The sequence below is a fragment of the Pogoniulus pusillus genome, chromosome 10, assembly GCF_015220805.1.
Source record: "Pogoniulus pusillus isolate bPogPus1 chromosome 10, bPogPus1.pri, whole genome shotgun sequence".
Lineage (NCBI taxonomy): Eukaryota > Metazoa > Chordata > Aves > Piciformes > Lybiidae > Pogoniulus > Pogoniulus pusillus.
Genome location: NC_087273.1, coordinates 28,548,395 through 29,125,110, shown reverse-complemented (window position 1 = coordinate 29,125,110; position 576,716 = coordinate 28,548,395). Strand labels below are relative to the sequence as shown.

Here is a 576,716-nt window from a genome sequence, read left to right as displayed (position 1 = left end):
AGTTTTTCACAGGAAACACAAGAAACTACTGTGCACCCAAGACAAGTGGGATTTTTCCCAGGCAAGAAAGATAACAATAAATACCCCAATACAAAATTAGCTAAGAAATGTGAAAGGTTGTAGGTTGATCTTTGCTTTTACAAAGTGTCTACGCTAAAGGATCTACAAACTCCTCTTGAGCAGATTTCTGATATAAATAAAACCATTTAAATGAATGCTCTGATATAGGCCTGCCAATATGACAAGAATGTGTAAGAAACAGCAGAACTGTGGCTCCCATTCATTGCCTGTCACACTGCACTGACAGATTAAAGCAGCACAACTGCTGTAACATGTCACATTCCCTCTACTCCCTTTAACTCATGCTCTTCATTTTGCATGTGCACCTCATTACAGCATTTCCCATTCTTCCTCCTCAGTTACTGTTCTGCATGACCCCATCTCTGTTGCCCTGTTTCCTGGTCTTCAACTCTGTGGGTCACACCTTTGCCATCCCTGAGACACAGTGTTTTAGCTCTTTCCTTGCCAGTGGGTCTGTCTGCAACTAGTCCCTTCTCACTGTTTGTCTACCTACATTTTTCATTTACTGCTAATTACAAGTAGTAGCAACTTAAAGGCAAATACTTTGGAGCTTAATCTCATCCATAAGCAAGTTTAGTCATGAAGGGAAAAAAAGACCCCTAAATAGTTGCTTTGAAGTTCTATGCAAAAGGGTATGAAGGGTCAGCAGTGAGAGTACACAGCCAAGTGTCTGAACTGGCTGCATAGGTGAGTGTAAGATTTTTTTTCCCCAATCCCTGTTTCCTTAGTGCCAGGATAGAAAGAACAATGCCCCAGCAGATGTTCTAAAGTCTGCATGAAGGATCCCTGCATCTCTAATGATTGTATTACTAAAAAGGGGTCTAGTTGTTACCTTGGTTTTTGTCATTGGAGGAATATAATTTTTAAAACAATAGAGTACATAGGAAGCCTGATGCTCCAAAATGAAAAACCTAGACTTTCCCCAGGTTCTATGACAGAGAGATGAATCTTCAGCAGTTAAGAAAAGTCTACAGTCTTCAGCACATGTTCTTGTCAACAGAAAGTTGAAGCTGTGAGTCACTCAAGACACTTTCCTCATGGACAAGAAGAAACCAGACTTATGAACTTACACAACTTTGCTTTTCCTAGTGGCATCTGAACCACATAAAATTCTCTCTGGTCTTAATTAATTTGTCAGAATTTAGGAGAATGTTTCTATATTGGGCTGTTTGTGTATAGTTTTTATGGGATTGAGGGTAAGAATGTTGGCTGATATTTGACCTGCCTTTCCCTGTTAGCCACTGCTTCTAAGGACCACTGTATTTATGGCCCATCTCTTTTTTCTCTAATCTGAATGTCCACAGGAACAATGCCATGCAGCAAAGCAGTGTTTACTCCTGTGATGGTTTGGGTGTTACATGCCCCCACACACACACTTAAGAAAATCACCCAGACTAGACTCAGCCAAGCTGGAAATTAAAGAATGGAGCTGTATTTACATCTTAGCACAATATACAAGCAGATATTTACAACATATACAGCTATAGACAGAAATACATAAGTTAAAAAGTAGTACAGAAACAGAGCACCCCTCACAGAAACCAAAGTCTTCAGGAGGGGCTCTCAACCACCCTTCCACCCTCTCCCCACCCCTCTACCTTACCCCAGACTTAGCCTTACATTCAAAGTGAGTTTGGAGGGTTGGCCAGGGGCTTTAGGAAGCAGACTGATTAGTTAGGCAGCAAGTTAGAGAGAAAAGTGCATCCAGCCCAGAGCTCAAGAGCAACTCTGTTACCTGCGTTTGTGTCCTTGTTCTTATACATCTCAGCAAGCCTATGAGTGAAGTAGACATCACCACTGTTTCCTTTTCACAGCCTATAATCTAATTCTTCTCACCAAAATATTCTAGCTAGGCTCAAACTAGCACAACTCCACATTCTAAATAAGAGTCCCATCTAATTGATATTTAGTATTTTGTTGCTGTTTGTCTTATTTTTTATCTAGTTGAAAGCTTTATTAGAGATTAAATTATTCCTGGGCGGGGGGGGGTGGGGGGGTGGGGGGGGGGGGGGGGGGGGGGGGGGGGGGCGGAAATTACCCAAGACATGGAACATGAAACAGGAGAAGAGTGACATCTGGGTCACAAAATCCAGTGAAGTTTAGAAAAAATTGGGCAAGGAAAGAGCTAAAAGCACAGATTACCTATCAGTTTCTCATGCAAACAGAAAGAAAGAAAGAAAGGAAAGAAAAGAAAGGAAAGAAAGGAAAGAAAGAAAGAAAGAAAGAAAGAAAGAAAGAAAGAAAGAAAGAAAGAAAGAAAGAAAGAAAGAAAGAAAGAAAGAAAGAAAGAAAGAAAGAAAGAAAGAAAGAAAGAAAGAAAGAAAGAAAGAAAGAAAGAAAGAAAGAAAGAAAGAAAGAAAGAAAGAAAGAAAGAAAGAAAGAAAGGAAGGAAGGAAAGAAAGGAAGGGAGAAAGGAAAGAGAGGAAGGGAGAAAGGAAAGAGAAGAAGGGAGGAAGGAAGAGAGGAAGGAAGAGAGGAAGGAAGAGAGGAAGGAAGAGAGGAAGGAAGGAAGGAAGGAAGGAAGGAAGGAAGGAAGGAAGGAAGGAAGGAAGGAAGGAAGGAAGGAAGGAAGGAAGGAAGGAAGGAAGGAAAGAAAGAAAGAAAGAAAGAAAGAAAGAAAGAAAGAAAGAAAGAAAGAAAGAAAGAAAGAAAGAAAGAAAGAAAGAAAGAAAGAAAGAAAGAAAGAAAGAAAGGAGAAGAAGAAAAAAGGTATTTGCAACATTTTAATAAGAAAAATTAGTAAGAAGAATTCTTCAGTTTTAATTTGGAAAAATTCTTTTAAGTGTACAAGTTTGATGGGTAGATAAACCAAATAAAGGCTCCCTGCAGATGAAAGTATGAAGCCTGTCACACCCATAGCCTTCCCCTATCTTCTTCTGATTCTTTCGTTCTAGACTCTGGCTCCATCTTCCTCCTCCCCTGCTCAAAGCCACATAATCCACTGTCATATTTTATGGCTGTAGCATCAGTTTCTTCTGTAACCTGATTAAACTGACTAAAACTTCAGAAAACTGCCACAACATAAACAGTGCAAATGGTTTGCCATTTAAGTTAAATCAGTTCTCAGAGATGCACAAGTATCAGAAAACAACAGAAGTACAGTGGGAAAAGAAAAGGAGAGAAGGGTAGAGGATCTGATCTTTTTGGTAGTGGTGAGCTGCTACCTCTGCTCATTCTGTCTCATTTGACCATCCCCCAAAAAGATAGTGTTTGAGAGAATGTATCTGTTTCTTTGTCCCACATATTCTACAACTGGGGTAGACCCACAAGGAATCTCAGCGATGCAGTAGCTAACCTGGAATTCCATCAGAAGTAGTTTAATTTACTCAGGAATCAAACCTCCTCCTACAGCTTTGGAACACTCCAGTCTGCTTTTCTAAGTGCTTTGGCTTTTAATACCCATATCTCCATAATTCAGTAGAGCTGTTTTTAACGACACCGATGGAAAACCTTCTGTCTAGGGTTCAGAAGCTCTTTTTCTGGTTTTAGAGTAGAAAGAGCCATCTGTGCTCAGATGGTCCCAAAACATCACTCTCCATAAATGAGGTCTCTGCCCAATATTTGTCCTGGCTTCACAGCAGAGCAGATACACAAAATCCTGCAACTCCTTCTCGGCTCAGAAAGGGTTCTTACTAAGCTCCATGTTTGCAAAAGAGATCTGGAAAAAATGTTCTTTGTCTGAACATTATTGTTCCTTGGGGGTGGCAGAGCATGCCCCTTCTGCAAGACAGAATAGACTTCAAGGCCCCCCATGGCACACAATGGCTCCCAGGGAATCTGTGATAGGCCAATACCCCCCATAAGCTTCTAAACCATCCTCAATCCCCGACAGTCACCACGTCAAATGACAATACTGTAGAATCCCCAGAAGAGTTTCAGTCTTCTGACAATAAATTGAGAACTTTATTACAGTAAATAGATCAGAATTCCCCTTAAGAAGGCACTCCCAAAGTACGGTCCGCCAGGACAGGCCAAATGCTCTAAGGCTGCCCTGCAAAAGTCTATTAAAATCCTGTTTTCAACAGTGTCTCACTTAAAAGGTTTGACAAAAAGCTCAGTGGTGGCAGCAGAGAAAGAATGAGGCTAACAGGCATCCATCAGTGAGAAACTTTGGGAACTACTACCTTTCCCCCACTATTCTCTTACTCCTGGCAGTTTTTCAGTCTGCCAGATGTACCTTTACAGATTTAAAGCTACAGCGTGGATGCACCCTAACCAGAGCTGCCCTTCTCCATCGAGGCTCTGGCTCTTCTGCAGAGGAGCAGATTCCAGAGCTGCATCAGCGCTCAACGGACATCCCTGCCTACAGAGAACTTCTGCCTTTGCAACTCTTTTGGGTATCGGATGTCACAGAGGTGGACTTCCTTCAAGAGACCTTTTGCTAGGGCTCTAGTATGACTAAACCTTCACAGCACGGCTAAGTTTACATACTTGAGCCGACAGCAGTCACATACGGCCTCTGTCTAGTGGTAGCGATGTCAGCAGATATTGCCCAACATTTTCCCTACTTAGTTTTATTGCATCTAGACTGCCTGATTTCATCTTGCGTAAGACTTCTGTGGTTAAGGAAGAGAACGATGGATTTTTGACACCTACAAGCCTCCCGTCATTTACACAAGGCCACTTGAAATGTAAGTGGTGGTGTTCCCAGCTGCTGACTGCGCAGCATGCCTAGCTAGAAGATTGTCCTCTAAAGCAAGAGGAGCTCCCATCAGCTAATGCTGCTGCAGACATCCGTCCTGTTTTATTTCGGCACTCTGCTCCCTCCTGAAGGTAGTCATGAGGATGTTGTATCCTTGAAATCACAGTATCACAGTATCATCAGGGTTGGAAGAGACCTCACAGATCATCAAGTCCAACCCTTTACCACAGAGCTCAAGGCTAGACCATGGCACCAAGTGCCATGTCCAACCTTGCCTTGAAGTGCCCCAGGGACGGCGACTCCACCACCTCCCTGGGCAGCCCATTCCATCATGCTGTGGTTTTCACAACGCCTGGAACATTACAGACCTAAGAAACTGCTCTTCATCATGGCCACTCCTTTCAAGCACCAAAAGAGAAAATATGCCTTTTTAAGATCCATTCTTTGTGGGTTTAAGAGGAAAGAAGAACTTCTACAAATTTTGATCAGCTGGCAGTTGTGATGCAGCTAAGTCACAGAAACATTGTGCTGTTCATCAGCCAGTACTCAGAATTAAGGGTACACCTCAGAGGTGGATTATTCTGACCTCTGCCTTCACTTATGGATGAGCCCAAAGGCTTGCAACCTTAAGGCTGCATTTCTTCCTACCACGCCCTGCTGCATAATCGACCTACTTCTTGTATTGCATCCAATATCAGAACTCTTCACATACCTAATTCATTCACTAAATACAAGTGCTGCATGATAGGATGGGTAGGATCTTCCTTGCTCTTTCTGGGTGTTTTTTTGAGATGGAGATGCTCTAGGTCTTCTTTTTGTGCAACAAGTAGTATCAAGTCTGGATACGTATCTGATGCCTGTCTCACGGTTTTACCAATTCTACAACTCATGTCATTAACCTCTTTTGAAAACTGAACTTTGCAAAAATCTCTCCTGGAGAATAAACTTTCTAATGTCTCTTTAATCAACACTTAAATCTGACCTTGAACATATCTCCAGGTATCTCCTGTTTAGAAACAAAACAAATCAAAACTGCTCTTGGAGTTACTATTAGAATTAGTTTGCTGCTTCTCTGACAATTATTCCCCCAGATAAGACCTGATGTCTACTACACCTCCTTGCTCATTAGAAATGTTGCCCTAGTATTCATAAGGTACTCTAAGGGACACATTAGAAACATACCCATTTGTGAAGGATGGAAACAAATAATGTATTGAAAAATGTAATCAGTGGCTGTGTTTTGAAACATCTAGAAGTCTTACTTTTTTTCTTAACAGAATTTCAGCTTCCTATCCTTTTCCTGTCCTTGGTGCTTTCACCTTTCTGCCACTTCCTGTACTCCCCAGGATGAATGACATTTCTGTGCACACATAGGAAGGAAAACTGTCAGCAAGAAGCAAAAACAATATGAAGTACTGGTCCTACATTCTGGGAATTGCCAATGATTTCAAAAGGATGTGATATTGTTGAAAACTACTCCATCAGAGGTCCTGAGCACCCTAAGAACAGCCTCTTCCCCCGTTTTAAGTACCCTGTAAATACTGCTTTGGGAAATATTAGTCACACTAGTAATGCTCATCAGCACAGACAACATTAGAGGGAAGCAGAATTTGTGTTGTTAAGACTGTGGAGACACAAGTCTATAATTCATTTTATCCAGATGACACTAACACTGTAACTGAAAGCACAGGACAATTTGCAGGTGTAAGCAAGCACAACACTCTTAGTATGATAGAAACTATGCTATGGGTGTATTTTAATTCACTTACCAGACCCATCATAAAAAAACTACAACTGCTGGCAGATCCTCACTACTTCAAGATCCCTCCAACTTGGACAGAGCATGACACTATAAACTCTATCCAGACCTCCTAGCTATAATAATCTCATCATAATCATAGAATCAAGAAGGTTGGAAGAGACCTCCAAGATCAGCCAGTCCAACCTATCCCCCAGCCTTAGCCAGTCAACTAGACCACAGCACTAAGTGCCTCATCCACTCTTTTCTTGAACACCTCCAGGGATGGTGACTCCACCACCTCCCTGGGCAGCCCATTCCAATGGCAAATCACTCTCTCTGTAAAGAGCTTTCTCCTAACATCCTGCTTATTCTTCCTCATCTGACAAATATGTAAATCACAGATTCTTCTTTCCTTACTACTTTTATAATCTTTGATTTATGGCTGAAGAGTTAACTTAAATAAATGATGCAAAGACAGTCTTCATTGTGCTATTACCTTTCAAGAGGGAATTTCCTTTGAATCTAGTTGACTGGATAGGGCTGGGTGACAGGTTGGACTGGATGATCTTGGAGGTCTCTTCCAACCTGGCTGATTCTATGTTTCTATGATTCTATAAGGAAGAAGTCAAAATGTTGTGGCTGAAAACAGTCTCCTCAATACTGAAATGCTTCTGGAATCCCTCTGCCCCCAACAAAGTATAATGTTTTCACCAAGCGTTTTTGTGCTAGTTTGATGCTAGCTAGAATGTTTTGGTGAGAAGAACCAGATTACAGGCTGTGAAAGGAAAACAATGGTGATGTCTACTTCCCTCATAGGCTTGCTGAGATGTATAAGAACAAAAAGCAAAACATAGATTAACCAGTCCTACTTCTGCTGCTGGCAAGCTCCGAGCTGCATTTTTCTAACCTCACCCTCTGCTTTACTTTTCAAATCCACTTTGCTTCCTAACCCCCCTGGCCAAAGCTCCATTCTTCCTTGGGACTGGGGTAAGGTTGAGAGGGGTAGAAGGAAGGTGCAGGGGTGGTTGAGAGCCCCTCCTGGGAGCTCAGGTTTCTGGGAGGGGAGTTGTGTTTCTGTATTACCTTTCACCTTGTATATTTCTGTCTATAACTGTATATACTGTAAATATCTGCTTGTGTATTGTGCTAGCTGTAAATATAAGCTTCATTCATATTTCCAGAGCTGGTTGAGTTTAGTCTGGGTGATTTCTAAAGTGTGGGGGGGCAGGGAACACCCAAACCATCACAGTTTTGAAATACATACATATGTATCTCGTGATGGTCACAACAGCTTTGCAATGTGCTTTGAAAAACAAACAGCAAGAGCAAAAAAAGTAAATACATCAAATAGCATACAGAAATAAGAACCAAAAAAATTGTGAACTAGAGTCATTCTGAAGTAAAACATTCTCCTGATCATGAGTCTTGAGGTGCCAAGCCACTCCGTTTGCTGATGCTAAACAAATAAACCTGCTGAAGCATTTAAATGGCATGAAGCTTTTCGGAATACTTGTTCCCCACAGGCTCCTGTACAGATGTTGCAACAAGTCTGTTAGATATTAAAACTACTTCAAGTTGTAAAATTCTTTTCACTTCCTTTTCTGAATCTCTCCTTATGAGCTGCAGGCCAGAAACAAAACCAATACACAGTCAACAAAGGACTAAGACACCTCTTAAACATTCACACTCTGCAGCAAAGGTAAAACCAAAATCTGTCCTGTTTATTTTACTACATTTATTATGAGCAGTCCATATTATTAAAAAAAAATACAATATTCTGGCTCAGCATTTTAAATTATTTACCTGGAAAAAAACCCACATAAACACTTACCTATATAACATTTTCAGGCTTGGGTTTTTTTTTTGTTGCTGGCTGGGTTTTTTCCTAGCCACGTAACGATTTCAGTAAAGGCTGTGCTGTGATGTTTCCAGCAAAACTATCAGGTGAATACAGACCTAGCACAGAGGTATCAATCTGAATATGGAAGTTCATTATATTGGAGAAGCTTATAGATAAAATACAATATGGTACTAGCAGAAATCATGTTTGGAGAAGTTGCATTCTTTTTCACAGTGTCACAGTATCACAGTATCAACAAGGCTGGAAGAGACCTCACAGATCATCAAGTCCAACCCTTTACCACAGAGCTCAAGGCTACACCATGGCACCAAGTGCCACGTCCAATCCTGCCTTGAACAGCTCCAGGGACAGCGACTCCACCACCTCCCCGGGCAGCCCATTCCAGTGTCCAATGACTCTCTCAGTGAAGAACTTTCTCCTCACCTCAGCCTAAATTTCCCCTGGCACAGCCTGAGGCTGTGTCCTCTCGTTCTGGTGCTGGCCACCTGAGAGAAGAGAGCAACCTCCCCCTGGCCACAACCACCCCTCAGGTAGTTGTAGACAGCAATAAGGTCACCCCTGAGCCTCCTCTTCTCCAGGCTAACCAATCCCAGCTCCCTCAGCCTCTCCTCGTAGGGCTGTGCTCAAGGCCTCTCACCAGCCTCGTCGCCCTTCTCTGGACACGCTCAAGCATCTCAATGTCCCTCCTAAACTGGGGGGCCCAGAACTGAACACAGGACTCAAGGTGTGGTCTAACCAGTGCAGAGTACAGGGGCAGAATGACCTCCCTGCTCCTGCTGACCACACCATTCCTGATGCAGGCCAGGATGCCACTGGCTCTCTTGGCCACCTGGGCACACTGCTGGCTCATGTTCAGGCGGGTATCAATCAGCACCCCCAGATCCCTCTCTGTCTGGCTGCTCTCCAGCCACTCCGACCCCAGCCTGTATCTCTGCATGGGGTTGTTGTGGCCAAAGTGCAGAACCCTGCACTTGGAGCTATTGAACACCATCCCATTGGACTCTGCCCATCTGTCCAGGTGGTCAAGGTCCCACTGCAGAGCCCTTCTGCCCTCCAACCCAGCCACATCTGCCCCAGCTTAGTGTCATCTGCAAACTTGCTGGTGACTGACTCCATGCCCTCATCCAGGTCATCTATGAAGATGTTAAAGAGGATGGGCCCCAGCACTGAGTAAGAACAAGCTTTTCTACATACATGTATCTTCTTTCAGATCTAGTGGTGTAGGGTGAAGTTGCTACCACTCCTGGTTGCTCCTCATACCCGTTAGTTGCAAGTTACTGGATAAGCCCTCTCTCATTCACTTGAGTCCAGTCTGTAAGGTCTTAATGAGATCTTCTAGCTGTGGGCCTGTAGTGGACTAAGCAAACACACTTATATCTATTACAAGGTTTACCAGGGTGATACACTCCAGCAGCAAGACTAGTAATGAAGAGATAATATTTTAACATCCAAAACCAGTCCAGCTATTTGCAAAGTCAGCAGCCATCACCACAGCCTGAAGCAACTGTGACTCAAAAGAAAACAATGCCTGTTGAGATCCAGTATTTAGTCCTGCTCAGCCTGCAAGGCATCCACTCCAGGGTGAATTATTAACATCTGAAGATCTTGATTGATAACCTCATGCCTACATATTGCCTCGAGGATGAGGACTCACCTACTATTAAGATACAGATACATACAAATCACTGTTTTGTATCACTGATGGAAATCTGGCTCCCAACTCCAACAGGCACATGGTGTGCAACTGTCTTCTTAGAAGGGCTGAAATACACACTTGTGTTCTGTGGTAATGGTCTGAAAAATAAGAAGGCATCAGTGAAATCTCCAATAGTTCAGCCCATTATTCTGCAATCACATCACAATACCCCAGTATGAAAGCAATGTCACATGCAAAGGGGTATGAAATCCTTCAGTTACGTTGGTGATGAACCTAAAGGCATAATTACAATCATTGGTTTATCAAAAAGGCTCCCATAAACTATTTAGTCAAATTTCTTCCCCATCAAATGTATGGTCATGCTGTCTGGTTTAAAATGTTAGCAGCTCATGCTATATCCTCACAAATACAGCATCACTAACATTGAAGTGTTAACTTCCAGAAGTAAGGAAGTTCATTAAGTGACACCTATTAAAAAAAATTAGTTGCAACAAACCTCAGATAACTCATGATGGTTTGGGTGTTACCTGCCCCCCCATACTTAAGAAAGTCACCCAGACTAGACTCAGCCAAGCTGGAAAATTGAATGAAGCTTTATATTTACAGCTTAGCACAATATACAAGCAGATATATACAATGTATACAGAAATATACAGGTTTAAAAAGTAATACAGAAACACAACAGCCCTCCCAGAAACCAGAGTCCCCAGGAGGGGCTCCCAATCACTCTTCCACCTTCTCCCCACTCCTCTACCTTACCCCAGACTTTGCCTTACATTCAAAGTGAGTTTGGAGGGTCAGCCAGGGGGGTTAGGAAGCAGACGGATTCATCAGGCAGCAAGTTAGGTTAGAGCAGGGGTCCTTGAACTACAGCCCGCAGGCTGGATATGGCCCCCCCAGGGTCCCAAATCTGGCCTGCCTGTATTTACAGAACCCCCCTGCCCCCCCCCTCTGCCAGGGGGGCAAACCAAGCAGCCGCTTCCTGCCACTTAATCTGCTTGCCCTCCTCCCAAGCACCCGCTGGGACTGAGCTGGAACCAAACTACAGTCCAGCCCCCGACACTACTTGGTTGGAACCAAACTATAGTCCAGCCCCTGACAAACTATAGTCCAGCCTCGACAGTGCCTGAGGGACAGTGACCGTCCACCTGTTTAAAAAGTTTGAGGACCCCTGGGTTAGAGAGAGAGAAGTTCAGGCAGCCCCAGAGCCCAGGGAGCAACTCTCTCATCTTTGTTTGTATTCTTGTTTTTATGCATCTCAGCAAGCCTATGAGTGAAGTAGACACCACCATTGTTTCCTTTTCACAGCCTATAAGCTAATTCTTCTCACCAAAACATCCCATCTAGGCTCAAAGTAGCACAACAATCAACAGATTAAATGGTGCACTTAAGACTGCAGACTGAACTGAATCTATTCATTGAGACTGAGGTCTCAAACCCTCATCTTCCTCCAAAATTTAGACAGGCTCAGAAGAAACAAGAAAAAGCCATCATAGAACAGCCTAGGTCTACAATGTCATGGGAACGCACAGAACACTCAACGTAGTCATTCTGCACACCATCCTAAAAACTCTTCAGTTAATAAGCGAATGGAATTGCAATTGTAAATAAACACACTGACTGCTAAGCTTTAACAGTTACACAGCTTTCAGGGTCAACAATTTTCCAAAGTTACTGGAACAGCAAATACATAAAAATAGATTGGGTTTCATGATACAACAATTCTGTATTTATAAAATCAAATTAGGGTGGCATCGAAATATCCATCTTTCCACAACATTATAAATGTAGTGACCACTCCAGTCAGGCATGTGAAAATGACTTTCTGATGACTCCTCCAAATTCCTCCCTTCTTCTTCTGGTGTTTCATCTTGCACGTTCTATGTAGGTTGTGACAGAACATGTAGATAGAATCATAGAATCAACCAGGTTGGAAGAGACCTCCAAGATCATCCAGACCAACCTAGCACCCAGCCTTAGCCAGTCAACTAGACCATGGCACTAAGTGCCTCATCCAGTCTCCTCTTGAAGACCCCCAGAGACGGTGACTCCACCACCTCCCTGGGCAGCCCATTCCAATGCCAATCACTCTCTCTGGGAAGAACTTCCTCCTAACATCCACCCTATACTTCCCCTGGCACAACTCGAGACTGTGTCCCCTTGTTCTGTTGCTGGTAGCCTGGCAGAAGAGGCCAACCCCCACCTGGCTACAATGTCCCTTCAGGTAGCTGTAGAGAGCAATGAGGTCCCCCGAGCCTCCTCTTCTCCAAGCTAAACAACCCCAGCTCCCTCAGCCTCTCCTCACAGGGTTTGTGTTCCAGGCCCCTCACCAGCTTTGTTGCCCTTCTCTGAACATGTTCCAGCACCTCAATATCTCTCTTGAATTGAGGGGCCCAGAACTGGACACAGGACTCAAGGTGTGGCCTGACCAGTGCTGAGTACAGGGGAAGAATAACCTCCCTTGCCCTGCTGGCCACCTTTGGGTATTAAAACACAATAAATTAACTCATGGAAGGTGGCTACTCTCCAAAGCATTGGTTTTCAGGTATCATTCAGCAGGTATCTCATTGTCTTCATCTGAACTAAAAGCACTTTTCAAACTCTTCAAAATTTTCCCACACTGTTAAGGGTGGATTTAAAGCCATTTTGTCATTAGACTAATATATGAAAGTCCTCAAGGGAAAAGAAAAAGAAGATAAAAGGACTTGCCTCAACCTAAAACTCTTCTATTACACCATGGTACAACTTGATTTTCTCCTTTTTCAATCGGGTTACTTGGTGAATTGAAACCATGACTGATAGTGGTCAAGTAGATTCCATGGATGATCACACACAAGCCTACAGACTAGTGTCAGAGTAGAAACACATATACATAAAATTTCTGTTGGAGAAATCTGGTTTCAAACAAATGCACAGAGTTATTTGTTCACCATTTGCTTCCCCACCCCCCCCCCCCCCCCCCCTTAATTTCCAAAAGCTTTCATAGAATCATAGAATCATAGAATCATAGAATCATAGAATCAACCAGGTTGGAAGAGACCTCCAAGATCATCCAGTCCAACCTAGCACCCAGCCCTAACCAATCAACTAGACCATGGCACTAAGTGCCTCATCCAGGCTTTTCTTGAAGACCCCCAGGGACGGTGCCTCCACCACCTCCCTGGGCAGCCCATTCCAATGGGAAATCACTCTCTCTGTGAAGAACTTCTTCCTAATATCCAGCCTAATTCAGTTATACTTCAGTATAGTCCTTAGTAAGTTTCATTTTACTTCGAAAAGTAGCTCTGTGGAAAACAAAATTAGTTTCTTACTAGCTCTGTTTTATTACCTTTCAAATCCAGAACTGTAACTTTTTACTCCAGCATATGGGTATGGCAGTGAACAACAGACACATTACTGTAGCATAATGAATTACTGCTCAGAAGCTGAGCAACAGTAACTAACCCCATGTGTACGTTTAGCAAAATCAGATCCACTGTTTTGCACGCTGATAAGGATACACATTAGGCTCTCCTCACAGCCACAGCAAAGCAATTGTGGTTTTCCAGAATACAAATTACCTGTTAAACAGAAATCTAGACTCTTTTTTTCCCTGAACTAACAACAAAACCATGTTCTAAGCTTCACTTCATGGATTTGCTGCAAACTGTGGAAGAGTGTCTCCAGTATCACCAAACAGAAAAATTATATGGTTGCATCAATGCCTAAAACATCCTGCAAATTCTTTACTGTTGGGACAGCATAAAAATGGATGATGAATATGAAAACAAGGGGACACAGTCTCCAGTTGTGTCAGGGCAAGTTTAGGCTGGATGTCAGGAAGAAATTCTTCATGGAAAGAGTGATTTGCATGGACTGCATTTGGAATGGGCTGCCCAGGGAGGTGGTGGAGGCAGCATCCCTGGAGGTGTTTAAGAGGAGACTGGATGAGGCACTTAGTGCCATGGTTTAGTTAATTAGAAGGGTTAGGTGATAGGTTGGACTCGATGATCCTAGAGGTCTTTTCCAACCTGGTTAGTTCTGTGATTCTGTGATCTGATCCTCACAGCTCAGGCTGCAGTGGGAAGGCTCATCCTTGTTCCACATAGACAGAAATCCCTTGATATTGTGCTCTTCAGGGACCTGGCAAGTACAGAAACAAAGGATCCCAGGCTTACAGGATCACTGTTTGAAGGAAGGGGGAAGAATAAGCTTTGCTATGAACAGGTGTTTATTACAGCTAAGTGGTAAGTTTATCTTACAGTAACCCGTGGGATATGTTTGAGTCATCACAAGCTATTTTTTAAATTCCATTATCCAGGAAGAAAGCTACTTAAAGTGTTACCAGTGCTTTCAGGATTGCACTGGAGGAAAAACATGGAAAGACACAGCTTCAAAAACAGCACAGGTCCAGGCAACCTCGGCTTACTGTGTGCCCACCTTTGCCTGTGGCAAAGCCCATGGAGGAGAAAGCTTCTTCTACATTTCTATCTTAGTTTTCTTTCTAAACTGACCATCTATTCAATGAACTTAGAGATGCAGTGATAGTGACTAAGGCTGTAGAAAATCAAGACAGAATAAACTTAGTGGGGGAGCTCCACCTAGCTGGCAAAATCACTCTATTTGGCCCATTTCAGTTTCACACGTGGTGAGACTACTGCACCGGGCACGTCTGTTTCCACACAAAAGTTCCCTGCAAAAACCACAAAGCCAGATGGATATCCTCCAAATGCACAGACAGGACATCACATTACTGATGCATCAGTCCTGAAACAGAAGGTTCCTCTTTCACAGGTCCTGTTTACAAGAGTATCAGGGAAAACCAGTTCTGCAGAACACATTCCTCCTCCACCTTCCTGTCCTCTTTATTCCACTCAGAACTGGGTAACATACAACGGAGCAAGCAGACCAAAGAGATAGAAAATGTTAGAAACATGGATGCTCGGTGCATGTGTCTAAGCATACATGTCACATCTGTTTGCCACTATAGAAAGGACTCAGCAACTTCACAGCTCCAGATGGAAAAAAAATAAGTAAAAGAAGAAGAGTAGTTGAGTTGCATGCATCAGCAAAGCCAAATTTTACCATTTCAAAAGGCTGTGAGATTAGGAAGTATTCAACAGGCTGGCTACCAGAAGGCTCAGGGGAGACCTTATTGCTGTCTACAACTACCTGAGGGGAGGTTGTGGCCAGGAGGAGGTTGCTCTCTTCTCTCAGGTGGCCAGCACCAGAACGAGAGGACACAGCCTCAGGCTGCGCCAGGGGAAATTTAGGCTATGAGGTCTCTTCCAACCTTGGTGATACTGTGATACTGTGAGTTCTATGCAAAAGGACCTGGGTCTGTTCTCGTGTTCTCTCTAGTTTTGTTTTTTTCTTTCTTTGTTGAAATGTGAGTTTAATTACAATGTAGTACAGCTGTTGTCAGAAGCCACTGTTAACAGGGAGAAAGCTGTTTATAAGGCCTTATAAGGTGGAATTCAAAAGCTACAACAGAAGCCTGGAGTCAGCTGAATCCTGAATGGTAACAGGTCAGGGGAAAAAAAAAAAACATGTCACAAAACAAATCAAGTAAAATCACAAAACTGTCACATCTGTTGTGTAACTTATCACTGGCCCATTTCAGCTCCTGGAAAATATCTAACAGCTTGAAAAGTGATCCCAGGAGAAAGGAAGGCAAGGAAGGCAGGAGAGAGAGAGAAGGAAGGGAGGGAGGGAGAGAGAAGGAAGGGAGGGAGAGAGAGAGAAGGAAGGGAGGGAGAGAGAAGGAAGGGAGGGAGAGAGAAGGAAGGGAGGGAGAGAGAGTAAAGAAGGGAGAGAGAGAGAAGGAAGGGAGGGAGGGAGGGAGGGAGGGAGGGAGGGAGGGAGAAGGAAGGAAGAGAGGGAGGGAGGGTGGGAGAGAGAAGGAATGAAGGGCGGGAGAGAGAAGGAATGAAAGGAGGGAGGGAGAAGGAAGGGAGGAAGAGAGGGAGAAGGAAGGGAGGAAGGGAGGGAGAAGGAAGGGAGGAAGAGAGGGAGGGAGGGTGGGAGAGAGAAGGAATGAAGGGCGGGAGAGAGAAGGAATGAAAGGAGGGAGGGAGAAGGAAGAGAGGAAGAGAGGGGGAAGGGAGGAAGGGAGGGAGGAGGGAGGGAGGGAGGGAGAGAGAGAGAAGGAAGGGAGGAAGGGAGGGAGAAGGAAGGGAGGAAGAGAGGGAGGGAAGGTTCATCTGTTTTAATAATGAAGAATTTATGACTCAAGGAGTAATATCTAAACAGCATACCAGCTTTCTTACCAGCTCATAAATTCCTTAGCATCACAGGAAGTAAAACTTAAAGAGATTCTATTGGTCCATCACAATTAAATTTGATCCAATATATGCTAGTCCATTTCTTGAAAGAAAAAACTACTTGATGCATGAATAAATGTACAGACCAAGCTATTGGCAAAGGTGGCAACATGCTTCAGATAAATTATTGGCTTCCATGCAGAGAACATGTTTGGGGGGTTTACTTATTGTATATATGTAATTTAAAGAGCTTAAATAAGTTGTTTCAAATTAGACTCACAGACCACAAAACCTCAAAATCAACTTTCACAGGCTACAATCTGCCCTTCCTTCCACCACTGCACATTTTTCTGGTCCTTCGAAATGAAAGGTTAAAAATCCCTTGTCTAACTCCAAAGCAAACACTTAAAGCTCTCAGCAAAGATCTAGCTACAGTAGGTAAGAGTATCACTATGTGTACAGAAAAAATAAATTCAGTTTGATAATGTGAAGAAATAAATTATTCAAACCAGCATGCATAATTTTGGGTATTTTTAGGAATTAAAAACTACTTTGCATCATTCATTAAGAAGTGTTAACTTGAATGGTGCATCTTTGGTCCTTGTATGGACTGCTCCTGTAGTTATGTAACCAGGTGAAGATAGGAGTTGGAATGCCTTGAGCACAAGCCCTATGAGGAGAGGCTGAGGGAGCTGGGATTGGTTAGCCTGGAGAGGAGGAGGCTCAGGGGAGACCTTATTGCTGTCTACAACTACCTGAGGGGTGGTTGTGGCCAGGAGGAGGTTGCTCTCTTCTCTCAGGTGGCCAGCACCAGAACAAGAGGACACAGCCTCAGGCTGCGCCAGGGGAAATTTAGGCTGGAGGTGAGGAGAAAGTTCTTCACTGAGAGAGTCATTGGACACTGGAATGGGCTGCCCGGGGAGGTGGTGGAGTCGCCGTCCCTGGGGCTGTTCAAGGCAAGGTTGGACGTGGCACTTGGTGCCATGGTCTAGCCTTGAGCTCTGTGGTAAAGGGTTGGACTCGATCTGTGAGGTCTCTTCCAACCTTGGTGATACTGGGATACTGTGATACTCAGAAGTTTGGTTGCAGACAGAAGTTTTAACCACAGATTCTGCATTATTGCCTTCAGTTCTGATTCAAGAGACACTTTCCACGAGGATGATTTCTTGATACTTTCTAAAAGATGCAGAGCAGACTGGTACTACATAAAATTTCAATATTACCTCACTTGCTTTGTACAGAGTGGAGTTTTGTTGTTCTTGTTTGTTGGGGTGTTTTTGGGGGGGTTGGTTTGGGTTGTTTGGGGGTTTGGGGTATTTTTTAACAATAAAAAAAATAACCCACCTCCCCCAAACAAATAACCAACCAACCAACAGTGTGCCCAGAAGGCAACATCACACCCTAGGTTACATAAGATGCATTCCAGGCAGATCCAGAAAGGCAATTCTGCCACTTCATTCTGCTCTGATAAGACCTCACCTGGAGTACTGCATCCAGGTCTGGAGCCCTCAATATAGGAAGTACATAGACCTGATGGAGCAGGTCCAGAGGAAGGCCACAAAACTGATCAGGAGTTTGAAGCACCTCTGCTACAAAGACAGGCAGAAGGAGCTGGGGTTGTCCAGCCTAGAGAAGACTCCAGGGAGACCTAATAGCAGCGCTAAAGGGGGCCTACATGAAGGATGGAGAGACTGTTTACAAAGGCCTGCAGCGACAGGACAAGGGGCAACTGAAACTAGAAAAGAGCAGATTTTACTTGGATGTTAGGAACAAATTCTCTTCTATAAGGGCGCTGGAATAGGTTGTTCAGGGAGGTGGTTGGGACCCCACCCCTGGAAATATTCAAAGTGAGGCTCAACAGGGCTCTGGGCAGCCTGGTCTAGTTAAGGATGCCCCTGCTGACTGCTGGGAGGGAGGTGCTGGACTAGATGACCTTTGGAGGACCCTTCCAGCCTGGACCACTCTATGATTTCATGATTCTAACCAAAAAAACAAAACACTGAAACAATAGAAAGGTAAATATTTTCTTTCACTTCCAGTGTGAGTGATTCTGTCTTGAAGAGATAATAAACAATAAATGCATACGTTTCATTTTCTCCTTTTATCATCAGTCCAGAAAATTTAGCAGTACACAGGCAATACCCAACCTTTTATCTCCAATACCTCAGATTCAGACAGTGTCATCTCTCCAGTTTCTAAATGCCTTGAAAAAGTTGGTACCTGGATGAAAAATATATCATTAAAACAAACTCAGGGAGGGAAAGAAGCTTTGCAGTGCAGCATAAGAAACAGGAAAATTACCTTTGACCTTACCACAATGTACCTGAGACTACATGCCCTTAGACTGCCCAATGCATCATGCTCTACAGCCTACTGAAAGCTTATAAACATTTGGATTTTATAATCACCCCTTAAATCAGCATCTGACAGGCAACAGATCAGGCCATGGTCTTCTGCAGGATTTTGCACTGAATTTCATTTCCACCTTTTTTATTCAGGAACAGTGCTTTCCTTTCCTCACTGTCACATACACACACTATGTCTTCTGGACAGGATCTTTCATTTACTATAAGCCACACTGCAGAGCATCACAGCAACTACTTCCAACATCAACTGTGTTCAGTTCTGGGCCCCCCAGTTTAGGAGGGACATTGAGATGCTTGAGCGTGTCCAGAGAAGGGCAACGAGGCTGGTGAGAGGCCTTGAGCACAGCCCTACGAGGAGAGGCTGAGGGAGCTGGGATTGTTTAGCCTGCAGAAGAGGAGGCTCAGGGGTGACCTTATTGCTGTCTACAACTACCTGAGGGGAGGTTGTGGCCAGGAGGAGGTTGCTCTCTTCTCTCAGGTGGCCAGCACCAGAACAAGAGGACACAGCCTCAGGCTGTGCCAGGGGAAATTTAGGCTCGAGGTGAGGAGAAAGTTCTTCCCTGAGAGAGTCATTGGACACTGGAATGGGCTGCCCGGGGAGGTGGTGGAGTTGCCGTCCCTGGAGCTGTTCAAGGCAGGATTGGACGTGGCACTTGGTGCCATGGTCTAGCCTTGAGCTCTGTGGTAAAGGGTTGGACTTGATGATCTGTGAGGTCTCTTCCAACCTTGGTGATACTGTGATCAAGACTGAGAATATACAGCACGCACCTCATGTGAAGCTACAATTGCACTGACTGCAGTCCTTGACAGTGGCCAACACCAACTGCTTTTGGAAAAGCATAGCACCATGTCCCTTCAGCAGCAGGCTGTCTTTCCAAACAGAAGTGGCACCACTTCCTTTGTGTTTAGTTATCATTAGTGGACCTCTGTTCCACTAACTTGTCAATCACTGCTTTAACCTATTTATTCAAACCATCTGCAGCAACAAACCTCACAAGGTAATTATTTGCTTGGAGTATTTTCCTTTAGAAGTATCTACACTTCCTTGTTTTTAAGTTTGCAAGACGAAAGACTTTATTTTCCTTTGGGGGATTATTACTGAGATAGGAATTATTTGCTTCATATCCACCTGTCTACCACTTATCCTTCTGCAGCAAGCCATTATAATCATAGAAACATAGAATCAACCAGGTTGGAAGAGACCTCCAAGATCATCCAGGCCAACCTAGCACCCAGCCCTAGCCAGTCAACTAGACCGTGGCACTAAGTGCCTCATCCAAGCTTTGCTTGAACACCTCCAGGGATAGTGCCTCCACCACCTCCCTGGGCATCCCATTCCAATGCTCTTCTGCCCTTGTATGAAAAATCATTCCAATGATCCTTGTTCCTTCAGCCAGTTTTTTTCCCCAAATTCTACTCCATCTTCCTATCAATAAGGTAACCCAAAATGCATGCAGTTCTCAAGATGTTCATGGATTCATGTAGCAGCCTGATGGGGTTTGTGGTCTTTTAGTTGGATTTTTTGTTTGTGTGGAAGTTGAGAAGTGTTTTTGTTGTTGTTGTTGCTTTGGGTTGGTGATTTTTGTTTGGTTGAAGGGTTTTTTTTCCAATTATTTTTGCTCTGTCTGTCTCTTTTTACCATCGTGCTGCTTGCCTTTCCAACCTCCACCAAATTATTAAGCTGATATTTTCACAGAACTATTCACAATGCATCCAGGATCCTTCCTGAGTGATAACAGGTAATTTAGAGTACATACCCATGTAGGTATAATTAGTTGTTTTCCTCCATGTGCATTATTTTGCATTCATAAATTCTGAACTTCATCTGCTATTTTCTCAGTTGTACAGAACTGCAAGATCTTCTGCACTGCTTTACAACTAGCTTTAGTTTTTATTTCTCTCTGAGCTTTGCTGTTCCCTCCATTCTCCTCAGGACTTGTTTTAAGCATGAAAATACAGAGACAGCTGCACTGCGTCAGATAAGTGATCCCCCCCAGTCAAGCATTCTGTGCAATATTGACTGAAATGAAGACACTTAAGGACCAACATAACAGAACACATCCCTGGAAGACTTCCCACTCTCAACCACTCCTGAATTTGCATGCTGTGTCATTACAGATATTAACTCTTGATGGCTTGCTTTTCCATGACACTGTGTCCTTGGACCCTGGCAAAGTTTTAGTATTTGTCATGTCCCCGGGCAAGGAAGCTCAGTGACTCGCTGTGCAAAGAACCACCTCCTCTTGTTCAGAACCTGACACCCACCAGCTTCCTTTGGCACCACAGACACTCGGTCTCTAGTCACCCTCTAATGACACCCATAATTCAGTGGACTTCTGGTTTAAAGACTGAGACATTTGCTAGCTGTTTCAGAACAGATTCTCAGTTTCTTTAGGCTCAGGCCCAAAATTTAACTATTGAGAAAAAGGACTGCAAGAGCCAGATGGGCCATCAACATCAACCAGTGATCTCCTAGGGAAAAAAAGAAGTGGGCATTTCCTCCATGGCATCTGATCTCCTTATTCCCACTCAAATGAAAGCTACAGCAGTGATGTTCTTACCTCAAGAAGAGGTGCAACACTCCTGCAAAGATTAATAAATTTTACTTCAACAATCAATAGCACAATTGTAAATAAAATGTATATTAGGAATAGATGTGAGGATGAAAAAGAGAAGCAGAAAAAATGTGAAGGCAAAACGTTCAGGAACACTTCCTTTGTATTGTCTTTCTACTTGGCTTTTTGTCATCTGCTCTTTGATTAGGATTTTACCTCACAAAAAAAAGGCTAGGTAGCATTTCATTGCTGGCCATCAGAATGAAAGTTCTGAGGAGTCATGAGGAAGACTACCAAAACCCACACAGGAGTAGCAGACAAATTTACATTCATTTTTCCTATGCTTTTATATACATTATTTGGAATTTTCATTGCTGTCTACAACTACCTGAAGGGAGGCTGTAGCCAGGTGAGGGTTGGCCTCTTCTCCCAGGCAACCAGCAATAGAACAAGGGGACACAGTCTCAAGTTGTGCAGGGGGAAGTATAGGCTGGATGTTAGGAGGAAGTTCTTCACAGAGAGAGTGATTGGCATTGGAATGGGCTGCCCAGGGAGGTGGTGGAGGCACCGTCCCTGGAGGTGTTCAGGAAAAGCCTGGATGAGGCACTTGGTGCCCTTGGTGCCATGGTTTAGTTGACTGGATAGGGCTGGGGGATGGGTTAGACTGGCTGATCTTGGAGGTCTTTTCCAAATGGTTGATTCTATGAACAAAAAAAACCAAAACAAACAAACAAACAAACAACTAAGACCTCACACAACCACACCACAAAATAAACCAGAACACACCTGAGGTCATCCCTGTCTATACCCAGGGATTTTCTCTTTTCTTTCCCTGGTCCTTGTGGAAAGACAAGAGAGAAGCAAGTGAATTTTATGCTTAATTCTGAGGACAGGGAGGTTTATAGCCGCTCTGGTGTGTTCCAGGAATGAATCCCTCAGTTGTGGGCTAGCTGCAGAAGCAGTTTGTCTCTCCCATTCATTCCCCATTTTGCCAACAATGCCATTGTTCCAGTGGAATGCAGCTGTCATGAGCAGCCGTGACTGCAGAAGGTGTTCCCTCAGGCAGCTTGGGCCAGAGCCACTGAGCATTGTAAAATCTAAGACCAAAACCAAAACCTTGAACTTGTCTTGGTGCTCAGCGGGATTACAGTGCAATGAGCAGAGCTTCAGGGTGATATGCTTTCAGCAGCCTGTATTATGGAGGAGATGAATTGCTCCATTTTGCGTCAGCTTTGCAAATCCATACCATATGACTGGCTACTAAAAGTCAGTAGCCAACTAGAACACAAGGATTCATAGCTTCTCCAGTTATTGTGAAATTAGAGGGGGAGGGAGTGGTTCAGTATTTATACAAGCAAGAGGCACAATCTGAATTCAGGAAACTGTTTAAATATAAATAAATCTGTACAATTATGGATCCATGACTCTACTGAATCCCACACATTGTTCAGCCAAGAATTTATTTTAGCTTAATACTTAACATAACTCCTTTCTACAGTTTTAAGAAACAATTAAGATGGTTTTCAAAAAGAAAATATTTGTTGCTCATGTATAAGTGTAAATGCAAACTCACATCTTTACACAATCATTACACCAGGATGTACAAGTTGATTTATCTTTTTCTTTTTACAGGAGGACTTGAAGCATCACTCAAAAGTCTGATGTTAATAGTCAGGTTTAATCTACATTGCAGAAACTTGTAAAAATAAGCTCTAAATCCAAGTTTTTAAGTCACAGAACTTCAGTATGACACTTCCCATATTTTCTTCTGGTTATCTGCAAGACAGCTTACCCACTATTAACAAGACTTCTTACCTTTGATTCCTCTCATTTTATCACTCCTGTCAAATTCTATTACCAATTATTTCCAAATCATTTACCTTGTTCAGCCACTGTTCCTTTACCCAACCATCTCCCCCCCATAATTAGCCCAACATCCAAATGATCACAGTCAAGAACAGTCACTTAAATCCTCAACCACTCATTTCCTTGCTTTTCCCCGTCACTGATTGTGAGGATTCTAACAATTTAAACATACCACAGATGGCTGCGTTGGTTATTTCTACCTTTTATTGCTTCCACAGTACTTCTGCTACAAGCAAAGCACAAGCAGTGTTACCCCCATCACGCACCTTTTAAATATCAAATTAACTGAATGACAGATCAACTTTTCCAAGCACATTTCTGTAAATAAATTACTGAGAAAGCAAACAATATCAAATCATGCTGACACAGAATTACAAGTGTGATAATAAGCAGTGTCTCTCCAACAAAGGAAGACTGTGGCACTTCCCCTGGTCTTTCTCCAAATATTTCCAATCACCTTGGTGGAATATGAAACAGAAAGCAGTGACTAGTCCTCCGTGACTACTACTCACTGCTCTATGGCTCTGGAATCCTTAAGAATATTAAAGGTACTCTTTTCCTCAGAGAAGAAACAGAGACCACATCTCATGCTTGTATCTCTTTCCCAGTGCACGTCTTGGCTTTGCTATGCAAGACTGAGCAAATTACAGACCAATTAAGTGGGGGAGAGGAGATCTACTCACTAGCAGAAAAGGTCATCATAAGGAAAGACATGCACAAAGCTCATCATATGTAAATAACTGTCTCTGTTACATGCCAAATCCAGACGAAAACTTTCTAGTTTCTATTCATGACTGAAGTCTGTTCTGAATGACAAAGTCAAGACCAGACGGGTGCATAATGAAATCCAAATGACAAAAACTGTTTAGAAAAAGGCTGAATGTAGCACAAGTTCCACAATTCAGCCATTAACAATCTTGATTAACACTTATTCTACAAGGAGACTAGGCTGGAGGGGGGCGGGGAAGTAAAGTAAATCTAAGTTGTATTAAAATTCTAGAAGGCCAGCATTTTAAAATAAATAAATGAAGGAAAGTAGTCAATTAGAATCATAGAATCAAGCAGGTTGGAAGAGACCTCCAAGATCAGCCAGTCCAACCTAGCACCTAGCCCTAGCCAATCAACCAGACCACAGCACTAAGTGCCTCATCCACTCTTTTCTTGAACACCTCCAGGGACAGTGACTCCACCACCTTCCTGGGCAGCCCATTCCAATGCCAATCACTCTCTCTGTGAAGAACTTCCTCCTAACATCCAGCCTATACTTCCCCTGCACAACTTGAGACTGTGACCCCTTGTTCTGTTGCTGGTTTCCTGGGAAAAAGAGACCAACCCCCACCTGGCTACAGCCTCCCTTCAGGTAGTTGTAGACAGCAATGAGGTCACCTCTGAGCCTCCTTTTCTCTAGGCTAAACATCCCCAGCTCACTCAGCCTCTCCTCATAGCTGTGTTCCAGGCCTCTCACCAGCTTTGTCGCCCTTCTCTGGACACATCTAAGTACTTCAATATCTCTCTTGAATTGAGGAGCCCAGAATTGGACACAGGACTCAAGAGAAATGTTAAGTGGGAAGTCCAGAACTAGCCTATGATGGAGCAAAGACCACCCAAAATGGAGTGGAAATTCTAGAGGGATAAGGCAGAAGAGAGAGTAGGGTGAAAACAGAAGGTAGAAAAATCGAAAAGGGCATTTTTAATTGCGACTAGACACTGAAGGCTGACATTAACAGGCCATTTTATCTTGTACTCTTCTGCTTATGATGTACCACTCAAATCATGAGGATCATCCATTTTTGCCTCTCATGAAAAGAAAACCAAGGGCACAAGTAAAACAACGCCAATTAAAACTTCTTTAGAACATGGAACCTGAGCACACAGTATTGTTACAGTCATACTCAGGAACTGTACCAAGCCAGACTTTTTAGTAATTCAAATACTAAACTGTATTTTAATACAGCCATGTACATCATTATACTCCTTTCAAGCATGCTTTTCTAACTTAATTTTCTTCACTTCAGCAAATGAAACATTTCTGGAAAAGAAGCAACAAGCATTTGCTCAGGATAAATGTCAGCAAATTTGCTCCTAGACATACATCACAGAAAGAACAGAATGTTTTTCTTTTTCTTATTAAAAGAATATATCTGACACATCGAATTCTGTAAAATAGACCAGAGTGACTTTACTGACAGACGTATCCCAGCCTTTACAAAGTTAGAGAATAAACCTTCCAAAAAAAAAGGCACAATTTTGGTGAAGTGCTCAAAGAATGTACAACACTGTCATCTGATTTTCTTATGATCAAGGTCTGTTGTAAAAATACTTTTACTGTTTAACACTTACAATGACAGAAACACTATCAGTTAGCCTGATCAATAACAGTATCACGGTAGGTGATGCTTATGCCCAGCAGAGAGGTATCTGAGTCTGGTGAGACATCTATACAGAAGATTAGGCTTTCTGCCTCATTATCATACCCTACACAAAGGCATTATAAACTTTATATCGTATGCATGTTTCTCTGCTTTCCCTTAAGCTCTCTGTTCTAACTTGTCTTCTATTCAAACAAGCCACTATGTAAGTAGAGCTACTTTCCATGTATGTCAACTGAAAGAGTCCCTACATTCTGCTGTTGTTATTTGGATTGAACCTCACCAGGATTGCCTCTAACTTCCCACCTTTTTTATCTCCCTTAATTCAAGGCCTTGCGACTCTAGACAGCTGCCAAAGGCTTAGAATTCATATTTTGGGTATGACTGTTTAGACACAAAGATAACAACCATCCCACTGTGGGTAATCTATCCTATTGCAGTGGTCAAAAACATCAGAGGAAATCTGATAATCAAGCTGCTCCTAGTTTCAGCTCACCTATGCAGCCACATGTGCTGTCTAGGAAAATTCTCTAGCAAGCTAAAAACCTTACACATAAGGCAACTGCAGAACAACTGAATTTCTCTAAAAGAATGCAATTACTGAAAAGGCAAACTGTTTTCCTTGAGAACTATAGTTCTCTTGACATTACCATCAAATATGAACTCCCAGAGGCTGAGTCTCTGGATGATGCTCCAACAGACCATGTACATCAAGACAAAAGTATATCAGTATACCTCCAAAGAACTGCAAGATTAAGAAATGCTCTAACATCTCCAAGAAATTACTATGTTCAGTATGCCTCAGAAAGAGAATCAGAGATTAGACATCACAAGTACTCAACCCACTGCTAGCTGTAAAATTTTCACTTCATCTATGCAAAGACAGAAGTGAATTTGTCTGTTCTAGGGCTGGAAAATACATACAAAACTTGACAAACATCCAGAATTCAGTGGAAACCTTGAATCACTGAAATGGATAATTCTGTCTGTGGGAGAAGTTTGGGTTTTTTTAATCCTATTTGCACAAGACCAACCCAAAAAAAAAAGTGTAATACTGAGACCTTTAAAGCCTATAATTTAACCAAATTGATCAAGCATCAGATGTTGAGCTACAATATGAAATACAAAAATAACATGCACTAGAATACAATAAAGATTGTTGGATTTCCCGAGATCCCAAGAAGTACAGCAGGACAGACTTTCACCAAGTAACTCTGCTTTTCACATTTTCACATTCATTACTGCTTTGCAAAGATTCTTCAGAAGAAAAATCAGCCTCGGTGCAAGCAGTAAGTGATGACCAGTAATTGTGATGCTCCCCTACTTAGAAAGCTTACAATCAAAATTAGGTAATAGTTCAATTAGTGATGCTATATAGCAATAAATATCAAAATAGAATTTCTTTTTCAACAAGTTTAGGCAGTCTCACAGGCCTGTCTTTGAACCTAGTTCTGTACTTTAAGGATCACAGAATTGCAGAATGTTTTGCATTGGAAGTGACCTCTAAAGATCACTTAGTACATCCTGCTCCTTGAGCAAGGACACCTTTAAATCAGGCTGCCCAGAGCACCATCCAACCTGACCTGGAATGTTTCTGGGGATGGGGCTTCTACCATCTGTCTGGGTAATCTGTTCCAGTGTCTCACCACCCTCAGCGTAAAATATTTCTTCTTTCTACCTAGCCTGAATCTCCCCTCTTAGTTTAAAACCATTACCCTTTACCCTGTTGCAGCAGGTCCTCCCAAAAAAATATTGTCCCCAGATGTCCTGGGTTAACGCAATCTATCTAACAACCTCCCCTCCCCCTCACACAGATAGGAGGGGAAAGCAACACAAAAAGCACCCTGTAAGAGAAAAAGTTTAATGAGACCATATGCTATACAGTCATCTTAGCAAAAGCAGAACAATTCCCCCACCAAAGCACACAGCAGCCAGCCCAGCAGAAAAAATACACCCCTAAACCCAGAAAACGAGAAGCACCAATTGGAACAGGAAGCCCCCCCTTATGTTACAGCCTGAACTTCAAGCTCCATGATACTTTGCTCCAGCCAGTACTTTCATTTTGATGCTGGCATGACAGCAGCATGGCACTGAATATCCATCAGCAGATTCAATTCCCTCCATGATATCATCTTTCTTGCAGGCCTCTATTAAGTATTGCAAGGCTGCTGTAATGTCTTCTCAGAGCCTTCTCCTCCCCAGGCTGAACAATGTCAGCATTCATAGCCTTTCTTCATAGGAGAGGTGTTCCAGATCTCTGATGATTCTTTTGTACTCCCTCTCTGGGCACACTCCAACTGAAGTCCATGGCTGTCTTGTGCTGAGGGCTCCAGAGCTGGAAGCAGCACTCCAGGTGAAGACTCATCAGAACGGAGCAACAGAATTGCCTGCCTTGACCTGCTGGCCACATGCACATGCTGGCTATGTCTGCACTTTCACCAGAAGAGGATACTCAGGCATCTAGCACTACTGTGAACAGACCCAGAGTTACTACCATCTACACTGACCTGGTCATTACCCACCTGAATCCCAGGGACACCCCGTACACACAAAAGTTGTTCCAATGCCAAAAGCCAATACGCAAGAATCTTCTTTCTAACATCTCTGTGGTAGGTGAATGCATTATTACCATATAATGCTGTCATAACCTACATGCCACAGATAACCAAAACCAAACCTCTGGCAGCAAGAAGAGCATACTAATTCTCCCTAGTGTGCTTCAGGCAAAATTAGTCCAGCTCACCCAGCTGCTCACTTACCCAACATTAACTCAAGAGCTGTGGGGGTGGTAACTCTGGCAAAGGAAAATCAGCAAGTCACCAGGGGAGAGTTGCATCTTCAGCCAGCACAGCTGCTTGCAAAATGAATTATCTTGCTACACCCGTAGCCCTGAGGGGCCTAATTCATACTGATGACATCAAGACCAGCTATCACAGACACTTTCATACAGCAGACTAGTGGTTGGAGCACTTGCCTAGGCTGAGACAAAGCAACAGTCACTTCTCTCCTAAAAAGATCCAAAAAGGCACTGCCTACTTCTTAAAAGATGGTTGCAGCTAAGCCTATGAGACACTTGAGAAACCTCCATTTCTATCAACCAGATGAAATATGTAGCGATTCTCTGAAACTCTGACCAGGATCTGAATCCCAGATTAGAACAGCAGGATCACATGTATCACCACTTTTGCTAGGCACTTAATTTATGCTGCATACAGACTTGGGCCAACTGCAGAGCAATTACTTAATTACTAACTCAAAGCCCATAATTGAAGACAAGAGGACAGTATTCAAAAAACACATGGCTGTAAACTGACACAACTCTGGACTTGCAACGCACCCGGGTGAAAGCAGAGGTGGAAAAGCCTTCACCATCTTTCAGATGTAGTTCACCTCCTAAGAGGCGCGGTGCCCTTCGGCAGTTCCTCTAGCTCCTCAGGCACCCTTCCTCCCCAGCTGAGGGGAGCCCCACTACATGTCGCTGTAAGAACATCCTTCCACAGCGCCGCACTTTCCCCCTTGGCCAGACCCAAGGCATCCGCTGCCTTCACACCAGGGAACTAATTAAAAACACCGAATTAAGAAGCGTACTACCGCCTCACCGAAAGGAGGGGACAGACTCTACACGAAAGTAACGACCCAGCGTACACTGAACAGGCCTCTCCTCCTAGCCCTCTCCAGCTGAGGGGAGGGAGACAGGTGGATGGCTGAGATGTGCCCGCAACCCCCAGTGTCCCTCAGGAGAAGGGAGACGTAAAGATGCGAAGGCAGCTCCGGGCACAGAGCCCCCCACGGCACCGCCCAACGGCAAGGCGAGGGGAAATGAGGCTGCGTCGCCAAGGCAACACGGCCGTGCGCTCCCGGGAGAGAAGCGCCGGGGCCAGCGCCCACCCAGCCCTGGCACCGGCCGCCGGAAGTTTATTTATAGATTGGCCGGATACGTGCTGACGTCACGGAGCGCACCGCCCCCGTGCGTCAGCGTAAGGCGTACGTAATGGGAACGTGACACACGCACGGCTCGAGCTATTTATAGCTGCCCGAGGCGGGGGGGGGGGCGGGAAGGTGTAGCTGCCGGGCGGCGCGCGGCGCTGCGGCCGTTTGTTTGCAGCCTGCACGCGCTGGGGGGCGGGGCCTCGCGCGCGGCGTGGGCGCCATCAGGTGACGGCCCCGCGCAGCGTGGGGGCTGACCGGCGGCGGCGGCAGCGCAGGGCGGGGGCGGGGCAGGTCGGGAGTGCTGGCAGTACAGGCAGCAGCCGCGGTGTCAGGCTGGGGATTCCCCACCACACACACCCACACCTCCTCCGTCCCCGTCCCTGGGAAAAACCCCACGGAAAATAAAACTGTAAGAGCCCGTCCCGCGTTTCCGGGAAACGGAGTCGCCCCCAGAGCCCTGGCTGGGCGCTGTCGTCTCGCAGCGTACGTGGGCCAAGTGGCGAGGCCGGGCAGCCCTATCGGTTGGGAGAGTGATTCTCCACAGAAAGTGCCGAGAGGTCATCGATTCCCATGTGGAAGCGGTGTCGTAAACTAGTCGCGGCCGCTCGTAGAACCCCCTTGTGCTTCCCACTCGGGGCCGTATCAGTGACGGCTGTTGAACGCTGAGTTACGTCTTGTTCCCTTCTCCTGAAAGTTGCAAGAGGCTTCACTGAGTTTTCTCCCCTCTGACGCCAAGTCGGACGCAGGAGAACCTGTTGCCCGGGCCAGCGCCGCAGCGGGCGGCTGCCCTGGCCGTGCGGCATTGCTGCTTCGAGCCACGCGCTCTGGCGGGGGGCGCGGGGCGGGGCGGCTCGGGCGCGGAACCGTTCCTTTAGAGGGCAGCCTTCCCGCCCGGGCGAGCGGCCGAGGCCGGGGAGAGCCCGGGCTGCCCCCGCCGCGGCACGGAGACACCTGTTGGCGCCGGCGCCGCCGTCACGCGGCGCTCAGCTGGGCGGGCGCGCGGCGGGCCGGGCTCCAAGCGCGCCGGCGGCGTCACGGGACGGGGGCGCGTGCCGGGCTGCCCGTCACCTGCCCGCGGGATCGGGCGCGGGAGCGCCGCCCGGGGCCGAGGGCAGGACCTGCTGTCCCGTACCACTGCCAAGCCCCGGGGAAACGGCGAGCGGTTTCTCGCGGAGGCCTCCCGCGTATCGGGGCGAAGGGCTGAGACGAAATACTGCGCGGGGGCCACCTTGGAAGCGGCCAGCTCCTGCGACCCCAGGGGGCCGCGCCGACACAGTGCCGCTGGAGCGAGTGGGTTTCGGTTTTCTGACTGGGGAGGTGAAGGAGCCTGAGAACAGCGCGTGCCGCGCGCGCTTACCAGCGCAAATGCGAAACTCACGGGAGTGAGGCTGATGTGACACAAACTCCGCAGGTCGTACGGAGCCCTCGAGAAACGTCTGCAGTGTGGTGAAGTAACAAGCCAACGGAGCAGCTAGAAAAGATCGTGAAAAGACAAAAAAAAAAAAAAAATAGCAAGCTCCTGTTTATGATACAGTTTCTAGTTCTTGACATTAGAAAATGCCACGACGGGAAGAGGAGTAACGAATGACAAAAAGGTGAAGCTCAGCAGTGTTATCTAACGGGATGCTCTGTCTTTAAGAGCAGCAGCATGACAAATAAAAGGGAAGTTGCCTAAGCTCGTAAGGGTGCAAATCCTGCAAATTTAAGTTGCTATTTCATAACAACAAAAACAATAAAGCAGGGAAATATAATAGGGAAAAGATACCTAATTGAGAACAGATGGCAAGAAGCTTTTTTTCCCCAACTCGTATGGAACCACAAATCTGTGGAATGATCAGTAGGGAATTTTGGTAGGGTGAAAACACCGGAGTTATTCTAGCACTCAACACATGAAAGCTTTGGTGAAGCAAAGAAAATGGAAATAAAAATTGTGGGTTTTTTAATTGCCCAGAACCTCTAATTATGCATTAGTTTCTGTTGCCAAATTCCACTGCAACATGGCAAAGCTTTTGCCTCATTGTCCCAGGCAAATTTCTTATGAAAATAGAAAATGTACCCTAGTGAAAAATAGGAGGCATTAATTCTCTTCATTCATTCTCAGTTCTTCTCAAACATTAATTCTCTTGCAGCACAACTTTCCATTCCCTTCCTGTTATGCTGAGTGCTGCAATCGGCCAAAGCTATGCAGAATGATGCTGACTTCAAGTAGTCTTTGCTGACATTTGCTGGTCATTTTCATTCAGAGGACTTAGAATCTATCACAACTTTGCTCCTTTGAAAATGGGGAGATCCTTTTACTAGAAAAACACATCACCTTCTGCTACAGTGGTGAGCAGCTCCACTGATTTTCAGTTCCCCTACAGTGCTTCCTGTTTGTGAAGCTCGAAAGCTCAAGGGAGGAGGACTTAAACAAGCAGAAGGCCAGGCGTGGAACCTCTTGTCTTGCATTCTCCCTCTCATCTCCACCATTGAGAAACATTGGTTTTCTGTAATTTTGGATCTCTCTGTGCCCTGTAAGCAGCAATGGTTGTCTTCTAAAGCTGTATTTGTATGTTTTTGACTTTCACTTCTTGATGTTTCAACTTTTTGCTATTTGAACTACCTCAATATCCCATATAACACTCCAGCTGTAAGATTTAGCATAGCATATAATTGTAATCGAGTGAGACTGTCCAGTTCCTTGTCTCCTTGAAACAGGAGGGATCAAAGTCAGGAATTTGCTTCTCTTGGTTTAACTTTCAAGATCAACTCTACCAGACACATTTCAAAGTTCAAACGCTTTCCTGAAGAGGGTGAGGTAATATCATTCTCCCTTGTCCTTCTCACAGTTTCTCCTGCAGAAATGGTAGCAGGCTCCCCCTCTTCACTAGGAGAAGAACAGCCCAGCTTCCCTACACTGGTATAACAGCAGCACACCTGTGTTCAGTGCACTTGGCTCCTTTTGTTTGTAAGCTTGTTTTGGCACTGTTCGCTTCTGCCATCTCCAGAGAGCTGCACATAGGAGTATGTGTAACTCAGCTCTAGGTATGACATTTCCAGCCCACTGTGGGCTCTGGCAGCCATGACATGCCTGTTTCTGTCAAGTTTGGATTTCAAGATGGTTTATCCCAAGGACTAGACTGAGCTCATCATCATACTCCTGCAGCTAGGAACTTAAGTTCAGACCTAGACTGCATACACCGTGGTCTGGTCTGTCACATAGAGTGCAGAGAGGAAAAAATGGTCTGATTTCATCATCTCATACTAACTGTGTCTCAGCTAATTCAGAGATGACAGAATGTTTAGTCATAATTGAAGAAAGGTGATGCTTAAATTCTCTTAACCTGTGACATGATACTAGAGCCCACTTGTAAACTTTAAGAGGTGACAAGCTTGAAAGAAATAATCCAGATCATCTCAGCTAAATTACTAATTTGTTTAAGAAAAAGAGGAATCATTCGTTGCCATTGAGGGATCTGAGGCCTTGTGCATTAGTAAGACATAAACAATAGCAGTAATTAGTTTTCATCTCTCTGTATTTCCCAAATCTTCTGATGTAATTTTGCAAACTGGGAAACAAAGCAGACAGAGGTAAATGGAGTTGTGCAAAGACACAAGCCAGGATAGATAAAAAGCAAGAAACAAGATTTGGGCAGTTGTTTCTCTTAGCAGCTGGACCCTCCCACTGTTCTCTTTTCCAACCCCTATGCTTACCCCTGCTGGACGTAGGTTCTTGGAAATGGGCACTTCAGATAGCACAGCAGTGAGGAGAGAAATGGACAGGGAAATAGTAGGAATAAAACAAAAAGTCCCAGTCCCAGAAGAGCTAAGAGAGAAACAGAGTAAATCAAATGTAACCCAGTAATACAGGTAAATGGTTTGGAGATCACTGGGAGTAAAACAAGGTAATCAGAAAGGTAAGGCAACAAGAACAGGTGGAATTTAAAATGTTTTGCTCATGGAAAAGTGTTTGGAGTAATAAATAAATAACAAGTTGATGCTTTTGAGCTGTTCTTTGTCAACACAAACAGGAAGTATTAGTCTGGCAGAAGAGCCTGGTGAACAAGCCTAAATTTTAACCTGGTATAAAGAATTCTTTTCCTTACAGTGATACAGTTGCATTTGTCAGTCAAGAATTAAATTCAGAAGTGGAAGGGCTCAGAAGGAAGCTGTGGGAAAGTAACTTAGACATTTATAACTATAATTGTTATTATTTTATTAATTATAAGCTAAAGGGAGGAAAACATTAACTTTCAGGGTTTATAAACCAGCCCCATGGCCTTGATCCTTCATTAAAATCCATCCCTCTGTAATAAACTTTATACTCTTCAAGATCATTGCCCAGGATAAGATGAACTCAGGGTTTTTTGTTGATGGTTTTGTTTGTTTATTCACTCTCAACTTTCTTTAAGTGGACACAATCAAATAAGATTGTCTTTCTGAAAGAATCAAAGCCAATGTAAAATGTAGTTCTTGTGTATCTGTAATAAATCCATTTTAAAGCTGCTCCATTATTAGATAATTAATATACTTAAATTAAGATCTCTCTGAATGCATCTTCATCTCCTTATTTAATAATCTGCTGTGCTTGCATGTCTGAACCTTGTGTCTGGTCCTGGCTTCTCCCATTCCTAATCAACTCTTACGTAGGCAGTAGGAATTATACTCTCAACAGCCCCTTGGCTTAATATGATCACAGTTTGGTCTGTGGGTTTGCCTGGAAGGCAGACGTTCCTTTTGTTAATAAACAACCTTCTTTACTTTTAATTTTGGATCTCCACAAGCAGGAAAGAATCGCCTATTGTCTTAAAAAGACAGGCAAAGTGAACAGGCTGAGTCAGTCCAGGAATATTTAAGCCTCCTCATCTGTGGTATTGCAGAATTCCAGGGCAATTCCACCAGTTGGTGGAGCTTCTGTCTGGGAAAACAGAGCTATTGTGAACAAAGCATACTGTGCATATTTCTAACATTCATAAAAGACTGGGTTTGAATCATTTGAATCTTTCTCAAATTTTCTTCCTCTGGGGCAAAATTTTCCAATGCATGGCCTTGATCCAGTCACAGTCATTTGGAACATCTGAGCATAAACCACCACAACCATTTTTTTTAACTACTTGGAAAAAGAAAAGTATAAACTTTTGACTGTAAAATTGTATGACAGTGGGCTAGATTAGACTGGGGTTTAACTCAGTCAAGACTCAAGAGACAAGACTCAGCTACCACCAAAGACTAAGGCAGGCCTTTCTCTCTTCTCTGTAATGACCTCTGTATGACAAAACCAGCATTCCAGAAAAGGAGACAGGATAAGTTCCTCTTTCAGTTTGGAAATACAGCAATGATAAACTTCATGTTCGACTACCAATTGTAGCTTACTACCTCACATATAGAAACTTGCTGGCCTAACCATGATGAAATTATTCAATTATGTGTCATTTTCACTAGGTTCACACTGCTGTCAGTGCTTTAGTCACCTTGATCAGCACCAGAACCTGTACAACTAATTTCTGAATGGCAGGATACTTCTGAATGCTAAGATTCTGACTGATGCCTAAATCCAGTGAGGTTTTTGATGACTAAATTAAAAACTGCAGTGTTTTCCTTAGTGTCCCATCCCCAGAGAGAAATCCAGAAATCCAAATTAATTGTCTCTTTGTGTGCTTGCAAGGTGGGAAAAGTATACAAAACAGGCAACCTGTGGCAACTTGGCTGAGGCCACATCCTCCCCTTTTGGAGCAAGGATACATAGTTTAAGACTGCAGGAAGTCTCAGGGTATCAGAATCCTCTATCGAAGATGCTCAGAACAATGAGTTTTTCAGAGACACAGCTGAAAGATGGGTGCTATCTTCTTTTGACTCTTTGTCAGTTACAGCACTCCCTAGAAAACAAGATGTGGGGTTCAGCTCCTTTTCCCTGCTTAAAGAGACTCAAATCCACACTGACCATTATCTAAGAAAATGAGTTATTGGCTGTCTAGGAAGGTATGGAGGGGAAAGAGACCTTTTACTGTAGATATCATACTCGATACAAAGAAATTAATCAGGCAAGAATGAAAGTTCATGTAAGGCCAACACAGTATTTTTATACTACAGATGTTTAGCATAAAATAACACAAACCATCCTTGGAGCAGAAATGGAAAGGCAGATCTCCCCCATCCCAGCAGACAGCCTGAAGCACTAGGCTACAGTGCCTGCACACAAGCCTGAATGTGGTTGCACCACTTCAAACAGGTGGGTGAGATACCACCCGGAATGATACAGGGATTACAGCAGTCTCCTGGGAGGTGGAGAATGCAGGTTGATTTTACCCCATCCCCACCCTCACTCCCCATGCCTGAGACAAACTCTGATTCCGGACATCCTATTTTCTATGCAAGTGCTGAAACTACCCAGTTGTCATGTGATTCGGGTGCACCAGCAGACTCCTACAGACTCCTCTTTGGGGGTTTTCCTAGGTGGCATTTAGGCAGAGGAATGGTTGATTTCTGGGGAAGGATAAGAAAATTCATAGATAATAGAGAGGGAAACTCTTTAAGTAGGAAGATTGACTAGGTGATTTTCTAAAGAGCACTTCTATGGCACTCACTAGTGAATTTAGCTGCCTCCAGACAAAGGGCAGGTGGTCAGGATCCCTGGATTGTGGGGTTTGATTTGGCTATTGGATATTCTGGAATAAAAGCCTCAAACCAGTCACATTTTCACTGCCCTTGTTCCAGAAATTTGCAGCCTAAAGAATAGCCTGGACTCTACAAGCTCTGGTCTTGGAGAAGTCAATTGCAAATTCTGATAAGGAGTTGTCATCAAGTTTTTGGCCATAAATGCAAATGCTGGGGCAGGTGGGATACTGGAATAGCTCAGCCACTTCACATTGTGTTTGCCCAGTGCCCCCGTGGTAACCTTCAGTCTCCCCAGCTCTGGAATTGCCCAGCAACTGTCCTTCAACAACCTTCCCCCGTCTCCTGGAGTTTTACTTCTCCTAAGGCCTCCTTCACATTGCTACAGGCTTCATTCCCTCGTTGCAAGACCTCCAGTGCCTGGTCTGATTATCCTGAATTAGCCGATAAACCCCTAGAATCACAGAGCCACAGAATGCTGAGTTGAGAATGACACCCTTCACGCCCTCACTCCCGCACCGCCGCCTCCAGCCAGCCAAGCTGATGTATACACACTAGTTAGACTCGTTCCTGGCCCCTTATCTCTCCCTCTGCCCCGGTATTTATCCTTAGATTGGGAGCTCCTTGCACGAAGGACTTCCTTTTCACTGCCTGGGAAGCATGCAGGGTGTAGGAGTGACCTCTCTGTTCATAAATAATTGCAGGACAGCAGACCGCGCTCATTCCGGAGGAAACTGCTGCCTTCGACAGGGCGATGGGCAAGTGCCCAACTCCCCGACCAGCGCCCTCATTTCCCCGGGGCTCCCTAGCTCTCTCAGCACCACTTTCGAACCATTTCTTTCCCAAATTATCCCGTTTCCTGTGTAGCAGTTTCTTTGAATAGCACTTCGAAGGTTATTTTAAAGGCTTTCAAAACACGCTTTCCATCGGCGGTGGATTTGTTGCATTATTTCTTTTTAGCCTTCTCGCATGACGGTATTTTCACATGGTGGGAGACAGCTCGAGGAGGCTGCGACGCTGCACCTCCGGAGGGCGGAGGTGGGGTTGAGGAGGGAAGAAGAAGGAGATCAATAAAGTTTATAGGACTGTCCAACTGATAACGACGTTCTGTGTTTGCACACACTGTTAGAGCGGAGCTGCGACATTTCGGGATGACGGGGGCACTTTGTTCCCCGCTAGCTGCCCGCCCGGAGAAGGTGATGGGCTCGGGCCCGGGCGGCGGCCGCGCTCCGCGGAGTCCCCTTCCCATCAGAGAGACCTAGATGCAAAGAAGAAATGACAGCATGGAAAACGAAGTATTTTTATCAGGGCCGGTGCCCGGGGTAAGCGGAGGGCGGAAAGTGCCACCCTCCCTCCTCCGCTGCCCTCAGCCGCCCACGCCAACAGCGGCATCAAAGGGAATCTCCCTTCTCGCGGTGTGTCAGCACCGGGGATGAACGCACCGGCCCGTCATGGCATTTTCACTTCTCCCGGCGCTTACTCAACAGGCTAGGGGGGGTGGGGGTGGTTGGAGGAGGGGAGGCGGGGGGAGGACTCCCAACCAGCCGCCGCTTCTGCCGTGAGGTCACCGCCGCGCTATGCGCGCCCGCGGCCGCCCCTGCTCCGCTCCATTGCGTCAGGCAGGGGGTATCCCCGCCGCGGCCGAGCGGGGCATCCCCACTGCGGAAACACCTCGCGCTTCCACGCGTGTCCCTTCGACAGCGGGGCGGGGGGATCCTGGCTGCTGCCCCTCCGCCTGCCCCCAGCAGGCGTTTAGCTACAGCTCGGAAATGTCAAATCGTTGGGAGGGGAAAGGCAAGGATGGGAGGGGAGGGTGTAAGGAAGGTAAGAAGCGCACGGCCGCATCAAAGGGAATCGCCCCTATCCGGCGGCCAGGATTCGCGGGACACGCGGAGGAGCCCGTCCGCTGAGTGAAGCACCCAGCCGCAACTTTTTGGCGAGCCAGCACCCGTGTACTGCAACTTTCTCCCTTCTGCGGAGTCGTGAGGGCCAGCCCAGGGGGACTGGGAAGACAGGGTACAAGGGGTACACGGGGTGGAGGGGTCCCCGCGGCCCTGCACTCCACCCCCTGCGCAGAGGAAGCCGGGCGGGGGCGCGGCCCCACGACAATGGGACTCGCCCGCGCTATAAATACCCGCCCGCATCTATATTTGGTTTGGCCGGATCACAACGGGGAGGGGGGAGGGGACCAAAAATAGCCCCGCAGCCGCCGCCGCTGCCTCTCAATGGACTCCGGCTCCGGCTCCGCCCCCTCCTCCGCGCGATCCCAATCGCCCTGCACGGGGCCCGGCGGCTAAATTTAGCAGCGCCGCTTGCGTCAATGACGCGGCTGCCGTGCGTCAGCCCGCCCTGCCCCGCCTCTCGGAACGGGGCCCGCCGCGTCCTGTGCGTGGATTGGCCGCGGCGACACGAGGATGGCGTTCCGCGGTGACGTCGTGGCGCTGATTGGCTCCGCCGGGGCCTGGCTGCGTCCGGAGGGGAAGTGTCGCCGTGCGGGGAGCCCGACGGCCGGCGGATTCCCCCGCGGGGGGAGCGGGGGCCTGGCAGTCGGGCCGAGAGTGAGGGAGGCCCTGGCGCCTGCAGGGGAGCGGCGGCGCCCGGCAGCGGTGCCGGTGACAAGTTGGTGGAGCGAGCGGTGGCGGGCTCTGAGATGGCGGAGCGAAAGTGCTGTCACCGGGTCCGCCGATCCCTCCTCCCCGGGCGCCGGGCGGGCGTGAAGTGGGGCGCTTCGTTCGCCCGTTGCCCTGTAGCATCTTAGTTCCCGTTAGTAGCATTGTCGCAGAACCCCTCCGTACGAAGCACAAGGACTGCAACGGCCCTAACGGCCGCGGTGACAACAGCAAACGACCCGGCTGCGGGTAGCGTAAGTAAATAGAGAACCGGGCACCAGCGGCTGTCGGCTGTTGCTAGCGGAGGCGGCGGGGGACCCAACAGGAAAGAAAGACGCACACACACACACACACACACACACACACAAGCGGGAGACCCGGACGTTTTAAGGGCCGCTCGCCCAAGCGCCGGATCGGCTCAGCACCTTCCGCAACCTGCTCTTTGCTCCTGCGCACTGGGAAGTTTGGAAAGGAAAAGAAGGAAAACAAAACAAAAGCATATAAAGGAGCGGGAAAAAAATTTAAAAAAAAAAAAAGAAAAAAAAAAGAATCCTTTTAATAATTCTTCCTGAAAGTGCCACTAATCAATCGAATAAAGTTCTTTCCCCCTTGAAGTACTCCAGTAAAGAGTTGCTGCGTTTGTAAAACACCACAAAATCATCGCTGTTGTTGTAGAATAATAATAATAATTCAATAATAATCCAATAATAATCCAATCATAATTCTATAATAAATAATAATCTGAGGAGCGACTCGCCTCGCCAGGCTGTGGCGGCCAGACAGACAGCTGCCGGTGGTGCAGCTCGGCGGTGCAGCGCTCCGCGCGCTCGGCACGGCTCGTCTCTGCACAGCTCAGCGCGGTGCAGCAGGAGCGCGGCGCACACACTGGGGCGGAGGGGGGGGGGGGGGTCAGTAGCGTCAGGCTCCCATGGCGTCACTATTGACGTTTCGCATTCCAGCCGCTCTATGGAGAGGCCGCTAGGGCTCCTCTCACATAAATGACGTTCAGAGAGAGGGAGCGGGAGAGCAGCTCAGAGAGGCGCCTCCGTCGCCTCTCTCCGCGCAGGCACAAGCGCACCCCGGGACACTCGCGCCGGGAACACCGGCGCAGGTCCCAGCCCGGCACCCACTGCACACACACATACAAAGGCACATCGCGGCGGCGGCTCGGCATCCCTCGCCCGCTCGCCCGCTTTCTCCCTCCCTCTCTTCCTCCGCCTGGGGACGGACTCCTAGCTTCTCAGGCTTTTGCAATCCTTTTCCATGCCTCGGGATATCGCACCCTCCGGACCTGCAGCCGCCCGGAGCCTCTGGGGTTTTGTGTCTCGGGTCCCACCGCTGGACAGCGCCTACATGCGCCTTTAAGGAAGCGGGCACCTACAAACTAGATGTAAAGACGGAACCTCCACAGCAATCCAGTACGTATACGAAAGAGCGGGAGCGGATGAGGGAAAGGGATAACGCGACGTGTGCCCACTCAGGGAAAGTTGTGCCGCCGGGTTAGATGCTGAGGAGACGGCGGCGGCGGGCGATGCGGTTCAGCCGACGCGCTGCCGTGCCGGGCTCTCGCAGAAACTTTTCCCTCTCCTTCCTCTCCTACCCCTACCCACCCCCTCTCCTTCCTGCTCTTCTCCCCGTGGCTGCTCATTTGCTGCTCAGCTTCCGAGCCTCCCCGCTGGGCTCAGCAACCCCTGCCGTGCCCGGGGCACCGCCGCCCCTCACAAACGGGAGGGCTGTGGTTGAGAGGAGCGGGAGCCGGAGCCGGTGGTAGTAAGGTATTTCTGCTAGTTGTTGTCATGGAAATGATGCTGCCGGCGGCAGCAGGGAGTTTACAGCGCCGGTGATGAATGGCAGTAATTTGTCTCCTTCCTTTAAATGCGCTTGGGAAATAGGTGGGTTTGTTTGCACAAGTTCGAGCTGTCTAATAGGGACGGCCGGGGCAGGTTGATCTAATCTCACTTTGGGAGAGACCAGCTCCCCTCGGCAGCCCGAAGGAGCTCGCCCCAGAGGTAATTGCTGGAGTGTGACAGATTGTATTGAAATGAGACGCGATCTTTGCTCGGCACGTCTGCCCGGCATCTGCTCCTCGGAAATGTGCACTTTTCCTTTCGGAGGTCAGAAACGGTAACGAGCGGCTGCGGTGCCCCGGCACGGGCGGTGCGGTGTGGGGAGGCTGGGCTGGCCGCTACTGCCCCGCTCCTGCCTCTCGCTTTTGCCTTCTTCCCTCAGTAGCTGCCAAGGAACTTTTCAGTCTTGGATATAGGCGAGAACGCGCGGGCACTGGGTTGTGATACTGTGTCGGGACACGGTTATCGAGACGGCATTATCGCGATACTCTGTCCTGGCCGGAGATGCGGCTCGCCTTCATGTGGCCAGTTAGTAACCTTGTTATTTAACTTGCAATTTTTGGAGACGATGGATTCCATGCGAGGATATTTCCCTGGGAAAGAGCGGGAAACGCTGTATTCTGTAGGGGGGTTTGGTGTTTTGGGATCGGATATTTTTTTCCACCAGGAAGGACAAAAAAGAAAGAAAAGTTTGGGAATGAATCTCTAACTTTTACCCAAGCCGCTTCACTCGATTACATTCTTCGCCCTATTTTTCTCTCCTCCGTGGAGACCGTTGTATGCTGGAGTCAAGCCCCGGTAAAAAACAATGGACTAGACAAGACGGTTTCTTCGGAGGTGAATCTCACGCGAGCTCGTGGATACTTGACGGAGTGACCGTGCACCTCGGGGCAATCCCCCCCCTCCCCCCCAAAAACAAAAATTGCCAGCTAACCGGCGATGGAAATCGAGCTCGAAACTTTTTAATTCAATGGAGCTTTCCCCTCCGCGGTCCCTCCCGGGTAAATGAAGGTTTCGAAACTCGCCTGAAGAAGTCACAATCACAATGGAGTATTTCACGCTTTCCTCCTCGTATTACAGGGTGGGGAGGGGTGCCACTCGGGGCTGAATGTAAAGTGCACGGAGGAAGAAAAGAGCTTTGACAAGGGTAGTTATTTCCTCCTAATTTACAGCCCTTACGGCTCTGCGCTCCTGGCTCGAGCGGCTGCAGTCCGGAGGGGTGTTGCATGGTTAAAAGCGCAGCGAGTGTCTCTAGGTAACCGGCGGCTCGGGGGGTGGAGAGGAGCCTTAGGGCGCTCCGCGCTGAGCGGGAAGCCGCAGGATCTCGGGAGGGAACAAAACCCTCGGGAAGAGAAAAGGATGAGCTGACAGTCACTTAAACATCCTGAGAGCTGGGCGGGGGGGAGAAGATCAAATGTGAGAGGCGCAGGGAAAGCAAAAGAAAGACTAGGAGCAGGAGAAGAGTCGGCGGGGAGCGGCTCCCATAGGCAGGGGCAGGCGTCGCCGCGCATTCCCCGCGGAGCTCCCGGCAGTGCTGGCAGCGCTGGGCGGGCCGGGACAGAGTGCTTCTTCGGGGCGGGGGCACGCAGCGAGGCAGCGCTCCCTTCCCCGCGCTCGCGGTGGTGGCCGCGGGCTGTCCCGCGGGGTCGGAGCTGCCGCAGACAGGATCCCTCTCAAGTCCCCTTGCACAGAAACTTCCAGCCTGCTTCCTCACGGTCCCTCTCCAGCACCCCGCCCCTGCAAAAAAAAGTTCACGCGGGGGAGTGGACGCACGGAGATGCTGCCCCGCTTGCTGTAGTCACCTCGCCTAGGGCTTTCTTCTTGCCTTCCCCACGCTCCCTGCTCGGAGAACAAACCGGTGGCTCCGCTGTCCCAGCCGGGTGGTTTCTGCCTTTTGTGTAACTGAGGGAGCGGGAGCTAGCAGAGGTGCGCTCCCCGCCCAGCTCTCCCATCCCACCCGTAAAGGAGAGGCTGAGGCTTGCCGTGCGAGCTTGGGGCAAGATCCCCGTCCCCCTGAGACGTTCGGCCAGGGACGAGACGCGGGGTGGGGGGGCGGGTTCCTCTGTGCCCCGCCGGGTCCTGCCGCTCCTGACTCTACCCTTCTTCTCCCGCCGCCGCCGGCGCACAGAACCCGGGTCGGAAGAGCGCCCCCCGCCAAGGCCAGGCCCCAGACCCGCCTCCGCAGAGAGGTCCCAGCCGGCACCCACCTCGCCGCCGCCGCCTGCCGCCGCTGCCGCTTCCGTCCGCACCTCCAGCCCCACCATTCAGCGCACAAGATACCCACCAGGTAAATGCCGCTCTGCTGGCACCCCCCCGGGGAGAGCAGGGTGAGCATATCTGCGTGCGTGAGAGCTCCTGCCGCGGGCCCTGCCCTTCCAAACCCTTTTGTCATCATCGGTCCCTGACGTCCCATAGAAGGGTCGCAGAGCGTTTGGAACCCAGAAGGATCTGGGGCAGCGTTTCACAGGGCTTTTAGCGATGCCGTGCCAGGGCGCGTGGATGTTGCGAGCACCCATCCGAAGACGTGCCAGATTTGAGGGGAAAATGGGTGGGATGTTGGTGTCCCAGCGAGGAGCACGGGTTGCTTGGCGTTCCTCACGTCAAGCTCTCGCAAAGACAGCAGAATAACAAGGGAATCGGAGAGTGTCCCTGCCCTGATGCTTTTAACTCATTCATTTGGGCTTTGATGACAGGTTGCTCTTTAATACATCACCTAGGGGACTTTTTTTTTAATGTTATTTGTGGTAAAGAATAAAAAAATCTCAGTTTATGTACTGTAAGGATAATTAATATTAGTGGCTTAAGTGGAAAAGAAGGGGATAGAATAAGACAAGGGCACTGGCAAAGGGCAAGGTAGGAGGACTCTCACGGAGCCAGGAGAGAGCAGACCTTTAGGTTAAGGATATTATTTTCTGTCCTCAGGTTGGACTTTTTAGACTTCACTTTATGCAGAATCCAGTAGCATAACCCTCTTATGCTCAGAAAAATGCAGAAAAAAACCCTCATAATGATCTGTTTCCTAGAACTCCTGCTCATTTCTGAGCTAGCAAATAAAAAGCCTTTTTCCTTCCTGGGGCTGTGTATCAACACATCCACTCGTGACATTATCTGTCCACTTGCTTAGCTCTATTTCTCAGGCAGTTCTCTGTGAGGGTGCTTAGAAGGAATTTCTTTCCCTTTTTATTTGATTAAGCACTGATTACTATGTTTTAACAGACGGTCCTTAGACTAACAAATGATAGTAAATAAGACTTGCCATGAAAATCGTGTGCATGGAATGGCATGGACAGAAATTGATAGGAAAAAAGAGAAGCATAGGAAAATACATAAATAACATTGGGAGGCAAGGCTCCTGAAAGAGTCACTCTGCCTTTTTCTTTAAACACTCGGATTTACAAGCAGGAAGATCTTAATTTCAGAAAAGAGTGCTGGGGTTTTTTTTTCTGGTTTTAATGTTTTCTGGAGCAGAAGAAAGACCTGAATGGTTTATGACAGTAGGATAATTGAAATCTGGTGCTGCTTAGCTTAAACCTGTCTATCTGCAGAGTGGTCAGGAAAGAATTAAAAGTTGATTTAACACATATTATTTGAATTCCTGCATGTCAGGCTAAAGTGAAGGGAGATCCTAAAATAGGGAGGAAAACCTCGTTATTTTTAACACTTTTTTTTTTGTCTGCTGTTTGCTTATATGTATATATATATATATATATATACATTGTTTCTCAGGTGCTTTTGGAATGCAAAATGACCACAATTAAGAAGAGATGAACAACACTTAAATTTGATACAAACTTTCTCCATTTTTTTTTTCTCTTCATAAGAGAATTTATACTAACCTATGCATTCTATCCCTCTGTTGTGGAACTGAAACACCCCACACACTTTTAGTTTGAGTTGCAAATACTAGACTAGAATCTCTCAGTGTCTCGTCAGAAAACCTCAAACGGATTGCAGAACTGGGTCCATTATTTTCTGAGAGCAGTGAAGGAAATAATAGACAAGTAGGAATAGTAAAAGAAAAAAAACAAGAACAAATTTTAATATCCAGCCACTGTGTTGCTTCAACCATCCCAGCTACCAGTGAACCACATTTAACTTTTATGACTAATAGATAAAAGCAATTTTATTAGCAGCCTCAACCTTGGTTTCCCATAAAAACAGGAACAGAAATACCACAGACATTTTCTCTTACATTTTTACAAATTTAAGGATAGGTTAACCACCTACTTTTTTTTTTTCAGGAGAGTGTTCTACCACAGATAAGCCTTAAAGCTACTAGTCAGACAGTGACCTTAGATTATTAGCTGACCAGAAAAGCCCAAAGGCCCATAGTTGACTAAGCAAAATTGATGTCTGCGAGTCCTAAGTATCAAACACTGCAATTTGAGTTGTCCCTCTGACATGCACTGCAGATACTGTTTCTCTTAAAGTAAATATAATTTTTAATATTATGCATTTCATAATCTCATTTACCCTTCATGAAAATTTTATGGCACGGTTGCATGCATACAGAGATAGATTTAGAGCCATAAACTGTTTTCATTCTGCTTATCTAATTCTCATTGACACCTATGTATATTAAGCAGTAGATGTAGGGCAGCTGGAAGATGGATCCTTCTCTCACTGACACTGGTATGAATTTGAGTTGTTCCCGTGGCTACATGAGAACAGGCTCCCTAATACCTAATGCTTAGTCAATCCCCTGTATTTCTCGTTCAGAGGCAAGACTCGAGGCTAATTTACGTGTCCCCTGTGCAGGCAGGAATGGGAGTCGAGTGTCTGGCTGAGCTCTGTGAAATGCAGGAAAGCTTCTAGGGAAGAAGTTCATGAGGGCCTGGGCTACAGCCTCAGCGTGCTGGCCTGTTGTTAATGTCCCCCTTTCCCCTTACAGATATGCCCTGTGTGCAAGCGCAGTATAGTCCTTCACCGCCCGGTTCAAATTATGCAGCCCAGACCTATGCGTATGGCTCGGAGTACAGCTCGGAGATCATGAACCCTGACTATACCAAGCTCACCATGGACCTGAGCAGTACTGAAATCACTGCCACTGCCACCACCTCCCTTCCCAGCTTCAGCACCTTTATGGAGGGTTACTCTGGCAGCTATGAGCTCAAGCCTTCCTGCATCTACCAAATGCAAACCTCCTCCTCTGGCCAGAGGCCCCTCATAAAGATGGAAGACACCCGGCTTTCCCCGTACCAGCCCTCACTGCCACCCTCCACGGATGAGGGGATGCCCAGCACTTCCATGTACTTCAAGCAATCTCCACCCTCCACGCCCACCACGCCTGGCTTCCCCTCTCACCAGAGCCTGTGGGATGAGCCCCCATTGCAGCCAACACAGACCTGCCTGCCACCTGGCCACCTGATGGACACTGCCCCTATGAAGACCGTGCCTCCACGCTTCCCTCTTTTCCACTTCAAGCATTCACCGCCCCACACACCGGCCACAGCCACCCACATGTGCTACGACCCTGCCTCCCTGAGCCTGCCCCTGGGCTCTGACAGACCTGCCACCAGCCAGGCACCCATGGAGAGCCATTCCTATGGGCTTCACCTGGCCAAAAGACCAGCCACCTTAGCCTTCTCACCACTCGGCCTCAACGCAGCCACCTCCAGCCTGATGGGCGAGAGCAGTGGTGGTGGCAGCAGTGGCCTCCCATCTCCACCCAGCAGGAGCTCCTCATCTGGGGAAGGTACCTGCGCTGTCTGTGGAGATAATGCCGCCTGCCAGCACTATGGAGTACGGACATGTGAGGGCTGCAAGGGCTTTTTCAAGGTGAGAGTTTTGTGCTTTGTCCCCTCCCTGCTTTTCCCGTCCCTTGCTCCTTCCCCACCTGTCCTCACATGCTTTTAGTCCTCACCCGAGGGGTGTTGTGTCTCTGAGCCTCCTAATAGGGTAGGGTAGACACCCACTCAGAGCTTTTAAAGAAGGCCAAAGTAAGCCCTCCATAAGATAAAAAGACCCAGCAGTCTCATGAAAAATGGTTGTGGCAATGAGCTGGGCAAACCACATCTCTGGTCTGCCAGCATCCCTCAGCAGGGCATGGGTCATTCGTGTCTGAGCTGTAGACTGCATTTATTCTGTAGTGAAATGCATCTGGAATAAGTCCATCCTAGCTTTTACTTGGTCACTCATTCCAATTAAACCTCAGTTTTAAGTGAGAAAAGAAACCCTGAAATGGTAAAGTCCACTTGGCTTTGTAGTTAAAATCATCAGTGCCATTTGCTGTCCTGGGAGGATGTGGGTTTGGCACCAGGAGGAAGCTGGTTTCGCACACAGGACAAACCCAAGCATTTCTAGCTGCTTGCTGCCTTGTTGTTACTCTTCTGTTGAACAGCGAGTCCTCACCAGTAGAAGGCTGCTTGCAGAGCAGTAACCAGGCACTGCACAGGGTCCTGGTACCTGCTGTGTAACAGAGAAGGCTTTGCAGATGAAGGGCAGGAGCAGGAACAGCTTACACATGGCAGTTTTTGCAGTTGAAACTTTGTGATTACAATTTTTAAAACTAAATACTCCTTGTTCTTAGATTGGGGAGCTTGGTCATTTCCTTTCAAAAGACTGAGTTCAGATTCCACTGTTATTTTCAGAAATGGCTTGTTGAAGTGAAGAACTTGGCATGGACCTTGGTAGGATGGTTCTGGGCAGCAGGTTTAAGATTGAATAACGTTTGAGATTGATTTGGTATATTTCTTCCTGCAAAGATAGCAGCCGTGCCCCTGTTCTGGTAAAAGATACGATGGGAACAAAAGTAGTCCAAAAATAGTCAAGAGGAGGGCTTACCACAGTATTTATTGTAGGTGGAGCTGCTCATGTTACTTAATAATCCTCTGACAACATGGTAAAATACACATCTTCTGTGAAAGCTATTTGTTATTTAAATATAACTGGGAAAAGAAAGACTGATAACATGGAAATAGCAGTTCTTACAGGCCCAGTTCTGCTCCTGTGAAAATTAATAGCATATCCTTGAGTGGGAGCTGTAGCTAGAGCTTATTCTGCAAAATGAAACAGTTTTCAGCTCCAAAGCACAATAAACAGTATTTGCTGTGTCTCCTGTATTTTGGACATTGAGGCTGTTACTTGAAAAGGAGCCCAAATGGTGAAATAACATTTGTCCATTAATTTACCTGCAGCGAGAGATGTCATATTGAATGCTGCATTGATAGATTTGTTCTTATTCTGATATTTGCCCTAGTAATGGTTTTGGGCTTGGTTGGGTTTTGGTTTGGGATTTTTTTTTTGGTTGTTGTTGTTGTTGTTGGTTGGTTGGTTTTGGTTTTATTTTTTGTTGGTTTGTTGGGTGGTTTTTGGTGCTAATTTGTTGGTGCATCTTTGATTTTAAGTATAGAGACATATAATACATTTTCACACCAATATTTGTTATATTTTTCCAAGGCTTGCCAGGTCTTTGCAAATTTAAAATTTATTGTGTAGTTTTAGGATGATTTTTGAGTTAATTAAATCTATATAACTGCAGCATAATTTTGTCTGCTTTTTTTCCTAGGTCAGTTTAGCTTCCCTAAGACATTTAAGTGACCATATTATGTAGGGGCTTCTGGTATTTTTATTTTCTCCTTGATGATTTTAGGGGCCTAACCAAACCAGTTACTGTGGTATTTGTCTAACAATAATGATAGCAAGAGAAGTACATTGCAGATCATTTTGATTTTATTTTAATAAGGTCAGCAATAATCAAGGGAATGAACCAAGTAGAAAATTGTTCCCAAAGGGATATTAAAAGCGGAGATAATCTAATCCCCAAAGGTAGATGTGATGACCTGATAATTTCAGATATGATTTTATCATTCAAAGTTGCCTGTCTCCAGAGACTTGCTTCAGAACAATCCTAGATGATTTTCATTGTCAGCAGCTAACACTAATAAAATTGTTTTTCCTGCAGGCCAGTGTGTTAGGAAATTAATTTTATCTAATTATATGAATTGCACTGTCGCTTTTCATGTTGTAATTAAAACACATTTTGTCAGGTTCGAAGTTGTTCAGGAAACAATCAGTTGACTGTTCTTGTGTTGCATTTTTTTGCAGAGAACAGTTCAGAAAAATGCAAAATATGTTTGTTTGGCAAATAAAAACTGTCCAGTGGACAAGAGACGTCGTAACAGATGCCAGTACTGCCGGTTTCAGAAGTGTCTCAGTGTCGGCATGGTTAAAGAAGGTAAGGACTATTGCTATTATTATCCCAGACACCGAAATACTACGTTTAATGAATCTCTGTGTGAATGCGTGTGTGGACACGGATGTCTTTACAGAGAATTTTACATTGATAGGTTTCATAACTTACCCCAAAATATCTGCATTTGTGCAATAATGCATTGATTTTCTTCTTTTCACCCGTATTATCATATTTAGGCTTTAGACCCCAGAGTTCAAGAACGGCAAGGTCACAAGAAGATAATCTGACACTGGCCAAAATGTCTCCTGTATTAACTTTGAATGTTTCCCAATAATGCTGTTGGCTTCCCTCTGTTATCTCACCAAGGGCTGCACTCCATTGTGTACATTTTGGCATAGGACCTTGTTTCGTTCCCATAAGCTGATTGTAAATTTGCAATTAATTTAAAGCAGGATCAGCTCATTAGTCCCAGTTCTGCAAATAGTTAAGTACATGAGTAATGCTGTGAGCTGCCCCATTGCAAATACTGACATGGATAATGTAACCTGTATGGCATGACCATATTTTTTTCAAGCTTCAAGAAAACTACAATTACATTCAATGAATGATTACCATTTGAAGGTGCACCAATAGCAGGAACGTTAGAAGCTGTGTTTCATATTGAGTTTTCTTCCAGCATTAGAGTGTCTGTGTGTGTGCATGGGCACACATAATATGAGTATGCAGAAAAGAAGGCATGAACACCAGGAAAACAGCTGGGCTCTAAGTAATGAGCTACACTGCTGCATCATAGGTCAGACACAATTTTGGTATGATTTGTATTAGTTTGCAATCAGAGTCATCAAGAGCATGTGCTGAAACCAGAGAAGGGTGTCCCACGTAAGGAAGCAAGTGTTCATTCTCAGTCATCGTTTGCAGTATCTTCACAACTCATTTCCTTTTTTTTTTTCACCTAGTTGTCCGTACCGACAGCCTGAAAGGGAGAAGAGGTCGGCTGCCTTCCAAACCAAAGAGCCCCTTACAGCAAGAACCCTCTCAGCCCTCCCCACCTTCTCCTCCCATCAGTATGATGAACGCCCTCGTACGAGCTTTAACTGACTCCACGCCCAGGGAGCTTGACTATTCGAGAGTATGTCTTACTTTTCTTTGCCTCTTTGTTTTACACGTAGAAATGATTTGCAAACTGCATTTCTACTTGCCAGCTGGTTTGCTCGAATGAAATTGAATGTGAAATTTGAATGAGGGTAGAAATTCAGCCAGCCAGCCATGCCTTTTCATGGTAGATGGATGACGAGGGGAAAGGAGGTGCAGTAGAAATAAATGCTAGTAACTCTTCATTGTGAGGTTCTCAATCACAAAGTGATCTGCAATCTATTCCATGGATGAGTGAAATCAAGGATTTATGGATAAATGGAATACTCTTGCAAAAGAGCATAGTAGCTAAAACACTAGTATAGTTACAATATGATCAAATAATCTACCAAACTCAGGAGCACTACTCACATGTGCAGTATCTTAATTTCCAGGCTCAGAAGGCTAAAACCTAATAGCACTTCCCTAATAGTCACATATAAGGGCTGCAAAGTGTAACACTGGATGGACTGGGAAAATTTCTATTGAAATCAATAGGAATTTTGCTATTGTTTAAATGGGGCCAGGGTCTGGCTTTTGATACACCAGCACAAATATTTCCTCAGTAAAATTCACATTTGTAAAACAAACCTTTTTTTTTTTTTAATAATATTAACCAATTCTCATCAAAATTTTACTGGAGATGATCTGTTTCTAACAGCTTTGTTCTTTAATGTATCATAGTCACCATTCAAATATCCATGGAACGCTCTAAAAACTTTAAAGGCTGTTGTAGAGTTATTAAAAGGCAGCATTGGAAGGGATTGTTAAATACATTTTTAGGAAGCTTTATATGGGAAAATTTAAAAAAAAAAAAAGAAAAAAAAAAAAAAAGGACAGCTGAGGAAGAACAAGATCAAATTCCTTCCCCTTAATGAAACATGATTAAATCTGAGTCTGTAAAAATACAGCTGTACTCAGACAACATCGACATTGGCCATTTATCACTTGTTGCTAAGTAACATTTAATACTAAAACCCATATTTGATTCTAAATACATCAAAATTACATTATTCTGTTGGAGAATGTATGTACATATATCATTTAGCAATTTTGAGCATGCTGTAACATCTTTTCTTCAAGCTAATCTGAAAGTATACAATCGTATAATTTCCCAAACTGTTATTAAGAATCTAGCTGTTCAATAGCTGGCTGCCTGTTAAGGGGCAGAATGCATTAGCCATATTTACATGTATTTTAACTTACCAAGAATGTCTCAGGGGGTCATTCTGCAAATATGTGCGTGACAAGCTGTGTTCTTTGACAGAAATCTGCTGGGTTCCGCAGGATTATGGGCATATAATAGCCTGGGCCACGAAAGCCGTGTCTAACCTGATGTATTTATTTATAGATAGAATGTTCTTTTGCATTTACAAAAACCTGAATGAAAACTATGTAATTTTATGTGACTTTTCCCCCCCTTGTCCTGCAGTAATTCTTTCTCTTTTAATGAAAACAGCCCATAAATCTAACTGTTGAACAATTCCCTTGGACGTCGCAGGAAGCATATGAGTGACAGTAAATTAGTTTAGTCTTGGTAGCTAAAAGATTAAGTGAGATTGTCTGTTAGGGCATGTTAATATCTATGTTTTTCTTTACAATAAAATATTTAGTAGTTTGCTGTGCTCAGCAGTACTGAAAAGACAAAAAATATGCTAAAGAAATTAATAGATTCTTAGGTTTGTCATCAACCTTAGACCTATTTGGAGAAGTTAAGGGAGATCAGAAACAAATGCTGTGTAAAAAAGTGACATTAACTAAACGAAATGTGCCACAAACATACTGAAATGATAAAAGAAAACAAAATGTGCCATAAACATACTGAAATGATAGAAGAAGATCCTTTTGAAGAATAATGCTGTACCTCAACAGATTAATTTATGCCACGGTTGGTGCCTGAGCACTACAAGCGGTTAGATCTGGAAACCTGGCTTTGAAGTCAGTCCTAACGCTTCTGCAGGCACGACCTTCATGTTTAGTGTGGTCTTCATGTTTACGAGCCCTAAGGTACTCATGAGAGTTTCAGAGAGGAACGTGTACCCCTTCTGTCCAAAAAAACACACACACACACACAGACAGAAAAACCCAAACCAAAAAATAAATTACATGGGCTATGAATTTTAAACCAGAACAGATTGGAGCTGGTTCTGTTCAGAACATGGCTGCTTTCCATTTCAACGCTGGTTTTAACTTACCAGTCCACAGCAATGGTATATTTAGGTACTTGGTTTCAAAAAGCAATTACTAGGAAGAGAATTTGGTTTATGAACTCCTTAAAGGCCAAGGGCCGCAGTCTGGTCTCACACCTGTTTTACTGGTACAATTCCACAAGTTTACACTTCCAAATAAGTGATACCCTGTCCTCATTCACACAGAATGGCTTCCAACTTAAATAGAAATGTTGCCTGTTTGGAGGGAGAGTGCAGCCTTTAGGTACTAATTCCCCCTTTCCCCAGCCACAGAATTCAGCAAATATGGAGGCTTTTGGAAAAACAAGCACAGCTCCTCCTCTGTGCAGAGAGTTAATGTGAGGCTTTTGCAGACGTAGCAATTGATGAAGGTCTGGTGAAAGCAGCAGAGGGTAGGGATCGGTGCTGTCAGGCTCCCCAACATCAACCTTTCCAAATCTGTTCAGATACACCATGCTGGTTAATGTCATTTGCTGTGCATGCACACCCCGCCTTGAGTAACAGTTTAGTTTCATTTAGTTCCCAAAAGGGAGATATTAAAGCAGAGCTTTGCTTTCTGGCTTTCTCTCGATGTGCCTTCTGTTTGCAAAGGGCAGGTTAGAAACACAGGTCTGAGCCTTTCTGTAGTGTGGCCTCCTGACCAAGGGCAGGCTTACCAGCTGCTTGTTCAGAAGTTAGGTCAAATATCAGCTCTTCTCAAGGAAATAATCATGGAAAAAAACAAGAGATTTTGGTGCATAAAATAGAGCCATACATATTTTTCATAGGTACTTACACACTTATAAGTCACAGAATCACAGAAATATTCCAGTTGGAAGAGACCCTCAGGATCATCAACCATTATCCCTACTCTACAAAGTTTGCCCTTAAACCATATCCCCAAGCACCACATCGAAATTACTTTTTAAACACATGCAGGGTTGGTTACTCAACTACCTCCCTGGGCAGCCCACTCCAATGTCTGACCATTCTTGCTGAAGTCTGTTACAAGTAAGCAGTATTTTATTTCAGATGTCCTTTGTAAGTGCTAGCTCCTTGTAGTGAGCAGTGATGTATTACAGCAGATAAAAAGTATAGAATCCCATATAATTTTTTTTTAACCTTTTTTCTAGAATTGCTTTCCTGGGATAAACTATAACAATAAAGAGAGGTTATAATTTTTTTTTTAGGTGCATTTCATTTCATTAAGTGCCCCACCTATACTCTGTACTGTTGCATTCACAGTTATGTGACATGATGCAGCATTCAGCTACAATAGAAAAATGTTAAAACTTTGCCTTACTTTTGCCAGAGGAATGTTTTATAAATACTAGGAACAAATTAATACCTGGCATAATTATGCTGACTTGTGATGACTTATATTTAGAATGAACTTAGGGTAGTATCTTTTTTCTTTTCCTTTTCTTTATCATCCTCTTTGCTGCTCAAATTACCAAGGATGTATCTTGCCTTACCAGTACCTATGGTGAGATGTGAGTTTTCATCAGCCTGTTTGGATTCCCTATGTTGTAGAGTTGTAGGTCAGCCCTTGAACAGCACAGCACTGTCTTGGCTTGCTCCGTGGCTTCATTTTAGGAGGATCCAGACCATGAGCGGTCTCTGAAAAACCATACAATCTTTTCCTACCCACTAATCACCCCTGTGCCTCTTGCTGCCGTTCAGTGCCAGGAGTAGTTAGTTCATGCTGCCTGAGCATCCTGAACTGCTCCATTCAAACAGGGGATTGTACACTCCAGTGATGCAGCACACAGATTTTCCTACTGTATTTTGGCCTCTGCATGCTTCACTGTCACAGGATCCTTTGGATGAGCTGGGACAGAATTTTTGTCCACCTTAACTTGTAAGAGGGATTGCACATGTTTCACTAGCTGACTAGGGATGTGAGCTGAAGCTTACCATGAGACACTCATGCAGTTAGTGTTGGTTAAGCAGAACAGAGTCATTCAGAGCTAGCACTGGTACTCCAAAGATAGAATCATAAACTCATAGAATTGTTTTCATTGAAAAAGACATTTAAGATCATCAGTTCCAACCACTCTGCCAAGTGTGGAAGTGTCTGCGTTTAGAGATGTCTAGGATGGTTCTCTAATCAGTCACTGATTCTGATACTGTGTCCTTCATGCCTTACGTACCAGCAGCAACCAGCTCCAACTAGGACAGGCAGAGAACAAGCCACCTGCCTGAGAAGTTCTGCTTGCTGCCTCCTTTCTTTCCTGCATGCAGATGACTTTTGGGTTGCTGTTAGCAGCTTGGCTTATTGTCTGCAGCCCAAGTGGCACATGTGTCTTCCCAGGCTGCCAGCCCATTGTTACTGTTGGGGAAGGAGATGTGGGTCTTTTGGCATCTGCTTTGGCTTAGGGAGTTGCTAGGCTGATGGACTCAAGTCCTAACTGCATGTGGAAAGTTGTTGCCAAACTATGTGCACTTTGAGCCATTCACACCACCCTAACTTTTTCTTGCCTGAGTCTGAGAAAGTATGAATCCTGTCCCAGAAGTAAACCTACAGATGCCTGATGGTGAGGAGACTGTAACAGTAAATCCCAAATTACTTAGTTCTTGCTCAGAAAACCATCAGTGTTTACTAAGTATAGAATTGGACTAAGCCACAAAAGCTCCTGTTGCATTTTCTGCCAAGAGAGACAGCAGTGTCATGGGAGTGACAGGGATCCTCATGTGAGAGAGTGTGAGATAGCAAGGAGGGAGCTGTCGGAGGGTCATGAGGAAACTGAGGAAGTTGAGGCTGTCGAATGGTTGTCTGGAAGAGTTATGACCACATAAGCAGGATGATAGGTTCTCCTGAAGCTTAAATGCTTCTATTTGAAGGATAAGAGGTGTTACAGGGCAGCCGTTTCACTTTGAACCACTCTGTATTCAAATGAAGCAATGCTGCATGTGTCGGATAAAACATGATTTATCTTACATGTCTCTATCACTGTCAGAGAAAATACAGTTTGAGAGGCTTTGGAAGCATTGTATGTTTTGGACATACTGAGACAAATGTATCAATGGGAAGAGTGTTTAATTGTAGTAAGTGAAATAGTGTTCCTCTTCTAGTGTGATGCAAATTCTCCTACTCACCACGTTTCTGTTTGTGTGCTTAATAACGGCATAGAAGTGCTTGTAAAATGTGATAGGTACTATGTTTTGTTTATAAACTGTAAACTGCTTCTATACATGTGGAAATACTTTTGCAATATACATCAGAACAGCAGAACACCTGTAGGTATCCAAATAGGTGGATGTAGAACTACTTCTGTTGCCTTACCAGTTTTGCCACAGATGGAAATATTGTCGGGCAAGTAATGCCATATGTTTCACAGAATGCCCTTAAATGCACATAACCTTGCTCTCTGTGGCTTTCATTTTAGTACTGTTCCACTGATCAGGCTGCTGCAGGCACAGATGCAGAACATGTACAACAGTTCTACAATCTTCTGACTGCCTCCATTGACATAACCAGAGGCTGGGCAGAAAAAATCCCAGGATTTACTGACCTCCCAAAAGAAGATCAGACATTACTCATAGAATCAGCTTTTTTGGAGCTGTTTGTACTAAGACTCTCCATCAGGTAACTATTTATTTAATATCCCTTTTTAGCTGATCTGAAAAGTCATCCACCTAAACACTTTTTAAGGAGCAATTATGGCATTAGCTTTGAATATTGTCAGTTGTACCAAAACCCCTACAAAACATCAACAATGTCTGCATCCAAAGGATACAGTGTTTAATTTGTTTTATGCTGCAGGGAAGGAAACTGATTTAGAGAGAGAGAAGAGGTCTTGCTAATATGCTTTTTTTTTTCTCTTTGACAAACCCCATCCTTTTCCATAGTAATCAAAATTGATCCTTGGTTACTATCTGTGCAAGTTTGCTTCATTCTCAGCAGCATAAACTTTAGAAAAGCACCTTCAGTATGAAAGCTTTTACCCTTTCTTCCTTCTTTTGTGCATCCACATCCTTGTCATCTGTTTTTTTTAAGGGATGTAGAAGATCTAAGATCTTGTTCAGATTGGTTTTCTCCTTAATACCAAGTCATTTGATAGAGTGAGATGCTATTTGTCAGTCTAGCAGAGGTTAAGGCACTTTTACCAAGAACATTTTGAGAGATTGGAAAAATTCCATACCGATGATTTGAATTATGCCTTTCTTTCTTTAGGTGCAAAATGGCCTTCAAATGGGGATACTGGTAATGGGGAGGGGAAGGATAGGTGACTTTAGCTGTAATATGTCTCTTACACAAAGGTTTTCATATAGAGGAGTTTTTGATGTTATGTGTACTGGGATGCCTTGCTGCATGTATTTTTAGCTGGCTTTTTCCTTATTGATTTTTACCATGTAAAAAAGTAGATGAGACTAAGTAAATGCTGAGAGTTGCAGAGTCTTTTCTTTCTTCACTTTTTATTAGTTTTGTATTTCAAAATGCACTCACTTAGTATTCCTTTGGTTCAGACATACAGTATTTAATGTAAAATGTCTTCTCTGTTTATGCCTTTGGGCAGGACCAAAATCTTAACTAATTAGACAGTCTACACCACATGCTACAGCTAACCTCAGGCTTATAACTCTACCAAGCAAGCAATCATAGAAGCTTGTTTGTTGTGCTTCGGCCCCAAGGGAGAAGCATATTGTCAAATATGAATGCCCACATATGTCTCAGGATAATATGCCTTGGATTTTAAGTGACAGAGACTTCAATACTGGTTATGCATTTTGCTGTAAAGTAAAAGATGCAATTTTAATTTTTTCAATTGTTTTTATTTGAGGTCTGATACTGCTGAGGATAAGTTTGTATTCTGCAATGGACTTGTGCTTCATAGACTTCAGTGCCTTCGTGGATTTGGGGAGTGGCTCGACTCTATTAAAGACTTTTCCTTAAACTTAAAGAGCCTTAACCTTGATATCCCAGCCTTAGCAAGTTTATCAGCTCTAACTATGATCACAGGTAAGTGCTCTTTTGTTAATAGAAAGCTTCAGACTCTAGTGCTTTGCTTTAATGTAGATTTCAGCAATTGCAGTAGTTAGCTATATTCAAAGTAAAGTGAGCATGACTTTTAAGCATTGCAGTGACCGTACCAAAATTAGACCATCAGATACACCTGCTCAAATGTTATCAAACTCCCTATTTGTGGTTTCATTGTTTTTCTTGGAACAGTCTCTAAAAAGCAATCCACAAAACTATTCAGAATACTTGATGCCTTCCCAGAAAAGCCTAATGAAATGACCAGAGCTTGATTTCCTGTGTCAGAATGCTAGTATCAGGGTAGCTCAAGAGCTAGAAGCCGTACAACTTGTATAGCTGACCTCCCAGCTAGACAGCTGGACCAGAAAGAGTGCTTCATGAGGGCAGGCAGACTGCTTTTGGTAGCCAAGCTACTGTAGGCTTTCCAAGTACTGCTTTTCTGAGAAAGAAAATTGGAGAATAGGAACAAAAAAGTCCTTTTCTGCAGCTGTACAAAGATTTTTGGGTGTGCAGGTGACTGTGTCAGCCCTGGAGCAAACAGCGGGAAACTCTCGTCAGAATCAGGTAAATCTGGCCAGCAGATAGCAAATGGGGGAGCACAGCCTTATAAAGCCTGCTTTTGTCATTCCTGAAACAACAAAGCTCCTTGAAATACACACTCCATACCTTGGGCTTCTTGCAACTGAAGAGGCGTGACTGAGGGAAGCAGGAAGGACTGGGAGTAAAGGTGTCTGACAACCATACAGCAGAAGCCAGAGCAGCAGTCATCTCTACTGAAAGCCTCTTACTCAGTTCAGAAAAGCAGCTAATATCTTTATACAGCTGTGTCAGTGTGAAACAGGGCTTCAGTGTGCCTTGAGATGGATCTTCCCAGGTTCACTACAAGCTCCACTGGGATGGGTATTGATTCCCTCCTGCATTTCAGATATCCACCAGTTTGGTAGCCTCATCAGTATCAGCTGCAGTCTTCATTTGAACCTAGGCTGTGATGATGTTTGAAAAACACTGAAATAAAATACTCTATCATGAATATAGAAACTATAAACTGGCCATTTGTGGGGCCCAGATTTTGGCTTCAGTGTTTATGTGGTACACTCCCTTCCTGCATTTGGGCAAAGGGTCAGTGTCTATGCCTCTTAAGAAAAGTATGGTAAATTTGTAATTAATTTCTGTTTGTTTGTGAGGTGTTTTTTTTTCCCAGCAATGGGAAAAGATTCATTAAGGTCCATATTCTAGTTTCATTTATAAAACCCTGAAGCCCAGAATAACTCATTGGAGTTGCTTTCTTCTCTATGAAAAAAATGTTCCAAATGACTAATATGTTAAAGTGAGAAAGAACATCCATAACTTCTTTCTGACTCCTACATATAAACATCCATAGACATATGCATTATAAATACATATATATGTGTGTGCTTATATATCTGTATACTTATAAATCAAGGACAGGTGCTGTCTCTCTCCCTATATATTTATATGCAGGCATATATGCTCACATGTATATAACACCTATCACTGATCAAGATTGTTTAGTGTATATTAATAGACACTTTTAACATTTTAGATAACCACAGGTAGATGGAGCATGTTCTCCATTGTCTTCCTAATAAGGATGGGAGAGGACCAACCAAGAGGATGCAGGTCGATGTGTAGGATCCCCTGCAAACTGTCTGTGTGACTGTAGTTAAAAGTGATTCTGTAGGGAAAAAAAGGGTTTTCTCCTTATAAAGCCTTTTAATGTGGTAATTCCTTGTTCAGTTAGGCAGTGTTTGGTTGCTGTGATGGTTTTGGCTGAAGTAGAGTTCATTTTCCTCACAGTACCTAGTAGGGGGCTCTGTTTTGGATTTATGATGAAGTGTTGGCAATTCGGAGATGTTTTAGTTACTTCTGAGCAGCACTTAGACTAAAGTGAATAGGCTGAGGGTGCACAAGAACCTGGGAGGGAACACAATTGGGCCAGCTGACTCAGCTGCCCAAAGGGATATTTCATACTATTGACATGCTCACCATATAAAGCTGGGGGAAGAAGAAGGAAGGGAGGGACATTTCAGGTGGTGGTTTGTCTTCCCTGCTCTTCTGGAGCTGCCTGCTGATGGGGAGCAGTGAATGAATTCCTTGTTTTGCTTTGCTTGCGTGCACAGCTTTTGCTCTACCTATTAAACTGTTTTTATCTTAACCCACAAGTTTTCACTCTTCTGATTCTCTCCTCCATTTTCACTGGGAGGGGAGTGAGGAAGAGCTGTGTGGGGCTTAGTTGCTGGCTGGGTTTAAACCATCTCTCACACAGAGAGTCGAAGCTGTCCAGTGATTGGCTCAGGTCACCCTAAGATATTTCATAGAAATAATGAATAACTGTTTAATTAATAGTGCCCCACATTGCTTCATTTCCTTGATAATAACCCTTCCAGCAGCTGGCTATGTAGTGCTGCTATTCCCAAAGTTTCTAAACAAGTGGAAGTGACTGTTGCCTTTAAGAAGGAGAGCATTTCTGTCCATAAAGGCTTGAAGGGCTTCTGTATTTGTCAAGCTTTTCTTGGTTTTCTTATCTGTATGAGACAGTGCTTAATGTAGTTTTGTGTTTATTGTTTTGTATATCTCTGCCAACTTGCTCCTAAGGACTTGCTCTTTCGTGTGATCTTGGAGTCAGTCATTGGCAAGTTGGGGGCAGATGTGACTGAGTTGGAGGGCAGAAGGGCTCTGCAGCGGGACCTTGACCGCCTGGACAGATGGGCAGAGTCCAAGGGGATGGTGTTCAATAGCTCCAAGTGCAGGGTGCTGCACTTTGGCCACAACAACCCCATGCAGAGATACAGGCTGGGGTCGGAGTGGCTGGAGAGCAGCCAGACAGAGAGGGATCTGGGGGTGCTGATTGATACCCGCCTGAACATGAGCCAGCAGTGTGCCCAGGTGGCCAAGAGAGCCAGTGGCATCGTGGCCTGCATCAGGAATGGTGTGGTCAGCAGGAGCAGGGAGGTCATTCTGCCCCTGTACTCTGCACTGGTTAGACCACACCTTGAGTACTGGGTTCAGTTCTGGGCCCCCCAGTTTAGGAGGGACATTGAGATGCTTGAGCGTGTCCAGAGAAGGGCGACGAGGCTGGTGAGAGGCCTTGAGCACAGCCCTATGAGGAGAGGCTGAGGGAGCTGGGATTGTTTAGCCTGGAGAAGAGGAGGCTCAGGGGTGACCTTATTGCTGTCTGCAACTACCTGAGGGGAGGTTGTGGCCAGGAGGAGGTTGCTCTCTTCTCTCAGGTGGCCAGCACCAGAACAAGAGGACACAGCCTCAGGCTGCACCAGGGGAAATTTAGGCTCGAGGTGAGGAGAAAGTTCTTCACTGAGAGAGTCATTGGACACTGGAATGGGCTGCCCGGGGAGGTGGTGGAGTCGCCGTCCCTGGAGCTGTTCAAGGCAGGATTGGACGTGGCACTTGGTGCCATGGTCTAGCCTTGAGCTCTGTGGTAAAGGGTTGGACTTGATGATCTGTGAGGTCTCTTCCAACCCTGATGATACTGTGATACTGTGATCTAAATGAGTTGGAAGCTCTTGTGTCTAGTGATTTATAGTCATAGGTTTCAGATCTCCAAGGGCAGCTTGCTGATTTAGAGGCTCACCCAGAAATGTGCTCACCTGAAGCTAGATGGTATTGTGTAACAATGTACCGAACCAATACAAAACAAACTTTATTGTATACAATAAACCAACTAATGTGGGGAAAAATGAAAGAGGAAAGCAGGTGATTATGGCTAAGAGAGCTCTGTGGCACAGCATACTGGTGGGCAGGGGTTTTTGGTGACATTCTTTGTGATAGTATGTTGACATTTTATATTCAGGAAAGCCTTGAGATTTGCCTCTGGTGCTTCATCTCATGAGAAGTGGCATCTTGTCTGCTCCCTTCAGTTCTGGATTAGGTGATCCTGCTCTGGCAGGGGGGTTGGACTAGATGATTCTGAAGGGGCATTGTAGCCAGGTGGGGGGTGGCCTCTTCTCCCAGGCAACCAGCAATAGAACAAGGGGACACAGTCTCAAGTTGTGCCAGGGTAGGTATAGGCTGGATATTAGGAAGAAGTTCTTCACAGAGAGAGTGATTGGCATTGGAATGGGCTGCCCAGGGAGGTGGTGGAGGCACCGTCCCTGGGGGTCTTTAAGAAAAGCCTGGATGAGGCACTTAGTGCCATGGTCTATTTGAGTGGATAGGGCTGGGTGCTAGGTTGGTCTGGATGATCTTGGAGGTCTCTTCCAACCTGGTTGATTCTATGATTCTATGATTCTGTGATTCTGAGAGTGTGACAAGCCACATGCTGGTTTTCAGATAGTTCCACTGAACGATTAAAAACACTAAAGACGAATTTTGGAAATCTGAAATCTGCTGAATATTTTAAAGCATTGTTTTGAAGTTTGGCTTAGGTTGAGCTGAGTGGTTCTAGGTGCCATTCTTTAAAGGAGTTGTTCTAGTCTCCTGTAATGGACTGTTGGAGGCAATAGGTAGATAGGAAATCCTGGTTCAGTCACTATTTGTAAGTCAGAGCAAGAGAGAAGGACCTTTTCCAGGCACACAGCATATCTGGCTATTGAGTGCCACTGTTTTTTGTGTTGAGGCCACCTGACATATTTCACAGGCTGGAGAACAGCTGCTATGTATGATGTTTTGGGGACAAGCTGGTGCTCAGAGGGGTACCCAAAGCCCAGTCTCTGGTCCTGTTCCACCAGGAGGGGAATCTGATCATGTATCTCCCATGTCCCAGATGGGTATTGATGTCATTGGGCAGCAAGATGGGAAGGAGCAGAAAAGCTCTGTTTTGTAAATCTAGTTGTTTGCTTCTAATAGCAACACTGCAAACCCAAAATGCTGGCTTGAGCAAAATTGTCTTCATTATTACACAAATTTCTCCTGTTCTTATTTGGCATTAGTCAATTTTTTGTGACTTGATGGTTCAACTGAAAAAAAAAAAGAGAAAAACAACAGCCCAGTGTTCTATAATAGTTATAGCTTGGTTTAGTACTGTACAGCATCTTAGGTAGCTTTCAAGAAATGTTTCTCCAGGTAAAAAAAAAGCTCCAGGGAATAAAGACCTGTGTGGTTTTCTTGGCTTCCTTAGTGTTCTTCACAGCCCAAAGAAAGATGTGCTCTTAGGAAACAACCTCTCTTGCATACTAGTCATTGGCAGTATTGCTGAAGGACAACAGCAAGAGAAGTCACTGCTCTCTTTCACATGTTCTCTCTCTCTTCTGCCAGATGACAGGGAGAACTAACCTTTCTTTCCCAGTGAAGGAAGGGGGAATAAATGGTAAAAGATAATGTTGGAGTCTAAAAGACATTCCACTGTTCCCAGTGTCCTAAGATATTGATGGCTGTTCACTCATTTTGGGGTGTAGTTTTGGAAATCAACTACCCAGTAACAGCCTTGGTAGTGCCAGTGCCCTTTAATTAACACTGCTGCCTTGTTTGGAGCTGCCAGGTTCCATGTCCTGTCTCAGCTACAGTCGCATGTCACAGCAGAGGACTCGTGGTTATAGGCAGGTATGACCATTTGCTCTGTTTAGTAATTTTGAAGGGAACAGTGGGAGACCTAGTGAGGATCACAAGGCTGGCTCATTCACTGCTTGCTTTCAGTAAAACTAAAGCTATGCACAACAGAAACAGGAAAATATTCTGTGATATTTGGAATCAAAAAGTCCATGTATTGGTGCTTTTCCTGCTAAGTTTATGTTTCCTGGCAATTTGCAGTATGTTGCCTAGAAGTATCACAGTATCACAGTATCACCAAGGTTGGAAGAGACCTCACAGATCAAGTCCAACCCTTTACCACAGAGCTCAAGGCTACACCATGGCACCAAGTGCCACATCCAATCCTGCCTTGAACAGCCCCAGGGATGGCGACTCCACCACCTCCCCGGGCAGCCCATTCCAGTGTCCAATGACTCTCTCAGTGAAGAACTTTCTCCTCACCTCCAGCCTAAATTTCCCCTGGTGTAGCTTGAGGCTGTGTCCTCTCGTTCTGGTGCTGGCCACCTGAGAGAAGAGAGCAACCTCCTCCTGGCCACAACCACCCCTCAGGTAGTTGTAGACAGCAATAAGGTCTCCCCTGAGCCTCCTCTTCTCCAGGCTAACCAATCCCAGCTCCCTCAGCCTCTCCTCGTAGGGCTGTGCTCAAGGCCTCTCACCAGCCTCGTCGCCCTTCTCTGGACACGCTCAAGCATCTAAAGTAAAAGCATTGTGTCGGATTGCTGCTGAATTCTGAAGTCCTGCCAGACAGGCCATGAGCCTGAAAGGGCACCCAGAAGGAAAGAAGTGGCTTTTGGTTTATTGTGGGTGGCTTGCAAACAGTTAACCTAAAACTCTGCAATGCCAAAGCACCTCTTTTATCTTTAAGGTACTCCTTTAGGATCTTCCTCTCTCTGTCTCTCTTCTCTTTTTTTACTTCCTTCAGTTGGTTAAGAAGGGCTGGGCAGAACTTCCTCCAGGGCACACCAGTGGCACTCTGAGCATCAGCTAGAAGAAAATAGTTAAGAAACGACACATGACACCCATCCCACATCCCCATGAAAGCAAGAAATTACTTCTGTCTTGTTCTTTTTCTTTGGATCACTTATTCTGTTGGGATATACATGAATATAACATGGAAAGGAAACACTGGTCATCTTAAGACAAGGTCTGCCTGTAGTTTAGCTCTACATGAATGATTTCTCTCAGTGTAGTGTGTAGCACAGATCACAAGCGCTCCTGCATAACCACTCCATGCTGGACTGGATAGTGCAGATTAGACTAGGTATTAGCTCAGCCTATTGTAGAAAATGTTTTCTTAACTTCCCAAATGAGCATTTATAATGCTCTGCTTTACAGTGTATCCAACCATGTCAAAATACAGACTCCAATGCAAATCATCTGTAGGGCACACTCTAATTTAGCCTCACATTTCTGCCTGCTCTAAGACAGTTACTGTTTTTTTGTCTCTCCCTCTCGAGTCTCTTTTCTCCTCTGCTTCTTCCTTTCTCTATCCACATCAAAATATTATTGTTTTGCCCACTTGACACTCTCAGTGGGATGCTGCTGAGTACAGAGCATTCTAGCCCTCATTCAGCCAAGCACTTTTGGCATATGTTTTATTTTAAGTGTGTTACAGACCAGCCCAGAGCCACTGTATAGATGGGGCTTATTCACACTCTTAATGCTTTGTTAGACTGGCACCAGAACACTGAAGAGTATTGTGAGGTTTCAATTAATTACGAGCTTGTGTTTATTTTCCTGCTGTTGGGGTTTCCATTCCAGTTTACAAATACAATTTTTAGCACCAGTAGTCATACCAAGAAATAGTAAAGAGTCTGGTCTGGCTAAAAAGGGTCTGGCTGATGCAGTTCCCTTCTGAACATGAATTTGTGCAACTTCCCCTACAAAAGAGAGGCTCACCTACTCTTCACCAGCAGATATCCTTCAGTCCTGTTGCCAGGATCCTCCAGAGTGGGTGCTTCATGTGCTGGGTCTACATATGAGCAGGTGGTAGACTGGAGGAGTGTAGGAGAACCAGTTATAGAAAAAAAACCCTCCAGATTGCATTGTCTGCCTTCCTCCCCACCACTTTGCTGAGGGAAATACTGTCAGCATCGAAGTGAAGTACTCATTGCTCCTTCTTCCCTCCCACCCTTTTGCTGAGGCAAGAACTCTTTCCTCCTACAGCAAACAGTGGCTTCTGTGCTAGGTTGTGATTTTCTTAAAGGAGGGAGAAAACTGTGATGTCCTGTCTGGCCATTCAGCTGGTCTGACTTCAGGCACCTTTCACAGCTGATGGAGAAACACTGGCCCCCACCAGAGGATGGTTCATCCAACTGAAATATGAATCAACTTCTAAAGCTGCCCATCCTTCTTCTGAATTGTGAAGGAGCTCAGGATGTCCGTGCTCCTAGCTTGGGCACCCCTGTGAAGTGTCTGAAGGTTAGGCAGGATGAACATGGGCCAGACTGAAGCAGGAAAAGAGACTCCTGGATTTGCTGAGTTGCAGCCTTGCTGTGTTAAGAGTGTGCTTGAGACAAGGAGAAAGCTGTAGGCAGCTGAGCCTCATGTTTATTTGAGTTACAGAAGGGGAAGAAGATTGTGAAGGGGGAAGAGAAAATTAGATAACTATATCCAAACTGAGACAATCAAGAGACCTATTTTAAGCCTGCAGTGTAAATCTGTTGCATTTCTGATTGGACTGAAACCTCAGAATGAATTAAGGCTAAACCTGACCCACTTTGGCACAGAGGGCACAGCCCAAGGGGCCTTGAGCTGCACAAGGTCTTCAAAGTACCTGCCCTCTTTGAGAGGTGTTTCTCACAAAAGCAGGAGTCTGCCCAGCCCTGGTGTGTGATCTAGCCCATGTCAGAGATTAGGGACAGAAGGGCTAGCAGAGTTGGTGATGGCTTTTCCTACTCTTTTACTTTTCTTCTGACAGCATTGTGCTGATCAGTGTAATTGTAACTCAGAATTGCACTGGGATTCCTGGGGAAAGGGGAAAGGTGTATGATAGTTGCTGTGTCTGGTCTGCTAGGATGAGCTGCTAAGTTTGCAGAGCTGTAGAGGCAAGGCTTCTGATGAATCATTTTAACAGGTTTATGGAGAGCATCTTTGCCATTAATCACCATTTTTAATGCAAAAATCAATAGTATCCTAAACCACAAGGCTGATAGTTCTATATTCACTTTATGCCTGCCTTTTATACTTGTCATTAAGAACAATGAAGTCTGAATGCAGAAACATTTACACACCTCTTCAATCAGAGAAGAATCTATCCACTTTAGCTGTCCTTATTGGGATAAATATTGGAATGGTCCTTCCTGTGTGGACAAGAACATCCTATGGGAGATGGCAAAGGTTTAGAGGGCATCAGCTTCTGCAGCAGTGTACACACGCACCACAGGTGCTTCACACATCTCCTTTCAGATTCAGTAAGGAAGACTGTGGGCCTTGTTTGGCTCAAATGAAACTGGTTCTGTGGAAAAGGCAAGAAGATGTGTTTCCTGCTATTTGAACTCTATGAAGTGTAAATATTTGACTATATTAGACCCTAGACTGCCCAAATCTACCAAAGAGAGGAGCTGTTTTTTAAAAGCTAGCTGTGTATACTAACCACCAGAGGCTGCGATGGCAGTGCCAGTTTGTGCAGTGCCCTTTACTAGGGCTTTCGCATAGATGGCTTTGACTTTTGGTAGGTCCACAAGGGATGTCTTAGGCATTGGAGAGTGAATCTCTGAGGCAACTCCACTCACGAGATATTACCATTATAGAGATCTGCAAGTGGCAAAGGCTACTGCATGGCAATTTACGCAGGAGAGCACAGCCAGGTTTATTGGAGACTACTTTAATACTGTAGCACCAGAGACTGGCTTAAGGACAGAGTATCTCTTAATTCTGAATTTCATGATTTTGTTATGTAAAGCAAGGCTACTAATATCATAATCTTTGTGTTTTGCAATGTTATGTTTCATGGCTAGCCACCAAAGACTTCATGAAACCTTCTGAACTTGTCAGTGTGAGACAAAACCTGTTTAGTTCTGTCTGGAAATGTTAACAACGTTGCTGTGTGCTCCAGAGCCGGAGATAATTTTCCACGCTCTGCAGCAAGGTACACACTTACTGAGACATTGGTTTAAAAATGTACTCTGCTAATTTGTTGTCAGGTTTTGGATCCATTCTAGTATTTCAGTTTCCTTCACTTAGTCAGAAAAATCATCTCAAAACAAATAAAAAAGATGAGAACTCTTTAAAGACTGCAGGATTAATGTCCTGCAGATTCTCTCAGTTAAAAACCCAACCTCACAGCTTTTCAAACCTGCATGAAATATTTATCTGCCAAGATTTTTAATGGCAGAATCTCCCTAAGTATTTACTCTCAGTGACCTGTATAGTTAAGGCTTACATAATTACACCATACACCATTTGCTGGAAAGGCTTTAAATATTCATTGGCTCCTTGTGTTTTAATGTAAACAAGGCACTTAGCATACCTAGGGTTTTTAATTCCTGCAAGGTGAAAAAGATGTCTGAAGCAGATGTTACCGCTTGGATGAATGTTGCTTTGAAGCAACAGGACAGATTGATGCTAGTTAAATGGTAGAGCAGCAGAGCAGCTTCTGGCCAGAGATATACATGTCTGCACTGACATCTGATTCTGATCCCAAGCTAGTATTCTTCAGGAGCTAGCTCTGCCTGAGTAAATAAAGTTGAGAAAAAAGCATAGAATGGGTGAGTATTGGTGCAAAATCAGACTTTTACACTCCTGACTGCCTTCATTGAATCCCATCTGCTTTGCTTTATTGGTTTGTCAAGAGCATCTAGCCAAAGCAGGTCTAAGAGGAGGCAGCGAGGAGTACATGCTTGAGGAGGGCACTGCTGTGCCTGCTGTAGACCTTATGCCTGCTTCTGGAAGCAAACTGTGCTCTTTCATTAGGGGACAGACAGAGAGAGTATCTGTTCATCACTTCTGGAGTAAAGGAGCAAGACTTGGGGGGCAGTGAGCACAGAATGACCTGTGGTGGGCAGGGATGGAAGTGAGGGCAGGGAAGGCAGATGACTTCAAATGCATCAAACGTGAGAACTGCCACTGTTGCCCCTCATCTGCTGCTGTCACTGGTTTTATATTTCTAGTTGATAAAAATTAATTTAACCTGCATTTTCTTAGACTGCCCCACCTGGCATAATTGTATTTCATGTATAAGTTTACTTTATTATGAAGCCAATTCTGTCTATCTATGAATTTCAAAGTCAAAGGCAAATCAAAACATGACAAAACCATTTGAGATTATTCTTGTGAATTGTTATATTAATTTAGACACTAAAACTTGATAGCAAATACAAAATTATTTCCCCATGTACCTGTGAAGAGCCTGCTTTTCACAAATCATGAATCTAACTGTTTCTACTTATGCTTTTAAAACTGTGGATGCTTTAACATTGTTGTAGTATTAAAGAAGGCTGTTTGAAGGGGGATGAACCCCAGCTTGTCTTCCTTCAAGGAATGCTGAGATTTTTGTGCTGGATAAACCAGCAGCCTTTTCACTGTAGGCACTGCTCACTCAAAGCAAAATAGTTCACTTCCAGTCTTCTTTTATCTTAGACCTTTTAAAGATGAATAAACTATAAAGCAGCAGCTGATCAAAAAAACAAAGGGTGGTAAGGTGCCTTTAGTTTCTTATTAGAGTGTCTGCAAATTCCTGGTGGAATTCTAGGCTGGGCGCTGATGGAGCTGGCTAAGGATATCGATCGCCACTTGAATTCACTGAATAAATAATGGTTGCCATAGTTATTGAGCATTCACAACTGGTGGGGAAGCACGGAAATCTCCAAAACACCTCCTGTGATAGTTTTGCTGGAAAATCACCCAATTAATTCTGTCTCATATCATGAAAATTATGTGAGATACACAGGCTGCTTGGACTCCCTGTACTAGAATTTCAGTCATAATTGAGCATCTCTGCCACCTATTTTAGCAGCTAAGGAGAAAAGGGCAGTTGCCACCTCTTGTTTTGCGTGGAGGAAAGGTTGTGACATCGTATAACCCCGACTGTTCTGAGAGATCTTATGCTTTCAGAGGATTTTTTGCTTTGAGTACCCAAGTGTGGGTATGGGTTACAGTGAAAGTAAAGGAGTTCTCTCAGTTTATGGTAGGGAGGCTGACGGTTTTTTTTTTCCCCCTCTTGCATTGCAGAACGACATGGATTAAAAGAACCAAAGAAAGTGGAAGAGCTATGCAACAAGATCACAAGCAGTTTGAAAGATCACTTAACTTTCAGTTGCCAAAACAAAGGACAACCGCTCGAGTCTGCAGAGCCGAAGGTACTGGGTGTCCTGGCCGACCTGCGTTCTCTCTGCACACTGGGACTGCAGCGCATCTTTTACCTGAAACTGGAAGATTTGGTGCCAGCCCCTTCCGTTATCGACAGGCTGTTTCTGGACACCTTACCTTTCTGAGTCAAACCCCCCTCCTGAAAGGCAAACGCCCACCAGAGCAGGCAAATGGATCGTGACTTACAGCTAACGTTTCTGCCCTCACTTAACAGAAAAGCAGCTCCGAGTCTAAAATGAAGTCTTTTCTGGCGCTTTGTCCTTACAACTCGAGGCCTGAAACTTACTGGCTTACTGGTTTGGGGTTGTGTTCTTTGTTTTTCTTTTGTGTGATTTGGGTTTTTTAAATGGCTATTATGGCACTTTTGGACAATGCTATCCCAGCAGCAGTAAAAGGTTAACATGACTGTTCTAAACCTGTTGTTTAATGCCTCATGGTGTATGAGGAGTAAAATTGTAGAAGCTGTGTTTGATAAACAAGAACAGCAAATAGTTGTTTGCCAGGGTAGTATGTGTTTTGTGAGGATACCTTTAGCATACTTCCTGCATCAAGGGCACATACATCAGCACAATCTAAAAGAAAATTCACTTTTTTAGCAAAGTACATTCAATTGAACATTTCCTACCAATCAAATATAGCAAAATGACAATGGCTGTTAGCTCCCACGTTCAAGTGCAATTTTTTTAAAGTGCTGTCTTACTAAGTCTCGTTTATTAACTAATTTATTTTACTATGACAACAAACGGAAGAAATCAAATGAGAAAATTACATGCACTAACTTACCTGACAGAGTTTTCCAAACTTGATTCCATGTAGCGTGACTTATTGACAAATGTATGTGGAAGACACAGGAGCAGCTGCGGCTCAGTTGTTCCTCAGCTAAGGAAATCCAAGCAAGTAGTGATTGGAGCACACAGGGTCAGCATCAGGGATCGTCCAGTTTTAGGCTTTTAACTAGTTAGTAAGCAGACAGAGGATGGTTTTCCAGAGCAAGCAAGTCTTGTAAAATAGTATGAATGTAAGTGCTAGGAAGGGTTTAGTGGGCTGCGTTCAAACATTCCGTGTTCGTACTCCTTTTTGTATGTTTATACTGTTTGATGCCATATTAATATGAACGGATTTGTTGCATAGTGTCTTTATTTGTATAAACGTTTGTATGCATGGTATATCGTAACGGCTTTGCCTGTATTTATTGCAACGACTGCCAGCTCCTGGGAGCCCTGTTACACAGGATCAACTAAAATGGGGTGTTCACACTGACTCAGATGCACCAGTTGGAGAACTATATACATATATATAAGGTGTATATATATATATGTATATACCTATGTTTGTGTGCGTGTGTGTGCGTGTGTGTGCGCGCGCCTGTCTTTTTCTTAACCATTTGTATATAAAATACCTGTCAAATCACAAGCAGAGTTATTTTACAGTTTATTTGCAGTGACTTCTAAGGCAGTACTGTTTAGCACTTTGATATTAAAATTTTGCTCCTGTTTTGCTAAATTCAAATAATATTTAAGGAGTTTAGTTCTAAAGAAAAGGAAAAGAAAAAAAAAACAACAAACTTTATATGCACTGTATCGAGTCAAAATTTTGTTGGTCATTTTGCTAAGGGAATTTTTGAATGTCAACCTGATGTCACTGTATTTTTTTTTTTTTTTTGTTAGCTTTAAACATTCTAGCTTTTTGTCTTTTTTTAAACTATGCTGTTTATATGGAAATTAAATTATACAATCAAACAGATGCCAAATGAATTGCCTAATTGCTGCAAAGGATAACCCAGATATCGAGTCACTGTATGGTTTTCAAATAGTAATCTGGTATTTTATCACTTACTATGTTTGGATGTGCTTTTATGAAAAAATTATTCTTATATCAAGATTTATAGTAGTGACAATAAGGAAACAGACTTCTAATCACTATAGTTAATATTTCCGGTTTACCTGCAGATAATATTTGGAGAAGTATTGCTTTTTGTATTGACTTTTAAGCTTATGTGCAAACATAATAGCATAATTAAATATCAGAGATGCTAATGTTTCTTGTAGGTTGCTGTAACGAGCCTGACCAGCAAGACAAATATATTTTGACTGAATTTGCTTTTGTATATACTGAATATATATATATAAGTGTATATATATATATATATACACACACATTCACACACATGTGCACATACAAAAACATACAGACACAAAATCCAAAAGTATGTTTACTTTTGTCTCCTTGTGTAAGACACAAGGGCCCTTGAGAAATCACTTTTATCTAGGGACAAATCCTTCCAGGTGCTGAGCACCAGCCAGAAGAGGGCTTGCAGGTGCCCCTTGCAAGTTAGCCCTTACAAAGAATTTTCAAGCGAATCAGCATAGTAAGGTGAAATCGCTTTCTTTTTTTGAGCAAGGTTTATTTATTGAGTGGAATGTGAGTGGGAGGTAGCAGGTCCAGAGCCCCATGTGAGAATTCACGTAGCTGGTGTCCTCCAGTCTTCCATAGATAGTCTTAACTGTGATACTCTCCCAAATCCCGTCATCTGTGGAATCGTCCTTCATGTCAACTTCAATACACAGACTCATCCTAGAGTACAACCAGTGACAGGTCACAGTGATAACAGAAAGAGTCGATGGAGAATAAATTATCTTACTTTTCTTAGAGCTCTCTCAGTGTGAACATGCCTTTTTCCAGGCAGAATTCAGGAATATATCAGGTGTTAAGGGAGAGTGCCTTGCTTCTATTTCAGACAACAGTGTTTCAAGAGTTTCTTCACTCCTCTAACCACAGTACTTTTTTTCTTTATCTTTTTTTTTTTCCCTCCTCCTTTTTGGTGGTGTTAACCTGTGGGTTGAAAGAAATGCTCTTGTACATATACAATGTAAATTAAAATTATTAAATTGAATAACATTTTTTCCAGAGGCCCCATGTGTGTTGAATAAGTACATTTCATGCTGTTGAAATCTGATGTGAATTTTTTATCATTTATAAAACATTAAAAAAAAAAATGTCTACTTGGGTCTTAAAAGTGGAAAAAATTGGTCAAGCATGCTTAAGGACACTGGCAATTAAATGGCTAATCTTTTGATTAAAATAGCTTTTATTACAGTAAGACCTGCAGGAACTAGTTCTGCAATCTCTTATGTATTAAGAGCTGCACCACGGTTGTCATGTGGTTGAACTACATATGGACCAGAGCAGAGACTGCTTGTCACTCACTCTGCTTTCTCCATGCCAGGAAGGGATTGTAGAGAACTCACAGATGATGGCAACCGTAAGTGAGGGAGGGGGTGGCTGTAGGGCTCATGGTTCTGCAGCATCCTTGTCCAGGTAGAAAGAGGGCAAAGCTCTCATTCCACCTCCCACTCCTTTGTGTCAGTAAATCATGGTGAGACATTGCTCCAGCAGGCACCTGCAGCACTTTCTTTAAACGTGCATCCAGTTCCTCTCCTTCCTGTGCCTCTGCTTTGCAAGAGGGATCAATTATCCCTTAGCAGGCAAAACTGGCTGCAAATGCATCTTGAGAAGCATCTGCCACTATTTCAGCTATCGCCATAAGTACTGGTGGCTCCAGCACACCTCTGCGAAAGCCTCTGCAGCAACTGCTCGGCTGGAGGTTACATCAAACGATGTGCTGCGGCAGGTGGCAGGATTGGCAGCTCCTTTGCAAATGTGACTAAAAAGGTTGCTCAATTCTTCCAGATTATTTGTTGCTTTTTTTCTACACGGTATGACCCAGGTTAGGGCAGATCCCTCCCCCGGTAAACTCACTACAACATCGATTTTTGGAAGGTCAGGAAAAATGAAATTGTATTTCTTATAGTTTAACAGGATAAGGAGAATAAGCTACTACAGAAAATGTAATAACCTTAAGGAAGATGGGGAAGGGGGTCAAGCAGTGACAAAGCAGCAAAAGCAGCAGCAGCCAAAACAGGGCTGGGGGAAGACAGCAGCAGACACAGCAGAAGCAGGAATGGGGAAGGTACAAGCTGTGCTTCCAGACATAAAGCTCTTGATGCTCCAATGAAACTATATTAACTTACCCACCATTGCCACTATATGACCTACCCCTAGAATGTTCACCTCTCCACTCGGAGCTTCCACTTGTAAGTTTCTCTGTCATTCTTTTATGTCTGAGCTAGAAATCTTGCTCCAACAGCCACACCTTCTTTTAAAATTTAAACTCTGAGTCTTAGAATCATTTATGATAATGGCAATGAATTTTGCATCACTGTCTTCTGTCAGGTAAAGCATGCCAATTGGGTGACCAACCTGCACAAAGGTCTGAACTTTCACCCTACGAGACAAAGCTTATCCTCACTAAATTCCTAAGTATCTCAACTGGTAGTTACTCACAGGACAATTAAATTGTGTTCTTAGACATTAGAACAGAAGTGTGTCCTGATAGAGATGATCTACACTTGGGTCCTATGGGTGCCTTATGTGCTTACACTCTTGAACCACATCAGGTAGCAGAGTCCTTGCAAAGAGATATGATGCCTGATAATTGTTTATGGAAGTGGAAGGTTGGGCTGAGTCAGGAATGCAATAGTGGGTTCCTCTAGTCGAGGCCATCCTCGAAGGAGAAGCTGGCACTCAGGCACCTCAAAATGAGCAGCTTTAATTAGAGGAGAGTCAAATCTCTTTCTACAGCTTTCCTATTTTTACTTTTCACGTCTAGGTTTACTTGTCCAGCATACAAAGCTAAAATTGCAGTTATGTTGCAGAGAAGAGGGGAAGAGAGAGGTTTAATTGTATAAAATGAATCACGTCTCTTGACAAAGAACTGGCAACTCCCTCTGTGGCCCCTAGGAAACACGTCTGCTGATTAATTATTTGTATTATAGCAACACCTAGAGGCCACAATAGAGATCAAGACCCCATTTTTGCTAGCTACCCTAATTAGCACCTCCAATATCCTCCCAGGAGAAGCTCCAGGCCACAAAGACAAGAAAAAGAGGAACAACACAGGAAAAACAGGAGGGCAGTGCCTTGTCCAAGGGCATACCACATAGAGCTGGGAATAAAACCTTCTGTTTTCTGACCTAAAGTCCAGTGAATGCTCTTACTTCCTTCTCCCTTTCTTTCCTTGGGCAATTTATGCTGCTACTGCACCAATCTTTATGCAAAAAAGTTAAAAGCATTGAAAAATTCAAAATAACCCACGTATTCAGACTGATCTTGTTTGCCCTGCATGTGTGAGTCTTCCATGAGACAATTTTAAACCCTGGTCAGTCACCTGTTTTGGCACTGAGCTGTGATACAAACTCAGCTGTATTTAGAAAAGAGGCATTTAGCCATTCTCTATCAAATTAATGGAACCAACCACTAGGAGTACTGCAAAATATGGATGAAACAGTAATTACCCATTGACAGAAATTAACTTTCTTAAAGTGCCAAACTACTGCTGCAGTAAGTGAAGAAATGGGGAGTCAGTTAACCATATTCTTAGCAGCAAAAGGCAGCTTTCCAGACATTTGTGAGAATTACCAACACGGTGATTTGTCAGATAAAAGAAAAAGGAACTTTTTTTATCATATTAAAAAAGAAAAAAAGTAATTTTTCTTCTATTTTCTTTTTTTTAACATTAGGCACCTTTGTTTTTCACAGAATCACAGAAAGTTAGGGGTTGGAAGGAACCTCGAAAGCTCATCCAGTCCAACCCTCCCTACCAGAGCAGGATCGTCTATATCAGATCACACAGGAACACATCCAGGTGAGTTTCGAAAATCTCCAGAGAAGAAGGCTCTACAATCCCCCTGGGCAGCCTGTTCCAGTGTTCTGCCACCCCCACAGGGAAAGAATTCTTCCCCATGTTTACATGGAACTTCCTATGCCTCAACTTCCACCCATGTCCCCTTGTCCTATCTTTGGACATCACCAGGAAGAGCCTGACTCCCTCCCCTTAGAATCATAGAATCAACCAGGTTGGAAGAGACCTCCAAGATCATCCAGGCCAACCTAGCACCCAGCCCTATCCAGTCAACTAGACCATGGCACTAAGTGCCTCAGCCAGGCTTTTCTTGGACGCCTCCAGGGACGGCAACTCCACCACCTCCCTGGGCAGCCCATTCCAATGCAAATCACTCTCTCTGTGAAGAACTTCCTCCTAACATCCAGCCTATACCTCCTCCAGCACAACTTGAGACTGTGTCCCCTTGTTCTATTGCTGGTTGCACTTGCCCTTTACATATTTATAGACATTGATGAGGTCACCACTCAGTCTCCTCCTCTCCAAGCAGCAGAGCCCCAGCTCCCTCAGTCTCTCCTCATAAGGAAGATGTTCCATCCCCCTATTCATTTTTGTGTCTCTGTGCTGGACTCTATCAAGCAGCTCCCTGTTCTTATTGAACTAAGGGTCCCAGAACCAAACACAGTATTCCAAATGTGGGCTCACCAGGGCAGAGTAGAGGAGTAGGAGAACCTCTCTCAACCTGCTTAACCACAGCACTTCTAGTACACCCAAGAACAGCAGTGGCCTTGGCCACCAGAGCACATTTTGTGTTCATAATACTGAATAATTCTGCCTGCCTTTGGTTACAGAAGAAATTTGAATACATGAAATTGTGACATGTCTGTGAAAGTCTGTCAAGACCAAGTTTCTGACCTAAACTCACAAAAGCAAGGATTTTCTTTAAAGGGTAGAATTGCAGATGTGTATAGATATTATGTATATGGCAAGATACTTACACATGTGTAATGGAACTACTTTAATGTCAAGTACAAGATTCAAAAGTCATGCAAGAGACAAGATGATGAGGAAAAAACATGTCATTTTTCTTCATCATTTTGCATTTTCCTAGAATGATTTAGGTTGAAACAGACCTTTAAGGTCATCAAGACCAACCCATAACTGCCACATCCACCACTAAATTATGTCTCTAAGTGACACATCTACATATCTTCTATATTCCCTCTGGGGACTGTGACTCCAACACCTCCCTGGGCAGCCTATTCCAATGCCTAACTATTCAGTGAAGAAAATTTTCCTACTATCTCCCCTGGCACAAATTCAGGCCATATCCTCTCCTCCTATCACTCGGTAATTGAGAGAAGAGACCAGCACCCACCTCACTACAACCTCCTTTCAGGTAGCTGTAGAGAGCAATGAAGTCTCTCCTCAGCCTCCTTTTCTCCAGGCTGAACAACCCCAGTTCCCTCAGTCGCTCCCCCTAAGACCTGTGCTCTAGATCCTCCAGCAGCTTTGCTGCCCTTCTCTGGACATGCTCCAGCAACTCAGCGTTCTTGTAAGGAAGGGCTCAAAACCAAACACAGTATGGGAGGTGTGGCCCCACCAGTGCTGAGTACAGTTGACAATCACTTCCCCAGTCCTGCTTGTCACACCATTTCTGATCCAGGCCAGGATGCTGATCCAGGCCACCTGAGCACGCAGCTGGTTCACCCTCAGCCAGCTGTCCATCAACACCCCAGGCCTTTTTCTGCTAGGCAGCTTTCCAGCCACAGTGCCCTAGCATTGCATGGGGCTGCTGTGACCCAAGTGCAGGACTCTGCACTTGGCCTTATGGAACTGTGTACCGCTGGCCTCGGTAAATCAATCTAGCCAGTCCAGATCCCTCAATCCCTCTGTAAAGCCTTTTTACCCTCAAGAGGATCAACACTCCCACTCAATGTGGTATCATCTGCAAACTTAGTGGGGGAGCACTCAGTCCCCTTGTCCTGATCATTGATAGGTATGAAGAAGAACCAGCTCGAACACTAAGCCCTGAGGAAGACCACCTGTGATCAACCACCAACTGGATGTAACTCCATTCACCACCAATCTTCTAGCCCAGCTATCTAGCCAGGTTTTTTTAACCAGCACAGCAGCCACTCACCCAAGCCATGAGCAGCCAACTTTTCCAGAAGAATGCTATGGGAAATTATGTCAAAGGCCTTATTACAGTCCAGGTAGACATCATCCACAGCCCTCCCCTCATCCAGTAAGCAAATCATAGAAGGAAGGTTAGTCAAGCAGGACCTGCCTTTCATAAAACCTATGCTGACTGGACCTGATAACCTGGATGTCCTTTCCCTGCCACATGATGTATTTTTTAAAAGAATGGAGAATTCCAGGCTTGCTTAGGCAGACTTTTATCTCAATAATCAAACCAAGTGATATTTAAAGAAAGACATGTGTTTAGCTGAAGTAGTTTAAATAACTCAATGTTCTTAACCTGCTAAGTAAAGTCTTAAAATACTTCCTCCACAACAACTTCCACTGTGGTCCATGATTAAGCACTATGGTAGAATGAAAGTGAATTACAGAGATGCCTTGACACTGAGGTAACTTTCCAACGTAGCACACAGAAAACAGAAATTAATTTACCTTTCCTGGGGTCTTATTATTTATCTTGCTGTGATTCCTAATTAATTGATGATATTGATGTTTACACAGGGATTTGCTCCTTTCCAACTTTGCTTGATCCTGTGAAGAACTCAGAATGCTGCATTTGTAGTACCACGTTTAATGCCATGGCAACAGTCAGGGATTTCACAAACACTAATTAGGGTTGGCAACTTGGAACGTTTTCAGTGTGGTCCCATATAATTTCCCCTCTTTTATCCATTTCTCATTATACCTTACTTTAACAACTGACTTCTCTAGTATGTATACAGGATTTCCCCCCACGTCCTCAGGATTCAGTTAATACCTTCTCTGATATACAGTCACCTTCCTTGCACCTCTGCACATACCCAGGTAAGCAGTAACTGCAGTGCCTACCTGCATTTGTGCTAAGCTCCATTTTTTCCACACTTCACATTAACCCAAGTTGCAGTACAACCAGCTGGTTTCTGCAACAGCACGTGCAAAGGTAGGAAGGGAAGATACGGAGGCTTAGCTGCATCTTCCCAGACAAGCTGTTTTTGAAGGTAGATGCTAATTCTTGCTCAAGGCAGAGTACAAGCCTTCTGTTTGCTGAAAGTCAGGTTCTGTGAATGTAGATCCTGTAGAGTATTTTAACTGAAGCATACCAAGAACATTTACAGATATGTCATTTCCTATCTAATAATATGGAGAAGTGGATCCCTGTGAACCTCATGAAGTTCAACAGGGTCAAGTGCAAGATCTTGCACCTTAGTGAGGGCAATCCCAAAGGTGGATACATGGATGAGACATAGAATCATAGAATTGTTTCAGATGGAGAAAGCTTTTAAGATCATTGAGTACAACCATCAACTTAACACCACCATGGCCATTAAACCATGTCCCAGAGTTACATGTCCATGCATTTCTTGAACACCTCCAGGAATGGTGACTCCACCTCTCCCCTGGGCAGCCCATTCCAATGCCTGATCACTCTTTCTGTAAAGGTCTTTTTTCCTAGTATCAAATCTAAACCTCCTGTGGCACAGTTTCAGGCCATTTCCTCTCTTCCTACCACCTGATACTAGGGAGAAGAGACCAACACCCACCTCACTACAACCTCCTTTCAGGTAGTTGTAGAGAGCAATAAAGTCTCCCCTCAGCCTCCTCTTCTCCAGACTAAACAATCCCAATTCCCTCAGCCACTCCTCATGAAACCTGTTCTCTAGACCCTTCACCAGCTTTGTTGCCCTCTTCTGGATATGATCCAGCAACTCAATGTCCTTCTTGTAATGAGGGGCCCGAGACTGAACACAGTATTCAATGTGCAGCCTCGCCAGTGCCGAGTTCAGGGGACAATCACTTCCCTAGTCCTGTAGTGTTGCATGGGCTTGTCGTCACCCAAGTGCACAACTTGGCACTGGGCTTTGCTAAACCTCATATGACTGAGCTCAGCCCATTGATGGAGCCTGTCCAGATCTCTTTTCAGAGCCTTTTGACCCTGAAGCAGGTCCACACTCTCACTCAATGTAATGTCACCTGCAAACTTACCGATAGTGCACTCAGTTCCCTCATCTACTGAGTCAATTGAGAGCATCCCTGTGGAGAAGGACTCTGGGGTATTGGTGGATGAAAAATTGAGTATGAGCCAGCAATGTGTGCTCACAGCCCAAAAAGTCAATTGCATCCTGGGCTGCATCTAAAGAAGTCTGGCCAGCTGACTGGCCTGGCAGGTTGAGAGAGGTGAATTTTCCTCTCTGGTCTGGTGATACCCCACCTGGATTACCATGTCCAGCTCTGGGGTCCCCAGAGAAAGACATGGACATGCTTGAATGGGTCCAGAGGAGGAGCATAAAGATGATCGAGGAGCTGCAGCACCTCACCCATAAGGACAGGCTGAGATATCTGGGGTTGTTTAGTGTGGAGAAGAGAAGGCTTTAGGGAGATCTTATTGTGGCTTTCTAGTATGTTAAGGGGCCAACAGGAAAGACAGGCAGAGAGACTTTATCAAGAAGTGTGATGTTAGGACAATGGGTAAAAGTTTCAAACTGAAAGAGGGCAGATGTGTATCAGACATAATGAACACAATCTTTAGTGTGAGGATAATGGAACACAGGAACAGGTTGCCCAAAGCAGCTGTGGATGTTCCTTTCCTGGAAGTGTTCAAGGACAGCTTAGACAGGACTTCCAGCAACTTCATCTTGTGAAAGATATCCCCATCCATGACAGGGGGGTTTGATGAGATGATCTTTAAATTTCCTTCCAACTCAAACCATTCTCTGATTCTATGATGACATAATTTGTTTCTATTTTGCAAATGATTTTGTACTTTATTTAGATAAAACTAATATTTAAATAATAAATTCTGATCCTCGTCACCATCTTTTTTCCCTACTATACAGGGAGGTAAAAAGTCTCTTAAATGATGGACAAATGCCTCATAAGGTATAAAATAATTAAGAATTCATCTTGGTGATTATTAGTGAATAATTTCTAGGATATTATAATTTAAACCACGGCAGAAGTACTATACTTGAAGCTGAAACAAGCAGTGTAACGTGTTTTAAAAAGCAAACAAAGGATTTAGACTAGACATTTAAGTCAAAAGTGAACCACTGGATAAAGTCCTGTATTCCAGCAGACACTGAGACAAGCTAACATCAACAGCTAAAGAAAGCCTTTACTGAAAAACCTTTTTGCCTGAGAACTGTACATTTTTTTTCTGATGAAAGACTGAGCTGCACCAGCTTCTCCAGATTTTGACAACACTTCCCACTGCAGTTCACTCCAAGGATCAGTTTTAAAACCTCGTCTTAAAGCTTTTATGAAATTCGAACCCAAAGCCCTCCAGCCTTTGGGACTTCGTTTTCATTACTTAACTTTGTTCCCCCTACCCTTAATTTCAAAAGGCAAAACCAAACTCGTGGCAGGGCTCTTCATAAGCTTCATGAACTGGGCCACAGTCAGGAATTTCCACACTGAGTAATTTTATTACGCGAAGTTTCCCGCCTGCTGTACAGAGCTGTGCAATACTCAGCACAGACATCTGCTTTTCATTTGCTTTCTAAAGGGAAGCCTGGTGGATTGCTACCCCTTTGAAATTAAGTAGTTGGGGAACAAACTTAAGTCGTGAAAATAAAATGTTGGAGCTGGAGGGTTCTGGGTTCAAATTTTACAGAGGTACAAATGCTCTGCTTTAAACTCTTGATCTCTTGAGAGAAACACAATGGAAATTATTTCCATCGACTAGGCAAGTTCGGTCTGTTGGGTAAGGAATCAGGATCCAAAGCACATTCAGACACAGAATTACATCCACCTTAGAACTAAGTGATAGCTTTCACTAAAAGATGTTTCCAGATAAGCTACCAAATAGCTGAACCTGAGAAATTAAAAAGATACACATCATGAACTTAAATGAAATCTTCAAATTCTTGTAGGAAATGCATTGTAGTAAATCTCATTTTACTCTGTGCCTCCGAAGCAACTTCTCTTCTCTTGAGATGGAATTGTTAATGTAACATAAGAAGCCTGCAGAATCATGATGCTGGGGCAGGAAATCTAATAAATATGTTGGGAAATGCTATTTGGTGTCAGCAATTTCTAGTTTTCCATTGTGTGCTATTCTCACTGCTCAAGTAAAACACAAGGCCAGGTTTGGTCTGAGCTGCTGCATGGTTCAGGCTGTAGCTTTGCAGACGTAACCAGCTGGCATAAGGCAGGACCTCTGTCAGCAGCAGTCATCTCACTGCCTGCTTCTTCCCTCTGTGGTGCTTTCCATTCCTTGGGCCAGTGGCAGAGATCATCCGGATGGGAGAAGAAACAGAGCAAGAAACTCATCCGGGTTAAAACTAACCTGGTTCTCCCAAGTGGATTTTTGTCTCTACTCCTTTGGGATCCCATCTAGAGTATTCATTCAGCTCTGAATGTTGTAAAAGACATGGACCTGTTGAAGTGAGTCCAGAAAAAAGCCACAAAAATGATCAGAGAGCTGAACACCTCTCCTATGAAGAAAGGCTGAGAGAGTTGGGGTTGTTCAGTCCTGAGAAGAGAAGGATCCAGTGAGGCTTTACAGCAGCTTTTCAATATATAAAAGGAGCTTAGAAGAAAAACAGAGAGGTGCCTTTTACTAACACCTGCAGTGACAGGACAAGGAACAATGGTTTTCAACTGAAAGAGGGTAGGTTTAGGCGGGACATAAGAAACTCTTTACCATGAGGGATGGTGAGACAGGTGACCCAGAGAAGCTGTGGATGTGCCATCATCAGAAGTGTTCAAGGTCATGTTGAATGGGGTTTTGAGAAACGTGGTCCAATGAAAGATGTCATTTCCTACAGGAGGCTGACTGGATCTTTAAAGATCCTTCCCAACCCAAACCATCCCATGGTTCTGTGATCCCTGTGCTTTCTGCACCACTCTGCAATGCTATTAACATGCACTTCTTTTTGCATTTGCTGCCAGGGTACCTTGGCTTGATTTTTAGAGCTGCTGCCACACCATAATGTAAAATAGAAGCAAAAAGAGCCACGATCACTCCTCCAAATCTTACTGCCATATACTGCTTGCAGGGCAGCAGCTGGCAGAACCCCCAGCTGAAACAAGGGACCCAGAGTGTCTTCACATACATCATTGGAGACACTCCCAGACACTTCTCACTCCAGACATTTATAATCAACGAAGGCAGAGGAAAAAAGTTACTGCATGAATAGAGCTTATATGGACAGAGGCATTTAGAGATTTGCTCTGTCACAGGGGACATTAACCTAGATTCTACCATACTAGCCTACTACTTTAAAAAACCAAACCCAAACCTTCCTCTCTTTTGCCATGAGTCAGCATACTTTTCCAAAACAGTGCTCTTAGCTTAACAAATTGCTTGGGTAGACTCTAACCTGATATATTTAGTATGTTCTTCCCACAGTCCTCACAGAAGCCCACAGATGTCAACTTCTATCAGACTCAGCCAGGACTGAAAATCCCATCAGGTTCCCAGGGCTAGGGCACTTTAAGATGCTCTAAAATGTAAATTCTCCAAAATTCTGTCTTGAAGCTAGCTAGAATGTTTTGGTGAGAAGAACTAGATTCCAGGTTGTGAAAGGGAAACAATGGTGATGTCTACTTCCCTCATAGGCTTGCTGAGATGTATAGGAACAAGAAATAAAAACATAGATAACCACTCTCACTTGAGCTGCTGGCTGAGCTGCATCTTACTCTCTAACCTCATCCTCCGTTTTTATAGAATCATAGAATCAACCAGGTTGGAAGAGACCTCCAAGATCATCCAGTCCAACCTATCATTTTGGGCTAATCCACTTTGCTTCCTAACCCCCTGGCTGAACCTCTATTCTTCCTTGGGACTGGGGTAAGGTTGAGAGGGGTAGAGGAAAGGTGAAGAGGTGGTTGAGAGCCCCTCCTGGGGACTCAGGTTTCTGGGAGGGGAGTTGTGTTTCTGTATTACCTTTTATCTTGTATATTTCTGTCTATAACTGCTTGTATATTGTGCCAGCGGTAAATATAAGCTTCATCCATATTTCCAGAGCCAGCTGAGTCTAGTCTGGGTGATTTCTAAAGTGTGTGTGTGTGGGGAGGGGGGGCGGGGAACACCCAAACCACCACAAAAACACTGTCCCACACACAGAGACACGCAACTGCACAGAGCAAAATGTCTAACAGGCTGCCTCAAAACAAGAGCTGTTCTTAGTGTAATATTGGTCTTAAACCTAGACATTTCTAGAACACGGGAACTGCTTTGGAGGCAGACTACTGCGTTGCGTCTCAACTTGCAGTCATCCCCTGCTGTGACAAGCTGTCACCAGCCAGCCAGCAGAGTCCAAACCTATCTTGCAAATCTGCGTGGCCTAACAACATAAAGCAAAGTACGTTACTGTAAGTGTCCATGTAGTGATCACCATCAAAGAAGGTGATAAAAAGAAAAGAGAAAACATCATAGAAGAGATTTTATTTCAAATATTCACTACCAGAAGAGCAATTCATATGACTGGACCATTTGAAAACCACAATTCAGTGGGGATGGAAGAGGGAGGAAAAACTTTTAAATGCAAGCTGATACACTGTTAGAAAGCTGTAGACAGTTCACAATCACAGATAGTTTTAATTTTATGGACTAAGACTACATAAGGACTCACATGATAGTCACAACTGAGTGTCCACCTATCCCAACATCCTTACAGTGGCCAGGACCAACTAGAAATAGGCTGTTCAAAGCTGATCATAGAATCATAGAATCATAGAATCAACCAGGTTGAAAGAGACCTCCAAGATCATCCAGTCCAACCTAGCACCCAGCCCTAGCCAGTCAACTAGACCATGGCACTGAGTGCCTCATCCAGTCTCTTCTTGAAGACCTCCAGGGACGGTGACTCCACCACCTCCCTGGGCAGCCCATTCCAATGCCAATCACTCTCTCTGTGAAGAACTTCCTCCTAACATCCAGCCTATACCTACCCTGGCACAACTTGAGACTGTGTCCCCTTGTTCTATTGCTGGTTGCCTGGGAGAAGAGGCCACCCCCCACCTGGCTACAACCTCCCTTCAGGTAGTTGTAGACAGCAATGAGGTCCCCCCTGAGCCTTCTCTTCTCTAGGCTAAACAACCCCAGCTCCCTCAGCCTCTCCTCATAGGGTTTGAGTTCCAGGCCTTTTACCAGCTTTGTTGCCCTTCTCTGGACACGTTCCAGCACCTCAACATCTTTCTTGAATTGAGGGGTCCAGAACTGGACACAGGACTCAAGGTGTGGCCTGACCAGTGCTGAGTACAGGGGAAGAATAACCTCCCTCGTCCTACTGGCCACACTGTTCCTGATGCAGGCCAGGATGCCATTGGCTCTCTTGATCTTGCCTTTAGGATCACTGGAGCCTAGGACTGTTCCTGCCAGGTATCTCACTGAGCAGCGAGTGGTCTACAGATCATATTTGATTGTGCATCCCTACCAGTAAAATATTTTTGAGCATGTATCCTCAATATATGTTTATGGATTTATTTCTAAACTTCCTATCTGTACTAATGAAGTTCTCTAATTTTTTTTCCCTGCACTTCCATGGATCATTGCACAAAATTCCTGAGGTGCCTGCACCTCACTTCAGAGATCACGATTATAAAGTCTGCCCCATCATTTTGGTAGCATCTCTAGGAAAAACAAACCAAACCAAACCCGGTAACACAAAGCAACAACAACTCAATCAATGTATTTTTGAACACAGGGCATCTTGCAGCTAATGCAGACACATTAACTACTGGACCTCATTCAGAACTGCCATATCTGGCTACCATTAATCACGACCCTCTTGCATTTACATTATGCATTTTGAATGAGATACCCGTTAGAAACAGAAAGGGACAATTTGTCCAAGCTTAAAAAAATCCCTGTTGCTCTAACAAGCTAGGAACATCAATTTAATGTGGGAAATATTAATAGGAACTGGAAATTGTTCAAGAACATTCTACTGAGCATAAAAAAACAACAACAAACAAAAAAAGTGCTATAAATTTGCAAGTAGAAAAGAATTCCTGCTGGGGAAGAGAAAAAAAAATGTGAAATATAAAAGATAGAAATGCTACTCAAATGTTAGCAATCAAAATAGAAGGAATGCAAAAAAAAAGGATAATTGCAGTAAACTGCAAATTAAAAAAGACCCCAGAACTCTGCTGGAAACTGCTATATAAGAACAGATCAACAGGCAACATAGTTAGAAGAGACATATGAGAAGCACATCAGAATGAAAAATTCCTGCAGCAAGTATTGGTCCATTGCTAGAAACAGAAATGATCATTTTGAACAAAGGCTCAGGAAAAAAATAATGTGTTCATCACTATTTCTCCCCTGGTTTCAGAAGAATCAGGAGAATAAATCTGCCCAATAAAATGTTGTAGATACACCAGAAAACCTGGCATGCTGAATGAAAAAAAACATGATGGAGAGTCAGCTTTAATTACACATGTACAAGTCTAGCAGCCTAGAGGGAAAAAAGCAGCACAGAAAACAGGAAAAACTCAAAGAGCTTTGAATTACCAATGCATTCCATATATTAACTAAGAGCAGAGAGATGATCCAGTAAAATGGAGATCTGCTAGTCAGATGCTGAACTTGGACACATAATGAGAGGTTTCATTTAGAAGCCCATCGACATAAGCTTCAACATTTAAGGTACAATTAATAATAATCAAAACAATTTCATGGACTGCAGGTCTGGAAAAACAAACTTTATTTTATCTTCTTTTATTGTCTTTTTGTTCACAGCTATTGCTCTGCTTCATAAAGATCACAGAAACATTGGGGTTGGAAAAGACCCTCAGGATCCCCAAGTCCAACCAATAACCCTGCTCTACAAGGTTCGCCCTAAACTATATCCCCAAGCACCACATCCAAACAACTTTTATACACATCCAGGGTTGGTGACTCCACCATCTCTCTGAGAAGCTCATTCCAATGCCTGTCCATGATTGCTGGGATTGTTTTTTTGTCTAATATTCCAGTCTAAACCTACCCAGTCACAGCTTGAGGCCATTCCCTCTTGTTCTATTACTAATTACCTGTGAGAAGAGACCAGCAGCAGTCTCCCCACAATGTTTTTTCATGTAGCTGGACACAGCAATGAGGTCTCCCCTCAGCCTCCTCTTTTTCAGACTAACCATCCCCAGCTCCCTCAGTTGCTCCTCGTAAGATTTATTCTCCAGGCCCTTCCCCAGCTTCCTTGCCCTTCTCTGCCACTCACTCCAGCACTTCCACATCCCTCTTGTGCCAGAGTTTCTCTGATCATGCAGGGACTGGAATGACACAGAACACCAATATGATGCATAAGTCAAACCTTTATTGCAGGCTAAAAGCAATGCTTATATAGGGCTCTAATCATTCAGCATACTAGGTGTGTAACTCTGACAGGTTGCATAGGTTGAGTACGTGCTGTTCACACACCTTAGGAGCGAGCTTGATTGGCCAGCCCTCTTAGTCCTCTCCCACAGCTAACTTTGCACTTTCTCTGCCAATTTCCTCAAGGTTGTTTTCCTTGACACTCTACTCCCTTACTTTGCATCCTCCTCTATGTACTAATGACCCCTCGTGTTTGGTTACTTCAGATCATTCAGCGCTGCCCATACTCCAACACTCTTGTAGTGAGGTGCCAAAATTGAACACAGTACTCAAGGTATGGCCTCACCAGAGCCATGTACAAGGGGACAATCACCTCCCTACTCGTGCTAGACACAGCATTTCTAATACAAGTCAGGATACCATTGGCTTTCTTTGCCATCTGGGCACACTGCTTGCTCATATTGAGTTGTTTGTCAATTACAACTCCCAGCTCCCTTTCTGCTAGACAGATTTCCAGCCACACTTCCCCAGATAACTGTGTTCATACAATATATTCATAGGTTACTGCCTTCAAATTATTTGACCATGGATTTTGAACACCACATTACACAGAGCTAATAAAGATCTAACTTGGGAACTTGTTACTATCAGTCTATCAGTGCATGATTTTGTCATTGCTACCGTTTCCATTGATTAAATTTGCAAAGGATGCAAAAACAAGTGGGATGTATGCAAGAACAGGTCATTTGTAAAGAGTGATTTGAGAGGCTGAGGGAGCTGGGCCTGTTTAGCCTGGAGAAGAGGAGGCTCAGGGGTGATCTTATTACTGTCTACAACTACCTGAAGGGGCATTGTAGCCAGGTGGGCGGTGGCCTCTTCTCCCAGGTAACCAGCAATAGAACAAGGGGACACAGTCTCAAGTTGTGCCAGGGTAGGTATAGGCTGGATATTAGGAGGAAGTTCTTCACAGAGAGAGTGATTTGCCATTGGAATGGGCTGCCCAGGGAGGCACCGTCCCTGGAGGTGTTCAAGAAAAGACTGGAAGAGGCACATGGTGCCATGGTCTAGTTGACTGGATAGGACTGGGTGCTAGGTTGGACTGGATGATCTTGGAGGTCTCTTCCAGCCTGGTCGATTCTATGATTCTATGATTCTATGTCTGATTGAAAAAAAACCACAGTTGCACAGAGATGTAAAGACATGCATTGAAGAGTAAGTAACACAGTCTCACAATACTGAAAACTCACTTCAGAGGGGCAGAGAAGCACAAAAGGATCACCTAGTAGGTACTCAGTAATTACCTAGTGTAGGTAATTGCTTTCCAGCAATGGCAGGGAATGCAAGCCTTGCTGCCACGTAACAACTTTGCCTGGCAATCTGAATATCACCCTGTGCCTCAAGTTGTAGGGCTCAGTTTAGAGATAAGCTTTCATGATTTTGTGCACAAGGTCAACCTGAGCTGCTTGACAGCTGATTTTCTGTCTCTGAATAAGAAAGAACTATATTTTCCTGACAACTTTTGTAGGTCAACCTTCAAATGAAAGTTTGATCTAAGAAGGGCACTCCTAAGCTCCAAAATGCATCGATGGAAAGCCTAAATTCTGAACATGATAAACAGTGGGGAAAGAAGTTTATGAAATTGTATTTTTTTTAAATATATCTTCCATTGCCAACTTCATGCTCCTTTTTATCCTTTATCTGATTTTTATTGGCACAAACGTGTTTGGGAATGTCTGTTTCCAGATGAATCCTCAGATCCAAACATGTTCTATTCATGCATAATTACGAGTATGTTCTACTCACTAATCATTTGTAATCATGCTCTAATTTGGTATCTAAACCCCAATGTTTAACAATGGAGCATACAAACTGCAATGCAATTTGAAGTGACCAATTATACCCCACAAGCAGTAAACAGCCAAACTTAACAACGTGGTTGCATAGGCAATATTTTTCTTCTAAATCTTCAGACAAGCACTTTGAAAAATCAGTCTATCTTGAGGAAGCAAGACCAGTTCATCAGTGATTTGTGACCAACAAAAATGCCCAAAAAATCCTGTAATCTATTTACAAGTAATGATTCATCCAGCCCCAGTAACACTCATGCCAGTACTGCAACACTGGCCCAAACAGTTATTTTTAGGCACCAGCAGAGGCATCTCTTCAAACACACCATCTTGAGAAAGGTTCCATGTAAACAGGCAAGACCTGATTCTCCTTCTGGTGGGAACTGCTGTCTTCGTTAGTTTTGGCAGAGCTGTTCCAGCTTCAGCAGCTCCAAATGTAGAGCTGAACAACAACAGCACTAGCCACAGTAGTAATAAAATATTATGGATGGTTCTTTTTCTGAAGGACACGAGTATATTAGTCCTTAGTAGGTTTAATGGGCTTCTAAAAGCAGTTATGCAGCTTAATCATAGAATCATATGATCATAGAATCAACCAGGTTGAAAGAGACCTCCAAGATCATCCAGGCCAACCTAGCACCCAGCCCTAGCCAGTCAACTAGACCATGGCACTAAGTGCCTCATCCAGGCTTCTCTTGAACACCTCCAGGGACGGTGCCTCCACCACCTCCCTGGGCAGCCCATTCCAATGCCAATCACTCTCTCTGTGAAGAACTTCCTCCTAACATCCAGCCTATACTTTCCCCGGCACAACTTGAGATTGTGTCCCCTTGTTCTATTGCTGGTTGCCTGGGAGAAGAGGCAACCCCCACCTGGCTACAATGTGCTTTCAGGTAGTTGTAGAGAGTAATAAGATCACCCCTGAACCTCCTCTTCTCCAGGCTAAACAACCCCAGCTCCCTCAGCCTCTCCTCATAGGGTTTGTGTTCCAGGCCCCTCACCAGCTTTGTTGCCCTTCTCTGGACATGCTCCAGCACCTCAACATCTTTCTTGAATTGAGGGGCCCAGAACTGGACACAGTACTCAAGGTGTGGCCTGACCAGTGCTGAGTACAGGGGAAGAATAACCTCCCTTGTCCTACTGGCCACACTGTTCCTGATGCAGGCCAGGATGCCATTGGCTCTCTTAGCCACCTGGGCACACTGCTGGGTCATCTTCAGCCTACAATCTATCAGTACTATACATATTTGTATTCTGGTTTCTGCAATCTCTCACTTGTTGCTCCAAGTTTTCTTTTTTCCCCTTAATTTCCATACAAGCAGTTTCATCTACTTCTCTCTTGTGCTGCTTTGTCTTTTCTGGGGGTGCCCATCTGGCTGCACCATCAGCTTTTCTCTTTATTTCACTGACAGTGGTTTGCACCAGTAAGCACACACTGCCATTTTTGTTTCCTAGAGTTATTTCATGATAGTCTGCATCCAGTGTTCTGACATGCTCGGTGTCTGACACCAGCATCTCATACACATTACTTTTATATTACCCTTTTTTTCTAGTCTACCCTTGTCTTTGCCTGTGAACAATCAAATCATAGAATGGTTTCTGTTGGAAGAGACCTTAAAGTTCATCTAGTTCCAACCCCCATGCTGTGGGCAAGGACACTTCCAACTAGCTCTGGTTGCTCAGAGTCCCATTCAATCTGCCTCTGAACATTTGTAAGGATGGGGCATCCACAACCTCTCTTGGGCAACCCATTCCACTGCCTCATCACCCTCACGGTATTTAATTTAAATCTAACCTATTTCAGCCTGAAGCCACTAGTCCATTTTCTACCACTATATCCCCTTGTGAAAAGTCCTCCTCCAGCTTTCTTGCAGATCACCTTTAAGTGCTGGAAGGCTGCTATAAGGTATCTCAGGAGCTTTTTCCAGGCTGAACAACCCTAACTCTCTTAGCCTGTCTTAGTAGGAGAGCTGTTCCAGCCCTCTGATCATCTTTGTGTCCCTCTTCTGGACTTGCTCCAAGAGCTCCATGTCTTTCAAATGCTGGAGTCCCCAGACCTGAACACAGTACTCCAGGTGAGGTTTCATAAGAGAGTAGAGAGGCACAATCACTTCACTCAACCAGCTGGTCACAGCAGGTCAATCTATTCCTCTGCTCATCAATCTATATTCTGGGTCTGGTGGACATCCACAGATGACCACCAGCACCACTGTGCCTCAGAAGCATTTGGTAAAAATTGCATTGACTATACTCCATTTTTCAGCCCACAAAGACTTGGCCATCCAGGCTCTATGTAAGCCCTGCTATTTTCAGTTTGGTACCTCCTACATTTTACCTCTAAGAGATTTTCTAACACTTTATTTCATTTCCTTGGAGAAAACATATGGCAAATAGATGCTGTTCTGGAGTCCTGGATACCTCAAAGTCCTCCCCCTCCGTGGTTTGAATGGGAAAGGAGAGGGGTGAAAAACCTGTTTCTTCCCCCCTACTGTGCCCTGCAGGCTTGAAGCAGGGGGAGCAAAGGGCCCTTCTGGCATGAGGGGTGCTCCGTGCAGATGCCCGCACTGGAATCGGGCTGGTGACTGGCTGTGGACTTCATGCCCAGGAAATGGTACATCAACTCTTTGTCTAGGAAAGGTATCAATATTGGGGTACTTCCTGCCTTGGGATTCCTGCCTTAGAGTTCTTCCTGGCCTGGATAGTTCCTGCAGAGAGTCCCATGGCACTGCGAAGGACAAGCTGCTGAGGGACAGGACCATCCCTTCTTTGCATGGGCACCCTTTGTACAAGCTTAATAAGCCTAACAACCCTCGGGTGTCTTTTGAAAGAGAGAGAGCTGACAAGTATCTGGAGCAACCTTTCTCTCAGACAGTCTAGCTCACCTGTGAGTAAGCCTGCTCAGCCTGATTAATAGCGAGGAAAAGCTGTGTTTACAGCTTAGCGTTTTCCACTTCCTGACTTCTAGAATAGCCAAATTTCTCTATGGTATCTTTTGCAAGATAATCTCAATGAAACTGAGTCTGCTAATTAAACTAAATTAATTTCTGCTTTTAAATTGCCACTCCCCTCCAAGACTAGGATTTAGCTATTTTGCATTGATTATGACAGCAGTGACCTTGTGTACTGGCTGTAGCCCCAGCAACTATTTCAAAGCAACAGCAGGATGGAAGAATCTTCAGCAGAGCTGTTGGTATCTGTCATACACCTTTTTTCCCAGGTAGTATACTTGTTTTATAATCTAATTCTTCTCTCCCCTTTCGCTTGCCTCACCATTTGTTGTACTTTCCCAGCATTTAAAACCAGTATTTCATTATGCTGAAATTATTTTGGAATTTTAAAACTGTATATTCTGAGGAAAGTTTATTTCAGTAAGGGAGACTACAAGTGAATATCTGCATTCTTTATTAAGGCTGCTTTGTAATTAATTACTTGCATGGGACCTGAAAACCAAGAGATATCATATGTGTTTTCCGTCCACCCTGTCCCTATCGTGGCAGGCCTGATAGCCCACAGTAGGCTTACACATGTCCTGGCTTGTCCAGACATGTTTTTCTGCTCTCCCTCCTTCTCTTTTGGAGAGAAGCAACCATGGCAAAGAGGACAAAGAGCCTGGAGACACTGAGTCTAAGGACTCTGGCCTGTCCAGACTTGTTTTGGTCCTGTGGTAAACAATGTACATATGCTTAGCTTGTGCCTGCCTTGTACAAGGCCTATGCTTTCCCCAAATTTGGGTAAAGCAAACCTATGGCTTCCCCTAATATGGTCAACCTTGGCTAACTGCCATTCTGATTGACTATTCTATCTCCAAAGGCCCATTAGTCTCAGGCTACATTGATAAAAAGAGATATGTAGGTAAATGCAACATGCTCTGCCATTGTATTCATGCCTGCTGTTGCCTGCCCCTATTGTTCTCTGTTTATGGCTGTGATTCTGCCATTGCCTTCTGCAGCATTATGTTAAAGCTATAAGCCAGCTCTGCTGAATTGCCTGGAAACTGCCTGCCTCGAGTTCACCAGGAACAGACTCTAAACGCCTCCATGCGATCAGCCTACATAGCCAGTGTGACGTTATGCTGAGACTGCACATCCTGCAGACATCCTGCCTGCACCTGAAAGTCTCCTGCCGAGATGCGAAGCCCTGGAGATACACAGACAGTCCAGAGGAGTAAAGATAAGGTCAGAGATTGTCCTCTCCCTAGCCTGTGAAGCCTGTGAAGAATCAGAAGTCTTAGCAGTTGACAAGACAGTAACAGAATTCTCTGAAAGTGTTTGGGTACTGTCTGAAGCTGTAGCTAGCCCTGAGAGTCAGGAAATATTATTTTGTGAGTAAACACTTAAAGCCTCTTGTAATTCACCATTGCCTTCTACCATAAGCAGAAAGGAGCTCCTTAAGTCCATCTAGGAGGCAAGTGGTGTACTGACTGCAAGCAGTATATATTGACTGCAGGAACCTTCTCCTCCAGTTTAATTAATGTTTATATATTTTTGCAAGTTATTTCTAGATCTAGTTAGTCCTCTGTATGTTTACATGACTGTGAGAAGAACTGACTATTATTAAAATAAGTGGTCAGGGGTGGTGAGAGTTCTGAATATCAAAATTAATAAACAATATTAAAATTTTAAAAATATAGTCTCACATTAATTAATTACCCCTTCATTACAGTCCCCTTCCCAGGATTTGCCCATTCCAGAAATACAAAATACTGAGAAGAGAATTTAAGATGCAACCAGGTGCTGAAAAGTGGATACTGAGAGCCAAACATATGCAAGTTGGTAGATTTAACCTTATAACTGAATCTGTCACCCAAGAATGAAAATACCCAAGGTGTGTCAAGATTTGCTCTATCAGAATGTAGATTTATTCACAAAATGCAAATGTTCCATTTAGAAGTTATTTTAATGAACAGCCTCATGAATTTACTGCCACGCTTTCTTTTTCTTTTCTCATTAAAAAAAATGCTGTTTTTTTGCACAAGATAGGAGAAAGCTACAGTGCACTGTTTTCCATATTGATATGCAGCAATCAATTAATGGTGAAGTAAATTATTTTACCATTTCCAGGACACGCAGTGGAAGCTGAAATGTAAGATGAATGAAATTGCTCTAAAAGGCACAGTCTGTGGTCAGGAAAGACTATCAGCTCTGAGGCTACAGGGCTCCTTCCTAAGTGATTTATATGTTTCTTATTTTATATCAAAATTATCCATCAAGAAAAAAATGTAAAGCAACTACATCAGTGCCAAACTGATTGCTGTATGTGATTTCCAAGGGGTGTTCCTTCTTCTCCTAGGTAACTTTATAGCATCATAGATTTGTTTAGGTTGGAGGAGATCTTTAATGATCACCTAGTTCCAATCCCCCTGCCATATAACAACTTCCCCCAGACCAGGCTGCTCAAAGCCCCATCCAACCTGCCCTTGTATCGACATGAAATGCTCCTTAAATATGAAGGACCCATTTTGTTGTCTGTAGAGAGGAAGGTTTAAAGCAAATAACTATGCACTAGCCACCACAGGTAATTCCCAAGAGGTACTTCACTTTCCTACCCCACATATAACAACACATACTGTTTCTTAAAGGAGCCATCGTTGCCATCTTTACTGAGGAAGGGTTACAGAATACAGACAATTTTATTGCATCAGGTCACAACATGTGACTGCTGGAAAGAAACAAAGCTCTGCAGCCCTCCCAAAATTTGCTTTTTAATATCTATGGAGCACCTTCTTCCTCAAACTCCAGATGCTGCTTAGTTACAGCTGCTGTTTAGCTGTGCAACATAGGAAGCAGCTGTCTGTGTTGATAATGACAAACCTGATGGAGATGCCTGCCTCTAGCTGAGACCTCCCAGGCATGCTGGCCAACAGGACTATAAATGCTCTGGAACAGGCCATTCTTTTGCACAGAAACAGGGCAGAAGACTCTCACTTCACCCACTTTAACTTCACTCATCTCTGCAGGTCTCCTTATGCTTTGTGCCTTAGGCTCTCTGATGTGGGTTGCTGAACCGTCCCCACAGTACTCTTTTGGTAACACAATTTCCTCAGTGTTCCTTGTCATCATTTTACTATTAATTACCAAATGTGTACGGGCAAAACATTTGGTAGCTTGTCTTTGGTAGCCACATGGGGTGGCTGCAGACCAAAGGTGTCAGACTCCACGCAGCGCAGAAGAAATCGTATTGCCCTGTTAGTAAGCACCTGCTCTGCCTGTGTTCCTTTCAGCCTGTGCCAACTTCTGTTTCATTTCTCTCTACTGCACACAGGGACCATAGGAGAAATGGGACAGGAAAATAATGTAATAACTGGTTTAATTTGATGAAACACATGTATCAGTTTCTAAAATGTATAGACATTTTTGTTCCCTTCTGGAATGACAGTTTTCAAAGGAAACTGCCTGCCATCACATGCATTAAAAATGGAATTTAACAGTGACTTTATCAAATGTACTGGAATATTAGCAGATACATTATGTGCATAAATGTAACACGTTTCACCTTCTCTATTTAATCCAAGAGCTTCTTATTTTCCATCCACCCACTCAGGCACACAGTTATTCATTAGGTACAAAAATGAAATGCACACCTTAAATATATTCAGATTATTGTAGAACTGCCTCCACCTTACTACAGGAATTGCCAAGGTAAAAATATCCATTTCTTTCTCAAAAGATAGATGGTGATAATACAGAAATGCTTCTACTTCCAAGGCGCCTATACTAATACAAGGAGTCAATTCTATTTAAAAACAAATTCACACTTGAACAGTTGCTGTACTAGATACATGCATTTCTCTCTCACACACAAAATTGTTTAAAAAGTTATGTAGTTCTAGCCAAGCATTTAGAAGTTAGGAAAGAAAAGAGCAAAGAAGAATCTTCTGTGCCTGAAGAAACCTTTTTTTTTCCCCTCTTCCTGTGTATGTGAATGTATTATGTGTATGTATTATGATATGGCCCTTAACTACAAGAAATATGTCTTTTTTTAACCTCAGGACTCCATCTTATTCAATTCAAAGAAAACCTTCTTCTCTTCAGTCTGTTCTACCTGTGCCACCTGAGCCATGAACACCTCTAACATTGCTTAATATCCTCTCTGATCTAGTTTTCTAGGCAAGTGAAGCTTGTGTTATGCTCCAATTCATTCCCTCAGACCCTACTGAGAACTCTTGAACCCACTGGGTGATTTCGACCCAGTACAATGGAAAAGTAGAGGTTTTAAAGAATAAAATCTTCAAGATAACCAGGAAAAAGTGAAAGCCCTGTCAACACCTTCACCAAAGTAAAGGCTGAAGGTGAACCCTGCTCTTCTGCCAACAGCTGGGCAGCCCAGCCTCAAGACTCCACTCCTGAGGAAACCTGCCTTCATCCATTCTCCTGCACCAGGGTCATCTGGTACTCCCATTGCCCTCAGCCTCTTGCTTTTGTCTAGCTGATCGTATTTTGGCTCTATACTTCTTACTCACCTTGCAGTCAGTTTGCTATCAAAACTTCCCTTCTGAGCTGAATGCTTGGGTTGTGGTAAAAATTCTACACATGAAGCATCTAAAGATGATTTTGGTATTAGGTGATAAAATTTCCCTTCTTACTATGCACACAAGTCATTCTTCAGTCAATGTTTCCAACAACTGCCCAGCCTCTGCAATCTTTCAGCATAGCTAAGATGGAGCTAGGTCACAGATCACAGCAATATGTCAGAAAAAATAACGTATCAGACAGAGAAAAATCAGCACACTACCTGGGAGTTCATCAGCCATCGCTATCAAATGTGGATCTCAGACAACATACTGTCATTTTGCTAAATACTGTCAATATAGATGTTTGCACACTGGCAGGAAATTGATTAAATCCCACTGTTCTTTTTATTCAAACTCTGCTTCCACCTCCTCTCATAAGATAGGTGTGGTAGGGCAAAAAAATTACCCCCAAATAAAATCACCAGACTAGCTCAGAAGGCTTGGAAGAAAATAAAGCTACATATTTACAGCAAGTCAGTATCTGAAAGCATATAATAAAATGTATATGTATAAAATATATTTACAATTATCTACAATTTAGTAATAACACAGAAATCCCCCCTGGACAAAGCCCAGAAGAGGCCAAGAGCCACCTTATTCTCCCCTCTCAGAGAGAGAACCAGAAAGGCCCCAACTGTTATCTACTCAGCCAAGGTTAGCACAGTTAGCAGAAGTCATACAGGGCAGAGGAGCGAGAGGCGAGAGCCAGAAGCAGGGGGCAGAGAGGCAAAAGGAAGGGAATTGTTTATGCAGCACACTTTATCCTAGCTAGTGAGTGGAATGATACAGACTTATCTTCTTGTTGTTCTTCTGCATCCAATACAATTCTTTATTTAAAATTGTGAATGAAGCTAGTGTTAACTCTAAAACTACCACAATAGGAGTGTAAGAGGAGATGGTAGACAGCCTCTACTGTGTTCATAAATGCCGTGCAGTACATATATGCACATGAACACATTGGGTTTGCTGAAAGTGCATTTACTGTCACTTCTCGTCAATGCAGAATGATTAAATGTGAAAACCTATGAAACTTTTCAGCTTGGCAGCACCTGTAATACATCACAGCAAATCTGCCTGTGTCCATGAACATCCAACTCATCTCCCAAGAATTACTCTTTCCCCACATTGTACAGATCCCAGTATTGTCTGATACAAAGTGATCATAATTTTTTTCTCTTTCTTGCATTTTAGAGTCTTGATTTGATGATTTGGTTTCTATACATACATACTTAGTGACAACACTGCCTCAGCAGAAAATACCTGTTGAAAGGCTGCTGCAGGACTGGGCATCAATCTAGGGAAGATCTATTACAAAAATGATAATATATGGCTACTATGTATAACAAGCAAAAATAAAGAACTTCAGTACAACCCTATGCCTTGTAACTATGCTAAGACACTTTGCTTGACAATGTCAGCACTAAAATAGGACAATGTTTTATCTTGAACAGGTCAAATATTGGTAACACTGAAATCAATGGCAAAATTTCCACTTCGATGAAAATGTGAACATCATCTGAGAAATTTACATTAAGAAATTATGAGTTTTAAACCACAATATCTGCATTCTTCATGCCTTTTGCTAATAAAATTATACAACATATTGCTAAAAATACAAACAGCTTAACATTCTGTTGCTTTTTTATAATGTCCGAAATCATAAGGATTAAAATAAAAATACTTTCCTACAATTATGTAAATCTAAGGAAAATCTAACACTTAACAATAAAGTTTTAGCTTTTCCCACAAATTTCTTTCCAAATGTTACTATCTGTTGTAGCACAGAGTCTATAACTCAGTCTTTGGAAGTTGCTTCAATAGCAGCTGGGTATACAGAATAAAACTGCTGAAGACTGCACTCTGTGGAGCAAAAAAACCCAAACAGCAAATCTAAAGACCAACTGCCAGTTTTATCTTCTAAAAAAAGAGAGTCTGACGTGATAACAGGCTGAGAACCTAAGATGTCCTGAATAGATCTGGGGTTTGAATGCAACCAGAAGGTAGAGAGCAGGCTTGTGGAAGAGAGAGGCAGAACATACCTCCCCCTGCAACTGATCATACAAAGGGAGCAAAAGGTGTCATTGTCATGCAATTCATGGACAGATCCAGGGCACTGACTAGAAAAAAAAATAGAATGGCAGCTTTAGATGTGCCACACACTTCTGCATGCCATGTGGAACATGGCAATATTTTTGTTAAGTGAAAAGCTTTGATGACTTGAATGTTACATTGGTATGGTGATCACCAGTGCTGTCTGACAGTCCTGTGTTTCAGCCAAGGGTGACAGTGAAAAGTGTATCTTTGACATCTTTTCCTCTCCTTACAGGACTGATAGCATTGCTATGTATTATTATGTGTGATTTTGGCACTGCTTCAGGGCTTGCAGGTCTGTTGGAGTGCAGTACATACCCAGAGAATTTGGACAATGGAAAAGACAGATATTTTGAGATAAGTCATACATAAAGGAACAGAGTTGAGGAAGGAGTAAGAAGAACAGAGAGAAGATAGTAGTGGCAGAGTACTCTGAAAGTGGCAATGCAAAGGCCACTAATAACAGAACACATATGTGGGGTGTGGTCTGGAAGATGGCAGACACCAGCATCCTCATCAGCAAGCACATCCTACCATTTCCTGAAAACTCCTTCCTTATCCAAAGGATACAGAGCCAAACTATGATCCCACTTAACACTCCTTTGCAGAACTACCTGTAAAGACAATGTACTTCCACAGGAAGCACAAGACACTTTATTGCTTCTCCAATTTGCACCTGCATGCAGCCTTTTTCCTTAGATTCTCCACTGGTACACAAGTTATGCTGCTGGAAACTGGTGTTGCATGAACAATGTCAATTGGTGGGACAACTCTTTGTGCTCAGTATTTGCATTCCTGACATCTAGAAGGAAAATCATGGAGGGCAGAGGGCTGAAATGAGGGAGTTCATGAAAGACTAGCTTGTTCTCCTGACATATATTTTAAGATGTTCCTGAGTCTCCTCATTGCTCAGGTGTACTTTGCTCTCATCCAGACACTGCATCACTTCTGCCCTGCTTCATGTTAGACCCCATATTGAGCTATACAACATCAAGTTTGTCCTGGTCTAAACTCCTTAAAAGTATAGGTGGATTCCCCAGGCCTAATGTTGAGGAGTGAAGGGGAGTAGTGAAGGAAAGCTGTTAAATTTTCACATGAGAAATCAAAGAGAATAACAGTGGTGATCTCCTGAGGTGTTGGATTCCCTCTCCCTCAAAATTTTTGGTTTATAGCTTGGGAAAAAGAAGGCAACTACTTCTATTGAGCCACAGCTCTGTTCAATAGCAAGAGACTGGGCAAGCTGGTAATAAGCATAGCAGTGGAGCAGTAAAACTCACAATAAACTCCTAAAATACCCACAGCTACAGTAAAAATTACACTTTAGAGGAACAACTAAGAGACCTAAGTAACTACTCGCAAAAGAAAGCCAAATAGCAGGATTTGTGCTTAGATCCTCATCTTGTCTTCTTTTGAGGCCTCAGGCTCATAGGAGCTATTTTGTACTCATCACCTCCATCCCATTCACTCTGAAATTGCTGTCCAGCTCAGAGATCAGCCTCGGAGTGAAGCAGTCAGACAGACCCAGTTATATTAGTCGAACAATGCTATCAGTGTGCAAGGTCACCAAACACAGTCACACCCCAATTAAATGGGATTTTTCCCCCAGTGTTTTACTTGTCTGCAGCTGCTACAGAAGGGAACTGTTCATAAATGATCGAAATCCATCCTGCGGACAGTATTTGTCAGTACATTTGAACCTGCTAAAATAACTCACTCTGTACCACCCAAACATTAAGCTGAACTCTTCAGGTTCTCTGATTGCCAGAGCATTTGCACACAAAGAAGATAATCTACAATCACTGTGCCCACAGAACATTAATCCAATCTACTACTCCTGAGGTAAGAAATGAAGCTATTTTAGTCACAATTCAAGACTTAATTCAAATTATAACGATGCTACTTTTTAAATAGCATGAAACATCTTTAACTAAAACTTGTCTTTTCCACAATTATGGATTTTTTTTTGTATTACAGATGACTGTTAACAGTGAGAAACCAGTATTTTAATGGCTCATTGAAACACTAAACAAAGATGCAAACATTCAGCATGATGCATAGAGGATCAGTAGCCAAGCAGTAATGGGACTTACACAGCTAATTTCCACATAGCTACTTGAACGCGTACCTTAAAGTGCTCATCAGGAAAAATCAAACTTGCAATTACATTTTAAAGTAAAATAGGCTTAGAAGCTTTTTTTTTCCATGACACAAAAACTCTAAAGCAGATTTATCTCTACAAGACTGAACTTTAGGACTTCACAGTGTTACTGTCATACTAAAAGTAAATATAGTAATACTAAAACATTATTTATAACAACAATCCCTACTGTGGAATTATTCCTCTTCAGATGGTGCATATTTGTTTAGGCACTATCTCACAGTATCACAGTATCACCAAGGTTGGAAGAGACCTCACAGATCATCAAGTCCAACCCTTTACCACAGAGCTCAAGGCTACACCATGGCACCAAGTGCCACATCCAATCCTGCCTTGAACAGCTCCAGGGACGGCAACTCCACCACCTCCCTGGGCAGCCCATTCCAGTGTCCAATGACTCTCTCAGTGAAGAACTTTCTCCTCACCTCGAACCTAAATTTCCCCTGGCACAGCTTGAGGCTGTGTCCTCTCGTTCTGGTGCTGGCCACCTGAGAGAAGAGAGCAATCTCCTTCCGGCCACAACCATCCCTCAGGTAGTTGTAGACAGCAATAAGGTCACCCCTGAGCCTCCTCTTCTCCAGGCTAACCAATCCCAGCTCCCTCAGCCTCTCCTCGTAGGGCTGTGCTCAAGGCCTCTCACCAGCCTCATTGCCCTTCTCTGGACACACTCAAGCATCTCAATGTCCCTCCTAAACTGGGGGGCCCAGAACTGAACACAGTACTCAAGGTGTGGTCTAACCAGTGCAGAGTACAGGGGCAGAATGACCTCCCTGCTCCTGCTGGCCACACCATTCCTGATGCAGGCCAGGATGCCACTGGCTCTCTTGGCCACCTGGGCACTCTGCTGGCTCATGTTCAGGCGGGTATCAATCAGCACCCCCAGATCCCTCTCTGTCTGGCTGCTCTCCAGCCACTCCGACCCCAGCCTGTATCTCTGCATGGGGTTGTTGTGGCCAAAGTGCAGCACCCTGCACTTGGAGCTATTGAACGCCATCCCCTTGGACTCTGCCCATCTGTCCAGGCGGTCAAGGTCCTGCTGCAGAGCCCTTCTGCCCTCCAACCCAGCCACATCTGCCCCCAGCTTAGTGTCATCTGCAAACTTGCTGATGACTGACTCCATGCCCTCATCCAGATCCTCTGTGAAGATGTTAAAGAGGATGGGGCCCAGCACTGATCCCTGAGGGACACCATTAGTGACAGCCGCCAGCTGGATGTGGCGCCATTCACCACCATTCTCTGGGCTCGGTCCTCCAGCCAGTTCTCTACCCTACTATTACAGAACTTGAGCACTTCATACTTTTAGTGCATACGTGACACTGCTTGTGAGGTAGTGAAAAGGTCTACCTGATGTGACAACAGAGCTGACACTCTTCAGCTTTGCCTCTCTGACAATAAAGCATAAATTATCTTTATCAAGAAGTGCAGTAAAACCCTCTAGCAGTAAAGAGAGAAACAACTTTGAAACGTGGACCTAAGCCATTTGTCTCATACCATCATTCCCCCATACGGCTTAGATATATCTATGACCTAGCAGGAAGCAGGATACAGTTAAGGAGTCAACGTCAAGTGACTACCTTGTCATTTTGTGTCTTTCATAGAAAAGGGTCTGACTTCTGCCATAAGCAAACTTTTCAAGATAATACCAGAAAGCATCACTGTAAAGATCCAGGTCATGAGGGGTTCCATAGATACAAAGAAATTGTAACATGGAAAGAAGCAAAGCAGAACAAGAGCATAGAAGGTTCTGATTTGAAAAGCTGTATTTCATGACTTACTAAGATAATGTTTCAATGACATTTAAAATTGCATACTGCTTGCCACATATTAGCAATGGCAGATAGTTTCTAGCCCTAGATGCAGTTATTTCTCCTCTTCATTTCTTACTCACCCTGGCTTCTCCTAGCAAGAATCAGTTTCTTGTGAGTGAAAATATGCCCTTATACAATTTCCTTATTTGTTATATGGCCTTCAATACTTTTTGGTACAACTGTATGGGCACTTCCTAAGCCAAGTAGATGACCATTATGTGGACCTTTACCACTCAAAGCAAGACTTTAGGGTGATAATGGAGACTTGCATGAAAAATTCTCAAATATAGTTTAAAATGAAAAAAAAAAGAGAGTGACACATCTCAAATGATGAGTGTGGCCAGTAGGACGAGGGAGGTTATTCTTCCCCTGTACTCATCACTGGTCAGGCCACACCTTGAATCCTGTGTCCAGTTCTGGGCTCCTCAATTCAAGAGAGATGTTGAGTGCTGGAACGTGTCCAGAGAAGGGCAACAAAGCTGGTGAAAGGCCTGGAACACAAACCCTATGAGGAGAGGCTGAGGGAGCTGGGGTTATTTAGCCTGGAGAAGAGGAGGCTCAGGGGTGATTTAATTGCTGTCTACAACTACCTGAAGGGAGGTTGTAGCCAGGTGGGGGTTGGTCTCTTCTCCCAGACAGCCAGCAATAGAACAAGGGGACACAGTCTCAAGTTGTGCCAGGGGAAGTATAGGCTGGATGTTAGGAGGAAGTTCTTCACAGAAAAAGTGATTTGCCATTGGAATGGGCTGCCCAGGGAGGTGGTGGGAGAATGCTGGGAGACCATCGAGGAGGAACTAGCCTGATTCTTGACCTAACCTCACCATGCACTTGTGGCTACTCTAGGAGACAATCCAGAGCTAGACAGCATATAAGGCCTTTGAATCAGCAGTAAGTCCTTACACAGACAGGCAAATTCCTGGTTAATGTGATACATGCCTTGGAATCTGATATGGATATTAATCTAGAATCAGTCTGATAAACTTTTTCTCTCCAGAAAAACAATATCCAAGAAGCAGTCCATAATAGAAACAAATCAGGCTACCAATCATTATGTCTGTCTGCACTACCCTTCAGCACAAGGAAGTTTTCTGGCAAAGCTAAACAATGTCTTTCTGGTTATTCCATAAGGTAGGTGAAGGCAAAACCAACTCTTGCAAGGCTGAATGGTTTTACAAAAGGAATGCTTAATGTTAGTATGGTGATTTGTGATTTCCTGGTTTTTCCTCTGAATACTGTTTGTGTTTTCTTGTTTCAGGAAGCATTGGAACCTGGAACAGAGTGAAACATAATACTAATGGAATTTAATTTCATTTAATTTAATGGAAATTTTACCACTGACTTGAGTGGCACTAAGATTTGATACAGAATTTCTAATGCCTCATATAAAAATGAAAAGATGGACCATCTTCTTTTGGTTGGTAAAACTATCTTGTCTGGAAACTCTTTCAGACTAACTTCTAGAGATTTAGCTTTAGGTGATGCCAGTGTAATTTGGTCCAACAATAAAAGCTAGTCACACTAAAAGCTTTTTAACTGAATTAGCTCAGCCTTCTTCTGAAGTAAAGAAAACCTGTTTAGGTGATCTTAAAAATGAAACTATCTGATACACCATTGCTACATGACATACTGAAAACTGATCAGAAGTTCTGAGCAGAATAAATCCTCTTTTGCTTCAGTGGGAGCAAAAAAGATGTTGAGGGGAAAAAAACCCTAAAAACATGGATCTTGATGAAATTTCAGTCATGGAGGGGAAGTTCTCAGATCACAACCCCAGCAACACTTGTTTTAATGTTTTATGTCATTTGGTTATGCCAGCAGTGGACAGCTAAAACTTCCCAATCAAAGTGTTTCAGGTGCACATTCCTTGAATGCCACCAACAAGATCTCCCTCCAGCTAGCGATGCCTGGCCTGTTTCACCCAGGTCCTCTCAGCAGGGCAATCCTATTGTAGACCAGGTGTTGTAGGTGGTTTCTGCACTTAGCACTTTCTCTGTACAGGCCTTTCTGTGCCACTGTTGCAGGGGCAGATTGACAGCAGCTACCACTCCTACATCGAGGTAGAAAAGACGCAAACAACCTAGGCAAGTAGTGAGAAAGTGTTCCTCTCAAAATAAAATCTGCTTTGCCCTAATTGCTTTGTCTCCTACTTCTACACCCTATTCAGTGTTACTGCTACTGTGAATATGTTACTGTAGAATAAACTTTTTCTGTTTCATTACCACTTCAGAGACTTACTTTCTGCATTACTATACAAATGATCCTCAAATATGAGCTGGTTTTGCAGTAAATTACACTAAAAGGGAATTAGATTAGAATTTCACCAACCACAAAAAACTGCAGCATCTTTTTTGCCAATAGTAGCAAAGAGGTTCTACCCAAACCAAGTGACAGTATTTTACGTACATCAGGAAGACAGTTTCAGAAAATGATGCCACATATTCCACAAAACATCTCTCAGTTAAGAGCTACTGAGAGTACTGGAAGAGTTTGATTTTTTTCAGGAATGTATGTTAGAAGGGAATTTCATTTTGAACAACCTTGGGCTCCTGAAAGACTGGGAGAGAGAGCACTGTTGACTGTAACACAGTGATGTGTGTTTTCCATGACACAATGGGAATTTCATTATTGCTTCTTGCCAGCACGAGCCTTTTGACAATGAAATCAGGGTATTTGCAATAATAATGCACTGGAAAAAGCAACAGAATTTTGAAATGCTCTACTGGAAAAAGGTATTTTTAGGAACATAGTATAAGTATCCAAGAAGTTCTGTTTATGGAGTAACATAACTGTTCCCAGTGACAGTTATCTGAGGGTTTACGTATCAGATATGTATAAGATTGATGAGAATAATGCTGAGCACATTAAATAAATCACATATCTGAATGCAGATTCTGAATCCATGTATCTGAAAACTATGAATGATCTCATATGGAAAGCTCCTGAGAGCTTTTCTTTAGTCAGATGTAAACCAGTTCTCTGTCTTTCTAGGACTCTGTGATTTTCTTCTACGGTACATATTTGCGATACACTAACAAAGGATGTGGAAGTTTCTCTGATAACTGTGCAGGAATACACATGCTCATCAGATCTATAAGAGACCACTCAAACTGATCATGGACATGTTATACAAGTATGAGTTTATCTGTAATTTGGCACTTTCAATTCCATCTACACTTTTTTTTTTCTGAGTTATCTTTTGTCATCAGAGGTAGTATTTTCCCAGACCTGAAGATGGAACTCTTGCTCCTTTGATGATCTTTACATGAGTGACAGCATTTTACATTGTCATTTTTCACTTGAAGAAATTTGGCCTTCTCTGAAGTCACTGCTAAGTAGTTCAGGAGATGACAGTCACAACGGTAGCAGAACTGGACAGTTAGGTATGAACATTGTGTTCATCACAAAATGTACCAGGAGCTCTTCAGATGTCGCTGTTAGAACTCACAAAAAAATCTTTCTTTTGGGAATGTCCTTGGGGTTCTATTCCTTTTTTTGTTGCTGCATAAGTAAATTCTCAGTCTTCTCCTGGAATCACTAAATCTAAGGTAAGGGAAGACTGAGATTAATTCTCAATTACATCTCATATTGAGATACCTTCATATCAGACCGCACAGAACATGTGCCAATGTACATCAAAACTGCAGCTGTGTGTGCTTGAGCTATTGTACCATCTTTGAAAAAAATACCTTTTTTCTTAAAAGTGTATTTGTTCAGAACAGACACATACAGAATTGAATCCTATAGCAAATGAAGATACACTGTATTCCTAGTTCCTTTTAATTTTGCTTTTACACATTTTCTGAAAGTGAAGCATCTCTAAACCTAGACAAGCATTGGTAGGCTTATGACAGAGGTACCTCTTCATCTGCACTGGATTGCACTTTGAAAATATTTCACATCAATACACATTTTCCACACTTTCCACAACTTTCTTCTGGACTCTTTCCAATATCTAACATCCCTTTGAATGTAAATGCTCAAACCAAATGCATTATTTCAATAGTGTTTTCATCAGTTCCATTAACAGTGGTAACATCAATTCCAGTTGTATTTGATGGTCCTCTGGTTTTGCTTCATAGTATTAGTCAGCAAAAGCTTTGTTCTGGGAGCTCACATTAAGCTAACCTAAAAACTTAAACTGGTACTCCAATGAATGTTTTCTGTGAATATCTGTATTCTCCTACATATCTAATCCTCTCTCTGATCATTATTCAAAATGTCTCATTTTATGTCAGAAAAAATTTTGGGTTGGCCTCGTGATATTCTTTTATGATACGGTGACAGCCACAGTAGACTACAGCCATGACTGATAGACTATCTAGAAAAACAAATTCAATAAGCTAAGAATGAAAGCTGACATCATTATTGATGCACAATTGATCTAAAATATCTTTAAAAAGCTGCCACACAGAAGGCCTGAAGATCCACAAACTTGACACTGCTGTAGTGATTTTCACACATGTTTAGGGTAAGCTTTATAGTACTCTGGAATTCCCCCCAGCACTCCATTGCCATTCCAATAGCTGCATTGTGAGCAGCAGAACTAATGAAGACACTGGATCCTTTGGGTTTGAATCTTGTTGCCCTTAAAAAAAACCACCTCAATTACAAATACTAAAATTTCTTTTCTATTTGCCCACAAAAATCCTATCTCAAAATCTGGAACTATGTATATGCAAAGTGCATGGTTAATATACACATGCTGATTGCCTGATTGATTGATGCCCACAAGAATATGCCTGTTTGCTTGATCTTCCTTTGCTCAAGAAACAGATTTATTTCCTCAATGACATATCAATTTCCACAAAACTTACAGGACTTGAAACAGCTCTCTCCAAACTAGATTGGCACCTGCCAAAAGGACAGAGATGACAGTCAGATGAACAAGTAACATGTAAGTTGTTCAGAACATCAAAATCAACTTATATTTGTCTTTGATACACTGGAAACTTTAAGTCTATTCTACTAATGCTGTTGAGTTCTGTTAAAAATATTCTAACAGTTGTGTACCAAAGATGCTCTGCAGATACTGTCAGTCAGATATTTTTTCACTTCTACTGAGGGGTGATAAAACGATCAGAAGTGATACCAGGCTGCTCTTACAAGTTTTGCTCTACCTGTTCTACAGCTGCTGGCACACCAGCCAGAAGCAAATGCTCTGTTAGGCGAAGACTGAGGTGTTGGGACAGGATCCAACCATCGGTGTCAGACACAAACTCGTTACGCTTCATTTCAAAACAAAGTATTTGGTAGATGCTTATTTTCTGGTTGCTGTTAGAAACAGTGAAGGCTAGCAAAGGGAGAAAGCAGCCTCAACGGGATGGCTTGGCTGGCATTTGTCTCCCACAAACATCTTTATTGATGAACCGGACGAGGGGATTGAGTCCAGCATCAGTAAGTTTGCAGATGACACCAAGGTAGGAGCAGGTGTTGATCTGATGGAAGGTAGGAGAGCCCTGCAGAGGGACCTGGACAGGATAGATAGGTGGGCAGAGGCCAACAGGATGACATTTAACAAGGCCAAGTGCAGGGTTCTGCACTGTGGCCACAACAACCCCAAGCAGCGCTACAGGCTGGGGACTGAGTGGCTAGAAAGCAGCCAGGAAGAAAGGGACCTGAGGGTGCTGATAGATAGTAGGCTGAAGATGAGCCAGCAGTGTGCCCAGGTGGCCAAGAGAGCCAATGGCATCCTGGCCTGTATCAGGAACAGTGTGGCCAGTAGGACAAGGGAGGTTATTCTTTCCCTGTACTCAGCAATGGTCAGGCCACACCTTGAGTCCTGTGTCCAGTTCTAGGCTCCTCAATTCAAGAGAGATGTTGAGGCGCTGGAAGGTGTCCAGAGAAGGGCAACAAAGCTGGTGAGGGGCCTGGAACACAAACCCTATGAGGACAGGCTGGGGGAGCTGGGGTTGTTTAGCCTGGAGAAGAGGAGGTTCAGGGGTGATCTTATTACTGTCTACAACTACCTGAAGGGACATTGTAGCCAGGTGGGGGTTGGCCTCCTCTCTCAGGCAACCAGCAATAGAACAAGGGGACACAGTCTCAAGTTGTGCCAGGGAAAGTATAGGCTGGATGTTAGGAGGAAGTTCTTGCCAGAGAGAGTGATTGGCATTGGAATGGGCTGCCCAGGGAGATGGTGGAGGCACCGTCCCTGGAGGTGTTCAAGAAGAGACTGGATGAGGCACATGGTGCCATGGTCTAGTTGACTGGATAGGACTGGGTGCTAGGTTGGAGTGGATGATCTTGGAGGTCTCTTCCAACTTGGTTGATTCTATGATTCTATGTTCTGGATCTCCAGGGTCATAGAATCGTTTGGGGTTGCAAGGGACCTTTAAAGGTCATCTAGTCAAACCCTCCCCCCTGCAGTAAACAGGGGGGACATCTTCAACTACATCAGGTTGCTCAATCCTGTCCAATACGACTTCGAATGTTGCCAGGGATGGTGCTTATAACACTGCTCTGGGCAGCCTGTTCCTGCGATCACCACTCTCGGTGTAAAACATTTCTTCCTTCTATCTTGCCTAAATCTTCCCTCTTTTAGTTTAAAACCATCACTTCTTGTCCTGTCACAACAGGCCCTGCTAATAAGCTTGTCCCCAACTTTGTATAGGCCCTCTTTTAAGTACTGAAAGTCTGCTATAAGGTCACTCCAGAACCTCCTCACTTGCAGGCTGCACAATCCCGACTCCGCCTGTCTTTACAGCAGAGGGACTCCAGCCCCCTGATCCTTTTTGTGGCCCTCCCGTGGACCCCTGCCCTCAGGTCCATGTCCTTCCTGTATTGAGGGCATCGGACTTGGACGCAGGACTTCAGGGTGAGGTCTCACCAGGGCAAAGTGGCAGAAATCACCTTTCTCAATCACCTTTCTCTTCTTTTGATGCAGCCCCTGACAGGAACCTTTGGCTGCCTCGCAGGAGAAGAAATGTCACTTTTCTGTCCCGATGAGCCCTTATCCCAGACACCTGGGACTTTGTCCCTGGACGCAGCAGCTCCGTCTCCTCCTCCCCGGTCCCTTTCCGCCCAGCAAGGTTCGCAGCATGAGTTACGCAGGGAAATAAACATGAGAGAAATCGCCCCGAGCACGGCGGAGCGGTGCGTGTGTGTGTGTGTGTGTGGCGGGCGGGGGCTGGGCCTTCCCGCCGAGGGGGAGCCCTACACTCCGGCTCTCGCCCAGCGTCCCGGTGCCGCGATCGTCGTTTCGGCCACAGCCACCACATGGTGAGGGGCCGCGGGCAGGGGACATTGTGCGTGCGGCCAGAGGCGGCGGGAGCAGCGGGGCGCGGAGTGAGGGAGAGAAGGAGGGGACAACGGTTGCGCTGGCGCCGCGATGGCAGGGCGAGCTGCGGGGCCGGGGCGGCTGCTGGGCCGGCAACGAGGGCGGCCTCCCCGTCTTCGCTTTCGCTTTCCGTGCCAGACAAGCCAGAGGAGGCCTGGCGGACCTCTGGCGTGCCCTGGGGTGGCTTCCTGAGGACGTGGCCGGCCGGTAGGAGCTCCAGCGTGACCTGTGGCGGAGAGCGCCGCGTTCCCCCCCACTTCCAGTCCCCAGTTGCTGTCCCTCATCGTGGGCCGAGGCGGGCGGCAGAACTGCGGGCGGCGCACCGCGGCCTTGTGAGTTGGGCCTTGCTGCTGCTGGCATGCTGACGCCCCTCGGCCGCCCCGCTCGGTGCTCCGGCGCTGGCTGGCACGGCGGGTGGAAGGCTCATTCCGCGCCGCCGCCCTTGCACGAGTGAGGGTAGTTTGCCTCCCAGCAGCCGGCAGGTGCCCGGGGGTCGGTCAGCGCGGGGCGGTGGGTGGGGGTGTTCCAGCCGTGTGGGTGACCCTAGAGCAGCTGGACAGGAAGGCCTTGGCGGAGGTGTAGGTCAGGTTGTGGTGTTCTGAGGAGGCAGACGCTGAGCTGAACCAAATTTTGTGCCGGTTTGAATTATTTATGTATTTCTTTATTAGTTTTAAAGGACTAAAAGCACCGTGTAACATACTGTTTACTGTGGCGCTCCCCCGGTTTTTAAAAGCCTAAGTTAGGGAAAATAAACTACTGCAAGTCCATTTGATGTCTTGACACTGAGCTTTAAAGTTATTCTTACGTTCTTCCTCTGGGCATGCCTTAGTTCTCGGGGGTGAGGTACAGGAAGGGCAGGCCTCTAATACCTGCTGCTGGGATGAGACCACGGGTATAGTTCAGTAATAGAGAAAAAACAAGTGTTAGGTCTGTGATTGCAGGTTGAACTGCATTGCAGCCACCTATTACAGGTGTCACTCAGCTGCAGACTTGCTCCACTGGTTCAGCTTTGTTCAAAAAAAAAGTTGATGTGTAAGTCACTAGGTGTTTTCTATCCTGCATGTGACTTAAACATGTGAAAAACCACAAAATGCATGTGTCATCTGCTCTGATTTCTCAAAATGAAGACATGCGACCCTTGCCTTGTCTGGATCAAGTTTTGCTGGATGATCCAGAAGTGCACAGATCTGCTGGGAACCGTAGCCTGTTGCGTACAGCTGCTAATTCTGGTTGTTTTGTGGCTTCTGTCCCACTGTGTAGTTTATTGTCACATTGCAAACTTGCTGGGGATGGTAAAAATGCCTCATTTCAGCCTCACAAAGTTATTTGCCCTTGGTTCCTTTTAAAGCCAAAGGAGAAAGATGTGATCGGGATCAAAAGTGCAATTTGGTTGTAGTCTGACACAGGAGCATGTTCCTGGTTATCTATAGACCTCAATCAAGTGAACAGTAAAGAAAGTATGCCACTGAAAATGTGGGACCAGTTCTGCTTTAAAAAGTGTTTTAGGTCACCCTACAGAGAAAGTTGTTGTAAAACTGTTCTGATATTTATATTGTTTTTATTTACAATGGGAAAAAGAAAAGGCTTTTTGGCCTTGCAACCCCTAAAGGCAGGATTGGATGTGGCACTTGGTGCCATGGTCTAGCCTTGAGCTCTGTGGTAAAGGGTTGGACTTGATGATCTATGAGGTCTCTTCCAACCTTGGTGATACTGTGATACTGTAAAACCAAGACATCTATGCTGGAATAACTTTTTCAAGTAGGAGTGGTTGTCTGAAGTATCATAAGTGAATTAAAATCAAATAGGCATAATTGCATTTCCCTAAGCAAGAAGAACTCTTCAGGTTTATTCAGCGTTTTTCCTACTGCATTGCAGTGGAGAGCATTGGGCAGTTTATCAGAAGTTTGTGAGTGTTAATTTGATATGTATTAGCAGCATTTGCTGAAATTTATAGTAACAAAACACAAGTATGTTACCATACATACAAAAAAATTCACTTCTGAGTAGCTTGCATCTGTGTGACTGTGCTTTCTATGCACCACCAGATAATAAGTGGGGATTTCATGTTGGTTTCAGAATTAGAGTTATTTGAATTGAACAATGAAAGAAGGTGGTGTATGCTGGGTGAACCTTCAAAATATGACAGAGGAAGTGGTTTTACGTACCTGTTCTTTTGGTAAGGCAAAGATCAAGGAAGTGAAACTCCTCAGGTTCTTATGCTCTGTTGCTTACTAACAAGAGCATGTGGATTCGTTCTTCATGGTAGACATGCTTAAGTAATTTTAAGGACACGGAGTAAACTGGATAAGGAGTTTGTAGCTATCTTGGGTAGTAAAAATCATGGATGGTTTTCATATTCAATGCAGATACCAAGGTGTGATGGTTTGGGGGTTACCCCGCCCCCCCACACTTTTGTATTTGCCCCAGCTAACTCAGACGGACCCTGGGAATATAGATGAAGCAATTTATTTACAGCTAGCAGAATTTACAAGCAGCTATTTACAATATATACAGTTATATACAATTATATACAGAAATATACAAAGGATAAACAATACAAAAGCACAACTCCCCTCCCAGAAACCTGAGTCCCCAGGAGGGGCTCTCAAACCACCCCAACACCTCCCCCCGGCCCTCTCAACCTTACCCCAGTTCTCAGGAAGAAGAGAGGTGCAGCCAAGAGGTTAGGGAGCAAGGTTAGTGGGAGCAGGGTTAATGAGATGTGACTAGGTCTTAGGCAAAAGCAAGAGTGAGAAACAAAATGGAGAAAGTTTACTTCTTCTTCCCAGAGCTCTCAGCGAGACTGTGAGAGAAGTTGACATCAATTGTTTTCATTTCACTGCCCGTTATCTAGTTCTTTTACCAAAACATTCCAGCTTGCTTCAAACTAGCACACAAGGCAATGATATTCTTTCATGCTAATTTTGCTTCACACATTTCAGTTTGGGGCCACTCTTCAGAAAATGTCAATATTAAGAAAGGAGATGTATGTGTAATTTTTGTCATCACCTAGTAATTTGGCAGTGCCATGTGCAGTATGCTTTAGATGTGTCTGCTCTTTCACTAACACAGTTGACTGAAAACTGTTTTGCTTCTGTGTCTTGATCACAACTGGATAAGTGTTATTTTTGTCACTGAACTATAATTGAATCCTGGTGCATGAGTTTTACTTAGTGTTTTACTTAGTATTTTACTTAGACGATAACTTCTAACAGGTTCATGGCATCAACATTCTGTAATTTCTTTGTTTATTTGAATATCTTGCACAGTGAATGTAATAAAGGACAGTTAATTACAAGTGGTTTTATCTGACTGTTTTAATTACCAGTGTAATGATATGGTAATCTTGAGCTTTTTTTCTCAGACCTAAATTTATTTTAGAGGGGAGATCTTACTGCTCTGTGTGGAAAGTATAAAGCAAGACTTTTTAAAGATACATGACAATGGGATGAAAGGCAATGGATACAAGGTGATTGAGCTACAAGAAAGGTCATTTTGGTTTTGGTTTGTTTGGTTTTAACTTGGAGAATGGTCAGACACTGAAGGAGGTGTCTAGTCAATATGTAGAGAGCTCATTAATGGAGGTGTTAGGACTTGATTGGACAAGGGCCTGTGCAATTACATCAAATTCTACTTGTGCTAGATGGTGTATGAAAATCTCTCCCAACCTAAACTGCCCTGTTACTCTGTGATGACTCGAATACCAGGTATTACAGCTTTCAAAATGGATTGTTAGGAAAACACAAACCCAATAAAGTACATGAGAAACCTTAGACTTCCTTGAAATTGCATCTGGAACAAACATGGTCATAACAAAACTTGCAGACACTGTCAGGAAAGGTAGTGTACTGTCTGGGAATTTTAAAGAAGAAAATTACTATCCAGAGCCTTGCATGCAGTTAAATCTTTGATTTTAAAACTTTTGCTTATTCAGTTTACCTACTCAAGGCATATGGCTATTTTCTATATTAACTTTGCCTTTCATGAGCAGAGTTATAAGTCATCTAAAGTGTCAGTTTTGACTTAACCAATCTCTAGATGTCATTAAAAGCTAAGAACACAATTGCAATGGATTTAGCTTAGTCTCTGCTGTATTTGTTCTAAGATAGAATGGGCTGTGGGTTTCTGTGAATTCATCTTGTGTGGTAAGTTTGAAGAATTTGTATCATCGCTTCAAGATAATTCAGTATTAAAAGCATGAGAAGGCTACAAAATATCTGTAAGGAATCAGTTTTTGATTAATTCCAGCTCATAAACTCGTGGATCAGTGTATAAGCTGTCAGGAAATAAAAATCTTTGTTCAAATAGGAGGTACTGGAGTTTGGAGTGTGATTCTTCTTATCTTTTGCTCATTGCAAAAAAAGAAAAATCAGAATAGACTGAAGATGCAGTTCAGTTCTGAGGTGTGGGTAGTGCTTTCAAAAGTATTAAGACTGTAGTGACCAAGGTGTAATAAATAGAAGAATCCATGTATATTCTGTCATCTTGAATTTAAGCTACTGCTTTTGGAATGATGAAAATGCTGAATCAACAACAACAAAAAAAAGTTCTCTGTATGTTTTGAAACATGCAGGCCACTCACTGCATGTTCACTTGAAGATTTGGGCAAAAAATTACTACTAATAAATGCCTTTGGTTAGAAAGGAATTTGTAAGACTGCTTGGTAGTGTTCTTGATAGGTTGAAGTCAGGATGACTTAGCAATGGCTACAAAGTAGCAATGGTTGCAAAGTCAGTTGGTTAAATAATTTCTTTCTGAGGTTCTGAAAAAGGAAAATGTGTTTTAGTGAAACCTTAGAGATTGACTTTCCTTTTCTTGGTCTACTGTCAGTAAATACTCAGTTTTCCACAGTGTTCGGTTTCTTTGTTGGGTGCAACAGATAAAGTAGAATCTCGTCCCTGGGGGTCTTCAAGAAAAGACTGGATGAGGCACTTAGTGCCATGGTCTACTTGATTGGTTAGGGCTGGGTGATGGGTTGGACTGGATGATCTTGGAGGTCTCTTCCAACCTGGTTGATTCTATGATTCTATGATTCCTGTTAGTATTTTGTTCTTCACAGAAGCACAACATTATTTTATTAGCAGTTGTATTGGAAAAAAATGAGTAATCAGGGACATTTTTCTTCTAGAAGAGTGCTCCTCAGGAGCACTTTCAGCTTTTGCACCAACTTGGTGGAAGAGGCTTACCAAGTATCTCCTTTGAAAGTGAGGGAAATCTGTACATATCCCCCCTGCAGCATACAATTGAGGGCTGTGACTGAGATTTGAGTGGATTGGTTGAAGACCCAGTACTGTCAGTTCATGTCTGCCTTCAGGTTCCCTGTGCCTGAAGGAATCACAAGTCTCAGAAAAACCTCGACACTCTTCCTCTGCACTTTCACACTATAGTTAGATGTGAAAAGAATAATATCTAATGCCAATGTGAATAATCTCTTCGGGTGTGTGAAAACTAGGAAGTTTTTGTAACCTGTTGCATTTTCCTGTGCTTTGCTTGTATCAGGATTATGCTAATTTATGTAAATTACATTGGTTACTAGAAGAGGAAAATCAGGAAAGTCTTCTGATGCAATTGCTGTCTAGTACAGGTACTTTAATCAAGTTGGTATGAGTCTTTTTGCTGACCTTTGTAACTAAACTTTTTATATATGTCTTCAATTCAACTTTAAAATAGGAGTATCCAGGAAAAAAAATCTTGTTTAAATAACCTCTGTTTATACACTGTTAAAACTCAAATTATCTCTCAGTATTTTTTTCTTTCCCCTTGTGTGCTTCCAGCATCATGGAATTCCTTTTTACTGCTCAGATGCTCTGTAGATAATGCTGTTATATACAGTTCTCTATATCTTTCTTTTAGAGAAGAGAAATGCCAAAGCTGTAATTTATGCATATGCAGGGAACAGAATTCAGGATCCTTATGTACTCAACCACTACGGCAAATATTTCAGTGACCTGTTTAACCCCTTGTTAGGAGATGCCTTAGTCATTTTCAGCAGGGGACAGAGGCAGTTTGGAGTACAAGTCTTTGTTCAGGATTTCTTCATTGTTCTGGGAAGCAGACTTCTGAAAATTATTTTATTTTGGTGTATTTTCACAACCTTTTACAATTTTAAGGTGATTCAGCATGAAGTATTATGTCCAGCTGTGGGACCCTCAACAGAAAAGGGGTGTAGATTTGTTGAAGTGGGTCCAGAGGATGGCCACGAAGATGATGAGAGGGCTGAAGTACCTCTCCTATGAAGACAGGCTGAAAGAAATGGGGCTGTTCAGCCTGGAGAAGGCTCCAGGAGCACCTTTATGACTGCATTTTGGTATCTGAAGTGGACCTGCAGGAAGGCTGGAGAAGGACTCTTTAGAAGTGCTTGTAGCTATAGGATATAGGGCGATGGTTTTAAACTGGAGCAGGGTAGATTTAGGTTGGACATAAGGAGGAAGTTCTTCACAATGAGAGTGATAAAATGCTGCAGCAGGTTACCTAGGGGTGTGATTGATGCCTCATCCCTGGAGACATTCATGATCAGACTTGATGTGACTGGGCAGCCTGATGTAGTTAGAGGTGTCTGCTCACTGCAGTGGGGTTGGGACCTTTGAGGGTCCCTTCCAAACCAGTGCAGTCTGTGAAGTGAAAAATGTGAACTCTGATCAAGTGATCCATCTAATTGGAAGATTTTTTTTTTTAGAAAGACTTCAGTCTATCATTTTTCTGCAAAGTATGTTTGCAAATATGCTTGCATCTGCCTTAACCCAAGGGTGCTGAGAGAACTGGCTGAGGTTATCGCTCTGCCACTCTCCATCATTTTTGCCAAATCGTGGTGGACAGGAGAGGTGCCTGAGAACTGGAGAAGGGACAGTGTCACTCCAGTCTTCAAAAAGGGCAAGAAAGAGGTTCCAGGGAACCATAGACCAGTCACCCTCACCTCCATCCCTGGAAAAATGATGGATCGGCTCCTTCTGGAGGGCATCTCAAGGCACTTGGAAGAAGGTTATCAACAGTAGTCAGCATGAATTTATCAAGGAGAAGTCGTGCTTGCCTAACCTGATAGCATTCTACCATAACATAACTGAATGGATAGATTCAGGGAGACCAGTGGATATAGTCTACCTCGACCTTAGCAAGGTCTTTGACACTTTCTCACATGACCTCCTAGTGAGCAAGCTCAGGAAGTGTGGGGTGGAAGAGCAGACAGTGAGGTGGATTAGGAACTGGTTACAAGATAGAGTTCAAAGAGTGGTGATCAGTGGTGCTAGGTCCAGCTGGAGAGCTGTAACCGGTGGAGTCCCCCAGGGATCAGTGCTGGGGCCAGTCCTGTTCAGCATCTTCATCAATTACATTGATGAGGGGACAGGGTCTGCTCAGCAAGTTTGCTGATGACATCAAACTGGGAGGCTTGGCTGATACAGCTGAAGACTCTGTGGCCATCCAGTGAGACCTGGACAGACTGAGAGCTGGGCACAGAGGAACCAAATGAGGACAAGTGCAGAGTCCTGCATCTGAGAAGGAAAAATAAACTGTAGCAGTGCAGGCTGGGAGGTGATCTGCTGGAGAGCAGCCCTGTGGAGAGGGACCTGGGAGTCCTGGTGGATAACAAGTTAACCATGGCACAGCAATGTGCCCTTGTGTCTGAGAGGGCCAATGGGATCCTGGGGTGTATTAAGAAGAGTGCATCCAGCAGATTAAGGGAGGTTATCCTTCCCCTCTATTTTTCCCTGGTGAGACCTCATCTTGAATACTGCATTTAGTTTTGGGCTCCCCACTTTAAGAGGTTTGGGAATCTGCTGGAGAGGGTCCTGCAGAGGGCTACAGGGATGATTAGGGGACTGGAGGGCATGGCTTATGAGGAGAGGGTGAGGGACCTGGGACTCTAGTATAGAGAAAAGAAGCCTGAGAGGGGATTTAATGTTCATAAACATCTGAGGGCAGGATTTTCTCACTTGCTCCATGTGTACAAGGAACAATGGGTCTAAGTTGCAGCACAAGAGGTTCCACCTCAACACAAGGGGGAACTTCTTTACTGTAAGGCTCACAGAGCACTGGAACAGGCTCCACAGAGAGGTTGTGAAGTCTCCTTTTCTGGAGACTTTGAAGGCCTGTCTGGATGTGTTCCTCTGTGATCTATGCTAGATTGTGTGGTCATGCTCTGGCCAGGAAGTTGGACTCAATAATCTCCTTGGGTCCTTTCCCATCCCTAACATCCTGTGATCCTGTGAACTTTAATTTTTCCCCTTAGAGTTAAGTTTTATCTATGAAAAATGACTGCAAATAAATAGAAATAATGCATTTAAATGTCAATAGTCAGATTTTAAGTGGTTAATATTGTAGCTTTTCCAGATGTAGTTACAGAATAGATGTGATGATGGGAAAGACTGATTTGCTTTGTCTTGCTTTCTTTTAAAAAGTGATTCTGAATTACTACATTTTTGTAAACCTGTGATTCTTTGTTTTTTAGGGTTTTCTACCTTGGTGAAGGAATACTGGACAAGTTGTGACTTGAAAGCTGCTTTTAGGATGTCTGAAGATGACGAAAAAGTTAAACTGCGTCGAATTGAACCTGCCATTCAGAAATTCATTAAAGTGGCAATTCCAACAGATTTGGAAAGGTTAAGAAAACACCAAATAAACATTGAGAAGGTTAGTGTTGACTTTTTACTAATGTAGTTACTTTTACAGTATAGAAGCAGTCACGCTGGAAGAGTATATAGAGACTCTGATGAACAACTGATTATGTAAAGCTTTAATTCCAGTTTCTCTAAAAGTGAAACTTCTGTGTTGTCTGGTAGTTCAGTGTGTACAAAGGCCTTTACATTTGTAGTAATTAGCCAGTCTGCAGAGTGAGGAACATTACTGGTTTGGGTTAAAAGTTACTGTAAGGAAAGCTGCCTAATACTCTTTAAGTCACTATGATTTGCAGCCAGCTGTTCTGAGTTATTTATTGTTTATACATATCTCTTTCTCCCTATATTTTTAAGCAGAGTGGAGAGATTGATTTATTTAAATAAGTAGAAAAATAATTGTAGCATGTTTACATGCTTCTTGATGTTAGCTTACACTTGACAGTGAAACTGAATGTATCACAGTACCACAGTATCACCAAGGTTGGAAGAGACCTCATAGATCATCAAGTCCAACTCTTTACCACAGAGCTCAAGGCTAGACCAGGGCACCAAGTGCCACGTCCAATCCTGCCTTGAACAGCTCCAGGGACTGTGACTCCACCACCTCCCCAGGCAGCCCATTCCAGTATCCAATTACTCTCTCAGTGAAGAACTTTCATATGGAATGTGCTTCCAAGAAGTTAAATTCTTTCATACACTATGGCATTGCTTGTACGGGTAAGATAAACATGACCAGGACAGTTGTATTGCATGAAATAGTCCATGCCATTAAATCCTCATATTCTGCAAAACATCACTAATGGGGAATAGCCTCTGTTCTGTGTTTTAAATTATAATGCTGTTTGGGATGCCCAGGGACAGTTCTAACAATTCAGCAGCACAGTGATCAGAGTTCAGACTTGAAACAGTCTCAGTTTCTTTTTATTAATACAGATACAGCCAGTGGGTACAACTTTGCTGAAGAAGATAGTAAGAGAGTTACCAAAATAGATGACATTGATTAAAAAAAAAAAAAAAAGGAAGAGGGTGAGTGACTTGGAAACACACAGAGTCCTAAGGTCACCATTGTGCTGGAAGTTTTGAAATGACCATGTAAAACCTATTTGTTTAGGAAAGGTTAATCTTTGCCACCGCAGAAAAATCTGATTGAGTGTCAGTAATTCTGCACAATTCTGCATGTGTGATGGTTTGGGTGTTCCCCGCACCCCCACACTTTAGAAATTACCCAGACTAGGCTCAGTCGGCTCTGGGAATATAAATGAAGCTATTTATTTACAGCTAGCACAATATACAAGCAGATATTTACAGTATATACAGTTATAGACAGAAATATACAAGGTAAAAGGTAATACAGAAACACAACTCCCCTCCCAGAAACCTGAGTCCCCAGGAGGGGCTCTCAACCACCCCTGCACCTTCCCCCTGCCCCTCTCAACCTTACCCCAGTCCTAAGGAAGAATAGAGGTTTGGCCAAGAGGTTAAGAAGCAAAGGTGAGTGGAGGGTGTGTTAGATGCAGCTCAGTCAGCAGCCCAGCCAGAGTGAGAGAAAATGGCGAGAGTGTTATCTAATGTTTTCATTTCTTCTTCCCAAACTCCTCAGCCAGACTTCTGAGGGAAGCAGACATCACCATTGTTTTCTTTTCACAGCCTATAATCTAGTTCTTCTTACCAAAACATTCTAGCTAGCTTCAAACTAGCACACAGCATGTTCCTGAACTAGGCTTACTCGTAATGTATAAAATCAAGGGTGTATGTAAATCTGAATGGTGGAGCGCAACAGCCTACATATTCTAACACTCTGGGAAGGAATGAAGAAATTAGAGGGGAATAGGTGATCATGATTTTCACTTCCTGAAAGGAATGATATAGAGAGCATGTATAATGTGGTGTAGCAACTCTCGTGCCTTTTGCTGCTGCCATTTCTTCACAACTTCTACCACAACTTTACTGTACCTTTACCAAGTGGGTAAACTTTTGGATTTTCTCCATGCCAGGTTTCTGCCTCCAGTAGCTTGAGAATGGAGAAGAAGGGAAAATGGATCCATGTATTTGTTTCTGAGAATGTAGTCAGGAAATAATGTGTTGTTCAAGTGAGAGTCATTTCTTTTCTAATAAATGCTTAGTTTAAAGTGGTACCAAGTGATTGATAGCTGAATGATAATTTCTTTTGAAAGCAGTGACAAGTTGGAACACTGGAGATACTTTTCTGAGGTTGTCTTTGTGCAGACTGTGTATTTTGCCATACCTCAAAAAATTATGCTGTTCTTTTGGTGAAGAAGTAAAATCCTGAAAAAAAAGCTTGTAAGTGATTTTCAGGTACTCAGTAGATACTGGAGCTGCTAGTTTGATTGGTCCTGAATCTGAGGATGAAAACGAGGTTTTGTCTTAGTTTCCCTTACCTTTGTGCAGAAGGAAAGTCTTTCTGGCTCATGTAAGTAAAAGATAATTGGGTGGAGGAAGCTTGTGAAGAAGTACCTCAGTGAAGTGAAGAAATAGTGACTGACCATAGGATGAGAGAAAAATTGAGACAGAAGAAGATGACGGCGCTGCTGGGACTAATGATGGGAGATAATAAGGGTGTAATAAGAATACAATAAGGATATGAACTACAATACCAGCAGACTGAAAAGTGTGTTAGTATAGTATTTGTGTGAAGCAGTAACTTCTGAATAAGATGCCCTATTTTTTCAAAGACAACATGCTGTTTACTCTTTGTTATTCCATATTTGTGTAATTTATTGCATTACCTAAATGCCAGCTGATTCAGCTTTTTTCACACTGGAATCAGACAGTTTGCATCACTCCCATTCTGTAGTGATCAAGAGTTGCTTTGCATTGTAACCACAGTACAGAGGAGCCACTATTGGTTTGCTCTTATATGGGATGATGGAAGAGCAAGGGGGCTTGACTGTTGAGTTGCCATGGAGTGATTTACAGCCTCCGGGGATCAGTCTCTCGTTGTACATTGTCCACATTTAGCAGTGTCCGTAGAGCCTAAAGACAGCTAGTGAAGAATAATACAGAACAGGACAGAGGTGCCTAGAGGGGAGCATCCTAGCAATAGGTTTTTCTTGCAAGCTGTTTCATTCAAGTAGACAGTCTCGGGAGCTAGGTTGTTCCCATTTTAATCTCAGAAGATGCTCAGCTGTTCATGGAAACAATATGCATTTTTTTCCTCCAGAAAAGCATTACTTTGTACAGCTAAATAGAATATTTGCTAAGTATTGTCCATATGCAAAACCTTCCTTGTTTAGGATATATAAGCACCCCATGGTGAAGCTTCAAAGGACATTGGGTGCTGCAGTGAAAGGGACATAATCATTATTACCCTGTGCAGAACTTAGCAGTGTGAGGGACAGTCTTGAGTATTGCTGTGTTTTGCAGAACCTAATCAGTGGAGTGGCACAGCCCACTGGTGAAAATCTTTTATGTATTTAAACAAAGCATAATTGCACTGTATCTAGCCAGATAGTGTTAGCATGGTGTCATGGAAGGGGTAAAATACATTCCTCTTAATTCATCTGCATGATGGTCAGCTGAAGTCTTTATTGGCTCCGCAGCTCATTTGCGTCAAGCATGCCTGTTTTGCAGACAGAGGGGGGGTCGTTGCAAGAATAGTTTTCTGTGTCTTCAAGACAGATGCAGAAAATAATTAACACTCAAGATAAAATGAGTCTTTATGGTAGTTCTGATCTAACACTCTGTTCAAAGCATTGGCAGAGAAACTCAGCTAGTTTAATTATAGGCGATACAGAATGCAGTGTGTCTGTAATGGCATTCAGAGACCACATGGAAATGCCAACATGCTTTATTGAGCAGCTGAATTCTATATTTTTATATTTTGAATGTAAAAATGTAAAGACAACTCATTTGGGCATTTCATGACATTTTCAGCTGGTTGAGGGTATTAGTGCAAGTGAGCTATTCATAGAATCATAGAATCAACCAGGTTGGAAGAGATCTCCAAGATCATCCAGTCCAACCTATCCCCCAGCCCTATCCAGTCAACTAGACCATGGCACCAAGTGCCTCATCCAGTCTTTTCTTGAACACCTCCAGGGATGGTGACTCCACCACCTCCCTGGGTAGCCCATTCCAATTGGAAATCACTCTCTCTGTCAAGAACCTCCTCCTAACATCCAGCCTATACCTTCCCTGGCACAACTTAATAAAATGCGACATAAGAAATATAATCAAGATAATAAAATACCAGGGAAAGCCTTAAATAACTGGAAACACAGTTATTAAAAGCAAAGTGTTAACTGTGTTTCCTTTGGAACAATGCTGTTATGAAAGCAAAAAGTGGTAGCAACTTTTAGTATAGGTTTGTCCTTCTGATTTCAGAATGCTACTAAAACTTTCTGTATCCCCTAAGCAATATCAATCCTGGCAGATTTGATACTTGAATTCATAATTAATAGAATTGTTAGAAACAAGCAGCCATGGATAAAACCTTTAAGTAAACAATTGGTAACTGTACAAGAAGGTATTCAGCAGTACTAAAGACTTCAAAATTTCTGTGAGGTGACCAAAAATACAAGGCACAAATATTTAGGAGAAGTAACACAGCAGAGTATAAAAATGGTTCTTAAGTGCCAAATTCCCTAAGAAGTCCATACTCAGTGTAATGTTCATTAAAATTGAACATTTTTCTCTCTGTGTTATTTTTTTAATGAAAAATCCCACTCAACTCTTCTGGTGGTAGCAAGTATAAATATTCCAAGGTTACTCTGTCGATAGAATTATGAGAAGGTGAGAATACAAATGATGGCAAATCAGAATTTGAAATCTGTCACTATATATAGTTATAGATTCTCAGAGCAGCAGTGATAGTTTGGTTGAAACGCTTCCATGATAATTTGCATTTTATACCTTTTATATACATATTAGCAATAATGAATGTGTTACAGTACTTTCATGAGCTGTCAGCATCAGCATTTTAAATGGTTTTCTCTAAAATACTTTTTGTAAAATTAACTTTCAGTGTGTAAACCCAACAGCCCTGGAGGTATAAGGATAATTTTGTAAAATCTGATCTTGTTTATTTTACAGGCTACTTTTAAGCAAAAAATCACTAATTATGTCAAATTGCTTAGAGCAGCAGCATTATTTACTTATGATGAAGCCAATATCTCTAACCTCATTTCATGAATATTGATTTAAACCTTAGGTTCCAGAGTTTGTCCAAACAATTAATCTACTAAATCACTGTTTGAAGAAACTATAAAATCAATATATAATGAAATTTGACCTTGGGTACACTTTCTCAGAGGAAGTGGCTACCATTGTCATTCCTTCTCAACTATTTGAAACTTTTCCATATGGCAGTTTCTGGAGACTTAAAAATTGCATCCTTAAGAAATTAGTATTCTGTATTTATTTGGTGTCTTGGTCCAGAGGAGAGGGACTAAAAATGTCTCATATGTATGTAACAATTGGTATACAAACAAGCAAGTAGCTGTTATTACTCACAGAATCGTAGAATCAACCAGGTTGGAAGAGACCTCCAAGACCATCCAACCTATCAGTCCAACCTATCACCTAGCCCTATCCAATCAACTAGATCAGGGCACTAAGTGCCTCATCCAGTCTTTTCTTGAACACCTCCAGGGATGGCTACTCAACCACCACCCTGGGCAGCCCATTCCAAAGGCAGATCACTCTTTGTGTGAAGAACTTCCTCCTAACATCCAGTCTATATCTCCCCCAGCACAACTTGAGACTGTGTCCCCTTGTTCTGTTGCTGGCTGCTTGGGAGAAGAGACCAACCCTCCTTTCAGGTATAGACAGCAATGAGGTCCCCCCTGAGCCTCCTCTTCTCCAGGCTAAACACCCCCAGCTCTCTCAGCCTCTCCTCACAGGGCTGTGCTCCAGGCCTCTCACCAGCTTTGTCGCCCTTCTCTAGACATGTTCCAATATCTCAACATCTCTCTTGAATGGAATGGCCCAGAATTGGGCACAGGACTGAAGGTGTGGCCTGCTCAGTGCTGAGTACAGGGGCAGAATAACCTCCCTTGTCCTGCTGGCCACACTGTTCCTGATGCAGGCCAGGATGCCATTGGCTCTCTTGTCCACCTGGGCACACTGCTGGCTCATGTTCAGCCTATTTGTTCTTATATATTTCCGTATTGTGGAATTAAGGTACAAGTGAGACCAAATATCAAAAGCAAGACTATTTAATGATAAAGTGAACAGAACAGAGAAAGAGAGAGAAGGGGAGAGAGAGAAAAAAGGAGAAAGAGAGGAGAAGAGCAGGAAAGGGATTATATTACCACACCCCACACACTCCCAAGATGCTTTCTTTGGCTTGAAGAGATCCAGGGAAGGGTGCTGTTGGTTTGCTGAAATATATAAAAACAAGGACACAAACATTGCTAAGACAGTCTATTGGTGTCTGTGTTTCTCCCTTGCTTCTGCCATATTAACTGCTTTGAGCTGGAATCTCTGTAACCAAACTAATCATTCTGTTTCTGACCCTGTTGTGGAGGGGAAATTAATTGATGTGAGATGATATTTCTTCCAAAATTAATATTGTTCATGAATTTTGCTACTCAGAACTCTTGTCACCCCCAACCACTAATTTTAATAATATTATGGTTCTTACACGGTCATGGAAACATTCTGTGGATAATATCTAGATCTAGTAATAACCAGCAAAATATATGAACATTAAATGAACTGGAAGAGAAGGTTCCCATGGTCAAATGCCACTTGTGGTCAATATGCCACTTGCCCAGTAGCTGGGCTCCAGCTCTTTCTGCTCTATGGCAGAAGGCAATAGAGAATTACAAAGAGGCATTTAAGCATTTACTCACAGATTATTATTATTATTAACCTCACGGGGGCTAGCCACAGTCCAGACAGTGCCCAGATGCTTTCAGGGGACTCTGTCTTGTTGGATGTTGGGACCTGAATCTTCCTGGCTTCTGGGGAAAGGACACAGACAATCTCTGACCTTGTCTCCTGGCTTCTTCTGGACAATCTGTGTATATGTCCAGGGATTCTAGGCAGGACCTTCAGGTGCAGAGGCAGATGTGGTGCAGTCTCAGCACAATGTCACTCTGGCCACACAGGCTGATTGCGTGCAGGCATCCAGGGTCTGCTCCTGGTAACTGGCGGCAGTGGAGTTTAGCAGGCAGCAATAAGGCAGTGTGCAATGGCAGCAGGGCTGGGCACAGCAGAGAGAGCAGGGCAAAGAGCAGGGAAGCAAAAGCAAGGGAGCAAAGCACATTGTTCACCTGCCCATCTCCTTTTATCAAGGTGAGCCGAGATTGATTGCCCTTTGGACACAGAATAGGCAATCAGGATGGCAGTTAGCCAAACCATGCCATATTAGGCAAAGCCACAGGCTCACTTTTCCCTAATTTGGGAAAAGCACAGGCCTTGCACTAGGCAGGCACAAGCTAAGTGTGTGTACCTTACACCACAGGACCCTGGGCAGGCCAGACTCAGCTGTTACAGGTGTTTTGTGTCCATTTCCCACGCTTGCCTCTCTGATGGATCAGTTTTACATGCCTTGGGAAGGCAGGACAGGTATAAGCCTATTTTGGGCCTATTGGGCCTACCACAACAAACCTCCCTTGCTAATCCTTCCAACCCATTTTACACATAAGGCAGATTCTGGCATAAGAGATGAGGGTGAAAAGAAGGTGGCTGGGAGCCCCTCCTGGGGACTCTGGTTTCTGGGAGGGGTATTGTGTTTCTGTGTCACTTTTAACTTGTATATTTCTGTATATATCTGTAAATATTTGTAATATGTTGTAAATATCTGCTTGCATGTTGTGCTAAGCTGTGAATATAAAACTTCATTCCTTAACTTCCAGCCAGCTGAGTCTAGTCTGGGTGAATTCATGGGTCAGGGGAGATGCAGGTAACTCCCAAACCATCACACTTCTAAGCAGTCACATGTCCCTGAAGCCTTTTCTTCTCCAAGCTGAAGAACTCAGCCTTTCTTCACAGGAGGGGTGCTTCAAGCCCTCTGAACATTTTTTATGCCCCTCCTTTGACCCACTCCCAACAAATTACGATTCCATAGGTGTTTTTTTCAGTTCATGGACCTCCTTTAATAATACATATGTTTGTTAATAATAAATGATGTCAGTGCCATCTCTTCTTGTTTGCTGTCCTTAATTCCTCCAGAATAAACATTGCCCTGGAATATGGCCTGCTTTGCATTGGATGACAAAGAGACCTGAGCAAGGAGGAGTTCTCTGACCGCATGAATGTCATTGCTTTGGGTGTATTAAGGCACTGGATTCTTTGAGGTCATCACTAGCATTATAGGGGTTTTGAAGTAAAGCGATGAGATTTTTCAATATGTAAAGTTGATAAATGTGCTGAGCATTTCTAGTAGAAATTTTAAAGAGCAGAAGAGGTTTCCCAAGAAATTCTTCTTGTTGCTCTTAACTGAAACCCAGGATTTTTTTATTATGCAGTATGAGGACAGTCAGTTGAAACTGAAAAGGTAATTTTTCCTCCAAATCCTGTGTTCCACCCTCAGAAAATTTTCTTTGAGTACTGTTTCAGGGATGACTCTATCGGAAGATCTGCCCAGAGAGATTGTGGAGTCTCCCTCTCTGGAGACTTTCAAAACCCACCCAGATGCATTCCTGTGTGGACTGCGCTTAGGGGATCTTGCTTTTGGCAGGGCAATTGGACTTCATGATTTCTGGAGGTCCTTTCCAACCTCTAGAATTCTGTGATTTTGTGGTCTACTATTGATAAAATGTAGAGGAATGGCAGTAATTCTAATAGCATACTAATTTGGTTGCCTGGAAAAATCACTTTAGCCTGACTTAATTGCACACTAAACCTTTTCTTTTACATAGAATTACAAAATCCTAATATGAAAGAATTCTCATCTCTGAAAACAAGAAGTAACTCAAATTTCTCGTTGTATTTTAGAAAGCTGGGTAACTTGTGGTCCTTATTGGTGTGGGCTTTAAAATTATGAAAAGAGTTTAAGAACCATGCAGTTCTTCTGCAAAACTTGCTTCCTGACGATGGAGTAATTCATTTGGGCTCTGTCCTGTGCAAAGTGCTGTGCGTATAGTTCCCCACTGGTTAGTGGAGCCACATGCAGGTGGCAGATCTGCCCTGATGGTTCTCATAACTGTGTAGAAATGGTAAGTGTAAATGTAGACAGTAGTGTTGTCTACTGAATCCAATTTTCTTTGTAAATAACACCAGATACCTTGTTGTCCTGTATGACCAGTACTGCTGATCTCTTGTTCCATTCCTTTTTCCTCCATATGCCTTTTGTTTCCTGACCAACAAGTGATTAATGCCACAGCAGTATCAGGATGCAGTACCTCTTTGTTGTGAAAACCTGGTGCTGAAGCCTTCATTAGCTGCAGTTCAGTAAAATACATTGTGCAAAATTACTCTCAAAACATGTTGCCATTTGCCTCTAATTTTGCAGTGGAAATGCCTATGATTCAGCTTCTTTACTGTCAATTTTTGAAAATTAAAGTGATTATTTACTGAAGGCTTTTTTTTTCCTCCTGCATAGCCAGTTGGTAAAAATAGCAATTACATGGAGAACTTTTGCTTTATTTTAGTATCAGAGATGCAGGCTCTGGGACAGATTGCACGAAGAGCACATTAACGCAGGACGGACAGTTCAGGTAAGGATATTAAAATACCTGGGATCTTAATGGGCTTAAATTGCAGATGTAGTACTGGTTGGCTCGGGGGGTGGATCTTCACGTAGACCCATATTTGGCAGGTGGGTTTGGCAAGTACATGGTGTTGTTTTACTTTGCTTAAAACATAAATGTTTGCCAGTTGTGTCCTTTGAGGTGAATGTTATCAGAAATGTCAAGGTTCTTGAAGAAACAGAGTTTTGGAAACTCAGGTCTTTTGCAAACTATTCTCTTAACATTGCTAAATTAGAAGATAGGAGGGGCACTGTTAATTTTAAAGCAAGGTTTCAAACCAAATATGGAACACCAGGACTACTAGTTTAATGTGCAAGTCTCAAATCAAAAGAGGAAATACCAGGCACATTTGTCAGCATGGCATCATCTCAGTGACTTCACGCATAATCACTCAGAACTCGGCACATGGGAAACCTCAGCATTTGCCTCTAAAGAAACCAAATGCATGTCTTGATGAAAATGATGCAGAAGCTAATGTAAGACATCAGCCTTCACACTGCTAATTAGCACAGTGACAGGAAAGATTGTTGGTACAGAAGAACACAAAGAGCAGATCTGCGCTGCAAAGTTTGCTGACACATGTAGCAGCAAGCGGTGCTGTATGGACAAAACTCTGGAGGTGGTGGCATCTTTATTGGTAGGAGAGGTACTTTGTGTTGCTTTCATAGCTGTTGCTCAGAGGAGGAACATGACTGTTACTACAACAAATCTTTTGTGACTTATGCTACATGTGCACAACCAGACTTCTCTGGCAGGGGTAGCATGGTCCTGAAACACTGTATTTCATCATTCTAGTACTGTAATAGTCCCATGCTTGTTGCATGTGTTACTCATTCCTGGGGAAATTAAACCAGACTGAAAATGGGAAAAAAAAAACCAAAAGAAGAACTTAACTCTGATTGATCTACAGTATTAGACAGTAGGTAGAACTGGAGTCAAGAGTCTTTTTTGAGGAGTGGAAGGTGTTACTGATCTTTTTTGGTGTAGATGAAAGATTGCATATGAAGTGCCCTTGAATTTTCTGTTGCTTAAACATTTGAATGTTTACTTTGATCTTTGATCAGTTTTTTTTTTTTAATTTGAATATAAGTTTATTCCTAATAGTGAAAGTTCTAATATTGATAGGTGGAATTCCTACTAGAACAGTGCATTCTAACAGGCGTGGTGTAGTAAGCAGGTGTTTGCTTGTGTCTGTGCTTAATCTGTCTTCACATTTGAGGGGTAGGAAAGCCTTCTCTTGGAACTCTTTATCAGTATAATTTATTTAGCAAGACAAAAGCTATAAATAATTATAGAAAAAGTAAGCATATTGAAGGTGATATTTTTAAATACACTGAGTGCTTTAGTGTTAAAACCTTATATTTGTCTGTAGATACATTCATATTTTTCTTGAACCTAAAGCCTGCCATTTTCACCTCCAGGCAAAATAAGTTTTCTTATATTTTATTTAATGCTTATTGCTTTGATATCTGGATACAAGTTTTGCATTTTGCATTGAAGTGGTTCACATTCTGATACCCAAAGAGCAGAATAAGTATCTGGGTCCATGCAAGAGGAGCAGACTAGCTCTGTTTTAATTAAATAGTTATCAGTCTGGAGTACCTGATAATAAATTATATGACATGTAGAATGTGTTTGCTGTAAGCTGTTTAAATGTTTACCAATGGACTTGTGATCTGTTTGTTTGCAAAGAAATCAGATTAATTATTGTGATACCAAATGTTCTCTGAAGCACACACTTTGCTCTCAAAATTAGATGTTGTAAAAATACATTAGGAATCCCTAAGTCAATATTGACCCAAGGCATCTGCCACAGGTTTTAGACAAATATATGCACAGCCACTCTACATTTAATCCATGTGCACATAATTAGCCATTTTTCTGAATTTTCAGTTTACCCAGAATAATTACTTCTGTTGTACTTTAGATGGTGGTCAAAAAGATGCTAGAAGTATAGATGAGCATAAATGTGTACCTCTTCGTCCCGGTGATCAGATGCCACCTTAAAAGCTTCTAGAAAGAAAAGCAAAGAAACTGGGCATGATGACACCACTTCTAAACTGCTGAGAAAATAGCTCTTGTGAGGCATGTATCTGGGTTTTTTTGTGTTGCATGTATTAAGGTTTTTTTTTGTGTAGCATATATAATGATTTTTTGTGTAGCATATATTAGAGGTTCTTTTGTGTAACACGTATTAGGGTTTTTTTTTGTGTGTAGCATGTATTAGTTTTTTTAGTGTAGGATATGTTAGCTTTCATCAATGTGATCTTGTAGATTTTCATTTTTAGGAATGGTCTGTGGACTTCTTAAAATGTTAGGGCTTAAATAAATATGCAGTTTCGTTAGGTTTGCCCATGTGCGCCCTGACTGTACCACACAATTAGTTAATTAAGCTAAAGATCTGAGCTAATTTCAAATGGCAGTATTTTGTTGTGCTGCCTAAGGACTGCCTTGATCATATTTGTAGTGAGAGGAAGAAAAATGCTGCAGGTACTAGAGAGGATATAAGGCATTGAACAAAAAAAGAAGGAAAAATACTGCGGATGAATGATCCAGCTTAGGTCTATGTTTAGCCCACAAAAGGAGACTCTGTTCTGCAAAAGATGCCTGTGCAGACATAGCCTCTCTGCTGTGCACTAACTTGGATTTCTTTTTTTCTTGTTCACTTTTATGATTTCTATTTCAACTGAAAATGGTTTACAAGGAAAAAAATGGTTTTCAGTCAACACTCTTTTGCATAAATCTTCAAAGCTTACTTGTATGGCTCATGTCTTCTGTACCATCTTTAAAACTGTGCAGTCTTCAAACTAATTATTTTTCTGCAATACTGCTCAAATATACTGGGAGAGCATGAGTAGCAGGGTAGATGAGTTTATTGCTGCAGGAGATTGTTTATGGTATCAATGAAGGGTCATATAAATCAGCTCACTATTGCAGCCCGTGGCCATCTGTAGGGGAAATACATCCTTAATTTTGATATGTCAAGAAATTTGTAACACATACCCTTTATTACATTACTCTGAACAAACTCCAGAGAATAGAAGTGAAGGCAACATGACATTTACACATCTAAGCTACTGCAGTACATTTTAAAGAATCCTATTTATGCTTGAAAGGGTTTAAAATGATTAGTTTGTTTGGAGGTGGTATTTACTTCTTCATTTAAAACAACAACTTGCAGAATGGAAGGAGTTAACAGTGATTAACACATGGAAGATGGGAGATAAAGAAAAAAGGAATTGATTTGTTGGACATGACAGATCCTGTGTCATCCACATCCTATTTCAGCATAAAGAGTTTAAGCGGTTGGGAAATGTGTATTATTAAATTGCATTTAATAATAATACAGTTGAGAAGAAGAATAAGAGAATGATGGTGGCAGAGATCAAGTGTGGTAATGGTATGAGCACCACAATTCAGTTAGCTGGCAGCTTAGGAGAGGTACAGGCTAATAGAGATAGAGTAAATGAAGTGATGGAGTTTGTGAGTGTTCTGTGAGCATCAGTGTTGCCATCCATTGCTTTTTTCTCCGTTGCAGTGAAATTGGTTGCACACAGAAGAGAGGTGTTGCTGGTGTAATATTGCTGGTGATGTTCACAAGTGTTACATACCTGAATGTGAAGTGTGGCCTGGTGAATCTCTCAGACTCACCTCCAAATCTGTGGACAGTTTAGAAAAAATTATCTCAGACTTTGTGTCCCTACCTTGTTTCTGTATCTGTTAATGAAGAATGGTGAACCTTCAATCGTTTTTTGAGGGTGAGTGATGAAAGCACTGTATAATAGCTATGTAACATTAGTTCCACTCTATAGCTAGAACATGCAAACAGCATGAAGCTGGGAGAAACTAGAAAGTGAGGTATTCTGGTGGAGAGAACAGAGTTGGAATTCATAATGATGCTGAGAAAACACCTGACAATTCAGTGCAGATCCAGCGTGGGAAGCTGTTGATGTAGCACTTGTGCAGAGGAGGACTTGAAGGGCAGAGTGAAAGTGGTCCAACTGCATGGTAATGATAAGAAAAAGCCAGAGAAGGTAGTGGGATGTATGTGGTTGGTGCAGTCTCTCACACAGTCCCTTTGGTCAGCAGTGATAGGATCCTGGCCTGATAGAATAGTTAGTCCAGTTTGGGCACCACACTTTCAAGGAAGCTGTGGGCTAATTGGGGAGCATTCAGGGAGAGCATTAAGGCTCACTTGGAAAGACTGAAAAATCAGTTCTTTTGCAGTGGTGTGTTATCTGTTTGCAAACATGGAAAAGATGGTGGCAAAGAGGGCAGGATCTGTCACGCTCTGCTTTGAGCAGAGAAGTTTAGGAATACCTGTTTTGAACTGAGGCAAGAGAGATTTCTGTTAGACGTGAGGAAAGTGCCATAGCAATTAGGAGAATGAAGTTTTGCAGTATAATATCAAGGAGACTGTAGCTCTTCATGGAGAAGTCCTTTTAAGATCAGATAGCTGTCAGAAATAAAGTAGAGACAGCAAATCATGTTTGAAAGAGGTGACTTCTCAAGGTGTTAGCCAGCTTTATTTTCCTACAGCTCCTGTGAGAAAGCAATTTGAAACAAAGACTGTAATTGGAGGTTAACAGACCAAAACTACAGATATTATGAGGAAAAGTCTTTTGGGCTGAATTTGGTGAGTTTGAAACTCAGGAATTTTAAAACAAAATATTATATTATCTTTTTTCACTAAGAAAGCTTGTCTGGAAACAGTGGGAAAATGATGATACACTTTTATGCTGTACCCAGAAATTAATTCCTGTCCCATTAAAAAGATTGTATAAAGGAGTCACAGTCAGTTGTGTATTCATGACATTTACACCCTGGTGAGGTCCTAAGCTCCTAGGCTTTCTTACCAGGCTGAACCTTCTGTTTAATTGTCAGTAAATGGAACAAGAGTCTTCTCTCCAAAACCACAAAGAAAGATGTGTTAAATTTCACCAAATAGGCAAATCATCATCATCATCCATCTTCTTTCTAATGAATATTAATTTGATCAGCTAGGTAATAACGATTGATGAAAGTGGGGATCCGGTTTAGCCAATCCTTAGAGTGAGTAGTTTGTATCTCTGGAAGCTTTTTGAGAGGTCCAGCAGTGAGTTGGTGGTTGTGCTGGTCACTGCTCAGCAACTGTCTTCGTTATATTCATGCATTGGCTAAACTGCTAATTTGCCCCAGCTGCAGTGGCACAAATCCCTAGCAGAGCTATGTTTTAACTCAATTTCAGCTGGAAAAAAAATCCTTTTTTTTTTTAATTGAAAAAGAAACTGCTTTGGGAGCATTATTAGCTCCTCCTAAACTCACTGTCATCACAGTTTCACAACATGTTTTTCATCTGGCGCATCAATTTTTGTCTCCATTACAGCCAAACACAGGATAATAGTAATTGTGTTTCCTGAAATAGAACAGCAGGATCAACTTCATTCAGTCTCTTGCATATAATTCTCACAAAATAGATAATTAAAGGTTGTGTCTATGTAGTCCCATTTTGTCTTTTAAATGAAATTCCAATGTTTTGTAAAGTGAGGATTTTGGCATCTGGCCAGCTGTGACAGCGATGTGACCTTCTTGCTTTTACAGTATGGATGGGGCAGACCTTGTGAGGAAAATAACAGGAAGAGCAAGGTAGACTAAGATGTGAAAAGTTTGCAGAAAAATACAGGGTTCCATATTTGTAATTCAACTCAGAATCTTACAGAGTTATTTTTTGTATCTCCCTTAAAAAAAAAGTTATTGTTATTATACTCTTAGTAATTTGACTTCCTCCTCTTTCCTCCTCCTCCTTCCTCCTTCTCCCTCCTCCTTCTTCCCCATCTTTCCTCCTCCTTCCTCCTCCTTTTATTGTACTCTTAGTAATTTGACAAATGATTTCTACAAATCAGTAGTGCTTTCCTTGGTTGCCTGTTATGCATTATGCAGTGCTGCTTCAATTTGTTGCTGAATTAATTTGTTTCTTCTCTAGTTATGTTTCTAGTAGTTTTTTCCATACGTGTTAAAAACATTAATTGTACTATAAATAAAATAAGTTCCATCTACTTCCTGCTTTTCCAGGTAAGAAATTCTGCCTTTCTAAGGCACTACCTGTGCTTAGTTTGTATTAGTAAACAAAACCTTTCTCTTCCTAACCACTCAAAAGTATTCTCTTGTTCTGCTCTGAGAATAACATTAAAAACAATTGCTAGGTGATTTATTTTATCACCTTATAATGTAATTTACTGTATCACCTTATAATATATTGCAATTAATACTATTTTTATTACAGTGGTTTTATTTAATAATGAGATGAGCCCTTAGTCCTAAACCAGTAATTTAAACTAGAAATGTCTTCTTTTCACTTGCAGAAACAGAGAAGGTTGCATTTTTAGATGTCAAAAGCCTAGGCAATAATAAAACCCTCTCTGATTTTTGATATAGGCAGAAATTTGTCTCAAAGAGATACATACATGCAGACTCCTTTTCCTTGTTGTGGCTAGTGTATATCTTCTCAAACATCTTGTGACTAAAGAAATATTTTTGTGGTTTATCATATTTGATATTCCTATCAAACAATTATATTTGTCTGTCTTCTGAAAAAGAAATACTGGGGAAAAAAATCCTTTATCTCTGAATTTGTCTTTACAAAAAGAAATCAAAAGGTTTGGGAGAGTTGGAAGTTGTCAGTAATTGTACTCTGTAGTGCTATAGCCACCACAGTTACTCATTAAAAAGAACAAACTACCCCAATTTTGAGAAGCAATCTCTTAATTTCTGTGGATATTGTTTTAATTTGTTGCAACTTGTGTAAATATTTTGGCAAAGGCCTAAATTGATCACAGGCACTGAAATAACTTCAGTAATTAAAGTCTGAATTAATTCATTAGAGACTTTTAATTGAAACCCAAAATAAACCAAACTAACTTCTTGGCTTGGAGAAGTGGTTGGAGTATAAAATTAACAGCAATAAAATAAAAATGTTGATGGAGATGACTTAAGAAGTATTTCTCCTTGTTTTGCTGAGAAGATCATGGGTAACATCTCTTCCTTGATCGTTGGTTCTTACTCTCCTGGGCAGATATCATAGCCTCCTTATGTAAACCAGGTTATGTCTAAAAACACTCAGCAGTATGTTCCAGTGAAGCTTCACTGCTCTGTTCAGGGACTGCTGCATTGGGAGCTGCCACCCTGCGGTGCTTTCTCCCTGGCTGGCTGCTCAGCTCAGCACAACCTGGGTGCTCAGGAGTAGCCAAAACACTGCTGTGTTATCAACACTCAGGTACAGCACTAGAAAGGTACTTTGAAGGGAATTAACCTAAACCCACTACACACTCTTAGAAGCACAAGCAAATGATAAAAATGCAACAAACTTCAGGAGCTGGTTATGATGTAGTGGTGCCTCCAAGTAAGAAGTGCTTGGGTGCTTGGATGTACAGATGCCTTCCTTTACAGACAGCGCTGAGCTCTGGTGGAGGTGACTAAATCAGTTTCTTGCTCAGTATCACTGCTGGCCACAGGACTGTCATCTTCCACGGGAGGTGTAGGAGGTGGGTCATTTACTCAGAAGGGATCATATTTAGGTGAACAAGCCCCTTCTCTCCAAAGCACTGTGTTTTTTATGGGGTGACTCTTTTGCAAAAGCGTTTCAAGTGGCCAGAAATTAGCACCAGGTCACAAAATAACAGAGTTTGGGAGGCCCAAGATGGGTTCGAGGAAAGGATTCACTGCATTATTAGGGGCTTTTACAGCAGTTGAAGGCATCTTTGACAAGCTGCAGTTGAACAATGCAGTCTGGAAAAGAAAATGGATGTAGATGAGAGGTGACCCAGAACACAGGGATTGCTTGAAATTTCCATCTTCTGAAGTTTTTTTGGACTTAGTTTATTAAAGCTCAGAAATGGCACTTTTAATCATTATTTAATCAGGGTGATAGTTGCTTCACACCCATGAGAGGTGTGTGGTCCTCTAACATAGTAAACTGACTCTTAAAACTGTTTCAGCAACTCCGTGCCAATATGAGAGAAATGGAGAAGCTCTGTTTGCGAGTGCGACAGGAAGACATCCCAATTCTGCAGAGGATGATAAATCCTGTTAAAGAGGAAGCTTCATTTGCTATAAAAGACTTCCTGCAGCTCCATTCTGAATCTGCAGAAGAACTTAAAAGGCAACTTGAAGGACAGGAGGATACCTCTTTAACCAGATCTGCAACTGTAGGAGGAGGTAGTAGATTTTAATTTCTGTATCTGTTTTATGTGTGTTGTAGCCAGCCTGCAGTTTTCTGACCAGATACAAATGAAGTAAACATAGAAGATTTGTGTTGAGTAATAATTGTTAATCAAGAAGTGGATGTCTTTGCCTACACTACACTTTTTCTCATAACCCATGACTGATTTCTAAGCGAGGAATGCTCTAATTAAGTATCTTATGAAGTTAAATAGCTGTGGCCTTCCAAAAGGGATGATCTCACAGTCTTGGATCTTTAAGTAGAAGCTTGTTCTTAGGAAGTAGAATATTTACATTCATGTTTCACATTAGCTTGACTTCTTTCTTTTTTCCACCTGCAAATCACTTGGGCAAGTGCCTGTAATCGTTTAGGGCACTTTCATAGAATTAGTACTTGCAACATCAGTTTTTATATGATAGACAGTATAATACACCACTGCTGGGATATGTGGAAAAGAGGGCTGCAGGGTTTTATATAAAGGAGGACATTTCTTCCTCTAAAATGATATAATCATCCAGAAAGGACCCTTGAGATCATCAAGTCCAGCCGGTTTGCCCACTCCACCCAGTCTGTCACTGCGCCATGCACCCAAGCACCAGATCTGTATGGCTTTTAAACAAGTCCCTGGGCAGCCTGTCCCAGCCCCTGACAACCCTTCCTGGGCAGCTTGAGGCCATTTCCTCTTGTGCTATCGTTAGCTACTTGTGAGAAGAGACCAGTGCCTGCTGCTTTTTTAACTTGGTAACTGACAAGAAAGCAGCAAACAGTGTAGATCCATTTATATAAAAGGTTTTGGAGACACCTTATACATGCTGCAAGTGAGACATGTTTGCTGGGTTTTCATCCTTTCTGCACAAAATGTGTTTCATTCCTCATTCTACTGTTGTGTCTTCAGGGGAAGACTTTATTAGGCCCTGCCACTAGCTAATGTTCTCTGTGAATGCTGTGTGAGAAAGTTGGTTACATCAGGATGAAATACTTCCACAGTAATTAGTTTGCTGCCATGCCAGTATTTTTTTTAAGTGTTTGAAATGTGTCTTAAATTTGAAAGAATATTCTCAGTGATGTTGTAGAATGACCTGCCATAAAATTCAGTTCCATGACCCTTCTTGTTGCTACATAAAGAGCTACAAGAACTCTTTCAAGTGTGATTAACGAGGTAGTGAGCCTGATGAACAGGGAGAGAAGCAAAATAGATTTGAAGATTGGCCTTGCTTGTGAGAATGTCATATGCAGCAGTATCTGAAAGCCTTATGAGTGTCAAGATAGGTCAGATATAGAACCACAGAACAGTTTGGATTGGAAGGGACCTTTGAAGGTGCTGTGAACAGTTTTGGGCCCCACTCTATGGGAAGGATGCAGACAGGCTGGAAAGGGTCCAGAGAAGGGCCACAAGAACGATCAGAGGACAGGAATACCTGCTGCATGAAGAAAGGATGAGAAAACTGGGTTTGTTCAGCCTTGAGAAGAGAAGGCTTAAGGAACACCTCATAACCATGTACAAGAACATGAAGGGCAGTTATAAAGAGGAGAGAAACTGGCTTTATACAAAGAGTCACGCAGTGAAGACAATGGGTAACAGGGACAAGCTGCTACTGGGAAGATTTGGACTGGAGGCAAGAAAATATTTTTTCATCATTTGAACTGTTGGACATTGGAATAAACTCCCAAGGGTGGTGGTGGATTCCCCCCACTTTAGATAGTTTCAAGGCCCAGCTTGACAGAGTGCTGGGCCATCTAATTTAAACTATATTCTTACCCTGAAGGGTTGGACTAGATGATGCTTGAGGTTCTTTCCAGGCTGGTATATTCTGTGAATTCTGTGAAAATGTGTAACCTGCTCTCTTCATATTTCAGCTTGTCCCTTTTTTACCCCCTCTTGTTGAAATTAATTGCATCAAATATCTGATTACAGCTACCTGTTTGTATAAAGCCTCTTTACACAGCTCTTCTGCAGCCCTTTATATATTAGGAATGTCTTCCCTATAGTTTGTATTCACCAGCTTGATGCATTTATTGGTATCTCATTGTCTTCAGTCTCTGAGTTTTAAATCATGAACTTTGATATTCAGTGATCCCCTTCATCCATGCTGGACGTTACTTCAGGCTCTTTGTGAGCTCTTCTTTGTTAGGGTCAGAGCTCTCTCTTTCCTTGGTAACTTTGTGCAGCTGTCCTCAGCGCATTCTGGTGCTTTACTGGGAAGGCCTAGTCTCAGTTTACTGCATTTCAAACAGTGACATAGGTGGTAAATGTGAACTGGAGTTTAATTTGGAAGAACAGCATTGCTTTTTTAATCTGAAATATCTTTAACACGTGGAGGACCTTGCGCATAGCAGCACTTCAGAAAGTCAAAAAATTGGTCAGAGAGGTTGGGAATATTACTGAAATGAGACATTCCTGCAAGTCTGCTCAGGAATAGGGGAATAATTCACCTCGTTTGAAGTGAAACATACAGACAGGCAGACAACTAAATGCAATTAAACAAGTATTTTTTTCGACTTTGCCTGCCTGTGAAAGCAGCTCTGTTGAATTGCTAACACAGATGCAATATATTGCCTGTTCTTTTGTGCTTGGAGGCTGTGAGCCTGAAAGCAGATCTTGGCTGCTGATGTTAATCAAAGAAGCTTCAGTGTGCCTGTTCTTTGTAGCATGTTGCTTCCCATCTGGTAGTGAAGGAAAGAGTTTACAAATTCAAATCACCCATTTAGAAGGCATGTCAGCGATCTGATGTAGTCCTTTCCCCCTTTCACCATCCTCAGCCGAGGTCCAATAGAAATGGGATTTAATTGCATTTTAAAGAAATACTAATAAAAGGTGAGACTCGTCTCTTAAAATTACTAAAATCTTTAAGCAACATATTGAATCTCCCAGAGCATTAGATTTTTATCTTGTGTGTAATGAGATGTGAAGCTGCTCTATAAAATCTGCAGAGGTGTTTTGTATTACTGCACTTCTCTGAAGATGTTGTAAGTGAACTGCTGGGGCCACTTCCATTCTCTGTTCTATTAAAATTGGTTAGACTTGATAAGAAATGAACAAGTAGGGATACATTTCTTACTCATACTTCCAGCCCAAATTTGACTTCACCTTCTCTTACCCATCTTGGTTTTTTTTACTGTAGTAGTTTTGAAGTAAAGAATTTTCTTGAAGATTTTTTTTCTCCCACTAATTTTTAGTTATTAGAAAATGGTTACAGTGTAAACCTACTTAAAATGTTGAGTTCTTTTGAGTGTGTGTCATGCAAAGCTTGAGTATCATTTAGGTACTTTGAAGGATGTGCTTCTCTACAATAAATCAGCATAGATTGGACAGGACAGACCAGAGTAGGAATATAACTTGTGATGAGGGAGGCAGTTTGGCTTAGTGAGCTGCTTTTTTGTTGCTTCTGAATTATGAATATTTTAATTTCAACCAATTTAGCTCTCAAGCAGCTCAACATGTGACTGATTAGGAAAGAGTATGCTCTTCTTGGCAGAAGAAACTTGATTTTGAGGTAGGATTGTGAAGGATTAAAATGGAAGAAAATGCTCAAAATCAGTGCAGTGTTGAATGTCAGAATATGTAGCAGAATTGTTTTCTCTGAGATGCACACATTTGGATGTATAATGTATACTCAGACATCCCAGTGTGAAAAGGGAAAAGCAGTATTTTAGCACTGAGTGTATAACATTAACTAATCTGATGTTGGGAATAAAAAAGACCTTCTGCAAGAATAGGTGATGACTGTAGAAGGTGAAGTGCCTTCCATGTCTGGATTCTTAAAGGGAAAGAAATAATTAGAAAGAAAACAAAGCTCCAAATAAAAACCTGAATTGGTTGCTCCATCATCATCGCTCTGCTACTCTGCTTAATTAAGAATTACAATTGTGGCTGAATATCAGCTCTGTGGACGTTTGACTTCTGTTGATCAGAGAGCAGGAAGATCAGGTCCTTAATGTATATTGAGGTACTGGGATAAAAATGTTGAGAAGTGGACAAATACTATGAAAACATATCATTTTTATTTTACATTAAATTAATTCCATGGATAAGCATGCACTATTATGGACTGTTTATGACTGTAATGATTTTTAGTTGTTTTCCATTGTTCATATCTATTGTAGTAGCAGTTACATAACATGATGAGAGTACCTTGGCACACTTGTTTTTAAGGAAGATTTTGATACAGTATTTACACTTCAGTTTTGTTAGACATACCTAAACAGTCTTCCCCATATTAAGCTTTCTCTTGATACTACCCTCCCCAGGAAGGAAACATCAATGTCCAGCTTAAAGCAGCTATCTTCCTTCATAAATGGAAGTTGTCTGAGGAAATGTGATTGTTGCACTGTTTACATACACATGTTCTTCATACTCTCATATTCCTTAATCCTTGCTATGACAAGCCAAACTTCTTGTTATTCTTTATTTCTGCTTAATTGTTTTCCTATCACATGTCCATTACATCTCTAACATATCCATTACATCTGTAGTGGCTCAAGAGTGGGCTCTTTGAGTGGAAGAGGCCTGTGTCTGTCTGTTCATTAGATCTGCTCTCCCACATGCCACCTAGCTGTCTCATTTTCCAGTTTTCCCACTGCTCTTTGTCCTGGTGTTTTCTCCCTTCAGTCCAGGTGACTTAGAAAGGAAGGTACTTGCGAATTCTACACTTGACACCCCTGAGCTGCACATGTTTGTCATTCTCCCCACAGGGTCCACCACTGAATGCTGGGCAGCACTTTACTCGGTTTTCACTGCTTTTACCTTGAAAGCTTTTTCCTCCAGCTTCTTTTATTCCTGAATGGTTGAAAATCAAACTGGCAGCATAATAATCAATCGTAAAATGAGTAACTGAACTGCTTGTTCAGTTTGGGAAGTGTGGTGTCTTGTGTGTAAATGAAAACTTTGTGCCCCGAGCTGAGTTTTCTTAGCTTGACTTACACAAAATGAATGAGCTGATCTTGAGATCAGGAGTATAATTAATACTATTCTCAGAACTGATTGAAAGTGTGCTGATAGAAATGAATCCTTTTCTCTGGCAATAACTTCCTTCTAAAGACTGTCTAGTGCTGTACTATTTTTCCCTATATGATCATTTACAGGGCTGTTGCTTGTCTTGAACTAGGTTAAATACCAATTTACCCTCGAGTAGCATTAAGAGTGAGAAACTTTGCCCAGCTCCTGTGCTCAGATTTGTTGCATTTATTTATAAACATCATATTTCTCATTCAGAAACTTTATATAACACAGAAGTGAAGGATGGCTCCCAAAGTTTCATCCAGATCTCTTCCCGCCTTCCCGAAATACCTCAGGAAGAAAACGCAGCTGAGTCCTGGGAGACTTTAGAAGGGGTATGTTGGAACTCCCTTCCTGCCATGTTGTGGTGCCCTCATTTTTAGCAACTATTACAAAATAACATTTGTTTCTTATTTGTAGGACTTGGTTGAACTTAATCAGTTGGTGACTGACTTTTCTCTCTTAGTCGGTGTAAGTACTAATTCTGCTTTCTATCCTAGATAGTCTTGTACAAAAAGAAAGCAAATGGGTATCTCCTGGGTGGGAAAGATGAAAGATGAGCAATGGTTCTGCCCATAGTGTGAACTCAGACTGAGCTTGTATCACTTGGTCAAAGTAATAGAATAGCAGAGTAACATCAACTGAACTTAGTCTGTCCAGTAATGAAGATAACAAAGTCCTAGTCACTGTTAGGGATCTCAGTAGAGGCAGAGCAGTTTCCCCACGCTGAGCTGAGAAGCCTGAACAAAAGCTGCTGTCTTTGCCACTTGGGACCTATGGTAAAACCTTTAGTTTCAAAGCCAGTATGTTAGATGCTCAGAAGGTTCATTACAGCAATGTGCAAGGTCCTGCACCTAGCTTGGGCAGTCCTAGATGCCAGTACAGACTGGGGGATGAGGGAATTGAAAGCAGCCCTGCAGAAAAGGACTCGGGGGTGCTGGTGGACTAGAACCTGGACATGAGCCAAAAATCCAAATATATGCACTTGCTGCATCAAAAGAAGCGTAACTGGAGCAGATCTAGAGGAGGGCCACAAACATGCTTGGAGACAGGCTGAGGAAATTGGGGCTGTTCAGCCTGGGGAAGGCCCTGAGATGTTACAGGTACATTTCAGTATGTGAAGGAGACCTACGGGAAGGCTGGGAAAAGACTGTTCACAAGGGCTTGTAGTGATAGGACAGGGGCAATGGCTTTAAGCTGGAGCAGGGTAAATTTAGGTTAGACATAAGGAGGAAGTTCTTTACAATGAGAGTGGTAAAATACTGGAACAGGTTGAGGCCCTGTCCCTGGAGACATTCAAGAGAAGACTTGGTGAGTTCTGAGCAGCCTGATCTAGTTAGAGATGTTCCTGCTGACTGTGGTGGGGTTGGACAAGATGACCTTTGGGGATCCCATCCAACCTGATGGAATCTGTGAGTAGTCAGAGGTGATGCATATGTTTATATCAAACTGTTTAGCAGTAAGGTGAAAGATTTTCTTCTGGTTTTCAAGTGCCAATATAAGACATTCAAAGACATAACTTTACTTAACTGCCCCTTCTAGTTTGAAAACTTCAGAGGTGTTCTTTCCCTACATCAGTGATGTGTTAGTGATGCTGTTAGTATCTTTGTGGCTCTCCTTGTTGACGTGGGCTCTGCCAAGATAATTTTTTGAGGAGGCAATGGTCTTCTGTTTCAATACTGATAAAATGGTCATTTTTCCTAACCCCACTTTTGTCTTCTGCTCCCATGTTCTCTGAGAGAGACTGCAGGGCGATCTAACTGCATTTGGAGAGCAAAATCAAACAGCAAAACACAGAACACCACCAAGTGTATTTTCTGTGCTGTCACCGCTCTATTTCTAAAGCTAAGTTTTACAATGTAAAGCTAAGTTTTACAATGAGTTTTACAGTGTCATAACTAAACACTTCTGTTTAAGATTTCTTGGTGCAGCTTTGCACATTGGGGTTAGTACTGATCTTAGAAATGCTGTTCATTGGATTTTATTTTTTTTTTTGGAACATGAAGCTCAGCAGGAAGCAGAAAGATCAGTTTGGGTTATATTTTCCTTTGGAATATAGGCTCATCTGTTCACAGAAAAGACTTGGAATCCATATGGTTTTGGGTTGTTTTAACTGCAGCAGCACGTGGGTATGATACAACAGCATATTATTACTTAATGGTTAAGAGTTTCATAAATTCAGTTTGTAGTTTCAGCAGTTTATCAGATGCCATTAATGAACCACCATTAAGGCTGCATGGCTGCAGTGTGCAGCAGATGAAAGCAGCTGTGGGGCCCTGATTACAGGCGTTAAAATGGTGTGTATTGGCTCACTGCTGCTTCCCAGCATGTTACCTCACTCATAATTCCTTTGCATCTAGGCTCAGCAGGAGAAGATTGACAGGATTGAAGACCATGTCAACACTGCTGCTGTGAATGTTGAAGAGGGAACCAAAAACTTGGGGAAGGTAGGAATCTGCTCCTGCTGGTGAATCAATGGTACTCAGCCTCCCAGCAGTCCTCTGTATTAACCCAATTGATCTGCCGTCTTTAATGCTGAGGGACCCAGCAATTAAGGAAATAAGGAAGAAATAAGAGAAGAAAAAGAGAAAAGGAATCTGTCTTATAATTTTCTGTCATATCCAGGCTAGCAGGAAATAAAACTTTTGAGAGGCTTTTTTTATACTATTCTGATGATACCTTGCTTTGCCTGCGACAAGAGCGTTCAAGAGCTGGCTCACAAGAACCAACCAACCACAGAACACCAGGCTGACAAGTGTGCCATTTAAGTCCTGCTCTGGGTATGCTGATAAGCCACAAACATGGATTCTGGCATGTCACTGAAAAACCTGAGCATTTGCTGTTTCCCGTTTGATGTAATGATGGTGACCAAGTAACAAAGAGCGTACGCAGGCAGCCAGCACCATCTGACAGGACCTGCTTGATGACTGTGTGCATGAGCTAGCTCACCTCTGAAATGGCTTTAGTATGCTCTGTCATAGATGTGGGAGAGCAGATCATCTCTTTTAAGATACTAATTTGTAAAGTTAATCTATCACTGAGCGTTCAGCTCCCTGCCAAGAGCAATGAGGGGGAAATGCACATCACCACAGGCAAGTGCATTCTAACTCTTGTTTTTTGTTCTTTCTTCCCCTTTACAGGCTGCGAAATACAAGCTGGCAGCTCTGCCCGTGGCAGGTGCAGTCATTGGAGGAGTGGTGGGGGGTCCTATTGGCCTCCTTGCAGGCTTCAAAGTGGCAGGAATTGCAGCTGCACTTGGTGGTGGGATTTTGGGTTTCACAGGTGGAAAATTGATACAAAAAAGAAAACAAAAAATGATTGAGCAGGTCTCTTCCAGCTGTCCAGAGCTTTCTTGCCAAAGTGCCAAAAAATCCAGCTGAAGTAGAGATTCATTATGACTAGGAACAAAGGTGTAGTAGCCACGTTAATGACAGACTTTCAACCCTACGCTTTAAATAATAGGCCGAGTTGCGTGAGGGATGAGAACAGTCACGGCAGAGTTTCTTGCTACATGCAGGGACATCAGTCCTTTGAAAATTATGTGCATAATTTTTAATTAGAGAACTTTTTGGTGAGCTGTATGCACAGCTGTAATGATGGGTGACAGGTGCTTCGTGCCAAATTTGCACAAAGTGTCTTGCAGACACTAGAAAGAGGAGGATCTGGAAAACCCCAGTGCTTTGCCATGAAGCTGGAGCTTTTATAATACTGCTTTTATTAAAGGAAATAAGCTTCATTGCTCTTTCCTCTTCCTTTTGTTTATCTGGATTCCCAAACTCCTCCTGTGTGTATTCCCAGGATAAGACAATGTCCATTCAGTAACACAAGGGAAGCGTTAGCTGCCACAGGGACAGGTGAAAATGTTGAGTGAGCAATGTGGAAAAAGCCCTTCTCTATATCCCACTTCTGCCTGCCAGACAAATCAGATCAGCAGCACAAGCAGTTTTCCCCTTTTTTTCAGGTACCTTTTTTTAACAAGGAAGTGTAAAGTCCTCCTCTTTTCCAAAGTGTAGTTAAAGAATTGAAGTCAAAGCAGCAATGCTGTAGGACTGCTGCTAGAGAATGATAATTCTCCATGGGTATTCCACTCTTGACTTGCTGAGAACACTATAGTGGATGAAGTGCCAAGCTTTGACACTCTGAGCCTGAAGCCTCAGCTTACTTAAGCAGCACTTACTGCTAGATGTTGTCCTTGCTTTTCATCTGTCACTAGCAGCCCTCTGAGTGCCAAACAGCTTCCCTGGGAAGCAGTGCCACAGGCAGGCCCAGTCACTAGTAGTCTTTATGGAAGAAGGCAGACGTGGTGAAGCAACCAGGCCTTTTAAACGGTGGCAGCATCAGCTGACAGCCCCAAACGGTGGGACTGGTTTGAAAACATCAACCTGATACAGTTCACAGTAACCAAACTCTGCTTGTTTGGGTCAGCAGCACACCTCCTGCACGCTGTTCACTCCTGAAACTGCTCCTTCCACCCACTCAGGTTCTCAGCCTTTTCAAGAGCCTGGTCCATGCTGTGGAGCCTGTATGGGGTAAGAGGCTGTTGGTGTTTTTGTAGTGGATCTCTATTACCAGCCATCTTTTGCTGTTTAAGAAGCCTTTTGCTTCTGAAACAGGCACATTAAATGTAATATGTTTTGTCACCTAACTGTACACCTGTCACCTAATCTACTCTTCAGCACATGGTCCTACCTCCATCCTTCCAGGACAGTTCCCACACTATTGCTGCTGCCGTTCAGGAGAACAGAAACTGAGATTAGGAAGCTGCTTTTAAATTTTTTTTTGATTGTTCAATTCACCCTGAGCTCTGCTAGAGTCCAGTTTCATGAGTTGTGAACACTGAAGTCAGTGTCCAGATGAGGCTCCCTAACAGGGAAGACTGAGGAAGCATGCTATAGGTGGAGCTTCTCTTTCTTAGCCAGGACTTTGATACCATCATTGGAGATAGCTGTCTGCAAAGCTGATAGGCTTTTGTGCCTAGAGACTTCTGTAAGCAACTGTTAGTTACAGCACAAACATCTTTTTTCTGAACAGTTCTTCCTCATTACTTTTTACATCTGATTGAAACTGCTGTCAGACAGAGCACTGTGTCTATCTGGAGTAGATCTGAGGCTCAGGGATGCAATGTGTGCAAAAATAGTTTTCACAAGTCCTTGTGAAGGTTGTCAAAACTGCATCTGTTAAAGCCACAGTGCCTACATCTGTAACATCAGCTGGAGTGGAAAACATGACCCAAGTAATTCAGATCATTTGCTCCTGTCAAGCAAATGCTTTTCTTTAAATGCACTTACTTCAGCTGTAAGCACATTTAATGAGCCGGTAACGATTTCATTCTTAGTGTTCATTCCTGTGAGATGTAATTGCTGCGGTTGAAGGAAGAAACTAAGAAAAAGCATTCTTACTCAGAAACTGCTCCCTCCTTTGTATTTTAAGAAGCACATTCTCCTTCCCTACTGTGTGCCCTACTCACCACACCTACCACTCTGACTTCTTCAGACCCAAACCTTGTGTGGTGATGACATTGTAACCCAGGGCACGGCAAAGCCCTGCTTCCCCCTGGACTGAGCAGGGCCTGCTCGTTAAAGAAGTTAACAGTGGAAAAAGTCCTGTGAAGGTGGCACAGGTGTCTCCTGAATTAATTTTGTCGTTGTGTGACCATGCCCATTCTACCTTCCCAGTATGTAAAAAGGATAACAGCATATTGATCAGTGTGCATCCACCATGAAGACCTCGTGGGCTCTGCACTCACCAACTCTGCACCACTCCTGCCAGACATCCCTGGAATGGAGAGTGGTGATCTCTCTCTCTGTCTTTCTTGTCCCTCTTCTTTTTTCTGCTCTGACAAACTAGAACTCACTTCCTCTTTCCTCTCTTTCCCTGCTCCTTTCTACTGTTTCATCCTTAGGGCACAAGAGCCCAAAAGCTAGCAGAAGCAGCTCCTTGAGTGCAGAACTCACCAGCTGTCTGCTGGTAGTTCACCTTCATTTACTCAAGAGGGGATTTTCCAACCTAGCACAATACTCCATGCCGCCCAGGCTAGCTTGGTCAGTGGCACATGACACCACATCAGAGACAGTGTTGGACTCTGCCCTCTCCCAGCAAGTTGGGACTAATGCCAAGACAATCTGAACTCATAGAAATGAATTCCTATCACAGCTTCTTCAAGTCCAGCTTGGTAGGCACTCATTCTTTGGAGTGTCTAGCACAAAAACGGTTCTTACTCTGTGTGTTTTTAAGGAAGCAATTTCAAGACACTGTGTAAACACTGGACTTAAGACTATAATTTAAGCTGCGTTATTTAAAACAGGTTGGTTATTTACCTGTGTGAAAAACATGGGCACCTGAGTAACCAAACTAGCATTTAACTTATTAGGCATGTTAGAAGAAATACAAGCAATAAATAATTCTTTCAGACCAAATAAAAGCTTTCACATATGGGACTGGTTGTAACATTTACTGAGAGCCGTGGGGTTTTGTTTCCTTTCAGCATCCTTCACAAATTGTATATTGCTAAAGTCATTGCATCACCAAAATTGCAGATTCCTGTAGTGAGTTACTAAACACATGCTTCAACTGTTGAATTACTTACATTGACCAAAATTAACAGAAGTTCCCAAAAGGTTACATGCATCTACTAACTAATCTAGCTCATAACACATTCCCTAATCTCAGTTAAAAGGAGAGTTTGGAATGGTTTATTTTCTGATATGAGAATAACTGCCTGACAGCTTCCCATAAAGCCTCTGAAGTGAAGTGTTGAAGGTTAGCTGAGCACCAGATGGTTAAAACCATTGGTATGGATGACATGACTTGAAGGACTCAGTTTGAAACGTCTCCCATTCTGTTCAGCACTTCCTCTCTGGGCAAATCCTCTGCAGCATCACTTAAAAGCTCAAGTGGTACTCAACACCATGTTAGGCAAGGACACCAAGACTTCAGCTGTCCAACCTTCTACTTGCAGGTAGAAAAATACTGTGAAAGCTGGTACAGCCAGGTCAATGGTCATCAAGAACCCAGGAAAATTACTGGGCCTAACGTTCATGAAGCTGCTACATCCAATTGTCTACCCAGTGCTGGGAATGCCAAAGCTCTGGGAACAAGTCCTTACTCAGGAAAGCAAACTTGGATTAAGAAATGGCACAGGTGATTAATATCTCTGTTTCTAGCTGTAAGCATGAGCATGAGGTAGCATCTCTCTCCAGAAAGAGGTTCAAACATCTACCAAAGAGCATTTGTAAATAAGATGCCAAGGAAAAGTAAGCTCAGAGGATTGAGTACCTGTAGGCACCATGCAGGAATTGATTAAAATTTCAGGTGCGTGCACAAGTCATGAAGTTCTGTAGCACCTCATGCAGATAACAAGTGACAGCTGGAAAGTGCTATGACTCAGCTGCCAAAACACCTGATTGGGCATGAGAGAGAGTACAGGGCAGCAGAAGGCCTGGCTTTCAAGTGTTCCATGTGCACTTCAGAAACCCAACAAAACGTACACCCGAGAACAAACTCTTGCCATATCCTTTCAGCTACCAGCTCTGCATCTGCTCAGTCAGCTATGCTCGGTGCTGGTTGGTACCAGCAACTCTCTCCTCAGAATCGCCACCTAGAAAATTCATGTGCCTGTTGCTGCAGAGGCTGGATTTAGTAACCTTCCTTGGGATCAGCTGTTGCCACAGCTGCACAGCACCATGCCAGTCTTCTGTCAATAACTGTGTAGGTGGGCATTAAGCAAAAAAGAATTCTGGGCTTTGCACTGTGTAAGTTGGGTCACTCACTGAAGTAAACATGAGGCCAGTAAGCCCCCTAGCCAAAGCATAAGCTTGCTTCCAAGGACACTAAAGCTTGAGTGCCTCTCTAGCAAGTGTACTGTACCAATACAGAATTGATTTGTCTTCAGCAATGCATAATAAATTAACAGATATTTTTCCATCTTACTGCTTCTATATGTTTATCTATTCCAGCAGCTTGAAGAGTCCATTGAGAAAAGCCCATTTTCTGGTACTGCACACAACAGAAAAGCCCAGAGGGAAAGCACTAATTCCTTCAGCACAAAATTCCAAGAACATGCAATAAATAAGGCAAACACCAGACAAGAAAAGGAGTAACAGGAAATTTGCAATGGTCATTCAAAGTAAATGTCTGCCAGGAAGGCGGGGAGACAACAAAGTGAAAAAAAAAAGGAAAAAAAAAAAAGGTTAATTTTAACCTAAACCTGCAGAGGTTAAGACTAACAAATGTAAGATTGGAGCCAGTCCCTGTCCTCTCCTGCTCTGAAAGCTTTCCAACATTGATGGTCTTTAACACAACTGTGTGGATAATACAACAATCTTAATTCCAGGGAATCGGAGCAAGTCAACACAGCCTTTTCATTCAAAGCAGAGCCATTATCATTAAAACTTTCTTTTCCTTGCCCAATATTTTAATAGAACTGTTTAATCACTTAACACATTTACATCCAGTAAAGCACCACACCAGATTCTGTAAAACTTTAATTTATTCCCCTCCCAAGTATCCAGAATAGAAGACCCTCTTAAGTGGGAGAAAAAGTGTGGCAAAAGAAACAGGTTCCCAGGATAGCTGTTGACATAAAACGGAAGAAAAAGCACATACTACCAAGGTTACACAGAAAACAACCCCCAAAGTCCTAGTTCTAGGATAGTGCAAGTTAACAGCATGTCTCTGGCAAGGATACCTTCATTTGGATTATAAAAGTTTTACAGAACAGAGTTAGATCAAGAGTCTGGATGGGTCTCTGATATTTCACTAGAGCATTAGGAACGTACTGCTTGAAAGATGCTGTATAGCATGACCCACCAAACAAATGTAGTTACAAGCCTGGGGAGAAGAAGGAAAAAAAAAAAAACCCAAACATTTTTTCAGTTTATTCAAAATAAAAATACACATAGAATTATGAAAATATAGGTTTACTATTTCCACCACACAGAAGTCAATGCTGCTGTCTGAAAGGCTTGCAAGGTTATTTCAAGTTTTTAAAGTTCATCTTTTTCCCTCAATAAGGTGTACCTATGTTCACTGGGTGCCAGTTTCTGGAATGAGCTCTCTGGTGGGCTGCTTGCTAAATCCTGAATTGGCTGAAAAACAGAACAAACAGTAAAATTGCTTGTCATTTAGTAATCAATTGCATCTACTAAATCAGCTTCTCACATTAATTACGGGAGTGCCAAAGTGGCCTGCACGCTCACAGATTTGCATTGCTTGTTACTGTTTTGCAAGGCACATTCTGAGTCCCACCTAGGTGGAACACACACACGTTAATTAAGCACCATCAGGTAGGGATATTGCTTTTGTTGGCCTCTACCTCTGAGGTGTTCCATCACACAAGTTTTTGTACAAGTGACTTGAAAGTATTTCAGATGCACCCCACTGTGTATTTGAGTCTACCACTTGCTTTGGAGGTATTCTAGTTTGTGTGTTTGGTTTTGAGATACGCCAGAGAAAAGCCACATTGCTACCAAAATATTTTTTAACCTTATTTTCTATGGAAAACAAACAAAACAAAACAAAAAAAACCAATCCACCCAAACCAAAGACACAGCTTAAGAGACACACATGGCCTCGGAGCCACCTCCAGCTCGGTTGAGGCCAGCATTTCCCTGGCACATGCACACGCATCTTCCACCAGATGGCAGGAAGGAAACAGCCCAGGCTTGGCGTGCATTGGAGACAAGAGCAAGCCTGCAGCACTACGAGTCTGGGCCCAGATAGCCAGCAGGACTCAGCAGGCTTCAGCCTTCTCTGCTCAAGCTTGCTCAATACCCAGCAATTGCCTCAGGGTCTCTTCCACACCGGCCTGTCAAGCTCCAAGCTGACTGACTGCTTGGCTATGCCTGACACTCCATCCTTACTGCATCTCCTCCTCTTGACCTCAGTTCTGGTTGCTGAATGAATCCCTGAGAAACCCTGGGAATTACAGTTCAGCCTGCATGTCCCTCACTCATGGATTCTGGGATAGCTTGAGGCATCTCAACATAAGGCCTTGCAACAGGTCTCCTCAAGTACCAGCATAGCTCTTAGAGCTCACAACAATGCAACATAACTTCAAAGCACTGCTTAAAAGCAGTTATTTCTTTAGAGTACCTGAGGTAATGAGAAGGTTGCCTGGTAGGGTGCTACATTTGCACTTTTCAGCGTGACACCACACGTACATGCTGAGTGGTGTGTTAAGAGACACAGGGCTGACTAAGACACATAAGACTGGTATGAGTAGATGGACTTAGGGCTGGTAATATCCCTTTCTTTCTGCCTCTAGTATTAAACACTATGATGGAGTGAATACATCAGTAGGCAAAGGATGACCTATGGATGTCATCTATCTGGACTCCTCCACAAAAATCCTACTCACCAAGTTGGAGATAATGTGGATTTGATGGGTGGACTGTTCAGTGGATAAGGAATTGGCTGGATGATTGCATCCAGAGGGTGGTGCTCAACGGCTTGAAACCCAGATGGAGAGCAGTGACAAGTGGTGCCCTTCAAGGGTTCACACTGGGACTAGTACTGTTTAATATTTTTAATCAATGATATAGACAAATTTGAAGATGACACCAAGCTGAGTGGTGCTGTTGATACGCTGGTGTGACAGGATGTCATGCACAAGGATCTGGACAAGCTGGAGAGGTGGGCCCAGGTGAACCTCATGAGGTTCAGCAAGAGCAACTGCAGGATCCTGAACCTGGGCTAGAACAATCTTCACTATCAATACAGACTGGGGGATGAGGTGATAGAAAGTAGCCCTGTGGAAAAGGACTTGAGGATGCTGATGGATGAGAAGCTGGACATGAGCAGACAGTGTACACCTGCAGCCCAGAAGGCAAATCACATTTTGGGCTACATCAAAAGATGCACTGCCAGCACATCCAGGAAGGTGATACTGCCACTTTGCTCTGGTAAGACCTCACCTGGAGTACTGTGTCCAGATCAACACAGGAAGGATGTGGACCTGATGGATTTGGTTTGGAGTGGGGCCATGAAAATGACTGAGGGGTTGAACACCTCTCCTATGAGGACAGGCTGAGGGATCCTGGAGAATAGAAAGCTCCAGGGACACCTAATAGCAACCTCCCAGGACCTGAAGTGGGGGCTATAAGAAGAGTGGAGAGGGACTGTTTACAAAGGCCCACAGTGACAGGACAAGGTGCAATGGTTTGAAATGAGAGAAAATTTAGACTGGGTGTTAAGAACAACTTTTTTTACCATGAGGGTAGTGGAACAGGTTGCCTAGGGAGGTATTTGAGGCCTCATCCTTGGAGATATTCAAGGTCAGGCTCAACAAGGGTTTGGGCAACCTAATCTAGTGGATGTCCCTTTTCACTACAGGGGGGTTGGACTAGATGACCTTTGGTAGTCCCTTCCAACCAAAACCATTCTATGTTGACTGGAGAAGGATCTAGTAATTGTGCTCCTGAAGAGATTCTAGGAGTGATTTTCAGGTAGGTAACTATGCAGCATGACAATATTTGAGCAGAACAATGAGGAATCCAAACTGACAGGTGCAGCGTGTGACCACTGTTAATGCCACTTGTTCACTACATTGATAAAAGTTATAAGCCCTAATACCACTTATCAATCTTTTGTTCATGTTCTAATAATTTGCCTCTTGCTTGTATTGGTGACTACAAGTAAATATGTAAAACCTTCAGCCAGTTATGTTTCCCCTTAGAAGAACCCTCTCAGTGTGTCTTGTAGGAGATAATGCAACTACGATGCACCATCATTTTCTGCAGTGAAATCACAACAGAACACAAGAGCAGCTCTATGAATTCTGAACAGTCACCTAGGTCAAGTGGAGAAATACATATTTCAGTGGAGAAAAACATGTATTTATACTCCTTCTTTATTCAAGGCAAGCAGGCACCATACTTCCTATTGCTTCCTCTGCCTTTACTTGGAGAAAGTAAAAGGAAGAGCCAAGCAGAAGCAGCAATGTTACACTTCTACAAATAATTTCTCTTTCAGGGGACTTAAATTACAAGTAAACACATTCAAAAGTGCAGCTCTGACAAGGAGTAGGAACATGCTTTTATTAAAAGACAAAATTACACCTGTTTGTTGTAACCTTACCTGTCCAGGTGCTATATCAGTGGGATCAGGACCATGATGAAACTCTCTATGGAGTTTTCCAGAATGCAAGTCTAATACAAATTGCTTCAGCTTACCCGGAACTCTGGAACAGATCCAACAGGAATATCCATGTTTTATCACAAGTTAAGTCCAAACATAGAAGATTTAGAAGTGCATTGTTTAGAGAGCCAACTTCTGTTTATCTAGCACACTATGTCAGCTTTTAGGTGATTAATAGGGGACAGGAAGCCAAATGGTTTGTTAAGGTATCCTACCAGCTTCTTTTTCTTCCCACTGTCTCTGGAGAACACAGCAAGTATTTAATCTTTTCAATAACTCCCACAGAGTTGTACTAGCCAATAACTTCATTGTATGCTCACTGCAGCTCCCCACTAACCATAATGTAAGAGGCAACAGCAGGCTCCAAATGCACAGCTTACAGATACAAATGACAGTTGGGTAGCTGTATTGACAAAACATCTTGGAAAGGCTCTCTGGAGTCTGAGCAACTGCATAGACGCTGGAGATAAGCACTAAGAGGATATCAATGTAAATCTAATCTGAGAGCATCTACTGTCACCCACAGTAAATGTGCTAAACTACAGCATCCAATTTTATTGGTGAAATGTCAAAAACACTAAAAAGCTTAAAATGAAAACTTGACCTTGTGAGTATTAAAGATGTGATAAAAAGCTATGCTGCGAGCACTCTGCACACAATCAAAATGTTAGGTAGCAACGGAGACAGGTTGTGTGGAGAGTCTTTCATCAGAGCAGTTACTACATTTAGAGAAGAGGAACAAAGTGTGGTCAGGCAGGCCACCACCAGTATTTCAGAGCCAGAAAACTCTTCAGATAAAATGCAGTACATTTGTCAGAGTTAAAGAGTATGACCACAGCAATGTCTGTAACTAATTAGTATTACAGTGGTACTTTGAGAGGTCTCTTCCCTTCCTAGGAATTCCATCAGGAATTAGTAGTGATAATTAGTAGTGCTACAGAAAAGGAGGCTCATTCCAGCCTCCTTTTCTGTATTGCTAAGGAACAGCAGAATCATTACTCTTTGCTCTACCTTGGGCTCCTCTCTTAGATCAGGCACACTGCTGAAGGCATTCCCCTCCAATCTCTTCTCTCCTACAGCATGAGGGCATTTGGTGCCTATAGCCTCTTGTAGGTCAGTCAGTTCTTGCCCACAAGCTACAATTGATCTGTTGAACACTCCCTTCTGATTTGGAACAGCAGCTTAAATAGGTGGCCAAAGTATGAGGAAGAAATATTGGGCAGTGCTCTAATTTGTGTATAAAGTTACTATTCTCCAAAATGACAACTCCTCAAAAGAAAGAGGAAACCTTCTAGTGGGCCAGTTCTGAAAGCATCACATCCAAAGCCTATTGGCTGGTAGAAGCACTGGGATTAAAAGGGGCAGACTGGGGCCAGTTTGTAAAGACCCCCAAAAATGTATTAAGGTGGTAGAAAACTTTGCATTAGGTGAAAGTTTCTGGATTAAGACTTCACCTATTAAAACCAAAACCAACCAAGCCACAAAACAACCACCACTACCAAAACAAAAACCCAAACCATACACTCAAGAATATCACTCCAGGAGTTCCAAGGTCTCCTTGCTTCCAAACTCTCTGTTAGGTATTTCTAAACATCAACTAAATCTCCTAGAATAAGGTCAAAGAATTATTTATCATTAAGGAACTGCCTACAAGCCTGACATCTTTCTCTCATCTTCATTTGTGTGTAACAATTGATATACAAACAAGCAAGGCAACCAGGTTGATTCTATGAGACCTCCAAGATCATCCAGTCCAACCTAGCACCCAGCTCTATCCAATCAACTAGACCATGGCACTAAGTGCCTCATCCGGTCTTTTCCTGAACACCTCCAGGGATGGCAACTCCACCACCTCCCTGGGCAGCCCATTCCAATGCCAATCACTCTCTCTGGCAAGAATTTCCTAACATCCAGCCTATACCTGCCTTGGCACAACTTGAGACTGTGTCCTCTTGTTCTATTGCTGGTTGCCTGGGAGAAGAGACCAACCCCCACCTGGCTACAACCTCCCTTCAGGTAGTTGTAGACAGCAATGAGGTCACCCCTGAGCCTCCTCCAGGCTGAACAACCCCAGCTCCCTCAGCCTCTCCTCACAGGGCTGTGTTTCAGGCCCTTCACCAACTTCAGCACTCTTCTCTGGACATGTTCCAGTACCTCAACATCTCTTTTGAACTGGGCTTCATCAAAAGATGCATTGCCAGAAGATCCAGAGAGGCGATTCTGCCACTTTGCTCCAGTGACACCTCACCTGGAGTGCCATGTCCAGATCTTGACACTTCAATATAAGAAGGACATGGACATGATTGAATGGGTCCAGAAGGAGTGCCATGAAAACAGTCAGAGGACTGGAGCACCTCTGCTACAAAGACAGGCTGAGGGAGCTGGAGTTGTTCAGCCAGAAGAGGCGGCTCTAGGGAGACCTGGTAACAGTCCTAATGGGGGCCTACCCAAAGGATAAAGAGAGACTGTTTACAAAGGCCTGCAGTGACAGGACAAGGGGCAATGGCTTCAAACTAGAGAAAAGAAGATTTAGATTAGATGACAGGAATAAAATTCTTTACTATGAGGGTGCTGGAACATTGGAACAGGTTGTCCAGGGATGTAGTTGGGGCTCCTACTCAGCACTGGTTAGGCCACACCTTGAGTACTGTGTCCAGTTCTGGGCCCCTCAATTTAAGAGAGATGTTGAGGTGCTTGACTGTGTCCGGAGAAGGGCACCAAGGCTGGTGAGTGGGCTGGAGGACAGCCCTGAGAGGAGCAGCTGAGGGAGCTGGCAGTGTTCAACCTGGAGGAGGTTCAGGGGAGACCTTATTGCTCTCTATAACTACCTGAAAGGAGGTACACTAGTTTCAGCCTAGCTAGAATGTATTGGTGAGAAGAATTAGATTATAGGCTGTGAATAGGAAACAATGGTGATGTCTACTTCACTCACAGGCTTGCTGAGACGTTCAACAAGAAGAACACAAACACAGGTAAGGGAGTCACTCTCTGAGTTCTCTCTCTGGGCTAACCTGCCGTCTATGCGACTAATCCATCTGCTTCCTAACCCCCCAGGCCAACCCTCCAAGCTACCTTAAGCTTAAGGCAAAGTCTTGGGTAAGGTAGAGGGGTGGGAGAAAGGTGGAAGGATGGTTGGAAGCCCCTCTTGGGGACTCTGGTTTCTGAGAGGGGAGTTGTGTTTCTGTATTACCTTTTTAACTTGTATATTCCTGTATATATTGTGAATATCTGCTTATACATTGTGCTAAGCTGTAAATAAAGCTTCATTCAATTTCCAGAGCTGGCTGAGTCTAGTCTGGGTGGTTTTCCAAAGAGGGCGGGGGGCAGGTAACACCCAAACCATCACAGGAGGTGGTAGAATAGGCAGGGGTTGGTCTCCAGGTACTCAGTGACAGAACAAGAGGACACAGTCTCAAACTGTGCCAGGGCAGGCTTAGGCTGGATGTTAGGAAGTTCTTCACAGGAAGAGTGATTGGCATTGGAATGGGCTGCCCGGGATGGTGGTGGAATCACCATCCCTGGAGGTGTTTAAAAGGAAGCTGGATGAGGCATTAGTGCCATGGTTTAGTTAATCAGAAGGGCTGGGTGACAGGTTGGACTGGATGATCCTAGAGGTCTTTTTTCCAAGCTGGTTATTTCTGTGATTCTGATATTCAAGGTGAGGCTCAGTGGGGCTCTAGGCAACCTGGTCTAGTTGAGGATACCCCTGCTGACTGATGGGGGGGTTGTGTGTTGGACTAGATGACCTTGGGATGTGCTTTCCAGCCTAGACCATTCTATGAGTCTATGATTCCAAATATCAGCATAGCCTTCTTGAATCAGGTAACGCTCACACTGGAAGCTACATCTGAGCTTTGCATCGTTTCCTTTGACAAAAATTAAATACCTTGAATTTTTAAAAGTACAAATGGACAAAAATTCAAGTCTCAAAGCTTAGGCACCTAACCAGGACCTAGAAAGCTGTGTATAATGAGCTGCCTCCTTTAAAACAGTAACTAGAGCTTAATGCACAACCTGAAGATAAAGACAGACCACTTGTCTTGTGCTGAAAGCCCCTGAAGATAATGCTTATGCATCTTCAACTGAATCACAGGAGACAGAGTATCTGCTTCCAAAGCAGTACAACATGAAGAGATGTGCTGATGAAAAGTGGACTACCACACTGGTATTTTGCCTGTGCACCCTGATACTTCTCTCTCACATTTTATCCAGATAATATGCCAGTGAACAGCCATGTTCCAAGCTGCATGTGGAAAACTTCATAAACCAATGGAACAAGGATTCTCTGCCAGCTCTCCACATTTAAATAAATGCAGGAAGGCTGGAATTACATGGCAGGAAAATCCAAACCAGCATGGTTTGAATTCTTACAGGGTGAATTTTACAATAATCTTCACATAACACAGCGTTTAAATGATCCAAGTGAGATTTAAAACCTTTTAAAGTAAATCAGTATATCTGGATCACCACTAAAAATACCATGCCAGGCTCCAAATGCCCAAAAAACTACAGAAAAAAAATAGAAAACTTTGAAATAAAAAAGCAGCATCCAAAAAACCTGATTTTAGATGCTCTTCTTGCATAAAGCAATGCAACTCCATTTAAACAATGGCTTCACACCAGTTCACATTGCTCTAAGACTCTGACATTGACTCACACATAGGCACCTTTCACAGAATCACACAGAAACATCCAGGTTGGAAAAGACCCTCAGGATCACCAAGTCCAACCAATATCCCTGCTCTACAGGGTCCACCCTAAACCATATCCCCAAGCACCACATTCAAATGACCTTTAAACACATCCAGGCTTGGTGACTCCACCACCTCCCTGGGCAGCCCACTTCAATGTCTGACCACTCTTTTGGAAAAAAAAAAAAATTCCTAATATCCAGTCTAAACCTACCCAGTCACAGCTTGAGGCCATTCCCTCTTGTTCTATCAATAATTAACTGTGAGAAGAGACCAGCAACAACCTCCCCCCAACATTCTTTCAGGTAGCTGGAGACAGCTACCTGACAGCCTCCTCTTCTTCAAACTAAACAGCCCCAGCTCCCTCAGTTGCTTCTCAAGAGCATTATTCTCCAGGCCCTTCACCAGCTTTCTGCCCTCCTCTGCTCTTGTTCCAGAACCTCCACATCCCTCTTGTAATGAGGTGCCCAAAACTGAACACAATACTCAAGGTGTGGCCTCACCAGAGTAGACTGCAAGGGGGCAATCACCTCCCTATTATTGCTGGACACAGCATTTCTAATCTCAGTCCAAATGCCATTGGCTTTCTTTGCCACCTGGGCACACTGCTTGCTCATATTGAGTTGTTTGTCAATTACAACCCTCAGGTCCCTTTCTGCCAGACAGCTTTCCAGCCACACTTCCCCAAGCCTGTAGAGTTGATTGGGGTTGTTGTGACTCAAGCGCAGAACCTGGCATTTGGCCTTGTTGAAGCTCATCCCATTAACACTTGCCTATCAATCCAATCTATCCAAATTCCCTTTATCTATCCCAGATTTATCTACCTTCCTACCACAGCAGTGATTAAAGTATGAACACATCTGTTCTTTTGTTCTTCTGTATTTAAAATGCACAAAGGAAAATACTTACGACAAGTCACTGAAGTCTGGGAAGACATACATGTGTCTAAAGCTATCAATGGCAATAACAGGGCAGTCTGATGGAGTCTTCTGAATGTGGAGGAGAGGATGCCTGAATTTATCACAGTCAGCATGAAGGAAGTTTATTGTACCTTAAAATTGTGAGCAGACAAAAAAATGCATACACATTAAGACTTGTAAAAAAATATTATCTTGAAACACTAACCACTGTCATAACTAGAATAAAAGGTGGAGATAGAATAGATACAGCACATAGAACTTGAAAACAGATTTAAATAGCATCACCAAAACAAGGGATTCAATTAAAGCACTTCTGGCCACAATACTAACTGAAGGTCTTTTTCTTTTAAATGCTCTCTAGAACTCGTTTAAGGCATTTGGAAAAGAAGGATTTCTGGAGTAATAATTACTAATAAATTCTGTATCTGTTTAAATCTTGTCCAGAGGAACTGGTTCTCAGTGTCAAAATGTACCTAAACCACTTCAGTCTCCAGAGATTTAAAGCTAGGATTCTGCTTGCCCTTTCCTTCCACTGAAATTAGTAACATCCAGTGAATCCAAGAAGCAGTAGCAGCTTATACAAACCTTTTTCACTTATTAACTGTCGTGCAACCTCCTGTTGGAATTTCTCTAAACTCTCCAAGTCATCTTTCATATGGAAAAGTATGAGAAAAGGAAGGCCTTCTTCTGTCAGTTCCTGCACAGAAAGCAAACAACAAACCTTATTTCTTACATTTTTTAAGGGTACTTAAATGTTTCCATCTATTTTCAGTTTCAGTAAGATTTCTACTTTAAAAAAACAGCTGAAAAAAACAGGAGTTGACCATTCCTCTAAGATACCTGAGGGATACGGTTAACCATGATAATCTTCTGTATGTTACAGAGGAAGGAAAGGATGAAGGTGTTCCATTATCAGCATTTTGGGAAGGGATACACTTGCCCAGGAATACTTGCCCAAAAGAAATATTCTAGTACTGAGAAAATTCAACATCTTCATAGAAACAGCAATAAGGCCTGAATACCATGGTGTTAAATACTATGAGAAGTTGAGTGTTTTCTAGACCCAGTCATAGCTTGTTTCAGGTAGTCATTTGGCAGGGTTTTAGCATAACACAATGAGTATCTTTAAATAACTCCATCTTAAAAAAAAACATTAAAAAAGAACTGAAAGGAAGCTAATGACATAGCTAGATCAGCAGATCAGTCATGATCAAGTTCTGCTCATTCACCAGTGTCTCCTGACTGGACACCATTGCTGTATCCACAGGCTACTGCATTACTGAAATTGATCAAGAAGTGAAAACCTCCAACAGTACAGGTAGTTAGGAGAGCTGGTCTGAAAATTTTGCTGATTTTGGCCCTGCCTAATTCCTATGAAGTATCTTCCTTTTGTTTGCTTTTCTATTCCAGCTTTCATAGCCTGTCTTGCTGATCATGATGTGGCAATTGGAATACCTATTTCATTTATTTGGACTGCTCCCTCAAAACCTGCAGTTTCATTTGGTACTGAAAATATCAAAAGGTTTGCCATTAGATCCGAGCTTCTCAGATTACTCCTGTATGCCTTAGAGAAACTTTTTGCCTTTACAGTTCAGCACCATCGTTTGACCACATGGTTCACTGTATTGACACAGTATAAAATTAAACAGACTGGTTATACTGAATGGTATGACTGCTCCCAACAGCCTTTTCTTGTGAAGGGCAGGAACTACCTCCCAAATGGACAGCCTTCTCAAGCAGAAGACTTTGCTGCAGAGCCCAGTGATGTGCTGTTTAAAGTCACAGTAATGAACTCTGTCCAGATTTGGCATCTTTCTGCCTAGCCTGTCCATGGCAATTATCAGATAATGAAAGCTTTAAGAAAGAAAAGGAGAGAAAAAACCTACCAGAAGCTCGAAGAAGTCTATTTTATGTATGCAGTATTCTAGTACCATAAACACAGCTTAAGAATCACAGCACTTCATGTTTTTACCCTGTAATGTTGTGCAGTATGCAGTAAGAGCCCATTTAAATACTGTACAATCTCAGCAGGCAGAACTATCTCAATTTTGGTATGTTTGAATTTGTTTGGGTACTGGCAGCACTGAAAATTTTAAACAAATGTTGCTAGGCAAAATGTCATATTGGAATTGTAAATATCTGCCCAAGCAAACAGGAACTGAGGGTTGAGAGAACAACCAGAAAACCCATGACAATCTGGTGCAAGCTGGCCATGATGACCCAAGGCTTGAAAGGCTCAGAATCCTATTTCACCATGAGAAAAAGCACACTGGAAATGTACCACACACCTCCAAAGGTTTTAATATCTGGGAAAGTTTTAAATATTGAGATGCAAATGAAGAATAAAAATTTGGCTAACAGAACTTTCCAATAAAAATTGGTGGGGTTGACAAGAAGACTGTACTGAAACCATGTGGTGCATTCTGCCCTGTCTCTCTATTTGTCATGCAACCCAAGGTGTTGTGCATGCCCAGAACAGCAGTGCTACACACACTGCAAATTCAGGCTAAAAAGGTTGTGGCAACTAAGAACAAATCATATGACTGATTTGTTGGTTTCTAATCCATTGTGAACTACATACTGCAGTTTGTTACAAACCCTGCCAGTTTCCAGCAGACACTGTGGCTATCTACAAATGCTCCTTTTGAGATACTACAAACCTGCTGATTGCCCAAAGACTTTTTCCTGCTGCTTAGTGAAAAATAAGTTAAAAATAATAAACTTACTGTAAAATAACTTGTAAAAAAGGTAATTATGATATGAGGTTTGAAACAGATGAAAGAGGACTGAGTTACTAAAGAAAACAGAAAAGCATTACAAGAAAATAAGGATAGAAAGAAGAAAAGAAATGTTTAAAAGCAGACCCCTAAATTTCATCTCAGGAATTACAGCTACAAGAAGAAACCCAAGGGGAAAAGCATATGATGCTAAATAGATTAAGAAGGAATCAGTGGTTAAACACAGACTCACACACACACACACCAAAATAAATTAAAATAGTAATAATCACATCAGATGGCTGTTATTAGAGTTCCCAGTAGACTGCCAGTTCTGTAGGTGCTCAGCTATCATTTAACGTGTTTATTAGATAATGCTCTGGAAGTGGTTAATACACTTTTTCTACTGCCAACTGTAACATTAAAAGCTGATTACATATAACTAAAGATATAGTTCACAGCTGTTCTACTCTTTCAGACTGTCATGGACCTGCTGCCACTGGTATTTTCTACTCTGATTAGAAGCATTTTTCTAAAGGTCACAATAGGTGCAAAAGTTGCTTAAATAACATTTATGCCTGGATCTTATTATATCAACACTTAGGCATAACATCAGTCTAAATAACATGTCATTGCTTTAGATATGTAATACAACTCTCTGAAGGTGTTACACACCCACAGGTACTTACACACGTTCTAGCACATGCACATTCTTAGCACCCAAGTGTCTGCACCCCAAAAATCATCAGACACTTCTTATACGATCCATGCACACAATTATAACCTCTTTCTCTGGCAGTGCATGAAACCACTAAAAGTCTAGCACCAGTGAATTTTCAGTCTCACCAAAGAAGCTCCAAAAGAATGAAGAGACATTTTCTGCCCAAAGTAAAGAATGCAGATAGTTCCATGGCATGGATTTGAGATCTTGAAAGATAGATTTTGGTTTTGAGAAAGAATGGTAGAAGAAGTTCTTACCTCCCCATTTTCAAATGTAATTTCTCGAACTAGTGGCACACATTTATCTTGGGTCCATGCATAAATCAAATCAAAATTGGTTAGAGAGCCTAAATACACCATATCAGGAGCATTTTCCTGTTGGAAAGAAAAATACACAGGGAAAATGACATTCTTATGTGCAAAGCAAATTATCAACATAAAAGTAATCATATGCTTGTAAGTACCAAAAGCCAGTTGTATAATCAATATTTAACCCTTGTGCATGCAACACTTCTATTAACTATGTTGCAAAAGCACAACAGGAGAAGAACTATTATATATGATCACTTATACAGCCAACTCCATTTTTAAAGACAATGTAAGAAGAATTGAAAACAAATACTTTGTTTTCAAACTAGGGATGCTAGAAATAGAAGTGATTTAGACTGCTGTCAGACTGAGAAACAGTATCTTAGAACCAAAAGTCCCCATTTACACAGAAACTAAAAGCAGGTATAAAGCCCCTTCATGCTGGCAGTTACAAAGACACTCAAGAAAAACCTTCCCAGTGTCCTACAAGACCCAAAGCTGGTATTTTACATTTGCTTTGTCAAAGAGTAATGAATAAATATTTTCCCTTTCTTTGCCAGTAGTTTAACTCAGAATGCAGTGCTGTCATCTTTTAATACAATTGCAATACATGAAGCAAGTACGACTTTGCAAGCTGTAGCCACGACTAAGCACACTTTAATTCAAAAATACCAAATCAATTAGGTAACCTAGCAAATTCTGGGTTTGCAGAACAAAGTTTGAAACTCTCTTCCCTCTTAGGTCTTCTTTTATTTCTCTTTTGTAAACAACTCTTTTCACACAGCAAATTTGAAAGAAAAGCAGATTTTCAGGTGCTGTGGTTATAAAAAGCAATTCTTGCAGATTTTCTTCTGTACTGATTTTTTTTTTCCTCTAGTAGAACTGTGTTTAAGGGAGTTTGTTAACACAGGTAATTTTACTAATTTCTGAGGGTTTTTGAATGAAGACAATGGTCTGCTAAGAACCATGTGGGATTCAAACAGGCAAGTGGCAGCTAGAAATATACTTAGCAATTGTCACTTGTTTTGATGTGCATGAAGTGCGCCAGCTGTTGAACTTCACAGATTATAAAGACTTCTACAGAACACAAAGTATCTATATGCATGATGAGTTGACCATACTTCTAAGGAAAAAAAAAACCAAAACATTTTGTGCTAGTTTGAAGCTAGCTAGAGTGTTTTGGTGAGAAAAACTAGATTACAGGCTGTGAAAGGAAAACAATGGTGATGTCTACTTCCCTCATAGGCTCGCTGAGATGTATAAGAATAAAAAGCAAAACATAGATAAAGCCACTTCTACTGCTGGCAAGCTCTGAGCTGCATCTCTCTCCTAACCTCATCCTCTGTTTCCTTGCCTAATCCACTTTGCTTCCTATCCCCCTGGCCGAGCTTCCATTTCTTCCTTGGGACTGGGGTAAGGTTGAGAGGGGTAGGGGGAAGGTGAAGGGGCAGTTGAGAGCCCCTCCTGGGGACTCAGGTTTCTGGGAGGGCTGTTGTGTTTCTGTATTACCTTTTACCTTGTATATTTCTGTATATAACTGTATATACTGTAAATATCAGAGTATCACAGTATCACAGTATTATCAGGGTTGGAAGAGATCTCACAGATCATCAAGTCCAACCCTTTACCACAGAGCTCAAGGCTAGACCATGGCACCAAGTGCCACGTCCAATCCTGCCTTGAACAGCTCCAGGGACGGCGACTCCACCACCTCCCCGGGCAGCCCATTCCAGTGTCCAATGACTCTCTCAGTGAAGAACTTTCTCCTCACCTCAAGCCTACATCTCCCCTGGCACAGCCTGAGGCTGAGTCCTCTCGTTCTGGCACTGAGAGAAGAGAGCAACCTCCTCCTGACCACAGCCACCCTTCAGGTAGATGTAGACAGCAATAAGGTCACCCTGCTTGTATATTGTGCTTGCTGTAAGTAATAAGCTTCATTCATATTCCCAGAGCTGGCTGAGTCTAGTTTGGGTGATTTCTAAAGTGTGGGGGGGCAGGGAACACCCAAACCATCACACATTTTTAGACAATGACATTCAAAGTGACACATTTAGTTTTCCCGTGCTTAAGTGGCAACAGATGAGACTGGAATTGTTTTCACTGAATCTGAATTAAGATTCGAGATGCACTAACATACTGAATGATCTCAGTAGAGCCTCCATTAGTTCACATCCACATTTAATGACAACAAGCAGAATAAAATGCATAGTTACACTTACCCCTGGTGGCTTGTAGATTACATTGTCTCCGCTAAATCTCTCTGCTTTTGAAATAGCCCTAAAACAAACCAACCAGTAAGCATGCCTTGGTATAGACAAATAAAATAACAGTGATATCAGAACCCATATTTCAACTTGTTATCCTTCTTTACTATTTTTTTTCCTTCAAAACTTGAGAATTAAAATCCTTGATCTTCACAGTAAACTGTAAAGTAACTCCTGCTGAAACTTGGCTTGGCTAGATAAGAGGGCATTAAGGGAGTCAGTAAGATGGTCTCTAAGACTAGTCTAAAGGACTGGACTGTAGGCACTGAGGTAAAAATGCTAAATGTTAGTACAATTTTGCATAACAGACCACCAGTGAAAAATGTTAACCAATTCATATAATCATATAAATTAGTAAATATAAATACTTATTCTTAAGGAAGAAAATGAGAGAAAGGTGGATTCCTGTTTGCATTCACTCTTCCCGACCCACTGTTTACACTAGAAATTTGCATCTTATCTACCCTGATAAAGAAAGGGCTTTGAGCTGCTCTGCCAGCACAGGCAATAAGAGAAAACAGATAGCAAATAAACACACACTGTCCAGTTTACTCTCAAAACAGATCTGGAGAGCACAAGACACAGCATGGAGCTTCTGACCATGACATGGTATGTGTGTATCTGGAGAATACATGCCATTAGTCCCTGGTATTCAGCTTACTGTATCACCTTACTTGGTTCCTGATCTAGATCTGCAAAGGTTTTTTTCCTTAATTCCAGTCACAAGAGTGCCCAAAAAGCTGTTAGTTTGTACCCCCAAAATGGTAACATTTTATTCAAATGAATGAGGATGTTTGTTTCAGAGACGTTTGCTATGCAACCAACACAGAAAATAGAGAAAAAGAAATGAAGATCTCAACAAAACTAAACCCCTTTCATCACCTCTGGACATTGAAATAGGTATCCCCTCCTCTCCCAAGCCTTGCTGTTCCAATGTGACTCGTGCTGGCAAGACAGAATTGACTAGCTGCACATAAGAGAGTAAAATGAACCACCTTTTTCTTTTCCTCTCAGCCAAGGCTAAAAAGAAAGCACACTGGCCTCTGGGAAACATTAGCTAAGGATCGCAGCTTCTCCAGTTATGGTATCTCTCCTGTGAACTGAGTATAAGCCTGGGTTAAGATGCACCAAGGAGACCACCTTCAGAGCAGGTAGATCCATACTGGGGAAGGGAACTGCGTTGATGTGGTTAGAATTGATCTCAAGGGAAATGAAGATATTGAGCAAATGGAATTTGTGAGGACTTACACACTGATGTTCTAACCATGCACAACAGATAAGGGGGTATTTTGCTTCCTTGATAAGGAAGTGAACTGACCTGATTCAGACCATCTTCAGATACCATGGAAGGATAAAAAGTAAGTTGTGAAACTCCAGCAAACTGCATGAACTCAGTACTACAGTCCAACTGAAGAACACCATGTAAGACTCCAGGAGATAACATGACTATGCAGGATTATTCAGGGATACTGAATGTATAAGCAATGTACTTATGAAATAAAAAGCTGCTACTTTGTCTTGTTGGGGGTGCAGGATCTGAGACATGAGTCTCCTTGCACCAAAACTTGCAATAAAGATTGCCTGCCTTCTAAAACTTAAAACTGGAGCCTCAGAGGGTTTCTTTAGATAGCTGAATTTTATGGCATCAGCAGTGCAAAGGGCCAACAAGGAGCTTCTCTGGGGTGCTTTTTAAAGCTGCTCGCTTGTAGTGGCAACCAGCAACATGTTGGTGGGCTGCTGAGGCAATGAGAGCAGATCTAGCATCACTTCCAGCAGAGTTAAACAAGTCAATGGTCACTGCTGAGACCACCCTCTCCCTATAAAAGAAGCCCCTTGGAAACAAACAAGTGGTGAGCGGGCACCACCTGCAAAGGTGAAGGTGCCTGTCAACACAAGCTCAGGGTGCACATCAGGGTGCACCTAGCCCACAAGGCAGAACAGTGAGCACTCCTTGGAGAGGAAAGGCCACAGCTCTGGTTGGGGGGTGTCTGTGCCATCCCTGCCTCCACCCAGACAGAACTGCAGAGGGGAGAGGCTGGCGTGTAGACTGCAGGAAGTACCTTTTTCTTGGTGCAGATAGGTGGTGAACTTGCCTGCACTAAGTGTGCCCAGATGGAGGACCTCCTGCAGAAGGTGGCTGAGCTGCAGGAGGCAGTGAAAAGGCTGTGTAGCATTAGTGAGCTGCAGAAATGCATTGCTGGATCCATGAGCAGTTTGTAGGCAACCCGCAGTGGGATCAAGTGCACCCTCAGCAAGTTTGCTGACGACACCTAACTGTGTGGTGCAGTTGACACACTGAAGATTAGGGATGCTATCCGGAGGGAACCTGACAGGCTGGAGAGGTGGGCCTGTGCTCACGAGGTTCAGCAAGTATAAGTGCAAGGTTCTGCACCTGGTCCAGGGCAATCCCAAGCACAAACACAGGCTGCAGCCCTGCAAAGAAGGATTTGGGGGTGCTGCTTGACACGAGCCAGAAATGTGTGCTGGCAGCCCAAAACCCCAACTGTATCCTGGACTGCATCAAAAAACGTGTGGCCAACGGGGGTGATTCTGTCCCTCTGCTCTGCTTTTGTCAGACCCCACCTGGAGTACTGTGTCCAGCCCTGAAGCCCCTAACACAAGGTGGCCATGAATCTGCTGGAGAGGTCAACAAGATAATCAGTGGGCTGGAGCACCTCTCCTACAAGGACAGGCTGAGAGAGTTAGGTCTGTAGAAGAGAAGGCTCTTGGTAGACTTTACAGCAGCCTTTCATTATCTGAAGAAGGCCTAGAGGAAGGCTGGAGGTAGACTATAAAGGCTTGTGGTAGGACAAGAGGCACTGGTTGTAAACTGGAGCAGGGTAGATTTATATCAGACATTAGGAAAAAGTTCTTTGCTATGAGAGTGGTGAGATAGCAGTACAGGTTTCCCAGAGAAGTTGTGGATGCCTCATTCCTGGAAGTGTTTAAGATCAGGCTGGATGAGACTTTGAGCAACCTACTCTAGTGGAAGGTGTCCCTTCATGGGGCAGGGGTGTTGGAACTAGACAACCTTTAAGGTCCCTTCCAACTCAATCCATTCTATGATGAAGAGATGTAAAAGAGTAGAGGATGAAGTAAAAATATCTCTATCTCACTGCAAAATAAAGTAAATCTTCCAGAGGTCTGAAAACTTTAGAAGGCCAAGAAAAAAAAAACAACAAACCATGATAAAGCTTATCTCAAAGTACCTACTTTTTATTCAATTTGATGCAATTACTTTTTTCTTAACACATGCAAAACACACCTTGCATAGTATGCTCCATTTTAGAGTCATGTATTTTAAAATGTATTTTTGTGTTCTAGACACTGAGACTGCTCTCATGATGTGAAATCAAGCTTCTTTGTGACTGTCACTACAGAGGTAAACCACTTGCATCTCAGACAATCCTTCACTAAGTAAGAAGGAAATGAAGACATACAGAAGCTCTATACCTGCCCAACCACTGCTTGGTAAGATGATAATAATCTAAAATGAAATATATGCTCTAGGGTGACCCTGGGGTGGAACCCAAAAGGCCCTCTTTGGTCTTTCCACTTCAGTAGCTATAGTTGTGACTGATTTGTTACAGATAATTCAAAGTGGGGACATGATGTGAAACTCCCAAATGCCTGAACACACCTTTTTAAAAACTACTACCAAAAATGGGAACACTTCAGTTTGCATTTGGTCTTTACTTAAAGCACAGGGTTTTCTTATAGCACAGGGTTCACATAGAACACCTTGGAATCACACACACCACATCCCCCTGGCTCTGCCTCCAGATTCCAACAGTTTCTAAATTTGCCATTCTCCCATGAGTTACCTACAGCTCAAAGATAAAGGTATTTCTTGGCTATTTGTTTTGGTTTTCTGCATTTGGCTTCCTATGCTCTGGCTCAGTGGCACAAAACCATTCTCTTCCATGTCTACAAACATTTCAGATTTATACCTCTCTATTTCTACTTCTAAAACCCACCTCTAATGCCTCTCCATACATGCCTCTCCTACACCCCTCCTATTTCCTTCTGCTTACAAGTCTTCTATCATTATTTTTGCTTTGCACTCACCTCAGATCTTATTTGCAAGGATCACCTGATTTAAGAATAGTTTTAAGCATCAAGATGATCTGCCACAAAGTTATCACTAATAAAGATTTAAAAATAAGCTATTACAACTACCTAAAGCCAGAATAATTTTTGCATAGCAGGAAACAGTTTTGCCCTGACAGAAGTGAGTGAAGTAATTGGTTTTTTCTTTTGTCAAATTGATCGTTTTAAGCTTATTTTATCTTCCTAGAAGTTTTATCATGACAGTTCACATTACTGCATACCTCCCAAACTGTGTAACTGTTGAACTCTATCCATAGCGAAACCAAAAATCCTTCCCAGAGGCTGTTAAGATGCTCAGTCAGAAGAGTTCAACTGAAAAGAGCCAGCACCCCATGAAACATTTGCTAAATATAAACTGAATAGGGAACACAGTTATATAGCCACTATCTCCCTGAGAAGCTTGAGAGCCACAGCTAGTCAGACAAAAACATTTAGTTTCCAAGGTTGGTGTCCAGAAGATTGCACTTTAAAACACTAAAAGCTCCAAAATACAAAGGGGAGGGGAGTGTGAAGAAGAGAATAATGGCAAGCCTGCTCTGCAATATGAAGCTACGTGGACAAGTTAGAAATAATTGAATTCTGATCTGTTCTAATTAGACTGTGGATTGCTTATACCAAAAGAAATAAACCCAAAACCTCATAGCAATTACATTAAGAGCATCCAATAAGCAAAGGCTAACATAGAGTGGTGGGAGACAATCGGTCATTACATGAAGCTGACAAATAGGACAGTAAAGATGAACAGACTCAAACACCTGGAGAGAGAATCTTGAAAGTATTGTTTATCTTACTAATGATTTTCTAAAACTGCATTCCTGAAAAGTCATAAGGGGGCAAAACATAATTTAAAATTCTAATAATAGTTCAGACTGGCTGTTCTGAGAAAAGCATGGATGCATGCATCAGAAAACATAAGAGATAATGGTCACTCCTTGGGAATAAGACTGATACACCTACAGATTTACAAGAATTGATTATCATCTCCCAGTCAAGGCTGCTTATGTACAGTCACAGAATGCTTGGCTGGATATCTAACTGGAAACTGAATGACAGCCACATTATAAATACCCTCCCACATCCCCAAGCTTTATTTTGGAAATATATTGGAAGAGGCATCAGTGACTGACAACAAATCTTGTTCCAACAGACAAAAGATTCTCTACCTTCTCTCAGCCCCTCTCCAAGGGCAATTGCATACAGTATAAAAGCTAGTATACCCCATGCAAATTCCTGATCTCGCAGCCGTAGGTAGACTGCATTCACATAAAACTGGGTAGTGATGGCACATTTAACACTGTAGAAAGAATCTCTAATTGCATTTTACCATGAAAAAGAATCACTCTTATGTTATTAAGCAAAGATCCTTTAATATTTTAAAATCTTGCCATAAATCTGTATTACAAGGAGAAATTGGAATTTCTGTACTGTGAGCCTAGAAGAACAAACCTATGTAGCTTATCAGTGCAACTGTGTTTCTAAACTGTTATTATGTGCAGTGACAAAGAACTCACTTAAAACAGACCCAGACACACAAATCAAGCATTTTGGAACAATGTCCTCTTGCATGACATCAGGAAAAAAAAAAAATGAGCAGGCAACTAAATTATTCCTTACAGAAGAAAAGGAAGGAAAAAAACACAAACCAAAACACACAAACTCATATAAAAGGGAGGAAACAAACAAACAAGAAGGTCACATTTAAAAGAAAAACATTAAGGAGGTACAAAAAAAAAAAAAGGAGTTGTACAGTTTGCAACATGAATTATTTTTTCCCAAAAAAGACTTCAAACTCTTCCCTTCTTTTTCTTTCTCATTTCAAAGCAGCAGGAATTTAGGACACAACTGTCTAGGATCCCTCCTAAAATCTCCCCAGTTACATTTAAACTATACTGACAAAGAAAAAACAGCAGAAGGATGCAAAAACCTAAAATCTTATTTTGCAGAAAGCATTAAGGCTAGGAAGAGTTTATCCTTCTGTCTCTCTGTTGCTGTATTTATCTGTTAATGTCTAGTCTCTCAAGTTACGCCACAATCGAAGTACTAAAGAAGTCTATTCAATAAAATTAAATACAACTCCTTAACATAATTTCAATAATGAAGTCATGCAAAACCTCTAAATTTTAAAACTTACCCAAAGGCAGACAGGAACACACAATCATCATGCAATATATTTGCTACTCTTTCAAATGTCCTGTAATTATCAGAGTCCTTTTGCTCAAAGTATCCAACAATATTTCTCCTGCTGCGCTGTAGAAACAAAGGTTAAATTATAACTTACCTCAATGTAACAGAAACGAATCATTACTCCCTAAAGATATCAAAATACAGCTGCTATTTTTTCAACAGCCCCTAACTGCCTTTTCAATATTCAGAAACATCCTTAGGACTATTTTGCCAGCAAGGAATATTAGAAGTATTTAACAAAATACCACACGTGTTTCTTTTAAAATGATTAAATGTAAAGTAAATAATTCGGTAGTGAAGTTACAGTAACAAAATGAACGCAGTTGAAAATGATTATATTTGAATAATTCATAGTACTGGAAACATCATCGTTCACACTTGGTTTTGAAAATTGCACTTAACATTTCTGAATGGGGAAAAAAAAACCACAAGTAGTAAATACACACTTCAAATGCATTTTTTCATCAGTTCAACACCCAATAAATAAATAAACATTTAGAAGGAACAAACATGACAGACTTACATCAAGAGAACTAATTTCTTCCAAATCGTGGACCTCCCGAATAGGGTTACTCTTCTGCTGCCTGATGTAATCTGCTATTGCTGTCACAGATCTCTGGCCCCTGTACTCTCTCTTCATCATCATCCCATTGCGGAAGAGTTTCAGAGTTGGGTATTTGCTTATCCTGTATCTCTGCGCTATATCCGCTAAAAAGAAATCAATAAAATCAAAGTGCTACAAATACAGAAATCCACTGAAGATGGTGGCTTATACATGTGTATTTATACATAAGTGCAATCGCTGAACCAGTAGTAAAACATCTTCAGACAAGAACAAACTAAACCCCAAACCTTAAACACCCCAAAAGAGAGAGAACAGATAGCAGCTAGAGTATTTCTCACATCTTCATCACGACCAAAATCAAGCTAAAGACTCAATTCGTTCAGCTATACTCCTTTAATCAGTATATTCCCTATGAACTACTAGGAAGGCAAATTTAAGAGCAAAATAAGAATTTTAAAAGCTTGCCAAATCTTGCTTAATCCACATATGAAAGTTTTAATCAAATAAACTGCCCCCTATTAATATTTCTTTAAACTCACTATGATTTTTATCTCAGTGACAGTGCTGGAAATATTACTGTCATGCCTTACAATTTAGAGAATGTGAAGCCTGTGTAAAACATTTCTTGAAGCCTATGAAGGCTAGAAGATTGCTGCTACAGTTCTGAGCTGTTCAGGTTTTGAATGAAGACAGAATTTCAGTTCTCTAAATTAAGACAAATACCTCTCTCATCAACCACTGTCAGCATTCCCTTCAAGAGAGTTCTTCATTCACTTCTACATATGCTGCCCAACTTTCTTCTAGACTTGACCCATGCAGAGCTTCAAAGTATCACATCTTTGTGTTCATCTAATATAAAACCACTAGCTTCTTTCACCTTTATACAACAGGTCAGTCATTTAACACCAAGTTATTTCTTCATGAGACTTACAAATGCAGAAGAACAGTTTAAAAATGGAAAGAGGCCTTACAGTAAAATTAAAGAGAGTCAAAGAAGAAAGCTAAGCAGAAGCAATAAAGCCCAGTTTCCCAAGAATGTGTGCCCTGTGCCCCTTGTCTTCAACCTTTACCACGGCAATAATCCAGTTCTTTACTAAACCCAAATACTTCCAAGTGTTTCTGCCTCTTACACCTTGGTTAATCACTAGGACACAGGAGGTTGCAAGAGGTATTGTAGCTAGTTCCCAGCTATGTCCTGATAGGGAAACTTACACACAACCACCAAGCGGTTTATGGCACACTGGCTGAAGATGAGCCAGCAGTGTGCCCAGGTGGCCAAGAGAGCCAATGGCATCTTGGCCTGTATCAGGAACAGTGTGGCCAGTAGGACAAGGGAGGTTATTCTTCCCCTGTACTCAGCCACACCTTGAGTACTGTGTCCAGTTCTGGGCCACTCAATTCAAGAGAGATGTTGAGGTGCTGGAACGTGTCCAGAGAAGGGCAACAAAGCTGGTGAGGGGCCTGGAACACAAACCCTATGAGGAGAGGCTGAGGGAGCTGGGGTTGTTTAGCCTGGAGAAGAGGAGGCTCAGGGGGGACCTCTTTGCTGTCTACAACTACCTGAAGGGACATTGTAGCCAGGTGGGGGTTGGTCTCTTCTGCCAGGCAACCAGCAATAGAACAAGGGGACACAGTCTCAAGTTGTGCCAGGGAAAGTATAGGCTGGATGTTAGGAGGAAGTTCTTGCCAGAGAGCGTGGTTGGCATTGGAATGGGCTGCCCAGGGAGGTGGTGGAGTCACCATCCTTGGAGGTGTTGAAGAAAAGCCTGGATGAGGCACTTAGTGCCACGGTCTAGTTGACTGGCTAGGGCTGGGTGCTAGGTTGGCCTGGATGATCTTGGAGGTCTCTTCCAAACTGGTTGATTCTATGATACTATTAAGGTCATATATATAACTATGGCAGCCTTTGTCACAGTGCAAAAATTGGCTCTGTTCATCTCCAATATCCAGTAATTGTTTTAATCAAAGTTTGGAAGTACTTAATAGATTTGAACACCCTTCCCTCTTTCAGATGTGGTTGAGGTTGAGCAAAAAGCTTCAAGGAGCTTTTATGTGGAATGACTGGAGAAACAAGGCAAGCAGGTACACACTTTGGATTCTTGATTAAAAGAGATTAAAACCAAACAATAGAGAAAGCACATAACATGAAACATTTGTTTTAATTATGCCCTCATGATGACTCCTCTCCTGGAAACCTATCTAGAAACAAACCAACAAAACCCTCTTCAAAACTCTCAGCTCCTAAGAAAACTAGGTGCCCTCTATGAGCTAGGATGCAGTTCACCTAACCCTCAATCATGTCGGTACCTAAATCAAATTAAATCCCAAAATACAAGAAGTTTGCCCACCTTCCAGAACTGCTTAACCTTTTGAGGTGATTCATTCCAGTCAACCACTTCCCTGCCTTTCTCAAGGTGAGAGACAGTGAACTTCAACAAGTCAACTTATTTTTTGGAGACAGGAAAGTTTTATTCAGTCAACAGAGAGAGGAAGGCTTTGAAACTGTGGGCTGAATGTATGTCCTGTTACTTTTCACTTCCTCCTTAAAAGTCAAAGGGTATATCCTTCAAGTGACCTGGTTTGGCCCCCAGCAGGTAGGCAACCAAATGAGGGACCATCAGCATGTCTGGCACAGCACTGACTGACATAATATCTAATCCTTTCTCACAAGAATTTCCTTTCCTCCTAATTACATACTAACCAAGAAGCAGATTTGCTTTTTATCTTAAACTTACTCTTCTTTTTTTTAACAGAGTGGAGACAGAAGTCCTATGAAAACTTTCAGAGGCAGTTGTCCTGAGCTAGCTTCTGATAACCAGGCAGCTAACATACACTTCCAGCTTGCAACCCAAATTTAATAGCCTGGGCAACTAAAAATAAGTCATTCCCAAGTGGTACTGTGCCTCTTACTGTCCTCCAAAACATAAAGCTCTCCCCCCCTTTTAGTCATCCAAGGGATAACCAAAAGGTTCTTAATTCTCTGCTGCCTGGACAACTTCCAGTGAAACTGTCAGCAGCTTTAATTGCACTCACCTTTTGCAGCTTCAGTTACTGCAAACAGTCTTTGTACCAGCTACACAGCAAAGGACTAAGAACTAGGTCTATTTCACAAAACCATTCTTTTAACATCTCTCAAACCAGCAGGGTTCAAATCTTCATCAGCTAAGCCCACTTCCTAACAAGCCCTGCATCACTGTAAAATATCACAAAACTCAGTCTATTAATTTTGACTAAGAAAGGACTTACTCTGTTTCCTATGAGGAGAAGCTGAGGGTTGTTTAGTCTGGAGGAGGGTCAGGAGCAACCTCATTGCTGTCTACAACTACCTGAAGAGAGGCTGTAGCCAGATGGGGGTCAATCTCTTTTCCCAGGCAACCAGCAATAGAACAAGGGGACACATTCTCATGCTGTGCCAGGAGAGGTATAGGCTGGATGTTAGGAGGAAGTGCTTCACAAGAGAGAGTGATTTGCCATTGGAATGGGCTGCCCAGGGAGGTGGTGGAGTCACCATCCCTGGAGGTGTTCAAGGAAAGACTGGATGAGGCACTTAGTGCCATGGTCTAGTTGATTGGCTAGAGCTAGGTGCTAGGTTGGCCTAGATGATCTTGGAGCTCTCTTCCAACCTGACTGATTCTATGATTCTAAATATCTCAAAGAGTTTCTTAATTGAAACTAATTACAATTCCAATTAAGAGTATCACATTTTAGGTCGTCAATTCAGAGTATTTCTATTTGAAGTTAATACTAATTTCTCAGGGGAAGATGCCAATGTATTCAACAAGTATGATATGAATTCTATTTTCTTCCTTTAAACTCAATCACTTTTCAGTTGAAGTACCTAAGAGCTCCCTGCAAGAAGGCGATGAGCATGGCAGGGGAGGAAATCACTTGATATTTGCTTAGTGGAAGACAAATGGCTTCCAGCAGACCAAGCATTTGCTGCCCTTCTCTCTGGCTGACAGAGGGACCTCTGGTCTGACAGTACATCATCTATCAAAACTTGACCAGGATCTGATAAGACACAAGAAACAGTACTCATCAAGGTTTCACAGAAATACTTTGAGATCAAAGACTGTTCCCAACAGCCAACACCAAACCCACACTTTGTCTCCTAAGTTGGCACTTTTCCTTCAGGTTATTTCCACATCACAATAGGTTGCATGAGTTGCAGAACAGGCATTCAGAGGGTCTTGAAGATTCTGCAAGATGTAGACTGCAGTCCCTAGGGATGAGGATCTTCATCAAATGCTGAATTTGTATTAAAAAAGAAAAGATAAGAAAATGCCCACTGTGAAGACTGAATCCAAACACTATATCCTAAGTCAGAATTTGCATGCTCTCCACAAATTGCATTGAGATTCCACAAATACTGGTATTTGAACTAACACAGAGAGATGAGAGTCCTACACAAGTATTTGAAAACCATCTTTTTACAAAATATAAAATGCAAGTACATGAAAAATTGTTTGAATTCATTCAAAAGTCAAATAGAGTAAACCTTAAATGCTTCATTAAGTCCTGGCATTTGATACCAGTAGAGTTAGCATAAGCAGAGCAACTGCAAAATTATATTCCTTTTAAAATTGGAACTACACAATGCAAATACATGGAATATTGTTTGAACTCATTCACAGATCACATTAGTTATAGTAAAAACTAAATTAAATTTTAAAATATTGCCAGACATTCTCACTGCCCATTTTCTGATGAAAAGAGGCATTTCAGATAAATAAGGGCAACCTACCTAAAAGAAAAAACAGTCTGCCTGCTATGACTTCACATTTTCTTCAGGTATTAAGGTACCTATAAAGGAATGAACTTTGTATTTTGCCCAATTAATGATTAAACCACAAGCCTACTGTCTATGCTACCATAATGGTTTTTACACCTGTCATGATAGGAAGCTACTGACATACTTGATCTTTTTATTATCTTCTACAAATCAGAAATTTTAAGGAGAATACTGACTGTCAAATTCAGATAATTTTCTCCTTCCTGTTTTAAATGTGAGCCTGTTGGTATACAGCCATTTCCAAACTGCCTAGACTATTTTCTGTGACTCTCTCCAAGCTTCAACAGGAATGCCTTTGCAGTCACTCCTCTTCACAAATGCACTGTATTGGTACTTCTGAATTACCACAGAGAAAGCAAAGCTGCTTCTTAGAATAGGGGTGAGATAGAAGCCTTTATTGCTGTTTTCAGAGAATCTTTTATATGAAGACTGATATTGACAACATGTTCTCTGAGACAGTCTCCCACATTGTCTTCTGAGCACAGTCCTCCAGAATAACATGCTTCATGAGCTATCACTTGTGATTCATACCTTTGTCTCTTGCACTGCCAGCCTGTCTCTGTTGTCTAAGCATCCTGTGTTCCTTTCCTCAAAGGAATGCCAAACCCCACCTTTCGGGGATGTGTCAAGCTTTCCACATGGTGTATACACACAGTACCCAGGCTACAGCTTCAAGCAAGCACACAGGCTGTGACTTGATTTCCAGGATGCTTCTGTTTTCTAGATTAGCATCACAATACACTGTCCAAGGAGTTCAGCTAGTATGCTCAAGTCCATTGTCACTAAATGTACAAGGAAGGTTACGTTGAAAATCTGTACCAAGACACACCGTATTGAAGTAGTAGAAGATTCTTCTCCTCAAGGACCAGCAGTATCTACAATAGTCTGGGTATTACCCCATTATTAACTGAGATTACTGTCTTAGTCTTCCACAGCCAGAATTCATACCATCAAATATTTAGATTTTAAATCTTAGAGGACAAAAAAAAGTGTCCAGTAGGATTTGTACAATACTGCTAACTATCTTAACTCTTCCACATCCTCCATCTCAATGGTTACAAATGCCTTCTGCTGTATATTTGCAGCCAGGACTACCAAATGAGTATTCTGCTTCTTCACTTGAGATCAATCACATATTTTGTAAACCTCTCAGCTACCTCCCAGGGCATACTACAGATAAAAAAAAAAATTAAAAATTGCCTTTGATAAGTATCTTTTAACTTATTGTTCTGTAAGCATTTTTCTCTCAAGTTCAGTTAGAAGGGTCTTTTTGCATCATGCTTTCCTACACACAGCACTACAATCACCTTATTATTAAGTATTTAATAACACAGCATTAATTCTTCTCAGTGACACTACCCTCATGACACCTGCATACAATTGTAAGACCTAGGAATATTTATGGGAAGCAGAATTAGAAAGGAACTCTGAGAAACCATCTGAACTAGGCATCCAACCTTAAAGATCTATTGGTAACTTGCACCTGATTTGGTCCATCATACAAGAAAAGCAATCAATATTCTACATCAAACTCAGCTACTAAGAAGCAGAGTCACAGCAAATCTAGACCACCTTCTGCTGCAAAGGAGCATTCACAACAGCCATGCCTGCTCTTAGCAGGGTCTTGACAGTAGGCATCCCCATAACCCTTTCTGACAGGCTAACTAAAAGGCTCTCCTGGGGAGAACCATCAACAATGTCTCCAAATCACTTCTTCCACTTTTTATTTTATCCAAAAGATAACTCTTTCAGACCAGTATTTTTCCCCAGGCAAAGTGGACGGAATGCAATGAAATACTCATGCTTGTTTACAGTTTCATTTATATTTAATATATGAACCTCCAGATTTGTTACTGTACTGAGTTATTTTGCTTACCAAAGGCACAGCAGCAATATGGTCTAAGTAATGCTCTAAAGAATAAGATCAGCAAACATTACAGGAGCAGCCAGATGCAGAATGATCAGCAGCTCTCAGCAGTGAATGAGAGTTCATGGACATTTTGAAAGAAAGAACAGTAGTTCCCTAAACAGTCTGTCTAGCAAGACACCCACAACTGAGAAGTTTTTTCTCTGCTCAGAAGCACAAAGATTTATTTAAACCAACTTTTTTTTTTTTTTTAACTCAGACACCAAAGGAAATAAAGGAACTAAAACTCCAATATATATTTATAAATTTATAAGAATGCTGTAACACAACTCCTACTATTGAATTAATACAAACTGTTAAACTCTCCTTCAGAAACAGGAGTTCTCTATTGCAATATTCACTCACAGAGAACAGAAACAAAAAGGAAATCCATGGTATCCATCAGACCAATTGAGTTTCCAACATTGCTGCTTAACACAGGATAAAAATACACAAGAACATCCACCAGCTAAAAACAAAACACAGAATCACACAGAAACATTCAGGGTGGAAAAGACCCTCAGGATCACTAAGTCCAGCCATTAACCCTACTCTACAAGGTTCACCCTAAACCATATCCCCCAAGCACCACATCCAAATGACCTTTAAACACATCCAGGGTTGGTGACTCCACCACCTCCCTGGGCAGCCCACTTCAATGTCTGACCACTCTTTTGGAAAAAAAAAATTCCTAATATCCAGTCTAAACCTACCCAGTCACAGCTTGAGGCCATTCCCTCTTGTTCTATCAATAATTAACTGTGAGAAGAGACCAGCAATAACCTCCCCACAACATTCTTTCAGGTAGCTGGAGACAGCTACCTGACAGCCTCCTCTTCTTCAAACTGAACAGCCCCAGCTCCCTCAGTTGCTTCTCAAGAGTATTATTCTCCAGGCCCTTCACCAGCTTTCTGTCCTCCTCTGCTCTTGTTCCAGCACCTCCACATCCCTCTTGTAATGAGATGCCCAAAACTGAACACAGTACTTAAGGTGTGGCCTCACCAGAGTAGAGTGCAAGGGGGCAATCACCTCCCTATTATTGCTGGACACAGCATTTCTAATCTCAGTCCAAATGCCATTGGCTTTCTTTGCCACCTGGGCACACTGCTTGCTCATACTGAGTTGTTTGTCAATTACAGCCCTCAGGTCCCTTTCTGCCAGACAGCTTTCCAGCCACACTTCCCCAAGCCTGTAGAGTTGATTGGGGTTGTTGTGACTCAAGTGCAGAACCTGGCATTTGGCCTTGTTGAAGCCAGTAATGCTGGCTCATCAATCCAGTCTATCCAAGTCCCTCTGTAGAGCCTCCCCACCCTTGTGTAGATGAACACGGCCACCCAACTTGGTGTCATCCACAAACTTACTGATGACACAATCTGTCTTCATCAAGATCATCAATAAAGATGTTAAAGAGAAGTGCCCCCAACAGTGAACCCTGAGGAACACCACTTGTGACTGGCCACCAGCTAGATTTAGCTCCATTGACCACAAAGACAAAAATCCAAACTAGAAAAAATGACAACCAAAAAAAACCCCAACTAAACAAAAAGCCCACAACCAAGAAAGAAAAAAATCCCAAACACACCAAAAAGTCCCACAAACAAACAAACAAAAAACCTAGCACCATCCAAACTTGTGTTTACACCTTCCCAATAGTGTAAGATGCGGAAAGCTCTTCTATAATTTTATATGCAATGTCACTATTACTAGGGATTACACTTAAAATGGGGGTGCATAGCTTGAAAGGTAAATGAATTACTAAATCAAACACATAAACCCAAAGATTTTAGAAAAGAGCAATGTAATATAACTTAGATACTTCTAAGGTCTTGGAAAATGTAGGTGCACCTGCTTCAGATTTATCTTCAGGGTATGTCCCACACCAGCTTAAAAACAGCCTCATGACTTAACTCAGTTTTAATTATCTTTCACACTATATTATAAGCTGGTATAGAATACTGCATATACAGTGGCTTGATATACTGTTAATACTTAAATTTTGTATTTAATCAGACTAGAGCCTATTGCTTTCCACAAAAACATTTTCATATTGGCTATAAGAGTAGACAGAATGATGGTTTTGTCATTAAGCATCAAACATTTGGCAGTGCATCAATAATTCTCTGTAATTTGCTTTACCCTCAGAAGCTGGTGTGAGCTGCTGGGCCCTGCAGCGTACTTCAATAACAGTGCATTAAATGGAAAGTATCTATGCCTGGCTGACCATCCTGAAAGCTGTTTTCGAGTGGCCTGAAATCAGTTATTTGGATTCCCCACAGAGTCTTGGCTTCAAAAAGAAACATCATTTGTAATGCAAATAATCCACCATCTTCTAGAGATAGACATCATTCTAATAGTGAAATACTAGTGGTATGAAATCTGTAGGCATAACAAACCCCAAAACACTGGCATAAGCCTTCTAGCATTGCTAAAATAGGTAAACCTATAAGAAAACATAAGTAAGATTCTTGACTCCCAACATTTAGTAAGCTACTATAGCAGGCCTAAGCTGGATAATACAGTAACATTCACTCTCTTGCTAAAAACCTGCCATTACATGTATTAAAATCAAAGTTAAACCACATAAAACTTTAGGACATACCCAAAAACTGTGTGCCAGGAAATGGACCAGTGCTTACAATCCAGCAAATAAACACTAGAAACCAGGAATGACATATAGAGCCTAGGTATTTGAATTCAAAAAGACACAGCAAATTGGGGAAAAGGACTTGGTTTGTCATTATGTGATGTTTAACTCTGATATTTTGTAGCTTCTGCAGCACAAGTTATGGCATCCTTAAATTAAGCATACAAAGAGTAAATACAGAGAAGTCTTAGTATTCCAGTAATAAAAAGAAAGACCAAAACTCCTGTCTGCATTATACTACTTAGCTTACTATACCTACTCCCAAGGGAAGGAAGATAATCTCTGCTGTAGCAGTTCCTCCATCCAGGATTTAGCTTTCCATAACAAGCTCTGATGAGCTCAAGTCAATGAGCATATGATGAGAAGATTAAAGTGCTTCAGACACTTGAGGAGGGAAGAAAGTTTTCTTACGCACTTAACCACTGACCATCTCATGGCTAAACACCTGACATCCAGCAGCCCAAAGTCTGTTTGCGTTACTCAAGCAAACACAGTTGCAAACAAAATAGAAACTTCAGTTGTTAATATAAATCTTTAACAATGTAACTCAGTGATACAGGATGATTTTACTAGTCTTTCATGAGAAGTTCCTATAAAGTGTCACTGTCAATATCTTGACTCAATGAATCAATGAACCAATCAGACCATTAAACACTGAGCTAAGACCTATTTATTGAAGACAACCACAAAATCAAGTAAGTTTAAAGTATACACGAAAGTAATTTGAAGTATGTAGTGACTGGTTTAATAACCCGATAGAAAACCAGTCAGAATGCTTGCCACAGATGATTTTCTGTAACTGCAAAGGTCAGGGGCAGTTTATGCAGATCCTGCAGAAAATTTCTGAACAGTGAAAGGGAAAAAACTCAGAAACAAAACTTCATCAAATACTGCTTATTATCAGGCTTCACCTTCAATATACACCACCAAAGGACTTCATTGCCTTACTTGAAAAGTGAATTCTAGCAATAGCAAATTTAAATACTTAATGCTGTGTTTTTGGCTAAGAACTCCCAAGCACACACCACAGAAATGGGTGATTAGAAGCAGAAGACAAAACCAAGCGTGAAAAAGAAAGAAGCTGAAAACATCATTAAGAATTTGAGACCTGGGAAGGTACTCCAGGTCAAAAAAGGAAAAATCTCCCAAACCAAACTCCTCCTCAAAACAAAAAATTCCCTTCTGATCCCCCAAACCCATGACTCTAGAAAAGGCTGTCTGTGAAGGAGGTAGGAAAACATTCATTTATGAGACAATGTTGTGAGATCAAAGAAATTAAAGCATATGTGTGCAGCATGTTAAGTATAACCATGCCTCAGGGTGTCCTATATCCCAGTGATTCACAGACTGAATCCTAGAGACGTTTAAGTTTCCTGTAGGCATGAATTGGTCTTACTGATCTTTGGGAAGGGACAAAACAGAATCTCTCCTTGGCCGCTCCTGATATTTTGAAGAGTCAGCTTATATTACATTTCAGATACTGTGTTGATACAGATTGCTCCACTGAAAGTTTGCCTGGTTTTAATGCTTAATACCTCTTTCAAGATTGCAAGGTGCTCTTCTTGTCAAAATGAGAAAAGAAAATGCAAATGATATCAAAGACTTTTCACAGCTATGCAATTGACTTTTTCTTCCCCTGTCGGGTCTTCTCTGCATTTTTTTGTAACAGACCACTAAGCCACAAGTATTGGGTCAAGAGTAAGTCTCAGGAATATGCTGCAGATATAAACTAGTAACTCTGTACAGTGCTTCCTCACATTTCCAACTGTGATTCTTCTAATAAATTAACAGCTTTGCAAAGCCCAAATATTTTGAAGTACTAACTGTACCTGAATTTCTGCTGTTAATACTTTTTAGAAATCACAAGCTACTGTACAGAAATTATGCCTATAAGTACTGTTCTTCCAGAAGCATAAAACAATATAGACAATCCTATACTATAAAAAGCACCATAATGATAAACTCAGTGCTATCTGTCTTTCAATATGCAGCAGATACTCCTTATATTTTACTTGTTACGAGATTAAAAAGCTATTTTAGGAATCAATTTCAGTCTAAGTTTAAAATTTTGGCATATTATTTTCATGTATTGTCAGGGAAGGGGAAAACTTAAACAGGCTACCACTGGAAGAAGTTCACTGAGCTAAATGATGGAGCAGGTACAGCTGTACTTCAGATTGCTGCCTAACATATTCTTCAATACAATGAGTAGCTTACTGGCAGGATAACACAGAAAAACCTCAATGAGGATTTACTTACAATGCTGATCACAGTCTACTCTAGCAAACACCACTTGGTTCTTATCTGGATATTCTTCCTTAATTACATTAGAAGCTTCCTCAAAAATAGGATGCAGCATTTGACTGAAGCGACACCTGTGGATAGAGCACAGAATCGAAACTTCAAAATATTGATTTGAAATATTTTAACTGATGAATCAGGAAGTATTTCAGTCTTAGGGAAGAATAAAAATCCAAAGGCTACTGGAAAAGCACATCTACTAACAATCACCTCAGTGACTGAATAAAAATAGATGCAAAAGTAACTTGAATAATGCAGGTGGAACAAAAAAAAAAAAAACAAATTAAAAAAAATCACACTACAAGGATATGTAGTTCAAGTTGTGCCCTCCCTGCTTTATCTGCTTGAGAAACACCATCAACCATAGGCCTTTAGGAAAGATACTCTATTCAGGAAGCCTGTTTCATTTTTTTACCTGAGTTATCTCTGAGTAAGTAATTTTAAAAACGTAGCAGAAAAAGTTATTTGCATTGTTGAGATCCAAATATTCACCAGCAACTTCAAGAAGCATCACAGAGTTAACAACAGAAGTATATAAGTATTGCTTACTGTATTATTGTCCCTATTTACTGCAGGGGAGTTGGACTTCCAACCAGTACATTCTATGGTTCTAAGGTTATTGCTCATTGGGAGAATTTGAACAGACTGCTGTTACAGCACTGTGAACAAAGATCCCCAAGTGTCCCTTCATCCAGTCACATCAGATAAGATCATAAGTAAACCTTCTTTTCCTGAGCCTGTGGAAAATTCTGGGTGTATGATGGTAAAGATGCTTTGGTGACTTTGTGGAGTTCAGGCCAACAACAGGGCACAAGCCTATTATTAATATGTCAGTAAAATTATTTTATATTACGTTCTTCTAAATATGTTGCAGACAGATAAGACAGCATAGAAATTGACAGAATAAAAGTTCATAGAGCAGCCTTGAAACAAACCAGCGCTGCTTAAACTAACAGTGATTGCCTAGGGATGCTGTTAGGTCTACAACAGCAAACATTCAAGTGAAGAGGCAGGTTTTGCTCTCAAGATACCAACAGGGCTTAGGGCCATTTTCTGAAAGAAACCTGACTGTGGGCAGCACAACGCTCTGATACACATTTATGCAGCATGTATATGTCACATACAGCTTCCTTGTACCTCATTCTTCTCCACCCTTACAGCAGAGGATCTACATCAGTGAAACTAATCTGTTCTTATTAAAAGAACAATCATCAAATTATGATGACATGCATTGCATCATAAGCTGGCAGTATGCTGTGTTAAGGGGTTATTACTGAGTGCCTGCATGTAATGATCATAATTAGGGCTGTAATGCTTTAAAATTATGGCCTACTGTAATGTGAATCAACTTGCAAGCACACAGCAATCTTTAAAATTCAATCTTTAAAATTCAAAGCAAATATATTCTACAGAGAGTGATTTCCCATTGGAATGGGCTGCCCAGGGAGGTGGTGGAGGCACCGTCCCTGGGGGTCTTCAAGAAAAGCCTGGATGAGGCACTTAGTGCCATGGTCTAGTTGAGTGGCTAGGGCTGGGTGCTAGGTTGGACTGGATGATTTTGGAGGTCTCTTCCAACCTGGTTGATTCTATGATTCTCAAATTTGATTGTTTCATTGGGCTTTCAGATGGCAGAACAGGAAATGACCAGGACATTAAAAAACACCAAAAGGCCAACAAACAATCAGGAAAGCAAAATACCACAAGTATTTTTTACTAGAAAACCAATAGCCAAACATGACAGCTTTCAAAAGAAAGAAGTTTGAACAGAGAAAAAAAATCCCAAACAAACTTTTATAACTTACCAATCAGCATAAAAATTAACTAAAGCAACATCTGCGTTGTCTGAAAGAAAGAAAAAGTCACACTGTGAGGCAAACTTCTTAGTGCTTTTACCTGAGATGATAAAAATAGGCACAAAAACTATAAAAGCAAACACTTTGATTATTCAGCATATAGATTAGTCTGATTGCTAGAAAACTGCTGGGATAAATTCTACCTGAAATAGAATCTATACCAAATGAGAAAGTGATGAAAGAGGCCCTCAGACAAACATTTTACCGGCTTCATACATTAGGCATTTAAAATGTCAATACTTCAGGTATTAAAACATGAAAAGTAATTAAGTGAGATATGAGACAAAGTAATTCTGGATTTAAAATTGAAGTACTCCAAGTCAGAAGTTGTACTTTGGTATATCTTTGAAGCATTGTCTAAATTGTTCATAAACAAACCAGCTAAAGGCTGAAATGTCTACTATTTGGGTTAGAAGACTAACTAACATGGAATCTGTCTGGGCAGCTTGTTCAGATCAGTCCTCAGCTGCCACAGCTACTACAATGCTGGATGCTGAGGTAAAGGTTAGCAGAGAAATCTGCAAAAGAAAAATGCTATGGGACACTTGGAAAAAAACAATAGTATAGAGATATATTAAAAAAAAGATAAATTTCCTGCTCAAAAAATAAGAGTGTTATCTTTACACAATAAAACAACCATGCTATAAAGTTATTTTTATTAGTAATAGTGCCCTACATATGTAAAAGGGGAAAAAAAAGAAGTTGAAGTAAATACTGGAACTACAGAATATCACCCCCACCTTTATAAAGCAGAAATGTTGATAGAGAACTCTGCACTCTTGACAGAGTTGTAAGTGAATATTAAGATACTAGAATCCTGGAAAGGCAGCTCTTGAGAAGACTGAGGAAAACTGCAGTTCTGATTAGAGTTGTGGCATTAAAATTTTCATTATCAAGAAGGAGTGCAAGTGGTGAAGAAGAAATTAACAAGCACAGAGAAATTTAGGGTAATGTACAAGGTCTAAAAGTATTTCTTGGAAACAATCAAATAAATATAAGAAGTACTTAGACTTGGCATACATTCCATTTATGAATAACATTTTACTAAAGAATTTTATATTTTCCACTGTATAAGAGACATTTAAAAAGAGATCTCTTATCATCTAACCACACATTCACTACACAAAGCAGTAGTAGAAAGATAATAGCAGAAAGATTCCAGTATAGACTTTAAAATTGTAAAATGGGTTGGGCTGAAAGGGATCTCCAAAAATTTAATCCAACTCCCCTGCAGCAAGCAGGGACATCATCCACTAGATCAGGTTGCTCAGCCTGACCAGGCATCAGGGATGGGGCCTCAAGCACCTCGCTGGGAAACTTGTTCCAGTATTCCACCATCCTCATGGTAAAGAATTTGTTCCTAACATCCAATCTAAATCTACTCTTCACTAATTTCAAACCATTGTCCCTTGTCCTATCACTAAAGGTCTTTGTCCCTCTCTAGCCTTCTTGTAAGCCCTCTTCAGGCACTGTAAGGCTGCTATTAGGTCTCCCTGGAGACTTCTTTTCCCCAAACTGAACAACCCCAGCTCCCTCAAGCCTGTCCTCACATAATAGGTGTTCCAGGCCCCTGACCATTATAAAGGCCCTCCTCTGGACACACTTCATCAAGTCCATGTCCTTCCTGGGCTGAGGGCTACACAGCTGGATGCAGTACTCCAGGCGAGGTCTTACCGAGCAGAGCAAAGTGGCAGAATCACCTATCTGGATCTGTTGGCCATACTTCATTTGATGCAGCCCAGGATGCCGCTGGCTTTCTGGATGGCAAGCACACTTTGCTGGCTCCTGTCCGGCTTCTCATCCATCTGCACCCCTGAGTGCTTTTCTGCAGAGCTGCTCTCAATTTCATCATCCCCTAAACCTGTACTGCTATCTAGCATTACCCTAATATAGGTGCAGGTCCTTACACTTCACCTTACTGAACTCCGTAAGATTCTCCTCATTCCACCTCTCCATACTGTCCAGGTCCCTCTGGATGTATAGAGATTTTTTTTTTCCAATATATTTGAAACAATGTAGTAACTTTTTCCCTCTAAAATCAACCATGTACAGGCAACTTGTATTACATAATTTTCAGAAGAAAAGGTTTCAGGCAAGGAATAAGCATCTGTTTAATTTATGGGTCCCCTTTCTGTGAGCCACCAGAATCAGGACCATGCTGAACAAGCATGACACTTAAGACCTATCATCAAGGGTTTCAAATGCTGATATTTTTCTCTGAACTTTTAAAATGATGTCTTGACAGGCTTTGGTTATACTGTGTCCAGTTCTGGGCCACTCAATTCAAGAGAGATGTTGAGGTGCTGGAAGGTGTCTAGAGAAGGGCGACAAAGCTGGTGAGGGGCCTGGAACACAAACCCTATAAGGACAGGCTGGGGGAGCTGGGGGTGTTTAGCCTGGAGAAGAGGAGGCTCAGGGGTGACCTTATTGCTGTCTACAACTACCTGAAGGGACACTGTAGACAGGTGAGGGTTAGCCTCTTCTCCCAGGCAACCAGCAACAGAACAAGGGGACACAGTCTCAAGTTGTGCCGGAGAAAGTATAGGCTGGATGTTAGGAGGAAGTTCTTGCCAGAGAGAGTGATTGGCATTGGAATGGGCTGCCCAGGGAGGTGGTGGAGGCACCGTCCCTGGAGGTGTTCAAGAGAAGCCTGGATGAGGCACTTAGTGCCATGGTCTAGTTGACTGGCTAGGGCTGGGTGCTAGGTTGGACTGGATGCTCTTGGAGGTCTCTTCCAACCTTGTTGATTCTATGATTCTATATAATCAAGCATTCCCATCTGCAAAAAAGATACCAAGTATTTTTCTTAAGACACTCCAAATCCTTGCTGAGATTACAGCTAAGTAATTTAGCTTGTTGGGTAATTTATCAGCTCAGACAGCTAGTTTCAATCACAGGCATTTAATACTTCTATGCTGACTGCAATTCGTACACTCAAAGCTAGAGTATGCATGTTCATTTAGTAACATTAAGATTCACACATGACTGTAGACATCCAAAGGAAAAAAAAACCAACACTATTCAAAATACTCACTTAAAATGTCATCTATATTTCCACTGTCTAGACTTGTTATTTCACTTCTTGCTGGATTAAACAGCCAAGACACCTAAAAAGAGAAAGCAAACCAGTAAGGTATGTTAAGTTGCAGCAATAGTAGCAACACATCTATGATTTTAAATGATACAGCTCAGAAGTTGAAGAACAGTAAAAAAGCTGTAATATCAGATGACAGTAGTAGTAGAGCAGACAAATAAACACTATTTATGTAACATACTTTCACATTTAAAACAAAAGCGACTATCTCTTCTTATTGCTGATTCACTGTAACATTGGCAGAAATGGTACAAGCAAATTTTGTACCTTCGAGAATAACTTCTATTCCTAAGTTCACTCTGAAGAAACAAATGAAATGCTCTTTTAGCCACCTAACAATTTCCCACAGCCTAGAAGTATGTAGGCACAGAGGTTTCACCAAAAGGCACGCAACTCTTTCTGTCACTTGCAGGCTTTATTGGGCTAAGAAATTTCTCTTTAGGCTTGCAATTGCCTCAGGTTTTAGTGCTGCTTCAGGAAACAGGTTCAGTATATCTAAGGCAAATCTTTTACCTTCTCTATTTTCTCTTGACACTGCTTCAGTCCCAGCATGTAGTTGGCTTTTCTGACTATAGAAACTAAGACACCACATCAGCCAGATCACTGAATTACAAAGCAACACATGTGTTAGTCTAAAGGCAACCATCACAGCAATAAAGTTTCATGGATGAGCACCCTCACATTCAGTGCAACAGGCCCAGTTCTTTATTATCACAATGTGGCAGGGAAAAAGAGGGGTATATTTGTTGCCCTGTCCCATATGAGAGAGGTATCAAGTGAGTTACAACTTGGTTCTCCTTTGAAGGCTATAAGCATGTATGTTTTTGAAAGGGACAATACAGATTCTGGTTGGGTAAGTATTTCCATCCTAAGCAATCTGCTCAGAAGGTCAGCACTTCTCTACAGAGGGCCAGAACTCAGAATGATGCTTTACTGAGATGCCTTCTAGCCTCATATTTTCAATGAGTCTATTGTTCCTTGGCTGATAGAGATAGGAGGAAAGGAAACAGAAGGTTTTCCATAAAGAATTGACACTAACACATAGGTAAGAGAGCCAGGCAGAGACCCAGCAATCACAATCCTAACTGTGTGGTGGCGGCACACAGCATACAGACTATCAATATTCTTGGAGACTGTTTATTCTTCTGGCTGCAGAGAAAATCTGCTTATGGCTAGAGAGACAGAGCTGACAAAAGACACCAAGTAAAAACTTGGATGGAAGCATAAAGAGCATCCAAATAATGCCACCAAGAGCAGTTAACACAAGGATCTCTGTATTTATGGCAGGGCCTGAGGCCTATGCTAGACATATGACTGCAAGCAGCAAACCTCCAGGATACATTTGCCTTTGACATCATTTACAAGTTAGCAAAAGATTAATTCAATGTCAAACATCAATTTTTCTAATATTTGTTGCAAGTGCATGTCAAATATTAACATTAAAAAAAAAAAAAAAGCCAAACTGGATGACTGCTTTAATTAAGACCAGCTTTAAAAACTGTGGGAGACTTCTGCAGTGAGACTGTAAATAGCTCTCAACCTTTCCCTGTAAACGGCATGCCAGTGAGATTTGGAGCAATCAGTCTCAATTCCTTCTGATTTACGGACCACAGAAGGTTAGGGGCTGGAAGTGACCTCGAAAGCTCATCCAGTCCAATCCCCCTGCCAGAGCAGAATCACCTATACCAGATCACACAGGAATGCATCCAGGAGGATCTTGAATATCTCTTGAAAAGGGAGATCCACAACCCCCCTGGGTAGCCTGTTGCAGTGCTCTGCCACCCTCACAGTGAAAAAAACTCTCTCATGTTTCCACAAAACTTCCTCTGACTCAAATTCCACCCACTGTCCCTTGTCCTGTCCTTGGGCATCACCAAGAAGAACCTGACTCCCTCCTCACCACACTTCCCCTTTACCTATTTAAACATTAATGAGGTCAACCCTCAGTCTCCTCTTCTCCAAGCTAATGAGACTCAGCTCCCTCAGTCTCTCCTTGTAAGAAAGGTGTTCCATTCCCTTAATCATTTTCATGGTTTTGCACTTCACACTTCTCAGTGAAGATACTGAGCCTTTTGTATTTCACAGGATCACAGGATGTTAAAGGTTGGAAGGGACCTGCACCAGTCATCGAGTCCAACCGTTCTGCCAGACCAGGACCATAGAGTCTAGCTCATATATATATATATATATGCAGGAAGCATATACACTGTGTTTTATGCTATAGGTGAAAACCACACCAGCTGCCACGATATGAAATATGTACCAGTGCTCCTCATTTGGTAATTCAACAAGACTTTAATCTTGAATTGCATACAAGATCAGTGCAGTCTGCACAGCCTTCCTGTGGCACTTACGCTGTCCCACAGAAACATCAAAATTGTGGCTTTAAGAAGACTGTAGGGAAATGAAACTAGTGGTTAAGCTGTCGTGTCCATACTCTGAAACTAACAGCATAATGACATGGTCTGCCAAAGAATATCTGATAAAGTAAGCTATGCAATGCACAAGTTGCAGGAGGCCAGTACTGAGGAAGACTCTTTGAAGATGTTGCTCCTGCTGACGGCAGCAAGAAGGGAAGCCTCTGCTTTCAGCTTTTGCAGACAGAAGCTACATATATTACTTATCTGGTTTATAATCCTATCACAATTTAGACTAGAAAAGATCTTTACAATCATCAGGTCCAACCATAAACCTAACATTACCAAGTAGGCTGCTAAATCGTGTTCCTAAACACCATGTCAACATGTCTTAAATACCTCCAGGGAGGATGATTTAAACACTTTCCAGAGCAGCCTGTTCAAATGCTTAACTGCTTCAGTGAAGAAATTTTTGCTAACGTCTAATCTAAACCTCACCTGGTGCAACTTAATGCAATTTCCTCTGCCCTGTCACTTGGTACTTATGAGAACAGACCAACACCCACCTCACTACAACCTCCTTTCAAGTAGTTGTAGAGAGCAATAAGGCCTCCCATCAGCCTCCTTTTCTCCAGACTAAACAACACAGATCCCTCAGCCACTCCTCCTAAGACTTATTCTCTAGACCCTTCACTAGCTTTGTTGCACTTCTCTGGACACACTCCAGCAACTCAATGTCTTTCTTTTAGTGATGAGCCCAAAATGAGACACAGTATCTGAGATGTGGTTTCACCAGTGCAGAGAACAAGGTGCTGCTGGCTGCACTATTCCTGACACAGGCCAGGATGTCATTGGCCTTCTTGGCCACCTGTGCATAGTGCTGGCTCATGTTCAGCTGTCTGTCAACCAACACCTCCAGGTCCTTTTCCACCAGGCAGCTTTCCAACCACTCTCTCTCAGGCCTTGAGTGCTGTGTGGGGCTGTTGTGACTGAAGTGAGTGCAGCACCTGGCATTCAGTCTTGCTGCCTCATACAGTTGGCACTGTCCCATCGATCCAGTCTGTACAGGTCCTTCTGCAGAGTCTTCCTATCCTTAAGCAGATCAACACTACCACCCAACTTGGTGTCATCAGCAAATTTAGAGGGTGCACTCAATCCCCTATGTCTCAACTGTTGGTAAAGACAATAAGCAGAACTGGCCCCAAGAAATAACCACTTGTGACAAGCCACCAATTGGATTTAAATCCATTAACAACATTTTTTTTTTGGGTCCAGTCATCCAGTCAGTTTTTTATCCAGCAAAGCCATAAGCAGCCAGTTTCTCCAGGAGAACATTGCACAGACATGGTGTCAAAGTCTCTACTAAAACCCAGGTAAAAAATAATCGCAAACTTCCCCACTAAGTGGGTCAACTTCTCATAGAAGGAGATCAGGTTAGTAAAAAATAATCTTGGACAATTCTTGTTCACACCAAAAATCCACACAATCCTTTACGAAGCAGGAACTTACTAGCTGGTGCACACAGGTTTGCAGTCATATTCAGAATTTCCACAGCAGCCATACTCAGAATTTCCACAGCAGCTCATTTCACAGGAGCTCAGCACAATGTATTGTTTAAACATACTGGATAGGTAAGATTTCTTAAACTCACATGGCTTTTCTACTACCATTTTACAGAAGTAACACAAATCTTATCTAATAGGTGATATTACACATAAATTAAACATGACATAGATAAGCACAGCATTTGCAATTGGGAAATAGGCTACACTACTCAGTAGATACACGTAAGTAGATCAGGAACTGCACTCACATTTGTAGATTGCTAGAATACACCTTAACTCAAAATGCAAATATTTGACTGCAAAATCAAAGCTCAGAGCTTATCAATAAAATTCTGTATTAGATTGTGCTATGTGCAGAAAAGGCAAATTATAACTAATACTTCTTTATAGCACCAGTAAGTTTTTTGATTGCTTTCATTAACTCCTGTTGTGGAAAAATGTGGTGCAAGCTGTATGTAATGAAGCAACCCCCCAGAATGAAAATGAAATTAAATTGTACATCCTACTGACTCTTTCACAGTATCACAGTGTCACCAAGGTTGGAAGAGACCTCATAGATCATCGAGTCCAGTAGTACAAAAATAATGAGACTAAGAACTTTTTTCCCCAAAAAACTTGCCTAAAAACTGAGGATAACTGAAATACTTTTTTTCCTCTACATCATGAAGACTTCTATTTTAGCAAAATATACTCAAATCACATTCTTTAACATTTTATATTACTAAGTAGCTGCAGGTGCCAAAACCTTCCTAATAACTAGATACACCTAGGGGGGTAAAAAAAAAACCAACCAAAAAAACCCCACAATTCCTTGAAGAAGTGTCAATAAATATGCAAGGCTTACTTCACCTGAAGCTTTCTTTAAGGCCTAATGCCTGTAAGGATGAAAATGCATCCTTTTGACCCAGTAATCTTGCCGTCCTATAAGATGCAAGAGGGTTTATGATATTGCTATCAATGTTTAATATGAAGGAACACAAATTCTCATTTAAATTGCTAAGAAGAGACACTTTTTAAAGAATGTTTCCTGACCTTTGATGAGGTTTGTACCTGATACCCAAGGGCAGAAACAAGGCATTTTTTTGACTGTCACTTCATAAAACCTGTTGAACATATGTTCTGGAAAACACACTGGCTAAAAAGAAAAAAAGCCTTCAGAATTTTTTACTTTTACATGTAAACTATTCTACCAGCCTACCTAAGGACACATGGATGACTGTTCATATTTGTAACTGGATAAAAAAAAATGTTCCAACTGACCTCACAAGACAGATATAACCCCACTGAAGAAAGCAACTTGCAAACATAGTTTTAAAAGGAAAACTGGCTACATAAGTCCATCTGAAAAACAGCTCATGTTGCTGCCTTTATCATACTGGGTGTGATGGTTTGGGTGCTCCCCGCACTCCCACACTTTAGAAATTACCCAGACTAGTCTCAGCCAGCTCTGGGAATATAAATGAAGCTATTTATTTACAGCAGCACAATATACAAGCAGATATTTACAGTATATGCAGTTATAGACAGAAATATACAAGGTAAAAGGTAATACAGAAACACAACTCCCCTCCCAGAAACCTGAGTGCCCAGGAGGGGCTCTCAACCACCCCTGCACCTTCCCCCTGCCCCTCTCAACCTTACCCCAATCCTAAAGAAGAATAGAAGTTCGGCTAAGAGGTTATGAAGCAAAGTGGGTTGGGCCAAAGGGAAGGTGAGGTTAGGGAGCAAGATGTTGCTCAGTCAGCAGCCCAGCCAGAGCGGGACAACAACAGCAAGAGTGTTATCTAATGTTTTCATTTCTTCTTCCCAAACTCCTTAGCAAGACTTCTAAGGGAAGTAGACATCACCATTGTTTTCCTTTCACAGGCTATAATCTAGTTCTTCTTACCAAAACATTCTAGCTAGCTTCAAACTAGCACATTGGGTAAAATTAGATATATTTCATTTTTTTACAAAAATGATTAAATTACTAAAATATTACATAAAATTAAGTACTTCTGCAATAAATTTTTTAAAAAGTGTGAAGATACACAAGGAAGTTTCATTAGTACAAAAATTCTAGTACTTCTGATGCAGTTTCAATCCTCACTTGAAGTTAGCAAACGATGTAAGCCACTTCCTAGGAGCTAGTACTAGTCAGTTCCGTGGAGTAACTGCAAATTAGCTGACATTGATTCTCATATTTTATAATGAAAAATCTGAAAGCACTGTCCAAAAGTCAGCACTCTCTTTTGACACGTGGCACAAGGCTACACACACGGCTTTACACAAAGCAAAATGCCTTGAGAAACCTCATTCCATTCACACCCAACAGCAGACCTCTGTCAGGTTTCATATCCCTTTTCCAAAGGAGAAATAAAAGCACACCCAATTTCAACTCATCTTCTGCTGACAGAATAACTTTTCAATGGCCACTTCACATATCCAGTTAACGAAGCCCACTGATTATTCAGAGAATTTAGGTCAAGCTTTTATCACCATTTTACTCTTACCAGTCAGTGCTGTTAGTTCTTTAATTGCTAAGTGGATGGCACAGACAAGCCTTTGGTTCAGTGGTATTTTTTTTTCAAGTTTATCACACTTCACACACCACTTTCTTGCAGTTTCATGTGTTTAACTGTGTATAATTTTAAAACTACATAAACAAAACAAAAAAACCCAATGACAAACCATGTTGCTACATTTTACTTCTTTGCATCTTTATTTTTTTAATTCACATAGTGAAACAGAGGTGCTCCTTTCCAAAGTAAGCTATCTGAAGAACAGATGTGGTGCTGAGGGGCTAGGAGTTAGATAATGGTTAGGCTCATTGACCTTAAAGGTCTTTTCTAACTGAAATCACCATATGATTTTTTAAGATTTTTACAGAAAATCTATTCTTGGAGCATTACAATTTCTAATTCATATCACACCTGCAAGGCAATCACTCAAAAATGCCTTCATTTTCACTTGCTAAACTTTCCATTTACCTTTTCCACCTGATGGGAAACCCTGAAGGCACACAACTAAACCATCTTTCTCCTCTACCACAATAGCATTTTATGTTTGGCAACCAGCTCTAGCCTGCACCCAATTCGGATTCACATACTGAAGTTACTACCTGAAGTTCTAGCCCCACAGGACTCTGTAGCTCCCTTTGAGTCTCCAAGTACCTTATACTTTATGCATGCTGCTCATCTGCTTCTGCTCTGAGGTCTGCATTAAACTCCTGGACAACAGGAAGCAGATGGCTTTACAGCCTGCTGTAAGATGGTACAAATTGAAAGCAACCCCGGGAGACAGCAATGCCAAAGCTGATAAGACACTGAAAAAGCCCCTGAAGTTTGGCCTCAGAACGATCAATCAGGAGCATCTCACTGGCAGCATTCCCAGAAGCCCTATAATAAACCACAAAGTTCAGAGCAGAGAGAGATAATAGTAAATAGAGAATAGAAGAGTGGGGGAAAATAAGAAAAAGAACATAATTTATGCCCTCAAATAGGGCAGATCAGATCTTTTAATTGTCACCACTTGATTCCAGACTGTGCCTGAACATTCTCATAATTTAGACTAACTGCTGCCATCTCTGTTAATTAAGCAAGGTTTTTGTTAGCAATCTAAGCTCCTTTCATTGTAAGACTACGAAACAAAACTATGTTGGTTCGAAACACTAAAGATCATTTCTGAGCTATATTTAAGCTTTCAGCACAATTTTTAAATTTGTACTAAAAAATTCTTTTCCTCTTATTTTCTTCTCAAGAGCTGTATCTTAAAATTTAATCAGGGAAAGTTAAAACACTTAAAGGAAATTATGGAAAATAGAAAACTTCAGATCACAGATAAAGTCTAAAGTGAAATATGAATAACACATATATTGCAAAACTAAATTAATTTCTTTAGCCAAACAGTGCTACAACAGACAGCTGCATTCAAGAGAGGTTGCTCAATTCTTTTCCCTCTACATATTCTTTCATCTACTCCCACTTTAAAGGTCCAACGGGAATACACTGTGTAGATACACGCATGAATGTGGAAGACCTTTTTGTCAATGAAAACACTGGAAACAAACCATGAAAACATTCACAATTTATAACTGTACCTTTGACATTCCAAATTATGTTTTAACACCCAAAATCAGGAAAAAACCTTGCAGCTAATGGTTCCTGTAACTGAATTTAACACAAAAGCAAAGGGTTTTCTTCTATGACTGGGATCTCAGGGACTTGTTGGCACAGCACTGAAGGTTCGCAGGAATTAGACAAGCTAACTTCTCAACAGTTCATGAACTATTATTATAAGACACAAGGTGTTCATTCATAAAGTCCATTGCAGAGATCATAATTAAACCTCATCATCACAACATGCAATTTAATACACTACACAGTGTTTTTTCCCACAAAGTTATCAGTAGCAGAATCGTGCAGCCAAACACAATTTTAAAGCTTAAGTCCCTAGGCATAAAACCATGAATCAAGTAATTTCATAGAACTGTCTAAGACAGGGCTTTAAAAATGATGTGTATCTAATAAAATGTCACAAAGCTAAGATCTGTACTTTATTTTCAACTGAACTATTTCTAATGTTCAGCAGCTTCTTTTGGCAGGAAGGGAAAAGAGCAATTTCTAGTCAGAGCCATAACCCATTGTTTCCTCATCTTAAGCATCCATTTATAGGCAACACAGGCCACATACATATAAAAGATGTTTAGAGTACTTCACGTGGTCAGAAAAAGTGACCTACCTTTGCAGTAGTTTAAAACCAAAACAGCTTAACCTGTTTGATTCCCCAAAACAGAAGTGAGAGAAAACACACAAAAACTCCAGGTTGAGACGAAATAGTGAGATAGGAATAGAGTTTACTGAGCAAATTAGGTAATCATAACACAAATGCACATTTAGCTTAGGTTTTTTGTTTTGTTTTGTTTTCAAAAAAAGCACAGCAGAAAGTAGGACCAAGCAGCAGGTAGAACCAAGCAAGCTAAAAGCCCAAGTCAGAAAATTACTCTTCCATCCTTCCCTGTCCTGCTGCCATCCCAGCAGAAGACTGCCAACACCCAATAGCCTGGAACAAGAAGCCTCCCATGTTGCAATCTGAATTTCAAGCCCTGTAATATTTTGCTCCAGCCAGCACTTTCATTTCTGAAGCTGCTGTGAAGCAGGATGGTATGAGTAACAGCAGACTAAAACTCAACCTGTGACAAAGCCCTGTTTCACAACTTTAAAGCCATGAATTCAGCTCCCCAGGAAACTACTGAAAACTCTAATCTTTAGGTATTACATTTACCAAGCTCTTTCTCTAATACAAGAAGATTGAATTCCCATTTTACAAAAAAAAAAAAAAAAAAAAAAAAAGTGGCTTTTTAGGAAAAATCCACAACATTAAGTTTAATTATACACCTACCAACTACCCTAATTACCTGTTAATACTACAAGGATTCACTTTCAAGGAATAAAACATGCAAAATACAAATGCAATCTCCAAAATAATGACTAGTGCAAGTTAAGCATATGTTGTTGTACGTGAAAGTCATCACCTTGAAGTTCCTCAGCTTAAAGCTGTGATCCAGCAGTACTAAATAAAGGGTAGTTCAACTCTGTCTTGACAACACAGCAGAAGAGTTTGCTGTCCTTTTTCACCAAGTCAGGGGAAAAAGGCCTGTTCTCTATTTTGACCATTGCTACTACACATAAAACCAATTACCAAAAACATACATTGCCGAGAGTTTAAATATTGGAGATTATGTACTTGTAACTCCATTCCTGATGTCACAAATCACATATGTCACCTTGGAAGTGCAAACAATTTCACACCACTTTCCTCTCTACGTTTTATGGTAAGCCAGAGCTGGTTTTGCACTGGAAATATTTTGGAAATTAATTTTGATGCACATCAGTAGAGAAGAAATTGTAATTTCATAAAAAAGTTGAGTTTAAATAGAAGGGTTACGAGGAACTGTGTTTTGAGACAGAGATCATTACAGAAAGCAACATACTATCATGTTACTCATGATGATCTTCTACAGTCCTCTCTGTGTCCTTTCTTCTATCTAGTTCTTACACACAGGCCCTCTGCAGAACATAAGAAGAGATTTTTTGTTTAGTAACATGTGTGTGCATTTTGTTCATTCTTGAACCAGTGATGAAAAACAATGGCAAAAAGTTTTATGGTATTCTGCAGAAGGAGGGACCACAAAGTTCAGAATCTCTCCTTTAAAGCACAGTATTAGAGGATGAAACCAAAAGCAGATGTCGTGTTTGCAGGAGAAGCAGTATTTCCTATGTCACAGTGAATGCTTGCTACCTTAGAATAATCTGGAGTACTGAAGGCCTAAATCGACAAATGAATTTCCCATACATGCTGCCCACACATATTCTATTAAAAAACAGCACTCAATTTCTGTCTTGGTAGATTTTAATACGTTATTGAGACGACTGTTCAATAAGTCAAAACCCAACTTATTTCAAGTGAGAAGCTCAACTTCAATACCTACTCACCTTTACCTGCTTATCCTCTTATTAGCCATATGATCTGTTTGCAATACTGAATACATTTTTGCTTTTCTGCTCCAAAACTTCTCTTTGTGGTATCACGACAGGTGGGAACTTCAAACAGAAACAAGCCTGTTCAGTTTTACCTTTCAAAATGGAACTTGTTTTAAAAGCCAGTATGAGTTACAAAAAACAACTACTCAGATGAAAAAATAAGGGCCATTATAACACATATAAACTAGCCCTCCATGGCAGAAATACCTAACAAATTATTTAGATAAAATATAAAGTGCAGCCTTGGAAAAAAAAGAATCTGTATTTTGCTTATTCTTTATGAGTAATTAAAGTACTACAGTTCTGTGCTGTGACTTCAGAGGTTCTATGCTGTGGCTCCAAAGGTGCAGCCCCCAGCAGCTGAGGCACTGGGTTAAAAAAAAAACAACCAAACCCCCAGCAGAAGAAACAACTAGGCAAACAAAACACTTAAAAGAAAAATACAGCTAGGGTCATTCTCCTCACTAAGTCCATCTAAAGAGAAGCCAAACATACTGGTTTAACTGCCACTTCAAAGACAACAACTGTAAGCGAAGACAAGCAGACAAATCAGTCTTATGGTTAACACCTCTTCAATTGTACCATCCCTGTTAGTGCTGCTGCCTATTTGTATAGCAAAATCGGTTTGAAAGCACACAGGCCCTCAACGCTTGATCTGGCTCATCGTTATTTGATGCTGAAGGCAATGATAAACAAAACTAAACAAGGCAGCTGCTGCTCCTCCCTCTTTTTGTGAGGAATCAAAAAGAGAACACCTTAGAACTTCGACATTACAAACTTTCTAAAATACAGTGGAGTTCTGTTGCCTTGCCTTCTAGTTCCCTTAAGATCAGAACTCTGAACTTCATAATAAATCAGTCTAAAACATGATCTACATTTGTATCACATCAATTATTTTCTTTTATTCATCCAGGCAAATTTGTGATGTACACAACAGACTTCCATTCTACACGTGCAAACTACCAATCATAGTATATTAAAGCTCATTGGCAATCCATTAGCTTGTCTCTAACAAATGCTTTGCGTCAATTTTTAGGTTAGCATTAATTACTTGCTACTTTAAAATGACACACGAGAGGATGAGGGATAAGATCTTTCCAAATAAGCAATAACAGAAATACTACTCCACATCTGCATTCTAATTGACATGTTGGCACCGATCAATCTCCCAGTTTAAATGTGGAAAAAAAATACATTTAATAATTAATCCATCAGCTATCTTCTATAGAATAACGTTGATTAAAGCAATGCTGCCTGAATCTGAAAAGTTCACCTTTGGGACCACAGCTGTGTGTAGCTTGAAGAATGACTGGTTAATTTCAGACTGCAGAAGAGTTATTTTCTTTCTACCCTAAACAGCTGCTAAGGGCCTGCACATATGCAGTCAATTTATCCTGAATAACTGGAGAGGACAGGACACATGCCACAAATATTCTGAAATGCATAAAACAACATGATACAGAGATACCCCACTGCTGGTTTACTTCCCCCAAGGAATATCAACCTTACGAGCTTCAGGCTGACTCTCACAAAAATATTCAACTAAGTATTCCAGGCTGGTCCTAAAAACAATAGCAACACATTCGGTTGGTGCAGTGCTTGAACTGGTACCAAGTATCAGACATGCTGGCTCTGCAGTTTAACGGCTCCACGTAGCGTGCTCACTGTGCTCAACACGGAAGACTACTGCAACCACAATTGTTACCAAAACCCTTAGCAAAGCATCACAGCTGAGTATTGACTTATTTAAAAATCACGTTTAATACTAAGGCACACTAATAATTACACGTTTGCACTAGCTTAGCAAATTCTGCTGCTCTAAGTTGATAGAAAAAAATACTTAAAAAAAAATAAACCACATTAGAAAAGGAGAGAAAAAGGCCTGCCCCCCTGCAACGACACCTTCTTAACCAAAGCAGTTTTAAAATGTCATTCAAAGCTAATTCCTGAGAGGCCCATACACTAGCTGAGCTCCCTCCACTAATTAACGGATCATTAGTAGGAAAGAACCCCTAACTGTTCACCTCCTGCACCACATACTGTCTTAATTACCTTTGTGAAGCAACCAATTTGTCAGTTCAAAATCCCAAGTGAATCAACCCAAAAGGGAGAAGAAAAAAAAAGGATTATCATACATGCATTTATGAAAATCCACCATTTTTATGACTGCCAAAGCATTCAGGGGCAAGGGATTGTTTCCAGCAAGATTTAAGAAAGAGGATTTCAATAAACTGTAAGAAGTGATAGACAGTGACTAAAAGGAACAAAAAGCTCTTCTTAGGATTACAAATGTGGATACATCATTGAAAAGCTTTCCCTTTGTGAAGCTTTTGAGAAAGTTAATTATATCATCACTTCATAATCATGACAGCTATGGGAAACAGCAAAACACTATCACAGCTGTTGTTTTCTTTTTTGAGACCATTGGAACAGGCACCTATTCCTTGCCTTTCTAAATACTTCCTTGCACAGCTCTTAATGAACTAGTTCTCCCCATGTTTACACCCAATTGTCACACAAATCCAGTTGGAAACAAAATGTAAGCTTTACTGCCAGTTATCTCACAACAGTGATTAGATTGCTTTTAGTCACTTCCCTTCAGAAATCTATACAACAAAACAACTCTGGGTTGTTTTTGTTTTTTTAATGCACCTCAATGAAACACATGGAAACCTGGCAAGAATGGCTGATGCCAGACAAGACAGGAGATATGCTGGCTGCAAAAGGTACGCTGAAGAATCAGGTCATTCAGAATGCCAACAGGTATGCCAAAGAATCAGATAATTTGGCTCAGGCTCCTGTTTCATGAACACTAGGATGTGACATTTCAGTGATTAAAGAAATTGATGCCATACAGAAGTTACCTTCACCTGAAACTGAATGCAGCAAACTTACATCAGAAATCTCCCCTTGGGTTAGCATATTGTTGGCTTTGGTCTCAAAATGAAGCTGCTGGGAAAGTCCGGCAAATAGAACGTGGTAACCTACATCATCCAGAAACATGCCATTGGGATCTCCAGTGTTTCATTTAATCATCACTGCTGCTGAAACTTTCAGATTGTGCTAGTTTGAAGCAGGCTAGAATGTTTTAGTGAAAAGAACTAGATGATAGGCTGTGAAAGGAAAAACAATGGTGATGTCTCCTTCTCTCAGAGTCTTGCTGAAGAAGAATGTAAACATTAGATAACACTTTCACCATTTTGCCTTCACTCTCTGGCTGGGCTCTGGCTGAGCTACATCTCCCTAACCTCACCTGCCACTAACCTTGCTTCTTAACCTCTTGGCTGAACCTCTGTTCTTCCTTGGGACTGGGGTAAGGTTGAGAGGGGCAGGGGGAAGGTGCAGGGGTGGTTGAGGGCCCCTCCTGGGGACTCAGGTTTCTGGGAGGGGAGTTGTGTTTCTGTATTACCTTTTATAGACAGAAATATACAATATTTCTGTCTATAACTGTATATACTGTAAATATCTGCTTGTATATTGTGCTAGCTGTAAATAAATAGCTTCATTTATATTCCCAGAGCCCGGCTGAGTCTAGTGGGCTATTTCTAAAAGTGTGGGGGGACAGGGAACACCCAAACCACCATACACATACAGCTCAGCAATAACAGAAAAATGTAGCTTGGAGAACCCTGACAAAAAGTGACAAGAGCTGAAGACAATCAGGTATTAATAGTGATTCATTCCACTCACAGAATATGGCTTTGAAAACCAAGGGGGCCCAGAAGAACCTGTTGATTTTAAGGACAACCTTTTCAAAGCACAAAACCAATTCATGCCACTGCACATAAAATAGGCATGCCAAAGGGGGCCCAGAAGAACCTGTTGATTTTAAGGACAACCTTTTCAAAGCACAAAACCAATTCATGCCACTGCACATAAAATAGGCATGCCAGAAGACCTACATGTGTTAACATAGAATTTCTGGATGTTTTTAATTAGAACAAACCAAACCAAACAAACAAAACCCAGGGAGTATACAGAAAGAGTAAGAAAGTACATACTTGGTAGGAGTACTGAAACATCGCTTGAGCAGGCAGGGTGAAACTACTGTAAAACTTCAAACTCGGGTGGAGTAGAAATTAGAGAGAGTTGTTAAGAGTAATATGGAGAGTTTCTCAATGTATGCTGGCAACAAAAGTAAGGAAATTGTGAACCGTAGGCCTGCTGCTCAGGATAGTGACAAAGGACATTGAAATTGTCTAATTTTCTACTGATGAGGTCTGAGCCTAGTGGTAGAGTACCAGGGAAGAGAAGCATTACCAATATAACTGGAAGACCTAGTTAGAAAGCTCTTAAGCAAGCTGGACATACACAGAGCTGCAGAATAAGATAAAACACATTTTCCTAGGTACCCAGGAGGATTACTGAGACAAATTTTCTTTCCAAGAGCTACATCCATCCAGCAGAGATTTACAAAGAGTAAAGCAGTCTTTTCCATAGTTAGATGATTAGCTCTGTAAATGAAGGAGTACTGGAGTACTGGATCTTGTTTGCCTTGATTTTAGCAAGCTTCTGAGACAGTGTCTCAAAGTGTCCTTAGACTTAAATCAGTGATGCATAAACTAAGTGAACTGTAAAGTAAGTGATGTGGCAACTGGACCGCTGCAATCAAAGTGCTATAATCAAAGTGATCATGTTCAAATGGTTTACTAATGAAGTTTCTCCTAATCAATAGCAGGTGTAAGAAAATATCTCTTTACTAACAGCAGAAGAATGACAGAAGAGTGTCCCCTCAGCAAACATCCTGAGGATACTGAACAGGGAGAAGTAGCTTATATGCTAAAGGGCAGATCTAGCTGGCAGAAGAAATGGCCTGACAGAAAACTCGTTAAGTTCAACCAAGGCAAAATCCTGCATCTCAAGTAGAATAACCCTGTACAGGCTGGAAGCCACACAGACAGAAACTAACTTTACAGAAAATGCCTGGGGGGACAACTGGAACAGGTGTCAGCAGCACATCCCTTGCAGCAGATAACTACATACAAGGCTGCATTAGCAAATGTGTAGCTAGCAAACTCTTTCATTTGGTATTTGTGGGACCAATCTGAAGGATTCCACTCAGCTTCGGAATTGCCTCTACAAGATGGACATTAACATATAAGAGTGAAGTTGAGCAGATTTCTGCATTTGTTTATCCTCAAGAAGAGAAAGCTATTACTACTGTTCCACAACCTAGTTGGAGGTTACAGAAAAGTCAAAGCCTGGTTCTTCTCAAAGACACTCAGTGATAGGACAAGAGGCAATGAACACAAGTTACAGCTCAAAAAATTTTTTTCAGATAAAACTTTGAACAACTTTTTGATCAAACACCAAAAGAGGTGGCCAAAGAAGCTGTAGAACTTCCATTTAAATCTCAGCTGAGAAAAACCCTAAGCAAGCCCATAAAAGACCTGCATTAAGCAAGTATTAAGACCAGATGACCTTCAGAGGTCTCTTTCCACTTAAACAAAACTTTCAGTAGCAGGCAAACCCCAAAACCTCACAACTCAACTCTCAATATTCCTCTTCATCAAAGCTTTCCTGATAAAGCCAAACTACTATAGATCAAGCAACAAGGAGCAGAGAAACCTAAAACATTTACTTCAATAAAAACAGATTAACAGATTTAGTGTGTTTACCAAAAACCTTGTGCTACACATACATTTACTTGGGAATCAGTTATTTGCTGAAGGTACCAGCATTTTAAAAACCATGCACGATGCTCTGTTCTCACTGCTTTCACTATATGGTTTAAGATATGGACCACTGTACCTTGCATTTTGCTTTGCACCAGTGCAGTGAACAAGGCAACATACATGTTACACCAGCTACACATAGTACATCTCATGGATTACTACTACTTTAAAAGTTGTGCATGCATGTATGTGAAAGAGCTTCCAGGTGTGGTTCATTGTTAGAAGAGGCTGCAAGTAACAGGCGCACATCTGGAGGGCGCAGTACTGGAATCCTGCACATGCTTTAATGGCATGAATAGCTCTTAGCTCTAAAGGGTGTTTTGTCAGGGTAGGCAGTTTCTCAGTAATTCTCATCATTTCATATGGACAGAGTCCTACAGCTGGTTTGAATAAATACAATATCCTCAACTGGCAGTGAAAAAAATATTCTGAATTAGAGCTGAGTACAGCAACAGCTTTACAGAGTAACCTTAACAATGTAAAATAGTTCAGTCAGTAAATAAAAAAATCAAAATTCCAAGATTTCCATTATGAATATTTTTTTCTCTATTACATGATATAAGCAGTTGTATCTGTACTAACAGTTCTGACAAAGGGAGTTATGTATGTTTCTATTACTGGTTAGCATGCTTCTGATGAACAAAGACCTGTCATGACAGAAAGAAGTGCAAAGGCAGAACTCTCATCCAGAAATCTGATCTCACTTCCTTTCCTAATTCTCTACAATGCACCTGCCCTCCTCTACTTCTCAAGGGAGCTCTCTCCAGTTTAGAGTTTCAGAAGAAAACATTCCTTGGGCTCTGACATCTATAACCTATTTGCTTCTGCTTCATTCCCAAGAGTTCCAGCGTTCCACATCTAAATCACTAGAGAGCTCACTCTGAAACAAAGAAGGGAGAGTAGGGGGAGGAGAAAAAAAGGTATTGCTAACACATCCAAACCCACTCCATTAATGAAACAGCCATTACTTGAAAATATCTCTAGATACTCTTGCAGAGCTTATGTAGAAGCTCTGGTATAAAATTTATAGCACAACCTTGTATACTTCCTTTTCATATGAGAACTCCCTCCCTTTGAGCAAACAAAGTATCTGGAAACCATAAAAGTCTGGCTTACAAAAGAGCCTGCAAGGTGAACAATTTGTCCTCCCGAGTAGCAGCATTTAATCCTATTTCTTTTGAAAGACTTAAGATTCAATTAAAACACAAATAATAACTGCTAGTCACACATAAAATTAACCAGTGATAATTCTGCCTTCCCAAGAAAGCAGTATGAGGAGTACTCTCTTAATTAAGGTGTTCTTACAAATAAAACCCCAAAACTGTACAGAGCCAATTATGGAGGAGAACAATAAGAATATCAGAAAGAAAAAAAATCAAGGGGTGTCACCACAGTGTTTTTCAAGTGCCAGCAACAGCTTATCACAACACCCTATTGTTGACAACCTGTTTACACATTTTTGAGGACTATCCAGGTCTTCTGTTTGAAGAATCAATTCAGTTTCTCCTCTTCCCTCCTGAGCATGCCAAACAAGAAACTTGCCCATCACATGGAATAGCAAAAAAGATGCAATTCTTCATAGCACCAGTCTAAGCTTTCCCTAGTGCCCTATCTTACCCTAGGGAAAGATCCTCGGTTAACCATTATATCACTCTTTAGAGGCCATGATACATGATTGACAACTCAGAACTCCTATGGTACTCTTGGAGGGAAACCCTTTCAATGTGTAAGGCACAATGACCTAAAATTCGCCTAACTACAACCTTTGACTAATGCTCAAATTCAGCCTGCTCCACTCTAAGCAGGATTCCCAACTATAAATTGTGTTTGTTAATATATACACAGAGAGGGGCAAACGGACAGAAATACATTCTATACATGGAATGTACAGGAAATTCAACTTCTCTTTGGGCAAATTACTACAGTTTCTAAAATCAAAAGACCTACTTTATTTCATTTTTGCTTTCAATATTTGGGTACTTGGTGTCTCGTTAACAAGATATGAATGGCAGTGGCAGCCAAACAAGAAACAGAAATATTACCCTATAGAAAATTCAGTAAGTTCATTGACTAGTGTCCCCTCGCAGTTACTGCTCCTCGCAGCTGTAATTGCATTGCTATAGCAGTAGTATTCTGAAAGCTCTGATAAATACAAAAAATGATAGTGTAGACAAGCTGTTAAAATAAATATTATTTGACAGTGATAAATTGCATCAACCTTTAGGGAAGAGCACACATAGATGGTGAGACTACTGAATCATAAATGGAATATACACCATGCTTCCACAATAACCCCAAGTGAAGAGAAGCAAATGCTTACTAAAAGACCATGTAAGCTTTAAGTCTAAGAGAACATTCCAACATTTCACATCATAAAGTGTCACCTCTCTTCCAAAGGAAGTGCAGAATCTATTAATGTTTTCAGTTCATCCACACCACCTTTTCAAACAAACAACAAAGAGGTATAGTAGTGGTGTTTTGAAACCTAGTAACATCCACAGATTGAAGTGTAAGAATTGGGAAATCCTGGTAGTTGTCAGAGAGAAAGGGATTTTTAAAAAAAAGAGAAAAAAAAAATCCACAGAAATCGTCATTCTTCATTTCCCTCACTACCAGTTGTTGGTCTTCTATTAGTTTCTACTCCTCAGAGACACTGCATGAGCCTCCCAATGATGTAGTAAGCAATACTTCAAATGTCTTTCATACATATGGAGAAGAAGCAAGTCCAAGATTGTCTTCTTTTTTTTTTATAGGCAAAGGTATATACATAAACACAAATACACAGGTAGAGGCAAACATATAGACCAATTGGTTAGACCAAAGCCAAAGAACCACACCTTTACTTGGAGAAGAATGTGATGAGCCACTGTCCAGTCAGCATTTATTCCACTTTTTTGGATCCACCTTAAAGATCTATCCTACTCAGTATTAAGCAATATGCCAACATGGCACAAACATCTTCATCTATAAGGAGTCACACGACATTACTGTACACCTTGTTCCAGTCTTGCAGTCAGCTGTACACAATCCTCTACAGCCTGTGCTGTGAACTGCTCCTTCCACTCAGTTCCAGTATTGCAGGAGCAGGGGTAAGGCCAGCTTGTACTTGAACCATCTTCTCTCCAGCCCCTCTTCATCTCCCAGCAGCCCAGTCCAACGCTAACACACAAGGCTGAAAAACTGCAAGAGAAAAGGCTTGTGCTGGGACTGGTAGGTATCCTTCTGTAACACTTTGTGCTGCAGTCTCCATGCTAGCAACTCAACCTTCAGTCAAAGAGAAGAATATCAGAGTGAGACTCAAAGCCTTCTAAAATACTAGTGTTCTCCTACTGTCAAACTTCTTTAGACAAAAGAACTTCTGATATTGACATTGGATTTTTTCTTTCTTTTGCAGCACTTTAATTCCTCATCTAAGAAAAAAAACCCATGCTTATCCAAAAGTCTGGAAATGTAAATAATTTCTTCTAACTTTATTGCTATCACCAAGCAAGACCAGTTTAGTATGCTGTTTTCACAGTTACCAATCATTGCATTCTGTTATAGGAACAATTGATGTAAAACTTAAAAGGTCACATGAACAAAACAGACTCCGCTAGACAGGACGACATCCTTTGGATGTAGAGCAGAGTGCTCTCCTAAAACTTATCAACCAAGATAATTTATATTGCTGATTATTAGTATTCATGGCTGTCAGTAACAAGAAGGACAAAGTCACCAGAACTTTAAAGCCTATCCTGTACACCTTACCAGACGCTCTGCATGCCATAACAAAATATACTTTGTGAAAACAGTTTTCCAGCTATTTTACAGAACAAGGATCTCTCCAATCCCTAGTTTGCTTATGGAATCAAGGAATGATTCACTGGTTTGATCTGAATATGTACCTCATCACCTCACAACAGGGTCCACATCTGATTTGATGTTGAAGAACTTTTTAAAACAACTCCAACCTGTACTTTTTTGAGGTTTTCTGCATGCAGTTCTTTTCAGTGACATTAGAAATAGGCTTAAGTGACCCATGCATGAAGAAATGTCAACTAAAAAGCAGAAATGAGACATTTCCTATTTTGTAGTTGGCATACATACAGATCTAATTGCTGCATATTGAATTTGCATTGATCAATTGTGCCATGAAGAAAGAAAAATGCTTTCATTAACTCATGTCCACTTTGTCAAACTCGTACTTTCATAGTTAAATGACATTTCAAAGCAGTACACACTCATTGGAATCTTTACTGAATAGCAAAAACTAACCTAGCACAAATAACACACATGTGACTGTTTTTTCTCTCATATAGTGCACTAACACACTATAAATAGTAATCTATAAATAAAACATTTCATGAGTGCTTTTTCAAAGTCCATTGTAATAATTAAGCCAGAGTTTAGCCAGGTAGCAGTGTACATTTCAGAGGAATAAGTGCTTCTTCTGTTCAGTAAGTATTTGGCCTCACATTTCTATTCATTCATTCATTAGATGCTATGTTGCTGCGTATTTCTCTTTGGATCACCAAAGGTCTGTCTACCTTTACCTCAAATTATATCTTCAGTTTCTGGCCAATTTTACTCTTGGAATGTTTAAAACAGATTAACTAAACACATTAGTATCTTAAGACCAAATCCTATTAAACTTATTCACACAGGTTTACATTCGCTCTGCAAGTCACTTATGCTATGAAAAGTCCAGTCCAATAAAATCCTGGAGAAGTAAGAATCACTACCTCAGTCTTTTTAAGAAAAAAAAGAGAGACATATATAGACGGCACAGACAACTTATCTCCACAAAACATATTGGTAATTGAGTTTCTGTGTGTGCAAAGCCAGAGAGAGGATTAGGTCGCGCACGTAATGCCAGTCGGAAAAAGTAATGCAGCAGTCTGACAAGTAAAGATAAATCTGTCGACGGTGCAAGACAGCTTGCGAACTTTTCCCTGCCTCGGCCACTGATCTCGGATGCGGTTGCTTTGCTGCAGGCATGCTCACGGAAAGGTCGCACAAGCAGCCCTATACTCATTCGGGAACACGCTTCCACCAGTTTAAGGACGGCGGCACCGAAATACGGGCGACAAATACACCCTGGGAAAGTACCGGTAAGGCATGTCCCTCCGGGCAGTCGCAGCTCCTGCTACCGCCCGAGGGTCTACGCAGCCCTCTCGGGCCCGCTCCCTCCCCTCGCTTTCCTTCTTTGGTTCCTGAATAGGGGAGGCGCGACACCGGCCTTCTCCAAGGAAGAGGCCAAACGAGGCTCCACCGCTCACCAGGCCAGTGACCTGGGCCCGCGGCAGCTCCCTAGCCTCGGCCCGAAAAGCGCCAAACCCGGACCCGGACTCAGGCCCAGCCCCGCCCCGCCGCCGGCCCGTTCCGGGTCCACAGCCTATCAGCCTCGGCCACAACACCCGGCTCCGCCAACCGGGGCCTCTCCCACAGCCGCCGTTCGCCTTCCTCCCCTCCCCCGCCGAGCAGGTGCCGGCGGGACGGCCCTGGCCCCCAGCAGCGAGAATGAGGGCCGCCACTTGGCTCCATACCCATCCCCGGCGCATGTAAGCGGGCCGCTTGGGGGGACGTTGGCAGCCAGAAGGGAACTGCCCCGAGGCCTGCCGGCCACCCCCACGCCTCCCAGCCCGGGCCGATGCTTCCCCCGGTGAAGCTGTAGCAAAAGAGGGAAGAGCTGTGAGGAGCCAGTCGCTCACCAGGACGAGGAGGAGGCAGCCAGGGTCAGGCAGGAGCGGGAAGATGGCGGGTCTCATGGTAGATCGGGCGCCTGGGAGGGGGAGAAGCAAGGCTCCCTCTCTCCACGGCGGCTCTTCACTTCCCCCGTCGCCAGGAAACACCCGGGCAAGTTCCACCGCGGGGCCCCGCGCTCCCCGCCTCCGCCACCCACTTCCGGGTTCCGCGGGGCGCGCTGGGAGGCGTAGTTCCAGCCCGCTCCGCCGTGCGCGGGAAGTGAGGAGGCGATCCCAGAACGCACCGGGGCTGCTCCGCGCCAGCCCCGCCCCGCCCGTGCTGGGCGTGGCCTGGCGGGGGCGCGATGAGGCGGCGGGTGGGGCTGAGGTGAGTAACGGGGAGCAGCTGCGGCGACAGGGTGGAGAGGGCGGTGTTAACCCTTTCTGCCTTGGCGGGGGTTGAGTCGTCTCACCGCAGCCCCCTTGCGCTCTTGTTTGGGCTTTACGGCTTGTTACGGCATCTGCGGGAACGTGAAACACTCGCTCAGGCTCGCCTCGGGGTCTCTGCCAGCTGTTAGTGGTGGTGGGAGCTTCGCAGTGGCTCCGTGGAGCCGAGTCCTCAGGGATCGGGCGAGTTGGGCAGCCCGAGGGGCCTACGGAAAGTTGTCCGTGTTCCGTCTGGCGTCGGCGGATGCCGGCTTGGCCCTTAGGTTCCAGGACTGGGGAAGGGGGTTTGGCTGTCGGGAAGTTGAGGAGTACTGGGGCACTGGACTCTTAAGGGTTCTCGTGTCCTCGGAGTTGAGGAAGCAATTTTGTGTTAGCAAAGAGGAAGGCAGCTGTGTGTGAGGGAGCAGAGAGGCTGGTGTGAGAGCTGGGAAGTTTATGCTTGAGAATGTGGTTAAAGTGGATCGTCGTCGTTGGCTTTTATTTCTTGGCGCTTCAACAGATTTGTGGGGTTTGTCTCTTCCTGAGTTCCGAGTACTGAAAAAGAAGAACACCGAAAATGCAGTCCTTCGTACTCTTCCACTACTACTTTATACCTTACAGAATATCTATGCTTTGAGACCTTACACAGCTGTCTCAAAAACGTTATGGAAAGCTGTACTTCGCGTTCTTCACCTTTACAGTATGTACACAAGTGTAAGGAGTGAAACGAAGCATAAAGCCATTTAAAACGAAGTCCTTTACATCAGCTTTTGCAAGTGAAGGCCAGTTTGGCTTCAGAGAAAGCCTGACAGGCTCAGACTTTTGTGTGTGACCCTGCAAAAACAATTTGACCTGTCAGTTTCATGAGCTGAGAATATATATGTCTCTGTGTGTATGTCTGTGTGTGTGTGTACGTGTATATACCCATACACACTTATCATACTTGTTTTAATAATCGGAAGCAGGAACATTTGGTCAGTTCTGCTATGTCTACCTTAACCTGTTCTCCCCAGTCTCTTATAAATTAATTTGTATTTGAAAGACACTGTTACTTTTTCATAGCGGCTTGTTTTTCATTTGGAAACCGTATCAGTAGAATTTGAAGGAGTGATCTTGCTTAGATTTTGGTAGCTTTCTGTTTTGACAAATAGAAAAAATTATGTAATTCTTTTTATCTGTGTAGTGAAGTTCACATACCTTGAAGAGCTTTTGGTGTCCATATGACTGTCCCTTCATTTCTTTTGACTTGGCCATTTTCATCTACATGTTAGGTTCATGAAAAGTAAGAGAATTCACTTGTTTCCACTAATACAATGTATGTTACAGATAATGCCCAATATGTAACTTTTTATAAGCAAATTTCTTTGTTATTTCTTGACTTCTAGTGTTGATTTCATCGTTTATGAATGAATGACTGTGATGGTTTGGGTGTTCCCTGCCCCCCACACTTTAGAAATCACCCAGACTAGACTCAGTCGGCTCTGGGAATATAAATGAAGCTATTTATTTACAGCAGCACAGTATACAAGCAGATATTTACAATATATATAGTTATGTACAGAAATATATAAGGTAAAAGGTAATACAGAAACACAACTCCCCTCCCGGAAACCTGAGTCCCCAGGAGGGGCTCTCAACCACCCCTGCACCTGCCCCCTGCCCCTCTCAACCTTACCCCAGTCCCAAGGAAGAATAGAGGTTCAGCCGAGAGGTTAAGAAGCAAAGGTGAGTGGAGGGTGTGTTAGATGTAGCTCAGTCAGAAGCCCAGTCAGAAAGTGACAAAATGGCCAGAGTGTTATCTGATGTTTTCGTTTATTCTTCAGCAAGACTCTGAGGGGAGTAGACATCACCATTGTTTTCCTTTTCCTTTCACAGCCTATGATCTAGTTCTTCTTACCAAAACATTCTACCCTGCTTCAAACTAGCACAATGACTCATTTTTTTGTCAATGAGGATTTTTATCAAACAGTTCTTCCAGATAGCTGTGATCTGTTTGTCATGTACTCAAGAGAAATAGCTGAGAAAAGTCATGTATTTTCCTCTTGCAGTTTCAGTTATGTGAGAAAAGTCACATATTTTCCTGTTGTAGTTTCTCTTCAGAGAAATTTCAGAATTTCTCTGATGCAGAATTATCACTTTCAAATAGAGTTATGATGCTATAGTGAGAATTGCTGTTGAGAAAATGGTTACTTCTCTCACTTGTATGATTTTTGACACTTCATGCAGATGTGTCTCTTGTTTTCATCTGGTAATTATGAAGATCTTTCAGTATTAATTCTCTTCCATATGCAGTCATTTTTTTGTAATTGTTCATGTAATTTGGATGCTTCTGGTGGTGTATTCAGTTTCTCAGTATTTACTGAATGTTACACTACTGTCTTGCAGTGTTCCTGGAAGGGAGAAATGTAAAGAAAATGGAAGAAAATATGGTAGTAATAACTTTGAGGAATTAAATTAGTAAAATTCAATGGTCCTTACAGGTGCCCTTAATCATGTAGAGAACACTGATGTATTTTTTTTCTCTATATACTCTGAAGATAAATGAAGGACAAACTGAGGTCTTGTAATTCCAAGTGCACCTTAAACTATGTATCACATGATCCGACTCTGCAGCCTTTTCCCTTTTTTCACATAGTTTAGGCTGCAATTGAGTATTGCAGTTTTCTTCATATAGCAAGAAGATCTTTATAGCTGTAGGAGTAACTTGGACTTTGAATAACTTGTTTGAATGTGCTTAAGTTCTGTCCACCCTGTGTGGATCTGTATGCATCTTCATTTTCTTTGGCTTTTTTAAGCACTAAGTCAAGCTGAGCTTTTCTGTAATTTGTTGTGGTGTATTATGGCACTGTTGGCCTGTCTTACATGGCTCTAAAAGTGGAAATGTGGTTCATCTCCTGTCACAATGGACTCTTTGAAGTCCTTTTTCAGTTTCTAGAAGTCAACAAGGCCATCAATCCATTAATGACAGGATTGTGATTATAGGGGGGATCACCTGCTCATGTGATAGAACAAGTGTGTCAAAAAATATTTGATGTCTCTTCTGAAATGCAGAGAGGTTCACCAAACACAGTAAGGATGGAAGCACTCATGACTTCCAAGAGTGATTTAAGATCATGGTCATGTAATGCCAACATTTGTGGCAGAAGAGAGAAGTAGGATAGGATCATGTTGTTCCATAGGTTTCAGATGGCCAAGAATTACTCCAGAACTGTTCATGACAATAAATACTTTCAGAAAGTTATGTCAGGAGCTCATGCTCAAGCTTCTGCACCAGCAGACTCAACTGAGTACATCAGTAGTGGTGTAGAAACAAGTAACTTGTGCTCTAATAACTGGTCACTTCAGACAGGTATAAGTGCCATATGTGCTTGCTGTTGCATAAGTGACTGGGGTGCTGAAACAAAAGTTGCATTTGCAGAAATTGCTTGCTTTAATAAAGTGTGGTGATCCACTGCCTATTTCCACAAAGCACATTCTTTAAGGACTGATAAATTTAGACAATACTGCATGTACTCCTGGATCTGAAGTGACCAACATATGTCAGAGGGAGATCCTTGGACACAAGCAAGAAAGTGTTCTACTATTGCGGAGTTCTCGTATATGTACTCAAGGAAATTAGCATCTTATTCTGGTCACACCATTAACTAGTTCTTGTAGGAGAGAGAGGATGGAAGGTAAGGTGTTTTATTTCTTAGAGCATGGTGAACCAGATTTCATGGGTTATGAAAACTCAACCTGACATGTTTCAGGAAAGAGTCGTTCAGTGATGCTGCTAGGCATTGTAAGAGACAACATAGCATGAGCTTGGCTGGCTGAGGACAAGATGGAGAAGCAGCAGTTTTGATGCTAGTATTAAAAGCAGTTATCACATGGCATACTTTAGACAGTGAGTTATACTATGTGTTTTCATGTAGGGTGGATGCAGTACATTGGTATGGTTTTGAGCAGATTTACACAATCACATGATTCTACAATTGTGCTTATTATGGGGATGTGGTATGAACTGATAACTGGTTGTGTGAATGTTCTTTGAGGAACTCAGATTTGCCATAAAGCTTCCTGTATTAATTCTCTTACCAGCTCTTCAAGGAAATTTGGAGCTTATGAAGAAGAGTCTGAAATTATATTAGAGTACTTCTATTTAATTTATTATTTTTTTCTTTGTATGTGAGGCATAATCACATGTTCAGTCATGCTCAGTATCTGCTGTAGATTTTTTTTTACTTCGTTTTACATAAAACTGAATGGTGGACATAGTGATGGTGGATGACAAGCTCAACATGAGCCAGCAGTGTGCTCTTGTAGCCAGCAGGGCCAAGCAGATCCTGGGCTGCATCAGGAGAAGTGTGGCCAGCAGGTCGAGGGAGATGATTCTTCCCCTCTACTCCACTCTGGTTCCAGTTCTGGAGCCCCAGTTACAAGAAGGATGTGGACATGCTGAAGCGTGTCCAGAGAAGGGCCACAAGGATGATCAGAGGGCTGGAGCAGCTCTGCTGTGAAGACAGACTGAAAGAGTCGGGGCTGTTCAGTCTGAAGAAGAGGAGGCTCCCAGGTGACCTTATTGTGACCTTCCAGTGTCTGAAGGGGCATACAAAAAAGCTGGGGAAGGCCTTTTAGGATATCAGGTAGTGGCAGGACTTGGGGGGATGGAGCAAAGATGGAGATGGGTAGGTTCAGACTGTAGATGAGCAGGAAGTTCTTGAGCATGAGAGTGGAGAGACCCAAGAATGAGTTGCCCAGCGAGGTGGTTGAGGCCCCATCCCTGGATGTGTTTAAGGCCACGCTGGATGAGACTGTGGCCAACTTGCTCTAGGGTAGGGTGTCCCTGCACATGGCAGAGGGGTTGGAACTAAATGATCCTTGTGGTCCCTTCCAACTCTGACTGATTCTATGATTCTATGGTTTTCTGGTGTTTTACTAACATTTTACCCCAACATTCATATATATATAATTATTACTTTATATAGATATGTATATATTTGCTGTCTTGACATCTATCATTTGCCACTCTGAGACAGGATTTAGAGCAAGACTCTGGTCTAATTTGTTGTGGATTTTTTTACACACACATTTTCCCACTTCTCTTCTGGCTTGAGGAACACTTCTGATGTGTGAGAAAGCTGATCTGGATTATGCCAGTTGGTGAAATGAAAGATACTTCAGCTTGTAAATCTGGATGCTAGATAACAAACTTTGTTGATTACTGAATTGAAGCATGAAGGGCAACACCCTGAGGAACATTCTGTTGGATTTGTGCTGTTTGCAGACTGTTTCGAAGCTCATTTGCTGAATTGTGTGTTGAAGGCAATGAAATTATAATGTAACTAGGCATGTATCTCCTTAACACAGGTTTCTCCTGTTTTAATTTTGGCTAGAGGTAGATTAATCCATAAAATAAGAAAAGTGTTCATTCTTTTGTGTTTTTAACAGAGTAGTTTATTCTCTTCAACATTGAGTCATTCAGATGACTCATTATGAAAACTATTCTATTTTATTGCATTTTTTTTCTAGGACTGAATTCCTACAAAAAATGTTGGTGGTGCAGATGTGACCTATGGTAATACCTTGAAAGAGTATGAATATTTCAGCAAGCTACTTCTTCAGTGGTTCCTCCTTGGCATCTGAAGTGCATGCTGCTGCTGTTAATGGAGATAAGAGTACCCTCCAAAAGCTAATAGCAGGTAAATATTTTCATTGTAGATGTGTTTTGATTACTTAGAATTGGAACTTTTTGGGGTTGACTTACTGCTCTGATCTCTAAAATATATTTACATTTCTTATTGGTATGTATTTCTAGCACAAATGTGGTCCTGAAAATATGACCATTTTTTCTTTTTATTTCCTGTTGCCTTTGGCTGATACTTCTGAGTGAAGTAAACCAGAAAGTTGGTAAGTGGTGCAACCAGAAGAATAATTCAGGGCTCCTATTTCAGGGAGTTTGAAATTCTGGACAAGTGCTTTGGGCTGAAATACTGTGGCTGCAAATCTTTATTTTTGGAATTGTTTCTGGAGGAAATTTGATAGACTTATTTTTACAGATTATTTATTGTAGTTAATTAAGTCTTGTCACTATAATATTTGGAGACAAAATGAGCTGACCCTATTTGTTCATACAGTAATAGAGTTTCTTAGAACAAATTAAAGGTAAGGAGAGAAGCTTGTCCTATCAAAGCTCAACTAAGAAAAAAAAATCTATCCATTAAAAAACATGGTATTTTGTCTTCTCTTGCTATCAAAGAACTTCATGGCATTACAGGCTAGTAGTTTTAAGAAGTGGTATATTTACATTCTGTGTTCCAAAACCAACCTTACATACATTTGGAATGCAACTGTCATATGATAGGTAAAGACTTAGATTTTTAGTGCTTTCAATTAAATGCAATTCTTGATGATACTGTGGAAGTTTTACTTGCTCAGCTTTTTTTTTTTGAAAATTGCATTCCTGGAGCCTGGTAAAAGGACTGTGATGTTTAAAGGACTGTGGTCTGTATTTATGCCATTAACTGCCAGGTTTAACGGGTGTAAAGGATTCATCATGCTAAAGCAGCTGTCAAATTTCTTTATGCGTCTTCTGCTGGTCTGTGTTGAAGACAAGATAGTAAGGTACATGAATCTGTTGTCTAAGCTGTATAAAAAGAAGTAAATAGTTCTTTACAAGGTGTGATGGTTTGGCTGTTCTCTGAGCCCCCCCACTTTAGAAATCACCCAGACTAGACTCAGCCAGCTCTGGGAATATGAATGAAGCTATTTATTTACAGCTAGCACGATATACAAGCAGATATTTACAGTATATACAGTTATAGACAGAAATATACAAAATTAAATGTAATACAGAAACACAACTCCCCTCCCAGAAACCTGAGTCCCCAGGAGGGGCTCTCAGCTGCCTCTTCAACTTCCCCCTACCCCTCTCAACCTTACCCCAGTCCCAAGGAAGAATAGAGGTTCAGCCAGGGGGTTAGGAAGCAAAGTGGATTAGTCCAAAATGGAGGGTGAGGTTAGAGAGTAAGATGCAGCTCAGCCAGCAGCCCCAGTGAGAGTGGTTATCTATGTTTTTATGTCTTGTTCCTATACATCTCAGCAAGCCTATGAGGGAAGTAGACATCACCATTGTTTTCCTTTCACGGCCTGTAATCTGGTTCTTCTCACCAAAACATTCTAGCCTGCTTCAAACTAACACATAAGGTATATCTGATTCTCTCAAAAGACAACTGGAAGTGATCTGACTTAAATAGGAGGAAAAAATGATGGGAACTGAGTTTACTGGTTGAAACACATTTTTTTAATTGGGCCTTCAAATGAATTTTATCATACAATGGCTCCAACATGTATTGTTTGCATTTAATGCTATCTGTTCATTATTTTGTAGCACACTGTATAAATAGATCAGTGGTTGATATGGAGATGCTTCTAGAAATCTGTAGGAAGCAATTACAAAGTAGCTTTAAATACCTGGATCTTTAAAAAGTCCTTCCACCTGCACATAGCAGGGATGAGCTTCCAAATCCTGGCTACCAAAAGCAACAACAAAGAGTTTTTGCTAATTTCAGTGTGATTCTGTTAATCTCACAGCCCAAAGATGTATTTTTGAAACACAAAGAAATATTAACCCCCTGCAGCACTACAGACTGAGGGTTTGAGTGGCTGGAGAGCAGCCTGGCAGAGATGGGCCTGGGAGTGCTGGTTAACAACTAGTTGAACATGAGCCAGTAGTGTGTCCAAGTGACCCGAAAGGCTGATGACATTTTGGCTTGTATCAGGAATGGTGTGGCCAGCAGGACTAGGAATGTAATTCTGCCCCCCCCCACTGGTGAGGCATCACCTCAAGTTCTGTGTGCAGATCTGGGCCTCTCACTTTAAGAAAGATACTGAGGTGCTGGAGTGGGTCCAGAGAAGAGTGGTGAGACTGGTGAAGGGACTGGAAGGAAAGTCTTATGAGGAGAGACTGAGGGAGCTGAGTTTGTTTAGCCTGGAGAAGAGGAGACTTATCTCTGTCCATTGCAGAGAAGAGGCAGTCTAGAAGATTCCTGGAGTGTGTGGAGGACAACTTCTTATCTCAGCCTACCAGGGGTACAGTTCTGCTTGACCTGCTGATGGGAGTTGTGGTGTTTGGAGGCTGCCTGGGGTCCAGTCACCATGAAATTACAGAGTTTTCAATATACAGTGAAACCAGGAGGGGCATCAACAAAACCTCCACACTGGACTTCCAAAGGGCAGACTTTGGCTTATTTAAGGAACTAACTCAGAAAGTTCCTTGGGAAACAGCCCTTAGAAACAAAGGGGCCCAGGAAGGCTGGACCTATTTCAAGAAAGAATTCTTGAAGGAGCAGCAGCAGGCTGTCCCAGTATGCTGGAAGATGAGCTGATGAGGGAGACAGCCAGACTGGATGGGCAAGGAGCTTCTGAAGGAATTAAATTTAAAAGAAAGAGGGTGTATCACCTTTGTTAGAAAAAGGAGGTATCCCAGGAAGAGTTCAAGGATGTTGCTAGATCTTGTTGGTAAAAATTAGAGAGGCAAATCCAATTTAAAACTTAGGCTGGCCACTGCTACTAAGGAGAATAAAAAATGTTTCTATAAATATATTAATGGCAAAAGACGGGGCAAGGACAACCTCCACTCCTTATTGGATGCAGAGGGGGAATATAATAATAAAAGAAGAGGAAAAGGCAGAGGTACTTAACACCTTCTTTGCCTCAATCTTCAATAGTGGGACAGGTTGTCTCCAGGACAACTGGCCTACTGAACTGGCAGATGGAACCAGGGGCCAGTATAGTCCCCCTGTAATCCAGGAAGAAGCTGTAAGGGACCTGCTGAGCTGCTTGAATCCTCAAAAGTCCATGGGATGTGATGGGATCCATCATAGGGTGCTGAGAGAGCTGGCGGATGAGCTGGCCAAGCTACTCTTCATCATTTATCAATATTGTGGCTCAATGGAGAGGTCCGCAGAGACTGGAAGCTGGCCAATGTGATGCCTATCCACAAGAAGGGCTGGAAGGAGGAACCTCAAGATTGCAGACCTGTCAGCCTGACCTTAGTGGCAGGCAAGGTCATGGAACAGGTTGTCTTGAGTGCCATCACAAAGCACCTACAGAAAGTCCAAAGGATCAGGTCCAGCCAGCATGGATTTAGGAAGGGCAGGTCCTGTCTGACCAACCTGATCAGGTTATGATCAGGTTACCTGTCCGGTGAATGTGGGGAAGTCTACCTGGACTTCAGCAAAGCCTTTGACACCATCTGCCAGCTCTCTTAGTTCAGCCTGATCCTGTTCAATATCTTTATTGATGATCTGGATGAGAGGATTGAGTCCAACACCAGTAAGTTTGCAGATGATACCAAGTTAAGGCGCAGGTGTTGATCTGTTGGAGGGTAGGAGAGCCCTGTAGAGGGACCTTGACAGGCTGGATGGGTGGGCAGAAGCCAATGGGATAAGATTTAACAAGGCCAAGTGCAGGGTTCTGCACTTTGGCCACAACAACGCCAAACAGCACTACAGGCTGGGGACAGAGTGCTGGAGAGCAGCCAGGCAGAAAGGGACCTGGAGTTACTGGTAGATAGCAGGCTGAATGTGAGCCAGCAGAGGGCCCAGATGGTCAGGAGAGCCAATGGCATCCTGACCTGTATCAGGAATGGTGTGGCCAGTAGGACAAGGGAGGTTATTCTTCCTCTGTACTCAGCACTGGTCAGGCCACACCTTGAGTACTGTGTCCATTTCTGGGTCACTCAGTTCAAAAGAGATGTTGAGGTACTGGAACATGTCCAGAGAAGAGTGCTGAAGTTGGTGAGGGGCCTGGAACACAGCCCTGTGAGGAGAGGCTGAGTGAGCTGGGGTTGTTTAGCCTGGCAAAGGGGGGGTTCAGGGGGGGACCTCATTGCTGTCTCTAACTACCCGAAGGGAGGTTGTAGCCAAGTGGGGATCAGTCTCTTCTCCCAGGCAACCAGCAACAGAACAAGAGGACACTGTCTCAGGTTGTGCCAGGGCGGGCGTAGGCTTGATACTAGGAGGAAGTTCTTGACAGAGATGCTGATTTGCCTTTGGAATGGGCTGCCCAGGGAGGTGGTGGAGTTGCCGTCCCTGGAGGTGTTCAAGAAAAGCCTGGATGAGACACTTAGTGCCATGGTCTAATTGACTGGACAGGGATGGGTGCTAGGTTGCACTGGATGATCTTGGAGGTCTCTTCCAACCTGATTGATTCTATGATTCTATGAACTACCTGAAGGGAAGTTGTAGTAAGGTGGGGGTTGGGCTCTTCTCCCAGAGACCTTGTGACAAGACTAGAGGTCATTGCCTGAAGCTGCCCCAGAGGACATTTAGGTTGGATATTAGGAAGCACTTCCTCGCAGAAAGGGTAATTAGACATTGGAATGGACTGCTCAGGGAGATGATGGAGTCACTGTCCCTGGAGTTGTTTAAGGAGAGATTTGATGTGGCACTTAGTGACATAGTCTGGTCAGTATGGTGATGTTAGGTCATAGGCTGGACTTGATCTCGGAGGTCTATTCCATCCTCAGTAATTCTGTGAAGTGCTTCTGTGTTTCTGTCAAATATACCACAAAACAGCTATTAGAAACAGATGAGGAAATCACTTTTCTTTTAATGGTGATCATGGTGCAACAAAATTAAAATGCTGTGTGCTATTTTTACGTGAGAGAGGAAACTGCAGAATTTATGCAGCTTTTGCTGTAATAGCGAAATTTGGCTTTTCTGTTTTGTTGTCTCTTGACAGGATATGATACAGACCTTACTTTTGCCAGGACAGGCTGAAAAAAAGTATTGCCTATGAGAAGAAGAATGCGTCAGAGTAATATTTTTAGCTGTTTACCAGGCACTGCTGAAACTATGACTTAGTGCCAGAAGTAAACTGAGCAATTGGTGTTACTGCTGAACTTCATGACTGTGTTGTGCAGCAGCAGCACCTAGTTTTGGGCATTGCTTCAGCATTACCTGTGTGCATGCTGGATTGCTTAACAATATTATCTTAACAGCCAAGCTTTGCATCTTGATTATGTAGCTACAGGTGTATGCAGTAACATTAAAGTTGGACTCTCTCCTTTTCAGGAGAGACTTTACTCTTTGAGTTTTCCCTATTCAGTTATTAGTATAGGAGAGGCAGAGGCTGGTTAAACGGTCTTTAGTATCTAACCTATTCCATGATTTTCTTATTTCCATCAGTAGCTTGGTGCAGCATGGGCAACTGTATACAAAGATATAGGTTATGTTTATTTATAATTCATGGAGATGGATGTATGATCTGCTGCTTAATACCCTGTGTTTTTCAAGGAATGCTTGTTAGAAATAGAACAGTAATTTTGGATATTATGTTCTTTTTGACATCTTGTGCCAGTAAGAGGTATAAGTAGGCAGAATCAAAGATAAATAGAAAATTTATATAGTGTGAGTAGGTTTTGGAACAAAGTGTCCCTTTATGTGGACCACTGCTGATGCTTGATGGCAAGACCTTGTTAAACAGCCTGTGAGTTAAATACCATAACGTGCAGTACATGCCAAGTGTTTATTGTGTAACCAGTGCTCCAACAGAAGATTGCTTGCATTGCATGAGTTGCCTAGTATTGTATGACTTTTTTTTTTATTTTAGAATTTTGTGTTCTCAGAATTTGGGGAATGCTCCCACTATTTTATGTTTCATACAACATTGAATACATTTTTAATTACCAGTTCTTCACCGTTAAAACCCATATATGACTTCAATCTTCAGCAAAAAGGAAACAAAAGTTAACTTTGTGTTTCATAGAATCATAGAATGATTTAGGTTGGAAGGGACCTTAGAGATCATCCACTCCAACCTCCCCACCATGGGCAGGGATGCCTCTCAACTAGACTCTGCCCCCAAAGGCCTCATGCAAATTGATCTTGACTACCGTAATGGAAGAGGCAACACCCCCGGGAGGAGGCACGAGTTTGGTTTGCACTGATCTATGACCTATATGGAAGGAGTCAACCTGTATATACACCTAAAGCTCTCCAGCTCTTAACAGGCTGTTTTAACCTAGATCTTTACGTAATGTGATGTGATTATGAGTTGCAGGGTCCCTCGTGATGCGAAGAACTGCTGAGCAGACTCTCAGCTGGTCTGAGTCATGGTGCTCCACTTAGAGCTATGTTCACAATGCAGACTTCACCACTACCATTATTCCTTCTGAGATAAAGGCAAAAAAAAAAAAGATTGTAGGATTATTTTGCATTTGACACTTTTTTGTTGATTGATTGTTTTTAATTGATTATAGGACAACAAAAATGTGTATAATAGTCCTTATACTGAGGCATCTTTTTAGTTCAACTCCTCATTCTAAACCCCTTGTCTTGTATTATTTGCATACAAATGCTTCTAGTCTCTGATATGATGTTTCTTTGAAAATGTTAACTATAAAAGTCAAATATGCAGTTGCATGTTTGATTGTCTTTGCTTTATTCATCCATGTTCTGCAGTGTGGGTGGTGGAATAAAACTCAAATATTACAGAAGACAAGGTTCTTTCAAGTAACAAGAGATGATCTGCCTTCTAATAATAAACAGAATTCACCTCCTCCTTATGCCCTTTCTGCTTTTCTAGATTAAAAAATGCATAGAAATGTTATTATCTTATGTGACTGCTTGCATAGACTGAGAAAATGATGAAGTATGAATCTGAGTTAACTACTGGAATTGAGCCACTTGATTCCATGGTAATGAAAATTACTTTCATATGTTTTGAGTAAATGGCTACTGAGGATATGATCCTAAAACTAAATTGTTAGAAATTGTTAATTGACTGACAACCCAGAACAGAGCCAACTCTTAAGTTGCTCTTCACTGGTGAGTAGGAGGACTTGAATCAGTGCTACTAAATGAGATTTTGCAACTCTTGACTGGGTATACACAGACAAGCAATATCAGCCAGCTATAGTTGTTTACTCTGAAAATGGTGAAGGACATTAGAATTAAAACACTTGCTATGAAGAATGGAAAGATGAATCTAAATACAATGTGAATATAAAAGCACTTAACAGAGAAAGTTGAGGATGGTCAAATAGAAGTGAGAATGGCTAACAGTGTAAGGGTGGATATTGAAAAAGAAATGTTCTTCAGAAAACTTTTGTTTGAGAAAGCTAGACCCAGGTCAGTAAAAGACTGTTTTGGAGGGGTGGTGGTGTTGGGAATCATTACCTAGAGTCATAGAAACTGTTTTATAGAAGCAGTGAATTGTCAAGGTGAAGGGGCAGTCAGAGAAGGCAAGCCTATGGGCAAAAAACAAAAATAATTATTTTATATCTGCTTTCACAAAACAGTTTAAAATGATTCCTAAACTAATTTTTTACAGACCAGAAAGTGTTTTCTCAATGGAAATCACAATTTTGAAGCAAGATAAGATGCTGCAGAATGAATCATGAGAATAACATGGTTTTAAAGAAACTAAGAAATGGAGGGAATGAGCAAATGTTTGCTCTAGTTGCATTATCCTCCTTAACAGTGTTCATTGGAGGGTTTTTTTGTGAGAGGCTTAGTTGGCAGGGAATGAAATTTAATTCTTGATATTCCCTTTGATTAACACTTAATCTACTTGACTCTTCTGCTAGGTGAATCTATAGAAATGATAATTAAGAATATGATTGCTGATTATGTGGATAAGTATAACATGCTGGAGGAGAGTGAAGATTGTGTTTGTAAAGGAGGGGCATACCTCTGCTGGAGTTCTTCTGAAGCACCAACAGCCATGCAAACCAGTTAGCTGCTAAAATTCAGTGTTCCTTGAGTAGTTGTAGACAGCATTGCTACCTGGGAGATATATTTAGAGTTGGGATGTGTAGGATAATTGATACCCATTAATTTATAGGTGTTAGTTTCTATGTGGTGACATAGTAGAAATGCAAAACTTTATAGCAAGGGATGCATACTGGTGTGCTTCAGGTTTTTTGACTGCAAATAGGAACACAAGATTTGGAGTATTTTTTATAAGACCTCAGACTTCTTTAGCTTAATTGCTCCCTTACTAACCTTAGCAATTCAAGAAGTATTGAGAAGTATTTTACTAGTTTCCATATTGAATATTGTGTTCAGTTCTGGGCCCCCCAGTTTAGGAGGGACATTGAGATGCTTGAGCGTGTCCAGAGAAGGGCAACGAGGCTGGTGAGAGGCCTTGAGCACAGCCCTACGAGGAGAGGCTGAGAGAGCTGGGATTGTTTAGCCTGGAGAAGAGGAGGGTCAGGGGTGACCTTATTGCTGTCTACAACTACCTGAGGGGTGGTTGTGGCCAGGGGGAGGTTGCTCTCTTCTCTCAGGTGGCCAGCACCAGAACAAGACAACACAGCCTCAAGCTACGCCAGGGGAAATTTAGGCTGGAGGTGAGGAGAAAGTTCTTCACTGAGAGAGTCATTGGACACTGGAATGGGCTGCCCAGGGAGGTGGTGGAGTCGCCGTCCCTGGAGCTGTTCAAGGCAGGATTGGACGTGGCACTTGGTGCCATGGTGTAGCCTTGAGCTCTGTGGTAAAGGGTTGGGCTTGATGCTCTATGAGGTCTCTTCCAACCTTGGTGATACTGTGATACTGTGATATTGTAGGGCACTGTGAAGTAAATAGCCATATTGATGTAATATTGGCATGTTTATGCTTTTTAAATAAACATTGCTGTGAGTAGACTTCAAAGGTTGTTTCAGTTAAAATATTTATGAGTTTAAGAAGGCTTAATTGGTTTTTGTGCAGTTACAGAGAATCATGGAATGTTAGAGGTTAGAAGGGACCTCAAAAAATCATCTAGTCTAACTCCCTGCCAGAGCAGGATCATCTAGAGTAGGTCACATAGGAACATGTCCAGGCAAGTTTTGAATACCCTTTGCAGACAGGAGCTATATAACTATTTTTACAATATTTAGAGTTATACCACTGCAGAATGTCACTAGTAATAGGCATATTGTGGAAGAAATGTTTTCTGAATATACCTTTTTTCTGTAAATATATTTTGACATTTCCCATAAATGTCTGTAGAAAGTACTAACTTTGAGTGTATCTTATATTACATTATTTCAATCACCTTGTTCATTTATGAGATACCATTTTAATAAAAAAGTACTGCTCTTAGTTTGATAATTGTAAGCTTATATTACTTTTATTATTTATTTATTTATTTTCTTTTAGGTAACTCAGAACTGAAGGATAAAGAGGACCAGTTTGGAAGGACTCCACTTATGTATTGTGTACTAGCTGACAGGCTGGACTGTGCAGAGGCATTGCTGAAGGCTGGAGCTGATGTTAATAGAGCCGATCGTAGCCGAAGAACTGCTCTTCATCTTGCTGCACAAAAGGTAATTACATTGCAGTTGCTCAGCCGTTGTATAAACTTGTGGTTTTCACAACAGGTATAAAGGAGATTGTCTTGTATTGCATAAGAATCTTGTATCTTTAGAGGCTTGAATTATTTTAGAGGCAAATAAGACCATGAGCTTTTTAAAATTGTGACCCATCCCAAAGTGGGGTGGGTTATTTTTTGTGTCTTACGTATTTGTGGTTGTCTGCTCCAATTCATTGTGGCCTTTAAGAACATGTACTTTTTAGGGAAAATAATCCTTGTCTATTTTGGCATAGTCAGTGTCATGTTAGGGGTAAGATCCCTATGTCTGCCTGTCTCAGAGCCCAGGACTCTTAATGGAAATACTTGGCTCTGACACAAGATCAGACAGTTTAAACTATCAAATGGTTTAATTTATTCACGCAAACAGATACAACAGCTTCAGGATTACTGTTAATAAAGGCATTAACTGTAAGATGATCTTGTGCTAATTAATCCTGGGTAATATCCGACATAGACCCACAAAGCTTTGCAGTAGCTCTAATATAAAATAGAATGTGCAGCAAAAGTTAAGTCATATACTGGAGGTGCAGTTTGCACCAAGAAATATGTGGGTGGAAAAAAAGGAGCACAGCCTGTCGACCATCCTCGTTGATGTCTTTCCCTGAGTAGTGCTGCTGTTGGGCCATGCTGCACTTCTGCTGCTGGCCCATGCTGCACCAAACCCCTTCATATTGGTGCTGGTACTGCTGCCCCTGCACACCCTCTGGTGCAATGCTCCTCCTGGTCACTGAGAGATGATTCTCTTGTGGATTTTAAACCCTAGCCCAGGCTGTCCTTGCCTTCTAGGTGGCATTTAGCATGATGTGGGAGGAGAGCTGAGTAACACAGTCATGTGTGTTTAACATGTATTCCATTTTGCTCATTAATTTTCAGAGGAGTGTAGACTTTAATACTAAAATTGCAGTTAATTAGGCAAAGGTCTTTTCTCAGGTACCCTAGTCCTCAAAATCTGTTTTGAAGTTGAGTGTTGATATTATTTTAGTCCTGCTTCATCAGTTTCAGCCAAAGCAGGCATGTCTTCCTTTCATGAGACTCACTTGCAGTTCTTCGGCAGGCCAGCATCAGGGATCTCTGTTTAAAACAAACACCTGCTGATTGTAAATGACCCTAATCCTGAATTGTGCTAAATCAACTTGCCTTCCTGTCCCACAGTAAGCTAGGCAGTTACTCCACAGCTATTTTGAAGTAAAAACTAAGTTTTTTTTACACTCTGATGGATGTTGCTACTAATTTCAGCATATGTAAGGCCACACACTGTTAATTATTAAAGCTGTGTTCCAGGACTGGGAGGGAAATGCATTATTGTTTTGTTTTGCCTTCTACAATTTCAGTCTATAATATGGTCCAGTTACATTGTCCCACTGAAGAAATGCTAAAGGACACAAAATCACAGATAATTTAATGTATAACTTAAGAACTGCAATAAATTTTGAGCGTATTTAGGTCTGGGGAAGGTGTTCACAGTTACAGGAGAAGGAGCAAACTGATGACAGGAGAGAAACAGGGGAGATGGCTAGCTAATCAAGATGTTTGAATTTATAACTATGAAAAAGATTCCACAGAGAAGATTAGAAATTCACAGAATCATAGAGTGTGTCCGGTTGGAAGAGACCTCAAAGGTCTTCTAGTCCAACCCTCAACTCCGCATGGGAGGGTAAACACTAAACCATGTCTCAAAGCACCAGGGCCACACACCAATTGAACACCCCTAGGGAAGGGATGGTGACTCCACCACTACCCTGAGCAGACCATTTCAATGTTTGCTAGTCCTTTCAGTGAAGAATTGTTTTCTGATGCCCAGCCTAAACCTTCCCTGGTGCGGCTTGTAACCGTTTTCTCTAGTACTGTCACTTGTCATCAAGGAGAAGAAGCTGCCCCTAGTCACTCCTTGCTCCAGTCTCCCTTCAGGTAGTTACAGAAGGCAGTGAGGTCTCCCCTCAGCCTCCTCTTCTCTAGACTAAACAACCCCAGCTCCTTCAGATGCTCCTCATAGGCTATGTGTTCCAAACCCTTCACTTGCCTTGTCACCCTTCTCTGGACTTGCTCCAGCACCTCAGTGTCCTCCCTGGAACACAACTTGGAGATACGTTGTTTACCATAAGGTTGTTGTGACCTGGACTTGAACTGAAAGGAACAGCTTTCTATTCAATATTTAACTTTATAACAGCTACAGTTTTAAACAAAACAAGTTAGTTGTTTTGGCTATACAAGCTCTTAATGTTTGCTGTAATTTTCATAACAAACTCTTTTTTTTTACAATATCTTGTCGCCTATTCACAATCATTCACATTGTTAAGATATTTTATATACTTTAAAGTCTGTAAAATTGTTTTTGCTTTGTTTTGTTTTGGTTAAATTTACATAAAGGTAGCTGTGGTATGGGCACAGTATTTAGTAAGGAGCAATTGAATAGAGAATAAGTTCTGAAATTTGTGATAAGGTGACATTCTTCAGTTAAATGTTTATGAGTCTCAAGTTGTGCCGGGGTAGGTATAGGCTGGATGTTAGGGGGAAGTTCTTCACAGAGAGTGATTTCCCATTGGAATGGGCTGCCCAGGGAGGTGGTGGAGGCACCGTCCCTGGAGGTCTTCAAGAAAAGACTGGATAAGGCACTTCATGCCATGGTCTAGTTGACTGGATAGGTCTCGGTGATAGGTTGGACTGGATGATCTTGGAGGTCTCTTCCAACCTGGTTGATTCTATGATTCTCTGAGAAACCAGAGTGACTGTGTGTTCTGTGTTACTGCAGGCCTTATTTGAAATAGTGTTCATTGAATACTTTACAAATTCCAGGTTAACACACTTGAAAAAGCCTTTCTTCTTGTCTTTGTCTCCTTAGAACTAAATCCTTGTCAAGTTTACTTCTAAGGAGGCCCTAGCTTTTCTCATCATATGCCTACATCCTCTGACAACATTCTTGTGTTCCAGCTCCCTCAGCCTCTCCTCATAGGGCTTGTGTTCCAGGCCTCTCACCAGCTTTGTCACTCTTGTCTGGACACGTTCCAATACCTCAACATCTCTCTTGAACTGAGTGGCCCAGAACTGGACACAGTACTCAAGATGTGGCTGAGTACAGGGGAAGAATAACCTCCTCTGTCCTGCTGACCACACTGTTCCAATTATGAAAGGGTAGTTCTTGCCTAACGTTCGTAGATGTTTTAGATTTTATGGCTTGATAGGCATGTGAACACGTGAAGCCTATTTAAAAGTCACATTTCCACCAGGTTTTTAAAATACATTTTATCCTGTTAAAGCAATATATATTCATCTTTATTTGTGTATTTGTATTGTGGATATTTGTCTTGTTGCTATTCCAGGCAAGAGACATCTTGCCTTGGCATCGTATCCACATTTGCTCTCCATTTCCTTTATGTCTTGCTGCAATCATGAAGGGGCAGTTTGTCCCACATGATCCTTGGACTACCTACGTGTGTTTTCAGTTGCCAGTGCAGCTGCAAGAATAGGTGCCATCTTTAACCCATGCTGTTAAAGCACATTTTATTTAGTCACCCATTTATTGTGTAATGTACTAGACAGATGTGATTCACCCCATAGCCACTTAAGTGCTTGTGCTATCATAGTGCTGGAGTAGCAAAACGTGGTCAGGAGACAGCCCTTGCAGCTGCTTTCCATTTGGCTGACTTAGCTCTTTTTGGATGCTGCATTCTATCTTCTATTGATGTCAGCTTCCAAAATTAACACTTCATGTGTGTAAAATTTAGTCTTCAGTCTTTCCTTATTGACATTTTAAGATCTATATTTCTGTCATTAATGCCTTTGCAAAATACATTAAAATTCAAATCAGCATCACGTGCAGTTTTGGCTGTTTCAATAATGGTTTGCATTCTTGTTATTCCTCTATATTACTTTTTGGTTTCCCAAAGTAAAAAAAAACACAAACAAACCAACCTCCAAACTTCTCAGTGACCAGTACTGAAAGTTGATTTTCAGACAGAAATAGAAAAACTCTGTGAGATCAGTCATTTCCAAAATGTTATTGTCAATATTGTTTCCTGGTAAATCTATGTATTTACCAGGGCCAGTGTGTAATTTTTGTTTGTTATTACTGTTGCATAAGCATTTTATTTCATAAAAGCATTTCTTCCAGTCCTTCAAATGCTAACAGTCAAAGCATTAAAAACTAAAATGCTCATTTGTTGACAATACAGAGTTCTTAAATTACAGCATTACCCACGTAGTCATACAAAGCATTATCTGATGTGATGAAGTCTCATAGTAATTCATTAATCCTTCATCTCTATCTAATGGAACCTCTACCTCCTGCTTAAGTAGTTTGCCACTTGCAGTTTTGTAGATCATCTCCTCCTTGTCCTAGAAACTGTCTTTCAGAAATGTGGGTTGTCAGAATAACTCTAATTTGCTTTGGATGTCAAAAAACAATATCGAAATGCCTGTGTTTGATACAAATGCTGTTCATAGTTGTTGTGGAGGCAGGGAATTCATGCAGCCGAGTCAGGAACTTATAGAAAAATAGAGTTATTTTATTTTTCCAAAAACCCACCCCCAAAACTATATACAGAAATTAATTTTGTTTTAATTAGCAGATTCAGTTAGGTTGAGAAGATCTTACAAGGATACCATAGATAATTTGACTATTTTGGAAGTCAGAAGTTGGAAAAGGCTAAGTTATTAAGTATAGCAGTCCCCACTATTAATCAGGCTGAGCCATTAATGTTTACTCACAGGTGAGGTCAGGCTGGCTGAAAGGAGGGCAGTCCAGATGCTTGTCCCCTCGCTCTCTTTCAGAAGCTGTCCAAGGATCATTAAGGACTACTGAGCCTGCATAAAGGGTGCTAATGGTGGAAACCGTCCAAAGCAGAGACAGCCCTGTCCCTCAGGAGCTTGTCCTTCGGAGCACCAGGAGACTCTTCCTTGCAGAATCTATCCAGGCAGGGGGAAGAGCTCTAAGGTGGGACCTCCAAGGTGGGAAGTCCCCCAATGTTTATACCCTTCCTAGACAAAGAGCACAGTTACCACTGCCTAGACACGAAGAGCACAGCCAATCCCCAGCCCGATTCCAGCATGAGCACTGCATGGGGCACCCCTCGTGCCAGAAGTGCCCCTTGCTCCCCCTCTCCACGCCTGCAGGGTAGGGGTGGGGAAAGCAGGTCTTTTCGTGCCTTTTCCTCTCCCATTCAAACCACAGAGGGACAGGAATTTTGGGTATCCAGGACTCCAGGACTATAGTCTCTATCAAAAGTATTTGTTACCATGTCTAGGTAGACTGACCCATGCTATTCCATGTTCTTTCAGTTCAAAGGGTTTCAACACAGGTAAAAAGCAAAGGTGATCTGCCAGTTTCAGTAACTCTGTCTAATGCAGTTTTAATATCTAGGTCATCTTTATCAGTTAATGAGGAAACTCAGTTTAGCAACTTGTCTTGCCATGTTTTGTCCAAATACCTTTTGTCACTGGAGCGTGTCTACAAAACAGTAGTTACCTGGAAAGATGCATTAGGTTCTCAATAAAGGGCAGTTTTAATCTGTCTCAGATTTCATTAACAACATTCTGAAGTTTTTGCAAAGAAGTAAAAGTTAGGTTATTTCCTTATTGATCTACCTACCCACCTTTCTTTGGTAGCAGATTAAGCGCAAATGTTCTCATACCTTTCCTTGCAGAAAGTTCCTGAAGTTAATAAGGTAGAGTCAGAAATTTCAGCTGATAATACTACTGAAAATAGCAATGCTTTTTGAAAACAACTGTGGTTACACATGGATGTGATAAGCTTTGAGTGATCTCTTAATGATAGTAATTATGTTCTTCATGGTAAGTCTTCCATTTGGTAGACGTTCTTTGTATTGCAGCCTTTAAGCTTTACACTTCTGCCCGTCTAAGAAACATTCTTAATGTCAATAAGGAGATAGAAAGTTAAATACTTTGTTTAAATGTAGCATACATCTTTTCTCTTGCTGGGAAGAATTAATGCTGTCATGCAGTGTGAGATGATGGAGTGAGGATAGTCTCATGCAACTATAGAAATGTGTTGCAGACATCTACAAATGAGGTAGTCACGTAGATCACTTATATAATTAATTGTGATGGTTTGGATGTTACCCACCCCCCCACACTTTGTAAAATCACCCAGACTAGACTCATCCGGCTCTGGAAATTGAATGAAGCTTATATTTACAGCTTAGTACAGTACACAAGCAGATATTTACAATATATACAGTTATATACAGAATTATACAAGCTAAAATGTAATACAGAAATGCAACACGCCTCCCAGAAACCTGTGTCCCCAAGAGGGGCTCCCAACTGCCCTTCCACCTTCTCCCACCCCTCTCTACCTCACCCCAGATTTTGCCTTGTGCCCAAGGAAGATTGGAGGGTTGGCCAGGGGAGTTAGGAAGCAGGTGGATTAATCAGAGAGATGGCAGGTTAGGTTAGAAAGAGAAATGCAGCTCACAGCCCAGACAGAGTCTCCCTTATCTATATTTGGATTCTTGCTCTTATACATCTCAGCAAGCCTATGAGTGAAGTAGACATCACCATTGTTTCCCTTTCACAGCCTATAATCTAGTTCTTCTCACCAAAACATTCTAGATACCTTCAAACTAGCACATTAATGCACTTTAGAGTGTAGTTCATTCACTCCGAAGTGCAGATGAGTACCTTGGGACACACTAGTTCAGTTTTCCTCTCAGGCATCTGGCTGATGTAGGTTTTGATGTATAGATATTTAGTAACTCATCTTTTTGGAATCTTCAGTGATGTGATCTTTTATAGCATTTGTCTTGTCTTTGTTTCAGTCTTTGTAGGCCGAAAGCCATGTAAATGAAGTATTTGCGTTTTCCTCTGTTCCACTCTAAAGTTAGAATGCTTTTGTATCCTGTTAAACAAATAGGTCCCCTAAGCAGTTTTGAAAGAGTTTACACACCTAAAAAAAAAAAAATCAAGTCATTAACTTCAGAAATATTAAATTAAAAAACAATCAAATGAAAAATACCCATAAAAGTCTTACACCGCTGGAAGAATGATACAAAATGTTGCAGGAATGCTCCTCTGTTTATTGCTGTAGGAGTTTTAGGGGACAGTTGTAATGTCATGAACATGGATGTAATTTACTAGGAGCTGAAACAGTGACTGATCCAGAGATTTGACACTGAAGATTTCTATTATTATGTGGGTACAGATCATTTCAGATGGTATAGTTTAGGTGCTGTGGAGACAGATAGGTGTACAGGGATTGCAATTTAACTACAGATACTCATTTCCACTTGTAAGCATTCTGGTAACAATTTGTTTCTAGTCTTTAATTGCAGCTTAAGACCCACCAGTCATAATTCTGAACTGAAAAGCTTCTACATACTCAAATTAATTGTATATGGTTGTTTCTTTTGTTTTTTTATTTCTCTTTCAATAAGGTATTTCAGTTTCATATATGAAAAAATAAAGGCAAAAGGTCTGATTCTTTCAGAAGTTCTTGCAGAGACTGCTCATTTGCTAACAATCTGTTTACTCTGGGGAAGTAACAATCACAATCATAGAATCAACCAGGTTGGAAGAGACCTTCAGGATCATCCAGTCGAACTTAGCACCCAGCCCTATCCAATCACTAGACCATGGCACTAAGTGCCCCATCCAGTTCTTTCTTTAACATCTCCAGGGATGGCAACTCCACCACCTCCCTGGGCAGCCCGTTCCAATGCCAATTACTCTCTCTGTGAAGAGCTTCCTCCTAATATCAAGCCTATACCTCCCCTGGCACAACCTGAGACTGTGTCCCCTTGTTCTATTGCTGGTTTCTTGGGAAAAGAGACCAACCCCCACCTGGCTACAATCTCCCTTCAGGTAGTTGTAGACAGCAGTGAAGTCACCCTTGAGCCTTTTCTTCTCCAGACTAAACAACCCCAGCTTCCTCAGCCTCTCCTCACAGGGCTGTGCTCCAGGCCCCTCACCAGCTTTGTCACCCTTCTCTGGATGCATTCCAGTATCTCAACATTTCTCTTGAATTGAGGAACTGGACACAGTACTCAAGGTGTAGCATGACCAGTGCTGAGTACAGGGGAAGAACAACCTCACTTGTCCTGCTGGCCACACTGTTCCTGATACAAACCAGGATGCCATTGGTTCTCCTAGCCACCTGGGCACTCTGCTGGTTCATGTTCAGCTACTATCTACCAGTACCCTCAGGTCCCTTTCTTCCTGGCTGCTCTCCAGACACTCTGTCCCCAGCCTGTAGCACTTCTTGGGGTTGTTGTGGCTGAAGTGTAGAACCCTGCACTTGGCCTTGTTAAATGTCATCCCACTGGCCTCTGCCCACCCATCCAGCCTGTGAAGGTCCCTCTGCAGGGCTCTCCTACCCTCCAACAGATCAACACCTACTTCTGACTTGGTGTCATCTGCAAACTTACAGGTGCTGGACTCAATCCCTGGTCCATATCATCAGTAAAGATTCTGAACAGGATTGGGCCCAGCACTGATACCCCTAGCACAACTTTTCATGTTAACAGGGATAAAGAAGAAAATTCAATACTTTTGTTGTTAGATGCTGATAATATGCATTTAAAATAATCTATTAGGATGCTTAACTGTCAGGAAGATATTAATTTTGCTTTCAGGAAGATTAATAGCACCCCAGTGGGAAAATGTGTCTTTCGTTATGTTGAAGCATTAAATATTCTGTAGCTTGTACTAATTCTTTGCTGACACAATTATTGATAAATTAGAATAGATCCAGTATGCAATTATGAGTTCTGTGTAAAGTAGGTGGATGTATAGTGATGATTTTTGTTTGTGATCTTGCTTAAACTATTAAAAAATAGTTGTTCTTCTATGCCCACCAGTAACCATACAAGGAGGAAGAAAAGATAGCCTGTGGCAATCATAAGACATGACAGGAAATTTGAAACAGAATTTAATTAACTTTATGAAAACTTATTCCCAAGTCTCACATAGTGAGTGCAGACAAGGTAGTTCAAGAGCCCTCAAATCAAAATACTGTTTGCTATTTCTTATCCAAGACAGTTGTATTAAAAGCTTCTGAATAAAACTTGCCTGGAGCAAGCTTGTGCATTTTTTTTTCCTTGCTACCTTTTTCAAGTTGTGGTTTCTCAAATCATTCATAAGGTATTATGTAAGCTGCATAAAAAGCACATGTGTTTCTTTCTCAATCTGTATGATGAGAATAAATCATTATTTCTTTCAGGGATAGTGGTGGTCAATTGATCTTATTTCCCTAAGCTAGTAACCTTTTGCGATGATCTCTCTTAAGCAAGGGCTCCTAATGAGTGATACAAATTCTGTGCATACAGGTTCATGAAGTATAAATGAGGTTTACATTCCTTATGTCATACTTTCATATGAACCCTCAATTTGGTTAATGTGTGTGCTAGTTTGAAGGTAGCTAGAATGTTTTGGTGAGAAAGATTAGATTACAGGCTGTGAAAGGGAAACAGTGGTGATGTCTACTTCACTCATAGGCTTGCTGAGATGTATAGGAACAAGACATAAAAACATAGATAACCATTCTCACTGGGGCTGCTGGCTGAGCTGCATCTTACTCTCTAACCTCACCCTCCATTTTGGACTAATCCACTTTGTTTCCTAACCCCCTGGCTGAACCTCTATTCTTCCTTGGGACTAGTGTAAGGTTGAGAGGGGAAGGGGGAAGGTGAGGGGTGGTTGAGGGCCCCTCCTGGGGACTCCGGTTTCTGGGAGGGGAGTTGTGTTTCTGTATTACCTTTTACCTTGTATATTTCTGTCTGTAACTGTATATACCTGCTTGTATATTGTGCTAAGCTGTAAATAATAAGCTTCATTCAACTTCCAGAGCCAGCTGAGTCTAGTCTAGGTGATTTCCAAAGTGTGGGAGAGCGGGTAACACCCAAACTGTCACAGTGTGAAAAATCTGAACAAGCCAAGGTGTGTGAAACAGGAATGTTGGCCAGCCAACCAGAAGAACATGATTTTTTTTTTTAATATTGAGGATTATAGTTTCCTCTCTGTTTAGTTCAGTCACAGACAATAACCACAATATAAATGTTTTCTTTACTTTTCTGAACAAAAAGTTCTCTCTCGTGAATGGACTCTGAGGGTGCTGAAGGGCAGAAAGGCACAGTTCTTTGTATGTGATTTCCATATGTTGTGTAACAGATAAGCTGATCTAGCTAACAAAAGGTTGGACCTACCCATGGCCTTTTGACTGCTTTTCACAACTGCAGAGCTGCTCACTGTTTAGTGAGTCAACAGAAATAACACAATAACAATTAATTTTCTGCCGGTTTAGCACAAGTTCTCATGTTCCCAAATGCTTTTCACTGTTGCCTGTGCTGATGCTACTGTTGGTCTGTGCTGTAAACACTACTGAAAAAAATAATTACAGGAAAGTTTAGGAAGAAAGAACTTGTGTTGTTACAGAGATCTGGTTTATGATGTAGTCTCCCCAAAAGCTATGCTGTCACTGCTGAGGAAGAATAATGATCATTATGCCTCTGTGCTAACTTGATTTAGTGATCAGTGAGCAAAATATTCAAGTATGAAAATGTGGTATTGAAAGTAAAGTGTTGATCTTCTCTTGCAAATTCAACATTATGATGTAGCTCCAGAATATCTTAAATTTCATCATTTCTCCACTGAAGTGCACAGGGTGGCTTGGAACAGATCAGGCATGAAAGATGCTATAAGATAAACACATCTTGTGGAGACCAGTGCTAGATAATTTCTTTTGCATGTAGTTGGAGAGGGAAATTGATTTAAAAATATACTGGGAAGTATGAGAAACATTGTGAGAATGGTCAGAACACTGTCTTGTATATTCTTTAACTTCAGGAATTCTCTATCTTGATTCATTAGTGCATCAACAGCATGTAGGAGAGGGAAAGCTTTCCAAGTCAGTTACAGTAAACATCACAGAGCAGCATCATTGTGACAGAAAGCTTGACTGTCTTTTTATTGGTATAGAGAGCTTGATTTGGGTACTACTTTGCAAGACCAATTGTGGATTCTCATATTTTCAGGCAATACATTTTCAGTTTGCACATTTTGTTGTGCCTTGTAGCAAAATGTGGATGTGCACAGTGTTGGATGCTTGTTACATGTTAAGTTAATATAGCCATTTGGTATCCACCAATAATCTATCTCTGCTATTAAGCTCTGCGTTAAAATCCAGCCATTTTTTGGCTGCAGAAGATAAAACTGTGCAAATGGTGTTCCATAAGTCAGGTTTCAGTTGCACAGCAGATACGAAGGCATCTGAATCTGATCCCTTGTTGGTTTTATGTTAATATGAAATCACATTTTAAGACAAGGTTACACAAAACTTTACATGCCAAAGAGGTTCTTTTGACTTCCAAGTTCAGGATCTGAATTTTAGAGTAGCTAAAGATAAGACTCTGTCTTTGTAGAGACCACACTGATAGATATAATATGAATGTCTATAGGCTATGGCACAGGTAAAATTATATTTAAAGTCTATTGGTTACTAAATTTTCTTATTCTAATGAAGTATGTATGAAAGTATTGATTGTAATTTGTGATTACCTCTCTAAATGCTTTCCAGCAGTCATTTTGAGTATCAAAAGATTTACAGTATGGCTGAACAAAAAACATAGTGGCTATTGTTGTCTTTGGGTAGGATTGGATTGTGGGAGAGAACAAATAAACCTGGATGAGACAGTAAGAGTATCTAATGGGTTTGCTTTATAGCCTGTTGTACACAGAATTTTTCTAAAACTTCCAATTGTAGTAGCAAAATAATATTCTTTTTCCATTTAGAGTAGTAGAAGCAAAAAACTGTGAGCAGGGGAGGATTAAAGAGAGTTTGCAGGAGAACTTGTGGTATATTTAGGCAAATTCTACACAGCAGAGTATATTTTCAGGGAAAGGTATGGACCAAGTGTAGTGCCTTCTCTTTTACATCGTCGTGAATTGGTGATCTCTGGTTGCCTGGCACATTTGGTAGCTGGCAGCTGTCATTGATGCATCTGTATTTTGAAGGATTGTTTTAATTATAAGGGTTAGCCATGGTTGTTCAGGGTATGATTTAGTGGGCAGAGTGGTGTTGGGTTGTTGGTTGGGCTCAATGACCTTAATGGTCTTTTCCAAACCAGTGATTCCATAGTTACAACCCTGATTTAAAAGTAGAACAAAGGATAAATCACAGAATTTTCAGGATTGGAAACAACCTCAAAGATCATCCAGTTCCAACCCTTCTGCCATGGGCAGGCACCTCACACTAGATCAGGCTTCTCACAGCCCTATCCAGCCTGGCCTTACAAACTTCACCTCCCTGAGCAATCTGTGTCAGTGTCTCACCACTCTCCTGGTGAACAATTTCTTCCTAACATCCAATCTAAATCTACCCATTTCTAGTTTTGCTTATTGCTACCCAACATCCTAAAAAGTCCCCAGCTTTCTTGTTAGGCCCCCTTAAGATACTGGAAGGCCACAATAAGGTCTTCTTGGAGCCTTCTCTTCAGACTGAACAGCCCCAACTCTCTCAGTCTGTCTCCATAGGAGAGGTTCTCCAGCCCCCTGATCATTCTTGTGGCCTTTCTCTGGACAAATTCCAACACATCCATATCGTTCCTGTAATAGGAGCTACAGAACTGGACACAGTACTCAAGGTGGGGTTTCACCAGAGTGGAGTAGAGGGAGAATCACCTCCCTTGTCCTGCTGACCACACTTCTATTGATGCAGCCCAGGATACAGTGCATCTAAGATTTTTGTGAAGATGAAAGGATTAGGTCCTGCTGTGTATTAAGGATGTTCAGGGGTGACCTTATTGTTGTCTACAACTACCTGAGGGGTGGTTGTGGCCAGAGGGAGGTTGCTCTCTTCTCTCAGGTGGCCAGCACCAGAACAAGAGGACACAGCCTCAGGCTGCGCCAGGGGAAATTTAGGCTCGAGGTGAGGAGAAAGTTCTTCACTGAGAGAGTCATTGGACACTGGAATGGGCTGCCCGGGGAGGTGGTGGAGTCGCTGTCCCTGGAGCTGTTCAAGGCACGGTTGGACGTGGCACTTGGTGCCATGGTGTAGCCTTGAGCTCTGTGGTAAAGGGTTGGACTTGATGATCTATGAGGTCTCTTCCAACCTTGGTGATACGGTGATACTGTGATACTGTGATATTCAGAGGCACATCTCGTGGAGCATAACCTGAGAAACATAATGGTATATAATATCTGATTCTGACTTGTAATAGTGGAAAAGATTCACACTTATCAAGAACAGTGACCATAAACCAAATTGCATAAACAAGTCTTTCAGAAGAAAACCTAGGAATATCAGGGAGGCAGCTTATCAAAGTAATGTCTAATACTTATGTAAAGATAGTTACAGATTTTGCTAATATGGTTAGGCATTATGAATAGTATTTTTTTCTTTACTACTTGGCACCAGCTATCCCTCTGGTATAATACTGGATTTTTAGCCATCATAGTTAAAGATTTTTTTTTTTAAGAAGGCTTTTAAACTTAGAAGAGGGAAAGCCTAAATGAGAATACTTTTAATGAACTAGGTAAAATCACACTGAGAGAATAACATGTATGTGTATTCCTTTCCTCTGTAAACAAGGTATGTGTTCAATTGAGTAAGAATCTGCTAAATAATGACAAGCCATGATAGTGAATATAATACAGTATGAGTAGAAGGTTTATTGTATAAATGGCAGGGAATTTTTTGATGCTGTAAAACTTGAGCAGTTCCCAAGAACACAGTGGACTCACTGTCATTGCTGCAGGCAGTGGTGGGCAGTCTTTGTGTGAATAAAGAGTTTGGAATGAATTTGCTCATCTCTCTCTCTGATGCAGAGAATAGGATTGGGTGCACCATTAGTGGTCTAGAGGGGAAGTGGGGCTAGGAGTGCTGAACTTGCCTCCTTTTGGGAAAGGACAGAGTAGTGTTAAAAATGGAGATTTATCACTATAGATAAAGATATGTCTACTAAACGGTGCATTATGTTATTTAAAAGTGCTTATATTTATCTCCTATTTGCAGTGATGTATTATATTTGGAGTACATTTTCAAGCAGTATAGTAATAATATAAATTTATTCCTGGAAACATTATGTACAATTTCAACTTCAGAAATTATTTTTACTTGTTTGCCAATTTACCTAAATGCCCTGTCAGTTCACTTTTCCTTTGAGCAGGAGTAATCTCAAGGCATCTGTTTGCCAAAGTATTCCGTTAAATATCTGTATTTTTACTGAATTGCCAATCTTAAAGAGCTTAATCATCTGACTGAAATGGTTAATATGTGTCCATCTCCAGGAGTGTTCTGTAAGCTGAGTAGTTAAGAGCAGTCTGAGGATGAATACTATGCAATTTGGTTGTTCCTTTTTTCTTTTTTTCCTGAATAAATATTTTTACAGTGTTTACCTTTTTTAATAATAGTATCATATTGTACTTGCACATAGTCTCCTATAGCCATACAACCTCAGTTTAACTATATTTTTCCAAAGAAGAATAGCAGATATTCATATCTTACATCTTGTTTAACTAAATAAGCTCTTACGGTATTTAAGTTCTAATGTGTTTTGATTTAATATTATTCCATTGTTAGTAATTTCAGAAGTGCAGGTATTCCTAGCTGGAAAATACATTCTTTTGGGCACAGTTGAGTAATCCAGTAATTAGTTATGGCAGGGAAGTACTAACTTCTTTCTAACTGCTTCGGGAATTTGTGTATTTTTACTCACATTATTCTCGCGACTGCAGGATCTTGGTTGTGGTTTGGGGCTTGCTTTGGTTTTATTTGGGTTTGTTTGTTTGTTTAATGTTCTCTTCCTGTCCATCATTGTGTTAAACAGCCTCAAATCTTGCTGTTAATATCTTTGGATACTAACAGTGTTAAAATAACAGATGGTGTTGCTGCTTTTTAGTTTGCCTTAGAGTGATGTGACTTGTGAGGTCCTTGTGTTCCTGGGTGCAACATATAGGTGCTACATATTGTCCTAGAGACAGACCTTTTTTTCTTGAGAAACAATATAAGTAAATTCAGATGGTGTAGTGCTGCTTTGTATCACTTCACACAAAAGAAAGGAAAATTTCATAGCTATTAAACGGAATAACCACAGTAACGTCTCTGTCATATAGCTCAGTATTGGGATTGCTTTTCTAATGATGCAAATCCTTGCCTGTTAAGGCAGCTTCCCAGCTCAAGCTTGGTTTTCTGGGGTTAATTTTCCCGGAGTTTCTGCCTGGGCTTGAGGAGAGTTCTGTAAAAAGGGAGTCAGTACAGCCTAGCGGAGAGCAGAGTCATGAGCATTTGCATCTCTGGAATGTTTTTATTGACAAACGGTAGTCTGCTATTGACATTTGTGTCCCTTGATGATACTTCTATCCTAGCTTATCTTTGCTGGTCAAATGCCTTAATTGTTCTGGCCTTTAATTCAGTCAAAGTTGGAGCACGACTGGAAGAGAAAAGAGAAGGAACAGGTCTAACAGAGCATCAAGCTTGAGCTGTGAAGCTGCTGGCAACGATCAACCTGTCATAATGTTATGATTTGTTCATTTTTATACCATTTATTAGCCTTTACTTGTTGTGCCATTTGGCCTCCAGGGCAGATAAAGTGCTGTCTAATTTGGTACGTTCGCTTCTGTCAGAGTGGCCTCGACAGAGAAGGTGTTAGCTGTAGTGACAAATAATCAATAGCTGTCGTTGTCATGAGGAACGTGAGTAGTTGGGCCTTTCATCTGGAGGATTAGAGGTCTAATTGGATTGAGAATAGGGAGGGTGGGCTGTTGGGTAACCCTGTCAGCTATGTTAAGCTGTCAAATGTCAGCCTTCCTGAAAGGAAGAAGGGATGGTTAGCTTTCAGAAACAAGGAAGAAGACATATGAAAGCTTTTTAAAAAGTAATAGATAGAAAAGCAGAAGAGGCTAACACAGGCTTTAACCCCTTCTTGTTTAATTACATATCGCTCCAGTTAATGAGGATGCCTGGGGTGCACTCTTTCTCTATCTGTCTAACACACACACACAGAGCATTAGCATAAATCAGGTCTGGCAACACGATGCTAAATCAAACTGGTTCTACATTTTCGTAAAAATGCCACTTAACTACTAAGATGAGGAAATAAATGCAAAAGATTATGGTATGGGAGATGATAATAGCCACCAATGGAGGGAATCACTTAGCTAAAGCTATGAAGGAACCGAATACTTCCATTTAATATTTTAAATATTTGGCAGTGCAGTAGTACCAAGATGCTTTATAAAATGTAAGTAGTTTTTTCAGTACTGCTGTAAATACAGTACTGTGATCCAGTCCTGCATTGGACTGTAAAATTGTCAGCTGAATTTTGTCTGTGCTTTCTTACTGTTGCTTCTGATCCCTTGTTTCTGCCTGTTTTTTGGAGAAAGATGTGTTCTAAAGAAGATAAATCCAATGAAAGAGTTATGTTAGAACAAATAGTCTTTTTTCAGATTAATGTCTCAGAAGCTTTACAGTACTAATATTTACCTTGCCAGAATAAATAATAGGACTAGATTTTAAAGGAGAATTTGTTTGTTTATAAAATTAGTAAAATAGTGGTTTCTTTATTTTTTTATTTAGTCACTCTTTTCAAATCAAGTCTTAACTCTAACTATGCCAGCATTTCCTCTCTGTAAGTAATACATTTTCCCTGTGATCTTTAGTACTTGGCCAAAATTGCAAATAAAACTGGTCACCTCTTAAAAGGATCTGGCATCCTTAACTGCTGATGACTTTCAAATAACAAAGTTTTTAGAGAGAAGAAAAAAAGCACCTTTATTTTGTATCATCTAATTAAACAAAATACATTTCTTTTTTTTCTTCTATTTTTATAGGCTTATTGTTTTGGTTTTTGGGTTTGTTTTGTTTGGTTGGCTGTTTTTTGCTTGGTTGGTTGTTTTTTAATTCTTACAGACTTTTTTTCCTGGGTTTAATTATTTATTCTGAACTAGTGGTTTTACTGTTGGTGTTTCAATTTGGATTGATTCCCCTGCTGCATTCCTTTCTCCTTCACCACTTATTGCTGATCATTTGGACTCATGACACAGTATTTGTTGGTGGTCTGGCTTTCCTTCTTTGACTGCCATGCTCTCAAAGACCTATCATTGTGTGAGAATCTGGTTTCTTTGTTCTTGAATAAGTTTTGCTTTTGCAGTTAGTTATCTGGCAGTTACACTACCCTTGTCGTTTCTAGTCTGGGCGTTGTCAGAACTAAACTTCAGACTTCGGTCACAATCCAGTTCTACTTCATCTTTCTCTGTTCTGCTTCATTGATTCTCCAACTCTGACTTCATCTCTTGATATTAATTTTTGAGTCTGTGTAATCTTACTTAACCTTCTGGTGTGAACTGTAGGAAGGATAGGTGAAGAACTGAGATCATGGCTTGCTCTTGCTGCTTAATGGTATTGAAGATAGCCAGGATTGCTGAGCTACAAGAGAAATATCATGCTGCTTTGGCCAGGTTGGCTCAAAGCTGACCCACTGTTTCTACACTGTATTGTCATCTGCGCTATAGAAGCACTGTGAGAAAATGAGATTTGCAATTATAAAGTAGGCCCAGGTCCATTTATTACTAAAAGATTTTGAAATTAGGTTTTTAGCTTATTGAATATCTATCCATTCTTCTGAAAATTGATTTTTTCATGTCAAGTTTTATTTTTACTCATCGTGATAACAACTATATCATACTTCAGTGCCTTATTTTCTAGCAAAATTGCTATTTTGGTGTCTTAATTTTGCTAGCAAAATTGTTGTCCTTTTTTTTAACAGAGAAGTGCCTTGCCCTGTCAGTGGTCTTTAGTTTATTCTCCCCCTTCTTAGTCTACCTAGAAAATCACTATTGATGATCTTTTCTTTTTCATTAACCTATTTGACTTACTTTCATTATACAGATTATTCTCTCTCATTTCAAGCATAGTGTAATCTCATTTCTCTACATCCCAGCTCTGCTTTTTGCTCTGCCAACTCTCCTCCTCTCCTCTATTTGGCTTTATATTTTCTTCTACCATGTTTCCCTTGCTTGAAATAAGCTTTCATGATCCAAACTGCCAAAAAAGATTTTGTCATACCTAAAACATATATTATATTATACTATCATAATAGTGCCTCTGTTGAGCAGTCTTGATCTCAAGCATTTGACATTTAATTCAAACTAATAACAAAAGAAATCTCTCTAACTGCAGTGATTTTTCTAAATGATTTAAAACATTTGAATCAAGTGCAAGCCATGGTGGCAGAATGTAGAGATGGTCTGCTTGTGTTATGTTTATCAATTAAAAGGAACTAATTCTGCATAGCATATGGAATGACGTCTTAAATATCTGTATAACCAGCTGGTAGAATTACTTTATTTTCATCTGTCAGATTCATGGTCGTACTTGTGTGAGTAAAATTTGGAAGAGCTTCTGGGCTGATGTCTTATCATTGTTACTTTTTCTGATTGTCTTCCACAGCAATAATTTTTCAGACTGCTATCAATTTGCTAAAATAATTCATATTAGTTTATGAAGAATATCAATTAGAAAAACTGAGAAGGTAAAAATGATCCTGTATTAAAAAGTGAGGACTGGAACATAACTTCAACTCAGAGTTTTTTCTAGGCAGTCTGGAACTGAACAGCATGCCTGCATGCTTTAGGACAGTTAGCCAAAATCTTGCCCAGCAAAGGCAAGTACTTTGTGCAGGCATGAGCTGTGCCTTTTTTGTTGTTGCTTGATGTTTGGCCGTTATAAGTGGACTTAATTATGGCGGTTTTCAACCACTAGTTCTCTTGTCCATGGAGTTAACATATGTTCCCTCTCTCGTTTTGCTTTTTGCTAAGGATGAGTCAAAATTTCTCTAGCAGTTGAATTTGAAAAGAATGATTGCATCTTAAAACTGGAGTTCATTTTAAACGTGGTACTTAACACACTCAAAGTGTTCGGGTTCAGATCTGAATAGAATACATCTTATTCTGCTTACTGTTGTTCCTTTAGCATGTTTAGCATTCCCCAGTGCACAAGACACTTGCCCATCTCTTCTCCCAAGACATTGATGTCTGCTGCCAAGTCTATACCTTAAAAAATACCTTTGCAGACAAAGACATCTCCCTGTTTGAGTGTCCTTTCTGAAACATCATTCTTGCATTAATTGCCCCTCTACAGCTGACCTCACAACTGATCTTTAATGGTTACATGAAGAAATACTCTGTTTGGGACTGAGAAACAGCTTACTTGTTTGTGTCCAAATTTGGCACTAGTATTAGCTCATCAGTTTGGTTCAGTTCAGCTTTGTGAGCTCTTTGGTGATTTCTGTTTGACTGAGGTGACTTTTTGGAGGGTATTTTTTAGTGCAAAGCAAGGGTACTTGTTTTCACTGATTATAAATGTTACTCTGATTTTAAGTGACTTACTTTTGTGTTAAATGTTTTTACATACACTTCAATAAATGTAATACCAGCAATAGATCATTTTGAAACAGGACACCTTTCTACTGAATTCTCCAGGAATCCTCTATCAGGTATCTGACACATCCTTAATCTGATGCTCAGGCTTGTCATTTGAATCAATAGTATACTAGATAGGATGTCTTCAGCATGCAAGGCTGTTGCTCTAGAAGGTATTTGAAAAATAAATTCAGATCTTATGGTCAACCACAAAATCCAGGAGCACTAATCTTTCATTTGTCTCCCTCTTTGTCTGTAAACAGTTAGTTAAATTGTCGATTAAAGAGAATTAGGTGATTCACGCTCAAGTCAAAATGGGTGTGTATAAACTGCCTAAGAAAATGCTGTTGTTTCCTGGAGAGGAAAAGCTAATGTCAGCATTTAATAAAATAGAAAATTATTTTAAGTTACCTGTGAAAAGTATCCTTTTTTGATCTCTTTATAGAGCAGTTTGGAACCCTTTTTTCTTTTTTTCTTTTTTTTTTTTTTAAATTAATAAATGGCGAATTAAGAATAGTAGCAATTTGTAGTAATGAGGAATGATTTCTACTGGAAAGTGGTTTATATTAGGAATATCATCTGGATATGTTCAGCTTTCTGATGGGAACATTTAAACATACATATACATATATATGCATAGCACACGTTTTTACAATGTTCAATTAATATGATACGGATTTGGGAAGACTTTAGGAAAAAAAAACAATCTTGAATTGTTATTTTATCTGCCTGTAGTCTGAACATGGAGAAATAAATGTGCTATTACTACTGTGAGCCTATATTTTCATTTATTTACCAGTAATGTAGATCTATTCTGACATAATTCTCAAATGCCATTGTAATGTCTATAGAAGCTATAAAATATTGCAGTATATAAAAGTAGCCTCAAGTGTCTCAATAATTATTTAAAGTAAGAGTAAGCCTACCTTTATTGCAAGTTATTGGCATTACTTCCATAGTAATTCTGGAAATTTCACTGTGGCTGGCAAACTTTTCTCAAAAAGCAGAATTTGGTTTGTAATTCTGTAACTGTTTCACACAGTGGTTTGTTACGGGGCTTAAGGCATTTGAAATATATTTAAATCCATTGAAAGACATGAATTTATTTTCAGATGAAACAGCAGCTAAAATAATAACAAAAAAATCTGAGAAGACACACTCAAAAATTAGTTTGTATGCAAAGTTTTCATTTTCCAAGTATTGTTGCTTCCAACAGTCTGTAAGGACATCACATGCAGAAGCCCTTGGGAGGGGTGCAATTAAAGAGCAAAGGGAAGAGTGACACTTGGAGTACTGCTCGGAGTAATGCTGAGTAGCAATGGTGATTAGTTTGCATCTAGAGTGAAACAGTGCACAGATTTAGGGTAAAAAGTGAAGGCTTTGACTGATGGGATGGCTGTTACACTAACTTGTTTTTTCAGGCAGAGTATGTCACAGATAATACTAGATTTTACAATATTTTAATTAGACCTTAAATAGAAATGTAGACATAGCCTAGAGATACATCTAGAAGAAAGGAAAAGTGTATGAATTCTATCTCAATGTAGGTCTGTCATCTGAAAATCGTGAGCATGCAATTAAAAATTTGTGGTGTCTAAGCAGATTGTGAAGGCTTCCTGTGTCTTGCTAAAATGCTTTTGAGCAACTATCCTGTATTCTGTTTCTGGGAGGAAGGTGGGAAGTTTAGGAGGCATTAGGTAACATATGCATAGTTAAGCAATAAAAGACTTGGACATCTTCAAATATCAGTTATGTAAGGTGTATAGAGAATTACTAAAACTGGAAAGGACAGTGTAAATATAGGCATAAAGCAGAACTTTACTAGTATTGAAGAAGAATGTGAATATATGAAAATGCCTTTTTTAAAAAGAAAGATATATTTCAGTGGTGTATTTTTCTTAGTTCTTTTTTGCCACCCTTAGTGCAAGGCTGTTCAACTGAATGGATTTAGTGTATATTGTCTTGTATTTGTATTTTTGGGGAGGAGGGAGGCAGTGCTTACTGCCAAATCTTTCCAATTACACTGTGTTTTGAAATACAAATTTTTGTTTTTTTTTAAAAAACTTTGGTTTGGAAATATTTAGTTCTTTATGAAGAAGTGAGCAGGTATCTTGTGAATATGGATGATGTGTCTCAGTTTTTCTCATAAATCCCCAGAGACTATGTTGTGGGTACTTCTGCATGAATGGCTTTAAAAGAGCACCACAGGGAAACAAGTTGGGTAACAGTAGAAGAGATCAACTGGAAATAAGAATGCTAATTGCATTTTCATCCTTGAAGTGTTTTTTTACATGAAAGCCACTAATTTCTAAAGGTGCACCATAAAATTTAGAGCTGAAGAGCTGAGAACACCAAACAGAAACAGCATGTGGAGATAATGGATAAATGAGCTCAAAGGCTGTAAGTTGCAAACACCTATTTTCCTTCAGCCTCTGCTGGGAAACAATTTTACCTTGGCTTTTATAGTGCTGATCCCTTGTCTATTTTATTGTATTCCTTGACTGTGTGCCAGTTGATAGTTCTGTCTATTCCTATGGAAACCAAGATACTGAAGCCAATCTTGCAAGAAGGAGAAATGCTCCAAGTTCAGACACTGCCTTGCCTTCTATCAAACTGCCTGACAGAACTGGCCACAAGTTGTACTGATGTTTTTGGTTGATCTATTGCCTAAGATGCTTTGCCAGACAGTTGAACATGTTCAGCTTGGAAACTCGTTTAAAAAAAAAGCTTCTATTCAGCTTTCTGAGAATTTTTCTCCAGTTGAGCATTTTGCTGCTAACAAAGCTGCTAAAAGGGTACTTTGTGAGATTAAACCCTACATCAAAATCACTGATGGCTTTGCCATGGTTGACTTGAAAGGATTAGCAAAACACCACATACCTCTATCAACCAGTGCTTTATTAGATAGAAGACCATGGCATCGTCCTTGTCCACACAGAGGTAATTAAAAGCTTACAATATGTTTTTTTCAAAGCTGTAATTCAATGGATGACTGCTAAGAGTTATGTCTAAAACAGTAATCCAAAAGACTTAGGGTACTGAGTTTCTCAGTTATATTTTTAGCCATGGAGTCAATTGCTTTGTTGTGCTCAAATTAAAGCCTCCTTAAGAGTTGATTTCAAATTTCAACTGAAGTTGTTCCAGGACTATGAGAAACACAGGTTTAGCTGTAATTAATAAAATTTACATTGTTGTATTTTATTTGCTGTTTGGAGACACTTTTCCATTCCCTCTGCAGCAGCTTTACTGAAGATGTGTCTGGAAATCAAGTCTTTTGACTATCATCTGCCAGCTGATGAGGGAGTGCAGAGAGCAGGAAGAAGTAGTTCTGTTACCTCTGCTGATTTTTCTCTGTAATCTAGTTAGTACAGTGAGTAGACAGTGTACAGAAAAAAAATAGCTAATAATTGTTATCTTCAGTGTCTAATTCCTGCCCAGTGTACCAAATGTTTGTCTCAAAGGTTGAGAGAAGTATTTGAAAGGATTGAGAATGTCTTTGTAACTCTTATGTTTAATAAGAACACTTCAGGTTATTTGTTCCTGAGGACTTTGCAATTGGGTAGATTGACATGATAACCTTACTTTAAATGTGAGAAATAATTTGGTTTATTCACCCTCACTTTGGGGATGTTTTCATTCAATGGTGACAATATTTTTGCACTTGCTGCTTTTTAATGAAGAATTATTTAGCCAGCTCTTAAGATTTGTGGATAAAATTTCCTTCCAACTTCAGGTTTAAATAGGAAAATCATATTTGTTACGGCAGAGATGTGGAAAAAATAATTGATAGCTTGTCTGTTACTCTAATTTTCAATATTCTTCATATAACATATGAAATTCAAAGACTATATTAACATTTATTTGCTCAAATAAGAGTATTATTTGTGTTGAATTTGTACAGTAATATAGCACGTGATAACCAGAGAGACAGCCTACTACTTTGATGGTGACTTTACTCATTTTAACTGAGGTTCTAAGTAGCTGTGGTGGTTTTTCTGGTTGTCAGTGTTCGTTGTTTGTTTGTTTTTTTTCAGGAGCTGTTTTAAAAAGCAGCTGATATTTAAAGCGTGTAAGAATGGTGTGGTTAGATATGTTTAAAGGGTAGTGATTACAGTGCTTGTAGCTATTGTAACCAGATGATATTAATTCAGCTTCAGTGTATTAGAAATCAAGAGGCTTCACTTCTTTACACATAGATAGTTTTTCAGAACATGGATGTTTTTCATTTATAACTCTAAATAATTCCTGTTTGTAGTTTAAATGCTACTACATGCTAGTCTGTTTTAATAACTTTTCTTCTGAAGAATCCTTGTCAGATTTCTGGCAGTTGGCTGATGATGTAAGCATATCAAAATGCCCCTTTTGATGCATGGATTTTGGTTGCTTTTGGAACAGCATTGTTCCTACGTGTAGCAAATTAGAAATACAGTAGTCACAGCTTCTGTTTTTATAACTGCTTAGTTTGTTCCCTGAAAAGCTACCAAAACTGGCAGGTGTTGGTGACAAAGTCCTTCATATGCTGCCTTTTAAGTTATTTCTGGTGTTCTGAGAATGTGCTTCTTCTCAAAGGCGTGCTGACAGATGAAACAACCTCTAAAAAAACACATATATGGCCCCTTTCCTTCCAAAGCTATTGAAATACCTGGAGCTTGAAAATTTTTGGCTAGTTTCATCTGAGGGATTAAATATACTCTCTTCAGCACCTACTTGCAGAAAAGAGAGTGTGTATACAGTAAAAATATCTTCTATAAGATTGGGTAGATCAAAGATAGCAGTTTCTACTCTGTGAGCACAAGGAGGTTACACTCTGTTACCATTTTTATTTTAAAGGGAAAGCTCATGGATATGTTTATCTTTTAAAAGCTTAGCTAGCAATTAAAGTGTTCCAGTTTTTTTGACTTTCATTACTTCTTCAAATGATCTGACAGCAAAAAGCTGTCTCAACATTTGACTGTAGCATCTCTGCTAATTGGTTGGCAAAGTTGCTAACATAATGCAAAGTGGCTGCTATATTCCGCTCAGCTAAAATCTGAATGACTTTCTTAGTGTTCATATTTGGCTCCAGTGCATGTCTAAGTGCATAGTGCAGCTTACTAGTCAATGTATCAATTTAAACTGACTTTAGAAACTCACAGTCACTATTAAATTACGGGCAATTTGGTTTTTCAGACATAAACAATGGTTAAATCTTAACTCCAGCTTTTAAGAAAACCTGTGCTTAGCTGGTTTAAAAACTTAACTTGACTGTAAAAAAAACTCTCAGCAGTTCATTGTTACCTTAGAATATGAACTCATGTAGTTGGGGCAGAACTAGCTGCTGCGGAAAAGATCAGTGGCCTGATGTGAATCATAGAATCAACCAGGTTGGAAGAGACCTCTAAGATCATCTGGGCCAACCTAGCACCCAGCCCTAGCCAGTCAACTAGACCATGGCACTAAGTGCTTCATCCAGGTTTTTTTTTTAACACCTCCAGGGACAGTAACTCCACCACCTCCCTGGGCAGCCCATTCCAATGCTAATCACTCTCTCTGTCAAGAACTTCCTCCTAACATCCAGCCTATACCTCCCCCAGCACAACATGAGACTGTGTCCCCTTGTTCTGTTGCTAATTGCCTAGGAGAAAAGACCGACCCCTACCTGGCTATAACCTCCCTTCAGGTAGTTGAGGTCACCCCTGAGCCTCCTCTTCTGCAGGCTAAACAACCCCAGCTCCCTCAACTTCTCCTCACAGGGCTTGTGTTCCAGGCTTCTCACCAGTTTCATAGCCCAGTGCTAAATTTCCATGCACCTTTCCATTTCTCTTTGTGCTCCAAACTGGGTCTAAACTAAAGGAGCAGTGTACATACTTGATTATGGTAGTTAATCGATGATACAGCTTGTTATCTTGCTCTCATGCTATTGTTATATATCCAGCTATGTTTTCTTAAATAATACTTATGCATTCAAAAAGGAAAATTCAAAGGTGAATGATATTTTAAGACAATAGAAGTATGATCACTGCCCATACTACAATTGCTGTATTCTTGGGAAAACAGGCCTGGGTTTTGTTTGCAATTAATTCCACTGTAATAATTTTGTGGTGTTCTGTTTGTAAGAGGGTAAAAAGAACTGAATTATATATTACATTCCTCTGAAGAAGAGTTATTGATTTTTAGTCTCCCTTCACAAAAAAAAGTTATGCTAAAATGTCTTACGTAAGTACTGCTTAATTAATAATGAATATATTTCAAAAATAAAAATTTAATAAGCTAATAAATTATTAAACTATGGTGAGATGTATAATTATCACAACTCTAAAATCCCTATTGTCATATATGGGGGACTTACTGGACTGTTACTCCTCTGTTGCCCTTGAATACACTTCTTTAAACAGGCTGACCTTTATGATTGTGATTTGTGGGGAGTTCTATATTATCACTTGCCTGCAGTCTTCTGTGCACTCACTGATTAGGCACAGAAGCCTCTGGTCAATTATTAATGTCTCATTTTGATAAACTTCATCTTAACAGTACAGAAACATCAGGGGCAAGGTGCAAAAGAGTTCCATTCAGTGAAACATTCTTTGGAAATCATAATATTGCAGACTCTGGGGTATTCAATAACACTAGTGAATACTGGTAAATGGTGTTTTAAATAGGAAGAAAAATACCTGAGAGAAATAGCCTAATAGACCTCTATAGCATGCAAGAATTTAAGATTAGTTTCTAAGGGATAAAGATGTAAAAATAACTATAAAATTGGGTAAAATGTGCACCACAGTGTTAGCAGTAGGATCTTCAAGAGTAACTGGATATTTTGCTAGTTGAGTTTCCAGAAGCAAATTCAACAGATTACCCTTTTAAGTCTGTATGAAAATATTCACTGTAGTGCTAGGTGGAAAACTGCAAGTTAAATGGGAAATTAGGACACAGAACATAGGGGTATAATACAGAATTTGTTAATGAACTATAACCAAAATACAGTTGAATTATGAACTGTAAGATCAGAAGGAATATGTTAGAATTCCTTAAGAGTTTCACTTGAATTTAGTATTACTCAGTATTTTTCATTAGCAAACTTAGCATCACAAGTAGTTGTTTCTCAGAGGATACTTCAGAGTGACACAAGATTAGACCTTATTGTCAAAGACAGGATTGGAGTGACCGGGGTACCAAAAGTATAAGAGTACTGAAATAATTGGGATGGTTGGAAATAGAGTAGTCCAAAATGCAAGTCTGTGTATGTTTGGAGGGGGCAGAATTATTTATTCTGTGTAGTATGAATGTATTACTTGAAAGTGGCTGAGAAGGATGTCAATATAATAATAGATTGGAGAATTTTCTTAACTGATGAGACAAATTCTACTTTTGGTGTCTCTGACAAGATATTTACACTAACACTGAACAAGTGTTTCAAGCACTAGACAATCATAGAATCATAGAATGGTCTGGGTTGAAAGGGACTTCCAAATGTCATCTAGTACAACCCGCTCTGCAGTAAGCAGGGACATTGTCAACTAGATCAGGTTGCCCAGAGCTGTGTCAAGCCTCACTTCGAATATCTCCATGAATGGGGCTTCATCTGCCCCCCTGGGAAACCTGTTCCAGTGTTCCACTACCCTCACAATAAAGAGCTTGTTCTTAACGTCCAATCTAAATCTACTTTTCTCTAGTTCGAAGGCATTGCCCCTACATTCAGTAGGCTGCTTAGTGGGACCTCTTCTGGAATAATCTGTACTCTCAGTTTACTTGTGCTCAGAACATGAAAAAACACTCAAAACTAAAAAATAAGTTCAACTGGAGTGAGTGCAGGGAGGTGACGATATTTGATGGGGATTGTAGGATTTAACCTTTGTGATTGAGATAAAAAAGACCAATGCTTTTCCAGGTTTTAAAACCTCTACTATTCTTTCATGAGTAGAAAGAGCGAAGTGTGTATGTGGAAGTGTCTTGAAAAAAAAAACAAAACTAAACCTAAAAACTCCAATAAGAATCTGAGAGATTTGGGGGGAAGGGCAACAATCATTGTGATCACAATCATTGTGATTTCACTTAAAATAGATTTCTATATTTATTAAGAAGTACTAAGTGTCCTTTCTCCCTGTGGTGCTGGAGTACTGGATTTAGTAACCTCAAGGGTCAGTTTTGGCCTTCAGTTCTAATTTGTGGTTTATCTGTAAATATTTCTAAAGCTTTTTGTTCTGCTGTAAGCATCTGCATATGGCTGTTGGCAATGAAGAGCCCTTAAAACCCAGCTCCTTTATAAGGATCACTTTTAAATTGTTTTTTTATTCTTTTAGTTGCTCTGTTCCCAGTACTGGGAAAGCAGGTGTGTAATTTTGAATTGGAGCCAAAGTAGCATCTTCATGGTTTAACAGCTTGGTGTTCTTTTTAATGACCCCTGCTGTGTTTACCAGGAGGTTATATAGAGATGCTGGGCTGCCTTTTCCCTAGTTCTCTAGCAACCCCTTACAGTCAGCTAATCTTCACAGCCTTATTGTAGGTGTTCAAAAGACAAAGTGTATCTGTGCTCTAGCAGTCAGTAGTCAGTTCATGTACACTACCTTATAAATTATTGCAAATCAGTCTTTCAAGTCATGTTAAGTATTTAATATGGATTAGAATTGTTACTCTTTTTGAAAATGTGATTTCAGCACTGTATAGAAAAATAAGTGGTTTATATCTTTTATATATATTGGCCCCTTTTAACTCACTGATGGCAAGGTAGTGGTAGCCTATCTGGATGTGCTTTTGATGCTTGGAGAGGTCCTCTAACTCTTAGCCTTACAGAATCATCGAATCATAGAATGAACCAGGTTGGAAGAGACCTCCAAGATCATCCACTCCAACTTACCACCCAGCCCTATCCACTCAACCAGACCATGGCACTAAGTGCCTCATCCAGGCTTTTTTTGAACACCTCCAGGGATGGTGACTCCACCACCTCCCTGGGCAGCCCATTCCAATAGCAAATCACTCTGTCAAGAACTTCCTCCTAACACCCAGCCTATACTCCCCTGGCACAACTTGAGACTGTGTCCCCTTGTTCTGTTGCTGGTTGCCTGGCAGAGGAGACAAACCCCCACCTGGCTACAACCTCCCTTCAGGTAGTTGCAGACAGCAATGAGGTCACACCTGAGCCTTCTCTTCTCCAGGCTAACCAACCGCAGCTCTCTCAGCCTCTCCTCATATCATGTACAGCTCAGTTTCTCTCTTTAAAAAATTATACTATATTTATCTATGTAATATCCAAAGATGAGCAGTATCATATCCACACTACAAGGCAGGAGAAATAGCTAGTCAGAGCACAGAAGCACATGTTTATAAAATGACCAAGTTAATTCACTAAGAAATAGTAGGTTGATAAGGGAATACGTTTTCCCAGAGCTCTGTTGTACATCAATGGAATGTTTCCAGAACCCAGGTGAGCTCTTTAAAGCAAGTCTGTACGTCTCTGAAATACTTAAAAGTTTGCTATGAAAAATACTTCAGTGTCAGTCATCATTATATACCCAAGAGAATTTTCGTCTTCCTGGTTGTTGGTACATAGTAAATGACAATCTGGACAAATTGATACACTGTTGTTCATTCAGGATTTAGATGAAATAGTTCTGTTTTCTCCCTTCCCTCTATCCTTCCCATATCTTCTAGAATCGTGTCTTATACAGGAGAGGAGTTTGATCTACTGAGGCTTTAGCCATATGAAATGGAAGCAATATGAGGAAAAAGTATGTTTACAGGTTAATAAGGTTGGTTCTTGTCCTGTTAGTAAGTGTACTTGTCAGGTGTGTTTTGGTGCTGTTTGTAGTTTGGAAACATGTTTGGATCCTTGTCTACTTAATGACTATCCAGTAGAGATCTGTAGTGAAACTTAATTTCACTATAGCCAGGCTTAGTACTAGGAATGGTACTGACTCCATAGTATTTTATGTAATGACAGTCAGCAGTCTAGGTGTTTGCATTTATGTATTTTATGGGACATTACTTTAAATATAGCTATTGCTGTTACTGATTTTTATTTTGGGTCACAGAAGGAAAATTTAATACATTTTATGGGAACTGTATATATTTTCTTTTCAATTCAAAGTCAGAAAAAGCATCAGATTTTAGCCAGCTATGAGGAGAGGAAGTAATATGTTCCTTTTATCTCCTGATAGCCAAGCAATGATGACAACTGGTGTTGGTGGCACTCCCAATCTTCTACCATGACCTCTGTGCTGGTAGATTAAGCTGTGTTGGGTCTCAGAGAGAGCATGCATGGTATCTAACAGTTAAGGAAGGACTGTCCTGTTGCTTCTTGAGGAGGTTAATACTTGGGTGTGCTAGGAAATTTCTGGAAGAATTTTGTTTCAATAAAGATTAAAACCTTCTACAAGAAACAGGATTAATTACAGCAATTTATTTTTAGCCCTGTGGTAGTCTAAGATTCAGACTTTAACAATGGGTCTTAGAATGTGTTTAATTATCTGTGTGTATTAAACATGTACATGTGATGGTTTGGGGGTTACCCCGCCCCCCCACACTTTTGAATTTGCCCCAGCTAGCTCAGACGGACCCTGGGAATATAGATGAAGCAATTTATTTACAGCTAGCAGAATTTACAAGCAGCTATTTACAATACATACAGTTATATACAATTATATACAGAAATATACAAAGGATAAACAATACAAAAGCACAACTCCCCTCCCAGAAACCTGAGTCCCCAGGAGGGGCTCTCAAACCACCCCAACACCTCCCCCCGGCCCTCTCAACCTTACCCCAGTTCTCAGGAAGAAGAGAGGTGCAGCCAAGAGGTTAGGGAGCAAGGTTAGTAGGAGCAGGGTTAATGAGATGTGACCAGGTCTAAGGCCAAAGCAAGAGTGAGAAACAAAATGGAGAATAAGTCTTTCTTCTTCCCAGAGTTCTCAGCGAGACTGTGAGAGAAGTAGACACAATTGTTTTTCATTTCACTGCCCATTATCTAGTTCTTCTACCAAAACATTCCAGCTTGCTTCAAACTAGCACAATCCACCCCTTGTCTACTTCGCTCAGAGCATCGCTGAGAACTATCCAATCTAATCCAAACCAATATTTACACTAAAACAATATATACAATTCAGTTCACACTTCAATCAGATGTAGGTGATTCAAAAGCTCAGAACAGGGACTCCCAGGTGATGTTGGGTTCGTGCTCACGTACTGTAGATTCTATCGTAGATTCTCTCAGTGTTGGGCGCCGATGTTACCTAGAACAGAAAACTCCTAACAGCTTGAATTTAAACTCTCTCAGCTAAGGTTAAATTTCTCTGTGGAATACACTGGATTTCACCATTCTCCTGCATTACCCAGTATGTATGACCAGGACCTTCAGCAGACACCACCCCTCGGACAGGTTTCCCTTCGCCCGAAGGAGAAAATACCCAAACAGTTTTCCCTAACAGATTCTTCTCACGTACAACAGGAACTTTATCACCGTCTACTGTTTGGACCAAATCTGATTGTGCAGGTCCTGCTCTGTTTACTGAACCTCTACTATTTACCAACCAAGTAGCTTCTGCTAAATGTTTGTCCCAGTTTTTCAGAGTTCCACCCCCCATGGCTTTTAGGGTGGTTTTCAGCAAACCATTGTAGCGTTCAATCTTCCCTGAAGCTGGTGCATAGTAGGGTATGTGATAGATCCATTCAATACCATGCTCTTTGGCCCAGTTTTTCACAAGATTGTTCTTGAAATGAGTACCATTGTCTGACTCAATTCTCTCTGGAGTTCCATGTCTCCACAAGATCTGTCTCTCCAAACCAACAATGGTGTTACGTGCAGTAGCATGTGGAACTGGATAGGTTTCCAACCATCCAGTGCTGGCTTCTACCATCGTCAGCACATACTGCTTGCCAGAACGAGATCGAGGTAAAGTGATATAGTCAATCTGCCAGGCTTCACCATACTTGTACTTTGACCATCTATCACCATACCATAAGGGCTTGATTCGCTTAGCCTGCTTAATAGCAGCACAAATGTCACAGTCATAGATGACTTGGGTGATAGCGTCCATGGACAAGTCAATTGACCTATCACGAGCCCATCGGTATGTTCCATCTCTGCCTTGATGTCCAGATGAGTCATGGGCCCACCGAGCTAAGAACAGCTCACCTTGGTGTTTCCAATCAAGGTCAATGTCAAGTTCAGAGTTGGTATCAGCTTGAGCAATCTTAGCAGCTTGGTCTGCCTGCTGGTTATGTTGATGTTCCTCAGTAGCTCTGCTCTTAGGCATGTGTGCATCTACGTGTCGCACCTTCACTGGAGTTCTCTCCAGCCGTGCTTCAATGTCCTGCCATAGATCAGCACACCAAATAGGCTTTCCTTTCCTCTGCCAACCATTCTTCTTCCAGTCCTTCAGCCAACCCCATAGAGCATTGGCTACCATCCACGAGTCGGTGTAGAGGTAAAGGATAGGCCAATTCTCACGTTCAGCCACATCAAGAGCAAGTTGAACAGCTTTTACCTCAGCGAACTGACTGGATTCTCCTTCGCCATCTTTCGTTTCGGTAACTCTCCTGGTTGGACTCCAAACCGCTGACTTCCATCTTCGCTTGTTCCCAACAAGACGACAGGAACCATCTGTGAACAAAGCATAGTTCTTTTCCTGATCAGAGAGATCACCATAGGGAGGAGCTTCCTCAGCACGAGTTATTTTCTCCTCTGGAGGTTTGGGACAGTCTGTGCCTTCCGGCCAGTTGGTGATCACCTCCACCAGACCAGGTCGGTCAAGATTACCCATTCGTGCTCGTTGGGTTATCAAAGCCATCCATTTAGACCAGGTTGCATCTGTGGCATGATGTGGTGATGAACCTTTGCCTTTGAACATCCAGTTAAGAACTGGCAGTCTAGGAGCTAAAAGCAATTGTGACTCAGTTCCAATCACTTCAGAAGCTGCTTTCACTCCCTCATAGGCTGCTAGAATCTCTTTCTCAGTTGCAGTGTAATTTGTCTCTGAACCTCTGTAACAACGTCCCCAGAAACCAAGTGGACGACCACGTGTCTCATTTGGAGCTCTCTGCCAAAGACTCCAAGTTGGACCATTATCACTGGCAGCCGTGTACAGAATGTTTTTAATGTCTGGACCAGATCTCACAGGACCCAAGCCCACTGCATGGACTACTTCTCGCTTGATCTGATCAAAGGCTGCTTGTTGTTCAGGTCCCCACTCAAAATTGTTTCTCTTACGAGTCACATCATGCAGAGGTTTGACAATCTGACTGAAACCAGGAATGTGTAGTCTCCAAAATCCCACCACACCAAGAAAAGCAAGTGTGTCCTTCTTACTGGTGGGAACTGCCATGGTAGAGACTTTGTTGATCACATCCTGAGGAATGTAACGGCGACCATCCTGCCACCGCACTCCCAGAAACTGAATTTCTTTGGCAGGTCCTTTGACCTTGTCTCTCTTAATGGCAAAACCTGCTTGCAACAGAATGTCAATGATTTTGTTACCTTTCTCGAAGACTTCCTCAGCAGTTTGGCCCCACACAATGATGTCGTCGATGTACTGGATGTGCTCTGGAGCTTTACCTTTCTCCAGTGCATTGTGAATGACTGAGTGACAGATGGTTGAGCTGTGTTTCCACCCCTGAGGCAAACGGTTGAACTGGTACTGGATTCCTCTCCAGGTGAATGCAAACTGAGGCCTGCACTCCTTTGCTATGGGAATAGAGAAGAAAGCATTAGCAATGTCTATGGTTGCATACCATTTAGCCTCCTTCGATTCCAGCTCGTACTGGAGTTCCAGCATGTCCGGCACAGCTGCACTCATGGGTGGCGTCACCTCGTTGAGGGCACGAAAGTCAACTGTCAGTCTCCAGTCTCCCGTAGGTTTACGCACAGGCCAGATGGGACTGTTGAAAGGTGAATGAGCTTTCTCGATGACAGCCTGACTCTCCAATTGACGAATCAGCTGATGAATGGGCAACAAAGAGTCACGGTTAGTTCTGTACTGCCTATGATGAACAGTTTGAGTTGCAATTGGCACTTCCAAGTCCTCTATGTCATGATGTCCCACAACTGCAGATTCATCAGAAAGTTCAGGTCTAACAGACAATTTCAATTTATCATCCTCAATCTCTACAGATGCTATTCCAAAAGCCCATTTATGACCCTTAGGATCTTTGAAACAACCTTGTCTCAAAAAGTCAATTCCCAGAATGCAAGGCGCATCAGGACCAGTTACAATAGTATGTTTCTTCCACTCTTTACCAGTTAAACTGATCTCAGCCTGTACCTTAGTTAACTCTTGAGATCCACCAGTGATTCCAAAGATAGAAATGGACTCTGTCCCTTTGCAATTAGATGGCAATAAAGTACACTGAGCACCTGTGTCAACTAAAGCCCTGTATTTCCGAACTCTTGAACTGCCAGGCCACCTAATGAATACATTCCAATAGATTCGGTTCTCTCCACTATCCCTTTCCTCCTCCTGGCTGGAGGCAGGGCACCCCTAATGCTGAACATGGCATGTGGGGTGTACACAGTGATTGGTGTTGTTGTGAGAGGAACTGCAACTGTTGGAACAATTGCAGTTGCTCTCAGGAGCTGAAGAAGTGACAGCTACTTTCCTGGCACTGCTGCCTCTGTTTCTGCCACTCTGCAGATCCCTGACCCTCTTTGAAAGAGCTGAAGTCGGTTTACCATCCCATTTGTTCATGTTCTCCCCATATGTGTCACGCAGAAGTATCCACAGTGACGCACGTGATTGCTGATGTCTGGGTGGAATTTGTCTCCTCCTGGGCTGGAATTGCCTTGCAGGAGGTGGGCGTCTGTTCCTGATGGCAGAAACATTCACCCATTCAGATGATGCAGGAATGGTATCCTTTACCAGATTGGAAATTGAGGTTGTAAGGTCCTCCTTCAGTTCTTTCATGCTCTCCTTGATGCCATCTCTAATCTCTGTACCTAGAGTTTTTATGGCAGAGACTAGGCCAGAATGTGACAAGCTATCCTCTATCTGCCTGAGCTGGTCAGTGAATTCACCAACAGTGAAAGATCTTCCATTATCACTCCTTGCTAGAAACTTGCTGGCCAAGATGTTAGCATAGGATGAAGGAGCAAGCTTAATCAGCTTCTTCATGAGACCTGTTCCCAAAGGAATATCATCAGGCTCATGAGTGCCATGATCTCCATAAAGCACTTCCTTCACAGCAAACTCCTTCAGAAGCTTAATTCCCTGCTCAACGGTGTTCCACTTCTTGGCGGCCCATGGCAAATCATCTCGGGAAGGATATCTCATAGCCACAGCCAACAGAAGGCGTGTCCACAAGCTAACCCTACCAAGAGGACTTGCTAGGTGTTTGTCCACTCCACTCTCCTTAGTGAGTGGTCCCAGCTGCTTGGCAGACTTGTCTCCTACCTGCAGAGCATTAGCACCAATGCCACGGCATCTCACTAGCCAGCTTAGGATTGGCTCACCTGATTCCCTTGTGTATTCCTTCCTAACTTCCCTGACCTCTCTGAGTGGATCCTTGGAGCCTTGGATGTCATCTTCCTCCTCTTCCTCCTGTTGTTCTGGTGGTGCCGGGCCTAACACAATCTTCCTCATAGCATTCCTAAACTCATTGGAACCATCCTCTCTCCTGGCAGCTAACCTCACAGCACTCCTCTCACTTGAGTATTGTTGTCTCAGCACATCTACAAGGTCTCGCAGACTGACTGTCTCCTCCTCCTCTTCTTGCTGCTGATCACCAGAGGTCCCCTGTCTTACATCCTCCTGTGAACCACTCTTTGTTTTAGCTTTTGCCTTAGCAGGTGCTAGAAGGGCCTGAGCAGCAACAGACTTGGATGTGTCTGCTGGAGGATTTGAATCTTTAGGAGTCTGACCCGAAGGGTTTGAATCCTTATGAGTCTGACCTGGAGCATTTGAATTATTGGAGGTCTGACTTGGAGCATTTGTATCCTTAGGGGTCTGACCTGGAGCTTGTGAGTTCAAATCTGCCTTGCTTTTAACAGGAGGATTTTGGTTCTGGTCTGCTGGCTGGGGGTTTGAATTGGCTGAGCTGGTGTCATTAGGATTTGGACTGACTGGGCTAGCGTTACCAGCACTAGTAGTATTATTAACATTAGTGGGATTATTTGCCTGTCCTCCTGGGATGCCTGCCAACCCTGACTTGTTTTCATTTTTGCTAGGAACATTCTGATTTTGGGTATTTGCCTGTGCTCCTGGGGCTCCTGCTAAACTCTGTGGCTTGTTTTGGTTATCCTTATCATTGTTTACGTTAGTGGCGGGAACACTGGCTGTGTTCCCAGCACTTGGAGAAGGAGGGGCAGAGGCTGGCAAGGGGGAAGCCGATGACTGTGTTCCCTTGTTTTGCTGTGAAAGAGACTGCTTCTGAGACACAGAATTTTTCCTAGCTCTTACAGAAACTGGTTTTGAATTTTTCACCAATAATGCCAAAATTAATATGAATATTAAAATCATGAGGCAAATATTAAAAACTGTGAGAAGAAAAACAGTTTTACAAGAGCATGTGCCTATGCAAACAGTTGGAATTCCTGTCTTAGGCTGAATAACTCTCATTAGAGCCATATTTAAAGCAGAATTTCCATTGATTGTCACATTATTGACCAGAGCTCCTGTAATGTCCTTGGTAATATTCTCAGAGATATTAAAACCAGCATAACCAAGAATAAAATCACCCCAGCTCCAGAACATATCTGAAACCTTAGCTTTAGCCTTATTATAGGCCAGATCAATGAAATAAGCAACAATTTGGCCTTTTAACCAACTAAATGCCAAGAAAACAAAACCAGACCAGAGCAATGCACCAACCAAATACAATAGCTGCTTGATTAGCTTCATCTTAATTCCCAGAGCTAATTACCACTCACTGAAATATCTAGCCCCACGTTGGGAAAGCCAATTAAAAATGTGATGGTTTGGGGGTTACCCCGCCCCCCCACACTTTTGAATTTGCCCCAGCTAGCTCAGACGGACCCTGGGAATATAGATGAAGCAATTTATTTACAGCTAGCAGAATTTACAAGCAGCTATTTACAATACATACAGTTATATACAATTATATACAGAAATATACAAAGGATAAACAATACAAAAGCACAACTCCCCTCCCAGAAACCTGAGTCCCCAGGAGGGGCTCTCAAACCACCCCAACACCTCCCCCCGGCCCTCTCAACCTTACCCCAGTTCTCAGGAAGAAGAGAGGTGCAGCCAAGAGGTTAGGGAGCAAGGTTAGTAGGAGCAGGGTTAATGAGATGTGACCAGGTCTAAGGCCAAAGCAAGAGTGAGAAACAAAATGGAGAATAAGTCTTTCTTCTTCCCAGAGTTCTCAGCGAGACTGTGAGAGAAGTAGACACAATTGTTTTTCATTTCACTGCCCATTATCTAGTTCTTCTACCAAAACATTCCAGCTTGCTTCAAACTAGCACAGTACATTAAACAAACATTAATAACTCTCAATCTTTCTCATACTGCTAGATCTCGTGTGGGGAACAAAAATGTATGCCAAGCCTTCTTTTTTTTCCTCTTTTTCATTTTGGATACTGGAATATTTGCACAAATCTATTTATATTATAGTCTTTTCTGTGTTAGGCGTATTGCTTTGTTGTGCAATACCAGAGAGCAAGCTGGCAGAAGTGGTCAACATTATTTGAACCTTCCCAACAGTAAAATAAAAACATGATTACCCTAAAGGTTGCAGTACAATTAACTGTTTTGGACAGTTGACCAGTAGGAGCATGTGTCTGCCTGTTTGTTGGGAGGAAGGCTCAAACCTGTCCCAAAAGGATTTTAGATGTTAAGGGTGGCTTTCCAGAGATGCTGGAATTCCTGCCTTTCTCTGTGCCCATGTGCCCATCTTAGATTCACTTACATACTTGTTCTCCTGTTCTCCATTAGTTTGCTAAGGAAGAAGAGGACTGCTACTGGTTCAGGGAAAGGAAAAAGAAGTGTTCTTCCCCTAATCTACACTCTGCTGAGTGAAGGTAGCACGGGACAGTTTCTGAGGAAGTATTTCAAACAGAGACACAGCGTGGCTGGGCAACTTGGAGCTGGACTGTGCTGGGCTGTATAGAGTTGCATGTTGTAAAGTCTGAGGCTTGTGGTTTTAGTATATTGATAATATAACCATCAGTAATCCCAGCATCAAGTTATGATTAGAACTGGAACAACAGTGTTGTTTTTAATGTAGTCTTTCTCTTAGGTGACCATATGGAGCAGCTTGACCGTGGCTGGTCACCACATGCTCTACCAGCTGCTTCCTTACTTCCCTTCCTCAACAGGCCAGAGAGAGAAAATAGGTTGAAAAAGCTGCTTTAGATGGATGAAAAAATAAATTAACTTGTAGGCCCAGAAATCGAGGTAGAAAAGAGTTTACTGGCAATTTTCTGCTGGAGCCTGCTCCTGGCAGTAGATTCATATTGAAATTACAGATATTCTTCTCTGAATGAATTTTCAGGTTTGGGGATAATTTACTCAATTTCAGCAATAATCTCGATTCTGACAAATTCATTGATTCTGTCTAAGATGTTCCTTCCATTGATCTTTTCTCTACTGAAATGTTCTGGAAAGGGGAATTTTTTTTTTGAATGCTTAGCAGTTGAGCTTGGGGTCCAGAACTTTGTTCAAAATCACAACTTGATGGAAGAGCAATGATCGCTTATTGATCTGTCTGCTGCTAAAAAATGTTATGCACCACTGCAGTTAGTAGACATAGCTGAAACGTTGAAATAGCTGAAGTATTCATTGTGATTGTGCTGGAGATAGTTGTCAACAGTGCCCTGAAACTGTACTGTAGTTTGCAGACAGAACTGAAGCTCTTGGCTAGAAATAATAAAGGAATTTAAAGAATCAGTGTTGAAATAGTAAATTTTGGCTACCAGGAAGAGTGTTTCTGTATCAATATTTAATCTTGTTTGCTTACAACGTGTTCACAATATAACAATCATTTTGGAGACGCTGTCAATATGGACTGATCAAAGTGTGTCATGCTGCCCAGGAATCTTTAGGCCAATCAAGTGCAATTTCTGAGTAAAAAAATAAGAAGCTAAAAGACTTTTTATACACAAGAAACCTATAAAAATGAAGGAATTTGGCTAGTGACTGCTTTGCAAGTCAAGCATAATTTTTCCCCTCTCCACCTTGTAACATCTGAACTAAGTCTGCCTTCAAGACGTGTTAATACATCGCGTACAAACTTAAGCAGTTGAAGGTGGGGAATTTTCCTTGTGTTATTAATAGGGATGGTGTCATCTTCTAACAAGTTAAAGAAACACAGCAACATACATGGTACTACTAAAGTCAGAAGTAAGATCATGAATAGGATCATTACAAATAACTGATGTAAGTACAGGTGTTTTCTCTGGTAGTGTTTTAAAAAAATCTTAAATCATTAAGAAGAGAGAATCTTTCCTTTCAGAATGAAGTGATTTGTTACAGATATGTTTCTTAGGGGAGGGCATTTGTTGGTGACTAAGCATGCAACAGAATAATATGATAGTAAGGAGTGAAAAATGTGTAACATCAGAAACAGAATAAAGGGAAAAAAGATCTAGTAATAAAAATGCATATTTCCTTAGATTTATTAATTGATTTGAGTCTTCAGCTGAAATCATTCAAAAGGCACAGTATGCTTGTAAATCTTCCCAAAAGTATCCCTCAACAAAAGAAAACCATTTATTTTCTTTCATATGTATGCATGCACATTTAGCAGGAAGTATTGGAAACAAACCAAATGCATTGTCCTCTGTGAAGGAGAAAAGCAGCTATATTTCTTTGAGGCTAATATTCTCTCAAGTTATTTAGTGATGTCTTCCCCCACTCTAATATCCAACCACATCATGATGTATTGCAAAATTTTTCCTGTTTTTTTCTTTTTAAAAGAGTTTTGCAGATTCTTCTTATATTTATCAGTAAAGTATAATAGCAGTAATGAGGAGTTTTTTCATCCCAAATTTGTTCCAAATTTGTCATGAATTCATTTTGAGTTTGTTCTGCATGTGTAAGTACCTGTGCAGACATTATACTGTTCTGCCTCTCCACTTCAGTGTACGACTTGATGTGTGTCTCTGTATTAAAGGGACAGAATCCTAAGGTTGTGCTTTTCCTGTCACACAGCAGAAGGGAGAGAATTAGTCAGTCTTTACTTGCCGTGAATGCTGCTGAAGAATACAGTAGTCATGCTGTCTCTGACAAGAGAAGTTTGCATTTTCATGCAGGTTCGTGGTACAGGTTTTGGCAAGCTTTTCCTTTATTAAAGAACAAAGGCTGATGGATAACAAACTGATGTGTGATTCTGAGTCTTATGATACACAGAAGTTCCCCCAGTTGTCAGCAGTACTTGCACTTGTCTGCATGGTTGTCTTTTTTCATTGTTTTTCCTAAGATAACCTAAAGGGATGATGCCAATTTACAGGGTTTATAAAGTAATTTTAGCAGACTTAAATATGGTGATTTGAAGGTAGTAAGCAGAAGAATTCTAATCCAGTTAGAGAAGTAGGCAGAAGAATTCAAAGATGTCACTTCTGTAGATTTGAGTGTCACAATTCTTGTGTGCATCAACTGATAATGCGTCATGAAATGCTGCGATTAGTACCCCCTGAGTGTGGGGTACTAATCCAATTTCTCATCTCTTTGGAGCTTTCTATTGTCATTATATTTGTAAATAATTGGTGATTTTACTTAAACTGTCAATATGTGAAATTGGCAAAAACTGAGCAAAAATGGGAGACAGGAAAGGTTGAAAGTTGTTTCACTTTAATGAGTTATTGCTCTAGCTGTTACTGTTTCTTGGCTGAAACTACTGAATATTCATTGAATAGAACAGTAGACTTTGTATTGAAGTGCAAGCACGAAAATGTTGTATGAGGCATCTTTATTATATGGAAGATAATCTCCAAGCAAGGGGCAGTAGCAAGTCAAAACTGTTACACTTACTCTAGATTCTTTGTGATTACATAGATTCATAAAATGGTTTGAATTGCAAAGGACCTTAAAGATCACATTGCTTTAACCCCCTGTGAAGAATCAGTATATCTTTAATTTTTGACTGGCTACTTCAGTGATGTGAGAAGGATAACTGCATTGTTTTCTTTGGGATCCACCCTTGGTATTAGTCACCGGACCATTTCTACATTACCTCTTTTGAAACTCCAGTAAGTCTGGAGTGTTAGGTGTTTTATACATTCACAAAGCTAGCTGGCCCTCTATTTGTCATTCATGCAGTAGGTCAAAACTCATATACATTTAAAACTTTCTATTTCCCATTGGAATGGGCTGCCCAGGGAGGGTGGAGGCACCGTCCCTGGAGGTCTTCAAGAAAAGCCTGGATGAGGCACTTAGTGCCATGGTCTAGTTGACTGGATAGGGCTGGGGGATAGGTTGGACTGGATGATCTTGGAGTTCTCTTCCAACCTGCTTGATTCTATGATTCTATGACACAATCACTTTTCTATGTATTTGTCATTGAGATGAGTACATTTTATCTCTCTGAACCATTCCCTGTTCTTTTTCTTACTTTCATTTTGAAAACTGTACTCTTTCTTCATGCTTAGTTTTATTCTTCATCTGATAACTTGTCAACCTTGCTGAAAATAGCATGTAATGGTCTTATTTAATTTTTTACATCATATTTATTGAGGTTAAACTGTCAAGACAGTATTGCAGATTTTTTTCCTATTGCTCAACCCAGTCTTGCACACTTTGCTAACAGAAAATAGGTATCTAATACCAGGTAGAAAAACAGACTGAAAAATCAAGAGTTAATGTTTTTTGACAAGAAAAACCTTCATTAGGCATTTCCACAGCTTAGAGCTGCTTTGGTGTGGGATTTTAGGCACTGTAATACAACAGCAAATACCTCTGTCATCATTTGGTTCAATGAATTGGAATAAATTTCTGATATTTTTCTTCACCCAGGGAAACTACCGCTTCATGAAACTTTTACTGGCTCGTAGAGGGAACTGGATGCAGAAGGACTTAGAGGATATGACACCATTACACTTAACTACACGTCACAAAAGTGCAAAATGTTTAGCTTTGTTGCTAAAATATATGGCACCAGGAGAAGTGGATACTCAAGACAGAAACAAGGTAAAAATACTGCTTGTTTTAGGAGAACGATTGTAGCAGCTTTAGAAATTGGTGTTACATTGAACAGTTGTGTATGGAAAAATATTTCAGTCATAACAAAATTTTTCTGAGTCCTCAGAACAATGCTAATGTTGGTATTATGATTATGTCCTTTAGAAGTGTTAAACTAAAGATTTAAAACTTCACAGAATTACAGAATCAGTCCGGTTGGAAAAGACCTTCGAGATCCTCAAGGCCGACCTATGAATTCACTGACATGTTTGTTGAGGGTACATCTGAGTAATGGAGGGTTCAAAAGCTCGTGGTTTCAGGAACTGAATCTTTCTGTAACATCATAATCATGCATAACACATGTTAATCTTGCTTAACACATGTTAATCTTGCTTTTCTTTGGAAAAACCTTACATTTAGAATCACTTAATTATAAGTGACTAGAAAACTCCATGCAGAAGGCCTGCAAAGTATTTGTCAATACCAAAGGTGAGTTTCAACAACAAAAACAAACCCCAGAAATAATTCCTTGCTGAGCTGAACTCAAATTTACTGTTGGCAGACATTGTTCTTAACACTGAGTGATCGATTTGAGCCTTTACTAGGGCCACTAAAGTAGTGATGATATTGACACAGCAGTGCGTAGATGCTACCTTTTGAAATGTGTGGTGGGTCAGCTTTGGCAAGCAGTCAAATGGCCACCCAGCTGCTCTCTCACTCCCCTCCTCAATGGGAGAGATGGAGAAAATAAGTTGATAAAGCTCGTGGGTTTAGATGAAAAGAGAAAGATTGATCACCAGTTACTGTCACAGGCAGAACAAACTCAGCTTAAAGAAAATTAGTTTAATTTATTGCTAATTAAAATAATTTTGTGTAGTAAGAATTGAGACAAAAATTAGGACAACACCTTCAAACCACTACCACCCCACCTCCCTTTTTGCCTTGGGTTCAGCTTTACTCCTTCGTTTCCACTCCTTCCACCGTTATCTACAAGGATCGTCCAAAGGTAAAAATATCCATAGACTGAATCCATATGATCAGTTTTTTTTCTGTGTATCTCTGTTAGTAAAACCAGACAGTTTTTAGAGTCTCCTTGATGATTTTTTTGGCCTGGAATAGAATATGATTCAATTTGTGAAGATTTTTTTTCGAACAGAGACAATTAAAAATGCTAAGTTGCTGTTGTTAGCATTATTATAGCATCATAAAAGAGACCAATTGGCAGCAGCAGGTTTGCTATCAGTACACATTCATGGTTGCTTCCACGGGTGCATCATTTAGCAAGAGGGATGTGATGATGAAGTTGATTGACACTCTGGAATGGGAGTTTCATCTGAAGCAGAGCACCAGTTTGTCACTTTGACATTTGTTTTGTGAAACTGCAGATTTCTTCAGGAGAAAACAGTCTTAACATGTTCAGTGATTTACATTACTACCTTCTTAGAATAAAGTCCTTTACGTTAATTTTCTGCATCTGTAGTGACAACAGTTGCTTGAAAGGCCAGGAGATCTCCAAATCACTTTCCAGATGTATCATAACACTACATATATCATCATGAGTTCTCTTTGCAGTCAAATCATGCTGTACCACATCAATAAATTTGTGAGGCTGCTCTAGAAGTATGCTGACTTCTAAAAGCCTCAGAAATAATCTACTGATGCTCATAAAAAAGGAGGAACATTATCAAAATGATCACCTAGAAAGGATGATAGATCTTAGAAGGGAAGTGGTACAGTCCTTGAAACAACTGATTTACTATTGCTCTTCATACAGAGAGGTACTGAGAGTGCTCAGGAATAGCACTCAAAGCCATTTTAGAGAAAGGAATAGTTGTTTAGCATATTGTAACTACTGCATGTTTTTAGGTGCTCAGATTTGAGTTGTTGAGTGCTTAGCAATGCTTTACTTTAAACTGGTGCTGATTGATACCCGCCTGAACATGAGCCAGCAGTGTGCCCAGGTGGCCAAGAGAGCCAGTGGCATCCTGGCCTGCATCAGGAATGGTGTGGTCAGCAGGAGCAGGGAGGTCATTCTGCCCCTGTACTCTGCACTGGTTAGACCACACCTTGAGTACTGGGTTCAGTTCTGGGCCCCCCAGTTTAGGAGCGACATTGAGATGCTTGAGTGTGTCTAGAGAAGGGCGACGAGGCTGGTGAGAGGCCTTGAGCACAGCCCTACAAGGAGAGGCTGAGGGAGCTGGGATTGTTTAGCCTGGAGAAGAGGAGGCTCAGGGGTGACCTTATTGCTGTCTACAACTACCTGAGGGGTGGTTGTAGCCAGGAGGAGGTTGCTCTCTTCTCTCAGGTGGCCACCACCAGAACGAGAGGACACAGCCTCAGGCTGCGCCAGGGGAGATTTAGGCTTGAGGTGAGGAGAAAGTTCTTCACTGAGAGAGTCATTGGACACTGGAATGGGCTGCCCGGGGAGGTGGTGGAGTCGCCGTCCCTGGAGCTGTTCAAGGCAGGATTGGACGTGGCACTTGGTGCCATGGTCTAGCCTTGAGCTCTGTGGTAAAGGGTTGGACTTGATGATCTGTGAGGTCTCTTCCAACCTTGATGATACTGTGATACTGTGATACTTGTTAATGTATGAACATTTTTCTGTTTCGAAAAAACCTCTCACAGGGATTTGCTTATGTAACTGTAAGCATTGATAATGCCTGTAAAAAGCCACTGGCAGTCAGGAATAGGTAGTAGGAGCATGGATTTCTATGGATATTAGACTCAGTAGTATTCAACTTCAGTTCTGAGTGATGAAGGAAGAGTGCAGAAAGTCAAAACCTTTGCTCAAAATGGATACAAATCCAGTGCCAATATTCAGTACCATTTTCTTCTAGTGGAGAGTAATCTTGCTACATGCTTCTCCAGCAGTTTGTGTTCTAAGAGATTTCCAGTTTGAAGAGGGACCAAACAATTTACTGCAGTTCAACAGCGCATTTCTGGTGCTGAGGCCTGCTTCAGATAATCACTGTAAAACAGACATGATTTTGTAATAGCAATCTCATATTTTCTCCAGGTCTGAAATTGCTGTGCCAAATAGCATTGCCCTGTTGGCTGGCTGAGTGGCATGAATAATATTCTCTTGCCGTAGTCCAGGAAATCCTTATACAAAGTAATTAATCTCCTGACAGAATTACTTAAATTCCAAGCATGAGTGCTGCTCAGTGTGAGTCTCATGTACAATGGCAGAGCTTAAATGTAATTCAGACCTCAGCAGCAAAGATGTGCAAGTATCTGCTCTTACTCAAGTAGATGATCTCTCGTTCAGTTTTGTTTAAAGTCTGTTTTCCACTGATTTTGAATTGTCATCCAACCTGGGTACCTGTGCTCTGGTCTCAGTCTTCAATGAAGTGTAACAAGACATTTCTCATATAGCCACTGTTTAAAGCTGGTTTTACTTGTGGACCCTCCTCTCTGTTTAGCATTGGTGGCACCACAGATGGAATGCTGTGTCTAATTTTGGATTCTCTAGTACAGTAAGGCCATAGACACACTGGAGGGAGTCCAGTGGAGAGTCACAAAGTTGGTTGATTGGACCATCTGATATCAAGGAGAGACTGAAGGGAGCTGCAGGTGTTTAGCCTGAAGAAGCAACAGTTCAGGGGTGACTTTATCAATGTGTATAAATGCTTCATGTGAGGCAGTAAAGCAGATGGAGCCAGACTCCTGTGAGTGGTCTCCAGTGAACAAACAAGAGGCAATGGACACATATAATAAATTGCTATATAATGAATTCTGTTTAAAGCTTTTTTTTCTGTGAAGGAGATCAAACTGTGGAAATGTTTTGTTTTTTTTTTTTTTTCAGAGAGGTTTTAGTCTCTCTGTTGATAACTAAAAGTCCAACAATGTTCTGATCAACCTGTCTGACTATGCTTTGAGGAGAGGGGTTGTATGCTTTGTGGAGAGGTTGGAATAGGTGATCTCATTCATTCCAGGAAAATACAGTTAAAGAATGTTTCAGGTTCTAACTAACTTTAATATTCATCTCATATTAATTTTTCAATGTGGTTGTAAAACTTGTGAATATTGTGTTACAGCAAACTGCATTGCACTGGAGTGCCTACTACAATAACCCAGAGCATGTGAAACTCCTCATAAAACATGATTCAAATATTGGAATCCCTGACATTGAAGGAAAAATCCCACTTCACTGGGCAGCTAACAACAAGGACCCTAGTGCAATTCACACAGTGAAATGTATCCTGGTAAGAAGTTCTAGTCTAACACTTTCTATATTTGCTACTTAACTCTGAAAATATTTTTTATTCTCATTGTATTTTTAATTTTAGTCCACTGACTCTTTGAGAATGAAAGAATTTGTTTTTCCTAAAATCTAGAGTTTTGTAAGAAATTGTATTAAATATTTTTGCCATCTTGAAGAGGTTTCTTCTAAGTTCAATGGGTAAATATCTCTGCACTAACTTATGGACTACATATATCCTCTCAGTTTGATGTGTGAAACTATTCATTTGAGGGGAAGGAAAGGACAAAAGTGTTGCAGGTTCTCCTAATTAAAAGTAGTCAATTGTACTACCCATCTCATGTGCATCTTATACATTGATTATCTACTGTGTGTCTTGATGTTGAGGTGCTGGAACGTGTCCAGAGAAGGGCAACAAGGCTAGTGAAGGGCCTGGAACACAAACCCTATGAGGAGAGGCTGAGGGAGCTGAAGGTTGTTTAGCCTAGAGAAGAGGAGGCTCAGTGGTGACCTCATTGCTGTCTACAACTACCTGAAGGGAAGTTGTAGCCAGGTTGGTCTCTTCTCCCAGACAACCAGCAATAGAACAAGAGGACACAGTCTCAAGTTGTGCCAGGGGAAGTATAGGCTGGATGTTAGGAGGAAGTTCTTCATAGAGAGAGTGATTGGCATTGGAATGGGCTGCCCAGGGAGGTGGTGGAGTCACCATCCCTGGAGGTGTTCAAGAAAAGCCTGGATGAGGCACTTGGTGCCATGGTCTAGTTGACTGGCTAGGGCTGGGTGCTAGGTTGGACTCGGTGATCATGGAGGTGTCTTCCAACCTGCTTGATTCTATGATTATCTTAAAGTTTATTTATAGTTGACTGTACTGAATAGTATCATTTTATTTAGTCCTTCAGGTCAAAGTAGTCAGTCCAAGATCAGTTTACTGAGAGACTTTCCAACTATTATAGTGTAGTAAATATTTTTTTCCTTGATGGCCTATTTTCTCTGTCTGCAATCTTTTGGTTTCACTTTTTACACTGACATTTACAATGCATACAATGAAATTATGTGCTCAACTTGATTTTTATCCTGTGCAGATCCCTGAACTTGACTAACATGAAAAGATACAGAAGTGTCTTTTCTCTCATATTAGAACAATCTCTCTATATCTTTGTCTTGCAAATGTCTTTCGACCTAGGTATATATTGGTTGTTAGCTAAGGACACTGACTTATATGTCTGTTTGCCTGATTAGCTTACAACTTGAGAACTTGTGGCATATGAAAACTTCCTTTGCTTTTCTCCAGATCCCATTTATAACCTTACAGTTACTGATACTATTTTTTACTGAAAAAATAGTAGTTTTTTGAGAAGCTTCCTGTGACAAATTAATTATTGTATTTCTGATACTTTTTTTTTTTTAATTCAAGGTATTTGTATTTTGGGCTCAGCTGTGAAATAATTAGTCACAAACCAAACTTTGCCACAAAGTTTTCATTTGCACAGGCCATCTACTTTCATGCCACATTAGAGAAATAAATTTGCTGAAAAGTAGGTAAGGATTGCTGTATTCAAAAGCAGATTTTTTTCCAAATGTTGGATAGTCAAAGTAGTTGTTTTTAAAAGTTGCAAGTTTTTAAAGTGTGCTGGTTTGTGTGTTCCTCCCCCCCTGACTTTGGAAATCACCCAGACTAGACTCCGCTGGCTCTGGAAATTGAATGAAGCTTATATTTACAGCTAGCACAATATACAAGCAAATATTTATATATATACAGTTATATACAGAAATATACAAGGTAAAAGGTAATACAGAAACACAACACGCCTCTCAGAAACCTGAGTCCCCAAAAGGTGCTCCCAACCACCCTTCCACCTTCTCCCACCCCTCTACCTTACCCCAGATGTTGCCTTGTGCCAAAGGAAGAATGGAGAGTCAGCCAGGGAGGGTTAGGAAGCAAGTGGATTAATCAGAGAGATGGTAGGTGAGGATAGAGAGAAATGCATCTCAAAGCCAAGACAGAGCATGACGACCGACCCCTTTATATTTACCCTTTGGTTCTTATACATCTCAGCAAGCCTATGAGTGAAGTAGACATCACCATTGTTTCCCTTTCACAGCCTGTAATCTTCTCACCAAAACATTCTAGTTAGCTTCAAACTAGCACATAAAGAAGGAAGGTAAGAAAAATCCTGATGAAAATCATGATGCTTTATTGTGGAAAACAAAGCCTGTGTGCAAAAAAAAATGAACTTATTTACTTCTTCCCATCAGCAGTCAGATATTAGCCACTCCCAGGAAAGTGAAAATTAATTCTTGCTTGTGAAGACAAATGGTGTAACCATGAGTAGCCTCTGACTCCTCTTTTCCCTGATTTTTTTTGAGGGGGAGGATGTGTTTGGGTTTGTTTTTTGTGGTGTTGGTTTTTTTTTTTTAAATATGGCTTGGATCACTTTGGGTATGATGTCCCATCTGTGTCCCTTCCCAATTTCTTTTTCACCCCCAGCCCACTCACTGAGGAGAACAGGGGAGCTGGGCAAGGCAGAGCATGAAAGAGATAAATCCTTGACGCTACGCAAGCACTGCTCAGTAGCAGCGAAAACATGAATGTGTTATTATTAGTTTTAATCACAAATCATAGAATCATAGAATTAACCAGGTTGGAAAAGACCTCCAACCTGTCACCCAGCCCTAGCCAGTCAACTAGACCATGGCACTAAGTGTCTCATCCAGTCTTCTCTTGAACATCTCCAGGGATGGCGGCTCCACCACCTCCCTGGGCAGCCTAATCCAAAATACAAAGGCTAGCACTGTACCTACTGTGATATCCCAACAAGATGCTCCATAAAAGGTCAAAAATACCTGTTTCCTTACTGAATGTGTTCTCAAAGATTCTCTTTAAGTAATACAGAATCATGATCACATCCAGGGATTTTGGTTCTTTTTCGTTTGGTTGGTTGTTTTTTTTTTACTCTGACAGCTAAAAGACTGTGTTCTTGATTCTCTCTAGACTTTTTCATGCATCAAGTAGATTGTTTAAACTCCACTATATGCTTATTGATTAAATACATATTAACAAGTTTAAATACAAAAGTAATTTAGCTTGCAGCATATGCTACAAAAGCTAATGATAAAGATACATTGCTACTAGGTAATCAATCTGTTGAACAGCTATTGCTGTGTTTAAATACCTTTACTTGTTGTTGTTACCTCTGAGTTTAATCCTTTAGTAAGTTCTCTCAAAACTGAAGTACATTTCTTCCTTGTCTTGAAGATATCCATGTTGCAGAGCTCAAAATCTTCCACTCCTTTCCTAACTGCTTTTAGCCATCTTACTCTTCTAGTATTGGCCAGTCTTCATGTTCGATTCTTATTCCTCTCTACTTCTTCCTATGCAGGTTAGCTTCCTGCCTTTTCACAATCTCCCTGCATGCTTTTTCTAACATACCCATAGAGTAAAAATTTCTGTCTCAACTCACATAATGCCATTTCTAAGTTCACAAGAATGCTGTGATAGAAGTGCAAAAGGCCTACAACTCCTTCTCACTGTTGCATCTCCATTTGTTTTAAACACATCCAAGACAAATCATTTATCTTTGATTTCATGATACAGTGCCGTGAGCTGTCAGCTTAAGTGCCATTGCTGAGATAGTGGTCACTGATATCTGCCACTGATCAATATGCATTGGTAGACTTTGTTGCCTACTAAGTTATGAAAAACAACACTGTTATTGTTTCTGTTGTATTATCTTTAACCCTGGAAGAATTCCCCAGAAAATCATTTTTCTGTAATGTTCTACTCAGAATTCTCTGGTGCTGCTATACAGATGCTTGACAAAAGTTAAGCTGCTGACTGCTACTGAAACCATAGTCTGTGACACTGAAAAAATATGGTTTGGTTTTCTGTGCTCTGCCATCTAGATGTGTCCATTTGTTGTCTTCATGCATTCATAAAATTAAGGGCCATCTTTCTGTTCTATGCTTGTGTAGTACTTAGCCCATTGGACTGTCAAACAACTCTTTAGCTCAACTGAACGCTGAAGAAGTATGTTGGTTTTGCAGGGGTGATGGTTATGCACAAATTGGTATGTCTAATATTGAGATCCATGAAATACAGCAAAAATGGAACTCATGACATATTTAGAAAGTAAATATGAAGTAGAGAGAAACTCTGATCTAGAGATCCTCTCATGGCTACTTCCTTTTCCACCTTTCCAGATTCAGCAGTGCTTGGTTACATGAAAAACATTGGGACGATTTAAGGAGAAAAGAACAGAATAAGTTTCAATTAATATGATGGAAGCAGTATGATGGTGGAGTCGCTGTCCCTGGGGCTGTTCAAGGCAAGATTGGACGTGGCACTTGGTGCCATGGTCTAGCCTTGAGCTCTGTGGTAAAGGGTTGGACTTGATGATCTGTGAGGTCTCTTCCAACCCTGATAATACTGTGATACTGTGATACTGTAACTCCTTAGTACTCTCTGTCTATTTTGTATCTTTTTCTTTATTCTTCATGGTAAGAGGCATGACAGTTGTTTATGCAACACTTTCCATTATTGCTTAGAACTCCATTGTTCTGATTGGTGCAGAAAAATGTGTAGTTTCTGTTTCTACTGTCTGTTATGCTTAAAAATTTAGAACAGTTCCATTATAGATTATTTTATGCTAAACCTACCTAAAATCCAAAGAAACTATACTCTTGAATATAGGCAGAAATGCCTATAAAATTTCAGTGTAAGTGACCAAACATTTCAAAACACAAATACTTTTAGACTGAAATATCAGTTGTGGCTTTGTCATTAAAAGATCCCTTACCATTTGGCAAAAATAACACCTTCGACTGTGGGTGTATTTTTGGAGGAACATCAGTGACTTTGAGCTGAGAGTTTAAGGAGTAATTTTTTTAGTATGTTGTTGTGCTTTTAGATGGCTTGATAATTAACTTCCCAGATCACATCAATAAATTATAAGCAATGTGAAAAAGGTTTTGTTTTCTTCTTTATTCATTTTGTTCAAACAGGTTTTGCTCTAGTGGAATTGAAATGTCAGGAGTAATTTCTGTGTATATCATCCTTTATTTTCAGTCGTTCTTAAAAGTTGTTCTCCTAAAGATGACTTCTGAGTTTTTGCAGTGGGCTCTCTACTCCCCCTACTGAGCTCTTTGAATAGGCAGAAAGGAAGCATGTTGTCAGTTAGCTTTCTCTTGAGAACTGTTAAAGCTAGGGAAGGACATAAAACTTCACTTTTCACTGTAATGGCTCATCAGTGGGTTTGAATCCTTATTTAAAGAAGTGTTATTTGTGCTTTGCTTATTGTGGTTTCTGCCTCTAACAATGTTAACTTGCTATTTTTAGTTAAGAGATTTCACATGTATCAATCTTTAATGTTTTTATTAGATTATCTGTTAATATACTAGTGACCTGATACAGTAATGAACTACAGGATGTTTCAAGTATGTTAATTTTTTTCTCTAGCCAAACGTGGCTAACAACTAATATCTAAACCTGATGCTTTTTTTTTAACTTTAGAAAACATATCAATCAAGTATTAGAAGGTTTGACACTGTTAGGAAGTAAGATAGTAAGAAACAAAGAGTCAGAGTATTGCACAGTTGGCATTACTACTGCAGCCAGATTGCACTTTGGAAACATGGTTAAATAGAACTCTAAATGAATTTAATTTTTTATCTATTAAAGAGAACATAGAGAATATACAACTTTGGTCAATCAATATTTGCATAAAACCCATAGCTCGGGAATGTCCCAGCTTTCTGCTTCTTGATTTATTGTTCTCAATTATTAGATGTTCAGTTTCTATGTAATAGTTGCTGCATTTCCAATCATGCAGATATAAGTGATTTTATGGCCTATTTGTGCACCCACTGAAGTAAATAGGAAAAAAACTGCAATTAATCTATTGAGAAGAGATCAGACACTTGCTTTAACTGCCAACGGTTTGCACTGAGCACAATCTTTCCTTCCTCTTTCATAAGTGTGTTGCAAGATACAGGATAGCTCTGTATTTTCAGGAGAGTTGTTTTTCTTAGTTATCATGAGTTAAATCCACTCTAGGGTTGGAAGGCAAAGCTCTCAGGACTTTTCTCTCACAGGGTTCCCATGACTTCAGTGAAATCCTGAATCTGCTCTGGATATTTGGTGAACTGCACTCAGAGTTTCTATTGGTTATTTGTCACATTCTTTAGACATACCTCTTTTTTTAGTTGTTTGGTTTTTCTTTACTGGAAAGTGAAGTTTGAAGTTTGTATTTTGTGGGCCTTTGTGATACTTGCCATTTGGAAATCTCTGCAATGCTAAGATGATGTTCATTTTGGCCTGTTCTGGTTTTTTTTGGCTTGAGAAAGAAATTAGTTGCTAAAAGAGGAAATCACCATAATATTAAACTACCTGAAGGGACATTGTAGCCAGGTGGGGGTTGGCCACTTCTCCCAGGCAACCAGCAGTAGAACAAGGGGACACAGTCTCAAGTTGTGCCAGGGGAAGTATAGGCTGGATGTTAAGAGGAAGTTCTTCACGGAAAGAGTGATTGGCATTGGAATGGGCTGCCCAGGGAGGTGGTGGAGGCACTGTCCCTGGAGGTCTTCAAGAAAAGACTGAATGAGGCACTTGGTGCCATGGTCTAGTTGACTGGATAGGGCTGGGGGATAGGTTGGACTGGATGATCTTGGAGGTCTCTTCCAACCTTGTTGATTCTATGATTCTATATAGCTAGAGGTCTTATGTGAAAGTAACTTAGCATGTTTTTTAAGAAGATCTGATCAAATGTCCAGTTATCATTTTCAGTGCCTATGATATGTGATCAAATGGCTGATCTTGATTCTTCTAAAGATTTTTGTTTCCAAAGTTACACATATTATAAGTAGGTGCTTTATTAGAAGTACTTTCTAACTTCTATCTTGTCAGCAAGAGACCTTGACATCTCCTTTAGAAGTACTCTGATAGGCATGTGGTTTGAAAATGATGAAGTATGGTAATTAACTTGTTCTAAAAGGGGAGTATTCTAGGAGAAATTATGGAGATGCATGTGGTGTGTTCAACTTAGAAAATCGAGCAAGAAGATCTAGTTATTTCCACAATAGCCTGAGTTAGTCTTTTAAAGATCAGTGCAAGAAGCCACTTGTCCAACAGACTGGTAAAACTACAGAAAATCAGATCTTGTACAATAATTAAGTTTGGGGATTTTTTAATTCCATAAGAAAGTTTAAAATAGCCTGTATGTAACAGAAGTATTTAGCCTCTACTGTAACAGAAGTCATTGGTTGTAGAGCTCTATTCTACCAAACAAGGATGATTTATCTCATTATAAGACTGAAGAAAGTTTGAAATCTGTAAAGACTTTTTTCTAAAAAATATTTTCTTTTCAAAGGAAGCTGCACCTACAGAATCTCTGCTTAACTGGCAAGATTATGAAGGAAGAACACCCCTTCATTTTGCTGTTGCTGATGGGAATGTGGCAGTTGTTGATGTCCTGACCTCCTATGAAGGCTGCAATGTGACATCTTATGACAACTTATTTCGAACCCCTCTTCACTGGGCAGCCTTGCTTGGTAAGATGGGCAATGTTGAAGTGATTTAGTAATTAATTGACTGTGGATTTTATTCTTTGTTTCTGTTTTTTAATTATTTCCAGCCTGACATTATGCTGAGTAATTCTTAGAACAATAATAGTTTTTGCTAGACCAGTTTCTGTGTTGCCTTTTTTTTTTGGTTTCAGATTCTGCAAAGCATTGTAAAATGCATTACTTTAGCAGTCTATACATGCTTGTGATTTAATAACAATTGGGCTATACTGAGTTATTCTTGCACATATAGCTTTGTTTGTAAGTGAGAAAAGAATTCCCTGTCACTGTGGAGCAATGGTGTCTGAAGTGGGGTATGCAAAACTATGCATTGCAGTGCATGAAGAAAATACCAGAACTTGTGATTGTATTTATTTTTAATCTGAAAAATGAGAATGTTTTAATATATATCATAGAATCATAGAATCAACCAGGTTGGAAGAGACCTCCAAGATTATCCAGCCCAACCTATCCCACAGCCCTATCCAGTCAACTAGACCATGGCACTAAGTGCCTCATCCAGGCTTTTCTTGAAGACCTCCAGGGACAGTGCCTCCACCACCTCCCTGGGCAGCCCATTCCAATGGCAAATCACTCTCTCTGTAAAGAACTTCCTCCTAACATCCAGCCTAGACCTACCCTGGAACAACTTGAGACTGTGTCCCCTTGTTCTATTGCTGGTTGCCTGGGAGAAGAGGCCACCCCCCACCTGGCTACAATGTCCCTTCAGGTAGTTGTGGACAGCATATGGATTGATGCTGGCAGCCTCTCTTGATCCATATGTAAGATGATCACATAGGGGTTGCCTGGAGTGAGTGCTCCATAGTGTGGAACCATTGACAGTGGCATTATCACTCATTTGTTCACTTTCACTTTACAGCAATGTATTGCAGTTTACATGTGCCAAGTTAAGTGGATTTGTGGATTATATAATCTAGTTTTTACTAAACTACCACTCACAAAATAGACAAGTGACTTAAAAAGATTCTCACAAAGAAACTGCAGATAATCTTATAATGTCAGCCCCAGTGTACAAGAGAAAAATGGCAGAGCTGACACTTATAGTCCTAGTACAAGCTCTTCATCAGACATATTATGATAATCAAATCAGATCTGAGAAGAACTTTTATTCAGATCATTTTTTTTTCTATTCACATTGCTACCCTGAGACTCAGATGCTCTGCAAGTTATAACCTTGTGTTTGTGGATTCTGCACTGTTTGGTTTAAGAACACTATATGAAAAATTGATTAAATAGTCTAAATACAGGCAAATGCAACTCATAAAATGACAGGCAGAAAGGTAATATGATTTAGAAAAAAATTGACCTCATATTTTCATTCTCCTATATGCAACAGTTAAAAATAAACACCAAATGAAAGGGAAGAATCTTCTGTCTCTTTTTTTACAAAGCTTCATCCTCGTGACCCCTTGGGACAATACAGACAAAGAATGCCAATAAAAGGATCAGACTGCTCACTGGAGCAAGTTACTGCAACTCCAGTGACAATATACGTGTAGTTTGATTATGTTTATTGAATTAAAAAAGAAAATGTTCTCGGATTTTCATGTGCATTCAAGGAGGGATATTGAAGTTTTACAGATAAACTGAAACATTTTAACTGTCATAGGATTTGTTCTGCTCAAGAAGCAAGATTTACAATGTTTGGAAATTGATTGTAGTTAAGATAGAAGTTTTGTCTGTTGGAAAAATGGATTGTCTAATCAGTATGAAATAGAGAGGGAAGATGTGCCAAGACCTCCAGAATCCTTTGTGGACTTGATGAGGTCTCTAAGTGGCATATACTCATGGGGAGCTTCTGATTGGTAAGTCATGGTCAATTTTTAGGGCTCTGTTTTTAAATTCAGTACTGGGTGCTGTATCAAGTTATCTCTTGTAGAGTCTAAAATGTTACTAAATGGGTAAACAGTGGGAGGTTTCAAGCAGTGCACAGATACAACCACCAATATTCTTTTCAAGGTGATAGGTTGCATGTGATTCTGTCTTACAGCACTGGTGCTCTTGATACCTTTTTTGAGTAAATATAAAACCTCACAGAATCACAGAACTTTAGAGGCTGGAAGTGACCTCCAGAAATCATCAAATCCAGCCTCCCTACCAAGGTAGGATGCCTTAGAATAGTTCACACAGGAACACATCAAGGCAGGTGTTGAAAGTCTCCAGAGAAAGAGACCTCTCTGGGCAGCCTTTTCCAGTGCTCTGTCACCCTCACTGTAAAGAAGTTTCTCCTCATGTTGAGGAGAAACCACCTACGTTCCAATTTGTAGCCATTAGTTCTTGTCATATTGCTGCTGACCACTGAAAAGAGTTTTATCCCATCCACTTGACACTCACCCCTCAGATACTTATAGACATTGATGAGATCTCTCAGTCTTCTCTTCTCCAGTATGAACAGCCCCAGGTTTCTCCATCTCTCTGTAGGGGAGATGCTCAAGTCCCCCAGTCATTCTCATGGCTCTCTGCTGGACTCTTTCCATCAGGTCTCCCTCTCTCTTGAACTGGAGAGCCCAAAACTGGGCACAGTATAGCAGGTGTGGTCTCACCAGGGCAGAGTAGAGCGGGAGAAGAACCTCTCTAGACCTACTGCCATACTTTTCCTGATGCAAACCAGGATGCCATTGGCTCTCTGGCCACGAGGGCACATTGCTGGCCCATGGTAGAACTTGCTGTCCACCAGGAAGTTCTACCATGCTCTATCTCCATGGAGCTGATTTCCAGAAGGGCAGCCCTCACTCAAACTGTACTGGTGCCTGTTGTTATTCCTCCCCAGATGGAGGACCCTGCACTTGTCCTTATTGAACTTTATATGGTTAGCCTTCAACCAGCACTCCAGCCTGTCCAGATCTTGCTGGATGACTGCCCAGCCAAGTAACATCTCTTCTAAATAAATGTCCTATATAAATGACAGTTCTTGACCTCAATAACTGAGTTGTAATGTTTGCATTAATGGCCAAGTGAGATCCCTTTTTGCACCAAATTTTTACTGTTGCACCAAGCAGAAATGTGGGTTTTTTTCAACTCTCTCAGGCCTTCTTTCTCTAGACAATTTAGGTAGACCTGTCCTAGTTAAAGAGTTCTCTTATCCTTTTTCTAGTTGTGTTCTTGTCTCGGTTCTAATTTAAATTTCCCAGAGACTCAATTGTAGATGATAGAACCAATAACAATTTATAGGGTGCCCTTCTCTCTTCCCCCTTCTTTCCCAAAGAAAAGGAATTAGATGTAGAGAGAGAGAGGTGTGCTAGTTTGAGGAAAGGTAAGCACTCTCCAATAAATACTCTCACTTTGATTTGGAAGTTGAAAGAGGAAAAGTTTAACAATAAATAAAAGGTATATGAGGTAGGGAAGTTATAAAGGTATAGAGAAGGGAAAAGAAGATACAAAATATGTAAATACAACCAGATTTGATGGCAATGGTTTGTCTGCCTTGTGGGTAAAACAAAGAGCAGCAAGAAATAGGATGGTGGGTACTGGTAATCAGGGAGGCAGGGAGAGAGAGAAAACAGGAAGTCTCCCTGCTTTTATGGATCTTAGACAAGAAGTGGGAGTGGACTAACCACTACACCTGGTAGTGTTCAGACCCACCCCTGGGGTCAGGGTCAAGACCACTTCCCCCAGGAGAGTTAACCCTTCTGAAAGGGCAGTCAATCCTTTTTCCAGGTTCAGCATTTCTATGATTTTCCTGCTAGGACTGCACTCAGAACCCAATTTTTCCAATGTTCCTCAGTTCATTTCTTATGGTCTTGAGATGGAAAGGACTTAGCAACATCACATCTCTTCTTTTTAGTGTTCTTCTGGTGTTTTCCACATGTTCCTATTCATAGGTCAGTCCAAATGACAGATGCCTCTCGAGGATACAGAGTATGGCAACATTATTGGGGAGAATGTGCATATCAGCCTTAGTAGTGTAAATATCAAATCTAATGTTTCTCTCTTATATTTAGACTATAATAGATACATCACAAGTGTATTATTATTTATTGGTCTGTTCATTTTCCTTTGTTCTTTGGGGTGGGGTTTTTTGTTGTTGTTTTGATTGGTTGTTTTATGAGGGGGTTTTTTTGTGGATTTTTTTTTAATACAGGGAAATGTTTAACTGTAGGATTCAATATATATATTTGTTTTTATTATGTCAGGTCATGCACAGATTGTCCATCTCTTACTAGAAAGAAATAAGTTTGGAACTATCCCATCTGATAGCCAAGGTGCAACACCCCTGCATTATGCAGCACAGAGCAACTTTGCTGTAAGTAGCACATACCCTAAATGTAAAATGAATATGTTTTGCTGAAACATTTACAGGGCAACAAAGTGCTTGAGTTGTTTTTAAAATCATATGAACACAGTTTCCTGCACAAGCTTTTTAAAATCCTATAAACAGAGTTGTCTGCACAAGCTTAGTACAGAGTTTTCCTCTACTATGTTATACAAATGTGGTTAATTTCTAACTATTAAAAATAGATTTGAAAAACAAAACCTACATTACTTTGCCAAGAAAAGGCCTTTGATCTATATGCTAGCATCAGAACACAAATATTCATTGTGGTTCTTCAGTAGAATGGCACATTCTATTTTACAGAGCTTTCACTTTTTACAGTTCATTATAACAAAATCTAAGCAGTTGTAAGATGTCTGGAGTAGGGTCACTTGTATGAGTATTGACACAGCTGCTTCAGCACCAGTTAGACCAGTCTTTGCCTTCAAGAAGGTGATTAACTTTTGAATATTTGCTTTTATGAATGATCCATTGTCTCGTAAAGCATAGCTAAAGAGCAATCCTTCATGAACACTGTTTTTTTTTAAAGTTTTTAATATTTTTAAGTGCTTTTTAAATTCAGATCTAGTAAAACTGGCTTCTCTGACAGCCTAGTTCTTATATACTGGTAGAATAGTTATTTTTTTCCCAAAGCTCAGATACAGAACAGCTAAGTATAAAACTCAGCAGTTTAATGATTGATGGTCATAGATCATGGAATCATAGAAACAACCAGGTTGGAAAAGACTTTCAAGATCATCCAGCCCTGTACAATCAACTAGGCCATGGCACTAAGTGCCTCATCCAGTCTTTTTTTGAACACCTCCAAGGATGGTGACTCCGCCATCTCCCTGGGCAGCCCATTCCAGTGCAAATCACTCTTTCTGTGAAGAACTTCCTCCTAACATCCAGCCTATACTTCCCCTGGTACAACTTGAGACTGTGTTCCCTTGTTCTGTTGCTGGTTGCCTGGGAGAAGAGACCAACCCCCACCTGGCTACAACCTCCCTTCAGGTAGCTGTAGGCAGCAATGAGTTCACCCCTGAGCCTCCTCTTCTCCAGTCTGCACACTCCCAGCTCCCTCAGCCTCTCCTCATAGGGTTTGTGTTCCAGGCCTCTCACCAGCTTTGTCGCCCTTCTCCGGACACCTTCCAGTATCTCAATATCTCTCTTGAATTGAGGAACGCAGAACTGGACACAGTACTCAAGGTGTGGCCTGACCAGTGTTGAGTACAAGGGAAGAATGCTACTATAAAAGTAGTCCTGAAGACTGGAACATGAGAGAAGTTTTTTTTCATGCTGCACTGTCTCTCACAGTTCAATTATACTTTGCACAGTAGGCTGAGAGCTCCCATCTAACTTTCTTCAGTTGTATTATTAATAACCTCCCTTTACTGAAAGGGTTATTCAGTGGCTAATGAATGTAGTTATGTATTTCATATAGTATCATTTTCTTAACAGGGATATTAATCTGGATCTTACTTGCCTACACACAAGTTAATTTTTGTAAAGCTAGGTAATTTGCATGAACCCAGTAAAATTTTAATGCCCTTGAGAACCAGTTAACAAATTAATAAATCCAGAAGTACCTTTGAGAGAGAGAACTGACCAATGTAGCTGTTACCTTCAATTCCTTGTGAGAGTGAGTATTGGGATTTTGGTGGGAGTTTTTGAGGGTGGTCTCCTTAAGACCATAGGATGTTTTTTAAATTCACACTTCCATTGGGGTGTAATTTACACCTTTTTAGAGACTCTTATATTGATGCTGATTATTGTCCATTAGATGGTATGTACAGTTTGGGTCTCATGCCTAAGATTTTTATGCTGTAAAAGCCTTTCTTTCTACTTTGAAACAGACTCATGGGAAAGTTAAAATGTTTTTATTTACAGCCTGGTGATTATATTTCTTTCTTTATTTTTTTTCTATATGGATAGAGCCCTAAAAACAATTTTTCATGTTCACTTTCTTCAGGCTTGATTTAGTTGTATGAAATATCATTGTGTTGCTGCCTTTTGATCCCATCAAGCAGCCAAACTATGACATGATCTATGTTTTTGTGGGAAAATAAAGTAGGTGATGAAATCAGAAGTTCTTTTGTAATCTTGTGTACTTACAATGAATGTAATGTTTCCCATCTTACATCCAGAATCAAACAGGAAAAACTCATTCAGATCTGCCAGCCTTTTTTAGCTTGTCATGTATCCAAGAGCCCTGCTCATGCATGCCTAAGTTATGTCTGGTGCCTCTCTTTTTTAATCTCTCTGGTTGTTTCTGAGCACTACTGCTTGCTTTCTTTTCTTGATTACATGCAAATCCTTGAGTAATTCCCACAACTGTATTCAATATAACAGTGGGTGACAGAACACTGGAGCATGCTGCCGAGGAGCATTGTGGAGTCTCCCTCCTTGGAGATATTCAGGACCCGCCTGGATGTGTTCCTGTGTGATCTGGTATAGGTGATCCTGCTCTGGCAGGGGAGTTGGATTGGGTCCTTTCCAGCCCCTAACATTCAGCAATTCTGTGATATACATAGTGAGTAGAGACACATCCATGCTTGCTTGGGCAGTAGCATCTATATATATCAATGGTCTGAGGACAACATTGTTGTTCTCTTTAATCTGCCCCAGTGTGGATAGATGTGATTTGTTTTGCACTTAAAATGTGATATTTCTTAGTCCCTAATGAGGAGGAAGCTTATTGTTTTATGTTTATTACAAATATTTGTGTTGCTTTACAACTCAGTATCTTGTTCTTTGCTGTTTTCCTGTGAGTTAGCTTGTACTAGTAGAACATTTTTGGGTTTCTAAAGACTGAAGACACTTAGGCAGCACTTAATTAATGTGACAATCTTTTTCAAGACTTATTTGTCCTCACATCTTATAGAAGGAAAAGTTGTAAAAGTTACCCAATACAACTGTCTAAATAGGCTGCCTGAGATCTAGCTGGTGTATGGATCCTACAGGAGGGCTAAATAAACATCCTTTATAGGTTTTTTAATTTCATATTGTGCTAGTTTGAGCCTAGGTAGAATTAGATTACAGGCTGTGAAAAGGAAACAATGGTGATGTCTACTGCACTCATAGGCGTGCTGAGATGTATAAGAACAGTAACATAAACATGGATAAGGGAATTGCTCTCTGTCTGGGCTCTGGGCTGAATTTCTCTCTCTAACCTAACCTGCCATCTGTGTGACTAATCCATCTGCTTCCTAGCCCCCCGGCTGACCCTCCAAACTACCTTAAGTGTAGGGCAAGATCCAGGGTAAAGTAGAGGGGTGGGAGGAAGGTGGAAAGGTAGTTGGGAGCCACTCCTGGGGACTCAGATTTCTGGGAGGGGAGTTGTGTTTCTGTATTACTTTTTAACTTCTATATTTCTGTATATATTGTAAATATCTGCTTGTATATTGTGCTAAGCTGTAAACATAAAGCTTCATTCCATTTCCAGAGCCACTGGGTCTAGTCTGGGTGATTTTCCAAAGAGTGGGGAGGCAGGTAACACCCTGCCTCCCCACTCACACATGTGTGAAGGCATTTGCTCTATTAGTATTGATTTTTGTGTGCAAAATGAAGGATTCAAAATATTTTGGTTCTCTTCTGATTTTTTTTTCTGAGATGTTCAAGACATTGTACTTCCCTTTCTTAAACTTGCACAGATTGAGCTAGTAAATGAAATGTGGATAGCCCTGTCTCATTTTTGAATATTCAAAAATATTTAGTATTTTTCAGAGTTTCTTGACAGAATGAAGTAGTGCATGTTTACTTCTTTCCCTAACTATTGTTTTCCAGCTTTGCTTCCACTTTTTTAATAGAGATAAAATATGTGATTTTCCAAGACAAAGTACTTGTGGAGTTAAACTGATTGATTAATATTTCTGTTTTCCTGGTTTTTAACCATCCTCTTCTAATTTAATCTAATTTTGTTTTCAAGTCATTATAACATTTTGGAAAATAACTCTTACAGCACTCTGAGATTTTCATCCACTTTTTACCATTAAAATCTCCAAGAAGACAAGAAAAGGCCATTTGTAAGAAATGCTACTTTGCTAAAACTTAATAGGAAAATATAGATCTTATTTATATTTGTAGGGTGTGTGCATTAGTATTGAAAAGGTCCAGCCTTTATACTGCTTTTAGTCTGCAGGACATCGAGTAGTGTAGAGTAGTGATAAGGTGCCAAGTTGCTGACCTAATGAGTAGCCGTTTGTGTCTGAGGTGTAGTGGTGGTCAGTGTTGAGTACACAAAACTAGACACATATGCTGGTTCCTGTGGAAGGCTTAATGCTTCCATTCCTCATTATTTCTGGCTGGACGTTTTTATAATAAACTGATATCTCAGATATGGACCCAAATTCGTGAAGCTTTTAGGATCTTAGGTCACATCAGCATAAGATACATAAGAAAGTTCCTATTTCTTTAGAGGGATGAAATAGTAAGTAGTACTTTAAAAAAATCTGAGCAACTCAGCAGGACTTTGGGTATTTAAACAGCTTCTGATTCCTTATATCCAAAGAATTCTCACCCTTCTCAGAGATGTGATAGAGCTATTTTGGAGTCACACAAGGGGGAAAGATAAAATAGTGTTAATACTGAAATACAAAAATAAAGCAATGAAACTACTTTTTTCATTTTTTATTGGCTAGCCTGTAAGTGATTCTACAGAGATATTTACCAGCTGTTAAATGCACAATGTTTATAAGGAATTAGACAGAAAAATCTTCCCCTAACTCTTTTTTCTAACAGTTGTGATTTCCTCTCTCATCTTCTATGTGACTTATTAAGAATTTAACAGGAGGTTAAAGAAGTGGGCTTGTTTGCTGAAAGCTTAATACAAATACAGCATTTGAAGAGGTAATTCTTTTTGTTTTGGTTTAGATAGAGACTTTATTGTAACAACTACAGTGGAAAGACTGGACCTTGATGTGAACATTTTTTTTGGTTTTAATATTTCAGTAATTAGTGACCTGTTGATATTATGAAATATGTCCTATTCTACCCCTAAAGTACTTTTTTTTTCCCTTTGATTAATCAAATTATTGTATTTTGGCAAACTATTTGCATGTGCAGTCATATTCAGAACTGGAGCAAAAAATAATCTCAGGAGATGATTTTGAAGGAACATTATTTTAGCATCGTAGTGTTACATGTAATGCTTTGACAAGCCAGTGATATTTTTACCATTGCTTTCTTCACAGTGACTATATTGTCTTTTACTTCCTTATGATGAACACATGATGTTTGACAGTTAGAAGAAAAAAAGAATGAAATAAATAATAGCATTAAACTCATAGTAAAGGATGCACTGTGAACAACAAAGAGGAAAAGGTCTTAGCAGAAAATACAGTGCTCCTGTTGAGCTTTTACTCTCCATAAACATGAAAAGGGAAGAAGAAGCTTTGATATCCTTCGTAAGCAGCTAAATGAGACACAAGCTTCTTGTTACAGATTCCTTTTAATGCTAATTTCAGTGGCATATCTTTTCAGGAAACAGTGGAAGTATTTTTGAAACATCCTTCTGTGAAAGATGACTCAGATCTTGAGGGAAGAACATCCTTCATGTGGGCAGCTGGCAAAGGCAGTGATGATGTCATTAAGACTATGCTGACTTTAAAATTGGATATTGATATCAATATGACAGACAAATATGCTGGCACAGGTAAGATGCTTTACAGTAAAGATCCACTGGATGTTTCTAGTTAATGTGGTTTCCACTAAATAAAAACCGTAGTTAAGAGCTGTCTTAGTCTTTTCCTGGATGCATATCTTAACCCTGAAAATATTTCTGCATTAGTTCAGTTGTGTGTGTGAGTCACTTCTTTGCCTTATTGTGGGAAAGAAGCAAATCCTTTCTGTGCCTTTTGGACCAGTTCATTTGCAACACAGCACAAAGAAATGTAGTGCTGTGCTGCAATTGAGTTAGATCTGTAATCCTGGGAAAGGAAGAGCTGTTGCATATTTTGAAGAATGAAACAAAATACAATTGCAGAAAAAGTTCCCTCCTGAAAAAGCCTGTTAACAAACTTTACTTGTCAGTAAATAAGTAATTAGAGACAATATAGAGCAAGCTAACCAGTAAAGTGGCTACAGTATCATCATGAAAATCATAAGTACCATAGTTATTTGTAAAGATGGTGTAATAAAAATTAGAGCTATTGCACTCCTCTTGTCCAAACAAGAGATTACACTTGAGATCCCCCAACTTTATCAACCCATTACGGTATGTATGCAACACGGCAGTTTGGAGTTCAGGTACTGCAAATCATGCATTCAGAATTTCCTACAGCAACTGTGAATTTGTCTTCTTCAGTGAAAAAAATGTAAAAATTTATGGTAGAAACATTGTGCCTATATACTATTCTTAACAAAAAACATGCAGTAACAGTTCTGACAGAGAGACAGGTGTTGAAGGGTCTATGTATTCCAAAGTATTGGGAGATACAGGCAGAAGTAGTGGAGCTGTATAGTGTGCTGATGGCAGCTGAATTAAAAAAAACCAAAACAACACCAGAGAATGTGGAGATATTTGACATAAGTTGGAGGGGTCTGGTAGCAGGGGGCTTTAGGGATAAGCTACATGGGAGGAGGTCATGAACTGCCCTGTGCCAGTCACAGTCAGGTCACAAATGTAGAAGTGCAAAAATCTATACCTGCGTATGGTAAATAGTGAGATTATAGCCAGCTTGATAGAGCACACATTCATGAGTAATACAGAAGAGGGCATATTTCCTGAAAAGAAAGCTATGCTATTTTAAACAAAAAAAAAAATGTATATGAATTTCAGCATCTTGTTTTGAAGTATACTCAAGCTTTATCTTTTGGCTGCACACACACAAAGTAGCTAAGCAGCGTATTAGATTTAGAGAACTTGCCAAAAAAAACCCAAAGATAGGAGTTTAACAGCTTCTCTGTTTTCAGATCACACTTCCAACAGCATGCAAATAGTAAATGAATGCAATGTCAGGGTTGTGTGGTTCATGATTTGAAAGATGTCACGTATGAGTAACACTTTCTTAGTTAAAAAAGCCATTGTTTATTTCCATCAGTGCTGCGTTGGGTCCATACCACACAAAATGATAAATACAATTAGCATAGAATTCTGTTTAGGTATGGAATATGTAGATGCTTGGATTTTCTTACAAATTAACACAACAAAAAAATCAGTCTCTCCAAGTTTATGACTATTTGTAATTTTTTTATTTAAGAAACAGTTCAACAAGTAAAACCTCAGCCTTCATGAAATGATTTTACAACCTACACACTCTACAGTTTTAGTCTTGTTTCATCTTTTTTTCAGGCTCACCTGTATTTGCTGTGTCCTGACAATTGCCTTTTAAATACTTCACAGTATTTGTTTCAAACTTTAAGATGCAGTACTGATACAGTCACTGGGCAAATGTCCCTACAAGGGGTTTTCTTCTTTGCAGAGAGTCATCACATGCTGTGTATCTGAAATTACTCAGGTGTGGATTTCATGCTTGAATAATTCAGGTGGTTGGATTTGTTATCTTTCAGTCTTAAACCTTTCATAGCAGTGATGTGGAATCACCTTTAAGTCTTGATTTTGTTGTAGAGTTTTTAATCCGAGTAAATGAATAGATTTGCCCTTTACTTGAAACTGCTGTTGGGTAGAACGCGGTAATACTCCTAAAGTGGAGCGATGCCCTTCGTTGCTTGCTGTCAAGCGCTCTGAGCTTTCCCATTGTGCAAGCATGTGCAGTAGCACGGGCTTTATTGGAGTGAGCTGAGAACTTGAAAGGAAGCCCACCAGTAAATCATTCTTTCAGACCCTTTTCTTTCTTTGTGAGGCTTCTAAATCATTCCCAAGTTTCGATGAAGGAAAAGTACCCTTGTATTTCGACAAGAAACTATGCCGTAATAGAAAGTGGTTTTCATGCCACCCTGCCTGGGATGCAGTTGCTGAGGAGAGTTCAAGGTTGCATTTACTTGTGTGTGCCGAGTCGGTGGAGCTCAGTGATAACGTTGCGCTAACGCAGCCTTTCGCTTTTACTTAGCTCTCCATTCAGCTTTGCTAGAACATCCAGACTCTCCGTATTGTGTAGGAGAATGACACCAAGGGAAAGGAATTTCCCTCCTCTCAGAGATCAGCTCTGCAGGAGCATTACAGGGGCAGCTTTATAGCTCTGCCGTCACTGCGCACAATGGAGAGGGCTCTGTCTGTCGGCTGAACAAAGCGCCTATTGTGACCAGCTGGCTGAAGAATCTCTTCAGTCACCGTGACTCCATCAGAGAAAATTTGGCTTACAAGAAAATATTGAGCACCAAGTGCGAAACAAGATGCCTGCGTCAGAATGAGTGATAGGGGGGAAGAACTGGCCAAGCTGACACAGCAGCTCTTTCTCTATTGTATTGTGCTACTCACCCCATGTGTCATCTGATGGAGTGGTTTACTGCCTTCGGTTTCATAAGAAGTGCAATACAAAAACCAGAACCTAGAGTTTACTGTGAGGTCAGACCGTGAAGACCAGCTCGTCCAAATGTACAAAGCAGCAGGAATCTCATTCTTGTCAAACTTCTACTGATAGCCACCCACTTAGAGTGGGTGGCTCTTGCTGCATATCCTGCTGCTTACAGATAATGTTTCACCAGTGTGATGAGTGCCTCTGCTTAAACGTGAGTGTCATCTTAAAGGCAGCACCACTCATACTGTCACTGTGACCCCAGTTCTTGTAGGAGGTGCCTCGTTTTTCTACTATTATTGCTAATTTTGAGAACTTTCTTTTAAAGCAGCACACTTCAGCTGGATTTGATTCACAGACTGGAAACAACAGTGCTGTGTAGTAGTGCCACAGTGCTATGTAGTAGTGCCTGTGTAACAGATTGTGCTGGGTTACTGTTTCATATGCTGCTTGCAGGCCGTACCAGTGGTAAACAGTACCAGGCACATACAAAAAGCCTGACTGTTTTGATATTCTGGCTATGGTTCAAGATGCAGTTCCTTCTAGTTGACCTTTGTGGTGTATCTTTCGTTATAATGCTTCTGCTGGATCCTGCCCCTGCCTGTTTTAACATTAAATAAGTAGAGACGTTAGAGTACTGTTTACAGCCCCATATTTCACTTGCAAGAACAGACTGAATTCTCACCAAGGGTGAATATTTGTGAAATTTCATGGGGAAATACGAAATCACTTTGCAAAATGCATATTTATGAATTGCACCCTTTTGCATTTTCTTTCTAACTTCTTTTGATTTTGTCATCTGTTTTGTCATTCTATGTGTAAGACAGTATGGAAATGTAGATAATCTGATTCAACTGCTGACTGTAGGAAATAACCAAAACAATTTGAAGTCAAATTGTAGGTGAAATTACCAGTCTGTGTCCTCCATTGGTCTGAAATCTCATTGATATGTATAGTTCACCTTTCCTTCAAGAAGAACCATGGGCTGCCCAAACTGCCATGTCAGCATTTTCCTCAACTCCATCCCAGAAGATACTGTGTTAGGTTGTGGCAACTTCAGTTATGGGACACCATTGCCTTTACCTCTGAGATCTAAAGCAGCTAAAGAAGCTCTGTGTTATTTCTTGGCTTGGACTCAATGAAGTCTGCAATAATTCAAATATGAGAGGGCAAAGAAAACTGCAAGAGTAGGGTGATGCAGTTTGCATAGTTTTTGTTTCATGCAACTGAGCTTCATAAAATTGTAGTGATGACACAAAATGCAGCACCTGGTCATTCCATCATCTTTTTCTGGAAGAAAACAGTGTATGAAGTGTGATGGCCTTGCTGAAATTTTCTTCAAGTAATTCTTGTAGGGGAAAAAAAAAGGCTGTGGACGGGAATAGCTGGGTAGTTATCTGGAGTTAATTTTGATTGAGACAGCTTTGCTTATTTGGGAAAAAAAAAAGAAAATAAGGTGATATTTTCAGGAAATCACTGAAGAAATAACACTGGCAGTGGGCAGTTTGATCTGCACTTAGGTGATGTAAGGAACACTGTAAAATAGAGGCAAAAGCAGATCACATTATGTTCTATTAATCGGAAGCTGCTAACCGTCCACTGATCCTCAGTATGAGCAGTTCTGGTGATGTTAAGGTTAAAAATCTTATTTGTACAAGTTAGAAACATGCTTCAGGGTTAACAGTTTTTCTGCTTATTGCTTGTTTAACAAGAAAATGTGGTTAGTGATCACTTGGTAAGATCCTTTGGTTTCCTGTGATTGTTAAACATCTTTTCCAGTAAAAGGATTGAAGTTCACTTTTATTTGTAGTAGTTGTAAACCTCTAAAGCTCATGGTATTGTGATTTCTGTTTCCAACTACTTTATTCTTCTAGCATTACACGCTGCTGCCCTTTCTGGCCATGTCAGCACAGTGAAATTGCTGTTGGAGCACAAGGCACAGGTAGATGCTTTGGATGTCATGAAACATACCCCGCTTTTCCGAGCCTGCGAGATGGGGCACAAAGAAGTGATACAAACGCTCATTAAAGGTCAGCTGTTATGAATTTACAAACCTGCTTTTCTGTGGGACTGAGAAATAAACAGCATAGCTGAGCAAGAGGTAGGGTAGAAAATTAATTCCCTAAAGCAAGTTCTGTCTGTAAGTACCTTTTGTGGAACAGCACTAGTGGGTGTAAAAGATTATGAGAACATTGTGCAAAATGGCTGGAAATGTTAAATATAGACCATTCAAAATTGAGACAGTTCTTTTCACAGCTCCTCTCTGCTCAAGCCTTTTTGAAGTACATTTCTGGTCTCCCAAATTACCTCTTTCCCCCAGCAAGCATTTGTTTTTCTTCTTTAATTTTCTCCAATAAGTAAAACTAAATTATGCTTTCCTCTCTTTGTGAGAAAGCATTTTCAGGCCTCTTTGAAAACTTTCTGACTATTTCAGTGAATCTTTATTTTTCAGTGAAAGTAGCTATCAAAAATCCTAGATCATTAGTATTTCCTGTTGTGTTTTTATAAGCAGTATTTTACTCGCAGACAGAGTAACAATGCACAGTTTTAATTGTAAAGACTCTGCTGAAGTATAGGAAGTGTGGCAAACAACAGTGGTATCTTAAATGCAAAATTCTGGCATTGTAGCCTAATGAAAATGCTCCAAGTAGCTGTAAGCAGTCTTCCTCCTACTTGAGATATTATCTCATTTATGAACAGTTGAAGTATCTGGGCTAACAAGTTCCAAATTCTCCACCAGCCAGCCTTTCTTACTGGAAACTTGCTTCTCTCTTTGATCTGCTGAGCATTTCTTAATCTCCTGTTAAGCTCTTCCTCCCACCCTCTATGCCATTTCATTTTGGTTGATGCAAGAAGCTTGAGTATCACAATCTGATTTATGTTTAATCAAATGTTTTATGATACAGGCAGTCATTGTTGCTGGTTGGTTTAAATTTTTGTATTTACAGTGGCTTTATTTTTGTAGAAAGTTTTTCTGTCTTACAAGAACACATAGAGAAAGTCATTATCTGCATAAAAGAGTCTTGGCATGCTTGAATTAGAAAAAAAATAAAGCTTTTTTTTCATGTCATTCTTTCAGTTTGAGTATTTTATCTTGCTTGCTTTAGAGATTTAAAAAGAGATTTTATCTGAAGTCTAATTTTCAAAAGTTATATTGTTGTTAAGACGTAAAAGTTTGACTGAAACAAATAAAGGCTAGAATCATAGAATCAACCAGGTTGGAAGAGACCTCCAAGATCATCCAGTACAACCTATCCCCCAGCCCTAGCCAGTCAACTAGACCATGGCACTAAGTGCCTCATCCAGTCTTTTCTTGAAGACCTCCAGGGACGGTGACTCCATCACCTCCCAGGCAGCCCATTCCAATGGCAAATCACTCTGGCAAGAACTTCCTCCTGACATCCAGCCTAGATTTTCCCCTGGCACAACTTGAGACTGTGTCCCCCTGTTCTGTTGCTGGTTGCCTGGGCATCTGAGAGAATACTTGGAAGCTTGTAAAAAGGTTAGATGCCTGATTCTCACTCTGTTTCATTCTCAGTCAATTTTTATTTGGGCTTTAAGATTTGAATAACAAAGTTAAAGTTATTTTCAGAAATACTTATCTGTACTGTCTTTTTTTTCCTTTTCTTTGCATTCAAAACTGTTTTTACGTTCAAGAATGTATTTGTTGTTACAGGTGGGGCAAGAGTGGATTTGGTTGACCAAGATGGTCATTCACCCCTTCACTGGGCAGCGCTGGGAGGAAATGCTGATGTGTGCCAAATCTTGATAGAAAATAAAATCAACCCTAATGTTCAGGATTATGCAGGTAGAACACCTCTGCAGTGTGCTGCTTATGGTGGCTACATTAACTGCATGGTAGTGTTACTGGAAAACAACGCAGATCCAAATATTCAGGATAAGGAGGTACGTTTTTCTTCACTGGGCTAAGTATTTAACTTTAGAGTAACCATAAATGAAAACATTTTCTTCAAAATGATTCTCTGTTTAGAGTCATAGAAGCATCTTTCCTGCTGTTGATCATGAAAGGAAAGGCATCCTGACATGGTTTCCCCCTGTGACTTCCCTTTTAACATCTTGAATGAAAAGTAATATTTTAATATGCAACATGAATTGAAGGTTCATATTTTCCCAGATTACTTTTTACTTTTCCTTATCAAAGTGTGATCTTCTGAGAAGACATGTTAATCATCTGATTTCTTAACTTCTGTCATTCCTTATTAACAGCTGACATGATAATGTGATTTTATAGCCTGTAACATGTTTCTTCAGCATAAAGTAAGATATTGCAAGTGAGATTGCACACGAACTGCTTCAATTACTAATGCACAGAAGTATACACATATGTATCACTCTTCCAGGCTGAAAAAAAACATCTCACTGATTAGTTTGTATGGGTTTTTTATGCCTTTTTTCAAGCAGTGAGTGAAATTAACAGCCAGAATAACTGGGCAGCATAACAACAGATTTCTTTGTTATATGACATAATTTCTCAGAAATTGGTAGAACTTCAAAAGAATTTCAGTCAGTTTGTTAAACTTCTCTGGAGCTATTCATTGTAAGGCATGGCTAATTCCAGGTAATGGCCATGTAGGTTTCAGCATGAGATCTACAGAGCATTCTGGTGAGGTTTTTCAACCTGCTGTGAGATGTATGGCAACACCTTGAGTTCAGCTGAACACACTGGTTCCATTTAGATCACACAGAGACACTGCAGCATGCTCTTCAACCTTTGGATTTCAGGAGGAAGCTTGATAGTACTGTCTTTATGATTTTCTGTGGTTACCAGGCTCCTTGGTATTTCCTACATTTAGAGTTCAAAACAAGCAAGACAAACACAGGAGGCATGGCCTGGAAGCCATGTGGCCTGGAAGCCATGTGAACTATCTATGTTGCATTGATGATAACAGAGCTGGAGGTATTTGGATTGTGGTTCTGTAACCCTGGTTCCAAGAGTGATAGTGTATGAGCTGGCTGTATAAAGTGTAGCTTGAGAGCTGGATCTCTGCTTTCTGAGAGATAAAGTAAACTTTGGAAATCAGGCTTGTTTTGAAAGCACAGATAGCATCTTTCTTTGTTTACCTGAGCTCATAAGCCTTCCTCAAACTTAATCAGATTTTGAATCCTACAGTAATTTTTTTCAGTCTTGTCACAGTGATCTGGAGCAGTCTGGAAAACAAAGGTTGATGGGAGCTGCTTCAGACCTGCGTAGCATAGCTGCAAAGAAAGCAGCTACAGAGCTGGTCTCCTAATGCTGCTTTTCAGCCACTTTACATGAAAAAGCACTAGTGTTGTAATCTCATTTAAAAAAAAAAGAAAAAAATCCTACTTCATTTTTAAGTAATTTCATTTAAATCTGTGTTCTTTTGTTTTAACAACAAAGTTTATTTAGTTGAATGAGTTTGTCCTTCACTTCCAGAAAAGCATTGAATTACAGTATGATTTATGACTTCCGTTGTGGCATGATGGAGTTTGGGGATAATATTTGGTTTTGTTCTGTTTTATTGTTTACAGGGAAGAACTGCTTTGCACTGGCTCTGTAACAATGGGTACCTTGATGCTATAAAGTTGCTGCTTGGTTTTGATGCTTTCCCTAATCATATGGAGAACAGTGAGGAGAGGTATTGCTTGCCTAAATACATAGTTTTGTAATTTAGCAGAAGTGCTACCTACTGATATGAATGTGAAGTGGTCAGGTACTGCCAGAAAATCATGACCCTGTATCTAGAAGGAGTGCTGTAATTTTGGGTTTCAGTGTAAGTAGTTTTCCTAACGTGAAAAGTCTCTAAGTAAGACATTGCAGCTTCAACTGTTTATGCTTTGAACCTTGGACTTACAGATTTCTGCAAGTAGCCTTGTTTGAAATATTGAAGATCTTTTTCATATATATGAAGCTGGCAGTGGATATGTGCACAGGATGAAAAGGCATTTTGCTGCTGTTGGAATAGACTGGAATTTTTCTTTTCTATTTAGTGGGAATACAGTGAGAAGCGAAACATGGGGGAAATGTAGTGATATGTTTTAAAATGGTGATTACAAGTTACCTGGTGGTTAACTGTATTCTAAAGGCCTAGTTAAAAAAAAAGTCCTCCTATCATCACAAAGAGACAGGACATTTGCATCTCTTTTCTTTTGTCTTTCGTTGACATATAATTAATAGTACTTGAAAATTGATTTGGGTTGTGGAGTTCAAATTAATCACCTGACTGTGAATATAATTGCTATTAACAGAAATTCAGAATTCCTTTTTTTTAGAATAGGTGACCTCCTCATCATTATAAATAAAATCATAATCAGTATGCCATAAAAATTTGAATATTTCAACATTTGAAACAACTCAAATACTTCAAAACCCCATATTTTAGGACTAAAGCTGAGACTTCCATACTTATTCTAATTTTTAATTGCGTTCTTACCCTATATTTTCTCTTTTGTTCTCTAAATTACTGACAGATCTTCCCTGTTCTTATTTTTTATTGAGAAGCACAGAAGTGCAGGTAGTTCCTAATTAAGTAGCCAATGCTCTTTTTAGTAATTTTTGATAGAAAATTAAATAAACAGAAAATTAAATTACTTTTAATGAGTAAGACTAAAGCCACTCTTTTGCCAGAAAGCAGACTGCTACTTTCCTTACTTTGTGGCAATGTGTTACTGATGTTCAGATGTCAGGTAAAGACCTTTGCTGTGGTTTTACTAGAGTCATTCAGTTTGTATCTCTTTTTGTTTCTCTTCTGCCGGTAATACCTGTTCTTATGTGGGTTACTCAAAATACAACTAGCAGTATTCCAGGTGTCAGCCCTTTAGCACTTAGTCCATGTGCAAAACAGAACAGTTCCCCAGTATTTCTAGATGAATCAGTCTTTAAATGTAGTTCTCCTTAAACGTATGTAAAAATGACATAATTCCTTCAGTCATCATCTACAAAACCTCAGTTTATTAAGAGATTGGAAATTTGGAAAGTGGAAAAATTGAGTGTGGTCAGAGAGAGTAAAAATCTCATGAATATAGTTCATCTGTAATTGGATGAAATAGTTTTTTAATCCATCACAACCTCATGAACTGATAATCTTTTTCCCAATACACCCATAGAAAGAAATTTCCCTTCTTCAGTTTTTTAGAGTGCAACCTGTAAGTACCAGTTCAAAACTCATAGTAGTTAAAAAGATCTGTGAAAGGAGAAAGCTGAGATTGTGTCTAGGATTTAAAGCTGACTTCTTGCTTGCAATAGGTAGGTGTTCAAGCTCTAGTCTGTAGAGCAGTAGATTTGTTGTTGTTTGCAGATTTATTTTGTAGGTCAGCTTGGTGTCCTGGGTGCATTGTGTGATGGCAGGCTAGCTGCTGCCTGACCAACTTCGTGCTAAATTACACGTAAACATCCGATGGCTGAAGTCTTCTTTGCATGTTTTCCTGGGAAGCCAGCTTGATTTAAAAGCTACCTGCTTTAGAGATATTGGTGGGAAAAGACATTTATAACAGGCACAACAGAGTAAAGCCTGATTGTAAGGAAGGTATGTGGGCAGCCTTGAATAGGTTGTGTCCAGTCATACAAACCCCTATTCAGATTCGATTAGAGCAATTTTTTGTAGCTCCAGTGGAGTTAGAGAATTGATGTTGAAAAATATGAGTCTTCATGACTTGCATCTGTAATATAACACTTTGCCTTGGTACATATGTGCAGATAGCATAAAGTTTGCTTTAGTGCCATTTTGTACCTGCCACTTAAAATACTCAAAACTAAGTATACTTTTAAAATGTTTTCCTGAAGTGATGTCCCTTCTGAAGCTCCCATTGCTGGGTTATCAAAAATCTGTATGTCCTTAAACACTGTCACCAACACACCTTGACATACAAATTTTCATGTTATGTCATTGTCTTTATTCTTGCAGACACTTCAGTTCAGACACTGTTAATCCTTCCATCAAATCATTGCTGTGTGGCAAGTCCAATTGTGCTTTCTGTCTCTTTTTCTTTGCTTACCAGCATTGCGTCCTAGCAAGTTACCATCAAGAGGAGCCCTGATTTTCACAATTGCATGCATTGACATTTGCTGTTTGATAGTCTTGTATTATAAGGTCTTGCTTGTGCTTTGTGACTGATAATTTTGAGCCACTATATGTTTTTGCCTAATGTGTTGGTGATGGAGGTGTGTAAATTTTACTCCTTAGCTGACAATGGGAAATTTGGGAGTTATTTTTAAAAGAGTTTGGCCATCTTTGGCACCATAAAGCCATTTCTTATTTTTTAGTACCTGTGCTCTTTGAAAACAGAGTTAGATTTTCCTAGTTCTTAAAAATGATCATAGATTATCCCTTGATGTAGGTGTAATCTTGCTGCTTGGTCAGTCACACTGATCTCAGTCGTTGTTATGGAAGATTTGACAGTAAGCCTCTAGAGCTTCAATTCATGTGAAAATAAGGCAGAAATTGTTTTAACTTGCTTTCTATTTAGATTATATTTCTATATGAGAACCTCAGTCACATCTTTTTAAGATTGCTTGCCTGAAGCAGATAGTTCTGTGAGTAGGGCTTTGGAGGATTTTGATCCAACACTTTGTAAGGTCTACCTCTCTCCTTGTATTATGAGACTGAAATAATCCTTAAGTATATCTGCAGTGTGTAGAATAAGTAAGAGAAGAAAATAATACTAAATACTAAAAAATGGGTAAAACTGAAAAGCACATTACCTTCATACTAGAAGTTATTTATTATGAAATAGAGATGAAGCAAATACCTATTATGGTTAGAATTCTCGTTCAGTAATAATTGTTGTGAGGTGTTTTGTGGTTGGTTTGTTTGTTTTTCTTTTAGATATACTCCACTTGATTATGCCTTGCTTGGTGAGCACCATGAAGTGATTCAGTTCATGTTAGAACATGGGGCTCTGTCTATAGCTGCCATACAGGACATCGCTGCTTTCAAAATTCAGGCTGTTTACAAAGGATACAAAGTTAGAAAGGCTTTTCAAGAGAGGAAGAATCTTCTAATGAAACACGAACAGCTGAGAAAAGATGCTGCTGCCAAGTAAGTCTGAGACTTAAAATCTTCTCCAACAAATAGACATTTGTCATAAGTTTGTTTATAGTAGTATCTGATTCTAATCTCTTGCACATCATCACTTATTGTTCCTCTTAGTAAAATTAATGAAAGTATAGGAAGGATATAATGTACTTTTTACCCCAGACACATAGAGAGAGAAATAATTTTCCAGATAACCCCAAAATAAATAACAAGCTTTATATAATATGCAAGTACATGGCAAAATAACAAAAGCTGAGGAACTGACATGTCGACAGGATGACAGTCATGTCTAGAAGAATCTGCAATACTGCATCTTAAAGACTGCCTCATGGAAACACGGGGATGTTTTTGTAATTGTTTTCCTTGGTGAGTTTCTGGTGCACTTTGTGAAACTTCCTAAGCTGTTGTTGATTTGTTTGAAAACAATGGAAACCAAATCCGTGCACCAAGTACCATTTAAACAGGATTAAAATACAATCGGAGTGTACAAGCAAATCAACTTGTCACGTAACAAATTTTATTGAATTGCAGTTTTATGTTCTCTAACAAACTGGAGGAGACATTATCTTGTCATCATTCTGTGTACCCATCTGTGTGTTCCACCACTAAAACTTGCCGAGGTGTTGCTGCATACAAAAATGCAATATCCCTGGGACTGAGTGGCTGGAAAGCAGCCAGGAGGAAAGGGACCTGGGGGTACTGATAGATAGTAGGCTGAAGATGAGCCAGCAGTGTGCCCAGGTGGCCAAGAGAGCCAATGGCATCCTGGCCTGCATCAGGAACAGTGTGGCCAGTAGGACAAGGGAGGTTATTCTTCCCCTGTACTCAGCACTGGTCAGGCCACACCTTAAGTACTGTGTCCAGTTCTGGGCCCCTCAATTCAAGAGAGATGTTGAGGTGCTGGAACGTGTCCAGAGAGAAAGGTGACAAAGCTGGTGAGAGGCCTGAAACACAAACCCTAAGAGGAGAGGCTGAGGGAGCTGGGGCTGTTTAGCCTGGAGAAGAGGAGGCTCAGGAGTGGCCTCATTGCTGTCTACAACTACCTGAAGGGACATTGTAGCTAGGTGGGGAGTGGCCTCTTCTCCCAGGCAACCAGCAATAGAACAAGGGGACACAGTCTCAAGTTGTGCTGGGGGAAGTATAGGCTGGATGTTAGGAGGAAGTTCTTGCCAGAGAGAGTGATTGGCATTGGGATGTGCTGCCCAGGGAGGTGGTGGAGACACTGTCCCAGGGGGTGTTCAAGAAAAGCCTGGCTGAGGCACTTAGTGCCATGGTCTGGTTGACTGGCTAGGGCTGGGTGCTAGGTTTGCCTGGCTGATCTTGGATATCTCTTCCAACCTGGTTGATTCTATGATGGTGGTGAACTACTAGAATGAATACACCCACACCCCCGAACTATTTCAATGTATATATTTAGAACTGGCTTTGTAATATGCTAATTAAGAGAGTCTCACTAATAGAAAGAATTCCTACATCTATGTGTTTTTAGTCAGTGCTTTTACTTTCTTAACAAAAAGCCAAACATCTCATACCTGTATTATTTTCTAGTAAAGTTGCAGTCACTGTAGTCAACGCCTCTGAAATATTTCTGTACAAATATATTCCCATATGTTGAACAAACCTCTATCAAAGAAATGGTAACTTGTTAAATGAGGATTGAGGCAGGCCAAGACAACATGCACACTATTATTTCCTTGAGCAAAGAGACATGTCAGGAGAACAGTTTGGGTAAGTAGGGAAGCCATGACAGAGCTGCAATGCAAAAAGGCAGCACACAGGATGTGGAAGCAGAAATGGGCAGCAAAGGAAGAGTTTGAAAACATTGCATTGGAATGTTGGGTTGGTGTTAGAAAAAAACAAAAAGAGTTGAAACCTTTCAAAGCTCTCACAGGTAGCAATGTGAGCTCTAACAGGGTCAGCAAGAACAGCTTACCCAGGTCCATGTCCAGTTTTAAGTATGCAGATGAAAACTCCTCAACCTTTCTGGGCAACATGTTCCAGTGTCTGATCACTCTCACAGTAAAAAAAAAACTAATAAATAAAAAAATGTTTTCTTGTGTCCAGGTAGGATTTCATGAGTTTTAATTCATGCTTACTGCCTGCTGTCCTGTAAGTGGGTCTTACTGAGAACAGTCTGGCTCCATCTTTTTGGTTCTCTCATATCAGGTGTTAATAGACATAGATGAGGTCTCCCCTCTTGAGCCTTCTCTTGTCCATGTTGCATAGTCCCAACTCCCTCAGCCTCTTCTTATATGAAAGATACTTCAGTCTCTTAAGCTTTTCCACAGTCTTTCACTGGATTTATTACAGTGATTCCATATCTTCTGGAATGAATAAGGAAATGGCAGTGTATCTGGAACAGAACAAAGACATGATGGCTGGTCTGGATTTGCTAATAAGAAATTATATCAAGCCACTTAATTTTCTTTTGTGGTAGAATAACAGGTTTTGTGGTCATGGAGAAACAGTAGCTGTCATTCAGATTTGCCTAATGTTTTCATACTTTCTCATGTGCCATTCTCATTAACCAGCAAAGCAGGGCAATGTAGCATGAATTAAGTTATTGGATGGGTTCAGCTTGAAACTGGAAGCATTATATCAATGAGAATCTCACATAAATTCATCTTGAATCTGGTACACTATAATGTTTTAATTTAAAAAGTAAAGTGTTGTACTTGCAAATAGTGCCAAGATGTGGAAGACAAAATACACTGAAGACTAAATTAGAAATGGTATTTAAATATATTTGTTTATAAGAAGAAGTGATTGAGATATAAATAGGTAGTTAAGTATGGATAAATGAACTGCTCTACACATTTGGGACAACCAATTAGCCTAAGAATACTAGAAATTAAACATTTCATTGCATTTTTAGTAAGGATTATCTGTTAAAAGGTTGTAGTAGATCAGACTTTGAACATGTTATGAATTAACAGTGTTATGTTTTCAAAACCTGCATCATGCTAGGTGTTTATGCAACATGAAATATTACTCCTCCTGGTCCAGACAAAGCTTCAGCAGTAGTAGGATCATACCTGAAGATCTATTTTCAGGTATGATTTTTAGAAGTAACTTTTTTTTTTTCAAGTAACTTTAAAATTTCTCTCAAGGCACATGGACATATTCTAAATTTGTAATCTCCCTTGCAGAAAAGATAGAAAAAAGCAAAATGTTCTTAACAAATAGAAAAGGTTGGATTCATTTCAGCAGGGTCAAAAATTTAAAGCATCTCTGCGTCTTCGCTAACTTGTAAGGCTGAAACTATTCCTTTCCATCTGCTAAAGGCTGTTTCCATTCTCTCACTTTTGTAATGAAATAAAAATTTATGAGCATTCAGGACAAAATTCTGTTGCAGTTATCAGTGGAAAATGTTGGCCTGCCAGCTCTGTTATCACTGTTGAGCTGCAGTTGTCTAAGTTTAGAACCCAAGTTTGGATCCTGTTGTGTCACCAGAACATCCTTAGAATTACTGAAAGCCTCTAAGTCAGGAACTTGTCTACTTCCTTACTTGTTCATGAAACCTACTCTCTCAGTTTAAACAACTGTAAAGCCTGGAAATTCTGATTTCAGAGATAGTCTTCATTGCAGTACAAACTAAATTTCTGACTGAATAGAGCAAAACAGAAGGGGAGGTTCATAAGTATTCAAGAGTCTATTAATCAGCTGAGCTCTACTGGGACAACTAGGATGATGGCCTATGAATAGGGGTCTTTGAAATTTCTTTCATGTATTATTTTTTTCAGTTTAATATGAACATTTTACACACAAGAGTTTTGGTTGGGGTTTTTTACATCTCTTTTTTCTTCTCAGTGTTTTTGGTCTTGTGTTTATTTCAATAAATTTACAGTGGGTAAATGAGAAGTTAATGTTTTGAGGGTGGTAAACCACTGGAACAGGTTGCCTGAGAGAGGTTGTCATTGCTGTATTCCTGGGAGCATCGAAGGTCAGGTTGGATGGAGCTCTGAGCAACCTAATCTGGTTAAAGGTGTCCCTGTTTGACTGCAAGACTGTACTATATGACTGTTAAGGTCTTCTGCAACCCAAAGCATTCCATGATTCTAGGATTAATCTGTTCATCCAAAGGGCTGGGACTGCTCTGGCTTGATTGAGTATTGCGCAATTAAAGTCTCACACTTTTTTATGTGTTGTGTATTATGCTAAATGGAGGATACTACTGGCAATAAGCTGCTTGATTCTTATGGAAAAAGATGACTCTTCTATGAATAGTAGGGCCTGATATATCTGCTCAGATAGCAGTGCAATGGCAGATCTGTGCGATCCATAGTGTACACAAGGCAGACATCCCAATGCAGTCTGGTTGTGGAATGCCAATATCACTTGAAACTGGTCATTTTTTTCTATGCCAGAGGGAATAGTGAACCTCAGGCTGCCAGGAGTGTGTTTTTCAGATCAATTAGCAGCTTTTCAGGTACAAAGTTCAATCAACTGCTTCTGCAGAGTGTTCTTGATAAGATAGTACTGACAGATAAAGTTAAGGCTTCTCCCTGGCAGCTCACACTGAAATGACATACACTGGCATTGATACGACTCACAGGAACTCAGGATGGCATGCTGCATAACTAACCTGTCATATGCTGTTCTGTGAGCTAATGTGTCAACAATCTGCAAACTCTGTTGTAGCATTGGAAGGAAGCTAAAATATCAGGCTGTTACATGGTACGACATTTACCACCTGTCTGTTCCAACAGGAAAAGTGTCACTTCAGCTTACAACCAGTGCTTAATTTATAGAAACAAATCCAGTGGTAGGTAGGTATGTCATGTTAGCTACCTGCTAGTGGGTTTACTCTGCTCTGTAGGAAAAAGAATTTAACAGCTAAAGCACAATGATAATCCCACTGTATTTCAAAACAGGCTGCAAAATTCCATTCAACAGATGCACCATTCCTAACATTGTCCAAAATTCTCTTTCCTCTCCACACTATCTGAGAGATGCATGACTTCTTTCATCTCTGAGAACTGAATGTCATAGTTGTAATGACATAGTGTGTGCACACAAGTTTACCATTCCCTCTCTCATTTTCAGGATTTATCATTTGCATAATGCATGAACTGTTTATGTGAAATTAATTATCTAGAAATTATAAGCATATAAAAGCAAATTAGTACCAGTAGCTGTTTCAAAGTTCATTTGTGATTCTCTGTATCAATTATGACACAGATAAGTGCAAAAAATTATATCCAAAGTGATGATTATTAAAGTTTTCTGCTTTCCAAATGCAGTGTGTTGCATTGCTACTTATATTAAAGCATTGTTTATTACTACAGACATCATTATTAGTATCACACTTCTTCTGACACCTCTTCAAGAATCCTGCTTTTAATTTTTGCATACTGATAAAATCCCATAGGTTTCATTGCTTTCAATCCATCTAAACTCTTGCAAACTGAAAGGGTAACTGGCTGATAAGGACTGAGCTTATGCTGTAGCTGCAAGTCAGTTGTTACTGTGGATCAAGCTAAAACACTTCAAAGCCATCCCTTTCTCATGAAACAGGATTATAGCCAGAGTATATTGTGGCAGTGTCAGGTTTTGAGAGAGGAATGTGTTCAGGCTAGATATATGCTCCCAAGATTTTGTCTTTGGAATTCTTATGATACTGCCTATAATTCCAGGAAACGTGAAGAGGAAAGTAAGAGAAAAGAAGCCAAGCTACAGAAAGCAGTGCAGAACGTGGAAGAGAAGTTTCGAGCACAGCAGAGCCCTGCAAATCGAGACAAGACAACCAGCATCTCACAGTTACCTACTAAACTGATTGATACACAAAATAAGAGACCTCCATCCCTCAATGCTACACAAATTGAACCAGGGAGGAACAGTAGAGGTTCACCTAAAGCTTGTCACAACAAAGGGGCACCAAAGGAGTCAGCAGAGCCTCAGAGTGAAGGTCATAAAATCAAGCAAGGTTTGTAATCTTTTTTTAATTGTCTTGGTTATCCTTTTTTGTCCTTGTCCATGTTATACAGGACCTGTTCTAGTCTTTGTGCCATTGCTTGTTCTTTCATTATTTAAGCAATTCATACAGGATAGAGTCAGATGCAGATTTTCTCACTCTCTGTGTTCTGTCAGCTTAAGTAGTCAGAAGTATCAGTACGTACAATTTCTGTACAAGTACCTAAAATATGTGAGAACAGGTTGTTGTTGGTAGTTGTTCTATTTCTTGCACTGTTTAGAGGAAACAAGATTACAGATATTTGGTGTATCTCTGGTATTCTTGAAGAGTGTTAATGGAGAATTTGTACCTCTTGTTTTTAAACCAAGTTAAAGTGAGGGTAAAATTGTCCTAAGTGACATCTATATCATGCAGAGGGAGCTGTGCAGCCAGCTTTATTCTCCGTGACAAGGTTCTCTTACAGTCTGTCTTTGAAGTCCTCCTGCTGAGCACACCTTAGGATGTTTTTTGAGAAGCAAAACTCTTCTTAAGAGTGAAACAGCATGTCAGAGCTTTCTGCCACTTTTCTTGCCCTGCTCCATTCTTTAATTCTATCTGTGAATGCATTGTCTGTTTCTCATAATTTCTTGGCCGCTCCTATATTACTTTGTTTCAATCAGCTCTGACTTCAGCCAGATATATGAGCAAAGGGCTCAAATCTTTCAGAACTAACCATGGTCAAGCATTTTTCTTATCATTAGAAGCAAAATTGGATTAGTAGTTTCTCTAAGATAAGTCACAAGAACTCCTTCTCAAATGTAAAATTGTTGTAAAATCCTCTGGAAGTTCTGCTAGTCAGGATATTTTAACAATCCAGAGTCACAGAATCACAGAACTTTGGAGGTTGGAAGGGACCACCAGAGATCACCAAGTCCAACCTCCCTGCCAAGGCAGGATCCCCTAGGGCAGTGCACACAGGAACTCATCCAGACAAGTTTTGGAAGACTCCAGCGAAGGAGACTCTACAGCCTCTCTCAGCAGCTTGTTCAAGTGCTGTGTCACGCTCCCTGTAAAGAAGTTTCTCCTCATGTTGAGTTGAAACCACCTATGTTCCAATTTGCAGCCATTACTCCTTGTCTCATTGCTGCTGACCACTGAAAAAAGATTCGCCCCATCCACTTGACACTCATCCCTCAGATATTTATAGATGTTGATGAGATCCTCTTAGTCTTCTCTTCTCCAGACTAAACAGCCCCAGGTCTCTCAGTCTCTCTTCATCAGGGAGTTGCTCAAGTCCTGCAATCATCCTCATGGCACTCTGCTGGACTCTTTCCATCAGGTCTCCGTCTCTCTTGATCTAGGGAGCCCAAAACTGGACACAGTATAGCAGGTGTGGCCTCACCAGGGCAGAGTAGAGGGGAAGAAGAACCTCACCTCCCTAGACCTGCTGCCATACTTTTCCTGATGCAAACCAGGATGCCATTGGCACTCTTGGCCACAAGGGCACATTGCTGGTCCATGCAGAACTTGCTTTCCACCAGGACTCCAAGTTCTTTCTCCATGGAGCTGCTTTCCAGCAGGGCATCTTCCAACTTGTATTGGTGCCTGTTGTTATTTCTCACCAGATGCAGGACCCTGCACTTGTCCTTATTGAACTTGATATGGTTAGCTTTCAACCAGCACTCCAGCCTGTCCAGGTCCTGTTGGATGGCAGCACAGCCTGACAGGCTGTTGGCCACCCCCCCAGTTTTGTATCATCAGCAAACTTGCTGAGGGTACACTCAATGCCCTCATCCAGGTTGTTGATAAAGATATTTAACAATTCAAAGACCATTTCCCACTGAATCATTTTACCTATATTTCTTTGGCTTTTTTTCACGTGGTAATATGTTGGTAAGCAGATTACTTAACCATAATATCAGTAGACAGTAGTCAGTAGTAGATTCTGTGTCTTAGCCTGACATATGCTGTGATAGCTAATGATGAGCAGAGGTATTAAAAATTCCAGCAAGTTGTATCTGTATATGTATTAACTTTCTGTTAATTAATGCATTCAGATGGCAAAGTAAAATCTGTAAGAATAGCTAGAAACAGCAATTGCCAAATGAGAAATACATAGTTGTAATGAACAGAATGAGGAGAAACCAGTGAGTACTGAAAAAAGGGAAACAAGTGGAAGGATTTGGACAGTGATGAGAGAAGAGAAGAAAAGAGAAAGACAAAGAAACAATAGAGGAATGAACAGATACTTTTTGTGCTTATTACTCTATCCATTCTTTGCCAAAATTTTCCAGTGGTTATGCCAATGGAAACTGCATTGCATTAGTCAAACTCCCACTGCTTCTTGGAACAGACATACTGGTTTCACACAGAGAATGACCTAAGGATGTAGGTAGTAGATATTCCGTGGGAAACATGGACTGTAGGGTCAAACTGACTACAGAGGTCAGGACTGAGTTTGCAGATTCTCTGGTACATTTGAAAACATGCATAAATGTTCAGTTCTGTACACTACCCTTCACACTAACCTGGGGAATTCAAACCAGCAGCAAGTGCTACCAATGTGTAGCTTGGAATTCTGATTGAAAGTTTCCTTGAAGTTGGAGATTTACCTGAACCAGAATATTTTTTCATGTTGATGGGAAAAATTGTGTGGTCTGTTATCACAGAATTACAGAATTGTCAGGGTTGGAAAGGACCTCAAGGATTGTCTAGTTCCAACCCCTCTTCTGTGGGCAGGGGCACCTCACACTAGATCAGGTTACGCAGAGCCACATCCAGCCTGGCCTTAAAAACATCCAGGGATGGAGCTTCCTCCACCTCCCTGGGCAACCTGTTCCAGTGTTTCACCACCCTCATGATGAAGAACTTCTTCCCAACATGCAGTCTAAATCTCCTCTCCTCTAGCTTGGATCCATTCCCCCTAATCCTATCACTACCTGACATCCTAAAAAGTCCCTCAACAACTTTTTTATAGGCCCCCTTAAGACACTGGAAGACCGCAAGAAGGTCTCCTCAGAGCCTTCTCTTCTCCAGACTGAACAACCCCAACTCTCTCAGCCTCTCCTCATAGTAGAGGTGCTCCATCCCTCTGACCATCCTCATGACCCTTCTCTGGATAAGTTCCAGCACCTCCCATATCTTTCTTGTAATAGGGACACAATACTTCAGGTGAGGTTTCACAAGAGTGTGAGTGTGCCTCTATTTTTTTTGCTTTTCAATCTGTCTTTTAGAGCAGAATATAATGTCTTCAAAAGATAGAATTTTAAACAGCAAAATCCTCACTGTTGTTTGTTATCTTTCTTCACCATGAGTATTGAGCATGAAAAGAACAAAACTTTTTGAGTTCTTTAGAAAACAGTTAGTAACATGTCTACTTCTACCTTGGGATCAGCTTCATAAAATAAGCCCTCTTTTGCCCAGTGCAAAAAGCCTGTGTTTCAAATTAGATGCTCTGCCTTCTCTTTTTGTTATTGGAATGATGCTAGGAAATTCGGCATGGTAAGGATCAAATCACAAATTCCTTTCATCAGGTCTCATTGGGTGTTTTGATCAATCCTCTTGTGACCAAAACTTTAATGGACTTCAGTGGATATATAAATTTAGATCCTGTGGGCTGGCACTCAGAAAGATTTTCAGCAATTGCAAATAGAGTTTTTGCATTGGCTAATAATAGATGAAAACTGTGATTTAGTTGGTGGGTCAGTTCTGATCTTCCCTTTGAAATCCTCCTTCCTATGCTTGTTATGTCATTTGCCTTCATTTCTTTTTTATGCTCTGTACTTGTTATTGACAGTCTCCCTACCTTAGAAAGTTTCAACCTCAAAAGATGGTCTAGAATGCTTAAATGATGTTGTTTTTTTCCATGATCCCATTGTTCAGATTGGGAAGTTTAGCACATCGTGCTTTAACAGCTTAAATGCGTTACAGTCAGTACATTCTACATGCTGTAGGTACAAAGTAGGTAGCAGATTCAGTGAACCCAGAATGATAATGGTATTTAAAACCAGAATTCTTTTTCTTCACAACTGTAAAAAAAATCATTTGTTGGGAGATCAAAATAGTATTGTAACAGTGCTGGAAAGCTCATACATTTGGACTGACTGTCAGCCCTCTTCTGTTTTTATTGGTGGCACTGGCACTTTTTGTACTTGGCTTCACTGAAGGTGAGATTAGGCCCACAGAAAGCTTGACTTCCAAAAGAACATTTTTAAAACTTGCCTATTCCCCTGGTGCAGAGAGAAATAGAGAGGGAATTTCCTTTTTTGTTCTGAGGGATTAAAATTATAGATTAAAAAATAATTGAGTTAATAATGTATTAGATTAAAATAATAGGCTTTTTCCCCTCCATCCCAGAATGCACAGGCCTAATTACCCATATGACAATCATGTATAAATTAGAGTCACCTCCCACCCCCTACTGACCTGTCACTGTGATAAATCCCTGTTGGAGACATCACTGATGATACTCCAGAGCTTCTTCTGTATATTCTGTTAATTTATCATATTTTAGTGTCCTGTCAAGAATGTAAAAGTGTTACAGCGGTGAAAAATGTAGCATGGTTTGACCAGGTTTTGGGTAATCCAGACGATTTTCTGTGATTCTATTATATCAAAGATTACTCAATTTTATTTTTCCCCTTCCTACCCACCATTTAACAGCCTGTCTGTTACATTTCATCCTGTCTGGTCTGTTTTCTCATTCCCCTGTTGGTTTCCTGACAAAATAGAAGGTGAATGGTAGACGGAGATTTTTAGTTTTGCACTCCAATCTGGCTTCTGAGTCATTCTCAGAAGAGTGTTTCGAAGCAGTTATCATGCAGGATGTATTTCCCCACCCTAGGCTCAGAAAGGAAGTCTTGCAGCAAGGGAGAAATGGGAAGGACTTCATAGATTCGTTTAGGATGTCAAGGAAGATGCTGAGAAGCCAAGTATCACAGTATCACAGTATTATTAGGATTGGAAGAGACCTCACAGATCATCAAGTCCAACCCTTTACCACAGAGCTCAAGGCTAGACCATGGCACCAAGTGCCACATCCAATCCTGCCTTGAACAGCTCCAGGGACGGCGACTCCACCACCTCCCCGGGCAGCCCATTCCAGTGTCCAATGACTCTCTCAGTGAAGAACTTTCTCCTCACCTCGAGCCTAAATTTCCCCTGGCGCAGCCTGAGGCTGTGTCCTCTCGTTCTGGTGCTGGCCACCTGAGAGAAGAGAGCAACCTTCTCCTGGCCACAACCTCCCCATCAGGTAGTTGTAGACAGCAATAAGGTCCCCCCTGAGCCTCCTCTTCTCCAGGCTAACCAATCCCAGCTCCCTCAGCCTCTCCTCGTAGGGCTGTGCTCAAGGCCTCTCACCAGCCTCGTCGTCCTTCTCTGGACACGCTCAAGCATCTCAATGTCCCTCCTAAACTGGGGGGCCCTGAACTGAACCCAGTACTCAAGGTGTGGTCTAACCAGTGCAGAGTACAGGGGCAGAATGACCTCCCTGCTCCTGCTGACCACACCATTCCTGATGCAGGCCAGGATGCCACTGGCTCTCTTGGCCACCTGGGCACACTGCTGGCTCATGTTCAGGCAGGTATCAGTCAGCACCCCCAGATCCCTCTCTGTCTGGCTACTCTCCAGCCACTCTGACCCCAGCTTGTATCTCTGCATGGGATTGTTGTGACCAAAGTGCAGCACCTGGCACTTGGAGTACTCTGGGTTTTCTGGGTCAGTGGGTTACCACATGTGCTAGGGTGCAGGGTGGCTGCGGCAGGTTAGCAAATACATTTCAAACAGAGAAGGTTTGTTATGATGTCTTCAGTGGAACAAGCAGGTGTGTTCATATAGCTGCATTTCTCTACCGTGTGGTGTACTTGTTTCTTTGAAGATGACTAGGTTTGGTTTTTTTTGAGGTAGTTGAAAAAAATAGTTTCTCCCTGAGAATCTAACTCAAATGTAATGTGAGTGTGATGGTTTGGGTGTTCCCCACCCCCCCACACTTTAGAAATCAGCCAGACTAGACTCAGCCAGCTCTGGGAATATAAATGAAGCTATTTATTTACAGCTAGCACAATATACAAGCAGATATTTACAGTATATACAGTTACATACAGAAATATACAAGGTAAAAGGTAATACAGAAACACAACTCCCCTCCCAGAAACCTGAGTCCCCAGGAGGGGCTCTCAACCACCCCTGCACCTTCCCCCTGCCCCTCTCAACCTTACTTCAGTCCTAAAGAAGAACAGAGGTTCAGGCAAGAGGTTAAGAAGCAAAGGTGAGTGGAAGGTGAGGTTAGGGAGATGCAGCTCAGTCAAAGCCCAGCCAGAGAGTGCTGACAAAACGGCCAGAGTGTTATCTAATGTTTTGTTTCTTCTTCAGCAAGACTCTGAAGGGAGTAGACATCACCATTGTTTTCCTTTCACAGCCTATGATCTAGTCCTTTTCACCAGAACACTCTAGCCTGCTTCAAACTAGCACAGTGAGATAGAAAAATACTTGTAGAATAGCAACAAATGAAGGCGTTTGTGACTGTACTGCTACAGGCAATGAGGTCCTCTTATTCTTCCTGCTCACATTATTTTATTGTTTTATTTAAGTAAGTCATAAAGTGCCTCAAAGATAACTGAGCAAAAAAATTAGAGACATAAACTGTGTTTTGCTAGATCAGAGACTGAACATTGGTTTCTATTTCTCTGTCTAAAGATTCGTTGAGGAAACACATCAAAAGCAAGTCCAGCTCTGTCCATTTCCACTGCAGCAAAGCAAAAGAGGGACCAAAAGCTGAAGGGAAGCATCAGGTTGCAGCTGCTACGGAACTGCATGGAGAAAAGGACAAGGAGCACATTGTGGAGGCAACAGGTACCTCTGCTCAGAGGAGCAGAAGGCATACTTCTGCTTGTAGGACTGCTAGTGCCGGGGAAAAATCAAGAGATCAAAGTCAGTCCTCATTTGGCAACCGGGACCATTGTGAAGGAATGGCTGCGTCCTTCTGCAGCGTCAGTTGTACTGGTGGAGTGGTGAGAAACCCAAAACAGAGTGAAGTGGCTGCCAAAGGCAAAAGGCATCAGCAGAAACCCAGAAATAAAGAGGTAAACAATGAGCGATGTTCACCTGCTGGCTCTAGTAGACCTGGGAGTGCCAAAACAGTGTTTGTAAGCAGCAGAAATGACAGTGTGCATGCTGCAGAGAGAGCTAACAAAGCGGGAAGTAACCAAGGGGCAAAAAAGGCCTCCCCTTTATTGCCTGCTCAGGCAGAACCTACTGGAACTGTGCCAAGAAACCCAGCGGTGTGTTCTGCTCCTGGTGACAGCTTGAACTTGGAAAAAACGGGCGTAATTGGATCCAGGAATGCAGATGATCAATTGTGTTCTGTCTCATGGCAAAGTACAAATATTGAACTAATCCCTCTAGAGATTCGAATGCAGATAATAGAAAAAGAGAGAAGAAGAAAAGAGCTGTTTCGGAAGAAGAACTACGCTGCTACAGTCATACAGAGGACATGGAGAAGGTAAGGCTACTGTTCTGGGAGCTAGAGAGAAGAGCATGGTATAAGCAGATGTAAATTAAATTAGGCATGCTGGCAGTGGACTTTACTTGGTCCTTTTGCTTACGACATTACCATTGCTAAATCAGGAGCTTGGTGATCTTTTCTCAGACAACTGGAAGCGGGTTCCAGTCACCTGATTGGAATAGTAATATTAAATGTAGTGATTCTATAGAATTGTCTGAATATTATACACTGGAACCTAAGTCATGGACAGGCGAGAGTGCACGAGCTCAGAAGTACTGAGTTGAGATAAAGTGGAAGGTTGGAATGACCTTAGAGAATGGTGTAAGGTGGTGGAGTCGCCTTCCCTGGAGGTGTTCAAGAAAAGCCTGGCTGAGGCACTTAGTGCCATGGTCTAGTTGATTGGATGAGACTGGGGGATAGGTCGGACTGGATGATCTTGGAGGTCTCTTCCAACCTGGTTGATTCTGTGATTCTATAAACAAATGTAAGGCTGGAGTCTGTGGTTTTTGCCTATCTCTGCTGACTTAGATTGCTTAGTCACAATGTAGGTGTTGTTGAGAGAATATGAACTACCTGAAAGGGCACTGTAGTCAGGTAGGGAGTGGCCTCTTCTCCCAGGCAACCAGCAACAGAACAAGGGGACACAGTCTCAAGTTGTGCCAGGGAAAGTATAGGCTGGATGTTAGGAGGAAGTTGTTGCCAGAGAGAGTGATTGGCATTGGAATGGGCTGCCCAGGGAGGTGGTGGAGGCACCGTCCCTGGAGGTCTTCAAGAAAAGACTGGATGAGGCACTTAGTGCCATGGTCTAGTTGACTGGATAGGGTTGGGTGATAGGTTGGACTGGGTGATCATGGAGGTCTTTTCCAACCTGGTTGATTCTGTGATTCTATGCTGAATGTCTACGCTAATTAGTATGTAATTTCTATCACAAGTACATGTAACCAATTGCAGTTTAATACAATTTGTAGCCTTCTGATGAAAGGTATAAAAACACATGTTTGGAAAGCAATAAACAGATTGGATTGAACTTGCTTACATTAAGCATTGCCCCGTCACCAGCCCTAGTGCCCTTCTCTGGACATCTTTGAGCATCTCAACATCTTTCTTAAACTGAGAGGCCCGGAACTGGACACAGCTCTGGTCTAACTAGTGCTGAGTACAGGGGCAGAATGACTTCCCTGGTCCCACTGGCCACACCATTCATGATACAGGCCAGGATGCCGTTGGCCTTCTTGGCCACCTGGGCACACTGCTGGCTCATGGTCAGCCACTTGTCAACCAGTACCCCAGGTCACTTTCTCCCTAGCTGCTCTCTGACATAATTAATATTTGATCTTTTTAATAGAAATTTTATTCAAAAAGCTAAGTTGATGATTTTTACTAATAGCTGGTTTTCCCAGATCTCTCACTAGTTTAATGGTTTCGTATATTAGAGAATCACAGAATGGTTAGGAGTTGGAAGTGACCTCTGAAGATCATCAAGTCCAACCCTCTGCCAGAGCAGGATCACCTAAAGTAGATCACACAGGAACATATCCAGGCAATCCTTGAAAGTCTCCAGAGACAGAGACTCCACCACTTCTCTGCACAGCCTGGTTCCAGTTCTCTGCAGCTCTCAAAGTAAAGAAGTTCCTTCTTGTATTTAGATGGAACTTCCTGTGTTCAGGTTTCTGCTCATTACCTCTTATCCTCAGTGGGGACCACTGAGATGAGTCTGGTCTAACCTTACTGACGCCCAGTATTTGTAAGCATTGAGATGGTTCTCCCTCAGCCTCTTCTCTGAGCTAAACAAACCCAGCTCTCTCAGCCTTTCCCCACATGATAGATGTTCCAGTCCCAGTATCATCTTAGTGGTCCTGTGCTGGACTCTCTCCTTCTTTGTGATTCTTGAGATGGGGGGGCCCAAAACTGGACACAGTACTCCAAGTGAGTCCTTACCAGCACAAAGTAGAGAGAGAGGATAGCCTCCCTTGACCTACTGGCCACACTCCAGGTGTGCCAGTCACTCCTTCCAACTTGGTATCATCATCAGATTTGCCTAGGGTACTCTCTGTGCCTTCATCCAGATCATTGATGAATATATTGAATAGGGCTGGACTCAGTACTGACTGATAGTAATGTTTTGATGTGTTCTAGTATTTAATTAAAAAAAAAAAAGCAGGAAGTTCCCTGGAGAGCTTAGCTCTCAGGCTAGGGTATACTTTGGTAATGATGCAAAAATTGTTCCCCCAGCCACACTGTGTCAAAGGGAGCAGCTTACAGATGTCTGGGAGCATATAAAAGGTAGTAACACCCTTTATACCAGTCTCTAGAAACCTGCAAGTTTCCTGCAACAGCAGAGTTGGGTCCTTGTGCCCAGCTGCTTGCAGAATAAATGCTTAGTCCCTGGTAGACCTCCCATCTCTGGGTCATGCTTGGAAGCTTTGTTTCTCTCACAGAGAAATTCAAATGGGCTGGTTTTACCTGCTGCTGTGCCAGGAACCAAGTACTATCTTCCCAGTGCAGGGCAGCATCTGCATCTAGTATGCTCTGCAACAGCGTGGCAGGGGGAAGCACTCAGCAGCTGGAGCAGCAGAGACTGCTCTCTCTGTCACCACATCCAGCTGCCGGAGGCAGCCAGCCTGGGCTGTTCAGCTACTCCAGTAAAATCCTTTGGGGCACATCAAGCAAGGCCAAAAGGACCAAAAGAGAGAGCAATTTTGAATAGTTATTGTACAAGCCTGCTGTTTTGACAAGAGAAGATCTTTTCATCAATTACCAAGTAACTCTGAAAACTTAGAGGCACACCATTGTGCTGCCTGCTTCCAGTGCTGCTTCCAGCCTTACAAACATCCTGTTTCTCATTTTGCAAGAGGAAGAGTTACCTGTGTTGTGTTATTGCATGAAACACCAGGGAGCTCCAGTTGCTCGTGGAGTTTTCTCCCATTACTTTTTACAGTTAACTTAAGTCCTGTCTCTCTCAGAAAGAGCTGATGTTGCCCGTTACCAGGGAAGGGACACCAGACCAGACTCCCCATTGTCCAAGCCAACAGTCCACTTGTTACTAAACTGAACAGTGGCCATTCAAACACCTGTCTTGGCTCAGCAAACAGTTCTTTGCTCCAGTGTTTTGCCAATCAGTCAAAATATTTCCAAGCATGAGACTGAATTTGCAGACCAGTAATATTTCAGGTAATCTCAACAGTGAACTGTTGCTGGAGTATAAAGCTTACACTGACTTCTGTGAGTACATACTTATTCCATGGAAATGTAAGAATTTTGGATCATGGCATTTAAAATTTATTTTGGAGCCACATTTTTGTACAGTAACAGCTGGTTTAGTCTTTTATCATCTTTACTCTCTGTTTGCTGTTTAGGGATCCAGTACAAGAAAGACATGGATCCGTTGGAGACAGTCTGGAGGAGGGCCATAAAAATGAGCTGAGGTCTGGAATAGTTTTCTTATGAGGAAAGGCTGTGAGAGAGTTGAGGTTTTTCAGCTTGGAGAAGGCTCTTGGGAGACTTGATTGCAGCTTTTTAAATAGATGAGGACTGTTCACCGAGGCCTGTAGTGACAAAACAAGGAGGACAATTTTTAAATGACACAGGATAGAGTTAGACTGAACATAAGAAGTGTTTTACAGTGAGGGTGGTGAGACACTGGAACAGGTTGCACAGAGAGGTTGTTGATGCCCCATTACTGGAAGTGTTCAAAGGTAGGTAGGATGGAGCTTTGAGCAACCTGATCTAGCTGATGTCTCTGCCCATGGCAGATCCCTTCCAACGCAAACTATTCTGTGGTTCTTTGATTCCATGCCTTGTTCCTTGTGCCCACACTGATCTGCAAAGTGAAGCAGCTGCTTGTTCTCCTGATGATGCACCACTTCTCTCATCAGCTCTCTCCACTGCTTCTAAATGCCTGTATAATGTCCTTGGCAGTGTCCTCCTTGGCCTTCTGTTCTAATTTAGATCCCAAATTCCTCTCTTGTGCTTAGAGCATTTTAGATACCCGAAACTGAAGTCAATCTTAACTAAAGTTAGGAGTGCATATCCATCTGTGATACTCTTGATTCTGAAGGCTCTGCTGTTCTCACTTAACATGGAGTTAACCTCCTTACAGAGCAGCCCGCCCATGCCGTAGCTTTCAGTCAAAAGCCAAAGATGTGTAGTGCTTGTTTGTGCAGGTGTCCTCACAAGAGTGGCAAGCAAACTTGTGTCCAGCTTGCTTACCACTCTGGAAATCATAGAAGTTTTTGCTAGCTACAGGTTTTTGATAGACCTTTCCAAACTATCCACCTGCTGAGACAGCAGTGGTATGTTGCCAGAGCAAGAAGTGCAGGTGCTTACTTTGAGCACTTTGGAAATGTGAGGATTAAATATTGCTTGAAATAGATTTATTAGTAAAGAAAACCTAAAGAAAAATAAATATATTTGTTCTGTTTGCAAAACTCAATCTCATGTTTTATAGAACACTAACAAGAGTCATGAATTCTGCAAGACTTCAGGAGAGATTAGCTGGGCAGTTCCTCCACCATCGTGTTGTTATGTCTGCGAGTGGTTTACTGTTGCTAGAGCTTTGTTGTAGTAAAGTTTGCAGCAATATGATTTTGATGCAGAACACAGTTCATTGGGCAGCAGTGCTGAAGTGAGAGCTGCTACAAAGAGCTGTGCTTCCCTCCTTCGTTCCCTCTCCCAGGCTCACCAGTTCTGCCATCTTTTCTTCTGAAGCTTTAAGCTCATCATGAGCTTTATTGTCTGACTGTTTTGAAACTCAGATGGATGATGAGAGCTGTGAAGTTGAACCAGATTTTCTCCTCCCAATTTCCATGCTACTATCACAACAATAATGTTTATTTTAAAAAAGAAGAGTTCTCCCTCTTCCTTCGAAGCAGAGTTCATGTATATCTCAAAACCAAAGTGGTAGTGTGGATATTTTAGGATGTGGATCCCAAGTCAGATGGTGGCACCTGCCTGTCAAGAAGTCATGATAAGCATTTCCAGCTAGTTCACACTTGACATCTGTATGTGCTGACTACCAAGTAGTTATTTTGACACTCTCTCTGTAATGCTTTCCTTCCCATCCAGTATACAATGAATTTTAGTTCTTCATCAGGTAGCCAGTGTGTGGCTGTGGGCCCCATTCAGTCCTGTGTTTATCTTGTGGTTGCAGGCTTGCAGTGTACTTGTAGAGAGCAGTAGAATTATACATATTTGAATCTACATTAGAAACATGTCTAAGCACATGTGTGAGTTCTGGCATTTCTCTCCATTAGGATTAAGTGTGTTTGTCTCACTCTGCAAATATTATAGTCATAAATTCCTTAATGGAAGTTTATTGTGAGCTACAGCACAGCCGTACTGGTCCTCTTCACTGTATTAAACCTGCCCTTCTTGGGAAAACGTTTCAATTCCCATGCTCCACAAACTTTACAAATCCAGGCCTCAAAAGTGTGTTTTAAGGTGTGTGGCTTGCCAAAGGTTAATTGCTTATTGTGCTCACTGAGGCTTACAGAGCTGTGTCTGGCTTGCTCTCTCATGGGGGGACACTGGGGCCTGTGCCATTCTCCAGGGTCCACAGTGAGTTGACAGAAGATGGCAATAAGTTGGCTGCTGTCACTCTTGCTGTCCTGCTGGAGCAAAGCTATATTTTAAATATCTTCTTGCTAGAGGCATACTTTGAGGAGCAGAAGTTTTTAAAATCAGAACTTCTGTAATGATGGAGCTGAACACCACTTGGCAGCTTTGTCATTGCACACATCTACTTCACATTTCTGCTCTGTGCAGTAGCTTTGTGGCTATGTGTTGTGTGTTTTATTAAGGTACCGCAGTGGATTCACAGTATCACAGTATCACAGTATCACCAAGGTTGGAAGAGACCTCATAGATCATCAAGTCCAACCCTTTACCACAGAGCTCAAGGCTACACCATGGCACCAAGTGCCACATCCAATCCTGCCTTGAACAGCTCCAGGAATGGCGACTCCACCACCTCCCCGGGCAGCCCATTCCAGTGTCCAATGACTCTCTCAGTGAAGAACTTTCTCCTCACCTCAAGCCTAAACCTCCCCTGGCGCAGCCTGAGGCTGTGTCCTCTTGTTCTGATGCTGGCCACCTGAGAGAAGAGAGCAACCTCTTCCTGGCTACAACCTCCCCTCAGGTAGTTGTAGACAGCAATAAGGTCACCCCTGAGCCTCCTCTTCTCCAGGCTAAACAATCCCAGCTCCCTCAGCCTCTCCTCGTAGGGCTGTGCTCAAGGCCTCTCACCAGCCTCGTCGCCCTTCTCTGGACACACTCAAGCATCTCAATGTCCCTCCTAAACTGGAGGGCCCAGAACTGAACACAGTACTCAAGGTGTGATCTAACCAGTGCAGAGTACAGGGGCAGAATGACCTCCCTGCTCCTGCTGACCACACCATTCCTGATGCAGGCCAGGATGCCACTGGCTCTCTTGGCCACCTGGGCACACTGCTGGCTCATGTTCAGGCGGGTATCAATCAGCACCCCCAGATCCCTTTCTGTTTGGCTGCTCTCCAGCCACTCCGACCCCAGCCTGTATCTCTGCATGATTCGTAGCACATCAGACTTGGCCCCGTTCTACTTATTTCCCACTAGGTTCAGAACAAGATCTTAGGGGAGAGCTGAGATTTAAAAAAAATAGTGCACATGCTCTAAAGATATCTGCCTACATCATCTCAGTGTCAGAGCCTCATGGTTGTTTTCTTGTTGCTAAAAAACTACCCGAATTTCTCTACAAGCATGAAATCACAGCTGAGTGCAAAGGTGGAGTACCTGTGAATGGGTCGTTTCATGTATCAGCAGAACTTCTGGTTGTAATTACTGAGGTCCAAGAAAACAGCTTAATATTATTTTCTGCACCACTATGAAACAGTTCCCCAGCTGTTTTTTCCTGCAGTGGTATTCATGTAATTCATCCTCTGCTCAAGTTGTGTTAGCAAATCTCTGTAATTGTGCCCTGCCTCACTTTCTCTTCCTCTCTTACCCCAGTGGGAAGATCTAGGAGATGTGCTACTTTACACACCTGGTTCTTTTTTATTTTTTCTCTTCTGTCTCTTAATTATCACAGAAACACAGAGTTAACCAGGATGGAAAAGACCTTTGAGATCAAGTCCAACCTGCTACCCAGCACCATCTAAATCAGCTAAACCATAGCACTAACAATCAGTATCTTTCTAAACACTTTGAGGGGTGGTGACTGCACCACCTCCCTGAGCAGCCCATTCCCATGGCCTTCTTTCTGTGAAGAATTTTTAAATTACATCCAGCCTAAACCTGCCCTGGTGCAGCTTGAGACTGTCCTCTTGTTCTGTCCCTGGTTGCCTGGGAGAAGAAACCAACCCCCCACCGGGCTACAGCTTCCTTTCAGGTAGTTGTAGAGAGCAATAAGGTCTCCCCTGAGCCACCTCCAGGCTGAACACCCTCAGCTCCCTCAACCATTCCTCATAGGGCTATGCTCCAAGGTCCTCAGCAGCCTTGGTGCCCTTCTCTGGACACATTCAAGCACCTCAACTTCTTTCTTAAATTGAGGACCCCAGAACTGGGCACAGTAGTCAAAATGTAGCCTAACCAATGCCGAGTACAGGGGCAGAAGGACTTCCCTGGTTCTGCTGGCCACACCATTCGTGATAGAGGCCAGGAAGCCTTTGGCCTTCTTGGCCACCTGGGCACACTGCTGGCTCATGTTCAGTTGGCTGTCAGCCTGTAGCCCCAGGTCCCTGCTCTCCAACCACTGTGTCCCCAGCCTGTAGCACTGCATGGGGTTGTTCTGAATTTGTACATCTCTCTGCAACTTGTAGGCAATCATGGAGTCACACCGTAAGTGTGTTCCCAACATTTATGTCTTTTAATGAACTATGCAATACTGCATGCTTGACTTCTGAGGCTCCACTAAATTAAGATTAAATGCATTTTTCTCACTCAGCAAATTTCAGAGGTTATGTACTAAGCTTATTGAAAGTTTACAATTACTGGGGTGGTAACTGAGCATATCACCCCCTTTTGGCATCCTGTTGTGCTCTGATGTACTCATTTTCTACATACAGCTGCTCTTGTGTTTGAATTACATAGTGCTTTGGCTTATATATTCTCTGGTTGTCTTCTGTTGTTAAGTTAGAACGAACTTGTTGCAGATGGAGCAACAGAACAGAATCATCTCTTTCTCCCTCCTTCCTCCTTCCCTTTACCAGTGCATGAAGTAGAAGCCTTTTTGAATGCCAGAGGGAATGATGATCAGTGGGATTTGGCCCATTACCAAATACTTATAATTAATATTTTACAAGTGTTACTCAATATTCATGACAGGTTTATACTAGAAGACTGAGAGTTAATTGCTAAGACAGTTAATTAACTTGTGAGTGTGAAATGCCAATATCTGATTGAATACTTCTCTCTGATTCAAGAAAAAACAAACTGCAGCTTCTCCTTGCTGGTGTCATTACCCACCAAAGTGAGGATAGATTGCCACTTGGATCAGGGCTGTGCCTGTGTGTAAGATCAAAGCAACTGTGGCAATGTTTGGTCAGGTGACAGAAAAGGGAAGAAAAGAATTCTGGAAAGAAAGTGAGTGGAGCATCTTCAGAGGAGGGGTGGAAAACATCTGAGTTTTCTGTAGCGAAGATGTGCAGTTGAACCTGTAAGAGGTGGATTTGGCTCATCTCTCATAATGGTAAAGCATATGAGAAAACTGAGTACAATTAAGCTGTCAGTGGAGTGGAAATGAGCAAACAGTATAATTATATTCTTACTTCATAAATATTCTAGATTTTGTCTTCTCCAGATCTTCCATGTTACAAAGCATCTGATAAGCCAATACTGCACTACTGTAACTTTGAATACCTGTAACGCCAGATCTTTGTGTTAGCTGTGTGAAATAATGGATGCATCAAGAATTGAACCCAGCTCCTACATTCTCTCCTGAGCAAACATTTCTTATCCAAATGACTTAACACAGAGTTCTGTTTTCCCAGTTACTCATGTAATCTGCCATGTGAAGTGATGTGTGGAAAGCACTGAAGTTAAACCAGGTCACCTAAAACAAGTGCTCTTCTCTTTTCTGCTCTCTAGTTACCAACTAAGACAGGAGTTGTTTCGGCTTCTTAGCGCTAAGCGGCAGTGCAAAGAGGATGAAGACAAATGGAGACAAGAGACAGCTGCCTTCTTCATTCAGGTTGCTTGGAAGAAACAGCTGAACCATGGCCCTCTGAAATCAGTTCCTTCATGTAAAAATCTGAAATCTATAAATAAAACCAGCTCAGCCATAAAAACCAGCAAGCAGTCCATCCTGAAGCAGATCTATGGTAATTTTGTCTTCACTGTATTCTAAACAGCTACGCTTTTATTTATGCCAGAGCATTTCCTGTATTTTGTGTTCATCTATGCATTTCTTACATAATCAGAAATGTCAGCTGTTTACAAAAATCAGGCAGATATCAAGGCTTTGGGGTAATTCTATTTCTGTTTCAGGTTGAAAAAAATCCAAGACCTCTGTGATTTTAAATGGCTGCTGCTAGAGATCATAGAATCATAGAATCAACCAGGTTGGAAGAGACCTCCAAGATCATCCAGTCCAACCTATCCCCCAGCCCTAGCCAGTCAACTCACTCCATTCCAGCACAGGTCTTGAGCAAACACCCAATTCTGTTGCTAGAGCTGCTCACATATATCAATGTGCAAAGAGAATGGAGCAGTTCATCTGGGGATAGCTGCACAGTGGCTATCTGGATCATAGTTTATTTTTTTTCCTTAAGCAGCATTTTAAACGTTTTGAGGCTTGGTTTTAAAAATTATTTTTATATAAAGAATATGGTCTCGTTCCATGTTAATACCTTCCCTGTTTGAAGACAGCTGGTTGCTCTTGGCAGAGCAGGCCCTTCTTTTATGGTAACACTGCACTGCTTTGCACTGTGCCAGAATGAGCATGGTGCAAAGGAACGCACCTTGAATAGAGAGGGTAGAGGAAAGCATTACTTCTAAACCTGGAGTTCCTTTACAGCTCTTAGGGATCACTTGCAGTAAGGATGTGCTAACTGTACATACTTTATTAGATGATGTCACTTCTTTCATGGCTCTATAGTTTAGACAGCCACAACTTATTAAATAAATGAAGCAAAGAGTTTTATTTTTCATTCTTTTTTATATCAGCTGCAAGGTGTGTTTTAACTTCAAACTTCAGTGTGGTTGTTGCAATTTTCTGTCACACAGAACATCTTGTGAGTTTCCTCTTCATAAATGAGAGTAATTTGAGGGATAAAATAATGCTGTCGTCTGCTTTAAATTGTTCATAGCTGTACACAACTGCATCTTTCTATGAATAAACACAGAGCTGTTGATACTCTGTTGAAGGGCACTCTCAGGAAGGCAAAGCCTATCAGCCGACGAGACCTCCTTCGAAGCTAAAGCCGTCTGATGTGCAGCTGGTCTCAGGTAGGGCACACACATTTTCCTGTTTATGTATGGATGAGGTTGGTTTCGTCCTTGAAAAGGACAAAAAACTACTCAAGGACTGGGATCTTGTATCAAATGATGTCATTATTACCAAACTCTTGTGACTGCTTGCTCTTTCTTTCACTACTTCAGAATTACTTGAGCACTGCATTTTTATCCTTACATTGAATCATTTCTATGAAAACCTGTTTTCCTTGAGCTGCTACTAGCAAAGACCTTAATAAATGGATTCTCCCAGGCAACCAGCATTAGAACAAGGGGACACAGTCTCAAGTTGTGCCAGGGTAGGTATAGGCTGGATATTAGGAAGAAGTTCTTCACAGAGAGAGTGATTTCCCATTGGAATGGGCTGCCCAGGGAGGTGGTGGAGGCACCGTCCCTGGGGGTCTGCAAGAGAAGCCTGGATGAGGCACTTAGTGCCATGGTCTGGTTGACTGGCTAGGGCTGGGTGCTAGGTTGGACTGGATGATCTTGGAGGTCTCTTCCAACCTGCTTGATTCTATGATTCTATGATTCAGCTGTGGTTAAACCTGCTTACAGGTGCTCACTCTTTAGTTCAGCACTGCCAATATTTATTAGTCCCATAAAGAGAACATATTTCTACATGTGTCAAGAATTTACACATCTGTTTGCCAGGGGTTTAATGCACAAATGAAAACTCAAAAATTCCAAGGTTACTACTCTAATCTGAAGAGGGCATGATGGGGTTTCCTTGCTCTGCACTGAGCCTCAGTTGTTTAACATGATTCTACTTGCAGTAAAGTTTAAGGCTTTAATGAACTCGTGTGATTATTTGTTGCTAACTAACTCAGAAGGCAGTCATTGCCAAGTCTTCCCTGAGAAAGCCTTAGTTCTGTTTTGGCACTAAAATGTTATATATGGCTCTGGGTTGGGGGCAGCAGGGCTGGCACAGTCGGAACTGTCGAGCTATGCAGGCAGATAGATGGGGCTACATCTTGTACTACAGAACAGCAACAAAGAACACAGATTGTGACAGTACTACATTAAAGGCTGGAACTTCTATACAGGTGGTGTTATTTGACAGATAGATACCTTAAAAATGAAGTTAAAATAAATGGTCATCTCTCCTGCTGCTTCCTTACTAAATGCCGCTTGAAAGACTTTGCCAAGTGTTATGCACTTGCTTGGGGATGGGAGCGGTGGTAATGCGAGCCCTTCACCACAAGAAGATTTATGCCTTGATGGAAGTTTGTTCTTCATGGCTCTCTGACAGGTAGTTCAGAGGCAGGCAACAGCTAGACAGCAACAAAACAGCTGCTTCAAAGAGACAGGTCAGGTACTTTGCAAAGGGATGTGAAGTATGTTTTCCAGCCACTTGAACAAAAACCGAAGGCAAAAGGCAATCTGACAGTAGACCCATCCTTGAATTGGTTAGCACTGTAGGCGTGTTTCTGCCTTGCTTGATAGACAGAGGCTTTTTTCTTCCACTGTTTCAAACCTGTTTAAAGAGGCCCTGCCTAGACAGGTGTTTGATTGCCACCTCTTCATGCAGACATTAATCTAAATTTTAAAAGAGCTTTAGCAAATAATGCTCCTTTTCGTTTAACTTCTGAGGACAACAGGTCTCCCTGTCTTCTGAAATAAAAAGGCTTTCTTTTGAGGTTTGAGTGTCCTTTGCTTTCATAACTTGGTGACGAATAGGATAGTGATAGGAACTCTGCCCAGTTCCTTCAGAACACTGCCTACTTTCATTCACCTAATAGGAGCTCAGGGAACTTTAGCCCTTACTTAAAGACAATAACATGTTTTTCATCTGCCTGCCTTTGTGCATGACAACATTACATTTGTTGGAAAAGTTCAGAGCTGTCAGTGGCTAATGCCAGATACTCTATTTCTGACGTAGGTGCCTGGAGTAGGTCAGAATGCTGCTCAGTTTGATTCTTCCCTTGCAGCAGGTACATCTGGGAAGGTGAAGACTGACTGTCAGGCCTGGTTTTAATGTTGATAGAGGTAGTGGAAAAAGCATGCAGTGACAAATGTGGAACAGGGACTCACACCGGAATCAGTGAATTTACTGGCACGAGCACACCAGATGTTTGGAAGTGGGGGTGCACAAAAGGCACTGAAAGGTACAAATACTTGAGGGGAGCAGAGGGTGCCAGATAGAAAATACATGTGCAATAAGATGTGTAGACACTGGGGAAGTGCTTCAAAAGATCCTGGCATGACTCTTACTTTTTCAGTATATTTTTAAATAGATGCCTTCTGGCAGCTCAGTAAGTGATGCTTGCAGAGGCTCTCAGCAGCAGGCCAGGGTTTTTTGTTTCACTGTGGACAGCAAAGTGTGTTTATAGAGTTGTAAAGGAGAAGATTTTGCAATTCTTGGCATTAGAAAGATGTCCTGAAGTTGTGCTGGGTTCACCCCCATAATGAAATGTGGATAACCCTGGCTTGAACAGGATAAAGCACTGAAATGTTCACATCCAGTCTCTACAATGGATTATGTGGAGCACATTACAGTAAATAAAAACATTGGCTGAATGTCTGGACTCATTCAGACTCCAAACTGAAGAGACTGGTCAGCTGACATTCAGTTTTGCTTTCTAGTCATTCAGAAAGTACTCCCCTGGACAAGTTCCCCCTCCCTTCTAGAAATGACCCAGCACCTAACGTTGCTAAATATTGCTCAACAAAGTCTCTTGCTGCTCTTCAGCAAACTCAGCCAAGGGCATTGATTTAGTGACTGAACCATCATCCTGAGAACCTGCATTGGTTTATGAGGGTAAATGTCTAGTTAAGCTCCATCATCACAGGCTGCGTAAAGGCAGCAGCATTCTGTGTCGGCTGCACTGAGTGCCAGACACCAACTCTATTTACAGCTCATGAACAGTGAGAAGTCAGGAAAATGGCTGTTCTTTTCCTGGTGGGTTGTTTATGAACTCTACAATCCAGTGTAGATCAAACATTTGGGGTTTTTTTTATCTACTAGAGTTATTCATCAAAATAATTTTGTTCTTTTACAGTAAACAACCTACAGTGTGTTCATTTGCTGGAGAACATGGGAAAATCAAAGCAATTTTCATACAACATGAGACCAACCACTGCTGCAAAAGCAAAAAATACAAGGCTCAAGCACTAAGCCAGCTGAATGTTTGGAATTTCTGAGGTACATTCTGGTACCACTGCTCTCTCCCCTGCTGTACAAGCCATCTACAACGTATTAAACTTGAGCAACATACTCAGTTTGTATTGTCTCAGCACTACATGCCAAGCAGACTAAGGAGTTGGACTCATTTTGTCTGTACAATTTAGTTTTTAAATGCAACTGTGTTAATTTATTTGCTTACAGGATGAAATCTGAATTGCACCTGGAAACATAAAATGAAACACTAAGTCCAGCATTCCAATAGCTGCAGGGGCTCCCAAAGTCTTCCATTGTCAGAAGCAGGAATTTTGACTCAAACAGCTTCAGAGGAGAGAGAAACTCTACTAAAGACGTACCAGTCCTTAGAGACTGCTCTTTTACCTCAAATGTATTAAATGTGTTATTTCAAAACTGAAGCAGGAGCAGAAGAACAGTCTTCATGCTTCACTTCTGTCCTAAAGAACCAACTGTTTCTTAGCTAGCCTTGGATCTGGAAGGAAAAGCAGAGATGTTGATGGAACACTCAGTAAGTACATTACTTTCCCCAACCTATGGAAATTGCTGGGTGTGTGGTTTTCTACCCTTTAATAGTAGCACCAATTTTTTCCATATTAGTAACTATTTTTATACAGGTACAAAAGAGTTTCTACAGAAAGCAAAAGACAATCAGAAACTCTAAAAGAACTCTTTGTTCTCCCACTAGCTTTGGAGCTGCCAGTGTACACTACTTACTTTGCAAAGAAATATTTAAGTACAAACTCAGCAAAAATAAAGAAAATGGTACTCTAGTTTCCAAGTATGTTGTTTTCCTATTTTCTTCTTCTAGTAGGTGCTCTGTAATTTTGTTAATTTATAGGATGCTTCAAAATCAGAGATGATTGGAGTCAGTGTTAAGTCTGCTTCTCTGCAAGTGAGATTCAAGGAAGCTGGGTTTCCTTTAATACCCCCTGCTGTGGTCACCGTGGCTACTAACAAGACTTCCAGTAACACCTCCTTGCACAAAGAGAAAGGCAACAGAGGTACTGCAGGTCTGTGTAAAATTTTTATTCTGTTTCACTTACAAAAAAATGGACAAGCTTTCTTCCAACGTCTTCCATTCAAAACTAAATAGAAGTAAATGCTTTACAATAAATGCAGTTCAGCCTCTTTAATACACTGCGTTCATAGGGCCAGGTCCCTGGGGATGAGAGGCAAGGTAAATGTTGAAACAGTAGTGGAGGTCTGTTAGCCACTGCTCTTGAACTTCACCACTCTTCAGTGTCTAAAAAGAAGGGGAGGAAAAGGTAAGAAGCAGTTTCACCAACAGCACTCACAGGGCTTTGTTTTTACAGTTCATCAGAGTGCACTGTTGAAGGTACCAGGCAGCCTGGTGATCTTATTCATCTCACTTACAGACTTCAACGTGGTAGGCCTGTTAAAGCTGAAATAAAGTGTGCCTTGCTGGTACACCAACTCAGTGCTACCTTATGTACTGTGTGAACTACACAGATGTGATTTCATTATTGTGTCTTGCTTCCTTTCCAGTTTTGCAACTTACAGTTAATTAAAATGCAAACGAGTGTGGTTCGACTAAAGCAGGAAAGCTCAATACCTGCCAGCCTCCAGAACTGCTGCTAACAATGAAATACTGGGCTGTGGGCTGTGTCAGGCTCTCTTTAGCTCTCATAAGAGCTTAAAAAAAACCCAGCACACAACCCACCTGTAGTGGACCACCACAAAAAACTGACTGAGGCATTTTCAACACCAAAAGAAACCAAACACCTCATTCTCTATTGGAGAACTTCCACGATACTCTCTCACAACTGCTTTTACTAGTACTGAGGTTACATGTTTCTAGCAACACACCTTTTCAAAGCTACTAACAGACAGGTGTGGGTGCCTTACTCTGTACTGCTGTACAGGCTCAAAACTAATTAAAAGCTTTGTGCAAAGGCAGTTTCAGATCTTTTTTCTGAAGAAAAAGCAACTCTCAAAACCACTGGACTGTGGCCACATGAACCCTAAGGACTGGGATTTGCAATATTTGGAAGAGAATTTGTTTTGCACCATAAGCAGTTGTTTGTTTCAATGACACCTTTGTACAGCTCCATACTTCTGCTCTGGTAAACATAAAGACTAGTTTATTTGGGGACAGCTGTTGGGAAGCCAACAAAACTGTCTCCTCTGTGCGGTGACCACCAGAGCTCAGACAAGTAGCAGCCTTCTAATAGACAAACCAAAGAGCCATCACTTGTGGTTTGCTAAGCACCTGCAGTACTTTTTAAACATCATATACCCCTGTAACTGGTGGGAAGCAAGAAGAAGCTTCATACCATGATGTCCTTGATGATCTGCTGCACCAGGAATTCGTTTGTGATCATATGGCTTCTGAGCTGACCATGCTGCATTAGCAAGCGAAGCAACTGAGCAACGACAGGCAGTTCTTCCCGACAGATCCTGCTCACTTGCAGGCTTTGCAGCATCAGTCTCAGTAATCGTGGCAGGAGTGCCAATGCAGAAATACATGATCCCCACAGCATATCCCTGGAGAGAAGAGACAGCAAACACTGAAATGACAGAGGACAAGTATTTCAAGCACGCTTCTGTGAGCCAGCTTTGAAGCTGTTCAAGAAAAGGTGCCTCTGTGAACTCAATCATGCCAACTGCCTTCACTGTAAGTAGTGCCAAAACACAAAGTGTCCACCAGGAAATGCTAATATTCTGAAATTAGATACAGCACTGGAAAAAATGTAAAGGCCATGTCCTGGAACTACACACATTGCTGAAGCTCTTACAGAGCTTCCACTTGCTGCACCTGGGTAGAGTTTTTTATTGTTTCAGTCATTGTTAAGGTACCCCAAATCTTTATTTAAGACTCAGAAGAAATCAAGCAATGGGACCAACAAGTCACTACGTATGTTTTTAAAGCTGGAGTCCTCCTTCACTTGCCTTTAAATTTATGTAAGCTTTGAAAAACCTTCCTGTCTGTGGAACAGTCAGAGAAAAAGTCTGAAGTTTAAATCTGTAGCTTTTGGGGTTTTTTAAATCAAACAGATTTGTATGTGCTCTATAAAATAACGCACCAGAAGTTTTGTAAGAAGCTAAAACATCAAGTCAGTTAAGAGAAGGAGCTTATAAAGCCCAGTCCCTTGAAAACTAAAAGCTAAAGTAAAGATTAAATATCCACCTTTCTAAAGTCAGAATGTTTCTGACAGCTAACTAGAACAATATGAGATGAAGCTTTCTTTGGTTACTGCTTTAAAATAATTCCAGCTAACTCTACAGTTGTTTTTCTTACATCCAAGTACTGTTTTGAAGTAAGCAAAAGAGACAGCAAAATGAACTGGGAAGATTTGGTGGGGGGTATCTGTTTTACAACTCGATGTACTTGTGGGTATAAATGCAGAGAGAACTAATGTGGTAAAAAAAAGCAGCATTACCTTTTCTGTACGTGTTCTGCATCCTCTTTGTCCAGCGTTAGCAGAAAGTACAGGAGACTGTAACAACAAGAGGCTAAGAACTTGTGCAGGGTTTCACTTAGGATGCAGGCTTGATCCAAGAGCTTATTTATGGCACATAGAACAGATCCAGCTGTGCTATCAGGTATTACCACCAATCCAACCTGTATTAAAACAGAAAGAACCAACAGAGTTCATCACTTTATACACAACTTCTTTCGATGCAGGTCTCAGCACACCAGTATGCCAGCAATCCCTAATACAGGATCACAGGATGCTAGGGTTTGGAAGGGACCTCCAGAGGTCATTGAGTCCAACCCCCCTGCCAGAACAGGACCATAATCTAGTGGCAGGTCACACAGGAACACATGCAGACAGGTCTTGAAAGTATTCAGAGAAGGAGATTCCACAACTACTCTGGGGAGTGTGTTCCAGTGCTTTGTGACCCACAGTAAAGAAGTCCTTCCTCATGTTGAGGTGGAACTTCCTGTGCTGTACTTACACACATTCCTTTGTTTCTCTCCAACTTCTACACACTGCCACAGTTTTTCAAATCCCTGTTATCTTAAGAAACTGCTGCTTGTACCAATGGAAGGTTCAATCAGCATCTTGATCCCATCCTCTCTCAAGTAAACACTCAAACATCTTTAAAACAAAGCGTTGCTCTGCCCCTTGCTCTATTAGATGTTACAGGCACAAATAGGCTAGAACAGGTCTTATAAGCACACATGGGACAGAACAGCCCTTTTGTGTCTTGAAACAGCAGAAAGCAGTGAGCAGGCACTAAGGTAGAAGGGAACTCAATTCCTCTCCAGAAAGAGAAGTTTCTACAGGGTTGTCACCAGGATGCGTCTCCTTAGAAATGCAATGGGCTCAGCAGGAATGAGAGCATCACATGCAAAGCTAAATTAAAGCTAATGACACATATGGTGGGCCCAAAGCTGGGCTGAGACTTCTGTTGAAACGAGAACATCCTGAGTGTGAATTGTGTAAGCAGGAATGAGAACATCCTGAGTATGAATTGTGTAAGCATGACAAATATAGGATAAAAAAAACGTTTGTGGTTTTTTTTTTGGGTAGAGGCAGTGAATTAGAAGGCAGTTTAAAGTTTGAAGTGTTACTAAGTAACTACCTACAGTTCTGTTCTGTAAAGCCATTAAAAGAAAAAAAATCACCTGTTGCTAACCTGACTCTCCTACAGGACACAGAGGTACTAAAAACTACTAAGGGTGTTCCTGACCAAACAGCAAGTAGTAATAGCAAGCTACATGCATGTCTGCATATAAAGAAGCATCCTGAAGGTCAAATTAGCCAAAACTGATGGTGAAATGTTCCAGTCAGCCAGTCTGGCAGGTGGTGTGAACAGACAACTTGGTTTATACAAATCCAGCAGATGAGGCTGCTCAAACATCTCCCACTTAGGATGTTGCCTGCAGGATGTCTTACTTCCCTGTTAGGTGTTGCCATCCAGTTAGAGATCCTGGACAGCAGTCTAATCAACTACAAAACCCAAATGCATTTTCTCTCAGGACAGTAAGACATGTAAGGCTATCTCAAAGTTGTGATTTAAGTCAGCAATCACCTCAAAAAACCCAGACTGCAGCAACAGTTAAGCCACTCACTCCCTGTGGAAGCTTTGGTCTAACAATTTTGCAGTAGGACTCCATAGAGGGAGCGGCAGACACTTCCTCTATTGCAGAACTATCTTGACAGGAGGACAGCCAGGTCCTCCCCTCTCAGCAAGGAGCATCACAGGCAACTGCAGATTCTGGCCCTTACAATTCTGTTCCCAGCTCTGGCTTTGTCATCCCCTTTTCTGCTCAGAGATTGCTTGGGAATAGAAGAAGACAGACTAAAGCTCATCTAGAGTTGGCAGTCACTCCTCTGAAAAGTAAAGCAAACCAAAAAGCCTTTAGTTTATGGCTGTCCTGGCTTAAAACCAAGCTGAACTACTCATAAAAGAGAATACCAACAGCTACTAGGTATTTCTTTAAAGCTCTGCTATCTTGTGATAGCATCTGCAAATGCTGAAGTTATCCATGAAGTAAACGAAAGAAGTGGATTTGAAGGTTTGTTAGACTCTTACAAAACTGACCACAAGAAAGTTAACCTAGAAGACAAAATGGTACTTACCAAGTATTTACAGATGCCAGTCTGGAGAATATCAAAACACTGACTTTGGGAAGGTATAGTGGACAAGCTGTGACAGATGACCTGTTTTAATACAACAAAGTTATATTTAAGTACTCTAAATGTAACCATTCCCTGTGTGGTCATTCTGTGTTGACAAACCTAAGTACAAAACGCCTACAAGGACATGCAGCAGCGTTGTCTCCCCGTGTAGATTCTTTACAGTGCTATGAGATTAACATTGTCAGCAGAAACTGTTGAGTGTTTGAAGAGATGACAGCCTAGACCATTAGCTTTTTTGGGTAGTGGCTTTCTTCTTTTTACCCATGTGCTAAAAGCACAAGGCAAAAAATATTCTATCTAGCTACAGCACCACACCAAGCCTCTGTATTTCCTGAAGCTCATAAATTTCAGTCAACAACTTCATCAAGCAGGAAACAAGAGGAATCACAGTGAAATGGGACAGAAAAGTGTAACGAAGCAAGTAGCAAAGACACATTTACAACTTTACCCTGACAAAAATGTTACATTTGAAAATGATACCAAATACTACAAAGGGACATCCTCTTTTATGAACTCCCACCAGCTTAATGCTGCCTTTATAGGGGGTGAGGGGAAGAGTTGACCACAACCCCAAAAAACACTATATGACTCTTGGATAGGATAGAGCCAGTGTTCTTGTAGACCTGCTAGTGAGCTGTACTACAGTCCTCAGCAGATGGCTTTCTCTGTATTTTCCTTCCCATGTAAACCAATAGTTTTGCAAATTAGAGTTTAGATGACTCCTCCCTGTTTACATTCACTGCTCATCCCACCAGAGTGTCAACCGAAGCTTCCAGGCAGCAATGCACACAGTATGAGTGCATTATTAGACCATTAGCAATCATGGCATCCTGATCAGGACAAAGACAGTGGAAGAACCAATACATAAAGAATGAAACCTGAACCAGTAAATTAATTAAATCTTGTTTGTGCTTAACAGAACCAGAAATAAAAAAGCAAGATCAGATATTTGAAGGAAGTAAGTCCTTGATACTTCTACAAGTATCTCAATTAGGCAAGCCCCATTTCTTGCTGCCTGAAATAAAACTAAAGAAAACTTTCCCAGGATGACCTGACAGATTAAATTCTGTGACAGTGTCCTGGTTTTGAGACTTCAGTTTAATCGGAGCAGATTGAGACACCTAAAAGAGGACACAACCACAAAACAGAAAACATCACTTATGTTATGCCAAGAAGAATTAGTCCACAGCACTTCCAGCTGAAGAGACACTCCAAAGAAAGGAAAGGTCAGGAAAAGAACTATAGAGCTCAGGATGCTGCACTATGGAAACTCAGTCCTAAGTAACATGGCTGCTCATCATGGTTCAATCCAAAAGAGCCAAGCAGTATGATTTGTGACAAACAAAAGCGTGCTCAGCCTCCTTCAGCTTTACCTGCCACACATGCCTTTAGCCCTGCTTAAGATGGCCAAATTCAGGAGATCTTGAGCATTTCCACCTGATGGAACATAATATTGTTAGGCTGTCAGGACATTTACTCTTGTTACTGAGTTTGACAGGAGTCATTCTGGAAGTTTTGTCTTGTAGGACTATTTAGAAAACATTTTAATAGATATTCTTGCACTGAATACACTCCCAGATTTTTTGATGCTATCAAAGGGTGGTGAGACACTGGAACAGCTTGCCCAGGGAGGTGGTGGAAGCCCCATCCCTAGAACTTTTTAAGGCCAGGCTGGATAAGACTGAGCAATCTGATCTAGTATGAGGTGTCCCTGCTCATTGGCAGGGGAGTTAGAGCTAGATGGTCCCTGAGGTGCCTTCTGGCCCTGGCGATTCTGTGATTCTATGATTCTAATGACAAAATCATATTCAAACTCATGCTCCATTCTAGATACAGCAGTGCTTCTGTTCACTGCCATTTGGAATAATAAAATATTAAGTACTTTGGAGTATTCCCAGGAAAGGCACTTGAAACATCTGTGTATTAGCAGTGTCAAGGAATAAAGTCGAGATGAGACAGAGGTTACTACTGGGGATTGTCAAGTCAAGGACAAACTCTGATGCCAATTTGACCTCGTATTTTAACAAGTACTGCTTACACTGAAGGTAAAGCTACATTGATTAAATCTGTCTGCTGACAGCTCGAAGCTGAGAAACCCTGCCACGACAGGAGGATTGGACTAACCTATCAAAAAAGATCACATGGGTTTGATGATTCACAGACACAGAAGAAAGTTCAGTGGAACAACAGTGGCAGGTGACGTGCTTGGAGACTGACGAAAGTTTCTGTGTGCAGCTATAAGTCGTAGCAGTTGGAAACAAAGAGAACAACCTATGTGTAGTAACTGACCAGATGGTAGATGTGTTACAACCATGAAATGGGCAAATGTGACTTTAGGATGGAAAAATAATCACAATGGATGTAACAGGCACAGTACTGATCGACTGCTCAGTACTACTCCATAAGGCCCTACTTAGACTATTCCTGATGTACTGTGCAAAACAGGAGTCACTCGTTTGCAAGAAAGCTGAATTCAAACTGGACAGGCAGAGAACAATTCCACAGAGATCAGAGATCCTGTCTTACAGGTGCCAATGGAAATAACTTGTTGAGGCTGGCAAGACTACACCTGAGAAAGGATACTGTCATCACTTACAAATACCACAAAGAGGTAAAAAATGCTGCAGGAAAACAAATACAGCCGAACAGAAATAGAAAATAACATCGATCACAGCTGGCTGGGAATGCAAGTGGGATGGAAGCCAGGAAGGATGATCGTAGAAGGGAAAATGCATGAGATGTTTGTTGCTCATAAGGCAGAGTTCAGGAAGTTTACAAACGGAATATACCATTTGCTTGTGAGCATCTGACACAATACAATATGCTGAAAAGAGATCCCTTTTAATTCAATACATACCCAACAAGAGGTCCAACTGAAGACTCTGAAGGTAAATCCATCAGCTCCACCCAGCAAACTACAGGTTCCGCTATTAATAAAACCATTACTATTTTACTCTTGGTACTATGTCCCTAGAACAGACCTACCAGTCCACTGAGGTTCTCCAAGCAAGGCAATCTACAGGAGCATTTCCTAACAGGTACAAATCACTGACACTCAGACTCACAGAGCTGGCAAGGGAAACAGGCATCATATGACCGAAAAGCAGCACGCTTGCTCAGATGGGTTGTGGAAACGTGCACTGGCAAGTTAGTTTCCCAGCCTTTTAGGTCTTTCTGATCCTCAACATAGCACAGCCACTCCCTACATCCACTTCTGTTTTCCCACCATTAAGTGGGAGTGGCAGCCCTTTTCAATGCCAGCAATCAAATCCAGTTTCAAATGGCTTTCAGAACAAATGCCTGTTACAAAAAGTGAAACTGAAACGTTATTAGACGAGGAAATGAAAAGCAAAGAAAACTTAATTATCACATGAAAATGAGTATTTTTCCTGACAGTTTATTGTCCTTAGGCAAGGGCTTGCATGATGTTTAATTTCCATAATAAAATGTCACAGCTGATCCATTATTTTAGGTTTGACTAGCATTGATCACATTTTTGGTGCGTTCACAGATTGGTGTTGGACTAACTCCAGTGCAGTTTTGTTTCTGAGCGTTACTGAACTGAATGGGCAGAGAACAAGAATTTCTGACTGCAAAGGGAGGTTTATACCTTTTTGAGCCAGGTATTTTATAACAGGTTTAGAGCTTTGGGGGTGGTACTTGTTTCCTTTTTAATTTTGTTTGCATGTCTACTCGAATAAACTAAGCCAAAGCAAAGCATTCTCTTTAAGTACAGGGCTAATCTGCTGCTATTATGCAGCAAATACTACAGGCTCCTTAATCCACTGGCAGTTCTTCGAACCAAACCCAAATCAAGCCCAACTACCCATCCTGTAGCTACAACAACAGGTTCCTCAGTAGTGCCTCAGGAAATTGTCACTGCGTGGGGCCTCCTTGCCTGCCAGGCCGAAGACAAACTCCAGCAGCAGTGTGCTAGTTTGAAGCAGGGTAGAATGTTTTGGTGCAAAGAACTAGATCACAGGCTGTGAAAGGAAAACAGTGGTGATGTCTGCTCCCCTCAGAGTCTTGCTGAACAAGAAGAAAGGAAAACATTAGATAACGCTCTCGCCATTCTGTCACACTCTCGCTCTGGCTGCTAACTGAGCTGCATCTCCCTAACCTCACCTGCCACTCACCTTTGCTTCTTAACCTCTTGGCTGAACCTCTGTTCTTCTTTAGGACTGGGGTAAGGTTGAGAGGGGCAGGGGGAAGGTGCAGGGGTGGTTGAGAGCCCCTCCTGGGGACTCAGGTTTCTGGGAGGGGAGTTGTGTTTCTGTATTACTTTTACCTTGTCTATTTCTGTCTATAACTGTATATACTGTAAATATCTGCTTGTATATTGTGCTAGCTGTAAATAGCTTCATTTATATTCCCAGAGCCGACTGAGACTAGTCTGGGTGATTTCTAAAGTGTGTGGGGGGTGGGGAACACCCAAACCATCATAAGCAGCCAGCTAAAATGGGGGGAAACAGCAACTGAAACCCAAAACCACTGTGAAGGCTTCCCATAACCTGGTAGAACAGTGACTTGGAAAAGCCTTGAGGGAAATGTTCCATCAGTAACTCTCCAGAGGAAAGCTGCATATTATTCCAAGCTTGCCCATGCTGCAAAGTACTCTTTTTCAAAGCAAAGCATTCACTTTCCTTTGAAGACAGGCTCAAGCTTGGAAGCAAGCGAGCAGGTGGGTAATGGGCTGGAGTATTTTAGTGAGCTGGCTGTGTGAAGTCAGACCAAAGAAGGGATTTTACCCCAAAGGAAGCTGGCACACACCAGACACTATATCCCAACCTGAACTTGAAAAGTACATTTTTCAGTTGGCATTGACATGCACCTCAAAGGCAGGTAACTACAACATAGCAGGCTGCTCTGCAGTCAATTCCCAAGCCCTTGTGGAATGCCTGTTTGGAGCAGGGCTCTCTCCAGTAAAACATGTTACTGCAGAGCGTGGAAAATGAGAAGTTTTCAGGTGATGGGGCAGGCAATGAAGCTTGTCGTCTGAAGCTTGGCCAGCTTCCCCCGGAGCGCCCTAGCTTATCAGACAGTGCGCTCCCTTGACAGGTGCTGCTTCTCCTCCTGAAATAAACTGATTTGACAGGGCAATATTAACAGTGCCCTGAGTTGTTGAGAAAGCTGCGTGCAACAAGAGATCTTTGTTCCTCTGCCCTGGCTAAGCTCACGGGGGTGGATGTGAAAGGTACTCCTGATTCAGTGACTTCAGAAAACACACATCACAAAAAAACAAACCTCACATGAAACCCCGACACGAGCACAGTAAACCAAACTCAAACCTTGGTTAAACAAAAGGAAAAAGCCTGTAAAATCATGGAACTCAACAGGCTGGAAGAGATCTTTGAGACCATTAAGGCCCAGAAAAACATTACATAGGTGGGCAACAAGGAAAAAAAAACCCAAAACTCACGCTCTGGGGCTAACATTACATTCAGCAGAGCAAAACAGAATAGCCAAACTTGTTTAGAATTACCAATGCTTAAGAAATGTGTATCGTGTCCCACCTACTTCCAAAGTTTTAGAAGTTCTGGTTACAAAACACAGTTAATGTCCAACTGCTGGCTCAGAAACAGGACAACTGCAGCGCACAAAGTCCCCTTGCACCTGCTCAACTGTGGTGAGTGCCTACTGCAGACACCTTGACTGGGGCACGCAGTCTGTTAAGCCTACATTGTGTCAACAGTCCCAGGTGAAGCTGCCTTTATTTGTCAGGGGACAATCACCACTGCTCACCTTCTGTGCAGCAATTTGACCACACATTTAAGCTTGTGTACCAGCACAATTTGGTGCCAGGAAGCAGAAAACTCTGGGCTAGAGACAATCCTACTGCCTCACTAAGCGATGGGCATTGCTGAAAATACTGTGCCAGCAAAACCAGGTTTTATGCTCAACAGCTCATGTGCTACCCAGTAGACAAAGCTGTACCTGAAAAATGACACACCTGTGTTCTCTTCTCAAAGCCTCCTCACTAATGATATTCAGATAAAGGACACCAGGAAATAGCTTTGCTAGCCAAGGAGCCTTTGTTTCATCCTGCAGCCATAACAAACCTTTCTGCTTTGCAGCTTCCTCACTGTAAGATGTCACCAGCACCTATTCTACCCCCTTGGCAGACCACACACAAGACAGTCAAAGGAATATCATATACAAGTCTCCCAATTTTCCTGCCTGCCCATCCCCTAAACAAAAGAGCTTCAAAACACAGAAAAGCGTACACTTACGAAGCTAGCTCTTGTCCCACAAAGCCTGTCTTTTGGAGCAAATTTAGGTTAGGTATCCATGAGCCAGGTTGTGAATAGGCAGCACAGTAACTGTGGAGACCTGAATTCATATTAGCAACACAGGGCAATGGCCGTAAGAGGGCACAAGATACGGTGGAAGCGCATAAGGTGGGGTGCAGTGGTGTATTGTCCTGAAAACAAAGGTAGGTTTTGGGGTTTCATATTTTGAGGTTTAGGTTTTACTGGTTTTGTTTGTTTGGGTTTTTCCTTTGGTTGTTTTTTTCATTATGGCTTTTGTTTTGGATGTTGGTGCTGTTTGGTTTCGTTGGGTTTTTTTTTTAGAGCTTTATGTCTTAAGGAAATTATGGAAGAGACCTTGGAAAAAAAGCTTTATTTATATTAGAAGGTATCATTTCTTTATATAAATTCTTTTTCTTTCTTGGAATTTGCATTACTTTCCAAGAGAAAAAAAAACAAAACCAACATTATCATAGAATGGTCTGGGCTGGAGGGGACCTCCAAAGGTCATCTAGTCCAACCCTCCCCAGTCAGCAGGGACTTCCTCAACTAGATCAGCTTGCCCAGAGCCCTGTTGAGCCTCACCTTGAATATCTCCAGGGAAGAGGCCTCAATCACCTCCCTAGGCAGCCTGTTCCAGTGTTCCACCAGTCCCACAGTAAAAAGCCTGTTCCTGACATCCAATCTAAATCTGCTCTTCTCTAGTCTGAAGCCATTACCTGTCACTGCAGGTCTTTGTAAACAGTCTCTCCATCCTTCTTGTGGGCCTCCTTCAGGTACTAAAGACTGCTATTAGGTCTCCCCAGAGCCTCCCCTTCTCTAAACAATAAATTTGGCCAAGATGTAGTTTTACAGAGCACTAATAGATATACTAACAGATATACTTTTTACCCTCCTTAAGACAATAAAAAATACAGCATAGCAATACCATTTACCCTCAGCTGCCTTTTCTGCCCAGCGTAACTCAAACCTGGAAAGCTCAATGGACATGACAAGTCAAAATCTACACAGGAACTTCAACTCAAAATCTACATGAAAAAGAAACAGTGGGTTTTTTAAAGTGTTAATCTCTGCTTGAAGTTAAGCAGTAGTGCTACAATACCAGCTTTTACTTCTTCAAACAGACATCTTGAAGAACTTTTAATTAAGACTTGCTATCTCTATTGAATTGGCAGAACTTTCCATAGCCTATCAGTGCAGGTACAGCCTTCTCAACTCTATTTCACTTACAAGACTTCTCTGGTTTTGACAGCCATTAGTGTATATTAGATTCAGGACTGTTTTTAGAAGCAGCTGACCTTCCCATGGGTTTGCTCTTAAACATTTTGCTGAGTATTTCATTTCAAGTCTCTTATGTGCTCAATATACCTCTAGAATCTTTGACTTCAAGCAGAACCTTCAAATTATCATTTGCTTTCCCCCTCCAAAACGTTCAAGTGTCACAAATATCAAATATTACAACAGATATTATCATGTATACGTGGTTACCTTGTTAAATTGTTCATTTCTGTTGGCACTATTTCATTTGATATTGGCAGCGCAATTCAATTACAGGGGAGTGAACAAAATTACCGACAAACACTATAGGCACAGTTAAAATGAGCAAAGACTGAAGCCTCTTCCCTAAGGCTGCAACCATCCATTCTGGAGCCCTATTTATTTCAGCTGCAGGAGTCTGATTTTCAATCACTGGCTGCAGTAAGGCAGAAGTCACTCCAGAACAGGAACCAAGGTTTCCCCATCTGACATATCTTTTGGACAAGACATGAAGATTAAACTTTACAGCTATACAAAATAGCATTTGAAGGGATAATTTTAAAAGCACTGCTCCTTAAGTGAAAAATCAGCATTACCTAGAAGCCTCCACCAGAAATTTAGCATGGCTTCATGCTACACCAATTCCACCAGTTCCACTACACCAATTACCACTCTCTCTCTAGACAAACAGTTGTATCAATCTCAAAAGAGGTTTTATGTTATAAACTACTTAAAAACATTAGTTTCTATCAGAAGTGTATTTGCTTGGCCTTTTCACCAATTAGCCACATGCTACCACGTGCACCAGATACAGCATTCCTAAAGTCCAAACTGCCATTTGAAAACAGCTCAAGTTATTTGTCTCCTTTAGCCAGCCTGCCCTCTCCAGAGGCATACCTACTCCTCAGCACCTGACATGCATACACTGTACACTGGATTGCCTCCTGTGGTTTTTTACCATGAGGAATGCCCAGCATGAACTGCACAGTACAGCCAGTGTGTGCCAGAAAGCTCAGGCTGATGCCTTCTGGATTTGAAAATAAAGTCCAACAGTGAGCAATAAAGCCAACAAAAGCTGTGGCCTCCTACACATTCATGCCTGGGACTCTTCACACCCCTTGCCCTTCTATTTCTTCAGCACCCTAACCCCAGCTGCTCCTGCTTCACAACCCTCTGGCACCCTCATGGAACAACGGGCAGCAGCTGCTGAGCCTGGTGCAGTGATGCCCACGCAGGCTGGCCAGAGGGCTGCTGCCACTACACAGGATGCAGAAAACGAGTTACAAACTGCCTTGTGCTCATCTAGTGTTTTTCTCTTCCACTTGCTAACTGTCATAAAACTTATATGCAGCTAGTGTTTGCTTGGACTGAATGATCAGAGAGACAAAAACTAGCCAATGCCTTAGACAAAACTAGTGGAAGGGAAGGAAGAGGAAGATGGATGAACTAACTAAAATAACATGACTGCTATTCTCATTTATTAATAGGAGAGCAGGCTGTCAAATCCTAATTCCACCAGCTCCTTATTCATTTTCATCCACAACAAAGTATTTTGCTCTTAGGAGGAAACTCAGAATTAAGACTACACAATGAGAACTCTCTTAGATAAGCACTTCACAAAGCAGAGGCCTGAATGCTGCCTGTTCTGCAGCCAATAGAGGGCTGTTCTCACTTGCTAGCTACCTAAATTACTGCCAATATTTTGCTTCACACTACATCACCATGAACTTCGTTACCCAGCAAAGGAAAGCATGAAAGACTCCACATTCAGCAGCTGTGATGGTTTGAGGCCAACTGGAATCTTTTAATTAGAAATATTAGATTATAGGCTGTGAAAAGGAAAAAATGGTGATCTCTACTTCACTCATAGGCTTGCTGAGATGTATAAAAACAAAGACACAAACACAGATAAGACAGTGTGTCTCTCTGTCACTGTATGTTTCTGCTTGGATTTGTGTGACTAATCCTTCTGCTTCTAACCCCCCTTGCTGATCCTCCAAAGTCACCTTACACATAAGGCATACCCTGGGATAAGGTAGAGGGATGGAAAGAAGGTGGAAGGGTGGTGGGAGCCCCTCCTGGGGACTCTGATTTCTGGGAGGGCTGTTGTGTTTCTGTATTGCTTTTAACTGGTATATTTCTGCATACAGATGTAAATATTGTAAATACCTGCTTGTATATTGTGCTAAGCTGCAAATGCAAAGCTCCACTCCTTAGCTTCCAGCCAGCTGAGTCTAATCTGGATGATTTCATAAGAGTGGGGGGGTGGGTAACTCCCAAACCACCACACCCAGCAAAGGAAAGCATGAAAGATTCAGCATGCACCAGCAATGCTGCTCTACTTGGTTCTACCAAAAGCACAACTAAGTCAGTGTGTTTTATTATTTCTTGTAACACTTCATTTAAATAAAGTAACTTTATCACAGCCAAAAATATTATGGAAACAAAATTTGATCACACCTTGAACTACATACACATGGAGAAAGCTATGTCCAAACTCACCTCCCTCAAACACAATGCACACAAAACTCACTCTTTTTCAAGACATCCTAGAAGAGCTTTTCTGGCAGTCCTCTCTCCAGGGGCTGCACCTCTGGGATTTGGGACTTTATGTTGCTGCTTGTTTTGTGCTCTTTTGAGAGCAGAGTAGCTTGTTCAATACCTGGAGGAACACACTTGCTCTACAAAAACATATTCCTGCACACTTTTTGGCAAATTTTGAACTGAAAGACTTTTCCTAAGCCAAGATTTTTTGTATATACTCTTCCTTCCTGCTGCCTTTTCTTTTCCAAATGGTCCAGCCTCCAAACCCTAAACATTTTATGGAATACAGGCCCAAGAATATTTTCTTTACAAATGGAATATAGCTCATCATGGTTAAAGCTGGAGAATATCACTCAGAAAAGAGAAAATCCCTACAACTTAATGATCACAGCACTGTAAGAGACACAGAAAAAGCACTCAGCTAAAAGCATAACATCTGATTTTTTAATTTTTTTACATGCTAACTTCAGCATAATTTTGCTTATCCAACACTTAGTATATTATAACTACACCTGAAATCAAAACTAACCAAGTGAAAAATTAATGGAACCCTGTAACTCAGAAAAGGCAGTGGTTGCCTTAACACTTACCTCTTCTCTTTGTGAAAACAGAGAGACTTGAAACACTGTATGTTCCAAAAACTGTTACTACCAGAGCAGAGGCAAGAGGAAAGAATATCTTAATTCTTCTCTAGTGGAAAAGAAAGCTATTGAAGACGTGCCCCTACATTGCTGTCCATAAATTCCAGAGGGAGGAGGAGAAATCGCACCCAAAAACCCCACAGAAAAGACCCCAGAACTGCAATAGCATCAGTCCTTCTGGCAAGCACTCACTGGGAATAGTTTAACTTGCACATCACATCTTGGTATAACAACCTACCAAATAAAAAATAACATCTCTGCATTCTGCAGATCTCATTAGGCTCTAAACCCCCCAAAAAATAAAGAGATTTGTCAGTGCTGAAATAGAAGTTCTGGTTTTTCAAGAGGAGAAATTTTCAATGAATCACAGAAGGGAAGGGACCCTCTTGACTTCTAATCCAATGCCCCTGCTCAAAGCAGGTCAGCTTGAGCTGGTCACCCAGCCTGATTCTGAGTATGCCCATGGATAGGAATCAGAACCCACTGAGGCTATTTATTCCATTGTTCTCATCACCTTCATGGTGAAACTGTTCTCCTGTGTTTACATGGAGCTTCATGCTTTAATGTGTGCCCTGCTGTCCCTCATGAGTCTTCTCTTGTCCAGTTTGAACAGTTCCATCTCTCAGCATCATCTCATGTGAAAGATACTCCAGTATGTTCATGTGTCCCCTGTACTGGGAAGCTCAAAACCAGGCAAAGTACTGCAGGTGTCTCCTCAAAAGTGCTGAGTAGAGGAGGATCACCACTCTTAATTTGCTGGCAATACTTCTCATGTAGCCCAAAATGCTGCTAGGGTTTTCTTTGCCACAATGGTGCACTGCTCAGCCATGGTCAGCTCCTTGTCCTCTGGAATCAAAATATCATTTGCAGAGCTGCTTTTCTGCTAGTCAGTCTCCAGCCTGAGGTTATTCCTCCCTGGTACAGGAACCTGCATCTTCCCTTACCGAACTTCGTGAGGTTCCTCTCTGCCCAGTTCACCAACCTGTCCACATCACTTTGGAAAGCAGCCTAACTGTCTGATCTACCACCAGTTTTGTGCCATTTGCAAGCTTGCACTCAGGTCTTACTGTTCAGGTCATTAACAAACATCAGAAATCACTGTCTCCAATGCTGATCCCTGGGGTACACCACTAATGACTTGTCTCCAACTGGACTCTACCACTGATCACAACACTCTGGCCTGGCCTCTCAAGCAGTTTCAATCCACTTTTCTTCCAACTCATCTAAGCCAGTCTCTGTCAGTATGATGAAAAGGATGTTACAGGATACATCAAAAACCATACTCAGTCACAATGAACTGATCTCTCATCACCCACCAAGTTAGTCACCTTGTTGCAGAAGGCTAACAGGTTGGTTGAGCATCACTTCCCCTTCCTTACTGATTATTCCCAAACCACATTCAATCCATGATGATGATGACAATGTTAATGAGGAAGAGCCTCCACTCTCATTTTCAAGCTTAGAGTTGTAGGCAGCAGTTCAGAACTCACTTTGGTCAAAAGTCTACAAAATGAGGCGTATCTACAATTCTCATTTTTGACACATGAAATCTTTGCTCCTATTTTCTTTCATAACTCAAGTCTCCAGAAAAAAAATATACTTCAGGCTGACACAACTGCAGAAATAGTACAATGCTCCACAGGATGTCCAGTCCTCTTTCATTATTAACAAGAGATACCCAACTCTCTGCTTAATGACTGTCATCCACTTCTGAGAATCTAAAAGAGCATCTTTCCCAAGAGAAGATACTTTAAAAAAGCAGCAAGTCTCAAGTTTCTGAAAATAATGACTCCCCTTGATGCCACCAAAACACTGAACAGACTATGGCAGAAGCAAATCAAACTTGCAGACAGGAACCGAAGGCACAAACAAGTTAGCAACAATCAAAATGCTTCACTCTCAATGTAGCTTCCCAGCAAACTTGGCTAGACTTGTGGCAAAGCAACAAACAGAAGAAGAGGAGGAGACAACACAAGAAACAGGTAAGGGATATAGAAATCCTCAGGTGCTTTATGGGATCATGCCAATTCTTTGAGGAACAAGTAACCCCTCTGCTTCATTCACAGAGCACTAGTTCTGTACAGGTCAGGGAGAAAAGGCATTTTAGTTGTTCAATGCTGGATAAGGGAGTTTTAGTGAGAAACTGCTTCATTACTGGCCAGGAGAGACAAAGCAAAAGAAATTAGAAAGTTAAGCTAGTCCACAGGCTCACTGAAAGCAGGACATCTAAAGATGTGTGCCAGTCATAGTACCAACCAACCAACGTTGCTTAAAATCATGTTTAACACATTATAGCACACATTCAGTGTATGCCTTGGACTAATGTTTCAGTTCATCACTTGAGCTTCATGAATTAGAAGAGAAAAATCTACTCTACTGCTTTCTTGAACCAAAAAGACTGCCATAAAAACCCAGAAGAGATCATACAACTGAAAACACCTGTTACATTCTTCTGTAATCATGACATTTCACAAATGCTGCCAAACTGGCATGCCATTAAAACATGACTGCAGACCTTAAAGTGGTTTCTGGTGAGCTAAGCGATAAGAAGAGTTAAGCCAGAATGAGCACTAATGTACCTGTTCTGAACAAAGCCTGATGCCTCAGATCAATAAATTAAGCTTTCAGCTCTTGCAATCTTACAAATAGGAACTGAATTCAGTGAAGTCTCTTATCCCAGAATATTTTGATTAAATAAACAACAGAAGTTATTCTAAATAATCACCAATGCCCAATTTAATATTATTTCCAAGTTAAACCCTGATTTAATGCAAGTGCCTTTTAATTAACAGTGGAATTTACTCTCAAAGAGAAATCTGTAATTAGTATTTTTACAGTTAATTTAATTTTGAAAGCCAAAACACATTGCTGGTCTAATAGTGTTTAGGAATTTTGCACCAAGACCTCTACCCATTTTTTTCCAGGAGTAGTTTTGCATACTGCAAATCCAAACATCCACCTTTTAAAGCAGCTTCCTTCAAAATACTCTCTGATGGCTGGAGAAAAACACTGGCTGCTTGACAGCTATTATGTTTTTCATTGTTTTTGCAGCTCAACTCAGAACAAGATTTAGGCATCTGTGGAAAAGGGATGGAGAGCACTCGGAGTTTGTATGCTGTCATTTAGAATTAGTGTTGATGTATTACCTCTGTCACAGCCCAGTGGTGTAAAAACTGGTCCAGATCAGTTAGGTAAAGACGGACAGGTGAAAGCTGTGTCTGGCTAATGTGTGGTTTTCCTCTAATGCCCTGGAGACTAGTCAACTCCTCTCTTGAAAACCCTAGAGAAAAAGAAGCAGTACAACAGAATCACAAAGCAAGTCAAGCACTGTTCTACTTCAGCAGCACCACTCTCAAACCCCATCTTTTAAATTATGTCTGTTAAAAGCTCTTACTTGCTATTTTAAATTAAGCATGTCAAAATATCAAAGCACATCTGATTTCTGAAAAACAAACTGGAAAAACACAACCAAACACCAACCAAAAAGCACCACAAACATACACCCCCAGTAGAAAAAAAACACACCACCAAAAACCCCCAACCCAAACACAAAGCCATACCCATTTAAACAACAATACAATAGAAGGAAACCCTGAAAGAAGCCAACAATGTTATACTGCATTTTCAATGTATGCATCTTTAAAAATAGAAATCCCAGGTATAACACAAGACAGTTCACCACTGGTTCACAGTAACACTGGTTACAGCATTTAACCTCAGGGTTAAGAACAAAAGTCAAAAATAAAGTCATTTGGCTAATCATTTTTATCCAGGTATTGGATGTTTTAGTAAAACAGAACTACTGCTCCAAAACAGTGATGTTGGTCCTGCTTTTGTTTTCTCAGTTACCAATACAGCTTTCTCCTCACTGTTTTAGGAGAAAAAAAGGACTTTTTTTTGAAAGCAAAGTAGTTGAATATTAGAAATGACTGAGGTGATGAAGAAAAGACCCAGGACAAGCTACTGAAAGGTTATTTCCCAGTAGTATGCCATTTTAGCCACTGTAATTTCTCAAAGCTGCACCACCACAGAATACAGTTGCTTTTGTATCTCAGTAAGAAGATAGGAGCAGAAGTAACTCTGCTCACACGCTGACTCTGGGCAGCTCACTTCAACAAACTTTGATTACTTTATTCTGATGGAATGTTTTTAATAGCAGAAGCATATCCACAGCAAACCCCAGAGGGATTAGTTTATATTATTGTCAGCCAATAAAAGGCATTTAATCTAGGAAAAATAACAAAAATCTTATTCATGTTCATGCTGAATTTAGGTTTTCCTCATTCTAAAGAAAAGTATGCAAATATCCAGCCCAAATGGCAAAGTGAAATATAAGATGTCTCAAAAGATCAAGAGGGGAAAAAAAAAGGGAGCATCTCATATCAAAAGCATTTAACAAGATTATAATCCTTCTCAGGAATTACTTACTATACCATTTATTATAAATTAAATCCAGTAATTGACTACCAAAACAATTTGCATTGCAATAATTCTGAATTATGACATTCATATGGATTACCTATAAGGGTTGAAAACAAGAAGCTGAAATAGTCCACATCATTCACTGAATTATCCTGCACTTGGCACTTCCAGCCTGCAAAGGATGATCTACACAAAACCAATAGCAGATAGTTTATTAAAAAAAACAACATGTAATTAAAAATTCACAACCTACCTGCACAACACAAGAAATCAGCATGACTAAATGGTTAATTTTAGCATTCCTGTTCCCAACTGCTGTTGCTAGAATAGCAATTTAAACAGCTTCAAACCCAGAACTTGCTCTTTTCAAGACAAGTAATACTGAACTTAAGTTGATTAAATTACTGAGATAGCAACTTTTCATAAATACCAGTATAACCTTTAATATAGTGACAATAGCCAACATACAGCAAATTAGTTCTCCTCCCCTTATTTGGCAAAATTCATTAGATCACAAAACTGGGCCCTATTTTTTTCATTACATCTACTACTTTGGATACAGCTCTTTACATGAACAATACATCCCATTTGAAAGCAGTCTCAGCATCTATTTTAGAGCAGCTAAAGCTATTAATCACAGCACTAAATAGAAAAACTTGCTTGGAGATCTGGAACACAAAGAGGAGCAATATACAAAGACAGGAGCCAACTCTTTCTCAAAGCTGCCTGACACCTCCGTTTTCAGGGGCAATCTGTAAGAAAGAGGTGGAGCAGCAGCCCACTTTTGTTTCTCAAATTAGAGGCTGTATGTGCTAGGGGAACCACTGATAACCTAAGGGCAGGGTGTTGTCCGGGTACTGGTGCAGAAGGAGGAGGATGGCAGGAGCAGGGAGCAAGCTTTGCTCAAGAGGCTGCTGCTCAAACTGGCATCACAATATGCAAAACGCACGTTATTGAAATTTACTTGCGTGCTGCTCTTGGCACTTGCACCGCAGGCTATGGATCGTTGCCGTCAGAGATTGCTGCTTTCTGTGAAATCTCAGAGCTTCTGAATGCAATTTTTGAAGCCAACTATCTGCCTTTTCCCTAATTTCTTTCTGCTAACAGCCAAAATGGCTTAGGCTCACGAGTAACAAAATTCTGGAGAGCTTCTTTTTCCAGAAATTTCTTTAACACTCCATGACTTAGGAGCAAAAATATCAAATTTGGAACACTTCTGAGACAGAAATATATGTTTTGCCACCCCATGAAAATCCATCCACAATATTTCATCATCCATACAAATGACATTTAGAATATGCATGTGTCTGGAGTTACTCAGAAAGAAAAAAAAATTACAGAACTTCTTTAAAGAAAAAAATCAATTAGGATTTAGTAGGATAATTAATTCTAGAGAAGAAAATAAAAGAAAAAGAAAAAAGAAATCACAGCTAGGTGAGAGAGAACAGAAAAAGGCTTTATTCAGTAAAGCTCCCACTTCACATCATATCCTTAACGGCACATCCTTATTTTATAGGCATATTTCAAGTGACCTAGTGACTCTCTGTGCAGGTAATTCTGCACAGTCCCTAGTTCCTAGGAGACCTTTGGTCCTCCTCTGAGGTCAGAGTTGCTGCTTCCTTTTCTTAACCTGTAGTCTGTCAGTCTCTCTTCAGTCATAAGGCTGCCACTTGGCTGCTAACAACTACTAGTCATAGCTAGCAGTCTTCTCCCAGAAGAAAGGATCAGCTCTTTCCCTTTCCCAAGGAGGCCCCAATCTGATTCATGACAGCATCAAAGAGATTTCATATATCACAACTAAATCAGCAACCTATTTTCCCAGAGGTTCTCTCTAAGGTGAATACTGACACAAGAATTAGGCCCATACATCAGAAGAGATAACGAAGCCCACTTCCTCTTCAGCAAAGGGGAAGAAGTTGCTTGAATCCAATGGAGAGGGATCATGAATCAGATTTGGGCATTGCTCATTGTATAAAGATAAGCACTAGGGAGAATGAAGAGATTCCAGAGAACGTAAATCTTACTGGACACAAGTTCAAACTGTGACACAACCACTGCACAAAGTGGTGGCACGCAAGGGATTGGAAGAAGTCAGATGACAAACTGCATAGGGAATTGGGGAAATAGGACAATAAAATCTTGAGTAGGAAGACAGGAAACACAGAAAAAAACTTCTAGTAAGCACAAATTAAGGCAGTAGGGTCTTGCATGACAAAGCTTTTCAGAATATAGTTTAAAATACTTTTCCAGGAAACAGCAGATGTCTCAAATCCCTGTAACAGAACCAGTGGACTTGAGGATCTTACACTGATTCCAGATGAGACTAAAGGAAAATTCAGATTCACTGCAGGCTAGCAAACACAAACAACAAGTTTAGAAGATACTTGGACAAGAAAAATCATTCTGGAGCTTATTGCTAAGTGTCTTGTAATTTTTCAAATTCTTGAGCAGTGTCCTTTTTCCATCCACATTTCACTGCCTGCACACTCACAAAACAGGACAAGTGTTTTAAGTATCCCAACAGCATGCCAAGCTAAGTTCCACCAACACAGACAGAAGAGCAAGCAGACAGAATTACTGCTGTTCTGCCCTGGGAACATGGATGCAGGGGATGACACAAACCCTTGACAGAGCTATTAAATGGTTGTAAGACTCATTTTGTAAGCAGGGCTACACTGAGACACCTGCAAAACCAAGATCTCAAAATTCAGTTGCAGTCAGCTCTTTTAAAAGTTAAACTTATTACATACATAAGTCTCCATATTAAAGCACACTGAGGTTAAAAGCCATCTAGCATTCAATTTAGAAAGTAACAGAGAATGCTGCCCACAATCTTTGGCTTGGACTCTTTGTGTGCATGTCTTAGACTACAACATTATGGTATAAGGTAATATTTTCTCTCTAAAAAAGAAGAGAAAAACTATGCTTCATTCAAATAATGGATGAATGGATAGATCAAGATTATGCAAGGAAGGATAAAACAGCCTGACTGGATCCTGCCTTATTTATTGCAGCATCTATAATGTACAAGTGCATATGGCATGAGATAGTTAAAAAAAAGAGTAAAAGAAAGGCTTAGCACAGAAAATCAGCTAAACAATAGTGTTTAAGCATTATACTGAATCATCCTCCTATTTGTATTGCAAAGATCCTGTGAGATGCTAAAGACTTTTTCAAGTTGGAGGACAGCAAGTTAGTGTGGCAACACTTTTCTCTAAGTATCATCATATAGGAAATTAAATTTACTTTCAGGTTAGAAAAAAAAAAAAACACATTCACAGTGGAGGCTTCTCTCATCCCTTCTGTCTGCTAGTTACCACTAGCCAACAGCATGCAACAGGCTGAAAGGCTATTAACAGCTGTGGAGCTACACAATTTCATCTATCTTAGACAGCAGCACACAGACTGGTCTGGTCTCTACTGCACCACTCGCAGTTACAGTGGAATCAGTCAGTCCTGTGCTGCCAAGATAGTAAATGCTAAACATTCTGAAGCATCAGTGCCCACGTTTCCTGCTGAATTCCTAGTTAGCAAGTGTATCAGGAAAAGTGTGGCCAGCAGGTCCACGGAAGTTCTTTTCCCCCTCTACTCTGCCCTGGTGAGACCACACCTAGACCACTGCCATCCAGTCTTGGGCTCCCCAGTTCAACAGACAGGGACCTTCTGAAGACCAAGGAAAGCCATGAGGATGACTGGGGGACTTGAACACCTCCCCTGGGGAGAGAGACTAACAGACCTGAGGCTGTTTGGTCTGGAGAAGAGAAATCTCAGAGGAGATCTCGTCAACATCTACAAATATCTGAGGAGTGAGTGTCAAGTGGATGGAGCAGTGTCCAGTGGTGGTGTGCAGTAATAAGACAATGAGCAACAGGTCCAAACTCAAACATGGAAGATTTCACCTCAACACAAGGAGAAACTTTACAGTGAGAATGACAGAGCACTGGAAGAGGCTGCCCAGAGAGGTTGTGAAGTCTCCTTCTATGGAGACTTTCAAAAGCCACCTGGATGTGTTTCTGTGCAAACTACCCTAGGGGATCCTACCTTGGCAGGGGGATTGATCTCAGGAGGTCCCTTCCAACCCTCAATGTTCTGTGATTCTATATACTTGTGTATACACCTTTGCTTTGCCTCAGACTCCTTATCTGCATGTTGGAAAAAATACCACCTCCTCATATCCTACAGCAGTGAAAATACCTGAGCACCACACAGAATTCCATGGACAGAGGGAATTGCTTTGTCTTCCAAGTGGGACATAACACAACAGACAAAACATGGAATCTTCTACTGAAACAACAGGGATAAAGCATAACATTATGTAAACACTCCAGTGAGCACAATTGGCTCAATACAAAAAGTGAGATAGAAAAATACCAGGAGATCTTGTAATCAAAGACTAGGTTAGGATCTCACAGATATAACAATATAAAGGCCGAGATCAACTTCCATCTAACATTCCAAGTGGAACGCCATTACAGCACAGAAGAAGTTTAAACACAAGTCTAACCAGTTGTCAAGGCATTAGTTACCTTAGAACCCAGCTATAATGTAAAGTAGCTCAGTTTTATGGTTCACATTAAAGGAAATCAAAAGTAAACAACACAGAACAAAAGAAATTTAGTTCTAGAATAGATGTTGATCCACAACTCCAGGTTGGGTGGCGAATGGCTGGAAAGCAGCCCTGAAGAGAATGATCTGAGGGTCTGGGTTGATGAAAAGCTCAACATGAGCTAGCAGTGTGAGTGCAACCCAGACAGCAACCATGTGCTGGGCTGCAGCAAGAGCAGCGTTGCCAGCAGGGCAAGGGAGGGGATTCTGTTCCTTTGCTCTGCTCTCCTGAGACCCCACCTGGAGTACTGTGTGCAGTTCTGGAGTCCCCAGCAGAAGGAGGATATCAAACTGTTGGAGTGAGTCCAGAGGAGGCCACAAAGATGATGAGAAGGCTGGAGCAGCTCTGCTATGAGGACAGGCTATGAGTTGGGGCTCTTCAGTCTGGAGAAGAGAAGGCTTCAAGGAGATCTTATAGTGGCCCTTCCAGTATCTGAAGGGGGCCTACAGGAAGGCTGGGGAGGGACTGTTTACAAGGTCTTGTAATGACAGGACAAGGAGTAATGGGTTTAGACTAGATGTTAGAAAAAAGCTCTTTACAGTGAAGGTGGTGAGACACTGGCACAGGTTGCCCAGGGAGATTGTGGATGCTCCCTATCTGGAGGTGTCCAAGGCTAGGTTGGATGAGGCCTTGAATGACATGTTCTAGTGGGAGGTGTCCCTGCCTATAACAGAGGGTTGGAACTGGATGATCTTTGAGGTCCCTTCCAACCTGATCTATACTATAATTCTACTACAAATACATTATAAACTATACCAAAAAACTTAGTTCAATATATTCAGATGACAACTGATAACTAAGAGCTATGTGCACCTTTAAAATGTTTCCATGATGCTTCTACACTAAATGTTAGACATTTAACTAAAAAAAAAAAAAGATTACTGTTCTACCTATAAATCAGATATAAGTAAAATGCCTCTTATTATAACCTCCCTCTTTTGAATAAATTGTTCTGACAATGGGAGCCTGCTACCAAATTGCATGTGAGAGACCTCTTCCGTCAGCTAGTCCAAACCCATATTAACTATGATGAATTACATGTTGTAATTTCCATAAGGTTACCTGCTCTCCATGATAACCTCTCTGACTGAGGTTTAGGATTGCACTTTCAGGTAACCTGCTCTGTATGCTAAATGGTATGAAAAGAAAAGCTGAATCTAATTAATGTAAAAATCACTGCTTCTCTAGCCATTAGCATAGCTACTATTTCTCAGTGGCAGCAACTGTGCAATGCATTCCTCTGTGGATAAACTCTTTTAACTGCAGACCAACTTCTGTTCACACTGCTGTTACTTCCAGGTTGGGCTGTAAAACACAGCTGCAAAACAAAACAATTGCAGTTTGTGCTCAAGTGGTTACGTCTCAGCTACACATCATTAATCTTCTTGCTTCCTGACCCAAACTACCTACACCAGCTGATTCCTGGTTCAGGTTTAAGACATTGTGTTCAACTTCTATAGTTATAAAGAGCCTTTTGGGTAAGTCAGAGGTCTCTGGCAGTGTAACTCTGATGCACCATACTGCAGTTACTTTAAAAATCATCCCTCCACTTGTCCTCCTGTAAAATTCACTGCTCAGACTCCAAAACCACACTCAGACAGGAATGCACCTATCAAGCATAGCAAGTGTTGTTTAGAATTTGGGTTGGTTTTTTACTATTTTTGTGGTTGGGCAATAAGACTGAAAGAAGTGTAATAAATCTCAAAATCCTGAGTCCACTCTTAAGTATTTTTAAAGTAAAACAAGAAAAAACACAGGCAAAATTCAAGGTTCTTCTGAGGCACTGACACTATCATCCTTCTGTTCATAAATGCAAGAGTTATAGAAATCAGGAAGCGTAAGGGTCCAGGAGTTTGGGTTTTCTATTCAAGGAAACTAAAATCCAATTCTTCACTTTCCAGGAAGCTCTTCTGCTGCCACAATAATGGGTATTCCAGCACTGGGTGTTCCTGAAGCTTTACAGAATTATTTAAATGTTTGCATGAAAATACCTCAAAAAAACCCCCCTAACTTAGACTGCAATAGGAGATCTCATTTTAAATTTATCAACTATTGATCACAGGTTCAAAGTCTCCTGCAACTGTTTCCTCAATTCTAGGTTCTGAAATAATCTAAAAGGAGTATTCCCTTAGTGTAGACATGTACTTGCACTGCTGTAAAACACATTCCTTGAAAATACTGAAAAGCCCTGTGCCAATATTTACCTCAGCATTGGCACAGTTTATGCCTTTTTAGTTTTAATGAAAAAAAGGCAAATGAAAATGCAAGTGAAATAAAGAATAAACTCAGGTTCCTGCATCAACATAACCAAATTAGTTGTCTTACACTGTTAAGGAACAGGACTCTGTTTTCAAAGTAATTCTTGAAGAGGCAGGAAACAGAGCCTGTCACAAACTGCTGTTGAAATTCTTTAAACAACCAAAAATTAAATCTTTGGATGTTTTTCCAACCCTGTACCCATCTCATCATTCACACCAACTTTGCTCCACGTTAGCATAGGCTCCCAAGGTAAACTCTAAGAGCAAGTGAAGAGTTTTTGACATCCTTTTCCTCTAACAGGTTACCATATGCAGGCAGGGGTTTGTTAGTGCAAGCCTTTTAGTTTTAACTTTCATTTCCTCTTTTGAAGGATCAAGTCTTTTCCATTTGAAGATGTGGCAAAACGTAACAAACATCTGCAAGGAATTACCAGGGATTTGGGGAAAAATATGAACCCTATTTTAAGAAAACAACAATTTGAGCTATGCATTGTTAAAAGTAAGCCTGTCAGCTACTCATTTGCTCCACAGTTGCAAAGGTTGTCTGAAGAACAGAACTGCTTACACATTATAAATGACAGCACAAAGCGAAAGAAGCATTCACTAATGAGCAAACAGCATTTACTGACGGGTGCAATTCTAAGGGCAGCAACATAATTCTTCTCCCCTTGGTTAGGAGTATCAAACTACAACCAAACAAATTTAAAGGGCCATGTCCTTAAACATTAATTTAGCTTTCTTCCTCTCTTGGGTCCTACACCTTTATGTAGCAGCGAGAAAGGTAAAATGCTCAAGAAGAGTGGATCCTTTCTGATCCTGCAGCAAGGAACACAGATCAATCTCTGCTGGTCTTCCTCAGTGGCAGGGAAATGCCACCATTCTGAAAGCATGCTCTTCTTTTTAGTTTATATTGAAAATAGTGCCTTTGTTACCTTTTTAGTAGCTTCTTCCTCTGTTTGTTTCAAAGTTGAGATGTGAAAATTCAGCCAGAAAAAGCACTTTACAGTGAACACACACATTGACCTCTTCCTATTTTTACATGGTTCTTAACAACTCATTCATAATTACTACACCTTTTCTACTTCCCTTTCAAGGAATCTTGACTTCTCATGGTAGAATTTGCAGTGACTTGAAAGTGAGGTTTATCTTTTGTGGGTTTTATGTTACTGTTGTGTGTTTTAAGAGCTTATTTTGTAACAATTTTAGGTATTCCTCCACTTCTTAAAAAAAAAGAGGAAACAAACAAAGCCAAGCAACCACTCAAAAAACCTCAACCCTGTTCTGAAATCTCCTCTATACTTCATTTGTATGAGAACTACTGTATCCAGCTGCTCTGTCAGTGTCGTTCTTCACTGCAATGGGTTACAATAGTCTCTCCAGGTTCTCTCCAGCTTGCAAATACTTTGAGAATTTAATTTTTTTCTTGTCTGCAACCAGGCCTTCTCTAAGACTCGGATAAAGTAGCATATAGACTCTTTGTTACCCACATTTTGCACTTGCACTGTGCCTCTAAGTTTTACCATCAAAGGTTACAAACCACATAACAGGAACGACTGAAGTAAAAGTAGTACTCACTTGCAAAGGTAGTATCTGTACCTAAAAGTATCTGAGTAAACAGTCTGGGAGAGACAGAATTTTACACCTTATAAGTAACAGACATTAAAATGTCCACCCTAGTTCCTTTTAAATTCCAGATTCCTGAGGCAGTTGGAATCCACAAGCATGCCTGGCTGTTCCATGAGATGCCAGCTGAGCTCCCTCATTATTGTCTGGAAAGACAAAGAATATTTTAAAGGCACTACATCTTAAGGAAAGAGTCCATTTACAGATGCAACAAGCAGAATGCAAGTTACCCCCAGTTATCTCAAATACGGACTAGGAACTCCCACAGAATTTGTGTCTCACTGGGGAAAAGCACTCAGCTTTTATTTATATGGTCCTCAACCTTCTCCTTTTCCAAGAGCAAGAGAAACAACAACTCTTTGCAAGACCTCAGCAGGGAAAGAGCCCCACAAGAATAGGAAATGGCCGTTTGAAGCCATTGGAGATCTCATTTGTAGATGTTCTACTTCAAGAGAGAAAAGGCATAAATTAAATCCCATTGTTTTTTATTGAGGCAGTGAAATATTATCTGCCCAGTTCTCTACTACAGTGAAATAGTTTCCAGACACATTGCTTCAATGGATAAAAAGTTGCAAGAGAAGTTATGACTGCTATGCATAAGCATATAAATCACATTTAGGTAATTAGACTGAATAAAGGCACATAAATAAAACACACAGAATCACTATGGTTGGAAGACTTCTAAAGATCATCAAGTCCAACCACTATATAACTCTACCAGGGCCACTACTAAAACCACATTCTTGATCATCTTATCCAGATGGCTTTTAAATACATCCAGGGATGATGATTCAACCACTTCACTAGGTAGTCTGTTCCAGTCTTTGATAACCCTTTGAGGATAGAAGTTTTTCCCAATGTCTAACCCCTGGCATAACTTAATGCCATTTCCTCTTGTCCTGTCAGCTATGACTTGTGAGAAGAGACCAACACCCAGCCCTTTACAACCTCCCTTCAGGTAGCTGCAGAGAGCAACAAGATATCTTCTCAGCCTCCTTTTCTTCAGACTAAACAACCTCAGCTCCCTCAGCCACTCCTCAGAAAACTTATTCTCAAGACCCTTCACCAGCTTCAGTGCCCTTCTCTGGACCCTTTCCGCCACCTTGGCGTCTCTTTTACTGCGGCACCCAGAACTGAACACGGTACCAAAGGTGCAGCCTCACCACTGCCAAGTACAGTGGAACAACCACCTCTAGACCTTCTGGCCACAGTGCTCCTGATGCAGGCCAGGATTCTGTTGGCCTTCTTGGCCACCCAGGCACACTGTTGGCTCCTGTTCAGACAGCTGCCATAAACTGCATTTATGTAATTTCACTGAACAGAATTTCCCTATTTGTACCTCCAGACATGTTACAAAGACACAGAATTTCCCCATAAAGTCAGTCCAATTTACTATCTTATATTTTTGATAAAAAACTCATTAACTGCCTTTCTTAATCCATATTTCATAGAATAAAATACAGCACAGTAAGATTATGCATTAATCACCTTAAGTATTCTACCTTATATGAAAGGGAAGGCAAAAAAGAAACATGCCTGTAAGGGTATCTGCGATTCAATTGCCACAAAGTCACTAAGCAGCAGCAAGCAAATCCATTGAGCCTAACATGCTCCTCTGCAACTATTACACTACAGACTCTGGTAGGTGACCAGTAAATATCTCCTTTGTCAGACAAACAAGACAATCCATTATATACAAGAACACTTCTGTATTTGATTATTTGCCTCAAAACCAAAAGTACTGAAAAAATAAGCTTATGCATCACCAGTCCTTTAAAAACCATCCTGAAGCAGCCCATCTGCCCTACAAATGTAGGAAGTGGGTGCAGAGGGATCACACCAAAAGTGTTTTCCAGCTCTGTCTATAATACTGCTGAAGTTTATGACTTTAGTCTCTATTAGACCATCTATAACTAACACATTCCTTCACTTACTAGACAGAAACATCCACCTGTCCTTATCCACATCCTCAAGCAATAACCAGAACTCCACCATCAAGAGGATGCTAAAGTTGGGAGTTCAAATCAAAGGTCCACTCACACCAAACAATACCTATTTCCACTCAACACAAACCATTTATCTTTAATTTGGAGAAAACTAGTTTTTTATTATTTACCAGTTATTCCAATAAATTTGGAATTTTAAAGAGAAATTAAGGTAATCCTTCTAGAAATCATAATATCAGTCAGGGTCAGAAGAGACCACAAAGATCATCTAGTTCCAACTCCCCTGCCATGGGCAGGGACACCTCACACTATATCAGGCTGGCCACAGCCTCATCCAGCCTGGTTTTAAACACTTCCAGGGATGGGGCCTCAACCACCCCCCTGGGCAATCCACTCCAGGGTCTCTCCACTCTCACACTGAAGAACTTCCTCCTCACATCCAGTCTAAACCTACCCACCTCCAGCTATGCTCCATTTCCCCTAGTCCTGTCACTCCCTGATATCCTGAAGAGTCCATCCCCAGCCTTTTTGTAGGCCTCCTTCAGATATTGGAAGGCCCCAATAAGGTCACCTCAGAGCCTCCTCTTCTCCACACTGAACAGCCCCAATTCTTTCAGTCTGTCCTCATAGGAGAGGTGCTCCAGCCCTCTGATCATCCTTGTGGCCCTTCTCTGGATACAGTCCAGCATCTCCACATCCCTCTTGTAAGAGGTGCTCCAGAACTGGATGCAGTATTCCAGGTGGGGTCTCACCAGAGCGGAGTAGAGGAGGAGAATGGCAGACTGCATCAAGAATGGTTCACCTCAATATATCAAAGTAGTATCATCTACAGACCACATAAAAATCAGTCCAGTGGACTCAATGCAAAGACTTTCAAAAATATTTCCCACACACTTCCATTTATCTCCATAAATTTAAGCTCATCAGTGGTTTAAATGAGAGGCTAACTCAGAGAACTCATCTCCAAGAGATGCTACCTCTCAGTCTGAAGTGGCAGACTGTTTGTTCATGTTGCTGCACACCTGTTCGTGTATGAACTGGAATAAGAACAAAGATTTATAGCCCAAAACTCTGACATGCTTTCATCTCTCAGAACCCTGCCTGTCTGGATTTACTGAATTTACTCACATCAAGGCCAACACAGTAAGCACAAGGCAGGCACTGGAGAAGAACAAGCAGAGAAATCAAGCCAAGTCAACACCTTCAGTCTCTCACTTTCACCCAAGTAGCTGGCCCAAACAGCAGCAACAGAGATTAGCATAGAGATCAATTAGTGTAAGTCTGCCCACATTTATATACCAGCATTCAAAATTAGATGGCTGCATTTGTTTTCTTTGCATAGCAGTCCTCAGCCTGTGCTAACTGGTAAGGTTTAGTGAATACAAACCAAAAAGCATGACAGGAACCATCCGAATAACTTTATAGACAATTACCCTCCCAGGTTCAGAAACTTTATCATTATATATAGAAATACTGTCAATATCAGCTTCATTCTCAGCACTTGGAACCCACTGTGGCTCACTTAATGGGCTCTGGCAGACTATACTGCAAAAGTATGAAGTGGAAACTATTGAATGTCTTCAAATTCATTTCCAATCAACAACAACCACCAAAAAAAAAAACCAATCACAGACGTTAATACAACGAGGACTTAATGTTACCACTTGATATCACCACAGAGCCGTGGTTTAAGCCATCTAGATACATTTACTATCTAGTTTCTGTAGATTATGCACAAAAAAAATGCCTATGAGTTTCCTGAGCCTATAATCATTGTTCCTGAAATAAATATGTGTCTTGTTATCATCTCTATGTACCTCTCACCAAACCACCTTAGTGTATGTGCATTCCCAGACATGTAAAACCATACATGCTCCTCCAGTCAAGAAGAACATGGAAATAAAGGCTTTTAAAGAAATTAAGAACAATTACCAAACGCGGCAGCAAGCCTCTGATGCTCCTGAATGCAATCTATTTAAAGCAGACAGATAAGCAGGTGGCACAGAAGAGCTGTTTGAGGACTCTCCCCGCCCCGAATCACCGCACAGAGCATGAATGCGTTGGAAGAACAACAGCGCCATCTACCGACCATACCCTGTTTCCTCAGCAGTGGCGTCTCACGGTGGACCATTATTTTTACCTGCTTCTCTATGGTGGTAGGGTTAAAATTACTCCCCGCCCCCCCCGCCAAAATAAAATCATCAGCCTAGCCCGAAAGTTTACAAGTAAGATAAAGCTATATATCCACAGTAAGCTAAAAAACTAAACGCATATAATACAATGCATATGTACAAGACATATTTACAATTAAGTAAATAAGAGATCCCCTCCTGGACAAACCCACAAGGGGCTAACAGACACATTCTTCTATCCCCAGAGGGAAAACCAGGCCCTCACTATCTACTCAGCCAAGGTTAGTGCAGCAATGGAAGATCAGCCAGTGCAGGGAGAAGAAGGTCTTCCCAGAGAGAGTGATTTGCCATTAGAATGAGCTGCCCAGGGAGGTGGTGGAGTCAACCCCCTGGAGGTGTTCAAGAAAAGCCTGGATGAGGCACTTAGTGCCATGGTCTAGTTGACTGGCTGGGGCTGGGTGCTAGGTTGGCCTGGATGATCCTGGAGGTCTCTTCCAACCTGGTTGATTCTATGATTAAGAGGAGGAGAAGGCAGCAGAAAGTGGCAGAGAGAAAAGAACAGTTTATATGACAGATTATTATATACTAGTCCAGCAAGCAAATGAAATTATATGGACTGATCTATTATTTTTCTTTTATAACCAATCCTCTGTTTTATTTACTTTCTATTTTAAAACATACAGAAAGTTCCTACTTGTTTACAATTGAAGGTTCAGCTAGACCATTAGCTCCAAACCACTACATCTATGCAATACCCAACTAGAAATGTCCCATGAACCAGCCTACAGCACAAAACAGTGAAATTATACACATTTTGCAATAGCACTATTAATTCCAAAATCTTGCATGTTCAACTTCTGCTAAGGACTTACAGCTCTTTTGGTATTTGAAGTTACCTAGTGCACCTCCTTCAAGTCTGCCTCTGCCACCCAACCTGAGCTAAAGCATCTCCATTGAACATATTAATACCTTCTTCCTCCACAGATCTCTTCTAGTGTGTATGTCTGGGTTTACAAAATTTTGCTAGCACTCAAACATTCTCCGACGTTTAGGGTCTGTTTTTCTACTGCTGCTAAAGCTCCATTCTCTCTTCATTTTCAATGGCTTTTAACACACACACACACACACACACAGAGTTCCCTTTCCTTCCCACCCTTACTTACCTAACAGTGCCCATCTGTCAGTCATCCTCCACTTTCACTATTCACAGACTATCATTCTTTGTGTGGTCTCCTTTAACCTCAATCCAGTTTGTCCACACCATTTTCTAAAAGCAAGTCACAAAACTGGACACAATAATCCAGCCTGCCCGTTCTGATATGGGATAGAAAATTAGTTCATGTATCCTGTCTGCAATAATGAGGGGTTACGAAGCTTGTAAAGCCAAGCTGAAGTTCATATCTAGAAAACAGACTGCTGTTTCCTTAACTGTGCAACTTCCAAGGAAAAGCTGAGCCAAATTAGAAAAATGTGTCATCAATAAGCCCTTTAAAACTTGTACGAGTTTTTAGGTTGGCTATAGAGGTGAAAATGCATTTTCAGTGCTGCTGTATTCACTTTCTCTATAAAGAGCCCATTTTTCATCTTTCCCAGGCATTATTTTCAGATGTGCCTCTAAAGAAAACCATCAAGTTTTTAATGCTGATTTCTTCCAGTGGGAACAGCCTCATCAAAGAAAAGCAGCCCTCAAGAGTAAGATCTCTTTACCAAGTTTCATCAGAACTCACAATCTTCCAGAAAGAAGGACTGCTATGATTTACCAATACAAGAAATTGCACTAGCAAAACTATACCAGTACTTCATCTAGTTATTTTGATTGACTTCTTGAGTGAATTATCCACAACCTTTGAACACAACTTAATTTAAAACATGTTCCAAATGTCACAAATTAAAATAAAAAGGCTTTCTTTGCATCTCTGAAACATGAGAAGTTGATCCTCCTCCTCTGTTGTCAGGATGTAACCTACTTTTGCTTATACCTCCACCCTCGACCTGTTTCTCACACCTTCTGCCAAAACCATCAAATGCCCACAGCCCAGCCTGCAGCTTTCTATTAATCTTTAGAAACAGCTATACTACATTATCACTATAAAAATCTCCCACTCTGGAAATTCTGCAAGATCTACCAACAAAACAAGCACCCGAGTGCTGACTTCAGTTCTTACAATGATTACCTCTGAATTGGTTATGGTTTGCAATCGAATTTCTAGCACATGGCAGAGAAGTTTTGTTTCTTTAAAAATAAAACCTGACATCCACTTTCCCAAAATGAGGCAGAATTTAGCTTTTACAGTGAAAACACATAGGATATGATAAACTTCATCATCTTCACTTCATATGTTTAGTCGCCTTATTCTCATGTTACACAGCTAATATAAGTGCCTCTGTATTTCACAGTACACTGTGTGCTGTCCTCTTTCAACAAAAAAGTTTAAGTTCCAAAACACATTAAGTGGAAAAAAATATAATCATTCTAAGCACAATTTATAAAATCTTGGTTCCTGCTTCTTCATCCAAAGTTCAACAGTACTTAACAACAGAGAAAATCATGTGTATTTTTTCCAGAAGCAGCAAAACAGAACACCCTTGTGAAATCCCACCAAGCCATCCACTCACTTCAGTAGAGCAGCAGCCTATCTCCTTGACTTCAGAGGTGAACTTGTCCCCTTTCAAGCCAGAGCAAAGCCAACCAAGAGCACGCATAACTTCTGGCAAGACACTTGCCTAGTGTCTGGGAGTCCTGGATAGCCCAAAATTCCTCTCCCTCTCCAGTTTGAATGGGAGAGGAAAGGTGCGAAAAACCTGCTGTGAGGGTCTAAATCCTCTCTCTCGTTCATCAACAAAGATAAAGATTGTCTTTGTTACCTTCCCCGACTCAGGCTAGGTGCTTGGCCTAAAGCTCAGGGATGCAAATCAACAGACAATGCCTTGGAAACTCCTGGACCTCAGCCTGGCTGGCTGGAATGCCCAGGATGCCTACATCTTATCGCAGCTGCCCCCAAGGGCAAAGGTTTGTGTGTATTCAAGGTATGGACAGGTACAGCCAGGGAGGGGGCGGGGGCTCTCTCCCCGGTGGTGCCAGACCCCTGCGAATGCATGAGAATACACAGGAAGATATCCTGGGGAGCTGCAGCTGGACACTGAGCAGAGAACTGTATAAAAGGCAGGAGCAAGGCCTGCCAAAGGGTGGCACTCCCACGGGACCACCAGTGGCACTCCCAGCAGACCACCAGTGGCACTCCCACGGGACCACCAGTGGCACCTCTACCAGACCACCAAGGGCAGACCTCCACCAGACCACCAGAGCTGCACCACCACCAGAAGAATCTCTGACGAACTCCACAGAAGATCATCCCTGGGCCACACACCTGTCTCTCTCTCTCCCCCCTCCATCTGCGACTGAGGGTAATCACAGCTCTTTTCCTGCCCTGCCTCTCCTCTTCTCTTTCTCTCTCTCTCCTCCTTCCCCCTCTCTCCTTCTGTTTTGTCCAACCCTATTCTTTAATAAATAGTTTCGTGGTGATACATGGTCTCGTTTGCACCTTAATTTCACAACACAGAAATCCATAAGAAGAGATCTTGCTCCTCTGGACAGAGATATTAACAGTATCTCTGTTCTCTGGACCTTGACACCTGCTTCCCCCCTCCCCTGCCCTGCAGGTGTGAAGGGGGGGAGCAAAGGGCCCTTCCGGCACCAGGGGTGCCCGTGCAGGTGCCCGCACTGGAATCAGGCTGGGGATTGGCTGTGCTCTTCGCGCCTAGGCAGTGGTAAACCATCTCTTTGTCTAGCAAAGGTAACAATATTGGGGCACTTCCTGCCTTGGGGTCCCTGCCTTAGAGTTCTCCCCCGCCTGGATAGTTCCTGCAGAAAGAGTCCCCTGGCGCTCCGAAGGACAAGCTCCTGAGGGACAGGACTGTCCCTGCTTTGGATGGCTTCCCACCACAAGCACCCCCTTTATGCAGCTTGATAGGCCTTAACAAGCCTCGGAGGTCTTTTGAATGAGCGAGCTGACAACCATCTGGACCGCCCTTTCTCTAACTCACCTGTGAGTAAACTTTTGGCTCAGCCTGATTAATAGTGGGGAATGCTGAGTTTAGCAGCTTAGCCTCTTCCACCTCTTGACTTCTAAAATAGTCAAATTTATCTATGGTATCCTTGCAAGATCTTCTAAATCAAACTGAATCTGCTAATTAAAACTAAATTAATTTCTGTATATAATTTTGGGGGCAGGGTTTCAGGAAAACAAAACAATTCTGACTCGGCCACATTAATTCCCTGCCTCCACAACACACAGTTACTATGACTTAGTTATTTTAGTGTCAAAATTGTAAGAACAGGGAGTTTTTAAAATCTGAAAGAAAGCAGAACATGAGGATGAGACAGTGGTTGGTTATTTTTCACTACAGTGTGTGCTACAAGTGTTTATAAGGAAGAGATGCAACCAGTGGCAGAACAGAGACCATTGGTGACAAGAGAACTGGTGATGCAGACCATTGGTTGATAGGACAAGGGAAAATGGTTTCAAGTGGCACCAGATGAGGTTTAGATTACACATTAGGAAAAACTCTTCACTAAAAAGAGTTGTCAATCATTGGAGCAGGCAGGCAGGGAAGTAGTTGCGGACTTGGCATTGCTGGACTAATGGTTGGGGACTCAATCTCAATGGTCTTTGCTGACCTAAATGATTCTATGATTCCATAACATTCTGAGTAGAGGATGCTCAATACCACATAGCCTTAGATATAACTGATATGACTTTGTTATCAAGCACAGGAGAAAATCCATCAGTGTAAAGACAGAGATGAAGTGAGAGAAGTAAAGCCTGATGGAAACATTAACTGTCTTCACAATGTCAACTTTTGCAAGCTATACTGATTGTTTGTGCAAAGTCCATGCTTAATGAGTAAATGGTTTTTATTTTAACTAGGAAACCAAAGCGCCCGTTCACGGCGGTACCTCATGCGTAGGATCCCGATGAGCGTGGCGGCCAGCTCGGAGGACATCCTGCCCATGATGCAGCAGCGGCTGAGGCAGGCGAGCAGGCTGGCGGGCAGGCAGGGCAGGAAGTAGACGAGCTGGACCAGCCGCCGCTGCGCCTCGGCTGGCAGCAGGACCAGCGTGCCCTCCAGCGGATCTGCAGCACACACACAGGGGCCCTCAGCTACTTATCAACACATAAGAACCATGGTAACGACTCCATGGCGTTAGCATCTCATTCGGAACTGCAGCAAGCTTCCAGGGACCCCACTCTTTTCTAACTGCTCTCATCTAGTTGAGAGCCTGTAGCGCTTGCTGAAAGGAGGTCAACATAACTAAGGCTGAAGAAGGGAAAAGGGAACGCAAGGGAAAAAGGAGAAGCAATACTACCAGAATTAGATCTCACAAATGAAACTTCTACTCTACTTCTACTGACATTCTGCTAACCTGCACTGAAGACTGTACTCTTTTTACTAGGCTTGATGCACACAATTAGTTCTAATATTTATGGCAAGGGACTCAACCAGTCTCCATTCCTGTCCCCAACAGAGGCTTCATATTCACAGAGTACAGCAGAGGGCTGCAAAGATGAAGGAGACTGCAGCATCTCTCCTACATGGGAAGGCTGAGAGACTAGAGTCTGTTAAGTCTGGAGAAGACAATGCTGAGAGGGGATCTTATCAATGTTTATAAATACCTAAAAGTCAAGTGTCATGAGAATGTGACCAGACTCTTTTTTTTACTGGTAACCAGCAATGGGACAAGAGACAACAAGAACAAGCCGGAAGCCAGGAAGGTCCATTTGAACACAAGAAAAAGCTTCTCTACTTTGAGAGTACTAGAGCACTGGACCAGGCTGCCCAGAGAAGTTGTGGAGTCCCCTTCTCTGGAGATACCAAACATCAGCCTTGACATGGTCCTGTACAACCTGTTCTGGGTGAGCCTGCTCTAGCAGACACGTTGTACTAGATGACCTTAGGAGGTCCCTTCCAACATCTATCTACCATTCTGTGATTCTGTTGTTCACTTAGGAATCACCAGTAATTTCCACAACTGGAACCTCCCTGCCAAGTGACAGCCAACATCCAATATGCTGTAGGGCAAAAAATTCTTACCGTATATTCGAGCAGCAGTGGCTTGTAAACTTTGCAATAATTCCTTGTTCGCACGAGAAGCAGCAGAATGAATGATATCAATCAGCTGATTTGAAAGCTCAGGGTTTCTCAAGCCAAGCAGAGCAAGTTGCTGAGGTAAACCAGCCAGCCAGCGAGACAGAACTTTACTCCGACTTCTAAAGAAAGAGGGAAAATTAGTTGGGGAAAGAAATACAAACCAAAACAACAAAATCCACAGACTTACTCTTTCCAGTCTTGACTAAATAAATTGCTTTAATGTCAGGTATAATCACATGACAATAAATTGCAGCATTGATTTAACTGAAAATATTTAATCAGAGGACTCAAGTGCAATGCTAAAACACTAGTTACATGAGAAGTATTTACTTGATCCATAGGTTCTGCATTGCATATTTTCAAGTCTTTCAGAATCTACTTAAGTGAACTTACTTTATGCTGGGCAAAGCAACATTTCCAGTTATTATCATTCTGAGACATAAATCAGGCTAAAAACCTCTGAGACAACTATACCCTCAATAGCGCTGAACCTACTACTCTTTACACTTTTAAGTTCAATTCTACCTTTGTTGGCATGTTGCTTGGTCAGTTCAGATACCTCTTAAAGCAGAATGAAGAACCAGAAACTGGTGGAACATGCCACCACTAAGTGTTAAGTGCAACAATTTTTGTTTTGTACAAATACACCTCTCAATTCTTCAGCCATTCCCTCATGTTTATTTTCTTCTGGTTTATTTTTTGTTTCCTCTGCCAGGTAACAAATGCTTCCAAATTTTATGTCACTAAAAAGCTTCTACTGGTTTGTTTCTGCTTGGTGTGCCAGTCATTGATAACATGAAGCTTTGTGTCAAAAGAGCTCTAAAGGAACTGTATCAGGAGACTCTATTCAGTTTTACCACTTCCACTGTTGTCATTTATGTACTGCATTCCACTGCACACACCCCTGTGAGATGCCACCTTTTATACCAAATCCAGATGGCATCACCTGACTTCAAAGATAATAATCAAAGCTCTTCCCATCTGCATTTTCACACACCAGACCCCTCAATAAATAGAATTTACTCAATTCCTCCTCTTTTGCATTCATGTGACTGCACTCAACTCAACTTTGTTTACAGTCCTGTTGTTCCAATATGAGGACTGTGACCATCCCTTGTGTTTGGTAAGAATTATAGTGACCTTTATTAAAAATGTGTTAAGACATAATTCACATTGAAGGACAACCTGAACTCATCCTAATTTCTGAACCCTACAGTAGGATATGTTAAAAAGCCTTTGCTATTTTCAAATCCTATGGAAAAAAAATCAGCTTGACATTTAGGAATTGCTATTCCTAACCTACTTGCCAGAAAAATAGGAATTAAACCAGTTTGCTTAGCAATTCCTTTCCTCCCATTCCCTCTAAGTGCTGTTTACCATAGGCATCCCCTAAAAGCTGGTCAGGAAGTGTTCAGAATTTCTGGAATATCATCAAAACAACACTGAAAAACCTACCCAACCAGAAAAAAAAAAGACAGCCCACACAACCAACAGAGAAAACCAACCACTGAACCAGGAAGGAAGCTTTTCTTCTTTCACAAAATCATGTGATGGTTGAGGCAGAAAGGGCCTCCTGGAGGTTATGTGGTCCAAAATCTCTGCAGAAGCAGGAGCAGCTATCTATGGCTCTCCAGGACCATGTTCAGACAGCTTCTGAACACCTCCACAACCTCTCTGGGCAACCTGTGCCTGCACTTGCTCACACTAACAGTGAAAAAGGTGTTCCCTATGTTCAGACAGCACGTTCTGCATTTTACTTTGTGAGCATTATCTCTTGTCATATCACTGGACAGCATTGAAAAGAGCCTGACTCTCCTCTTCAGGTATGTATTGATGAGATGCCCCCTGAGCTTTCTCTTCTCCAGAACTAATAGTTACAGAATCACAGAATCTCAGGGTTGGAAGTGACCTCAAAAGATCCAGTCCAACTCCCCTGCTAGAGCAGGATCACCTAGAGTAGGTCCCACCTCTCACAGACTTCCTCATCTGCAGTGCCCTCATCATCTTCACAGCCCTTCAGTGGACTCTCTCTAGTACGTCTATGCTTGTCTTTTATTGGGGAGCCCAAAACCTGGATACAGTACTGCATAAGTGACTTCACCAGTGCGGAACAAAATGGAAGCATCCATTTTGTGGCATCCTAAATCTGTTGCCACTCCTCTTACTGCAGTCCAGACCACCTTTGCTGCTAGAGCCCACTGCTGGCTCATGCTCAGCTTGCTGTCTGCCAGGTTATCCTTGTCCTTTTCTGACAAGCTGCTTTCCAGCTGGTCAGCCCCAAGCATATACAGGTGCATGGGCCTGGTCTTCCCCAGATGCAGGAATTTACACTTTCTCTTGTTGAACCATCAGCCCATTTCCCCAGCATGTCAAGGCTGTATCTCCTCAACAGCTAGCAAATGAAATATAAAGCCTGACTAGATGTCAAATTTAGTACTGCACAGAAATTATCTTGAAGGGATAAAATAAATTGGCCAAACAGACATATATTTATGAGGTAAACAATTTCCCACTTGTAGTGAAATCCCTGAACTGTTACAAGATCAGCAGACAAGATTCACACATGTTAAGAGTTCTGCAATTTCATTTAAACTTTCTGAAACTTGGTGGCTTCTGCATTTCAAGGAAAACTGTTGGATCAAAATGGCCACTCTGGTTATTAAAAAAAAAGCCAGGCATTAGCCACACTCAGAACCAGAAAAAACTCATGGAAAAATCTATTCAGCAAGTGATATAAAAACACAGAAGCTCTGTGCAATGAGAAAATACAGGCTGCACAACGTTGGAAGCTTAGAGTACAACAGAAAAGCAATTCTTGCCTTGTTCCTATAGCATCTCACATAAGTCAGTGTGTGAGGCTAAACAGTCTTCTAAGTCTCTACCAGCATAGGTATGTATATATCTATGTACACACACATACTGTTCTGGAGCAATACAAATGCCTTCCTTCTCCTCCCACCACAGGTTTGAATGGGGAGGAGAAGGTGGCAGGAAAACTGCTTCCCCCACGCCGCAGTTTGAAGGGGGAACAGCAAAAGGCACCTTTTCACAGTATCACAGTATCATCAGGGTTGGAAGAGACCTCACAGATCATCAAGTCCAACCCTTTACCACAGAGCTCAAGGCTACACATTGGCACCAAGTGCCACGTCCAATCCTGCCTTGAACAGCTCCAGGGACGGCGACTCCACCACCTCCCCGGGCAGCCCATTCCAGTGTCCAATGACTCTCTCAGTGAAGAACTTTCTCCTCACCTCCAGCCTAAATTTCCCCTGGTGCAGCCTGAGGCTGTGTCCTCTTGTTCTGGTGCTGGCCACCTGAGAGAAGAGAGCAACCTCCTCCTGGCCACAACCACCCTTCAGGTAGCTGCATACAGCAATAAGGTCACCCCTGAGCCTCCTCTTCTCCAGGCTAAACAATCCCAGCTCCCTCAGCCTCTCCTCGTAGGGCTGTGCTCAAGGCCTCTCACCAGCCTCATCGCCCTTCTCGGACACGTTCAAGCATCTCAATGTCCTTCCTAAACTGGGGGGCCCAGAACTGAACACAGTACTCAAGGTGTGGTCTAACCAGTGCAGAGTACAGGGGCAGAATGACCTCCCTGCTCCTGCTGACCACACCATTCCTGATGCAGGCCAGGATGCCACTGGCTCTCTTGGCCACCTGGGCACACTGCTGGCTCATGTTCAGGTGGGTATCAATCAGTACCCCCAGATCCCTCTCTGTCTGGCTGCTCTCCAGCCACTCTGACCCCAGCCTGTATCTCTGCATGGGGTTGTTGTGGCCAAAGTGCAGCACCCTGCACTTGGAGCTATTGAACACCATCCCCTTGGACTCTGCCCATCTGTCCAGGCGGTCAAGGTCCTGCTGCAGAGCCCTTCTGCCCTCCAACCCAGCCACATCTGCCCCCAGCTTAGTGTCATCTGCAAACTTGCTGATGACTGACTCCATGCCCTCATCCAGATCATCTATGAAGATGTTAAAGAGGATGGGGCCCAGCACAGATCCCTGAGGGACACCACTAGTGACAGCCGCCAGCTGGATGTGGCGCCATTCACCACCACTCTCTGGGTCCGGCCCTCCAGCCAGTTCCTAACCCAGCACAGAGTGTTGCCATCCAAGCCATGGGCTGATAGTTTAGCCAGCAGTTTGCTGTGGGGGACAGTGTCAAAGGCCTTGCTGAAGTCCAGACACATGTGGAAGCCCACTGGAACCAGGCTGGTGAGTGGCTGGGCTCTTCCTGCCCAGTATAAAACAGCAAACAGTCACTTTGTCTAGAAAAGCATAAATAGAGCAAGGGAAAAGGGCACAAGGTTCCCTCTGTGACAGTGCCCCAGACAACACAGGTTCCTGCCATGCCTGAGTTCCCATTTTGGACCCTTCCTGCTTTTGGACAGCTCCTACTTTTTCACACAGCTCTCAGTTTTTGCACCATCCCTGCTTTTGGACGATTCTTTCTCTTCTGCACCACTCTGTGCAGATTTGCAGGCTTGGCAAGTCCTGGGGTCCACTTGAGAAAGCTGCCAGTGGCAGCCAGACCCAGCTGCTCTCGGCCCATATCACAGCCAACTCCTGGCTGCCATTCCGAACTGCAGACACCCTAGCAGTCAGGCTCTGCCCTGCCGCTGCTGAGGCGGCATCGCTTCCATGAATCTCTGTCTTGTGGAAGTCATGTCTCGAGACACTTGTGAGGCAGCTTTCCCACCTGCCTTGGACTTCTGCTGTTTGGATGCACTATGGGATATTGCTTGCAGCATCAGAAGACAGCCAAGCCACAAAGAATCCAGCAAGGGATCATCTCCAATTTCCTATCTCACTTCCATGAGTAAAGCCTCTTGTTTCTCAGATTGTCTGCTCAGCCTGATTGATAGTGGGGTAAAGCTGCGTTTGTAGCTTAGCCTTTTCCATTTTCTCACTTCCTAAATCTCTAACTGTGTCCATGGCATCCTGTAGAGATTTTCCCAATTGAATAGAGCCTTTAAATAAACCTAAAACTAGTTTTGTATATGGTTTGTGGGTGGGATTTCCAGGAAAATAAAATAATTCCAATTTTGTAATTCCTGACTCAATCACATTAATTCCCTTCCTCCACGGCATATATACACACAATGACTACACCTGTGTAGCAACTAGGGGTGAAAATAACTTGCATCAAGATGAAAATATTAATTCTGAACCTTGTAGTAAATGAACCAAGTTTTCTTTCTCAGGGCAATAAAAGGCCCAAACCTTCTACCTAGCTGTTAATTCAGACACACATGAAAAACAAACAAACAGCTTCATGGAATGCATTCCAACATGATTTCTGCTCATCTTCAACTGATCTTAAGCTTCTGAGAAGAAAAAAGGAAGAAGAAAGCAGTCACAAGAGGGCTGAGGGACCTAGGATGTCAAACTGAATGGAATAATATGAGTGTCATCCAGGATAACTGCACAGACCACAGAGATCATAAAAACCACTTGTTTCAAAAGGAAAGAAATGGATCATTACAATACACAAATATTATGTCATCTTAAAATGTCCTCTCAGACATAAGTGCAATTACACTTTTGGCAAAGAATTTTCAAGATTTTGTTCTTCTGTTACTAGAAATGTCACAATTCCATGAAGAAGACCAAGAGGAACAGCAGGAAACCTACTGCTATTTGTGATGTCTACGGATAGGAAGTTAAAGCTTTCTAGATAGTAAGAGGATCACATGAAACTGGATGAGATGCTCAAGACTTCCAGGTAAGTACAGAAAACAGCAGTTATGTAACCTCCAGGAAATCAGAAGGTATGAAAAAGATCTTTTTCACTCTGGTGGAAAATAAATAAGAAAAATAGCATGTTACCAGTCCTTTTTCTTGTCCATCTTTCAAATTCCCTATACTTTTTATAATGTTCACAGAGTAGCACTAAACATTTCTGGGTTTAGAGTGAATTACTCAGGCATTATCAGAAATGAAATTTTAACAAAGCAAAGAAGCTGCAGAAGAGCTTGACTCTGCTAGTAGATATCAGCACTTCTGGGAGCTGAGGCTTGATTTTCACCTAGCAGCAGAAAATTAAGTGTCATGGATATCATCTACACCCTTCTGCAGATCTCAAATGAGGTAGTATTGATGCAGCCTGATCTGTGTTTAAGGATTTTACACAGCTGGAACTAAAAGGCACCTTCTGGAAAAGTGAAGACCTGGAGACAATGTGGACACATCCTATAATGGAAACGCACAGTAACACCAATGTAAGTTATCTCCTCTGACTTGATGCAAGTCAGTTATTGAGCAGATACATGAAAATGGGAACCTGAGAGGACAAGAACATTTTCTTAAATCTCATCTCTTTTGAAACGTGTACCCAAAAGAACAGAAGAATGCTTCTCTTAATGAAGCATCTAAGGCCAGACAGCAACTAGCAGAACCACCAAAGTCACTACATCGCAAGACCATGACCCTGGGCTGAAGCAATAGAAATGCTCCATGGCTACAACTGCACAGTCTTGATGCATTTAGTGACAACCACTCACATTCAGAAACTGACAACTAAGCTAATACCCATCTCGATTTCACAAGGAACTTAAAACTTCCAAATTTCAGAGATGTAATGCCAAAACAGACACCGAATGAAGTTTTATATCTAAGTAGAAATTCAGTATTATAAATCCTGAAATTCCAAAATAAATACACTGTGGTGAAATAATTATAAAAAAAAGAATACGTAAATAGTTTTTACCTGATTCTTTGAGTCCTCAAATCTTCTTTTTGGTAAACTCTGCTAAAAAACTTCAACAGCAACGTACGGACCGGAAAGAGGAGATTCCGTTGCTGGTACAGCGTATACACTGCTTTTATCAAAGGCTCTGTTGCCACTAGGGAAAAGAAAAGTTTGAAAAAAAAAATAAAGTAGTGCTTCTTCATCTTCTGACTACACACACACAGAAGAGGTATAATCTCTGTCTACAATTACCTACTACAAACTCCACAGGAAAGTACAAAAATGTTTTTAAAGCAGCTGGATAGAATTCTAACGCATTGAACCAACAACTTCTTGCGTAGCTTGTGAAAGAGCCACACAAAAGAGCACAAACGTTCAAGTGAAAACTTCAGGACTTCCTGAAGATAAGGCAGTGCCCAGGCTGCTTCAGAACCAGTAAGTTCTTGCTTTCCACTGCAACCTTCCACACTGGTTTCCCCTAGTGCAGCAACTTCACACTAATCTTCTCCTGAACTCCTCCACTATGATTCCCCAAACCTCACTGTCAGCAGCGCTTTCTATACTCTTTCTCCTTGTGACACACGCCAGACTTATCAGCTCTCCATGTCCCCGAATCAGCTTGCTCTAAACCAACCTGCTGAAGTAATGAGAAAAGACATAACTCAAGAGGCTGCTGGCAAGCCACTGCAAAGGGAAATGCTAAACTCCACTGCAACCTTTCCTTCTCTGAAGCTCTCATCAGCTATGCATCATCACCAGACTTAAGACAACAGATGGAACTTCTATCCTTGTAATAAAGTTGGCCAAAAACAGTCAGCCAGTGCAGAAGTTACTACAGTAGACTTGGAAACAGACCAAAAAATTTCCTCGGAAATGAGATCAAGCCACTGTATGTAAAAATCAACAAAGCATGAAAAAATATCTGCATCCAGAGAAAACAAGTCTGGAAAGAACAGAGAAGCATCTGAAAACTCAAGAGACACGTGAATGGTATTAAGACCTAACTCAATTTGTCACAGAAAACCATGAGGTCCCAACAAATTGCTGTCAAGATACACTTAAGCAGTAGCAATTGCTTAACTACCTTCATAAACCAAGACTGGGAAACCTTTGTCCTTCCTTTCAGGCATATTGAGCAGTCTTAGTAAGATACATATTTAGAAACAGACATAATTTTGTGTTCCACACTTCAATCCAAGGAGACAAGAATATTCCACACTAAAAATTATTTTGGATCCAGTTGATGGCTGGTCTTCATTAGCAAAACTCTTACTAGGGATATCTAAGTTACAGTATAGCATCACTAAAAGATACACTATAAAAAGCACCTGAAATGGCATGGTCATACTTAAGCATATCGGAGGAGTCATTCAGAAGTTGAAATCTAATATATTTGTTAATGGAAGAACACACCAAATAAGAATGATTTTTAATTAAGGTAAATTATAGAGCTCTTTTTATTGCACCAGGACCACCAAGTAAGTCAATTCACATACTCTTCAAGTGAATAATCATCTTGGACAGCATTTCTTAAACAGAACACTGGCTCATTCTTATTTGAATAACAATTACACCTTCATGTAGGTTTCAGCTAATTAATGAATTGCTAACTGAACGCATAGAGTAAGTAATATATATCCTAAGTGTGTAGAATGTTCAGATATCTTCAAATAACTCTACAGCATGTCAAGTAAGGTAGGTCCTACTATTCAAATCGTTACATATGAAGAGAACAAGTTTAAAAACAGAAACATATTAAAAATGCATCCTTAGAAAGTATACTTATAAGATACAAATTACACACACTCCTAAAATGCATCAAAAGTCCTCATAATTTTTAACCTATTTCAGTTTTAACTGGCACATGGTAAGCCTCATTTTGAAATGCCTGAGCATTTTCTTCATCACTCTATGAAAATTTATCCAAAATATAACTAGCAGGCAAGGTGCTGCTGAAGTCACACTCAGGAGATGCAAGAAAGGAGCAAACCTCTATTTACAGAGAGCAGATCCAGAGTTTGATTTTAAACAATGGAAAGAAATCTCAGACATCACAGCTAAAAGCTCTTCTGGACATCCGCAGGGAAAGGTAGATACATGCATTTCACCCCAGCATAAACAGCTACTCCAAACAGGCAATCCTGAAAAACACGACTGCAAAGGTACTACTGTGCTTTTGTGCACATTTCATCTAAGCTGATTTATTTTCTGCATTCCAAAGAGAAATGATTGCATTAAAAATAGCCACTCTGGTTAGAAAAACACCAGCCATTATCCATTCTCTGGTTAAAGTTTGGTAAACAAGGGAAAAGTCAACGCTCAATTAAAAAGAGAAGGGTGAAATATCTGATTTAACTGTCTAGCAATATTTTGAGAACTACTTCCTCCAGTAGCAACTCTTATGCTTTAGCTCTTCTGCTGAGACAGGAACATCTTTGACCTTGAACTACTCCTTGCCCTCAACGTGAAGCTAAATTTGAAGTGTAGATCAGAAAAATTAGTTATTATCTTTGTCACCAGGGGCACAGTGAGAGATAAGACTCTCAATTAAAATTCATTTGGAAGGAGATACAACTAACTGCCAAAATACATTTGAGGGACATTTAAACATCTTTTCATCTTGCAACTAACAATGAAACCTGTTGCTATGGGCAAAGCATTTTCTATAAACTACTCAGCTGCATGGCTGTGAAATTCACTCCCATCAGACTGGCAAGATACAATAGACTGCTGCTACTTTTATATATACTGAAAAATTCCTTTCTGAAAGAAATTGTACACCAACCACTTAGGCAAACCAAGATCTTATACAAAACATAACCAAGTAGTACTTGAAAAGCAGAAAAACAAGCTAAGCCACAATGTTTTACAGGTCCTGCAAATCACAGCAGGAAGTAGTATGCTTTATCTTGGAAAGGGATTCAAATCAAGCATCTTGGAAAATATTTTACAGCAGCTATCAGTTTTACAGAACTATTTTGGCATTTCATGTCATTGCAGAACCAGAATGGTCATTTGATGGTCTTAGAGGGAATCTACCAGCTATATAAATGATTTTAAATCAGAACTGGAGCACTATAGTCTCATGCACCTTTATGTTCTAGTAATTAATTGTTTCAACTATCAGGATAAAAAAAAGGTGTTTAGAAGACTCATCTTCCCATTTACAAAGAAATATCTTAAGTAGTAAAACCAGATACACAAGATATTAATTAAAACCAGATACAAAGATATTAATACTTTGCATATTTAACAACACTCATTCCTTAAAAATCAAGCAGTGTTCAATGCTCCATGAAAAAGTATGACCACGAAATTCAATCTACCTCTATAGACAAAACACTGTGATTAAAACAATGGATATAAGATGACTTGATGCTAGAATACCTCAAACTTTGTCAGTGTATAATTTTGCTTATCTCACCTTTGTTTTGCTGTATTTGCATTAATCTCCAAGTCACACCGAGCAACCTGTTCACCTGCTTGCTATTCAGCTTGCTGCCATCCTGAAGAGTATCTGTCACATATTTCCTTATCATGTCCAGCCAACCAGAATCCATCTGAAGTGTTGAAGTGCTTGCTAGTGAAACCATTATGTCACATAAGGTTAAATTTAGTAAGAGATGGTCTACGCTGTTTGAGGATGTCATACAATACTTGTTGCTGGAGGAGAGAAGGGGAAAAGAGAGTGATATAAAAATATTTCATGCCTTTTAATATACATTACTTTGGTAGAAATTGTTCTAGTAGAAAAAAAAATCCTAAGGGTTAAGGTTTTAAAGCCAATTGAAAGTCTTTACACCTGACATTTGGGTATTCACACTTTTTGTTCTGCTGCCAAAAAGACCTGCTTCCCTTATTTGCAATGGTAGCAGCAACCTAAACTCTAAATTGTGTTTCTGGCTGGTTTCTCCTATTAGACATTTTCACTCTGGCCTGGCAGCACTTTAAGCAATATGCAAATTCCAGATCAGTCGCTGGATTCAATGCTTTCATTTCTCCAAGACAGCATTTCAATTTCTACTGAAGGATATTCAGATGACTTCCTATAAAATAACTTTCAAAGAACAAGCAGAATTTCTCAATTCAAAGCAATGCTGCCTTCCTGTGAACTCTACAGCTCTTCAAGGAATACACAATAAAAGAAAGTCCTCTTTTCCAGCATTAAAAAACTTAACACTGGATAAAACATATGACTCACATTGTCTCACTTATCTTACAGCTCTGAATTTCATAAGATGGCATCAATTTCATTCTTACCCTTTGCACGAATCTTTCTTTTTGTGCTTTACTGTTTCTTGTAAAGAGTAAGGAAAATGGCGCATGAAGTGGTGCTTGAAATCAACAAGGTAATTCATTCGAAGCCATAGCTCCTGTTAAGGAAAGCAGATGACAGGCAGAAAACATGGGAGTAAGTGAAATGCATCAATGTAATCACCTTCCAAAGTCATTATTGGGATCAACAAAAACAGGAACTTCAGCTTCTGTTTCAAAGTTTTCACACACATCTATTTTCAGATGTAAATGTGAGGTCCTCAACATGAACCTGAAGGTCCACAAAACAAAGGAGTAAAATTACAAGAAGTCAAGACTGAGCAACATCAATCAATGCAAACTGGACCAGGATATTTTCTTAGCACATAGTAATATAGATATATGTAGTATTGCATGAGTGGGTTACAATGTGAATTGCAAGTACTCTTATATCAATTTATCAGGGTACTTAAAATCAGAGTGAACTCTGATTTACTTGCATTGACTACCCCAAGTTCTCCATTCAAATATATTCTGACATTGCCTTCATGTTCCACCATCATTAGTGTACTTGTTTTGCCAGCAGGCTTTGAACTATGTTTTCAAGCAGAAAGGTTTACAGAAAAAGATGTTTTTAATATTTAGACATTTTACTTTATGGGTTAGCAGACAGTGACCATTCCACAGTGTTCAGCAAAATTTATCACAAAGGCAGCCTGCATTGCTATCAAATTGGTCAGGCAAAATCATCTTTATGATATTTAGGTATTTGGAACAGACCACTAAACTATTTCAAAGATTAACAGGTTTCCATTAAGCATATTTAGAGTGGCTTTCCAAAATGTCTGTAATAACTACTTTGGCCTATAAACCCAAGAGCTATCAAATAAGCAAAGTTTCCATTTTTAAATTAAATCATCTGAATGCATTTCATACTTAAAAGTAACTATAAAGGAAAAAATAAGGTGTTTATATTATTTAAAACACTATACACTCAAAAACCCAGAAAGTTGACTGTATATCAGATTCCTTTTTCCCCAAAGAGCATCCTAAGGTGACAGTGCAGCTACCTGTACCTAATACTGCTCACGTCTTAACACAGGAGCACTCCTTACATGTGACCAAATTGCAGGCACCCTAAGACTAAAGGAACAGCTCTGGGCAGTAGGCAGCCACAAGTATTTACCTGGCCAGCTGCCTGTTTTCTGCCTGCTTCCAAAAGGCCCTCTAGAAAAGACAAAGATGAAAGAGGCAAACAGGATGTTTTGCTCAGACACACTGAATCTACCTCTCAGGCTGTGTATGCTGGGGAACTCAAGTCTAATGGAATGATTCCACAAATGTATCCAATAATTATTTGTGACTTCTGTTTAGCAAATGGACCTACAGTCCTACACACAAGTAAAATAAAGACCTGCCAAGACATTCCCTTCCAACTCTCAATAGACAAAAATGGAAACTGTTTGTCCAGTTTACAAAATCTCCAGAAGAGCAGCAAGTGACCAAAATACAGCAATGCGTTTATCAAAGACAGATAAAATAATCAGGGGTAAAAAAACCTAAACCAACAACTTCTAAGGATATTTTCAAAACACTGGAATTTTCAGTTATGGTGTTTTGTGTCTTGTGATAGTGCCAATCACAACACAACAACACAGGTTGCACCAAGCAATGACAGGATGTTAACCCCCGCTGTTCTATGGGTTTAGGGTTTGTTCATTTGCACTCTCCTAACCCTGTACTATTTTTCAATACATAAAACCAAGTCTGTTAGATGCTTTGTTCAAATTAGTATTCTGTTAGCAGATAAAATGTTCTTCTCCAATGTTGCTTCCAGTTTCAAAAGCTTTTATGCTGCAGTCAAGAAAGACTCCTCAAGACTATGAGTGCACTCACTGCTCACCTCAACAGATTCTTTTCTAGAGTAAGAGACTTGATAAAATCCAAATTCAAACTCTGCTCAAAGCTTTTTATCTCTTCACAAAATATTTCCACTACCTCCAACCACTGAATCACGTTTCCAATCAAAACAAAACACACTGTCATCATTATGCTACAGATTACTTCTCCCTTACCATTTTGTATGTTTCATCATGTCGCTTTGTGAGTTTCCACAATAAATGTATTATACTAAGCACTTGCTGCATAAGATGCTGAGATTCTGATTCCAAAAGGTTTCCAAGAATAGGAGCTGATTGTGCAGGAGATGCTTCAATCCAGCACTCAATCAGTAACGGAATTATTATCTCAATAAAACCTTTTAAGTTCTCAGCCGAGGACAGGCCCTTTTCTGCACTGTCCATTACACTTGCCACAGACCTAAACAACAAAAGAAAAAAAAAAGAAGAAAAAAATATAAAGATTACACCTTTAAAAACAGATTAAAGAAGTATCACTTTCTTGCTACCTGAAAATCAGGAAAAAAATCCTTTTTTTAATACATTAAATATTTGCTTTCTTTCTTGCTAGATGTTTCAGTAAGGAAAATGGGACTTCATCTACAACAAATCTGCTCCCACTTCTCCCTGCAAGTCTGTGAGCCTCTGTAACTGATTCTCAGATTTCAGTACTTTTCCCTTCTTGTTATATGCAAAGCCTATAAAGTGGAGAAGCAAGATTTCCACCCTACAGAAGCACTCCCGATACTCAGAATAATAACATAAAAAAGCTTTCAGTTTTAAGCTTCTTGAAGCAAAATAATGAGACTGACTACAAAGTACTGTCAAATGCATGAGGTTTATTACAGTTAATAACCATGTCCAGCTATAATAAATGTAATGGTTGCTCATATTAATTAAAAAAATAATCGTTCTGCAGAAACCTAACTTTTGTTCCCACCCATAAAGCTTTGGAGAACAACTAGCTGAAAAATTAATTAAGCAAAAATTATCAAAAAATGAAGAGATATGGTTTAAATTAAAATAACATCTCCCATAAAGCAAGAAAATAAGGGACTTTTTTCACACACATCCCTTTTCAATACCCTTCATCTGTGTTTTAAAAAGGAATATCAGCACGAATTACCAAATCCTGCTCCTGGAAAAGCTAACTGTATCCATTTTAAACCCAAGATTCTTTTAAGAAACCTCTCAATAACTCCTGCTAATTTTAAGCAATACAGAAGCTTCTGAAAATATTTCCAAATATCAAGATCCCTTAAGAAAAAAAAGGCAACAATAATTTCAGCTGATCATATCTGACATTGTTTTCCATTATGATTTTGTTTTCTAATTCACATCAGGGAATTCCTATCATAATTCTAACTTCCTAATATACACAAAATTGGTACACCGAACCTTCCCTTAAACACCTAATTCAGCAATTGTCTCCAAGTATTTTTTCTTTACATATATACCCAAAATAGGATCTGAAAAACTACTTGCTTGCCACAGATAGGCAGAGAAATCTGTTTACAAGTATTTTCAACCCATATTGGATTAAAGAGGTAAAGCAGCTTTTCCTGATCATCCTGTCATTTCCAAATTATCCAATTAGTTATATCCTTCCATGAAGCTCTATTTCTCATGCTGCTTCGATTATCTATAACATGCACATAACAGAAAATCTTATTCTGTCATTTCTATCTGCTTGAAAGTGGTATCTCAAGAAAATTATTGGACCACAACAAATCCAGGTATTAATAAACCATAAAAGGTGTAGCAAGAAGACATGTGCAAAGGAATAGAAAGAACAAATGAAGGCAAGATGGGAGAGAATATTTAAACCTCCAGCACAAAATAAAACAAACAAGTGGAAACATAGCTGGTTGCAAAAAAAAAAAACAAAAACAAAAACAAACAACAGAACTGTTAGTTTTGCTTTAGTACCTACAACAACTATCAGACAGCTTAAAATTTAACAGTGCTTAGCATTAACTGCAACAGCCAACGCATGCAGTCAACATACTCTGGCATATTCATTCATATTTTGTTCCTCCATGCCCATTCTATGCCACAAGCCCTGCTGTAAAATATCAGTTTCCTTCAGGCTACAGAGTTTAAGACAAATGGTTCCAACAGACATCTGACTCTCAAGTCATCTAAAAACATAGAAGATAAATCTCATCTTCCAGTTATAACCACAATGAATTCTAAAGTATAACTGGACAAGCCAGCTGATACCACGACCACAGCCTCACTTAAAAAGGTAGGTTGTCCTGTGAGTGCTATGCCATAATACACAGTTAGCTGAGATTCTGAAATGTCAGTAATTGGCTGAAATAGTTGTGAATTTGTAGTCTTTAACTGTTTATGTGAAAACAGAGAAAGCAGAGCTCTAGAATTCCTTTTTCCACCTATTTCAGTACATTTCTGAAACAAGAGATGGAAAAAGGAGGAAGACTCTACACCAAAAGGGCAACTCCACCCAGTTGCAGAAAGCATGTGGGCAAGAACACTTGGCAGTTTTCATGTATCCTTGCAAAATATGCCCTTGTGGCTCAAAACAAAGTTCCTTCAAATATTCAAGGTTAACAACAGAAGGTGTAATTAAAATCCAATTGCCAGCAAGAGATGACAAAGCATTACAGTCTCCTAGTCAGTATGTATTAGTGTAATATCCTTAGCAATACAGGTTCACCAGAACTGGGACAGTTTTAGGTCAACTAAAGTGTTAAATTTTTCTGTCACACATATGTTATCACTGCTTTTGAATGGTAAGGTGGCTTTCAAAATACAAAATGTACTACCCTCATAGGGTAACAGAAGTATAGAAAACACTACTGAAGTGAGCTGAAAAAATATTTGTGTATCTTTTAAGCTGTAACTTTTCCTTAAAATGACAGTATTTTTATAAAGCAGAATCAAACAAAAGAAGATATTTAACATATCTACTATTTGACAGTAAGAGGACAAACAGAAATTCAGCAAAAGGAAGTCAAGGAAGTGTGAAAGAAACAGAAAATAAGGAAACAATTTTCTGCTGCTTGAAATGGGAAAAAGTCATTGGAATTGAACAGGCTTTTATGGCTCAGAGTCTAAGTCAGGTTACTGTCCTCCTTTTTGTGTGCACTGCCAAGTGCATCAAAGAAACATTGAAAACTCCCAGTGAACAATATATTCCATTTCTATCTGACGTGCAGGTCACACCGCACACATTAATTCACTCTGCTTTGTCTTCCATTTTGATCTTTGAAGTCTTCTTCACTTTTCTCCACAGCTTTATTTTCTCCTTTCTCAGTAGAAACAGAAATGAGCCGCTGCTCAGTACCGCTTCCAGCCCGAAAGAAACATTTCACATCTCAGTATGGCCAAATTTAAGTTGAAGTCTTTATGTTTTCCCCACACCTGAAATGAGTTTGATGCAGTCAGTACACAAGGCAGAGGATATATTCTAGTAATCCCTAATTCACACACAGTGAACAGATCTAGCACATAGCAGAAAATAAACCTCTTAAGATGTGCATTATTGAACCATTCCAAGCTCAGAATCTACACTTTTTATTAAACATTACCACCACAAATTGATTCTGAATATCCCTTCCTGTAACCCCTAGGTTATCAAATAGGTGCCAGCCCTGCCCAATGCCATTTGCAAGATTAAAAAGATACAGGAATTTAAATAATTTAGCATACTAACAGTGGTGTTTGGAAGCCTGCTTTTTAAAGAACAAAGCAGAAACTCACTTACAGTATTAGCCATGAGGCCAGAAATATATACACACTGCAATTAGTTACTTATGGTTTCAGCAATTCATTATTTATAGTTAGGCCTTGACTATTTGTGCATTGACTTCTCTAAACACACACCCACACACACTGTTTGAGATTTTGGAAATACCCAAGGAGCAGCACAGATGTTTTTTATGTCTTACTGAAAGTTTCATCCTTGCAGTACGGTTAAAGTAGAGGACTGGAAATGCCTGTGAAAGGCCACAGATGGGATTGGAAGAGGCAGAATTAAACATCCTCAGATCAGTAGAAAACATTTCAGTGACTTCCACTCCTAAAATTTTGCAATTAGCCTCTAAAGCAAAGCTGTGTTGGCCCTTTGTGCAAAATGAATACACCACTAGGTGCAAAAGCAATAAAATCAGAAGATTTTAGTACCTTCTGCAGATCTCCCTTCCTCTTTGCACTCTTCTGTTCTGCTGCCTCCAGCTTGCTTTGCCAATCTTGCCTTGGATTCTCGCAGTGTCTCCTTCTATTCTTCTGGCTCCTCCTCAGGCTTGCAAACGCCTTTTTGAAAGTATTTATAACCACAAGTGGATCACGATGTTTCACCAAACTAGCTCCTCAGAAAAGTGGAATCCAATTCAGGTAAGACCAGATGCAAAAGTTCATTTTCCTCTACCTCAGCAGCTATTACAGGGCATGGTATATCTAGCACTGCCTGTCATGCAGGACACAACAGAAGAATCTTCTGATACATGGTGGTCCACAGCTGTATGCTTCTGACTGGGGAGATGAAGTCCATAGAAGTATTTTGTGCTGAGCACCAAACCCTTCTCCCTGCCTCAAGTACGCTTCACTGGTCTAGTTTCCACCTAAAGTTTTAACTACAGCAGATATTGTTGGTGAGGACTGAACTCTACTATTAACAACCACTTGTATGAGAATAAGCTGTGCTTTTGTTTAGCTTAATATAATTTTCCTAAAGTTGCTATCAAGAGCCTAGTGAAATGGGATTGGAATGGTCATTTTGTCTCTACAACAGAGATGGAAAGCACCTGCTACTTGAGGCCAATACCTGTGGCATAAAATACCCTTTCTGAGCTTCATTCAAAGATATGAAGTCAACACAGTAGCATATTACACACTGGGTTTTATATGCTTTTGAGCCTCTGACCTCCCAGATGAATTTGGTGTAACTGCTTCACATTCCTCATTCAGTCTCCCACAGCAGTAGAACAAGGATTATGCTTACTCTTCAAACCACACTGATATCTACGGATTAGAAGCACTGTGTAATACCTATTTGAGTTGTCATTCTGGGTGTCCTACCAGTGGGTATACATCATCTACAGTAATGCATATACATAAAGATGACGATGTTTAAAAGGCACCATAGAGTGGGGTGGGAGGTTTCTCTCAAGTTTGAGGAGTTGTCAAATAAGAAAGGAGGAAGAAAAAGAGACTCTTAGTTATTTCTCCCTCAACTTCAGCTCATGTCTATTTAGAGTACTATTAAAAAACCACATAAACTTTCCTGTGCCTAGGCATGCCACACTTTCTTCCATATTCATCAACATGTCTCAGGAGACATTCTTCACCATAGTCAAAACATAAACCAGTGAATTGACTAAAAATATCTAGAACTGGAAGCTCAGCAGAACTTCATAAAGCCAGACACATCTTATAATGCTGTCCCTTTTAAAGGAGCTATATTCAAAGAAAATAAGCTCCTAAACTTACAGGCTCTTGGGGGTGAAAGCACAGAACTCAGAAAAATTCATTATCATGGTGTAAGAAACAAGCTTACGTTTCACAAAGAAATTAGCCTGCTCGCCCCCGGGTCTGTTTTGTACGCTGCAACAACCAGCACTCGCTAGTTTGCATGCAAAAACATCTACTAGAGCCAGTCTTGCAAAATTATGATGAGTGACACAAAACAAAGCTTTTATTTGGTAATGGGCAAGTTTATGATACACTTATAGCACAGGGATCTGCAGAGTATTCCCATATTTTGAAGCCACGGCAGTAAGACTGCACATTACACTAAACGTCCAATAATATGGCTAAGAGATGATCCCATAATAAAAGCTATATTGTTATCTCCAACAGTAACAAACCACAGTTTAACATTGTGATCACACACTTGACAAATTCCCAAATTAGTTAATGTTTTCTCACCTCAGTCTAAATGATGAGTTGATCTTTGGTCGTAAGCCACCATTTTCAAAGAGCTGTATATGTTGCTGATTATTTGCATGGAGTTTCCAACTTACACATATGGGATTCCTCATAGAATGAGGGTTGTCCTTTTGTTCTTGAAGCCCTTCATCCTCTATTTCACTGGACCCATCTACCACTGCTTGGAGAAACTTCTTGAGCCTGGTAAGTACATTCAACCTCCACTGCTGAGAAGTTACTCTGCGACTTGGGTTAACAGAGAGCATCCAAGAAAGTTTCTCTCTGCTTTTCAGTCTTTTTGACAGCTGCTGGTGAGAAATAAGCTCTACAAAATTCTTCAACAATATACTGCTGCGGTCTGTGAGAAGAGCTGGGTATGCTTCCAATAAAACATCCAAGACTTTCAATGAATCTTCCTGAATTCCCTCACTGATATGAGTCATGGCACTGGAGAGATGGGCACTTACCAAAGGAAAAAACGGTGCAATCTGTTCCGCTCTTATTTTTGAAGCCAAGAATTGCAGCAGGTGAACAGCTGCTCCTCTGACACCAGAATCTTTGTCTGTAAACACAGCTGCCACCTCACTTATTATATTTGAAAGGTGTGCATCAATTACAAATGGATACTGAGACAGGAGATCTTTAAGCCCAGTAAGTGCATTATGCTTAACCCCAGGACTGTAGTGATGCATCTGTGAAAGCAGATCCTGAAAGGAAAGAGACACAGATACTTGCCATCATTATTAAACTCTTAAAACTTCTCCACTTATTCCAGCACATTTCGCTTAAACACTCAAAAATACAAAATCTATTCTTACAAGGTCCTGCTGTTCATAACAGCATAACATGTTGAGAACAAATACAACATGAAAGTATAACAATGAACAAATCAAAGTTAAATGACAGGAAAAAGAAGGCACTGGCTAATCCTTCAGGGAATGCGATACTCTTCATTCTTAAGCTAATGCACAATCCTACTGACTTAACAGAGGGATGACCAAAAATAAGTCATCTCACACTTGTTCTCAAAAGTAGAACTACAAAATCTCACTCTCAACAGCTTTCTTCAGTGGAAGCAGAGAGCTGCCTGAGACGAAGATGACACAAAGGCAGAAAAGCAGAATCACCACTCAGAGAAACAAAGAATTAACGAAAAAAACCTGACACCTTATCAAGTCTACTTTTTAAAACTCTGGCTTTAAGTCACAATCCAAATCTTTCAAAACACAAACATTAATCCTAGATACTCAAATCAGCATGCAACTTTACTTTTTGCACTGCTGAAAAGCTTTCCCTTGGATTATACACTGGTCCAGCAATTTGAGTCATGGGTCAGTTAACTGTCAAAGACAAAGAGTCTGTATTCAAATACTTCAATGGATTTTTTTAGTTTTAAATAATTTTTCTTCCTAACTTCCAGTAAACACTGTAAACCCAGACAAGTGACAAGCAGTTTTCTGTCCTTTCAGAATGTAAAGTCACAGCATACCTTTATGTTAAGTTTTCTGTTTTGTGTCGGAAGCACTCCATCTTCTTTAAGCTGCTCAGGAATATGTATGGCCTTTGTTTTGAAGGTAGTATCAGTTGCATTCTCTAGTTTAGGCTTTTTTTTCCCAACTTTCAATTTCACTTTCTGGAAGTCTTCTTGACGTTTCCTTTTTTTAGTCATTCTGACTCTGCAAAAAAATATTCAGAATCAAATACACTACAAATATTTTTTTTCCCACCAAAGACCACCAACCTCCTAAGGAAAGCTACTGGGTTTGTTTTTTTCCCCACACAAACTGTCAACCACTCCTGAGACTAGATGCTAGATTAAACATGCACATTGATTCAGTACAGCTGTTATTTTTGCATCCAGAAAACATTTTGATGCTCCTTTGGTTGTCTTTGTTCCAAGAACTACTTACTGAATGTCTGCATCTTCTATTGCTTTATTAGATTAAGTTGTTGGCTTGGTTTTAAAATGTTCCTGCCACTAAATCATTTTCTTACATATTTGACTCTTGTCAAGCCATTTTACATTATCAACTCAAACCATTAACAGCATACATTCTGCATAGCTAAAATCATAGGTTTTAATCATGCCTTCACTGAGAACAGTAGTATAGAAAAATCTAAGAAAATTTCCTCTACAGTCCAGTTTGTGCATTGAAAGGGAATAAAAAAAAAATCACAGTTACAAAGAAGGAGAGCAAGGGGAGGGAATGTTAGCTAGGGACATATAGTAGAGAGAGACTGAAAAACCAAGTCATGTTTAATAAGGCAGAAGAAACAAGGTAGTACAAGCAGCTGTTCTTAAAAGTTGTAAGGACATGTTAGAATAGATACACAATAACCAAAACAAATTAAACCCTACACTTCAGTCTCTGAAAGACCTTTTGGCTTTGACATATCTGTACATATTAAAATACTCCTCATAATAACAGACTAAAAATATATATACACAAACAAAAAATTCCCAAGCAAACCCAATAACCACAACAACACTGCCACCACCATCAAACCCTACACTACAAGTTCCTTTAGTTTCTCTTCCTTCTGAATTCATTCAGAACAAAACTCCAGAAGCTGATGTCACAACACTCAGTATCACATATAAATTGCACTTAGATTTCTATTAAGATTGTGAATCCATGGTCTGATGACTCCCAGAAATGGTTGTCGAGATTATTTACAATTTAAAAAAGGGAAGGATGAGGCAAGCACAAAGACAGTATAATACTGAGATTAAATATCTCACAAATTTTTAATGCTAATAGGTTATTCAGAGAGTTGGCAATCGAGCCTTCATGCAGTATCAAGCTTATACCACCAGGTAATAAACTTTTTGCTTCTTCTCTCTTTCAAGATACTCTCAATAGCCAAATTGTGCGTTCTTAATAGATGAACTATATAAAGAAGCTGTGAATAGAACATTCAAATTTCTGAAGACCAAATAAACTAAAAACCAAACCCCCCAGAAGAGCACAGCTGACTAAACTCAGAATTTTTTAGAATAAAATATTCAAACAGTGATTCTTCTATGGTGGCTGTGACCATCATTTGCTCTGAAAAACAGAATTCTAAAGCTGATTTTCCCAATGAACTCCAAACTGTAAATTTGTGCTGTATTACAGTATTTCATAGAATAATCAGAATGCTTTGTATCTAATTAAGTTTGTGTAAAAGAACTGAAAATTATAAACAATTGATTATACAAACATTTGACCACAACTCAATGTTTTTGGCATACTAGCTTAAAAGAGCTATATGCAAGACCACTTTAACCGAAGTGTAAATTTAGCATAATGCTCAACTGAAAAGGTTTCCAAAAACTGGGAGTTTGGTGCCAAAATACAAAGGTCTTCTAGTGTCCAACTATAACAACCATGGTTTCATGGGCTTTTGATTTTTACCACATGTACCTTTGAAGAAAGAATGATGAGGCTGTACTTGACTGCAAGACATACAGAAATATCTAGAAGCTTTTAACACTAATGTTACTTCCACTTATAAAGCTTGCTTTAATGGAGATATTTAGGAAACCTCACTCTACATGGTGAAACGCTTGGCTTCCAATCAGCACTAGAAGTTTACAACACAGGTGTGCACATCTGAATAGTCAATTAAGCTCTTTTAAAAGGAGAAGGCTTAATAATACAGTTTCTCCTGATGGAACAAAGAAACAGAATTTACTTTGCACTACGTATTTCAAAAATAATTCACTGGAAATCTAAACACATCTAAACACTTCTGATTCATAGGTACCACGACAAATAGAGATAAAATGGTCCCAAAGACAAAGGCGTGAGAACAACACAACGTCTACATAATAAAGCATTAAGTAAAACTGCACACAGCTTTTGAAGGTAGGCAAATATTTTAATGACACTTCTTGCTGAAACAACTGCCTTTGGACTTCAGCTGTTATTTTCACTTGGCCCTCCTCCAACAGGAGCCAGCTAAGTGCATCTAACAGTTTATACACTAAGGTAGTTTAACAATCCAAAACATTAAAATAACCTCAAATCAATACCAGCTTCCTTAATGTACATAAAGCTGTATGAGCAGCACTTTTCAGAAGCTACTTCAGGTGTCACTCGGCCATCCTTGCCTCTGGCTTAAGGGGACCAAACGCAGCGACTGCTTCACCTGTAATTTACTTCCTTGGATCTTTAAGGCACTATCCTCAGGGAATCTCACTGCCTGCATATTTACAAGCTCAAGCGATCAGGAAAATCCTGAGAAACCAGAAGGCATGCCCTAACTCCTCTCGTCTGCTAAGGATTCCCAACACGGCGAGTTCTCTCCCGGCAAAGGGCAGTACTTACTCGTAGTTAACTTTCGGAGGCTCCCGCTCTGGCCAGCGTACCCAGTCACCACAAACCTAACACACAGACCCCGCGCCACGACGCCGACGCCGTACCCCGAAGCCACAGCGTCGCTGAAGCGGAGGCAGCGGCTCCTCCCGCAGGTCTAGGCCGTTAAACCACCTTCCTCGCCGTCCCGGGACATCTTTCTGCTCGTTCCCGAACAGCCGCTTCCCTCCACTCCACTTGAGTCGCTCTACAAGCCGTTTAAATAAAGCGCGTTAGTGCCCGCCCGGTGCCAGGGCTCCCGGCGGGAGGCCGCGAGTTCGGCTCCCGGGAGCCCCCGCAGCCGCGCCACGGAGGAGCAGAGGCTCCACCAGCGGCAAGCGAGGCGGGAGCGGCGGCTGAGGGAAGCCGCCGGGCGAGAGGCAGCACAGACCCCACCACCCCAGGGTGGCGGGGCAGGGGCGACAGCGGCCGAAGCTCGCGGCCGGGCGAGCTGAGGCCGCTGGTTTCCCAGGACCGGCACGCCCGCGGCTGGCTCACGCTTTCCCGCCGCCCTGCGCAGGAGCGTGCGGGAAGGGGGTGGGTCACACAAAAGGCGGCCGTTAGCGCAGGGCAGGGCGAAGCCCGTGGCCCCCGGACGCGCCCGCGGGCAGGGCGCAGGCAGGCCCGGGCCGGGCACCTCCTCCTGCCGTGCGGCGACGGCGCCGCCGAGCCCCGCGCGCCGCGCCGGCCACTCACCAACCACGCGGCAGCGCGAGCCCCCTTCCGCCCCCGAGCGCCTGCCCGGAAGCGGCCGCCCACGTGAGCGGCTGCCACCAGCGAGCGCCCCCGCGGGAAGGAGCGCGCTTCCGGCCCGCGCCACCGGCGCCTGCGCGCTGGCGCCACCTTCAGCAGCGGCGGCGGCAGCAGCGAGCGCGGCTGGGAGCGGGCGGCAAGCCGCTGGGGTCGGCTCCCGAGTCCGAGCTGGAAAAGACCTTCAAGACCAAGTCCAACCATTAACCCAACGCGGACAGCCCCGCCGCGAAACCACCTCGTCAGGCATCACATCGATACAGCTTTCAACTACTCCCACGCCTCCGCCACTTACCCAGCAGCCCGTTCCAATACTTGACAGCCATTTCGGTGGGGAAATTCTTCTTCATGTTTAACAAAAACCTCTCCTGGGGCTACTTAAGGCTACTGCCTCAAAGTTTCCTTTTACCTGAAGTGGAATACTCCTGAGTGCTGTTCTGGTAGTGGGTTACAGCAGGTAACAGGAATGCATTTGAACCAGCAAACACCAAGATCTGTTAATAGATTTGGAAACCACGTAGAAGCGAGAATAACTTAGGTGATGGTAACACAGAGTCAGTGTCCTGGTTTAACACAACTTGCTCTCACAAGTAAGCCCCCCAAACGCAAACAGGAGGACAAGTAACACAAAAAGCCCTGGGTTGAGATAGGGAGTTCAACGGAAATAATGATGTGCAAATACCTTAGCCTATATTGCAGGAAAGGAAAAGCAGAAGCAGCAGAAACAGCGATAGAACAATCCCTCCACTCCTCCGGTCCACAGCCAGCCCAGCAGGAAAGACCAACCCTCCAAAAACAGAAGCCCCAACCGAAAATAGGAAGCCTCTCATGCTACAATCCAAACTACAAGCCCTGTGACGCTTTGCTGCAGCCAGCACTTTCATTTCAAAGCTGGCATGACATCAGCATGGTAATGAAAACTCATTGGTAGATTCAACCGGCTAACCCCATGACAGCATTTCAGGTTTCATACACAGTATCAAACCACCAGGCACACTGTGTAATTTGATTCTAAGACATGGGAAGAAACACAGGAGGACAGTGTGCCCATGTTGTCCCAGATTCTTTCACCCAATGTGCAACAACCAATATACAGAGGCCAGATTTACTAACAAAGGTGTGCGTGTTTGGATGCTAGGTGGTCTGCAAAGCTAGCACACCTCCCAGAAATTCCCTATGTATAATATACAATTAATCACCAAATTACACAATTGGTTTACAGCTTCTTCTTCAATTAAAGCAACAGTACGTACAAAATTGATAACACAGGCTCTGAGGCAGGTGGTATTGTAGGTAAGCTCAAGGGCAGGGTGGGGATTAGTATTATAACAATATCTTAATGAGTAAAGTTCTCTCTTTAGGAATGCAAGATGCAAAGGTTTGCTGATAGAAGTTTCTTCTGTTGATCAGTTCCTGTTTCTTTAGGTCTTGATGTCCTTGGTGGTTTTTTTGCAGACTTTTGTTATACTTCGATGGGAACCTGCAGCACAGGCAAGGCATCATCAGTCTGCTGGCTACTCAAGGACATGGCTGTTAGCAAGGCATGCACTGTTTATTGAAAGGGAACAGCTTTATACAATAAAGCCCCTTATCTCTCAGAAGACCAGCGCAGTATATTTAACCCAAACTTAAACACTGTCACTGCAGCCTAGACATTTACTCAGTTTCACATGGATAACATCCATCCCTGTCTAGACCAAAGATGATCAAAATTCATACCAGACACTAACACTTCTGTTGAGCACTCTGAACTTTAAATTTCCTATAAATTCACGTGTGAATACTCTTCTCCTTTCCCCTTTCTGCTTTCCAAGGGGAACAGAAAGCTCTACATTTTGTTCAAAATTACTTCCCCAAAGCTTTCTGACCTCTTAAGTAAAATGTGTAAAATTAGGGTAAAGCTAAATAATTTCTTTTTCTTGGTCTAATTTTTCTTCCTATTGTTTATATTTTAACTAATCATCCAGTTACTCAGATGCTTGCCTTGTTGATATTGTGAGAAACAGAATGCATAATGCTAAACAGCATCAGCAACATTGTTTAAGCAGCATTACTAAAGAGAATGGCCATTTTCCTGTTTTGGAACAGACCTACAGGTTTCCTTAGTACAAGAATATCCCACTCATCAAATCCACAGAAAGTTACAAGAATAAAATAACAGAATTGTTCTGTAGCCTCTGTTTGCACCAGAAGAGAAAAAAAAGGGAAATAACTGTAAAACTGAACAGACTCTGATCTTGGGAAACATTTCTAGAAGCAAATGCTTTATGGCTTTGAGGCAGTTCAGTTTTCTCAGTATACTGAAATGCACAGCAGCACACCACTCAACCATTTACTGTCAGTGTGAGATTAGAGGTCTTCCCATCTGCAGCATACTCCTCCTGCACACAAAAAAAAAAGAAAGAATACTCAGATCCAAGTAATTCAAACATACTTTACCTTTATTTCCATTAGAAATTATTCTCCAGCAAGAGGAAAAAGAAGCTTGCCCTGATAGTGTGCACTTACAAAAGCTGAACATTCTTCTTTTACTATTTTAATTAATAGAATGTTCTGCACTTAGAAACACCTTTTTATTGTTTCCAAATTTTATTTTCTGCATTAAAGGAACAGAAGCCAAAATTCCCTATCAAATAATATAGGTTTTTACTGATTACTTTCATCATCATTAATCAGGCATTAATACAGTCTCTATTATAAAGCAAATAGCTGTAAAAGCTCTGGCTCCATCTCTGCCTCTGACAAGAACACATTTTGAGGCAATCCTTAGAAATTTTTCACAATTTATTTAAAGCAGTGTTGTGTGTTTTCATTTCTTTAATTGTCAGTGAACTCTTGTTCTATGAAGAGAGGAATGAAAAAAGTAACTAATTTCCTTGTTGCTGTTGTTACCTTATTTTTTTATAGCATCCTGCGTTCCTTGACACGAAGATGTGAAACCATCAGGATGAAGATTCTCAATTCCATACAGATTCTCCAAAAAAAATTTAAGTTAACATACAAAAGTTAATTTACTGCCTGGCCTCAGCGCATCTGCATCGCGCCAGCATTCGACTGAAAAGCTGTAGAGCTTTATTTAATTAGAACCACTGAATGCTACCCAACATTGCAAGCAGGAAGCAGATTTTAATTACTTTCCCCTCACCCCAGCATACCAATTTGTAACTATTCAAAACAATTTTCATCACCTTAGAAAAGTAGTGGTATTTGTACATGGACCTTTACATTCACTCAGAAACACTTCTGCTTGTTTCAAAGGACAGTTAAAAGTCAGGCTTCATTTCATTTTGTTCTCATACTGGTGGGAAAAGGGAAGGCAAGAGATAATTTGGCTACCAAATCAATGCCTCTTAACCATAGTCTGGTTAAATCTCTTGGAGTGTATCTCTGAATTTGCAAGTATCACCAACCTCTGCTGACCCTGTTGATGCTTGTAGTTACCTAGGCTGCCTAAATCAGCTATCATCCATGTACTTCTCAACTCAAGACTAGGCTGACAGCACTCATCTTGTGTTATTATTTTTAATATTCACTTAAAAAATGTAGATGCCTACTCAGAATCCATAAGGGAGAGAATTTTGATTTAAAAAGCTCTGGAGTCAGACCCAGCAGCCACAGAGTAAAACTTGCAATGAACTGGCACTGCTGACTGCAGTAGCTCCTGCTGCTATCTCTTTATAAAAGGACTAACACAAGGAAAAGATCAGACTGTCAATGTGCAGTATTTAATGATATTGACAAAAACAACAGTTAACTGTTTTTACAGTTATGTTTCAACATGGAAAGAAAGAACATGAGCTTCACAACCTTTCCACAATACAGAAATTTCATCTATATGGAGGAATAAATAATAGGAATCTCAAAACCAAGTGATTAATTTAATTAAAATTAACACTATACAAAATTTGAACATGTCAAAATAAGCTAGATTGAGTTTACATTAAGTAAACCACAAATTTACAGAAAGTAAACATTGTTATATTAACTCTATTAACTACCATGTCACTTTGTGCTGCTGTTGCTTGGTCTCAGAGTTCCACTTTCAGTCAGGATCCTTATAACTTTTGGAATATCAATTCCTTAGAGGCAAACAAACAAACAAAACCAGAAAATAAGTTAATTCATGATAAAGTGCATTTAAAAGCACAAGTTATACTGAAACATTTAGATACTGACATGAGTTTGTTTTTTTTCTTACTACATGAAACTGTTAACAATGCACATGTGCCTGGAAACTCTAATGGTAGATTACTATGAACTGCTATGGAACTGCTTCATTTAAAGTGTCTTTCTTGCCCCTTCTACTGTCTTCAACTTTAAAAGATGTTCAGCTAATACCAGGAAAGAATGACTAGAAATGTTTGATTTTATCACTGCAACAGTAAGTCAAATATCATCTTCCAAACACAAGCAAGGTCCACAAGGAGGGGTAAAAGGAGAAGAAAGACAGGGACAACTTAGATTGTAATGCTAAACTCTCAGCACCTATAACCAAATGCTAAGGAAAGAATAAGAGAAGGGCAAGTGTGCCTGATATTTGGTAAAGTGTGGGAACATTTTGTTCTTCCCCATCCCATATCACCTTCAGCAAACTTTTCTGTGGTCCTCTTCCAGACACTTGCTCAGTCTGGCCCAGACAGTGAAGACAAGTACATGTAATACTTTTGTATCCTTAGTATCCTTTTGCTAGGAGTTCCATAGATCATCCACCTACTACTGCATGAAGAACTGTCTCTTTCTGTCTATTTTAAACTTGCACTCTCACATTACTCCTAGTTCATAAATCAAGAGAGACAGGAAATAACAGAATCCTGTCTGGTATCTGCATCCAGTGCTGATTTACAAATCTCTATTACAGTATCTCAGTCATCTCTTTCAAGTCCAACAGAGTCATAGCTTTGTATTGCTTCTTATATGGAAGCTATTCCCATATATTGTTGCCTTCTCTAAACCTTTTGAAGTGATAAAATCCTTTACCTAAAATAATGGAAACAGAAATACATGTTCTGTGCCAATACAGGCAAAGCATGCATGTATGCAATAGCAAAATGATGACTCCCATCTTTATTTCCATTCTTACTTAATTCCTTATATTTTACATACTCTTCTGACTGATAGTTGGTATTTCAAATGATCTGATGTGAAGCTTTTGAAATTTCTCAACACTTTTAATTGTTTTGAATTTGACAAAATCATTTCATCCAGATACTTATCCCCTTCCTCAGGTCACCTGTGAACGTACTAAACAGCACAGGTCTTAAAACACAAGCCCACAAGTTCTCTACTGGAACCTCTCTTCACTGTAAAAGGTAATAGATAGCAAATGGACAATTACATAAACAATCCAAGAATTTCCTCCTTTTCCCACAGCCAGTTGGTTCCCTTAAGAGCCTCTGATTAGAGTACTACTATCAACAGCTTCCTGGCATTCCAAACAGACTATGTGAACTGGATCACCTTTATCTGACCCTTTCAGTCAGTCCCTTTCAAGTAACTCCAGAAAGTCTCCAAGGCTGTCTTTCTTTCCACAAAATCTCTTACCCCTCACTAACCACTCTAAGCAGATCATATTTCTCCAGGTGTTTAATAATTCCTACTTTTTTTGCTAAACAGCTCCTATTCACCTGTCCAGCAGAAGCTGTTGGCTTCAAAGATGCCCTGGAATTCTGTGCTGGTTTTAGCTGGGATAGAGTTAGCTTTCTTCACAGAAGCTTGATGATGCTGTGCTTTAGATTTGTGGCCAAAACAATGCTGATAACAGGATCAAGGCTATCTGTGCTTCTCACTCTGTAACCCTACGGTGATTACACTGAGAAGGGGAAAAAAAGACTGGCAGGGCACACAGCTGGGACAACTGAACCAAACTGGCCAAAGGGATATTCCATACACCATGTTTAGCAATAAAAAATGGGGAAGTGAGGGAGTAGGGGTTGGCTTCCAACCCCCAGAGACTGATTGGACCTAACTCTGCTTGTGGGAAGCACTGAGCAACTGTCTTCACATAATTTGTTTCTTCCCTTATTAAACTGTCTTTTATCATGACTCATACTTTTTCTCACTTTTGTTATTCCTATTCTCTTCCCTGTCCAGCTGTGGGGGAGTAGGAGGCAGTAAGCAAGCAGCTGTGTTTAACACACACCAAAACCTTAAAAAAAATTTGCCAACAAAAAAAAAGCCCCTCCACCCCCTCCAAATAAGACCAAAAACCCCACAAAACCCAAACTCACAAAAAGGGGGGGGGAAATGTTTGCCACCCATAAATTTTCAGGATCCAAAGGAAGCTTTATGGGAGAAACCATTTCCATCAGTAACACAACCATTTTGCCCTAGAGGTCCCGAGGACCAGGTTATATTCCTGCAAGAGTTGTAACAGTTTCCTTTCATGGTGTGGTCGTACCTGTTTGCTCTAGAACAGATACTTTGCTGAGCTGTATGCACATAGGCCCAAGGAGAGCTTCGAGCACAAACTGCAGTGTCTCCAGTTTCTTCCACAGAGAGCACTCGGGCAAAGAGTATCTTACACTTCTCTACACTGTACTCATGCTCAGCGTTCTTTTCTTACCCTAGTGATTTCAGAACTCTAAGAAGCTTAGAAATGTACACAAAAAGCTTCTAAAGAGAGGGAAGCAGATGACTGAGGATGTGGGAAGGTTTAGTATCTGAAACTTAATAAGCAACTTATAAACAAACACCAGCAGACAGGGGACAGGCCACAGCGCACAGCTTCAACAGGACTTGCCAGATCTCACAAGCACCTCAGACTGACATGGTTCCAAGAGGGCACTGCTAGGAGCCAGCACAGGCTATTTAAAACACAGCATGTCCAGCAACAATCAGTCACTACGGTGGAGCAGCCCTAGTGTGACGCTACAGCAGTAGTAAGAGTTGCGGTTGAGATCTGTCTGGGTCAAGGCAGGCAGTGGCTTTCCAGCTAACCTGCAGGTTCCAGAGCATAGCTCCCGCAAGAACGTGGGACTGATGTGGCTCTGAGGGAGTGTTGCTAGGACCCAGCACGGGCTATTTAAATACTTCCAGGGAACAGGCAAGGCACATGGACAAAACAGACACAAGTCTGTTTTGCCAAGGAGACCACGCTTAAAGCAGGCAAGTCCACAAGAGGGAAGGGGATCGCAGTGAAAAGGAGATCCTGTTGGCAGCAAGGGAAGCTAAGGAAGGAAGACCTGCCAAGAGTAACAGCTTTCACAAGGAAGGCTGAAGCTGGCCATGACCGAGCACACTGGCAGAGCAACCGCAGAGGATTTAAAAGCGGGCAAGCCAGGAGCTCACTCAGGCTGCACAGACCGAGGCAGCTGCATGCTCGGCACGGCGCTGGAACGCTTGCGGCTGAGAAGGCAGCCAGCAGGGCACACGGAGGTGCATGCAGGTGGCCCCTGCATCCTGCCTGTAGCTCCACACTGCAGAAGAGTGCACTGGTGATCTGTCAAAATGGTCGATGTTTATCTGAGAACTAAGTTCTGACATGGAAATAGTGCCTGCATCTGACAGACCTGGTCAGGAAAACGATTCAGTGCAGGTGGTGGCTTGTATCAGAGGCCTACATGCTTTCTGTTGATGTGAAGGTTTAAGGTGCCTCTGACTGGAGACTTGTGGCCAGTAGTGTTCCCCAAGGATCAGTATTAGCTCCAGTTTTGTTCAGTATCTTCATCAACCACCTAAATGAGGGAATAGAGCATACCCTCAGCAAGATAGCTGATGGTACAAAATTGGGAGAGGTGGCTGATACACCAGAATGTCCTGCTGCCATCCAGTGAGATCTGGACAGGTTGGAGAGTTGGGCAAAGTGGGAACTGATGAAGTTCAATATGGACAAATGTAGAGTTCTGCATCTGGGAAGGAATAACAAAAGGCACCAGTACACATTAGGGGTTGTCCTGCCGGAAAGCAGCTCCACAGAGAAAGACCTTTGAGCCTTATTGGACAGTAAGCTATCCTAGGGACAGCAATGTGCCCTTGTGGCCAAGAGAGCCATTGGTATCCTGGGGTGCATCAAGAAAAGTGTGTCCAGCAGGTCTACGGAGGTTCTACTCCCTCTCTACTCTGACTTAGTCTACTCCCCCTCTGACTCTGATTTGGAATACTGTGTCCAGTTTTAGCCTCCCCAGTCCAAAAGAGACAGGGATTTACTGGAAAGAGTCCAATGGAGAGCTACAATGATGACTGCAGGACCTGAACATCTCTCCTAGGAAGAAAGACTTGAGAGAACTGGAGCTCTTTAGTCTTACGAAGGCTGAGAAGGAATCATATGAATGTCTATAAATGTCTGAGGGCTGGGCGTCAAGATGATGGTTTTTTTTGATGGTGCCCAGTAATAGGATAAGGAACAGCAGGTAGAAGCTAGAACACAGGAGGTTCCACCTCAATGTGAGGTGAAACTTTACTGTGAGGGTGACAGCACGGGAACAGGTTACACAGAGACAATGCAGAGTCTTCTTCTCTAGGGACTTTCAAAACCCACCTGAATGCATTCCTGTGTGGCCTGCCCTAGGTGATCCTGCTTTGACAGGGGGGTTGGGCTCAAGGTCTCTTCCAACCTCTAACATTGGATGATTTTATGTTATTGAGTAAGTACATGTCTTTCAGGAATCAGCAACTCGAATTTTCTTTTCTATTGGCCTTTCCAAAGCCAGGGTTTAACTAGCTGTGTCAGACAAAACGTTCTGCTTTTTTCTACTAACAATATGCTTGATTTTAATTTACTGTCTCTCACCATGTAAATATTATTATGCATAAATGAGAGAAGAATAATTACTAGATTTCTTTCTAAATTATAACCTTCATTGCCATTTTGAATTACTATTTCTAAACTGGATCCTGCAAAAATTAAAAAGGAAAAAATAATCTCCTCAGCCCTCCTTAAAACCTCAGAGTCTTTTGACCCATATAGTCCTTAATATTTCATGTAGCTACCAAACCTGTATTTTTATACATGTGTATTTGTGTGTGTATGCATGCATATGTGAATTACCTCTAAAAGCTGGATTTGCTGCTGCTATTTTGTGTAGAGTAGCAGTTACTTCCTCGACATTCATATTTCTTACAGTGTTCAGAAATTCAGTAGTGATGTTCTCATGTGCTGTTCCCAAAGAGCCAGATGAAACGTTTTGGGATTCATTGTCTTCATTTACTGCTAGAGGCTGCTTAGCTGATTGGCTGCTTGAATAAGCTATAATAAAGGAAATATTGGTTTTCAGTAAGAGCATATTTAGAGTTTTCATTACTTTTCTAAACAGAGCTTTTCAAAACAAGCTTCCAGCCCCTGGCACAGCAGCACTGCTGATAGGGTTCACATCTGACTTTGCCACAGTTTCATACAACTCAGAATCAGGAATGCTTCCCATTTCAGAAAATCCTGGAGAAACAAGGTAGTGGAGAAGATATTTCCATTATAGTTACAAAAAGGAATCAATGATCCAAGTCTCATAAAGTATAAACCATTGTAGTTTTTGTTATTGGCATTATATTAATTGAGGTTTTCAAAAGCAGAGAATTGACACCACACAGAAAAGAACCCTAACACAACAAAAAACTGAAAAAGACATTATAAAAATGGCTTCACTCATATTCTGGGTATTTTCCCTCTCCAAGCATATGATTGTAATTCCTGTGCTTGAGAAAAGTAACATTTTGTTTAAGTCATAGAATGAAATGTCCTCAAAGAAATCCAAGATTCTTTGAAAAAAAAACAAACCACAAACCAAAAACTAATCAGAAGTACTGAGGCCAAGTATTAAACAGAGCTAACCACCCTAAACAACCTAAGTTTGTTTCCACTAACATTCTGATTGGACAAAACCTGCACTAAGCCTCTTCTCCACCAACAAAGGAAAGAAATGGAGATGGGTGGAAGCCAGAGTGAAACTCTGAGAGGCCCCTTTACAGAGCAAAGTCAATTCCTCCCCAAATCATACAATTAAGTACAGTGTTCCCTTTCTAACATTTGTAGAGGGTGGAAGAAAGATCCCAAACTATTAATTTATGCTACTTGGTCCTGGCTTTGTTCTGCTCTTAAACTCCATTTTTAGAAAAGCACTAAAAAAAAAAGAGCTTATTAAAATTTATCAGACTAAATTTGCTGGCTGGAAGTTAAGGAATGAATTCATAGGGGGGGTAGGGGTGGGAAACTTTCAAACTATCACAAAGTTTAAGCGTAAAGCACATCCCAGATTACAAAACTAGCATTACCAGTATCAGAGTCACTAATATCTGCTGAAGTCAGGTCAGACTGCTCTATGGAACATTCCAGCGCTGCTTCTCCATTACATTCAGTATCTAAGAGGTCCTGTGAGGTTTGAGAAAAGTTATCTTCAGAATTTAATCAAGACTACTTCTTGAAAAGATGAACTCACACACTTTTCATGCTCACAAATCAAACAGAAGTGCAGTATTTCTGCAACCAAATCTGAAAAATCAAGTATATCCTTGAAAACTGTGTAGCTAGTAAGAAACTCCTATGCATGCTGCTCATGGTATCTCTCTACATCTGAAAAAGAACTGTGTTTTAGACCAAGAAGTGATAGTTAGAGAGCCTAATTCAAGATCACATTATAGAATAGTAAAACAATTGTAATGTGGAAAAACACTTTTTTCCTACAACTAGTAAGTTAGACATTACTTCAGTTAGAACCTGATTACTTTGCAATATGCCAGAATTTGCCCTCCTTCCATATGAATAAAACTACAAAACTCTATACACAAAAAAACAGCATGAATAAAGTGAAAGGTTTAATGTGGAAGTAAACAAGTAGTAAGTAATTAAATTCCATGTGTATAGTAGTCAGTATCATAGAGAAGTACTGCCTTTGGAGCAGAAAGCAGACAACACAGGGAAGATGGAGCATGAGGAGAAAAGAGAAATTTTATAACAAACTTCTAAATTTAGAAAGATTTTTGAAGACAAAAGAAAAAAAAAAAGTATTGTTTTCATGAAGTGTCACCTCTGTGATTCTCTTCACCTTGTTGGCTAGTACTTTCTCTCATTTGGCATTTTCCACTTAAGCTCACTCCTTCAGTAAGAAAGTAGTTAAGTAGGTAGAGGAGGAGTAGCTGTTGAGGTGAATGACACCTGTTTGATATGAGTAATTTTGCAAGAAACACTGGGAGGGATAAGGAATAATGTTTCTGTGGCAAAGATGTCAAATGGATCACCAACAAGGGGAAAGTTCCCACCATCCCTGTTGATAGTAGGGGTATGAACAAAAAGTGAAAAGCATGAAAACTATGGAGATTATGGTATAATGGAATAGTGGTAATATAATGGTAAACTGGAGGTATAAGGAATGTAAGTGGCAACCACAGTGGTCTCAAAAGAAGCATTCAAAACACCTCCACACGACACCTTTGCAAAGACAAGCTGGTCAAAAGTAATAGCATAGAGGGGAAAAACTGAGCTTCTGATAGTCAAGGAAGAAGGAGACCTCAAAGAAAAATGTCCAGAGTAGGACCAAAGTTGTATAATAAACAAAACTGACTTGAATGATTAATTACATGGTGAATGAAGTGAAGGCTGGAATGGAAATGGGATCCTGAATAACTGTGTCAAGAAGGTCAGTGGAGATAAGGGAAGTTTAAATAAGAATTGGAAAAGGACAAAAATGACACAAACACATAAATGTAAGGAAAGGAATGGGAAATAAGACAAGGTAATTCCTAGCTTGTATTAAAAAAAGCAAGCAAACACCTTCGAGCAGAAAGTATCAAGACTCTTCAACAGAAATTGAGGTATATTATCACTACAGAAATTCACATATTTAGTAGGCAAAACTAACAACATAGTCTTCAGAGCACTTTACTGTGGTGATGCATTTTTTTATGTATAGATTAAAGAAATCTGTAGATTTGTAGAATAAAACTAAAATAAAAGCTACATTACCTTGTTTGATGCAAGCTGGTGACGGTATTCTACCAGTGCATCTGTAAGAGTCTGTGTAACTTTTAGGATAAATGAAGCATCATCTTCATTCAGTATCTCAAAACTTTGCTAAAAGTATAACAAAACAGCACACAACATATTTTTTCCCCTCTGAAAGACTGAAGTATCATCATGTATAAACAAAACCTGCAGACACCCTATTTTTTTTATGTCTCTACCTCTCCCTCAGACATGGCTGAAATTACAAAGCAAATACAGCTTTTACTTTTATTGACATAAATTTGGAATAGGGAGGTGGAATGGAGGATGATCCCAACAGAAATAAGCTGCAGCTACCCAATACAACTCTTCAGAATGTAGTAATCCAAGAATATGCCTGGAAAAAACATACAGGAAAATGCTTTTCCTTAGATATTCTGATCTCTTCCCAAGATACTTGCACACAAATGATTGCGAACAACTTTTCTGATGCAATATAGTCATAATCCATTTCTCTTGAAAATAGCAAAAAAACAGAACACTATTAAATTTTAAAACATCTGCTGCCTTGCCTAATACTAACATTCTTCTTCCCCAAAAACCTAAGGAAAAAGCAGTCTTTGAAACTTCGAAGCTCCAGGAGGGATGCAAGTCCTGGTGCAAACAGTCTTCATAGGGCACACTACATCATCCTCTTGTCTATATCAATGATGCTTGTGTCATAGACATCATTCATGTCTATACTAATAAAGTTCTGCTGAAAACACCAGTGGGCACCACATAATACAACCACAGGTCTGTCCTACCAAATCAAGAATCTTCTGGATTAGAAATAAACACATTTAAAACACTTAAAAAGTCTTCCCAGATGGAAAAAAATAAGCAATAAAAACTGGGATTAAGATCCTATGTGACAGCATAATCAGGATTACATTATGTTTTTAACACTGACAGTACTTACCTCTCATGTTTGCACAAGTTGTATTTAAAGATCTCACTAAAAACTAGGTGGCAGAAGATGATTAAACTTGGACATTGACATTAACACTACAATTATATTACTATACTGTGTATGGTATGGATAACTATTGAAAAAATGGAATTATCCTATTATATGAACAGCAAATAAAAAAATGATACTTTCTAGTACATAAGACACTTTTGAATCCAACAACAGAAACACACACTGCAGCTTTAAAAAACAGGAGTATAGGATCTGCACAATTTACAAACTTCACAAAACAGAATATTATTCTGATCACATTCCCAACAGTCCTCTTTTGCTCTTGGAGGACAATCATGCTAAGCAAGAAGGATGCCCCTCGAAAGAACTCAGGTTTCACTAGCAAGGTGCAATCTTTACACCTAACAATTCCCTATTAAAAAAGGGAATAAAGGTTTTATGAGAGTCATTAGACCTCAAATCACCATGCAGTAGCTGAGTCACAGCAGCCATCACTAAAGATTTTCATTTGTCAGTGATGCTTTTAGTAACATCACCACTGCTGTATGCAAGACCACAAATGTTAATACATTAACAACAGGCAACTGCTACTTTTCCACTCCACTGACTGCATCTCTGCTGTGAATGTGTATACAATACACATTTTTCACAACTGAACAGAACTCGGGTGTTCTGACACTTACTTTACAAAGAGAATAGGTAGGCTTTTTAGTTCATGAGGTTTGGGGTTGTTTGGTTGGGTTTGGATTTTTTTGTCTGGTTTTAGGTTTTTGTTTACTTTAAATATACAACTTGTATTTTATTTCTTAAAAATTCCTTTCTTCTTGCACATCTCAGATATTTTTTCTCATTCTGTTTACAGGATCACAGGATGTCAGGGGTTGGAATGGATCCAAAGAGATTACTGAGTCCAACACCCCTGCCAGAGCAAGACCATACAATCTAGCTCAGGTCACAGAGAAACACATCCAGACGGGCTTTGAAAGTCTCCAGAGAAGGAGACTCCACAGCTTCTTTGGGGAGCCTGTTCCAGTTGTTCTGTGACCCTGCTTCCTTCCATTATTGAATTACACCATCCCAAATTCCTCATTTAAAAATGATAGATCCATTACAAAAAAAGAGAAAAAAAAGGTAAAAGGCTATTTTATTTAAGCATGTAGTTCAGGAGTGGAGTTAAGCTTATAGTTGAAGAAAATGCATTAATTTTCAATGGAATTTATTCCTTTAACAGTAAACCAGTACTCTAGCAAAAAAACTCATCTAGAAACTTTGGAATTAATACATATATTACAAATTCAGAGATACTAGTTTTACTCTGGATGCTGCCTTCTGACAAAATTGGTTAGAGTAGCAGACTGTCAACATTTAACTTCCATGCTACTTGTTGCATTTTAAACTTAGTAGTTCTGTGATTTTTCTTTAAGTGTTTTTCCAAAAACAACACTGCAAGGTAAGACTTAACACTCACCAGATAATCCAACAGTTCTTCTTGACTGGTGAATTCTTTGAAATTTGCTGTAAATTCTTGCTGTTAAACATAAAACAAAAGCCAAGAAGTCCATAAGGTTATTATAATCAGTAACTCTAAAATGAAACAGTACTTATTGTTATGGTTAATCTAGATTCTTGCTCCAATCAAATTACATATGCTTGTATGAAACATGTACATGCAATTCATGACAAAGTAGGAAAAAAATGTGTTCTTATTAGTTTTCCTTAGTAACCCATAGCTGATTTCTTTTCAATAGTATTATTAATTTTTCTTGTCAATAGTATTATATGGAGGAACCCATTAACAGAAAAACATTCACCTCTGCTTCATTGTTTTCTTCTGGCAATTGTTCACTGGTCTCACACCTTAAGACAGAATAAATAATTAAATAAACAAACAAAGCTGTATGCAGCTGGCTCTTCTATCAATGTCTAGCCAGTAAATAACTGACAATCACTTTAAATTCCTGACACACTGCTACTACGGTAGTTCTGGCATACTCTGAAATGTCATAGAATCACAGAATGGTAGGGGTGGGAAGGGAGCCCTGGAGATCATCTAGTCCAATCCTCTCCTAGAGGAGGTTTGCCTAGATCAGGTCGCACAGAAATGTGTTTAGCAAGGTTTTTCTCCACAGGAGACTCTACAACCTCTCTGGGCAGTCTGGTCCAGTGCTCTGGTACCTGCACATACTATTTCCCTGCAGAAATCCTAGTGGCCCCAAATATTACTGAAATCATTATTTATGAGGGATTTTTGTGTATGTGCGTGTGAATACCTAGTACAGAAGTTCTTAAATTCAGAATTAAGAAGTTGGCCATTGGTAGTAAAAGCTGTAAGCCATTTGTATGCACTGTATAAAGACAAGGCTCCTAATTATTGTATGATTTTTATCAGCACCTCACAAACTTCCCTTTACAAAAATTCAACTATGAAATGAAGTATTTTACAATGTATCCACAGAGATACTGGACATACAAAGATTCATATGGCTGGAAGTTACTAACCCATACTTGCAGTATTGTGAAATTACAACTGCTATAGATGTGTTCCACCCCCTATCAAATCCAGGAATCAGCTGGTTTGTTTAAATTAATCAAAACCATATGACTGCCAAGCCTAATCTCTCTTTTTTAGGAACTAAAAGTCTAGAGAAATCTATTCAGATAATTGTAGTGAACTTCTAGGCAAAGAAATTAGGAGTAATAGAATAGATTTAGACTGCAGAATCTCTGAAGGTGGAAACAACATTTGACTGCTTGCCATCAATGAAAATCTAACCTTACTCCTTTTAAGAAACTATACAGAGCTCACATCTCTCAGAAGTCTCACAAAAATAAACAAGCTGAAGTCCTAAGTTAGTATCTTACAAATGACTTTCTTGAAACACCTTACTGCTTGCAGCTACCCAGGATCTGTCTGAATAATTGGATTAAAAGAACAACACTAAGCGATCTCCCAGAGGATGCCATTATGTACAGGACTGCACAATGAGGGCCAGTGTCAGTTATTAATAGATGTAGATCCAGATGTGGACATCTGAGATTTTATTAGTTCCCTATTTTTGATATTTTCACAAACTAGTTCTCTCTCTAGATTGACAATTGCTACATTTATTTAAAAGCCAGACAAATGAACACAAGACTCATAAACTTGGACTTTTATCTAGCTTCAGGATCTGGCTTAATCCTTTTCATTAATGTCTGCCTCATAGAGAGGCAAAAGTCATACCAAAAAATATTTCAGGAAATTTCTCTTTTTACTGAGTAACAGTAAACATGCAAAAAGTGTTTCCCATATCTGGGAGAGCTATTACTTGTTTAAAGCTGAGAAACATTTCAACACAATGTCATTAGAGGAAAACAAAAACCCTAATTGTTGGAAGAGAATCAGAATTGTCTGAGCTGGAAGGGACCTCAAGGATCATCTAGCTCCAACCCTCCTTGCCATGGGCAGAGACATCTTAAAAATACACAGGCTTCTACCATTTCCCTGGGCAACCTGCCCCAGTGTCTCACCACCCTCATGATGAAAGAACTTCTTCCTAACATCCAATCTGAACCTACCCACTTTGAGTTTTGCTCCATTCCTCCTAGTCTATCACTACTTGACACCCTACAAAGTCCTTCATCGGCTTTCTTGTAGGCCCCCTTAAGATACTGGAGGGCCACAAAAAGGTCTCTTTGGAGCCTTCTGCTCTCTAGACCAAACAGCCCCAGTCTGTTCTCATAGGAGAGGTGCTCCAGCTCTTTGATCATCCTTGTGGCTCTTCTCTGGACAAGCTCCAGCACGTCCATATCTTTCCTGTAATAGGGACTCCAGAACTGGATGCAGTATGCCAGGTGGGGTCTCACAGGAGTAGAGGGGAAGTATCACCTCCTGGTTACACTATGTTTGGGTTGATGCATGTACATCCCTTATCAAGTGCTTTCCTGTGGTTCTTGATGCACAAAGACAACTGGTGTTGGAGATACCGCCCTGTCGTGGAGGGCCCATAGGCCCAAAATAGGCTTATACATGCCTTGTCTTGCCTGGACATGTTTTTTCTGCCCACACCAGAGGTAAACACATAAACGAGCACAAAGCAACACAACAGACCTGGTGCCATAAAGTCTGGCCTGCCCAGGACCCAGATTGTGTAATGGAGTTGTGTAAGTGGTTTCATAAACCCCACACGCCCAGCTCATGTTTGCTGGGTACAAGGCCCATGCTACCTCCATATTTGGGAGGTCCAGGCCCGTGGCCTTTGCCTATTATGGTATGGTTTGGCTAACTGCCAAGCTGATTGGTCATTTTGGTGGCCAAGGGGCCATTAATCTCGGCCCACATTTGATAAATAGGAGGTACACAGGTAAACAAAGTGCTTATGCTTATGCCTGCCTGCTTGCTCACCCGCAGTGCTCACTCGCCTGCTTGCTTGCTTGGCTGCTATTTGCCTGTGCTATCTACTTTTCTCTACAGAGACAGAGTCTCCCATGGGCTCCCAGCCAGCCGTGCACACCTGCACACCACTGCAGTGAGTTACCGGGACTAGACCCCAGATTGTCTGCTTGCGATTGGCCTGTATGACCAGCATGACACTGTGCTGAGACCACACAGCATCCTGCCTCTGCACCTGAAGGTCCTGCCAGAAGAAGCCAGGAGAACAAGGTCAGATACTGTCCTTTCCCCTGAAGCCAGGAGGATCCCATAGCCTCAACGTCCATGGGCAGACTTCCCTGAAGATTGGACATTTGTGTAGGCTGTGACATAGCCCCAGAGGGTGATTGATAATTAATAAGAATCTGTAAGTAAATGCTTTAATGCCTCTGTAATTCTCTATTGCCTTCTGCCATAGAGCAGGAAGAGCTTGGGCCCATCTGCTGGGCAAACAGCGTATTGACCCCAGGCAGCATTTGGCCACAGGGAAATTCCTCTCTCTGATTATTGTTTCAGTGTTTGCTAGTTAGTAACAAGTTACTGTTTGATGTTATTCCTAGAATGTCTTCCACAACCATGTAAGAACAAAATATTGATATTAAGATTCAGTGGTTGGGGGTGGCAAGAGTTCAGAACATTGACATTAATAAATTATATATTTTCATAGAATATCCTCTCACAGTAATTAATTTTCCCCCCTCTGCAACACCCCTTCACACAAAGGCTAAACTCACAAAGGCTAAACTCACAATGCTGTTATTAATAAAGATGTTTACAAACAGAAAGCACAGTTTCACCATTTTAGAGCCACATACAAGACTTCTTACTGTTCCTCTATGAACGGTCTTCTAAAGATGAACCTTGAACCTTAATTGTTGTGACTATTCACTGTTTCCTCTCTAAAATCAGTTAATATACCACCTTGATTGCCTGGCATGAACCCACAACAGAGAGGGTTTTTTAAACCATGAGAGAACATTATGTTTGACTTTGTAATACATGAGGATTATGCCTTAAGGATAACATAGTTAAATGTAAAAAAATAGTTGCACTTAGAGCACAATCTGAGGTCACTTTACATATAGTAGGTTTTCTGTTGATGAAAGTTGAACATTACTTTGGAAGTTTAAGCATTCTGTTATGCTAGCATGCTTTTCTTTCTTGTAGCACACATACTCTATAGAAATCAAATGCAGACATACAAAACTCTCCTTTAGTAAATTTAAAGGGTTCAGAGGGTAGTGGATTTTTTCCTGTCTTACTTTTCTGAGTTGTTGTCTTTGCTGCCATCTTCAGTCTCAATGTCTTGGCTGCTTTCAAAAGCCTTATTTGGTTCGACCTTCTCATCAGGTTTTGCCTTGTCTTTCTGACTTTTTTCCTGCTCTTTTTGAACATCCTTTTCATCTAAACCAATGAAACCAGTATATTTAGTAATAGTTTTACAGTATTTTAATTGAAAAGCATTATTTACTTAAAATATTCTTTTAAAGATATCATTAGTAAAACCTGAAGGTCTAAGTAAGGTATTATGTGAAGAAATAAAATAAAAAATGAACCTAAAAAACCCAAAGATTTGGCTCAGTCATGAAGCATAAATTCTTATTTCTGATCAGAAATATTCTGAATGAGAATAATTATAACACATTTAGACAGAACTCCAGCCTCACCTTTGATGTTAAGCCTACAATCAAGCAGCAACTTCCAGTGCTCACTGATTTTTATATTTTTCTGTGAGTTTATTCAAGAAAATAAGCATCATTGAAAAAAAACCCAACAAAATCTATCCAATCTATTTCCTTTTCATTCTTGCACTCTAGGCATGCAGCTGTTGCCATTTCTTTTCCCTGACACTGAAGAACAATTTATATGCCCAAAACCAGTCTGTGCCACTTCCCCCAAAAATATGCAGAGTACATTTGACACAGTAATTACGAATCTTATCTCTTTTCTGTTCTAAAGCATCTAGCAACATAAAGCAAATCTGGGATCATTCTTTCCTCTGCCACAGACCCCAAACCCATTCACACTCTGCACAAATTCACTTCATAGAGCAGAATAGAACTACAGAAGCCATAAACACAGTGTAAGAGAATCAATGCATTGGCAAAAGTTTTAAGAAAAGAAAACCAAAAACATTTTTCTCTTACCTTGAACAGAGTCCAGCATTGTCTCATCATTATATGGACAATCTGTTTCTTCTTCATTGCTAAGTGATACATCCAAATGCTGAACTTTAGCTTTTGAAGGGCTGTCATCTGCGTTGGGATCTAAAGAAATCATAGAACAGTTTAGGTCGGAAGGAATCTCGAGGATCATCTAGTTCCAACTCCCTGCCACAGGCAGGGACACCTCTTACTAGAACAGGTCACTCAAGGCCTCATCCTACCTGGCCTTGAACACCTCCAGGGAGGGAGCACAACCTCCCTGGGCAACCTGTGCCAGTGTTTCACCACCCTCACTGTAACAAACTTCTTCCTAACATCTAGTTTAAATCTCCCCTCTGCTAGTTTAAATCCATTACTCCTCATCCTGTCATTACAAGACCTTGTAAATAGTCTCTCCCCAGCATTCCTGTAGGTCCCCTTCAGATACTGGAAGGCTACTACTAAGTCTCCTCAAAGCCTTCTCTTCTCTCCAGGCTGAAGAACCCCAACTCTCGGAGTCTGTCCTATGCTCATAAGAGAGATGCTCCAACCCTCTGATCACCATCATGGCCTCTTCTGTGTATATATATGTGAAATGTAGCACATTTACATACTAATGTATATTAAGTACATTAATTTTAATTAAAATCTTTATTTTTCTTGCAGGCCTGAGAAGGAGCATCTCATAGCAGTTTTTAGCCATTTCCTAAAGTACTATGCAATTGTACTGTCTGTCTTGATGTGATATTGTACAGCAGTGAGTTTCAAAATACCAAACTGAGTGGAGAAATCTCTCAGGTAGCACTCTGCTACAGTTTTGTGAGTATCAATGGCTAGTAAAACAGAAGGTTCTTTTCCACAGATAAGAGTTACAGCTGCTCTCTAAGAACAGTCTGGGTTTCTGGAATGCACATTAAATAAACACATGGAGCTCCAAACTGTTTCTTTTGCCCAGTTCACTAGATTGCTTGTGAGTAGTTGGCACTGCAGACTACAGTAGTTACCAGATAAAAAGAAATCACAGGTAATAGGATTCTGGGAAGCAAAGAGGATATACAGAAGAGAGAAAAAAGCCATATAAAACAAGTCTCTCTACGCTCATGGAAGAACTTATTAATTCATCAAATTTTCAGTATAAATCTTACAAAATGCAGCTTAGACCATCAGCACATACTACAATTACTGACCAAATCCTTCAATTTGCCCTTAACCAATATGACTTAGATCCAAGGGAGTTTACTCAAAAAGAAATGTACAATTTACATGTCACTAAGCACACTTACATTGCTGCCATTTTCTCCTCATTATTGGAGCTCCTCTGACAACCTAAAAATAAAAGCCATTTATGTTAGCTATTTTATGGATGAAACTATTCCATAAACATTTCATCGGAGATAAATACTTATCTTTCTAAGAATATATGACCAGCAGTGTCAAACACATATATCATAGTATCACAGTACCATCAGGGTTGGAAGAGACCTCACAGATTCTTGGTAAAGTCCAACCCTTTACCACAGAGCTCAAGGCTAGAGCATGGCACCAAGTGCCACGTCCACTCTTGCCTTGAACAGCTCCAGGGTCGGTGACTCCACCACCTCCCCGGACAGCCCATTCCAGTGTCCAATGACTCTCTCAGTGAAGAACTTCCTCCTCACCTCAAGCCTAAATCTCCCCTGGCGCAGCCTGAGGCTGTGTCCTCTTGTTCTGGCACTGGCCACCTGAGAGAAGAGAGCAACCTCCTCCTGGCCACAACCTCCCCTCAGGGAGTTGTAGACAGCAATAAGATGTCCCCTGAGCCTCCTCTTCTCCAGGCTAAACAATCCCAGCTCCCTCAGCCTCTCCTCATAGGGTTTGTGCTCAAGGCCTCTCACCAGCCTCGTCGCCCTTCTCTGGACACGCTCAAGCATCTCAGTGTCCCTCCTAAACTGGGGGGCCCAGAACTGAACACAGTACTCAAGGTGTGGTCTAACCAGTGCAGAGTACAGGGGCAGAATGACCTCCCTGCCCCTGCTGACCACACCATTCCTGATGCAGGCCAGGATGCCACTGGCTCTCTTGGCCACCTGGGCACACTGCTGGCTCATGTTCAGGCGGGTATCAATCAGCACCCCCAGATCCCTCTCTGTCTGGCTGCTCTCCAGCCACTCCGACCCCAGCCTGTATCTCTGCATGGGGTTGTTGTGGCCAAAGTGCAGCACCCTGCACTTGGAGCTATTGAACCCCATCCCATTGGACTCTGCCCATCTGTCCAGACGGTCAAGGTCCCACTGCAGAGCCCTTCTGCCCTCCAACCCAGCCACATCTGCCCCCAGCTTAGTGTCATCTGCAAACTTGCTGATGACTGACTCGATGCCCTCATCCAGATCATCTATGAAGATGTTAAAGAGGATGGGGCCCAGCACTGATCCCTGAGGGACACCACTAGTGACAGCATCCAGCTGGATGTGGCACCATTCACCACCACTCTCTGGGTCCGGCCCTCCAGCCAGTTCCTAATCCAGCACAGAGTGTTGCCATCCAAGCCATGGGCTGATATATGAAAATCCCTGAGCAGATATTCAATAAGTCAGTAACCTGGGCACTTATTTACCACAATTCACTTTATGTTAGAGCTAGGAAAAAGAAAAGGAAAAAAACCCAAATGGCTAGTTTTAGAAAATACAGTAGTAAAATTAAACTAGGTTAAGAATGCTCTATGTAAAATTTCTTTAAATCAAGGACAGATTTGCTATGGATGTATTGAAACTTCCTAGAAAAACAGTTTACGAAATATAGATGGAATTTTTTCTACATCTATGAACAAAAATCTCAAATGAAATATACAGCCTTGAGTCTAAGAGAAATTTGATCTAAGCCAGTAGGTCAAAAGAAAAGGTTGCTGCCAACTGTCAGTTAGGCTTTCTTTTTGAGCAGAGGAAGACAGGGGTGACCTCATTGCTGTCTACAACTACCTGAAGGGACATTGTAGCCTAGTGGGTGGTGGCCTCTTCTCCCACGCAATCACCAATAGAACAAGAGGACACAGTCTCAAGTTGTGCTGGGGAAAGCATAGGCTAGATGTTAGGAGGAAGTTCTTCACAGAGAGAGTGATTGGCATTGGAATGGGCTGACCAGGGAGGTGGTGGAGGCACCGTCCCTGGAGGTGTTCAAGAAAAGACTCGATGAGACACTTAGTGCCATGGTCTAGTTGATTGGATAGGGCTGGGTGCTAGGTTGGACTGGATGATCTTGGAGGTCTCTTCCAACCTGGTTGATTCTATGATTCTATGAAGACAGAATGAATTTGATGATCCAGTATTTCTCTCCTTTAGAGTATTTACTCTAGAAGAAAGACTGAATCTTCCAATATTCCCAAACATCTTTAACAAAAAAGAGCGAGATTAGCACAGGCTCTCATCCTTATGCCCAACTGTGATAGCACTGCATAGAAAGAAACATAGGTCTTTTTTCAGATGAGCAGGAGACAGTGTTTGAACACAGTAACACTGTGAATTCCACTCTGAAAGGAGATATATCTTATATGCACAGTAAGTATCACACCAAGAGATCTTACCAAGAAATACTACTGAACAAGCTGGATGTTGACAAGTAAATTGGTGGAGTGTACAAATATAATATATACCATAAAGAACACTAAGTACCTCAGGAAATTTGTCATGAATCACAGTGCTACAGTACACCTTAAGAAGAAAATTTGGCAATAATCTGCCCAGATAAAGGTGGCAAATGTTCCTAAATACTCTTGTATTTATATGTGTGAACATCAACAGAAAGCAGTAAGGTATCTTCATAGAACATGCTTCTCAGGATGCAGGTTGCCAAAAATCTAAGCTTCTGGTGCTTCTGTGATTCCACGGCACTGCTGGCAACCTCAGATCACACCTGCAAATTCCCACACTTCCCTCTAGACTACCAGAATTTTTCCCTTGGTTATCTGAGAATTGCCACAAGGTGCTAAGAAACCAGAAACTAAATCAGAAAAGTCAAAAAGGTAGTTTCCTAGCAACAACGTAACAAGTTATTTTGCACACATTTCCCTCCACCTGGGAATTGATTAAATATTAATACAGAGATTTTGTGTTATCTGTGCACACTAGAGTCATATTTCTGTAGGCTCAGGTAGCATAAGCATTATTTCAAGCAAGAGAAATATGTATGACAGGAGTAACCAAGGGGAAACTGTGTCCAGAATGATCCTGGAACAATTAAAAAGACGAAAAAATGTAAGATGTAATAAAGGCCAAAAACCACTACATTTTCCTATTCTCCAAAGCAGATCTGTCATCATAACAGAAATGAGTTTCTTTGGGTTTTTTTCATCAATATAAAATTTCTGGAATTCTTTAAGAAACATACCTTTATTTGTTTTCTTCCTTCTTTCTTCTCAATTGTTTCTGCGATTTGCTTAACTTTTTTTCTCAGTTCAGAGCCTATGCCCTCAACCTCTGCTACCTCAGGATAATGTTGTTTCTAAAAAACAAGGAAACATAAAGCCTTAAGTCACATTTTATCCTATGTAACTCCTTCTAGATCTAGCACAGCTAATAATCATGGAAAATAAATCAACATTTATATATACATAGCAGAACTTACTAAAATAATTATGTATAGATCACAGAATCAAGCCCTCAAAACAGGGCTCACACTGAACAGGTTGCACAGGGCTTTGTTCACTTGGGTCTGGTGAACACAGAGATTCCCCCATCTCTCTACGTAACTTTCTCCAATGCTCCACTGCCCTTACAGTGATAATATTCTTCCTTGTGTCAAGTAGGAAACTCCTGATTGAATTTATGCTTCTGCCAAGGACCTCCATAAAGGGCCTGATTCCACCTTTTTAAAATCGCCTGGGCTACTGTTAGATCCTCCTGACATTTATTCTCTTCTCCAGCCTGAACAAGCCAAATTACCTTAGTCTTTCCTTACAGCAGAAGTGCTTCAGCCCCCTTACCATCTTGTCAGCTCCCCCCTGAAGTTGCTCAGACTCATCAATGGCCTTTCTTGTCTGCAACAGTGCAAAATTGGACACGATATTCTAGACATGGCCTAACAAGCATCAAGAATGGGGGAACAATCATTTCCTTTGAGCTACTGGCCTTTATAGGGTATATCAGCTTGCTGTTAGCTTTCACTGATGCCAAGGCACACTACTTTACGTTGCTGTCCACGACTCCCAGCACCTTTTTAACAGAGGAAATTCAGCAGAGCAAATTCCAGCCATTTTGTCTCCTGCCTTTCCCACTGCCTAGGGTTAATCTGTCCCAGGTGTACAACTTAAAAGTTATGCTTGTTGAATTATTATATTTTACAGTATTTAAGAAAATATCAAAGATATATTTAAAGGGCATAAGATTCAGAATTGCAGGAAACAGTTCAAAGTGAACAATAAATATGAGAGCCAAGAACACCAAAACTCAGCATATGCATTTGAATTAATTACCAGAAACAGCATGATGTTTATGAAGGACACCACACATGCATCACAGTACACCTGATAACTTTAGCTCTAAAACTACTTCAAAACACTGTACAAACTCAGCATACTGTGATCTGAAGATACATGGGATACAGTACCAACTTGAAGCAGGTATTTTTATAGACAGCATCGAAAAACTTTTCAGAATATTGATTTCTCAGTTTTGTGAAAAGCCATCCTAAAGAAACTCATCCATGTAAACATGGAAAGACTGAGTAGTCTCACTTCTCTAAACAAACTGAAAAACTAAATAATGTATTTGAATACTTATGGGCCAGCAGGAACCTTAAGAGCTTTGAAAAATTCCATGTAAGAAGCACAGAACTTACATGGCTTGGTAAGCCACAAAACTGGAGATAATTTTTTTTTATTTCCCCAATTCCAAGTCTCAGTCTCTGTCCAATACTAACCATATTCATTTATAATTATGTTCCTTTTAAATCAAAAATATATGAAAGATGGAACAATTTCTTCATTGATCCAGTTCCTCATGATAAAACAAAATTTAATAAAAAAACTATTTCTAGTCAATTTTAGCAGTAAAATTCATTATTAGCATTATAGATCAAACCAGAATGAACTACAAACTCACTGCAGCAGTGGACAGGAATACTCCTAACTGATGAGAAGAACTTTAAATCCATTGTGACAGTTGAGCAGTTGCAATACAAACACACATTTTCATGAAAGCTTATGTAACATCTCAATCTTTTATTAAAAATAAAAATCATAATAGGAGTAGCAAATGCTCTACTTAGAGCATTACATGAGGGGGAAAAAACCACAACAAAACAAGTCAAACTGCATTTTCAAAACTTACCAGGTATGCTAGTCTATGCTTGGAACCACAAATATGCATGAACATGCTACTCAATCCTGTTCTACATTGGCAGAGTTGACATTCATAGAGAAAAGGGAAATTCTGTTTTGATCTGTATTCTATTATATAATTAAGCCCTGTATTGATGGGGGAAAAAAAGTTAGGAAAATGTGATGTTTACTGAAACAAATAATCAGTGCTACTTACAAGAGACATTAAAGGAAATGATTACTACTGCATGCCACACATACAAATCAATATTTTTAGACCCATCACTTATTTTATCTCTTGGGTGCCTATACTTCTGCAACATCGAAGGTGTAAAACTGAATTTAAGATGCCTTACGTTTACCCCACAGAACTTAACAATCTGGTACTTCTTTTTTAATAATCTAAAAAATAATAGTAACAACTCTTTTGTAACTTTTTAGAATGGAAGGTATATGCTGTGGAGTTATTTTTTCTGTCTACTCTACTCAGTGGGAGATTATATTGCAAAGAAGTCAAAGTTAATTTCTGCTATACCAGTTTAGACTGCTTCTAGAGAACATTCTCAGTGTATACCCAAAGCAAAAATATTCCAGGCCAAATACAATGACTATGTCACTAGGATCTACCATTTCCATACCATGTATTGGCTACTCAGTCTAAACACAGAATGATTTTATTACACATTACCTAATTTTACATTTAAGAAAACCCCAACCAACCAATACTCTATAAAGGTACACATCAGAAAAGGAAACAATTACAGTATTAAAAAAACTCACCAAGAGCAGGTTCTGAGTTTTTATACATATTAAGCTGTTTTTCCAAGGTCCGTCCCTGAAAATTTTGTGGCTTGCTTTGCTCTGTAAGACAAGATCAATGTTTATTACTCCTACATCATCCATCTATCAATTAGTCTTCATGATCTTAAGTCACATCACAAAAAGCCTCCAAAATGAAACAAACTGAGTTGAACTTTTGGCCCAGAGAAAACAAGCCAAGAAATTCACATTCAGGTGAACCCCTGCTTGTATATGGTCCCACATACAAACTAAGTCCATTATTCAGAAATATTTTTAACCCCCGTCTCTTTTTACTCTTATTAGAGCATGGGATTGTTTAGCCTGGAGAAGAGGAGGCTCAGGGGTGACCTTATTGCTGTCTACAACTACCTGAGGGGTGGTTGTGGCCAGGAGGAGGTTGCTCTCTTCTCTCAGGTGGACAGCACCAGAACAAGAGGACACAGCCTCAAGCTACGCCAGGGGAGATTTAGGCTGGAGGTGAGGAGAAAGTTCTTCACTGAGAGAGTCATTGGACACTGGAATGGGCTGCCCGAGGAGGTGGTGGAGTCGCCGTCCCTGGGGCTGTTCAAGGCAAGAGTGGACGTGGCACTTGGTGCCATGGTGTAGCCTTGAGCTCTGTGGCAAAGGGTTGGACTTGATGATCTGTGAGGTCTCTTCCAATCCTGATAATACTGTGATACTGTGATACTGTGATTTTATTTGCAAATATTAAGTATTTGTAAAATATATTACTGCAAATAGAAAATAACTATGAACAGAAATGAATGCCCAATGACCTGATAAGGTGTAAACATCACTTGTAACAATATCTCAAAACATTTTATTTCTTCCACCTATTTTTTCCACATTAAACATTCTTACCATAAACAGGAAGCTTTCCAGGCATTTTGACTTGTTCCCCTGAGCCTCTTGATGGTTTAACTAAATAGAAAGCAAACAAAAGTGGAAATTAAGTTGTAAGCACAGAAACCAATTTAGTATGATAACAGATGATTTTTTTTTTTGTTTAATAAAACTCTCAGGGGTTTTATTGACATGAGAAAAATAAGCTACATTTAGTTCTGAATGCGTTTTGAGAATTTTTTGGGGAAAAGACAAACGGAAAACTTACACCAAACAATTACAAAGTTATCTAATATCAGGTAATTGAATGAAGCAGAGAGGAAAAGCAATCAAGCCACTGGTTAGTATAGAAAGTGGGGTCAAGCAGACATTACAAAATCAAATTATTATATGGTGGCTTAAATTGGAATTATGGTTGCAGTTTAGTTTACACAGAGGACAACATGCAGCAAGGGCTGAGCCACACTGATTCACCACAGTGCAAGTATCTTATTCTATAATCAACAAAGCTTCCACTCATAAATTTCAAGGCTATTTTAATCCAATGCATCATAGCAGTTCTGCTTAAATCCACTGAACCTGAGGTAGACTGCCAGCCGACATACTGCCTGCTAGAGCACTTGACTCTGCCCATAACCTTGCTGTCTTTTCTAAAAGGCCTGCAGTTATCCCCTGCCCAGCCAAACACCTTTTTCTGTCCACATATGGCATATTTCCAACTTTAGAGGTTGGAAAGGACTTCCAGAGAGCAAGTCCAACCTCGATATGGCTTGGGTGCAGACTTAAAGGTAAGACAGAGAAGACCACATAATATCATCTGCCATTGAGGAACTTGAAGAAAGACAGGCATCTATATGAGAAGACATGCTCTGTACTTCAGAGTGACACGCCAAGCACGCAACAGAACCAAGCTGCCACTTATTGAATAGGGACTTAAAGCACTCACTGTAAGAATGGGATTTCACAAATTCAGAAAGCTCATCATTTTACTACATGGAGAACAATCAATCAAACCATCCCTAGCAGTGCTTGTAATAACACCAGCTAAAGGTAAATTTGAATTTTGTCATCTCACCCTGTTATTTTCCTGTTGCAAATAATCTCTTACCAAATCATCACACAAACCCTAAACAGAAGGTTGGAATCAGAAGGCACCAGGAAAAGTCACAGAAACTTTGATTAGAAAGACAATCTTCATGAAAAATTTTGGAGTGTTTAACTTACAAACTATATTGGGTTGACAAGTGATAGGCTGCCAGCTCATTCCTACAAATTAGATATTGCTTAACATCAGCTGCATTACCCCCAACCTTCTGGAATGGGTTTAAGGAAAAGATCAGAACAATGTAAGAAAATAAAGAAAGTGTTATGAAGATAAAACAACAAAGACTCTAGTAACACAAATCATACTCTGGTCACTAGAACTCAAGTTACTTAGTGGCCAACCAAGCCTTTAAGAGAAAAAACAAACACACACACCCCACCAAAAACTGTCTGCTCATTCACACATAAACATTTCAGAGCCTCTATTTCAGCAGCAGCCAGCAGCTAAATATTTAGTCGCTTATATTTCCTTTACAATCCATACAAAAGATGCTAGATTGAGTGGCTGCAATGTCTACTGGTCCACAATTTTAAAACTAATTTCTAGGAGCAGAGCACTGTAGAATTATGTAAATGCACTCGTATGCATCATGAAATCACAGTATCACAGTATCACCAAGGTTGGAAGAGACCTCACAGATCATCAAGTCCAACCCTTTACCACAGAGCTCAAGGCTAGACCATGGCACCAAGTGCCACGTCCAATCCTGCCTTGAACTGCCCCAGGGACGGCGACTCCACCACCTCCCCGGGCAGCCCATTCCAGTGTCCAATGACTCTCTCAGTGAAGAACTTTCTCCTCACCTCCAGCCTAAATTTCCCCTGGTGTAGCTTGAGGCTGTGTCCTCTTGTTCTGGTGCTGGCCACCTGAGAGAAGAGAGCAACCTCCTCCTGCTACAACCTCCCCTCAGGTAGCTGCAGACAGCAATAAGGTCTCCCCTGAGCCTCCTCTTCTCCAGGCTAACCAATCCCAGCTCCCTCAGCCTCTCCTTGCAGGGCTTGTGCTCAAGGCCTCTCACCAGCCTCATTGCCATTCTCTGGACATGCTCAAGCATCTCAATGTCCTTCCTAAACTGGGGGGCCCAGAACTGAACACAGTACTCAAGGTGTGGTCTAACCAGTGCAGAGTACAAGGGTAGAATGACCTCCCTGCTCCTGCTGACCACATCATTCCTGACGCAGGCCAGGATGCCACTGGCTCTCTTGGCCACCTGGGCACACTGCTGGCTCATGTTCAGGCGGGTATCAAGCAGCACCCCCAGATCCCTTTCTGTTTGGCTGCTCTCCAGCCACTCTGACCCCAGCCTGTATCTCTGCATGGGGTTGTTGTGGCCAAAGTGCAGCACCCTGCACTTGGAGCTATTGAACGCCATCCCACTGGAGTCTGCCCATCTGTCCAGACGGTCAAGGTCCCGCTGCAGAGCCCTTCTGCCCTCCAACTCAGTCACATCTGCCCCCAGCTTGGTGTCATCTGCAAACTTACTGATGACTGACTCAGTGGAAGTAACTGGCACACAATTTAGCAGAGACCTTGGCTTCTATATGAGGAAGCATAAGCCAAAGCCTTTCTATATGTTACTCTTTAATGGTCACTGTAGACATCAAGTATTATCACTTCTGGAGGCAGACACTGGAAAAATCTGCCACTCATGTCAGAAAGCACAGTACTTTGAAGAGACTGAACTGAGAAGTAATATCACTGAATTGTTTCTCTTCTAGCTCAAAACAGCACAAGGTCTTGAGAAAGTATTTTTCTTGTTGTTTCATAAACCACTACATTGGGATGAGGAGAAAGGTTCAGGTATTGAACAGAGTAAGAAGCCAAAACTCTTGCACTTACCAAGGCCACGAGCTTTCAGCGTTTCTTCAACCTACGTTACCAAGCCATCAACCAGGAAGGAAGGAAGGCAGACACTTAAGATTCAAAATATAACAATTCCAACATTTCATTACTTTAAAAAATAGATTAATACCAACCCTGTGGATTATCTCAGGTGAATAGAGAATTACACAAAACTTGGAAAAGACATAAAGATATTACTTCTTAGATTGTCTACGGTTTAAACAATTCCATTCTGCATTTATTAACAGCCACATATTCTCAAGTATTGTCTCTTCTGATCCAGAATACAAGACAAAGTTGTAGCCACATTTTCTGATGGGACTAGTGTTCAAAACTAAATTTTACTTTATTGCAGTAAGCAATAGAGTAAAGCAACAAATCTAACCAAATATCTAAAACTTCACATTTTAAAACTGCATAAAAAATAAATTTCAAACCTGCATTCTTTGGAAAATAAATCTGTAAAATCTGACCAAAGCTGCATGAAAAAAACATCTTACCATCTTGTGTTTGTATCCAAGGAAGTGAGACTTCAAGTTTAACGCAGAAGGACACCAGATTTTGCAAATCTAGGTTAAAAAGAGTGAGTATTTCTAGCACTGCACACAAACCAACAGAAAAGAATACTGGATATCAAACCAAATCTGCTCTTGCACTGTTAATATGGGTAAGTTATACAAAAAGTTCAAAAGACAAACTAAACCAGCCCCTGTTAACTTTTCCTTATGAGGCCCCAAGACTCACCAAATACAGCATAAAGAAATCACAGAGTAAGAGAATCACAGAACGGTCTGGATTGGAAGGGACCTCCAAAGGTCATCTAGTCCAATCCCTTCTGCAGTAAGCAGGGGTATCCTCAACTAGATTGGAGCCCTGTCAAGGCTCCCCTTGAATATCTCCAGCGATGGGGCCTCAACCACCTCCCCAGGCAACCCCTTCCAATGTTCCAATACCCTCATAGTAAAGAACTTGTTCCTAACATCCAATCTAAACCTAGTCTTCTCTAGTTTGAAGTCAATGACCCTTGTTCTACTACTATGGGCCTTTGTAAACAGTGTCTCTCCATCGTTCTTGTAGGCCCCCTTCAGGTACTGGAAGGCCACTATTAGGTCTCCTTAAAGGCTCCTCTTCAATGCTGAACAACCCCAACTCTCTCAGCCTGTATTCACAGCAGAGGTGCTCCAATCCCCTGATCATTTTCTTGGCTCCCCTCTGGACCCATTCCATTAGGTCCATATCCATCCTGTACTGTGGGCTCCATCATCACATCAAATTTTAGATGTCTCCAGAGCCCTACAGCTATCTCAGAGCATATTTTTCTGTGGGTAAGACAGATCCACAATCTTTCCTGCACAACATAACCAAGTCTGAAACAGAAGCATGACACAACGTTAACAAGCTGGCACATCTAAGAGGAGCCAGTTCTCCTCAGTGCTGCACCCAAAATAACATGCTTACTCTGACCAGTTTGGGGCCTGGCTCACTCACAGGCACATGAAATTTTTCAGTTACAGCCAGTTTATGCCCTGGCCTGTTCAGAACAGAAGCCCACTGGATTGAAATTCATATGAAATAACAAAAAGAGTCCAATATTTACTGCACTAAAAGATCCAAGATGCTTAAACCAACAGCAATAAAACAGATAAATCAGCTTTTTGGGGGTTGTTGGCTTGATTAGGTTTTTTTGGGGGTTGGGATTTTGTTCTTTGGGTTTTTTTTTATTCCTGAACAGGAGCTGCAGTTTAATCTTCCACTTTAAAAGACTATTTGTTTAGAAACACATTTAAATTACTCATTTTAATAAGTTGGTTCCTGACACACAGTGCAACAGCCAAGTAAGTTCAGCTTCAGTGTTATTCACAAATTTTGCTCAAAAGAAAGAAAAAAAGCCACACTTGCTTTAGTCCCAACTTTTTTTTCTACCAAAATTATTCCGTATTAGTTAAAATTTTATGTAGGGAATACTCACTTTGCAGTAGAAATTGTTTGTTTGCTTATTTTTCCTAAGTTCAGGGTTCATATTTGAACTTTAGATGGCAAGAAAATGCTAAAAAACAAACAAACAAACACACAATAAGATTGCAAGAATCATATAAGCACAGAATCAGACAGGCTGGAAGAGACCTCCAAGATCATCCAGTCCAACCTACCACCCAGCCCTGTCCAATCAACAAGACCATGGCATTAAGTGCTTCATCCAGGCTTTTTCTGAACGCCTCCAGGGACAGTGACTCCACCACCTCCCTGGGCAGCCCATTCCAATGGCAAATCACTCTCTCTGTGAAGCTATTGCTTTAGATCGACAAAATCAGTTATATTCTCATTCCACCTATTTAAGAGCCATGTATATTCCAATTTTAATCTGTGTGTAAACTTCAGTCACATTTCACCTTTCAATCTCCGGGGTAATTATCATATTATTAAGAGCAAAGCCACAGCGTGGAAAAGAAAAAAAAACTCACAAAACAACTCTTCCCTAAGAGCTTTCTTCAGGTAACACAAAAGCAACAGATGATTACGCACACTCCGACAAAAAAGTAAGGAATTATTTCCAGCTTTTCCCTCTTTTCCCTGGGACTGAAGCGTACAAGGACTGGGAGAGAGGACAGGAAGCAGTCACAGCCGAGCGCAGAGAGGCCGCATTACGTCTCTACAACAGTAACGCGCCGCGGGTTAGTGAAGGAACATGCGCGTCCGCCCCGCACCACAGTAGTGAGGACGAGGCCGAACTAGCAAATCCCACGCGAACAGAGGTACCGAGAACGCGAGACGGGCCCCGAGTCGCCCGCGGAGCTGACCCAGCAGGCTGTAGGAGGATGGCTTTGCTAAGGCTTTCAGCTCTGCCGGCGTGCGGCCGCTGCACCCGAGTTACCCCGGCCCGGGAAGCACCCAGAGGACCCGAAAGCACCGCCACCCTCAACTGCCACATCAGCTCCTTTCCACCGCCGCGGCTCTTAACTCCCCGCCGCCCCTCAGGCCACCGCGAAAGGGAGGGGACTGGAGGGTCATACAGCGCCCGCCCGCCCTTACACTACCAGACGCCGCCGGCGGAACGGCCCGGGCAGCACCGGGCGGGCAGGAACTGCGTCACGCTAAGCGCGGAAGCGGCTCGAGAATTCGGCCGGTAGTGCGAAGCCAGAGCTCTGCACCGGCGGGAGGAGACGGAGCTCAGCGGAGAACCGGCGCGGCGACCCTGGCCCGGCTCCCCCCGCCACCGCTGGGGGCGCTGACGCACAGGCGCGTGGCGCCGCCGGGCACTGTCGGAGGTAAAGCCTGAGCTGGCGTCCTCTGCAGCCGCACTGGGACGGGCGGCCGGGGAAGGAGATCTGCTCCCCGCTCCGTATCGGGGGCGCGGAGGGGAGAAGCAGAGTGCCGTGCTGGTGACGTGCGGCTCCGGAGCTCCGCCCGCGGGCCGGCGTTGAGTATAGACGGGGCTGTCTGCTGCCTGCTCTCTTCCTGGCGGCCGGTGGGTGTTTGCACGTCGCTCCCCAGAACACACCTCCCTGCAGCGCACCCGAAAGCTCAGGGCCCCTGGAGCGGTTCCGCCCCGCGGCTTGCCGGGCCCCCCAGCTGGCCCTCCCTTGGGAAAAGCTGGTGCCGCGGCCGCCTGTGCTCTGGAGAAGCGGAAATCCAGCGCGGGCTTTGCGGGGAACTGAAGGAGTGGCGGCGACCTGCCGGCGAGGAGGTGAGGGAGGCAGGCCCGGCTGCCCAGTGCGGGGGGGAGGAGGGGAGCCGCTGGCAGCTTTCGACGGCGCTTTGTTACGAGAAGGGAGAACCCGGGGGGCCGCAGGGTGGAGTCGTGCCCGCCAGCACCGCAGAGTGCGGTCCCCGCGGGCGCTGGGTGACAGCGTGACCGTTTGCCGTTCCTCTGCCGCGGCAGATGTCCCTGAATCCGCGCCTCAGCCGCAGCCTGCATGCCCGCCCTGGGTGGAGCGGTCTTCTTTGTCGAGCCGGGACCTGCTCTCCTTTCTCGTTCAAGCAGAAGAGGAGCTAGCGAGGAAATAAAACCAAGCTCGAGTTAATGTGTGCGAAGTTCGGGTGCAGGAGAGTCTGGTAGGATTCCTGTTTATGCCTATTTTTGATTAATAATCAGACAATCATTCGAAATAACAACCTGCGTCCATTACCTTTCTTAGCACAAACTGCTTTGGATGTCCTCCATAAGTAGCGGCATGACCCGCTTAAAATATATTTACGTGCATGTATTTATTATTTAAAAATATGCCTATGTAAATATATATATATATATCCTTTGTTGAGGAGAAATTTAGGCAAAGTACTGTGAATTTTCACTAATAGGTTATTTTGTTAATTTGCCGGGTGATCCATGGTAACTGTTAATTTATATTAAACGAGGGATGGGGCAAAGGTACCAAAAGAGGGTTTTTAAATATTTGATTATGTGTAGCACAGTTTTCATACAGATCTCGTTCATATTTGTAGTAGTTACCTAATTACCTAGTGATTTCAAGTCTCAAGGTAGACAGAGACAGGCCTGGAACATGGATGGAAGCTCTGTGAGGAAAACCTAACATTTGAGGAACAAGGACACTGTTTATTTCTGGTTCTGTCATTCACATGAAATAAAAACCTGTTGTTGTGACTAGTCTGGGTCATTGCATTTCCATGCCTTCCTTTCACCCTCAAACAGTGGATGAAAAGGACAGAGTTATTGATTTTCAGTGCTGTTAGTTCCTGACTATGCTTAAAGCTTCATCTGCAATTTAAGCTGGATAAATAAATTTTCTTTCTGGTAATAATTCTGTTGGCATTGGTAAATGCATTCCATTTTCACATCTTAAGTGACCACAGTTTGCTAGCAAACTTGTTTTCTTCGAGTTTAGTTAGTGTAACCCTAGTATAGGGCTAAAGCCTTCCACCATAATTTTCCCTCTGCATTTTCTTATGTCTAAATAAAAATATTTGAAGGACTGAAAACGATCACACATGCCAACCTGAACTGACTATTTATTATTCTAATGTTTTTTTTTGCAGCTGGTTGGAATTTGAATGTATGTTCAGATGTGTATGTGCAAAATAATGCACATATACATATTTATGAACATGTGTGTACTGTTTTGCTTGTGTCATTTTTTTCAAGATATCCATGTCTTTAAAAGAAGAGTGCCACAACATTTCAAAGTAAAAATGGTTTGTTATTATAAAGCAATTCCACTTTGTATGAGAGCACAAGTAATTAGGACAATGCTTTGGTTTAAGGCAAGCAGTGAACTGAGCCATGCCAGAAGAAGATATTTAAGAGAAATCACTTCCTTACTGAACGTAAGAGCCTGGACACCTGTAAGAGTGGGAGAAGCTTTCTGTTCTTTGTTAGAATTTTCTGTGCAACTGTCTTCATGTGCCTACACATTCCCAAATCAATCTTGTTTATTGTAAGAGCAATACACAGAAAACTACTTCTATTTCAGCATTGATTCCTACATGCTGAATTATATCTTGGGCATATGTCCTGGAACGATCTTTTAGCCTTGAAAGGGAAATTGTTTGGGCTTTTGAGAGCACTTTCGCATGTTACACAGAGGAGCCACTGGGCTGCCGGAAGTGGGAAAAGAGATTAATATAAATATATGGTGGTGTTTTGATGAAACTTCTCAGGATTCTAAGTTCTCTGACATTTCAGAGTGTTTTCTGTTCATCCAATTGAAAAGGGGCTTTAATATATTGAAGCAAGCATGTTAAGCAAATAAGAGCTAGAAAAGAATCCCCAAGAAATCTTTTCTTCTGCATTTAGTAAGTGCATTAAACTGCTTTCACCAGTTCTTGAGTTATTTTATGCATCCTAGGTCATAATCCTGGCTTTTTCATACAAAGGACAAAAGTACAGTGTGTAAGTGTAGGGGAAAAAAAAGGTTAGGAATGTGTATGGGGGAAGGGAAGACTAATACATTATATTCTCAGAAAAGGACCTCATTTTTCCCTCATAAGTGTACAGTATTTGAGCTTACAACTGGGGACTTCAGTTGCTACCACAGTAAAAATAATAGTAATAAACGGTAGAGTGGTGTGAAAGTGATACTTAAGGCTTTGCTGTGGTTCCACCCATGAAAGATGAGCTTTTTTTCCCAATACACAGGTCATTAGTATATATGAAGTCATATTTGGAAACATTTTAAATATTTCCTGCCATCAGTTGATCTCTGCCAGTCTCTAGCTAAGTTTTTAGTGCTTGGAGTATAGAAGTCCAAGTATCATTGTTTAACTTTTTTAACTTAGTTCTTGAAAACCCATTGTTTGTCTGATCAAGGAGTTTTACTACAAACAAACATGTCATGACTCTCAGTCTGAGATTTTCAAAGCTACAAATAAGATTTACATGCATCAATGAAAGGCAGAATCAGACATTTCTGATCATACAAGAGTGATCTTTTTTTTTTTCAGAGGCATAAGCTATTGGACCTTATGACTTGCTCATGGGACTACTTTTCATCTTCCTCAGTGAAATGGAGGCAAAGACACATTAAAGCATCAGTATCTAGTCCCAGGAATTTCATTTCACCAGCTGCCCAGAGCAGCTGGATTGTTTGGAATGGTTCAATAAGTATGGTCAAGTGAACCTAATTGGTAGATTCTATCTTTCATTATAGGTTTCTTTATCTTACATATTTTGAGAGCTGTTTCATTGTACCAAAGTTGCCACTATTCAGTATCTCTTTTTTTAGGAAGTCCCTTTCATGATGTTTTGCCTTTTTTTTTAAGCAACTTGTGAAGTAGATGTTCTCTTCTGTCTATTATAGCTAGCTGTTATAATGATTAGGATGTGATAGCTTCAAGTTTGTGTACATTCATTTAGTTTGTTCTATGGCTTTATAAGTGTTTTAAGAATTCCTGTTGCCAACATGTGGAGTGGCTAGATTTTCACAGAGAGTAATAAATAACTTGGTTTAGTATGGTGGAGGAAATGCTGGATATAGGAACTATTCCTTAGGCTCAGCCACCCATCTCTTCTTCCGTGTGTTTCTTTTTGCCGAGTAAATGAGCTGTTCTGTGAGCAGTAGAACTGGTTTACTATGCATCTTTCCCTTTGTCTCCTAAATCCTATCTGCTGCAAAAACTCCACCATTGATATGTCCTCATAACACCAGCTACTTGGTAAGAGACATCATAACTGTGACTAGCCAGGAACCACTTAGGTGCCAGCTCTCCAGTCAGTACTCATCCAATGATTACCCAATTGAGCAGTACAAACTGAGTGTGTTGCCTTTTTCAGTAAGGGCACAACTAACCTACTGCTGTTGACAACACACAAATCACTCAGACTAGTACTTATTTCTATGCACTTTGTTTCAGTTTTGCTATTCTAGGCTTTGTTCTGCTGTTTATTCTTTGCCTAATCTTTATTTTGCCATATTTTGTGAGCTATTTCAGAAAGCTCCCGTTCATCTGTCAGAGTTGTTTTCACTTTCTGATATTAGTTTGTCTGTTAACTTTTTTGGTAAATATAATATCTACCCTCTCTAAAAGAGGTAAGAATAATTGTAAGTATTAAGACACTTGGAGAAAGGAATTATAAGAAAAAAAGTGCTAGTGCAAATTTGTTAAGGAAAGGAATATTGAAAAGAGGAAGTCTGATGCATCTTCAAGTAATGTTATGAGGGAAGTGGTAGAAACAATGGGCAAAATACTACTGAGTTCATTTGAGGAGGACCCTAGGCTGTTAGGAATATGACCCAATTATTATGTATGTTTCATCTCTGAGTTTTAGTGGTTAGAAGAAGTATGAGCTAAGACAGCATTGCTACCCCTTTTTCTACTTAATTATTCAGTAGTTTCTGCCCAAAATTTAAAAGTAATTTGGGCTACACAGTCTAGTGGGAAGGAATGAGGAAAAGTGTGGACAGACAAAAGGAAAAATACATTTGTCATTTGTTAAGAATTTAAAGATCACTAGTTTACTAATTTTTTTAATGGCTAAGATTTCCCTTGTGTCATCTACTCTTTTCCTTTTGACTACATAAGCCCTAGTCTTGAGAAGAGAGGCAGTTGTTAACATGCTGTAGTACAAGTGCAGTGGCCTTACCTAGTGAGGCCAAAACTCTTCACCCTGGTCCCTCGCTCCTGAGAGTGACCAGCAATGCAAGTGTAAGGCAGAGTGCACACATACAGAGTCAGCAGTAAAGAGCAAAGGACAAGTACCTCCAGTTAGTTTTCATAATTAATTCATCTTGCAACTTTTACCTCTTCTCAGTGTTGCAATGCTGGTCAGGGTCCTGCTGCCTACTGGATGTCTGTCAAGGAGGGCTGAACTCGGGGAGAAACAAACTGACAGAACTTCTTACTATCATTTCTTCATTTCTTTCATATTAACTTCCAAATACTGTGGATAGAGGGGAGAAGTTAGTTACACACAGTCAGCAAGGGCAGAAGGGCGTCTTCTGTGTACCAAAGGAAATCCAAACCTGCTGCTGTCAAGGGCTGAATTTCAGATATTGTTCCATAGTTCAGGGCTTTGAAAGCTCTCCATGTGTAAAAAGGTGTCGTGAAGCGGAAAACAAGGTATTAAAAACAAGTCACAACCAAAACTGAATATGGAGTATTTTGTATCAAGAAAAATTGTAACAAAGACAAAAAGCTTCTCCTGTAACTGTGTAGCCACTAAAGCAGCAATAAAAAATGACGAGTAATTATACCATATCTTACCTAAATGTTTCATTATGTACCCTAGAACTACTCAGAAATTGTTCTTAGAAAGTTGTGTTAGGATCAGAAGCTATAGTTACGAGTTATTTGCTGAAACACAGTTTCCTGATCCTGTAATCAGTTCTAATTCATGTTTTGTTTTTTTTCACTTTCAATATTGTTTTCATAGGATTTTGGGCTTCTTGGAGAATCCATAGAAAATGCAAAACGAAATAATAAAGCCTGCTAAATACTTCTCAGAAGTGGAGAAGAGTGTGCTGCTTGCATTAGTTGAAAAGTACAAATACGTGCTCGAGTGTAAAAAGAGCGACGCGAGAACGATTGCTCTGAAACAACGTACTTGGCAAGCACTAGCTCACGAGTATAATTCACAGCCCAGCGTATCACTGAGAGACTTCAAACAGTTAAAGAAATGCTGGGAAAATATCAAGGCACGGACAAAAAAGATAATGGCACATGAAAGGCGGGAGAAGGTAAAAAGAAGTATTAGTCCACTTATAAATACTCACATCATAGGGAAAGAGAAGATTGCCAGCATAATGCCTGAGCAAATGTACTTTTTGCAGAGCCCACCAGAAGATTCTGAATATCAGCCTGATGCTTCTAGTCAAGGTATAACTGTTTCTGTAATGATGCAAGTAGTACTGTTTTGTATGTGATTTTGCCAGTGATTCTCTTTTAGCAGTCTAAATCTTTCCACTTAGCTATGGCTGTTGGTTATAGAAAAGTAATTTCAGAGCTAAGATATTACAAGACCCTGTATTTCCCTAAACCCCCAGGAGTTCAATGGGGGGGTTAAACTTTTTTTTTCTTTTTGTTTAAATCAGTTTTTTACATACCTGCTACTTTATGGCAAGAATCACAGTTGTTGCTATCATACTGGATTTTCAGAGAACAGTCCCAATGATATTTTGATCCTTTATAAAGTATCATCTTCCAGGGAAAAGGTTTGATCATTAAAAAGGAAAATCCACTAGCAGCAAATGGATACACAATTGTCTGCTGCAAGAGTTCCCTGCAGGTGTTTCCTCCTTTGTTTTCAAGGACTAAAAAGAGTATGTAGAGTTGTAATTTCACACTGCAGTCCTGGAAAGTGGCCTTCTGAAAACGTTCAGCACCCCATTCTTCCTTTCTTGGGAAGCCTAAACAGAATAATCCAAAACCAGAAGGAAGAGTGGCTACAGTGCTTTCTAGCAAACTACTATGTCAGGTTCACACATGGAAGACTGTCCTAGCTCGAAAGACAATAGTAGCTATATTGTTGGATAACATTCTTGCAATATCTTTAATAATTGTATTAAATAGTCATCATGATTTGTAAAGGGATGTATTTTGAGACCCCTACATACATTGGTAACTTTTATTCCCTAAGAAGTTTCTCTTATTTCAGAAGAATTGGTAGAACCTACTGAAAGTTAGAATACTGCAATTATTTCCTGAAACTGTACACCACTGTGTTTACGAGTACAGTAGCAGTAAGGAAGAAATAAGTAATCATCCAAGTATGCTCTCAGTCTCTTGGTATTCATGTTGATACAGCTCTTCACTTGACACGTCTTTCAAAAGAATATTGCAAGTCTTAAATAGCTGCAGACTTGGTCACCTAAACTTAGATGCCCATTTCTAAGTGTCTGTGTTAGCTGTAGTATTCTGAGCTCCTGTTATAGCCATGGAGCTCTATCAAGAGCCCACGGAGGTTCAGTTCAAGACTTCAGTATTCTGTAATGGAACTGTATTATGTATGGTACTGAATCATAATGTTTACATGCATGCACCAGTAACTATATTATCACAAATTCATGCTATTTGAGGGAGAAGAAGATAGTACTATAACACTTTTTCCACTTCTGTTTTGCAGAGCCATTTGTTGTGTCAAATAGAGAACTTTGTGATGAAGAGAAAGAGCTGGTACATTTCCCAGTATGTGAAGGTACATCCCAACCTGAACCTTCATGTTCCGATGTGAGAATAGCAGCAGATAAGAACTACAGGAGTAAAGCATCTCAGGAAAGTGCTCTGAAAAAGATGCATGAGGAAGAACATCATCAGCAAATGTCAATTTTGCAACTGCAGTTAATCCAAATGAATGAAGTTCATGTGGCAAAAATACAGCAAATAGAAAGAGAGTGTGAGATGGCTGAAGAAGAACACAGGATAAAAATGGAAGTGCTAAATAAAAAGAAAATGTATTGGGAGAGAAAACTGCAGACCATCACAAAAGAATGGCCTGTATCATCCTTTAACAGACCCTTTCCTAATTCACCTTAGAACATAAAAGGGCAGAGAGTCAAGTCTGAGTGAGCACATTTATGAGTAACATGCACTGGAAAGAGGGTTTTTTAATGTGAATGTACAGTGACATTAGAGGTGCCTGGCTGATAGTGAACACACCTTGGTTTTTAATGTTTAGGGAAACAGTGGTAGAGTCCACCAAGGGGAAAACAGTATTTGTATGTAGTTCTGATGTGTTTAACCCTCAAACATGTACAGGGTTCTAAAATATGAACATATCTTCCCCTCTCAGGATACCCTAACATACTTTTGAAATTTAAGGTAGTCCGTCCAGGTGTTCTTAAGAAAAGAGCTTTAAACATCAATTTACAGTGTTTATTTTGATTTCTATCTCTTCGTATTACCATTTCCCAAATGAAGGCAAGGGTTGGAGTTCCTCTCCCCTGTTGAGACAAAAGCAAATTGACAGATACTGGCTGGATTGTTATACTGAGGCTTGAATAAAACTTGCCTCTACTTAATATAGTTCATAATTAGTTCTTCGTAGACAATGTGAAAATGAAGGAAGTAGCAAAAGGACCACTGTAGTACCTGAGCCCTTTGCATATGAAGAACAGTAATAGTTTGCAGCAGTCTGGCTGACTGACAGATTGGTTGTGGACTGGCCCTCCAGTTCTTTGAGCCTTGACCCTTAAGAAGGTGGAAGGAAGGTGACTTCTTCCTCTTAAAGCCATTGTGCTTGTCCTTTCTTTTCCAGGCCCATCTTTTATTTAAGCACAATACCAAAATAAAGAGGATCACCTGCTGCTGCCAGTGCCATGTGCTGTTCACCTGGAGTCATTCTGAGGGAAGAGCTTTTCAATAATTCACAAAGCTCTTAAAATATAGTGAGCTAGCCAGTCCATCAACAAAGTCTCCTTTTTCCTTATGCAATACTTGATGGTGTAGCAGCTAGCTTGTGCATTTCAGCCTCTCCCTAGCTAGAAGAAAAGATTAAGACTTGCCCTCTTTTCCTTCATATAGGGTGGGAAACAGTTCCAAGGAATTGTTCCTGTCTTGAAGCATTGTTCTTTTAGATCTGTCCTGTATTATGGTGATGTGATTCTTGCCTTTGCTGTCAGTGAGGGGTGATTGACATGATTTGTATGGAAGCATTCACGTGAAGCTCCCTACTGAGTTTGGGGGTCTCAAACAGTAGATTTTAGGAAAGCACAAATAAAGATAATCTTTCCCCAAGCAATTGCTTAGTCTAAGGGTAAAGAAAACATGAAATACAGAACTCTGCAAGATTTATGAGAACTTCTGATGTGTGAAAAGCTGTTTTGTGGGAAGATGTACAACTGTTGTTTGAAGCAGTGAGAACAATTAACAAAACCACGAATTTTCATTGAAAAAAAATTAGTATCCCATTGTTAAATAAAGTATTTTCAGGCCACAATTTGTGAGGGCAAGTCCATACAATGAACAACGTGTTTGCAATAGAGTACGTGACAAAATGTATATTCTCCCTTAAATCTCTTTCCTGGGTGTTTTTCCTGGTGGAGTGAGTTTCTTTTGGTTTTGTTTGGTTTGTTTTTTGGTTGGTTGGTTGATTGGTTTTGGATTTTTTTTTTTTTTTATATGTGTTTGTTTTTCTTCAACTACTTTTGCTGCTAGTGGTTCATCTTTGCAAGTACTGCCATTATCAACCACAGAGCTCACTGTGGTTAACGCTGTGGTACATGTGTTGCTCCTTTCAATGTGCTAACACTTGGAAGTGCAATGGGAGTGATTTATTACAACATATTTCATATGACAGAACAAAAAATTCGCAGAGCTGCTACAAGGTCAAAAAAATAGGCCATGTATGAAATCTGAAGACAGATAATTTTGACAGCAAATTCAGTTTCATAGAAATTGGCTGTATGAAGGAAACACAGGACTTTGAAAGAAGGATATTATTATGGATTTTTTTTTTTCTGCTGAATGGAATCACTGTTGGAAGGTATAATAACAGTAGAAGCAAAATAAAGAAGTAAGCAGGAATGAAGACCTTTTTGTTCTAAGGTTGCAGTCTGTGGTCTGGAAGATGAGTCAGTTATTTGAGTGGTTATGACAATTGTTCAGGCACCATCCTGAAAAAAAAATAGGAAAGACATTTGTCTTAACCAATGATAAGATTCCTTCCACACTGCTTCTCAGTGAAAGTAATTTGAGACTGTGAAATTGAAACCATTAAGGTGTCTAAAGGTGATGAATGGCGACAATTTCAGCACTGTGAAGAGACCAAGAGAGAGACAATCCAGATCAAGATAGCCCTGTGAGAAGGTATGAAATAGTCTAGGGAGAAGCTCATGAAATGTGAGATGTTAGTTTTGACTCCTAAAAGTTATACCGTTGCTTGTGAAAGTTTGTTTTATTTTTATATTGGAAAAAAAATATTTTAAATGTGCGTGTTTTCAGACTGTGCTAAGTGGGCAATGCCTTGCCTTTTGGTGTATGTTCTTATTTTGAGACCAAAAGTTAAAGTTCTTAGGTTGAACATCAGGCTCTTAATACAGCTTCTATTTGAATAAAAAAAATCACAGGAGAAAAATCAGGAAGATCCAAAATGAATGTATGAAAGCAAGAATAATCATTACATATGTAGAGGAAGACAGGGAACATCACACCTAACACAAATGATACACAGTCTCAAGTTGTGCCGGGGTAGGTATAGGCTGGATGTTAGGAGGAAGTTCTTCACAGGGAGAGTGATTGGCATTGGAATGAGCTGCCCAGGGAGGTGGTGGAGGCACCGTCCCTGGAGGTGTTCAAGAAAAGACTGGATGAGGCACTTAGTGCCATGGTCTAGTTGACTGGATAGGGCTGGGTGCTAGGTTGGACTGGATGATCTTGGAGGTCTCTTCCAACCTGGTTGATTCTATGATTCTAAGATGCCTTTGTGATACAGCTAATAGATGGCTACTGGTGGCACAGGCTTTTGCTTTCCCATCTGTGATTGATTGTTTACTGTAAGGTTGGGAGATGGACAGAAAAATGTAAAATACAAACAAGATTAAGTAATACATCTCCTTGCCAGGCTTTGTCTTCTTCATCTAAAGGCTTTATAAAGTGATTGGTGTGCTAGAGTTTAATCCACTTGAGAAATGTCACTTTAACCATTTCTCTTCTTTTTGCAATTACTTTTTCTAGTATTAGAGTTTATCTTCTGTTTGACTTTTCTTATATGCAATGCAATCATCTCACACAGTATGTCCATTGCTTCATCTCCCTTTTTTCAAGCTTACATAATTCAAATACTTTCACATAATTGTGTTTTCTTGTTAACTGTTTGGCCAAGCAATATAGACATTTTCCCACGTTTTTTCCATAGATAAAATGGAAAAAGCAGTACTTTCAGAAGAAAATGCCTGTTGGCAAAAATGAACTCAAAAGATACACTGGGCAAAATGACCTCTGCTTAACTCTGTGAGAAAAAATGCATACCTGACATGTAGTGGCCATTGTTCTCAGCCTCTGTGTTCTTTGGAAGAGAAACTAAGCTTCTAGGCAAGGTGTGGTGGATTTCTTCATGCTTCACAAATGACACAAGCCTGGGTCCAGTGCTGTCTCCTTGGAGATCATATATCTTGTTATCTAGTACAATATTTTTCATTTGTTGATTATGTTGGGTTTTTTCCTCTTGTGTTTCTTCCCTATGCCTATGTTTCCTCCCTTTTTTTTCCTTCTTTTTAAACCAATATGTTCAGGGGATTCGATCCATAGCTGTTGTTTTCTTTCTCTTGCCCAGATTTCTTGCATCAGAATGTTTGAGCATGAAATGGGTGCACCCCAGTTGTCACCTTCCACAGAAAGCATGGTTAGTTAGCCTTTTCTATGCCCATAGATTCTGGAGTCTGTGCACAGGCTGGGAAATAGGAAAGTTTGAAGAAAGGTTAGGACAGAGAAAGTGCTGTATAGAGAAAACCACTTTCTCCATTACAACTCCATGTAATTCTGGAAGGATGGTCTGTGACCAGAGCTAATGCAGAGTGCTAAAGCTGTGTGATACTGATTATTCCTAAACTCTCTGGATATGTAGAGGTTAAGTTTGGGGTTTCCTGGCAACAAATGTTCCTTCTTTCTAGATAGCGGAAGAGTCTCAAGTGAAGATGTTCATGGATATTTCCTCAAATTGAGGCTTTTACTTTGACAAAGAAAATCCATCCTACAATCTATTATACTGCTTCCTTTGACCTCCAGGCTGGTCTATCACATGAGCAAGGGATCTCACTGCTTGCCACAAATCCTCTCTGTGATGCTCCTTCCTACACTGCAGAGATGCATTTAGCTAGAGCCAGAGACACAAGCCTCCTGGCCAGCCATTGTTAAGAGATGCAATCCTTAGAGAGCAGGTGCAGCTGCTGTGGCTGAGCTTGGCATTCAGGCCACAGGGTTGAAATGGTCCTTTTGCAGCCCTGTGAGCACAGAAAGAAAGGGTTGCTCAGGGCTACCCTTTTCTGTGTTACACCACATCTAGTGCAGCTGAGGACTTTGTTCTGAATTTTGTGTAATGATCATTTATCTTTGTGTGTTTCCAATACCAAATTGTAGCAGTTGCCCGAGGATTTACATGATTGTGCAGGTGGTTTTTAGTGATGTGCAGATTTTCTCTTACAGCTACAGTGGCTTTTACAGTGCACACTCTTCCTTCCTCTCCCCTTACATTAGGATGCTTCCAGATTTCATTCTGAATCTTTATGGTGACAGTCTGTGTGATCCCACTTCCACGCAGTATCATGTCTTCAGTTTTTTTATTCTCATGATAACTTGGAAACAATAAACTGCTCCACTAATATATTGTTACTTTGGGAATTGGGAATTACGTATAAATTTTGACATAACATTTGTGTTTTTCCAGGCAAGTGAAGTTCCTCACAAGTAGTTCTGTGATTTCATATTTTGAGCTGCTTTTTCAAAGTTATCTTAGAAGACTGATGCATCTTAGTTATTTTCACACTTACCTGGTGTTTTTTTCAATTATTTTTCTGTTTCTTCTCAAAGCAGCTGACTGTAAACTCACATGTGATCATTCTTCCTGAACTTTTTATCTAATTAGATGCTCAAAAATGTTTCCATGCAAATTAAGTATTAATGTGTACTAAAAGTAATACATTTAGCCTAATAAAATATAGTAACAAGATAATAGGATAGTATTCAGCAACTGTTAATACAATTTAAAATACATTACAGAGGGAAGCTCTTTACATTTGATAAAAAGAAGGCAATTTGTTACCAACTAGAAAAATAGGATAATAGTAAATTCTTACAGTGAAGGCAATCAATGATCTCTATTTCCAGGATCACAGATTAACTTCTGTGCTTCTGATTTAACAAGGGACTTTGCTTCTTATATGTCTCTTAATATTTTTGTCATGGAATTACATAAAACGTCTTGATTCTTTTACATGTAAGGAAAGTGAACATGGAAATGGGGACAGATTTCTGGACCTAAAACAAGAGCAATAAAATAAATAAATACTAGTTATGGCTCTGAACATATTACTATTCTGGTGGTGAAAGGGATTAGACATCCTTCAACATCACCCATCCTGTTAATAACACTGAACAAACTAAAAACTTGAAAAGAAAATTAAAAAAAAAAGAGGAGGATGTGGATGGTGCTGATGCCATGGTCTAGCCTTGAGCTCTGTGGTAAAGGGTTGGACTTGATGATCTGTGAGGTCTCTTCCAACCCTGATGATACTGTGATACTGTGATATGATTTTCATAGTCAGTCATGAGTAAAGGACAGATCTTAGCTGTCCCAAGAAGTAACATATGTCACGCATGTTGAACAGTTCCCTCCTGCATGGTCTTCTTTGATTGTTCTTTCCTTTTTTGACTCTGGACACCTCTCATACCAGTCACAGGAACGAGTGCCTGACAATTATAAAAGTAACAGCATCAAGCAGAAATCCCACCAGAGTTAATAGACCTCAGTCTTTACTAAATTGAAGCTGGATAATTTTCTGAGACTGTGTTCCCCAGGCACACATACTGTGCACTACAGGAACGTGAAATTTGTCCAGCATGTCATCTGCCAGATAACATAGGCTGTACAGCAAGGAAAAAAGTTGTCCACCATTTAACTGTGGGCTACAAAACTGTTATATTCATAAGAAGGTGTGTGAAAGACTCTTGCTGCATAGTCAACCTCTTCAACAGTAAGAATCAAGAAGTATTTTCACCAAATCCTCTAACTCATCCTAGTCTAGGTTTCCCAATCTGTCCAAAAAAGCTATGGGACAGAAACAAAAGGGGAGAAAAATAATAGGGGGGGAAAAACTAACAGTTAAAATACCTAGAAACAATCTGTTGTGTTCCTGATGAAGAGCTGGCTAGATAAAAAGTTACACTACTTTTGTATCTGTAGTGTAAAATATATATAGTTAGCTCTCTAGGGTAACAGAAATAAAGCAAGCTAGATTTTTAGATCATCCTTATTTAATTTATGTGGCAGGTTTTTTAAAATGACAATTTAGACTCTTTGTTTTTATCTTGTTTTTTGGTACAGAAGCAAAAGACTTACATGCTTCAGCTTCTGACCAAATGTTAGAGCACCTTATTAATCAAATTTGTTGGCAAGAGAGTAGGTTTTCAGCAGAACTTGAGATTGATTGTATTCCACAAGTTTTCAGATACTTCTTTGTGTATGTAAGATGCTGTTTTTGGACAGCCCTGAGCCTAAAACTGGCATGATACACCAATTTAGTAGTAATTTATTATTTATATGGCACTAACAGGTGACATAGAAGCTGCTCAAGCTTTGCCCATTATCTGCTCATGCAGAAATCCCTTCCTTTTTCTTAGAGTTATGCCCTGAAATTATCTGCTCAGCTACGAATGAACCAGATGAATCCCCTCTGTAAGTTCCTGCCATGCATTCTGTATCACTGTGTAATGGAGCAGTAAAAAATCCTGCTTCTCTTTAATTGTGGAGTTTTGAAATCTTGACTCAATGAAGCTTTGCTAAAGATTATTTTGTTCTGTTGGACACTCAAGTGTTCCCACAGAACCATTCTTCAACACAACAAGCCCTGTAGCTTTACAACTTTCGAGTGCCAAGCCTGTAGACTGTACAAAGTCTGAACTGCCACACACAGGATAAATTGTTTATCTGAAAAAGATCTTGTAAATGCTTTCACACATTGAGGCTCTGAAAAATACAAATAAGGGAGGTGATTGGATGGATTTGATATTTAAACCAAGGCAGAAACTTTGGCAGGCAGGATGTTATCAGTGTTGGCCTAATAGAGAGGTTCAATCTGTGCTTAAGGAACAATAATATCCAATCCAAATACTGCCCTAACTCCAGTATTCGTCTAAAATGAAGTGTAATGAGAAGTCCTTGCCAAATAAAGCAACGTTAGTTCCCAACATGCACTTGTTTTGCTTTCAATTACTGGCTTACACAAGGGCTCTCAAGCTAGCCTGGTCTTTTATGTTATACTCTGTTGGTGGCTGATAGTGTTTGAAGACTTCCTATAGTGATTTCCTCCTATTGCTCTTGAGTGCAATGCTCCTATTTGGGTGCACTTGGCCATCTGGTGGCATCATTTGAGACTATGGCAAGGGGCTCATGTTCTCAGGTCATCTGGCACTGACTGCTTGCGTCTTTTCCCATTACCAAATAGTCACTGCTGGATTAATTTATATAAAAAACGAGGAGCTTTGGGCAGCAGGAACAATTATCAGTACTAACTGTGTCACAGAGGCACCTTGTCACACTGATAAGGTGGCATATTTAGAGATAAAATGAACAAACCATCACAATGGTACTTTGTGTCACTCAATTACAACACTCTCTTCTGTGGCATACCTTCCTTTTACTCCTCTTGCAGACTGATAAATTAATTGCTTGCTTCCACTTTATACCTCCACAGTTTTGCTGAATCCAGTACATATCTCTACGTTGCCGCATGCTTGGTACATAAGTGTAAATCTTCACACTCATTCTGCTTCAAATGCCACAGTTACCAGTGTTGTTTCTGTAAATTTAGCACAAGTGCACTGTCAGAGAGCCAGGCTGAGAAAATCAGGCACGGGGAAACTTAAACTTTAAACTTTAGCCTTTCTTTTACAGCGTGGACATAAGCGGCTCAAGCTCCATGACATAGAAGACTTACACCCTGACATGAAACACAAATATGAACATAGTAACTGTAGTGGGTTGCTTAGATGATCTTTTAAAACACCTTTGGGTGCTAAGCAATTTACTTTTAAAACTGTTACGTACTAAAATCTTCCAAATCATGAGACAAAATTATGCCCTGACAGTGTTTAAGTACCAAGAGTATTAACACAGCTCCAGTCCAACACACAGTTTTCTGTTAGGATTTGGTTAACTGGTGTGGTTAATATCATATAGGCATGTTCTCACCTTTCTTCTTTGCAAAGTCTTTGCTACTGCTGACAAATCAGTTCACATTCCTAATTAGAACAGTAAAGCCAACTATGCTAACCCATCCTCAGTTAGATATATTCAAAAATTCAACCAAATGAACAATGTATCAAATTTCATTCTACTTTTTTCCCCAGCTATATGTGGGCTTTTGTGTTTAATTATACTTTCCACCTGCTTGGCTTTTTTAACATTCTAGGGTTAAATAATGAGAAATCTGATCTTCAGTTTCTTGAGATGCAGATGTCCTGGCATTTTAGATCATACCTTTCTTTTCACGCTTGTGTTTGTGGACAAAATGTACCTGCTGTTTTACAATCAACTCAGCATCCAGCAGCACCAGTGCAGTTACAGGGCCTGTTTTTCAGAGGTGCTGACCCATTCTCTTGAGTCAGGACTTCTGGGCAAAATGGGCTTTAGAAGCCATAGACTGGATTTTCAACAAAGCATGCTGCTTCACTGGATCACAGGATGTTAGGGGTTGAAAGGGACCTCTGGAGATCTTTGGGTCCAGTTCCCCTGCCAGAGCAGAATACTATAATCTAGCACAGGTGCCATCAATTTCGAGGGAGCACAGGAGCCCCAGTTCCCTAGGGCGTCTTCTGGAATTTCCAACCTATGCTACTACTAAGAGGAAAAAAAAAAAAAATCACTTCTGCTTATCAAAAGCAATCACATAATGGTTTTCTTCAACATTTTTCCTTCCTGTGACTTTTGAGTGACTCACAGTGCAGAGTAAGAATAATTTTCAAAAAATGCATGGGGTTTAAGAAATATTTTTACAACACTCAAAAAGTAAAAATGCTTTAAAGTGTACTTTGTTTTCAAAAGTGTTACCTCCATTTCTGCTCACACTACCCTCTTGTGATGGTACATCATGTTGGCTGTGTTTTAAGAAGTCTGATCAGCTAGGTTTGTAGAAACCAAGGGAGTAAAGTAACTTTCCCTTTAATTTTGCAATGATCCAGGGTATTACTTAAGGTTGCTCCACAAGGTTCTCTCTCCACCATTGTTTTTCCTTACTCTGTGGAATCTTCCTCTCTTACGCATGCATGTTCCACCAGCAATGTTATTGCACCTGAATTCCTCTGGTCAAAGGCACTGCAAGAATAGTCTGAAAGTGGCAATCTTTCCATGTATGTTCAGGGGACTCAGGATCACTGCAGTCTAAATGCAGAGGCACTGAAAATCAGACTTCTAAAATACTGCCAGCACAAAAGCGTGAGAATGTAGGCACTCCTCTGTCATTTTTGCATAAGTGGTCAAATAGGAAACCACTCTTTATTTACACTGTGTTGTATTTATTATGTGACATTAGATTCTGTTGTATTTTAGCAATATATAAAACTACATTGTGCTGTGTTTGTGCTTATAGTCAGTGAGCATCTTAAACTGAACTAGCACTTAAGTACTGGGCTATTTGTCATAAGATACTTGAAAATGTATACACTCCTTCTGATACTAAATATTTTAATGGAGTATTAGATGGTATCTCTTGTGGTCTTTGCCTTTTATTAGCAACAGATTCTGGGTTTTGCTTTTTAAACTGCACTAAAAACTGTACATTATTTAAGGTACTCTTTTTAACCAAATGGTAGCCACTAGGCTAAGCTGATTTTCCTAGCATGGTGTCAGCTTCGGTCATCTCACCTGGTGTAAAGAGTTGCTTTAGTATTTTAGTGCCTCAAACACCACCAAAGCTATGGAAGTAGCTTCTGAATTGCACCTTTAAACAACTTCTTTTTCGTTTTTAATTTGGTCACTGTTGTTTTTAATTGATAAATAATGCCCACATTATAGTTTAAGCTTCTTAGGAGCTTAGAGTATGTCCAGGTCCTTAGAAATGTGAGGAATTGGGTTTTCATCTTTATTGTGTAGCTAATTTTCAAAGCAAATTATTTGTTTGTTTGTTTGTTTGTTTTCTACAGAAACAGTGAGTAAAAGGAAATGGAAAGTAGGGCCCTAAAATGTATGTTTCCTAACAACTGGGATGTGTGAAATGCAATGAAAAGTACCATTAGAGAAAGAAATTCAATAATTGTCTAAGTGAGGGGAATATACTGTGTGTCTGCAACTCACAGTATATGTAATAAGGATGACTAACTGTACATTTTAGTGCCTTGTTTCTTGTAATATGTTTAATCACAAATTACTAAACATAAATAATTAAGAATTTCTGAGAAAATGTATCTAAATATTGTTAAGAGAAACTGTATATTCACAGACAAGTCAATAAATCATCAACTATTGTTACGCATTAATTGGGATTTTTAGTCTTCATTCGTTCAGAGCTGTTTTCAAACACTGTCACTTAATTTACACAGGACTGTGCTATTTCTGCCTTTTAAACTAAACACTCAACAGAGTGGAACAGAGAAACTTTCTGAGCTGAATTTTGTCGACAAAGTGATATTTGTGAGGCCTTTTGCATATATTCTCCACTTTGCATTTTGTTTGATAAAAGGCTGATACAGCCACAGGTTCCTCTAAAATCTTCATCTTGAAGGTCTGTTGAATGGACTACATTCAAACCTAAGTATTAGCACTTTGCTTCTGGACAGCTGATGTCACTGATGGGTAGTAAAAATAATGGGTTCCTATGAAAAGTATCTTAACCAAGCCTACCTAGAAATTGAGGAAAATAAACCACACTGTGACACATTCAAGAAAGTGTAAGTCCAATCCCACTGAAAAGCAGCACAATGAACAGGGACGTGTGAAAACCCACAAGGATGTGAATTCAGAAGCAAGCAGAAATGAGGAAGAGCAGTAGGTGCATTTTAGGACAACCTAAACTTTCTCCCTGCTTCTCTGGGATTTTCTCTGCAGACCAAATGTACTGAAAGCCACATTGGTACAATTTTCCAATGGTGTCTCATCGTTGACATGTAGTACTTTGTGGTGAGAATTACAATCTGCAGAAGAACTGAGATAAGAACTTAGAGGCTGTTGGATTAATGTACATAAGAACATGCAACACTGTTCATGATCAGCTACAGCTCCATCTAATCCAGTACCCTGACTGCAAGAGGCCACTGACATCTGTCCAGCAAGAAGTAAAAATAAAACCAAGGGTTCAATACCTTCATAGCATTCACTGCTTCATGAAGCAGATACTCCATGAGACCCTAGCAGAATCTATGCCTATAATGATCTTTGATGGATTTTTCTCTTCTAGAAATCTGCCCAAGATCTTTCTGAACCTATGTAAGCTATTAGTAACCATGAGTTCCACAGCTGAAATATGTAGTGTGAAGAAATACCTCTGAAGCCAGTTTCTGCCATTTTAGCTTTCTGCCCTATTTCTCTATGTAGCCTTGAATTAGTGTCATGGGTTGAGCTGAATGTGATGATGATATTCAATACAATGCTGCTCTCATACCAGCTTCAAAATGAAAGTGCTGGCTGGAGCAAAGTATCATGGGGCTTGAAGTTCAGATTGTAACATGAGAAGTTTCCTCTTCCAGTTGCTGCTTCTGGTTTCCAATTTTTGGAGTGTTGGTCTTCTCTGCTGGGCTGGCTGTGGGTTGGAGGGCAGGGAGAGATCACTGGCCTCTGCAGCTGCATCTGCATATTGCTGTGCTTTTTGTGCAAAAAGGATAAGGTAATTGTAAATTGTAACCCTAGCTGGTTCTCACAGACTAGAAGTGCTAGGGGTAGGTGGACTAATCTCTTAATAGATCTGCCAATTGTCAGTACTATAGATCCAACACCAGACACCCAAACAGCCTATCTGCTGTAAGTCAGGCTACTTTCACAGAGTCACAGAACATTTTGGGCTGGAAGGGACCTCATAAGATCATCTAGTCCAGCTTCCCTGCTGGGGCAGGATCACCTGAAGTAGGTCACACAGGAACGAGTCCAGGTGAGTTTTAAAAGTCTCCAGAGAAGGATTAATCAAGAGAAGCAATCAGGTTCACCAATAGTACAGTTTCTTTAGTTTCTTTACATGGAGCACACAGAGATTCTTTAATATGGTTGGCAATAAACCACTGAACTAGAGAATTGCTCTATAGCTCCAAACTACAACTGCAATCACACACTCAGTGTCCTGGGGAAGCACTCAGAGTAGCTGAGGTTGCAAACTTACCCGAAAGTCATCTCCAGAGGGGAGAGGAGGGGAGATATGAGCAGGGCAAACCTTTGGATTTGTCACAGCTGTTTGGCGTTGAACTCTCAATCACCTCTAAATGAGATATGAAATTGAGGCAATACAATACCTTGTTATCTACAGTTGTGCAGAGTGTGTGAGTGGGATTGCAATCAAGTCATCATTCCTGGTGGTCAAACAGTTATTTCTTGTGGGAACCAAGGGAGTCAGCTAGAGTGCATCCCTGTGTACTCTTCATGCAAGATTAAGGCTAGAAACATAGTAAACTGGTATTCTCGCATCGTGTAACACTTGTACAGAAGCATAGCAAACTTAGAACAAAGAACTGAAAGTAGTCTCTGCCAAGATAGCAAACACCACACTGTTATCCAATAACAATGTTAAACCCAATATTTTGCCCAATCACTGTATTCCATAACTTGTAGAGTGGCATATAAAAAGACTGCTGCTATAGTAATAAATGGCTTCGGCTTTACCTTCGGGTATTGTGTTTACACATTCTTGTGTTGCTGTTATTTTGTCCATCACTAATTAATATATACAGTGACAGTTTCTCTATCAGTTGCACAAGATGCCTTTTTTTCTTTTATTTATTTTTTTGTTATGCCTCCTGGTTAGCAGTGTTGCAGGCAACAGGTGGAAGAACAGACCAGTGGGCCTCTGCCTTGCCTTTTCCATTCCCTTGATGCCATGGCAACACTGACCACTGGGTTTCCACCCAGTCTTCATGCCTGCTTTGGTCACCATGTGTTCATCAGCAACATTGGACTTGGTATTTTCTCCATTATTTTATGCCTTCAATAGCAGGCACTAAGGAAGTGTCAGATTGGACTCAGCAGCAGATGGGAAGTAGTTTCAGGATCTGGATTGTGGAACTGGATTCAGGAAGGCATGGGTTGGGATAGAAGGCACTATGGACAGAGTCTTCCTTCCAGACATTAAAGAAGAGAGCTTGACCCTTGTGATCTCTCAGCTTTATACCAAAGACAAGGTATATGGAATGGAATATCTTGTTCATCAGCTTAGAGTCTCCTGTTCTGTTTGCTTCTCCCTGCAGGTACAGCCCTTTACTTTCTGCACCCTTAACTAGTACACACCTTGCTTGCCACAGGTGCAAGCAAAGCATGAGCCTTTCTGTATAACAGTATAAGCAGAATCATCAAACATTATTACTTCCAGAAGCAGACAATGTCTGCAAAAATAAGCCGTTGCCCTCAGAAAGTGCTATCACTTAGAAGACACTAAGCTGAAAAGTAAAATCACTGAACAGAATTACTTCTGTTGTAGCTCAGACCAGGACAATATATTATCATAGAGACCAATGGGTTCAGCTTTGGCCAGTGGTGGATCTGACCTGGAGACAGGGTTGCTTCTAGCTGCTTCTCACAGTCCCTCACCACCAAAACCCCATCACACACAAGCCTAACACAGCACTTCATGTTCCTGGTGGTGATGTAATGAGAACAACACAACTGCAGTCTGCTTTAAAGGAGAAATAAGTTTAGCTGTTGGAAGCAAGGTCATTATTATCAAACAAAAAGAAAGAATATAGACAAGAAGCTAATGAAGTTCAATAGTGATTGATAAAGTTAAACACAGTAGGAAGTCTTCACCAGCAGACCTAAACACAGGAAAAGAGTTTTTGAGGTGTACAAGACAGAACAAACCCACTTAAAAATGTGAAGTATATAGTCCTGTTACTGTATGCCAGTGGTAAACTGTTACTGATGCAGAAAAGGCAAATGTTATAACAAATAGTTTCTTCTGTATTTAGACAACAGCAAGATTTTGGTTTATAGATAAGAGCTGATTTGCCACATGAGGTTAAAAAAGAACATCACAGTCATTTCTACCGGAACTTAGATTTCTGCTAGAGGGAAAGATCAGGTATGAAGGGTTGGTGGGTTTTTCACACAGTATCACAGTATCACCAAGGTTGGAAGAGACCTCATAGATCATCAAGTCCAACCCTTTACCACAGAGCTCAAGGCTACACCATGGCACCAAGTGCCATGTCCAGTCCTGCCTTGAACAGCTCCAGGGACGGCGACTCCACCACCTCCCCAGGCAGCCCATTCCAGTGTCCAATGACTCTCTCAGTGAAGAACTTTCTCCTCACCTCAAGCCTAAATGATGGCTGACTACTACTGCTCAGCTGCTACACATCTCAGAAGACTGAGAAAATTCAGAAACTGAGAGGAAAACTGATGATTGCTAGTTGAGGAAAGGGTCATGTAGAGAAATCTTAATGTAACTAGCATCCCTTATACAGAAAACCCTAACTGTTATCAATGAAACTGATTTTGTTCTTAGACATAGTCAGAACTGTGATAGAAGAGGTAACTGCACTGATGAAAACCACATGGACTTTTGTCCCATTCAGATAAAAGACCCAAATGTTTCCCTGTCTCAGAGTCCACTCTTGGTGGAACTATTGGGCAAAATTAACTTTTGACTCCACATTTGGTGCCTCAATAAGGACTTGCTCTGATTCAGCTCAGAAGTTAAAACAATCAAATGATTTAATTCTTCTAAAGCGACAGATATATAACATTTGGGATTGCTGGTGATAAATGCACTGACTGTAAGATGATCTCAGGATTAATAAATTCTTGGTAACATCCAACAAAGTCATAGCTCTAATATAGTAGAAATGCTAGCAAAGATAGTCACAGGATTAATAAATCTTGGGTATCACCTGACAGTTGGAGATGCAGACCTGAACAATAATTCTAACCATAGTACAGCAAAACTTCAGCCATCTATTGAAGGTGCAATTCTCACCAAGAAAGGTGTCCCTATCTCAAGTGGAGGAAAAGGAGTACAACTCATCAACTGTCCTCATCTCTGTTGTCTCTCTTGGTCTCAGCTGCTGCTGCAGCTGGTGGTGATGCTTGTGCTGGCCCATGCTGCACTACCCCTCACTGACCCTGGTACCAATGCCAGCAGAATGGATGTTCCCTGATGCAGCACAGTGAAAAATCCCTCATGGGTTTTATACCACAGCCCAGGTTGTCCCTGCCTTCTAGGTGATGTCTAGCATGAGTTGGAAGGAACGGTGTGTTATACATGTTTAGCATGTATTTGATTTTCCTCATTAGCTGTTAACTTTAATATTACAATTACAGTTAATAAGGCAAAGGTCTTCATTTGGGCACCCCAGCCCTCCAAAGCTGCTTTGAAGTGGGTGTTTATGTTATTTGAGCCCTGCTTAATCAGTTTTAGACAAAACAGGGCCATCTTATCTTCATAAGACTCTCTCCTTCAGCTCTTTGGCAGGCCAGCCTTGCAGATCTTCACTTCACACAAACACCTGCTGATTGTTAATGACTTTGGTCTTGAAGCACGGCAAATCAACTTGCCTTCCTATCCCACAGCAAGTCAGACCATTCACAACAACACTGATAAACTCACTACTTCAGTCTAACATGATTTATGCAAAAATGTGTTTGGTATGGCTGAGATCTATTTGGTTCTGTAACTGCTGAGCAGTGCTTACACAGCATCAAAGCTGTGCTTTTCCAACATTCTACCCTCCACAACAGTAGGCTGAGACATGGGCAAGATCTTGGGAGAGGATATGGCCAGGCCAGCTGACCCAAACTGACCGAATAGGTATGTCATACCATATGATCTCAGCTTAGATATAAAAGCTAAGTGAAAGAAGGAAGTGTGGAAACATTTGTTGATGGTTTTTTTCCACTATGCACAGTGAAGTCCTGCTTCCCAGGAAGCAGCCAGACATTGTCTGCTAATGGGAAGTAGAGAGTAATGTTTTTGTTTACCTGTGCCTCTGCACATGGCCTTTGCTTTTGCTTTTCATCCTGTTAGACTACTCCTATCTTGACTTCTGGCTCTCTTGTTATTTTTTCCCTCTCCCCTGTCCACCTAAGAATGGAGTGATAAAGCAGCTTTGGTGAGCATCTTGGCCCCTAGCCAGGGGCAAACCACCACAAAAACAAATGGTTCGAATTAACCTGAAACTGTTTAACTGACAGGCATAAACCCACTTGAAAAGCAGTTGTTAGTCAGAGCTTTCTCTAGAGACATTCCATAGGGACCGGTAGCAGGAATAATCTTGAGGGAAATGTGCAAGTCATTGCTCTCGTTCACAGCACCAAGTGTGCGAGAAGAGTAGTGATGGGGTAAGGCAGAGATGCAGAGGAGCCTGCCCTGTTCTGTGAGATGGGCCAGTCGACGAAAGCACCTCTATGCAAACACAAAACTCCTCCTTTAGAACTGACATGCAGAGTCCTAAAGGGAAAAGCAGACAACAGAGCAAGCAGAGCTTCTGGGTCACCAAGGCAGGCATCTGTAGAGAGTTAAGGGGAAATACAAAGGAGGGATGGTGGCAAGAGGTGGAAATGATTCCTCCCCATGTAGCCCAGGAGAATCCAACAACAAAATATTGTTGACCCTCCTGCCTATGCTTTACACTGCTGTTAAAACTGAACAAGTGAAGGTGTTGATGCGAGTCATAAAGTAACAGGGAAAGAAGGATTTCTTACACCACTCATCTTAATGGGAGAAATCTCTTTGATTTATAAATAAGAATTTGGTAAAGTAGCAAGATCTGAGTGCAGAAGAATCCCTCTCAGGATTAAAAAAACATAAATTGCTAAGGGATATTACAACAGAGGAAAAAGTACTCGGCAGAGTAAGCCTGGGGTTTAGAAGTGCAAACATTGCTGGGCAGTCAGTGCTTCTTCTTTAGGTGCCATCCCACGGGGACTAGGTGTGTTTTGGGGGGCTGGAGAGCGGTGTTTTACCTGTGAACTCGGTTCGTAGGCAGCGGGTGTCAGGGCGAAGCGCGGGGCCCGGGATCACCTTCACGGCGGCGGGACACGCCGAGCGTCCCCAGCCCCGGAGCCTCGGGCGCTGCTCACTCTCTCCAGAGGGCGGCAGCCGCGGGCCGTGGGCTGAGGACTGCGGGGGCAGCCTGGCGCCGGGTGGCTTCTCGGGCAGCAGCTGCTTTCCCGAGGGAAGGTAGCGCCTGCCCTAGGAACAGGACTGTCCCTGCACACGCTGATCTCCCGGGAAGCGTCAGGCGGCGGCGCCTCCCAAGCGGGAAGAGAGCGGCTTGTTCCGCCTTCTTCCCAGACCCGCTGTCCGGAGCTGAGGCAGCCCCACAGAACAGCTCCGGTGGCGTTCACCGACCTCGCCTCGGAGAGTAGCTTCAAAGCGGGGACAAGATGGTGGGATGGGGTCAGCTTTGTGTCCTCTCCCCTCGCCGCACCTCTCCCTCGGGGGCTGGGAGCCTGCGCGGAGGTGTGAGGAAAACGGTGGTGCCGGTGACTTTCCACGGTGGTCTGCGGCTCAGGCCGGTGCTGCCTTGGTGTAACGGATGGTGCTGGTTTATTTCCTCACCGGCGTTGGAAGCCAAGCCACGATCTTTATTTTAGTCTAAGCCAGAGGAGGATCAATTTATACCGAGATAAAATCGATCCCTTTCCTAGGGAAATCAGCATTACAAACAGTTCATGTAGTTCATTATACTGTGCTTAAAAGCTGAGTGAAGGAAGATTTACAAATCCTCTGACTGCTTCCCCCCCTCCCAATTCTAGACTTCGTGGAATTAACATAAAACTAGAACAAGGGGAAGCACATTACAGGTGAAATCCTCTTGTTTTTCAGCCAGTGGAAGTTTTCCCACTGATACTGAGCTCCAGGAAATCCATGACAAGGGTCAGGGCAGGATCCAAACCCGCAGATTTTGGCAGCCTCCTCTTTGTTTATTCCACCCCAAAGAGAAATTCCCCAAATCCCCATCTCATTCCAGCATGTTCCTTGCATTACCCTGTCAGGGAAATTCTTGAAAGTTTTCAAAGTATTTGTTTTCACAGTATCACAGTATCACAGTATCAAGGTTGGAAGAGACCTCACAGATCATCGAATCCAACCCTTTACCACACAGCTCAAGGCTACACCATGGCACCAAGTGCCACGTCCAATCCTGCCTTGAACAGCTCCAGGGATGGCGACTCCACCACCTCCCCGGGCAGCCCATTCCAGTGTCCAATGACTCTCTCAGTGAAGAACTTTCTCCTCACCTCCAGCCTAAATTTCCCCTGGCGTAGCTTGAGGCTGTGTCCTCTCGTTCTGGCGCTGGCCACCTGAGAGAAGAGAGCAACCTCCTCCTGGCCACAACCTCCCCTCAGGTAGTTGTGGACAGCAATAAGGTCACCCCTGAGCCTCCTCTTCTCCAGGCTAAACAATCCCAGCTCCCTCAACCTCTCCTTGTAGGGCTGTGCTCAAGGCCTCTCACCAGCCTCGTTGCCCTTCTCTGGACACACTCAAGCATCTCAATGTCCCTCCTAAACTGGGATTTTCTTAGGTTACATCTCCTCTAGGAGAAAGGATGTATCTCAATGATAGCAGTCACTGTCATAGAAAAGGTAGTGAAAGCTGTGAGCACATCCTAATTCTAAGTGGGCTTTCCTTAAAAAACCCTGCTTCCTCTGTACAGGATTTTCCTCACCAAGCCAGCATATATGGGAAGTGCCAGGTACTAACTATCATGTTTTAAAATCACACCGTTTTGCCAATCTGGGCAAAGCCTCAGGGAAATTCTCCCAGATTTTGTTTATCCGCGCAGCGCATAAATCTTTTGACCACTCCATTTGCCTGAGGCCACACGGGGGTTATACACTGCACATAAGCGTGGGGAACATGCCGTAGCCTTAGGCAATCCGAATTGTTGGAAAAATTGTATGTAAACAGTTATAAACAAGTTTTCAAGATCTCTATTAAATAAGCAATAAACTAATCCTTGTCATAGACAGATAGGCACCCATGTCTCAGCTGTTTAAGAACAAATTGCGTAAGACATAGTGCCTGAAATACCTCAGTCTAAAAGCACCATCATTGTGTTCATGCGAAAATGAAAACAAAGACAACCAAAGACTGGGGGGGGGGGGGGGACTGATCAGCCTAGATAACACTCAAGTGTACACAAAATAACTGAAGTTCCCAGTTCTTGGTAGCATTCACATTTGTCTGTGGTTTTCGAAGAAAGCATACCTGTACCTTGTCATGTCCATGCCAAATCAGCTTCTAGGCGCTCTTGCTATAAATCTCCTGAATGGCACCAGCTTAAATCACTGTACAGAGACCCAGGAGATTAAACTGTACCCTGAGAACTTAGCCATGAGTAACTTTTTCCCACTCCCAAGCTAAGAGCTAAACAAAAGGACTCTAGACGTACACATTTTCTGACTCAAGGAGAGAGGCCGGGGAAAAGAAGAAAATACAACAACATATAAACTTGGAAAACCTGCTTAACTAATAGGAGAAATAGTCATCTACTGCTGGCTGACCCGATCCTGACTCTAAGCATTACACAGTTGGTAAAACAGCCATGCTGCCCCAGCTAGGAGCTGTACACTGCTTCCAGTTTATAATTCTGTCTTCCATGTGTCCTGGTGCACTGGTGATTACTATCTAGTCTCAGCGTTGCTGCTCCAGAGGAGCAGCCACCACTGCTTCAAAACACCAGCTGCCTTCAAGTCACCATTCTACTGCCTGCCCTAGCCATTGCAGTCCTAGAAACCTACTCCCCCATCTGCCTCCTGGGCCTCTATGACTCTTTAGGATATTACACATTCAAGGGTACCACAGATATATTTTCTTAGGACATAAATGAATGGTGAAGAGGATCTGCATATAGTCCCTATAAGCAAAAGAAATAGGTATTTTTTTTTCCTCTCCAATTCTGCATGTTTTCCAGGGCTTCTTCATCTCAAGCATCAAGGTCCCACAGTCACAGAATCATAGACTGGTTTAGGTTGGAAGGGACCTCAAAGATCATCTAGTTCTAACCCCTGGCATAGGCAGGGACTCCTCCCACCAGAATACATTGCTCAAGGTCTCACCTAACCTAGCCTTGAACACCTCCAGGGAGGGAGCATCCACAACCTCCCTGGGCAACCTGTTCCAACATTTCACCACCCTCACTGTAAAGAACTTCCTAACAGCCAGTTTAAATCTCCCTTCTGCCAATTTATGCCCATTACTCCTTGTCCTGTCATTACAAAACCTTGTAAATAGACCATCCCCAGTTTTCCTGTAGACCCCCTTCAGATACTGGAAGGCAACTACAAGGTCTCCCCAAAGCCTTCTCTTTTCCAGGCTGCAGACCCCTAACTCTTGTAGCCTGTCCTCATAGCAGAGGTGCTCCAGCCCTCTGATCATCTTCATGGCCCTCCTCTGGACTTGCTCCAACAGTTCAATGTCCTTCTTGTGTCAGCAGCTCCATAATTGTACACAGTACTTTTCCCTTTTCACTAATTACTGATTTGGGTGAGTATTAATTGGCTGAGGCAGGAATTATAAAAATACAATTATTTTATATTTTTCTGAAAATTCCACTCCCAAACTATATACAGAACTAGTTAAGGTTTATTGGCAGGCTCTAATTCAGTTGGGAAATCTTCACAGGGATGCTTATGGGCAAGTTTAGTGATTTAGGAAAGTCAGAAAGTGGAAAGGCTAAGCTACAACACAGCTTTACCCCACTTACAAATCAGGCTGAGCAGAGAATCTAAGAGAAACACTTTTACTCATGGAGCTCAGGGAGGAATTTACTGAAGACCCCTTGCTGAATTTCTCTGTTGGCAGCCTCTGAAACGGCAAGTTATATCCACGGTGAAGATCCATGTGGCATCAAGTCCAAGTGTCTCAGACTCTTCTTCCACGAGGCAAAGATTCATGGAGCGGCACTGCCTCAGCAGCACAGGGGAAGGCCAAACTGCTGTCTTCTTCCCCAGCTTGGGGTAGTGAGCAGGAAGTCAGGACATGTTGTGGTCTGAGAGAAGCCAGATCCAGGTGCTGCTGGCAGCTCTCTCCAAAGGACTTGCTGAGCTTGCAGACTTGTGGGCAAGTGGCATGAACTGTGCAAGAGTGGGACTGCACAGGACGGCACAAAAATGGGAGCCATGTAAAAGTGGGGACCCTCCAAGTGTGGGAACACTGTAAAGCAGGAACTCTTTAAAGGCTCAATCTATTTATGAGTTTTGCTAGACAGTGTGTCCAATTGCCACATATACCAAGCACAAAGAATGCAACCAATCACCAGATGATTCCAGCGTGGGCTTTCCCAGGAGTCAGTACACATGTGGAAAGGCATCTTTTGCTGTTCTCCCTTCAAGCCTGCAAGGGATTGGGGGAAGCAGTTTTTCACACCTTCTTCCCTCATTCAAGCCTCAGAGGTGGGGGAAGAGAGGGTTTGGAATGCCCCACATCACTGTAAACCAAAATCTGCAAGGAGACATGAGCTGAGACGCACCCTGTCAGATAGTCACATGGCCTATCTGCTGGAAGGAGGACACCTGAGAGGAGCTCATCCCCACCTTGCGTACCTGGGGGTTCTGGCTGACAGTCCATTAAATATGAGTCAGCAGTGTGCCCAGGTGGCCAAGAAAGCCGGTGGCATCCTGGCTTGTATTAGAAACACTGTGGCCAGCAGGAACAGGGAGATGATCATCCCCTTGTACTCAGCGCTGGTGAGTCTACACCTCAAGCATTGTGTTCAGTTCTGAGCTCCTCACTACAGGAAGGGCATTGAGGTTCTGGAGCAGGGCAGGAGGAGAGAAGGGCAGTGAGGCTAATGAAGGACCTGGAGTACGTGACCTATGAGGAGTGTCTGAGGGAGCTGGGGTTGTTCAGTCTGGAAAATAGGACTTCATTGCTTTCTACAAGTACTTGAAGGGAGGTTGGAGTAAGGAGGGGGCAGCCTCTTCTCCTTGGTGTCAAGCAACAGGACTAGAAGAAGTGGCTTCAGGCTACTCCACCAGAGGTTCAGGCTAGATGCTAGGAAATACTTCACTATAGAGAGGGTTTTCAAGCACTGAAATAGTCTGCCCAGGCAGTGGTGGACTCACCATCCCTGAAGGTGTTTAAGCAGTGTGTGGACCTGGCACTTAGGGATATTTTTTAGTATTGACCCTTCAGTTAATATTGGGTCGAAGATTGGACTGGATGATCTTTGAGATCTCTTCCAACTGGATGTTTTCTGTGATTTGTGATGTACAAAAATGCCAATAAACTTTCAAATAATGACTGGGACTATTCAAAGAGTAAAGTGTAAGCTGTATATTGCATAGCAGAGTGAACTAAATGAATAATAAACTGTTTCTCCCTTCTAGTCACTTTGGGGAAAGTCAGAAGACTGCAGTGGGCAGTAAAGAGGAGCCTGTGGACTACTGCTGTGTGGGCACTTGAGCAAACTACAATGAAGTCAAATTTACAGATATTATCAGTGTTCTTCACTTTAAGAGAAGAATCATCTATGATAACTTTCCTGGTTTCAACTCCCCCTCCTCCTCCAATTTTTGTTTTAATAAAAAGTATTTGTGCCAAGACTGGAAAAATACGACAGATCCCTATCTCAAGTTCCCGAAGAGTTACTTGATATTTATTGTATTACTGAAGAAACAGAATGTAAACAAGTAACTAAAGACCACTGCCTGTCTGGGTAAGTCTGGAGCACTCCTGCTAGACAGTGTAGTTACTGATTTCCATCAGTTTTGCACTACTTTTGTCAGCAAAATAGCCAAGCTCTTTCTGAGCTGTGTAATCTGATGAACATCCCTAAACTGTAGTCTGCCTGGGCTCGTTATCTTTGACAGAGTCCCAGTGCTTTCTGTGCATCTTATGCTGATACCTGGTGCTCTGAAATCCAGGAAGGCATATTATCTCACTGTTCAACCAGGCAGGTAGCATGCAGCACCTCCTGGGCTTGAAGTGTTTTGGGGTTACTGTGACAGCAGGGTAAGGGAACTATGGGCAACACAGCAATCAGATGAGGAGATAAGGAAGGTAAGAGATGAGGAGAGAGCATGTGCCATGCCAACTTTTGGCTTGCAGCATTTGCAAGCTTCAGAAAAATGCTTCACTACTGAAACACAGTAGTGAGTATATGTGGTGCAGATGCCCAGCAGCAGTCAGGTCTGTTCAGCAGGAGCCCATTAGCTTTGCATCAGTGCCAGTCTCACTGGATCCATGCTGACTCCAAAAGAACTCCTTATGTATCTCCCTCCTGTTCTCAGCTTCCTCACTGACCAGAAAGCTTGCCTGTAAATGTGCAGGCCCTCACAGGGGACAGGGCCAGCAAGTCGAGAGAAGTGATTCTGCCACCCTATTCTGCTCTGGTGAGACCTCATCTGGAGTACTGTGTCCAGTGTTGAAAGGACAAAGGAAGGACATTGGCCCCCAGGAGCTGATCCAGAGGAGGGCCATGAAGATGATCAGTGGGCTGAAGACAGTCTGAGAAATGGAGTCATTCAGCCTGGAGAAGAGAAGACTCTGGAGACATCTTACAGTAGCATTTCAATATCTGAACAGGGCTTACAGGAAGGATGGGGAGGGACTGTTTACCAGGGCATGTAGCGATAGGTTGAGAGACAGAGTAGATTTAGGTTGGACATTGGGAGGAAATTCTTTACAACAAGGGTAGTGAAACACTGGAACAGAGTGACTGGAGAGGCTGTGGAAGCCCCATCACTGGAGACATTCAAGGCTAAACGTGATGGGGACCTGATCTAGTTAAAAATGGCCCTGCTCACTCTAGGGGGGTTGGACAAGACGTCCTTTGAGGATTCCTTCCAACCCAGAGCATTCTGTGATTCTGTAGGTACTGAGGAGTGGTTTAGGTCTGACAACATGTCCAAGCTGACAAACTTTCCTGAGACTTACCATTGTGGGAAACATTGACCATGCAAACAGTCAGAGGTCCTGCAGGATCTGTGAGTCTGCGCTCTATGCATTGTTAAAGCACTAATGCTAGTGATAGATTAACTCTGTCCTAGAAATGTTACAACCACAATCTCTAGAAATAGGTTCCAAACCAGCTCTGCTCTGCCTTGCTTCTGTTGTCATACATCAGTATCCTTACCCAAAGAACATACCAACTGACTAAGCTCAAAACATGGGGACACTTCCCATTCCACCAGGAAAACAGGTTAGGATATTCAAACTCTTCATAAAAATATAGCTCACATGATTGTCCCAGTTCTCCTCTCTTCCACCAGATATCACTGTAGCTTCACAGCTCTGCTAGCATACAGTTCTGAAATGACTGTCCAAACTTTCTTCTTTGACCCCATTTTTGCAGAAGATATTTGTCCCAGACTCCTGATTTCAGAACATGAGAGATTTGTCGCATGCACATAGGTATTAAATCTACAGCTGTAGCTGAAGAACTCCTCCTTTGTACAGGGAACTCGGGGTGATTCGTAGAGAGAGGATTCTGAAGGATTCCTTTCTGGAATACTGCCATGCTCCACTCTTCCACTCCTTTTGCTACATCAGCGAAGTTGTTGCAAAGAAAATCACTGGGGATATTTGACTTTTTGACCACTGTACACAGAATGACTGTTATACTGTTGGAAATACCTATGTTTTCATCATACATTCTTTGCTTTTAGGTTTATGGAGTGTGTCAACAGTGCAACTAATAAACAAGAGGCAGACATCAGGCATCAGATGAAATGAAGGCACTCAGCAATGAGAATGATGTGTATCATACCGAATACCACAAAAACCACAGGAGAAATGTACTAAGGGAAAGATTGACGCATGTGCCACAGGAATACTCTGCGTATCTCTGTCTTCTTCTCTTCATTTCTTCTGACTACCAAGAAAGCCAGGCTTCATCACTTTGAACTAGGACAGGCTGACTCATCAAAGAATTGGTTTGCCCCTTTTCATACATTATAGTTCTGTGTGAGTGAGAAAGATCCAGACAACATGAGAAGAAAATGGGTTGAAATTCTGTATGTTTGACGGGAAGTTAGTACCTACTTGTTCCTTAGTAAAACAACGGGATACCAAGCTGTACTTCACTGAAATAAAAAGATGCTTTTAAACTATGATTCTGCAAATAATTTATTGTAATGACAGAAACTTTTGACTTACACAGATGGAGTATTCTAAATCTTCAATAAATTCTGTTCTGTTGCTTTTTTTTAATAGAATCATAGATCACAATGGATCACCAAAAGTCTGAGGTGGGAAGATGGACTCTAAGGTTATCTGGGACAACATTCCTGTTTATGCAGAGTCATCTTGACCTGGTTGCCCAGAACCACATCCAGATGCCTTCTGAACTCCTCCAAGGATGGAGACACTACAACCTTCCTGGGCAGCCTGTACATGTGCTCAGTCAACCTCACAACGAAGAAGTGTTTTCTGATGTTCAGAGGGAACTTCCTGTGTTTCAGGCTGTGCCCTTGTCTCTTGTCCTGTCAGTGGGGACCACTGAAAAAAGCTTGGCTTTTCTTTCCACCCTCCCTTCAGGTATTTATAGACATTGATGTAATGGTAATGTAAGGATTTTATTTCCAAGACTAATTTATTAATTTTGATATCCAGGAATTTTGTCACAATACTTAATTTTTTAATAATGGGTTATTCACACAGTCACGAAAAAGTATTACACAGATGAAAAAGCAGGTGCAATCTAGAACACTTAAAAAATAACTAGCAAAAATACAAACATTAAACTTAATTGAATTGGAAAAGAGGTTCTTGCAGTCAATTATACCACTTGCCCATTAGAGGGATTCAAGAAGCTTTTTGCTTAAGGCAGAAGGAACTTGGATTCAGTCAGAGAGAGGCTTTAAGTATTTACTCACAAAATATTATCTTCAGATTCCTGGGGCTAAATTATAGTATCAGACAGTACCCAAACACTTGAGGAGAGTTCTGTCAGTGTCTTGTTAGCCATTGAGGCTTCTGGATCTTCCCAGGCTCTAACAGGGTGCTGGGAGAGAGGCAGATGATCTCTGACCTGATCCTGGTTCCTCTTGGGCGAATCTGTGTCCTTTCCAGGGCTCCCAGTCTCAGCAGAAGACTTACAGGTGTACAGACTTGGCATGATGTCTTGCAGATGTCCAAATAGGCACAATATCACACTGGCTAAGTGAGCCTGTTGCATGAAAGCACTTCTTGCTTATTCCAGGTAAACTAAAGTAATTCCAGGTAAACTAAAGTAATTCCAGGTATACAAGCCCACAGTATCAGGGCTTGTTATTATGCAGCAAAGCTGACTTGGAATTTAGCAGAATTAATGCTGCAAAGCAAATAAGGCAAAAGCATGGCAGAGCATGGCAGGATACAACAGCAGAGAGCATGAATGCAATGGCAGAGAGCAGTGAGGCAGTGCACACTGTGTTTGCCTGCTCATCTCTTTTTATCAGTTCAGCCCAAGACTAATGGCTCTTTGGGCACAGATTAGCCAATCAGAATGGCAGTTTTCCAAACTTGACCATATTAGGTGAGCTAGGGCAGAACACAATCAAGTGTATAAACATGTGAGGGTATGCTGTTTACAACTTGGAAGAGATATGATGGCCTTAAGCATTTGTATTCCTTTCCCACGGTTGCTTCCCCCATCAGGAGGAGAGAGGGGGAACAGAGGAACATGTCTGGGCAAACCAGGACATGTTTAGGTTATTTTGGCCTTTCACAACAATTGATTAGCTTCCCCTTTTTTATATATGTCCTCATTCTCTTGCCATGTAATATACTCTGTATTATCTAAATACAATCAAAGAAATGCCATATTGAAAAGCTACAGAAGTCAACTTCAGCAGTAACACATAGCATGTATAAATAGACATTAGATACAATCAAAATCAATGAACAGTGTGATGCCAATTATGATCCATTTGTGCTCTAAAAATATTTGTCATGAACTAAAATGCTATACCAGGAAAGAATAAAGAACTGATTCAGAAAATGAACACAATAGTGAAACTTGTAAGCTACTCTAAGTCAGCATATTAAGATATTAATGCATCACGGAATGGAATCAATGAATCAAGTGCCACTTGGCAAGTTGCATTTGCAAACGGATGTTAAAATTGTTTGGGGTTTCGTTTCTGCACTCTTTCACCTTCTTAAAGCAGGTGAAAGTTTTGCCACTCTAGAGGTACGATAAAAGAAATTGGGAATTTCATTGCTGCTGATAACTGTTACTGAATGTTTTAGCAGTCTAAAAACATAGCTTACATTTGAACTGTCCAAACAAACTGTTAAAAATAGAATCTTTGGTCCGTGGAAGGTTTGTTGGCAAGTGGCTTGTGGTGAATGCCTTGTTCATCCTGCATACCAGGAAAACCTCTCTGCCCTCAAGAGAGCGGTAGAGATGAGGAGCAACAAAGATGTGGCTCACGCCCTCTTCTTTGACTATTAGGACAGTGAAGGATGACTTTTGGAGTGATACCAGTAACATTCTTCCCATACTGTCTGTCATGGTAGTACTAGTGGATAAGAGGCATATGAAGAGAGCACTCAAAGCCCCAGTGATGACTCAGTGTTGCAGTTGTCATGCAAGAGCGATTGCTTGAGATGAGTCTTCCTATTTTTTTTTTTTTGATCCCACAGCAGTGAAAGAAGATCTATGCTCAGACTGAGCATAGATCAGTCTTTTCCTAGGCAAAGATAGGAGCCATCGTTGACTCCAAAATGGCCTTACCCCAAAATGACTGCAAGAAAGAAGTTGGCTACTGGAAAGAGAAAGAACTCTTGGCTATGCAAGAGTTCAGTTTCTATCTGACACAAGCATTTGCAAAGAGGTTGGGAAAGGCAGCAGATGCTGCAGAGGAAAAGCACCAAAACACCAGAAGTCAGAGGTCAGCTGAGAAGCAAGACACACTTAGAGATGCTGGTAGAAGTCTGCAGGTTTCAAAAACCAATTAATGTGCCTCTGCAACCTGACATAAGACATATCTCATCATGTAGCTACATTTTGAAAACGGAATAAGAAAATAGTAGAAGCCTTACAGGTCCATCTTTTGCAGTGCACAGTGACCATGTCCCTCTCCTGCTTTCTGTCTCCCAAACATCATTAGTGAAGGTAAGACTACTGGTGGCAGTAGTGAGAAGTGCCTGTTCCAGCCACAGTTCTTTCTCTGTACAGGGAAATTAAGTCTCGGAAGTGGAAAGCTTCCAAATTGCTGCAGAACACTAGCAGAAATCACCATTGCTTCATTTTTCTTCTTGCTGAGACTTGTCATCCATAAAGCTATGGGGAGTGCTATTGCACAAGGCTGGCACTGCTAAGGCAAGAAAATTTCCTGACCATAACAGCTGCCACTGACACGATCTGCAGAGCTCTTTATTGAAATATGGCTCAGGATATTCTAGTGCAGCTCTCCTATCTGAGACAGCTTTGCCAGGGTGTTACAGTTAATCTTGTCACTCCTTGCTGTATTAGCCTGTAATATAATGAATGAACAGGAGTTAACACAAAGCAATGAGCAGATTGGAGCGGTCTTAATTCAAGAGGATGCTCTATCTTATCCTGAAGAGTCTTTTTTATGGGAAAAAATAATGGTTAGGTTGTTCTGAAAAGTTCCTATAATCTTCAATAGGAGAGAAATGGTGTACAGAGTTGAGTTCTGGTTTGGGACAAAGATACTTTGCCCTCTTTCTGATTTGACTGTAGTAGAAATGGATGTTTTTGAAGTCTGCAAAGTATCTACTAGATAACTTTATAACCTCTTATAATGGCAGATATGAGCAATTAATTTCTGCAAAGATTCGATTTTTGCAATCTTCACATTCTCCAGCCCATATTTCCTCCAGAGAAACATAATTACACTGCTTTGTTGCTCCTGTTTTATTTGCCTTTCCTCTGAAAAACTGAGCTGTGCTGGACAAACATCATCTAGCCTCTCTTGCCACATGAGAGAGCTGGTTCCAAACAAGAGGCTACAAGTGAACTGAAGCAGTAGCCAGTTTTAAACACAGTACTTCAAGTAAAAAAGTGAACCCAACTGAACCCAAGTGAGCCCAAGTAGGACAAGAGTGGTCAGAGTTTTAGAAAAGGTAATGCTTGGCAAAAGACAGAAAGAGACTGGCTTTGTTTGTTTGCTTGGGGTGGTTTTTTGTCTGTTTGTTCCCCCCTCTTTTCTCTAAGAAATATATTGAATCCTACATGTTAGAATGGAATGGTGATTGCTTATTATCAGCCACTGCTGGTAAAAGGACAAGAATAAATGGACTTGCATTGAAAACTAATAATGGGAAAGTTTTTAATAGGATATTGAGGCACTTGAACAGGATACCAAAGGAATTTCTGGAATCTCACTGAAAGCTCTTTATTCTTCCTTTCAGCATCAGTCTGCCTGTGTTCTGTGTGCAGTCTACATGTATGTCTCAGTGCAGGGATTTGACCTAAAGAGGATAATCTCACTAGACCTTCACCTCACCTGTATAAAGGGCATGGGCCCATCTGGAGAGGATATAGTGGGGAAGGATGACCTGAAAGAAGACTGCTCTGATCACTTGTCTTCTAAACAACTTTGATCCATTTCTGCCCGAACCCAGACCATTCTCCCTTACTGTTCTCCAAGCTTTCACTGCTTTAATATTTCTTCTCCCTACCCACCCAGGGAAGAAAAAGGATGATGAATATTGGGAACAGTATGTACCATCTGCAGGCAGAAGTAAGCAGTGGATGTTATGGACCAGTACTTCAGAAGACAGTTGCATATGTCCATCTGCAGCAGAGGAGGTTCAAGTGTGACATAAAGCTGTATCTTCACTGACAATGACAGCTGAACAAAATAACCATGATATATTAAATAATACAGTCATTAATTGTTCTTCTCAAATCTGTAGAATATTCCCACTTCTGTCTTTGAGTCTTTGATATTATGTGCCTGCTACATCTGTCTCACCACCATGGATCTTTGATTTCCCAGAGAAAGCAATGCAAATAAAGGTAAGTGGCTAGTGTCCTTTCCCTGATCAACTAACCCTGGAGGAAAAGAAGATGAGCAGTATCTCCTTCTTCTAGCTGGACTACTTATTGGGGAACAACTGGTAGAACGGTACAAGGGATGCCACTTTCTCCTTTCAATAGTGGATAAGAAGATGCTTAGAATATTGGAGTTCTCTACAATGTTTAAACACACACACACACACACACAGATGATCTGGATGAGGGCATGGAGTCAGTCATCAGCAAGTTTGCAGATGACACTAAGCTGGGGGCAGATGTAACTGAGTTGGAGGGCAGAAGGGCTCTGCAGCAGGACCTTGACCGCCTGGACAGATGGGCAGAGCTCCAAGTGCAGGGTGCTGCACTTGGGCCACAACAACCCCATGCAGAGATACAGGCTGGGGTCGGAGTGGCTGGAGAGCAGCCAGACAGAGGGATCTGGGGGTGCTGATTGATACCCACCTGAACATGAGCCAGCAGTGTGCCCAGGTGGCCAAGAGAGCCAGTGGCATCCTGGCCTGCATCAGGAATGGTGTGGTCAGCAGGAGCAGGGAGGTCATTCTGCCCCTGTACTCTGCACTGGTTAGACCACACCTTGAGTACTGTGTTCAGTTCTGGGCCCCCCACTTTAGGAGGCACATTGAGATGCTTGAGTGTGTCCAGAGAAGGGCGACGAGGCTGGTGAGAGGCCTTGAGCACAGCCCTACGAGGAGAGGCTGAGGGAGCTGGGATTGTTTAGCCTGGAGAAGAGGAGGCTCAGGGGTGACCTTATTGCTGTCTACAACTACCTGAAGGGAGGTTGTGGCCAGGAGGAGGTTGCTCTCTTCTCTCAGGTGGCCAGCGCCAGAAAGAGAGGACACAGCCTCAGGCTGCGCCAGGGGAGATTTAGGCTGGAGGTGAGGAGAAAGTTCTTCACTGAGAGAGTCATTGGACACTGGAATGGGCTGCCCGGGGAGGTGGTGGAGTCGCCGTCCCTGGGGCTGTTCAAGGCAAGGTTGGACGTGGCACTTGGTGCCCTGGTCTAGCCTTGAGCTCTGTGGTAAAGGGTTGGACTTGATGATCTGTGAGGTCTCTTCCAACCCTGATGATACTGTGATACTGTGTGATATATATATTCCCTCTGTGTTAATGTATATCAGCACTTCTGAACTTTCAGGGATGAAAGATCATTCTGGTACCATACCTTATACGTAGGTGAACTGTGAAAATCCATTTGTCACTCTAAGTGTTGGTCAAAAAGTAGGAGTCTCCTATGAGATTGGTCAAAGTATTTATGCTCAATTTTCTGGGAGCATATTTTCTCCAAGAGCCACACAGAATAGCATTATAAAGCAAAGACTAAAACAAAGATTAAAGTCAACAGTGTCCACTATTCCTCACTAACTATATATGTCCTCGAAAGTTAGAATGTGGATAACATTTGCAGAACATATTGGAGTAGGAGAGGAAGAGAGAATGGTATCATTTTACCTATTAGTCTGAAATCTGTTTATCTTAGTTTAGTTGATTAAAAGATATTAAACCCCACAATGTGACAATATTGTAACCACTTAGTGTGATCTTGTCTTAATACTAACTTCTTTCACTAGTAGCGTAAAAGAAAACCAAAGTTTGCATGTGACTTTCTGTCCTTATGCCTACAGGATGAGCCTCTCAAGACTGCAAGTAAGACCAACATAAGCAAAAGCTCTGAGAGTTCAAAACTAACAATCTGGTTTGCAAAGACAGCATTATCTCACACTTCTCACCACTGGTAGATATCTGTGACTGCAGTATTAAGTTCTGCAGCACCACCTAAGTTTTTATGTAAACGTTTTTGCCAGGCAATGATTAACTATGAAAGGGACTGGATTCAATTACCAGGCATACATGCCAAAACGCTTAAGAAAGATGCCTTGATCTCTTCACCCCCAAACCCAGGAAAACGCATCTGCACATCTGGGCACTCAGAAGTGAGCAAAGACTCTTCATTTACAAAAAGTGACACAAGGAGAACTCAGGAGGAAAGACAGTGCAAGAAAAGTGTAACTAGCAGAATCTTGGTAAATGGTAGATGAGCTTCTCACAATGCAGTGACTCTAACAATAGTCCTGATGTAGCTCTCCAACTCCTATGAAAGACAGATGGAGCCAGCTACAACCTCTTGTCTGATAATGTCCCTGTCTAAGTGTCCAACACCAGAGTTCATCTGCTGCCCAAGCTGTTCTCTTGTCTCAGGCATTCAAACCTGGTCCATTCATAATGGCAATCACAGCAGCATAGTCAAGTTTTGGTTAACCATTTTGTCTCCTGTTCTGCAGATGCCTCTTGCTTGCAGTGCCTGTTGCTGCTGTGGTCCATGGGAAGAATGGGAGGGATGGGGGGGAAATGTGAAGGATGAAGCTCTTCCTGGGGTCAAAGTGAGCAGATGTTACTTTTCTACCTTAATGTTGTGATACACTCAAGTTTCTGTCTTGCTGCACTTGCACAATCTAGGACTCCACAGGATTACATTATAAAAAAAAAGTGATATTTTTCATCTAGTCCTGGTTCTTATACTCCAACTGGAGTAAAGTGAGAATGCCTACCTCCGAAGTAAAATGAAAATATCAAGGCAGAAGCTGATCTCTTTGGTGATATTGCCACTGTGATGCTTGTGTAGAGCTTCAGATGTGACATTGCAACATGAAATAAAGATCAAGGGTTTGAAATGGTCAATAACAGCACTTGAGACAAACGGCACTCTTGGCAAAGTTCCTGTCATGTCTCCCAGCTCTGAAATTGGACAGAATTGTTGGCATGGTGCACTCACTCAGACCCACACATTTAGGCATGGCCAACAGAAGAAGTTGATGACAGATAACAACTGCCAAGGAAACAAAATTCATGACTTCTCCTAAAAGAGTGCACTAGATAGCTGAAGCCTGAGAGGACTCTGCAGAAATGGAAATAGCACCCAATCCTCTCTCTCCATCACCAGCCAGCCTTCTTCCCCTGAGAGCACTTGCCACGTCAACAGTGCTTCAGAGAGGGCTTGAAGTTGGTATGCTCATTTCAAAGCTCCAAAGAAGCAGAAACATTCCCTTAGGATCCCCTAAGACTACACATTCCTTCTCTCTCTCTCTTTTTTTTTTTTCCTGGAATGCCAAGCTCAGCATACAGGTAAAAATAACTGAATGTGAGCAGCCCTTGTCCAGCCTGCTATATATATCATCTCAATTTGATTTTCATCTTGTTTGTGTCTCCTTCATTTTGAGGACTGAAAGTTCTGCCTCTTGTGAGCTTAGAGAAAGGACAGCAGTCCATCATAGCTTAAATGGTGAGTATCTAGGAAAGCATGGGACAAAGCCAGATTGTCTAGAACAGAAGAAACAAGTGTAAAAGTCTAGTGCCATCCAGTTCAGTTGGTCTGGCACTTCAAAACTTTTTCTTTTCAATATAACTTCATGATATTCACTATGAAACTTGAATATCCTGTGCTAGTTTACAAAAGGTGCCAAAATTTGGCTCAAATATCTAATATGCCTACTGGGGAGTTTTACATGTGTTTTATCTACAAAATCTGGAAGTATTTAATATCTGAAGTATATCTAAAGTATCTGGAAGTATTTAATATCTAAAGGAAAAAAAAACCCCACCTTCTCCTTCACATCCTGGAAGCAATTAAATTGATTCCTGCAGCACTACAACTCCCTTATGTTAGCTTTGTAACCTGGCAATTGCTTCTCTTGTGGTGTTGCAAGGCACCTCACACATAGGCAATCCTACACACCATGAACACTGTCACAGATATACTCGAGAGCAGAGCATTGCATAGGTGAGGATTTGTCTCCTTAAACATGCATATTTGATTTGGACCACAAAGGAAATGACTCCAGAAAAGGATTGTGGATTTTCAGTATGTACCTTGGCAGAGTATTTTTTGATAGTAAACTTATCAAGCACTGTCTCAAACCTTCTATAAATCACACTGAAGAAGGTGGGAAAAGTACAATTAACACTTTGGTTGTGTCTTCTCCATTGAGCCTTGTACTGACAAACACAGCATTGTGACTGAAACCCACTGACCTGCTGAGTTAAAGGAAGACCAAACTTCTGGCTTGCTTGCAGGAAAGATAAGCCTGTGGGAAAACTACAGGATTTCTAAAGTAAGGAAAAAGGGAGGGAGGAGACAGAAGATGACAGCAGAGGGAGGTGGAAATACTAAACTTGCTATATGACCTAGCAGAAGAGACTTGAGGTGGCTGAATGGGATGTAGCTGTGAACAATGCAAGTTGATAAGAGATGACATGGCACCTTGCGAAGGTGAACAACAAACCTCCATGAGGACAGGATCTGTAAAAATGACTGCTTGCTTCCTATCTTCCAAGTTACAGAGTTCCCAAGCCTTATTTTTGTCAGCATGTAAGTGATTAAAACACCATCAGTTAGTATGATGGCAAGACTCAAGGCAAGGTTGGACGTGGCACTTGGTGCCATGGTCTAGCCTTGAGCTCTGTGGTAAAGGGTTGGACTTGATGATCTGTGAGGTCTCTTCCAACCCTGATGATACTGTGATACTGTGATACTGTGACTCATCTATATCAGTTCTTCCTTTCCTGAAGGAACAAAGTGCCTCTCAATCTAAAATTTGGGTTGCTGACTTGTAACAACCCTGAGGAAGCCAGTCTGTTCCTGCAAACTTGGCAACATTCATACTTTGTACTTTAATTACAAAGTCATGTCCATGAAATACCTGCAGCCAAAATATTTTCTGGGGAAACACATGAGACAATACTTTCCCCATCACCAAAATGGACTTTGTGATGAGACAGGCAAGAAGCAGTTGAGCTGTGCAGAGATTTTGTTTTCTGTATCATTAACCATATGCAGTCCTCTCCCTCAAATACCTCCACGAGAATCCTGGGAGGTCCAGGACTGGGGAGGTCAAATTGGACATCAAGTTGCTGTGTACAGTAGTAAACATTTCAAAATGTGCCCAGATCTACCCTCCCATTCCTTGCTACTTGCACACACACAAGCATCCACAATTGGCAATTGTTCTGACAGGTGAAAACTCACAAGGACGTTCAGAGCATGGAAAAAAACTATTGTTCTGTACCTTTGTCTTCCACAGCAGAAGTTCACTGTGCCCCATCCTCATCGTCTGGGATGCTACTCTTTGTGAAGGGGCAGCTTAAGGCCACTCCAAACGTCTCAAGAAGCTCTCCAGAATGAGACTAGGGACTGAGCTAGTGATGTCTCTGCCTGGCACCATCCTTTTGCTCATCCACATCACAGCCATACCACTGCTTCATATGCCAGAGGCTTCTTTATGAAGCAGTCTTATTTGCCTTTCTCATGTAGTCTCTAATTGGGGGCTGGAGAGAGGAAGCAGCATGAGCAGAGGCAGAAAGGCAGTGATGGGGCACTGTGGGATTAGTGATAACTGGCCATGCATGCTCCTGATGCCTGCACTGCTAAAGTGAGTTGTGTGCAGGGATGAGATGGGCTGGCCCAGCTTTGTGTCAGATCCATGAGTTTTTCCTGAAAGAATACCTTATGTCTTATACAGGACTCATAGAAATCAGGATGATTCCTCTTTTCACAGCAGATGGTTTTACCCTTTTGTATTTGCTTTTATCCTCTTTACCAGTCCTAATCCTCTGCTGGAAAAGCTCCAGAATAGTCTGATGAATGTGCACTGCCCACTTTACCAGTCAATGCACCAGAGAGAGGAAGGCAGCTGGCAATTTTCTGAAAGAGAATATAGTTGCCGTACTGTCATAACTCTGAGCCCAAGGTCAATGAAGGATGAGTTTGGTTGTCCTCTTGCTGCATCTCCAAGGATGAAACATTTCTAATACTTTCCAGAGAAACTGTTATGCACAAACTATTCTAAAAGCTCATGGGCCATGCTACAAATCAGATTCCTCACATATGTGTCAATAAAAAATTTCCTTTCTCTGAACCATCTATAGCTGTAAACAGAAATCCACTTATTAATACTGCATCCTCTGCACATAAACTCTAAGTGTTGTAACAACTTCCCTGTTTGCACAGCTTTTAAATCAGTTACAGAGCTATGTAGCAAGCATGTTTTCTATTCATTGAAGTCAGTTATTACAGATGCATATTTATAATAACATACATGCTATCTAAATGCATTTTCCATTTGCCTTAAAAATCTAGGTTTCAGGTTGCATGCACCCCAAATTGCCATCACTACTGGGTAAGAAAGTATACTGCTGTCTTTCAAGTTAGACATCTGTTTAGAATGTTTTGTGGCTGCACTAAGTCTTAAATCAATTTGGTTATAAAAACAAATATTCTTTACAGTATTAAAATAAAAGAATGGGGATGATTTATTGCTTGTTTTAGCAACCAACTTGTCTGAGGAAAGAAGGACCATATGGAATGAGCTGACTTAAAAATTCACTGACATGAAGCAGTTATTTATTAATTTTTATAGACAATAATGACCTGTAAGGGCTCTGCTCTGCCATTTCCCTGTTGCTTTAGCACCCTCTTTTAATGCTTGAGGAAATCAAGTCCGTTTAGCTGTCCACGTGGCTTCTGACAATAAATGAATAATTTGACTAATCATATTCTGGTGTCTTACAATGTGCTGTTATAAATGTTTTGGTATAATTTTCTTTGTGCTTGCTCCCATTGAGAAAATGAACTTAGCTTTCTAAACATCCCATCTCCATTCTCTATAGGAGTACATCAAACATTTATCCTTGCATTTTGATGCAGTTCGGATATTCACAAGGAATTCTAGGTAAGAAAGGTTGAGGAAATTGCTAGAAACAGAATTGGAGCACACAGAATTGTACAAGAAGTGCCACACAAGGATACAAGAAATGTCTTGTTATGAGCACTTGTTCTTCTTTTCAACTTTTTGCATTTAAAACACCTCATTTTTCCTCTCCTTTCTCCAGTGGCCATTAAAGGTGATTCTGTTCCCTACCTACAGTTTCTGGGCTGATCTCAGCCCCAGTGGTGTCGACCTTCCCCTTTGTGAGGAAGGCTGAGTTTCAATACTGAACTCACTTTCACTTCCAGGGTGCTGCTGTCTGAAATCTCAGGTCTATGGCTACTCCAAGCAGCAGCGAGCAGTGGTTTCAGCCTTCTCTTCCCTCGAGCGCCCCGACGGGCTTCTTGCTGAGCAAGCAAGCAGACAGCAGCCTCAGCATGCAGCCGAAGTTCCTCTTTTCCTCTGTGGCATTCAGAAGCCTTCAATGAAAGATCAGCACCACAGCCTCACCAGCCTGCGGCCTTCTGAGGAGCAGAAAGAGGAAAATGGAAGCAAACATAGCTCAGATAATGAAAGTTTTGCCATGTAACAGTCAGATGAGGTAAATAGAGACAAGTATGCAAGTTTACAGAGCTACACAATAGCAGTTGAGCACATCTTGGAAAACTAAAAACCAACTGGTTTCAAGATGCTCTTTTAAGCTGTGGTTTGAGTTTGGCATGCATTATGGACAGTTGATTAAATCAGGGGCTAAATCTGGAGTGAAGACAGCCTGTGGTTTAACAGGAATGTTATTCCAACATCTTACACATCACCTTCTTCTTCTTCTTCTTTTTTTCTCCCCCTTCCCTGAAATTGGATATGATAGCTCTGAAAAGCTTTATTCAGAGAAAAAAAGATCATTTGAAATTGTTAGGTCTGGCAATCTGGAGACATGGTGTACTTCAATCACTTTGTACTCAAAGAGTTTATGAAAGCACTATGGAAGGAAGAAGAAGCAACCAGTATTGCTTCATGGTGAAATGCTTTTGTTTATGAGAATAGTAAGACTGCCTAGTCTTTTCTATTTTTTTTTCCCAAGTAGTGTGTATCACTCAAAGCATCAGGAGGAAAATTTTATTGGCTATCAGCTCCCTGCTGGTACATCACATGCTCGCTCAGCTCCCTTCACAGTAGTCTAAAAATAATGGGAAATATTTAAAAATGAGCAAAAGGAAAGCCTGCTGCATTTAAGAAGCTGTACTAATAGAATGGATGTTTTGAGCATGTAGGTGCTCAAAATTGTGATGACCATAAGAAGATAGGTGAAGACTAAAGTCTGTAATTATCTTCCAGCAGTGAAGTGGGGTTATAAGAGACATGGATGGCATGTGGTCTTGAAAATAGACTGGGGACTGAGTGGCTGGAGAGCAGTCAGGAGGAAAGGGACCTGGGGGTACTGATAGACAGTAAGCTGAAGATGAGCCAGCAGTGTGCCCAGGTGGCCAAGAGAGCCAATGGCATCCTGGCCTGCATCAGGAACAGTGTGGCCAGTAGGTCAAGGGAGGTTATTCTTCCCCTGTACTCAGCACTGGTCAGGCCACACCTTGAGTACTGTGTCCAGTTCTGGGCCCCTCAATTCAAGAGAGATGTTGAGGTGCTGGAACATGTCCAGAGGAGGGCAACAAAGCTGGTGAGGGGCCTGGAGCACAAATCCTATGAGGAGAGGTTGAGGGAGCTGGGCCTGTTTAGCCTGGAGAAGAGGAGGCTCAGGGGTGATCTTATTACTGTCTACAACTACCTGAAGGGACATTGTAGCCAGGTGGGGGGTGGCCTCTTCTCCCAGGTAACCAGCAATAGAACAAGGGGACACAGTCTCAAGTTGTGCCAGGGTAGGTATAGGCTGGATATTAGGAAGAAGTTCTTCACAGAGAGAGTGATTGGCATTGGAATGGGCTGCCCAGGGAGGTGGTGGAGGCACCGTCCCTGGGGGTCTTCAAGAAAAGCCTGGATGAGGCACTTAGTGCCATGGTCTGGTTGATTGGATAGGGCTGGGTGCTAGGTTGGCCTGGATGATCTTGGAGGTCTCTTCCAACCTGGTTGATTCTATGATTCTATGATTCTATGAAAATGAAGGTGTGGATGGCAGTCTGGGTTCGGTGTTCAAACCAGCCCTTTGCATGAACATACATTTTTCTACTAAGTAAAGGGAGTGTGAGGAGAAGTGGTATTTCACATTTTTCTGCTCTGAAACCCTGTGCAGGAGTAGATTTACTAAGTAAATGAAAGGTCTATATGCTACCTAGTAGCACTATCCAGAGCCAGGTTTCCTGATCATACAGGACTGTCAAGACCTCATGAACTTCTAGCCTCTGCTCTGTGCACTGCAGCCACAGCTGTTTCTGTGTCTCTCTGTGTGTGTGCTTGTGCATGTGAGTTAATAGATGATCACACTTCTGATATAAAATTAGTATGTCCTTATAACCTTGGTGTCAGCCCTTTGAAATACTGAGCTCTACTTCCAGTCTTGCAAAGCATATAGATGAATTCCTGAAATTAAGTGCCTATGCCCATGGTTAAATGCTTTGACAGCTCAGGTCCCAGTTCCTCCACAGGAGAGGAGGGAGAGGAGGAGGAATAAAGAGGGCATTGACCCTCTGCCTCTATGGTGAGTGATGGAGCTTACAGTTCCATTTACAGTTCCATTTTAAAAATAGATGCTGGGCAAGTAAGCAATTAAGATTCAAGAAGGAAAGCAGAACTATCTGGCAGTTGTTCAGTAAGCCTAACTTGTATAAAAAAGATCTGCACATAGCTGGTGTAAGTATAAACAGTCAGCAGCATGAGATTATGAAAAACAATTCTTGTCTGGCAAATGCAATTACTTTTAACAAAATTTTAAAAGCAAGGAGTGAAGAGAGCACAGCACAAATATTCTCTCTATGAGCTGGTTCATTCAGCTGTATGTAGAATAAGCTCCTACAAAACATCTGAAGCATCGTCTTGAGGCATATTGACACAGACAGGTGCAAGAGGATCCCAATTCCATGCTGGGCATATGCTAGTTCATCCTGTTCCCAGTCAATGAACTTGCTAAGAGATTTGCTAAAGTGACCTGAACACCACGTGGTGACACTGCTTCTACATGTGAGCTGGTTCACACCTGGTCAATGAGCTCGGATGAGTCTTGATACATCAAAACACCTCATAGCACCTGGACTCTCCTTCAAGGCATTGTGTTCGACAGGAGAAGTGATGAACAATAGTCCCATGGCTATGGCATCCTTATCCAGCATTTTCTAGGCTCCACCCCTCTCCCCCTCTTCACTCTCCCTATTTCTCTTCTGGGTAAATCACTCCCTGTCAATGGCCTGGCAGCAGAAGTACCATTGTTCCATCTAGTGGAGAGCTATTCAGTGTTGATGGCCTTTGATTTCTTTTTCCAAACATAGGCCTTGCCTCTGCCAGATAGGATTTTGCTGGTAGAGTTATGCTGGCGAATCCTCCTAATATAAGCACAATCTGCAGTCCCTGAAGATTTATTGTGGCCTGAGTCGATCTAACTTACATCAATTCTGTGAATATAATAAGTGCAGACAACACTAAAGCCTCTCAGAAAATGCCTGATATGAAATAGCTGAACTAATTTACTGTGAAGGTTACAATTGTAAACAGCATTCAAAAGAAAAGTAAATAATGGGATTCATAGTTTGGCACAGACGTGTTGCCAGAGTGTCACTTTCTGATGGATTGGGGATATGTCTGTGTCAAACTATGAATTCAGGTTTTGCTTTTTGAACGCCATTTACAATTGCAACTGTCCATGTGGATTATTGCATCTATTTTTATAGCTAGGGCTCTGTCTGGGAAGATGTAACAGAGCAATCAGCAACACTGACTGGTTCAATTTTGCTGGAACAATAGGGTTCCTGTGAGCTGGACTCGTCCATCTTCACATGCAGGATGGGAGGCTGGGGTCCAGGGTTCCCCTCATCTTGAAGAACACAAGTGAAAGATGGATGAAAGCTTATTGTGCAGGTATATTTGTTAAAGTCAGGCTGCCCTGCTAAAAGGCAAGATGAGTGGTCAAGCCAAAGATACAACAGTGATTGCAAGGTCAAGCAGTAGGGCATTGTAGGGAGATACTGTTCAGAGATGACAGGGAAGCTCCAAAACCACACACATGCAACCACCAAGATCTACCATGGAGCCCATGCCACCCTCCCCACCCTGTCCAGGGTGAGAAGGGAGAACAGAGGGCTTACATTCTCTCTTAACACTCCCGCTCCTCTCCATTCCTTCTGCAGTAAAGCCATGCTTGAGCAGGGCGTTTTTGTTCAGTCTGCACCACAAACAACCAGAGAGTAAATCTTTGCATGGATGAAAAATCTATTAGAACATTCAAACTAGATATAAGGGAGAAACTTTGTACTATGAGTGGGGAAACACTGGGACAGGTTGCCCAGAGAAGTGGTGGATGCCACATCCCTGGAGCCATTGAAGGTCAGGTAGGACAGGGCTCTGAGCAACTTGATCTATTTGAAGATGTCCCTGCTCACTGCAGGCAGATTGGACTAGAGGATCTTTAAAGGTCCTTTTGAACCCAAGACATTGTGTCATTCTAGTGAAATTCTTTCTTATACATCATCCCAAGGGTCTTTTCCAACCTGAATGATTCTGTGATTCTGTGTGTGATTCCTGCCACCTGTACCTTGCTACTTGGGCTTTCCCAAAAGTATTGCCCGTGGATATGGAATTCAGCCATCTGGGGCCTGAGAAGCTGCAGTGCTGTGTCTGGGGTGAAGGCAGGCAGTGCAGGGCACTGCAGTCCGAAAGGTGGTACCTGCCATAGCGTCTGCATCTGAGGAGACACTTCAGCAAAGGAAGGCTGAGAAGCAGTAGGAAGAGCCTCTCCACAACAACTGTTCCCAGAAGTCTGCTGGGGTTCCAAGGTTTGATCTGCTCTGTCGTCCCACCAGGTAAAGGATTGATTCCCACTTTGTTACCTTGGACGTGCTGCATCAGCCTGTTCTGGTTCTGTCTGTGCTCCCCTTTAAGCCTTCTGTCCAAGAGTCGCTTTAGGTAGTGAGGTGAGCAAACACCAGCGTCTGACATCACTTTGCGAAAGGCTTTGCTGCTTGACTGGGATTCTCTGCCACTTCTAGTACAAGCCAGATATCCATTTTCTGGGGGAAAAAATCCTGCTAGTTAAAAATACATCCCAGCCATCACTCAGCTTCCTGGTGAAACGGCTAAGTCCCGTGCTGAACGGAGCACGCTGGTACGGAGAGAGACGAGCACTCCTGCCTGCCGAGGCAGCCAGAGTGAGGGACCCGATCTGAGCAGAGACCGGGGCGGGCGGCGTGGAGGACGCACCGATGCCGCAGAGGGATTCTGAGGCTGCTCCTGACATCCCGGAGGCGGGCAGTGACCCACACGGTACTTTTCCCTTTGAACTTTTCAGGAGAGCGGGGCTCGGCGAAACGGCGGGCAGGTGCAGCGCACAGAGAGGGGCCCGGCTCGCCCTGCCCCCCCATCCCTTATTCCCTGGCGGCGGGGACGAGTGCTTAAGGCTGAAGCCTCGTCCGGCCTTGCCCGGCGGCCCCGTTCCCGCCGCGGCCGCCGCCTCCCGCCCCTAGCTGCCGGTGCCGCCGCCGGTGCCGCCGCAGCGCCCTCTGCCGCCGGCGGGGGGTGACGGCGGCGGGCCGAGGATCGCGTGCGAGCAAGAAGCCGGCGGCTCGCCCTGTCACTCGGCCGCCAGCCCGCCACCTGAATCACGAGGGAAGCGGCGGCCGAGCATCCTCCTCCCCAGCCCTGGCGCCCTTCGTCCCGCTCCCTCACCTCCGCCCCGGCAACCGCCGCCGCGCCTCGGCCGCCCGCTCTGCGTCGCGGCCGGGGGCTGCTCCTCGCCCGGAGAAACTTTGCACCCCCGGGTCGTTGCGGGGACCGTAGGGTAAGTAGTTGCGTCCCGAGAGATCGCGGTAGGCGGTGAGGGTTCAGTCAGGGCTTTTGCGAGGGAACCGGGGCCGTGGCGTCCCTCAAAACAACGCCACCTCTTTGGGGTGTCGGTGCTCCCTGCCGGCTCATTCGGCGGCGCTGGGACCTCAGCCGCGCAGGACGCGCCCCGCTTCTTCCAGCCGAGCGCAGTGATGGATCTCAGCTCCCACGCGAAAGCCCCGGGAGCTGCCGGGTGTCCGCTGGCCCCGGACGGGTGATGCCCAGGATGCTGTCCCGCTGTCCCGAGGGCTGGGACAGGACTGGCCGAGGGTTCTGCCCTGCCACCTTGGCCATATGTGGCTTCACCCCTTCAGCCCCTTCTACTGATGCCTCGAGAGACCTTTCGGAGGGAAAGCGAGTGAAATAAAGTTTCACGTCACTTCTTTCAAGCTCTCACTTGGAGTAGAACAGAGTGGGTTTGCTTTGGGACCAGTCCGTACTGCCCCGAAAAGTCTTTGCTTTCAGTGGTTTATAGCTTCAGAGCTAAAAATTCTTGTTGTGTCTCAGTTTGACATACCAAAGCGGGGAGAAAATCAGTGAGGGGACGTGCGAAGCGTCTGTATGGGCTCTGGTGCTTCTTCTGACTTTGTGGTACTTTCTTTAGTAAACAAGAATTTTGTACGTATTCAGGCAAAGCTGTAGTTTTGTGTCTTTATTAAAGAATAATGCAAGTGGCATGGAACCGAGTTATATCGTGTAAAGGCTCCTTTCCCCCCCCCCCCTTTTCTTTCTTTTTCTGAAGACGGGCACAAACAATGTTTGTGCGTCATTTAGTGAGTTTCTAGGAGATAGACTATTGACACCAAAAAGAAAGGAACAAAAACCACCAGGAAAAAAAACCCAATAATATGCTTGACGTTGTTTGGTAGTTGGAGGTTTCAAAAAGACAACTGGGACTGGATTTAAATAAAACTGAATGATCTGGTTGGGCTCAGAAGTAGTTTGCTGGGAAGAATGTTGATGCGCATATGTTTGCAGCAGATAAAATGAAACAGTTCTCCTTTATGGGCCGTAGAGAGTGGTTATTATCCAGAGCTAAGACTAAATCTTTGCATTTAAGTGAGAGAATTAATGACTGACAAGATCAAATTCACTGGCAAGACACTGGGTTAATTTACAACCAAGAACAAGAATTTATTTCCTTGAAAAACAAGGTACCTGACACCGTAGATGCTAAGATCCAGAAAAAGTTCCAGTTGAAGTTTTGATAATAACTTTAACACTGTTGCTCCACCAGTCCCCCCCTGCCTGAGCACAGCCTGTGACCGTCCTCATTTTTCACTGTCATGTCCATCTCTGCATTAGTGCATACGTTTGTGACAACCTAGGTTTGTTGGGTTTGTTTTCTGTAGCTGACCATTAAAAGTGTAGTAAGGTATTCTATACCCAGGAGAAGACAGGATTCCTAGGGGCTCTGCTGTGCTAGTGCACAAACACCTCGAGTCTTCAGCTCTGGGAGCACAAGGCTCCAGGGTCTGTAGGGTGAAGGAGCACTGAAGGGGACGGTGAAGGAACACTCGTATGTGGAAAATCCCAGTTGTCGTGGCTTCAGAATTTTCATTCCAAATAAGCCATAGGAGGGGGAGGTGTATTGTTACCTCAGCTTCCCATTGATTGGGATTCCTGCCCAGGGATCCTACAGAGGAAATGCAGTGCTAGGCCCTGTTTGCAGTGAGGATGCGTACGAAAACCGACCAGCCAGTCTAATATTAATTCACCAGTTTCAGCGAACAAACAGTCTTAAACTCTGCCGTGGAGGATTTAGTGGCCAGAAATGATTTTTCCATTAGATTTGCCTTTCTGTAGTATATAAAAAACCACAGTAAAGACACTTTTGATATCAGGATCTGCCCGTAAGTAGTTGAACTAAACAAAGTCGGTGCAGCTTTTGATGTCATGCTTTTAAGGGGTCTGATTCAACGTGAGACCCCACTAAAAATTGGGGACTTTGCTGTTGAATAACCAAGATCTGGTGCCAAATCTTTCCTTAATATTCCTGGTAATTACTGCTGACTCATGCTGACATGTGAGTTCAATTAGCCCCAACTGGAATGTAAAGGATGTGGGAGTGTCTCTTTGTGCCCAGAGACAGCTAGGACAAAGCAGATTTTGGAGGAAAAATTAAGGAATAGCCAAGTTTGAGTAGAAAGTGTCAGCCAGGGTTTTTTTTACAAGTAATGTTTGAATAACCAATAAAGTTGAGTTCTAGGAAGGGGGTGAATCTGGATAACATGGGCTTGTCTTCACTATAGAATAAATGGACTCCTAGCTCAGACATTGCTTCTAATTTGACTCGTCCACACACATAAACTTGTTGCTGAAGAGTGGTGATGTTTTCAATTTGAGTTGGCTTACCCATGAGGAATAAGCTATAGCTCAGATAACCACAATTCATCAGCTGTTAACACATCTGCCTGAATGGCACAAGTGCAATTCTGCTCAGCTCTGGCTGCTCCCACTTGAACAGGGTTACCTGTGTGGTGGGTGGCACCTGCCTGCTTCCCTGGGATGGGAAGAGTGAAGACATGATTGGTTTAGCCACATCATAAGCAATGGGACATTTACCAATGTGAATGTACCCACACTATTGCTGCTCCTCTGCCATGTTTGTGATGGCTCATGTCGCCACATGACCATGGCAAGCAGGCCAGGAGGACTTTGCAGGAGCACAGCACTTGCTGATGCTCAGAATGGGCACAGCTACCACAAGATGTGAAAAGCAAAAAAAGTCTTTGCCCCAGAAATCAATTTCCTGCCAGCTACCATCTGGTACTAGAAGGTCAGTTATATATCAGAGGTATATGCTGCTGTAGGAAAAGAAATCTAGCCATACTTGGCTAGCAGAAGCAGGAGCTGCTGCTTTGGGAGTAATGGTTTCATTGTTGCTACTCTGTGCACATCGCTACTAGAAAATGCAAACCACAGTTTCTACAAACATTTTGAGGTCAAAGCAAAAAGGTGTGCAAAAGAGCAAATATGCAGCCTTAAGAGTACCCTCCTTTTTTTAAAGAGAAAGTTCATCCTAATGCATGTTCCTGAGTCTGTGTGCATGGAGAATGAAAATGTCAAGGTACATTGCAAGGAATTTGACTCAGAGTTAGGGACCAGCTGAACATCCTCAGACGGAAATGCTTTAGGAGTATGTTTGTCAGTCCAGAGCTCCCACTGAGTTGTTGGCAGTCAGTTTGGATTTGATTCAACTTACCTTCAGAGTCACGATCTTTGAAGTTTCTACGGCAGATGTGGCTGTGTTACGCTGTTGTCAACAAATACAGCATGGGTAACTGCAGAACTTGAATGGATGAACTTAACAGGATTGCACAGGTGGGATAGACAGAACAGTGCCATATAATGCCAACTAAATGCACCCCAAATACTTACAAAGCTCTGAGGTCCCTAGTACCAGTGGATAATACCACCATTTCAGGGTAGACAAGGATCTGTTCGCTCAAGTACAATCCTCAGGTACAGAGGTGTGTGGCTACAAATGTAAGAAACACAGTATATCTCTTTTAGCTTTGTTTTTGAAACTCATTCTGTATCTTATATTTGCCCTCTGACAGGTGCCTTTGGGTATGCAGTAGCAGGGCAAGTGCAGGATAGGGGTGGAAAACTGCAAGACAGTGGTGCTTAGCAGCTGTGTCTTTGAGTGCCTATGAGCAAAGCATTTAGTCTGTACTTGTCGGTAAGATTGCTTTGGGCTGGACTATGCTTTCTGTAGTTTTGAATCAAGGCTACATCTGCAGAAAACAAATAAGTAATTTGTAAAATGCAGTCTATTAAGCTGTTGTTTGCAGTCTGTATTTGACCTGTGCCATGACAGCAGTGGTGCCTGGTGCACCAGAGCTGTTGCTCTCTGACAGTTCAAGGTAAGGTTGGACGTGGCACTTGGTGCCATGGTCTAGCCTTGAGCTCTGTGGTAAAGGGTTGGACTTGATGATCTGTGAGGTCTCTTCCAACCTTGGTGATACTGTGATACTGTGATCAACAGCAGTATCTGTGGATGTATTAAATATTAATTCCTTACTCTTAACTTTTAGTTGTGTTGATGCTGAGTGGTGGTCATTTCAGTAGGTTTAGCTTGCTGAAAACATGTGCTAACATACAATAAAATCTTGTCATGTGTTAAGTTTCTCCTTCTGTTATGAAGCTGGAGTTCAGGCAAAGTGAAGTTGAGTATGTGGCAGTTTTGGGGTCATCGTCTCATCTTCCCAGGAGCTGTTTGCTACGTTTGGTAGTATATTGATCCCTGGGAGTCATGATGCTGAGTAGCCTCTCAAACTTTTTCCTTTGCAGAAGCTCCAAATAGCATATTATCACCTCACAGTCAGGGCAGGACTGTTTGGAAAGCAGGCTTTTCTTGGCCTCATTGTCTTTCACAGGGATTTGCTTCTCCAAAATGTGTTTTTCTGGTGTCTGAGAAGCTCTAGTGCATTTGTCACATTGAGTCTTCCCCCTGCTTCGCTCAAATGAGGAATTCTTCCACAAACAGAGTGTTTACTTCTTGTTTTGGGCCATTTATAGAGAAGCAAAATCTGCTGAGGTTGTTTCGTGGGTGAAGAATACAGGTACTGGAGACTTGGGAGTGCTATATAGAGAGGGCTGTCACTCAGGCTGGGACTCCACAGGGGTCTGTCAGAGCTGTTCGCTGCTTCATGAGTGGTTCAAAGGACGGGTCAGAGCATGTGAGCATTCAGCCTGCAGATATCACCGAGCCGAAGCAGGCTTCAGGCACCTTGGTAGATGAGACTGAAATTCCGAGTGATTTTTCACAGCCACAACCTCCAGAAAACCAAGCAGGATGTGAGTCTGTGTGGTTTTGTTCTAAAGTTTATCTTCGGTTGGGAATAATCATGTCCTCAAATGCAGCATGGGGAACGATGGACTCGACAACATGAGCTAAGGAGAAAAGGATGTGGAAATTTGGTGGATGACAAACTAAACATGAGTTAGTAGCACTGCAGTCTTGTGAAAACAATGCATAAAAAATTGGCGTGTAAAAACAGGAGTGTTTTTTTCTGAGGTATACGGAAAAAAGATTTCATCCTAGTCAGTTTAGGTAAGTCATTAGCTGGAGTGTTGCAGTCGTTTGGGAACAGGGTACTTGAGAAAAAATGCAGACCAACTTAAGAGTCCAGAGGAGAGCAATAGAAATGATCAGATACCTAGAAAGCATTACTTACAAGAAAAGATGGAAATGTTTGTTTGGGCTGGAGATGGGAAGAGTAAAGAGACAAATGTTTAAATGCTTTAGAAATGCAGAGTTAGCTGCAAAGTTAGTTGAACTTAAACTATTGTTTAAGTTCATGTCAGCTAGGTCAAGAAATTATGATCTTGCATTGCAGTAAGGGAAAATTTAGGTTAAGATGCTTAGGAAAAATGTGGTTTTAATAACAGTTAAATGCTGGAATAAAATCTCTGGGGTACTCATAGAAACTATACTTTTTCAGTATAATCAGCTTTTGGGAGTGGTTTAACAGCTGTGTTGTTATAGCTATGATGGCCTAAGCATGAAAGATGTGGCACTTTTTTACTATATCAATTGATTTAGCTAGAAAAAACACACAAGGCTTTCATGCTCACAAACCATTTTCTGATCTGAAACTCCTGAATGGTTTTGGTGCAGTTGCTTCTGTCTGAAGCAGGGAAGGATGTTCTGTATGAAGCAGGGAAGGATGTTCTGTATGGTCCTGTGAGGGTCCTTTCAGCCCCATGTGCAAAGATGTTATAATTAACAAAATGTTTCTGTCTTGGGATAGGTGGATGTTCAGGGCTTGGGGAGGGAAGGCATGCAATGAAAACAGATAAAATAGTTCTTTCCTACTTTTTCAACTGGGAGATTCCCTAAATTTTTCTTTCTATGAAAAACTCTGGTTTATTACTTTTGAGGAATGGATGTGAATCAGTAAATGTTAAACTGTCTGTTTTGGATTGTGGCAAATGCTTTATGACACATTATATGTAACAGGACATACTCACAAAACATTTGCCCTTTGATGTTAGAGACTAAAAAATTCTGTGTGTTTTGAAAGCAAAAAAGTAGAATTTCTCCCTATTTTTTCCCCTAATTATATAAGGTGAAATACTTATAGTCATTATCTATTGATGAAATTTAAATGCTAACAAATTTTTTAAAATCTAAACATGCATGATGAAAAAAATAATGATCACATAGAAAGTACTATTGCTGGGGTTATTCATGAGAATAAACTGTCATTTATTGATTACTTTAAGGTAGTATCATAAATAAACAGTATTAGAAGACAGACATGTACCGCAGACAACTCACAAATGTATTTAAATGTGTTATTTTCTCTGGAGATGTGTCTATAAACTAGTAAAAGATTTACAATAGAAAGCACCAAAATTTGTCAAATGATGAGTAAAAAATATAGACATGTTCATAGATAATCAGAAAGAGAATGGGAACAGGTAGGTTGTACTGCTTATAAAGGAGAAAACTGTGTTCCTGGAAAGGAAACTGTATACTTATGCACATATAGTTAAGGACTCACAGTAAATTTGAGTAGGCATCCGGACCAAGGTGCTGGAGTAGTGTCTTGTCAGCACAGCAGACAAAACTATCCAGCCTTTCAACCAGTATATCTTGTTTAGCTACTCTTATAATATCCAAAATAATGGCTAAATCAGATTTTTTTTTTTTACTTTTGTCTTCAGATTCTATATTTGAAAGAATAGAAACATTTGAGTTTTCTTTCTGATTTTCATGTACTTCTTTAAACTGAAGGCTTGCAAGAACTGAGCAAAATCTGGACGACTCATATGCCAGCCTGGATCCTGGTGTGCATTTCTAAACTCTGGACTGCTTTTTTTCAAATGCTGCAGTGTTTCTTACACGGGTAGCAAAACCATTTTAAAAGGTTGAATTGCAGTGATAATAACAACGTCAATCAAGCTCACATAACTTGCTCAGTTATGTTAGAAGAAAATATTTCTTGTTTCATTTCATTTTTTCTCTGCATTCTCATTTCCCATCTCAAGCTTCGAGAAAAATGTATTTTTACCCTTTTTTCCCCCCCCTCTCTGGATTATCAGATAGCTAAGGTCTATTGAACCTCTGTTACAGGACTTTCAGCATTTCATCCTCTGCTTCTTATTGTCTTCAACTGAATGACATAAGAGCAAAGCCAGGAGAAGAATGGGATTGTATCTTCCCAACAAGCTGATGTTACATTTAGGTGTATAACTAATTTTTCTCCCTGCTCTCATACTCCTACACACACATTTCATAATACCTTTTAGCATAACAAAGGTGTCAGTCCTCATTTTGTTGGCCTTAGATTCAGCCCTCTTTTGCTTCTTTTCTTGGGGAAAATGTTGTACTGTGTTCTCCTGATGTCACAGAAGCTCCTTTGAGGAGAGGCTATGTCTCTCTCTCTTTCTATATCCACACTGTCTCTAGCAATACAGAAACACAAAAATATAAATGTAAGAAACACATATGTAAGATATTATACATGGAAAAGTAAATATAGGAAATATATGATCTGTCATATATTTTGACTCATATTTTCCACCAAGCTGCAAAAAAACTTTTAAGAAGCCTTTTGTGGAAAAGAATCAGGGAAATGAAAGCACAGTTATAGTATATGGCAGACATGTTCAAAATACTTCAAATTAGATCTCATTCCACTTGCAGGAAGGGATCATCAGCTTACTGGCTACTGTGGAGAGTCTCCTTGCTTTTGATAAGAAATCCTTTCCTGATAAAAAATCCATTTAAATTAGTTCCATTTTGGTTTGGAAAATTCCTAAAAATGACTCCTAGTGTTTCTCTTTTTCTGTTTCATCTGTTCAGTCTTCTAATCTGTCTCTAGCTACCCTTTGTATAACTCAGTGTCTCATCGTTTGCTCCAAAATTGCACCACATTTCTAGTTTGGCCTGGTGGATGGAGTATGATAGATAGTTTTGTCAAAGATCATTGTAGTTCTTCGAAGAGAATCCCAAAACCTAGACAATCAGATGAAAGAACAAGCAGGGTATTAAAGCATAGGCAGTTGGGTGAGTAACACCTGGAGGACTAGCATCGCTTCATAGTTCATACTTGCATTTCCAACTTGCAGCTAGTCCTGTGACTCCAGGTGACATGTCTAGTTCATCTCACCACAGTGGTGTATGTGTGCTGGAACATGTACCACCTTATGCTGAAACAGGGTAGCAGGGCATGAGGATAAGGCAACCCAAAAAGCAGCCAGTGCAAGGCCACCTGTGTATTTTGAACAAAGTGACACAACCCATTCGAAGTGATAGTTACCCTTTTTACCTAAGGGTATTTATCCCATACTCAAAATTGTAGAGCAGTGTTGACAAGCTAATGAACTAGACAAACTTGATGAACTAAATAGCTCTAGCAGGCTATTATGACAGCACAGAGCTAAATCTGGGCAGAACATATCTGAGAATTTATATATACACTTGGTAAACATACCTGAGTTGTTAGCTTTTACTGAGCTCTGCAATGCCAGCATAAAGCTGCTCCCAGAATCTGAATGTGCTATAGGTTGAAGACAGCTGAGCTAAGGTCCTGGTATGCTACTCGCTCATGGCAAAAATATTCCATTACTGGTTTTAGTCAAATCTGCTACGGAAATGATGCTTTTGCTTTCACAGTGTCTGCTTTTCAGTCTCCAGTAGTTACTTTTCACCTGTTAGTCAGGTTCTAGCAAACATAACAGAGGGACAGAGATCTTAAAGATATTGTGTTCCTAAGAGTTTAAAGGTGAAATATGCTATACCAATATCCCTACTGAGGGGAAGATTGCAATGTGAGATTGAGTGTCTTGTTAATCATCAAATAATCCATATGGTTCAGATGATATCTTAAATGCCCCAGCTGTAGCAAAGCTTTTTATCCCTGCTCACACCTTACTATGGAAAGAATAGCCCAGCTGCTGCAGCAGCCCTGTATTCTCCGCAGTCTGTGACAAAGACAATGGAGAACCAAAGTGAAACCCGTTAGAAAGAAATTCCACTCTACGACCTATAAAGGATTCCACCAGACATATGCCAAATCTGATTTTTTGGGTGCATTTTTATATGTGCTACAGTCTATATCCTTCCTGAAGTGACACAGTACACGTGTTAGAAGTTCTAAAAATGGCTTAACTTTTTAAACATCACTAAAAAAAAGCACCTCTGTATCTGAGCTTTTTTTTTAAAGAAAAAAGAAGTTAGTTATGTACATCCTCAAAGCTCAAAAAAAGTATCCTTGAACTTAATTTCAGGATTTCTTATATAAACAAATAAAGAAAAGAGCACTGATGAGATAATATAGTCCCCAAATGAACTTGTTTGTGAGGGGAGAATCATAACTGAGAGGATTGTTCTGCTAAAGATTCCTGAGCAGGGTAGCCGCACACCCATCCTGTAGCAAAAGGCTGCTGCGTTTCAAAGTTGAGCACTTGAAAATTAGGATATCTGAAAATGAAAGATGAGATGTGAATTCCTCACCTGTGTGGAGCAGCACTATGCTTAATCCCACAGTAAAAAGAGAAATTGCACATTTTGGGTTTTATTTTTCTCTTTCACCTCGTGGCCTCGGCTCTGTCCTGTGCGCTGTTGGAATCCCGTGCGAACACGGCGCTCTTGATTTTGTCACAGCATGTGTTGTGATAACTGTCTCTCTAATATCTAAGCACATCCAGACCATGGCTGAATTAATCTTTATTGTACTGCTGAGACATATGGCTCTATTAGTTCCGTTTGCTCAATGCCAGGCACTCAGGAGATGATTTTCCAGAGGCTGCGGTCTTTGGCGTGCGTTCCTTCGGAGCACAGTTCTGGGTGCCTTCGGCTGCAGCACTGAGTGCTCACTACTTTTAGAAATCAGACCAAGGCTCCCAGAAAACAAGGCTTGGTGCCTCTGATGTCACTGGCTGCAGTTGCATGCCTCTCGTCAAGCAGCACACATTGCTACAGCCCTTGCGCAGCTCTGATTCCTTTGCCAAGCTCTCTGAGCAGGGTTGGGAACTGTCTCCCTATGTTCAGGCTTCTTCCCATATCGCGGAGTGTGATGGCAACCGAGCCAGCAGGAGACTTGGGTGAGAGGCTGCAGCAGGCAGGTTCAGGCCACCCAATTTCTGGCAAAAATCCCAAATTTTCAATGGTTATTTTGAAGTTCTAACGATAATCCAAAAGCAGAGCTCCGCAGTGATCCCCTTCTGGAGTGTTGCTGGCAGGACACTGTCTACAGGTATTTGGGATTCTGAGACTCAGGACTACAAGCAGTCTGGTTTTATGTCGTCCTGCCTCATCTCAGTTTGCCTCATAGACCTTCTCTCAGCTAACTCCTCGTCCCCATGCCTTTTATTTGGAGTCTCTTGTTTCTGATCAGCAGTGGTTGGAGCAGGGAGAGAACATCGGGACAGGGATTAACAGCAAGAAGGAAAGTCTGTCTCTGCCTTTGCTGCTCTGAGAGGAGGTCTGTCAAACACATGGGATGCATATGTACAGTGCAGATGCCTGTAGGAGGAATGAAGGGGATAAGGAGTGCTCAGCTCAGGCAGAAACTGTAGATAACTGTCAGACTACAACAAGTCTCCTGAGCACAAGCAAACTGGATATTTTTTTCAGAAATTCCAAACATAGCCAAATTTGTACATATTTTCCTTCTTCTCATGTGTGCCACATCAGGCAACCTTAGCTGTGTTGTAAGCCTAGCATATGATTGCTGCTACTGACAGAACACCCTCTCTAAGTCAAGTGTTATATATACCTTTTCATTAGTTAAAATTTCTACCAATGAACTTCCTTTCTTTTTCACTGGAGAGAAGGTTGAGGTGGAAAAGTAACTTTTATGGCCAGAAAGAGACACTGTGATCTTGCTTTGATCTCATGTATAACATGGACCATCAGATATCCTCCAGCAAAATTACCACACAGTTCTAGTAATTTTCTTAAGAAAAAACAATTCTTGATTAAAAAATTGCTGAATGATGGAGAGTCCTCTACAATTCTGAGTAAATTATTTTAATAGTTATCCTCAATTATTTGTAGCTTGAATTCAATTAGCCTCAAATTCTGCAAATTGGATCTTGCTAGAATGAGCTTGATCTCTGTCACGAAATGTTTGTTTCTTACATAATGTAGTTACTTATTGTGAGGAAGTTCTCTGTTGCTGTTCTTCATGATAATCCAAACAGTTTGTAGTCCTGGACTCTGACTGTGGGGCTCATTTTCTTTGCCTTTAAAATTTTGCGTGACTCTTTGCTCCAGTATCTCTTGAAATCTGCCTGCTTCAGGACACAGCATTGCATGCTGTTTTGCAGAGACAATATGTCCAAAGCTGTTACATTTTATCCTAAAACATAATTGTTCATCAGAAGCAAAACATTTGGCAGCAATGGACTAATCATGATTATTTTAGTGACAGCAGGCAGGTAGACTTCTGTTTAGCTGTCACAAGTGGAAGTCTCTTTCCAGAGCATGAAAATCTCTTTCCAGAGGTGCTGCTTCCCAAGATCAAAGCAATGCAATACATAACCTTGTGAAACCCTGAGCTATAGTCGAGCACCATCCCTGTCTGGCTTTGCCTGTGAAGCTGCACTGCGGTTCTGTGGTGAAGCAGGGATGAGAACACAACTTCCTTATTCCCAGGCTGCCTCGTACGGACCTGTGCCACTTCGAAGCTGTGCTCTGTGCAACCCCTTTATGTAGTTCAAACATTGAATGCATGGTTTGTGATCACATTTGGGCAGGAAATGATTCATAACATTTAATGAAAGGAGAGATCATTGGATAATGTAATTTGACTTCTTATAGCTACCAAAGCTACCAAATTATGACTTTTTTTTCCCCTGAGTATGCCTGCATTTAGCCCAACTGCTTCTATATAATCTAAGCATAACTTCTGTTAGGGTAAAGTTCACATTGCAGAAAAACATCTAAGAGTGATTACAAGACAACAGGATCCATTAAATCCATTGCAGCATGCTCCAGCATTTCAGTGCTCACAATGTTACAGTTTAATGCCCTATTTCTTATTTGGACCTAGCCAACTTTTTAAGCTTCAAAGTTCTTGCTGTGTTTCAGATTAAAATAATTCAGCATGCAGATCTTCTCTATGAAAGTACTTCATTTTAGTAAAATAACCTAATCCTTTTTTCTTTGCAAGGCAGTTTCTTCAGCCTGCAAATATTTTTTTTTAAGCTTACTTCCTCATCCTTCCCAATTTCTAACGTTATTAGAAAAAGACTTACATGGGAGCTGTACACACGCTTCCAGCATCAATCTTATCATATCTGTGAACAGAGGTAAAATCACTTCACTTAGGTCAGCAATTGCATTAGCTGCCTTTGCCACAGCTCCACCCTGGAAGCTCAGAATATGGATTGTATTCATTTCTTGCTTTGATCTCTAATTCCTTTCAAGAATCCCTGGAATTTCAGGATACAGTCCCTACTAAGAAGCAACTCCTGGCATTCCCTTTTCTGAGATGCATTTGGCTGCATTGAAATGCTTTGTGGATAAACAGAAACAGGGCACTGATTGTTCTCCTGCATTGTGCCGTCAGTGTTATTTACCACTCTCTGCATTTTTATAACTTCGAAATTGTTATCACTAAGTAGCTCTATTAAAACTTGTCTATTTAGCAGCAATTTCTCTATGATTACTCTATTTTTTTTTTTTAACTAGATGTGCCACTTGACAAATTCTTTACTTATGGAAACTCTGTACTTTATTGTGACTTTTTAAAGTCACAATGTTGTGCTGCTGAGTTAAATGGTTTACTAATACAAGTGAATTCCAGATAAAGTTGATAACTTCTCAGTGAGCTAATGTCACTCCAAAGAGCATGATAACCCATAGAAAGTTCTACTAAGTGATGTCATATTCATCTTTCTTATCGTCTTTTTCTGGTATTTTCCTTGGGATGGATGTCAGCCTAGTGGTTAGCTGGATCATTTCATTTCCCTTCACTGAAGATTGGCATATAGCAACTGTCTTTCAGCCCTCTGGATTTCCCCACTGTTCAGAGATTCACTACAGCAATGTCAGCAACGATTAAAAGCAGCTGACATAAGAAAGTGAATGATCATGACCCACATCTGCCCTTTCTCAATAATTCTGCCTCTTTCAGTCTCAGATCTCCATCTCCTGAAGCTCCTCAAGATTGTAAGGACCTACTCCTGTGATGGACAGGTGGAAGGCTGTGCTTTGGGTTTGTCTTTGTCCTCCCTGAAACACAGAGAGAGGATGTCAGTAGTCTCAAGAGTGTGCAGAGAGAAAAAGAAAGAGAAAGCAAAGAGCACAATCGTACTGAGCAGTGCAGTGTTGTCCCTGCCAGATCCATCCTTCCTGTTTCTCATTCACTCATGAGGCTGGTGGGCTAGTAGAGGAAGAAGCGGCATCCGCCTGCGGCAGTGGAGATGGGCCATTCTGTCCCAGTGGTGGAGGGCAGAGCTCCCAAACAATCAGAAGAGGACATGGTCCACACAGGACCATGTCTCTTCTACAGTGTTTTCTTGGTCTGTAGTTCTGTGCAGCTCAACCACTTCAGCTTTTCAGCTGTATTTTTAGGACCGCTAACCATGAGCCTTCTGACTTCACCTTTATTCCTGTAGTCATTCTCAGGCTCCTTTTGCCTGCACACCAGTGTTGTTATTAGTGGTACTACCAGAAACACTTCTTGGCCATGCACATATAGACAAGGGAGTATAGGTTGGATGTTAGGAGGAAGTTGTTGCCAGAGAGAGTGATTTGCCATTGGAATGGGCTGCCCAGGGAAGTGGTGGAGTCTCTGTCACTGGAGGTGTTCAAGAAAAGCCTGGATGAGGCACTTAGTGCCATGGTCTAGTTGACTGGATAGGGCTGGGTGCTAGGTTGGGCTGGATGATCTTGGAGGTCTCTTCCAACCTGGTTGATTCTATGATTCTATATCTAGGACACTGGTGTTCAGTTGCTGAGGCAGTGCTTCATACCATGTTGCTGTGTTAACCTCTTGTCCTAGATCCATAGAAAGTTCCTGTAGAAAGCCTGAAGAGTGTAGTTTATTCTTATTTGATGCAGGTGCATGATTCACCTTTTCAGACACTAGAAATAAATCTGTTGAATGCCCTTACCTTTTATGCAGTTCTAGCATACAGCCATCTCCATGGAGTAAGCAGTGTGGACACTTTTAGATTTCCTTTGATTATAATCTTCTGAATCTCTTTCATGCTGCAACTCATGTATTTTCCTTTGGGCCTTTATCTTTCTTATCCAGCATTTTACACTTCATGAATTCTAGCTCATATTGTTTGGTAGCTGTTTCCTGGGTCTCACTTCATTGAATACCAAAGTATTTTTATTTATTTCCATTTGGTGTCACATATTTACCACCTGATCCAGAATGGGTTTTGAAACAAAGGTGGTCCTTTTGGGAAATTGAATGAACTCTTCATTTCCAGTTTTCAGTTGAATTATGACGTCTTTCTCTTCCTTGCAATGTTACTCATGAAGGCAAGAGAAGGGAAGTCTGGCATGTGACACTGTTTTGAAACATGAACTATGAGTCATAGATTCATCTTACGGGTGGGAATGACTCAGAAGATGAAAGTGTTACAATATTGTATTGGGTTTGAATTGCAAGATTGTAGTAGTGAAGTGGGCTACAGGTATGGCTTCTGTGAGAAGCCACTAGAAGCTTCCCCTGTGTCCAGTGGAGCCAATGCCAACTGGCTTCAAAATGGACTCGCCGCTGGAGAAGGTTGAGCCCATCAGTGACAATGGTAACAGCTCTGTGGTTACTTAAGCAGTGGGAAAAGCTGCTCCACAAATGCAATGGCAGATGGAGAGGAGTGAGAATATGTGAGAGAAATGCTACAAATGCCAAGGTCAGTGAAGAGAGAGAAGCAGGAGGTGCTCCAGGTGCAGGGGCAGATTCTCCTTTAGTCTGTGGTGAAGATCATAATGTGGCAGACTGTACCTCTATAGCCCATGGAGGCTAATGGAGGAGCAGATATCCACTGGAGTAGAGTTTGTGCTGGAGGAGGCTCTTGGCAGGACATGTGGACCTATGGACCTATGGAGTGAGGCAGGTTTGCTGGCAGGAATTGTGACTCCATGGAGAACCAACATTAGAGCAGTCTGTTCCCAAAGAAGGGACACACACTTGAGCAGTTTGTGAAGAACTGCAGCCGGTGGGAAAGACTAGACTCACACTGGAGAAGTTTGTGGAATACTATCTCCTGTGGGAGGGAACCCCACACTGAAGCAGGGGAAGTGAGTGAGAAGCCTTCACCTGAGCAGGAAGGAGTGACAGAGACAATGTGTGATGAACTGACTGCAACCCCCAGACCCCTGGGAAGAAGACAGGGGTGGTGTGAAAGTGTTTTAAGATTTAGTTTTTATTTCTCATTATCCTACTCTGATTTGATAAGTAGTAAATTAAATTACTTTTTTTATCCAAGTTGAGTCTGTTCTGCCTGTGACAGTAACTGGTGAGTGATCTTCCTGTCTTTATTATGACCCATGAACATTTTGTTTTATGTCTGTGAAAAAAAATTAAGAAGTTGTGTTTACTTTGACAAGAACTTTGTACCTGACACTGCACCAACTGGAAAATGAGTGGTGTTTCCATCATCAGCTACAAGTGACAGAAGGCAACTACCAACCTATTTGCCTAATCTTTTATAGTATATGTCATATTAGAATTAATTCTCAAGGAAAAAAAAACATTAACACCTGTGGTTAGTTGTGTAATGGAGTAAAAATGGAATGCAGGTTTAGGTGATTTTGAGAGAGTAATCTCAGAGCTTTCTGTTGATACCATAACTGGTTTTCCAGATGAGGGAAATACAGTAGACCTAATCTATCTCAGTTTAGCAAAGGATGCTGTGCTAAACTGAGTTAAAGAATTGGGGAGCTGGTGCAAGGAGCTGAGTCATAGAATCATAGAAACATAGAATCAACCAGGCTGGAAGAGACCTCTAAGATCATCCAGTCCAACCTATACCCCAGCTCTATCCAGTCAACTAGACCATGGCACTAAGTGCCTCATCCAGGCTTTTCTTGAACACCTCCAGGGATGGTGACTCCACCACCTCCCTGGGCAGCCCATTCCAATGCCAATCACTCTCTCTGGCAAGAACTTCCTCCTAACATCCAGCCTATACCTACCTCAGCACAACTTGAGACTGTGTCCCCTTGTTTTATTGCTGGTTGCCTGGGAGCAGAGGCAACCCTCACCTGGCTACAACCTCCCTTCAGGTAGTTGTAGACAGCAATGAGGTCACCCCTGAGCCTCCTCTTCTCCAGGCTAAACAGGCCCAGCTCCCTCAGCCTCTCCTCATAGGGTTTGTGTTCCAGGCCCTTCACCAGCTTTGTTGCCCTTCTCTGGACATGTTCCAGCACCTCAACATCTCTCTTGAATTGAGGGGCCCAGAACTGGACACAGTACTCAAGGTGTGGCCTTGTCCTGCTGGCCACACTGTTCCTGATGCAGGCCAGGATGCCATTGGCTCTCTTGGCCACCTGGGCACACTGCTGGCTCATCTTCAGCCTACTATCTATCAGCACCCCCAGGTCCCTTTCCTCCTGGCTGCTCTCCAGCCATTCAGTCCCCAGCCTGTAGTGCTGCTTGGGGTTGTTGTGGGTGGCCAAAGTGCAGAATCCTGCACTTGGCCTTGTTAAATCTCATCCCATTGGCCTCTGCCCACCCATCCAGCCTGTCCAGGTCCCTCTGCAGGGCTCTCCTACCTTCCAACAGATTAACACCTGCTCCTAGCTTGGTGTCGTCTGCAAATTTACTGATGCTGGACTCAATGCCCTCGTCCAGATCATCAATAAAGATATTGAACAGGACTGGGCCCAGCACTGATCCCTGGGGAACACCACTAGTGACAGCTGCCAACTGGATGTGGCACCATTCACCACCACTCTCTGGGCTCTGCCATCCAGCCAGTTCTTGATCCAGCACAGAGTGAATCTGTCCAAAGCATGAGCTGCCAGCTTGGCTAGGAGCTTCTTGTGGCAGACTGTGTCAAAGGCTTTGCTGAAGTCCAGGTAGACTACATCCACAGCCTGATTGGGAGGGAAACTACATGCAAAGCTCCTCAGCTGCCAATTTGGAGACAGTCACATTTTCATTAAGAAATTTCATGCAAAACCAGAAGTGTGCCATCGATACAGGAGAGGATGCAGTTCTCATGTAACAAAAATGAACTGGAGATTAATTCTATGAATGAGATGGTTAGGCACTTGAGCACTGTAAGATTTCCTCCCTAAGTTGTGCATTTATTTATTGGAAGTTAAGAACGAAGACAGAAAAATGTGAATATTAGGTGACCACCAGGTGACAATGAGCCATGAATTTGATCATGGCTATGGAAATGCAGAATGTGGTCATGCATACATCAGGTGAGATAATTCCCATAAAGAATTATTGATTTGTCAGTAAGTATGTATATATATGCATACATGAAATCCTTCTGGATTTTACTTAATATTCTGTTCATGATTATGTTTATCCATATTGGTGAGGGACATTTTAGGATGCTGGGTAATGACAGGACTAGGGGGAATGGAGCAAAACTAGAAGTGGGTAGATTCAGATTGACTGTTAGGAAGAAGTTCTTCTCCACGAGGGTGGTGAGACACTGGAACAGGTTGCCCAAGGAGGTGGTGGAAGCCCTTTAATGCCAGGGTGAATGAGGCTCTAAACAGCCTGAGCTAGTGTGCGGTGTCTGTGCCCATGGCAGGGGGGGTTGGAAATGGATAATCTTTGAGGTCCCTTCCAATCCTGACAATTCTATGATTCTATGTTTTAGGCAGATGGACTGAGATGGGAAAATAAAGGCTCCTACGAAGATAGGAATGACAAAGAGTTTGTAGCACAGGAGGGGAGTGAAAGAGTTTGGGTGGTCCTAGAATAGAAAAATAAAGGCTGACTGAAGGTATGACTGATATTTAAAAATACACCAATGAGTAAACACAATGGAGGAGGAAGAGCTATTTAAACTAAAAGACAATGTTGGCAGAAGAACAAATGGGCATAAAGTGACCATGAACAAATTTAAGCTGGTTAGTAATAGGTTTCTAGTTATCAGAAACCTGTCTTTCAGTGAAAATGAAAGCTCCTTTAAAGACTTTTAAAATCAGTTAATTTATGATTTGTGTTACATGACATGTCTTCAGTAGCATGGGATTTGATTCAGTGACATATAAGTTACCTTTAATATTACACAAAGCAGCCAATATTCTTGAGATACAGTAACCTCTCAGCAGTGTGCACTTACTGGTCAACATCACACAGCAAGGCCTGAAATACTCCTTCAGACAGAAAAATCAAGAGCCTTCAATATTCAGCTGACCTCCAGAAGACTTAAACTGAATGCAAAGACTTGTTTCAGAGTTTGCAACATTTCTAAGGCTAACATACTTGAACAGAACAATAATCAGGCTAAGTTTTTTCCCCCAAAATTGTCACCTCCATCAGCACTGCACTGGGTCCTAGTGCTGACCACAATCCTGTGTTTCACTTCTTGCACTGCCAACAGATATGCTTTCAGTCTTTAAAAATGAGGATATGAGCACCTGGAAAAATGCTGACTTGAGTAACTTCATCTTACTTATTGCAGTGTCACTAACAAAAGAGTATCCCTGAGTATTAAAAAAGCTGTGAAATCCTCCCTGAGGAGGATGATGATTAGCATTATTCATTCTTATTTGTTTAGCTGATTTTTAAAATGAGCCTTGAAGGAAAAAAAAAAAAAAGATTAATTTTGGATATGGAGTAAACAGGATATGTTTTATACCCATTTTTATACCATGTATAGTATGCTTAATTTGAAAAAATGAAAATTGGATATAAATATCAATATTCTAACAATATTAAAGTAGGAAATTGGAATAAGCCTTAAGCTTCTATCTTAACTAATGCCACTGTGCTTTTTAGTGTTGTTGGATGCCACATTCAGGGAACTTTCCTGGTGTTGTCATTTTGTACAGCAGTATGGAACAGAAAACTCAAAGAAATATATTCCTTTTATTTTTCAGCATCAAAACAATGATTCCGCCAGGTGAATGCCTATATGCTGGGAGGAAAAGGAGGAAACCCATTCAGAAACAGTTAAGTATCATATTCATCTCAAAGTATCTCCCTCCAAACAGATGTGTTAGGAGTCTGTTTCTCGCTCGGTCTACTGACATAGGAGAGTCTTAATGTCTTTCTCTGCAGGAAGAAATCCCTAATCAAGAGACTAGCTCTTGGTCTAGCCTTGAGCTCTGTGGTAAAGGGTTGGACTTGATGATCTGTGAGGTCTCTTCCAACCTTGGTGATACTGTGATACTGTGATACTGGGATACTGTGAAATGCCCTCTGTTTTCTGTGGTTGCCATTTGTCTCTTGCTGAGGGTGATTTCTTAGTTCCTAGCAACATTCATCTCTTCCTCAAACTTTATCTGTTTGTGGGTTTCATCTCTGGTAAGCCTTTTCTGTGCTCATTCCCTCACTCAGGGGCTTCATAACTCTGATCTAAAGCAGCTGTTAACGTCCAAGACTTGTTGGCTGATAGGGCTCCTTTCAGTCTCTCCTTCAGTCTCCCAGACCTTGCTGAGATTTCAGGACTGTTGAAGCCACCTTATCCAAATAGAACTAGGAGACACTAATTTAACTATGTTGACAGTCCTTCAGACAGTACATTGTTTTCAAGTTCTACTTTTATATATGTAAGTAAACAAAAAACCCCCTAGGTATTCTTCTTTTGTCCCAGAAAGCTTTTAAACAAGCCCCATTAAATGGAGCCGGAGCCTACACTAAAGAATTTTGGCTTTTATGGAACGAGTTCAAACACCTGAAGCTCAGACTGATTGAAAAATTTCCATCAGATATGCTTTTCAGACAGAGAACCGGACTAAAGGAAATATTTTCTACCAAGTGTTTGTTTCCTGTGGAAATCTAACATTTTGCTGGTAATTCAAGCATGTGACGTCTAAACAGATCTTGTTTTTTAACCTCAGGCTAAAATCACTGTGCTGAAGTTAATGCTTATGCTAGAAATTCTAAAGCAACACTTCAGGACAGTTACCATTTCAGAGTTTCAGCCATTTCTTTGTCTCAAACCCTGGCATCTTGTAAAACTCTCTCCCTCCACAAAACATTGCTTGTGATGTTTTATAGCTCTTTAAATGGCAAGTGGCAGCTGCCCTAGCTCTGAGTGTATCTGTAACTGCCCACTTCAGCCAGAGCTGTACCAGTGCCAGGGCAAATAGAGACCTCAGGAGGTGCAACTCTGCTGCTTCCTACTTCTCATTTTAAGGCCCTTTGTGACATAGTCCTTCCTCCTACTTGGTGTCACACTCTTCTACTTCTCATCTGCTCTGCCAGTGTAATGTCTTCTTGACCATTAGTTCTGCCTTTGCCTTTCCTTCCTTTGAAGACCTAGAAGAGCTAGAAGGTATCAAGGGGTCCTCTTTCCTTCACCCAGCTTTCAGTTGGTTCTTTTTGCTTGTAGGAGATGGTGAACGTTTGCACATACACAGCTCTGACAGGACACCCATGCAATGCCCAAGCACAGCTCAGTGACTGTGGGTGCTGGTCAGTATGCTGTTACTTTGCTTTTAGCCTGCCTGTTGCATTTCATGGTCTCTCCCCTTTCCCTTATTGCTGAAGGCTTGTTGTCACAGTGAATGAATAGATTTTTCTCAGTTTAGATCATCTGCTGGTTTAACACTTCAGCACGCTTAAAAAACTTGGTCTGAGCGAATTTTTACAGGGTAGGGCTCCCTCAGAGGGTAGAGAACAGCAGACAGAGTTGTAGCTGCAGGAAATTCCTTTGTAAGCTCACCAAACTGGTTTACACTGGTGGCAGTCGTGGGCACATTGAATCATTAAATCACAAACGGCTCAATGCCTTACGTAGCGCTGGAACAGAAAATGCTCTCCTCGCCAGTCCCCACACTCTGTTCCTACCGAACAAGGGCTGGTGGCACAGGTCTGGTACCAGGTGCAAGTGCTTGTTGCTGCAGAGCAGAATTTGAAGAGTTTAACAACGCAAAGAAGAAAGTGCCAGCCTTATTGTTTTAATTACATGGGCTACTTTACTGTGCAGTGCTGTATGGAAAGCAGAGCAAAAGAGCTGCCGTCGAGTGAGTGCTGTGGCTCTGTTTAGACCTGATTTACACAAACACAAGAAGCACCTTCTACTTTCAGCTCAAAAGAAGGACCAGAATTGCCATTTGCCTCAAAAACAGCTCATTGAAAAATAGTCCGACCTGCCCTTTTCTGTTTATGGATAGCAAAGCTGAGCTTTCCATGGAACTTACATTGTTTTAAATTGCATCCACTTGGCACCTAATTACCATTTACATCAAACCCCTGTTTGTTTGGATTCATTCCCTTACTGAATCATTTCCTTCAGTTTTCAGGAAGACTTTGCCCTGAGCTTTCTCCTGTAGGCTTTTACACCATTCCTTGCAACCTCCAGAAAACTGTTCCTTATGCTCAGCACACATAATGCAGTGCACATAATTGCCTCAAACCATACCTTTCTGATACAAAGCAGTCACTATTTTATGTGGTAAATAGGCTTGAACAAATTCTATTCCATTTTAATCTTGACAGTTTTTACTCCTTGAGCTCATCAGTCTAATTTTCCATATTGGAATTAATTAGTTTTTTTCTGTCCTAAATTGCTTCCTTGCTTCAGCTTGTTTGTCAGATATAAAGAGCAATTAATAAAAGCTTATGTTCTTTAGCTTCTGCTCAGCTATAGGCTATATTCCTAGAAAGGTGCTGTGCTCCACAGGTCAGGCATCCTTTTGATATTATAGTGAAGAAGCATGAGCTTTGGTGCTTACTGCAAAAAATTACAGCCCAGTGCATGCACTCTTGTTTGTAAAATAGGTATTCCTTCTTTGCTGGTTGCATTATTTGTTGCAGATGTGCTCTCTCAAACAGAGGAAAGTTTTACATTGATACCAGTCAACAAAACCTCCCCAGTGTCTTTGAACGTAACTCTCTGTGTTATGGAAGTGCCACATGTCAGTACTGGCAATTTTGAGTGAAAAAGCAGGATTTGTATGTTTTCACTGACACCTACCTCAAACATATTTCCATTCATTTTGTTCACAAATGCTGTCCTATTACAATGAAGTGAGGCTCTCAAAAGCAGCAATGAATTTTTCATCCTTATTTTCTTTAAGAGGTTTTCAATTAGCAGCAATCACAGTATCACAGTATCACCAATGTTGGAAGAGACCTCATAGATCATCAAGTCCAACCCTTTACCACAGAGCTCAAGGCTAGACCATGGCACCAAGTGCCACGTCCAATCCTGCCTTGAACAGCTCCAGGGACGGCGACTCCACCACCTCCCCGGGCAGCCCATTCCAGTGTCCAATGACTCTCTCAGAGCTTAAATTTCCCCTGGCGTAACTTGAGGCTGTGTCCTCTCGTTCTGGTGCTGGCCACCTAAGAGAAGAGAGCAACCTCCTCCTGGCCACAACCACCCCTCAGGTAGTTGTAGACAGCAATAAGGTCACCCCTGAGCCTTCTCTTCTCCAGGCTAAACAATTCCAGCTCTCTCAGCCTCTCCTCGTAGGGCTGTGCTCAAGGCCTTCTCTGGACACGCTCAAGCATCTCAGTGTCCCTCCTAAACTGGGGGGCCCAGAACTGAACACAGTACTCAAGGTGTGGTCTAACCAGTGCAGAGTACAGGGGCAGAATGACCTCCCTGCTCCTGCTGACCACACCATTCCTGATGCAGGCCAGGATGCCACTGGCTCTCTTGGCCACCTGGGCACACTGCTGGCTCATGTAGACACTGTTTTTTTTTCATAGCAGTTACAATGATAAATTAATATTGCACTTCTGAGAAGGGAACATGCAAATGTTATGATGTAACCATTTAACCACACTGTGAAATACTAATGCTCAAAATAAAATAATGGCTGAAAAATCTAGTAATTGTGGGGAGTGTGGAAACACAGTAGTAAAGTGCTATAGATAATTCCCTTTACTCTGATTCACCACTAGACCACCATATAAGCTACATAAGGTTCTGATCCTTGCCTTTAGTGAGGTTCAAGTGGAATCTGTGAACCCACTTATACATTCCTTGCTTACAGTTTCTCATTCTTCAATACTTTTCCATCTTCTACTCCTTGAATTTTCTCTTAATGCCTCTTATTTTGGATCAAGTGCCTCAGGAAGTATGTGGCAATGTGCTTTAGTAAGAATTTGAACATGGGCATTACAAGAGTGAGTGGAAGACCAGCAGACACAGCATTAAGTCCTCTAGAAGATGCCAACTTGGCACTAGCACTGAGCTGCTGCACTCCCTCTGAGATCATGGATCCATGCAGTTTATGGCTTCAGTGGCCTGTGGCTCATTCCTGCACTTGAATACTGCTGGGTCAGGCAATGGCTTTGTGCTGGGGATAACCACCTTCTCAAGTTTCCCACTAGTCTTTTTGCTTGCTTGACTAGCTTGTGTTTCAGTACTGATCACCCTTTGATGTTGTTCTGGCAATCAGGTTCCCATCACTGCTTGGAAGTGCACCAGCTTTTCTTTTCCCCCTTCTTGAGAACATCAGCTTACACTCTCTGTGAGAAGAACACCAGTGGACACTCCAAACTCAGTTTCCTCATTTGCAATTTGTTTTTAATCTTAATTAATTCTCATGATAGATTTTCTGAGGTATCTGCTCCTGCCCAATGCATGAGAGGGACACAAAGTGGGGAGGACTATCAATGTTCTCAAGAGAAAAAACAAATTCTTAATTTTAATATTGCTACAGGAAGGTAAATGTGAAAAGGTTCACAGGATTTGTGAGCCTGGGGATGTTTTTTGCCTTTATTACCATACTTTAAAAAAAATCACTTCTAAAGACAGGCTCTTTTCTTAATTATCTCCTGACCCACAGGTTAATTTTGAGTCATTAAATGGAGGGAACTAAGATGATTTGAATGAATACATTGGACATTGAATAGGTTCATGCATTAGTCATGGTGATTTTCCTCTGCTCTTCTAACCTCCATTTGTACATCATAGATGGGAAATTGTGTGTCTTGGCATTGACTACACCGTGAAGATAGTACCCATATGCTAAAGTGAGAGAGTCTTGAGTAAGAGATATTAATTCTTTGTCTGTTTTTCACTGGGCAAATGTCTTTAGCTGATGTTGTGGTGTTAGGTTAGGCTGGACTTGATGATCTTAAAGGTCTTTTCTAGCCTCAGTGATTCTGTGATTCTGTGAAAAAAGGATCCAGTGCCCATGTCTTTGCACTATGGCCAATGCAAAAAGGTAAATGGTTTTGGCAGGGAACAGAAACTTCAAAGATGTTCACAGGAGGTAGGTTAAATATGCCTGTTATCAACTAATTGCAGACAACATCTCAGTCTCTGATAGTAATATCAGGAGGTTAAAACATGTAATTGAAAATGTGTTCCCCACCACAGAAGGCCTGCAGTTGGGAATGAAAAATCAAATCCTTCAAAGAGACACAGAGACCGTCTGAATGCAGAACTGGACCACCTGGCCAGCCTCTTGCCTTTTCCACCTGACATCATATCAAAGCTGGACAAACTTTCCGTCTTGCGCCTTAGCGTCAGCTACCTGCGAGTCAAAAGTTTCTTTCAAGGTAGGTCTTTGATACATCAGTATCCTGCTAAAGTTTCCTTCGAATGTATTTCTGCTCTCTGCTAAACCTGAGTAGTATTTACATAAAGAAAATAAATGAATTTGCATTGTGCACGGGATGTTGTGCTGGAAATTCTGTGCATCTCCTCCTACATAATTGTGGCTTTTTTTTGTTGTTTGCTCCAAATAATGAAGTGAAATCCCCAAATCAGCAAAGAGTTTTGGGGTAGCTGTAATACCTGTAGATTATTCGAGCTCTGGTTTTGTAGCTGTTATCATGCATGTTGTAATGCCTGTTCAAATGCCATCTGAAACTCTAGCAACTACTGTATTACCTGCATTTGCTATACGCCAAGAAGTGTATATGCCTGAAGAGCCAAAGAAAGGTCAATGTCTTTCAGGACAAGTGAGATCCAAAGTTTAAAGTGTTGACTAAAGCTGTACTAGGCTACTCTTTGTTTTTGCAGCTGTCTGGCACATCACACAATGAAAGCCAAATGTGCATGTTCAGATGTACATAGTAAAAGTTCTTTCAAATTTGCAGACAATTTTAGTTTCTTCTGCTGCTGAAAAGATCACAAGAGCAAAATCCAGAGTAGAGATTTAACAATGAAAATCCTCTCTAGAGTTGTTTAAAAAAGAAGAAGAAGAAGAGAAAGCCTATTTGAAGGAATATAACTGACCAAAGCTTGTAGGTGGACAGCAGAGATAAACATAAGTATTTTTTGAATGGATGTTAGTTTTCCTTTACTATTCTTTCCTATTATTATTGCTTATTATGTACAGTGTATACAAGGCAACCCTGTGTTTTTTAGGTTTTGCAAGGGGAATAGTATCTATTGCTTGGTTTCTTGCTTTTACAATATACTTTAGGATAAAAGAGATGCCAATTTGAAGAGGCTTTGGCAGACTGCAGGGCGTTATGTAAGATGACATCAGATTACAGATGATGATATTGCTGATTGCAGGAGTGTCCCTTGTCAACTGTGGAAGCTGGTTGCCCAGGTTCCAGCATCCTGCAGTTCAGAGTGCTTCTCTTTCCCTTTGAAAACATAGCTCAGCTTTAGTTTAGTTTCTCTTGGGTCGAAGAGCAATCTGCCTTTACTACTCTTCTCCACAGCTCCTAAGATCCATTGTCTCCTTTTTTAAAGAAGGAAAACAAGTAAAACCAGACTTCATTACTCTGAAATGTTCCATGTTTTGAGGCATTTCATTTAATTTAATCTCTGAATTACCTAATTGAACACACAGTTTGTGTTCCTTTCTATTTTATTTTTAAATGTTTACATCATGAAACTAAGGTTACAAAAACATTGTTTATAGTAGAGGAAGGAAATCACATGCAATTTTAAGACAGGAGAGCAGGCTGGAACTCCAGAAGGGTGGAGTGGAGGAGAGGTGAGCTATGGAAACTGGAGAAATGGGTGCTGGTGTTTGGGTAAGGGGAAGAGCAGCCTCTTCCATGGGCATCATGATCTGCTTTCTTTTAGCTGTAGGGAAATAAGGCACAACCTCCTTTTTTTAAACAAAAATTTTAGTAGGTAGTCACCTAAAAAAAGACAACAAACAAAATGTATCCATCCAAGCATTGTGATGACAGAGGACAGAAGAGTAGAAATGGCTTTTTTGTGGCTTTTCAAATCAAAGGATGGTACTAAGCTGAGAGCTGTTGTGAACCCTGAGAGAGGATAGGAAACAGCCCAGTGGCATACAGAGATGTTATAAAATTGGATATAAAATATAACACATCTGGAAAAAAAGACTTAGCAAAACTGTGCTAATTCACTCAGGGAAAATTAGTCCAAACAAAGTGATGTTCAATAGAAAGGAGAAACCTGGAAAAGAACATAAAAACAATAATCAAAGAGAGACAGTGGTCAGCAAATTGTTCTATGCTTGTAATATGATATGTTGACATAAACAAGAAAACCAAGTGTGGATTTTGTTCTGTTTGCCCAGAGGCAGCATGTCACTACACAGGAGGTTATAATCCCTCTCTGTGTGAGACCAGCATGATTCCATCTGCAATACAGCTTTCTGTTGTGGGCATCTCTTGGTCACAAGGGCATTAGTACACATTAAAGGGTTTGGACTATATGCAGGCAAGAACTGACTGTTGAACTCAATGGACACAAAAAAACCCCATTAAAATTGGTGGAAATGTGTACAGTTTATTTACTTCCATTGTTTGTCTTCATAGAAGAGAAAGAAGAGAAAAGAAGGAGGTGCATAGGACATTTTAAAGTCACACAACAGAGAATCCCAAGAACAATGACAAGCAAACTGAAATTTGGCTTGCATATCAAGCAAAACATATCTGTGATAAGTTCTAGTCAGCTATCCCAATATTCTCAAAATTGATGCAGTGGAGATTCAGGACATTCAAATTTGTAATCTATAAATTGCAGGCATGCACATCTTTTGTTTCAAAGACTGTTCTGTGAGTTCAGCTTAAAATCCATGGTTTTCAAAAGTGTTTGCACGAATGCTGTTTTAACACCATGTTTTAAAACCCATGAATAGTGCTATTTGACACAGAAGTTCATTTATGACACTGCAGATTCAACTCATAATAGTTAGCAATTTCTATAACACACCTACAACAGTTCCAGTGCTTTCTAGACATGCTGATTTCCTTACCACTAGGTGTCCTTTCAGCAGCTACTCTGCCATACTCAGTGTGTAGCAGCAATGTTATATTTACAAAGATCAATAGCCAATTAGAGGGCATAGTGTGACCTCACCATAATCATTTGAAGTATGAGAATAATTTTGCAGAGAATTAATTATTAGGGGGTGGAGAATATTAATCAATCATTTATTCCCTCCTTGGTGTCCATTACAGCTTAGTACCTTGGAGCACATGGCCAGTTCATCTTAGTTAAGTTGTTTAAACAGAAGTCTGGTTCTTTTCTGAAATGCAGACAGCTTTTTTTTTAGTATTTAGTTTAAGTCATTCTTAGAAATGTTTTCCTTCAGCTGCAGAACAGTTCTTCTGTCTGTTTGGTTTAGTCTTCATTTCTCTATTATCAGTTGGCAGTGACTATTAATAGCCCACTCCCCTCAAGCTATACACATTTGTCATTTTGTATTTTCCTAATATGCACTTAGAAATAGCTTGCAATGATAACCTTCCAATTTCACCAGATTTCTTGTATAGTGCAGCATGAAACAATGCTTAGGCTGACAGACAGCAACTGCTACAGGAAACTGTCCTGGTCATTTGGACCTGAAAAAAAATTTGACTTGAGTATGACTTCTGCAAGAGTGGAGTGGAACTTAGTAATATGTGAACACTTAAACTTGCTCGGCCTCTGTCTTGGCTGTATTCCATCTTGGTTAATTGTAGTCTGTCTTCCTTTACCACTCTTGAAAATATATCCTTTAGTGCCTCTTATTTCTCAGTTTTTCTACTGGTGGAAAAATGGTAGTCTTGCACTACTTCAAAACTGACTCCTTTTTGTGGATTGTTTAAATTGTTCCTTAACTAAACTATAGGTATTAACATCTCAGCTCCTTTCTGAGAGACAGCTAATTTAATCTTCCCATTATCTGTAAGGAAAATACTCATGGCAATTCAGATTGACCAATACAGTTACAATTCGAGCTTAAAGCTCTTCGTATTTCAGCTTTTAGAGTAACTAAGCTTGTACCAGTAGACCACTTAAACTTTTCTTCATCATACCCTTCATTAATGTTATTACTCCTTAGCCATAAGCACTCCTGATAAAAGGTAACTGATGTTGTTGATGTTTTAGACGGCAAATGCGGAGACCTCACTATGAATCACTTTTTTGGTTATTCAAGAAGTGGAAGTGTTTTAAATCCTTGACTACATAATTTATAGAACAAGTAATTTAATTCAAGAGTTTGTTATTTTCCCCTTCTGGACATTTTATGCAAGCACAAATGTGCGTTTTGTGTTTATACATACACACACACGAATGCAGACACAGAGACATGCATGCACACCCAAACCCAGTGTCATCGCAACAAAAGCTTCCCTTGCAGCAATATTTTGGCTCTCTGTCTTTCTCTCAGACTTAAGTGCCTTCTCTGTACCTACACACTTCCAGACTTCATTAATTTTGAATGCTGATAGAGGTATGGGTGTCTAAGTAAAGAAAGCAGAGTCATAGATTAACTCTGTGAATAAATATATTAACAGTTGCTAACAATGTTTGAGTTTAAATTCCAATCTTGGTCTTTCAAAAATTAGTGACAGTCAAACACAGAGCCATGTTGTTTGACTTGCCTTAGACTAAAGTTATGTATGGATTATAAACTGAATTACAGTGCAGTCTGAGAAATTTGTCTATAAATCTTAATTCATCTGCTTCCACACAGATTTAGGGAACAGGCATGTATAGACTGTCCTGAGTAAAGAATCATCTCTGTCTAAACCCAAGGGTCATTTTTCTAATGTGTTTTTGGTAAATCTGCAGCATGAGTGATTCTACACATTCCTTGACAGTCCTTAGTGCTCAAGCTGGAACTCTCCTACTGCATTTTAAGCCTTCCTTCTGCAGAAGAACAGTTTATTGCCTTTTCTTGCGGCACTCCAGCTTTTACAGCCATGATGGTGTCTCACTTTTCCTTCAGACTCTTCTTCTTTAGACAAAACAGCTCTGTCCTGCTCCTTTGCTCTTGAGGGCTCCATTTTCTTGAACCATTTCTGTCACTCTGCTTTTGTCAGGATTAACCTAGGGTATGTATCATAGTATCATAGTATCATCAGGGTTGGAAGAGACCTCACAGATCATCGAATGTGCAATGCATCCTTCCAGTTTACAGCAAATGACTGATACCTTTTCTTAGGTTATGCTTTCTTAGGTAAGCTTGGACCAAGACATTGTGAGACAGTAGGAATAGCCTTTTTAAAGTTATCAAGACAGGTAATATCTATTCTTCCCATTCACATGTCCATTTGTAGAGGGTAGTTTAAAGTAACATGGCAATATATCCTTGACAGATGTGTTGATTTCAATTTCTTTTTTATTACCTTTATGCTTTTACAAATAGGTTGTTCAATATTTTGCTCCACTATTTTTCTATGGATTGAAATTCATCTTAGTGCTCCTTTGGTGTCCTCTTCCCATGCTTTCTAAATATAAGCTCCACATTTTTCCTCTTCTAGTCTTTCAAAATCTCCCCTCTCTATCATAATTTCTCACAGCTCATAGCTCTGAGTATGCTTCAGCTGTTTATCAGAATACACTGCAGTGAGTCTCACCAGATGCAATTAAACTCACCCAAGCACCCAGGGTGGTAGCATTGTTGCTGGTGTTTAGTGTCAGTACCTGTCTGACCCTAGATAGTGGGAGTAAACATAGACACAGTAATTAAGCATTTTTTGGGCACTACCTGTAGCTTCCTCTCTGCAGAGCAGCAGAAAACTCTCTCCCCAATCTTGCACGATTAAAGGATCTCCAGCATGCTTTTTAGAACCCTCCCTTTCTTGCTACATCTTATTTCATGCATTGGCTTCTCTGTTTTCTCTTGTTATCCACGTGTGCCTTTTTTTTTCCCCCTATGAGCTTCCAGACATTGAAGAATTTAGGATGTTGTTATAATGACCTTGTTTTATATTGCCCACTCTTCACTGCTACTGATGTAGCTTATATTTTCCCCCATATATGTTGGTTTGTTGAAATATCATTCAGCTCCTACTTCTCTTAGATATCTGTCCTCTGAGATTTTTCTTTCCAGTTCTTCAGGTGAACCTTCTTTAGTTTCAGTGTTCTCATGTTGCTATGCCTTGGACTGCTGTTGCTGGAAAAAACAATGGTTCCAAGATTTCTTGGTCATTTTCACCAAGCTGCCCTTGTCTCTTTTAACCTTTCAGTTAAACCTTTTTTATATATTTATCTTTCCAGTTCTGACAGAATAGTGCACACTGTGTGCTTTCTTCTGATTTAGCAGTTGTATTGGTGGATCATTTCCTTTTATTACTTTCTGTGTTTGGTGTGATCCAATTCCTACTGAACTTTAATGGTATGGGACTTTTTGCTTTTAAGAAGAAAGCAACAATGGATTCCTCCCAGCTGGCCTGATTTTCAGTATCTTCAATTACAGCCTGCTGCAGCTTTCTTCTCCCCTTATTGTGTCCATGGTTGTTGATCTCTTAGCTCAGTAACATACGTGTACTTCTTACTACTTTGATTCAGATTCCTAGCTTCCCTCATCAGATTCTTTAGATAGCAGGGTTCTGAACTTTGGCCACAACAACCCCAAGCAGCGCTATAGGCTGGGGACAGAGTGGCTGGAGAGCAGTCAGGAGGAAAGGGACCTGGGGGTACTGATAGATAGTAGCTGAAGATGAGCCAGCAGTGTGCCCAGGTGGCCAAGAGAGCCAATGGCATCCTGGCCTGCATCAGGAACAGTGTGGCCAGTAGGACAAGGGAGGTTATTCTTCCCCTGTACTCAGCACTGGTCAGACCACACCTTGAGTACTGTGTCCAGTTCTGGGCCCCTCAATTCAAGAAGGATGTTGAGGTGCTGGAACATGTCCAGAGAAGGGCAACAAAGCTGGTGAGGGGCCTGGAGCACAAATCCTATGAGGAGAGGTTGAGGCCTGTTTAGCCTGGAGAAGAGGAGGCTCAGGGGTGATCTTATTACTGTCTACAACTACCTGAAGGGACATTGTAGCCAGGTGGGGGGTGGCCTCTTCTCCCAGGCAACCAGCAATAGAACAAGGGGACACAGTCTCAAGTTGTGCCAGGGTAGGTATAGGCTGGATGTTAGGAAGAAGTTCTTCACAGAGAGAGTGATTGGCATTGGAATGGGCTGCCCAGGGAGGTGGTGGAGGCACCGTCCCTGGGGGTCTTCAAGAAAAGCCTGGATGAGGCACTTAGTGCCATGGTCTGGTTGATTGGATAGGGCTGGGTGCTAGGTTGGACTGGATGATCTTGGAGGTCTCTTCCAACCTGGTTGATTCTATGATTCTATGATAAGGAAGCAAAGAATGATCTTGCTTTCAGTGCATTATCTGCAATGGAATATTATTCAGCACTGCTGTGGGAGTGCTGCTTACCTGAATCAAAGCTCCTGGTCTGAGGATCCTACTGTAGGATTCTACTGCAATACATGTTCTAGGGTTCTTAGGCATCCCTTTTATCCCCTCTATCTCTCCCTAACATTTCTACATTGCTGGACATTTCTTTTCAAATTACCTCAATGAATTTATTTTCTGGATTGACAAGTTCTCCTCTTTTGGTGTAAGTATGTTGGTTTGGGGTTTGTTTGTGTGTTAGTTTTTTATTTTACTTTGAATAATCAAGAAAAATATTCCCACAGCAAATTTTAACTGATTTTGAAGCTAAACTCGTGAGTTAGTTGTTACAATGACAGCTTGTAATGGACACATTTCTATGTGAAAATTTCCTCTTTTATTTGTTAACTGGTTCCAGTAGCCTGACACTTTTCTTTAAATTTAAAAACTTAGTGAATCACAGAGGGGCCAAAGTTGGAAGGGATGTCTTGAAGTCATCTTGTCCAACACCCCCTGCTCAAGCAAGGTCACAGAGATCAAGTTTTGCAGGGCTGCATCCAGATGCTTTTGAATATCTTCAAGAACAGATATTGCACAACTTCTCTGGGCAACCTCTGCCAATGTTCAGTGACCCTCACAGTGACAAAAATGTTTCCTGGTGTTCAGGGGGAACCTCCTATGTTTCAGTTTGTGCCCATTATCTCTGATCCTGTCACTGGACACCAGTGAAAAGAGTTTGTCTTCTTCTTTACACCCTAGTGTTCATGCTATGCATAGATGTCCATGCTGATGAGATCCTTCCTGAGCTTTCTTTTCTCCAAGCTGAACAATCCCAGCTTTCTCAACCTTTCCTTATAGGAGAAATGCTCCAATTGTTTCATCGTCTTCATGTCCTTTCATTGGATTCTCTCCAGGTCCTTTATACTGATGTATTTAGAACAGATAGAGGAAAAGTAAAATTAGAAAAGATCTGAAAGACAAATCAGTATTCTAAGAGTGGCTATGTTGAGAACAGAACAAAATGCCTAAATCTACAATCTTGATTCCTCTTCATTCCCATCATTCTTCTCTTGGTATGATTTATATATTGATTTTCATTGTGGCAATAACAAAAGGCTTTCAGATTATCCACAAGCCTCTAGTTTTTGATGAAACATGTATTTTGAGTTGCAAAATCTAAGGTTTCAGTTGTGGCTCTCTGCTTAGCTAGGGCTGAAGTCAACACCTGGAGTCAAGAAGTCCTTAACACATCTGAATATTTTAATAATTACATGTTTGTTTTTTGAAGACATATTCCACTGATTTAGAGCACTCCTACTCCTGGGCTCTGAAACAAAATGCTTGAATGATTTCTTTCAGAAAGACTTTTCTTTTTTGAACACATACAAAATGTCTTTGGGGTATATATTGCTGTAGTCTACAGTCACAGTTTGTTATATTGCCTATAAGCATTTAGGTTGTTTAGGTTTCTTAGGGCAGCATATTCAATGGCTTGCACTGAGAAGGAACCTTCATGGTCAGAGTAGGTAGGTCATAAGTAAAGTTATTCTTGTGGTTGTACTGAACTGTTGTATTCAAATTTATCACAGCATTCAGACTGTGTCAACCAAACAGGGACTGTGCATGAAAGAAACTTTTTCCCTTCTCTACTGCTCTGTAATTTTACCATCTTCATAACAATATAGTAATTGAAAAAAGGAATAAATGTTCTGCTGCATAAGTGGTACCTAAGTAAATCTTTGAAGGAAGACCAATTATCTGCAAATCATTATCTAATCAAGTGCTAAAATACCACCTCAGTGACATTTTAGTAGAAGTGTCAAAACTTTAAGCAGGCTAGCTGCAGAGGTTTGTTCGTGAGATCTGGCAGGACTTGTTTCTGGAGAAGCAGTTGCACATTGACTGTCCCCTGCATCACCTAATTTCAAGCAGTGGAATATTTTTACTGGATTATTTAGTATTTTCAGTTTTTCATTGTGAAATATTTCTTATACTTTTTAATCTTCCCCTTGTTTCCTAGGCCCACCATTCATTCCATATAACAAATATCTGCAGCTGTTTTGCACTACATGTCCTAGATAACCTGAAGATTTCTTTGACCCTTGTGAGACCATTGTTGGCTTTCAGAGGAGGAGTGTATCTCCTCTTTCTACCTTGTTGTATAAGTATTGAGTTCCTTGTGCTAGGTGGCTTTCTCTTCAGATTCCTGTAAGCAAGATGGTTTTTGTAGGAGAAGGAGAGTAGATTTACAAGCAGGATTTACTGCAGAGCAAGCCTACATTCAGGAAGAACAAGAGGACTCCCACATAGCTTGAATTCCTGTCACCTCTGAAGATCAGGCAAAGCTGTTAGTGCAACAGTAATGCCACATTGTGAGACTGGCTTTGAATTCCATACTTATTTTTTGAACAGTGGCAAAGAAAGAATCACAGTTATAAATAAATGTCAGACCTTTTATGATACTGCTTGCATACTTGTGTCAGGCGCTGCATCTGGTTTATATTGTCAGATCTCAAGCTCAGAGCTTTTGGGCTGCATCAGCCACCTGCACAAAGCATAATCCATAAGAGCTGGACTCTGTGCTGTCTTTGGAAAAGATACCATCATGACCATTCTTGCAGAATTTCCTCTTGCAATTCTAGATCAATATCTTATCCACTTTCTGTTACTGGGTACCATTCAAATGATCACCCCTGTAGGCCTCAGCATTTCTCCTGACATGAACAAGATTGATTAGAAAACCAAGGAGCTGGAAATGACAAGTGATGAGAGGCAAATCTTTGTTAGATTTATCCCGAGGGCATTTAGCACTGGAAGAGTTCCACTGTTTCTAGTGATAGTAAGACTACAGTGAGGACCAGATTACATGGTCACAGATGCATATGATGGCTGTTTGTATAGGTGTTCCCACAAGCTACAGCTGCTATATTGGTCCAACTCTAGAGGAAGTCCCTAAAATACTTTCAGCTGTTAAGTGTGGGTTTTTATTTTTCTCCAGCTTGCTTAGTAATTTGTAACCATTCTGACAGGGGAGGCATTTATGTTCAGTTGCATTCGGTTAGCTCACACTGTGCATCTCACGTAGCATTGATGTAAATAAATGTAGGTATGTGGATAAAAAAACCCAACCCCCTGGGTCTATCTAATCTGGTTGCCTGGTAAGTGCACTCTCTTTTGCATTCAGTGATGTTCATCTTGTGTGTTCATTGTGCTTGCTCTGTTCTTTCTCTGCATATTTGACCCTGCTATTGAAATACCCTTTTAATCCTTTATGGATCAAATTCCATTATCCTATGCTATAAAAAATGGACTTGCATTCACTTTATTTTCTGAAGTTAAATTGTGTTTGGAGATTGAGAAAGAATTCAGTTTAAGTTTATTTCCACTGTAATCCAAGTTTTCATAGAATAGAATCATAGAATCATAGAATCAACCAGGTTGGAAGAGACCTCCAAGATCATCCAGTCCAACCTAGCACCCAGCCCTATCCAATCAACTAGACCATGGCACTAAGTGCCTCAGCCAGGCTTTTCTTGAACACCTCCAGGGACAGTGACTCCACCACCTCCCTGGGCAGCCCATTCCAATGCCAATCACTCTCTCTGTGAGGAACTTACCTATACCTCCCCTGGCACAACTTGAGACTGTGTCCCCTTGTTCTATTGCTGGTTGCCTGGGAGAAGAGGCCACATGACAGACACTCTATAGTCTAGTCAAAAAGAAAATATTGAAATAAGAGGATTACTTCTAAGATTTTTCATTCACATTGATTTAATAACAGGACATTAATGACATGTATTATAATCTAATATTTAATAGTGTCAGCAATATCTTTTTTAACTTGGTTGGCGGTGATGATCCTACAGGTAATAGAAGTTTCCTTGGATATGGAAACAAGATTGGTTTTCATCATAGGAAAGATGGCATTTTTATTCCAGAAATTCCTAGCAATTGCTGTGAGTGTAGAAGGCAGTAGCAATCATATTGTCCTAATCACTGTTGCAGTGGATGGGAAGTAGGCAAGCATTAATTCAGGCATGAACTTTGGCTTGGTTTACACTTGTTCTCAGCTTCACCAGTGATTACCATCTGAGAGGAAACATGTTTCTTTGTTGTCAAGAAAATGATTTACTTTGTTTCTTATTTTAAACACAGATACGTTTTAAAGGAAAGACAATACCTCTTATCCAAAACAACAAGGAATTTAGCTTGGCGTGATATTATTGCACAGGGCTTTGAAGAGAAATAGGGCAGTTTCAGGTGAGGGAACAGTGTGAGATGCTGTCCTGGCTTCTCTTCTCCCTTTGCTACCAGCTCACTTTTGGATTACAGCACATGGTGGAAGCTGTCTATAGAGAACTCTGAAACAAAGTGTCTGTTAGAGTGGATCCTGTATTCAGAGGCAGAGTGGCCATGTCACTTGGGGATAAGCTAAACAACCACACTTTCCCCCAAGATTTTGTTATCTCCATGTAGGAGCACAAGAGGCTGTGTGTCCATACCAGTACCCTTAGAGCTAGCTCAAAGATCTCTGAGCTTATACTCACAGAATGATAGTATCATAGAATGCTTTGGACTGGAAGGGGCCTTTAATGGTGATCTAGTCCACACCCCTTGCAATGAGCAGGGATATCTTGTACTAGATCAGGTTGCTCAGAACCCCATCCAGCCTTACCTGGAATGTTTCCAGGCATGGGACATCTACTACCTGTCTGGGCAACCTGTGCTGGTTGCTCAGACAGTTACAGGTTGCCCAGACAATATTCATCAGAAAAAAACCCCAAGCTTATCTCTAGTCTAAATGTACTCTCTTCTAGTTTAAAACCATTATGTTTTGTCCTGTCACAACAGTCTCTGCTGTCTACAACTACCTGAGGGGTGGTTGTGGCCAGGAGGAGGTTGCTCTCTTCTCTCAGGTGGCCAGCACCAAAACAAGAGGACACAGCCTCAGGCTGTGACAGGGGAAATTTAGGCTCGAGGTGAGGAGAAAGTTCTTCACTGAGAGAGTCATTGGACACTGGAATGGGCTGCCCGGGGAGGTGGTGGAGTCGCCGTCCCTGGAGCTGTTCAAGGCAAGGTTGGACGTGGCACTTGGTGCCGTGGTCTAGCCTTGAGCTCTGTGGTAAAGGGTTGGACTTGATGATCTGTGAGGTCTCTTCCAACCCTGATGATACTGTGATTAAAAGACTGTCTTCATCTTTCTTTTGTGACCTCCTACTGGGGCTCTGGGGAGCTGAAGCAAGGTCTCCCTGGAGCTTTTTCTTCTTGAGTTTGCACAACCCCAACTCAGTCGGTCTTTCTCCGTAAGGGAGGTCTTTTAGCCCTGTGACTACTTTTTTTGACTCCCCTCTTGACCTGCTGCAACATGTTCATGTCCTTCTTGTGCTGAGGACACAGTACTCCAGGGGAGTGAGTGCTCCAGGTGAATCCATATCTCTCCAATTTAGAGAAAAGAATGTAATGGAGAACTCTTTCAAAGGCTTGATGTAAGTCCACATAGATGACATCTGTAGCACAATCCAGATAGATGACATCCACATCTCCATATGTCCATCATCTAGATTTTCATACAAATGCTGCATTGCTTCTATCTAGTAAGCACTCTTCAAGTTTGTTATAATATTTACTATCAATATTTTTATTAAGAAAAGCTCTTTCTTGTTCTGTTTCTCAAAATCCTTCTATTAATCAGGCCACTGAAGCTCTGAGACCATTGCCTGTCATGTGGATCAGTATGGTCTCACTGGGTTTTTGTACTGCTCCCTTGACATTGTCTTGCACATACCTTTTGTTACCTGTCTTACACAAGGTATACTCAAGCTTTGTCAGTGAGCAACCAGTTTTTTATCCTGTGCTGCCAATTATGTTTCCATTTTTGACAGTGCTAAAGATCCACCAAAATGACTCAATCCAGGAACAAGAGGACCAAGATATGGAAGATGGCAAGGCTAAGAGGAAGGGTTTTCTGTAATTCATTCTGTTTTTTTTCAAGATTTCATTTGGTCTCTGATGAATTAAATTGAAATTTTGTTTAATGTTAGTATTTTATTGACATTTAAAAAGAACTGCTTAGGGTGTGTGTGGAGGTTTTTTTTTGCATACCTTGCTTAGAGTTTTAAAAGTATTTAAAATGAGCAAATGAAATCTAAATTGAATGCTACCAATAAACAAAATATCTCACTAGACTTCAAGTAGGCAAGCCTGCAGTAGTAACTGCTTCAGAAAGTGTGTGTCAATGACCAGAAACTCCTATTTTATGTCATGCAACAGCCAATAGTGACATCTTCTCTGAGTAGTAGCCTGAGGCATTTGCAGTGTTGATATGGTAGACAGGACTTTATCATGCTGGAGCGTGTCCAGAGAAGGGCAACAAAGCTGGTGAAGGGCCTGGAACACAAACCCTATGAGGAGAGGCTGAGGGAGCTGGGGTTGTTTAGCCTGGAGAAGAGGAGGCTCAGAGGTGACCTCATTGCTGTCTACAACTACCTGACAGGAGGCTGTACCCAGGTGGGGGTTGGCCTCTTCTCCCAGGCAACCAGCAATAGAACAAGGGGACACAGTCTCAAGTTGTGCCGGGGTAGGTATAGGCTGGATGTTAGGAGGAAGTTGTTGGCAGAGAGAGTGATTGGCATTGGAATGGGCTGCCCAGGGAGGTGGTGGAGTCACCATCCCTGGAGGTGTTCCAGAAAAGCCTGGATGAGGCACTTAGTGCCATGGTCTAGTTGACTGGCTAGGGCTGGGGGATAGGTTGGCCTGGATGATCTTAGAGGTCTCTTCCAACCTGGTTGATTCTATGATTCTATGTGACGTTGTTGCTTCAGAATTTTGTAATAGTTGTTTTTCCATGTTTGGAACAGTCATCGTGGTCTTGGAGTAGACTAGAGTCTCTTCATGCCTTTTAGTTTTCCTTGCCATGTAATTTCCAAACCAGCATCTGATATCTTTGGATGCTGCCCAGGGACAAGAGTGATGCTTCATTTTTTTATCTTCTAATCCCCTGTCTGGTTGCCAACATCACTGCTGCTCTAGCAACTGCTGCAGAAGCACCTGTCAGGGATAGAGGGTCCTCATGGTGTCCATCAGGGCCTCCCAAACAGGGCTCATCCCACCACCATAGTCAGGAGCAGGGTGTCTTAGGGGCATGAGGGACAGCCTCAGCCTTGAGTACCAGACACCATCCTGGGAAATGATTAAGGCCACATTGCACTCTTTCTCCATCTTGCCTCAATGTCCTGGGGACATCTTGTCTTGCTCCACTATTTCTCAACTCTAACCTCCTTTCTGAACATGCTGCAAAGGCTCTTATTTGAATCTTGTATTCTCCTTATTTTGTAACCTTTCTATCACAGGCCTTCCTGATATCATTGGCATTTGTGCTCCACAGCTCATTTCTGTGAATCAGCAACTTATTCTGCCATCTCTACAGGCATCTCCCATGCCCAGCTTTTTCTCATTAAGGCCATGTAATTGTAATAATCCTTGCCTGTGAGGTCATTAATCTTGTTAACCCTCTCTCTTCATCCCATGGCTTTTACAGTTTCTCCTACAGCCATTGTTCATTTTCTTTCCAATGTTCTTTATGGACGGAATGCTCGTCCTGAAGTTGTGCTTGGATCAGCCAGCAATTCCTCATGCACTAAAATCTTTCTAGTCATATACAGAGCTAAAAGCTGGCTGTGAGTCTTATAAAAGTATGAAAGCAAATAAATAAAATTAAGGTTTAATAAAACCCAAAAGTTCATGATTTGTCACGTGATTTATATGACTGAATCTGTCCAAGACCCCTGCCTTTCCAATCTGAGAGTAGATATTATTTAGGTGCTTGGAAATCCTAAATCATGAGATGGGAGCTGCAAAGTTAGAATCATAGAATCAACCAGGTTGGAAGAGACCTCTAAGATCATCCAGGCCAACCTAGTACCCAGCCCTAGCCAGTCAACTAAACCATGGCACTAAGTGCCTCATCCAGGCTTTTCCTGAACACCTCCAGGGACGGTGCCTCCACCACCTCCCTGGGCAGCCCATTCCAATGCCAATCACTCTCTCTGTGAAGAACTTCCTCCTAACATCCAGCCTATACCTACCCCGGCACAACTTGAGACTGTGTCCCCTTGTTCTATTGCTGGTTGCCTGGGAGAAGAGACCAACCCCCACCTGGCTACAACCTCCCTTCAGGTAGTTGTTACCTCATTTTGCTATACAATTAATAGTTTATAAATATGTGGATGGTGAGTCTTGGGTGGATGGAGCCTGGCACTTCTCAGTAATGTCCAGTTATAGGACAAGGGGTATTGAGTCCCCTTGAGAGATCTATGAGGTCTCTTCCAACCTTGGTGATACTGTGATACTGTGAGTATAATCTCATAGGAGAACATAAGGAAAAACATTTTCATTATGGGAATGACAGAACACTGGAACAGGTTTTTCAGAGAGGTTGTGGAGTCTCCTTCTCTGGAGTTATTCAAAACTAAACTGAATGCATTCCTGTCTGAGTTACTCTAGGTGATCCTGCTTGGGCGGGGAGATTGGACTGGATGATCTTTTGAGGTCTCTTCTAACGTTCTGTGATTCTGTGATGCATCCTGAGGTTCGGCTCAGTGGATTACTCTAAATGACTTGTTTTCATTTAATTATATTTAATCTAGTGTCTTTTTGATGTTACTGAAAAGAAAATCCCATGTGACCAAATCAGTTGCTTTTCTTCTCTGTCTAATGTAGCAGTAACACATTAGTCAGAACATTCCCCACCATGAATGAACTAATTTTTTTTCAGATGAGACAAAGCAGATATCCCTTCATAAATTCAATTTTAATTTGATTGTAGTTTTTGATGCAATCATGCAGATAATGCAACTGACACGTTGACAACTACATGAGTAGAAGTGGAAGCAGAATGCATATCAGTAAACTAAATTAAATGCTTGCTAAGAAAAGTTACAAAGAGGCTTTAGAACATCCTTCAGAGAAGTTAACAATTTCTATTGTGAAAGGTCAGTGCTGTATAACAGTCTGCCCAAAACACAAACACATATCCCATGAATTTAATACGTCCCTAAAATGCCATTAAAATCCCCTCAATGCATTCCCTTTTTATATAACCATGGAATATATAAAGTTGAAGGTATGCATACAACAAGTAAATCTCTCTCTGTAGTTTTTTGTTGTAATAAATAGTGTCTGCTCTTCCCATTACCACTGAACCTGTACCATGGATTGGCTACTTACATATTGGAAACAGCTGACAAAAGTTGAGAGAAGTGAAAAGAAGAAAGATCAGGTCTAAATCAAAACCTGACATATTTTAAGTTTTGGTTTTCTAATCCATTATCAAATTTTTAACCACTTAACTATGTACCACTAGTGTGTTGTACAACATCACTGAAAACTTGTCACAAAATTTTTGCATCTTGCTCCAAATAATTTTGAAAATGATCCCTACAAACTTCATATGGGAAAATGGCCTAATAAATAATCATTTATGAAGACATTTCTTGAGTGGAGAAGTAATATAACCTCGACAATACATCTTGGACTGATGAATATATCGATTTATGTGGAAAATATTCCAATACATTATTATGACAGTAAGTGGAGAAAAATGTTATTGCATTTCCTCTTTCCACACTCAATCTCTTAATTTACATTGTCACGTATAGCTATACTTCTCAAAACAAGTATCACACACACACACACAGTATCATCAGGGTTGGAAGAGACCTCACAGATCATCAAGTCCAACTCTTTACCACAGAGCTCAAGGCTAGACCATGGCACCAAGTGCCACATCCAAGTTTACCTTGAACAGCCCCAGGGACGGCGACTCCACCACCTCCCCGGGCAGCCCATTCCAGTGTCCAATGACTCTCTCAGTGAAGAACTTTCTCCTCACTTCAAGCCTAAATCTCCCCTGGCGCAGCCTGAGGCTGTGTCCTCTTGTTCTGGTGCTGGCCACCTGAGAGAAGAGAGCAACCTCCTCCTGGCCACAACCACCCCTCAGGTAGTTGTAGACAGCAATAAGGTCACCCCTGAGCCTCCTCTTCTGCAGGCTAAACAATCCCAGGTCCCTCAGCCTCTCCTCGTAGGGCTGTGCTCAAGGCCTCTCACCAGCCTCGTCGCCCTTCTCTGGACACGCTCAAGCATCTCAACGTCCCTTTTAATCTGGGGGGCCCAGAATTGAACACAATACTCAAGGTGTGGTCTAACCAGTGCAGAGTACAGGGGCAGAATGACCTCCCTGCTCCTGCTGACCACACTATTCCTGATGCAGGCCAGGATGCCACTGGCTCTCTTGGCCACCTGGGCACACTGCTGGCTCATGTTCAGTAGTGTTTCTTTGAGGAAATTAGAGATGTTTAAAGTTACAGAAATTACTTTAATAGTTACTAACAGCTCAGTTATGCAAGGTGCTGAGTGCTCACAAATTACTGTGTGTTCAGCAGGAATCGATTGTTTTCAGCAGTCCTTCAGAACCATCAGAGCTATATGATAATTAAATCCTGGCAATACAGCTCTATTTACCCGCTTAAGGGGAGGGCGGGTTTGAGTTCTGTCTTTTGAGCCAAACATATTCTTGATGACAAGTCAGAGAGATTGCAGGTAATGCAGACTGCAGTATTCAGTCTTCATTCTTAGTGATGGTAGCAATCACAGTAGACATACTTAATAAATTTGGCAGTTAGTGCTGTACTGTTTGTGGACAGTGATCCATCTGGCATTCATTGCTGTGTACTTATGGCTGGGAAAGTAGAGATAATGTCGATTTCAATGTTTGCTTTGTGATCACACCTTGTAAGTATCAGGGTGGTAATTGATAGTATCTTTAAAACCAGTAGTGTGGCTGAATCACTCCTGGTAGAATGAGGTGGAAGGAGAGGTCACGTTCTGGACAGAGGATGTGCTCCTTTCAGCAGCATTGTAGTGACACTGAAATTCCAAGAGGTCATTTGGAAAAGAGAAGTTTCTTTGTTGTTTCTTGTCTTTATCTAGTCAAGTTAGGTCACAATCTGCAGATGGGAGTCAGCATGCTTAGTTTAGATATTACAGCTTCATTGGATATGCCATCTTCTGAAGATTATGTTCAACCAACTTAGTTTTAGTTCAGGAAAAAAGTGGAATGATTTCTCTGACTAGGGAAAAGCTGTAATGGCAAACTACAATTTCAGGACTCTCCATCACTCCCTTGCCAAATGGTACATACAGCAGCATGTGCAAAACAGGTCAGGGAAGACTTTTAAGCTGTATATTCACATGTCCTGACGTGTCTGTAGTGGAGACTGGGACATGTAACGGAAAGTCTCCAAGGACAAAGAGACCAGTGAGAAACCTAATCTCTTTCCCGCTGAGGCAACTTGCCAGGAAAGACCTACTGTAGGCAGAACTGGGACAAAAAGCCTCTTCTTGGGAAACAGCACTTTGGTCAGTGACAAAACATAAAGACAACTGGACAAGTCCTTAATTCCTTTTTTTGCTTAACTTTGGTGTAAGTGGAGTAGTAGAAGTCGCCGGCCCAGTGTTTTGAAAAACACATTGCCTGAAGTTAAAATGTACTTTTAGACATCAAATCCAAAGCACTATTGAAAAGGTTGAAGCCTGGGAAGGCTGAGCTCACATCTTCCCCACTTCAGTAATTTGTCTGGAGAAAATTTCATGCTAGGTGAATTTGGGAGACCAGCTAGCCATATTGCAGCCAGATTTGTGGTGCTAGCATGCTTATGGAAAGAACACTGGAAAGAGAACTCAGATCTTCATGGAGATAATGGGATACATTTGAAAAAATTGGGGGATTTTGCCAGTGTACTTTCATGTCAAGCTTTTGAATAAATCTGCTAATTTTATTTTTCCTGTTTGCACTTCTGCTGTTTTCCTTGGTGACTTTCCTTCCCCCTTTCAATGTCTGTAGTTTGTTAAGCTGCTTTCTTCTGAAATCTTTAAGAAATTATTTTTCACCTCTTTTTCTCTAGTGCCCTTTCTAGATATAACCCCCCCTCACCTGTTTTTAAATGCTTTTCTTTTTTTTGCATCTTCATCCTCTGTAGATTTCCTTGCATTTTTTTTCTGTATAGATTTTTTCTCCCTTTGCTATGATGTTCTTCGTGTTCCCTGTATTCCTTGCTTTGTATCTAAGTGCTTTGCTTACATCTGCTCCTTGCTATTCCAGAACTGGATCTCTGTCTCTTCTCTCTACTCACAGACTGACTTTGGTGGGAAAACGATGCACTGTTTTTTGGTTTTGGGGTTTTTGTTTGTTTGTTGATTATTTTTTGCTAGTAAGACATTGTTCTCGTCTCCTGTTGGGTGAAAGAAGGACCAGGCAAACCTCTTTTCCATTCTTTATAAGGGCCTCTTGCCCTATGTGGTCTGGGTGTGGTGAGCTCAGATAGCCTGCTGATGCTTTCATTGCATGGGCCACAGGGAGGGGATGTACCTTTCATGCCCTCCCCTGCACAGAGCCCTACCACAGCGTCCAAATGATGAGAATCCCTGCAGCAGAGGGATGAAGCCTTAGGGCGGGAGGGGGAAATAAATAATGAATTGTTGTCAGCCCTTCCTACTGCATTAGGCTGCCAGATGATTGCTTTTTCCTTGCTCCCACCCACATGCTTCATGCCACCACTAGCATTCTCAGTCCTTTGTGCTGATGTTGTGGGCTAGTCAGCTGATGAGTCAGCTCTGCTAACCAGTGCTTTTCCAGCTCCCCATGGCAGGGATAGCTTTGGCATAAGAGCTTCATCCAAGACTATCTGCGCAGAAGGCAAGGGTCCACTTGGGCACATTAATTAATGCATTTAAAAGTTTTCCTTTCTGCATATAAAGGGCAGGTTTCCAGGGCTGTGCAGCTCAGCGCGTCGTCTTCTCTTCGCGTACGCTCTGATGCGGTAGTTTGGAAACTGCATCCTCTATACCATCTGTTAGTATGGGAGTGTGGAGTTAATGGGAAATTCAAATTTTGAATAGATTTGGAAATTCAAGGTTTTGTTCTCACAGCAATTAGCTGCATGTTGGTCTCAGATGGTATTTTAGCTCATTGAGTTAATGTTCAAAATGGATCTTGCGCCACAGCTGAACTTGGCACAGGGATTGAGTGGGAGGAGAGATGATCAGAGCTTCAAAATACCTTTGTGCCTCCACGCTGGGCAGGCCTGGACCTCTTTAGTGCTTCCCAGGGGTCAGAACACCCTCCGGGACTGGCGCATCCAGTGTCTCACAGCTCATGTCAACTGGAGAACATCTGGGCAGTGGAAAATACATTAGGCGTAAGAATGTTCCAGCTGCCCTGTTCCCAGCCTGCTCCGTCCTGCTTGACTCCATCAACTCCCGGCTGCCGTTGCCTTGGCTGGAGCACTATGGTTAGGCACACCAGCTCCTTTTCTTCTTCTGTACATCACACAAAGCTATGCCATGCTACAACAGGTTGTATGAACCACAATATGCAGAAGGCTCCATCACAACAACTTCAAACATTTCTGCAGCTACCCTATTTGTGGTTCAATTTAATCTGCCCTCTGCTTGAATAGCGCTTGGTAACTGTGAATCAAGTATACTAGGGCAGCAGAAAGACAATGAGGGTGGAAGCTTTTTCGGAGCATGCTTGCTGTAATATTTGAGTAACCAAGCTATGAAGAAGTCCTTAAAGCTTGATTTTACTTACAGTAATTTCTCACAGTACTTAAACTTATTTCTAATAAAATAATACCTCTTAGTAGCAATTTAAAGTAATGTTTTTTATTAAATAATGATCTGCATTAGTTATATTTATATTATTAAAGAATAATTTATATTATTTAATATGGTTTGATTTTAGATTATTAATTGCAGTATGGGTAAGCTGGATTATATTTCTCTGGCTAATTTTCAAATTAAATCATCTTTACAAGAAGAGTAAACAAATAAGATAAAGGAAGATTTGCACCTAATCCAAATTACTGTCAGCATGTTCTTGCATATATATATATATATATATATATAGGTAGAGTAAGACAAAGTTTTTAGAGCTGTGGAGGGAATGAGGAAAGTTTGCAGTAATTATTTGTGAATTGTTTGTCTTGATGTCGCTGTACTAAGTTATTCATCAGTTCTGTAGAACCACAGATCCAATGGCTCTTAGGCACATATATTAGATGGTTTCTTGCATCTCCTTAGACTGACCCCAAGGCCTTTGAGTAGAAGAGGTCATATTCTTGGGAAAAAAAAAAAAAGGCAAATATTTTATTTTCATATAATAAGGAATATAAGAAAGACTCTCAGTAAAGCTAGACAGGTACCAGGTCTGTGGCCATGTAGAACAGAGATGAGTGGCAAGTATTTACCTTAAAAATCTCATATATGGATACCCATTCTTGCTGTTACCAATGATTTTTTCATCAACTTCCTCCAGAAAAAGAATAATTTTTTTTGTAAAGGTAAAATAGCACAACACTATTCTCATGTGTCTCTTTCCATAACTAGAAAGGAGAGAATGTCATGTTAATTAAATACTTGCATTAGCATCCAATATTCTTTAATTTTAGATTAACTTCTTGTGGCGTAGCTGAATTTCACAAAGAGAGACAAAGTCCTATCTCTTTATTTAGGCAGGAGATGCCCTTGTGTATTTTTAATTCCATTGGGAAGTTGCCTTAGCACCACTCAGTAACATAAGATTTATTGCAGCATCTTCAAACGTCTCAGAAATTTTTGGAACTGTGGCCTGTCTTCAATAATGCATACAGCCTTGTCTGCACTTAGCACTGTTAACCCTTGTGGTCACTCTGGAGGATGTCATCACCCTCCGTTTAGAGGTCAGTGTCTTTGTCTTGTCACCTCCACCAGCACTTTGAGATAAGAAATTCTGGAGATGCTCAGAATCTGTGATTGAGCCTCCATCCCTGCCCTGACTTCCCATTCACAAAGTGAGTGTGCCAGGCTCTGATGGTGAGGTTCACCAGCAGTAACCACACAATCCTCTGTTCAGTTTCCAGCCTCAATCTCCTCCATAAATATAGGCAATACCTGGAGCAGAGACAAGGCTGATTTTGGACTGTCACTAGCTACATATCAAAGGTAAACCAAGAGGTCATGCAATGCTGATAGGATAGAACATTCCCAGCTGCTTTAATTGTGTGAAGAGCCACATGAAGATCAAGACAGTGTCACTTTGGATGAAGCCATAGGCATTTCACAACCTGTTGGTGAATCTCCAGAGTCCCTGAAGCTGTTTGTAGCATTTGTGGGCACAGGTGAACAAGCTTTCAGCTGGCTGGCATGGCTAATAATAGCAGTGAACTTGAGGGATAGTCATCTTGCAAATTAGTCATCTTTGCTCACACTGTGGGTCCTCAATGAGCCTAACGCTGTGTGCTCTTTGCTATTGTAACTGATTTAAGCTGGGTTATAAAGCTGGTTGGGGCAGGCCTGTTTGCATTGCCTTTAAATGAGATGTGTCTGTATACTAACCTTCATAAAACGTCAATGAGCAATACATCCAACTTCAGTTTTCAAACTGCAGTCTCCAAAGTAATTTAACTGCTATTTCAGGTAATTACTGCAAATAATTCATGATGGAACAATGACAATTACATTCATAGCACTAACTGCTTGTGAAAATGGGCCAGCCTCCCTCCCCCCCCAACATGTGGTAGTGTTGATTTACTGCAAGAAAAATACTTCAAACTTTTTTCTTTGAATTCCCACTTGGTCCTCATCACCCAAGGGCCATTCCAGCCACCACCTACAAGGTATGTCTGTGCAATACATTAGTACATTGATCATTTGTGGGACCCTGTCAGATAAAATATAAAATAGCCTTTTTCTGTCCTAGAAACAAGCTCTAACTGGTCGTATTGTATTTTCATAGTATTTCTTCAGCATAAATTTTTGACTGGAAGCCCATTTCCTGATCTTCCATGCTCATAGTGTGGGTGCTTCTAACACTGCAGCAGAGCAGTGTTTAACTCAGGGTAATCATGTCTGTTGCTTATTGAATTTAAGTTTGTTTGACTCTTTACCGTGGCTTTTAAATATCTTCATTAGTGTCATTCACAGTAGCACATAGTTGGCAGACAGGGACCTTTAAGATAATAAAAAGGAATGGGCTGAAGAAATATTTGAAGAAAGTGGCAGTAGAGTTTTAAAAAGAACAGCAGAGCTGTTTTTCTTAACTCTTCATTTAATTTTGCTCAGGCAACATGACTCCATCCAGATAAAACTCCAAGCGGTGCATTTCTTCCCTGCTCCAACTGAAATGTTTGGAGGAAGCCCGTGTGATAACATGCATGTGTCTTTTATCTGCGTGGGTCGAAAGGATGGGCTGCCTCTTTAAAAGGTTTCCGTGAACCTGTATTGTTATACTAAGCTCTGGTAGGCGAGGGGTTGCGTGACTGCAGCAGACTCATTTGTGACCTCAGAAAAGTGGTTATGAAAGTGATCTCTTGATCAGAGGAATAGAGCTCTGCTGCCTGCCAGACCAGCAAGGCAGAAATGAGCCTCCTCCCTACAAATCTGCCCCGGCAGGAGAAAAAACGTTCCTCTTTTGGATGCAGCATTCATAGGCTAAGTCTTTAATGATTCCTCTGAAAAATGCTCAGCTTAAAACAAAGTAGGATCTAGAGTATGCATTTTCTCCGTTAGCTTTCACAGTTTTTAAGCATATGTGCAAAAGCATCTTTGCTTTTTGCAATTTGCACTGTTAATTTTCTGCCTTAAACCTATGCATGTTTTCCTAAGCAGAACACTAATGAATTTGGTTTCAGTGATCATTGGAGTGACTCTGGCAGCAGATTGCAATGTAGATCCAATGAACATCATATTGTAACTGATGAAAAAACAATATAAACTGAAGTTTATGTCACATAATGAAAACAAAACAGATCTAAAGAGTCATTTAGTAGGAAGTCATCAGTTTTCATCCAGAAGACCTTGACAGAATAAGAAGCTCTATCTGTAATTTATGTATCATAACTCTCTTTATACATACTATTAACCTAGTATTGGTCACGTAGTGAAAGCTCTAATTACCTTGAAAGTTGAGGCCACAATCCCATATGCTTCATGAGAGACAAGTTTCCTGTCCTTATCCCACAAGGAATACTAATTTCTTTTGTAGCTTGTATGAGTCAAAGTAGCAGGCACCTGAACTGGAGTCAGGCTTGCCTGTTCAAGTCAATGACACATATGGAGGGGAGTTAAAACTAGAGAAAAGGTTACATGTTACTAGCTAGAATTTTGCTTCTGAAACGCAAAGCATTGTTTGGTTGTTCCTGATCTTCGCATGGGACAAGTCTGATAAGAACTCTGTGGTTGCCTTTTAATTTTATCACTATATCTAAGTAGTTTAAAAGCAAATCAAAGCAGGGACACAATTTGCATTCTCAGAGTTTTCAAGTATGACCCTCCCTGCCTTTTTTTAAAGAGAATATTTTTCATTATGCTTAGAAGTTTTAAAGGTCTTAAATCTGGTCATCAACTTGTGAACTGTGGTACTTATTAAAAATTCAGTTTCTCTATTGCTAAGGGAGAGAGAGCTCATGTAAGGCCCCTACAGGCCTGTTTAGGGTCTTTAGGATCCGCTTGAGATCAGGCTGCGCCAGGGGAGATTTAGGCTTGAGGTGAGGAGAAAGTTCTTCACTGAGAGAGTCATTGGACACTGGAATGGGCTGCCCGGGGAGGTGGTGGAGTCGCCGTCCCTGGGGCTGTTCAAGGCAAGGTTGGACGTGGCACTTGGTGCCATGGTGTAGCCTTGAGCTCTGTGGTAAAGGGTTGGACTTGATGATCTGTGAGGTCTCTTCCAACCCTGATGATACTGTGATACTGTGATACTGTGAGATCTTTCTCTGAGCACAGAATCAGGCTGTTAAAAAAAAAAAAAGGGCAAAACAAAATGGTTGTGAAGAAGTAAAAAATGAAGGTTCTTGTAATAATTGGATCATGTACACAAATTTTGCAATTCTGCAGAAGAGCCATATTCTGCAAAGCAATTCAGTTTTGGACAAATAATGTCTTCCCTGCACACCCCCTGACACACATGGAAGAGCAAGGTCCATCTGTTTGGATAGCTTTTCAAGAGTAGTCTTTGAATGCAACATTATCAACTTAGGGTTCTAGTAGCTCAATTTTTGACCTCTGTTTGTTGGCCTATACTTCATTTGTACTATAAGGTAAGACTTTCATGTACTGATTTCCTTCAGCATTCTAAAATATTCTGGAATACAGTTCAGTGTTTTAAAATTATCCTGAAAAGTGATTCTGAATTATTAAAAAAAAAAACAACCAACTTCTAGATGCTGTTCCTCATCTTTCATTTGCTTGTGTCTTGTCTCAAAACATTCTTTTACTTCCTAGACTAGGAAAGCCAAGGCTCAGGATCATCCTCTGAGGCACATTTTTCCCACAGCTCATTACGTTCGTTTAACCTCTCAGAGCAGCTCTTCATACAGTCAATCTCATCACAGCAACCCCACAGATATCAGAAAAGCCTGAAGCAAAGCAGCTCTGCCTTAGAGTGGTGTATTCTGTGATGTGCGTGTTTGTCCATGCTGGCGCAGCAGCGTGCTGTGGTATCCATCCGACTCAGAGGTGGAGATTCTTGCATTTACCCTGTCAAGTGTATTTGCTTATTTAAAGTACACTGGAAGGCAAATGTGACTGTGTCTTTGCCTTTAATTCCAGATACAGCATGGCTGCTATATAAAGCGGATATTAAGGAATTGCTCTTCACGAGATTTCTAGCTCTGCTACTCATGAAGCCAGATTTGGTTCTCTGGGTAACATATGCACATCCTGTGCACTACTGTCTCAGCATGAATATTTTAGATGCAATGTTTATTTCATTTTAAAGGTTTCCTTTATCCTCTCCAGATCTACTTTGGCTATTTTTAAACACTCTCTTGGGTGATATACTGGCCTACTGACACATGCTCTTTCAACTCTTCTAAGAAATATTGACTTAAATTCCCTCTTGGAGCTAGCAGGTATGAATTTAACCTGTGACTCTCCATACAGGATGGTGCAAATGACATTATAAAGCAACACGAATGTTATAAAAGCAGTAGAATTTGAGGGGTAGAAGCTCAGGGGATAGTGTGTTTGAAACACAGGCCTGGAAAAGAGATTGTCAAATTAAAGAAGGCAAACAGAGATCCTGTAAATCTCACATAATTCAGTCATTGTCAGGTCTATTTAATCAGGAAGGGGAAGAAAGGATTTCTTGTATACTTGCCCAGTTGTGTTTATTTTCTCACTTGTTCTTTAATTTGATATAATTCTCCAGGGGTTGATGTACTAAATGTTCTAAAACATAGATCTACATTGAGTAGAGTAAAATGGTGTGCATCCTCTGCAGCCAGAAAAGACTAAAAACGTTCTGATATTCAAAAGAAAAAGCTGTTATCAGGACTTCAGTTCTTTGGGAAGATGCAGTTCTTACAGTCTCCTTTTCTAAAGTGTGAAAGAGACCAGCAAACTGTAGTTGCTTACTTATGAACACACACTGCTTTCTTCATAGATGTCTTTTCAGTAAATATAGATTTTAGTCTCATTAATTATGTTTCTGAAATGTATTTCAGAGTAAAATTTATTTTGATAGGCTGTTTGTAATAGAAAAAAATATTTTTCATTTGTATGTAATGATTAGTCACAAACTGGTCTTTCCTCATATGCTTAAATTTAGTCACACAGAGGCATTCTCATAAGGTTCTGATTTTTCTTATTGTCACTTCTGTGCTATACTTTGTTTCACATCACAGATGCTGCTCTTGTTCATCTGTTGTTTATTTTCTGTCTGTGACAAATTTTGTGGACAAAGTCGTGGCATTGCAGTGAGAGTATAACAACATAAGAAATGCACTACTGTGTCACATCAGTGGTGCATCTACTCTGGCATTCTCATCTCCAAAACTATTGTCTTTCATCTGCTTTGCAGCATTCTCATACCAGTGTCACTGAGCACTTCACAGTTCTCATACTGTGTGATTGGGTGAGCAGCAGTTCTGCATTCAGTTTGTCCACGGCCTTTGCGATTTTGTAAACCTCTGTTACATCTCTTCTCATTCTTTTCTCCTCAGTAAGTGGTCACAGGGGTTTTAGCCTCTTCTCAAAGGGCAGCTGTCTGTGCTGTGGACTTCAATATCCACTGTTGTATTATTTTCACTGGGAGAATCAAACCAGTGAAAAAAATAACCTTGGGACAATGAAATGGGCCACATCAAAAGAGGACTATGTTCTTGGACCACAGAGAGAGAAAGTGATGGAAATTCACACAGGGAGAGACAAATTTTTATTCTTCCCTGTGCAAATGTTTAAAAATATTCAGCCATCCAGCCCTCATGAAGGACACTTAAGAGTGAAATTGTAAGTAGTTTTGAGAGGCCATCTGCTCCATACTATCCTATGATCCTACAATCCTTGTGTCCTGATGTGCTATTCCTCTGAACATCTATATATGCTATGATCCATGGGATTTGCTGTGATCTCACTGAAGCAACCAGGATGTGGCAGGTCAGAACACACTGCAGTACATTTAAGGATAATGTGGATTAGTTTGCTGATTTCTGAATCCCCTTACATAGATTTAACAGTGTTTCAGAGTGTAGTAGAGAGGAAAATGAAAAATAGAGTAAAACAAATGGAAAACTGCATTGATTGTACATTCTGAGGTCTTCAACTCTGGAACTGACAAATATTAAGCAAATTTTCTACACACAAAATAGTTCTCTTAAATTTATTTGGTTTTCATACATTAAACTTATGCTGTAGATCTTGATTCTGATTAATGGGCATGTAATTTACAAGCTCGTGACATAAGGGGCAAAGAATTTGTTGGAACCATCTTTATTTTCATGAGAGATGTGGATATTGATTTGAAAGTGGACCAAGAGGCTTACAGATTTCTTACTCAAGGTTGCCAGTAATTCAGGCTTGTGATCCATTTTGTAGCTTGACAGAATAACCCATTTGTATTTGCCTTTTATGGATTTATTCAAAAGAGTGTGGAAGCAAATGCATGCACTTAGACAAGCTATTGTATTACAGCTTAATTAAACTAAGAATGGAATGATATAGGGATACAATTAAGGCACCAGGATTTAACTTATAAATCACAGTATCACAGTACCACCAAGGTTGGAAGAGACCTCATAGATCATCAAATCCAATCCTTTACCACAGAGCTCAAATAGTTTCTCATCACCAAATTACCATATTTAAACCAGGAGGTAATCAAATGGCATTATGAAGGTGAAATGGAAGGCAATTACTTGTAATAAGTCTTATATCTGGGGATATTCTAGGAATATATGACTTCGACAGTCTTACAGCAAATATAGTCTACCAGCCCAACTGATAACTCAAATATTTACTCACAGTGATGCAAACAGATCTCTAAAATATCTTCCTTGCAATGCACAGTGTGGGATTGTCTGTTAGGGAGATCATCTCTTGAGTCATAAGAAGAGAGAAAGGTTGCAACAGTAAGTTGCAGGAAGGAAATGTGCTTTCTAGACAAGCTCTTTTGAATCTTGTTTGTATAGTTAGCACACAGTAAGGTTTCGCATGGAGGCACAGATTTGCTTTGGATCTATGATGCCTCAAAAGCTATGGGATGTTACAGTCCCATTTACAGTCCCATGACATACAAGTGTGTTTTCTTGTGAGCCAGTTGTGTGAAGAAAAATAAAAACAAGAAAAAAAATAGCTAATAACTTAATTCACATGTTCTCCATATACACACAGTTTTTGTGGCAGCCACTAAACTATGCTCAGCATTTCTTAAACTATTCTCTGCATTTTACAGACCAAGAATTGTAGAAACAAATAATGTCCGTCCAGAATTTAGCTTAATGCACATTCACCTAAATGCAGTTCTTACCTTACAAAATTAGTTGTGTTTGTGGTTAAGCAATGAAAGTTGTTGGGGGTTTGGGTTTGTTTGTTTGTTTGTTTTTCCTGGGGGGAATGGGAAATGTCCATTACTGGGCACACTCAACAAAACCCCAGAGCAACTTGTCTAGCTGAAGTTAACTCTCCTTTGATCAAGATGTGGTAGACCAGGTTAAGTTTCCAACCTACTAGTAGAGTTTTCATAGAATCATAGAATCATAGAATCAGCCAGGTTGGAAGAGACCTCCAAGATCATCCAGGCCAACCTATCACCCAGCCCTATCCAATCAACTAGACCATGGCACTAAGTGCCTCATCCAGTCTTTTCTTGAAGACCCCCAGGGACGGTGCCTCCACTACCTCCCTGGGCAGCCCATTCCAATGGGAAATCACTCTCTCTGTGAAGAACTTCTTCCTAATATCCAGCCTATACATACCCTGGCACAACTTGAGACTGTGTCCCCTTGTTCTATTGCTGGTTGCCTGGGAGAAGAGGCCAACCCCCCACCTGGCTACCCTGGAGCTGTTCCAGGCAGGATTGGACGTGGCACTTGGTGCCATGGTCTAGCCTTGAGCTCTTTGGTAAAGGGTTGGACTTGATGATCTATGAGGTCTCTTCCAACCTTGGTGATACTGTGATACTGTGACTCCCTGTCCTGACCCAAGAAGTGAGCCTGAGTTCCCTACAAGTAACACACTTTCCTAAAGCTTCACAGAACTCCTTGTGTCACAGCGTAAGTTGCCTCATGTAAATTGTATTCCCTAAAGGCACATAGACTGCTTCCTCACATGCAAGAAAAAACCCAAAACACTCACTTTGTTGTCACACCAGGAACTCCTTGCTTTGTGTTTCTTCTCTTTCACCTGCACCCTGACTCTCAGTCTTTTTGCGGGACCTCTCAGTGCTGTCTGCCCTGGTGTCACACCCGATCTGTTCCAAAGGTTTGGTCTGTCCATCATGACAGCAGCGGGACCTTGACCGCCTGGACAGATGGGCAGAGTCCAATGGGATGGGGTTCAATAGCTCCAAGTGCAGGGTGCTGCACTTTGGCCACAACAACTCCATGCAGAGATACAGGCTAGGGTTGGAGTGGCTGGAGAGCAGCCAGACAGAGAGGAATCTGGGGGTACTGATTGATACCCGCCTGAACATGAGCCAGCAGTGTGCCCAGGTGGCCAAGAGAGCCAGTGGCATGCTGGCCTGCATCAGGAATGGTGTGGTCAGCAGGAGCAGGGAGGTCATTCTGCCCCTGTACTCTGCACTGGTTAGACCACACCTTGAGTACTGTGTTCAGTTCTGGGCCCCCCAGTTTAGGAGGGACATTGAGATGCTTGAACATGTCCAGAGAAGGGCAACGAGGCTGGTGAGAGGCCTTGAGCACAGCCCTACAAGGAGAGGCTGAGGGAGCTGGGATTGGTTAGCCTGGAGAAGAGGAGGTTCAGAGGTGACCTTATTGCTGTCTACAACTACCTGAGGGGTGGTTGTGGCCAGGAGGAGGTTGCTCTCTTCTCTCAGGTGGCCAGCACCAGAACGAGAGGACACAGCCTCAGGCTGCGCCAGGGGAGATTTAGGCTGGAGGTGAGGAGAAAGTTCTTCACTGAGAGAGTCATTGGACACTGGAATGGGCTGCCCGGGGAGGTGGTGGAGTCGCCGTCCCTGGGGCACTTCAAGGCAAGGTTGGACGTGGCACTTGGTGCCATGGTCTAGCCTTGAGCTCTGTGGTAAAGGGTTGGACTTGATGATCTGTGAGGTCTCTTCCAACCCTGGTGATACTGTGATACTGTGATGATGTCCTACCCTGATCTGACTCCCTTCGTGACAGAACTTTGCTCAACAGTTAGGCCGAGAAGGAGAAGACAGGACTGACATATTTCAGAGGGCAGCACAAGGAAGATGGAGGGTTTCTTCTGAGGACTGGAGGACAGCCAAGACTTCTCCATTTCTTGCCTGCTGAGACCTCTCTGAGATCTTATCCTACTGTCTTGTCCAATCACCACTAAACCTTCCCCTGAGCTAGACCTCTCTGGGCTGAGGTAGAGAAAACGCCGGAATGCAGGCTCTGTGCTGTCTTTCTGTCGGAACGGTTCCCACGTACGCTGTTACACATGTAGACAGCAGCGGCAGCCAGGCTGCAGCTATACAAAGCTTCAATTGCAGGGGTTTCTGAAAGCACAGAAGAGCCTGGTGAAGTACAGCAAAACCATTTACTTTGGTGATCGCTTTGGCAGCACTTCTGCCTGTTTGCAAAGGCGTTTGACTCCGGGGAAACCCTGCTCATCTCTCGCACCGTTCGGTTTGCTCCCCGTTCCCTGCTGCACAAGAGTTGTTTTCTGATCCTTTCCTTTAAGCCTCTTTGCTTTTTTTAGGCAACTTCCAGATATCTGATACAGTATATAATGAGGAATTAGGTTCCATTACATGAAGGCTTAACCTTCTCGAAAAGCATTCAGCGCTTGCCAGAAGTCATCAATATTTAACAGCTGTTGTTGTTATGAAATACTTCATAGGGTAATGCGGCTCGTCTGCTCGCACGCAAGGGTTTGAACGGGCGCCAGGCCCCTGTCAGAGCTGCCGGCGGATTGACAGGCGGCGGGGATTGCGTGACAGCGGGGCTGGGGTTAGTCAGCAGTCTGCCTCCTCCGCAGCAGGGACTTCTCCCCTCGCCTCCCCTTCCAAAGGGCTCCCCCGGACGGGGCGGGGGGGCGAGCGCACGGGCTGGAGTCTCAGCGAGCGAGCGGCCCCACCGGCTCTGCGCAGGGGTGAGCCGTGCGGAGAGGAGGGCTGCCGGGCAGGGCATCTCTTTGATGCCGCTCTTGCCTAGGGAAAAATGGATGAGGCTCCCAAGGGGTGGTTCTGAAAGGGAGAGGGGACAGAATCTGGAAAGCAAACCGTTCGGTTTCTACCTTAAATAAACGTCATGCTGTACCCGAGAAACTTCAAAGGGCAGTCAAGTTTCAAAGCGTCTCTTAAGAAGAAGCAGACTGAGAAAACCGCTAAGTTTGGAAGAAAAAACTTTGCATTATTACTAGCATCATTTCATCTGGTGTTCTGGTAGCCTCCACAACAGGACCAACAGCCACACATCGTTTATTCAGAGGATGCGTTTTGGTGCTGATTCCTCTAGTGAAACATTTGTGCAGCCTGCACGTCGTGGCATTTCAGGGTGCAAACACCTCTTTCACGCTGTTCAGCGATGTGCAGTAACTCTTCATGGTGTTGTGTACTGTTTTGTTTCAGTGTGCATCTGATGCTCCCTGTCCTTATTGTAACTCGGTGTTCTGTGTAGCACAGTAAGAGGAAACGGTTTGTTCCAGTTCATGGCTGTAGGTTTGTGAAGCAGAATTGCTCATACTGAGTGTTTCCTAGTTGTTTTGTTTTCTTAGCATTCAGGGTAGCATGCACGGCTGATTCTTCCTGTAGCGAGAAGATCCAGGAAGAAAGACCCCGCTTTTCACTTCCTTTCAAGTAACAGTAACCAAAAAGTAAGGCTTGTATGCATAAAGCAGTATCTCTGAACCTGCAAGCTAGATTTGAGTATTTTCATCTGCCCATTTTAAGAAACAGTTTATCCCCTGGGCATCACTGGAGGGAAATATTCTTACAGGCAGTCCTTGTAGAAGGGCTTGAAACTGACACACCTGCACCATATCATGGTCTAGTTGACTGGATAGGGCTGGGGGATAGTTGGACTGGGTGATCTTGGAGGTCTCTTCCAATCTGGTTGATTCTATGATTCTATACTGAGTCTATAGAACACAGTATTGTCTCCTTCTTACACCTCAATGAACCCAGGCAAGGTGTTAGATGAGAAACAGCATCCCTTCACTGCCCATTTCTTGTGCTGTTGCTTACACAGGTAGCCTGAGTGGTACAAGGGCCCTGGGGGTGTCTCGGGCACAATTTGACCGTGCATTAGTTGACTACAGAGCTTAGCTTGGCAGGTTATTTTGCTAATTATTTTCTGAAGAAAGAAGGTTGTGCTTGGGCAGGAAGAGGCACAAAAACGCTCTGAAGACTGTAATCCCACAGATTTAAAAAGCATGGGTTTATGAGAGTCCTGAAATTTCCATGCCTCTGAACTACAGAGTATTCTGAACAAATGAATGTTCTAGGGGAAAGGGAACGGCTGGTTTCATAATGTTCCTATAGACTTTAAAGCACCAGGCAGCTTTTCTCCTCCTTGCAATACTCCAGATTAGGTTTTCAAACGAAGGGGTTTGCAAATGCAGGCAGCAGTGTTTGCATTAGAACCTGAGGCTCAAAAGATACCTCAGCTTTCCACAGTGTTCTGGGTAGAGACAGTGCAGCTGTGAAAAGCTATCTTAGACAGTCCCATGCTACAGTCAAATTTATCATCCCTTTTGTGATCTATCTATCTACCTACCTACCTATCTTTTACTGTCAATTCAAATGCTACTTTTTTTTTTTTTTTCACCACTGCCATTGGATCTTTGACCTTTCCTCCAGGAAATTGCATCAACCATTTTCCTTCACTTTTCTCCATTTTCCTCCTAGTCCCTTTCCCCCCTGCCCTGTATATTTTCACAGTGCTGTCCTTCGTAGGACTTACAAACTTGTGGGCTGGGTTCACACCATGCTCACTAGATCACACGACCTTTCAAAATTGTCAGCCCTGGTACATGTGTATCTTGTATTTATCACCCTATGGTATCAGTACACTCATTCATCTTCTTTGGCAGAATAGCTCCATCTTCTGTTTTATTTCACGTTCTGGAAGCACAGGCTAGACAAGTTGTGCTCTGAAAAAGACCTCTGCTGCTCCTGCTTCCCATCTCCTTAGTCTGCCAGTTCTGTAGCTACTAGGTGAGTGCTCTACACTGAACTGCTGACAATCTAAAGAGTTGTATCTCCCATAGAAAGCAGTCCAAAGCTACACAACACTAAAACTTCTATTTTACCCCCCTTTTTAAACTGTCAGCAGCATTCATGAAACTGCAATATCAGATTTTTTTCTTGCCTCATTCTTGATATATGGGAAATCCAGCAGCCAGGTAATCCTTTGCAAGTTTGCTATTTTTTTCAGTTTTCCACAGTTTGTTCCTCCCTGCCTACTAGAAACAGTGCTCTGAATCTTTCTCCAGTCTTTCGTTTCCTTTCACCATTGTAAGCTTCATCCTTGCTCCAGAGGGCCACCATTTTATGTGAAGCCTAAGCTTGATCATAGCTGTCTTGGCACCAGGGCCTTTGTTATTGAGCCACTTGACAAGCAATGTTTTCTTTCCTTCAGTTCTCCCCCTTGATTGCCAGTGGTGACATGGGTATTGTTAGGCTGTTCTGCTTTCTTTTCCCTATTTTTCTGCCTGGTTAGATAATATCTTGCAATTTTCCTTCCTCAGTGTGTCATGTCTTGATTTTCCTCTTCCTTATTAATTTTGGGGATCTACCTGTTTTTCTGCTCATCTTGCTCTGCCTTTTCCAGGTGACAGACTATCACCACCAGTAGTATCTCTTCTGAGCGTGCCACTGCAGTTTAGCCGAGACTTGGGTAGATTGATGAAGTATTTCCAGTGCTGGGAGGCAGAACAAGAGTGAACAGCAAGCAACGGCTCTGTTGCCTTAGGTGTGGGCAACAAACATCCCCGTCCTTGCTTCTTGGCTTGAAGCGTGTCATTCGCCTTTGATGGTGCAATGGGTCTTCTTGCAGTCCAGACCAATGAGCAGGGCATGTTGTGAAACAAATGTGTGTGGCCGAACATACGGGTAACTCTAGCTGACAAAATAACATTCAAATACTTTCCACTTGGAGATGGAATTTATAGTAGCCAGACCAGCCGCGGAACAAACACGTCTTGTGCTTCTGCTGCTGTGTTTGTGTGAGCCTCAAGGCTAACAAACAGGCAGGGAGCTCTGGCCTGCTCAGTGGGGTAAAATAATAGTTTCCACTAACAATGAAGTTCAAACTGGCAGAATTTTCGCTGTGCCAGAAGAGAGCATCGAGAGAAGAAACTTTTTGTTTCATCTCACCCCTCCCTGTCTGTCCTTTTACCTGCACAAGAACTGCAAACCACCGTATCAGTAATTACCACAACATGAGGGGGAAACTCTAGAAGAGTTCATTGGAATGGAGCTGGTATTTTAAGAACTGTCATGAGTGTCCATATGTCAGTTCTTACGTACGGGCATAGAAGAAAGCTTGGATGATCAGGGGAAAAGTGCAATCATTTCCAATTAGTTCAAAAGGTATATCAAAATGAAACATTAAAGAATCTATAAATCCCTTCCATGGCAGTCTAGCTTACAAGTCTGAAGTCACAAAGTTGTTTTGGCTGGAAAATGTGGGTAGGGATACGTTTTAGGCAGCTTGGGATTTTCCCAGGCCCAGGGGAAGGCTTTATTACATCTAATTATACATTTGGGATGATTGCTTTGGGGTAATGAGCGACATTATCACTGGCAGCAAATATTTACAATGTAATCTAAAAAAAAACATCACAAATGCTTAGCCAGTGTGGTTCTTCTGCTGCCATCATCTGCTGTAAAATACCTTGCAATAGTCCCTTGCTAGACTGTTAAATTGATAAGAGACTTTTGCACAGTCCTTTGGGAAGGAAGTAACTCCATTCAGGTCGCATCCTCAGTCATTTGCAGCAAATACTGCTCAAGCCTTCTACATATTAAAATGTAGACCTTTTTCTTAATTTAATGTCGTGCTAAAAATGTAAACCCCATTGTTACCACTTCTAGCAACAAGCTCAGGAGGTTTAGAAGCTTGCTGGCTGTCTCCTGGTTTGGTGTAAATTATTCCCATCCATCTCTATCCTTCTGGTTTTGGATTATTAACCATTTCTGCCTGTGACTACTCCAGGTCTCCTTGCCCTAGAAAGGACAACGTGTATGAAATGTCCCAGCTAATCTCACTGGTCTGCTCTTGTCTCTCATTCTCTCTGTGGAAAGGAGAATAAAGAAAAAACTGACTCTTTCTTTGCTGCCAGGATATCTGTATGACCTACCTCTGGGATGGAGTGGTAGGGGTGAAGATGACTCCTTAATTTTTACCAACCAAATGCTGAAGACAGATTCCTGTCATACTCCTAGATGATGCAGAAATACTTTAATTTTCCCCATAAAGTGGAATTGTATTTCAGGGATTCTTCTGTGGGATGCATCAATATGAAAACTTTAATCTGAGAAGTCAAAGACATTTCAGATCAAACAATGATGCCCTATGTGTGGGAAGTGCACTCACCATTTTGACTTCCATGAAGGTTTTGATTATTATTAGAAAAAATAATGCCATTTTGAATTATAGTGAGAGGTTTTTATTATTTTTTTGTGTAGTAAACTCTGGATTTTAAACCTCTTGTCGAAAACTAACCAGTTTAAGAACATTCCCTTGAATCTTAGAGCCAGGCTCATACTCACAGAACTGAACAGGGTAAAGTGAGACTGAAAATAATCTGATGCCAAGGAGGTCAGCATTGAAAATAAGAAACATCTTTCAGCCCCTTATCTTCTGAACTTTATAGACATTTCTTTATATTGTCATAATACATATTTTTATAAACAAAACAACTTGCTAACATTTTTTTGTTGTTGTTGTTTCTTTCCAGTGGGTTTTGGTTGTTGCTTTGTGTAAAGTAATGGAAAAAATATGTTCCATAAAAAATGTGATAGATATTTCATATAAAAAACATCTGGACTGCCAAATATGTATCTATCTCCCTCACAGCGAAAGAAAGTTGTCAGTAACTGAGGTCCAGGCCACGAAGAGAGTAACTACCAATTAAATCAGCACATGTCACCATCCCTGGAGGTGTTCAAGCAAAGACTGGATGAGGCACTTAGTGCCATGGTCTAGTTAACTGGATAGGGCTGGGTGCTAGGTTGGACTGGATGATTCTTGGAGGTCTCTTCCAACCTGGTTGATTCTATGATTCTATGATTCTATGTTAAGTGCCCAAATAAGAATTTTAGTCTAGCAGCCTTAATCTCTATGGTTTCTAAATTGAAAAGAACTTTTTTCTTACATTTCTGTTTCTTTTTTCTAACAGCCATTCAAGAAAAACACTTTAAGAAGCAGCCTGGCCAAATGATAAAAGAAGACAACGTATCTAACAAGGCTGCTGTGCAAGAAGGTGGACTTCTCCTAGAAGTGAGTGAAAAAATGCTGCCTTTTCCACTGCTTAATTTATTCATTTTGAAAGTGTATTTAGGTTGATGCTTTATGGCAACTTAAAAATGGCAGTCTTGTTGCAAGTCATTCAAGAAACATATTTGTGAGTGCTTCTTGCAACAGCAAAAATGGCAGTCATGATATCATCTGTCAGCCTCCATTTGGGCAATTCCTTTGCATCCCTACAGCCTTGATATTACCAGCAAACTTCAGTGGGCCAGCTCACAGTTCTCTTTCATTTAGGGTGATAGCAGAGGTTACTTGTCCCTTATTTTGATGTTGTCACCAGGAGCTTGGTGGTTGCTAACCTGAGTTGAGATTGCTGATCTGATCTGAGTGTCTGGGCTATTTTAATTGACTTTTATTCTGTGCTCTGAGTTAAGCTGTGTGCACAAATTATTCCATCCTCTTTGGGATGACTTTATATTGGCAGAGCAGCCTATAGGGGCCACACTGTTACTGAGAATTGAATCCTGAATCTGGAGGAAGAATTAATACCACTGTGAACTACTGAACACAGCTAGAGCACAGCAGTTCATCCCAGATACATCTGCATTTCAAACACATGATGTAATAATGCCTTTTGTACACTGAGGTCCTTGGAAATTCCTATGTAATTAAGATTAGTTGGTTTAGATAGGATAATATTAATGGTATAAAAATTGTGTTTTCGTGACAGCTCTGAGATACATGTAAATACAAACTAAATAGTAGCCTCCAGCAAATAAATGCTGTATACTATCAAAGAAAAAAGACATTTTGTCACAGTATCCAATATCATAAGTCATTCAAGTCTGTGGGATGGACAGTGGCACACTGCCTTACTTCCTCTTAATACTTGAAAAGATTTAAATTTTGTATTTCAAAGCAAGTAACACAGGAGCATCTGATTAGTTAGTGCCAGTGCTGAATTGAGATGCTTGGCTGTCAGGTATTATATGCAATAATTTCCACTCTCAATTAACAGAGAGTACAGGGCATACAGTAAATTATAAATATGGTAAGTGTATATTTTTTAATAAGGCTTTCCTACTGTAGACTACTGTGTAGTACCTGCCCACAATTTATAATCATTAAGGACCTTCAAACAGTAGCCTGACTGCTATGAGCACAAGGACAGACCACTGTGGTGGTTACAAGAAACTAATATTACTGAATATGCCAATAGTTTGCTTCCTCCGGGGTACATAGGAGTCACATTCCTTTGGGGAGATATATGGGAGATACTTTATCTTGAATCTTAGTTGTTGTAGATTTGGATTATTGAGTGCATGTTAATCTGAGTGTATTCACCAGGCTTCATTTATGGGCATATCTGGCAAAATAAGAGGGTGAGTTTCCCTTGGGGCTTGCTAGAAATGTTCCCTGTAGGCTGAACTTGGTTCAGATGCTTTTTCAGTGGCCATGTGTTGTGGAGGGGATTTCTCTATTCCTCCTCTGTTAGGGGGAGGTGAGAAATTAATTTGAGGTGGTATTAATTTTTTATAAAATTATTTATTAAAATTAATATTTACAAATTTACACCACCCCCAACCACTATGAAATCAGGTTCGTTTGCAAAGTTATGAAAACAGCCTGGGATATATTCACAGGGATTTGATTATTAAATGGAAATATCAAATTATCAACAACTATAGACAGAGAGAAAGATTCCCTTAGGCTTAATGCCTCTTAATAACTATACTGTTTGCCCAGTAGGGGCTGAAACTGTGTCTGCTCTTAAGATAGAGGTAACTTATATTACAAAGGAATTAAAGCTTGCTTAGATGTGTTGCTCTTAGGTATTAATTATTAATCACCCTCCCAGGATTCTGTCACAGCGTGTGCCCAGTGTTCGGGTCTTGGTGAAGGCTGGAATCTGTCCCGGCTTGCAGGGGAATTGATAAGGTGTTCCCAGTCTCTGGGGTAAACAGGATTTCTCTGACCTTCTCTCTTGGTGTGAAGTGGTCTCTGCCTTGGTGCTGCCACTTCTGGATGCCGTGTCCAGGGATGATCAGCTGGCAGGATTTCCAGGTGCAGGAGAAGGATTTGTCCATGTAGCTTCTGACAGTCGTCTCACAGCTCGCAGGCTGTGTTTGTAGGTTAGCAGACTGAAGGTCTGCTGGGCCTGGATCTTTCCAGACTTACAGAACAGCTGATAAGCAGGGTCTATGCTGGGCTGCAGGGAGACTTGAGCTCTGCAGATAAAGCAAGATCGCTCTAGGCTTAGGCAGGGGACTCTCAGCTCCCCATATATGTAAAGGTGCAGGCATGCATGCGCTCTGCTTCTGAAAGGGTTCGCAGGCAGCTTAACTGCGTCTTGAGATCAATGCAAGAGGTCTGAGCCTCAGTAATGTTTGCAAGTGAGGCCTGATTCTGTGTCTAGGCCATGTAAGCAGGTCAGGGCAGCAGAGTGCTGCTATATGGATCAGAGAGCTGAGTCTGAACGCTCTGAATGCTCTGAACTTCTGAACAGTCTGACCACGTGGTGCTCCTTTGCACCCCTCTTTATAGACTCTGAGCTGAGATTCATGGCTCATTTGGACATCTAAAGTGACCAATCAGGCTGGCAGTAAGCCAAACCTTACCTTAATAGGCAGTAGATGTTTGCCGGAACCCTCCCAATAGGGGATTACCTGGGTGGACCCCAGGGGTACACGGACTGGGTGTGTGTTTGCTACACAACCTGTTTACCGCCACGGGTCCCTGGCAGAAAAACATGTCCAGGCATGTAGAGGCATAGAGAGGCCTCAGTTTTGGGGCTGCTGCCCCTCCACCACACCATGGCATATGAAGAAAAGTGTTTATTTTTCTCATTGTTGTTGTTCACCACATTGTTTATTAGGGACTTTGAGATTTTAACTAAATAGTCAGATTTGTGATTCCTTCCAAGGAGAAGCAACCAATCTTACTGGTGGTTGATGTGCTTTTTATATCTACTTGCGAATCTGGTCACTTTATTGTCTCTCAAAAGGTATTTTTCAGCTGCCAAACGCCACTTTCCTTCTCATGACACCACCTTGCACTGTACAGCCTCTCCTAAATGCTTTACATAATACAAACCAGAATAATCTGAATCCTGAAAGTATGTGTGAACAATATTGTTACCGAGTGCAATGTTAATAGAAACCCAGGGAAAACTGCTTTTTCTTTTCCTTAGTGGGTATGGTCACTGTGCTGTATGTATAGATAGAAAGTCATCAGCAAGTTTGCAGATGACACCAAGCTGGGGGCAGATGTGACTGAGTTGGAGGGCAGAAGGGCTCTGCAGTGGGACCTTGACCGCCTGGACAGATGGGCAGAGTCCAATGGGATGGCATTCAATAGCTCCAAGTGCAGGGTGCTGCACTTTGGCCACAACAACCCCATGCAGAGATACAGGCTGGGGTCAGAGTGGCTGGAGAGCAGCCAGACAGAGAGGGATCTGGGGGTGCTGATTGATACCCACCTGAACATGAGCCAGCAGTGTGCCCAGGTGGCCAAGAGAGCCAGTGGCATCCTGGCCTGCATCAGGAATGGTGTGGCCAGCAGGAGCAGGGAGGTCATTCTGCCCCTGTACTCTGCACTGCTTAGACCACACCTTGAGTACTGTGTTCAGTTCTGGGCCCCCCAGTTTAAAAGGGACACTGAGATGCTTGAGCGTGTCCAGAGAAGGGCGACGAGGCTGGTGAGAGGCCTTGAGCACAGCCCTACGAGGAGAGGCTGAGGGAGTTGGGATTGTTTAGCCTGGAGAGGAGGAGGCTCAGGGGAGACCTTATTGCTGTCTACAAGTACCGGAGGGGAGGTTGTGGCCAGGAGGAGGTTGCTCTCTTCTCTCAGGTGGCCAGCACCAGAACAAGAGGACACAGCCTCAGGCTACGCCAGGGGAAATTTAGGCTGGAGGTGAGGAGAAAGTTCTTCACTGAGAGAGTCATTGGACACTGGAATGGGCTGCCTGGGGAGGTGGTGGAGTCGCTGTCCCTGGAGCTGTTCAAGGCAGGATTGGACGTGGCACTTGGTGCCATGGTGTAGCCTTGAGCTCTGTGGTAAAGGGTTGGACTTGATAATCTATGAGGTCTCTTCCAACCTTGGTGGTACTGTGTGATACTGTGATATTGTGAAATATGGAATAACAATAAACCTGGTTACTAGTAAATAAAATATGAGTCTGAAATCTTGGAACAATGCAGCACTTTGCCTTTCAGCTTGAAAGAAAACAATGAAATTAGGCTGTCTTCAAAGTATGTTCGAAATGGGGGTTTTTTATTTGTAAAGGCCTCTGCCACAACATGTGTTTTTTATTTAAGATTTTATAGATTTTTTTTAACAGCTATAACCAAGTAGCTTTCATCAGCAATAAGGGAATAAACAATGATACCAGTTTATCAAAGACTTTTTAGTGGAGCACAGTAGGCATCTAAATAAAGAACTTCTTCCAGTGTTTTAAGATCCCTGCTTCTGGAGAAGAGACTCTCTTTTTTTGCCATCTCAGAGGAAGCACTAAGAATCAAAGTCTAATGTTATTAATTGTCTTTTTGAGTATACCCCATGCTTGCAATCTTTGCTCTCCTTGGAGACTCCAGATTCCAACTGTTTTACTGCAGCAACAATTTTTGACTCTGCACTTTCAAAATATTTTCTAGGACAGGTGATACTGCAGCCCTTGTGCCACAAGTCTTCTGGCAGAAAAAGGTTCAATTCATTTTATGAAGCCTGTTTCAGAATACTTAAGGAACACTGGGCCAAACCCATAACCAGAAAAGCAAGAAAATAAATTCTATTGGCAGTAAATAAATCCAGATAGAATTTACGAGGTGGTGGGGTGGAGAAACACAATAAAATGGTGCCTTGGAAAAATAAGAATGAATCACTGGTGGGTATCTAGGCAATAGCCTTGATTGCAATAATCATCTCATGGCTGATAGCCATCTTCTACTCTTCCTCCCAGCTATTCTGCATTCACAATCTCTGACTCTGTGCTGCGGTGTGCAGGCAATTCCCCATCCCAAATACACATGTAATTTCCATGTGTGATACCATCCTAATGGAAGAATTAAACATCTGCTGTTGAGAGAGAGAGGCCCTATCTGGACTTACTTTCTCCATGACATGGAATCAAGCAGTGGCCCCATCATCACTGCTGATACTGCTTCTTGCGTAATCAGCTATTAAATAGCACTTTGCTAAAGAATTCACTTGGGCTTTATTGACCACCTCACAGTTGCTCCTGCAGTTTTTGTGCTCACTGTGGAAGAATCGCTCATGTTCAAATTTCTGTCTCAACCCTTGCTGCTGAAAGAAATGTCTTCACACAGTTTCTTTCTTTCCCCTGTTGTCTTTGTTGGTCTATTATGGTATTGTAGGCTGCAACATAGGATTTATGGTATCTCTGTCTCCAGAACTTAATTATTTTCAGGTGTGAAAGTAGTGTCTTATATCCAAAAATTCATAAAAATTAAGAAGAAAATGGATGATCAAGGCAGCTCCCAAACAGATGCTATTGGAGTAAGACTGCTTGGTTCTGTCATGACCCATCTCACTGATGAATACTGATAAAGGCCAGATCTGACCTGTTTTGCCATTTCCATGCTTACTGACAGCTCATACTCTTCCAGGGAAGGTCCATGTTGTCTTCAGGACATTCCAAGCCACTCTTTTGCCCATTTCACAGTCAAATTTCCACATAAGTCTTCTACACTTAGGGATTCAAGGCACAAGAGTCACATTTCTGTGGTTTTCTTTCATGCTTTTCTTTATGGCTGCACTGAAAATGCCAGTCACAACACTATCCTGTTATTCAGCAACACTGTACATTCTGTTTAATATCTTTAGTAATGATCTGGATGATGGGATTGAGCGTGCCCTTTGCAGATGATACAAAGTTGGGAGAGAAAGTTGATCTGCTTTTGGGGGGAGAGGCTCTACAGAGCCAAAGATTGTCAGATGCCTGGCATCTTAAAAGCTATCTTAAAATCACAGACATATGGGCTTTATTTGGAAGAAAAGGAAAAAGAGAAAGAGAAAGAAAAAGAAAGGTAAAAATAAAAAGAGGAAAAGGAAAAGTAAAGGAAAAAAATAAAGAAAAAAAAAGAAAAAGAAAAAGAAAAAGAAAAAGGAAAAGAAAAAGAAAAAGAAAAAGAAAAAGAAAAAGAAAAAGAAAAAGAAAAAGAAAAAGAAAAAGAAAAAGAAAAAGAAAAAGAAAAAGAAAAAGAAAAAGAAAGGAAAAAGAAAAAGAAAAAGAAAGGAAAAAGAAAAAGAAATAACTTCTTTAAAATCATGTCTGTCTTCAGAAGTGGAGAAAAACAGTGAAAGCTAGTTTTGGTGGTGTGACCCTTGTAATTCTCCCCTGGTATTAATGATCTTTGCTTCGTTACATTAACTGCTTAATCATGTAAAGTTGGGATTTTCAAATTGAGCTTCCATGTTTTGTAGATATGCTTTTGATCTAGCATTTAGCAGATGAGTTTTGCTGACTTGAGATGTAAATAACATGACTAGTAAGGCAATTCAGGCATCTAGCTACTGAACCAACAGCATTTGTACTTGGGCTTGACTTGGTGCAAAGCAACAGCCCAATCAGATATAGGCAGTTTATCACACAGACAAGTACTTTATGCATTACCTCTTAATTCTGTATTACAAGTGTGGGCACTGTTGTGCACAGCAAACTTTGATTCTTGCTTGGTAGCGCCCACTGAAGTCAGGGAGGCATTTTTTCATTAGCTTTAACACCAAATAGAGCCCAAGTCTTAATCGTGAGCAGTGGAAGTCAGACGTTTTATCAAAGCAAAGACTTCAGGATTTGATGCAATACAAACTTGAAGCATATTATTTAAGGTCATTGCCTGACAAGTGGCTGCAAAAAATAAGCTTTGAACAGAGAGGTGTAAGTGTATGTTTTGGTAATGAAAGGTATTGCCAGGTAGCCTCTACTCACAGTTTGAACTATGGAGTTGAAGTTTCATTCCAAGGGAGTTGGAAAATGATACATGAGAAAACATCCTATTGGTGCTGTTCTTCGCTGTGTGTAAGGAAATAACAGAGGAAACTCTTTTCCCACTTGGTTTCCTGCAATTTTTTTTAAACTTGTTAGTGTAATTCCACTTCCTCCTTCCACACTGATTTATGTAATCAGCACTTGATAAAACTATGCTCTTGAAAAAGGTACTGTGCTTTGAATCTTAGTCTGAGAGAAAGAACTTTTAGTCTTCCTGTTATTTTTTAATTTAAACTTGAAAAGGAAAATGAGGAGTCAGATGGCGTTCAATAGCTCCAAGTGCAGGGTGCTGCACTTTGGCCACAACAACCCCATGCAGAGATACAGGCTGGGGTCGGAGTGGCTGGAGAGCAGCCAGACAGAGAGGGATCTGGGGGTGCTGATTGATACCCACCTGAACATGAGCCAGCAGTGTGCCCAGGTGGCCAAGAGAGCCAGTGGCATCCTGGCCTGCGTCAGGAATGGTGTGGTCAGCAGGAGCAGGGAGGTCATTCTGCCCCTGTACTCTGCACTGCTTAGACCACACCTTGAGTGCTGTGTTCAGTTCTAGGCCCCCCAGTTTAGGAGGGACATTGAGATACTTGAGCGTGTCCAGAGAAGGGTGACGAGGCTGGTGAGAGGCCTTGAGCACAGCCCTACGAGGAGAGGCTGAGGGAGCTGGGATTGGTTAGCCTGGAGAAGAGGAGGCTCAGGGGTGACCTTATTGCTGTCTATAACTATCTGAGGGGAGGTTGTAGCCAAGAGGAGGTTGCTCTCTTCTCTCAGGTGGCCAGCACCAGAACAAGAGGACACAGCCTCAGGCTGCGCCAGGGGAGATTTAGGCTGGAGGTGAGGAGAAAGTTCTTCACTGAGAGAGTCATTGGACACTGGAATGGGCTGCCCGGGGAGGTGGTGGAGTCGCCGTCCCTGGGGCTGTTCAAGGCAGGATTGGACGTGGCACTTGGTGCCATGGTGTAGCCTTGAGCTGTGTGGTAAAGAGTTGGACTTGATGATCTGTGAGGTCTCTTCCCACCCTGGTGATACTATGATACTGTGATACTGTGATACTGTGAAATGCATGGCTCTTGTATGGGGCTATGACCAAGGCAGAGGCTTCAGAAATCAAAAAACTGGCAGAGAAAAGGCTTTTTGATTTATTCTGGTCTCAAATTCCTTTTCAGCTTCCAACAGGGATGACACTTTTAGTAAAGTCCATTGGATGATGATACAGTGCTTCACCTCCTAATTTTCTGGCTTGAAATAGGTCCATCCAAAGAGGCAGTTCTCACAAAAAGCTCATCGTGTCAGTGCATTTTCTTTTCCAGTTAAGACAACTTTCTGAAGTTACCCAAACAACCCTTCTGTTTCCCTTTGTTTTCAAGCATGAACCTTCTCCGAGTAATTCAGATGACATGATTTAAGCTGACATTACTCACTTGGGATGACTTACAGAGAATTTACTCATGAAAAAGAAAGCCATTAAATGGGGTCAGGAGTAATGCCATTTTATCACATGCATACATTCACTTTCTTCTTGCCAGGCACAGGAAAAACACAAAGGAACATTTCAGAGGCCCTGGTGCCTTTATATATTTTTTTTCCCCTCGTTGCAAATAGACATATTTCTGAAATCCAGACTTGAGACTTGGCATGGCCACAACTTTGTGCAAAAAATATCCTTTCTGTTGCCTGTTAAACAAATAACTAATGTTCTCGCTTATCCATTTCTTTTTTCCCCCCCTTTCTTTTTTTCTCAAACAAATCCGGTCAGAAAACCCTCTGACCTCTGAGTACCATTTGCTCTCTCCTCTGGTCCCTACAGCTACTGTTATGACTGTAACAATCAAGATGCTGCCACAGTGCTGAGGTTTCTGAAGCAGGTGGTGGCACCCTCCAGCTTAACAGAGGGGAAGAGCAAACCAGAAAGAGGTATCACAGTATCACAGTATCATCAAAGTTGGAAGAGACCTCACAGATCATCAAGTCCAACCCTTTACCACCGAGCTCAAGGCTAGACCATGGCACCAAGTGCCACGTCCAACCTTGCCTTGAAGTGCCCCAGGGACGGCGACTCCACCACCTCCCCGGGCAGCCCATGCCAGTGTCCAATGACTCTCTCAGTGAAGAACTTTCTCCTCACCTCAAGCCTAAATCTCCCCTGTCGCAGCCTGAGGCTGTGTCCTCTCGTTCTGGTGCTGGCCACCTGAGAGAAGAGAGCAACCTCCTCCTCGCCACAGCCACCCTTTAGGTAGTTGTAGATCCCCTCCCTTCAGATCTGCAGTCTAAATGTGAGACAAGTGATGAAAGATGCACTAGCTTCACCTTTGTCAGGACTTTTGCAAGCATTTTAAAGGGGGATTAGAAGAAAAATCAGACCCCACTGCAGAGGCTTCTGGGAAGCCTTTTAGCAAAATGGGAAACAAAATCAAGTGCTCGTTTTGAAATCTCACATGTGGGTAAGTGTTACATGCTGGACTGATGAGAGGCAGTACGTAGCTCCTACAACATGAAATAACATTGTAATTGAGAGTGGGACAAGCTGCGAGCAGATTTTTAAGTTAGGACAAGCAGCTTAGGTTTAATGTGATAGAGCAGAGGGGGCAGGCAGCCAGAGCTGGTGTGCAGCAAGGAGAGGCAGCATCCTCTCTGATTTGTGCTGGCATCAGGGAGTTGGCTTCCATTTGCCGTGGCAAAGGCAAACCTGTTGTCAGATGAGGAAGTCTAATTGAGAAATTTTAGATGTACTGGTGAACAGAGAAATTATCCATCAGCAGCATTAAGGTAAAGAATCAGTAGTCTTGGGCACAGACCAGATGTGTATCCAAATTTCAGGCCACTGTTGCTGTTTCCAGACTTCATCACAGCCAACTCCACCCGAGCTCACTTTTCACAGCCGCTTCCTCTGTTTCTGCTTGGGCTATTTCTGTGCCTCTGGAGATGGTCCAGTGACCATGTGACTTCCTCCCCAACAAAACATATTCTCCTGTTTCAGCTTGGTTAGGTTTTTTCCCTCTCACTGACTTCAGAGCTAATCCTTGGTAGCCATTCTTACCAGTCAATAGGTTTGGTATCTGTATACAGGCACTGTGGTGTGTAGGTGCACCAGGATGCACAGGGCACCAGCATGCACAGCACACAGGACTTCTTGCCTTCAAATAATTCAGGAAGTCAGAACACAGTGTTCCTTCTGTACAAACTTCTGCTTTTGCAGAAGTGTCGTGGTTTTTGAAGATGGCAAAGTCATCTATTGTGAAAAAAGAACCAAAAGAGATAGAAATCACTTTAAGTAATACCTGTCTATTATCCTAGATATTTGCACTCTTACATTGTTTAGCTGCACTTTTACTGGTAAAAGTGAGATGATAAATTAGTAGCCTAATCTGGATTTATAATTAACTCTTCTTCCTCTGTGCTGGGTCAAGAACTGGCTGGATGGCAGAGCCCAGAGAGTGGTGGTGAATGGTGCCACATCCAGTTGGCAGCTGTCACTAGTGGTGTTCCCCAAGGATCAGTGCTGGGCCCAGTCCTGTTCAATCTCTTTATTGATGATCTGGACGAGGGGATTGAGTCCAGCATCAGTAAGTTTGCAGATGACATCAAGCTAGGAGCAGGTGTTGATCTGTTGGAAGGTAGGAGAGCTCTGCAGAGGGACCTGCACAGGCTGGATAAGTGGGCAGAGGCCAATGGGATGAGATTAACAAGGCCAAGTGCAGGGTTCTGCACTTGGGCCACAACAACCCCAAGCAGCGCTACAGGCTGGGGACTGAGTGGCTGGAAAGCAGCCAGGAGGAAAGGGACCTGGGGGTACTGATAGATAGTAGGCTGAAGATGAGCCAGTAGTGTGCCCAGGTGGCCAAGAGAGCCAATGGAATCCTGGCCTGCATCAGGAGCAGTGTGGCCAGCAGGACAAGGGAGGTTATTCTTCCCCTGTACTCAGCACTGGTCAGACCACACCTTGAGTGCTGTGTCCAGTTCTGGGCCCCTCAATTCAAGAGAGATGTTGAGGTGCTGGAAGGTGTCCACAGAAGGGTGACAAAGCTGGTGAGGGGCCTGGAGCACAAAGCCTATGAGGAGAGGCTGAGGGAGCTGAGGTTGTTTAGCCTGGAGAAGAGGAGGCTCAGGGGTGGCCTCATTGCTGTCTACAACTACCTGAAGGGACATTGTAGCCAGGTGGGGGTTGGTCTCTTCTCCCAGGTAACCAGCAATAGAACAAGGGGACACAGTCTCAAGTTGTGCTGGAGAAAGTCTAGGCTGGATGTTAGGAGGAAGTTCTTCCCAGAGAGAGTGATTGGCATTGGAATGGGCTGCCCAGGGAGGTGGTGGAGTCACCGTCCCTGGAGATGTTTAAGCAAAGCCTGGATGAGGCACTTTGTGCCATGGTCTAGTTGATTGGCTAGGGCTGGGTGCTAGGTTGGACTGGATGATCTTGGAGGTCTCTTCCAACCTGGTTGATTCTATGATTCTATGATTCTATGATTCTATATTCCTCTTTCTCAATTCAGAAGCTGTGAGAAAACAGATCCCGAAAAGACTGTGTGTTGTAAGAATTTTTGCAAATTTGCAGTGATTTTGTTGTGTGGTTATCAAAGTTTTGAAAGAAAAGCACATCAGTGAAAGGTTGTGGCCAGAGTAACGATGCATACTAACATGGTTGAAGTCACCCTCTCTTTACTGCAGTGATACAGCATCTTTTATGCCAAACTTAGAAGAAGCGTATCCAGCTAGCTTAATTAAGATTGGTACATGTGGAAGGCACAGATAGGTCAAGGCTTAGAGCAAACATTTATGGGGCCAGCCTCCTGAGGCCAGCAGATCCTGCCCCCTTGCAGCTGGACATGGGGGCTATTTCATTGCCTTAGTTCCTGCCTCCAAGATGTGCTCCAAGAACACTCTTCGCAGCATGGGTTGCTCCTGTTTATCAAATCATGTCCTCTGTCAGCAAGAAATGCTTCCACAAAACCATACGTATTTTGCTAGAAATACTGAGTAAATTTAAATTTTACTTGCTGTCTGTCTCAGCCAATAAAACTCGAATATATTATTTGATAGGTCTGAACTGAAAAGAAAACTGCTGTTAAAAAGTATGATGCTCATCTCTGAAGGTACTGCTTTCAATTAGCAAGGATATAGCAGTGATTTGGAGACAGGAGCACAGGCAAGCACCCTTCAGGTAGTTCTGTTCCTATTCCAAGAACTTGCAGAGAAATCACCATCATTCTGATTTAACTGTCCCTGACACTTTATGAGTAGGAAAAAAAAAAAGTGATAGTTTTTGTATCCCACTGTAATTGCAATTCTTTCAGGAATTCTTAGCTGCAAAAGCTGATGGTGGCCAACAGCAGGCACTCTCTTCAGTATGCTCTACTCCTTCCTGCATGCTCCTGATACTGCAATGCTCTCAGAACTCCCCAGTCACTGAAATTAGACTTTTGTTTTGGCTTGGTTTAGAAAGAGGAAAATAAATGTGTCCTCAGACTAAAGCAGGGTCTTGCAAAAGGGCCGTGGAGACGAGCTCATCTAGTCCATAACTCAGGTTAAGTTCTGCAGTCGTTGCTGCTAGTTAAAGCACCTGTCTCTAACTTCCCATCCTTATCTCCTTCCATAGGATCCACTGTAATTCACTTGATATCTTGGCCAGAGAGAGAGTGTTGCTTGTGTTGCTTGCCTCTCTGGGTCAGCACAACACATTAACAGCAGAATTCACCCCTGCTGCCAGTGTGGGACATGGTGTGTGTTACACAGGATACATGCAGGCTACTTAGAGGATACAAAACATGCATAGGATGATAACTAACACAGTAAGACAGCTCCCAGAGTGAAATTCAGGAATATCACACAGTCTGAAAACTCCACTGACCTGAAATGGTGTTCAAACAAAGTTGATGTATTGCTGAATGGAATAGGAAATGCAAATTGTTTTGCTCTTCTCCCCACCCCCAAAATAGTTCTGTGTTATAAAACATGATACACAAGGCTAAGTGCACAGAAAAATAGTGTTCTGAAATTAGGACATCACATTCTCTTTACAGTATATAGGCTGCAACATTGTCTCCTTTAGCTTTTGATTCCTTGCAGAAAGAGCTGTCTGCTATTCATGCTCCTTGAAAGTTTGCAAGTACAACTAAAAGTCAGCTGTGGATGGGGTATTATGATGGCTTCTCTTCACAACTTGATGCAGTTGCATATAAATAACATTGGGGGGGAAAAAAATACAGACATTTAGTCTATACATACATCTGATTGTCCAGCATGTTGGATAAATAGTACTTGAGATGCTTTTCAGTAAGCTATTTCTACAAAAAATAATGGGTAATCTTACTGCATTTGTTATTGCAAAGGCTACCTAAGTGAATTTGTTATTACAAGAGCAGAGTACTGAGCAATTAATGATTCATTTTGAGTCTTCTCAAAGGGAATTAATCAGCCTTGCATTTTAGATACTGAAACTGTTAAAGAGAAAGACTGAAAACCTCAGAGCAGCTGCAGAACTCAGAAAGAATGAAGGGCTGAACTTGCACTGAGGATGCAAGATTGCCCCAGCTTTGCTTCTAGCTGTGAATATAACATCTGATTTTGAGGAAGTGAAATGAGAAACTGCATAAATCAATATAAGATTGTTTGTATTTCCAAGTGTAGTCCAGGGCATGGTATTTGTGTTCAGCACTGACAGTAGGGTTCCATTACTTGTAGAGCACAATTTCAAATTCAACATAATGATTAATGAGGAGGCTAAAGGAAAAGTAGGTAAAATATTGCATCATACTTTAGTATCCTTTCATAAGGATTGCTAAGGTAAATGAGACATTACTCATCCAAGTTCTCACTAGCATATTCAGTAAGAAAATACATATATCTATGTATTACTTTAAAAAATGTTTTTTTCCTGATTATTTTATAAGTAATTATTGGAATATTACTATTCCAATAATATTACTATTACTATTCTTTAGATTACTATAAATAGTCTCCATCACTTGTATAATGTCCTTTAATCTCGCTTCCCCTATGAAATCCTAACTGCAAAGAAAAGAATCATGGGCTTTTTACAATTAGACATGAGAAAAATCCACCACAACTTGCCATCAATAGAAAGCATTTCTGGTGTTAATGATCTATTTGAAGCAAACATGCCATGTAACAAATTTGTACTGAGGTGTTTGGTGTCATACACGAATCTACTTTTGCAGGAACAAAACTTTCCCTAACCTGTCTCTAAAGTCATTAGTACTGCTCAATTCTGTATGAAAAGGCTGTGTCCAGCAGGAATAGGGAGGTGATTGTCTCCTTGTACTCAGCTCTGGTGAAGCCACACCTTGTGTACTGTGTTCAGTTTTGGGCACCTTAACACAAGAGAGATGTTGAGGTGCTGGAGCAAGTGCAGAGGAGGGCAATGAAGTTTCAGAATAAAACTTATGAAGAGCAATGGAAGGAGCTGGGGCTGTTTAGTTTGAAAAAGAGGAGGCTGAGGGGAAACCTCATTGCTGTCTACAATTGCCTTACGGGACGTTGTGAAGAGGCTGCTGCTAGTCTCTTCTCAGAGGTGAATAGTGATAGAACAAGAGGGAATGGACTCAAGCTGTGACTGGGTAGGTTTAGACTGGACATTAGGAATTTTTTTTTTTCACAGCAAGAGCAGTCAGTGTTGTGGAGGGGAAATTAATTGATGTGAGATGATATTTTCCAAAATTACTATTGTTTATTAATTTTGCTATTCAGAACTCTCCACACCCCCGACCACTAATTTTAATAATATTTTAGTTCTTACACGGTCATGGAAACATTCTGTGGATAATATCTAGATCTAGTAATAACCAGCAAAATATATGAACGTTAACTGAACTGGAAGAGAAGGTTCCCATGGTCAAATGCCACTTGTGGTCAATGTGCCGCTTGCCCAGTAGATGGGCTCAAGGAGCTCTTTCTGCTCTGTGGCAGAAGGCAATAGAGAATTACAAAGAGGCATTTAAGCATCTACTCACAGATTATTATTATTACCCTCACGGGGGCTAGCCACAGTCCAGACAGTGCCCAGATGCTTTCAGGGGACTCTGTCTCATTGGACGTTGAGACTTGAATCTTCCCAGCTTCTGGGGAAAGGACGCAGACAATCTCTGACCTTGTTCTCCTGGCTTCTTCTGGATGATCTGTGTATATGTCCAGAACTTCTAAGCAGGACCTTCAGATGCAGAGGCAGATGTGGTGCAGTCTCAGCACAATGTCACACTGGCCACACAGGCTGATTGCGTGCAGGCATCCAGGGTCTGCTCCTGGTAACTCACGGCAGTGGAGTTTAGCAGGCAAGCAGCAAGGCAGTGTGCAATAGCAGCAGGGCTGGGCACAGCAGAGAGAGCAGGGCAAAGTGCAGGGAAGCAAAGCAGGGAAGCAAAAGCAGGTTGTTCACCTGCCTATCTCCTTTTATCAAGGTGAGCCGAGATTAATTGCCCTTTGGACACAGAGTAGGCAATCAGGATGGCAGTTAGCCAAACCATGCCATATTAGGCAAACCACAGGCTCACTTTTCCCTAATTTGGGAAAAGCACAGGCCTTGCACTGGGCAGGCACAAGGTTAGTGTGTGTATCTTACACCACAGGACCCTGGGCAGGCCAGACTCAGCTGTTACAGGTGTTTTGTGTCCATTTCCCACGCTTGCCTCTCTGATGGATCAGTTTTACATGCCTTGGGAAGGCAGGACAGGTATAAGCCTATTTTGGGTCTATAGGGCCTACCACAACAGTCAGTCATTGGAATGGGCTGCCCAGGGAGATGGTGGAGTCACCAACCCTGGATGTGTTTAAAAGTCATTTGGATGAGGTGCTTGGGGATACGGTTTAGGGAGAACCTTGTGGAGTAGGGTTATAGGTTGGACTTGGTGATCATGAGATCATGAATGTCTTTTGCAACCTGAATGTTTCTGTGATTCTGTGATTTTGGAAGCATGGTCTGTATTAGAATCATAGAATCATATTATTTCCAATGTTTAGTACTTCTGAAAACAACAGGAATCAACTGCATGCACCATGTCAGCTTTCTGCACACAGAAAGTCAAACAATGCTTCTGCTCTTATTTCTCAGTAACATCATGGGTAGAGTGGCCAGCTTTGAGGCACCAGACTTATCGGAGGGCAGCAGTTCATGCATATGGTAAAGAAGTGAGGCCCTACCCCAGGGACCGACACAGACTCTGCAAGCTTTAATTCAAAAGCTTAGCTTGGAAGGAAAGTTATAAAGGAAATAAAAACACATCTACAATTTTGCATCATGCAATCTAAACAACTTTGAAAGCAAAGTTGTTCTTCATTATGTCTGATATTTATTACATATCACACATATAAAACTCAACATCACCATGGTTTAAAATGCGGTTGTGTGTGCACACGTTACAACTCTGCACTCTAGAGATCTACTATATTTGCATCAAGGTTTATAGTTCACAAATACACCAGAGCCCAGTGACTTATATTTTCCTAGCTGAATTCCAGGAGGCCAGTTCTGTCTGCTGCCCCTTGATGAGCCACAGTGTTCCAGCTTCTTTATTAGACCGAAGGCATACATATAAAGCACAAATCCTATGAGGAGAGGTTGAGGGAGCTGGGCCTGTTTAGCCTGGAGAAGAGGAGGCTCAGGGGTGATCTTATTACTGTCTACAACTACCTGAAGGCGCATTGTAGCCAGGTGGGGGGTGGCCTCTTCTCCCAGGCAACCAGCAATAGAACAAGGGGACACAGTCTCAAGTTGTGCCAGGGAAAGTATAGGCTGGATGTTAGGAGGAAGTTGTTGCCAGAGAGAGTGATTGGCATTGGAATGGGCTGCCCAGGGAGGTGGTGGAGGCACCGTCCCTGGGGGTCTTCAAGAAAAGACTGGCTGAGGCACTTAGTGCCATGGTCTAGTTGACTGGCTAGGGCTGGGTGCTAGGTTGGACTGGATGATCTTGGAGGTCTCTTCCAACCTGGTTGATTCTGTGATTCTATGTGGATCTCCAAAGTTGCCCTGATTCCTTTGTGGAAGTGATGGGATACTGAAAAAAAGGAAAAAAAGAGAAATTTCACCTGCAAAGTGGTTCGCAATTGTCTTTCAGATGACATAGCTGTTCCCTCCAACAGAAAATGAGAGGGCCAGGGCTCCAATTCTTCCGGCAATGTGAATGATGTTCAAAAATGTTGCCGTGCCCTGCTCTGGGTAGTGCAGCACTAAATGCTGAATTTCCATACTGTCATTAAGGAGCCCAAAATGATATCCAGGCTCAAGAAGATAGGCAGAAATGTGAACTTTGTTTTATCTGGGAAGACAAGAAGAGTGTGCACTGGTTAGACCACATCTTGAGTACTGTGTTCAGTTCTGGGCCCCCCAGTTTAGGAGGGACATTGAGATGCTTGAGCGTGTCCAGAGAAGAGTGACAAGGCTGGTGAGAGGCCTTGAGCACAGCCCTATGAGGAGAGGCTGAGGGAGCTGGGATTGTTTAGCCTGGAGAAGAGGAGGCTCAGGGGTGACATTATTGCTGTCTACAACTACCTGAGGGGTGGTTGTGGCCAGGAGGAGGTTGCTCTCTTCTCTCAGGTGGCCAGCACCAGAACAAGAGGACACAGCCTCAGGCTGTGCCAGGGGAGATTTAGGCTGGAGGTGAGGAGAAAGTTCTTCACTGAGAGAGTCATTGGACACTGGAATGGGCTGCCCGGGGAGGTGGTGGAGTCGCCGTCCCTGGGGCTGTTCAAGGCAGGATTGGACGTGGCACTTGGTGCCATGGTCTAGCCTTGAGCTCTGTGGTAAAGGGTTGGGCTTGATGATCTGTGAGGTCTCTTCCAACCTTGATGATACTGTGATAATAATAATACATATACTTACTTGTATTTGAAAAGAAACTTTTCTGATGTCAGTGACAGCACATGAATCAGATTGAGCTCTTTCACTCTGAAGGGCTTCCCATATAAAACCCACAGCTGTAGGCTTCAGCCTGTAGGATTTACTTCTTGCCCTGGCTGAAGCGATGGAAATTCGTCTTCTGTTTTGTTTCTTCTGCCTGAAAACTTAGCAGTACACGCAAGCCTTTGATCAAAAGTGAATGCTAAAAACAATTTTGTCCCTCCCCTTTGCATGAAATAGTGCTTACTCACAGAAATAATCCTTTTGAAGTTGCTTTGTAGATACCAGAGACATACATAAGAGTCTGAAGGGCTAAGAGATACTGTACTTTTTGAGCCATGTTCTGATGTCACCAGCTACAGTATTTCTGAATAGTCTTTTATGTGAGGTTTTGTTTCAGGGTTCTGTAAGAACTTTTGAGTTGTTTATCTTTTTTTAAAGTTTATAAAGGGAACCTTAGGGATTCCAGAGGGAATTCTGAGAAGGGCAATTACGAGTCCTAAAAACACCAGTGGAAAGAACTACTGATTCACTAAACAATACAGTTAAAGACAGAAGACACATTAACTGTCTGCATTTTCCTCCTAATATTTGTGAGACAAGAATGAACAGATCATTTCCAGAGTTTTTAAATAGCTCCTTAGTTAGATCACCACTAAATGGCTCCATCCCACGTAGGATGTGAAAATCCAGTGATCCACTATTAAATGAAACTGTTCCAGATAAACTGTGAGCCAAGTGACCCTGGAAATTCAGTACCCAAGTTGCGTGACTCCAAAATCTGTTCAAAGCAAGGCATGGCTGCAGGCCTTGATTGTTGTACTTTAGTAACCATAGTAACATGGTCTCTGGAGACCTAATGCTAGTGAATTTTCCTTTATTTCAAGGAAGAGTAATAAGAGAAATGTGGATTGGAACTTGTGCTCTCTCTCTCTTTTTTTTTTTTTCTTCCTTATTTTTACTATGCCATGACCTTGACCAAAATGTCTTTGAAGTATTTGCTGGCTGATTTTCTGCTGCAAGACCAGGGGAAAAAAAAAATATCAGGATATATAAGGACCTTGCCAAAGGAAGTCCTATCTTCCTCCAAATATTTGCCTTCATCCCAAAGAGAGCCTCTCCACTAATAATGTTTCAAAAACTTCTTAATGGAAGGAACTGATAACTTTCATCTCACAGCTACTGTGGGCACTAGAATAATTTTGTGCTTTCTTTGAACTGACAGATTAATTGTGGGGTTTTTTTTTTGTTTCAGTAGCAGGTGCAGCTTCTCGTGAGTACATAATTGGATGTTCATGTTTCTTTTCAAAAGAACACAGGCCCCTGTCTGGTGCCAAGTTCTTTTTTTTTTTTCTATTGGGAGGGGAAAAAAAAAATCCCCATTATTTCATTTTTAAAAGTTTAATGCAGAAAAAACTCATGTAAATGTTTTGAGTTTTGGGGTTTTGGTTTTTTTTTTTGTTTGATGAAGTTGAATACAAACAAACAAATGCTCACAATACATACTAAAGTCTGGCTCGCATGTTTCAGCTATTACCCTGGATTAGAAATTCTGCCTGTCATTGAATCCATATGGTTTAACAAATGCAAGTTTTTTCTTTGCAGATTGAAAATGAGTCACTTTTCATTGCAAAAGTTTTAATGTCCACACTCATATATTTGTGTGTGTGTGTCCCTATGCGTGAGTGTGTGCCTCTCTACATGTGTAAATATATGAAAAGTTACTAGGAATTGTCATAGGACATAAGTAGACTTTATTAATGAAAAGGCACCAGTTGTACACAAAGCAGATGCTATTTACAAGGAGCTGTGCAGTTATTCCCTCCTCTAAAACCAAGAGCCTTATTTTAGGCTTTCTATTATTTCTACTGTATGGCATAAAGTGCCCAGGGAGGTGGTGAAGTCACCACCCCTGGAGGACTTTAAGAAAAGATTGGATGTGGCACTTAGTGGCATGGTTTAGCTGATGTTCTGGTGCTAGGCTGGATTTGATGATCTCAGAGGTCTTTTCCAGCCTCAGTGATTCTCTGATTCTGTGAAATGAGAACAGCTGCCTTTACTCCTCTGTGCTCTCCCCTCCATGTTTTGGGTAGACAAGTGCGAGCTGCACAGTGGTCCTCATCCTCTTTACGTTTTCCTCCTCCCAGGCCATTGATCACCCAGGCAGATGGCTGCTGTGGTTCTGACACAGCACACCAATGCAGCTGTCTGTTAACTGGGAATGAGAAAAATATATGGCTGAGAATTTTATTTCAGAAACTGAGAAATTGTAAGTGCAGACATATACTTTGTTGTCCTGTTTAATGTGAGACACAGTAACTTAGAACAAAAAGAGATGGGAATAGGTTTAGTATGTTCTCATAGGATCACAGGATCATTTAGGTTGGAAAAGACCTTTAAGATTATTGAGTACAACTGTTAACCCAAGACTGCCAAGTCTCCACTAAACCATATCCCTCAGCACCACATCTACACATCTTGTAAATACATCTGGGGATAGTTACTCAACCACTTCACTGGGAAGCCTGATCCAATGCTTGACAAGCCTTTCAATGAAGAATTTTTTCCTATGTCCAACCTAAACCTCCCCTGGTGCAACTTGAGGCCGTTTCCTCTTGTTCTGTCCCTTGTTACTCAAAAGAAATCAACACTCCCCTTGCTACAACCTCCTTTCAGATAGCTGTAGAGAGCCAGGAGGTCTCCTCTCAACCTCCTTTTTTCCAGACTGAACAACCTCCATTTAGTCAGTTGCTCCTCATAGGACTTGTTCTCTAGAACCTTCACCAGCTTTGTTGCCCTTCACCAAACATGCTCCAGCACCTCAATGCCTCTCTTGTAGTAAGAGACTTAAAACTGACACAGTACTTGAGGTCTAGCCTCACCAGTGCCAAATATAGAGGGACAAGTGCCTCCCTCTTCTTGCTGGCCACACTATTTCTGATACAAACCACAGATTGAAGCTCTCTCTTTCACTCAGTCTAACAAATCACTAGTACTCTGGCCAGAATAATGGAAAACTCTCTATGCAGTGTTACTTTGAAGGTCTTGAATATGGAGTTCTATATGATACCAGAGAGACTTGTCTGAGAGATCAGAAAAGGTTTCTTCCTGCTAGCTTACAGTCACTATTACTTGCTCCTGGAGTACTGTACCGGTGCTAGCAAACATCCTCCTCCTTCTCCCTAGCTGTGCTAAATAAGGAAAGCATAAATCTCAACTGAACTCTGACTGTTCAGAATCACACTGAAATCCAGTTTAGGGTAATACTGAGAAAACAGGAAAAATTGCAGTCATGGGTCATGAAGTTTTATTCCAAGTCCATCTTGTCTCTTTTTAGTGTGGCTGAAGCAGCAGGTTTCCAGCTAAAATGAGGTTTAGACACATGGGATTTGTGCTAATCCTCAAAGAGCCTCATGTGGCTCTATAAAGGTTGTTGCACCAAAGTGGGTTTTGCTTTTCCTGCCTGCAGGGCAAAGAATCTGATGGCTGTGTTTGGGGTCATGAAAACAGGCAATTCCTAGTTGACAGATCTTCACTCAGGAGAGGACATCAGCTTTTTTAGAGTAAAACACTTCCTTTACATACCTCCCTCAAATCCATACTCATTTCTGGCTTAATGCAAGCACATGGCTTCTTGAACTTTTTCCTCTGCTTCTTTACTCTTGCTGCCTCTCCCTTTCCTTAATACCTCATCCACCCTCACAGGTGGAGTTGCCAGTCCACTGGCACAAACCCTTAGAAATACATTTGGTTCCATTCCTCCCATTTTTACAAACTGCTGCACTTGTCCAGCCTGACTCTGTTGAAAGGAGAACTTGTATAAAGGAAATCCTGCCTGCCCTCCACTGTAAGGAAGCAAGTTTTACATTTTACAGGTAGACACTGATCTCTTAGGGTCTGTGTCCAGGCCTAGAGAATATGAACCAATATGTTGGATAAGATTACTTTTTGAATAGGGATATTTATTGATTTGTAAGAGCAATCTTTGGCAAAGGCAGCTATTTCCTAGAGTGGCTAAAAAACTCCAGTTTGCCTGGAGGACAATGCAAGGCACATTTTAAGGATGTTCATCATGATACTCTGTGAGGTTCGTTGCTTGTATTCAGATCTTGTGGTAATTTTTGAAGCCTTCCCAGATATGGCTTGGTACATTAATTTGCATCAGCTAAGAACATTGCTTTCATTAAGAACATTTCTTTACTGTTCTTAATTTCTATCTGCCCTGGCTGCAAGGGGTGGAGGACTTTTGGAACATACATGGTAACAGCCACAGACATGAAGGAGGTCCTTTAAATGTCTTTTGGTTATCTCTGTGGAAACTTTTAGTCCAAATTAAAAGGCCTACCAGATGTTCAAAATGTAATGAAATGCCTAACATCACATCACTGATGGTTTTGTTGCTGTGAAGATGAGTCCAAAGAGACAAGACGCCAAAAGTGCTCTCTTGTCTCCACTTCACAGTGGAAATGGATATGACAGATACATTCTATGGAGGCTCCTCTCAGCACAGTGAAAGACACTTATGTGAAGATACAGAAATCTTGATACATGGTCTTCTGGTTGGTGAGGTGCTGAGGTGAATTTGGACTTCTTTAAAGAAGAAAAGAAATCACAAGTCCAGCAACTCTTTGTGTTTGGATTGTCAATGGGCATAACCTATGTTCAACAGAAACCCAACTAGGCAGAGATAACACTTATTCTGGATAGGACCTGTGTCTATGGAGCTTATCTGGAGGCAAATGTGACTTGCTATTCTTAGTGATGACTCATGGTTGGTATTGACTTGGTTGAATTGGTTGCTGCTACAGCATTATCCAAGTGTAGGTGAGGTCTTGCAGTCCCTTCACTACATTTGTCCAGTCACCATTTCACAGGTTCTTTGAGGTGCAGAGCCTCTGGCCATGTATGGTCCCACTGGGCCACGTTCTCAAAGGTGCTCCACATTTATGACTAGAGCCAAACCTTCTGAGGAGGTCGGCCTATTGTGCACTGAACTCTTGAAATTCTGCCCACCATTGTCACAGTGGGAACAGGCTTTGAGCAGTCATGGAAATCTGGTCCTTATTTAGGAACCAAAAAGAGAATGAAGCTCACAAAAATATGTCAGTGTATCTGGTTACTGAGCAATTGAAAATCTGCCCTCATCGTGCTTCAGGATTAACTCAGGATTCATAGGCACATCTCAACAACAGTGAATGGAGAGAAAGGTGATGCAAGGATAGTAATAACATAGGAGTATTTCATAACTGTAATCTGAAAAGACTACGAAACCATTACATGAAAGGATCATCTAGACTGCCTTGGAATGCATGCCTACTGGAGTGAAGACATGTTATTGAGTCTTTATTATGGGAATACAGGCAAAATCAGTCAGTCTGCATGCAGCCTGATAGATCTTAATGCTTACATCATACATTTCATTTCATCTTTACTTTTATTGCTGGATTTCTCTGGTGGCTTTCCTTGCATCACTGAGTTTAAAAGAACTAATGTAGCCTTTTTTTCTAGACTAAACATTGGTCTCTATCAGTGAATAATTTATTGCCTACTTCTTACATTCATTACATTTATGCCATTATGCTATGTATTTTTTAGAAGCTTAAGAAAATAGGCATACTTTAAAATGCAAATCCATTTAAAAAGTCATAGCTACGACATCACATGTATTTAATTTCTTTATTGGAGATTAGTGTATTATCTAGATGTATCAGCACATATAAATTCAAAGCAATTATTGTGGAATGTGATGACTTAAATTAAAAGGAAAAAAACTAGTTGGTACTAGTTATTAAACTTCTAATTATACGAATTAATGACAAAATAAAATTTGAAGTAGATAATAAACCAGTAATGTAATACAGTAGTTACACTGTAATTAGCTGTCCTAACTGCTGCCTATTAACACTGTAATTAGCTGTCCTAACTGCTGCCTATTATTCATTTTTCATGTTATTAATTTTCATGTTATTCATTCTGGAGAAGAGGATGCTGAGGAGAGACCTCATTGCTCTCTGCAACTACCTTGTGATGGTTTGGGGATTACCCCGCCCCCCCACACTTTTGAATTTGCCCCAGCTAACTCAGACGGACCCTGGGAATATAGATGAAGCAATTTATTTACAGCTAGCAGAATTTACAAGCAGCTATTTACAATATATACAGTTATTTACAATTATATACAGAAATATACAAAGGATAAACAATACAAAAGCACAACTCCCCTCCCAGAAACCTGAGTCCCCAGGAGGGGCTCTCAAACCACCCCAACACCTCCCCCCGGCCCTCTTAACCTTACCCCAGTTCTCAGGAAGAAGAGAGGTGCAGCCAAGAGGTTAGGGAGCAAGGTCAGTAGGAGCAGGGTTAATGAGATGTTACCAGGTCTAAGGCAAAAGCAAGAGAGAGAAAACAAAAATGGAGAAAAAGTCTTTCTTCTTCCCAGAGTTCTCAGCGTAACTGTGAGAGAAGTAGACACAATTGTTTTCATTTCATTGCCCTTTATCTAGTTCTTTTACCAAAACATTCTAGCTTGCTTCAAACTAGCACAATCCACCCCTTGTCTACTTCGCTCAGAGTATCGCTGAGAATTATCCAATCTAATCTAAACCAATATTTACACTAAAACAATATATACAAGTTCAGTTCACACTTCAATCAGATGTAGGTGATTCAAAAGCTCAGAACAGGGACTCTCAGATGATGTTGGGTTCGTGCTCACGTACTGTAGATTCTATTGTAGATTCTCTCAGTGTTGGGCGCCGATGTTACCTAGAACAGAAAACTCCTAAGAGCTTGAATTTAAACTCTCTCAGCTAAAGTTAGATTTCTCTGTGGCACACACTGGATTTCACCATTCTCCTGCATTACCCAGTATGTATGACCAGGACCTTCAGCAGAAACCACCCCTCGGACAGGTTTCCCTTCGCCCGAAGGAGAAAATACCCAAACAGTTTTCCCTAACAGATTCTTCTCATGTACAACAGGAACTTTATCACCATCTACTGTTTGGACCAAATCTGATTGTGCAGGTCCTGCTCTGTTTACTGAGCCTCTACTATTTACCAACCAGGTAGCTTCTGCTAAATGTTTGTCCCAGTTTTTCAGAGTTCCACCCCCCATGGCTTTTAGGGTGGTTTTCAGCAAACCATTGTAGCGTTCAATCTTCCCTGAAGCTGGTGCATAGTAGGGTATGTGATAGATCCATTCAATACCATGCTCTTTGGCCCAGTTTTTCACAAGATTGTTCTTGAAATGAGTGCCATTGTCTGATTCGATTCTCTCTGGAGTTCCATGTCTCCACAAGATCTGTCTCTCCAAACCAACAATGGTGTTACGTGCAGTAGCATGTGGAACTGGATAGGTTTCCAACCATCCAGTGCTGGCTTCTACCATCGTTAGCACATACTGCTTGCCAGAACGTGATCTAGGTAAAGTGATGTAGTCAATCTGCCAGGCTTCACCATACTTGTACTTTGACCATCTCTCACCATACCATAAGGGCTTGATTCGCTTAGCCTGCTTAATAGCAGCACAAATGTCACAGTCATAGATGACTTGGGTGATAGCATCCATGGACAAGTCAATTGACCTATCACGAGCCCATCGGTATGTTCCATCTCTGCCTTGATGTCCAGATGAGTCATGGGCCCACCGAGCTAAGAACAGCTCACCTCGGTGTTTCCAATCAAGGTCAATGTCAAGTTCAGAGTTGGTATCAACTTGAGCAATCTTAGCAGCTTGGTCTGCCTGCTGGTTATGTTGATGTTCCTCAGTGGCTCTGCTCTTAGGCATGTGTGCATCTACGTGCCGCACCTTCACTGGAGTTCTCTCCAGCCGTGCATCAATGTCCTGCCATAGATCAGCACACCAAATAGGCTTTCCTTTCCTCTGCCAACCATTCTTCTTCCAGTCCTTTAGCCAACCCCATAGAGCATTGGCTACCATCCACGAGTCGGTGTAGAGGTAAAGGATAGGCCAATTCTCACGTTCAGCCACATCAAGAGCAAGTTGAACAGCTTTTACCTCAGCGAACTGACTGGATTCTCCTTCTCCATCTTTCGTTTCGGTAACTCTCCTGGTTGGACTCCAAACCGCTGACTTCCATATTCGCTTGCTCCCAACAAGACGACAGGAACCGTCTGTAACAACGTCCCCAGAAACCAAGTGGACGACCACGTGTCTCATTTGGAGCTCTCTGCCAAAGACTCCAAGTTGGACCATTGTCACTGGCAGCCGTGTACAGAATGTTCTTAATGTCCGGACCAGAGCAATGCACCAACCAAATATAATAGCTGCTTGATGAGCTTCATCTTAATTCCCAGAGCTAATTTCCAGTCCTTCAAAAATCTCTAGCCCCACGTTGGGAAAGCCAATTAAAAAATGTGATGGTTTGGGGATTACCCCGCCCCCCCACACTTTTGAATTTGCCCCAGCTAACTCAGACGGACCCTGGGAATATAGATGAAGCAATTTATTTACAGCTAGCAGAATTTACAAGCAGCTATTTACAATATATACAGTTATTTACAATTATATACAGAAATATACAAAGGATAAACAATACAAAAGCACAACTCCCCTCCCAGAAACCTGAGTCCCCAGGAGGGGCTCTCAAACCACCCCAACACCTCCCCCCGGCCCTCTTAACCTTACCCCAGTTCTCAGGAAGAAGAGAGGTGCAGCCAAGAGGTTAGGGAGCAAGGTCAGTAGGAGCAGGGTTAATGAGATGTTACCAGGTCTAAGGCAAAAGCAAGAGAGAGAAAACAAAAATGGAGAAAAAGTCTTTCTTCTTCCCAGAGTTCTCAGCGTAACTGTGAGAGAAGTAGACACAATTGTTTTCATTTCATTGCCCTTTATCTAGTTCTTTTACCAAAACATTCTAGCTTGCTTCAAACTAGCACATACCTGAAGGGAGGTTGGAGCAAGGAAGGGGGCAGCCTCTTCTCCTTGATGGCAAGTGACAGGACCTTGATGGCAGTGTGCCCAGGTGGCCAAGAGAGCCAGTGGCATCCTGGCCTGCATCAGGAATGGTGTGGTCAGCAGGAGCAGGGAGGTCATTCTGCCCCTGTACTCTGCACTGCTTAGACCACACCTTGAGTACTGTGTTCAGTTCTGGGCCCCCCAGTTTAGGAGGGACATTGAGATGCTTGAGCGTGTCCAGAGAAGGGCGACGAGGCTGGTGAGAGGCCTTGAGCACAGCCCTACGAGGAGAGGCTGAGGGAGCTGGGATTGGTTAGCCTGGAGAAGAGGAGGCTCAGGGGAGACCTTATTGCTGTCTACAACTACCTGAGGGGTGGTTGTGGCCAGGAGGAGGTTGCTCTCTTCTCTCAGGTGGCCAGCGCCAGAACGAGAGGACACAGCCTCAGGCTGTGCCAGGGGAAATTTAGGCTGGAGGTGAGGAGAAAGTTCTTCACTGAGAGAGTCATTGGACACTGGAATGGGCTGCCTGGGGAGGTGGTGGAGTCGCCATCCCTGGAGCTGTTCAAGGCAAGGTTGGACGTGGCACTTGGTGCCATGGTCTAGCCTTGAGCTCTGTGGTAAAGGGTTGGACTTGATGATCTATGCGGTCTCTTCCAACCCTGATGATACTGTGATACTGTGTGATACTGTGATACTGTGACTAGGGAAATGGTTACAAGCAGCACCAGGGAAGGTTTAGGCTGGATATTGGGAAATACTTCTTCACTGAATGGGTTATTAAACATTGGAATGGTCCGCCCAGGGCAGTGGTGGGGCCATTGTTCCTGGAGGTGTTCAGGCAGCGTGTGGATCTGGCACTTAGGGACATGATCTAGTGTCAACCCTTCAGCACTTGCTTGAAGGTTGGACTGGATAATCGTTGAGGTTTCTTCCAACCAGATGTATTCTGTGACTTTGTGAAGAACAAAAAAAGGCTTTTCTGAAAGATTTTAATGCCCAGCTATTTTTGCAGAGTGACTTTTTTTATATATCTAACATCATTATGTAAAATTATTATTTTTATGCCCATTTTGCTGTTTACTGTCCAATTATCATTTACACTTTTTTGTTTCCCCCCTCTTTAGTCACTGAATGGTTTTGCACTGGTGGTGAGTGCAGATGGAATGATATTTTATGCATCATCAACAATTGTGGACTATCTAGGATTTCATCAGGTAAATATATTAACTAATATTTACAATACTTAGACACTGACATTTCTTATAGTCATTCCTGTTAACTGGCTTTCTAAAATGCAACACTTTATGCTGTTTCATCTTACTCTCTACTGCTGATTAGACATACACTACTGAAATGTGACTATTTTACTACCCAATTTCAGACCAGCTTTCATTTTTGTGTGTGCACAATCTGATGGGTGAAGATGAGTTCCTTGTAATGATATTCTTTTAGTTAATGGAAACATAATCCATCTTAAAAATAAGGTGTAGATAAAAGTGTCCTTTCAATTTCAGTATAAGATGCAGCTATTCTACATTAGTTGCCTATGTACAAGACGTATATTGTAAAGTCACAGACTAATGGAACCATGTAGTTGGAAAAGCCTTCTGGAAACCATCTACTCCAACATCCTGCTCTGTGCAGATCCAGTTAAAGCATGTTGATCAAGGACTCATCCAGGAATTTTTTTAGTTTCTTCCCCTCTGAAAGATGTATTCTAGTGTTTAGTCATCCTGATTGTGTATTTTTTTCACTTATATCTTAAGCCCCAGTTTCCCATGTTGCAATCTGTGTCTGTTGCTTCTTGTTCTTCCCACTTTGTTCTTCTGAGAAGATCTGGGCTGTTTTCTCACTCATTCAGTTGATGCAGACTGCAGTAATTTCATCCAGAAATTTTCTCTCAAGCTTGAACAAACCTTGCCCTTCTCTTCTGATCCTGAAGTATCATATGCCTCAGCCCTCTTCATGTCTTGGTAGTACTCTCACAGATTCACTTTGGTATGGTATTATCTTTTTCTGGGATACCCAAACTTAGAGGTAGCTTTGCCATTGTTGAGCTTCCTGAGGTTCCTGTCAGCACATTTTTCAGTTCATCCAGGTCTAAGTAGCTGTTCTGCTCTTCCCAGTTGGTACCCTCAACAAACCTGCTGAGAGCACACTCTATGCTGTCATTCACCGGTCAAGAAATTAAACAGGGCTGGTCTCAGTATCAGTCTCTGGGAGTGGCTGCTAGATGGACATTTTTATGACTCACAATTGTATATGCACAATAGAGTTAAGAACAAAAAGAACCATCATAGGATATGAAGTCAAAAAAGCAGATACTGAAAAAAAAAGAGGCCTCTGAAGTAACTTTTCCTCAATCTATTGTTGCTGTGAAGGTATCCTACATCAATTATCATTTTAAGGAAAGTGTCAACCTAAAGATTAGTGTCTGCCCCACTACACTTACAAATTAAACATTCCTTCTTGTAATTGTTTCAGACTGATGTAATGCACCAAAACATATATGATTACATTCACGTGGATGATCGCCAGGATTTCTGTAGACAGCTGCACTGGGCCATGAATCCTCCCCAGATGTTGTCTGGACAGCAACAACAGACAGAAGCAGGTGGGGTTGTATATGTTGGTTGGAAATATAGGCACCAATGTACAGAGGTAGAATTGCACTCCACCTGTGCCTGTGTCTGTTCCATGTCAAGTCAGACTCTTCACTGGAAAGTGACATAGTGGACATTTAGAATGTTACTATCCCTTAGAGGGTTCTTCCTGATCCTTGACTTTTATAAGGTATTGTGTTCCACTGAGATTACAGAGTTGATGGTTCCTTTATTTTTCTCTGACTAATGCACCAATGGATATTCTTATCCATGCAGAACGAAAAGCAGCAGTGTTCTTCCTACCAGCCTTTCGTCCACACAATAGTGAACATTGGCATTGCTATTGTTAATGCAAAAACATCCCAAGCAAAACATTTGTGTACAATACCACAGTGCCAACTGTGGCAATCATTTTCTGCCATTTGCTTTCCTACGCAAAGTTATGTGAACAGGAGTCCTCAGCAGAACAATTAGGTTTAGCAATCCCCTTTTTCCTCTGAGGATGCATCTCCCTAGGATAGTACATGAATACATGTGCTCAAAGTTTCTCTTACATGACATGTTAAATTGAAATAGTGACTACAGGAAATACTATGGCATTGAAACAGGTAACTTTATGAAGAATTGTTGATCCCAGCAAAATGTATGCATTTCACTAGACCCTGAGGAAGTAAATGAGGAAAGAAATTGAGTAAGCACAGTCTTCAGATAGGTGGGAAGAAACTTGCAGGAAATCCTTCAGCAGCCTTTATAAAGTCCTCAGGAATACAGTCATGGAACTTCAGTAGGATTTCTTGCAGTTTCTACATTTTGCAAAAGTCTTAACAGATACCTGAGGAACTTTGCATGATTTTGCAGGAAGCATGCAGAAAACAAACTAGACTGTGTGCATTAACATTTCAAAAGTTACAAATATTGGGAATTTTTGTCCTAATATATACAGTGGAGAATTTCAGTTCTCAGCTGCATACTTTTGTGCAAATACTCATATAAAAAACAATGTACTTGTAGCCCCAAACTGGAAAATGCTTCATTGAAAGTAGCAACAGGTGAATATTAAGATAATCTATTAATTCATTTGTGTGGGTTTTTTTTTCATTCACTAGCATTTCCTTTATTTTGTTCCTTGTTCTCATGTGTTTTCTGTGATCTCTGATCTCAAGACCAGCAACATCTGTTAGTCTACATTCCATTAGGAAAATAATCACAAAAACTCAGGAAATAAAAATAGTCAAAGTTTCTGAAGAAACTCACTTGAATCCCATTGTAGAGCTCTGTTTGATTTTTTCAGTAGAGCATGTGCAGATACATTAGAAAACTTCATGTTTGCCCTTCTATAAAGTAGTATTTAGCAGTTTCCATAACAACTTCTTCAATGAGCTATAGAAGATTTTTATTCTATGTCAGTGTGATCTAATATATTTTACCTGCGTTGCCATTCCTAGGAGAAGAATATATTCTCAGCAAATTGTTTAAAGCACAAGAGAATGACAGCACAACAACAGATTATTCTTCTTTCTTAACTCGTTGTTTCATCTGCCGAGTTCGCTGCCTGTTGGACAGTACTTCTGGCTTCCTTGTAAGTATAATTTAACTTGGAGAACTGTAGTATAGAATCATAGAACCATAGAATCAACCATGTTGGAAGAGACCTCCAAGATCATCCAGTCCAACCTATCCCCCAGCCCTATCCAATCAACTAGACCACAGCACTAAGTGCCTCATCCAGTCTTTTCTTGAACATCTCCAGGGATGGCGACCCCACCACCTCCCTGGCAGCCCATTCCAATGGCAAATCACTGTCTTCTGTGAAGAACTTCCTCCTAATAACCATCTTATACCTCCTCTGGCACAACTTGAGACTGTGTCCCCATATTCTGTTGTTGGTTGCCTGGAGAAGAGACAACCCCCCACCTGGCTACAACCTCCCTTCAGGTAGTTGCAGACAGCAATGAGGTCACCCCTGAGCCTCTTATTCTCCAGGCTGCACACTCCCAGCTCCCTCAGCCTCTCCTCACAGGGCTGTGCTTCAGGCCCCTCACCAGCTTCATTGCCCTTCTCTGGACATGTTCCAGCACCTCAACATCTCTCTTGAACTGAGGGGCACAGAACTGGACACAGTACTGAAGGTGTGGCCTGACCAGTGCTGAGTATAGGAGAAGAATAACCTCCCTTGTCCTTTTGGCCACAGTATTCCTGATACAGGCCAGGATGCTGAGTAAAGACCAATGCTGTTTCTCCTTCTGACAAAGTATGGCACATGCAAAGAAAACAAGAGGATCAGCATGACACTGGGACATGTAACTTTTGTCTCAGGTGTTCATTTGCTGGAAGAGTATGGGTTTCAACAGCTGTACCAGTTAGTCATTTCGGCATCTCTGTTTTAATCTTGTAGCTCTGGAAAACGCCCAACTCAAATGCAATTATTTTTCTCTGGTCATTTTGTGGTAGGTAATTTTTTCACTGGGGGGCAGCAGCTTGGTATTTACTTGATCTCTACCTTCTGATTATATGGAGCTCTGAGGCAGGAATTGATGATTCCTTCCAAACTACATCCATCATATCTGGCTTTCTTGGGCATATGTTTTTCCCTCGGTCTCTGTTCACACAGCCTAAGGATTGTGCCAGCCCATGTACTTCCCAGAGAAAGCACAGGGCAAGAGGAATGAAACTCAGGAATGATGTCACTGGAGAGAAACAGAGCATTGGAAAATAGTTCAGCTTCAGAGTGAGGCAGAGAAGAAATAGCTTTTGCACCACCACCATATATGCTGTCTAAATCATTAGGAAACACATAATACAGAACTTCTACTTTAAATAGACAGGAGAGAATAAAACACAAAAACCAACCTCGGATGTCTCATTTTTATATTGCTGATAGTCCCTCCACTCACCATATCCCTGAAATTATGTGGTTTACACTGTATGAAGAGAATGAAACTCCCAGTTTTTCTCACTGTTGAAAAAGTGATTTTGGTGTTATGCAACACAGTCTATTGGATGTATTTGCACTTTAAATGTTTAGACACTAAAAGATTTTAGACACTAAGATATATTTTTTTTTTTTTCATTTCTGCATGTGTGTGTGACAGACAATGCAGTTCCAAGGCAAACTGAAGTTTCTTTTTGGACAAAGGAAGAAGACTTCATCAGGAACAGTACTACCACCTCAGCTGTCCTTGTTCTGCATAGTGGTACCACTTCTACTACCTTCCATGACAGAGATGAAGATGAAAGGCCTGCTTGTAAAAACAAAACACAAATCTGATGATGCTGCAGCAGTGAATGCAAAGTATTTTCAAATTATTCTTTTAGCAATTAGTATACTATAGGCTTTATGAATCCTGAACATGTAAAAAGCACAAATTAGGTGAAATAACTCTGTTTCAATCTTTGTTCTTGTGAGAGTGAATAATTTAGCTGGATTTAACTATAATACATAATAATTACATTATAATGTAATAGGATCTAACTTATATATAATATTTATTATTATACTACTACGTATATAATTTTGTATAAACCCAGAAAAGTTAGGATATGTTCCTAGCCCTCAGAAGTCATCAGCACAGTAAGGCAGTAAGTAAGTAAGTAGAAAAGAAAAAGTGTTTTTAGTGAGTTTTCAGATTTCAGTATCTTCTAGAAGCACTGTTATTTGGATGGGAGCATTCTGGTAGGAAATCAAGGAAGAAGAAAATTTTGGCAAGCAGAATGTGCATATATGTGGGTGTTCACACAGAGTCAAGCCATATGTATTTGGTGAATGGATGTACGGAAGGCTTATGCACACATAAGTCTGCTATGGCACTAAATGACCTGGGGCTGACCACTCAGTAGCCAGCATAGCAGATTCAATCAGGACAGACTTTGTTCAGACTCACGGCCTTCCTAACATTTATTTTCTTATATTTTTCTGTGACTGAATTTCAGTTGCTGTTTGGGGGGCTAGGATTATGCTTTCTGCTATTTGGATAAATAAAACTTTACAGCAATGAGGTCCATTGCTGTGAAGCAAAATGCTCATCAATGTGACTGACAGCATCTTAATTTGACTTTTAATTAGAATATGATTATGAATGTGTGGACTTACTATCCAGTTCTAATACATGCATCCTTTTGACAAGAATTAAATTCCTGGAAGGCTGATATAATGGACTATGCAGGCTTCTGGAATAGAGTTGGAAAGTAATTTTTGTTTATTAGTCTTCAAGTGGCCCAGGTGAAACTGATGGTCAGCATTCAGCTTCTAAAAGATAGATGCTTGATTGAGGTTTAAGTGAGTGAACACTGGCTAAGGATGTGACAAGCATGAAGTGGAAGTGGGCATTTAACTTCTGTTTTTCTTTTGGTTCAGGCTTGATTGAAACATGCTAGACAGAGGTGGTTGGCAAATTTTACTTTTTTTTTTCCTGATTATCTTAATAAAGGGAAAAGTTTGTAAAGCTGTTTGGTTGTTATGGATTTTGCACTCTCTCCAAGCCTTAATATGCATTTTGAACTAACGACTGGAAGAAATCAATTCAAATCCTGTGATGACTATTGCATTGCTGGTCAGTGTGATGTGTGTGCCTTGAATGCACCTTGAATATACAGGGCAGCATACTCACAACATTTTTCACAGTTCAGGCTGAAATCTGTTATTCCACATAATCACAAGAAGAAAATCATAAGTATTCCATTTAATTGAATGCAGAATTCCAGTCATGCACTACTTCAAGCAACTGAATGATGCAAGAAACACAATTATTACTATATATTTAAACCATAAGTCTTTGCTAGTGGACATCAGCGTGAAGATCACATTTTTCAGGGTCTGTAGTTCTACTGTGTTGTCATTCACTTAATAGAAATTTTCCACATTTTCTGTCCTCCACAGCTCCAGTTCCAAAGGTAATTCAGGGCTGTATGAAGCAGCAGAATTGTATGGAAGAAACAGTCACCATGAAGGTGCCACTTTCTCTAATGTGTTACAGATTGCTGAAAACCAAATCAAAGGTGTGTCTGCTAAGTACTTCTGGATTATGTTCAATTTATGGACAAAGATTTTTCTCTCCTTTTAGCTTTTTCAGCTTTTGATCCCAATGATGTAATTTTTCTTCTCTGAAACCCTTCCTTTAAAAAATGCAAAACAAGTTGTCCACCTCAACACAGTGCCAAATCAGTCTGATGTTTTGGAGTGGGCAGAAATAATGCAATGCCAAGATTAAATATATATATATATATATAAAGTCAATGTAAATAAGAATACTCAATGTATGGTTTCCTAAAAATGGTTGTACTGAATAAGATTACATGAAAATCTTACCAATTGATGACAGTATCTTTCCCTTTTTGAGGAAAACTGGATGATATGTTACAAATGCTAGTTTTCCCCAAAGAACAAAAGAAAGTTAGGATACATTGTCTTTCAAACTCATGATTTGCTTGTAGCTTTAACTCATGCTTTTCCACTATGTCTGTGGCAATATTATGAGAGTCAAAGCTGTATTTCAGGTTTTACCCTGGATAAAATGTTGATGGTGGGTCTACTTTGGTGGGCAGGTTCTCCTTGAGTACTCTTGTACTCAGCTTTCTGTCATACTTATTGAAAACCATTAACTTTTAAAAACTAGTCCTCTGTCATAGCCTCATTTTTCATGATTTGTGTTGATATATTGCTACTACTGAGAAGGAAAACATATAATCAGACAAGAAATCATTAGTTACAGTTTAAAATGCATTATTAGGCTTTTAAAATCTTTAGTTTTCTAAATGTAATTTGCCTAGTTTTGTGATATATTTTAGCTTGTACTTCCCTGTGCTGGTGATTTCAGGGCAGCAGTCAAATCTGTGAACGTTCACTGGTAGTTTAGGTAAGAAAATATGCTAAATAATGCTTATATTAAAATGGATTTTCTCTTAAATTATATAGCAAAGAATAATGGAGAAAATGGCATTTCTCTAGTCAAAGTACAAGCAAATGAAGATCACTGGGTCTGGGTTCAAGCTAACACTCAGCTTCTGTATCGAAGTGGTTGTTCAGAATACGTCCTTGCTCAACAACAAACATTAAAGTAAGTATATTTTCCAATACTAAAAAAAAACATATTCCAGAAAAAGTAAATTATTTTTCATGTGTGAGATCTTTAAAAGCAATGTAGTCACCTAAGAGAAGAGCTGGGTGAGAAGGATTTGATTTATTACTTATGAAGTGGAAATCCATTTCTTGTCTTCTATCATATGAAATGGCTTTTATAATACTTAAAAAAAAATCTTTCTTGCACACTGCATTGGTGATTGTCTCACCAACCTGATCTCCTTTTATGATCAGGTTACCCACCTGGTGAATGTGGGGAAGGCTGTGGATGTAGTCTACCTGGACTTCAGCAAAACCTTTGACACTGTCTGCCACAAGAAGCTCCTAGCCAAGCTGGCAGCTCGTGGTTTGGACAGATTCACTCTGTGCTGGATCAAGAACTGGCTGGATGGCAGAGCCCAGAGAGTGGTGGTGAATGGTGCCACATCCAGTTGGCAGCTGTCACTAGTGGTGTCCCCCAGGGATCAGTGCTGGGCCCAGTCCTGTTCAATATCTTTACTGATGATCTGGACGAGGGGATTGAGTCCAGTATCAGTAAGTTTGCAGATGACATCAAGCTAGGAGCAGGTGTTGATCTGTTGGAAGGTAGGAGAGCCCTGCAGAGTGACCTAGACAGGCTGGATAAGTGGGCAGAGGCCAATGGGATGAGATTTAACAAGGCCAAGTGCAGGGTTCTGCACTTTGGCCACAACAACCCCAAGCAGTGCTACAGGCTGGGGACTTCTTCCAGGCAACCAGCAATAGAACAAGGGGACACAGTCTCAAGTTGCACCGGGGAAAGTATAGGCTGGATGTTAGGAGAAAGTTCTTGCCAGAGAGAGTGATTGGCATTGGAATGGGCTGCCCAGGGAAGTGATGGAGGCATCATCCCTGGAGGTGTTTAAGAAAAGCCTGGATGAGGCACTTTGTGCCATGGTCTAGTTGATTAACTAGGGCTGGGTGCTAGGTTGGACTGGATGATCTTGGAGGTCTCTTCCAACCTGGTTGATTCTATGATTCTATGATTTTGAGGTTCTGTTTTACATGCAGGTGAAGCTCTTTGCTGATCTAGTGTCCTGTTTCTTCCTACTTTTTTATTATGTTAATTTTTTCATTTTCTTTATGGATAACAGTTGAGGTCATGTTTTCAGTTGTGGATATTCAACATAATCTAAACAGGAACATTCATATTCATTGTATGTTTGTAGACAGAGACATCTGCTTGGCTCTAGGCATAGCCTTGAAGTAGAATCTAATGTCACAGATTCACATTTGAAGAGGACATCTCTGCTGGGTTTGTCCTTTCCTCATAAATTGGCTTTTCTTCCTTCCTCCATGAGATCATCTGTTTCAGTTCCTATGGGCCTTGTTGGGGTATCTCTTCAAGCTGGTCTGAGAGAAGATAAAAGAGAGTGGACTTAATGAGCAGAAGCCAGGAGGTGCACACAGACACTGTCTGGTCTAGTGGGAAAAATGTGGCTATTATCACTCTTTTTTTTTCCCTTTAGGTAGCCTTGCAAGTGCAATTGAAAAATGAAAAAGTCTTTGAACTTCTAGAGTAAATATCCCTTGCAGGCACCATATCTTCCAGTGTCCAGGTGTAACTCTTTACCTGTGCAGGCATGACACAAACATCTCAGAGCGAGGGGATGAACTTCAGTTAAGAAGCAAGTTAAAAGGGGGTGTTTCTTGTATTCAAGTCTCTACTTCTAACCTATAAACAAGAATACTTTGTTTTGGAAGTTTATTTAGTTACATCTTTACCCTCTGAGTGGTTAAAATCCTCCCTCTGTGCTTGACAGTTTCTGCACACCAAGATGTTACAAGAGCTGGACTTGGAGATTATATTCAGTTATGTTTTCCTGATAGTCTGCAATAGACTTCATGCCTGCTACTACTTTTTCACATTAAAATACACATTGGCTTCCTGGAAACATACATTCTTTTGGGGAATTTTCACTATTTCACTGTAAAATTCTTCGTGTCGAGGTGTAAACTTCTGTGACTGCTGCATTTTCTCAGTCCACTGCTTCCCAAGTAGACCATTTCCCTGAAAAACCAGTTCCACAGCAAAGTTGAACTGTGTCTTGCATCTCAAGACTATTGGTAATAACGATGATGACATTTAACGGAGGACTAAAAATATCCAATTTATCATGGAAAAAAAAAAAAAGAAAGGAAAAGTTTCTTCTTTCTTGGTGTGTATTAATGGGACATTCTCACTTTGTAACAACATGGACTCCCTCTACTGGAAAATCTTGGACTTGCACATCAAGTCCATACCCAAGGAAAATGTTCTTAGTAGCGAGCTAAGAAAAAGCCTTCTAAAATCCTTGCTAGCTCTCCAGATTTCCATGCTCCCTTTCTTATTGAGATGTTCACTTCTTGTCTGCAGAGGGAAGGGTTTCCTAGCACTAACACTGACCCCACCTCGTTGGGAGTCAGCAGGTTAGTGAATTCAAGACAAATCCTGAACCTGAAGATAGGGACTCCAGCTTTGAAAAACTGCTGCACTGGGCTTGGAAATGATTAGGCAACTTTCTCTGTCAGAGCTCTGTACTAATGCTGAGCATTTCAGCTGAAGGTCATGAAAAATTAATTTGCTGGCCATCCTGGGAAATGAAAGACAACATAAATTGTTAGACATGTGAAAACAGTATGAGTATCTGTGGCTGCTTGGACACTTAATTTAGGCATTTCATTTCCTCTCAGCTAACTCTGCATTACCAAGATATAAGACCCCCCTGGTTCTCCCTCAAATAACTTTGATCAGAAATTTATTTTCTGTCCAAATTATTCCTTATTAACAAAATGCATCTCATTTAAGATACCCTTTTTAGATCTGGATTTTTCAATACACAAATATTACTTAGATATGTTTTACTGCATGAACAAAGGTGTAGGGTAGTTACCATGCTTTACTATGATATTTAAGATCTTTGTGAACTCTGTGTCTGAAATGGAAGAGGAAATGCACTTAAATGAAAGTGCCACAGAAGGGTAGCTGTGAACACTCACTGCTGCCCAGATGCATACACACTCATTTTTCCTCTCAAACAAATACATAGGTTATATGGACAAGATTGTGAGAGTCCTATATTAAATTAAGGGGGAAATATTGCTTGTAATATTGTGCCAGGGTAGGTATAGGCTGGATATTAGGAAGAAGTTCTTCACAGAGAGAGTGATTTCCCATTGGAATGGGCTGCCCAGGGAGGTGGTTGAGGCACCGTCCCTGGGGGTCTTCAAGAAAAGACTGGATGAGGCACTTAGTGCCATGGTCTAGTTGATTGGATAGGGCTGGGTGATAGGTTGGACTGGATGGTCTTGGAGGTCTCTTCCAACCTGGTTGATTCTATGATTCTATGATTCTATAATATATGTTGACCCACTCTGACTTTGTAACCCAGAAAACATTCACTTAGAAACTTCTGACTAGTTTTTTTTTTCTACTGTTATTGAAAGGGAAGAAGATGAACAACTGAAGATTCCAAGTGGGTTTGCTGGTTTGAAAGGAAACCTGGAGGGACTTTCTTATAACAGTGCCATTGAAACTCTGGGCCAGTGGAAACATCTCAATTGGACACCAGGAAAAAACGAACAAGACAGTGTAAAAGTGAAGTTTGAGCCTCATACAAATGGCGAGTGCTTCATGCAAGAGGAACTTCTCGGTTCTAACACACCAGTTTTAGGTGTTCAAAACAACTGCACCACAAACAGCAGCTGGACTTTAAGAAACTCAGGCTCTTGTTCTATGAGCCAGCGAATGAACGCATGTTCAAACAAGAGAGCTGGATCATTCTACAACAGAGACCAAAGTTTCTTAAATTTGCCATCAACTTGCCCTTCCCACTGGGGAAGTGCAGAAAACTGCCAGTCCTATTCGGGTGTACAACAACGCTGTGCAGAGAACTATGCAATGGACCACCTGAAGCTACAGAGACCATTCATATCCTCGGAGTCTCTCTATGACACAGCCTTTCCCTTGGAGATGCCTATCAAAATGGAATATGATTCTGATTCTGAAAACATTGCTGATAACTACCTGACACCACAAAATCGACCCTGGCTGGATGAGAACGGCTCAGTGAGAAGGCAGATGTTTAGCTACCCTGGTAGAGTGCACCTCAAAACAGAACCAGACCTCTGTGAGCCATCCTCACCTTGTCAGAAGCCAAGGCACTGCCTTTACACACCACGTAACTGGCAGTGCATTGTAGCAAATCATCCCAACAACCTAAGCCTGAACAGAGCTTGGAAGGGTGCACGTAGCAAGGAGGTGGTCCCGTTTTGCCCTCAGAACTCCCCAGGATGCTTGGAAAGCATGCCCGACCTGCAACACACAGCGTGCTACGGCCACTTCTACAGCCCCAGCCCAGGGGAGAAAGAGCAGGATAATGAGGTGTTTAAAGTGCCGTGTGAATTTAAACCTCCCTGCTTGGTTCAAGCAATCAAGCGCGAGCCCCTGGATTCTCCACCACTGTCCAACAGTGGACAGAACAGAGCACACGTGAGCTTCCCTGAAAATATTTTAGGAGGTCCTGTGCCTCATAAAACCACTGAATGTACATTTTTACAATAGATTTTATAACATTTGAAATATTTATAATTTTTAAAGGAAGAAGTTGTAGATTCTCTTCCAGTTGGGTTAAATGAGTTGCGAAAGTTAAAAGCCAGTGGAAAGATTTTGGGAGTGTGTGTGTGTGAGAAAAAACAGACAGATACACACATGCACCTTACACCCCCAACACCCCCACCTCCCTCCACTGCCCTTCTCTTGGTCATCTTTGTAAAGCAAGGTAAAACCTCAGGCACAGAAAATAACCATTAGTCACTGCACATGTATGTCTGCTAATTCATCTCTGTCATCCTTCCTCACTCGTCTACAGTTCATTACCAAGGTTTAGCTATTTCTGTTTCCTGGCTTTGGTCTGTTTGTTTTTCTCAAGCTGGTGTGCTGCTGCTGTGCAAAGAGGAAACGTTTATGGTCTGTAGTGTGGTCAGTTTACTTTAAGAATTGTTGCCTTTGGTGAGTTTTTTTTCTTCATCTCAGCATTCAATCGATGTCAACAGGCAAGGGCTTCCCAACACAACTTCTTATTTTAAAAGGATAGCATTAATCACAACAAATTTCCTTAATAAAATGCATTAGATATAATTCCACTTCAAACTGAAGTTCTTCCCAAGTTTCCTTGATAATACTACTGGTTTAGTACCTGTATTTTTCCATTTTGAAGCCATCAGCCTTTCATACTGCTGTTTGAAATGCTGATATCCACTTCTACAAATCAGTTACAAAGTGCTGTTAAATAACATGAGAAGAAAATGCTTCTCCAATCATTTTCCTGGCTGTTACTTATAACATTAACAAAGGAAATGCACTTTTTAAGGTTATTATCTCTTTGACTGACAGCAGCTTATTAGATCTCATCAACTGACATCAAAACCAAATCCCACACTAAGATTAGTTATGCTATTTTTCAAAAGCATCCTGGTTTCAGAAAATCTTAGTCTCACCAGGAACTACCTGGAGGATGTATACCTTTCAAAAGCACTTTGATACACTTTGGTGCTTTTAAGAACAGATCTATATGTTTTTCCTTGAACCCAGGCAGTAATGTATTACACAAACAAACAAAAATCAACAACTTCTGTTTTGGTTTTTGTTGTAGTTTGACTCCTGCACTAACTTTTCTTTTAAAATTGCACTATTCCAACTTTATATCAACTTCATCTATAGAAACACCACATCATTATACTAAAAAAGAAAAAGCTTTGATGTATATGTGCTTTTTGAAAGAAGCCCTATAATGAATGTTTTCTTTTTTCTACTGGTTACTAATGCCACAGAAAAGTGGTATAAACTTCCTCTCAGTGGCATAAATATCTGAGACAAGTGTAATTTTCAAGGAGGGGAGCAGCTCTTCATCTGGGAGGCTGCTCTTCTCCAAGACTGTCTACTCTGCTAGAAAT

At 41.6% G+C, this 576,716-nt stretch overlaps 8 protein-coding genes across 17 annotated transcripts; 5 read left to right on the top strand and 3 right to left on the bottom strand.

The window, feature by feature from the left end:
• Positions 1–39,523: 39,523 nt before the first annotated feature.
• On the top strand, positions 39,524–71,497 carry NR4A3 (nuclear receptor subfamily 4 group A member 3). Its single transcript, XM_064150092.1, has 8 exons — positions 39,524–39,928; positions 42,486–42,644; positions 45,249–46,135; positions 48,404–48,533; positions 49,448–49,620; positions 55,180–55,379; positions 56,575–56,753; positions 68,448–71,497. Exons 3-8 carry the CDS (start codon positions 45,251–45,253, stop codon positions 68,708–68,710), a joined length of 1,830 nt encoding a protein of 609 aa, XP_064006162.1. The 5' UTR covers positions 39,524–39,928; positions 42,486–42,644; positions 45,249–45,250; the 3' UTR covers positions 68,711–71,497.
• Positions 71,498–108,136: 36,639 nt separating this feature from the next.
• STX17 (syntaxin 17) lies at positions 108,137–146,290 on the top strand. Of its 4 annotated transcripts, none has more exons than XM_064150089.1 (8): positions 108,137–108,208; positions 116,836–117,017; positions 126,562–126,627; positions 134,634–134,853; positions 140,070–140,188; positions 140,274–140,324; positions 142,214–142,300; positions 142,994–146,290. In XM_064150089.1, exons 2-8 carry the CDS (start codon positions 116,895–116,897, stop codon positions 143,231–143,233), a joined length of 906 nt encoding a protein of 301 aa, XP_064006159.1. In that variant the 5' UTR covers positions 108,137–108,208; positions 116,836–116,894; the 3' UTR covers positions 143,234–146,290. The 4 variants fall into 4 exon arrangements, with proteins under 4 accessions (XP_064006159.1, XP_064006157.1, XP_064006158.1 ...); XM_064150087.1 differs by lacking the exon at positions 108,137–108,208 and adding an exon at positions 108,220–108,334; XM_064150088.1 differs by lacking the exon at positions 108,137–108,208 and adding an exon at positions 108,514–108,599.
• A 1,954-nt stretch (positions 146,291–148,244) lies between these two features.
• Positions 148,245–209,097, bottom strand: ERP44 (endoplasmic reticulum protein 44). Its single transcript, XM_064150086.1, has 12 exons — positions 208,867–209,097; positions 186,999–187,071; positions 183,914–183,953; positions 182,070–182,185; positions 170,427–170,611; positions 169,851–169,966; positions 163,565–163,622; positions 161,295–161,411; positions 158,185–158,296; positions 157,589–157,730; positions 151,929–152,031; positions 148,245–148,939 (listed from the first exon to the last, which is right to left on the bottom strand). Exons 1-12 carry the CDS (start codon positions 208,921–208,923, stop codon positions 148,838–148,840), a joined length of 1,221 nt encoding a protein of 406 aa, XP_064006156.1. The 5' UTR covers positions 208,924–209,097; the 3' UTR covers positions 148,245–148,837.
• Positions 209,098–214,819: 5,722 nt separating this feature from the next.
• Positions 214,820–327,209, top strand: INVS (inversin). 2 transcript variants are annotated; one of them, XM_064150083.1, is made up of 16 exons: positions 214,820–214,946; positions 224,394–224,560; positions 265,851–266,024; positions 270,053–270,220; positions 277,581–277,761; positions 281,928–282,037; positions 287,528–287,699; positions 292,335–292,490; positions 294,137–294,366; positions 295,975–296,081; positions 299,268–299,480; positions 305,114–305,403; positions 312,064–312,868; positions 321,932–322,164; positions 323,210–323,290; positions 326,296–327,209. In XM_064150083.1, the coding sequence occupies exons 1-16, from the start codon at positions 214,841–214,843 to the stop codon at positions 326,409–326,411; spliced, it is 3,309 nt and encodes a 1,102-aa protein (XP_064006153.1). In that variant the 5' UTR covers positions 214,820–214,840; the 3' UTR covers positions 326,412–327,209. The 2 variants fall into 2 exon arrangements, with proteins under 2 accessions (XP_064006153.1, XP_064006154.1); XM_064150084.1 differs by lacking the exon at positions 323,210–323,290 and having other exon boundaries at positions 214,835–214,946.
• A 231-nt stretch (positions 327,210–327,440) lies between these two features.
• TEX10 (testis expressed 10) lies at positions 327,441–389,739 on the bottom strand. The gene is made up of 16 exons (XM_064150085.1): positions 389,649–389,739; positions 388,926–389,160; positions 386,102–386,288; positions 384,613–385,319; positions 378,898–379,141; positions 376,829–376,941; positions 375,993–376,231; positions 372,587–372,722; positions 365,818–365,993; positions 364,682–364,859; positions 347,257–347,345; positions 345,884–346,017; positions 331,988–332,068; positions 329,837–330,018; positions 328,730–328,940; positions 327,441–327,678 (listed from the first exon to the last, which is right to left on the bottom strand). The coding sequence occupies exons 3-16, from the start codon at positions 386,279–386,281 to the stop codon at positions 327,565–327,567; spliced, it is 2,784 nt and encodes a 927-aa protein (XP_064006155.1). The 5' UTR covers positions 386,282–386,288; positions 388,926–389,160; positions 389,649–389,739; the 3' UTR covers positions 327,441–327,564.
• A 3,669-nt stretch (positions 389,740–393,408) lies between these two features.
• Positions 393,409–423,092, bottom strand: LOC135178816 (uncharacterized). Of its 3 annotated transcripts, none has more exons than XM_064150075.1 (17): positions 423,006–423,092; positions 421,940–422,017; positions 420,471–420,539; positions 419,968–419,998; positions 417,042–417,101; positions 416,160–416,240; positions 415,390–415,526; positions 413,450–413,563; positions 410,374–410,416; positions 409,094–409,213; positions 408,209–408,350; positions 404,347–404,392; positions 404,004–404,063; positions 401,593–401,700; positions 399,906–400,002; positions 398,689–398,886; positions 393,409–393,781 (listed from the first exon to the last, which is right to left on the bottom strand). In XM_064150075.1, the coding sequence occupies exons 2-17, from the start codon at positions 421,988–421,990 to the stop codon at positions 393,705–393,707; spliced, it is 1,434 nt and encodes a 477-aa protein (XP_064006145.1). In that variant the 5' UTR covers positions 421,991–422,017; positions 423,006–423,092; the 3' UTR covers positions 393,409–393,704. The 3 variants fall into 3 exon arrangements, with proteins under 3 accessions (XP_064006145.1, XP_064006146.1, XP_064006147.1); XM_064150076.1 differs by lacking the exon at positions 423,006–423,092 and adding an exon at positions 422,728–422,944; XM_064150077.1 differs by lacking the exon at positions 423,006–423,092 and adding an exon at positions 422,843–422,863.
• An 8-nt stretch (positions 423,093–423,100) lies between these two features.
• MSANTD3 (Myb/SANT DNA binding domain containing 3) lies at positions 423,101–433,435 on the top strand. Of its 4 annotated transcripts, none has more exons than XM_064150081.1 (4): positions 423,101–423,236; positions 423,851–424,023; positions 428,798–429,240; positions 430,487–433,435. In XM_064150081.1, exons 3-4 carry the CDS (start codon positions 428,829–428,831, stop codon positions 430,894–430,896), a joined length of 822 nt encoding a protein of 273 aa, XP_064006151.1. In that variant the 5' UTR covers positions 423,101–423,236; positions 423,851–424,023; positions 428,798–428,828; the 3' UTR covers positions 430,897–433,435. The 4 variants fall into 4 exon arrangements, with proteins under 4 accessions (XP_064006151.1, XP_064006149.1, XP_064006152.1 ...); XM_064150079.1 differs by having other exon boundaries at positions 423,101–423,655; XM_064150082.1 differs by lacking the exon at positions 423,851–424,023 and having other exon boundaries at positions 423,101–423,655.
• Positions 433,436–492,823: 59,388 nt separating this feature from the next.
• On the top strand, positions 492,824–575,325 carry AHRR (aryl hydrocarbon receptor repressor). The gene is made up of 10 exons (XM_064150417.1): positions 492,824–492,888; positions 498,222–498,403; positions 535,256–535,356; positions 563,210–563,299; positions 564,570–564,699; positions 566,134–566,267; positions 567,781–567,980; positions 569,565–569,683; positions 570,600–570,741; positions 574,209–575,325. The coding sequence occupies exons 1-10, from the start codon at positions 492,827–492,829 to the stop codon at positions 575,323–575,325; spliced, it is 2,277 nt and encodes a 758-aa protein (XP_064006487.1). The 5' UTR covers positions 492,824–492,826.
• The last annotated feature ends 1,391 nt before the right edge of the window (positions 575,326–576,716 follow it).

Coding starts and splice junctions, on each gene's coding strand:
- TEX10 (XM_064150085.1), bottom strand. CDS start 386,281: ATGACTAAAAAAAGGAAACGTCAAGAAGACTTCCAGAAAGTGAAATTG. Junction 365,994..372,586: donor TTGAGGACTCAAAGAATCAG/GTAAAAACTATT, acceptor CTCTTTCTTTAG/AAGTCGGAGTAAAGTTCTGT. Junction 328,941..329,836: donor GCAGAACACGTACAGAAAAG/GTAATGCTGCTT, acceptor TCTTCTCTCCAG/GGATATGCTGTGGGGATCAT.
- MSANTD3 (XM_064150081.1), top strand. CDS start 428,829: ATGCAAAACGAAATAATAAAGCCTGCTAAATACTTCTCAGAAGTGGAG. Junction 429,241..430,486: donor GCCTGATGCTTCTAGTCAAG/GTATAACTGTTT, acceptor TCTGTTTTGCAG/AGCCATTTGTTGTGTCAAAT.
- ERP44 (XM_064150086.1), bottom strand. CDS start 208,923: ATGAGACCCGCCATCTTCCCGCTCCTGCCTGACCCTGGCTGCCTCCTC. Junction 183,954..186,998: donor AAATATAGATGACATTTTAA/GTGAGTATTTTG, acceptor TCTTTCTTTCAG/ACAACGCAGATGTTGCTTTA. Junction 170,612..182,069: donor AGTAGACTGTGATCAGCATT/GTAAGTAAATCC, acceptor ATTTCTTTTTAG/CGGATATAGCGCAGAGATAC.
- INVS (XM_064150083.1), top strand. CDS start 214,841: ATGAATATTTCAGCAAGCTACTTCTTCAGTGGTTCCTCCTTGGCATCT. Junction 277,762..281,927: donor TCACTGGGCAGCCTTGCTTG/GTAAGATGGGCA, acceptor TTATTATGTCAG/GTCATGCACAGATTGTCCAT. Junction 323,291..326,295: donor TGATGTGCAGCTGGTCTCAG/GTAGGGCACACA, acceptor GTTCTTTTACAG/TAAACAACCTACAGTGTGTT.
- NR4A3 (XM_064150092.1), top strand. CDS start 45,251: ATGCCCTGTGTGCAAGCGCAGTATAGTCCTTCACCGCCCGGTTCAAAT. Junction 46,136..48,403: donor GCTGCAAGGGCTTTTTCAAG/GTGAGAGTTTTG, acceptor ATTTTTTTGCAG/AGAACAGTTCAGAAAAATGC. Junction 48,534..49,447: donor TGTCGGCATGGTTAAAGAAG/GTAAGGACTATT, acceptor TTTTTCACCTAG/TTGTCCGTACCGACAGCCTG.
- AHRR (XM_064150417.1), top strand. CDS start 492,827: ATGATTCCGCCAGGTGAATGCCTATATGCTGGGAGGAAAAGGAGGAAA. Junction 566,268..567,780: donor ACAGTACTTCTGGCTTCCTT/GTAAGTATAATT, acceptor TGTGTGTGACAG/ACAATGCAGTTCCAAGGCAA. Junction 569,684..570,599: donor TGCTGAAAACCAAATCAAAG/GTGTGTCTGCTA, acceptor TAAATTATATAG/CAAAGAATAATGGAGAAAAT.
- LOC135178816 (XM_064150075.1), bottom strand. CDS start 421,990: ATGAACCCTGAACTTAGGAAAAATAAGCAAACAAACAATTTCTACTGC. Junction 404,064..404,346: donor AAGAAAACAATGAAGCAGAG/GTGAATGTTTTT, acceptor TATGTTTAACAG/CAAGAATTTACAGCAAATTT. Junction 401,701..404,003: donor AAGAACTGTTGGATTATCTG/GTGAGTGTTAAG, acceptor TTATACTTTTAG/CAAAGTTTTGAGATACTGAA.
- STX17 (XM_064150089.1), top strand. CDS start 116,895: ATGTCTGAAGATGACGAAAAAGTTAAACTGCGTCGAATTGAACCTGCC. Junction 140,189..140,273: donor CCTGGGAGACTTTAGAAGGG/GTATGTTGGAAC, acceptor TCTTATTTGTAG/GACTTGGTTGAACTTAATCA. Junction 140,325..142,213: donor ACTTTTCTCTCTTAGTCGGT/GTAAGTACTAAT, acceptor CTTTGCATCTAG/GCTCAGCAGGAGAAGATTGA.